Here is a 541,663-nt window from a genome sequence, read left to right on the forward strand (position 1 = left end):
ATAAGGGTGGGGCAAATAATAGCAACATAATGATTAAAAGCTTGGAGATGGAAAGAATGGAAAGACCTTGTCCTTTCTACCCTCACCCAATCTTGACTACAACATCCTGGGCTCAGACACCTCTAGCAATAGAGGAGCACTATTAGGAAGATTCTCCCAATGTTGGACTTCTCTAAATGATAGAAAACACTCCTCCAAATATTTGAAGAAATTGTCCTATGTGGCCCTTCTCTAGGGTAATACACATTCAAATTCCTCAATTGTTTTCTGAAGACCCAATTTCCAGATCTTTCCTCATTCTGTCTTCCTTCCTTAGTTAATATTTTCCATAATATTAAGTGTCTAGAACTAAACAGAAAGCATAAAGTGTAATTGGATCAATTCAAAGTAGAGTGGAAGTGACCTTGATGTGAGCACTACCTTTCTGTGGATATAGGCAGGATAGCTTGGGCAGGGAAGAACAGAGGGCAGGCTAGTGTTTGGTGATAAGGGAAGGCATCCCCTTTCTCTTGCAAATTGTGTCCATCCATTTGACCTCTAGTGTTGCATCAGTCACTGATACCATAAGCCCCGCAAATCTCCAAGCTCAGGGAGAGAGCTACCAGATTGGCCATTATTTGTGGGGAGCAAACATTTGCTGAGCAGTCTGTGTAAGCTGTGAGAAGGGAAGGGGGCATTCGAGTAGAGAAACAATGTGGACAGGTGAGCAGGAGAGGCCTGCTATCTCCAGGGAAGGAAGGACAGATGATCTTGGCTTAAGCAGCTACTCCAGTTCTGCTCCTTATCATTGCTGTCCAAGCAACTGCTCCTTTCACAGGGCTTGGCTCTGACCTTCCTTCTCAGTGGCAGCTGCTCTCATTTTTGTTACCACTGTTGTTGTTATTGACATTTATATAGCACTTTGCTATTAGTTCTTACTTTTCATCATATCTCTGGAAGGTTAGTATGATCATTACTCCTTATATGAGGAGCCTGAGGCTCAGAGAAAATAACGAATGCGTCCAAGATCACATATCTGAAAAGCAACATATCATTTCATTTTTCTGCCTCTGGCCCTCAAGAATTTATACGTAAGTCCACATATTTGAAATATGCAATGCATTTTAGATGATGGCCTCTCTCCCACCTCATCCTACCCCCAATTCCACCCTCGCTATCAGACCACCAATCATTGTTCAGGGTCTTAGGTCACTGCCTTTTTCCTTTTGGAGGAGAAAAATCAAGCAGACTACCCAAATACTTAAGACAACCAGGTTCAACTAAGGAATATCCCTCTCTGTGCAACTCTTAAAGGTTGTTATTTCCTGAAAATAGAGTCTAAGTCAGATATTGGTTGACTTGCAGATTCTGTGAAAAACTCTAATGGTCCAGGGTTTGGTCATGATGAAAGGTTTTGCTTTAGGGATCTTCCACGTGGGGTGGTCTTCTCCAAGTTAGGAAAGATGTAAACACTTTGAACGTGACTGATCTTGAAGTTGAAGGGTTCAGGCTTGGTATCTTACAGCAAACCTGGGGAAATGGGAAGGAGGGTATTCAAGTGAACTTGGGAAGCGTTCTCATTGAGGACACATATTTCCAAATTCTTCTGATGGGTATACGGATGCTACGATTCCCCAGGTACTGGGAGTCATAAAACAGGGCTAGATAAAAAGTAAAAGCTTTCCACATAGTTCAGGTGTCTGCTCTGAAATGAATCTGCTTCCCTCCATATTCTCCCCATCACTGTGTTGAAGATCCTGGTCATGGAAGATGTATAGGTCAAAGCTTAAAGATGTTGAGGAACAAGCAGATCAAAGTCCAAATCTCCAATCTCTTCCACCTGTGAGCCTCCCAGCACTGGTCTGCAGAGCCAGGCACAAGGCAGATGGAAGGCAGAAACCTGGAGGCCAGGAGCAGCTTCCCATTCCATAACTCAGCTGGCTCCTGGAGGCCTCTCGTGTGGTCCTGACAGTATAATTAACATGAGAGGAGACAGGGAGAGGAAAGAGGAGGGACACAGAGCCAGATTAGGGGCAGTAGATCACCTGGGTCTGGCATCTACCCTCCTGCTTCATGCAAATGTTGCTTTAGCCCAAGGAAGCCACATTCTGGGACTGGCTTGCTTGCTGTTTATTTAAAAATACACAGACTTTGCAACCCATCTGGAAAGCTCTGAAGGGGCTCCTGATAAGGGCATCTCATCATATCCCAGCAGCAGGGCAGTAAATCGAGAACATGCAGAAACATCAAAAAAAGCCCTTCCTTGATCAGATGTAAAGAATCTGCCAAGTCTGCAGATAAGGAGATCACTAGAGAGAGTGCGGGTGTGAGTCCCTCAGAGAAAGCTCATTTCCTTTCTTCTTTCCCTTACCTTCTGCTCCCTAGATGAGAGCAAGGCATGCACAGCAAGGGGGAGGTGGGTGAGCACTGGTTGTGAGGCCACGCAGCCCAAGTCACCAGGTGCTCCGAGTAAGCAATGTAAGGAGAAGCTCGCCCTTCCTTATCAGTTCTGGAATACAAGCCGAGACGCAGCGGCTGCCAAGGTAAAAGGCTATCACAGGGCAAACACCCGAATGGGAGAGACATATTTGAGAAAGAACAGATAACATTTTCAACATATTTAGAGATCCTAGCCCTCCTCCAACTTCAGCATCCCCGTACCTGAGCTTTTCCCAGTAAGAAGTGTCAAACAAATGAAACAGTTTATAGGAAGGCAGGGGCCAGGCACCTTCCTAGTCCCTTTTTCATGTGTTGGAGCCGGCGTGCTGAAATAATGGGTCTTGGTAATTTTACAAGCTAAGGGCCTTCAAGCATGCCCTATTTCACTTAGTCTGCACATAGCCAGTCAGTACTCCCCCTCGCCCCCACAAAGGGAATATCAACTTTTTTGCTGAGAATCAGTTAAAATTATTAAATAGTAGTGAGAATGTGTGTGTGTGTGTGTGGGGGGGGGTGTTAAATTTCTTTGTATAAAGTTAAGGTTATGAGTCTCTTCTACTCTCATTTTCATCCGTCCCATCATCAGCCTTGCTTGTTAGCTAAAGAAATGGAGGACAAAGGAATTTCAATTAATTGGAGACAATATTGGAGGAACCAAGAGTGCTCCACACAAGACATGCTTGTAGAGAGCGTCCTAATGGGAGAGCCAAGACAAGCCCATCAAAAGGTAGAATGAGTAGATGAAGTGTATTTTGGGGAATCAAACATCTGAAATGTACAACCCAAAAGAGACCAACTCCAGGTTGCTATATCTGCAAATCCTCTTACATATAAGCATAACTGGAAGGAGAGAAAACACTAAAAACTAATTTACTAAAAACGTACAGTGAGGTCACCAGCTTGAAGAAGGAAAAGATATTGGGTCTTAAGAAGGGGGCTGTAAAAGTGGGAAGAAGAGAAAAGAGAGGTTGCATGCTTAAGTCTCTCTCTCTTCCTCCCTCTTCCTCCTCTTAGAATTGTGACACATTGGTGGCTTTTCATATTTCCTTGAGATCCAGCCTTACCTGGTTACTCATCCCTCCAAAACATGGCACGCTTTATTTTTTTCAAATATATTTTATTGATTTTTTACAGAGAGGAAGGGAGAGGGATAGAGGGTTAGAAACATCGATGAGGGAGAAACATTGATCAGCTGCCTCCTCTACATCTCCCACTGGGGATGTGTCCGCAACCAAGGTACATGCCCTTGACTGGAATCGAACCTAGGACCCTTCAGTCCACTAAGCCAAACTGGTCAGGGCAACATGGCACTCTTTCTATCTTGACTTCTAATAAGCTCTTCCATTTCTCTGAATGATTTTCTACCCATTCTATGTCTGGAAAAATCGTTATTTACTTTCCATGACGCAGCTCAAATGTCACTTCTTCAAGGAATCCTTTTTGCCATCCCTGGCGACACAGTGAATCTCTGTCCTTGATTGCTTTGCCCTTGCCTCATTGATATCCCACTGCTGGGCACTTATCTCACTGCTGTTATCATTTGTTTATATGTCTATTCATTTTTGTATCCTTAGTACCTAGGAAAAATATATATCTTGTAAATATATATGATGTATAGGAAAGATAAATGAATGAATATAAGAGGAAAGATGAGACAGATCCAACAGTATGCAAAGATGGTGTTATAGTAACAGCTGACAGATATAGCAAATTTACTTAGTTTTTTGTTTTCTCTCTTCTCATATCACATAAAGATATTTAAGATGTAAATAATGTAACTATATTAAGGAGGGTATTTGTCTCGCTAACTCAATCTATTACATTGCATTCAGTTCCAGGTGCCATATTTTAAGAGCATCTTAGACTCTCTGAGTTGGAAGGGACCACGAAGATCATCTGGCCCAATCTCCTTTTTGTGATAATGTTTTCACCAGGTGGTTGTCTAGCCTTTGATCGATACCCACCCATCATCGGAGACAGGGAGCTCACATCGGAGATGGTCAGCGTTTTCTCCCAACCACTTTGACTGCTTTTCTTTATTTAAGATGAGATTTGTTTTACTGAAGCTTTTACTCTTGGCTTCTATTCTTTCAGAAGACAGTCACGATGCTTTCCCACCTCACTCTTTTCCATTCCAGGGAAAACAACCCCTTATCCTTCAGCTGCTCATTATATGGTATGATGATATCACGAAGAAACCAGAGGAATATCCTCTGAGAACACCCAGATTAACTCCTACATGGTGTTACCACCAATAGAGAGTCAATTAGGACTGTAACATTTTCTTCTTTCTTCTAGTCCTGAACCTCTCACTAAGTGGCCCCAGGCCTGGCACTCGCAGCAGCCAGCGTTGATTCCCAGGTTGGCCTTGCTTGGATACCTCCAAGCCCAGCAGAAGTAGCAGCTATCTGCAGATCACTTTGTATCTTATGCTGGCTTGCCCCAGGCAGAACAGGTGGTGGCTGACCTTGGCCTGTGCCTCCTGGGAGGCCCCAGAGCCAGCACCCCAGGTGGACAGCTTCAGACCATGTGGAAGCACCACCCAACCACCTTCACAAGCAACATACTCAAGGGGTTTACTCAGCAGGCACCAGAGCCCCACCGTAGTAAATCCTGCTCTGTGGAGTGGGCCCCCACACAGCTGACCCTCCATGGTGGTCAGTGGTCACAGTCAGTCCTTGCAACTAATCAGCTTGGGGGTAAATCCCTCCCACTGAGGTGCCATCAGCAATCAAGGCTCAACTACAACAGGAGGGTGTACAGCCCACATGGAGGGGCACACCTGGAGTGTCCAGCTTGAGTGAACAGAGAAGCTTTTCTTTGTTGGGAAATTTTTGATTACTGAGCCAATCCCATTACTTCTTAATCATCTGTTTAGATTTTTTGTTTCTTCATGAATAGTCTTGGTAGGTTATATGTTTCTAGTCATTTATACAGTTCTTCTAGGTCAGTGGTTGGCAAACATGCGGCTCTTTGGCCGCTTGAGTGTGGCTCTTCCACAAAATACCGACTTCTGTGCACGGGACATGAAGTTTCAATGCATTGTACATGCGCACCCGCACGTGGTATTTTGTGGAAGAGCCACACTCAAGGGGCCAAAGAGCCGCATGTGGCTTGAGAGCCGCAGTTTGCCGACCACTGATAATAACATCTAGGTTATTCAATTTGTTGACATATAATTGTTAATAATAGTCTCATATGATCCTTTGTATTTCAGTAGTATTATATTATCTCACTTAATCCTCTCAACAGTAGGTAAGGTATATCTATTTAATCTCCATTTTACAGAACAAAGAAAGTGAACCTTAGAGTGGTTAAATGACTTTCCTAAGGTTATACAGCTGGTAATTGGTGGAGCCAGGACTTGAACCCAAGTCTTTTGACTTCCAGTACATTGTTCTCTCCCTGTATAGGGCAATGAGAAAGCAACTGGAAGTGCTGAGCTTGGAGAAGAAAAGACTAAGGGCAGACATAGATATTTTCAAAGATCGCAAAGAATGTCACATGGGGTTTTTGAAAAGGCTTCCATTCATGCCATTTTCCTTCTAGAAGAGAAATTAGGAAAGGAATAGGAGGAACTTTTTAATAGTAAAGGCTGTTTAAAATTGAACTGGGCTTCCCAACCAACACCCTATTACTCAAAGTGTGAAAGCACCAGTATATGACTATCAGTATATGACTATCAGTATATTGCAGGGCTGGCTTCACCACAACCACCACCAAAGATGGGCGTCACCACTTCGTAGAGAAGTGGATTATGTCTTGCTGTTAGAAGCAAGTAAAGAAAACAACTCTGAAGTAGAAGAAATAAAGGCTGGTTCCCATCAGGAAGTATGTTCCTTCCAAGACACTTCAGCTTGCAATGTTAAAAAGTCCTCATTCCAATTGGAACCAGGAAATTAAGATCTTCAAAACTCAAAAGGCGTGACCCAATGGGAATAAGGGGAATGGTTACATTAAGGACAAGGCGGAGGGGACTACTGAGCAAGACTTTCCATCTTGGCCAAATCCTTTTCCTGGAAGCACTTTGAAAATTTGGCTTTATATCCTTTCTGGGAAAAGGGAGAAGTCAGGAACTTTGAGAGTCAGGGTGGGAAATTGTTGAGACATAACCCAATTGTCAAATGTCCTTCATTCTCCTCTGTCAGGGTTTCTAGGATCTCAGGCGTCCTGACTGCTCAGTGAAGCACTGAGCTCCTGGGAGGAACGGGTATTGGAAGAATATAGATGTCTGTACGTCCAGGATTTAATAATCCAGACACATATTGTCCTCACCCTTCTGTGAACCCCGACCTTCTTTTCAAGTCCCTGGCCTCCAAGTTCATTAAAAAGTCTGCTCACCAGTGACCTGGGCCCCCGTGTAGCTGACACAGACTCTGTCCTTTCATTTCTGCTCTGGTCCTGATGTGCTCCAGAGATGCACAACAGCCAGGGCTCAGTGGTGAGAAAATAACTTGCTGGAGCCATCTGTCTACAGCAAGGATTTCAGTGTGGACCTAGGAGATGGGAAAAGGACAGCCGGAAATAAGAGGTTTTGCCCTGCTGAGCAGAAAAAAATATTGTTTTCACGGGCCACAAGGAGGCAGAGGTGGAGCCAAGGATGAAATTCTGAAATTCTCTTCTAAGGCAAGAAAAACAAGAGAAGGAGCATCTCTCCAGCTACAGCCAAAGTAGCTTTAGGGCCAACCTTTCGGTCAGGTATGTCCTCTGGTTTCCTCTCACAGCTTTAAATTCTGGACCAAAGACCTATCTCCAACTGTTTTTTGAAAGGGTGATTTGGGTTCCATTCTTGACAGCTTCTTTTCCAAAATGTCATTTTGAGGTCTTGCCCACTGTCTCTGTGATTCTCACTCTGAACCTTAACAGAGAGATAGTGCCGGAGACTTTTGACAGGAGTTGACATGTTCCAGGCTTTGACATTGAACAAGGACGTGAGTTATGACAAATGGCTCTCTTGGTCCAACAGGATGTACTCACTGAGGGGCTTCTCTGAAAGTGGGGCTGAGACGCACTGAGTAATCCACTAGCTCTGGCTCAGGTGCCTTAGTGACAGCATTTGTAATGTGGCCAGGGAGGCTCAGAGGTGCAACCTAAGACTGAAGAGCAGGTTTTTCTTAGGCATGACCTAGCACCCAACAACAGCCTGAATAAATGTTTGTTGAGCACATACTTTGTGCCACATACAGTGACAGATGGGGCAATAGCAATCGATGTTTGCATAGCACTTCTGTTTATAAGGCATCTCCTTTCCTCTACGTAAGAGCTCTGTGAAATAGGTATGGCAAGTTATTATTCTTTTCAAGTTTATTTTACAGATGAAGAAACTGAGAATCAAATGAATTAAGTGACCTGCCTAAGGCCATACAGTTAATCAAGGGTGGAACATGTTTTCAGACTTAAACTCCCACGTTCCCTCTCCTATAACAAAATAACCTATACCTATGGCCAGAATAGCTAGCTTAAAACAGACTATTTCTTGTATTTCTTGTAGGTGGGTATGGACGATATAAGCTTGGCCTTTATTGATAGTTGCTGCAGTTGGGTATATGAGAGTCCATTATATTCATACTAGTGGTCTGGTGCACGGAATTTGTGCGGGGGGGGGGGGGGGTGTTGTCCCTCAGCCCGGCCTGTACCCTCTCCAATCTGGGACTCCTCGGGGGATGTTTAGGCCTGTGGGATCAGGCCTAAACTGGCAGTCAGACATCCCTCTCGCAATCTGGGACCGCTGGCTCCTAACCCCTCACCTGCCTGCCTGCCTGATCGCACCTAACCACTCTGCCTGCCAGCCTGCTCTCCCCCAACTGCCCCCCCTGCCGGCCTTCTCACCCCCAACTGCCCCCCACTGCTGGCCTGCTCACCCCTAACTGCCTCCTCCGCTGGTCTGATCACTCCCAACTGCCCTCCCCTCCTGGCTTATTGCCCCTAACGGCCTCTGCCTCAGCCCTGCCATCATGGCTTTGTCCAGAAGGACGTCCGGAAGGTCTCCTGGTCTAATTAGCATATTACCCTTTTATTAGTATATATACATATATATATTTGAAATTTTATATAATAAAAAGTTAAAATAAAAAACCTGTGCTCAAATCCTGCACCTTTGAAACTCTTCTTAGATAAATCTGAGTTTCCTGTTTTCTCTTCTTTTAATGGCTGCCATTTATTGAGTGTTTATTGTCTCCAGCAGGTACTCTGGTAAGTGCTATCTTTACGTCTCACTATTTAATCCTCACAACCACCCCGTAAGTAGGAACTACTGTCCTTGTTTTCCAGATGAGGAATCTGAAGCTTAGAGAGGTCACATAACTTGCCCAAGATCAGGCCTTTAGTAGATATCAGAGCAGAGACTTGAACTCGGGTCTGTCCAGAGTTCAATTCCCATTTCCTAGCTTACAGCCAGAGGGGCACATCCTTCTCTTGGAGGCAATGCTACCTGAAATGTGCTTTCATGCTCACCAGCTTCTAAGAAACTCCGAACATGGAATTGGAGACATTCTTATCCCACGGCTGGAAAAATAGGACTTGTAAACAGAAAAGCTCTTCCATTTGGCCAGGCCTGTCTGTCCTCACCTCCCTTAGGGGATTCAAGCACTTAACTCTGTTTTGTAATCTCAGGTGCATGAAGCTGGCATCCGTTACCATCTAAGCGCAGGGGTCATGGGCTTTCTTTCAGTCCCTGCCAGTAAAATTTCCATCAAAGAAGTGGGGAAGCAGGTAGAGTGGAGTGGGGAGGGGGACAATTGCCTTCAAAAGAGATTAAGGTTCCATGTCTCTTCCTGGATTCACAGAACTAACCTTTGGCAGGCAAAGTCTTTCCCGTCATTGGGCTGGCCAAGGTTAAAGGACACCAGAACCAGCAAAACGGGGGTGGCTCCACCTCAAGCCTTGCCTGATTTCAGCCAAATCTTGCTCTGGCTAGTCCTCTCTCGTACTAGTGGGAAGAGCCTTGGGCTGTTATCTGGTGTGGTATCAAATATTTAGCTGGAGAACTTTCAGAGCGCTTCAGGGATGCGGGGAACTGTTTAGATATCAGATTCTCTCCTGCCAGGTCAAGCGAACCCTCTGCTGACGAATGGCTGTGTTTCCTCAAGCATCTTTCCCAGCAGCTAGTTATCTCGTGTGCCCTTTAACTTGCTGTCCAGCTGAGAGGCCCCAGGCCTGCAGAAGCTGTTCCTCTAATCCCCATCTCAGGCTCAAACTGCTGCAGTGGGCGATGGAAGATTGTTTACAAAAGATGAAGGCTCGCTGCCTCGCACCTGGTTTCTGTCTGGCCCACGCTGACGGGGATGAAGGATTCTTCATTTATCTCAGCTTCTCTTCTCAGGCAGCTCCCGCTGTCATGGCAAGTTTGGGCCGGTGTTTCATTCCCTGATAAGCAGCTTTCTGAGGAGCTGAGGAGAGCCACTTACAGGCCTACATATCTCTCTGAAGTCCCCCACCCCGGTCATGGGGAAGCAGGGCTGAATGGGGTAGGCGCTGCTGAGGGTTTAGAGAGAAGGTTAAGTGGGCCTTGATTCCAGATATCTGGTGGTCAGGTCATTTGCTCTTTCTCTGTTTGCAGATTTTGGAAATAGGTAGCCAAATAATAACCATCTGCCCTTTTTAGCTGCTGGAGAGTGAGGGAGAAAGGGCATCTGCTGGCAAACAACATCAGGGACAACCTTGTTTTATGAAGAATGGGGACAGTGTAGAGAAAGGTCCACTGAGACAGACATCACATTCTAGAAGGAGGGAGTTGGCATGCAGAGTGTGAAAACCCATCCCTAAAAGCTCCTGAAGATAAAGAGATGGTTCATGATAATAACTAACATTTACGGGGTATTTACCATGCGCCCAAGCGCTGTGCTAAGCACTTGATCTTATTTAATCCCAAACGTAAATACTCTTATTATATCCATTTAATATATGAGGAAACAGAGGCTTAGAGAGATTAAGTATACAGCCAATTTGAAGAAGAGCTGAGATTTAAACAAAGGATAGCTCTGTCCCAGGGCCCCAAGCCCAGAGACCCACTGTGGGTAGCCAAGTCTGAAGGTATAGAGTTACGTGGCTACTGATGTGTGTTTAGGAACATTGGTGTCTGGTTTTACTTGGTGACAAGCTTGGTACTTGTCACCTGGTACTTGAACCTGGAGTGAGGAAGCAAGTGTAGGTGGTGAGTTAGAGAGAGCAGATAGCAAAGGGTAAGTGTGAATTGGCCTCTCAGTGAAGCTGAATTTGGGGAGAGGCCGGAGACCACAGGCCCCCAACAGCCTTTGGGGTTTTGAAGAGGCAGATTTCCATGAACACAACTGCTTCCCTCTGATTTGGATAAATCCACTTGCTGCCTTCCACCTTCCTGGGAAAAGTCAATAACGCTTTGGAAATAATATGTAATAGTAGATCTAACAGTGGTATTTTCTGGGTAAAGCAGAAAGTTAATAATCTCAGTTTTTGGAATCTACTCCAAATAGTTGAATAAAGCACTGACCCTCTGGAGAGGTGTCTCCCCCTTCCTGGGACAGGCGCTTTGAGTGGCTTGGACAAACCGCCACCCTCCTCTGCACTGGAGGAACACTGGGTCGTCCACAGACAGGAAGCCCCCGCGGACGCACCTGTTGTCCTGATGATCCGGAGAACCAGGCCGGACCGTGTGGACGGTGCATTGACGCTACGTCCCTGGCTAGCAGGCAATCCCGTTGAGGAGTCTGGAGCATTTTCACTTTCAAAACTGGTGGTGCTATTGGCAGCTGAGTGGAGAACAAGGACTGAGGCCCTTACCCAGGCTTCAGTCCCGGGAGGGCTGGTCCAGGACCCAGGAGCTCTGTGCTCCATTCTGATCCCGCCACTGAGTTGCTGCGGACATTAAGAAGAGGCTTCACAGTCCCTGGACCTCCTCTTCCAGAACAAGGAATTTTGCCCCATTCCTGGACATTAGACTATGACAAACACAAAGACAAACAGGGCCACTCAAAACGTCCCCTACATTCAAGGCAAGGTGTCTTTATTAAAGGTAAGTCCACATGGCTGTTCTCCCTCCCCTCCTCCTGCCCGCGTCTGGGCGGCTTCTCTATTGGAGCAGCCCAATCAGCTCCCAGGGCCTCACTGTCTGGGGCAGGAAGCATTGACAGAAGACCTTCAAGCTTCATTCCTACGATTGCAGCTCCTCTCTGACCCCTTGAGGACAGACGGGTGGAGACAAGGGAAGATTGAGGTGGGGAGAGGGAGGGGACGCTCTATTTCACACTCGTCCAACCTGATGCCCCGTGAGGACTGGGATGGTGACAGGCCCTGGTCTCAGAGTTCAGAGCAGCTGAGTCTTGTGGACAAGGAGCAGATAACTGCACCAGGCCTCTTAATGAACCCAGCGCCAGCTTCAGATAAACTGTCGCCACTTACTCCTCCCGGCCCTCCCTTCTCCAGGAAAGGAGCAACCGGCGTGGAGCAGGCCCTGGGCCAGTGACTGTTGCTCTCCAGGGAAGTTCCGGATGGAGCAGACTCTCAGAAACTCTGATTAGAACCTTGTTTGATTCCCCTTTGCTCCAGCCGAATCCAACTCTCTGGGCCCAAATAGAAGCAGGAAACTAGCAGCTGTCAGAAAAATACAGATAAAAGCCACTGGGGGAATGTTAACTCAAAAAACGTGTTCCCTGCTACCTCAGAGTGTGACTGTATTTGTAGATAGTTCCCTTAAAGAGGCAATTAACGTAAAGGAGGCCATAAGGGTGGGCCCTAATCCAATATAGCCAGTGCCCTTATTCAGTGGTTCTCAACCTTGGCTGCACATTAGAATCACCTGGGAATCTTTTTAAAATCCTGACTTCTGGGCCTCATCCTCTGGAAATTCTGTTTCTTTGTTACTAATGTTGTGGCCCCACCCCATAACAAAGAAACAGAATTTCCGGAGGATGAGGCCCAGTAATCAGGATTTTTTAAAAAAATATATTTTATTGATTTTTAACAGAGAGGAAGGGAGAGAGATAGAGAGTTAGAAACATCGATGAGAGAGAAACATCGATCAGCCGCCTCCTGCACATCTCCTACTGGGGATGTGCCCGCAACCCAGGTACATGCCCTCGACCGGAATCGAACCTGGGACCCTTCAGTCCGCAGGCCGACGCTCTATCTACTGAGCCAAATCGGTTTCGGCGAGTAATCAGGATTTTAAAAAGATTCCCAGGTGATTCTAATGTGCAGCCAAGGTTGAGAACCACTGCCTTAGAAGAAAGCAACCCTGGCAATACCTTGACTTTAGACTTCTAGTTTCCAGAATTGTTAGAGAGAAAAAAAAATCCTATTGTTGAAGCAAACAAAAAATAATGCATTTGCTTTCTTGTTTTTTACCACTTCTCTTCCCACAGAAGAAGTATGTACATTATAAGCCAGTCAATTCGGTTTAGAGATGTTGAAAGCCTCATCCCAGATCAGCAGGGCAGTGGCAAAGATAAGACTAAAATCTGGGAGTATTGCCTCCCACCAGGAATTTTTTGTTATCATATTTCCCCTCCTATTTGTATCAATAATTGCCTCAATTGTATGTTTTGTGTTGGCCCTTGGAGACCTGACCATGCAGGTTCTAAGAAATGGACCATCTCTTTGTAGGTCATTGAGGCAAGCAGATTCAAGCTCATTTCTTCTAGGTGGCACACTGCTAGGATAACCCCATGAGCCATAAGAGTTATACAAAGGTTAGCTAAATAGTAATGTGTGAGCAAGTGGTCATTCTTAGGAAAATTAAGAAGGCTTTTCTGAAGGCATCTGAAAGAAAGGTATATGTTTCTCATTGGGGCAATGTCAAAAAAGTGTTCGAACACTAGGATAAAGGCCAAGCCCAGGACTGGAGAGAATATGATGACACAAATCTCAAGCATATCTATTCCAACAGTTTTGAGATTCTATGGGAATTTGGCAGAAGATAGTTATAATGTGAAGGATATGATCTAGCGAAACCAAGGACCTTCTAATTTTTATCTCAGTGTTTTACATCCAGGGTAAATATTTTTAACTGAAGGAGATAGGAACATTCCAATTTTTTCTTTTTGACCTAGCTGCTGAGTTTGGATGGATTGGTATTATTCTCTAATGGTTTCAGCTAAGTGAGCAAAACACGCCATACATTTCTCCCGTTGCCCACACAGTGGCTACTTATCACAGCTCTTAGTAGGGCTCTATTGAATTCTGAATGAGTTTTGGGTGTTTCCTTAGCTGGTGATGCTCATTGGTATTACCATCCTTACTATTTGACCAGTAAACATTCCACAGCCTTTCACTCAAAGTGTGACCCAGGGACCAGCCTCAGCAGCATTACTTGGGAGCTTGTCAGAGGTTCAGAATCTCAGGCCCACCCATATCTATTAACTCAGAGTCTTCAATTTAGCAAGATCTCCACCTGATTTATATGCACATTATAATTTGAGAAGTACTTGTTCATATTACATCATCTCATTTCATTTCTCTTCTATGAGGTAGGCAGAGCAATTACCTCCATTTCTTATCAGTGGAAATTGAGGCTCAGAGGTCAAGAAACCTGCCCATGCTCACACAGCTAAGTGGAGGAGTTGGAATTTGAACCCAGGTCTTTTGACTCTAGATCCTAAGCTCCGTCTGCTATGCCATGATTCAGCAGGAGACTGACAAACTGCTGACTCAGCGCAATGAGTTACCCAGCCACTTCATCTCTTTGCGTTTCTGACTGTTTTTCTTATGTGTAAGATGGTCTCTGAAAGAGTGTGATGATGACAACTTCAGTTCTCCCTTCAGTCCTCCTCTCTCCAGCCACCTAACAGCATCCCTAACCCTGGCCAACTGCTTCACACGCACAGGCTGTTAGCAGTAATTGCCAGCACCTGTCACAGTGCGTGGCATTTAGTAGGCACTCAACAAATGTTTGTTGAGCCAAATAGAATTACCTAGCGTTAGCGTGAGCTCTCAGCTGTTGATTACCAAGGCACGTTGGTGAAGGAGTGCTCGGGGTCATTGGGACTCCTCTCTCAAGCAGAGAGAAACATTCAAATTACAGGTCTTCCTGACAAGGATTAGGAACACCATCTTCGTAACCTGAAAGGCAGATTTAAAGAGCAAATTCCATTGTCCGTGTCTGTCTCCTGAGTCGGACCCGAGCCAGGAGCTGCCTGGAGCTGGTGAGTGTGGAATTTACATGCTCACATTGGAAAACAGACCCTGCTGCATTTTCTCGACTGGAAGCATGGAGTGTGGGAAAAGTCAAGAGCACTGACTAAGCCAAGTTTGAAGCCAGGGGTCAGCAGAAGGAGATAACTGGGTGACTGTACTGGGATCTGCCTATAAAAGTTGGCTAAAACTTGAGGCTTTCTCTGAGATTGTTGATACGGGAAAAACCTAAACAGTCAGGCAGGGGATTTCAGTGCATTTAAACAGACACAGAGCTCAGTAGGAAACGCCTTGGTTTCGTTGCTTCTCCAAGAGAGTAGAAATAAAGCAAAGCTCTGAGCAGGGTTGAATGATTTTTCTGTAAGAAGTTTTCTGATGCTCTGGGCTATGAAGATGAATCCCAGTAGTAAGTTTGGCAGCATTTTAGCATCCCTTACCAAAATATAAGCAAAAGGAATACACTGTCTTTTACAAGGAACTTGTCACGCCTCACTATCCCTGAGCAGGGCCCATATTTGTGGCTCCTCTACCTGAGTAGGGGTAGGGCTGATTGTTCGGTTTTACCCATATGCTCTCATCCAGCCCTCTTGGTGTCTGGTGAAATCTGTGAGCCATAAGATAGACAAACCTATAACTCTGTCTTCCTCTGTGTGTGTCAGATCCTAAACTACAGAGGGAGTGAGCCCCAGATGCAAAAGATGCAGTGTGGCCTTTGATCATCTAAAGATTAAAGAGGCTTGGTTCATCCTCGTCCAACTTCGTTAGTAGCCAGCACAGTGACTATTTTGCTTCCACATAACAATCTGGGGAGGCAAGGATTAGAAGAAAGTCCTTTCTTTGCTCCTCCCTACCCTGCTCAACTTGTTTTGGCTAGGAAATCTGGGATTTTCTAAGAGCTAGATCAGAAAGGAAGACTTACCAGCTCCAAAGTAGATCTATTTCCATTGTTACCTCCTTTAATGTAATTGTTTTGCCTGACTCAGAGCTTTGTTGGGGTAAGAAGATTTCTTTCCCTTCCTGTCATCCTGCTCACTGAAATCTACTACTCCAGGCTATTGGCTGGTTGATTCCCTTATCCAACAAGCATGGATGTGTAGAGCACTGGGTAGTCATGGGAGAGAATCGACTTCTTCCTCTTTGTCCCTCTCCAGGTGCCCCCTACTCAGACTTCCATCACAGCACTTACAGCGTTTTATTGCATTTATTTGATATGTTTTCATGTATCTCCACTTAAAACACAATGAACATCTTGAGGGAAGGAGTATCTGTTTCTATCTTAAGCATTTAGCCAGGGTGTCTGGCACAAGGGAAATACTCAGTATATAGTTGATTAAATGGAATGAACAAGGAGGGTTGAAAGGATAAAGATGCATCAACCAGAGAGATCCAGGTCTCAGAACAAAAGACAGCAGATTTCAGTTCTTCTGAATAGCCTGGGCCTGGGGTAAACTTCCAAAATGATTCCAGGTTTGGAGATTTGACCTCTTCAATCTTGACATTGCTAGAGCCTCGATGTGGTTGCTGTGCTGTTGATAGTGTCATGAAGATATTTGTCAGGACTGACGACAGCTGCTAATATAGCATCATTTTGAATGTCACAGAGAACATTTATCAGTCATAGAGCATTGCTTAGACACTGTTGCCACAATACATTTTATTAATTGATTTGTAAAATTATTGATATACATATTAGTGTTCAAATTTTGTGTGAACATTTTTTTTTATCCTCACCCAAGGAATGAGGATACTTTTTCCATTGATTTTTTTTTTTTTTTTTTTTTTTTTTTTTTTTTTTTTTTTTAGAGAGCGTTGAAGTGGAGGGAGAGAGAAACATTGATGTGGCACGTTGATTGGTTGCCTCCCACACGAGCGGGGATTAGACCTGCAACCCAGGTATGTGCCCTTGATTGGGAATCAAACTCAAGATTATCTGGTGCCCAGCCCTATGCTCTACCCGCTGCCCAGGGCTCTTGTGTGCATTTTTAATAGAAATATAAAATGTCAAAGGTGAAAAGCCTGTAGGAGGAAGTTCACCCTCTTCTTTTTACAAATGAGGAATTGAAGCTCAGGGACTGAGCAAGAACATATCACTAGCTAACAGAAGAGCTGGGATTAGAACCAAGGCCTTCCAACCCACAATAAAACACTTCGAAACTATGGAGAAGATGGCAGTGGCTATGCAAGAGTTGCTTCTCTCTTATTAGGGAACCTGAGCATTTTCTTCTATTTCCTTCCAGCTGTTTCTCTCTCTCTCTCTCATTTTTTCTCTGTCTTACCCTCCTTCCCTTCCTATTGCCAATATTTATTGAGCACTTACTATGTTCCAGGCATTTTGGTATGCATTCTCTCACTTAATTTTCACTATAACCCTATGAGGTAAGCCTAATAACAATTATTCTTCCCATTTTATAGAAGAGGCCCAGGGAGTTAAACAACCTGCCTCGTTGAAATTCAAATTCAATATGTCTCACTGTAGAGTCCATGTTCTTAGTCATTGCTTTGTAGTTTTTAAAAATAATTTTACACAGATTTAAGCAATAATTCACTAGGGAGAAATGAACTCTTTTGCTGTAAAAGGAACCATTTTTGTTGTTGTTGTTAAGTAGGTACCAAGCTCCACCCTATTTTGTGCACATCAGCCACTACAGCTGTTTGCTATGATTTGTTTTTAATGCCCATCTCTTCCACTAGAGTGGAAGGAGAAGGGGTTGCATCTTTCTTTTCTTTTTTTTAAAATTTCCAACACCTAGCACGGTGCCTGGCACAAAGAAGGTGCCTAATACATGAATAGATGAGCCCTGGCTGGGTGGCTCAGTTGGATGGAGAGTCGTCCCATACACCAAAGGGTTTCAGGTTTGATCCCCAGTCGGGGCTCATTCAGGAGGCAGCCAATCGATGTTTCTTACATGGATGTTCCTCTCTCTCTCCCTTCCTCTTTCTCTAAAATCAGTAAACATCTCCTCAGGTGAGGATTAAAAAGAATAGATGAATGCAACTCTGATAGAGCTCACAGGATGCAAACACTAGCGTAAACAGTCCGAGCCCTGCGCCGGGGACTGGCTCCACTGCATCTGCTCTTTGCTTGGTTTCCTTCTGGGAGAAAGAACATGCCCTTCAAAACAGAAATGTCAGTAGATAATCTTCCAATCTCTGAAGCCTGGTGTCTGGCCCATTTGCTCCTTTGCTGGGTACCTTCCGGCGGTCCACGTGCAGATGGTATCTACAGAACCAGGGCCTATCGTGCCTGGCATCAGTGGGTACAGTGTTCCACACGGGAAGGTGGCTTTGTTCTCTGGCCTGCTACAGACCCCTTGGGGAGGACGATGGAGGGGGGACAGGGCAGCAGTGGGGCACTCCTCCTCACTTCAGCAACACTTTGATGTTGGTAGCCAGGAATCCCTTTCTCTCCCTGATGGTTTGGCCGGACCTCCCCAAGCCACGAATGACTTAGGTTTGGCAGCATGGACCTCCTAGGAAGGTTATGGAGGCTTATTGGCTACTGAAGATTAACCTGCTATTTTTATTTTATTTTTTAAAAATATATTTTATTGATTTTTTTACAGAGAGGAAGGGAGAGGGACAGAGAGTTAGAAACATTGGTCAGCTGCCTCCTGCACACCCCCCACTGGGGATGTGCCTGCAGCCAAGGTACATGCTCTTGACTGGAGTCGAACCTGGGACCCTTGAGTCCGCAGGCCGATGCTCTATCCACTGAGCCAAATCGGTTAGGGCTAACCTGCTATTTTTAAACAAGGCCAATTTCCCCCAATCTATGTTTCCAAACTGGGAGAAGCGTCCTGATATCTGGCCAGAGGCCCTGTAGGGCCTGCTTTGATTTGACACCCTCTGCATAGGAAGGTGGCTGCTTCAGACCGTGTTCACTTCCCTGGTGAGCGGATCACCTCTGCATGCTGTTTGTATGCTTCTAGTCAAAGCTGGATGGGATCAGTGTTAACTCTCCACATCTGCTCCGGCTTCCGGCTGAGGGAGCTGACCTGGCCCAAGCCCCGGCGAGGTAGGGTGGGTGGCCATCCAGGTCTTCACGCTTCCCAGTGTCCAGGGGGTTCCAAGCTCCCCTTGGGAGACGGCCTGCTGTTCACGACCCCTCTCCAGAAATGTGCTCTCCATGGGAAAAGATATGGAACCTTCCACCAGGAGCCCCCAGGAGAGGCGCAGTCACAGGAGGCGAGGAGTAAAGTCCCCTGGACTGTAAATACATCTCACACGTCTTCTGTAAATCTCCAGATGTGTCAGTAAGGCACAAAGAAGCGAGCTTGAATTAGAGGCGATTAGAGACCGTATTCTCCCAGAGCAGGGCAAGCCTGCCCGTCAACCGCGCCCCGAAGGGCCCCAGGGACCACCTCCCGAGGACGCGTACCTCCCCGCAGCTTTCCCGGCTGCCCCCGCCCCATTCGGGGGCTCTGGAGCTTTGGGAAGGACAGACGCCCGCGTTTCCCCCTTGCTCTCCTGCCCGCGATGGGAAGCGCGCTCCCGGGTGTGCCCTCAGCCCTGGGACTGGGGGTGCGAGGAAGGACCGAGATGAGGCGGCCGCAAACGGCCCCGTCGGTGGGTGATTTATGAACTGCTGAAAAGCATCTTCGAAGCTGTCATTTATCTTACAGCTCTCAGCCTAAATAAACACAGAACCCGCCTAATTATAGTTACAGTGGAAACACAACACCCAAACCTCCTCGCCAGCGCTGCTGCCAGCCCATCTCCGGGCCGCCCCGCCCCGGCTCCCGCGCGGCGTCAGCCCACAGCTGCACCCTAGCGGCTGCCTCTGCACCAAGGCGCCCCCCCCACCCCCCATACTTCCAGCTCGGCCGGCCTGGCCCCGCTGCTCTCCTGGCGCCCCTCTTCCCCCCCACCCCGCCCTCCCGTTTCTCTCTTTCTCATGCTCCCTGCCCATCCTGCAAAGAATTTGCCAAGAGCGAAGGCACCATCTCCATCTTGCCAGGGACCCATCTAGTTGCAGCAGGGGCTGCAGAGGACCCTTGGCCTGGATGCTCCTACTGTTTCCCTGCCCTGAGATCTTCCTAGGGTTGTGGCCAGTTGCTCTCGCCTGGCCCAGGGGACTCCTGCAAGGTCAAGGGAACTCGCTGTGGTTGACCACATCAGGAAAGGCAGAAGGGCCACGAGGATCTTGGGTAGAGAAAGGAGGAAATTCTTTTTGTTCCTCGGTGGTTTTGTGTTCTCCCGAGAAGGAGGGGGAAGCCTCTTCCTGCTCGATGATTCTTCCCCTCTTTATCCACGGCCCCGCACTTGAACTTGGAACCCTCCTTCCCCTTTAGCATGTGGGAGGCCCCTGCCTTTGGCTGTCACAGCAGAGAAGCAATCAGGACAGTGATGTTACAGGGTGGTTCTGGATGAACCATCATGGGGCACCCTCTCCAACTTGGTCTTTGTCCTGGGGAGGTGGGGCTTAGGGTCAGCGCTGTGATGGGCCTGGCATAAGAATAACAACCCAGGGCAGTCAGCCCCATGACTGATGGAATCATAGTCCCTTCAAACCTGCTGAAACCAGCTCCCTAAAAGTGGGAATTTCAGGGCCCAAGGGGCCGTTCAGGATGTCATCCACGTGGTGTTAGCTTACACGCTAGCATATACATTACACTAGACATATAACTCACCTCTAATTTACTGCTGTCTTTCTGTGTATGCAGGGTCCCGTTCTTGCACACACACTTGGGGATCTGATAACAAAGTAAAGGAAGGATTGCTCAAGGGCAGGTGTAATCTGAGCAGGCCCCTGGAGGACCAGGAGCCCCCCTGGAGGGTGTGGGCTTGGCAAAAGGGTCTACATAAAGGGCTGCCTCTCACCAGGGAATGGAAAGGAGTCTTTGAGGAAAGAGGAACTTGGAGTGAGCGAGCACATAAGACAGAACAGGAAGAGGAAGCAACTCTGCTTGCTCACTCAGGGCACAGACCTGGGAATTTTTAATCCTGCATTTGCTTCCCAACTCAATCCTGGCTGGTTCTGTTGGAGGGTCATGGACTGTAGCCTCCCCTGCTTTAGTCCCAGTGTTGAAACCAGAGCAGCCAATGCCTGTGACAAACACAACTTCGAGGGGCTTCGGCAGCTGGATTCAGGAGAGAGGCTCTCGAGTCAAGCTTTCCGAGGGCCTCGGAGGCTTCTCTGCCAATTTGTGGGTTTCACCCCTTTCCAAAGAGCAGGGGTCCTGTGGAGCCCTCCCCCCAGGCTAGGTGGCTCAGCTAAGCCTCAGAGTACAGCCTGAAGGAGAAAGTCAGGGCCCTTTCCAGAGTACATAGGGGAGTGTAACAAAAGAGATTTTTTTTTACTAGTTATACCACTGCTTATCCATTAAAGTAAGATAAAAATACCTGTTCCCTGCCTGGCTCCCAGAGCGCCAATTCAAATGAATGAGGATGTAAAAGCTCACGGTAAGAAAATCTCTCCCCAGGTAGTTCCAGATGAAAGAGCAGCTCTTTAGCACTTCTAGTGAGTTAGACAATGAGGCCTCTCCGAAGAGTAGAGCCGGCTGGAGTAATCTCTGCATTTTTTATTTTTAATAATAATAAGGGGGCATCAAGCCTCTGAACAGTTGAATGATGTTCCTGAAGCCACACGTTAAATCACTCTTGAAGACTTGATTCTTTATGGGATCGCGATAATTCAAAGAATATTTGGTTTGCATTAACTCTTTGAAGGCCAAGACAGAAGAAAAGCGCATTTTAAAATGGCTTACTTACAAGTTAAAAAAAACTATATTTTTACTAGGAAGAGGAGAAAAACTCTCTCCTGATATTTTGTTTTGCTGAGTTCCCCCCCCCTTTTTTTTGAGGGGGGTGTCTCTCTGCCATTCTCTTCTTTCCCTTTCCCATTTTCTCCCCTTGCCTCAATTCTCCCTTTTCTCCCTTCCTTCTTAACAGTCCAGTCAGCAGTTTTTGTCCCAGGATGCTTTGCTTTTTTTTAATGCCAGCCCTTTCCTGCCAGCCGCCAAGGCCCGCCCCCCCCCCCTCCCCACTTCCTCAGTTGATCCTGTGCAGAAGCCGATAGCTTATCTCCACGCAGCAAGGAGAAAGTGAGATAGTGGGCTCAGATGCCAGCAGCCCAGAGCATCTTGGGAAACCGCCTGCTGTTGTGAACAGTCCTGTCCCCCCACACCACCCCCACCCCCAAGCAGAGATCACCCACAGATACTTCTCTCCTCTCTTTCTGATCTAGTCCAATGAGGGCAGACAAGAGAAAAGGCTCTGGGCAGCAGAGGGTGCGTCGTGTCCTGCCATATGTTTAGCTTCAAAGGGAGTTCAGGTCCTGGTATTTTTGTCTGCTGTGCTGTGCAACATCAGAAAAGTCACTCAGTCTCTCTGGTCTCCAGCTTCTGCAGTCAAGTCGGATCCAATGACAGGGGCCGTATGTAGTCGATCTCAGGTTGAGAGCACTGGCAGGTCCTTTCTGAGGAGTGGAGAGTAATTGCCATTTCCAGTCACTTCTGTGGGGACATGCCCTCACAATTTTCCATTTCCTCCTCCTGTCACTCATTCTGTACCCCAGTGACCTGACAGGGAAATTTTGTCCCAGGCAGGGATTATCTCACCTGGAGTGCTCTCAGTTTCAATTCTGAGAAACCCCGGGGATTAGAAGTACATTACTCATCAGTTCTTAATCTAATAAATATGCAAGTTTTCCCATACTAGAAAAATATTTTCCATTCCTGCAAGGCGGTAAAACAGAGAGAAATTGCTTCTTCTTTTGCCTCAGTGTAAGTCAGTAGTTCTCAAATGGGAGTGCTTTCTCCTACCCACGACCCACCTGCTCAACACAGATCTTCGGTGTTGTTTGAAGACATTTTCAGTTGTCATAACTGGCTGAGGGTTGCTCCTGGCTCCTGGAGGCCGGAGATGCTGCTGAAAATCCTACAACGCACTGGATAGCCCTCGCTCCCCGAATCAAATAATTATCCATCTCAGAATGTACATATTGAGAAACCGCAGTCTAATTCATCATTAAGCAAGGTCCCTGGTGGAGTTTTGGAGCTCACAGAATATGGAGGTGATTTGCCCTTAGAAGGCTCCCGTATAATCCGGAAATAATGCCTCTGGCTGCAGAGTCAACCTGTCTGAGAGGAGAGACATCGTTTTTAACTCCATGCTTGGGGAGTTTAAAGAAAAATCATACAGATATGTGATATATTAAGCCAATGTTTATCCATCCAGCATGTGTTTATGGAGCTCCTACCGTATGCCAGGGCCTCTGTAAGGTGCTAATGACCTACATGAGTTCTCAATCCATGTACCTGGGAGGGAGTGGCCCTTTATTCCAGTTGTGTTTCCAGGCATCACTCACTCGGGCAGGTTTGACCAATATCCTTGTAAATGGGAAGGAAATGCCAAAGAAAAGGCCGTATAGAGAGGCTCTGGGGAGCTGAGTGGTTACGTTGGGTATATTGGGGGCAGCGCTTAGAAAAGTAGAAGCTACACTTGTGGGAAGAAAACAAGAGCTGGGCCCTTTGCATCTTTTCACAACCCAGCAGAGAGATCACTCCCAGCGGAACCAAGGAGTACAAAGGCAGAGGCGTGGAAAGGGCCAAACCAGGGAAGCAGGCGAAGTTTACTTTTTAGGCCTGGCTTTTCTTTTTCTGCAGCTGGCACGGGGCTGAGTCAGGAGATCTGAGTTCTAGTTTCTGCTGCTCACTTGCCAGGTGACGCTGGAAAAGATGTCTTCTCTCTCTGGGCCTTGGTTTCCTCATCTGAAACTTGAGGGTTTAGTTCTAAGTGATGCCTAAGACTCCCTTCCAGCGCTGACCCTGGAGGAGCTTTGAACCTTTCGACCTCTTCATTCCAGTGCCTCATGAGGGACCTGCTGTTCTCTCATGCCTTCTGTGCCAGCCAAACTGCTCTGTGTAGGATCTGAGACATTCATTCACACAGAAGCACCTTTCCTCCCAAGGGTATTGGCATTTCTGTAGGGATCCAGATGAGAGGGAATGAGCCTCTAACGTAAGGTTTCTTTTGACTGGAAGAGCAAGGGGCTTTCGGAAGGGGGGAGGGGGAGGTGGTGTCGGCAGGGAGGAACTTACCCAAGCTGCCAACTGGCAAGGGGCTCAGCCCTTGGGTGGAGATCTTGGCATACCTCTCCAAGTGTGGCACAGCCATGGACCCACCACGCAGCCTCTTCCTTTTCCAGGGACACTGCAGGGATGCTGGCAGCCCCTCTGTCCCTGGAGAACCGCGTTCCAGCTCAGATACCAATGAGGTCATCGAGACCCCGGTCTGAGCTGGAATTTGGCAACAGGGCCCACAGGGCAGCTGTCTGTGGTTTCTCTTTTCCTCTGAAGGAAAGTCTGAGCAGATGATCTCCTAGGTGCTGCCTGTTTCCATGTGAGAGGGAAGCAGGATGTGGCTTCAGATCAGTGGGATGGGAGGGGGGGTTGGCAGGGAGAGGCCGGGGGGACACATAAGTGACATATTTTGTGAGATGAAAGATCCCAACTTCTTTCAATAACTTCCTCAAGTCTGCTTTTGTTCTTGAGAACATTTCTCCCCTAATATTTATTCATGAAGAGTTTTGTTTTTGGAGACTTTGAGGAGCAGCTGCTCTGGGTCTGAGGGAATTCACTCCACTGTGAAGGCAGCTTTTCATCTACTCAGTGCAGCCAGGCGCCCCATCAGGAAACATCAGCTCCTTGGGGTGGAGGGGCCTCCACTTCCAGCAGGATTCACGCGCAGTTGGGGAGGGCTTGCAGCGTCCTCGGCCCCTGGCCAGGCGGCCCTGGGGCCTGGGGACAGGGCAAGGACAGTTTCAGGAGCACAGGGGAAGCCACATGATAGGACAGGCATCCCTGCCTGGTGACCTCATGGAGCCCATTTGGCCAACAAAGGACCATACTGGAGGCTCTGAGAACTAGGAGTTCCAGACAGCCTTCATCTTTCAAAGGCTTATGTCTGATGGAAGAAACACGGGCGTTCTACCCACCTGAAAACAAAGCCAATGTCACATATGAGTAAGTGCCCAGTGGGGAGGGCAGGCTTGTTCAGCAGTGCAGGGGGACGACAATTAGAAAAAGATGTGCACAGAGCGGTTTTGATTGAGGAAGTCAGGAATTCTAGAATATCAAAGTTGGGAGGGACTTTCAGTTCTGGTTCAACCCTCTTGTTTTCCAGATGGAGACATTGTGAGAAGTGACTTATCTAAAGTCTGCATTAAAGATGAGATTCAAATATGGGTTTTCTGGCCCCAGCCCCGTGCTCTTTTCTCTACATTTGATCTCTAAACGTCTGGTTTGCCCCGCATTCTAGGACTCCATTACTCACTCACTTCCCAACCAGCTCCCCCTCGTGCCCACCCTTTTTGTGTGAGCTGGGTTCCCGCTCATCCCTCACTGGTCCACTGCTTTCTTTGTTGATGTCCGTCTGAGCAAACTGCTCTGTCATAAGCCTCTGCGAGGGTCATGGAGTTGTGGACAAAAGGCTCCAGATTCCACATGAGTAAGGAGAGTCCTGGGAACATTTTTGCCTAAAAAGGGGACACTGAGCTTCTATAAGGAAAGATGTAGGGAAATCGGGACTTTGTTTTGTTCTTCCCGAGGCTCTGGACCAGTTCCTCTCACATGGTCAACTGTCAGTTCTTCAACCGGACATCAAGGCCCCTTCTCCAGGGTTTTATAGCTTGACTTACCTAGTTACCTTCTCTCCCCCTCCCACTCCATCCCACTCAAGGACTGCAGCTTTGAACAGTGTTTGTCATTGAGCGCTCAGGCATTTGGACTAATTCTCTTCATTCCACACGTGTAACTGGCTCTGCTTCCCCTTCTTAAACCCTGAACACACTCCTGATGTCATTCCAAATTCTAAAATAATGTTGAGGATTCTTGGATATCTGCACTAAATCCGGGGAAATGGGAGATCATAGTAATTGAGATCACAAGCAAGGTAACGAAATAAAAATCGATGATGAATCAAGCTGTCTGGCTGGGCTTTTCTGTTGCCTTGCTGTGTGGTTTCAGGTAAATCCTCAACATCTCTGTACTTTAGTGCCTTATTCATCAAGTGAAAAAAGACTTCCTGACTTACTGGCTTTTATGATATGTTATAAATAAAGCGGGAGGAGAGATTTAAACTTTTTTCTTAATTTAAAAGAATATTGAAAAAAAGAATATTACAACTAAATAGCACCACTTTTAGGACACCCCCCCCCCCCCAATCTCATTTTATATATATAATAGAGGCCTGGTGCACGGATTTGTGCTCTGGTGGGGTCCCTCTGCCTGGCCTGCAGGGATTGGGCCAAAACTGGTAGTCCGACATCCCCTGAGGAGTTGAGGGGTCCCGGATTGTGAGAAGGCGCAGGCCAGGCCAGGGACCCCACTGGTGCACGAATACGTGCACTGGGCCTCTACTACACATATAAGATCTTTGGTTAATCTCTTCCTGCCCTCCCCCTCACCCCTTCCCTGTGAGATTCATCATCCTGTTCCATGTTTCCATGCCTGTGCATTGAGCATCTGCCCCCAGGTGGTCAGTGCGCATCATAGCTACCAGGTGAAAGGTCAAATGGTTAAACAGTCGGACACTTAGCATATTAGCCTTTTATAAACCAGAGGCCCTGTGTACGGATTCATGCACCAGTGGGGTCCCTCGGCCTGGCCTGCGGGGATAGAGCTGAAACCGGCTCTTCAATATCCCCCGAGGGTGTCCCGGATTGCAAAAGAGCAGTACTCGGGTGACATACCCTGGAATCGGGCTCCCTCCTCTCTGGTTCTGGGTGTGTCACCTGAGAACTGCAGCTGCCAAGTCACTGTAGCTCAGCAGTTCCTGCATTGAGTGTCTGCCCCCTGGTGGTCAGTGCACATCATAGCTACTGGTCGGACAGTCAAAGGGTTGACCAGTTGGCCAGTCACTTAGGCTTTTATATACAGAGCTAAAATATACATTTTAAAAATCATCTTCCTTCATCAGTGTCCTCTGAGATATTTTGGTCAGCAGCTATCTGCTAAACCGAGTCTGAATTTCATCTCCTTTAATCTCTTCTTTTCCTGGGAGAGGGGGCTGATGAGTAGTGCCATAACAGAGGATAGGAACTGTAATGGAGGACCTACATAATCCAGAAGAGTCTCAACAACCTCATGTTGAGTGTGAAGAAAAAAACAAGGGAAGTAGCAGTAGGACAAGGTTCTGGTTCACCATCCAACAACCCTCACCCATTTGGATGTTGTGAGGATTGAGTTCAGATTGGGTTTGACTTATAATTAGAGTCTAGGTTAGGATCAAGTTTTGAGTTGGGGTTTCAGTTAGGTTTACATTTTGAGTTTAGATTCAGGTTTAGGTTATAGTTAGTTTAGAGTTAGGGTTGGGAAATTAGATTTAAATTCATATTTAAAGTTAGAGTTTGTATTAATTTAATTAAGAATTGAGGTTAGGTTAAGGTTAGGGCAGTGTTTCTCAATCTTGGCACAACTGACATTTGAGCCTGGATAATTCGGGTGGGGGGGGGGTTGTCCTGTGCTTTTTAGAATATTGAGCAGCAACCCTGGCCTCTACCCACTAGATTCTAATAGCATCTGCTCCTATCCCCATTGTAGGAACCAAAACTATTTCCTGACGTTATTAAATGATCCCTGGAATGGGGGTGTGGATTTCCCCTGGTTGAGAACCACTGAGTTAAGATAAGGATTAGGGTTAATGTTAGCACTATGTTAGAGTTAGGATTTGGTCCTGGGGTCAGGTTATGTTTAGATTTTGAGTTGGGTTTGAAAAAACAAGGTTTTTTAGATAAGGTTTAGAGTTAGGGTTAGGAAGTTATTTAGGATTAGAAGTGAGGTTAAGCCTCAGGTCAGATTCAGTTTAGATTTCAAGTGTGTGCACTGGTTATGTTTAAGTTAGCACCTTGCAGAGACAAAGGCATTATAGAAATATTACATAATGGGTTTTGTGTCTCTCCACTAGCATTATGGGAAGTGGTTGTGGTACTTAGGGCACAGACTGCAAGGAAAAACCCTCATACTGGGAAGCTTCCCATAGAACCCTGCTGAGTCTGTAGAAAGTGACTTTATTATGGCCTTCAAGTCTAATGAGGTGATTATTTGGGGTTGCTCCTTATCGCTCTGTGTGACTGCAGGAGACTGGCTTTTGTGTACACATGTACTGGCATACACACTGTTTGTGCCAAATGCCTATTTATATCATGTTGCATATCTTATTTGCATGCTACCGTCACAGAGACACTCATGCCTAAGGTTAGGAAATCATTGCATACTGAGAGCTCCCCTTCTGTCAAATTGCTGCAGGTACAAGGAAGCCAATCTGGAGGCAGGAGTTCCTAGGAACAGTACAGCAAGATGATTCAAGGACCCCAGCTATGGGAAGATCTTGGAGCTGGAAGTCAGGGCAACAATCCATTTCTCACCTTTATTGTTCTGTGTGTGGAATTGCAGGTAAGTTCATCTCCTTACCTTAGGTTTCCCATCTGTAAAATAACCAGAATAAAACTTACACGAAGGCCTCCCTCCATCCATCCCCAACTGAATTGGGGGATGAAGTTAATTTCAACAAGCTCTTGAAGTGTTTGGAAAGGAAGATGCTGTGTCAACCCAGAAGATTTTTATTAGCCTGTTTCCAGAAGAAAGGTGTGCACAGAGCTTCTAGCTCAGCATCTGAGTGGTGGCTGGAGCCTGCCAGGGCCTCCATCTGCCCATGTCAGAGAATACAGGGGAATGGTGGTGCCAGAGGCAGATGCAACAGAGAGGGAACTATGCTTCACCAGCTTGTCAACATGTCATTAGGGTGTTCCTGTGGGAGCCAAGAGCAGAGTCAGGAGGCAGGAGAGGTGGGAGGGAAGGAGGGGGAAGCGCAGGGAGGAAGAGAGAAATGGAAGGGATGAAAGGGTCCATGCCAGTACCGCATTCATCCCTGTCATGAGGAGAGCTCTATCAAACCCAGGCCAGGCCTATAAATCAGGCCATAATTAGTTGCAAAGAGAAAGCTTTAACATCCTCATCAAATTGATTAATACATCTTACAGCTCAGGACAGGCTGGCCCTGCTTTGGAGGAACTGCAAGCTCGCCCAGCTGGGTGGGAATGGAGTGGGGAGAAGAGACAGCTCTAGCTGTGGCAGCACCGAGTCAGGTGAAGTCTTCCCCTTTTGAAGGCTTGACAGGTGGCAGGCAAGGCCAAGTCTCAGTCCAGGAGAGCATCATGGGCCTGGAGCCTGGATGTTCAAAAGAATGTGCTGGTTTTGCCAGGAATTAGCCCTGGCACCTCTGGCAAGTTACTTTTTTCTTCTAGGTCTCAGTTTCACCGTCTGTAAAAGGCACATGTTGGGCCCAGAGGAACTTTGATTAGTTCTAGTTCAGACATTGAATGTCTATGAGCCCAATGGACAAAGACATTTGGAAATCACGGCCAAGGAAGACCTAACTGCAGGTTCAGTTTCTAGGATATTCAATGAGAGGCCAGGAGTTTGGAGAAAGCCCACATCTGGTCTGCCTCAGGCTTGAGACTACCAAGCATTGCCTGTTTGTCCTTTTCTAAGGAGCAAATACCCTTCATCTTTCAAGGCAGCATAGAGAGAAAATATATAGATCAACTTGGGTTCCCATCCTGGCTCAACCAGTTATTAGCTATATATTTAGGAAAAGTTACCTAACCTCTTCAGCTTCCTCCTCTGTCAGACAGGGATAATACTGTCCACCTTGCTGGGTCATTATGAGTAGATAAGGTAAATTATATGTGTGCTAGTATATAACGTACTCAGCTAAGAGCCTGACACACAGTAAGCGGTCATCAGGTAATAATTAGTATTATTATTGTTCAGATGACTCTTGATGTCTTAGTAATGGCATCTAAATCACACAGACTCTACAAAAGTAAAGGCCAGTAAAAAAATAAAGCTTTGGCCTGGGTAGGTGGCTCGGTTGGTTGGAGTGTTGTCCCATACACCAAAAAGTTGCAGGTTCAATTCCCAGGCCAGGGCACAGGCCTAGATTTCAGATTCGATCCCGGGTTGAGGTGCATGGGAGGAATGGTCGATCGATATGTCGCTTCCACATTGATGTTTCTCTCTCTTTCTCTCTTCCTTCTTCTCTCTCTAAAAATCAATAGAAGCATATCCTCAGGTGAGGATTTTTTAAAAAAGTAAAGCTCCGATTCCCACAGGATATAACATGAAGGTAGCATTTTTGTGTGCGTATGTAAAAAGCATTGGACTTGAAGTTGGAAGGCATGGGTTCTGACCCCACCTCCGCAACTTATGAATTGTTTGGCATTATGCACGACTCTTTACTTTTCTGAGCCTTGCTTTCCTGAATCAGGAATGTTTTCAGCATCTAATTGGATACTCCTTTAAATGATCCTTGTAAAATATAAATCATTACTCAAATGTAAAGCATTTTATAAGCAATGTTCTGAGTATCAGTCACTCCTGTCCGCTGCTGACTACTCGGGAGTTCTCTGGAAGAACAAATGAAATAGGGTCTTTTCAAGCCCCTGGGACGTGCTCCATTGCTTGAAGGGGTCCTTTGTCCTTATGTTTTCTAGGAATCACACTTTTCTTGTTCCCGGAGTTAACAAAAACTCTGACCTAATTGCTTATAATAAACTAGAGGCCTGAAGCATGAAATTCGTGCAGGAGTAGGCCTTCCTCACCTCCAGCTGCCAGCATCGGCTTCCTTCTAGCCCCGGAGACTCGGGCTTCCCTCGCAGCCCCGGCTTTGTCCCGGAGGACGGAAGGATGTCCAGAAGGACATCCAGTCTATTTAGCATATTACACTTTTATTATTATAGATGAAGATCCTCTATTTGGTTGTTTGGGACCACATGCAGGTTGGTATAGTGATATTATCTTAAAATCCATTCTTTCTTTCTTTTATAATAATTGAACCGTTGGGCATATGGCTGCTCACATAAATATTTCCCAGTCCCCTCTTGTAGTTAGGATGGCCACGTGAATAAGTTCTGAGTAATAGAATGTAAGCAGCAGGGATATGGGCCACTTATGGGCTGGGACCTTAAGAAATGGGTGTGACTCTTCTACATTTTTTATTATTCCTGGGATCTAGAACGTGAGTGTACCCTCAGTCTAGCTTGGATCAGGCAGACAAAGGCCACCATAGGGGATGATGGAAAAGCAAGACAGAAGGAGCCTGGGTCCCTGAATGACAGCATGGAGAAAAGCCTCCTGCCCGCCTGGAACTCAGGCTGTTCTGTCAGAGAAAAACAAACTTCTATCCTTTGGGCCACTGCATTGAAGGAATCTTTATTATAAGAATTTAATCTTTCCTCACAACTAATTATTTATTTGCATTGCATGTTCCCCAGGAATCCAGACATTTTCTTACCCATCCCACCCTCTCTAGGCACCACAGCAGCAAATGTGTAAAACACTCTCCATTTTTAAAGATACATTAGGAGATTCCACTGCTCCAGTTGTATTGGAAGGCTGGGTCTGCATCTAATTCAGAGCCATCTCCTGCTAATGATGTTATTCAGAAGCTCTCTATGCATCTATACTCAAAACTACCCCCATAAAAATAATCAGTTCCATTTTCTCGTTCTATCCTGCCATAAAAATAAACTTACTCTGTTCCTGGAAAGTAGCTGCAAAGAAAAGACCAAAGGGAGAGAAGATGGAGCAGAAACTACAACTGTAGGTGGAGATTGCGTGGACCCGTGGGAATCTGAACTCTGACCCTGGGCCAGGTGAAGAACCAGGAAGGGCTTAGTGACCACAGGCCTGGAGAAATGGGACAGCGGTGCCCAAATGACTCATCACAAGCCTCTGGTAGAGGAATTGGGGTTTTCAAAGCCTGCATGCTGCTTTCTTATGCCTTTAATTCACAAGAAGACTTGACCCTCATTGGTCAATCCATTGGCTTCCTCATCAGTTTGCCATCATCAGTCAAGATTTTTACAAAGCCTAGGACATTTAGGAGGCCTCCCTCCTGACACCCACCCCTCCCCTTTTGGAATGTGGTCCTGGATGGACTCAGAATTGCTCTTTAAAATGTTTAACTACACTGATGGTTTGGAATGTAAGAACTGAATACTCCCTTTCAAAAGCCACGAGCTATGTGAATCTAGCAGACCTGGGATCACAGGGAAGAAGAGAAAATGAAGGAAGAACATCATGCCAAATAGCCACAGGTGGGGGCCAGAGTGGGGAGGAGGGCTGGCCTCACTTTGTCACACCACTGGCCTGAATCATGGGGCAGGGCCAGAACGGAAGTGCCAGTTGCAAATGCTCCCACCTCATCTCACAGCTCACCAAATATTACGGCCTCACACATAAAAACCAGAGTGTTAAGCTGCCAGGAGTGTTAAACTCAAGGAGCTGTGACCAGAAACAGGTGGGCCCTGGGGACAGGAGTGGGGAGGTGGTTGAGGTAGGCCAGCCGCTCCCATTAGGCCCTGCGGCTCTCAGTCAGCCACTGAAACAAGTAGAAAACTTAGTTCTTGCCCCGAAACCCACCTCTGCCTCCTGCCTCGCCACAGTGAGAGCATTTAGAGGAGTCCTGAGCCTCCGTAGCAGGAGCAGGGCCACCTCTAAGCAGAAAAATAATTGCTTTCAAGCCACATAAATCAATGAAAATTAGTGGGAGTCGAGGTAAAAATCCATCCTCTGCCACTTGGATGTTTGAGCCAAGGATCTTCTGTGATTTAGAGCTGTATAATTAGAGTGATCCGATCTCTCTCTCTTACCCCCCTCCCCCCATCCTCCCTCCCCTTTCCAGATAAAGTCCTCTACCGTGAGGCAAATTCCCACTAGTCCCTCGCTCTCTGTCCAGAAGCAGGTGTGTGCACCTGTCAGCACAGCACCTCGATGGATCTCTGTGCTCTCTTGGTTTACCTCCTCCCTGCCTCCCCCTTAATGAACTGTCCACCCCAGGCCAGGTATGAGTTGTGGGTGGGAGCCCACATTTTGAAGAATGTTGCAGAAGTAGAGATTTGTGACTGCTTGACCCCAAAGGAAATTTGGCATCATCCTAGGGGTGGGGGAGGGTGTGCTGGAGTAATCAGAATCCTTGACCTCTGACCTCTGAACTGGGGAGAAGATTGATAATGGCATGGAGGTTTCACAGCCCCGAGGCCTCTGCCCGATGAAGAACATAATCCAGCAGTTGATGGAAGTGTGAGCTGAGATCCAGAGAGGTTAGGTGCCTGGATTTACCCCAGAAAACCAGGACTCAGAGGGACAGCATAGTATGGGAAATGAGGGTGGAATTTAGAGTCAAGAGAGACTCTAAATCCCATCTCTCTCACTCAGCACCTAGTTGAACTTGAGCAAGTTTCTTAACCTCTTTGAGCCTAAGTTTCTACATCTTTAAATTGAATATAATGATATGATCTCACAGAGCAGTCGTGAAGACTACGTGAAGTAATCAATGTAACATTCCCAGCAATAGTGCCTAGAACAGAGTACTTATTGATCAGTGGATGTTCTAAAAATACTGATACCTATTGTGCCCAATACAGTTGTTTGTGTTGTGTAATATAAACTCTTCATCCTCTGCCCCTACAAAATCACTATTTTTGGTGCACCAACCACATGCATCTCGTGATTTACACACATTCTTTCATTGATTTTTCTATAACCTTCCACAGATGAAGAAATGGAGGCTCAGAAAACGTGAACAACTTGCTCAAGGTCACACAAGTGGTCTCTGGTAGTGAAGGGATTTGCATGTGTCTGGCTCTGGGTACTGTACCATGTTGCCCCTTTGGGCCTCAATTTTCTGGGGTTAAAACAGTCCCTTAGCCTCTCTGGACCCCAGTTTTTCTATCTTTAAGAAGGAGTGTCTCTATTGTTTCTCTCCTTGATCACACAGATACTTGATAGATAATAAAGGTACTTCTAGATTTTTTAAACAGACAACCCTATTGTACCATTAAAAGTATGCTATTATTAATCCCACACCTCACATGCTAAAAGGCCTATTTAATTCATCCTGCTCTAAGGAGCCAAAGAAAACATTTTCCCCTCTGTTCAATTTATTTTTAATCAAATGCCAAGTTTGTTCCACTTTGCTTTCTCTCCACAGAAACCGGGCATATGGATCCCCCCTAAAAGTATACAAGTCAAAAAACCATGACCATCTCAAAAGATCCCTTTCTTCCCATACATCACTCCAGCCAGACTAACCCCGTGGTGTTTAACAAACAGTTCTCCAGAAGAAAAATTCTGTTCTGATATGTAGCATTTGCCAATTTCCTTGGTGTAAATATTCCCACCACGCCTGATTTCAAACTATCATTATAATATAATTGCATGCAGAATTAGGAAGCCATTATATTGTATTTCCACCAACAGACATAAATAACCCCCAAAAGTTAGATTATTGTAAGATTTAGCAAAGCAATTAGGAAGGGTGTGTTTTTCGTATTTATTATTTTTGCTTTAAATGTAATTTATTTCACTATAACTTTATATAATTCTCTTCCACTCTCTGAAAAGCAATGGAAAAAATATCCTCAGGTGAGGGGAAAAAATTTTTTTTAAATCGAAAGAAACAACCAATGAATGCCTAAATAAGTAGAACAACAAATGGACATTTCTCTCTCTTTCATCAATCAATAAAAAAATAAAACAATAAAAAAAGAAATAAATTCAATTGGGAGTCCTGTATTTAAAAAAAAATCAGTGCTCACAGGACAGAATGAAGCAGCTCCAGTCCACCCCTTTGTGACGCACACGTGCACAGGAAGACTGGTAGCCTGTAGCACAGAAGCCAAGCCATAGTGGAGAAAACGCCAAGTGCTCCTGTGATATATTTTCCTATTCCAGAAACGAGAATCTCACAATAGTATGCTGGATTGACAATGGTTATTTCAACCTCAAAGATTCTTAAGTTGAAAGTGCTCACCTAGTCCTATTCCCTAACCATGAGCAAGAACTCCTTCTGAGTCTTTTCTCCAGGACCCCATATTGATTGGGGTTCTGGTGGGAAACAAGATGGAGCACTTGATCAGGGTTTGTGTGAAAATAGTTTATTAAAAGAATATTTACAAGGCTATGGGCAGGGGTCAGGGAAATCCACAAGGGCTGGTGAAATTAGCCAGAGTGGGGAACCGTTGGCTCTCTAGGCCAGAAGGGTTAGGGAAGAAGTATCCGCCAGAATCTAGAGAGAGCTGTTGAGAGGGTCCCCACAGGAGCTGTGGCCTTTAGGTGAAGAGCATAGTCCAGCCGTGGGCAAACTACGGCCCGCGGGCCGGATCCGGCCCGTTCGGCTGTTCTATCCGGCCAGCGGAGCCGAAAGAGCGGAGGGTTCTCTTGCTCTCCCCTCCGCTCCTTCACCAGCAGCAGTGTTAACATGGCAACGTCGGGAAACACGGCCGCAGCTCCTTCTTCTGAGTCCAGTTTAAGAACCCATTGTGGCCCTCGAGTCAAAAAGTTTGCCTACCCCTGGATAGTCAATGTCAACCTGAGGTCCAGATGGCAAAACCCCAATCGCGCGTTCTTTCTGCCTTCAGTCTTCTCCAGTGACTTGCTGCATGATATAAATGTGTCCTCCTGTTCCCCTTAAAAAAAAAACTTTGGGTAAAGTCATTGTTTCTTGAACGTTGACCATTGATTGAACCCAACCAGAAGTCAGAGGACAAGGGAGCCTGTTGAAGCAATTCATCAAGGTCACCTCCCAGCACCTGCATCAAGAGCAGGGGAGGAGAAGGGTGGGGAGTGGATTTGGAAGGGCAGAGCGATAGCTCATCCAGCACAGGTGGATCAGTGGTGAAGGGACAGAACGGAACTTGAAAGAACTAAGCAGAACTAAGCAGAAATGCACCCTCCTCCCTCTTCAAGGACGAAGCAGGGACATGCTCTTCTCCCTCTCCTCTATCTTGTCTTGCAAGGCTGGGCCGTCAGCCCAAGCTGCCCCCCCCCCCAAGAGTGACCACAAGAATGCTGGTATTGTCCTAACTCTCCCAACCACCCACCTGAGTGGACCAATGAAGCTCCAGAAATGTAGCTACGGTCCTAATAAGGCTATAGTGGAGGACGGCTCCAATCTTCAGAATGTGATGGTCACTTCCTGACCCTTATGCTGTAAAACCCTGACCAATCTCTGTAACTCACGCCACCCCTAAAGCCCACCCCAAATAGCTAGCCCTATATAACCTTTGTTCTCCTGGGACACGCTCTCTTGCCTCACTGCTGTGCCGGATAGAGGCTGGGAGCCAATTCTAGAATTGATCAATAAAGACTCGTTGCTTTTGCATCGGAGGAGGCTCCCTGGTGGTGGATTATTGGGGACCCCGAGCTCTGGGCATAACAGTGGCTCATTGCAAGGTCATTCCCATCCTATTGTTCTAGCTCAGTGGTCGGCAAACTCATTAGTCAACAGCCAAATATCAACAGTACAACGATGGAAATTTCTTTTGAGAGCCAAATTTTTAAAACTTAAACTATATAGGTAGGTACATTGTTATTAATTCCTAAGGCTTAGGAAGAGCCACACTCAAGGGGCCAAAGAGCTGCATGTGGCTCGCGAGCCGCAGTTTGCTGATCACTGTTCTAGCTCATGCTTCTACAACTTAATGAGCATACTAACCATCCAGGAATTACAATGCAATTTCTGACTCAGTGTGTGTGAGCTGAGGCCTAAGATCCCAGGTGATGGTGATGCTGCTGACCTGTGGACCACCTTCTGGGTAAGAGGATCTTAGGCCATACCCGCCTCAACCGCCCCCAAGCTTGTCTAGTTAAGGGAAAATCAGAGTTATAAAACACCCCTAATTCCTTCCCTTCTCACTTCTTACCTCCCCCTTTTCCCTTCTCCCAAAATACCCTTCTTGTACAAACCAACTACCTAGCAACATCCCAGAATTATGTTCTCGCTCCTCCCCCTCTCCCCAGGCCATGCAGAAAGAGGTGTTTGCAGACCTCCAGCATAGAAGGCAGACCCCACCTCCCCTGGAGGAAACCATTAGGGAATATTCCTAATTTCCCACAACCTGCCCTGACTACTTCTTTCTCTCCTTGTGCTCACCCTCATAGCAGGAGGAAGCAGCTGCAGGCTCAGCCCCTGGACACTTAGTCCAATTTCCTGTATATGAAAGGTTGACTCTAGGAATATCTTCTTTAATTTCAGACATAATGCAGATGTGTGCGCTAGTGGGTATAAATATATGAAATAAGTGCATTGGAGTGGGCGAGGAATATAAAGCTGTAGGATGGATCAGGATGGCTTAACACAATTCCTTCTCCTCAGAACTTGGATCATTTGAAAGAGAAACAATGCAACAACAAGGTAATTAGACCTACTGCCTTTCAAGATGTTCCTCATTACCTGTACTCGCTCACTACAATTCCCACATAGGATAATTTCCATGTGTGGGCCTAGTCATGGTCGAGCGAGACTTTCCCAGGGCTGGCCTGTTAGTAAGAGCAGCCATATGTATCCAGACCCAACTAGTAAAAGACTCCCCAAGGAACATGTGCCCAGCAGCCTGGGGAGAGTCCTGCTTGCTCTCCCCCCCCCCCCCCCCGCCCCCGAAGAGAAAGCAGAAGAGGGAACAGTTCCAGATTCCTGTCCAGTGAACATGCCGTCCCATAACGCTCCCCACACCATTATTTGGTTGTCACTGCCATAAAAACATGGACACCAGAGAGTAATTTACAATTTATAAGGAACTATTCAAAGACATTATCCCATTTAATTTTTACAACAAACCTATGAGATAAGGCGAGGCAGGTTTACCACCCTTGTACAAACAAGAGCTGAGTTTTGAAGAAATTAAGTAATTTACCTAAGGCCGCAAGACTCTTAGGGAGTGCAGCCAGGACTGCAATTCAGGTTTCCCAGCTCCTAACGCAGTACCCTTTCCTTATGTTGCCTTCATTTGCATGCACTTCTGGGTCTAGTAGGCAGTATTTTGGTATTTAATTCCCGTGCTGATGTATGTAACTTCCCCGACAGCCTGGGCTTTGTCTCTCTTCCTTACGAATACTTCTTCAATACCTACGACAATGCCTGATACAGAGTATGTGCTTAAGAAAATGGTGTTGAATGAGTGAATAAATGAAATAGATGATAACTTTGATTTTTGGAATTACTCCCAATAGTTGCACAGTGGGAGATTAAATATTATTGATAGGACAAATGACTAGTATCCAGTGGGTGTGACTGACTCCCAGGAAGTCATATGCCCTGGAAGGTGAGATATGGTGAAGAAAAGGGTTCTTGCCATGGCTTCCAAAATTCTAAGAACTGACTCTTTATTCTTAGCATTTCTCATTACCTTCAAATGCCCCTCTCTCGCCCTCGGGGTTAAGACACTTGCCCTTTAAACAGACGGCCCAGAAATCTGGGCCTGCATCTTTTTGATTTAGGAACGAGGCACAATTCAGTCTCATAATAATGCTTTGCATCTCCATGTGCTCCCACTGCCACCAGAAGTAATAAAATGGTTTGTTTCTCTTGGCAGCCTCCACCCAACAGTTCCCCATGTGTGTGTTGCTTTCTTCAATTTTCCCCTCTACAAAATCTGGTCATGTTTAATAACAATAAATCAGAGGAGAGATTGCAGCCCGGAAGAGAAGTCTGGGGCAGCCGGGGTTTCCACATCTGGGGCCCATTCGGGTTGAAGCGATGACAATTCCTAATAAATGTTAATGGAGAACCTCCTCAGATTCATACACTCCAGCCATAATTTAGCCTGTCTCCGTGCCAGATGACCTTTTGAACATCCAGAATACACCCCCCATAGCACCAGCTACAGCGCTGGATCGCTTCCTGCATATGAAGTGGGAAAAAACAAGGCTTGTTGTTATTGATTACATTTCTCCAGCTTCCCTTTCTTGTCTTTTTCTTCAAAGGCTCACAAAGCCCTGGGGCCCCCAGCCACCCAGGTGGTTAGAGGCAAGGGAGTCAGGCTAAAGGATGCTCCCCTTTACTCCTAAAGAGGCTTCACAAAGCCTGACAGCCAACACTATTCTGACAAGAGACAGGAACGGACATCGAAATCCTCCCATCCCTCTCTTTTTCGGGGCATCTGAGACCCTTCACTGATCCTGTTGGCTCTTTTCCTTTCCAGTCACTTTCCCCGCTCCTGCCCCTACTAACTAGGCTGGCTTCAGTCTTCGGCTTTTCTCTTCCTATACCAGTCACCACCATGAGTCTACTATCTATGTGCAGTTTTCCAGTTCTGATCTCTCTCTCAAGATGCAGTCCTGCCCACGGTTGTGGCTCAGTAGATGAGCGTCGACCTATGAACCAGGAGGTCATGGTTCAATGCCCAGTCAGGGCACATGCCTGGGTAAGGGGCTTGATCCCCAATGGGGGGCATGCAGGTGGCAGCCGATCAATGATTCGCTCTCATCATTGATGTTTCTATCTCTCTCTCTCTCCCTCCCTCTTCCTTCCTCTCTGAAATCAATTTAAAAAATGTATTTTAAGATGCAGTCCTGAATTTCTAACTGGGAGCTGGGAGTTTGTGCTTGATAGTCAGTCATTGTCTAAGATTCTGTTTGTCTAGATTAACTTGTCTTCTCACCCAAACACAGTTGGCCTTGCCCAAATTTCCATGTTTCTGTTAATGGAAATGGGGCACTTGTATTCTCTCAGCCATCCAGCTATAAAATCATGGCGCTATCTTAGACACTCCCTCTGTGCTGCCCCGTTTTCATATCAGGTGATAGGGTTATTGAATTTTCCATCCCAAGCTCATTCCTTTTAACTTCTGTTGTCGCCTCACACTTCGGGCCCTTATCACCTCCCTTAGAAATTGCCTCCTAACTGGTCTCTCTCTGCTAAACCGTCCCTGAACCTGGCAATTAGATACCTCATCCCGAGATGCTGTCTTGACCATGTCCTTCCCCAGATCAAAATTCCTCAGTGGCTCCCCATTGACTTATTATTATTTTTGTTTTTATTCAGTTTCCCTAATTAGGTTCCTATTGAACTATCTAAGATGACATAATGTTATAATGTTGGAGCCAGCTTTTTAGATTGTAAATTCCATGCTTTTTTTTTTTTTCCACTGTTTGTCCCTTATGTGGTCTAGTGACATGCCTCATTAGAATTTATTTATTTATTCAACAGATATTTTTTGAGTTACTGCGACATGCCAGAGTCTGCTGAGTATTGGAGGCCAGCAGTAAACATGGTGAGCACTGATTCTGATCATATAGAGACACTTTCTAGTGGGGAAGACAAATAAAAAAAAGAAAACAGGCAGCCTGTACCTGGGTTCCAGGTTCGATCCCTGGCCCTGGTTGGGGCTCGTGCAGGAGGCAACCAATCGATGTGCCTCTCTCACACTGATGTTTCTCTCTCTCTCTCTCTCTCTCTCTCTCTCTCTCTCTCTCTCTCCCTCCCTCCCTCCTTCCCTCTCTCTCTCCTTCCCTCCCTCCCTTCAACTTTCTCTCAAAATTAATTGAAAAATATTCTAGGGTAAGGATTAACAAAAGAAAAGAAAACAGGCAAATGAATAAAATAATCACAAACTACAATAAATACTAAGAAAGAGTTGAGAGAGCATAAAGGAATTCTACAATATTTTAATCAGGTCTCCAAATTCTTCTCTCTCCCATCGCTACCTCTCTGGTTCCTGAAGGATACAGCTACTTCTAGGGGACCTGCCCTCTAATAGCTCCAACAAGGACAAGCACGCGTAATACTTTGTAAAACAAATAATTCCCTGAGTACATCTCTATTTTGTTAGCCATTTAGATATTAAACAAATCAAGCTACCTTTTTAGGACATTTAGAATCAAGGACATCATCGAGTGACCCCTTGCTTGGACTGCAGATATCATAATGTTGGAACCAGATTTTTAGATTGTAAGTTCCATGCTTCCCGCCCCCCCCTCCCCCGTTTGTCCATATATATATATATATATATATATATATATATATATATTAATGATTTTTTACAGAGAGGAAGGGAGAAGAATAGAAAGTTAGAAACATCGATCAGCTGCTTTCTGCACACCCCCCTACTGGGGATGTGCCAGCAACCAAGGTACATGCCCTTGGCTGGACTCGAACCCGGGACCCTTCAGTCCGCAGGCCGACGCTCTATCCACTGAGCCAAACCGGTTAGGGCCCATTTGTCCTTTATATGGTCCAGCAACATGCCTTATTAGAATTTATTTATTTATTTAACAAATATTTTTTTGAGAGACACATTGAATGGATCTTTGCCTTAATGTATAAGGAATTCAGGTTAGACACAGTGAAGAATTTCCTGCCAAAACTGCAGTGGAACAGGTGACTGAGCGAGTGTGTCAGTGAAGTTGACTACAATAGTGCTGTATAACAAATAACCTAAAATCTCAGAGGTCACAACACTTATTTCTTGCTCACGGGTTTGCAGCTTGGCTGTAGCGCCTCTGATCCAGGTTGTGAATCTTGTTCAGGTTTACTCCGTGTACCTTCTCATTCTGGGGACCCAGGCCAAAGTGCCAGGGACATCCTCTTCTCATGGCCAAGAGTAGAAACGGAAGAAGCCAAGCCAAACTAAGCAAGTGGAGTTAAAACCTCTGCTTACTTTCCATTGGCCAAATCAAGTCACATGGCTAAACCCATCATCTGTGGAGTGGGGAAGTTTTCTCCCTCCACGGAGGGGCAGGGGGGAGACTGAATATTTGCTGAACAACAATCCACTGAGCAACAGTATACACCACAGGGAGGCTACGGAGTTTCCTTCGCAAGTCGCCTTTACAAATAGAAGAGATTGTTATCTGTCCGGCTTCCTCTGCGCACCATGTTACCTGAACTATAGCAAAGGAGGACAAGAAGACATGATTTCTTAAAAATGCCTCTTTTGGTACAAAGGCAATGTAACTCATGTTTGATGTCTGGTTGCTACGGAAGTCCCCCTTTCTTTTCCACCAGAGCTGTGCCAAGGGGGTGATTTGCAGCCCAAGTCTTAATACCAGAATCTGTATACAACTGACAGTCACACAGCAAAAATAAATACAGAAGAGCCTCTGATACCATCAGGGAACAGTATTCCTGCCGTTGGGCCAGCTTTGTCTGCCGCCTCCGTACACTGAACTTTGGGATGAAATTGGAGAGGTAACTGATGGTCAGAGGGGACGGGGAGGTTTCCATTTGTAACCGAGACAGGCGAGCTCAGCAGAAGATGAGGCAAGAACGGTTTTACCACAGCTAGATAAATCCAGCTTATGAACATTTATGCATTGTATCAAACCATGAATGGCTCTAATATTTGAATTTATTCAAATGTAAAGACACAGGCATAATTATGAACCCACACCTCAGCAGATCTCACATCAAGGTTTCGTATGCGGTACCCCCTTTACCCTTGATAATAACCTTTCTCTCTCTTTTTATTCCAGGGTGCTTCTTCTTCTTCTCCCCTCTCTATATCTGCCACCAGAAACTTCGTAGGCGCTACTCAAAGTATAGTCCCAACGGCACCAGCAGCTGCATCACCTGAGGACTTGTTAGAAATGCAAATTACTGGGTCCCTTCCCCAGACTTGCTGAGTCAGAATCTCTGGTGATGGGGTAGGAAGGGATTGTCCCATGAAAATTGTATTTAATAAGTACTCTAGGCAATAACTTAAGCGCACACACTGAAGTTGGTGAACCAAGGTAGTTCTGACTTGGTAGGTTTGTAGGTCAATCATCTGCATATTGTTAGAATTTGCAAATTCGAACAGTATGCAGATGACACTGAGGCTGCTGTCTGTGCACCACACTTTGAACAGCACTGCTAAAGAACTCAATCACCTACACATGGAATGATGGTCCACAGGAAAAGCCTTATTGGTCATGAGTGGATAAGATCAAAGTCTTAGTGAAAGAAAAGAGTCACTAATAGTGGGATTTCAGATAAGAGCCCCCAGGTTAAAACAAACAAACAAACAAACAAACAAACAAACAAAGCATGTGTTGGTCAGAGGGAGGACTTGGAGCCTCTGTAGCCATATTGTATATGATTAACTTTCTATTATGTATAGAGTCGGTCTTGGCTATGATGAAAGAGGGAGTATCATATGGGGGCAAAGCACAGGACTGGGAGTCAGGAAACCTGGGCTCTAGTTCTTGCCCTGTCACTGAACGTAACCATGGTTGGGCCCCTTCCCTCTCTGATTCTCATCTACAAAGTGAAGAAGATGAGAGCTACACAATTTCTACTATCCCTACCCCCTCCCACTTTTTTTTTTTTAAAAAAATTGATTTTAGAGAGAGAGTGAGAAACATGAATGTGAGAGTTCCGACTAGGGACCTGGATCCTGGGCAACCTGGGCATGTGCTCTGACCAGGACTCGAACAGGCAATACGTTGGTGCACAGGAGGACGCGCAACCAACTGAGCCACACCAGCCAGGGCCCCCATCCCACTTTTTGTTGAACAAGATTAGGATGACCTTATCAACAATTTTCTCTCCAAGTGAGTCAGGGAGTCTCAAAAACATGGGAATCCCAAGGTGCCGAATTGAGGGTCCATTGAATTAAATACTTGGCCCTGAGTTACACTGTGAATCATGCGTGGAGTTGGGACTGAGTCTGACCATTTCACCACACGCGTCTGAGCGTGACGCTGTTGAGTGTCCGGGCTCTGAGCCAGACTTTGAGGATTGGGATCCTGGCTTCCCACTCCTTAACTGTGTGGCTGAGCAAGCTGCTCTTGTGGAGCCGCAGTCACACCCATGAGGTAACACCTACCTCATAGACTTGTTGTGAAATTTAAAAGAGCTCATACATATCAAGCACTTAGGACAGCGTCTGACACAAGGAAAGCCTTTGATAAGCCGCTGGGACCTTGATGACGAGGAGTAGGGATGCCCAGTCGGTCCCTGCCACAAAGCCCTTGAATTCTCGAGACCAGATTGCAGGGCTTCTTCTCTCCTGTAGGTGGCGCTTCCCCTCGTTGAGCTCGCTATCTGAGTCCAGGAGCGCTTGATTGAGCAAGAGAAAAGAAATAAGTTGCTTTACATCTCTGCTCTGTTTAGGATTGCTAGAGCAGGGTCTTCTACAGCCTCCCGAGAAGCCGCTCTCTAACCCCAGAAGCCGCACCACCCTGAGGATGCATGCAATTTTACAGGCCATGTCCTGGGAGGGTGGGGAGGGTAATACTCCCAGCACCTGAGCTAGGGAGTTCAGTGGGAGTTTCTTTCCTGCTCGGTTAAAATGACAAATTGGTACATGAGCGCTTAATGAAAGATGCTGGAAACGTCCGTGGAGATCAGAAAAATCGCCTCTGCGAGCTGACAGCCAGGCCATCTGCATTCCCATGTTCCTATTAATTCCTTAACAATAAACGACAGGAGCGCCTAGAGGGTTAACAGCTTAATTTAATCTCTGAGATTCCTTCCCGGCGCATTGAGAATTAGATAGGCATTTACAGAGCGTTATCTGCACACCTGATTTCCCCCCACTTGATGTGTCTGCTGGACGGTCACACCCTTTCCTGCTGCATCTTGTGTGGAGGCTCTGCCCCGCTGGCCAAAGACAGACCCTTGGGTTTGTTGAAGCACATGATTGAACTCCAAGTGTCACAAGATTTGGCTTCTTGTCAGTTGCCCCCAAAACTGGTTTACATGATTCCCCCAGGCTCTTCTAGGGACAGGAAAATCCCCCAATAGAAAGGTGATGCCCCTGTTGGGAGTGATTTTCCTTCCCTGGCAAGAAGCAATGAAAAAATGGGAAGAGGTAGGTGGTAGCAGCAACCAGCTTGGAGAGCTATGGCATCAGGCTTTGAGAGTCTCTGGCAGATCATGAACTATTACTCAGAGATGGCCAATTCTAATGTTTGCTCTCTCATTTTATGGAGAAGGAAACTGGGACCTGGAAATATTGAATAGTTTGTTTAGGGCCAAATACCCAGGAACTGTCAAAGCTTTAAAGTAGGATTCAAGTCTCCTTACTCCTGGACAAATACTTGTTCAATGAGAGGCGTGGCAAATGGACTTCATCTTACATGGTTGCTAACTCTCGTAACGGGTTAGCAGGGGTTGCCCAGAGCCCTGTGGACTTTTGAGGCTGTGCCCAAGATGACCAGGGAAGGCCTTGGTAACAGTTTGGAGATGTTTTCTAGGGACAGAGAGGAGGCAAAGGTGCCAGGTATTTTCTGTTCCATTTCCTAGTAAAATGGAAATATTGTCGGGAAGGAGTATAGCCATTATCTGTCATTAATACCTTGGCTAGAGTTCATGTCAGATCAGTGTGCAGCCTGGCTGGTGTGGCTCAGTGGTTGAGCATCAGTCGCCCTACGAACCAGGAGCGGTTCTATTCTGATCAGGACACATTCCCCGGGTTTCAGGCTCAGTCACCATTAGGGGGCATGCAGGAGGCAGCTGATCAATGATTTTCTCTCATCGCTGATGTTTCTATCTCTCTCTCCCTCTCCCTTCCTCCCTGAAATCAACAAAAATATATTTTTTAAAAAAGATTCGTTTGCAGACCCATGAGGGAATGAGAGTTTTGACCAGGATAGGGACCTAGGAAAGTACAAAGGGCCTCACCCTGGAGGGTGAGATATTTGGGGGCTCAGTGCAGACAGGGTTAGAAAGAAGACACGGGATATCCAGCAGGAGGAACATCGAGGGACCGAGGTAAGGGGAAGAAGGGACCCTGAAGAGATCTTCGCACAGCTCTCTCTGGGCTTAAACTTGGCGTAATATGATCTTTACCAGCCACACTGCTTGACGTTCAGTGTCTCCAACTGCAAAGAGTTGGACTAGAGCAGACCACATCCTCCTGCCTAGGCAGGAAGTGTAAAAGAAGATCAAGGTCATCTAGATGTGTTTTGTCAACTGGCGATGTGACAGTGTCTTCCTGAACAGCAGTGTCCTGTCCTCTGGGATCTGGTTCCCCCACCCTATCTCGCCAACTGACCTCACAGCATTAGACTTTCATCGTACTTTTGAACAAGGGAGACCACCCACTTTCTGGCTTCTGTGCCTTCATCTCAGACCACTGGTGTTTGTCTGTCCATGCCATCTGCAGAGCTTTGTAGCGGTCCTATTTCCCTCAAAACAAACTTGATTCTGCTGCCGAGAGTGTGGGGAGAAAGAAAAAAAGGCACGTCCACACACGAAATAAAGCTGTATCTATAGAACAAACTGAATATGTAAGCATTGAGGTGATGCCCAACAAAGGGACCATCGGCTGGGTTAGTCAGATCAGGGCCAGCTTCTGGCAAAACTAGACATTTTGAAAATTATCTTTGGTTAATGGGTTGATATCCTTAGTGTTGAATCAATCTCTAAGAAGAAAAAAAAAGTTAAGACAACTACCCTCAAAGGAAAGCAGGTAAGGAGTAGAACTAGTAATTTATAAAAGAAGTAAATGAAAGGCCAATAGAAACATTTTTAAAAGTTTATCTTTATTAATAATTAAATAAATAGAAATTAAAACAAGATTCCAATTCTATCAACTTGATAAAGGTTTAAGAAGTTTCTAAAAAATATAATAGCTAATATACCGAATAAGATCAATTAGCACTTGTATTTGTTCCCATAGGTTTTGGTGGTTTCTGGCTTTTTTTTGTTTTAGAACTGCAGAAGTTGGAAAGCTAAATATTTTCCAGCTAGGATTCTAGCTGTGAATTGGGTTCCACTAATTAAATGCATTATTCTGAGGTTTGGATGATGCTCTCTGTGGCTGTCCAGAAGCCTTAGCTGGCATTCCTTTGGGTTAGATTCTTTTTTTTTTTTTAATCTTTAGATTCTTTATTAGTTAAGGTATTAAAAAATGTGTCCTCATCCCCCCCCATTAACCCCCATTCTCCCCCCAACCCCACTCATGCTCTCATCCCCCTGTTGTCCATGTCCATTGGTTTGGCTTATATGCATGCATTGGGTTAGATTCTTTAGGTTACTGAATGCTGTGGCAAATAACTAACATGTATATGGTACTTTAGAAATAAACTAGAGTCCCGGTGCATGGATTTGTGCACCAGTGGGGTCCCTTGGCCTGGCCTGCACCCTCTCGCAATCCAGGACCCCTTGGGGGATGTTGGACTGCAGGTTTTGGCCCTATCCCCACAGGCCAGGCCAAGGGACCCTGCCGGTGCAAGTGCACCAGACCTCTAGTATGCATATAAGATGTTTGGTTAGTCTCTTCCTGCCCTCCCCTCTCCCCACTTCCCTCTGAGATTCATCAGTCTGTTCCATGTTTCCATGCCTGTGCATTGAGCGTCTTCCCCCTGGTGGTCAGTGTGTGTCATAGCTACCAGTCAAATGGTTGCTTAGGCTTTTATATATATATCGATTATAAAGCAAGGAAATATAGATTAACTTAAGGAAATAAAGTATTTAGTTCCATTTCTGGCTTTGGTTTCATGGTCTTAAATAGGCACCTATCTCTCTGGGACTCCATTTCTCCATCTGTACAGAGAAATGAACTTATTAGATGACTCCTGCTGTCGCTGACAGCCTAGTCCCATACCAATCAAACACAGTACTGGCTGGCTCCTTTCTCCTTGGGAGACTTGGTCATGCAGGTGACCCTAATCTGACTTGAAGATCAGTGGGAGAACAAAGTTTGTTTGATTTGAGGTAGATCAACGTTTATTTCTTTGGCCAACTCATGTGGCCAGCGTAGACCACACATACTCTTAGCTTTAGTATCTGTGTGCTTTGCCATCTTAGTTCTGACTCTTCTACACAAGGAAGATGGATGACATGGTTTTAGGAGTTCTTAAATAGGTGTTCTTAAAACCTTCCTGCTGACTATTTTCCAACTCCCACCCTCCCAGAATGCTGGCAAAGTTGCAGTCACTATTGGAAATGGCCTCTAATATTAGGTCAAGGAATTGTTCCTAGTTAAAGCAAAAACACATTATTAAAAGAAGCCATACATTAATATATTAACCCCAGCTAACCTCATTAGCACTTATTACATGTGAGGTTAGCTCACTAGTTATCGGTTTGGAAGGCAGAGAGCAGATCTGGAAGAGAATGCTTTTCTTCCCGGCGTGAAGAAAGAGCTGCTGATACAGGAAGAGGGAGGGTGAACAAACTGCAGCTACCTTGATTTTTATCTAGGGCCAGCCCTGATAAGGGAAGTGCAAACCTTCTCTGTGATTGGATAATGAGGCCAAATGAGTTTAGAGAAGAATCAGAGGCAGAGTTCCATTTGACTTCCTCCGTGGTTGGAGGGCGAGCTGCCTGCCCAGCATCTGCGCGTTGCCAATAGCAACATGGAGTAGAGCTTGCGGTGGCTGAGGGCATGGGATTTGCTATCACACTTCCTGGGTTGAACCCTGCCTGGCTCCGCGACCTTAAGCAAAGTACTTGCCATCCTTGGTTTCAGTTTTCTTGTTAGTCAAATGGGGATAAAATAATACCCATCTCATGGAGTTGGGAGGATTGAATGAAATAGTGCATGGAAAGCAGTTAGCAATTGTGGCAATTTCCATATATTTTCTGAGACGTGTTCCATGGAACGGAAATTACCTAATTCAGTGGTGGAGCCCAGGAAGTCCAGCTCTAGTTCAGTATCTTTGGTCTCACTGATGAAACCAATAGCTTCTCCATGTATCCCAGGGATCTTGGAAATCCTTTTTTATAACCCTTTGCCTGCCTCATGGTCCCATCCAATTCTTTTGTAATTAGGTGCCTCACATTCAGAAGACGCAGGGCAGGAAAACCTGAGTCTGTTAAATTGATACATCTAGAGTTCATTATTCATATTACAAAATAATTATTTGTTTTACAGGAGCATTAACCTTGACGAAGTTAATTTCCCATGTACACGCAAAACTGAATGCGGAATATAAAAACTTATTTTACGTACATCTTAGACAATAAAATTGTGAAAACTTAAAGGTGGAATGGGCTTTAGAAATGATCTAAGCCAGTGGTTTTTAAACTTTTATTGTTGCAGCCCTATTTCATTAGAAGTCTTTCTTAGATTTCTTAGATACATGATGCAAAGGAACACAGCTACTCTGATTAAGCCAGGGGTGGGAAGGTGGCAGCAATCACTCCCTCACCCTCTTGCCCAGTCCCTGAGGCCACTTCAGAACCCCTCTGAGGAACCTTGGGGCTTCTAGAAACATAAATTTGAGTCCCACTCATCTACCTGAACGATCTCACTTTGCAATTCCTTTTGCAAAACATGGTACTCCTGTATTTCTAGTTAACCGCCTTATTTTCTTTTTAAATTTAAGGTTCTTGAGGGCAAGAACCTTTTTATTTAAATAAAAAAAAATACTTAGTGTGCTGCTCTACATGTAAGTTGAGGATTTAAGGCCTGTTTTAAGTCTGCCTGTTAGTGCCAGAAATGGCCAGACTATTATTATATCTAAACATCCTTTATTGAATCTTTGAAAAGTGACTTCATAAAACCATCACATTTTCAGCTCGAAGGGACCTTGGAGAACATGTACTTTAACAAGTTCATTTTCCAGATGTGGAAGCTGGGCCCCAGATAAGTGATTTGGTTGATGTCATGTTGTAAGTTAATAGCAGGGCTGGGACGAGAGCGCTGGGTGTCTGATTCTTGGGTTAAAGCTGTTTCAACTTATAATAAGAGGCTGCTCCTATTCTGTGAGAATGCTATACACTTGTATTCCTGAACGCATACTTAAGCTACCTACCCATCTCCTTTCTTTTCCCAATAATTAACCCAAAGAACTATCTTTATAATCTATGGCCTATGTTTCATTAGGCAATTTTTTAAAATTATAAAAGTGAAAAAGTACTGACCTAAAGAGATGTCCAAGATATAGTAAATGAAAATGTAACTATTATATGTGGGATGATCCCGTTTTGTTTAAAGCTTGGGTTATTTCTCTAAGGTTTAGCTGGATGTATGTTTCAATGATCCCTCTTGACACAAGTATCTAATGAGATCCACACCTGTTAATTTATAGAAGTTGACATTGATGCATGACTATAACAACCATAAAAGTTTGTATTTGCTTTATCTTATTATTTTTACTTCTGCACGGTGTTGTATATTACATGTGCGTGATAATTTATGGACCCAATCCTCTATTGGCAACATGTAACTTACATGCAATTTTTCAACAAGCTGCAGGGAAATTCCTCACACATACACCCTTTTGCACATATGTGAACATTTTTATAGGATAGATTCCTAGCAGTGGAATTGCTGGATCAAATTTTGAGATACTACATGGCATTTATTCTCATATATCCTTCTTGTTGTTGTTGCTGCGACTAACATGAATACACCTCAGCATTCGTACATAATTTGTAGTTAATAACACATACATGAAATTATTGGAACTTTTTAACAACCGAGTGGGTTTATAGATGAGGAAAGTGAGGTTTGGATAAGTTAAGTAATTTGCCCAAGTCCTATAGCTAGGGAAGATAGAACTAGATTTGAAAACCAGGCCTTCCTACTTCAGGTGTAGGGCCCAACGTTCCCAATGAAAACAACATAAATAAACCATCAGGATGAAAACAGGAATGTCAACTCATTCTCTTGCTGTATCCTCTCATGGACAAGAAGGAAAGATCTCCGTCTTTTCCTCTTATAAGGACATGAATCTCATGATGAAGGCCCCACCCTCATGACCTAGTCTGGCCATATAATTACCCCCCAGACACCCTGCCTCCAAATACAACCACTTTGGGATTAGGGTTTCAACATATGCATTTGGTGGGACACAAACATTCAGTGGAGCTAAACGCACGGAGAGGTCTCTGATGAAAACTTAGGGTGTCTTCATGTAGCACCTCCTTCCTCAGCTACCCAGTCCTTCTCAGCCGCTGTGTCTCTTGGGAGAGCAGCGGATGGGGGCCGATGCAGAGCTAGCGAACGTCTGGCTTATCACCCCGCTGCCATGGGCCACTGGCTGTGAGGGGGCCTCCGTAAACTTTCGGGCTGCGGTACATTTGGCTCAGACTCCTCTTCTGAGCCCCCCCCCCCCCCCCGTCCCCCCGACTCCAAGCTGCGAATGATGCTAGCAGGGCCCAGAGAGATGGATTTGGTGACCTTTCTGGATGCGGACCCCAAGCAGGAGGAGGGAACAAATCAGCTTCGAAGTGGTTAATTTTACTGGCTCCTAAATTGATACGCGGGAGGGTGGCGGTGGGGTGGGGTGGGGTGGGGTGGGGGGGACGTCAGTCTGAAATGAACTCGCCTTGTTCAAAGGGGTTCGGAGACAGCGGAACTCAATCAGCAGCGGGCCGCGCGGTTCAAGGCTGCAATTCGTCCCGCCGCGCCTCTGAAAAATGGGAGGTGACAGTTCATTTTGCCAGTGACAGTCTGTCGGTCTCGCTCGCTGCTTCTCCTGTCGATTGCCTGGCGGAGGTGAAGTGCAGCTCAGAGACACCATCGTTTGGTATTCCACTCAGCGACCAGGATGGTCCCAGGACCCAAGGTGTGCAAACCCCCCCCCCCCCCCCCCCCACGGCTTGTCTTCTCCCCTCCCCGGAGACCTGACATGCACATGTTTGATTATGAATCCCTGGGACCATCTTCCCACTTCCTGAGCCTTATCTTTCCCTCCAGCTTCCTCTTCCGGGGCCCTGGGCTTCCCCCGTTTCTGGGACCTTGTGGAACAAAGCCATCCAGCTCAGGAGGCTCCCAGCGCGAGGAGGACTCCAGGTGAGGCGAGCTGTGGACGTGGAGGCAGAGAAGTTAGGGACGTCCGTGGAGGCACAAAAGGAACATCAGACACACCCAGCAAGGCACTGCCTTCCAGACCCCAGGCTCATTTAAAAAATATATATATATTATTGATTTTTTACAGAGAGGAAGGGAGAGGATAGAGTTAGAAACATCGATCAGCTGCCTCCTGCACACCCCCTACTGGGGATGTGCCCGCAACCAAGGTACATGCCCTTGACCGGAATCGAACCTGGGACCCTTCAGTCCGCAGGCCGACGCTCTATCCACTGAGCCACACCGGTCAGGGCCCCAGGTTCAGTTTTTGAAGAGTCCCCTGAACAAGGGCAGAGAGAGGAAGGAGAAAGGGAGGTGACCCCGTGAACGCAGGCACTGAGTCCTGAACCCACCCTTCCCAGTACTTTCAACTTCGCTTAAAAAAAAAAAAGGAGCTCATGTATCTTTATTAACTTTCCTCATTTTGATAACTGTGCCGGACGTTATGTAAGGGAATGTCCTCATTCTTAAGGAATACTACTGAAGTGTTTAGGGAAAAAGGATCAGGATGTTTGTAACTTACTCTCAAATGACTCAGGAAAAAATATGTGAATTTACTTAAGTAGAAAATAATAAAGCAAATGTGGCAGGCATTAACGACAGGTGAATCTAGGTAAGTTGGCAATGATTTCAAAATAAAAAAATATTAGAAAAACGCCAACAGACTTACCTTGCAACATTTCCTCAGTAAGTGTTTGTTGAGGACCTACTCTGCACTAGGGCAGTGATGGCGAACCTTTTGAGCTCGGCGTGTCCGCATTTTGAAAAATCCTAACTTAACTCTGGTGCTGTGTCACATATAGAAATTTTTTGATAGTTGCAACCATAGTAAAACAAAGATTTATATTTTTGATATTTAGTTTATATATTTAAATGCCATTTAACAAAGAAAAATCAACCAAAAAAATGAGTTCGTGTGTCACCTCTGACACATGTCATAGGTTCGCCATCACTGCACTAGGGATACAGTGGTGAACAAGATAGGAAAGGTCTGAACCCTCAGGGAGCTTGCAATTGGGGGAGAAGACAGGTGGTAGATAAATAATTGCAGAGAGGCCCTACATGCTACAGGAATGTGTGAGAGGGAAACAAGTCAGCCTAGGAAGCCAACGATGATTACCAGAAGAACTTAACGTTTAAAGTGAGACTTGAAGCATGAAGCTGAATGAAGTGTAGGGGGAAGAGTGTTGCAGAGAGAGGGAACAGCACATCTGAAAAAATGAAAGTGGGAGAGGGTGTGACTCATTTGAGAAGGTGAAAGAAGTCTGAACCTGAAGATGATAGAGTACAGCAGCCCCCCTTATCTTCAGGGAATATATTCCAAGACCCCAGTGGATGCCTGAAACAATGGATAGTACGAAGCCCTATATATACTATGTGTTTCCCTGTACAAACCTATGATAAAATTTAAATTATAAATCAGGCACAGTAAGAAATTAACAGTAATAACTAATAATAAAATAGAACAGTTAGCTTGGCTGGTGTGGCTCAATGGTTGAGCATCAACCTATGAACCAGAGGGTCACAGGTTCAATTCTCAGTCAGGGCAAATGCCTGGGTTTTATCCCCAGTAGGAGGCAGCCAATCAATGATTCTCTCTCATCACTGATGTTTCTATTTCTCTTTCCCTCTCCCTTCCTCTTTGAAATCAATAAAATTATATTTTAAAAAATATTTAAAAATAGAGTAATTAAAACTATACTGCAATAAAAGTTATGCAAATGCAGTTTCTTTCTCAGCAAACTAGCATGAATTACTTCTTCCTTCTTCACAATTTCACAGACAGAATTCCTAGGGAAGAAATTGTGAAATAAAAGTTTCTTGCCTTCAGATCCCTTTTGTTCTCCATATTTCTTTGTTACACAGTCATTATAATTGGCGTTAATATTCACCCAGGCCTGAATTCCCTTGGGTAAAGTTCAGTGTCTTAGACATTTCCTGCTTTCATGTCCTATCAAAATTTACCTGCCCATGTCCTACATCAGCCCCTCAGGACAGCTACTAATCTGATAAACTGATGTGTATTAATGGGATAAAGAGTGGGAAAGTAGCAACGTGTTAGCCCTGCCAGGTAATTCCTATCTTATTTATTTGTGCATTTTTATTATCTGACACTGTTTCTGGCACATACCAGGTATTCAGTTCATGTCCGCTGGAATGAAGTTGATTGAGTATGCTCCTTTTCACTCAGACATGCTGGAGGGAATACCTTACTCAAAGTTAAGGCCCTTATGGCAAAACTTTAAGCATTGTGGCACATCAGACGGGAAAAGATATTTGGGAGCAGATGGCCTTATAACATACCTCAAACCATATCCTGATGTTTGTTTAGGATAGACCTTAGCCTGCACCTTGAGGTCCACATGAAAGATTAATTGAGCATTTATTTGGGAGCCTCTGTTTTGGCACTAAACATCTCTGGGTGCTCAGTTAATACTGAAACATTAAACAGGCAAGTATTTTGGTCTCTAAAGAGTATCACATTGTAATGTGGCACAAAGATGATATTAATATAGCATTGTAGGTGGTGTGTTGGGGTCCAATCACGGGGATGAGAACAGTCAACAAATACCAGGTCATATGTTTCTTGAGAGCAGCTCTACTGCCTCCACATGTCTGTGTTCTAGTGCTTTGAATATAGTAGGTGCTTAATAAAGATTGAAGGAATAGATGAAAGAAAGAATCCACACGGGCGTCCCTGGTTCCCTTTGTGACTACAGGCATATCCAAGGCCATTTGGTAGTTAAGGTTAATGGAAGTTCAAAGAAACGAAATGGTTTGTTGTGTTCTGTTCCCTTTTCTTGTGAAACTGAGGACTGAACCCATAACCTTGACTCTAAGCAATATGACTGCCCTGCCTTGAGTTATCCTGTTAGCTGGAATATTAACATCTTCGACTGACAGGTCTCCTCCTCTTCCTTCTTGAAACACCAGGCATTTTGCTGCATGTGTCAACTCTGGTCTGAAATCCACAGTGAGCCCTGGGGGTTGAACTTGCCTTTGGTGTTTGCCACATTGATGATCTAAGCGTGGGCAAAGGGAAATGAGCTACTTATAAGATGTACATTATCACTCGTGTAATCAAACACTGTAAAAAGATACTGGGGAAAGGCTGGGAAGTCGTTGTGCTTAGAGATCATGGAATTCTGGGTGTTAAAAAGGGAAGAGAAGCAAATTACCTGTCCCAGATGGTTTAGTCACTGGAAGACAGGATGCCAAACTAGATATCCTCTTGGCGTTCCTATAAACTCCATTAATCTTTGATTTCATGATTCTATGTTGGACACCAACCAATAAACACCCCGATCAGATCTTTGCTCCCCTCAGTGAGCTGAGAGAAACAGCGTGGACTGAGTGGGGACAGTTGTGTGGAAGCCCACAGGCTTGTCACTTAGCTATCATATTGTCTTCTCTAGAACCTTGCCCCGTCGTCCCTCCTCTAGCCTCAGCTAACACAGGAAATGGTAATGCTATTTATCTGTAGATTCAGCCAAATCACCATTTCCTGGTTCTAATGTTCAATAGCCACTTTTGAGTCCTCCCCCACTTCCTCTCCGATTCCGTTTGAAGTTCAAAAGCACCCAAGAGGTAAATGAGCACTCAGCTAAGCCGGTGGGGCCCTGGCACCCTTGTGGTTCGGCCGTTAATTTTCTGAAACTCAGGCACATCACTTCTCCAGTCTGGGCCCCTGTAAGTTATGTGGTTTCAGAAGTCCCTCCCAGTTCTGAAATTCTGAAATTCTTTGCTGGGATTCCGAAAGGAGAATCTGTTGGACCAGCTCCCTTTGGGAAGGAAAATGTGTCATAGAGCCCTATGAATCTCTTCTGAGTCCAAACCGCGTTACGCCTTCTGGAGCACTCTATTGGAACAATGAAAGGAATCAGGGAGGCAGTGTGGCTGGTAACTGAAGTCTGCCAGCATCTCATGTGAATTGGCAAATGGAATCGTAGGATGCCAGCTTTGAAACGGCCAGAGCTGCTTTTTGCTGAGGCTGACTAGAGTTCAAGGAAAGAGGCTGTGGGTTTCTCCTTTGACATTGCTACATTTCTTTTTCTTAAAAAAAAAAAAAAACTTAAAAAAAATTCAATTATAATCATATACTACATACAATATTATATTAGTTTCAGGTGTACAACGTAATGATTAGACCAGGGGTCCTCAAACTACGGCCCGCGGGCCACATGCAAATACAAATATTGTATTCGTTCCCGTTTTGTTTTTTTACTTCAAAATAAGATATGTGCAGTGTGCATAGGAATTTGTTCATAGTTTTTTTTTTTTTAACTATAGTCTGGCCCTCCAACGGTCTGAGGGACAGTGAACTGGCCCCCGGTTTAAAAAGTTTGAGGACCCCTGGATTAGACATTTACATAACCTACAAAGTGATCAGATAAGCCTAGTACCCATCTAACACCATGCCTAGTTATTACAATATTATTGATGTGGTGCATATATACAACAGAATATTACTCAGCCATAAAAAAACGAAGGAAATTTTGCCATTTGTGAAAACATGGATGGACCTAGTCCTAGAGGGTATTATGCTAAGTGAAATAAGTCAGGAAGAGAAAGGCAAATATCCCATGATTCCATTTATAGGTGGAATCTAAAAAACAAAATAAATGAACAAATAAAACAGAAACAAACACATAGATACAGAAAACAAATCGATGATTGCCAGATGGGAAGGATTAATGGAGGATAGATGAAAAGGGTGAGGGATTCTGAAGTCCCAGTTATAAAACGTGTCACGGGGACATTGCTACATTTCTCTCTGAACTTCTGTTTCCCATCAGTTTAGTGCAAAACTCTGTCTCCTACTCTGGGGCAGCTCAGAAAAAATCGCATCCTGGTTGTGTTTCTAATTCAGGAGTTAGGTGAGGAAGTCCTGCTGAGGCCCTCAGGGGCAATCCCTGCACACTCTGTCCACAGAGATGGAATCAGGGTTAGATGCCCTAGTGACCAGCACCGATGAGATGGACACTCACTTCCTAGGACAGGATTCCACTGGGGGTTGTGGTACCTACCGTCATTAAGAATAACGGGGTACCATCTTCTTCTGGGAACTTCGGAAGCCCTTAGCCTTCTCTTCCCCAGGCATTTTCTTCCTTGGTGGAAGATGTTGAAACATGGAGGTTAAATGACTTGCCCAAGGTCACACTGTTGGTGGCAGAGCAGAGATGAAAACCTCAGCCCATCTTCTGAGTGCCTAGTCTGGCTTTCCTTGGACCATGCCACAGCTGTTCCCTGTATGAGGGACAATTGTACCTCCTGAGGATGAGGGGCAGGAAGGCCAGGTATTGATATGACTGCCGTTCCAGTCCCCAGCGACCTTTTATGTCCTGCAGCCTGCTCAGTCGGCGGAGGAAGCAGCTCTGGGGCAGAGGGGGTTGCCATCTGCAGAGCTGCCCCGGCGAAGATAACAGGTTGTCAGTCAGCCTAGGAAGCCTATGTATGGCCTGGACCACAGAGCTTCCACTGAAGGAGAAATTAAACCTGTCTCACATACCAATCCCAGTGCTCTGATTACATTTACAGAGGTCATGGCCTGCATTCTGTCACCATGGAAACCTCTCATGCTGCCAGGGTGTTGTCTGTGTGTGTGGTTGATATTTAAAGGCAAAGTCGCAAGCCCTGTTGCTGAACTCTCAGCTGCCAGGGGCAATCGCTCTCCTTCACCAGCCTGCATCCTGGCGCTTCATCCCAGAGATAAGAGGAAGGGAGGAGATGGAGGAAAGGTCCTGCCTGTCTCTAACAGGCGGGCCCTTTTAGTGGATCCAGGTTTGTAGGGAGAAGGGCTCTGGGATGGAGGTGCTGGGATAGCAGATGTGGGGGAATCAAAAAGCACCCCCATTTTGTCAAAATACAAGCGTCTTCTTACAAGTAGATGAGCCTGGCATTAAGCGGAGCCCTTCTTTCTCCGATACTTTCTCCAACTTGTGAGCACATTTCAGAGTGGCCAGATGGAGCCGGAGAAACCCCTCTACCTGAGTGTCTTTGGTGGTTTCGATTTTGCACATCTGGTAGCCGTGTGAATTGTGCTGATAACAATGGGGATTATGAAGGATCCCTGCTTTGTCCAAAGACCCCACAGCATTGTCCTGGAAAAAGCTACCGGGGGAGTGACTTATCAGGAGTCCCAGGTGTTGGAAGAGGTAAATAACACCTGATCCCACGGAGTAAGAAAAGAACACAAGTGCTGACTCGGCTTGTGGCCATCCATTTTTTTCTTCTTTTTTTCTCAAGACAATTATTTCCACACCATTGAATGGAGTGTAGATAACATGGGCACCTTAATAGCCTGGGAGCAGAGGCTATTTAGAGGAGATTTTAAGCACTGTGAGCATAAAATGAACATGAATATTCTGCAATATGCATCCTACAACTTGTCATTAAGTGGATGGCCTCAATGATGTGCAGCAACAGGCTTTGATTGGAATATTGAGCTCTGAAAAGGAAAATTCTGCATCAATAGTTCTACGATGCGGAATATCACATATAACTCAATAAAACGTGTCATTGTGTGGATAGTGTATATGCTAAAAAGTACAGCAGCCGACAGTAAAGGCTTGAGTCTCTATAAGGCCCTTTTCTTTAAGAATGTACAGCCACTCCCGGAAGCTTCTCAATGTCCTTGGGGGTGGAACATGGTACATCCTGAAATTACAATTGGGAAATAGAGTGAATATATTTGATTTAGTTCCTAATCCTTCAAAACATGGAAACCTCTTTATTTTCTCCTTATGTTTTATTTCTATTTCTTCAATTTTTCATCTGGTTTCTCACTCACATTCTTCTTTTCCTTCTGTCTGGCTTGCTTGCTTTATCCCTAGGCCATCACTCCTTCCCATTACCTCCCCTCCCCCACCACTGCTTTCTGTAGAGTTTAGCCCTGCTGGCAGCCCTCCAGACTAAAGAGGCTACCGACTCCTGGGATATAATCTGCTTTCTGATTGGCTCTTTCTGGAGTCTGTGTTTATAGTGGAAACTTGGTTTCTGCCACAATGAGTGAAAAGAGGAGTTAATACCTTATGCCTTCCAGATGAATGTGTTCCCCATGTGGGTTGGAGAATCCTGCAAATATTCCAGAATAGACAGGGCTGGGAGGGGACTTTGGAGGTGGGCATGGAGAATCCGCAGGCTGATTCTCCCAATTTGTTAGAGCCTGGTGCCAAGGAAGCCAAGGCCACTCCTTCTATCTCTTTAAAGGCAAGTTACCTTCATAAAAAGGAAAAATTCTCGTCCTTGGAGACCAATGACACCCATATCTTGGCCAGTCACTCTCAGATATATCTTTAGTGAGCAAGGCGAATGAAGGGAGAGATTATGAATGACTCAGTATATAAAGTTATTGAACACTTCCCACAGGCTAGTTGTTGCAGGGAATGCAGAGATAATAATAATGGCTAACAGTTAGGAAGAACCTATCATGCTGCAGGCAGTTCTAAACATGATATCTATTCGCTCTTTGAATTTTCACAACAACCTTGAAAACACTCTTAAGTATTGCCATTTTACAGGTGCAGAAATCGAGGCATGGAGACAATACGTTGCTCACTCAAGGTCGCAGCAGGCAAGTGACAAATTTGAGCTCTGGACTGTATGATTTTAGGGCCACGATACTCTACCATCTCTTTGTGGGGTCAGGACCATGATTTAGGATGTGAATTCTGGAACTTGGATGAAGGGTGGCATGGCTGCCAGAGACTGGAGTGGAAACCATTTCAATATCACTTCTCAACAGAGACAATGAGAACCCAACCCAAAGCGCTGACACTCAGATGCAAAGGAGGATAAGCATTTAAGAGCCATTGTGAGGAGGTAAAACCGGTGGAGAGTTGGAATGGGGATGAGGAAGTGTCCAAGATGAGTCTTACATTTTGAGTTTGGATTTCTGGAGAACAGCAATTCATTTAGAGCTCTTACAATGTACTGCGCACATACCATATACTATATATGCATGCCATCTTATTTTTCTTGCAATTACCTGGTAAGGTAGGGATTATGGTTTCTAATTTACAGATGAGGAAACTGAGGCTCACAGAGCTCTTTCCAGAGTCTTAGAGATGGAAGGTGGATGAGGCAGAATTGAGATCCACATTTTTTTTTTTTTTTTTTGGCACAGAAATTCATGCCGTTTTCACTAGCTTTGTTGCCATTACAAGGATTAGGGGGAGAGGAAATAAGAAGTTGGTGGGTTTGTTCAGATATCCAGGTGGAAATGTGAGACACAGGTATAAATTAGAAAAGTAAGCTGCATAAAGGGGAAAGTTGGAGTGGTGAGAGAATGAAACCACTGAGGATTCAGAGAACAAGGAGCAAAAAGAGAAGGGGAGGGAGTGGGAAAGTGAAAGGCAAATGTAAAACTCTCATGAGTACCTGAGACTAGAAGATGAAATGGAGAGAACCAAAGAAGGAGGCAGAGAAATAATAGTTCAGAGGACAGAAAGAAGACCAGGACAGGGGAGTGCCAAGGAAGTGGGGTGCTTAAAGCAAGACCAGGTAGTCAATGGCACTTCAGTGCTGCCCAGAGAGGTTGGGAAATACTGAAGAGCTGAGAAGGAAGGAGAGTGCTGGTGCCCTTGGGAGAGTCACTTCAATGGTACAAAGACAGGCAAGCAGAGAGAACGCACTAAGAAAGGACATGAGACCTGATGAAGGAAAAGAAGAAGGAAAGATGAGATTTGGAGAAGGTAGTGGGGTTGTATGTTCTGTTTTGTTTTCAGTATAGAGGAGACAAAGAATGTTAGCAAACAGAGGGAAAGACTGAACATGAAAAGGGATGTGAGACTCAAGATCTAAAGGGCGGTGGGAAAGGGTGGGACCATTCATTCTAGTGGAAGATTGAGAGAGGGGCGATGCATCCTTTAAAACGGAAGGAAGAGTGAAGCCTGAAAGCGACACAACAAGGACTAGGAGTTGTCTTGTATATAAAAGAGACATGGTTTATGCTGATAGAAAATGCTGCTGGAAGCCAAGCCCACAGATGTTGGAGACGGACATTTACAAAAACCAAAATGCACACGGACATAATTCTGAAGACAGGGAAAGAACATATTCTGGGGACCCCAAGCTTATTCCATATAGATGTCCATTAGGGGAAAGGCACTTTTACCAACTTTCTTGCATTGCAATAATCAGCCATTGCTGGTGTTATTGCTGAATCCAGGTAGTGCTTCTGTTGGTATTTGTGAACATTGGTGATTACATCAGCTCCTCTTAGTGTGAGTATACCTCCAAAGCGTGTGTGTGTGTGTGTGTGTGTGTGTGTGTGTGTTGTGTGTGCACGCGTGCGTGCCAGGCAGGCCAGAGCTGTCTACCAGATTCTAAATAACTGCTATTTCTCTCACCTTGAATCCCATTACCCTAACCCTGAATTCTAAGACCTGTAGTAAAGTGGCGGGGGGTGGGGTGGGGGTGGGGGTGGGGGAGGTGGTGGGGAGGGTGGCAGAGGCAGAAATAAAGGAAGGGCTTAGGGAACTTAAACTTTTACCCTTTGAAATAACAAGTGAAAAGAAACCCACGAAATCCAGTTCAACCTTAGAAAATTCTCTATTACTTACTTTAATCTCCTTAATCGCCTCAAAAGAAATGGTTACTCCTTCTATATAGGTTGCCAAAGTTGTCATGTCCGTAAATATCTAGCCTATAAAATTTACCTTGGCCCCCCCTGCCCCTTGTGCAAATTAACCTCATAGACTGCCCCCACGTCTCGCTCAGAGTACACAGCCTCATCTGGCTGCAGCTGGCACATTCTTCATGCCACCCTCCCTCCTCCCCTTCAGATTCCCAAGAGAACCAATCACAGACAGAGAATGTCAGAGTCAGCAACCTCTGTGGTCCTGAGGGCTTCTGCTGGGCTCAGCAGTGCCCATCGGGGATGTCTAATGTGGTCTCAGGAATAGGCAAAGATTTTTTTAAAAAATGTGATTGGAGAATATAGGGAAAAAAATAAGGGTATTGATAGAAAGATGATAAAGAACAAAGAAAGACATGTTACAATTTAGTTGAAGAGGGCCCAGCAATGATTGCTTCACAAGCTGCTCAATGATCCCTGGGCTGTAATTATCCATCTCCGATGTTCAGCTCCATAAGAGCTTTGGACCAGTGTTAGAACAGCAGGATTCGAATGCCCGTGTGGCCCCTGATGAGCTGGGTGCCCTGGGCAGAGCACTGGGTCTGTGCCTCATCTTACATTTGATCACCTTGAAGATTCTTTTGCGTTTTAATAGTTCTGTTCGGAGCCTGTGCCTTGTTGAGAACTTGCTTTGGGAATGTTCCTTGATATGGTAAGAGAACCTGCTTGTTTTGTTGTATTAGTGCAGAGGATCTAGGCGTGTGAGCTGGAAGGGGAGCCCATCGAAGTTCATTTGTGTAAATACTCAAATAACAGGACCCTCCTAAGTCAAAAGGTTAGCTAATTCGCCCGAGCAAGGAAGCTGTGGAAACCCTGCATATTAAGGCCACTGAAGTGATGGGCCCCAGGGAATATCTTGTATCTGTCTCCTCTGCCTTGGGGTAGCATGAGGCTTGGTTGCTGGGACCTTGCAATGCATGCAGAGAGCCTAGTTTGGGGCATTGGCGGGAGGCACCATCTCTCCTTCCATAGCCCTTAATGAAGTGAGCCGCTCTTGTCCTCATTAGGCCTTAGCATCGTCAATAAAAGAGTCAATAAACCCGGTTGATGGGGTTGGGACTGAGGGGCTGAGAGGCAGTGGCCGCAGATCCACAGGGCAGACGTCAGCTCTGCTGTGTGTCATGACCCAGCAGCCAGGGATCGATAGCCGGCTCAGAATAAAGCCCAAAAGCCTGCCCTCTGAAGTCTCCTCTCTAGACCCATGTTTGTTGCCCAGGGCAGAGCAATGCCAGCCGGTCCCTGCTTTGCTTGCAGTTGTTCCTACCCCATGCCATTCGGGGTGCCAGATGCTTCTGTTTCTTCCTGATTAAGCCCTCTAGACACCCCAATGGATGCATATTTAGTGAGTGCCCACCTGGCAGGGGAACATGTAGATGGCAACTCTAGGCAGCCCAGAGGCTGGCGGAGGCCCTGTTTTCTGTGTCTTCTGTCTGCTGACAGTATGCGAGGGGCCCTGGTGGACCAGGCAGTATATTTTCTGCATGTTGTGCTGCCAGACTCCATTCCTGCCTGCTCTGCATCTCTTTAGATACCCTTATCTTATCTAATTACAAGGAATTTCTGATTAATTTTGTGGCCTCTGCTCCGAAGGACCCCTTATCTGCGAGGGCCTCGTATTTTAACCTTGTCATTCTTTTGTTGTTTGTCTTTAAAGGCCAGACGGCTGAGAGGGGGATGCTAAGATCTTGCTGGAATTGGGGCTGGGGGGAGGGGAAGGAAAGGAAAGCAGACAGACCTGGGATTTGTGTATGCTGCTCCATCCCCCTGCCTGTGTGTGGAGACAGCTGGCTGCTTACTTTCATGACAGCCACATGGTACCCAGCCACACAGAACAGGACCCGGGCAGGGACTCGTCTGCTGCCAACCTCTCCAGATCCCTTTGATATTTCCGACAGAGCAGTAAAGGACTCTTGACTATCACAGTTTGCCTTGCCTCTCTCCACCTCCGCTAAGACTCCTCCGTGTAGTTTCCATGGCTACCCCCAATCAGATGTGGCTTCCTGCGAAATTGGATTTCAAAGAAGGACAAGGCTTCAAAGGAATTTGTCCATTTAACAGAATGTCATTAGGAGTGAGGCTGACTGCCGAACCAGGGCCCTTGGATGATTAAGGGGGGGCGGGGGGGGGGGGAGGGCTGTGCTCATGTGCGGAGGCAGGCTTCTGTCTGCCACGAGGAACCTTGATGCAACATGACAATGCCGTATTGGAATCTGCCAGTCACCCACTGCACACTCTCCAGCTCCGCACCTCCCTCCGCCCCTGTCTCTCTAACACCCAGGATGGACGGAGAATAGCTGCTCCATGAGTTTCCGCTGCATCCCTCCGTCTGAGTGAGCTATGACAGGCAGTGAGGCCTGAGAGGATGTGCAATTACCTGGGTTTGTTGCTCCTTATCAGACAACTCATTAACTTGTAGCCTATATGAGCATCTGAAAAATATCCTTGCAGAAGAGGGGGTGGTGGTCCAATTTCCGCCCATTGCCGAGAGGGGAAGCAAGGTCACGGGCTGGGGTGACCCACAGGAGGGGCTTTGTTTCCTTTGCGTTGTTGTGCTTTTTCTTGTTTTAAGAACAGTTTTAAATTTAGAGAAAAATTGCAATCACCGTACAGAAAGTTCCAATATATCCTCCCTTGCTTTTTAACACGTCAGAAGTACTCAAAAATGATTCAGAGCGGCTACAGTTTTATAGAAGGAGCAGTGAGCATGGTGAACATGTCCCATCAGGAGCCTGGCGTTCGCTCTGAAGCCCGGAGGAGGCAGCATGTTAACTTTCCCAGGGCAAAAAGGAAGAGCGGCAGGAGCCAGAGTCCCCAGAGACCCCTGCCAGCCTCCCGCCCCCCACCCCGCCCCCCCCAATTTGCTGCAACTTGCAAGTGGGTCATGTGATCCTGAAATCAAGGTACCATTTCTCTTCAGATAGCAGGACCTAGACCTGTAAACATGCTCAAAGCTACTGCAGCCCTTAAAGCAGGGTGGGAACCTTTTTCTCTGCCCAGGGCCATTTGGATACGTATAACATCATTCGCTTAATAGAATTCATTTAATAGAAAGGTATGTTGCTATGAAAAAAGCTCCTAGATTTATTGAATTTCGAGTCCCACCTGCAGTTGCCTTGGCAGGGCCAGACCAAATAATTCTGTGGGCCTTATGCCACCCAAGGGCCGGATGCGCCCCCCCCCATACCCCTGCCCCCCACCTTAAAGGATCAAGTCCCCAAATCCTGAGACCGTCTCTGGAGAGGAAACCATGCCAGGAGGCAGGCATGAGCCCTCTGGACAATTTCTCCATGCTGCTCCTGTTCCCATATTTGTGGTTTCGTCCATCGGCATCTTCCCTGAGGCAGCTGTAAACCCCGATTCACCCATCTTTTTCCTGTGTCCTCTCTTACCACTCTCAACCCCTCCTGCATATTCAGTAGGCAGAACCTGAGAACAGAAAGTCCATTTTCACAAAAAAGGAAAAGGGTAGAGGTGGAGTGAGATGTGAGAGATCACACACTGCACAGGGGCCCAGGTTAGGTCACCACCCCCCAGCTCAAAATTAGTCAGTGGCTCCCCAGTGCCACTCAATTGAGTTCAAAACCCTCCTTCTGACTTTCAAGTCCCTTCACAATAGAGCTTCCATTTTTCTTCACAAGCATAGTTTCTGTATGTCACCCAGCCAGAGAGGTCTACGAACTGTTCCCCAGCAGGAGGCTGCCCCATCTTTGCTTGCTCTGGGTCTTCCACCTGGAAAGCCCTTGTACCTCTTCAAAATCTGGGGTGTCCATCTCAAACGCCACGTGAACCATGAAACACACATACGTGGCCCTTCCCTCCTTCTCTTATATGCTTCTCCCTCCTTGTAACACCCATGACACTTTAAACTTCCCTCTGGCACTTGGCCTGCTGCACTTCACAACAACCACCACCCCTCTTTCTTTTGAGAGATTGCATATTCACCGAAGTTATGGGAAATCATACAGAGCCATCCTGACTGCCAGTTGTCCCCGGTGGTAACATCCTGCAAGATGACAGTGCGTGTCACCCCAGGACATTGGCACCTGCTGTGCTGTGAACGAGGCGGAAACGCTCCTCTCTGATCTTGCGCTTCGCTGTCCGCCCTTGGTCAGCTCCTGGAGGGACAAGGCTGGGTGCCCCTCGCCCTCGGCTTTCTCCCTGGCACACCCTTCCTTTCCTCACATCCTTTCCGCCCAGGGAGGAAGGGACTCTGTAGCTCCCTGTGTGCATCGCTTTGATGCTCCCAGATGCTGGTGGCTTCGGATTATTCGTTGGGAACGTGCAGTCGTTCCCGGTCAACCTCCTGGCTAACCCGAAAGAGGGAAGGCTCTGCGCTCTTCTGGGTGTGCGCATGGGGCCCGGCTTGGGAACTGCGGGCTCCTGGGCTTGGCGGGGACGTCTCTTCCCCGGATTCTGCCCCCCTGCTCGGTCCCCCTCCCCCACCCGCCCATTCCCGGCAGCATGTGGTTTTCCATCCTCCCCCTGGAAGGCACCTGTCCGGTGCTCAGGGTGCCAAGAGGCGAGGTTCCCTGGAGTCGCGGTCAGCCTTCTGTTTTTGGGGGGGAGGGGGGCTAAAGGACGCAGCCTGGGCCCCGCCGGGTGAGGCGCCCCCCACGTTTCTCCCTCCGGGCGCAGGTGGGAGGGCGCGCGCCCCGCGCACAGGTGTCCCCCCGCCGCCCCGGGCGCCGCCCCCTCCCCCGCTGCGCGCGCCGCTTCCTGAGCGCGGCCCCGCCCGGCGGCCCCGCCCGCAGCGACGGCGCGCCCCGGGGTGCAGGTGCCTCCGCCCGCCGCCTCCCCGCGCGCCCGCCCGCCCCGCCGCCCGCCGCCCCGCCAAATGCAGGCCGCCGCCGTCCTCCCCGAGGAGATCCGCTGGCTCCTGGCAGGTAACGCCCTGGCCCGCGGGCAGCTCCCACCAGTGTGAGCGGGAGGCGCCGGGTGCCCGCTCTCCCACGGCCGGGCTTTCTGCTCAGCGGCAGCGCCCGTCACCTCCAGGACCTCCAGGCTTCTGGAGCCTTCCACCTGCAAAGCACGGGCTCATGCTTCCGCCCCGTGGGCTTTCATTCCCCTCAGGCCCACCTTCTGCTTGCTTTTTTCTTTCTCAGGGCGTCGCTACCCCCCACTTAACCCCCAGCTTCTGACAAACTTCAGGCCAGGTTCCTGCCGCCACCTCCTCCCCTCCCCCACACACACCCACACACCCACACACACCCACCCACACACACACACACACCCACACACACACACACACACACACACACACACCCTGGCCACCTGGCCTGCTCTCCAGCCTGTCCCTTTCACACACACACACACACACACACACCCACACACACACACCCACACACACCCACACACACACACACACACACACACCCCCACACACACACACACCCACACACACACACACACCCTGGCCACCTGGCCTGCTCTCCAGCCTGTCCCTTTCACACACACACACACACACACACACACACACACACACATACCCTGGCCACCTGGCCTGCTCTGTAGCCTGTCCCTTTCACACACACACACACACACACACACACACACACACCCTGGCCACCTGGCCTGCTCTCCAGCCTGTCCCTTTCACACACACACACACACACACACACACACACACACCCTGGCCACCTGGCCTGCTCTCCAGCCTGTCCCTTTCACACACACACACACACACACACACACACACACACCCTGGCCACCTGGCCTGCCCTCCAGCCTGTCCCTTTCACACACACACACACACACACACACACACACACACACACCCTGGCCACCTGGCCTGCCCTCCATCCTTTCTCCTCTGGACTCCTGCAGGTCCGAAGGCTTGTGTCCTCCCCCTCCCCAGCCCAGGTCACTGTCATCACCCACAGAAAACCCTCGCTCCCCTGCGTGGAGCTCCTTGAGGCTCCCAGGGGGGCTGTGCCGGGCTCCCGGGCTCCTGCGGCCCAGGCGTGCGGGTGACTGTGAGCTGTGTCAGCGCAGAAACACCTGGCCTCCCTTCACCAGCCTGCAGACGTCTGGGGCTCAGGATCCGTTCACCCAGGTTTGCTGACCCTCGCTCGGTGTTACAGGACTTCCTGTTCCAGATGTGCCCGCCTGTGGCGTGTGCACCTGCAATCTAGGGCCTAAGAGCCGTCCTTTGAAGAAGAGCTCAGGCCACGGTCACTAACACTCAACACATCCTCCCAACACTCCAAAGAGACTGTTTGCTAATGGGCAAATCATCTGCTCCGTTCCCACTTTTTCTGGGGAAAGTAACTTGCTTTCCTGTAACTGACCTTCCTGACAGAGGCCTGGAATCTGCACTGGCATCAGGGGGTCCCAGGAGGAAACGGCTCCGAATTAAGCCTTTTGGCATCTCAGTGGCCTTTCTGACACATATTTAACAGATGGCCTGCTTTGGGCAGGTCATACTTTTGGCAAGCAGTATCCCCGCCCCCCCCCCCCCCCCCGCAGTTTCTCTCAATTTAATTGGTTTTATATCTCCATTACCTTGTTATCTTGGTATAAATGCCTCCTAATCAAATATTTGGCAAGTCCTTTTTGGTCTCTGTAGCACTGTTTCCATTCTGCATTGTTTCTGTGCAAAATCTGTCAACTAGGTATTTCTCCTGAGGCGACCTTCCCAAAATCTGTGACCTGAGTGAAGGTAACATTTCAGAGGAGAAAAGTGTTTGCAGGGTGAAGGAGCATTATCTGGGGGTCTAGGGAGAAGCCCCTCAGCCTTCCCTTTGGTTTGCTATTAGATGTGTAAAGAAAGGCTGTAAAGGCTATTAGATGTGTAAAGAAAGGCATCTGAGTTCCAGGAGAGAAAGAACTGTTGGCAAACTTTAGTTCTGCCCTTGCATTTAAACTTAAAGATACAGAGTGATTCCTTTGGCTGGTACTATCTGTCATTTGATGAGAGGAAACCTATTTTACAAGCTTGTTAAACCGTATTCCCATTTTGTGTGCAGCCTCGGTAGAAAATGCCTTTTTATTTTCAGAGACGTGCCATGAAACCCACTCCTTCCGCATTTTTGATGTGCAGTTCTTTATTGTTCACAACTGACACTTTGTAAACAACTCATTTCTGCACCTGCCACCTTCCTTTAGCTTAGATTATTTTCTTGTTAGCTGACTGGTTTTAATTGAAGTCTTCAGATCTCCTTCTAAAGCAGAGCCTTTGCTGACAAGTAGAGCAGGGTATGAATGGAGATTAATTGCAATTAGAGTCTGAATCTGAAGTAGAGAAAACACTGCAAAGGTGGGATTCAACCAATAATTCTATTGAAAAAAATGTTGAAAGAGTATGTTTTAGGAAGGTTCATGGAATCATAGCAACATATTGGTTACAGGTTTTGTTTTTTATGAAATACTGTCTCTGGTATAGGCCCAACAGAATTACTCATTGTACTACACATAATTTGTGTGTATTAGAAACTCTAATGGCTATCAATTTAGCATATGTTGCTGTTTACTTGCTCCCCCCACCCACACATTTAAAATATATATATATCTTTATTGATTTCAGAGAGGAAGGGAGAGGGATAGAGAGTTAGAAGCATCGATGAGAGAGAAACATCAATCAGCTGCCTCCTGCACACCCCCTACTGGGGATGTGCCCGCAACCAAGGTACATGCCCTTGACCAGAATCGAACCTGGGGCCTTTCGGTCCACAGGCTGATGCTCTATCCACTGAGCCAAGCCGGTTAGGGCTACCCACACATATTTTAAGGTTGACAATTGACATTTAGATCCTGATCTCTATATCGTCACTCAGTGGAGGGAGTCACAAGGTGAGAGGGCTGTCAGGTTAGTGCTGCCACATGGCTGTGGGGGTGGAGTTTCCACAATGAATTACTACCGTCATAAACCAAGGCGTAAGCGTTTGCACAGTGATTTAATGCTGGTCATCACAGCCATAACATAAGCATTTATTTATTTATAACTACATGGGCATAAATGACAGGGGTGTTTTTGACATAATTTGTACGCCTTTAAAAAATAAAATATGCAAAGCATTGTGAAAGGTTAATGCCAAAATTATACACAGTGAAGAAGGGAGCAGAAACTCAAAGTCTAAAATTAATTTTTCTTTAAGGTTAAAATTTTGAACATTTGAAAATGTTTCATTCAACCCAGAAACTCCACTTTTAGGGATCAGTGTTACTGAAATTGAAGGACATGAAGTGTATATAAGAATACATCCTGGCCCAGCCGGTGTGGCTCAGGGGTTGAGCATTGGCCCATGAACCCGGAGATCTCGATTCAATTCCAGGTCAGGGCATATGCTCAGGTTGGAGGCTCAATCCTCAGTGTGGGGCGTGCTGGAAGCAGCTGATCGATGGATTCTCTCTCATCATTGATGTTTCTATCCTTCTCTCCTTCTACTTCCTCTCTCTGAAATCAATAAAAACATTTTTTAAAAAAGAGAATGCATCCTAAATGTCCATGAGTTGGGGAATGTGGGGAGATTATATGAATGAATGACTCATCTTATGGAATATTTTGTAGCCATTAAAAATATATACTATGTGATATATATATCACATAGTATCCATAACAGATTTTTAAGACTAAGAAGCAAGGTGTACAATTATATATATACCTGAAAATAAAATACCCTTCCCCCCAAAAAACAAAACACCCACAACCTTTATGTTATTTATGTTTATGCAAACCTAGGAAGAAGTAAGAAAGCATCTACAGTACACCCAGCTGTTAACATTGGTTTCCTTGGGAGGGATGTGAGAGGGTGGGAGAGAGAGAGGGATTATTTATTTTTTTTTTAAAATATATTTTATTGATTTTTTACAGAGAGGAAGGGAGAGAGATAGAGAGTTAGAAACATCGATGATTCTCTCTCATCGGTCAGCTGCCTCCTGCTCATCCCCCACTGGGGATATGCCCGCAACCCAGGTACATGCCCTTGACCGGAATCGAACCCGGGACCTCTCAGTCCGCAGGCCGATGCTCTATCCACTGAGCCAAACCGGTTTCGGCGAGAGAGAGGGATTATTAATTATACTTCATGCATCTTCAAATTGTTTGAACTGTGATAATGACCATGTATTGCTTTTGTAATCAGGAGAAAGCAGCCAGTAAGGTTATTTAAAAGAAAAAGGAACAAACAAAAGACAAATAGAAGCTTAGAGAGATCAGAGTGCTAAGGGGCCATTAACAAGATTGTGATGATATTTTTCTCTTCTTAGCCCTTAGGGTGTGTGGAATTTTTTTTTTTTTTTTGTAATGTTTTCTTGGGCTTTTGGTAAATGTTAAAGCAGGGGGAGGCTTCTAGACTAACTCAGGAAACCGCTTCCTCAGATAGACTCTGTCAAGCTCTCATATAGAAATAGTAACTAGTCCCTATCAGCAAATAAGTATCTTCTAGATAAGTGACATGAAGGCGGGTACTGCCTTATTGAAAGCAGAGGAAATATTCAGGTCTGTTTTCAAATAATCAGGCTTCAGACACAGAGGTTATCTTTTTGTTTTTGTTTTGTGATAGCCATGCTGAAAACAAAAACAATGGGGTGCTGGCAGTTTGCATAATCTTTGTTCCACAGATATAAACATAATCAGTTTCTTGCTTGTCTTCCTAGCCTGGCTTTCGAAGTCAGAAGCACAAGAGGCAAGTCTGAAGGACCGAGAGTAAATATTTATTCGGTTCACAGTGCATTTTGTGTGATGGAATGGGACCTACTGACGTTACCCTAATAGCTAGCAAGGCCCAACTACCGACAAAGTACCTACATCCTGCTTGGAATATGGATTAAAGCCAAAATAACAGCCACAACCTGGCTGCATTTAGTAGCAATTGCTGTGTTAATGCTGATTCTGACATGCCTATGGTTACTTATTTTTAAACTTCCCTGGAAAGAAGCAGTCATTAATCATTTCCTTCCAGATTGTTCTCCAGATTTGTATTGGTCGATGCAGCCAACCATAAAATCCTATTAACATAGTAAAACTCCAGCTCTGTGGAACTCACAGGCTTGACTTGCTCTGGATAACTGAGGTTGTTCTCTTTAAGCTCTCTAACTTTTTTATTATAAACATTTGTGATCATTTTTTCTCACTTCCTCAACCAACCAGTCCATGTTCAGAGCACTTTAACTCAGAGTTGTTACAGTGAATTATCAGACTTTCAGAAATATATTGAGTTGCTCAGGGACGTTTCTGCCATAATTGCACCTGGATTGCTTTGTGAATGTCTATGCCTGTTTTATATTTTTATTTTTATCACTTTGCACTGCTCTCACTGTATCTCTATACCTAGTGCTACTGGAACATTAGATAACCAAGTTTGTTGGCATTGAGATATGGGTAAAAGAAGGTATGTCTGAATGAACACAGTACCCAAACCTTTAGGTGGGGCCTTTGTGACTTGTATTTTGGCTGCTTACAGTATTTTTTTGCTTGATTTAAAAAAATCTTTATTGTTGAAAGTATTATCTCTCTCTCTCTCTCTCTCTCTCTCTCTCTCTCTCTCTCCCCCCCCCTCTCTCCCCCTCTCTCTCTTCCCTCATTGACCCCCTCTAGCCCACCCCCACCTCCCCGCCCCAGGCTCTCTCTGTTCTGGGTTGTGTAGACCTAAATTAGTGGTTCCTAATTGGGGTAATTTTGTTTCTCAGGGGACTTCTGGCAGCACATGAAGACATTTTTCATTGTCACAACTGGGAAAGGTGCTTCTGGCATCTAGTGGGTAGAGGCCGTGGATGCCGCCAAACTTCCTATGGTGCATAGGACAGTCCCCACAGCAAAGAATTACCCAGCCCCAAACGGCGGTTGTGCCAAGGTTGAAAAACAATAGCCTAGACATATCCTTGTCCTCGAATTCCACAAAAGCCTGCCCACATGAAGTCCCTGTGAGTGTAGAAGACATCACTAGAGATTTAGGGGGTACAGGATGTGGGAGGAGGGGTTTTTATTGCTGTGATGCAAATGATTTCAATGTGAATATTAGACCTTCCTCTGCCTCAATGCCCCTTTGCCACCCCAGTCATCAGAGAGTACCCTCTGACCCTTCACCTAGTGTGGTTCCCAGCCTTACACCTTCTCACGGGCACTGTCCCCCTTTATCCTATCTGGAGCAAAGTTTTAAAAAATATTTTTTTTCCATTGCCATGTGAAAAGACAGTGTATCTATATGTTTAGTTGTTTAGGTTACACCCACACACAGAGAAACAAGTTACTTTTCCAAACAACGACAGTTCTCTCCCTAAGAGGAATTCTAGTGCCAGCTATTAAGATAATAACATTTTTACCTCATTTATGTAAGGGTAATACTTAACCAATTTTTAATCATTTTAAATATAGGAAAAATAAGCTAAGTTTCAAGTTTTACCGTCATCTGAGAATCTTAACATACTGACATAACTACCGCAGATCTAATTTTTTCACATTATAAACCATTACACCCTACAGAAACCCTATAATTTCTGCTACATTTATTCATATTTATTTCCCCTGTGTTTCCAAGTTCATTGCTTGCTTTTCCGGTTTGTCAGTGCCGCATTATAGGTTAGGTGATTATAACAGATGGCTTTTCTGGTTTGGAGTCTTTGAGTTCCACTGTTTAATTTTACTATTCAGCTTTTCGTAGGAGATAGGACAGATGTGGGCTCAGGAACAGAGTGGTCTTAGCATCCAGAGAGCAAGCTTTCCTGAAGGCTGATGGCTTTGATAAAATCGTTTATGAGTTACTTAAATTCTCATCTAGGGTCTTCTTCTAACATTGTGGACATTCTAATACTCGTTTGTTATAGAGAAGTAAAAATTTTTATTCACCTAATAGGAGCTTTACTAAAAAGTAATCAGTTGCACATATTTATACTTAGTTAAACCAGTACTTTGAATTAGAATTAAGGTACTCATAATCCAGCATGAAAGTATGGCAGAAAATATCTGTTAATTGCATTGTAATAAACCTCCTTAAAATCACACTCCCTTTAAAATAGATTTCCTTTCTGATAACTTTTTTGTGAACTTCTTCATCTATCATTTTTTTCCTTCCTCCCTTCCTTCCTCCCTTCCTTCTTTCCTTCCTTCCTTCCTTCCTTCCTTCCTTCCTTCCTTCCTTCCTTCCTTCCTTCCTGGTATTTTTATGAAAGTTTGATATATGTATATAAGATGCACAAATCTTAAATGTTACAGAAGGATGATTTTAATATATAGTATATACCTGTGTGACTACCGACTAGATCAAGACACGAACATTACTATGATCCTAGAAACTTTCCTTTCCAGTTCTGGAACTTCATACAATCAGTATGATCTCTTTTTTGTCTGTTCTCAACATAATGTGTGTTTTTTAAGAGTTATCCATGTTGTTCTGTGTATCAGTTTTATCCTTTTTACTAAGTAATATTCTGTTGTCCGAATATCCCACAGTTTATCCATTCTTCTGCTGGTGGACATCGGATTTTTCAGCTTGGGGTTATCATGAATGCAGCTGCTATGAGCATTTCTTGTATAACATGCTTTGTGGACATGAGCACTCATTTCTCTTGGATAACTCTCTAGGAGTAGCATTACTGGGTCATAGGAAAGGCCTGTGGTTAATTTTACTAGAAACTCTAAACAGGTTTCCAAAGTGATTCTACTTATTTTATACTCCCACCAGCAGTGTACGAGAGCTCTCATTGCTCTATACCCTCACCAGCAGTTGGTGTTGCAGCCTTTTTATTTTTACACATTCTGGTGGATGTTATGGTCCATATATTTTATTTAATTTACTAGAGGCCCGGTGCATGAATTTGTGCACAGGTAGGGTCCAGTAGGCTAGCCCCTATTGGAGCAAATCGGGTGGGGGCCGGTCAGGGGAGGGGCCTTGGATGCCCCTAATCAGGGTGTGGGGGCCGATCAGGGGTGGGGCCGGCCAGGGGGAGGGGCTGTTGGCAGTTGGCCGGCCCCATCCCCTGGCCGAACTCCTGGTCGAACTTCTGGTTGAGGGGACAATTTGCATATTAGCCTTTTATTATATAGGATTATTATTATCATTATTTTTAATCCTCACCCAATGATATTTTTCCATTACTTTCAGATAGAGAGAAATATCAATGTGAGATGTTGTGCAATTATTCTATAATAAAAATATATTCATGAGCTATTTTGTAATTAAAAATAAAATACATGGCTCTGGCTGATGTTTCTCAGTGGTTAGAGCATCAGCCCACGCACTAAAGGGTCTTGGGTTTGATTTCTGGTTCAGGGCACGTACCTGGGTTGCAGGTTTGTTTCCTGCCCTGGTGGGAGTGCATAAAGGAGGCAGCCAATCTATGTGATGTTTAATTTAATGTTCAGAATACTCAGATATCTAGAATAAAATGTGGTTTCTATTAGTATTTCCATGGTGGAGATTATTGTGGGTTAGCAAGCGTGGTTTACTGGGCATGTCATGGTGGGTAGGCACAGTTACTAGAAAGGATGCCTTACTGTTAGCAGTTCACTCATGGAAGTCTTAGGATTATGCCAACAGATCTTTACTACCTGCCTACCATCATCAATCCAAACAGAAGGCCCCTGGGAGTCCCTCCTCTCTTTCATCTCCCTCTCTTCTCCATAATCCCAACAACCCTTCTCTAACCCCCCTCCCGACAGAGGACCATCTCCAACCTGGAGGGGTGATGTCTGGTGTTTAAGGCTTTAACTCCTTCAAAGTGTTCAGAATGAAGTATCATTGAAAATTTAAGCAAAGATGAGGCTGAAGTAGGTTTTCTTCTTCTCCTTCTCCTCCCCCTCCCTCTCCCTCCCCCTCCCCCTCCCCCTCCCCCTCCCCCTCCCCCTCCCCCTCCCCCTCCTTTTTCTTCCATTAGTGAATAGATAGTTTCCCAATATTTATTTAGGTGTGTTTTTTTTTAATAGAATAATGTTTTTAAGGGAAAAAGCATCATGTTTTTAAAGTTGATTCCCACCTTATGAGTATTGTTTCTGAAAGAGAGGACTATAAACATAATAGTTTGATGGGGGATGATCATCCAATTTGGGATTACAGAAATTCTTTCTGACCTGAAACATGGGTCACTCCATGGAAGCCCATCCTTTCTCTACCTGTTTCCTAACTCCAAGCTCTAATGGTATTTGTGACTGGGGAGTGACTCCAATGGGCAGGGCTGGGAAAGGAGTGAGGAGCTGGGTATGAGCCAGGTTGGGGTTCTAAGGATTAGGGAAGAGAGCATTTAAAGGTCCAGAATGAGAGCAAGAATGTGGCCCCACCAAGGTGGGAGGTGAGAACCAGTGGAAGGACCCAGAGGGAGAGAATAGAATTTCCTCTCCTTAGCTCCTTCTCTTCCTGTCCTCCCTTCTCACCTTCAACTCCCTCTGCCATTGAAAGTAGGGCTGCCAACAGACTTAGAGGTGCTGTGGTAAGAGGAGGGGGTGAGGAATGATGTCAGAAGCCAGCAGAGGATTGTTGGAGTAAAATGACAATAAAATTAGCAGCAATGAGAGAATGGATATTTCTCTGCTCAGGCCCAACCAGGACAACCATTCACACTTAGAGGATATTTTCAAATACTTGGGACTTCTTCTTACTAAAGAGAGGACCAGAGGACCTGTAATACTGCCAGAGACTGGGTGGAGGGGCAAAGGTAGGGACAATGGGGGCCATCTATAATACTGTCAATAATTTAAAGAAAACATTATCATTTTTTTCCTCTTCTTTTTAATTCCTTCAAAAGATAACTGGCAGTTTAAAGCACAGATAAACACTGCATGGTATAGTTTATAACATAGATACATGTAAAAAATATGACAAAAATAGAAGAGAGGATGGAGAAAGGGGAGTAAGATACTCTTTAGTGATAAGATACTCTAAGTAGACTGTGATAAGGAGCACACTGTAATCACTGGAGAAACACTAACACAGAAAATAAAGAGGTACATTTTTAAAAATAAAGAAATTAAAGTACTAAAAAGCATTTGATTATTTTAAAGGCAAGTGTACCAAGAAAATGTGACATTGGAAAACAAATAGGTAAATGGAAGACCCTAAATTCATCCATAATAATAGTTATGTCCCATGTAAATGAACTAAACACTCCAATTATAAAGCAGAGAATGTCTTACTAATAAAAATGCAAAACCCCATTATATGCTGTCTACAAGTGACATCCTATATAATAAAAGGCTAATATGCAAATTGACCGAATGGTGGAATGACTGGTCGCTATGATGTGCACTGACCACCAGGGGGCAGACACTCAATACAGGAGCTGCTGCCTGGTGGTCAGTGTGCTTCCATAGGGGGAGCACTGCTCAGCCAGGAGCCGGGCTCACAGATGGCAAGCACAGTAGCAGTGGCGGGAACCTCTCCTGACTCCATGGCAGCCTTAAGGATGTCTGACTGCTGGCTTAGGCCCGCTCTCTCTGGGGAGTGGGCCTAAATCATCATTCAGACATCCCCTGAGGGCTTCCAGACTGCAAGAGGGTGCAGGCCTGGCTGAGGGATCCCCTGAGTGCATGAATTTTGTGCACCAGGCCTCTAATACTTCCATAAAAAACCAGATAGGATGAAAATAAAATAATGGAAATTATATAGTATGCAAACAGTAAGCATGAGGAAGTTGGAATGGCTATCTTAATGTCAGACAAAGTAGACTTCAAGACAGGGAGTATTACCAGAGATAAAGAGGGATATTTCATAATGATAAAAGGGCCAAGTCATAAGGAAGATAGAACAGTCATAAATGTGTGTGCACATAATAACAGAGCCTCAAAATAGTTGAAGCAAAGTCCAACAGAACTAAAGTGATAAAAAAGACATATCCACAATTATAGTGGGGGTCTTTACCACCCTCCCTCAGAAGCTAATAGAACAACTAGACAAATAATCACTAAGGAGATAGAGGACCTGAACACTATCAACCACTTTGACCTAATTAAGATGCATGGAATGATATGTCCAACAACTATAGAATACATATTTCTAAGTGTACAAGGAATGTTCACCAAGATATACCTTATTCTAGGCCAGTGGTTCTCAACCTTCCTAATGCCGCGACCCTTTAATACAGTTCCTCATGTTGTGGTGACCCCCAACCATAAAATTATTTTCTTTGCTACTTCATAACTGTAATTTTGCTTCTGTTCTGAATCGTAATGTAAATATCTGATATGCAGGATGTATTTAGGCGACCCCTGTGAAAGGGTTGTTCGACCCCCCAAAGGGGTCGTGACCCACAGATTGAGAACCGCTGTTCTAGGCCATAAAATAAGTCTTAATAGATGCCAAAAATCTAAAACCTTTCAGAGTATGTTCCCGGACCACAAAAGAATTGTTAGAAATCAATAATAAGGAGATAGATTTCAAAATCTACAATTTGAAATAACATAAATCAAAGAAGAAATATTCTTCTTTGAACAAATTGAATATTTCAAGTTGAATTATAAAATAAAGCTTACCCAAATTTGTAGATTTCCATGCTTAAGGGAAATGTGTAGTTTTAAATGCTCATGTTAGAGAAATAAGGTTTAAAATCAGTGATCTAAGTTTTCACCTTAAGAAACTAGAAAAAGAAAATCAAATTAAATCCCAAGTCAAAAAAAGAAAATAATAAAGATAAGTGCAAGAATCAATTAAATAGAAAGCAGAAAAAACACTGGTTGGTTCTTCTAAAAGGCCAATAAATTTGATAAACCCCTAACAGATTTATCAAGATTCATGAAAGGAAAAAATAGAAAACACAAATTACCAATATCAGGAATGAAGAAGGGATATTATTAAAAACCTCACAGAAGTTAAAAGAATAAGGGAATAGTATCAACATCTTTTTGCCAATAAATTTAATAACTTAGATTAAACCAATAAATCCCTTGAAAAGCACAACTCACCAAATATACACAAAATAAAATACAAAATACAAATACTCCTATGTCTATAAAAGAAATAGAATGTGTAGTTTTAAAAAAACCTTTCTAGAAAGAAAAGTCAGGCCCCAATGATTTCACAAGTAAATTCTATTAAACATTTAAGGTAAAAGTAATACAATTCTTACACAAACTATCACAGAAAATAGAATAGAGCAGACACTTTGCAATTTATTTTATGAAGGCAATATAACCTGATATTGGAACGTTATAAATATATTAAGGGAAGAAAATTTACAGACCAATACATAATACATCTGCCCTTCAGTTTAAAAGATGATGCTATTCACAGTGAATGCAATCCGAAAGGTGCCTGAGCAGTACAGCTCAGAACACACTACTCACCACTGTACAGGGCAGAAACTTTGAAAGGCCCCTCAATAGATCACCTCCCTTATTTAACCAAGCTCACCCTCTATCTGATGGGTTTTCTTTTAAGTGAACAACCTTTTTAGGACAAAATGTTTTCTAATATAAACATCATGTCACCTCACCTCAGGAGACCTTGGGTTACCTATGAGGTAGATACTACTATTTCATTTTCTGCATGAGAAAACTAAAATTAAGAAACCTGCTCCCAGCTTACACACTTAGGAAGTGGTGCAGCCAAGATATGGATCCAGGTAATCTTACTCCAGAGTCTGAGCTCTTAATCACTACCCTGGACTCCTCCTCCCAGTATATTAATGTAGTAAGCATAAGTACAGGTAGTAAATTATGGTGCAAATGTTTCTGAATACTATTATAGTATTTAGATAGATTGAGAGGGGAAAGGAAGAAAATGTATTTCTCAGACTTACAGACACAAATATATTTTACCGTTACTTCTAATAATAAAAAAAAAGATACTACTGCTCATTGTAGAAAATTTGCAAAATACAGAAACTGATACAAGGAAGAAAATTATAATTACTTACAGTCCCACCACTCTTTCTGTTTTTATTCTCTAACATGACTTTCTATCTTCATTTACAAAAATTAGATACCAAATGTTCTGAGGTTTTCCACTTAATACTGGTTATACCATAGATCCATATAATGAATATATAGCCATTTAAAAATAATATTCATGAAGAAAATTTAAGGAATTCAAAAATTCTCACAGTATATTTTTAATACAATACTAAAGAAAAAGGAAGGGGAGAAGAAGAAAGAGGAGAAACAAAGTTGGAGAACTCAACTTCAGGACTTACTATAGCCTTGGCTGGTGTGGCCCAGTTGGTTGGAGCATTGTCCTGTATACCAAAAGGTTGCAGGTTCGATTCTTGGTCAGGGCATGTACCTGGGTTGTGGGTTCAGTCCCTGGTTGGGGCACATGTGGAGGGCAGCCCATCAGTGTTCTCTCTCACATCAATGTTTCTCTCTCTCTCTCCCCTCTCCTTCCTCCCTCCTTTCCACTCTCTCTAAAAAAGATGTATCCTCGGGTGAAGATTTAAAAAAAAAAAAAAAAAAAGAATGGCACAAACATGGGAACATGTGCAAAGGTCTTGAGGTGACAGATCTCAGAGAGACTGAAAGAATTTCAACTTGGAGGGCAGAACATAAAAGTTAGGGGCAAGAGGGACAGAAGTGAAAGATTATTCTGGAAGGCTGCCTTGTAGCAATATACAGTATTTTGTACTAAAAGTAATAAACAATGATTTTAACCCTTTGCAGTCGTTTGTCTACTCTCAGCCACCAAAGCTTTTTTACCGTTCCGGTCATATGTCTGCTCTCAGCCACCACAGCCAGGAACTGTACGAATCTTAACTCTATTCATTCATGTATCAGTTCATAATTTCTCTGAAAGCTCTTAAGTGTCTAAGCGACCTTGTCATGAACCAAAACATTTCCCTGACAAATCGGAGATATCGAAACTCAGTATAAACAAACGCGGTCGTTCCACACTCGCCATACAAAACACCGTGGCGAGTCAGTCGCCTTTTGAGAGTGAAGAAATTGACAAGCTTCGGAGATACTTCGCAGAATTTCAAATAAAGCTTTACAAATTACGTTTAACTGTAATTAGGCATTCTCTCTTGTTAAGATATTTCAAAATAATACTCCAAAATGGCAAAAAGAAAGTTACAGAAAGAAGTGTACTGCGAATCTGAAAGTAACGATGAAGAGTTTTATTTTGGCATCTTGAATACTGACTCTGACGTAGAAAGTGATAACGTTCGTAGTGATTCTACTAGTAGTGACGTAGTTCCAAAAAAGAATTAATAAATTTTGTTTATCCTTCATAATCTTGCATGTTATATATCACTGCTCTTTCAGTGGAAATTAATTCCGACCAGTACAACACCCATGTCCAAATTTAATACGACTGCAAAGGCTTAAGTCCCATATTTAAAAGGTAAGCACAGCTCTGGCAAAGATGCATCTTCCTATTATAATTCACAGCTGTCCTAGAACATAGATTCCTCAGTTTCCAGGCAGCTTACTTATTCCAGCAAATAATCCTATATAATAAAAGGCTAATATGCAAATTGTCCTCTCGACGTGGAGTTTGACCAGGAGTTCAACCAAAGGGCGGGGCCAGCCAGCCAACCACCCTCGGCCCCTCCCCCTGGCCAGCCCTGCCCCTGATCGACCCCTCACCCCAATTGGGGTGGGCCGGCCAGACCCCGTCCGTGCACGAATTCATGCACCGGGCCTCTAGTCAGAATAAGAAGATAGGAAAGGAAGAGGGAAGGCTAAGGGAACAGAGAGTATGTGGAACACTAGACATGATCTGTTCTTCACATCCCTGGAAACAGCACTGCAGGATTGGAGGCTGGCTGAAAAGATTCTGACTTAGCAGGATGCACCCAAGATCACTAGGCTTTGTAGACTGGTGAACGTCTCTGACATACTCCCGAATCTCTGACCTATTCTGTTTATTTAGAGAACAATGTCTTATGGGTCACATTTTCCAAGTTTGCCTCCATCTATTTTCTAAGTAATGCTCCTAATACACTGAAAGGAAAAAAGTTGTTGGTGTTCCTGAACAGTAGCAAATGTTTTTGGGTTTTTTTTGATATATGCTTCTACAACTCAAAAGTTTGCTTCAGTCAACCTTCTATATGGAGGCAGGATGAACGGCCAGTGCTGCTGAAAACAATTCCATCAACCAAACACCAATCAGAGTATTCCTAGAGGGGATATTTAGTGAAAGTATTTGAACTACTAAAGCAGAACTCACATTTCTAAGAGAAGGGTGGCACAAATTCCTGTCTATACTGGCATTATACATTTAAGATTTTTGTCTGTATGCAAAAGGATTGGCACAGGCTAAAATGACAGTATTACAGATGTCCCCCATTTTCCCTGCCTTTACCCGCCTCCACTCAGTCCCTGGCCTTCACCACACTATTGTCTGTGTCCATGGGCTATGCATATCTCTCTATATAAAAGCCTAAGCGACTGTTAGTACTGAATGACCAAAAGACTGGTTGCTATGACATACACTGACCACCAGGGGGCAGACACTCAATGCAGGAGCTGCCCCCTGGTGGTCAGTGTGCTCCCACAGCCAATCTCCCATGGCCCCTCCCCCTGGCCCACCAGGCCAAGGGACCCCACCCATGTACGAATTCGTGCACCAGGCCTCTAGTATGCATATAAGTTCTTTGGTTAATCTCTTCCCATTCCCTCCACTCCCCTTGCCTCTGAGATCTGTCAGTCTGTTGCATGCACCCAGAAGGTTTTCTATATAGATACAAGATCATAAAATCTGAAAGTAGAGATAGTTTTACTTCTTCCCATATAATCTAGACTTTTTAAACTTCATTTTCTTGCATAATTTCCCTGGCTAGCGGCAGTACAATTACTAGTATAAATGGTGAGAGCAGACATTCTTGTCTTGTTGCTGACCATGGGAACAGGGAGGTATCCAGCCTTTTACGATTAAGTATGATCTTAGCTGTGGGGTTTTTGTAGATGCTCTTTGTCAGGTTGAGAAATGTTCTTCTATTCCTAGTTTGCTGAGTGATTTTTATCATGAAGAGCTATTGAAATTTGTCCATTTTTTTTTTCTTCTGTATCTGTTGAGATGATCATGTGATTTTTTTCTGTTAATATGGTGTGCTACATTAATTAAATTTTGGGTACCATTTACTTTAACCTTTTAATTCAACTTCCCATTTCCTCATACTTTAGCCTTCATAGGACCTTGGAAGAACCTACTAAATGACATATCTAGTGGTCGGCAAACTGCGGCTCGGCAAACCATGGCTCGCGAGCCACATGCGGCTCTTTGACCCCTTGAGTGTGGCTCTTCCACAAAATACCGACTTCTGCACATGGGTCACGAAGTTTCAATCACACTGTATGTGCGCGCCCGCAAGTGGTATTTTGTGGAAGAGCCACACTCAAGGGGCCAAAGAGCCGCATGTGGCTCGCGAGCCACGGTTTGCCAACCACGGATATATACAATAGATGTGATGCAGGGTATTGAAGTTGATGGTGGTCCTCTGGGAAAATTTTAATTTTTAGAACTTTATACCTCATCAAAAATGTTGATGATGACTACCTAGAATTTTGTTTGGTGACTTTTTTTTTTAAAATATATTTTATTGATTTTTCACAGAGAGGAAGGGAGAGAGATAGAGAGTTAGAAACATCGATGAGAGAGAAACATCGATCAGCTGCCTCCTGCAAATCTCCTACTGGGGATGTGCCCGCAACCCAGGTACATGCCCTTGACCGGAATCGAACCTGGGACCTTTCAGTCCTCAGGCCGACGCTCTATCCACTGAGCCAAACTGGTTTTGGCTTGTTTGGTGACTTTTAATGCTGTGAATGTAAAACAGATTTTTAAGGGTGCTTATTATACAGTGGCCCAACTGTATAAATTCTAACATTATTTTGATAGTATATATGGTACAGTTTCATATTACAGGCACTATTTTTGGAGGTGGGAAATTTTAACTATATTATTTATATGCTTTTTTAGGGATGATAACCATTTTATGTGTAATAAAGTGTGTAGCTAGTATTTCTGACAATTGTAATCATTATCAATGTATTTTGTCTTTGAAAATTTATAGGTGCCCCTCAGTTTCTTTCAACATAACATGATTTGTTTCATATTCTATCTTTCTACCATGTTCCTGTTTTATAATGTGTGCTCACATGAATTGCCGTTTCCTTCTCTTAGACACATTTTTCTTTTCCGTGTGGGTTCCTTCACTTGGTTGCATTGTCATTTTCATTGATGATGCAGCTGCTAATTAATGTTTCTTCTTTGAATGCCTGCCCTTTTGTTCTTGAGTTTGCAGTTCTGCTCTATTTCAGCCTTATTTATTGGTATTTCTTTCTAGCTTCCATTGGTCTGTGACCTTCCAGGAATTATTTGTAATATTTAGATGTTTATGAAAATGACAGTCCATCCTCTGCCATCAATGATAATTACTACTTAAATATTCCTTTAAAGTAGTTTAGAAAATAGTGTTTTCTTGTTGTTAATATATGCATTAACTTTCTAAATTTATAGCAATGTCTTGGATTGTCAAAAGGTGTCACTTATAGGCATATAGAAAGTTTTATTTATTTTTTATTCTGGTAAACGCTACATAACAAAATTTACCATTATTATAACCATTATTAAGTGTACAGGTCTGTGGCATTAAGCTCATTCACATTGTTCTGCAACTTTAAAGTTTTTAAAGAGAAAATAATATCCATTTCTAAACTCTTCAGATTTTCCTCTTTTTCCTTTAGTACTTCTTTTTAGTTGATCTACTTTCCTCTTCTTTTAGATGCTGAGGAGTTTCTGGCAGAAGATTTGAGGGATGAGAACCTCAGTGCTATTGCAAGGGACCACAGAGACCATATTCTTCGGGGTTTTCAGCAAATAAAAACTAGGTTTGTATAAATGGTTCCATTATTCTTCCTCATAAGTTTAAAACAGTATATAATCAGTAAAATCTACTTTAGTAGTGTATAAATTAACAAGATAAGACCTACCAACCATAGTTCTATATACTTGGTAGAGGCTTAATGAATATTATTTGTGTGTGTGTGTGTGTATATGTACATTTATTTTATTTAAATGCAAGGTAAGTTCATCAATCCCATGAAGCTTAATAAATGTTTACTGAATTGAATTGGAACTAGGCAGGTATAATTTGTAGAGCTTACCAAAATAGAAATAGTTTGCTAATTATGTGTCTTAAGATAATAATTCTGCTTTTAGCTTTGGGCTGTATTGGTCTTTATTGAAGACTTTTGCAAAATGTGTGACAAGGTAAACCTTTGTGCTTGTCCGTGTTACTAAAGGGAAGACGTTAGGCCCTGTGAGATAATTAATTTTCACTATGATTTTTAGTCCTGATTTTACTTCCACGTCTCCTTCCCTAAAAAACCAAAAATAAACAAAAAACGTAAACCCAGACTTACCTAGTTGATTCTTTGACTATATTGGAATGTTTTAGTCTCAGACTGGGTTGGGATATCATGCTCATTAAGATTTTTTAATAAGAGGCTCACACCTAATGTGTGCCTTTTAGAATGTGAGCATCTGACAGATGCACACACCTGTGTCGGGGAGGAAGAAACAAAAACTTTCCAATATACTTCTCACCCAGGTCTTACTTGAAATGTGGAAACTGAAAGAGAGCTGGGGATAAGTGAGCATTCCTTTAAGCCTTTTCCAACCTGGTGGCGGTATGACTCGGAATGTTTGATCTGAGTACTCTTAGAAGAGGCAGAGCATCTGCAGGGTTATAATTGGGAGTTAATTTGTGTGGCTGACCGATCTTAGCATCTACTTTAGAAACCTCACTGAAACTCCTGAGAAGCGGGGAGTTTTATCCTTTCAAAGGGCACAGCCAGAATCTATTCCCTCCAGGAATGTGAGAGAACCTCACAAGATGCCCTGCTGGATCTTAATCGATCTTTCCTGCTGGCTAATTAAGCATCACTTTTACTCAGCGACTGGGGACTGTGTAATTATCAGCCTGGGTTGCCCTGAATAATTGAAACTAACAGAATGCAGAAGATGGGAGCTTTTTGAAAAGTGAAAATATTATAACATTTGGTAGGCTGGCAGAGTGTTTAACACAAACGCTCCCATAATGTTCCTTTATTAGGAGACTAGAGGCCCGGTGCATGAAATTTGTGCAAGGGTGGGGCCTCTAGGCTTGGCCGGCGATCAGGGCCCATCAGAGCCAGGCCAGTCAGGGCTGGGTCGGAGAGGAGGCGTTGGTCACCGAGGAATGGATGCCGGACGCCGACTCCGCCATCGTTGGCACCCCCGTACTGTGCGGTTCCCTTTCCTCCACTCCCTCCTCCTTTGCTCCCTTCTCCTCTCTCGCCGCCACGCTGCCACCACAGCAGGTGGGCAGTGGGCCGATCAGGTCCTGCTGGCACGGGAGGTTGGCCACCAGCCCCAAGGAGGGTGCTGGCCCTTGGCCCCCCTGGGAAAGGGGCCACATCAGCCACCAACCACCCCCAGTTCCCTGTCCCAGACTGGGGCCTGCTGACTGTGGGGAGAGAACACACGGGAGGTTGGCCGGCTGGGGGAGGTTGGCTGTGGGAGCGCACTGACCATCAGGGGGCAGCTCCTGTGTTGAGCGTCTGCCCCCTGGTAGTCAGTGCGCATCATAGAGACCGGTTGTTCTGGTGGTTCTGGTCACTTAGGCTTTTATATATATAGATAAGCCCAGGCTTAGTTGTGAACCTGAAGGCTTAGTTAGAAACCCATAGAATTTTTATTTTTTTAATAATACAAAGTTGCCCTAACCGGTTTGGCTCAGTGGATAGAGCATCGGTCTGCGGACTGAAGGGTCCCAGGTTCGATTCTGGTCAAGGGCATGTACCTTGGTTGCGGGCACATCCCCCACTGGGCAGCTGATTGATGTTTCTCTCTCATCGATGTTTCTAACTCTCTATTCCTCTTCCTTCCTCTCTGTAAAAAATCAATAAAATATATTTTTTAAAAAATAATACAAAGTTGACCTTTGTATAAGGATAGCAGGAGGAATCAAGGTGGGATTATTTTCTTAAAAATTTTTTTTCTGTTTCTTTTTGGGGTGGAATTATTTTAAATTATATTACAGGGAGAAGGATGCCCAAAATAGAATTTGTATATGGAGGTACAACTGGTGTAAATCTGTAATAGGGGATGCAAAACAATTTTATTTCATCTGTAGGGACAAATATGCAATGAGTAGGAATTCTCCTTTTCCATATTTGTACCATGGCATTTGGAAAGGGCTGAATTTCAATCTGAAATTGGTAACAAAAGGTGATTTTTGTGGTGACTTGTTATCAGTTGCGTATTACTTCTTAGTCCTCCTTTTAAGTGCGTACACCCACACATACACACATAGACGCTGTATGTGCTATGGGGCAAAGAGGCTTCCTTGTTCTCAAAGAACATACTGTGTGGTTTGTGGGGTAGACATTCAGGAAATAATCAGCAGGAGCTTTCGGAAACATCTGCATTGTTGACGGGAGCTTTCTGTTCATTGATTTGTTGCAAGAAAGATGACACTTTATTTAGAATTTCATACTTATCAGATCACGGAGGAAATGAGGAGCCAGAAATTAGATACTGTACAAGAAAATGGAAAATGAAGCTTTCCTGTGGCAAGCTGTTCAAAGTCGCCTTATGGCCACCCATTCAGTCATTATCCTGTTAATGTAACCCTTGTTTTACTGAATCCTCTTCTTCAGCCATATTGCCTTTCTAGTCCCTGTTTTGCATTTATATGTATTAATACCAGTTGGTTTGAAAGCACTAAAAGCTTGTACAACGCCAGCCACGTTTACTTTTGTTGTGTGACCCCCAGAAGCTGGGTGTGAAAAGAAATTTGGAAGTCATCAAACTTGAGATTTAAATGCTGAGTAACATGAAAAGAATTATTGAAAGCCATTAAAAAAAGTTTTATCTTTGCCATATTAAAGCAATAATATTCCAGGGGTTTGTGTTTCCTACACGTGCTCATTTGTTTGTCAGCACTAGTAGCGTAGTTAGCCTCTCCTCTCCCAGACTTGAAAACAAAAAGTAAATTCATATCTGTACCTTTACCTACATATGAGTTTTTGGGCTTCAAGGTGTTACCAATGAAGGATAATGTTTTCCATGTAAGACAAAATAAAAAACGGATGGCAGTCTGTGATTCCACGGATATGAAGCCCTGTTGTGGTATTTGATATCCTGAGCTGTGATGTTTATTGCTCTCCTTCAAACTGCCTCCTCATTTAAACCTTCTCCCTAAAAACTAACGGCTTTCACGTTCCTCGTCCAAGTTTTCCATTGAGCTCTTTAGAGAATGATTAGGATGAAAGCCAGGCAGAGGCTCCTCCTGCTTTATTACAGTGGTCACTGCAGGATCAGCACCAGATGTGAGGCACCTGGAATGAAGCAGCCATAATCTACACTCAAATGCTTGATGGTGTTCTTATGCATTTGGAGAAACAGTCGAGCGTTTCTTAAGTTTGATTCGGGGGAAGCTATCTGACAGCAAAAATACTTTCAGAGTTGGGGAAGGGATGAAGAAAATAGAATATCGTTATTACCGAGGTAGGGATGCATTCTCTCTCAATGGCCTACTTTGGAATAAGTAGTCCTTTATGCTCCCTGTTGGAAGTGAAAGCCAGAGCCAATGGAAACAAACTGGAGTATTATTTCCTTTTGTGAAACTTAAAGGAGTTCCAAAGAGAGACAGGTAGATTGATGATAGCATATTGGAAAGGAAAGAAATAAAGAAATAACTTTATGTAACAGGGTTATGGCACAAAACCCAAGACATTTAAAGTACAGGTTGAAGAGTATCTTGAACATGTCTCATTGTGGGTGGTTAGTCTATAGCTCTGCATGAAACATTATACACGAGTACAAATACTATAAAAGTAATTCTAGTTTTCTTTGGGAACTCCAAGTTGGTTTTTTTTTCAGATTAGCATGGATTTAGCTTTAAAACAGGATTTAGTTTAGGATATATCATTCAGATGTCTTTGTATTATAGGAAGAAAGCCAAGGAGCCTGATACAAGTTTTGGGAACAAGACTTTCAAAGTAGTATAAGTACTGTAAAGCATCATTACCATTAGTTACATAGAGAGTTTTACTTTTCCCAAGTGCTGGTTATTGAGCTTAAAAACCCCAAAACAAAATGGAGTGTGCGTATCAAGAGAACGAATGTAGCCCTAACCGGTTTGGCTCAGTGGATAGAGCGTCGGCCTGCAGACTGAAGGGTCCCAGGTTCGATTCCGGTCAAGAGCATGTACCTTGGTTGCAGGCACATCCCTAGTAGTAGGGGTGCAGGAGGCAGCTCATCGATGTTTCTCTCCCATCTATGTTTCTAACGCTCTATCCCCTTCCTTCTTCTCTGTAAAAAATCAATAAAATATATTAAAAACAAAGAGAATGAATGTATAATGTGCTGTTCGTACATTTGTGTTACTCGCAAGTTTAGATATGTGGCTATAACATCTCTTCCTATTCATGTTGCTACATGTACTGGCGTTTCAGTGCCAACACAGAAAAAGAAAAAAAGGATAGGAGGTAATTGTACAATTTATCAAAGTTTAAAGAGCTCTGAAAAGGCTCAAAAGTCATCACAATAATTTGACCACATCCTGACAGTTAAAAATCCATTTCTTCCTTTTTTAGGCCTATCCCTTCCTCCTATCCTTAAACCAAGAAAGAAAACAAGAAGTCGCAACCACTTTGGGGCTCTCAACTGGTCAATTTTATGTCAAACTAGAGGCCTGGTGCACAAATTCGTGCACAGGTGGGGTCTGGCCAGCCCACCCGATGGGGGCATAGCGGGCCGGGCCAGTAGGGAAGAGGGGCTGCAGGAGCCCCTGATTGGGGCGGGGCCAGCCGGGGGGAGGAGCCACCTCCCCTCAACCCCCCACCCCTGATTGGGCCACTTGGCCGGCCACAGTGTGCATCTGGCTTTCCAGTCGCTTGGCTTTTATATATATAGATTCCTGTACTAGTTTTATGTTATCTGCTGGGTGTATGTTGAGATTTGCAATTGTGTTCAAGATTTTTGGAGATATATTTATCTGGGAGTAAGGGGTTATATTTATTTATTTTTTAATCTGAAAATGCTCTGCAGGTGAGGCTGATAATGATATTAACTGTTGTTGGCCTCTTGGTTTAACCTGAAATGGAAGATCTTATTGTGTTCTTTCATAGCAAGTCTCTTGTCCTTTCAAAGCAGCCTTGAAATGTACAACTCTCCTTTTAAATTTATGATTAGTATTTTGTTTATTCTTTCACTTGTGTGGGTCTCTTGAATTTGGTACCAGTTCCAAGATTAAGTTGATCCTTTTTTTTTCTTTTACACTGGCCTGTTGTGGTGGCATTAATGGGCAGAAGCTTCTCCCTTTGGGTATCCTATAAAATAAGTATTTTATGTAAGTAACTCTGTTTATAAAGATAGTTCCGCATTTTTTATGCTAAGTGATAGGTGGATTTTAAAAAAAGTCTGGATGAATAAATTTGTTCCTTTCAAAACCTTTTGTTAAAAATTCTCAGTGTTGAGCCCTTTAAAGAGACTATGTTCTCTCAAGAGTGCAGAGCGTTTTGAAATGTGACACAGGAGATAGGCAGGTAACTGAGCTCGCACCCTTCAGGTTGGACTAACCTGTTAGGATAATAAGCTGAGCACGGCTCTTCAGCCATATAGTTAGGGCACTGAAATTTGCTGTACTCCTGATAGAATTATAGCTGTCATTATCACATGGGCACATTCCTATTACCTACTCAATGTGAATTTGTCTTGGAAGGTTTCAGAAAATCCTGTGTCAGTTTTTTAATACATGAAGCTTTTCTACTTGTCTATAAATGGAGGCTCTTATTTCATATATTGTGTGAAAAGATAATTTATATAATATGACCGTCTTTATTTTACCACCGTTGGCTTTGGCCTTGATTTTCAGTCTCATGTGGTCTGGAACTAGTTTTTTGTCCCAGCGGTGTAGTATTTTCTCTGCTTATAGAAAGCCAATAAAAAATGCCTGTCCATATTAATCTATTTGTGGGTCTCCAGGAACCTGTGGCGCAGGGTCTTCTGATTGTGGTTTGCTCTAATTTGCTTGTTTTCTCTTATTTCTGATACAGACCCATCTTGTCTCCACTTCCTGTGTTACAGTGAAACTGGAGCAAAGAGGAGAGAAATGCAAGAGTTGGGTCAGCTGTCAGGAGCCCAACTCTTTGTTCTGATCTTGTTTCTGTAACACTGGCTGATTCCATTGAAGATTTCCCTAACGATGATCTTACATTTTCTTTTTAAGTTGTCTTCCCCCAAAATGCTTGGAATTATTTTCACACACACACACACACACACACACACACACACACACACACACCCATGGAAAGCATGACCACCCACACCTCGAAACCTTGGTTTGATTTCTTTTATGGTATCACTATGTGTTTGTTTTTTTTTTAATTTGAAAAATGATTCAGGAAATTTCATTTCCTTGGGACTTTATTTTATTTCACGATTCTGTTGAAAACGAGTTGGGTATAAAACGGGTTTTTATAATCACACCATGTGAACCATTTCTTCTTTGGAAGCCGGATCTTCTCTCCCACTGTGCAGCCTCATCCAGTCTCCCTGAAGTGCAGTGCTAGCAGGGTTGGTAATGAAATGCAGTCCTACTTATCACGCTCAGCAAAGAGCTCAGAGAAGACAGAAAAAAATCAATCCCACAGGAACTTCTCCAGCGCTGGATACCCATATTTAACCCCCATGCATTTAAAATGGAAATGAGATATCTTAGGGTTTTAGTTTTTGATTTACACAAGATGTCACCGCCTCCTTGGCAATTGGAATATTTTATGGACCAACTGCTGACCCGTTTGGGAAGATCTCAGCCGATCGCCCCAGGTCCAGTTGAGTTTCTTCATATTTCTTTCAGAACTCCCAGCAGTGTTTTGCTGTAGTTTTGATTCTTCAGGCTTCAAAGGATGCCCCTTCCAGGGCCAATCTTCTGAAAGAAAAAAAAATCAGTGTAGGGGAACGAACAGTTTATAAAGGAAAGGGCAGCCATCCCTGCGGCAGCTCTTACTGTAGGTGCGAATAAGGAGTTTACAAACCAGGAATACCGTGGCTTTGTAAAGCCAGGAAAACTCCGATCTGATCCTAGTGCTTTGTTATGAAATTCCCACTTGGAGTGACTCAGGCTCCAGTAGTCCAACTTCAAATTATTTTATTATAGACACATAGCGGCTTGTGTAAGATGCATGGTCATTGAATGTTCAAACTCAAGCTCCCTCGAATTTGTGAGCCTTTTTGAGATTCTCATTGTAATTTACAGAAAATTGCCTACCCACGTAACCTCCCATTAGCTAGTTCCTAAATTATGGTAGTGACTGTCTCATTTGTGAATTCTGCCATAACCACAAAGTCCACTCCGCAGTTTGGTAATGGAGGCCTTCCACCATGTCTGCCAAGTGCCTTTGTTCCTTTGTTAATGAGAGAACTGAGATATAAGAAATGACTCAAAGTAACAGAATGAATACAAGATTAGGATTTAGAATGTAGAACTACCAATTGGTTGCTTAGTTTGCTTAGCCAAGTCATTGAAAAAAAAAAATGAATTGGCATCTTTCAAAAGGTTATTGGCTTAAAAGAACTGTAGCTAAATTTTGAGGTTTAGTTAATTACATATGCGTGCTGGAATGCTTAGGGTTGGAGTGTACTGATGTCTGCAATTTATTTTGGAATGCATCAAAAAATAAAATGGATGAATAAATATGTAACAAAGCAAATATCGCAACATGTGAATCATAGAGCCTAGGTTGTATTCCTCTTTTTAACTCTTATGCATATTTGAAAATTTTCATAATGCTGTAAGGTTGCCAAAACATTACTTGTTTCACTTGGCAGTTCAGAAACCATAGATTTCATTCACTGTGGTTTCAGAAAACCATAGACTTCCTCAATTTGGAAATGTAATAAACACGTTTGTGATTATTTTAGGATGATAATTTTCTAGGAATAATATTATTTTTGGATAAGTGTGACTAAGGGGTAATCTTCCAGTTTGTTATTTCTGACATAACTAACTTTATGTAGCCAACTTTTATACGTCTTTAAAACTTCCAGGCCAGCAATTATTGAGAGCTGAAATTTAATTCAAACATTCTGCCCAGGAGATCCTGAAATTTTGATTTTTTTTTTTAAAGGAAAGGCAATTTCTGACTTTTCTCATAAATTTGATAAAAGGAAAGCTAATATGAGATTGGTACTCCAGTAGGAAATGGAACTCAATTTTACATTTTTTAAATCATTTTATGGTATTAAAAATGACAGAGGTTAGAAACAAAGCTCTTATTCTTTTATTGAACTAGAATTGAAAGTGGCAGAAAATCATTTTGGCCCGAGTGCAGTAAATGTTATCACTAAAACATGTTCAGGGGATATTAGGATAGTCTCTCAAGCACCGGAGACAAAAGTTCACAGAACAAGAACTGATTTTTCTGTCCTTATCTTGAAGTTATTAGATGTCCAGGAGATGAAAGTATCTTAGCTCTAAGAGGACAGGGATGGAGTATGTGTTGAAAATGATAATGTCTCCATTCTGGAGAGAGGTGAAATGGAGAAAATATGGTGGAATGGCAGAGTTCACAGGGACAGGAGGGCTGGCACCTGAACCAGCCCCCGTGGGGGCTGAGGAATCCAGAACCAGAGAAAATTAGACTTGTGCAAAATGGTGAGCTGACGATGAAAGTGGTAAGAAAGCAGGCAATACTATTCATGAAAAGAACTGTTTGAAGATTTCCTTTAACCGAGAAATTAAACTGGAACTGTCAGCAGCTACTTTATTTGGAGAATCTGGTATGAAAGAAATTTTAAGTCCATTTGGGAAAAACCAGTATTTTTGAGTGTGCGATTATTCTTTAGAATTTTGTGTAAATGGAGCAGGTTGGTAGGCATATGTTTGCTGATCCTATAATGATTAAAATTCAGAATAAGTAAGACTGTTATGAAATTGAGTTTTCAGGTTCCAGCCAGTGTTCTATACTGCCATATGGCATCCCTAGAATTAATTGCTGTTCCCAATCTCTCCTTCTTTTACTGAATAGCTAGGTGCCCTGTTTGAAATATTAGAGGTTCCACAGAAGTATTTAATCACATGAGGTAGATGCTTGACGTGTTCATGAAAGCAGTGTGTGTAGCTAGAAGAAAAAGCCCTCTCCCTTTTTTGAGGTTTTCTACCCCCTCCACCCTTTTTTATTAGACAAATGAATGGATTGGAGAGTTAGCAAGGAAAAGAGGAAAGATTCTCAGGATTTTACAGGTCAGTGCAATAGAAAAGGTAAAGCAAAGGAATCTTTTAGGCTAGAGTCTTTAGCTCCTTGATACTCCAAGCGTGGCCATGGACCAGCAATACCAACATCACCTGGAAACTTGTTAGAAATGTGTACTCTCAGGCTTCATTGAATCAGACCCACTGAATCAAAATCTGCATTTTAATAAGATCCAAACATTATTCCATACTAGAGGCCCAATGCACGAAGATTCGTGCAAGAATAGGCCTTCCTTCCCCTGGCCAACTTCCGCCTCTCGCCTTGTCATGTCAATGTGCATATTCCCTCCTTATTGGCGGTGGGCGCTGCCATCTTTATCGCAAAGTGATGGTTAATTTGCATATTACTCTTTTATTAGATAGGACTAGAGGCCCATTGCACAAAGAGATTTGTGCAATAGGCCTTCCCTTCCCATGGCTGCCGTCACCGGTTTTCCTCCGGCACCTGGGACCCAGGCCTTCGCTCTGGACGGAGCCTTCAGTCTTCACTCCACCACTTCGCCCCTACGTATGCAAATTAACCATCATCTTGGTTGGGTTAATTTGCATACTCTCCTGATTGGTTGGTGACCGTAGTGGAGGGATGGTTAATTTACATGTTTGTCTATTATTAAGTAAGATGAGCATTAACATTTGAAAAGACTGCTGTAACACACACTTTTTTAAAAAACCCTCACCTGAGGATATTTTTTCCATTGATTTTTTTTTTAGATAGAGTGGAATGGGGGGAGGGGAGGGAAGAGGGAGAAAGAGAGAGAAAGAAACATCAATGTAAGAGAGACACATTGAGTTGTTGCCTCCTGCATGTGCCCCAACCAAGGGGATCAAGCCTGCAACCCAGGTATGTGCCCTTGGCCAGGAATTGAACTGCAGCCCTTCAGTTTGGGCTGACGCTCTAACTGAGCAAAACCAGCGAGGGCTCTAACACATACTTTCAAGTTCATTTTAAATTCAGTTTCTCAGAACTGAGTACATATCTCTGAAGATTATAAACTCTTCAAAGGCATGAATGGTCTTATATTCATTAAAGAAAAAGTCTAGCATGGTGCTGGCATGTGGTATGAGCTCAATAATGTGAGTTGAGTGAATGAACTGTTACAAATGTGTTTTTAGGTCCTAGGCTAAAACTTAAAAGAAGGGACCCTCTTTATTAGGAAATTTACTGTTCTGTAGCCAGCCCCACACATTCTTTTCCAGAAATAGTATTCTTTTTACTGAACATTAGAGGGGCCAGAGTCGTCTATAAAGATCATGTCTATTTCTTCAAATGTCTCCTATGATAACATTTCTCTCATTTTGTGATAAAAGGTCACAAGACTGCAGACCATGTATTAGAATTCTGTTAGAGTACAGATGCCAGTCATTCCAGCCATTTTTGTTCCCCATCCTCAGCCCTCTGTCTTTGGTCATCATCCTTCCTATTCAGCTTTGTACATCCTTGTCTCCACCATCTCTCATCTTTCCCAAAGACCTCTCTTCTAATCCTTTCCCTGTGTTTCCTAGAATCTATGTGCTATTATAATCAAATTTTACTGTATCCTCAACGTCTTTTCTCCATCTCTGCCTAAGTAAAACATAGCTCTTCTGCAGGATACTGTTTTGCTTGAAGTAATCTTAAATAGGATTTGCTCATTTCCCAGAAGTGCCGTTGGCACTCTTCAAGCTCCTTGCTGCCACTTTTAGACTTTTGCTATTCAATCTTGTCCAAAACCTCTCCCCTGTTGAGATTTGTCTGCGTGGCTTTCCCATTCTCCGTCCCTCTGTCATCTTTTGAGTTCAGAGTCCCTCCTCACACTGTCTGAGGACTGAAGCACTGACTTGCAATTGTCATCTTCATTCCACTATTACCACTGCTCCCGACATCCTGTCTTTCACCTTTTCCTTCTCTATTACATCTCTCCGTTCATCATATAAATATGCTCAGATGTCTTCTCATATTGATAAAAACATTACATCCTACACAGTGATTCCCTCTAGCTACTCTCCTGTCTCTGCCCCCACCCCCTCCCCAGATTTTTACCAATTTACTTTTCATTTTGCAAAGAATCCAGGACAGAAAGGCTTAGACGTAGAAATGGCCGTTGTCTGTTGTGACTTAGTGCTTAATGGAAGATTTAAATTCTTAGACTTATGGGAAAATTTTTTGTTGGAACATTATAAACAAGCAAAACCAAAAAAAAAATAGTTGGAATCTTCTTTTAGACTTCAGTTCAGTGACTGCAGATGACATGTCTAATTATGATGAAGAAGGAGCATGGCCTGTTCTTTCTTTCTTCTTTTCTTCTCTTCTCTTTTCTTTTCTTTTTTCTTTTCTTAAAATAAAAGCCTAGACTAGCCATTTCTATTTTCCTCTTCTGTGGTTACTCCTCCGTCGCCTATAACCCAGGCTCTTTTTCTAGCAAGTAACTCTCTCATAGCCACATGCAAGTAACACTGCGTAGCCTTTGTCTTATTTGGTCTCTCTGCAGCATGTGACACTGTTAATAGCTCCCCTTTCCTCAAAAAGTTAAAAAAACCCAACACACCCTCTCCCTGTTAATTCCCATGGTAATAGTCTCTCCTAATTTTCCTTCTTCCTTTAAGTAACTGTCTGATCTATACTCTTTTTTTTTTTTTTAAATCTCTTTCTTGAGCTCATTTTCTGCCCTGCCCTCTTCACTATTGTCTCTGAAGCTTGCCTCTCTTCTCACCACATTCTTCTTAAGCAAATGCGTGCATGTCCATAACTCAACAGCTTCCTCTATACATGGATGACTCCCCATCCTACCACTCAACTCTAGTTCTCTCTCCAAGGCACCAGACAGCATATTGGATAGCTAATCTGGGTGTCTTACAGATACCTCAGACTTCACGAAGCTGGGGCAGACCCTGCTGGATGCCTACCCAGCAGCCAGCCTCTATTCTTCCTTGGCCATGGAACCCCGCCAGCCTAGCGATGAATCATGATCTGAAATCTTTGGCCAAAGAAATGAAAGGAGACTTCAGATAGCCTTTCACAGTCTTATGCTTGGGAGACAGCAATATGTTGAAATGCAGTAGCTACCTTAAGAGTACTCTGCTTTAGTGGGTGGGGGGGGGGGCAATGGGGAGATAAGGACACATATGTAATACCTTAATCAATAAAGAAATTAAAAAAAAATGAGTACTCTGCTTTAAAGTGTTAGAGCAGAAATATGGGAAGAGCTTAGGCCCTTCATGCCATTGGTGGGCCCCGGCATCAACTCTGGAATCACCTGTTGAAGAAAAAAATAAACTTCTACTTGTTTAAGCTTTTGTCAGTCAGGTTTTCTGTCCCTTGTAGCCAGAAGTACTGGTACCTTAACTTATTGCGCACTCAGAGCTGAACGCGTTATTTTACACCATGCTCTCCTACAGTCTGTGTGCTGTTCCTAGGTCCAGTCTCCCAAGGCAGAATCCTGGGAGTCACTCCTGACACCTCGCTTCACTCCCCAAGCCAGCATCAAGCCTGTTGGTTCTTCAGCCTCAGTTTGTCTTCTCCTTTCTGATCCCTTTGTCACCGACTAAGTTAGCCTTCATAAAGTCTTTCTCAGAGCATCGTAAAATTCTCTTTTCTGGTTCTTTGCCTCAAGTTTCTCCATTTCATTATTCTGCTCCTCCATTTTGTTGAAAGGGTAAACTTTTCTTTTTTTTAAAGATAGTTTAATCATTCATCCTGTAGAAGAGTTATTGATATAGAATAATAAGATATACTGTAAGTTTTAAAAAATGGTTAAATGTGTATATAAAATCTCACAGAGAAAAATGCCTGGCGGGGGGGTGGGGGGGTGGGGGAGGGGAAGCACCAAAATGTTAATGATGGCAGTCTCTAGCAAGTGGAGTCTGAGTGATTTTTTTAATTTCTCCTTTTTGTTTATTTGTATTTTCTAACTCTCTACAGTGAATATGTATTTAATTATAATCACAGATATCAGAGCATTTCCTGTTTTAAAAGGGGGCAGGGATGGCCCTGGCTGGGTAGCTCAGTTGATTAGAGCAGCATCCCAATATGCCAAGGTTGTGGGTTTGATCCCCAGTTAGGGCACTACTTCCAACAATCAAACAATGAGTGCATGAATAAGTGGAACAACAAAAATCTCTCTCTCTCTCTCTCTCTCTCTCTCTCTCTCTCTCTCTCTCCCTTTCTCCCTCCCTCTCTCCTTCCCTCTCCCTCCCTCCCTCTCTTCCTTTTTCTCTATTTCTAAAATAAATCATTAAAAATAATTTTTTAAGGGTCAGGGATTTAAGAGCCAAGATGCTTTGTTTTCTAGGTGGGAAAGGAGTTGGGACTTAGGGGAAAAGAGATATGGAAAGAAGACTTAGGTTTTAATTGAGTCACTTCTGTGCAAAAACAAAAAACAAAAAAACCCAAGCTGTATTTGGAGGGATTTTATGAAACATACACATACTATATACACACACATGAAAATAAAATTGTTTTGATCCATATGAAGTACAGCAGTCCTCAAAATAATTTATGATGATTTTTCTAAAATATGTGTGTGTGTATATATATATATTTTTTTAGATAAAGGAAGTTTATTCTCAAGGTCTGCATTAGATGAGGTATCAGTGACTGGAAACAACTTCCATTTCTTAGATTTTTTCCCTTTGAGCTGCACTGAACTGACACAGAATGAATCCTTTATTAGAAAAGGATTATCAACACTCTGTGTGTAGATAATGTTAGTAAAATATTTGTATTTGTGGGATTAGTTTTCCAAAGTGATGGTGTTGGGGAAAACTATTCACTTCCTCCTTCTCAAAACATCAGTCACCTTAATTGATTTTTATGTTGGTCATAAAGAGAAATGGAATCAGCTAAAAGCAGGGTGAGGATTACAAACCGGAAGCAGTTAATTTATTTAACAAATGTATTGGCTATTTGTTTACTCCATGTTGAGCACAATGCCTATGATCAAGATATATAAGACACATAAGACATACCCTTGTTTTTCAAGTGAGTGGCCAGACTCAGGGACAGAGCCAGCACGGAGCCCGCTGCCCACAGATTTCTTCTCTAGAAGGTCTGAAATGTTTTGCTGAACCTTGATTATAGGCAATATATACACGGAAGTTTACAAAAGTAATAAAGGACCCTTTTCCTTAGGAAGAATAAGGGCCTTATCTCTGCAACTTAAGAATAACAGTCACAGCTAACATTCATCACACATGTACCATGTACTGGGCCCAGTGTCAAGAGCTGTATACACATTATCTCATATAATTCTTACAACAGGTGTGTTATGATCCCCATTTAACAGATGAGAAAATTGATGTTCAGAGAGGTGATCAGCTTGCTCAATATTACATAGCTAGTAGGTTCTGGAATGAGATTTGAATCCCAATGACTGCTGGGCAGCACTCTTACTGAGGCTCAATTTCTTCATAAAGAGTGAATAATGCAACTTCATTCATTCATTCAACAAATCTTTATTGAGCATATACTATATGCAAAGCATTTTTGTGTGAACATGGCACAGATTTCAGTCCTCCTATAACTTATTTTTGAGCCAGGTAAACCAAATACTTATACAATACACCCACCTTGTACAATTGTTGCTATACATATAAAGTGCCTAATATAATGCACATCACATACTAGATGCCCAAAAAGTATTCCCAAGAAATGTATAACCAGATGGAAAGGAAAAACATGCACAAAAACGATAATTCAAGATATATGGTGGCTAAAGTTTTAGTAGAGGGACATATAGATTGGACTGTAAAATCCAGAGAAAGAATGGTTGGTGGGCTGTGAGAGTCCTTCATGGATGAGATGGCATCTTGGCTTGACCATGAGTTGAAAGGGATGGTATTTTTGTTTGTTTTGTGGGGGTTTTTTTGTTTGTTTTGTTAAACCTCACCAAAGGATATTTTTTCTGTTGATTTCTAGAGAGAGTGGAAAGGAAGGACGGAGGGGGAGGAGAGAGAGAAAGAAACATCTGTGTCAGAGAGACACATCCATTGGTTGCCTCCTGCATGTGGCCTGACCAGGGCTGGGATCAAACCTGCAACCCAAGTACGTCCCCTTGACTGGGAATCCAATCCTAACCCTTGGTTTGGGCTTAATAAACCTTTGTGGACGTCCAGGAAACCTAACCACTTCTTAGAACTCAATGTCTATAGGAAAATACATTCTAAAGATCTGACTTTATGCTTCAACTTTTGAAATGTGGTTGGTTTATAAATGAAAGATTGTATTTACTATACTTCAAATCTGTTAACAAGATTTAATACGTTTTTAAAGCTGGCCCCCAAAAGTTACCAATATCCATTACTTTGTTTTATTAACAAAAAAAAAAAAAATGATTCCAAGGTCCAAACAGCTAGAGATGGGACACAGTCTATACTTGAACCGGGGGCTGCCTGTCTAGAATTCTCCTAACAGGGAAACTGTTGGTAAAAGACCCATGTCCTTTATAGTATTTTCTAAACTTGCCCCATCATGTGAATTACCTGGGGATCTTGTTAAAAATACAGATTTCTAGGTCCCTATCCTGGAGATACGAATTTAGTAGGTTTGAGTGGACCCTGAGAATTCATGTTTTAAAATTTTTTTATTGATTTTTAGAAAGAGAGGAAGGGAGAGGGAGAGAGAAATAGAAACATTGGTGAGAGAGAAACATCATTCGGCTGCCTCCTGCACACCCACTACTGGGGATGGAGCCCGCAACCCAGTCATGTGCCCTGACCAGGAATCAAAACAGTGACCTCTTGGTTCATGGGTCGATGCTCAATCACCAAGCCACACCAGCCAAGCAAGAATTCATGTTTCAATAAGGGCTCCAGGAGATTCTTAAAATCAGACAAGTATATGTAAAAATCTTTATCAAAAGACCCTCTTAATGATGGGGGTGGGAGGGTGGGGAGTGGTAAGAAGCTACTTTGATTTTCAACTGAGTTTTTAACAGTAAAGGAGACGGAAGAAGGGCTTGACTAGGAAGTGTGAGTAGAAGCTGTTGGTTTGGGTGGTGAGGTCTCCCCAATGTGATTGGGGATAATTGACAGGAACATTTTACCAGCAAGTAGCTGACAACATTTCAACTTAATTAGCTCCTAGAGTGCAGGATGGGGATATGGTCAGTAGCAAATGGTCTTGGTCCTTCCCTTGGCCTGATGTTTGCCTGCTGTCTTGTTTGAGTTCCTGTGGCCAGGCAACATGTAGAGACATTTCTGATGCTGGAAAATCCCTTGAAGTGGGATATAACCTGAAGCCCTGGCCCTACAATGAGTCAGGTGAGTCCTAGGATTGGCCTGCTGATTGTAGTTGAACTGCAGGTGACGCCCTGACATGTATTAATCTAGACATAGTACTGGTCCTATAGTTATTGGCCTTTCGATGAAATTCAGTTCCATTCTTTATAATTTGAATAATTGGGTACCTCCATGTAAAGGCTGAATGATGACTACTGTAGGTATTGTACAACAAAATAAATGGGAAAGAATGATATTTTAGTATCTAATCTTGTACAATGAGGGGAAAAATCAAGTTGAGGGCTAACCTGTGAAATACATTAAAAACGATTTCTGAATTTGTATACCTCTCGGTTCTTAACTGGAAGAAAGTGTACACATAAAGGTAGGAGGTTTATTATTATTATTATTATCTTCAGTAATCATTGTAGCTCTTAGAGTGGTTACCAGTAGAAGCCTACTTTCTGGATTGTATTTTTATATATCTATTCAGATTTTGGTGTAGTACGAGTGAAATAATATTATGTCTTTAATTAGGATTCTGTTGTTATTTTTCAATTAATCTATGTCAGTAGCTTTAGCATTTGTATTAAATCATTTTCTTCATGAAAGCTTTTAATGAGGAAACAAATTGATTGTATTTATATATTGGATTCTTGCCACTGTGATGTGTATTCAGTCGTGTCTTTTGAAGTATATTTTTTGCCGGTCATTTTGTGGCTAGTCTTTGAAGCCATATTTTGGGGGAGGGTGGGTGAGGGGGGGATAATTCTTCATTGGGATGAAGATTTTAATTCAACAAAGCTTTCTTATTTTTATTTTTCTCTACTTGCTTTTTTTCTTCTTTTCCTTTGATTTTCTCCCCCCCCCCCCCACCCCCGTTTGCCTTTGTGTGAGTAATTTAGAGGAAAAGGAAGGTATTTCTCTTTGGGATGAAATCCACACCCAATTGCATTGCTGGGAGAGCCTTGTCTTCTGCCTGCCTTTTCAGCCTTGTCTCCTATCCCTTCCTGAAATGCACCCCATGCTGAACTCAGCTGGCCCTTCTGTTTCTCACCATCAGTTACTTATTTAGCAAGCATTTATTGAGCATAAGCCTGTGCCACTGCCCCTTGAGGGCTCAGTCACATAGAGAGACAAGAACATCGTAGTTCCATATCGCCGGTGTTGCCGAGAGGTGTGTACAAATGTGCTGCGGGAGCACCTAAAACTGGAGAGTGAACTGAGCCTCAAAGGACCACCAAGGGTTCCCTAAGAGAAGACAGGGCACAAAGGGGAAAGTGTGATGGCAGATAGAGCAGTGACCTGTGACAGCAGGAGGGTGAGCAGAGCAGAGGAGGACCTAGGGGCTGGGGTTCAAGCAGGGGAATAATAAGACAAGGTTTGTACCTTAGGCCATTAGAATAATGATGGTGCTAATGACATAGCAGCTGACATTTACTGAAGGCCTGCCAGGAGCCAGACCTAGGGCTCAGTTCTTGCATTATCTCAGTCCTCCCAAGAACCATACGAGGCAGGTATGATTATTATTTCTATTTTAAAGATGAGGAAACAAGGCGGCAGCTAACTTCTCACAGCCCAAAGATGGAGGATCTGAGACTCTAACACAGACCTGGCTGCAAAGACTTTGCTCTTCAATGTCACTTCCACTTCCTTCTCCATAATCATTGAGGAGAATGGGTAAGAGAGGAGCAAAATGGCAGGCAGACCAATTAGGATGTTACATTGATCTGGGTGAGGCATTCTGAGGGCTTGAATGAATTCAGTGGCTGTAGAGATGGAAGGAGATAAATTAAAAAGTATTAAGGGAGTAGAATCTACAGGTCTTGGTGATTGATTGGGTGTATACATAGAAACAGAAAACGAAGTAAAAGGATTATTCGTAAGTTTCAGTTGGTGGTGTATGAAGATGTCAACCACTGAAACAAGGAATATAAGGGTAGGGAAGGTTTGTAACTCGTGGAACAAAGGATAGTCTTGAGAGAGAAGAGTAGAATAATAATACCTTCTGTTTTTGGTATTTTAATTGGTTGTTAAAAGTATTTAATATGTGCAGATACCATAGTTAAGTCTTTGGCCATTTGTTTCTTCCCTGGCCAGCCTGAACTCCATGACATGAACCTCCAGTCTTCTCTTACTCTCTTGTCGTTTTATCCCACAAGCCTAAAAAAATCCTAACCTTGGATCAATTCAACTATCCACCTTTATGCTCTTATACCTGGGCAGCTAGGTATCAGTGCTGGAGCAAAATTATACAGTTGGATTGACAGTAAATCTTAGTCACCAACCTTAATTGAACCCTTAATAATGCCTCAAGGTTAAATTATGCTAGAGGCCCGGTGCATGAATTTGTGCACAGGTGGGGTCTGGCCGGCCCTGACTGGGGCTGATCAGGCTGGGCTGGCCAGAGGGGAGGGGACATGGGAGGTTGGCCAGCTGGCCCCGCCCCCTGGCTAAACTCCTGGTCGAACTCCCGATCAAACTCCAGTCGAGCGGACAATTTGCATATTAGCCTTTTATTATATAGGATGCCCCATATCAGCAAGCTTTCCAATTTTCCTCAATGTTGATTTCCCCTCAAGTCCATAACTGTCATCATCATATCACTTTGCATTCTTACATGACAGCATAGCGTAGTTCACAAGATAAAGCAGAGGGTTTCAGGCTGGACCCCACTCAGAATCCAGCCCTATTCCCTCCTCAAACATGTCTGTTTTGGGCCTCTGCCACCTGCTCCGATGAACCTAGGTCCCCTCTGCATCCTGAGCCTGGCCTCTCTGTGACTCCCCCTCCCCCCAGACTTGCTCCTGCTAGGCATCTTTTATTATTGATCCCAGATCCACCCTTAGCAATCCTTATCTGCAGGCAGTAAGACAGGTCTGGCATTGGCCAGGCCTGGGTTCTTCTAGCCCCAATTTTTACCTTGCGTATGTTTTGGGCCAATCACATCACTGCACAATTTGAAAATTCCAGCCAAACTGACTCACAGTTCAGGCTTTCTGTGCTTTCAGCCCCTCATAGAAATATCTGGCAAAGTATGAAGATTTATTCATGTTTGAGAGAATGCAGTCTTCCTAACTTGAGATATAGAGGGTATGTTGGCATGTTAATGTTGAGAAATCCATCCTGCCTAGATGAGTTCTAAGAACCAGTCCAGCTTAATTTTTTTTTTGTCTGTAACATTTGCTCTCAGATGAATAATGTGATCATGTTAATAACACAGAAAATATAAAAAGAATTTTTAAATGAATATCACGTTTTCAAACCTGCCTCTGATTCTGCACAAGATAAATGGTGGTAGCTCCACAGTGTGGACTTTTAAACTTCGATGGTGCAATCAGATAATCTCTCCATGCTTCATTTTTCTCACCTGTAAAGCCAGGGGCTGGGTTAAATGACCTTCAGTGTCCTTCCAGCTGTAAAATCCAGTGAGTATATGGCCACACTCACAGAGCCATACAAATATCTGTTATTCACTAATCAGATAATTAGGAGGTCTCTGGGGGCCAAGAGCAGCTATTAACCTGAAGCAAGCAAAAAAGAAAACAAAAATAAAACAAAAAGATAATGCAGTTTAAAGTATGGTAACCAGCTGGGGTTCTTCGTATGTGAGTGTTGCTTTCTTTTCTCCAATAAACAAGTTTGGAAACAAAAGATATCTCTGACGTTTGTCTTGATGCTCTATTCCCAACCTGCCTCCAAGTCTATTATCAAATCTCTTGTCGGTTCTCTTGATCTTCAGGAGCTTCCTGAACTGCCTTCTGGCGCCTCTCCCTCCCAGCCAGGCTGCACATTTCTGCTAGATTTATCTCAACAGACACCATTCCCTGTCCATAAAAACAAGCAAACCAACCAATCAGCCCTTCAGTTGCTCCCATTTATCTGCAGAAAGGAAGAAAAAAAATCTAAACTCTGGCCTGACATTTAAGGTCCTTTATTGTGCCACAGTGGACCTGGCTAGCATTTTAAAAGTAGTTCATTGAGTTATGTTTGATACAGGGAGTATGGGTATCGTGTAGACATATAACCAGAATTTGCAGTCCCAATGCTAGAGCGGAGAGGAAGGAATATTAGAATGTTGGTTCCCAGTGTTGAGCGGAAGAGCATAATCACGGACTAATCAAGAAGAGCTCCCCACCCACCCAGAGTGAGTGGCTCAGTGGTTGAACATTGATCTATGAACCAGGAGGTCACGGTTCGATTCCCGGTCAGGGCACATGCCTGGGTTGTGGGCTCAGTCCCCGGTGGGGGCATTCAGGAGCCAGCTGATTGATGATTCTCTCATCATTGATGTTTCTACCTCTCTCTCCCTCTCCTTTCCTCTCTGAAATCAATAAAAATATATATTTTTAAAAAAGAAGAGCCCCCAGATTTCTTACTGTTAGCATCAGAGCGGAAGTTCAATTGACAATAGCATGGATTTTATGTAGTTAAAGTGTTATAAAAGATTCTAGTGGGAAGTAGGGCTTTATTTCTTTTTAAATTTTATTACTTTTTCCAGTGTCTTGGAATAGACTTCAAAAAAATTCTTAGTCATGGGTAATACTGTCCACATCAGATAATTTTGCTTGTTTGGCATTTAGTAAAAGATTAATTGTGACTTCAAGTTTGTAAGTCAGAGAACATTATGCTGCCTTCTGGAGTAGGTTTTTAAAATGTGTGGCTGTAGACTCAAGACTACAGAAATGTTACCTTTCAAAAAAGAACACAAACTTTTTCTGACAGGTTCTTCTATTACTTCAGTTAAATGCGTATCGTCTATTATTACCATCGTGTTTGTTATTTACTATCTTAGATTGGCATCTCTTCATGTGTAAATATCTCATAATTTAGACTAGATTGTAAGCTTCTTGTAGGCAGGCACTGGATCTTACACTTTTGATAAATTAAAGGAACTGGGGCGAGAGGGGCACCAGCTCCCCTACAGGGACCTTTCCTATTCCTTCCCAACTGTTTCTAAGGCTGGTATCCCAACCCCTGGGTCCCAGGCCTCTGATGCCTCCACCAGAGGTTTCCACCAGATGGTGCCCTTTTCCCATTTCTGTTCTTGAGTGTCATTGGCCATAGTACCCTTGCCACTCGCCCAGGCCTTCTGCAAGGTAGGATGGAACACAGGTAGAAAGACGATTTGAAATCAGGTAAAATCTTCTCAAATGAGAAAATAGATTTTAGGAAATATCTACAGTGTACAGACGATTAGCATTGTTCAGAAAGCCCATTTCCTTGGACATAAATCAGTCTCTACCACATGGCTCACTGCTTAAGATCAAGTGCAGCCGAAACCGGTTTGGCTCAGTGGATGGAGCGTCGGCTTGCGGACTGAGAGGTCCCGAGTTCGATTCCGGTCAAGGGCATGTACCTGGGTTGCGGGCACATCCCCAGTGGGAGATGTGCAGGAGGCAGCTGATCGATGTTTCTCTCTCATCCATGTTTCTAACTCTCTATCTCTCTCCCTTCCTCTCTGTAAAAAATCAATAAAATATATTAAAAAAAAAAAAGATCAAGTGCAAGGGTTTTCGTACTCTTATCAATTTGCCGTAGAAGCGCTACTCAACCAGGTGTCCATTTGAGTTCTAAGATTCCATTTCTAATGCCAGAATAATATTCAGTATTAGTCTTTACAGTCTGTTTGGAAACAGCCATTACCAGAGAATAGAGATGGTCAAGAGGGAAACAGAAGATGTCTCTGAACATTGAGTATTGCAGACTGCCTATCCATTTAGAAGGCACCACTGTTTTGGTACAAAAACTGAACCTTAAATTTAGACATCCTTAAGACAGCAAGAAGAGATTTGATTTTGTCTACCAGGTAGCAGGGAATATCTGATGAGTTTTAAATTTACATAAGTCACAGATAAAATAACGCTTTTAATAACTTAGTTGCAAAAATTTTTCATCTAGATGTTCTAGATTTATAACAGTACAGGTGTTGGCCTTTCTAGAGATCTAGTGTTATAATGCCATTACAACCTTATTCATCTAACCCAGAGGGTCTTCTCATGTTGGAGGGAGAGAGTTATTGATATATTTCAGAAATCTAATGAAGTTTTTGGACTCTTTTTCAAGGGAAAAGAAAGCATATGTTACCTTTCACTTATAATTTTAGGGAGTAAGAGAACATAATGTTTATTTCCCAAAGCTCAACTATGGACTGTCTTCAAGTTAAAGACCTCGGATCTGTGTACTCTCTGAGAATAGGTTGTCTAACAAAACAATTATACTTTCTCTTAATACTGTTTTTTTTTAAAAAAAAATATTACAGCCAATTGAAAAATAGTTAATATGGGATTTAAGAGCTTGTGCTCTAGAAGCAAGTAGACCTGGGTTCAAATCTTGGTTCTGTCACTTAATAGCTACATGATTTTTGGTCAAGTTCCTTGACCTTCCTGAGTCTCAGTTTTCTTATCTATAAAATGGGGATAATAATAGTACTGACCTCATAGGGTTGTGATGAAAATTAAATAAAATAGCACATGATATATATATATGTATATATATATATATATATATATATATATTACCTGTTATATATACATATATATCTCAATGTTTATATTAAATACTGAATGTGCTAATTTTTAAATTATAGTTAGGAAATATAATTATTTTTCTTCCTAGATATTTCCAATATGAGGATAGCTACAGTTGTTTGTTTTACCTCCTTAATTTATTATTAGAGTGTTCTGGAACTAGTTGCTAGGATTGGTAACATGTTAGCCTTATTTACTAGCTGTGTGATTATGGGCAAGTTATCTCACCTCTTGATGCCTCAGTTTCCTCATTTAGAAAATGAACATAATAATACCGTTAGAGTTGAAGGGGGAGTGAGTTAATATAAGAGAACTGCTTAGAACAGTGTCCAACAATGTGTTCAAAATATCTTAACATTGTTATTATTATCATAATCATGATGAGCTGGGGCTCATCAAGATTTCCTCAATACAGTGGGTTCAATTTATTTGTACCTTTCCTTAAACTAAAGTTCAATTAAAGGGGATTGAAGGAAGGGTGAAAAGATGAAGGGGATTGAAAAATACAAACTTCCAGTTGTAAAATAAATGTCATAGGAATGTAATGTACAGCATAGGAAATATAGTCAATAATATTGTAATAACTCTGTAAAAGGACAGATGGTTACTCCACTTATCATGTTTAACACTTCATAAGGTACATATATAAATATTAAGTAATTATGTTGTACACCTGCAACTACTATAATATTGTGTCAACTATACTTTAATAATAAAAATAAATTAATGTTTAATTGAAACCTGTTTAATTTAAAACATGTATCACAAACTTTGCCTTGCACATAATGTTTAACCCTAAATGTTCAAGACTATTTTGTAGAGTGAACTTAATGTTGTGGACTTTTATTCTTTCATTTTTGGAAGCACAAGAAAAAAATGTATTTATTTTGATTGAATGTGAAAATAATAATCATCAATATGGTTTTAGCATTTTCTCTCTGCTCATTTTGTACTCATCTTTTCCTAGTTTCAAATCTTATTTGCATGGACCTGATAATGTTGAATATGACTATTATAGAGGAGTGATAGCTTCCCTTTCACATAGAAGCCAAAGCTTCAAAGAGAAGATTAAAGAAGTATCTGTCATCTATATGCACAGGCCTGATGTGAAATTCTCAGAGACTTTTAGGATAAACACAACTGTGTGTGTGTGTTTGTATGCTTTTTCTTTCATATACTTCTAATGTGATCTTTGCATTTGGGTTCACAATTTTTAGTTTCAGACTTGTTGGGGTCTCTGGCTAAGGGATAATTGTTTTCAAAGTGAAGGATAAGAATTAGAAGATTTTGGCAGGATTTGACTAAATGCCACCTAAAGAGTGTAGAATTCGCTGGTGTGGGATCATCTTTCCAGAGAATGTGATGAAGGCAACCCACAGGATATGTTTAACAAGACAAGATCAAGGCCTTAAGTGTGTCCAGCAGAGAGTAATCCGTGGCTCCTCCAGTGAGGGATGAGGTTGCTCACCTTTTGGCCTTGCCTTTTAGAAGTTACCTCTGTGAACTGTGTGTGTGTGTGTGTGTGTGCGTGTGTGTGTGTGTGTGTGTGAATAGACTTTCTTTAGGGTCATTCCTAATTAATACTTAGAGTAAGAGGAGAGGGAAAAAGGTAGGGTAACAGGATAATTTTATAACTTCTGAAAAATAAGGGAACTAACATTCCACTTCATGCCATCTCATTTCAGTTCTACATATGATTTTTATTGACAGAAATATTTAATTACAGTATTATCAAGAATAAAGCAGATTCTGATTTTTAACATCAAGATAAACCTACTGTATTTGATACTGTTAAATCTAATCTTTTTTTTATAATCAGGCTTCTTAAGTCACAGCTATTGGCAGAAGCAATACTCTTAGTATATGTGAACTTAAAACATTTTCCTAACTAACAAGCGAAATCGGAAGGCCAGGGGCACGTTATGTAGGTAGAGGAGGGGGCTGAAAATATGTGTGTGAGTTGGAGTGGGGCTTATGGAGGTGAGAGGACAAAAGAAGAGGCTGAAATCATGAAAAACATATTTTACCTACTTAACAATTTGCCAGGAGTTGGCCTTTTAATTGCTGTTGCATCACTAGGATTATTTGTGGGTAATACATGAGAACATTGGTTAACAAAGTTCCTGCTGTCGCCATTAACATTTTGGAGAGAGGAGTGCAGGTGCGTACACACACACACACACACACACACACACGTGTGCACGCGCACATATGCTCGCACCCTAATTTCTATTTATATTGAATTAGAGGTTGGTTAATGATTGGAATCAAGGGCTTGGGTGGTACCTCAAAAGAAGATGGAAAATAGAAGGGGAAGATGACAGACTGCTCAGCCCTTTTATGATTAGCTTGATTAGCTGTATTTTACAGAAAGGAGTTTTCTGGAAAACTCTTCACAGTGGCCAGCAGGTTGGGTGTGGAGCTGCATTGTCTGCTGGGTGGAGACTGACCCATCACGCCAGCTCCTGTTTGCATGTCCCTACATCCACATGGCGCCTTCCGGGATGTTACAGCTTTACATTTTCCACCCCTTTCTCCTCTTATTCCCTCTTTTCTTTTCCACTGCAGCTGGCAACGCTATCTTTCACTTTCCCTGCCATCTTACATTTCCCTTCACCTGGCTGACGGTCCAGAACTGTTCTGGGAAAGGAAAGGAAAAGGAAAAGCCAAGCATGAGGTTTCTTCTCCATCTTCTCTTCCTCATCTCTGATCATTTCCCACGGATTCATTACTGGATTATGGCAACATCCGCCCCACTGATTCCTTCCTCTCCACTTTCTGAATTTTTATCTTATTAACAGATAACCTAGATACTCACTGGGCTAATGTTTCTCCCTAAAGTGGTCACACATTATTTCAGTCACGTATGTACTGGAAGATACACAATTATCACCTATGCCCTTCTGTTAGTCTTTTGGGGGGGGGGGGCGGGAGGCGGATAATGCATTCTTTTAAGAATTCGATAAAACTGTGACTCTCTAGCCAAGGGGGAAATGCTCATATGCACATATAAACTCTTGGGAGGTCAAGATGAAGATAAGAATTATTCACTCTACTTAGTGTTATGGGAGGGTCACTATGACCACAGCAAGAAATAACATGTGGTGATTGTAAGCGAGATTGGACTATGTTGAGAAGTGAGTGAGAAGTGAGGAAATAAAGAGATAGACTATAGTCAAACTTTTGAAAATTTCACTGTGATGTGAGGGAAAAGAGGACGGCCAAGATGGAGGGATATGAAGAGGGTGAGGGAAGGTTTGCTTTATTTTTATATTAACAAAATGCTGATGGAAAGTGCGAAATTGAGAGGAAGAGGTTGATTATATACAAGAGAAAATCAATATAGAAATAATGTAAGCTTCCTGTGAAGGCAGGAGGAAATGGGATCCAAAATACAATAGACTTTTGTGGGTAGGCACCATATATAACATTGTTTTGGAGGGAGGGGATGCAATTTAGATTCCAAATAAGTGACTTAAAAATGATCCTTCCTACCACTGCTGTTTCATTAGTTTTAAGGCTTTAAGGGTTGTCAGTTTTGCCAATCATTTCCCCAAATAAAAAAGGAGATGGCAGGCTTCAAGAGCCTCAAACTTGGCTCAGATACTAAAATGTTTGATGACCTTGTCAGTTGCTCATGCTTGACCTATAAAATTAAGAAGAATTTAGGCCCAGAAGTATTTGAGGATGTGTTGCGGGGCGGGGGGGGGGGGGGGGGATGTGTTGGAGGTGCCACTGGCATTTGATATCCAGGACCAGTGATGCTGGTTGTCCTATAATACAGGAGACAGGTTGTCACAAACAAAGAATTGTCCTGCTCAGAGTCTGTAAGCTCCTATGAGAAACCCTGGTCCATGGCTAGCAAACCTCTTAGGACATCTCCAGCAATGTGGTCAAAGTTATCTAAGGAGTTACAGTGAGTTAAATGCCGCTTTCAAGCCTTTGAGGCTCTTCCAAGTCCCTTGGGTTCTTGTCAAAGTGGGTAGTAGCTTTGGCTAGTTACCGACTATTTAGCAAGCTTTTTGGACTGGGTGCTATAGCTACCATATGCCGACCCAGATTGAGAAATACAGGCTTGACTCATCTCCATCCTTTTTCTTGTTTTTCAGGTACTACTGGGATTTTCAGCCCCAAGGTGAGTACTCTGACCATTTATGGTTTTACCCTAGGAAGGTGGAGACGGTATTGTTTCCTTCTGTCTCGTCTGTAAAAGCTTCTCCACAGAGTGGCATTAGCCATTTCGGAGGAAAGTTAGTGGAGTGTTTAATTAACCTTCATCCTGCTGGGGCCCCCCGCCCTGGCAGCTTTTTAGCAACAAGGGTCTTTGACGGCTTCCTCTGTCTGAGTGGATTGGTGCTAGATTATTTTATAGAACTAAAACTATAATATGCTATTATATCTTGAGCTTTGTTAGAGGCCAACAGGATCCACAAGCATTCAAATAAAATGGTAGCCAAGTCCACCCTAAAAACCTTGGGAGGGCTCCAACGCGGCTAATCCTTCATTTGCTCCAGAAATAAATTCCAGTGTGTTACCTCCCCGATCATGGTGCTCTTCCACACAGCCTGCCTGTCTGGCAGAAGAGAAATGTCAGAAATGGAGCAGTGTTGAAATTCCCACTAGAACAGTGTTATCACATTTTAATATGAGCCTCACTGCAGCCTCAGAGCGTCTAATTACTTTCAAACCATTGTTTTCCTGCCTTTGCTTGATGAACCCAGCAGCTGGCATGATTCTAAAAAGTACAACAGACAGCTGTGTGCAAGATTAAAGAGAAGAAGAAAAAAAGGACAGGATTGGAACACATTTTTAAAAGGTTCAAAATTAGAATATTTTTTTTTTCTGAATTCAACCAGTTTGAGGGGATGTCTTTAAAGTACAGGCTTTCCTTCTTTTCAGTACTCTGGTTGAGAATGTCAGAAACATCCTTGTGAATGTTAATTATCTTACCTTATTAGAAGTCGAGATTTTTATTTTCTCAGATAATCACCGAAAGGAATAGACCAAATTTGCAACTACTTTATGAACTGTTTTTGCGCTATAACTTTTTAACCAATTGTAAACTTTCCCCTACTCCTTATTCTTTTACTGTCACTATATCTCATCTCAGTGAACAGTCATGCCTTAAAGAAATTTAAGTTGTGCATGATGATACTAGTTTTATTAAAATTTTAGTTTTCCTAGCTCATACTTTGTTTTCATGTATTTCAGGTTTTTTTAAAGCCAACTTTAACAAATGAAAATATTATATTTCTAAAGCTTCTTAATTCTTGTAACTTAAAGTCATATTATTTATAGTATTTTGAATAATATGATGTGTGGTTACTATATATCTCACTGTCCTAAAACATTTATGGCAAAAACATAGGTTAAGAATAGAAAATTATATGAAAGCAAAATGTGAATATGCTATTCAGGGAATGGCCCTAGAGTTCAGGGTTTAACAGATGTTAACCAAAATCCACAGGGGCCAGAACATGAATGTGAACTGGCAGAAATGAATGGAACTGCGAGGGTAGAATTAATTACCTAAAGGAGAAGTAAAGAATTAGTGTCAGAGATGTGGTATAATAATATGTTGAGAAGAAAAAATAATTTTGGAACTTAACACAGGAGACTCTCTGGAGCTAAAAAGACAAAGGGCCCATCTTACCAGATGCTAATAATAGTGGCATGGCAGTCCTCTTCCAGCCCGGGGCAACCTCTACACAGCCTTTCTCTCTTATTGAAAAAAAGAGTTTATTTAGTACAGAAGACTATTTACCTATTGGCAGTGGTTGAATATATGTAGCAAAGTCTTTGCTTGTTTGGAAATATTAGTACATGTAAAGAAAGATCAAGTAGCAAAACCCGTTGTTTTGCCCACAGCCTTGCTCTTCCCTAAGACATGCTTTTGGGGCGGGGGAGGGAGAATGTCCTTTACCTTGAAGTCCTTTTGATCAGGTCTTAGATCACTGTGTGCTTCAGAAACTGGTAGAGTGGGTGGGTACAGGTCTATAGGAGGGTCTATAGGTCAATTTAGGATTGTACAAAGAAAAGGAATATGTAAGAAAGAGACGAGATAGCGGAAGAATTGTTAAGGCCCTGGAAGACGAGGTCGTATTGGGAAGGGAGTGAGAAGGGACAGAAATGATAGCCCCAGACTCTCCTAGCATTTGTATCTGTGGCAGGATCTTCTGTGTAGGACAGTGATGGCGAACCTTTTGAGCTCGGCGTGTCAGCATTTTGAAAAACCCCAACTTGACTCTGGTGCCGTGTCACATATAGAAAATTTTTTGATATTTGCAACCATAGTAAAACAAAGATGTATATTTTTGATATTTATTTTATATACTTAAATGCCATTTAACAAAGAAAAATCAACCAAAAAAATGAGTTCGCGTGCCACCTCTGACATGCGTGTCATAGGTTCGCCATCACTGGTGAAGGAAGATGATGGGTGAATTTTATTAACTCTGCACACAAAATACACCCGTGTGTTCTTCAGGGTATTTGGACTAAACCGGAGTCTGGTGCCTGGAAGGAAAATGGTCCTTAATTAGAAAAAAATCCCTTATTTATAAAGCCCTTTGGTAGCACATATTTAAACATATGTTTATGGTGATGATTCAGTACCATGTGCTGCAAAAGTAACCTTTAAAGAAAGATGCTTGCCCAGACATGGAGAAGGATTGCAAGCAACATTTTTCTTATCAATCCCAGGCTTTCCATTCAATCCCATGGTCTAATGTGCTGGAGGAGTAACCATTGAATAGCATTAGGGAGAGTCTTATTCCTGTTCTGGAAAAGAAACATGCTTGACAGAAAGAGCGTGGGGGGTGAGGCTTGACAGACCTGGGGTCAAAGCCCTACTGCACTGTGTAGCTAAAGGTCATTCGACCTTAGCAAGTTGCTAAATTTCTCTGATCCTCAGCTTTCTTATCTATAAAACAGGGATTGCACCAGGCATTGTGCTAAGTCCTTTACATGCATTATCGTATTTAACCCTCAGAACATCCCTACGAAGTAGGTGCTATTAATATGCCCATTGACAGATTTGGAAAATTGAGGCACAGAGAGGTTACGAGACTTGTTCAGGATCGTGCCTCTCAAGGATGCCAACTTGGTCAGTGTAATTCTGTAGCATTCATTTAAATATATAGAAACCATTTATTGAGATAGAATTCATATACCATAAAATTCACCCTTTTAAAGTGTATGTCAGTGGTTCTTAGTATAGTCACTGAGTTTGTGTAACTATCACCACTATTAATTTTAGAACATTTTCATCACCCTAATAAGACACCTGTACTGATTAGTCGTTCCAGAACCCCTGCTCCCCATGGCGATATCGTATTGCCTCATCGCAGGGTTGTTATGAGGACTAGTTGCAATATGTGTAAGCCCTAAGCACGGTACCTACACATACTAAACAGTAAGAAAATTTAGTTGAATGTATGAGAGTATTAATGGTAATTCTTTTTCCCTCATATTTCCACCCAGATTTTCTTATTGGTCCACTGTCAACTTCCTGAATTATGTTCATTAAGAAAAGAATGAAACATAGAGAAAATAAAGCATAATCCAAATATTTATTACTTTAATGTAGAAGGGACATGAATGAAAGAGCTCTTTGAATGAGCTCAAATATGATTGGAGAACATGGGAAAGCCTTTTTATTTTTTAAAATATTTTTATTGATTTTTAGAGAGAGAGGAAAGGGGCAGAGAGAGAGAGAAAAAAACATCGGCTGGGGGCTTCAATTGGGGGAAAAGGAGACATACGTAAAACTTTAGACAATAAAAAAAGCAAACGTCGATGTGAGAGCAGAACATCGATCGACCGCCTTCTGCATGCCCCACGGGGATCGAGCCTGCAACCCAAGCATGTGCCCTGACCGAGAATCGAACCAGCGACCTCTCAGAGCATGGGATGACGCCCAACCCACTGAGCCACACTGGCCAGGGCACCTTACTTTTATTTTTAATAAGACATAGATTCCCTTGATATTTCAAGTCATGCTTACTTTAAGAACTTTCATCCACTTAATTTCTCACTTAAAGTTGCAAAGAAAACTCATTGGAACCTTTGCCATGGAACTTTTACCATTTCACTAATCAGACATCTAAGAAAAAAATGATCGTTCAGATGTCTAAACAATAATATTAGTTTTTCCCTTTCCATATGACCACAATATCATTTTATCGCTTGAGAAAACTGGTTTACTTCATTTAGCTGAGTTTCCCCTTTTGTAAAATAAGTTAATTATGGCCAGTTGTAATTTAAATTTCATTGCAATAAAACCATCTTCACACGTATTAGAAAAATTGCCACCATGGACCCAGAGTCTAAAGCAAATGGCACAATATTTAAATAAAAATTTTAAGAAGACTGAAAATGTTGTAAATGTGTATAACAAAATCCTATTTTGTTGGTCCAGTGATCACTCATATTACATTTGTGATAGTGGTAAACGTGGGCCAGGGAAATTTCTTGCCAACTTGAAGATTCTGCATGGATAGCAGCAGTGGTTCTCAACCTTCTGGCCCTTTAAATACAGTTCCTCATGTTGTGACCCAACCATAAAATTATTTTCGTTGCTACTTCATAACTGTAATGTTGCAACTGTTATGAATCGTAATGTAAATATCTGATATGCAGGATGGTCTTAGGCGACCCCTGTGAAAGGATTGTTCGACCGCCAAAGGGGTCGTGACCCACAGGTTGAGAACCTCTGGCATAGAGGGTTTCTGAGAAAGTTATTCAGTATATTTCAATATGAAAAAATTTCATTCTGTGACCATTAAAATATATATATTGAAATCACAAGCCTATATCTCTTGTCAAAGCAAATTTATCCCTAAAAATATAGCTTGCCAAAAGCAAATAGTGCACAGTGGAGTAAGGTAAATATTATAAAGCCACATTAACTATAGATTAAAAGAGATGTATCACTATAAAAAGTGATATCTATCAGAGAATTAGAAATTTTAACCCTGACTGGATATTTTATATTAAAGAGGAGATGGAGGAAGGGTTAGGGGCAATAAATGGTGATGGAAGGAGACTTGACTTGGGTGGGGAACACACAGTACAGGGTACAGATGATGTGTTGTGGAATTGTGCACCTGAAGCCTGTATAATTTTGTAAAGCATTGTCACCCCAATAAATCCAACAAAAAGGAAAAATTTTTTTAAAAAGAATCTACTGTTAATTTTTTTGGTGTGACAATGCTTTATGCTTACGTTTTTAAAAAGAGTCCTTATCTTAGAAGAGATTTGCTGTGATATTTAAAGATAAAGTGGTACTTGGCTGACATATTATTCAAAATAACTCAGGAGGGGAGAGAAATTTTGAGGTGGAGTTGTAGATAAAACAAGTTGGATCATAAATTGACTCTTGTTGAAGCTGGCGTATGTGTACCTGGGGGCTTATTATACAGTTTTGCCTACTTTTATACATGTTTAAAATTATCCATAATGCAAAGATAAAAGCAGAGAGAAATCCAGGTTGAGATTAACACGTTAAGCACCCAGTCAGTCACCGGTGACAGACACTGTACTTTCCATCCGGAAGACAAAACAGGCTGGGCGCTTAACGTGTTAATAAAAAAAATGTGCCATTATTCTTTTATTTCTATTGTGAGACCTCATGCATTAATGCATAAGATACTTTATGTATCTTGAACACAAAATACATAAAGTAGTTAGCTGTTTTTTTTAAAAAATAAACTGTTGTTTCAAGTTTAATGTTTTGTGATGAAAGAGCATGAGCTTTGAAGTCAGACCTAAATTTGAATCCTGACTCCTATACTTAACAAGCTCTATGAGCTACAGCAAGTGACATAACCTCCTCATTTACAAATTCTTGCTAATGATATCTACTTCACAGTTACTATGTATGAGGGTTTTTTTATTAATTTAAATTCTTTATTGTTTAAAGTATTACATAAGTCTCCTTTTCCCCCCCATTGACCTCTCCCAGGCTGCCCCTACCCCCCAGCACATGCCCCTACCCCCACCCCCATCTGTGTCTATTGGTTATGCTCATATGCAGGCATACAAGTCCTTTGGTTGATCTCTTACCCCCTCACCCCCCACCTTCCCTCATAGGTTGGACAGTCTATTCAATGCTTCTATGACTCTGGTTCTATTTTTGTTCATCAGTTTATGTTGTTCACTATATTCCACAAATGAGTGAGATCATGTGATATTTATCTTTCTCTGACTGGCTTATTTTGCTTAGCATAATGCTCTCCAGTTCCATCCATGCTGTTGCAAATGGTAAGAATTCCTTCTTTTTTACAGCAGCATAGTATTCCGTTGTGTAGATGTACCACAGTTTTCTAATGCACTCATCTGCTGATGTGCACTTAGGCTGTTTCCAAATATTAGCTATTATAAATTGGGCTGCTATGAACATAGGGATACATATATCCTTTCTGATTGGTGTTTCTGTTTTCTTGGAATATATTCCTAGAAGTGGGATTACTGGGCCAAATGGAAGTTCCATTTTTAATTTTTTGAGGAAACACCATACTGTTTTCTACAGTGGCTGCACCAGTCTGCATTCCCACCAGCAGTGCAGGAGGGTTCCTTTTTCTCCACATCCTCACTAGCACTTGTTGTTTGTTGATGATAGCCATTCTGACAGGTGTGAGATTGTACCTCATTGTTGTTTTGATTTGCATCTCTCGAATGATTAGTGACTTTGAGCATGTTTTCATATGTCTTGTGGCCTTCTGTATGTCCTCTTTCGAAAAGTGTCCATTTTTTTATTGGATTATTTATCTTCCTTTTGTTAAGTTGTATGAGCTCCCTATAAATTTTGGAGACTAACCCTTATCAGAGATAACACTGACAAATACATTCTACCATGCAGTGGGCTTTCTTATTGTTTTGTTGATGGTTTCTTTCACTGTGCAGAAGCTTTTTATTTTGATGTGGTCCCGTTTGTTTATTTTCTTCTTAGTTTCCATTGCCCTAGGAGCTGTATCTGTAAAGATATTGCTACGACAAGTATCTGCTACTTTGCTGCCTGTGGCTTCTTCTAATATTTTTATGGTTTCCCATCTTATGTTTAAATCCTTTATCCATTTTGAATTTATTTTTATGTATGGTGTAAGTTGGTGGTCTAGTTTCATTTTTTTTGCATGTATCTTTCCAATTTTCCCAACACCATTTATTGAATTGAGAGACAAGAGTCACATAATCATATCAATTGATACAGAAAAGGCATTTGACAAAATACAACACCCTTTCCTGATAAAAACTCTCAGCAAAGTGGGAATAGAGGGATCATACCTCAACATATTAAAAGCCTTATATGACAAACCTACAGCCAACATTATACTCAACGGGCAAAAACTAAAACCATTTCCCCTAAGAACAGGAACAAGACAGGATACCCACTTTCACCACTCCTGTTCGACATAGTACTGGAAGTGCTAGCCATAGCGATCAGACAAGAAGAAATAAAAGGCATCAAATTGGAAAAGAAGAAGTAAAATTGTCATTATTCGCAGATGACATGATATTGTAAAACCCTAAAGACTCCATCAAAAACTACTAGAATTAGTAAATGAGTTTGGCAATGTAGCAGGATACAAAATTAACATCCAGAAATCTATGGATTTTTTATACACCAATAATGAACTCACAAAAATAGAAACTAAAAAAATAATCCCATTTACCATTGCAACAACAACAAAATTAAGGTACCTAGGAATAAATTTAACCAAGGAGGTAAAGGACCTGTACTCAGAAAATTACAGGATGCTGAAAAAAGAGATAGAAGAAGACATAAACAAATGGAAGAATATACCGTGTTCATGGATTGGTAGAATCAACATCATTAAAATGTCCATACTACCCAAAGCTATCTATAGATTTAGTGCAATCCCCATTAAAAAACCAACGGCCTACTTCAAAGACCTAGAACAAACTCTCCAAAAGTTCACCTGGAATAAAAAAAGACCCCGAATAGCTGCAGCAATCTTGAGAAAGAACAAAGTTGGAGGGATCACAATACCAGATATTAAGCTATACTACAAAGCCACTGTTCTCAAAACTGCCTGGTACTGGCACAAGAACAGACATATACAAGTAGACAAACAGAACAGAACAGAGAACCCAGAAATTGACCCAAGTCATTTTGCTCAATTAATATTTGACAAAGGAGGCAAGAGTATACAATGGAGTCAAGACAGTCTCTTCAATAAATGGTGTAATGGGTTTTAATGAGATGAACGCACAAGGAGGGCTTGCCACTTGTTTAGCACTTACTAAAGTGCTAGCAAGTATTATTATTTTATTTTTCTTAGACTTTTAAAAAATACATTTTTATTGATTTCAGAGAAGAAGGGAGAGGGAGAGAGAGATAGAAACATCAGTGATGAGAGAGAATCATTGAGAGGCTGCCTCCGGCATGCCCCACACTGGGGATCGAGCCCACAACCCGGGCATGTACCCTGACTGGGAATCGAACCAGTGACCTCCTAGGTTCATAGGTTGATGCTTAATCACTGAACCACACTGGCTGGGCTAGCAAGTATCATTTTTATGTTTCAAAGTAGAGCTGGGCAAGTAAATCCATGTATGGAACTTAGACAATATATATTTCACATATCTTTTCATAAAATGTATTCATTTCAGCTGAACCTTGAGGTAGCACCATGTAAGTCACCATGTACATATTTTTGAGGTTTGCATTTACAGGATGTATATGCAGAATTTTTATTGGTAGGCCCTTCAGAGCTTAGATTTATGAGTTTGTTGCTCTGTAATGTCTGAGACATGTTGAATTGAAGCATGGATGTCACTTAACTTCTCATCTCTTACTATCACATACTTGGAGCATGTAGTTATGACAACTACAAGAAGCAACCCATTAAAGCAGCAAAGAAACACCATCTTTGCACTAAAAAGGAGAGAGAAGGGTTTCCCTTTGAAGTTGAAGAGAAGTGTTTTTGAATTAATGGAGTGTACAGTGATTTTACTAAGTTTATTTATGAAAATACTCTTTGCATTTATGCCAAAAGGTTTTAGCACAGTTGTAAGTAGGATTTATACAAAGAAACACAGCTCAAATTTATGACGTGTTTGCAAATGTAAGAAAAAGTCCGAATTTACAGTATTTGTAATTTATTGTTAAGTATCTTTCTATCACTATTCCTGGAATGCTAATATTTTATAAACACAAGTGTTGGTTATGAACCTAGAATGTCCTAACCTATGCTACTTTTTAAAAAGAAATCTTCCAGAATGCTTTCTATGTCTTTTGGGGATTTAACAGGGGGAAATGTACACAGGACAAATACTCCTGCCTTTGGCTTTAGCCCAACCTTTTAGCATCAACAATCTTGACAGCTGCTTTTGTGACTTGACTTCCTTTAGGCCTTTCCCCCTTTCTTTATTTGCTCCATTTTATACAAATTAATCTGTAGAAAGTGAACGCACACACAAATTGTTTTTGAAGTTAATTATTGACTTTAATACCTTTTCAAATATTTTACTTCCTATACATCTACTGGTTGGGTTTTCTTTTTTTATTGTTGACAGTATTACAGATGTTCCCTATTTTCTCACCCTTTGCCCCCCTTCACCCAACTATGTTTTTAAATTAATATACTTTTGCAACTACTGTCAAAGACAGATTTAAAATCAAAAGACTCACTTTTTTATTCTTTTTAACATTTTCTGCAATTTTTATGTCCTTTGTAAATGTCCTACCTTGAAGTAGATTATATTAAGAAATAAGAAAAATAACTGACTTTCATGGGGGTGAAAGAAGAAATTATTGGAATCAGATGCGTCTGCCTTCTGTATTCCCTACACAATATATTATGTATAAGGATGTTTATTATACATTGTTTGGAATAGCAAAGACTCCTAAATGTGCAGCAGTAGAGGACTAGTTAAATAAATTACGTTACAACCATTAATGGAATGCTGCATAATGTTTAGAAGAACATAACACATACTGGTATATATTTGTAGCATGGAAAGCTGTCTCCAAGGCATACTGCTAAGTGAAAAGAGCAATTTGGACAAACATTGTATAGTGTGTGTGTGCCTGCATGCTTGCTTTCATTTGTGTATGGAATATTTTTGGAATATATTAACAGTGGTAACCTCCATTGATAGGTTACCAGTATGAATACAAGAGAGAATGTTCATTATTTATCTCCTTTGGTACTACTTGAATTTTTACCATATGCACATATTTTGTACTAACATTTGCTAAAATGAGATACTAGTAAATCTATATGTGCTGATTTAGAGCAACCTTAAAGATAAATGATTAGGAGAAAACGCCGGTGACAGAACAGGACAAGTCTACCATTTGTTGTTGTTTTTGTTTTTTGTTATTTTAAAAAGATATACCACACAGACCATTAGGTAGAAAGTTCGTAGAACGCCCAAGAAACTTCACAATGGTTGCCTCTGGAGAGAAGAACCAAAAGAAGGAAGGGAAGATGAGCTTTCATTATATGTCTTCTTGTAACATTTGAAAGTTTTGCTCTGGGCACGCTTAACTAATGAAGAAACTTACAAAAAATCTCGATTTGACACAGGAGTGAGCTTTTTTCCCAGTAGAATCATGATTTGATAATTTTATATTCATTCAAATTATTTTCCTCCTTTACTTATTTTTTAATTTTTACATATGAATTTATGGGCAAGACCATAATAATGGTATAAACTAGCAGCAATCTCTGTTGCTTAGTTTTTGAGAACCAGCAGTATATAGTATGTTGCCTTGACATATCACTTAAAAGTGAATTTTAAAATAAAATAGTATCATATAATGCTCATGGTAACTGATTAAAAAAATACCTTTTTTTACCGTCAGCATTTTTTTCCTTATGTGGTATCTAAATGTTGATAGAAAATCTGATTCTTGTCTTGATGTAGATGGCAAACAAAAATCAAGTAATTGGTAAGTTAATGACTGCTTTAAGTGTCTTTGATAAGCTTTGGGAAATTTTGTTGAGAAAAAAATAAATATATATTTCTCTTAGATAATATTATCCCTAGAGCAACACAGAAAATCAGGTAACGAGTACAGTTTCTGAACAGAGAATTTTGGCATTAAGAATTTATCTGTCTCAGGAATTCTGCCTCTAATGAATTTTCATGTTCTGGACACAAAATGTTAAGAAAAATGTTTGGCTAGTTTAAATACAAATTTTTTTGTTTTGTTTTGTTTTCTGCTTACATTGTTTTTTCATGTAAGTTAAGCCCTTGAAAGCCAGTGAATTTGTTTGATATTTGGAGGCTAAATAATGTGATAGTTGAGCCCAATTCTTATAATGCATTAATTTTTTACTATGCTGCCCATCACCACATACTTCTCTCAGAAACTTGTTTACTAGTTATTGGGTACCAGGATGGCTGAAGGATCACTAAAACAGGAAAGGAATTACTTAGTTATGGAGAAGGGGATTTATATGATGTGTAAAATAAAGCTCCCAGCTACCGCTGACTCTTGTGAGGCAAATAGTGGAAACTTTGAACCTGTCTGTCCTTGTCAGCTGATGTGTATTTAACACACACTTTCCAGCCTGAAAAGTTCTCGATCACAATTCATCTCTAAAAGATACTTACCTAAATTGAATAGACACCATCTGTCATCACCATGAATCCATGTTGGTATATCTTGTTGGAGCTGGCAATCCAAAGTGACAAATCCTATCCAATATAATAAAAGGCTAATATGCAAATTGACTGAACGGCAGAACAACTGGTCACTATGATGCTCACTGACCACCAGGGGGCAGATGCTCAACGCAGGAGCTGCCCCCTGGTGGTCAGTGTGCTCCCACAGGGGGAGTGCCGCTCAGCCAGAAGCCGGGCTCACGGCTGGCGAGCACAGTGGCATGGTGGGAGCCTCTCCTGCCTCCGCGGCAGCGCTAAGGATGTCTGACTGGCAGCTTAGGCCTGCTCCCCAGTGGGCCTAAGCCGTTAGTCAGAAGTCCCCCAAGGGCTCCCGAACTGCGCGAGGGTGCAGGCTGGGCTGAGGGACCACTCCCCGCCCCCCGAGTGCACGAATTTAATGCCCTGAACCTCTCTAGTTGATTAATAAAATACACTTATATTGATTAAAATAATAATAATAAAAGGTATTTTCCAAAACTTAAAAAGTAATATTACTTGCCCTCAAGGTTTGTGCACTTTACTTGTGTTAGTGATACCCCAATAGAAAAGGAAAAATAGATTTTAAAAATAAGGGGATACTCTTCTGTTCCAAAAGGGACCAAACACTGAGCAGAATTGCAGATGGTGAGAAGTATTAGTGATATTGTGATATTGTTGTTACCTACATGTTACCTACATGTGGTTACACACATGTTATTTTCATACATGAACAGGAGTCCTTGGTTAAGGTGGGATTGGGTTACGTAGAGGCCGAATCTTGTCACCCGTTGCCATTACATCCTTAGTGATCTTGGAGGTCTATATTGCAAAGAAAACTCTCCTTTTATGCAGTATGTTAAAAGATGTTTTACATTTTTCAGGTCTGCTAATCTAACATGTAAATCATCCTTTATTATATGTTGTTTTATTTTTACTCCTTGGGTGTTTGGAAAATTGTTCTTATATCTATTCATCGCATGCACATCATGTAGTCCCATTCTTCTTTAGCAGAAGATATTGGAATCCAACTGGCCTTATAGTTTTTCTTAAAAAGAAGTAATGTTGGTACAAATGATCCTAGAATGCATCAGGACTATAAGTGGATGCCAAGGTCTTACTACAACTTGTCATTTGGGAAAAAGAAAAAGAAGAGAAGAGAGAGCAAGATGAACCAATAGTAATAAAATTACTATATTTATGTGGGATTGTATGTTTTCAACCTATTTTCCTACTGAGAGAGTTAAAGCATGATAGTGCTGGAAAGGAAATACATTCTGTAACTACACCAGGTCAAAACTATATTTGGGTGCGGAACATGGTTCATTTTATGTGAAGCAAGGTCAAAATACCTAGGATCCAATACAATCAAACAGGAGATGCAGGAAACTATTTAATATGTTTATCTGACTAAACCCAAAGTAGTTGTATTAAATTTTGTAAGCATGAAATTCATACCCCAAAGTGGTATTTTAAAAAAAATCGCTGCAACAATACTACTCCGGTAAGTTTGAACCTTTGCATAGGGCGAACTCCCTCTTGAACAAATCATTGACCACGTTCGGCTTTGTCTATCAGTTCCATACTTCATGTGATTACTGCGATGACTACTACTTATATTAATTTATATTTTTGATAATAGATTTACTTTACTGAAGTAAGAAAATAGTAATTTATAGCACGTGCCACAAATCCACGTCATTCAGCATGCTTTGCCCTTGAGTAATGACCATAATGTACAAAGCATGCCGAGTTGGAGACTGTGCAGCTCAGTGGGTTAGAACAAGAGGTTAGTCATCAGACAAGGCAGGGTCAAAGCCTGGCTCTGCCACTTGTGAGTCACTTATGTGGCTTTGGGGAAGCTATTTAATCTCTGTGTCTCATCTTCTTTTTCTGCAGCTTTGAGATAATAATATATCACAGGATTATTTTGAGAATTAGATGAGATAGTACGCGAAAAGTCTTGACCCAGAGCCTGTAGCCAGTAGGAGCTCAGTAAGCTGTTATATTTTTATCATTACTATAGTTGACTTTCTCCTCTAAGTCAAAATACGTTGAAAGTTCCATTAAATATCTTTATAGCAAAAAATAAAACACTAAACATATAGCAGTCCAAAGAAAACAGAACTATGACCCAATAATCCCAGGTTATGATGGCCTGGTTGTGATATGATAAATGCATTCATTTTACAGTATATTCAGCCACATACTAGCAAATACCTACGTTTACATGTTTTGAATTCTGTCAAATGCCATTATTATTGAAAATATACTGACTCAGCAGGTTCCATTTTAGTAGCAGTTGAACAATAACGGTGGTAGATGGAATGTGTTAGTGTAAAGCCAGAATGATTGCTGACAGGCTGTAATTTGCTTTATGAAGTGTGTGTTGTCACATATACAATTATTTGGTTTATATTTGTTGCTGCCAGCCCTCCAGTTCATTAATGTCCAGGAGTTATGCCTTTATGTGAAACCTAAGAAGGGTTAAAAAAAAACCCTCAGCTTTTTTAGGGGGGTGGGGGAGAGCAGAAGGGTTTGTTCCCATGGTGGCTACCTTATTTTTTTTTTTTTCCTGTTTTCTTTTTTAAGAACTAGGATGATGCTACACACTGCAGCCCACCCTACTGGTCAAAAGGAAAAACTGCATTACAAAGGACCATTTTCTTGAGGGAGAGAGGGGGGAAAAAGAACTTTTCAATTGGCTCCCACAGGCATCTTCCTGAACAGCCCACCACTGGCCGATGTAGTTCATTTTGGAAATATTATTAACCTATGCTGCCCTTTTGATTATTGGATTCACAGGTGGGGTAGTGATTGTGCTATAAGTGTCTACGCAGTTTGGTTCCATTTCTGATCCTTTAGATTGTGCTTCTCTCTGCAAATGGCATCCCTGAAGCCAGAGGTGGGTTATTCTTAGCAGGATTCTATGATTAGTTAACAGTACTCTATGTTAAAAACTTAGCTTTAGGCTCGATATATTTCTTGTCCACTCAAGATCTAGTTGGAGCAACTTATAAAAAGAATGATAAATGGGAACTTTCTTTACCTGGCCCATCATTTGTTCTGTAGATCTAATGACATTCAGTACCATTGCACTCACTGCTGGGGCCTTGGTGGGGGGTGGGGGAAGAACATTTATACATTGAGTTATGGCTACATGGAGGAGAAAAAAAAAAGAGAGATGGGCAGGAAGTCAGACTGTATAGAACAGAGAAGAATTTGAGACCTTCACTGCATATGGATTAATCACAAGAACTAACCACGCAAATCCAAATGGGTATTTAGAAACCAGTGAAGCCTCTAAGATGTTTTGTGGGGGAACACCATATATTTTCCAATGCATGAGTATGTGCAAAAGGGTCTGTAATTTATAATGGAAGTGCTGACAGAACTTTAGCTTTGGTGTTGCAAATGTGCTCCATAATATATTTACATGTGAGTAACGTTTCACACATATGGACACATGTGTAACCAACATATTTTTTTAGTTGGTGTTATATCCAATAATTTAGGTCAATGGTTGCAATAAGGAAAAATAAGCTGCCGTTTTGCTAATCTTACCATAGTTCAGCTTTGGGAACTGCATCACTATTAAATTGGTCAGTGAAAATCTGGCCATATTAATGCTATCAAGCATGAAAACTAACTGGATTTGGATCAAGGACCTTTAGTGATAGCATTTTATGTAGGACTGATTAGTTTAAAGGCAGAGCTGAATGTCTCACAGGTTTTTAAATATTAACTAGAGTCAGAAGTCATGTGTTCCCTTCCACCAGCAACAATAAAAACAAAAAATTGCAGACAATTTTATATTAATTTCAATTTCCTTATATTACCCAAAGATGCTTGATGAAGTAATAGCAAACCCTGTAAAGCTTTTAACCATACTGTATAAACAGTTGGTTGCAGATGTGAAAAGGCCTTAATAATACCACTCACGGTTAGTTAGAAGAGAAGTAAAAGATGATGACTTTATACTTACATGAAAAAAATCACTGAGACTTTACATATTGAATAAGCAAACATGTTTATGTTTTATTTGTTATTTTCGCGTTATTTGTTATGCTCATACTACTTTCTGTCTTTTTTTTTTTTCATTTCCTTCTCATTTCTTTGGTAAAATTGTCATTATGGCCTGTTTTTGTCCCTAAATAGTACCTGTAAGTTTAGGATCAGATGAGTTTGTTGTGAGTCAAAATAGTTACAAGGGGAACATCATCATGGTTCATTTTCCTCCCTGTTTTATTTGGAATTGAATTAGGAAATGAAAGGTTTTAGCAGTTTAATTCACTTCTCCATAAAGTTTATGGAGCAGCAACAGCTGGTTGAATCCATGGCAGAAAAATCCAACTTCTAGTGTCCAAGCTATTGTTTTGGAAGTAAGGCGGTGGGGGCGGGGGTGGAGAACTCATTAACTGTTAATGAAAACACAGGGGATAAAAACAAATCGCACAGAAACCCTAGCGAATAATTACCTTCCACCTAACACAAAGCGACTTTATCTTTCTGCTCCAATCCCTAAGAAATTCCCAACTTATCACTCTGTGGGGCATGGATGAAATTGAGTTTGACTCTCAGGAAAGAACAATAGAGAAATATCCCCCTTACAGGCCCCTCAGCACAATACTCAGTGGAGAGCCTGACATTGAATGTACTAAGGAGTGTATCTAGCGCCCAATTCTTATGACACTTAGGATGAAGGAGCAAATTATCAGCTAATAGCAGGTGAACCCTTGATATAGTTCCCCCAGATCTTGTTTAGAAATACAAAGAAAAGGGACTGGAGGGAGTGGATGTGATGAATGGAGATACTGTGCGTTAGAATATGTATGTCTGTATAGAAATACATGGATTCTGAGTGAGTTGCAATGGGAAAGAGTGTCTCCAGTGGCAAGGGTTGTTGCTTGTGAGAAAGCCACTCTAAGCAGATGGAGTTCTAGCCCTAATTGGAGAGCTGCTGGAGTGGAAATGTCTGTCACTATAGTTTGTGATCATTTATGTCAGATCCCACTGGACTATCGTAGTGGCCACTTGGAGCTGCGACTATCAGAGCTGTAGATGAATCCAGAGATCACTCGCGGTTATGTTTTTTAACAAAAAATGATGTTACGAACTTAAACACATCCAAAATGACCACAGTAATGGCTGGCTCTTCTATAAAACTTTTCACCCATGCATCTTGAGTAGTTGTAATCATTTTAATTACATGGGAGTGTCTATTTATATGGTGTTAAAGGCTTTTTTCGGCGTACACCCAAGTGAGTCGGGCCACTTGATATAAACATTAAAAACACTTACAGCAACATCTCCATCATCAGGAACTAATTATGCTTGGATGTAAAAACGTATTTTCAAATATTTCCCCCCCTGCGACCATTTTTAATACTGACCCCAGCTCTGTTTTTGCCGCATTGTGCACCTTTGTTGTTGTATGCTTTATGGAGGCATGGTCTTGTATTTGGCTGTTGAAAGCCCACCTTGGGAAACTGTGTTCAGAAACCATAGGAATCATGTGGAAGCGACGCTTCCATCTGAAGTTGGTAAATCAGATGTCAAGTCCAGGCCGGTAGTTTGAGTAAGACTTTAAAAATGGAAGCTCTAGCCCTGACATTGTGGCTCAGTGGTTAAGCATATACCTATGAACCAGGAGGTCACAGTTCAATTCCTGGTGGGGGCACGTGCCCGGGTTGGGGCAGCTCAGTCCACAGTGTGGGGCGTACAGCGGGTGGCCAGTCAGTGATTCTCTCTCATCGATGTCTCTATCTCTCTCCCCTTCTTCCTTCCTCTCTGAAAGCAATAAAAATGTATATTTTTTTAAGTGGGAGCTCTAAATGCAATTGGAGTAGCTCCTGGAACAGAAAAAGGATATTAATGGGAAAACTGGGGAGATCTAAATAAAGTCTGTAGTTAACAGTGATGTACTAATGTTAATTCTTGGCTTTGACAGATATACCCTAGTTACATACTTAGTTGACATTTAGAGAAACTGGGTGAAGGTATACCGGAATTCTCTTTACTATCTTTGAAATACTTATAATAAATCTAAATTATTCCAAAATAAAAAGATCATTAAAAAGCCACAAAGCAAAGCAAAACCCTACCTGATCTGCTTATTTAAAAAAAAGTAAAACCTGGGATGCTAGAACGTATAAGAGAGTAGATTTGTCAAATTTCTGAAGCAAGCAGAAAACTGTGTCTAGAATGTTAGTTGATAAATAATGTTCAGTCTATCCTACAAATGTTAAACGTTGCATGGCAACCCAAACTATTTATTTTTTTAAAAATTGAATTTGGTTTAGCTCAAAATTTTTCAATTGCTTTAATTTCACAGCTCACTTTCAGGTTACCTGCCAGGCAGTCTATTTAGGTCATGTTGATAATATAATTTCAGTGGATTTGCAGTGATGCAAAGTTTGTGTAGTTAATCCTCAGTCCAGTATTTGAGATTTTTTCTGGTTATAATGGAATTTTCACAGTGATACTTTAAGCATAATCATAAGCTTTCTATCCTGATCAGTAACCTAATAAAGGCGAGCATTTCTTGTGGCTCTGGCCAGCGACTGTTATATGAAATGTTGGTTGCTTTTCTTTTTAATTTTACTTTCCTCCTCCACAATAAACTCCACAGTTTATTTCTGAAGTCCTATAGCTGCAGGTGTTCTGCTCAGTTATGAACATCTACCTTGATCATAGAAGAGTCTAGAGATGATCATCTAATTTATGGAAGGAGAAGGCTACAGCCATCCTTTAAAAAAAAAAAGAAAAAGAATAGTTTATTGATTTTTAGAGAGAGAGGAAGGGCGAGGGAGAGGGAGAGAGAAGCACCCGTGAAAAAGCACAACATCAATAGGCTGCCTCCTGCACGCCCCCTACCAGGGACCAGGCCTGCAACCCTGGCATATGCCCTTGACAGGAAATTGAACCGGCAACTCCCAGGTGCACAGACGCCTAACCAACGGAGCCATCCCGGCCAGGCTGCTATTCTTTTGTTGTTGTTGTTGAATTTATTGGGGTGACATTGGATAATAAAACTATACAGGTTTCAAGTGTACAACTCAATAAAACATCATCTACATACTGTATCGTGTGCTCAGCCATTCTCTTTTTATCATTTTATATCCTCCCTATCCTTCTAGTTTAATTGTAGGAAATAAACCTTTAAAGTGAAGCAATACAGATTCTATGTAGGTTGTTTGGTTTCACTGCTCCCTAGTTGAAATCCAGGGCCAAAACTCTACAGTGTTTACTGAGATTAGCATTGGTGATTTCCTTTGGAAATTAGTATTTGAAATAATATTAAATTCAGTTGAAAATCCCCTTTTCATGTTTGTGAAATGAACTGAGCAGCTGTTGGTGTCCTCTTATCAGCAGACTGTACCTCTGTTTAGGGGATTTTAAGGAAAGCCATTTGCAATGCAGAGCCTTTTCTTCCGGTTCCTGAATGAGCTAACATCTTCCGCCTGAACCTTTTAAAGTATCATAATAGCATGGGCCACTTCTACAAAATATAATCCAATGTATGTTGAAAACACCCAAAAGAGATTAGCATTGTTTTAATTGCATAATTCAGTATTGTATATACATTACCTTTCATCAAAGCCATTTTACAGAACAAATATTACCTTCTTAGGGCTTTTAGAATTCCTAAGAGGTTGGTTGCATAGGCTGTAAACTAGAATTATAAAGAGAGAACTTTCTTAAGAATGCAAAACAAGTAGCGATTGAAATTGGAATAGAATCCGGCAAAGGCCAGGTTCTCTATATTTTTACTTCTCTTATTTTTCAGAACAGGAAAGCATATTGCCCTTGCTCCATTATATTATACATGGAAGGTTAACCCTTTGTGTAATTTATTCTATTTCATTTGGAAATATAAAGAGAAAGAGGCATTCATGATCAAGGTCATAATTAATGGAGATATGGTATATGTGGGTACATATTTATATTGCTATATTTTCATTGTAAGTGTGGTGGAGAAGCTTTTCTCTGGTGATAAGAGGTCTCCCCACCCTAAGCTAACAGCTACTAAGCTCTAGTTAGAGAGTAGTTGAATGGAAAACTTCCCATCCAGGTAAGTTGGTTTTTGAACTTATTTATCTGTTTCTCATATGTTAATGGATAGTGGCCATGTCCATCAAGATATAGCTCTTGCTATATCTTCTTATGTGAATACCAGAAGAAATGTACAAAGACCTTTATAAAGTTGCCCAAAGTATGACCTTACTTTTTTTTTTCTTTTTTGTCCCTCAGGGGGAGACCAAGCTGAAAATTACCTTGGACAGGACAGCTCCGATGATAATCACAGTGGAATTCATGGCCCTTCTCTCACCTCAGATGCACCTTTTTTGCCAGATTATCAGGATGAGGGTGAGTGTCATTTTTCTGGATTTTGGCTCATCACACTTGGTTATTTTTTATCCTGGTGTCTTGGCCCTTTGTCATTTGACTCAAGCAGCCTTCGGTGTGGGTTCTCTGAATTGATAATCACTAGCTTGCAAAGAACAACTATTTGTTTCGTTGTGGTGCTGGGCCTCCTGGTAATTCAATACTTCTGAAGTTAATGTATTTAGGAAAACACTAATTCCACATTGAAGCAGGAAGACATCATTATTGATCTTTTTATAAGAACTGTAGCTCAAAAGCTAAGAGGGCATTTTAAGACTGGAGGGCCCAATTTACCATTCTTTCAGATTTTTTTAGCTTCATAGAGTTGCATGAGAATTAGCGCTTTCATTTTATGGTTATTGGATTATTGATTTATTGTTGATTATTTGAAATTTTAAGCTCATCATATTATAATAAGATATCATTTTTACCCATTCTTTTCACATGCCCGACCATATTGGTGTTGTTCAAGGGGAAGCCACATGAACCATAGTGCAAATCTTTTTGGAGCATCAATTTTACTTGGAGATTTAGGAATGGGAGGATTTAAATAATTCAACTGTTATAAATACTATCTTTATATTAAAACACATTGCTGTGTAATAGAGTCGGATGCCAAATGTAGATGAATTTTTAAGATACATGAATATAAAAACGTTGGCATGGTGGCTGCCAGTTTCTGGCTCAGACTCAGCTACCCCAAGGGTGGGAGTTCGCTGTGCCTCTCTGGCATCTGGCCACTTGAACAGAAGGTTTGATCATCACTGATGCACATGGTTATCTTATCAGCGTCTCTCTTGTGCCTTCCCAGTGGAGGGAAAAGGTAGAGATGCTGCTAAACTGAATATTAAATTGGAAGCTTATTACTCACTTAGGAGTTGGGAGTAAAGTTGGTAAATTATTCCTTATTTCTCTTTATTAGTCCGTAATCTTTCAATTTATTTTTCTTCCAAATTTCCCTATGACTTAGGCATTTTCCAAGAGTTCTTAATCTCTATATTCCCTTCTATTTTCAATCCATTCATGAATTCTTATTTCATTTAGCTCTTTTGGTGAGTCTTATTTTCTCCTTTGCATTGACTTGATAACCTCCACTATGGATTCAATCACACAGAAACATTTTATTTTGTTTGAGCTTTATAAACTAGCACAATTAGTAATATGCGCGTTTTAGAAATTGGGCCCTGTAAGGTGAGATCTGTATTCAGGTATGACACTAAGAACATTGTTTGGATTGAGAGCTTAATAATTACATTAGTAGCTGATTAATAATTGAAGAAAATTAACAGTGCAAAACATTAAAAAAAAACACGCTTTCATTTGTTTTTGATTAGTCTAATGCTTGACAGAATTAGAACAATAGTACCTTGTTCATCCATAAGTCACTTATTTGGTATTCCCAACTTTCCCAAACACAGCTGAAAATACAATGAACAAGGCTCTAAGTAGAAGTAGATGTTCCTGAGTCCTGTGCTAACACTGATGTACCTTATATTTGGGAGAGCCCCTGAGGCCTTCGCTGATTTCTCAGCCCACAGTGAGTGAAGCATCAAATTAGAAGAAGGGGTACTGTCAAGGCATCAATTGAGGTATAAGCAAATAACATTGAGGTAAGAAACAGAGAAACAATTAAAAATTTATATAGAAAACAAAATTTATAATTAAAACAAAATTTATATGGAAACTTTAAAAAAGCTATCTGGGGATGTACTGTATTGTAGAGAGAAGCAGCTCAAACTCTCTAAGAGCTCAGTACCTTAACAAAGTGGAACTTTCTAGCTAGTATTTATTGAGCCTTGTATCTGTTTTCTAAGCACTTCGAGTGTATCATTATTTAATCCTCAGAACAGCCCTAAGAGGTAGATATTAGGATTTATCTTTATTTTCCAGATAAGGAAGCTGGTACCAAGGGAAGTTGACTTGTTTAAGTGCCAGAATTTATACTTACAAAGTCCGGTTCTAGAATCTCTGTTATTAACCACTCTACTATCCTTACTATTATCCTCATCTAACTTATCCAAAAAGATGGGTTCATGTTCCAGACATTTTGGTTAAGACTATACCAAACACATGGCATGTTTGGAAATATTTTCATTAAAAATAGTTGAAGTTTAAAAAAATTTAGTGTGGCCAGACAACAGAGTGGTGGTTACCAGAGGGAAGGGGGTATTAGGGTGAGGAGGGGACCTAATATATGATGATGGAAGATGATTTGACTTTGGGTGAGGAGCACACAGTACAATATACAGATATGGTATCATAGAGATGTACACTTGAAACTTATATGATCCTATTAGCCAATGTCACCCAAATAAATTTAATAAAACTTAAAAAAAATCATGTTGACATTTTTCTATTATCTGGAAAGCTCCAAGCAGGAGAATTCTATAATGGTTCCCCATAACAGAGGAGTTAGCTATGTTAGTAATATTAAATTCTTACTTAATAGATTTTTATTTTTAATTCTGTGCATAAAAGTTAAAAGAATTCCCAAAGAGGCAGAGTCAGTGGTAGAGGTAAGAATAGATTTGTTTATACGTGTTAAAAACTTAATTGTAGGATGGTGAGATAATGTTTAAATATGAGTTTCTGTAAGGCATTGATTCTGGTACATGCCTGAGTACTTGATAAATAATGAACACAATACATGTTTGTTTCCTTCCCCTGAAAAATAAAGGTGTATACATTTTCTGTGAAATTAAAGAGAAGATTAGAAAGATGTTAAAGTTTTAAGTAAATGTACCCTGCTTAACTAGAGTTTACTATCATAGAGAGCAGTAACGCTTGGCACACTACTTATTCATTATTTTTACAAACACTTATTTAGAGATTATAAGGTACTAGCAAGTCAGTGTGCTAAGTTGTAAGTGAAATATGCAATTAAAAAAATCAGACACAGTCCCTCTCCTCATGGCACTTATCATCTCATTGGGAAAAGACACTATTAATAAGTAGACAAATATAAAGTCGGTATCTTCAGTTGCTGGTGAGATAGTTAAGGGCATCCTTTTTTAAAATTTTATCTGCTTTTATTTTTTTTAATATATTTTATTGATTTTTTTACAGAGAAGAAGGGAGAGGATAGAGAGTTAGAAACATCAATGAGAGAAAAACATTGATCAGCTGCCTCCTGCACACTCCCGACTGGGGATGTGCCCGCAACCAAGGTACATGCCCTTGACCGGAATCGAACCTGAGACCCTTGAGTCCACAGGCCGATGCTCTATCCACTGAGCCAAACCGGTTAGGGCTGCTTTTATTTTTTTTTAAGGGCATCCTTTAAAAAAAAAAAAAAGATACTTTAACTTTCTTTGTAGTGCCATTATTTTAGGCTTCTGGAATCTTATCTTTATTAGATAATCAAAGGACACTGCTAAAATATTTCATTTTTGTTGCCTTCCACCTCCAACTGGTATCCTAAAGGTTCAATTATAAAAGGACACAGGTCTGACCCATCCGCCCATAGCTTCAGTGATGAGAAGCAGTAACCGTGGTGTGTGTCATGTTTGGGACATGCTTTTGTGAGAACTACAAAGAGATCTGGAAGAATATAGAAACCTGGCCAGGTGCACAGCAAAAAATGAAAGCCAAGGTTACAGGCTAAACCATGCATAAAAATGAGAGCATGTTGCCACCTCCTCACAATTCCTTCTTCTTTTCCTTTGTAAATGCCCTCAAACAAGCGCATAGCCCCACCATTGGAAATGAAAACTTGCTAACAAGTAATAACATTTAGATTTCTAAACCTAGGGAGACACACTTTCTACCATATTGAAGGAAAAAAAATTTAGTATGAAATGCGGAATACAATAACTTTACAAGAGTCAGCCAGCTACGAAGCCCATTGCTTTCATGGTCCAAAATATACAATGGATTTTAGTGTGTCTGTAAACTTATTTTATTAGTATAATGAATAACCCCTATGTACATACATTTTTGAAAAGATGGATTGGGGGAAGAAATTATTCTATAAATAGGGTATAGTGTCTCCTTCTGGAAGAAAAAGAAAAACATTTTGTAAGAGATGAAATTTACAATCCTATTAAAAAAGCCTAATATGCTAAGTGTCTGACCATTCATTCGACCGTTTGACCAGTCGCTATGATATGTGCACTGACCACTAGGGGATAGACGCTCCGACCAGCAGATTAGCTTGCTGCTGAGTTCTGGCCCACTGGGCCAGATGGGCCGGACACACCGGTGGGGTCCCTCCGCCTGGCCTGCAGGGATCAGGCTGAAACTGACTCTCCGACATCCCCCAGGGGGTCCTGGATTGCAAGAGGGTGCAGGCCAGGCCGAGGGACCCCACCGATGCATGAATCCAGCTGGGCTATGATATCCTTTTTAACCTACATGCTATTTGGAAGCATTTTTGCATGTGTGTGTATTTTTCCTGGTTTTTGTGTTGTTTTAGTTTCTAGGGATTTTTAAATCTGCTTTTTAATATTGACTTCTAATTTTATTACATTATAGTCTAAGAACATAGTTTACTAGTATATTATTTAGATTCTTTGGATTTTATTGAGACATCTTTTGTGGCCTAATAATGATCAGTTTATGCTTATGGGTTGTGTGTGCTCCCAAAGTATTTATTGAATACACTCTTATTATTTTTAGACTTGTAAATATTATTCTTCAGGTCTTTTATATCTTAGCTTTTCTTTTATCTGCTGAAAGGGTTGTGTTAAAATCTCCAATGACAGTGGTAGAGTAATCCATTTTTTCATGTTTTGTTTTACATTTTCAAGGTCGTGTTATTAGATACTCATAAAGAGCTCTAATTGTTTTTTTAAGGTTTCCTCTTACTGAGCTGGAATCCTATCCCTAGAGTTTCCACTTATTAAGCAAGTCTTGCTATCTAAGCCTACTCATAGCACCCCCTGATAGACTTGACACGCAATGAGTATAAAAGATGTTTGTTTACAAGCCAGTTTGAGACACCCGTTGCTGTGAGTCGGATATAAGGCGTGATTTTAGTGTATAAATTACATTGCTTCACAGAGTAAATAAACTGCATTTCTTGCAGTGTTTACTGAGGTATATAAATTAACGATGCAGTGACTGGTGGTGAGTGGCCTCACTGATCAGGTAAAACTCAGGCCGAATCCCACTGACAACTTCGGAGAAGCATGTGTGTATTTAGGGCTGCTTTATTTGGAATGTTAAAGGCACCCCTTGCAGGCTCCATCACTGGTTCCCTAGTACGTTAGAAGAGTTAATGGCCTAAAAGGAGGAAGTGATTTGCTTCCTTCTCACTGATAGAGCCAAGCGCATTACTTTCTTTGAGCGTGTGTATGTGTGTTTTAATGACATAAATTATGAGAACATACTTAAAGCTTTTAGTTCCTTTTCGTTCTCTGATATGAAGATAATGAAAGTGACTCAAGATAGTCTCTGTCCATATGTAAATATGTAAATAAACATATGTGCAGATACTCATACCTCCAAGAAGCATGTATCTCATTTTCTATTTATTCTTTAGACAGCTGCTTTCATCTTTTTGCTCACAGGTATATTTTTCTTTAATAAAAGCACATGATTCCCGTCCACCCTGATGGAATTTATGTGTGTTTAGACTGCACATTGTGAAAAAACACAAAACTTTGTTTCCATGTCTGTGTTTTGGGGGCCAAAGAACAAATTCTGCTGTAAAACACATACTTCCATGAGCGTGGTGAATTTCTGAACAAGTTTCCGTTGGCTCCAGGTGAGCCCATCCGATTTCAGATCATGGTTAGAAATTAAGGACTCCGTGTTGAGTTAACTGTGATAAGGGTAAGTAAGCTGTCACTCAGGCCTCCTTCATGAAGATAAATGTCTTATTAGATCGAAGACATCATGTCGTTTATATAATCTGGTATAAATCACAGATGAAGATGACAAACTGGGTTTCAAAGTTAACAGTAATTTATATAACTTAAACAAATGATTACCAAGGATTATACATGTTTTGTGAAGAATAAAAAAACAATAACAATTATCTGTCTGCGACCTACCCATTTTTCATTCTTCAGCCCAGCACGTTGGGCTGTTGGTTCATGTTTAAACTCTAACCTCCCACTCAGTGCCCGGTAAAACACTCTCACATATGTTGATGGCTGGATAGCTTCCATAATGCTTCTTTCACTAGGACAAATTCTTGGCAAATTTAACGCAAGTTTGTACATAGACTCATGGTGTCTCAGAGCTGGAAGAGGCTTGGTAATCACCTAATCTGATCTCTGTTTTACCAAAGAAAAACTAAATTTTATTTTTCCCTTTTTATTGAATTTATAGGAGTGACACTGGTTAACCAAATGATACAGGTTTCAGGTGCACAATTCTACAACACATCATCTGTACACTGTATTGTGTGTTCACTATTACAAGTCAAGTATCCGTCTATCACCCTCTAGCAGTCAACACACTGTTGTCCACGTCCATGAGTTTGTTTGAGAAAACGAAATTTTATTTTTTTTCTCACAAGAAGTTAGGGGCCTGGCAAAAGAGAAGACTAAATTTTAGAGGCTCAGTGCTAGGTCCTACAGCTGGCGATGTTCGTTTCCTCACCTGCATGCTGTCAGCACGCTTTTCGGTGCAGACCCAAACGGTTTTGCAGGAGGCCTGATCGTGGCTCTGAATCTATTTCTTGAAAGTTTTTGTCAAGTTCTTCAAACACGTGTGTCTCTTTGGCCTGTGAATGTTCTTAGCCTCTTCCCAGAATAATTTGGGAACAGTCCATTTTATAAAGAACTTCAAAGGGCTCCATAAATGCTAACAATTCTAATTATGAATAATATAAAATTAGCTCCTGAAGCGATTTGACATAGGACTAATAGTTACCTTTTTCGTCTGCTATAGATGTTAATGTACTGCCCATGAAGAGTTTGTAACTGAATAACTGTATTGAATGCCCTTAGTTAATCATGAGTTTAGAGGCTGTTTCAAGGATACAAAGAGAAATAAAGGATGGTTCCTTTCCTTAGTGAGTACATAATCTAGTGAGTTAATAATCTTAATGTGACGATTAGACACTTCCACAACAGAGTACCTGGTACATAAGCCAGTGCTGGTTATCAGGGACAGAATTTTCAGAAAAACAAACACACACACTGGGTTGGACTTATAGTAGTTTGGAAGAAAGTCAAGATAGTATTTGACCTGTGCTATGGCCAAAGTGTTTTTAGAAGTCTTCCAGACTAGGAGGATGAGCAAAAAGTCCATTCTTTGAAAGGTCAAAGATTTATTGAGCTTCCACTATAATTAGCAGTAAAATTTTTAAGTGCAAACAGTTGGTTTTTAAGTGAGTGACTTGGCTGATGAGATTAAGCTTTTTCATACTGCCTCAAGTATTCTCTCTGTTTCTCCCCAAATTCTAAACTAGTCAGCAAGTTTAATGGTAATATGGACATTCTAGTATATGATTATTGGAGGTGTTAGTGTGGTCAATACAGTGGTGGTGAAATGACATGCAGTGTTTTAGTTGCTAATGTAATCGATTTACCCGATTGGTATATAAATAAGTCAGAGGTGGGGTGAGGTTATATATCTTTGTTTATTAGAAAATCATATATATACTGTGTTCTTAGAATCTATAAATGCATTACAATTAAACGTAGCACCTGCCTAATAGATGAACACTGAATTATCTAAGCGTTAGCTGCCTTACCTGCGGCAATCATGTCTAAAGTTCTAGACTTCTGGATTCCTAGTTATAATTTTAACCCCAGACCATCCTTCCTCAAGCTTCAAATCTGTTGACCATTCTCACCTCAAGGTTCAATATTCACTTAAATATGAAATAATTTTGTTTAAGAATTTTCAGGCCAGCCCTTGCACAGAAAGGTTGCCAGTTCAGATTCCAGGTCAGGGCACATGCCCGGGTTATGGGCTCAGTCCCTAGTAGGGGACATGCAGGAAGCAGCCGATCGGTGTTTTGTTCTCGCATCAACATTTTTCTCTCTCTCTCCTCCTTTTCTCTATCTCTAAATATCAATAAAAATATTTTAAAAAGAATTTTCAGGCCAAACATATAGATACATACACTTAATTTATATAAATATATATTTACACTTAATGTATATATATATTGCTTTCAACTCTTCATGCTTTGGTGATCTCTTTCTGTTTTTCACTAGCCATAAATTCTTTCTGCCTATCATAGAACTCTGACTTTTCAAAAAGAAGGTAAATATAGAGGAACAAATGTAATAATCTGAACAATAAAGATTTAATTAATAAAAAAAGAAGGTAAATATTAATAATACTGTTTAAAATAATGCTGAAGCACCTACTAATATGGCCTACCAGGGAGAGATTGTTGAATCCACAAACCGTCTTACACTTATGGTCTAGAGCCAGCCGTGGGCAAACTACGGCCCGCGGGCCAGATCCGGCCCGTTTGAAATGAATAAAACTAAAAAAAAAAAGACCGTACCCTTTTATGTAATGATGTTTACTTTGAATTTATATTAGTTCATACAAACACTCCATCCATGCTTTTGTTCCGGCCCTCCGGTCCAGTTTAAGAACCCATTGTGGCCCTCGAGTCAAAAAGTTTGCCCACCCCTGGCGACTGCCTTTCTGACTTTGAGTGACAGCCTGTTTACCCTGGGTCCTATGTAGCTTAAACCCAAATATGTGGTCTAGTGGGAAAGAAAGATGATACAGAGTGGTTTCTCCGGCTTGTAAAATTGCAATTTATGAGGGAATTGTTCCTTGATGGAAAGTTTTCACTATAGGAGCCTTATCCGATTGGCAGACACATTTCTGTAAACTGTTAGGATATAGCTTATATGGTTCAGTATATTTTAATAGAATGCTCCAAAAGATAAACATAATTGTCATGGTTAACTTTATAATTATGTTTTTTATAATAATACTCCAGATTTTGTTTTAATCAACAGAACATAGGGTTAACTGGGTTCGTGAGCTCTCCTCTCTCTCTATAAATGATCATTATCATCATTGAAAGACATTTATGAATGCCTAAGAACATAGTTGGGCCTAGAGATTGTCACAGCTTAGGGAAAAAAATCACTTGAGTTATCTAATCTAGCTCTTCTAATGAATTCCCATCATTCTTACTAATATCTCATTTAATTAATTATCAAATATAGCGATTGTGCTTTCTATCCTTCCTTGGCAGGACATTGTTCCCGCCCAACTATTATTACTAATTTATTCTTCATGTCTAATCTAAACTTTTCCTTCCTTAGTTTCAGGCCATTGCTCTTTTCTATACCATCTTCTGAGACTGAATAATTCCCCTAATTCATTTATATTGTTACCTTTAGAAGGTATTTAAAGACTGTGAACATTTATCCCCAGAGCCTTTCACTTTTTCAAACTACATAAATTTCAGTTCTCTTAATCCTTACCTCACTCTGCCCCTGTCATACTGTCCAATCCTTGGGTATTTTATAACACTCCTTGATATTTTCCATTCCAAGGGAGAGCTGCCTTTTGGGAGGGAAATGCAAAAACATAAAATCTCATATAATAAACCACTAGAAGATGCCTAAGTGTTTATTTGATGTTGGTATTGGTGATCATCTGGTGGGCATGCCAGTGTAGTGCTTGCTTTGGCATATGTTGGGATATATGTGTATTTTAAAGCCTTAATGTATTATGGCCTGTTGTAATTGAATGTCTATAAAGTAGCAGTTAAGAGGGTTTTATAGACCTTAGAAGAGATCAGAATTCTCTAGCCCCCTCTTGTGGTAAAAGTAAATACTACTCTTGGGCTTTTCTAGGTTTTTAGTTGAAGAGGAAGGTTAAGATATACAAGTTCTCAACATGTGACCATAGGAATTGAATCCAAGAATTTAAAAATTATATGCATATATCTCCAAGTGGATACACACTCAGATATGAGAAGTTCCTGTTCTTTTATATTATTAATGCTCTAAAACCGGAAAGATATTACTTTCTTACAACCATCATTTCAGTATATTCTTATTACACAAATCAGGAGGACAAATAAAGTAAAGCCATAATCTTGAGGGTTTTCTATTCCTAAATAGGTAAATAAGGGACACTTGGATATGAATATTAAGCCAAAATTACAGGTACTTTTTTCTTTGCCATTATAAATGGATATTTTAGCATTTCTGACAGATCTAAACAGATATTCTATATCTCCAATAACATACTAATTTTGCCAGTTTTATAATTTATTATTGTAGCATTCCTTCTATGGTGAATGCATTTCAGATATTCATAACCGTTTAGTAAGTAGCAAACAGCTGAAGGGAAGACGGAGCTGACATGCAAATAAGTTAGTGTGTATTGCGTATGGGAGAACTTTCCACAGGTAGCACAAAATTATATTTGCTTTTCTAGGAGACCACTAAAAGGAACACTTCTGTGTTAGAATAGTTGGTCTATAGAAAAAAGAACCAGTGAAAAGTTGCTATTAATATGCCTCACAGGACAGTTCAGGAAGAGATTAAAATTAGACATGTTCCCTAAGTAGTTATTTTCTAAAGCTACGAAGAAAAACTTAAATAATGGTTCAGGTAGATTGCCTTCATGCTCAAGTCACATTCTAATGAAAATATGAGGTCCTAGTTGGCAATTCTGAGGACTCTAGAAATAAATTTGAGATCTTGCTTTTTATTTTTACAGTTTACAGTCAATATTATTTTGTATTAGTTTCAGTTGTACAGCATAGAGGTTAGTCAATCAAATACTTTACAAAGTGTTCCTCCCAATATTTCCAGTACCCACCTGGCACCATACACAGTTATTGAGTTTTTCCAAAAGGGAATATTGAAAATTATAATGATTGAGGAATTGCAAGTGAAGAATGACATAGACATAGCAGAACAAAATGAAAGGGGATTGGGCACAGGTGAAATGAGTGAGAATATTGTAATGATTTAAATATTAAATACAAAGCTGCTAATTTTGACTGATTCTCTTTTTCTCTCCCATTTGAAGAGATAATTGTTATTTTTTTTTAAATAGGGAAATGAATTCCATTTATGTGCTTTTCCCTTAAGGTATGTGAATAAGATTTTAATCTCAGCCATTTATTAATTTTTAGTATTGATATTCCTCCGAACATATGAAGACAAAAATTAACAAGTCTAAAGGTGAAACCTCTTAGTAACAAAGCATTTACGCATCTTTGTAGGAATAGCCGCATTTTTATACTTTTTAAAAAGCAATAATTTGACATAATGTTTTCAAGATTTATCTGTAATCAGTTTAGGCGGTCTTACACACCCTGATTTCCTGATCTATGTCAGGTTTCTCAGGAAAATACTGGATCTGATTTTTTCTTTCATATAAAGGCTGCACTTTTCATGAGACAGACTAAATTGTGGACGTTCATAAAAATTTGGAACGTTCTTAAATGAGTAAAGAGCAGAAAATGGCCCTTAGTTATTATACCTGTGTTATTTAGATTTCAGTCAGTTAGATCAGCCAAAAAATTACAACTGCTGTTGGATACACATTCGTTGACTATTGACTTTAAACTAGGTGTATGTATTTGCACAAAACTCTCTGAAACATAGCTTTCTTACTTAGAGATATGTCTTTATGTGGCTACTGGAAAAAAGATTCATTTTAGAATAATTTATTCACCCAAACTTATTAACCAGTTTAAGAGTTTGTATTCTTTATTTTAGCATTAAGATTAGGGAAATTATAATAACCAATTTCTTGGATAATTATAGTTAATAACGGTATAATATAGAAAGTGTTTGTAAAGTTTGGCTTTTGTAGCTATAGGGAACTGTCAGAGGGTCTTGTCAGAGTGTCATGGATTGTTGTCAAAGTATAGGATAGAAGAGGTTTTCCTGGGAAACTACATTCTTATTAAATGTCTTATTGTAAATATTATCTTCTTTATCATATCACTGAATCTGAAAGTAGGGTGGATTACTTCTTCCTTGCTTTCTCACTCTGTATGTGTAAATGCCTTCAACTATAAAGCAAGCATCTTTCTGAATGTACCTAAGAAACAGCAGAACCATTCAGGGAGCTCTTCACGTAGAATCTTTTGCATGTTTGCTTCTTTGAAAATAACACATTTCTTTTAATATGATCGTGTTATTTTTTAAGTGTTTCCCCTTAATTTGGAATTCATTAAAATCCCCTTTTCATTTAAGAGGAGACACATGAAAAAGGAGCTAAACAGGGAAAACTTTTTACTGCTTTATTGACTTGTTCAAAGCCTGCTTTTCTAAAAAGCAGCTACTTACTGCTTTTATATTTGTTCCATGGATAAATGATCAAATTGTAATATAATCTAATTCTAAACATATACACTTTTTTAAAGGTGTGTTTTGTTTAGTGTTAAGAGGCAATACAGATAGCTTGTCTTAGTAGCGGAAAGACATTTTTCAGCTATAAATAAGTTTTAGCTTTGTCTGATTGAGAGAGGAAAATAGTCACATGAATGACTTTGAATATTTGGTCCAAAAAATTAGAACAAATGTTGGAAAAGTTGGTATTAGTTCCAGTTCAGTTAGGAAAGCTAGATTATTCCATTAAATAGATCGGGCAAAAACACGTGGGAACTAACTTGTGAAGGTACATACATTTATAAACCTTTAGGATGTTTACTTTCTGTATCTGATTGTGTCCTTCAGCATTTTTGTTGTTTCTTATATTTTTTTTATTTGTTTGCTTTAAGAATTTTGTTAAGGAGAAATCACTGAAATTGCACAAGTGATGATTTGGTAAATTCTAGAAGTTGAGTTAGTAATTAGGGCACATTTTACAGCTCATTTATGATCATTTATGTGTGAAATACTGTGTATACCAGTTATGACTGGTACAGTATGAATCACGGTGCAGAACTTGCCAAGACCCTGGTCTAGCACTGTAAGGCCAGACCTCGGTAGAAAGTTTCACAACTCTGAGTTTACTTTGCCTACGCAGAGTAGGCAGAAATTGAGATCTATCAGCTTTAGTTATAATGTTCTTTAAACTCTTACTCAGGTTGATCACTCACAATAATTCAAACATACTCTGTTTTTCAGTCCAAGTGATCTAAGAGCATGCTGGGTATGATTTTCAATACGTGGCAAAGGTGTAAAATTAAGAAAAGATTTCTATGAAATTTTTCGCACACTCTGCTAAATGAATTATTGAAATTCCAATAAAGAAAAAATTTTAAAAACCTAAAACACCGTATGGGTTTTATTTTCCCCTCAATCCTTTCAGCTCTCATAAATGTCTCCATGAAAGCTATATCTGCAGGGTTAGAAAAGAATATATCCTATAATATTTACCTGATCAGGAAGATTTTTTTAAATGAGGCATCTCAGTGTGAGGTATTGACTGAAGTGGGCTGGCAGGTTTACTGGCCTGGCAGATACAGCCGGTTTGCAGTAAATCCATGTGGCAAAAGACCCCTGAGAAGTTTTTGATTAAGGAACTTTTACTATCCCTTTAAAATGAAATATGCTGGTCATTTTTAAAATGATAAAAGCAGACATTTTATGTTGTTGTCTGAGTCAGATTCTGAAATATATTTTAATGAGTTTGTTGTAGAAAAGTTCCTGGATTTCTAAGATGCTAACTTAAATTATCAGTCCGTAGTCCAGCATATCCAGAAAACATGTAAAAAGAAATGATAAAAATAAGCCTATTCAGCAAAAATAAGAATAAACTTTTATATCTAAAGCCAGAAAACCTGCATTCAGAGAAGAATTAATATTGTGATTTTTTATAAATGTTATCCGTTATTTAAAGCTGTCATAATATAATAAACTTCTGAATAATATAATTAAAGAAAAAACATTTTTAAATTAACAAATATAAGCTTAAAATATTTGTAGTTTTTTAAAAACACACAAAAATTATGCATTAATCTATAATGATTACATTTCTACTTAGAGTTAGTAAAAGAAATGATTAATTTAAAGAAAGGTGAAGAGACTCAAAATACTAAACAATTTTATTGGGAATATGAATTTAGAGATAATATTTTGTATAGAATTTCACAATTAAAGTTTATAATTTATTGAGAATAAAATTTTGAAGAGAGTGCCTGTCCTTTGAAAAGCCACATGCTCAATGAGTATATTATCTCTTTCCTTAGATGTCTTATTAACTAGTCCTTCTTGACTTTTGCATAAAAGCTAGCATTTAACACAACTGGATTTTTAGAAGTCTTACATGATTGAGTATTTTAAAACTGTTTTGATTTAATGAGGTAAGAGTAGAGGGGGAGAGAGAGAGGGAGAGAGGTCTCAAAATGATTTCTGGTTGCTGTTGAAGAAGAGCTATGTGTCTATATTCCCTCCCAAATTAAACTTTTTTTTTTAATCCTCAACACCGCAGTAACAAAAACTGCTCCTTCACTCACTGGGACCCTATGTTCAACTCCACAATTTCAGGAGAAGCAGCTCAACAATCGGCTTCATTCTTCACCTAGATAATGCTTTCTCTGCAGCTAATAGCTCCTTGTTCATCAAGGAAACGAATGTGCTCAGAGGTGACATGCTCTTCACCCACTGCTCTTTGTTCTAGGGTCCCTCCGACTGATTATATCAGCCTCAGCACTGACAAATATCCCCCCAAACTTTAACACTATGTTAAATTGAGTTATGAGGTTTTAAGGTTACACTCCTCTGGCTAAAGGTTGATTGTCTCTGAGAGATAAAGGAATCGTGCTTCACGAGAACAGAATCCTTGCCATGGGATAATCCTGGTTATTGAACTCATAGCTCTCTTTATCTGGTACTTGGTCACCTCTCTCTCTCTCTCTCTCTCTCTCTCTCTCTCTCTCTCTCTCTCTCTCTCCCCCTCTCTCTGTCTGGATACTAAATTGGTGAATCACCACTCCCCACTTCCTCCCCCAAGGATATTTTAGAAAGACCCACAGCATTCTAACAGATGAAGGAACAAGTCAACTCAAACAAATAGCACAACTCCTTGAGATGTGTTGTCACTGAAGGTGTACCCACTACTAGATGCAAGAGAGTCTCGGTTCTTGTTTGTCCTTCGTCTGGCTACATGACTGTGTAAGAGGGTCTGAGGATGCAAATACTTCCCTTCCCCTTCCCCCAGCCCTCCAATTTCTCATGCATCCATTTTATCGCTGTTTTTTAAATAGGAAAAAAAAATGTTTTTGGATTATGCTCTGAAGGCGGAAATTTCAGACTTGCTCTATGGGCACAATTTTAAGCTGCAGCCTTGGTGACAGTGATGAGACATTCTGTATGCCAATCTTTGCCATTCCAACCCAGCACACCATCCCATAAATGCTTTTATAATAGTAAAAACTGCCGAAACCGGTTTGGCTCAGTGGATAGAGCGTCAGCCTGCGGACTGAAGGGTCCCAGGTTCGATTCCGGTCAAGGGCATGTACCTGGGTTGCGGGCATATCCCCAGTAGGAGATGTGCAGGAGGCAGCTGATCGATGTTTCTCTCTCATCGATGTTTCTAGCTCTCTATCTCTCTCCCTTCCTCTCTGTGAGAAATCAATAAAATATATTTTAAAAAAAAAAATAGTAAAAACTACTGTGTGGTGGTAAATTAAACCCTGATTCCCCTCCCCCCCCCACCCCCCCCACACACACATCATATAAATTTAAGAGAACTATTATGAGTGGAATTGTTAATACCATAGAGAAGAACTTTAGGTTAGCTGCATTCTAGCAATACCAGAGGAAGCCCTATTTAGGGAGAAGTGTTTAAACAATGCATAACACCATCCTACAAAAGATTTACTGTACTGTCCTTCATTACCAACAGCACCAATCACTTAGCATCTAACTATGCTGAATACATGGCACTCTATAAGGTTAATTAATAGTACCTGCTTTCTATAATAAATTTATGGAATGCCTACCATATGCCAGCCATAGTGTTTTACATACATTATCCGTAATTACCATTACCACTGTGCAGTGCAGGTACTATTATTCCCATACAGAGGAAGAAGCTGAGTACCAGAGAGGTTAATTTGCCCAAGGTCCTCAGCTAATAAAGAGGCAGAGGAGGGTTGGAACAAGTTTCTATTAATCAGAAGCCCATAATCTTCCCAAAATGCCACACAGTCTCAGAGAAAAGGAAGTAACCTTTGTTGCCACTCCTCCAGATTCCTTGTGTCCTTGTGTACACCGCTAAAAGGGGAAATTGGAGACTCCAGCGTTACTTGGGAAAGCAGTAGTGTATTCGCAATGGCTACCATTAATTGAGCACCTACCCTCTGGCAGCCTTTGTGCCAGGCACTTGCACAATTTCATGTAGTCACCTTTGAAGGCTAATATTCGAAAGCTAAAGGATGGCTCATTTCAAAGCTCATATCACTTCCAATGCACCCTATTGTCTTCCAAGATGGTGTAGAAGAGGGACAGGAAAAGGGGTCTCACACAGTGCTGCCCAACAGAACTTTCTGCAATGATGAAGACGTTCTAGAATAATGGTACTGTTCAGTAGAATAGCCTCTACCATTTGGAGCTACTAGGCACTTGAATATGTGGCTAGCAAGATACTTTAATTTAAACATATATTTACTCTGGGTGGTGGGCATACAATGCAATATGCAGATCATGTATCATAGAAATGTAGACTTGAAACCTAAATGATCCTATTAACCAATGTCACCCCAATAAATTTAAAGAATAAAGTATATGACTTTAAAATCTATAGCCACATGTAGCTAATCGCTACCGTATTAGAGAGTGCAGTTCTAGAAAAATGACAACTTCTTAACTAGATAATCAAGACAACCTGGAAATAGTGTTTCAAAAACTTCTTTAAATTTTTTTTAAAATTTCAGAATGGAAGAGAGAGGTAGAGAGAGATAGAAACATCAATGAGAGAGAATCACTGATCGGCTGCCTCCTGCACGACCCTTCTGGGGAATGAGCCCACAACCCAGGCATGTGCCCTGACCAGAAATTGAACCGTGACCTCCTGGTTCATAGGTGGATACTCAACCACTAAGCCACGCCAGTCCGGCTCAAACACTTCTTGAAAGATGTATAGGATAGAAGTTAGGTGGGCAAGGGAGGGAAGAAAGAATGGCTCAGGCACAGACTGTGGCTGAGGAAAAGGTCAGAAATGTGAGGTAGGTGAAGCAGCAGAGGGCCCTCAACTAAATTTATGTGAGAAGTCGGAGAAAACAGGATGTGGAGGGGAGTGCTTTGAAGAAGAGCATTAGAATCCATAGTTAATGGATTTGCACAGATTGAAAGGTAAATAAAAACCAGCATTTTTTCCCTCAGTATTCAACTGCTGTAAATCATTTCTCGACATTTTGATGAGTAGCTTTAGTGTGAGTTGTTTAAATGGTACTGTGATGTTTGTGTATGGTAGAAGCTTATAAGGCTCTCATCCCACAGAACTCACAGAGCTCCTGAGTCGTAGGGCTGTAAGTTTCTGGGGCGGGGCTGGAAGATTGTCATTATTCCTTTACAAGTATTTGCTAAGTCATATAAGTCATCTCCTTGTTTCGAATCAGTGTCTTATCTAACCGTTCTCAAGAAATTAATTCTCCAAACATTAAAATATTTTTTCATTGTAAAAGTATTTAAGCTCCTGTCACTAATTTGTACACATTCATAGCACTTTACAGTTAAAAAAATATCTTGTTTGAATGCATCAACCCATTTGACCCTCTCAGCTCTCTTGTGAGGTTAGTGGTAGGTATTCTTTTATTTTTTTCTGATTGGCGAGGAAACTGAGTCTGAGATTTATCTGGAATCACACATGTAGTAGAGTCGGAACCCGGATAGAAGGTGGGCCACTGCAGGGTCTGAGTTTTCTGACCATACTCTCGTCATGGTGGTTTTTCAGCCTTCAGCTCCCTCTGCAGTATCCCAGTGAGCTGTAATACTTTCATGTGTGGGTTTCCGCTTCTCAAATTAGGAAACTGAGGCACAAACACCTCAAACATGAGTCATCAAGCCTTTGGGTCTAACTACAAATTTGCGAGAAAAACAGGACAGAAGAACATGCCCAACTGTCTTGGGAGTATGTAATTACCAAAATGTGGACATAAGGAAACTACCAATTGCATACCCCACGTTTTTCAACAGATAAATTATAAGGAAAAATAAGGGATGAGGAGCAACATGTAGATTAAAAGAGATTTATAAGACAATAAATGTTTACATGGGCAATATTTTTAAAAGGAAAATAAAAAATTAAGATTTAGGTATATTAGAATCCAAATCTGAAAACTATGATTTATTTTCTCGTCCATCACTTAGTTTCTTGACTTACATTGAAAGAATGTTCCATTAGCTTAATATTTAGCAATTACTTTGGAAGATACATATTTAAACCATTTTAAAAATAAACAACAGCCCTAACAGGTTTGGCTCAGTGGATAGAGAGTTGGCCTGCGGACTGAAAGGTCCCAGGTTCCATTCCGGTCAAGGGCATGTACCTTCGTTGCGGGCACATTCCCAGTAGGAGGTGTGCAGGAGGCAGCTGATCGATGTTTCTAACTCTCTATCCCTCTCTCTTCCTCTCTGTAAAAAATCAATAAAATATGTTTTAAAAAATAAAAAAATAAACAACAATTGCTCTTTTGTGTGTTGACCCTAACGGTTCATTCTGAATGGCCATAAACCCTTTGCCCATTCAGTTTTCTTATCGCACATCTTGTGATCATCCCTTAAAATGGTTCATTGAAAAGAAAATATTTTGGATTGAAGAGCCTTATAATAAGTTCCTAGTATTCTGTAAATCTTGATAATGCTCAAGTTTATGGTGATTGGTACAAGGGTAAACCTAGGGAAAAAACAGCGAGGAGAAATTATTGGATATGTTATTAATGTCCTGCTCTGGATTCTGATCTACAATCAATATAAGCATGAAAACAAACATTTAAAAAAAAGAAAAATTTTGGACATAAAATGAATGCACATATACTGTGAACTATACTGGCCCAGTGTTTGAATTTGGTCTAGATAAACCATTTAAAACAAAATCAGTTCTTAACTCACAGGGGTGCTGAGTTTGCAGGGGGAAAATTTTTCAATGAGAGATGGCAACCTTACAGATGCTATTTCCAATTAATTCCAAAGCTCCAGAAGATTGAAGAGCCTGAACCATTTGACCTGTCGAGTTTCCCATAGGCTATGATAGTTCCTTTTGTTTTTATCCTGTTTTCCTAGCTTTGAAACAAATGAATTTATCAAAGTTTCAAGAATAATATGGGACAGGAAGATTTTGACAGGCATCCTAATTACTCTGGCCCATGCTAAAATAAACAAATGCATTTCCCTCCATTATCGGGACAGTTCTAGCAAGAGCAAGATGTATGTACAAAGATCTTTTTGGTTGTTTATAATAAAAGTGGAATTATTGATGCTTTACACCCTTGGAAGGATTTCAGAGTGTTATGACATCAATATAACATAACTTTTTAAGTTTCCCCCATTCTACTTGGTTGGAAATTGTAGACCTAGTTTGTTTGCATAAAAAGATGGGGTGCGTATGTGTGTTTTTGACACTGCAAAGTGTGTTTGTGTGCATTAATGAGCAATTTCCCCTTTAAAATGAACGTTATTTATAATATTAAGAGTTTCTTGCTTCTACTAGTAAATACTTGTGTAGAGCTCTTTTTGTCAAGCATTCTGAAATAAAAGGTCTAAGTTTGGAAATATATACTTCGTTTTCCCTCCCATAAAGATTACTGTGCCTATGAACACTTCCTACTGGATTAAACGTTTGAAGTCTTGGACACTTCCTGTTTTTCTTTTAACACCTATGGATTCTTGTACAGCACTTGTATCAAGAATTGAAATCTGATCCCTGGTTGGTGTTCCCAGTGGTTAGAGCATCGACCTTGCACCGAAGGGTCTTGGGTTCAATTCCCAGTCAAGGGCATGTACTTGGGTTGTAGGTTCAATCCCCAGCCCTGGCCAGGGTGTGGGAGGCAACCAATCAATTTGTCTCTCTCACATCAATGTTTCTCTCTTCCTTCCTCCCTGTACCCCTCCCTCCCTCCCTGACTCCCTCCCTTCTTCCCATTCTTCCTTCCTTCTACTCTCTCTGAAAACCAATGGAAAAAAATATCATCAGGTAGGAATTAACACCAACAACAAAGAATTGAAATCTGAAAACAAGCTTGCAGCATTTCCTGTAGGAAAACATGGGAGGTTCTGACATTCATCACACATTCACCCAGCAAATAGTTGTTGGTGCCTAGAGTGTGTCAGACACAGGCAGACACGGGGACTATAGCAATGAATAATATATCCCTGTCTCTAAGAAGCATATAGACTAGTTGGAAAGACAGCATTTGAATGAGCGATTTGACTCTGGTGTAGGAAGCACTAAAAAGGAAGAACATAAATTGTATTATGAGAGCCCATTGGAGGGGATAATAACTACACCTGGAAAGGAAACCGGAGATCAAGGAAGGCCTCCCAGAGGAGGTGATATTTTAATTATGTCCTAAAAGATCAGCAGGAATTCATCAGGCTGACGAGTGTTAGGTAGCAATAAGTGAAAATAATCAGTGTTGGGCAAAAGAGTAGGAAGTGGCCACAACTGCAGGTGGGTATATTGCTAGGTACTATTTTCCCAGAGAGAAATTGGGGGGAAATATAACAAAAACCTTAGTTATAAATGCCCTTTGACTTAGCAATTCAACTTTAAATGTACTTTAAAAAATGAATATACATAATGATGTTTAAGGATATCTATTGCAGACTTGTTTATAAAAGCACAAAATTGGAAACAAGTTAACTATCTAAGCTACTACCATACAATGGATATATGCAACCATTTAAAGTGATGTTTGTAGGAGAATATTTTATGATTATGGAAAGATGTTCATATCTTATTACATGAAAATGTAAGCAAATATAGTAAGCTCCCAGTTTTGAAATATATGTATATGTGTTCATAGAAAGACTATAATGTTTTTCACCAAAATTTTGGGCATGCTTTTATTTCTGAATTTTATATAATGAAATGTGTTGTTTTTATAGTAAAAATAAACAGTGAAAGTTCTTTTTCAAAAATCTTGAAAGTGTGCAGAGCCGTGGGCCCAGAAGTTTCACTAAGTATTTATTCTAAGGAAATAAGCCAATGTTGTTCCTAGAACATTAAGTCATCGGAAGCCACCTACACGTCTAATTACATGGAATTGGTTTAATAAATTGCTTCATACCGTATGATGAGCTGCGGTACAACCATTAAAAATCATGTTGTCAAGTCGTGTAGTCATTATTGTCATGAGAAAATGTTCCTGATATATTAAAGGGGAAAAGGCAAGGTACAAAAACAGTATGGAAAGGGCATATACCAAAACGTTAATAGTGGTTTTTTTCCCGGGTTATGGGATTATGGTGTGTTTCTTTCCACGCTTTTCTGTACTTCCTAACTTTGCTGGTTTAAGCATGTTGCTTTTTTAATTGAAAGGTCTTTTTTTTCCATGAGTAGGCTCTTGTTGTGAGATTAAATAAGTATCAAATAACAGCTGAGGATAGATACATGAGAGTCCACAGTGACAGGAGTACATACACGGAGCAAACAACACACATAGCCTGTGTTGGTAAAGGGATGGGTGTCCTTATAAAATATGCCAACCAGGCCTGGGAAGACTCCCCCATCCTGTCTCTAGGGCAGAGTTAGGGCAGCAAACACCCCAACACCCAGGGTCCCATTTGGGATCTACCCTCACTCAACATCATCCCTTTCAGTCCTCCTTTTTGGTCTCGGCCTTCATATGTTTCTCCCTCTTCATCATAATCTCTTCTGAAGGTCGTGAAAACGCATCATTCAGCTTCAGGTTGTTCTTCTGGCGTGGTGCTTTTCAGATAGGACTACTCCATAAATGCTTGTTAAACTATTTTTAAAAGAAATACATTTAAAAACAAAGGTCACAGTGCTCTCTATCATAATGCCTCCAATTCTGTGCCCTGTTTGGCCAGAGCAGGCCATTAGGCAAACGTCTCCAAGGACATCCTTGTCTAAAATCCGCTTTCTAATTATCTAAGTGAGAAATTTCTCTTTGGTTTTAATTGTTGAATGTCCACAATGCATTAAGTATAATTTGGATTCTGTGAGTCACATTTCTTGTCTATTTTCCCTGTACTAAACAAAACATTAGCTACACTGGGAGCTCATCCGCCATTTCCCTACCCAGTGATTGATGCAGTCTGGGGAGGTTTTTCTGCAATTTGTTCACATTAACTTGACTCCCCCCTCCCACCCTGCCGCCCTCCCCTTTAGCTTGGTTTTACTGGTATCTGAAAACACAGTGATTCCACCATCTCCCCTCTTCTAAATTGTCACAGGCACTCTTAATTGTGTATCAGCATCCATTTCACTTTATTTCTTACTTATAGAACCCTGATTTTGTTCACAATGGCCATGTGTCTGGCTGAAAACATGTGCCTCCTCAGACAGACCTGCAGGAAGGTAGTTACATAGTTCTGGCCATCAAGGGGTGAGGTGAAATCGTTAGAGAGAGTACACCTTCCACAATAAAAACGCTGAGAAAGCTCTTCATCCCTATTGTTTCCACCTTCCCTTCTGCACCTTTCCCTTCTTCCCTCCTGGAATACCGACTTGTTGCCTAGGGATGTAGTAGCCATTTGCTCAAAGATGTTGTGACTTGCCCTGGCCATAGCCAGTAAGTAGCAAAGTGAGAAGAACATACTAGTAAATACCCAGGCCACTCTTTCTACTACACTGTGAGTGTAGTTATTAGTAAACTTCCCGTTATTATAGACTGTACTAATTTGCCCGCTCCTTAAAGAACATTTCAAATGGAAGAAGTCTAAATAAATATGCATATACAAATATGCATAATTCAGCAAACATATGAGTGCCTTCTTGTGCAAGCTTTATGCCAAGAAATAAAGGAGAGAGAGCAAGACTAACCCTGCCCTCGAGAGGCTTACCAATAGACTTAGGTGAAATTGTAATGAAAGTAGAATATGGTAATTAGGTAAGGTCCTAAGAGAACAAAAGAGTATAAGATTTATCTTGAGTGGGAAATTCTACAGAAACTTCAGGAAGGTAGTGGACCTTGAAGTTAAAAGTTAAACCAACAGTTAAAAATGAAGAAAAGGTAATTCCAGGCAGATAATGAAACATGAGTGAGAATATAGAAAGACTTTCTTGGCTAGAGTTCAATAGGTGGCCTGCCTGGAGCGTGTGCTGCTCAGATCGAAGCAGAAGAAGCTGGAAAATAGTTTGGGTGTGGACCGGGAAGACCATTTAAACTTGGTTTTGTAGGAGGTAGGCAGCTATGAAAAAAATTAATCATGAATGGACATGATCAGGTCTATGTTTTGGGAGGAAGAGAACAGTAGAGACAAGGGAAGGAAGCTCTTGCCATGCATGGTGTTGGTGAGCAGTGGTCAGGACCTTTGCATCTCGTGGGCAGAGGGGGAAAGGAGAGCGATGGAGTAGAGAGAGCACTTCACCTTTAAAAATGATGAAACAGGAGGATGAACTGGACACCAAAGATCACTGTGGAATATTGTTCCTTGAAAATCTTTTAAATTTGGATGGCTAGCCGTCTATCTTGAATAAGTTACGTATTTAGATCTAGGAATGTAAGGAATTGCCCAAAATGATTTCTTGAAGGACCATTCTCTGCTCTTGGGTAGATGGAAAACATGTACTAACGGGATAGCTCCTTCTACAGTCTGTTTAGATTATTGATTATCCAAGTCCCTTGCTTTTTTCCCCTTCATTCTGTTTAGACTGTTAACTATTTCAGTGATTAGTATGACATTCTTTAAAAAAAAAACTGGAAAAATTCCGAGACCTCACATGCTAAGATTTTCATTTTCTGGATGCCTGCTATTGGCTCGGGTAGCCTAAGCTTAAATACACAGATTTCCACTAGAAGTAGAAAACATTAGACTTGTAATGAGTTCAGTAATCACTGCCTTCTACTCCTCCCTGGCCAGCATGATAACAGTTGAATGAGTTTTTAAGTATCTATGAATTGTATTTATTATTGCTCTTTCCCCCAACTTTATTGAGGAATAATTGACAAATATAATTGCATATATTTTGAAGTGTACAGTTTGATGATTTCATATGCATATACATTGTGGAACGTTTACCAAGATCAAGATAATTAACACATTCATCATCTCACTTAACTATCTCTCTCTCTCTCTCTCTCTCTCTCTCTCTCTCTCTCTCTCTCTCTCTCTCGTGTGTGTGTGTGTGTGTGTGTGTGGTGAGAATGCCTTGCTCTCAGCAACTTTCAAGTATACAATACCATGTTTTATTATGGCTCTTTTAACTCCCATTATTATTGATAAGAAGAAATGCTTTTTCTTTTGCTAAAGTTCGCATTCATTTTGTTTCTGTATATCTTTTGCCTTAAAAAGATTTTAAAGAAAAGCATACTTTCTTTTCTATACTACAGTAACTGTTACTATTTTTAGGAGTTACAAAGTTCAGTCCAAATAATTTATTTTTATTTAACATTTATAAGTATGTGCTAGGAACTGTGAATTTCTACCATGTTCTGGGTTTTTCATAGCAACTTTATTTCCAGCACAATAAAAGAAAATTTTACTTTTGAAGGACATACTTGTCTAAAAATATCAGATTAAGGGAATATTATTGATTTATTTAGCTCTCAGAATTGATTTAGAGGCTTTTTAAGGTATGCAGAAAGATTATTCAGTTCATGCTTAAGGCCAAGTTTTTCCTGATGATGTATTCTTAAATTATTAGTTGGTTATTTGTGATTTGTGAGAGACTATTTCCTGTTATAATCTACATCATTGATAGGAAACTCATTCTTTTTTCCTTTTGGCTTGATTTTTTGTTCCTGGCTTATCTGTGTGCCTTTGTATCTCTTATCTCATGAAACATCCAATAATTCTGCTCAGTTTTTTCACTAGTTGATTACTAGAAGACCTTGGGTTATTTGTCCATTTGCTAGAGAGTTTTTAGATAAAGCACACTTCATTTATTTATTTTAAAATATATTTTATTGATTTTACAGAGAGGAAGGGAGAGGGATAGAGAGTTAGAAACATCAATGAGAGAGATACATCGATCAGCTGCCTTCTGCACGCCCCATACTGGGAATTGAGCCTGCAACCAAGTTACATGCACTTGACTAGAACTGAACCTGGGACCCTTCAGTCTGCGGGCTGACACTCTGTCCACTGAGCCAAACCAGTTAGGGCTAAATAAAGCACATTTTAGACACTTAGTAATAAGCTTTGTCATCAAGGCTTCAAATCTTCACATTTTTATTGAAAGAGAAGAACCATCTCAAAAACAATATTCAGAATTTGAATATAACTATTCTGATCAAGTTGTGGAGCATCATCATTGATCCCCATGATCTGCTGACGTTTCTTACGTCCAGAATACACTGACAGAGAAAATTATCAGCTTCTCTGAGTTTGTCATTATTTGCCTAGTTGGGAAAAGGTGTCACCTATTCTTCCATATTAACTTAAATATTATTCTCGGTCTTGCTCTTAAATTGTCTGCTCCAGGGATATGGAAAGGGTGTGGCAGGTGAAGATCTTCCTCAAAGAGGGTTCCTCTGGAGGTGAGAGGAGGGGACCTTGGGATGCATGAGGTAGTGCTTCTGTAATGGACATTTAAACCTACCGGGGACTGGAAATTCCTGAGACACAGCTCTAGTTCCACGCTCCTGGTCGCCTGCCTGCCTTTTGCCATTCCAGTCTGTTTCTTTTATTTTTCTCACTCTGTCAGAGAGCCATCAACCACGAAGTCCAGTAATACATTTGTCCAAGATAATTTCTGTTAAAAAGTTGTTCTTGCCTTTCTGTTATTGATGGTCTTGTGCAAACATTAAAGGTTTGTGTCTTCTTTGTTGGTTCCCCTCCAAGATAAGCATTTATATTAAATTGGGAATACTCAAGTCTTGGAAACATCGAAGGTAATAATAGAAAACTTTCACTTTTTAGAAAGCAACGATTTTTAAAGCATCAATTAGTAGTACCAATACAACCCTTTGTATTATATCTACCTAATTCCAAACCCCTGAGAACCTAATACTGATCGTGGTGACAGGAAATTGTGAAAGGAGCTGAGTGTGTCACAAAAGCCAAGTGGATGAAGACGGCAGCAGCCTTGGTGTAATTTTAAGTGGGCCACCCAGCATGAAATCAGAGTGAGCCAGCCCCCTGCTTTGGGTAGGAGATCATTGCCATCCGAGGTCAAAAAGAAATGATGTTCTCGATATAGAATTGCACCATTAGGTGTCTTATTGGATTTGGGCTGGTGAGAGTAGAGCTCTCCTCGGAAACATCTGTTCATTGTCAGGGCAGCATGGCCAAGAAAGATGATGAACCAGTGGGCTGTTTCAATGTGGCAATTCCTGCATAAGAATACAGAGACAGGGACGCCTTCCTAGGCCATTGTGAAGCATGGTGCTGTATGCGAAATCTAAACATCCCTGTTTTTGCTTGTGTGTCATATTGGGAGCTCATTTGCCCTTCTCTGTTGCCATGAGATCTTTACAGCACCCTGCTTTTTAAAACTTCCTTTTTTATTGGCACTGGAATTTTGGAGTATTTCTCTCCCAGACCTGTTGATTGCAGTTTTTTCTTGGTTGAATTCCATTTTGTTTTATCCTTGAGGTTCTTCAGATTCTATTTCTACTCTATGCTTTGAATTCTTCTTTGTATTTTGTAGATTTCTATGATACCTTCCAAGTTAATATTTTATGAGAGCTTAATATTTGTTCTGGTCTTGGTCATTAGTAAGCATAAAACACACTTAGCATCCTGAGAAACCCACCTAGATTCTTATTTGAATTGTTATAATATAATTATTATATTCTATGGCTCTCCTTTTAAGCCATAGGAAGGTATATATTACATAATAATATATTATGTAATAATATATTACATATAATTATAATAATTATAATGAATAAAATTTAAAAATACCAGGAGAAATTATTTCAATTCCTTTAATTTGTAGATAATGGTACTGAGATGCAGAAGTATTAAGTCACTTGCTTATTACCATTTGTTTGCAAGTTTTATCTAATTTTTGGTACAGGAAAATTATTCATGTCCAATTACATTTGAATTTCTTTCAAAAGGAGATTTTTAAGGGCATTTTATATGTCCAGCCTATTGTCCTAAGCATATAATCATACTTTGCTTAGTCTGAATCTTTGAGCACTTTAATGTTACCATCCTTAAAATAATAATGCTTAACACATATACTGTATTGAATAAAATTAAGAATTTAAGTTACAGTATATGTGCTACGCATTATTATTTAAAGTGTCATATTTGTGATATTTCTACTTCTGTTTGGAAATTGACCTCTGAAAAAGAAATGAAGGTCACCTAGTAACGTAAGTTTAGTTACTATTTGTGTTCATCATTATTTCATCAACATTGGGGTCGTGTTTTCCTCCATTATCATGCAAGGAATTGGTGATTTTTCATAGATTCATTTCCAGTGTGAGTCTTTTTTCTTTATTCAGCCTTGTCAACAGATGAATGCCCATGAACATCCATCTGAGTGTAGAGTCGGGGATTATCACTCAGGGTGGCTGCGTGGGGCTGGCACCCTTCACTCCTGCATGAGCAGCTGAACCTCACTTTGTCATGGCAGGATTTGACTGTCAGCTCCACCCATAATCCAGTGCTGGGCACCTGCTCCATGTTGGATGTGGTGAGGGGTAAGATAGAGGGTTAGCTAGGGATTTTTCTAACAAAGGCTACTAGTGCGAGAAGATCGGTATGCAAATAAGCATGGAACAAAACAAACAGTAATAGGTACAATAAGAAAGATATATTTTAGCGTTAGGGAAATTGAGAAAAGAGAAAGCTGATGTTTTAGTTAATAGTGTAACTGACAGTTCATTTAGGTGTGGTGGCTTCTGTTTTGTGAACACATCTCTTGAAGTTCATTTTAAAATGAACAGCAGTGGAAAGTCTGTTTGCTTTGACTATTTTTCATTCATTCATCATTGAATACCTGCCGTGTGCTAGATCTTAGACTAGGATGCTGAGGACACAGAGATGAAACTGACAAAATCTCTAGCCAGGTGGAGCTTATATTTTACTGGGGAAGATGTATAGTACAATCCCAGGTCATGGTAAATACACTGAAACAAAACAAAACAAAACAAAAGGACTGGAGGACACAGAGATCGAAAATAACTAAGATCCCTAACCTGGTTTGGTTCATAAGATAGAGCGTCAGCCTGCGGCTGAAAGGTCCTGGGTTTGATTCCCGTCAAGGGCACATGCCTGGGTTGTAGGCTCCTCCCCGCCCAGGCCCTGGTCTGGGTGCGTGCAGGAGGCAGCCAATCAATGTGTTTCTCCCACATCGATATTTCTCTATCGATATTTCTCTCTGTCTTTCCCTCTCTCTTCCACTCTCTCTAAAAAATCAATGGAAAAATATTCTTGGGTGAGGGAGAGAGAGAGAGAGAGAGAGAGAGAGAGAGAGAGAGAGAGAGAGAGAGAGAGAAGGAAGGAGGGAGGGAGGGAGGGAGGGAGGGAGGGAGGGAGGGAGGGAGGGAGGGAGGAAGGAAATGACTAAGAAAGGGTGGCAGGAGGACTCTGAGACAGGATGCCCAGAGGAGGCCTTTGAACAGAGACCTGAATGAAGTGAGACCTCAAGCCATGCAGCAATCTGAAGTAGGAGCATTCCAGGAAGAGGAAGAGCAGAAGCCAAGGCCTTGAATGGAAACTGTCTCAGAGATTTTAAGGGATAGTTAAGAAGCCTGTCTGGCTAGAGCTAAATGGGTGACACAGAGCGAGGAAATGAGGTTGAAGAGGCAGAAAGGAGAAAATTCTGGAGGGCCTAGTGAGCTCTCGGAAGGTATTTGGATTTTATTTTGCATATCATGCCAATTAGTAAATTTTAACAAAAGATTAGCATGATATAATTTATATTTCTAAAAGATTTCTCTAATTACCCTTTGTAGAATTTATTATAAGGGGCATAGGAGTGGAGGAGAGGAGAGACCAGAATGAGATATAACGAGATGGTCCACAAGAGATGGGAAGGAAGTATTAGCGTGTGTGTGTGTGTGTGTGTGTGTGTGTGTGTGTGTGTGTGTGTAAAATTGAGCTTTTCTAATATTAATGCATTAATAGTAGCATATGTATATAATTTATAAATTAATATACATATATTTTGTGTCTAATAGAAATTTACAACTGGGGCAATCGATTTTCAAAAGTTTGAAAACCACTGTTCTGAGTGAGAGATGATGGTGACTGTGACTTGGCTTCCAACATGTTTCCCTGGGAAATTGTAATAATCATTTTTTGTTGCTTTTATTCCTTTCCTTATCACTATGGAGCAGTGTTTCTTCTTGCCATAAAATTGAGCACGCACAGGCAAGCACACACGCACATTTGCATATGATTTCAGGGTGTTCAGATACCACATTAAGAATCTCAACTGCAGAGGATCATTTCACAGTACCCGCCCCCCCATTTGTCCTTTTTTTCTGAACACTCTACACTAGCATTTCTACTCCTGTGTGTGCCAATTCTAAACTTATTATATGAGTGCATATTTTTTATTTACTTTTCAGGCCTAGAATTCTGACCTGCAAATGAGCACAGTTCCCTTTAGTTATGTTTTGCTATCCATCTATTTTTGACATTGAACTATCTTGAGGTTCCGAATAATGCCAAATCCATGATTTCTGTCACAGAATAGGTACCCCATTTTTCTCTGTTTCCTGGAGGGTTGCCTGGTATGCCAATATTAATATATATTGGTGAAGGTCCTTACGATAGCCAAACAAAAATTAGAGGCAATTTTTTTATAAATAAATGATGTGATTTTACTTTCATCAGGGAAGTTTTGTGACACTCTTGTATATTTCTTTGGTCATGCCTCAGGCCCTTGACAGAAGTGGGAGTAGAAATCAGGCATTTTTCAAGAATTCTTCAGAGTTCTTTATAATTTGTGCTTTTATAAGTGAAGGAAGGTAGCATATTTGACCTGCTCCCTTTAGAGGATACCTAATGGTCCAGCATCGTGGGAACCTTCCAGCCTATTTTGTAATGTCTGTTCCACCCTGGCTGCACTTGCCATCATAAAATGTTAATCTTTTAAAGATTTGCCTCAGTGCACACTGTAATTATTTCCTACTCAGAAAGTTTGCCCACATACTTTTATTTTCTTTCCTGTTTGCTTAGGCCTTTGAGTTAAAGTATAATTAAAACTAATTGCTGAGAATAAAACTCAGGATGCTGGTCCACCATGGTGGTCAGATGAAGTGCCACTTTTGTATTGTTTAATTATTGTGAGAGAGGACACAAGTAGCTCCACAAAAAAAGAACAGGTGATTTGGCTTCATAGGCGTGTTCTTTCCAAGCCTTTTGTCCCCTCACACCTGTAATGCCTATGAACATTTGGAGTGATATGACGCAAACATGACATAAAGGAAAATTGACTGTCATTTCATTTCTGAGAGAACATGGTGCCCTGGAATATAAACTATGACATCAAAAAGTGAAAATAATCTCTTCTTTGCTTACGTTTCGCTGTTTAACTTTTTGCAATTCATCTTTATTTTTTAATTGTCTAAGATAAGATATTGGAAATGCTGCGGTCTCAGATTATTCCTTTAAACATTGTAACTTGTGGTAGAGAAAAATACAGTTCATTTTTAAAGTAAATATAGTTTCCATCAACTCTAGTTTTGCTTTTAAGGCACCTATTTAATTTTTAAGAAGAATGTATTTCATAATTTAAGCTTTTTAATTAAAGTATTTCGGATTTGTTGCAGTAAACTTAACAGACACGCCCTGCCTCCCCCCCCCCCCGCACCCACAGACACATATACACATTTCCTTTAAAAAAAAAACCACACCACACAATTCCCCCATAGTTTATATTGATTATACTAACTCTATTGACATTGCCTGTGTCTGCACTATCACCCAAAGTTTGTAAATTATTAGGAGAAAGTCTGAATCATAATAGATGAATGCTGAGAAGCCAGATAATTTCAGAACCTTGTGGGAACTTTCTAGTTTCCACTCTTTTGTCTCCTCAGAAGACTTTTTCATGAAAGAGAGGGATTAGTGACAACTTTCTAATGCAGAGTCAGTCTTTCGTTTTTTTGTTTAAAAATGACACATGGAACATGTAGTGCATAGTGCAGTTAAAGGTCTGTTGCCAAGCAGCTGGAAACCTAGGGGGCATTGTTGAATTTGAAGGAATAGTGGGTTCAGGGAAGGGGCCAAAAGAAAACTTGAGAAAAATAGAGTAAGACTAAAAGTGTTTTATGATAATTAGAATAAAAATTGGATATCAGGACTTCACGGGTCAGCTTCTGTTCACACATTTAGCTTTCACCTTGCAAAGAAAGGGATGTATCAGGTAATTAGGTCAAATCAATGATTATATATCTTTAACTCAAGTGGAAGGGACTATAATTGTGATGAAATTTGTCTGAAGGGGAACGCATGGGGAATCTTGTCAAAGGTCATGAGTTCAAAGGGGAAATTAAGTTCAAGGTTCGGTCCCTGTTCACACCACACACACCCACCCCCCACCCCCAAATACTGCATAATAAGGAACCAAGCTACCCATATTTCTATAAACAAATTATTTTATTATTTTTTTTAAATAAGCAGAATCTTTATCATTCAAAACCCTTCAGGGATATAGAATTAAAGCAGTTACACCTCCTTAATGGCATATTTTCTCCTGACATGGACAGAAAGAAAAACTCTAGCATTCTATTTCCTGCTTGTTGGTTTCTTCTGCGTTGTTGCTGATCACACACAAGGCACCCAGCTGCATGGAGTGCAAATGAAGAGCCCATCTCCAAGAGATCACAGGGCCATGTGTCCCCTAATGTAAATTCTTGACTTATTTACAAGATAACGATAAAGTATTTTAAGATTAGAGGTAATAGGAAGACATCTAAGAAAGTTGGGCTGTCTCTTCTCTCTCTCTCTTTCTCTCTTTCTCTCTCGCCTCCCCCCCCCCCAACCCCCTTCCTGAATTCAATTTCCCCTTAAACTTGACAAAGTGGAACCAACATTCACCCTTGTCTTGGTCATTCTTCTGAAACAAAGGGTCTATTCTCCCTTTTAGTGCATGTAGAACTTCCATTAAGGTTGACCGTAAACTCTTGCATGGGATGAAAAAAGAAAAAGCCCTCAAATCTTTTCTTTGCCCTGGTATTATTTTTAAAGGACAAACAATAAGAACATACTTTCACATCGTGCTAAAAAAAACTCTGGCCGAGGAGACCTGGCCTTTAAAACCCAATGGCCTTTAAATACTCTGGATTCCATGTGTTACTTCAATGCATTAAATTCTATAAGATTGTTTTAGTGAGTGTTTTAAGAAAGAGAAATGTATGCAAGAAAAAAAGTATGTAATTAGATCAAATCAAGAAAGTTCTTGCAGACATGTAAAAATTTTTTTTTCACCCAATTGGATATTACATTTGCAATTCATAAAGTGACACCATTACTGACTGGAAACCAAGAAGCATAGCTGGTAAAAGAAAAACTAGCCAGTCTGTTTTATCTACTCGACAGTGGAGTTTTATGTGTGTGGGCCTGCACTCACACATGCACCGAGGCTCGAACAAACTAGGCTAATCACTGAAATAGTATTTTAATGTTAAATGTGATTCGTGTAACAGAAGACAGAAATATTTCAATCATAAACACAATAACCAAATCTCAGATGTTTGTGTCCTCCTTAGAAAAATTTTCATGGAAGTAGATTCTTGCCATAAAATGGGAAAAGAAGGCATTTGATGAAAACACTACCCATATTTTTGCTAATAAATTTCCTTGTATCTATCATGTTCATTGCTTGGGTGGGCTTGTTATCATGGGGTTACTTCTGAAATAACTCGATCTTTTTGTGTCAGAATGTATGGGATTTCTGTCTGTAAACTCTAAGATACTTGCCAGAATTTAACACAAATATAATCTCTGACACAGGTCGTGATCGATAAGCTATTTTGGGATAAACTGTTTTGGAATAAACAGGCCTGTGAGTGAAGAAGAGGCAGGTGCCTTGCTTGACTGAGTGGGTTTGGAAGGGAGGGATCAGAGGCTAAACTCTAGCAACTAAAATTTCCACCCTGGTAAAATGTGGAAGTTCAAGGAACAACATTGGCATGATATTAATGACCTTGGAGGGCGTACAGAGTTCAGAGTTCATTTTCTATTTACAACATCTCTTGCTGCTCCACCTCTTACCCTCCCTTCTTCCAAAAAAAAAAAAAAAAAAAGCAATTATTTAGGACATAGTGACATTCAGCCAGGCTAATTTTTATACAGAAATAGAAACAGTGGGAAATATAGCAGTTAAGTATTAGCAATGGGTAGAGCTAAGGGTGCCCAGTGTGGGGAGAGGGTATCTCCTGAGCAGTTCAAAGTTCATTCTTTGTTCACATATAATGAAAAGTCTTCAGTTATCAGGTATTTAAACCCAAATCAGCAGTTCCATATCCGTAACCTGAGCCGAGTGTTCCTCCATCTAATGGCCATGCTGCTGTCGTTTGCAGTGAGTTGGGTGACATTCGATTTGTACTCCGAGACGGGAACAGATGGGCTTTCATTGTGAGGCTCCGCCTGTATGCAAATGTGAACCGAGTTTCACCCGATCCCGGGGCCTGACCTGACCGTGCACATGCATTTACTCAACGTGGCTCAGCCTGGGGGGGCAGCGAAGGGGGAATAAAAAATGGCAATCGGATAGTACCAGCGGCAGGTCAAGTTTACCATCCGTCTTTCAGCGGGACTGAGATGGCAACACAGTTATTTAGTTTCAGTGTTGATGTGCGTTGCAATAAACTCCATCATTTCACCTGTTTATGAACCCAGCCTCGTATGAGATCTCTGTGAAATCAAACAAAGCTGGCAATCAACTCTCTTGTTTCCAGCAGAATGGGAGATTATGGACTTCTTTTTTTTTTTTTTTAAGCATCTTTATTTTTCCCCAGCCTCACAATTATAAATCAACATTTTTTTCCCCAGCCCTTTTTATTTCTTACATTGGATTTATTAATTTCGTATTTAGAGGGGGACAAAATACATTTTCCCCAAATGCTTTTTGTTTCAAATTAAGAAATATGATCGTTAACGTCAGAATAAACAACCAGCATTTTAGATGTCAATTAACTGTTTTTGCATGTACCCAGCAATGTACAGTGCCTAATAAATCTTACAATTAAATGTGCAGCCCTTCATTAGAGTGAAAATATGAACAGCTGTAATCATGCACATGCTATTGACAGAGAAAAATTTGGTTTCGTTTGTAATTTTTCACACTGGGAAAGAATGAGAGATGGGTTGAAACACAACTGTTTCTGTAACTGGGGGCTTTTCCTTCACATGTAGAGAAGGACAACAAACCGGCATCTCTGACTTCAGGGTCTAACAGTAGTGATTTGCCTCAATTTTCTCCTCTCATGAAAGTAAATTTCTCTTGGGAAACATATAAGCCTTTGGCTAGAAAACCCATAGGACAGACACCCCCAAACTGTAACAAAAAAAACACACCACACACAAATTGATGCATTTCTCCAGTACATCTGTTCTTTAAGGGGTTCTGTTAACTGATGTCTGCAACTGGCATAAAAGAAATAGTGGCTAAGAATATAGTGAGAGTTGATGCATGCAGCGAAAACTGCTTCTGGCAACAAAAGACACCACTTCTGGTAACACATCTATATTGCTCAGAATGCAAACGTAGTCTTTTGACGTTGTACTGGTGCATGTTTCAGAAAAACCAAGCCAGGCTTCCCTCAAAAAAGGTGCTGAATTGTCTGCATAAGGATTCTCTTCCACCTCACCTTATTCCACCCTCACTCAACGGTGCAAGGCCAACATGTAAGGACAGCATTTTCAAGCAATTCTAAAGAGTTAGGTTTGAAATAGAACTAAATGGCCAGGACTAGGACTAGCATTTGTCTACTAGGCACTGGGTAGTAGCAGACAGAGATAATAAAGAATAACAGGTTACATGACAGTATAGCGGTATTAAAAAATGTTGTACTCCTTTCCTTGAGTATTAAAATTGATTTCCTTATCTTACCTAGTCTCTAAATATGTATTTCCATCTATTTAGAATATATGTGGAAGGTATATAAGGACATATATGTATATATACATACTGACAAGTACATATGTATTTACATCTATGTATACAAATCCTTTCTTATACAAATAAGGATTTATGTGAATGCAGGATTTTACGTCCACATAAACTTTTGCTCGTGGTTGAATTACTGTAGGCCACCTTAAATCAAGGATATCATTTATACCCTTGGAAAATTTGTTAGAGAATTGTCAAGACGGTGCTTACCAGGGAATTAAAAAATGTTTATTTACTTTAGAAGCAAGCAATTCATATGTTCTAAGTTTAACAAGAGGCTTAACAAAGTTATATTCTGGCATGAGTTAGATCCTGAAGACTCTTTTATATTCTTAGCCACTATTTCATGTTAGTGAAAAATGAAAAGTAAACATTTACAGCAATATTGTAACCAAGTTGTAAAAACCACTACATGTGGTTGTTTTAATAAAATGATGCATTTACTAAAGTATTATCTAAAACAAGCTTGAGATTTTGAAATCAACAGTTTCTTTAAGTAATAGTATGAATTGGGAAGAAATGCTTGTATGCTTTTTAAAGTTCTTGAGGAGGAAAAGCCTAGACAAGTTACCTCTATCAGAGCATTTAGGTGTCTAGAAAAATGATACTCTCCATGTCTTTACAGAATCCATGTAAGTTCTCCCTCCTTCTCCCCCACCCCCCAAATGATTGTGGCACAAAGTACTTGCAAACAAGGAGGTACTGAGCTCAAAAATAATAATAATAATAATAATAATAATAATAATAATAATAATAATAGCAAGCATTTATATGGCTCTTATTATGTACCAAGGCCTCTTACAAGGGCTTTAAATATATTAACACATTTAATTCTGAAAAAAATTCCATGAGGGTTATGAAACTCCCTTTTACAGATGAGGAAAATGAAACTTGCCCAAATAGCTTCTCCCTGGAACAGAACGTGGAAAAAGTGAGAAATTAAGACTCGGACTTTTGGAAAGAACTTCCATGTAACCAGACGAGTGATTTGTCTCTATGCCTCTTTCATCTGTAGAAAATTATGATGTTTTCTGTAAAAATTACATTTGTGAAATATACCCTGTTTCTTAAGCAGCAGTAAGTAAATATGTAATATTTTTAGTCCTTTTAAAGCTGTGCAGTACTTGAGGTCACTGTTCTTCATCTATTCTACGACAAGGTGCGGGACTTCTAAGAAAGTGCTGCAAAGTCCTCATGAAAACTTCCTTGTGGGGAAGTTACCAGAACCATAAAACCCAAAGCCCTTTCTAACTCCAAATGTGAGTTCCAGTTTGATGAGAATATGCTGTATACTTTTCTTAAAGTTTGGCCTTGTCTAGTCTGTGACTCTGTTCTCTGGCAACAAAAGCAGGTTCCTGTAGAGCGTTTCATTATTTTCCTCCTTTTGCTCTAAGGTTAGTCAGTTGTACCCTTGGAAGGATGAGTAAAGAGAAATTAGGCAGGGCACGAAGGTCTTCTGCTTTCTCCTCTTTCTAAAGACCAGTTTGCATTTTATCTTATTGTACCAGGGCCTGGGTTGTGATCCATTCAATTCACAATAAAAATACAGTATTTATGGGTCATAATTAGCCTCTGAATCCTAGTCCATTGGCAGCACCCTTTTGGTTCATGAGAAGGGGTGGGGGGAGCCACCTTGTGGCTGGAAGATGACCCAGCAGCTTCTAGGACCCAGTTCTGTTTGAGTCGAAAGAAGGTGAGGGTAGAAGCCAGAGGTAAATCACAAATATCAATCACTAAATATTTGTGGAAAGTGGTAAGGGATATAAATAGAATGTATAACTACAATAACACTGAAGCTGTAGTTGTAAATATACATTATCCTCTTTAATATGACATAGAGTAGATTGAGAACCGAGAAATTATTAAGATCCCCACACACACACACACAAAAAAAAAAAATGGAAGAAAAGAATGAAAACATTTAAGTTAAAATTATGTTCATTTTGTAATTCAATAAAGAAATCCCAGAGACATATTTTTAAATTTAATGTTGTTTTCTAAAGCACAGCAAAAGCCCCACAGACATCTGTTTGCATACATTGTGTGTCAGGCAACATCAGATTTGAATGGAATTTATCTAAATTTTATATGCATGGCTTGATGTAAATTGAAATAAATTGTACAGCATACTCTGCGTGGACATATTGGTTTTTCCATCGCTGCTTGAACTTTTAACCCCGGGGCCTGAGCCGGTCACACGTTGACCTGTCTGAACTCTGCTGGTAGATCCAAGTGTGGGAGGCTGACCTTGCTTCCATGGCAACCATAAAGTAGGGTCCATGACTCTTCTCGCCCTTTCTCTCTCTTTTCTCCACACTCCAAATAAAACAAAACAAATTAGTATGTTCTCGAACAGCCAGTGAGTGTAATCTTGGAATAGTTTTGCCAAAATGCATTTTGCCTCTAACCCAAGCTCTAAGCAAAGCTTTTGCAGCTTGCTTGTCAGATGTTCATGAAAGTTTGAAATGAATGCCTTTATAAAATTAATGGGAAAGACCCCTTCCTGAGACACATTCAGTTTGCTTATCTACTATTATAGTAAAATACACTTCACATACTCATATATTAAGCAATGTTGCTATAGGTATGTTACACATGCAGATAAAAATTATACTTGTATGGGGTTGCAACATAATTCTTTATAGGTAGATTTAAAAAAATACTCAGATTAGGTTTTTCCAATGCCCACAGTATCCACATCAGATCTAACATTTTCCAATGTCATAGAGCTAATGTATCTGAAAGGAGTAAGCATTATGGACCTAGAGTTAATCTCTCTGTTGTGGATTATAGTCATCTTAATTAAGGTACTTTTATGTTTCTGCTTTGTCTTAATTTGGATGATTGATCTTTAAATCCATGTACTAACAAATTATTATTTCACTATCTTGGTGGTAGTTTAAAGGTGTTATTTATTCATCTCTAAAGTTAAAATTACGTTCATGGGATGTATTTGTAGTCATTCATTTATTAATGCAAGAAGCATCTGCTGAATGACTGCCATGTAGGTAACTTGAACTAAATACTGTGGTGATAAAAAAAAATAAAAGTGTATGCCTGTTCTTAAGGAATCCTAGTTTTGTGGCAAGATAGGAGGTTATTACATAGAAAGAGAAAAACTGGAGAACAATGAGACAGCAGTGACAAATGTATATTGTTTAAAATTGTATACCAACTGACAAGGAAACATGGCATAATGAAGTGACCATTTGGGAGTGGATTTAATGGAGAAAGGCCTCTTATGAAGAAAGTCTCTAAAAAGGTGGTTGTCCAGGGCTAGTAAACATTCTGCTAAGTTTAAGAGATTTCACAGAATAAGCAGAACCTAGAATAGTGTTGGTATTGTGCAAGAGTTGATAAAGAGAAAAATAACCAGTGAAAATGGCCCATATTATACCAGCAATAGCAAATATCCTTGAATGCTCATAGATTAATCTGCTATCCCTCATCCTGGGGTTCATATGCACGCCTCAATTATTTGTTTCTGAAGTTGTGCAGTAAAAATACACACACACACACACACACACACACAGACTTGTCAGTTTTGATTTGCAAGGGACTTCTAGTGTCCTTTTTAGAAAGTATTAAAAAAAAAATCTTAATTTCTAAAAGTTTGAGGTGGAGACCTGAAAATGGCAAATGTTTTACAAGTTGCCTTTGGACAACTCCAGGTAACAGGATTGATAGGAGACCAGTCTGATGAAACTGAAGTCCTCATTTAGAGTGGCCTTGGGGTAGTTTAAAAACAGCAACCAAAATATCACAAGAATGTTTTTCTTTGTCAGGCAATATAAAATATAAGAACGACAACATAGTGTCGGCAAGGAGAACCGGGAAATTCTCCTAGTTTGCCTCTAGCAAATTCCTTGACCCTTTGAAGTCACATTATCTTGGTGGGCTGCAGTTTTCTCATGTATAATAATAAAAATATCTAACCGATACCAAATTCTTGCTTTATACCAGGCTCAAGCACTTTCACGTAATTCTCACAACAATCCTATCAGGTCAGTGTTATTGTCCTCAGTTTACAGATCAGAAAAGAGAGGCACACTATCTTTCCCAGGATCATACCCAAGTAGTCTAGCTTTAGATCTAATGTGCTTCATCCACTGCACCAGGGGTCAGCAAACTTTTTCTGAAAGGGACCAAATAGTATGTCTCTTAGGATTTTGGGACCTTGTAGTCTCAGGTGACGACTGTGCCAATATCCTGCCAGTAGATAATATGTAAATAAACAAATGTGACCGTGTTCCATTAAAACTTCTTTTATAGTCCCTGAAGTTAGAATTCCATATAATTTTCATGTGTCATGAAATTTTATTTTATTTTTCTCTCCAGTTATTTAATAATGTAAAAAAAAAAAAATTGTAAGCTCGCAGGCCCTGAAAAACATGGTGGGTTGGATTGGGCCTATGGGTCATAGTTGCCAGCCTCTACACCGCACCAACTTTACTGCCTTTGAGTTGGACTAAATGATCTCTAAAATTACCACTATTCAAAAAACTATTCAGTGATTTTGTTTTTAAAAATATATTTTTTTTATTGATTTCAGAGAAGAAGGGAGAGGGAGAAAGAGATAGAAACATCAATGATGAGCAAGAATCATTGATTGGCTGCCTCCTGCATGACCCCTACTGGAGATTGAGCACAAAACCTGGGCATGTGTCCTGACGGGGAATCAAACCATGACCTCCTGGTCCATAGGTCAACACTCAACCACTGACCCACACTGACCAGGCTATTCAATGACTTTCTAGCTAGTAGGATAACCATTCTGAATTCAATATATGTAATTAAAGAATTAAAAGCTGCCTTGGAAAAGGAAGCCTGCCCATGTGTTTTGTTTGGAAAAGACTGTATCTAAACTATCTCAGAAGAATGAATTATCCTTGTTTAATTGATATTTTGAGAAAGAATTTTTTTGTTAATGGCTATTGTTATCAGGATTATAGTCTGATATCTAGCTTGAGTCCCTTATGATACAGTGGAAGCCCACTTGCTCTGCTTTTTAGATAAAATGATAAGTTTGTCTCTGTCTTGTCCACAATTCTATACTACTTCCTACAACTTCAACTTACAGCTGAAGGTAAGAACCTGCCATCATTTCCCCAGATGTTTACCCTTTGCTCATGTAGACTGTTCTTTATTGTCCTAGCTATTATTCAAAGAAATCCTTTCCAAAATGTCTTATCCTATATAATAAAAGGCTAATATGAGAATTGTCCCCTCGACTGGGAGTTCAACAAGGGGGGGCGGGGCTGGTCTGCCAACCACCCACGGCCCCTTCCCCCGGCCAGCCCCACCCCCGATTGGTTCCCCCCACCCCCATTGGGGTGGGCCAGCCAGACCCCACCTGTGCACAAATTCGTGCACTGGGCCTCTAGTATGATAGAATTAGGAACTGGACACGTTAGAGGCCTCTTTTCCTTGTCTATATGTAAAATTTTGATTTTTCTAAATTTTCACATACAAAAATTTCTGTAAATTTCATCAGTACCTAAAATATGTGTTTTGCAGGGGTCCATAGGCTTAATTCAAACCTGCTTTAGTTCTATGACACTTTGGTATTATGATAGATGTAGCAAATCATCTCTCCCTTTAAAACCAAGTAATATAGCTGATTGTGAATTTAAAATTTTTACTTTTTCTTTTAGCTCTTAAAACTCTCAGCCATTCCAGAGCTTACTTCTGTTTCCTTAGTGTCTGTTGAGGTGATGTGATAAAAACAAAATATAATGTCTCTCATATATCATGATGTTCGTACATATTATCCTTAGTTACAAACTTAGTCTTCAAACTCCTACGTAGTCTGCTGAGCTGTATGCCTTATAGTTTCCCAAACATTCGCAATTTATTTCATAGATGGCAAAAAATATCCCTTATTAGCTAATAATCTCTGTGTATCCTAGGTATGATAAATATAGGGGGCTGCATTTCATTCTCAGGAATGGCCATTGAAATCAAATTTTCAAAGGTTTTTCCCAAGCCTGTGTCTTTTTTTTTCTTTTCTTCAGGAAACTAATATTAGAACATATAGTTTTTTTATAAGATGGTTCTGTAGCCACAAAATTAGAAGTACATGAAGTAAAGTAGTCTGCTTCCTTTATGTGTGTTCCATATGATCTTGGAGTACTCACTCAACAGCTTTGCTCATAGAGCTGTAGTGATGAATAAAGGTGAATAAAGAGCTCTTGTAGAGTAAAATACTCATCTATTTATATTTCTAAGACTCTAGAATATTATTTTACAGATTACATGGGCATTAATGTAAAGGCTATTTATAGGGTATTTGAAGGGGATGAGATAAAATATGATTTTATCTAGGGAAAACAGTAGCATAACAAGGAGATCCTATCCCCTTAAACAGTGTCACAGGACAGTGGCACCAGATCACCCACCACCTGGTAACTTCTTAGCATAACCAAAAGACAAATTTAAAGTTACTAGCTATAGTGAGATTCTCTCATATTTCTTTGCCCTTACCATATTTTGCTTGTATAAAAAGGTGTTATTGCCATTAAAGAACTTTATTTTGAGAATAATCTGTTCACTGAGTAGGCTAGTCATTTTTTTTTGTCTTTTAATTTGTACTTGTTTATTTTGTTAACATTTAAATAATCTTTAAAAACTTCAAATACAGCCTGGCTGTGATAGCTAAGTGGATTGGGCATCATCCCATGGACCAAGAGATCCCAGGTTCGATTCCCAGTCAGGGCACAAGCCCGGGTTGCAGGCTCAATCCCAGTAGGGGATGTGCAGGAGGCAGCCAGTCAATGAATTTCTCTCATCATTGATGTTTCTATCTCTCTCTCCCTCCCCATTCCTCTCTGATATATATATATATATGTATAAAAGAACAAAAAAGAACCTACTACCTATGTTTAAAAAAACACAAACCTTCAAATATATTTTAAGTTTTAAAATCTTAAAATATAGAATTGCCCAAAACAGAGTCCACTCTCTTTTTTTAATCCCTAAGATTTAACTTCTTCAAATCACTGCCAACATTATATTAGAATTCTGTGTTTACAAATCCGTCCCCACTGGACTCTGGCTCCTAGAAGGCCTAACACAATGCCTCTCACAGGGTAAATGCTCCCAGAGTGTTTATTGAGCTGAACTGTTGAACCAAATAGTGACAAAGATGGTGGATTTTGACTGAGCATTAGAATGCCCCAGAGAAACGCATGGCTTCTTTACATTTTTGGTGGGTAGCACCACCCCAAAGGAATGCTGCAAGTAAACAACTGTAACAAGCCAATATAGCTGGCTTTCTTGGGCATTTCACATTGCTTGCAATAAGCTGAATAGCAATATAGGGTAGAGGAGTGGCAGGGTAACCTCAGTATGCACCTGTGTGAAAGAACTTGTGTGACACTTGAGCTGTTCCTCATTGCTCCTAAAGTTTCTCAGTGAAATGGAGTTTATGAGAGATGGGAGAAGGGCCCTCCACTTCCTGTTAGTGAAATTCCATATATATATATATATATATATATTGCACCAAGGGAAATATGGAAGTAAAAACAGTGTCCCTATATCCCATTGATTATTCTTATGCATCTGAATCTGAAGTAAGAATATGTGCTCTTGTACCCAATGCAAAAAAGAAGTATATTTATTCAAGACTAGAGGCCCAATACATGAATTCGTGCATGGGTGGGGTCTAGCCAGCCCGCCTCAATGGGGGCCAATCGGGCGGGCTGGTGGGAGGGGGCGCAAGAGGTTGGCTGGCCAGCCCCACCCCTAATCAGTGGGGTGAGGGTTGGCCCCCGCAGTACGGATCATAGCATCTGGTCATTCTGGTCATTCCATCATTCTGGTTGGTTGCCTTTGATTGATGATAGATAGATAGATAGATAGATAGATAGATAGATAGATAGATATCATATCAATATTTTAGTAGTGACTGGCTCAATTCCTGATTACATGTTAGTGTATATTGTGTCTCAGCCATTTGTAGAACTTTCTGTGAAAATGCGCAGGAAATATAGATTATTGAATAATATCAGATATTATTACATTGTGGTGGTTTGTGTTTAGGGCAACAGGAGCCACTTAATAAGTTTGGCAAGTCAGGGTGTCTCAGATTCTTCATTTTTAAAATTGTTGATCACTACCATTGATCACCATGATATACATTTCATGTTCAGTATATACTGTTGGTTTTGTATATTTTAGCAACAAGATAAAATAGTTTTCACCATACTTCATGGTACATGAGAATTTAAAAATAATTTTGTTTTCAAATAATGCAATATTTCCTAATTCTCTAAACCCATTAGAAAAGGCATCTCAGACCATTGTTAGGTTCCTAACATGGTGGAAGAAGATCAGGAGTCATGTGGGTTATGAGGAAGGTTGAAGAAATTCAGATTCAATTAAAATACTCATGGATTCTCTACCATACGAAAGGCATTATACTAGGTGCTGAAGGATTATAAAGGTGAATAATTGACAATGGCCCCTTTGTGTTTACAAGTGTTTAGATATGGACATTGGAGGCAAGGAAGGTGGGAGTGGAGGGAAACAAAACAAGAAGTGCTTTGCTAAAGTGGAAGTCGAAGCCTGATGTTAGGGACTCTGGGGTGAGTGAATGTGAGAAACTAGAGGCTTTGGGTATGAACTACTTTTAAAAAGTTGGTTGATGAAAAGAAGGGGAGGGATAAGTGGTTAGTAGGGAAGAGGAACTTCTTTGCTTGTTTCTTTTAGGAAAAAGCAAATCTGAGCAGATTTTCCAGCAGATGAAAATGAATCAATCTAAAAAGAGAAGATATGGGTAGACTCAAGTCCTAGAAAGGGTAGAAGTGGATCAGATAATACTATTCAAGAATTAGTCTTAGCTAAAAGGCAAGGCACTTACTCTCTAAGCATAAAGAGTTAACAAATAGAAAGGGGTAAAGATGCAGAGATATTTTTACTTGAAGGGAGAGGAGTGCAAAGCCATTTGCTGAGAGTAAAGAATATGGAGTAGGGATTGGACCAGGACTTGGGGAAAAATGGAGAGTGGAAGTATAGGGAGGCACTATAGAAATAGAATAGAATCATGAAAAGAAGAATAACTGCTAAATAGTAATTAATATACAGCGTGAACCAGCTCAATCCATTAAACAAATATTAAACATTAAATAGAGAATTCATGGAGGAATAAAATGGTAAAAGCTCCTAATCCAACTTCATTTTCAGGCTCAGCCGTCATCGCTTTCTCTGGGTCTAATGTGAGCCATAGCCTTTAGTCCATGAAAAGTCACATATGATTTCTTGCTGAGTTGCCCTGAATCTTGGCTTACCTGTGATCCCTGTTGACACCAAGACCCAGTCCTGAAAAGATTCCACATTCACAGAAGCACATTAAGAGTAAGCATTTCAGTCCCCCCAAATACCTGAAGTATAATTTATAAGACAACTTTCCCCTCCTCAAAATCCCCACAACTCCCCAGAGCCTCTTGCTGTCCTAGCCCAGAACTCTCCCAAACATACCATTCTGCCCTGCCTTTCCTGGTGCTCAGCAGTACGGAGTGGAGCGTGCTTCTCCGCTCTCTGTCCTCTGCTGTTTTATCTGAGTGACCTCTGTCCTTTTGAACTGCCATCTCATTCTCCTCACGCTCCCCAAACTGTACCACAAAAGGCTACAACACTTGTCTGAGGGTGGCAGAGCCCTCCTAGGCAGGAACTGAACCAGTGAAGTCAGAACCTCTTGAGCACACAGTGGGGATACTAATAAGCAAGGAACACTCATCATTGAGAACTGTTGTCTGGTGACACTGCAGCTTCATGATCTTGCCTATGAGCTCAAATATGAGTCATAGTTCTGAACCTACCTTTCCTCTTACCTTCTACATTTGAAACTCTGCCCTAAACTTTGGCCTCACGGGATTATTCATCATTCCCCAAACCCAGCCCTGTGTCTTCCACCTGGAATGCCTTTCCCACCCTCTCCAGCCGCCCGCATTTCACTAATCCTTCAAACTCTTCTCAGCATGGCTTCCTAGGTGTCCCAAGTTAGACTCAACATCTCCCTGTCTTGCAGTTTAATTGACCAATAACTCTATTATATTATAGCTGTTGCCACCACTTGCCTTGCATTATATTACTTACATGTGCTGGTTTCTCTAACAGACTGTGAGCTCCCAGAGGGCAGAGGTTGTGTCTTAATTAGTTTTATAATTCTTACAGATTTCAACACATATTAGACATTCCATAAGTTTTCATGAAATTGAACCCCCCCCCCCCCAAAAAAAATGTGGTTGTGGTCCAGCACCAAATTATATATATCTGAACTTGTCATATCCTAAAAACCTTCAGAGAACCTTGAGATAGCAGCAGTCTCGTGGTCTATGGTGTTTCTTACCATGTCACAGAGTGACAACCTCCCTTTCTCCTCCTTCCCTGATATCTGGAGGTTTTCCTTCCTTAGACAACAGAAATACTGAAGGTAGAAAACACTGGACCAGATAAATCCAAGATAAATGTTTACTTCCTTCAATATAGCTTATGAGTACAAAGGCAAATGCTGGACAGCACACTGACACCCAAAGATAAATTACAGAGACAAGAACTTTAGAAAAGGGAGAAGAGGCCGTCAGCAAGGACATGCTCAAGTGTGTGTGTTACAACTCAGAGAAGAAGAGAAAACGGCAGAAAAACCAAATCCACCGAAGAGTTTATTTCCCTTTGCCTACTGAGCCATGCTTATGCTTAGTTGTCAACACCCTATGATCACCCACATGAAATGAAAATGTTCACATTTATGTGGTCCTTTTCCTCCAGAGAATCCAAAGATACTTTATAAATTATAAATATGAATGTTCCTGATGCCATGTCCCTGATATTCTCCATATGCAAAATCCAGTTCCTGACGGCCCAAAACGCCCCTGCCCACACCACACCACTGAATATTTAAACATTTTTATCAAATCACATTTTTTTGTCTTTAAAATATCCTCTATTTTGAAAAGTCTACAATTCACACGATTTGTCTTCTAACCAATGCTGCATCTCTCCTACCCACACCCTTCCCCCACTAAACATGGAAAGTGAATTCAATTAGATTTAAGACAAAGAGTAATTGCATTGGAAAATAGAAAAAATATCTCATCCAAGAGTGATTAAGCTCTTTACCTTATAGAGGGAGTTTAACTCTTTCAGCAAAAGAGGATCCAATGTACTAAATTAATACAGAGATTTGCTAAATCAAAGGATAGTATCTTGCTTGAATCTAATTCCCCAGGCATCAGTGAGCTCTGCTTCAAGAGAATGGTGTATTTATTTTAAGGTCTGTAAGAAATGTAAAGGCTAAGTCAATAAAGGGTTTTAATTTTTTAAAACTATTCTTACTTAGAAAGTAAGTATCTTAAAGTCTGAAACTTAGACTAAACTCTTAGATTGTGGAAAGTGAATCTAACCATCTACTTTCCTAGAATTATTCTGTGCTTTTGGTATCTAGATTTTGATAACCCCTTCCATATGCTCAATCAGAATTGGTCCAAGCAGAGTCTGAGGCATTCAGGCTACCAAAACTGCTTTGCCAACCCATTCTTACTAGTTGCTTGTTGGTGCTCATCCTGGAACTTTGCAGAAAGATAATAGAGCAGCGTAATGTGACAGGTTCTTTCGAGGACGTCCGAGAACTTGAGATGACCAATTAGGTAGGGATGACTGACATACAGGACTTTCATTTGCAATACCCCATTTTTGAGATGGGGAGGGTTGTCAATTGCAGAGGAAACTTAAAAGGTAAATATGGGAATAACTGGTCAATCTGGAGTAAAAAGACAGGTCAGGTGTATATTTGGCTGCAGTCAGCCCTATGGAGTGGCTGCTCAAGGTTGCAGTATAGCAAACAGAAGAAGAGCTCTTTCTGGGGCAAGAAATGAATTCAGGTGCCTTGAACTAAGAAATCTCCCTTCTTGGGCTTTTCCCCACCTGTATTATTCAGGCATTTCATACATATCAATGTGGATTGATTTAAGAAAGACTGCAAAAATTTCTGCATCTGGCCTTGTTTTAATACCTTGGTTAAACTGTCTTAGTAATGGTGAAGTTCTATAGGTCCAATCCATATATTTCTGTGTGTCCTCTTTAAGAACCTATAAAATAGGTACTATACCTTTTTTAGGTCACATTTAGGAAAACTCTAGCAGCACGAGGCTTGGGCTAGGTTTTGAGCTGAGTTTCTCGTGATGGCATGTATTTTTCTCTAAAGCAGCTATGTTTTTGAAAGTCGATGAGACCCTACTTGTGTTAGCTTGATGTTCTAATAGGGTGGTGGGTCTGATTCTAAAAGCTAGAGCAAGGGAATAAAGGTTGAATACTTGTCTTAAAAGTTTTGTTCTACCTGTCTCACCATAAGACCTTGTTTTGCCCCACTCCTAACTAGGGACAATAATATCTGTAATTATGTATGAAGTCATGCATATTGTTCTTGGAGAGCTGCTGGTGAAGGACACTGTGTAAGCTAATCCCAATGTTAATATATCTATGTTTTAACCCATATCTTAAGAACGCTGTTGTACATCAGACGATTTCATTTATGACATGTCCTTCGTTTGTTACACTCAACAAACTTGTCATGATAAATACTTTAAAATAGTTATACACATTAACCAGGGGTTAGAGAGACTGATGTATCTATTTGGAGTGGGATGAAGAATAAAACACAGCCTCCATCTATTTGAGTCATGGAATCGAATATGTCCAGGAGTTCTTAAGCGAAATGTTTTTAGTCAACAACAGGGTGGGTCGCATCAAAAGAAACATCTGTAATGACGTAATACAAGGATTATTTTTAAATCTGGAAATGAGTGAGTTAAGAAAGTTAATAACTCTTGTAACTCCTGAGACAGAGAGTGGTCCTTTCACGTTTGATGGAGGTAGTTTTCAGGACAATCTAACAGAGAGGTTACAGTTCAATTTCCACTAGCAGGACTTCAGAAGAGGCAAAAAGAAAAATGGCTTGAGTTTCTGAAGCTTCTGTGCTTTTTTAAAAAAATAATTAAAGCTGCCCAGCTGGTGTGGCTCAGTGGTTGAGCATCAACCTATGAACCAGAAGGTCACAGTTCGATTCCTGATCAGGGTGTGGGCTCCATTCCTGGTGTGGGGCATGCAGGAAGCAGCCAATCAATGATTCTCTCTCATCATTGATGTTTCTATCTCTCCCTCTTTCTCCCTTTCTCTTTGAAATCAATACAAATGTATTTTAAAAATAATAATTAAAGCTGATAAAAATGCAAATGATTACTTACATTCTGAATATTTTATGATAGTAGTGTATTTTTTCTCCCCCAAATCTAAGAATGTATCGTTTTTTCCAAAGACTAGAATGGAGAGAAGACCAGCTAACCAAGATACAAGGAATGTGTGGCAGTGTGTACTGACTGCTGATGTAAGTCTTTCTTCACAGCAGGATTTTAGACAGAAACTCACCACTTAATCAAATAGTTCAAAAGCCACTGGGTAGGAAATTTTAGTTAGAGTAGAATATTAGTAAACTTAAAGTATACAAACTTATATGTATTCTGGCAACATACACAGTATTTTCAAACATCAAACAAATTTTAAAGAAATCTTTTGTGCTCTTATGCCAATTGTGGGTATTGGGACTTTGAAGTATTCCTTTTATACTGTAGCTGTTGTGTGTGTGTTTTTTTAAAACAACAACAATAATCTTGCTTTATTTTCCTTTTTATTTTTGAGCTGTTTGCAACCCCCTTTTGAATAGCAAGAAACAATGCAATTAATTTTCTCCAGCGCAATCATGCATAGATTTAATAAGCATCCGAAGGTAGGATCCATCTGCAAAGTATGCGTTGCATGTTAAATTACTTCTCTTCTGTGGATTTTTTTTCTTTCCAAACCTTAATTAATTGAAGAAAAAAATGTTTATTAAAGTGGGAACAGGCTGGGCTCTGGCTCTCCGCCTCTGGTTCAAAAGTTCATACAATTCCCTGAAGGCTCATCTGAATGTGTGTGTCTCCCTCTCACAATCCTTCTTTCTCTGTCTCTATTGTAGGGATGAATGCCTAGAAAAGGTGTATTATTTTGTTCCCAGGATCAATTTTAATAACCTGAACTTGAGTAAACTAACTTTTGTGTGTGTATAGATTTGCATAAATTATGTGTTTATATATATAGCACATATACACAGACACACAAATGTGTTATTTACCCATTTTCCTGTTGCTTAAAATAAAAAAAAATTGATATATTTTCAGTGGCATCTCTAAACAGGATGTAGGTGGAGAGCAGGAAGTACGTATAATTCTACAGGTGGATCTCAGACAGGAAATTGGAGGAATCATGTATGAACATAAGCTACGTCTTCATGGATAAATTTAGACCAGAAGAAAAATATTAAATCTATCCCAAGTAGAAAAATGTTTACCCATAACCAGAGAAATGGAAAAACATAAGTAAGAGGATGTGACTCACTCCTATGAGGTGCTTTGGAGACAGAAGATATTGCCTGACCTGAAGTGAGCTTTATGTGAGCTAGGTGAAAAACAGCACATTTATTGTAAAATGAAAATATTATCTGGAAGATGAACTCAGAATTTTTTTCAATGTTTCTTTTGTTTTGTTTTTTTACTTTAAAGTAAGATTTGTTTTCTCCTTTAACACGAGGGAGGATTGCACAGTCACTTCTAGATTTAGGAGTAGGTGAAGCCAGAAAGCAGTGGTGAACTTGACTGTGATCTCACCTGGTTGAAGTCTACTCCCTTTGCCCAGTTGCTCCTTGTGCAGCACAGTATTCATGTAAGGGCGTAGTGGAGGGTTTTCTACAGGTTGTTTCATTTTCTCTTTGGACTCTCAAGTCACTGGTCTGTTAGTCATTTTAATTTGTTTTTAAATAGACATTTAAATAGGGAAAGCCAAGCAATATGGAAAGCTATTTTAGTTTGGCACAGATGCAGCCTAGTCACGTTGGCCCTTTCATTATGCATATGTCTACCACCCTATGCTCTTGCTGAGTGTCACATGAGCCATGCGGACATTCCTAGGAGAAATTCTGATGAATCAGCATTCCATATTTTTCTCTCAAAGGTCTTGTTGCCACTGCACATTGACATGCACACATTTGGGCCACATTTGCAAACTTGTAAAGTAAATTACATGGAGGTGATGCTGCAATATGATCACTAAGTAACAGTTATAATTGTTGTCTTGGAAACTTGAAGATCGTCATCTACCATGTAGGGCATCTACTTATGCGTACACCATTTCACAATCTCCCCCTACCCAAAATTCTATGACTTTTGGGAAAATCTCGCCATTGCTTCTAAACAGATTTCGGTGTAGACTTCTGTGAGAATCCTGAATTGAATATCTGTGGGTTTCACAAATGACATGCATGTAAATAACCTACCTGTGAAAGGAGGATGTGTGGGCCCTTGCTCCTATATGCTTATGTCTCTGTTGTCGTAGATTGGCGTCCTTGGTGAGCTATTCAGTGACATTTCAGAACCATTTCCCTCTGCAGAAAACCCGCAGTTGTGTTTCTTTAGCTGACACTGTGGCACTTGGCACTTGAAATTGCTAGTTAGAAAAAAAAATTGTTGAGGCCGGTGGCTGTAATCAGCGTTGTTGCTGTCTGTTTCCTCAGACTAATAGCAGAGCGATCCGAGTCTGAGAGTTCAAACAGAGGTTATCTTTCCCAGGTAGCATCTCGTCCAACGAGAATTTGATTTTTTTCTATAGGACTTTACTCCATTAGATTAATGAAATTTCAATGAGAGCCTGGCGCCCCCTGAAGCTTTGTTAAGAAAACAAATGGTGATTCTGTAGGTGTGACAGCTTGCTTGGAGAGTTACGAGAAGGTGAATACATCCCCACAATCCAGGCAGCCTGGAACACATTGATCTCTATTTAAAGCACCAATCGGATTTTTGTTAATTATAAATGATTGATCTGCAGTTTTTTCCTCTCTCTCCTCTTATATGTGAGGGTGCCCCTCCTTTCCCCACTTCTAACTTCTTTGCATGCTGAGTGCAGAGCTTTTTGTTTAAAGGGACAATCATAGAGAGCAAATTATAGCAGGACCCAGAAGCAATGCTATTGTGAATGTCATTGTCACAGCATTCACGGTGCACCCGATTGAGGTGAGCCCTGAAGTAGATTTCAGATGGACCCTACGTTCCCTCTTTATTTGTCTCATTCCTAAAAATAAAGAATTATTTTAATGAAAATAAAGCCATTAGAATCATTAGAATAGTGTATAGACACTACCATTATTATGTTTTAAAACCTGAATTGTGAGTCCTCTAAACCAATTCCCCAATATTAACTCTGAACCACAGTGCATACCTTGTACGCACCAGGACATGATGTGTGACCAACCAACCCCGTATGTGACAACAGGGTGGGTGAAGGAAATGCCTCTGACCTTAAATCTCAATTTATAGGCATTTAGGTGATTAATCCACCTTTTATCATCTTTGTGGAGTGTTTTTTTTTAATAATGTTTAGAAGCAATACTGTACTCAAAAACTGACACGTATATTATTCCTGATAATTGCTCTCCACCTAGTTCCGAAGAGCACAGAAACACGTCCCCCGCTTTTTTGTGAAACTGTCTTTAGTGAACATATCTGAGCATTAAATGCTTACTTATTGAATGCAAAAGCACATAGTTGCTTCTTTGTTATTTATAACTTTACAATACATAAAGAATATAATTTACACAGCTCTTAGGAAACGTATTTGTAAAAAACTACAGTTTCAGGAGTACAGGGCTTAGTGGATTGCATTGAAAACTACATAGATTCACTCTTCTAACTCAGATGCAGCTTTTATGAATGTTCATTTCTTAAGTTTGAGCCCTTAATTAAGTTTTCCGACATACCTTTTCAAGTCGGAATCCTGAATTTGCCCGGGTGTTGTTATGTTTTTTTAATTGTCCATATAATCCATGCAAAGCACAAGACACTTTTTCCAGGCCAAGAATCTTAAAGCAGTTTATAGTTTGCAGTGACGTTCTTCTGCAAAACCTTTTAGATCTGAAGAAGTATTGCCTCATTTCTTTAAAAATCCTGTAACTTGTTCAACTTCCTTAAGGGTTGCTGTATCACTAATTATATATTATAAACTCTCACTAACATAGGAGCAATTCTACCTTTAAAACAGCAGTATAAAGTGGGTGAGAACCTCAGATATAACAGACCATAATCTCCCTACACCCCAAATTCTGTAATTTTTGGAAGAAGCTCACTATTGCTTTCTAAACAGTATTATGGACTTTATAATACTCACCCAAATATGAAGTTCTGACAGAACTTAGCCATGAGGTCATTATTTAATGATCCTGTAAGTACTCTCAGGAAAAAATAGACAAAGTGTAATTTTGGCCATGTGCTGTTTGTTCTCAGCATTTTAAAACATTTTTCTTCACTTTATAACTGCTTATTATTTTTATTATAATATTTTTAAATTAGCAAAAGTTATTAAGGCAATTTATAAATACTTGTAACTATAACTTTTGAAATCAGATTTTGCATTAGCCAAAAAAAAAAGTGCAATATGACTTTTTTACAAATACTAACACATTTGGACAGTTGTTGATGTCAGTGTCTAAATAATAAGTGACCAATGGCAACATTAAGAAACGGGTGATCACGGTAAATTCACCAAGTTGTTTTCATAACATGTTTCCAAAGGGCTGATTTTTAACTGTTTTTATTTTATTCCTGTTGGTTGTTGTGGGTTGTTTTAAAATAGGCTAACTAATGATTTTCATTAGTGTATCTGTAATTTATGTGATCTTAGTAGGTTCTACCAAGGTTAAATAATTTAAGGAAACAAACCCTTATCTGATATAAGATAGCTAATGAAGTATATTAGATACTTGCCCTGTTGCTATATGAAATAGATCTCCAAAGCTAACAACAGCTTTCTGCGGGAACACAAATCTCTATATAAATATCCAAATGTAGCAAGATGTTGCAAATTTTTAAAGATATGCCATAAAAATAGATTAACGCTAGCTTGCAGTCCTGTTCAACTGAATTACAAAGGGATATCATGGGATTGCCAGTGACATTCACATAAATAAAAAATCAATTCTTAATGATGAGGCAGACTTGTTTTAGCGCATTACCCAGGTTAAATGGGAGCACACAAAGACATCAACTCCTATAAGACTAGTGGAATCATTGTATATTAATATGATTTAGGGGGCTACACACCTCGATGGAATAATTGTTATTATATCTGCAGAGCCAGATGGCACGAGGGGTAAACAGCCATGGAGCACCTCCAACACAAGTGTGGCAGGTGATCGTTAAGGTGTTCTTGCATCCTGCTCACTCATCTTATCACTGGAATCTGCATTACTGTTTGCAAACTGCAAAATGGTTTAATTGCTAGTACGCAAATTTTTCAGAGCGGTTGTATTGTTCAATAGGAATATACGATACAGAGTGTCCTTCGCCGGAGAATAGATGAGGTAGAATAAATGAGAATTGATGAGGCAGCTACCTGGATTTGTGTGGTTAGTACTGTATTTTTTACAAGAAAGAGACAGGGGAGTCATTTTTTTTGTTCTAGCATCAGTGGCAACAACAAAAAAATGGTGTTTTCTGAAATTTTAAAAAATGAATTCACAAATTTTCAGTGAAGTAAGCTCTGGTAATTACTGTTATCAAAATAACCCTAGGAAGAAGACCAAAAGTTATAAAATTGTGCGCTCCCAAAGTAAGAGAAACCCAAGTTCTGAGAAGTATATTTAATTTCTTGGAAAATATATTCCCTTTTTATTTTTTTGAAGACTTACATTGATTTCTGCCAACTCTACCCAATTGGAGAAAACTCATTCATTTATTCAACAGATGTTCCTTGGGCACCTACTACGGGCCAAGTACTGTTCGAGGCACTGGGGATACACCCATGTAAAAACCCTGCCCTCATGGAGTTTACATTCCTGCGCAGGGGGCAACACATGATATATGATATAAGAAGATATGGGAGAGAGAGTGCTAAAATAGAGTGTACAAGTGTAAGATTTGCTTTTTCCCTTAAAACATAAAAGAGGCAATCTAGGAATAAAAAAAGAGGCTTCAATAAAAAATGAAGTTGTTTATCAACTTCATTGATCCATATGAAATTTCTAGTGAGTTAACTGATAAGGTATCTGTTGTTTCATCCTCAACTCAGTGGCCAGTGTTAGAGTTAGAATGAGTTCGTGTACGCTTAGACTTTCTTGGCTTAAATTAAATGTAATAGTGTTACATAAATTTTTTTTTAAATATATTTTATTGATTTTTTACAGAGAAGAAGGGAGAGAGATAGAGAGTTAGAAACATCGATGAGAGAGAAACATCGATCAGCTGCCTCCTGCACACCTCCCACTGGGGATGTGCCCGCAACCTAGGTACATGCCCTTGACCGGAATCGAACCTGGGACCCTTAAATATTAAGAATAAAAAATATATATGCTTATTGCTGCATTTAAAAATTACTGAAAGGATGTGTTCCAAAGTGCTAATGGCTACAGGTTATAACATAATATTAGGGATAGTATTTACTCTTTCTTTGCACTCTTCTTTATTTTAATTTTTTTCGACAATGAGCTTGTGTTTTTTTGTAATGAAGAAAACTCTCTCAATATTATATTTAGAGACTAAAAATTGGTTTTTTTACTTAACACAAACCTCACAGCTGGCAAGTGTATGCAGGTCAGTTCTGCAAACAGAAAGTTGTAGATATCAGCAAGCATCAAGATTTAGACAATACCATGAAATTGTGAATCTAAGCTATTCATTGTACTTGAAAAGTGCTGTGCAGAATTTGATCAAATCATCACATTTTTCGTGGCACTTTTTTTTTATTCCCAAGAATTTTTTTAAGTAGTAAGCTGCTCTATTTCTATAGCAACATGCCAGATATACTAAATTTCATGAGGAAACATGTTTTTAATTTCAAGCCTTTGAATATGGTCTTTCTCATAAGAATGAGATTTTATGAATGTATAAGAAAAAAGAAGCTTGGAAACTTTATTTCTTTTAACAGTCAACAATATTTAGCCTATCAGAATGCTTGAATGGATAAACATCCCTACTGTTTTAATTTTGAATATAGATTGTTTCGTGCTGATGGGAACTATTGTTAATTTTAATAAAATTAACTTTATATTGTTATTTCACCGCTTTATAATAATTTTACATGGCACCCCGGGGATGCCTCTGTTTTACATTATCAGGTGTCACATTTGCCATTTGGTGGGTATAGCTGCGTTCAGCTTCACTTCTCTATTCAATTGCCTGAAGCCATACTATTCATGTTACATTACAAGTAGCTGTATTGCTATACACTGCACAAGTTTATATACTTTTATTTTATATGTATATATCATTTTTGCATTTTCTTAAAATCACTGTTTTGTGCTATTTACCTGCATTCCTGTTACTTGCCTTTAGGTAGACATAGTTATAACAAGTTAGCTAAGATACCTTAGCCATCTGCATCAAGTACTAACATATATTTTCAACCTAGTAGTCAGTCATGATTTTGATACAACCTTAGAGAGTGCTTCATTGTTTTTGATAAGAGTTATAATTTGATAAGCCCTTTAAAAATAACTTTTTAAGTGGAGTTATTGCTTTAGGGGAAATTATTGATGACTTTCATAACTCACTGTATGTCAGACAGATCACTGAGAGATAATCAATCAAAACACGTCTTCATTAAATGCTACCACTTGGCTTATACTCTCCCAGGAATTCATAGAAATCAGACAGACTAGCAAATAATCTGTAAGAGAATTGAGTATTTGTCAAATTAAAGACCACTGTTACTAAATACACAGTAATTAAAGATATACCAAGTTCCTCCTGAGTCTGTTCATGTTTTTACTTTTTACATTTTTTTAAAATATAAGTTTATGGCTTAGCTTTAAAGTTCAAGTTTTCTTTACTTTGAATTGTTCTATTATATGCTTTTATCATGCCAGTAGTAAGGTGTGGAGTATGTTAAAACATTTTGGTTGTGTCAAATATTTATTGTGGACAGTTCAGAATATGCATTATAAGGTAGACTTCCTTTTCCACTTGAGTTTGTATATATATGTTGATATACAAGCTGGTCTCTTGTCTGAGATCCTGTATGCAGCTGGCTGGTATTTGATTGATAGGCTAATGATTCCTATAATCAGAGGCGCATTTACCCAACTGATAACTGATTTAAAAAATAGAATAATCAATTTAGCTTCGCTTTAGTAGTTGGTAGACAGAACTGCATATACTGAGTACTGAGATACATCTATGAAAGTGTGCTGTATACTGGTATTTTTGTTTTTTAGAATATATTTCATTTTCTCTTCTCATACCAAAAATTTCTGTGGCTCATAGGAACTGTGTCTGCTTTGAATTACACCATTATCCCATATTATTAGTAGTAATCATATATCACTTTCTTTCACATTTTCAATTTTTATATTTTGTGTATTCTCTTTTAGTTAGACTCTTCAAATAAATTATTATAGTTGTACTTTTGTTTCTACACAATAAATGCAACTACCCTCTCATTCTCTTAAAGTGTAAGTTGCTTATTGAATATCTATTTTTCATTTTCTTTTATTATTGTGAAATCTGTAGGTTTGGGGAACGTTGTTGACTATAGGCAGTGAAAGTGTGGAGCCAGGTGGTATGAGCCACTCCTGTGTTGTAGTTGTGACACTGGTATGACTTCCAAAGTGACTTTGATGAAATAATTAAAATTATCTAGCAAATTAAGATGAGCGTTATGAAGAGAAATTATAAAAAAAAGGGGTAGGGCAATTATTAAACTGATTTCCAGCCCCAAAGAATGCTTGCTCTTGAGGAAGTGTGTGTTCATTATGGGGATGTTGTAGGTGTTAGCTTTAGATAGTGTGTGCCTTTTGAATGCTTATGTGGCTGTCCATTCAGTAAGTCCTAGTTGGCTGTTTGCCTCTGGGCTGAATTCATAGACTTTATCTTTGTTTTTCTAGTTCAGATATTTAGAGCTCCTACAGGTGCCATTTGAAAAGTAGTACTTATGCCATTGCAATGGCAATATTGCGGAGAACTTTCTTGTAAAAATGTAGCAGGATGTGGAGAGAATTTAGGGGTAAAAATTGGTTGCATAACCCCCCCCCCTTCTGAGCCAGAATTGGAGGCAAATGACCCACAATGTGTACAAAAATTCAATGACTATGAATATATTTCTGAATTTTTACAGAAAAACTTATTTGAAAAAGATTTTACAAAGTCTTTGAATGTGGGTAATTTGAATAATGTTTATAAATATTTTACCTGCCTTGAGTACATGAGTAGTTTTGTCCAATAACAATTTCAGAGTAGCTAATGTAGCAATATAAATATGAATATTTAGGGAGGCATTTTCTCTTTATATAGTAAATATGTGATTAGTAATGATTTCTTTTACAGAAGGCTTTTTATGGCACATTGCTTTATAAAGGAAACAAAGTTAAGTCTAAAGAATTACATAATGAAATCTGGGAGTAGGTAGTTTAAAGTATAATTATAAAAGTGAAAATGTATAATTTATACTTTCATAACACCTTTCATTGAAGGTTATGAAAATAAGTCTTATGATGTATCCCAGGCTTTAAATTTCTTACATGCCTCCCTATATAATTGAAACAACTTCCCTACAATGATCTAACAATAGTCCTACACTCAAAAATACCTAAAATTTAGCATCGTGCAACAAATTCTCTCCATAAAATGAGAAATTTTTCTTATCGTTTGTTTATATATTCCCTTCTTCCACTGAGCATTTGAAGTAGCCTCCCCCACCTATTAAGAGACTTTTATCCTAACTAAGTAACTACAATCAAAAATTAAAATTGCAAACATTTGTTGAGAGTGCTGTAATAGGCATTGTACTCTCTGCTTTCCATATAATACCTCGTTTTAACTCTCATACTAATTCTATAATCCAGATAGTATTATCCCCATTTCACAGATGAGGAAACTAAGAATCAGAAAGGTTAAGTAACTTTTCCAAAGCTCAGCTGTGGCAGAGCAAGAATGTTAACTTACATCTCATTCCTAAAGCAGATAGATGTCTGAGAAAATGAGGAACAGAATAAGGAACAACGTTCTGAATTCCTGTGTTCTATTCTCACCGTACAGTTGCTCTTAATGGCTTTTATGATTTCTGGTCGAGAAAACGATGAACAATAAAATTATAGAACTAGTGTAAGGATCAAAAAGGGCTCATGGGAAATCCTGGCATAGGGGCTCCCTTTTTCTCTCTAGACCCAGCGTGACCAGCAAAAGGAGTTGGTATTCTGTAAAGAAGTATAGGTGTTTAATGTAGCCCCATTTATTGGTTTTTGCTTTTATTGCTTGTGTTTTTAGTGTCATATCCCAAAAAATTGTTGCCAAGTTCAACATTAAGGAGATTTCCCCCTGTTTTCTTCTAGGAGTTTTATGGTTTCAGGTCATATGTTTAAATCTTTAATTCATTTAGATTTTATCTGAAAACCATATATCTGATAAGGGGTTAATATCCAAAATATATAAAGAACTCATACTACTCAATAACAACAACTACAAACTATCCAATTTAAAAATGGGCAAAGGAACTGAATAGACATTTTTCCATAGAAGACATACAAATGGCCAACAGGTACATGAGGAAATGCACAACATTAATCATCAGGGAAATGCAAGTCAAAACCACAATGAGGCCCCGGCTGGGGTTCTCAGTGGTTAGTACACCAGCCCACAGACTGGAGAGTTGTGGGTTCAATCCCCAGTCAAGGGCACATGCCTGGGTTGTGGGTTTGCTTCCCACGCCCAGTTGGGGCATGTGTAGGAGGCAACCAGTCAATGTGACCCTCTCACATCGATATTTCTCTCTCTTCCCCTCCCTACCTCCTTTCACTCTCTCTGAAGAAGCAATGAAAATAAATAATCCTCCAATAAGAATTAACAACAATGGAAAAAACACAATGAGCTATCACCTCACACTTGTTGGAATGGCTACCATAAAAAAAGACAAGAGATAAAGTGCTGGCAAGGATGTGGAGAAAAGGGAACCCTGGTGCACTGTTACTGGGAATTTAAATTGGTGTAGGCACTATGGGGAACAGTATAGAGGTTCCGCCAAACATTTAAAAATAGAACTACCGTAGGATTCAGCGATCCCACTTCTGGACATATATCCAAAGGAAATGAAAACATTATCTTGAAGATATATCTGCACTCATGTTTATTACAGCATTATTCACAATAGCCAAGATATGGAAATAACCTAGGTGTTTATAATGGATAAATGGATAAAAGATTTTACACGCACACACAGAGGAATATTACTCAGCCATGTGAAAGAAGGAAAACCTGCCATTTGAGACAACATGAATGAAATTTGAGGGATTTATGCGAAGTGAACTATGTCAGATTAAGACAAATGCTTACACATATAATACCTTAGATGTGCTAAAATGTCCCAATTCATAGAAACAGCGTAGAATGGTGGTTACCAGGGGCTGTGGAATAGCAGACATGGGGAGATGTTAGTCAAAGGCTACAAACTTCCAGTTAGAAGATGACCAGGTTCTGGGGATCTAATGCACAGCATTGCGATTGTGGTTAACAGGACCGTGTCATGTACCTGAAAATTGCTAAGAAAGTAGAACTTACGTTCTCACAACAAGGGAGAAATGGAAATTATGTGGTGTGATGGGGGTGTTAGCAAAAGCTACGGAGGTAATCATTTTGCAATATATTTCTCTCTCTTCCCCTCCCTACCTCCTTCACTCTCTCTGAAGAAGCAATTTGATATATGCATATCAAATCAACACTTTGTATACCTTAAGTTTACACAACTTACATGTCGATTATATATCAATACATCTGAAAGAGAAAAGGGACAGTTGTAGAAATGTCTTCTGATCCTCTCCTAAAATCAGCTCTCCCATCTTAGTCACTGCTCATTCAGAAATAGCTCAAATATTTTATTTATTTATTTATGTATTTATGTATGTATGTATTTATTTATTGTTAATCCTCACCTGAGGATATTTTTCCCATTGATTTTTAGAGAGAGTAGACGGGTGGGGGAATGAGGGAGAGAGAAAGAGAGAGAACAACATCGATGTAAGAGACACATTGATTGGTTGCCTCTCGCACATGCCCTGACCAGGGCTGGGGGATCAAACCTGCAACCCACAGGTGCGTGCCCTTGACCAGAAATCGAACTTACGACCCTCCAGTGCACAGGCCAACACTGTAACCACTGAGCCATGCCGGGCGGGATGGAAATAGCTCAGATATTTTGCTGTTCCTTTCCTCATCTATAATAACACCCTGACCATTGAGAAAATACCCCAAAGAATATTTAGAGATGGCTGTGAAGATTTGGAGAACTTACAGCGTGAAAATACCAAAGGCGTTTTGAAAAATGGCCTTCTCTCTTTGTCAGGAGAGGCCTCAGGCTTCCTGTGAGAGAACTCTCCATTTAATTGCTTTGTAGGCTAATCCATACCTTCCTGTCTTTCGATATGACGGCCATAAATCTCCAGCAACTAAGAATTTCACTGTGTACTGCCTGGCATCTGATGCCGAAAACCTCAGACCTGGTAACCTGATCAGAGTTTAATGACTCCCGTGGGAGAACTCGGTTAAATCGTCAACAAAGCCCAGATGCTTTCAGTCTTGTCATGTATGTCTGCGCCAGATTCCTTGGCAGCCCATGAAAGCCAGGTTTGCCCGGACTTGGCTAACGTTTAATTTTCTGTAAGATTTCTAAGCTTCTAGGACTGCTAAAATATGTCCTCTGGTGTAAGGTAGAGTGAAATTATCACAGAATATTTGAATCCCTCCGTTACTTATAGAAAAGGGACAGGTCAAATATAAGTGTATTTCCCCCCACATTGTGCCAGTTGTGTTTTTCAGAAGCTATTTCTGAACATGGTGATAGAGCACATCTGAACATAGAAGTCACCTATGTCCTCACAGCTAAGCCTCCTTTACAGATCACCACCTTCAGAACTGGCAGAGCCCACCATAGGCTCCCTGCCTCTGAGTAAACTGAAAGGAATGCCATTTCATAAATAACCTTTGCTAAGGCGGCAAACCATTTTTCTGCATGTCCTGACAGCTACGCATGAGTGGCCTGTTTCAATGTTCCAAACTCACCATAAAATTTCCATTTGGTATAGAATGTCTTGAAAGAAACTGATCTTTACAAATGACTACTTACCTTTATTAGCAGTTCTATTTGTAACCCACTTTTAAAAAAACATTATAAAAGGATCTCCTCGGTAAAAATCATAACAACAATAAATGTTTGTCATAAATGGTGTGTAGGGTTGGCCTGTCAACAGGTTGGTAGCTCCCCCTAGGTCTAGGAGAAGGGACCGTGCGGGGTTTGGCTAAGTAGAAACAGGAACCAGAAGAAGCGGTAAAGGAAGATTTCAGGATGTGAAACGGAGGAAGCAGCTGGTTTTCCTGTGAACTGAGTTTAAGAGAAGCAAACAATTTCGAAGTTACATCCAAAGCATTCAGCCTAAGAGGGCTAGGCAGGGAATGGCATCAAAGCAGAATGAGTCATCAGGGCGCTGAGAGAATGACAGGTGAGAGTCGACATTCATCGAGAGTTTATGTGGGACAGGAGGGAAGTGGAGTCCAGTCTCGCAGAAGCAGGCTGGCTGGAGTCCCCCTTCCGGCCCTAGCGGGAGCCAAGCCCATGGGGAACTAACTAGGCACAAGGAACCCAGACAGGAGGGCCAGTTAGGCAAACTGAGAGCACATTGTTCTCCTGACACCGAAGTGACTACCCCGCCTGTGGGAAACGATGGGGAGCAGCAGCTTGTAACCAGCCCTTGCTTGTAACTGCGGATGAGTGTCCAAGAGCCAATGAGACTCCACCCTTGCCTGCCCCCACATCTCCGTTAGGGTGAAATATCATCAGTCAGCCAGTCAGCAAACACTCGATCTCCTCTGTGTGGTTCTGATTGGCCCGAGCCTGTTGCATCTGTAGGTGGCAGAGGTTAAGGTAAGCATCTTTAGTCAAGCTCGATTTGAAAGGGTTAAATAACGCACAGAGCGCGAGGGAGTTGCACTGTGAGTTGAGCCCAAGCAATCTGACTCCAGAGCTAACCTTGCTTTAACAGCTCTGTTATGCTGCCTTCGTCGCCTGCGCTTAGATTTTTTTTTTAATATATTTTATTGATTTTTTTTTTTTTACAGAGAGGAGGGAGAAGGATAGAGTTAGAAACATCGATCAGCTGCCTCCTGCATACCCGCTACTGGGGATGGGCCCGCAACCAAGGTACATGCCCTTGGCCGGAATCGAACCTGGGACCCTTCAGTCCGCAGGGCGATGCTCTATCCACTGAGCCAAACCGGTTAGGGCAGCCTGCTCTTAAATTTAAGATACAATTTTAAACACATCTTCCCCTTAGGAACCTTTCTCCAGTTCTCTGTCGTATTCCACCCTAATCACAACTTTTCCTTGTATTCTCTCAGGAGTTATGTATTTTTGTCTAAAGACACTAAACTTTTTATTCTTCACTGTTGTTAATGCTGCTTTGAGTTATTCTCAAGTTGCTTAAGGTAGGTCATTATTTTGATGGCCTTGGCAACATAGCGAGCTCCCACATGGCCTCGGCGGTGTTTCTTGACCTAGTTCACTTATTTGCTGGAGCTACAAATAGGAGAAGCATGCCAACCCTGCTGGCTCTTAAGGGTCTACTAATTATTGTTAGAAAATCCAGGAAAGATTACCCCAGCAAGGTCCTCAGACCAAGAATCCCACGTATTTGAAGACTTGAATAACTTATTACATTTCATAATTAGCAGTGGAATTCTGGGTGGCAAGGGAAGCGCATTTGCCCCTGAACATCCTACCGAGAACTCAGATCAGGAGTCTCTTGACATTGTAATTATCTATATTTTAGAAACAGCCAATGTGTCTAGGCCAGAACTTTATTGGTATTTCTGTGTTTGAATAATTATTAGATCATATTATGTCCCTAAAATAGGAGCTTGACTCTCCCAAACATCTTGTTAACTAAAAATTTCATTAGTTTATGGCTATTTCAGAGATCTTAAAGTACTTGCTCTTTTCTGGCCAAATTAAGAAAATAATTACAAGGAATTACAAAATTGCTAAGGGTGGATGGTGTTTTATAGTTATTGTTCCCTCAAATGAGTGGATTTGCATTCAGCAAAGGAGCACAAAAATTGAGCAGTTTTTCTTACAGAAAAATAAAAGCAGTTTATGGGTATGGGTGGTTACACTGTGGTTTTGTAATATGCTAGTATTGGGGGGAGTTGATGAAGGATTTAAAGGAACTCTGTAATATTTTAGCCACTTTCTTTTAAATCAAAAATTATTCCCAAGTTAAAAAGGTTTTTTTTTTAAAAAAAAAAAAAAAAAAGAGAGACATCATTTGAGTGGAGGTGAGGAGTGAAGGAGATAGAAGAGACAGGATTGGCCAAGAGATGATAATTATTGAAGTTGGGTGATAGGTACAGGAGGTTTATTATACAATTTTCTCTATACTTGTACATGTTTGAAATTTTTAATAATAATTTGAATCTAATAAATAAGAAAATATAAGAAAAGGAATTATGTACAGTTTGACCAGGGGAAAAAAAAACATAAGAATTTTCTAAATGATAGTTGCTAGCTGAGACAAAGTTGTATTACTTTGGATTCTTATCCTTTGGTGCACAAAGAATAAAGTATATGCTTCTGTAATTTTTTAAATTCTAGAATATATATTTTTCATTGTACTTGGCTATTATTCTTCAGGTTATTTTATTATTACAGTGCTAAAATATATTCCTACACTAAACTAGAAATCTTTTGAAAGTTGTCTTACCTATCCATAGACTAGGAATATTTATTTTATAAGTTTGGCTTTTATTATTGTTTTTCTAAACAATATGAATGTAAAGTCACATCATTGGCAGATATTTTCCCATTGTTTTTACAATAAATGTATGCTGTTCCAAAGATAATAAATTATATTGGGTCAACACTGATGGGTAAGAAGTTTTAAGCACCATGTTAGAACTTAAACCATGGACCACTAAATGGTGGCGAGAATGTTGATTTCTTATTTTCTAAGTCCTCCCTTTAAAGATACCTGAATTAGAGGGTTTCCTTATAAATAAATTTCCTTAACTAGTTTGGGTATACAAAGGGTTTTCTCTAAAGCACAATTTTTTATATTTTTTAAATATATTTTCATTGATTTCAGAGAGGAAGGGAGAAGGAGAAATAGAAACATCAATGATGAGAGAAAATAATTGACCGGCTGCCTCCTACACACCCCCAGCTGGGGATCAAGCCCACAGCCTGGGCAAGTGCCCTGACCTGGAATCGCACCGTGACCTCTTGGTTCATAGGTTGACACTCAAACGCTGAGCCACACTGGCTGGACTAAAACACAACTTTTAAGGCATGCTGCTTCTGCTTACCAGCTAACTGTGTGGTGCTTGATGTGGTATCAGGCTGTCTCTACTTGAGGAGCAATACAGGCACCAGGAGAAATCAAAAGAACATAAAAAAGGGGTGCCATGATGATGGCAAAGAGCTTAATGGTTCATTGGGCACCATTGGCGTGGAACACTTAACAAATGTGAACTGTATATCTCGACTGCCTAGGTCTGAACACGGGTTCTGGTTTGAGTGATTATAGCAACTTCCTTCACAATAATCCCAAACTGAAAACCCAAATATTCATCACCTAGTAAGTGGATAAAAAAAAAATCGGTATATCCACATAATGAAATACTATTCAGCCATATAAATGATAAACTACTGATACATATAACAACATGGATGAGTCTCAAATGTTTTATGCTAATTGAAGAAAGCCAGACATAAAAGATTAGGTACCATATTATTTCATTTATAGAACATTGTTTTAAAAAGCAAAACTATACACAAAAATATAGATCAAGGGTTGCCAGGGGTGGGAGGGAGTGGATGGACTGCAGAGAGGCACATGGGAACTTTTTGGAAATATTATCTATCTTGATTTGGTAATGATTATACAATTACATATATGTAGTCGTTATACATATTTATATGTTTGTCAAATATGCAGGATGGGGTAACAGTATGTTTATGGTTGTTCATATGGAAAATAATACAATCATTAAAAAATAGTAATACAAGAGTAAACTCTGTGTTTTGCATACTCACAGCTCTTTTGCCCCACCCTGTATGTACATGTGGCAAAGAGCTCATATATCACTTGATTCAAGAAGGACAGCTGACATAGAGCTATAACAATAGGCTTGTTCACGGAAGCCAGACAAATAAAAAAGGGTTCTAGAAAATGTATTTTATATATTTGATTTTGAATATATTTGAGATATAATTTACGTAAAATAAAATTCTTTATACGTTTTGATGAATTTTGACAACTAGATATATGCAGGGGTGGGCAAAGGTCGGTTTACAGTTGTGAGTACATGAAACACAGTTTATTCTTGTATTATTATTTATTAATTGTATTATTTTCCATATTAACAGCTGTAAACCCACTTTTGCCAACCCCTATATATTCTCTTATCTATTTACTCTCTTCTGCTAAAACCATATAACCGAGTCCCAGGCAGATAAAGATAGCAAAAGGGATCCTGGGTTAAATATTGGCCCTAGCAGACAAGCTTTTAAAAGGAACTGTAAGTGCAGGAGAGAAGGATTCAGAGAAAGTGGAGCTGGCCAAGGCTACAAAGAGAGGAAGACCCCAGAACAGTGTTGCCTGGCCCTAGCAAAGGAGGAGGGAGTGAGGTGACCCTGTGGGGAAAAGGGAGGCTGGGAGAGTGAGATGAAATGTACCTCTTTAGGTATCACGGCTCTCAAATTAACATGTTTACACATTCATGGCACCCAAGTGGCTTCAATTTCTCGGCAGTGGAATTTCTCACATAATTAAGCTTTTAGAAAAAAATTCCTTTTTTTGCCATTAAAAGGAAACCTGACAAATGGGCCACATGCATCATTTGGACACAGGTCACATTACCCAGATAATGAACTCATTCATGTAAAATTTCCAGTAGATTTTTAACATGCAAAAGTCCTTCTCATATGTTATCCTGCATTGATCCGATTGGAGCTGTTAGTGTCTAGTGGATCAATGACCAGCAAACTAAAAAGTCACTTGGTGACTATGACACCCATGGCAGTGTTAGAATCTATTGTGTCAGGAATTCTTGTTTTATTAACTCTGTAATTACCTGTTCAGCTGAACCGGTGAATTTTATTACACATTTTCTTTCACCTGAACAAGACCTTTGCACTTCTACCAGTGCCCTGAGGATTCTCCCTTTTTTTCCGCCCCCTGCTCACTGTCTTTCTCCGGTGCCCTGTGGCTTCACCGCCATCTGTTTAGGCCGGTGTGTGTATGGAAAGCAAGGCTTTACGAAGACCACTGCCTTGCTTTGGAAGCTAAGCGGCCTCGCCCTCCAGCAAGGTTGCCTCCGTTGAGATACACTTGGGCGTCAGGAAGAGGAAAGTCAGAATTGCAACTCTGCTTCCTGTGTATCGGGGCTTTCTTTAAACAAAGGATTATAATGCTGCATGGCCTGGGGGTTAACAGCAAGGATTCTGGAGGCAGATGTGGGGCTGACTCCTGGCTCTGCCAGTTGACGAGCTGTGCCAACAACCTCAGCCTCAGTTGCCCTTGTGTGTCGAGGGAGAATAGAAATAGCTTCTCCCTCAGAGTAACACATGGATGTCGCACCAGAACCTCAGACTCAACTTTTCTCCTCTGCCCCAAACCCGTACCTCTTCTGCTTTGTCCTGGTAAATGGTGCAGTCTTCTTAGACCAGCTCTCTCGCTCACCCCACCCAAACATCCAGCACTCACCAAATCCTATCAGCTCTGCCTGTTAAATGTTTTTCTTGATACATCCATTACTCTCTAGCCCCATCAGCTCCGCCCCAGCCCAAGCCACTACCATTTGTCATCTGAACTGCTCATCATCCAACTGCAATCCCCAAGTTCACTCTTAGCTTCTTTTAATATAATCACCATGCTGCCATTATTCAATGATTTCTCTTATCTTTAGAATCAGAGTCAATATCACTAATACATCCAAAAGACTTTGCATGATTTCATCCTTTTCTCGTCCTTCATGTCACTCCTCTTGGCTACTGTTGTACTAGGATTTATACATAAAACTTATGTTTTCATTTATTCACTCATTCAATTAACGTTTATTGAGTAGGTACTGTGTGTGAGGCACAGTGCAAGTGCTGAGAATACAAAATGAAGGGACCTGGTCTCGGCCTAGGATGAGCTCAATGTCTAATGGAGGATAGAGATACAAGAAAGTGATTTAAAATGGTAAAATGTATTGTAATAGGTCCGAAATGAGAGAGTGATTAGCATTGTGTTTGGCATGTCAGAGAAGCTTCGTAATGACAGTGACTATGTTATATCTGGAAGGATAAATAGGAGTGTGTGTGGCTTTGAGTTAGATTCCTATGCTAGAATACATTTTAGGAACATAATACAAACCCAAAGCATAACTCTCCTTTAGAGAATGTAGATGGTGCTTAATAGTTTCCCACAGCATTTAGGTTACGGATATAAACACCACTACCTATTGATAACTTCTCTTATAACAAATAAACCTGATGAAACATCCCCTTTTTCCCCATGAGAAGTACTTTTCTGTCACCTTTGTTAAAATCTGACTACTTGTTTTGAGTGGCCAATCTAAATCCCCAAATTCCCATTTTCTTGAAACATATCCAAGAAACAGGGGAAAAAATCGAAAAGGCTTTTGATTGTAGAATATGGTCAAAATCAACCAAAAGGAAATCAATTCAACATCTTCAGACGTTGAGTCTTTTAAACTGGCTTCTTAACAAAATGCTTCATATACTCATCATGTAAATCAGACCTTCTTTAATATTTAATTTCAGTACAGAGCAATTAGACTATTCACAAATGACAGAAGGTTTGTCACTTTATAAGGTTTTGTGGCCTGCCTAAAACACACATTAGGTATGAAATATCTAGTTTTCTAGAAATGCAACTTTAATACTCAGCTATTACTGAATGTCCACTTGATAAATTTAACTCAATAACAGTTTCCTTTAAAATGTGGTCTTCTGATTGTATTTTATTTTCCAAACTTTTGGATAATCATAATCATTTTCTTAACACATTGTATGCGGGAAACGTATTTATATGTTTTACGTATTTATACGTTCTACCGGTGTAGTAGAGCGCGGGACACGTATTAATACGTTTTTATAGGCTAGCGGTAGAATGCGGGTAACGTATAAATACGTAAACTAAAGTTATCGTAATTTTACTGAACGTTGCCATTTGCGCAAAAAATTAGCAAAAATGGCCCGTGCCACCTGTTAGCGCACAATAAAAACTACCCTCAAACAATGTGTTAATTAGAATTTGAAAAATTTATTATGCAATTGGGATAATTTCCATAACGTGAAAGAGAAACTTAAATTTCCTTTTGTGCCTTTGATGTTTATTGACCATACTAGAGGCCCAGTGCATGAAATTCGTGCATGGGTATGGTCCAGTCCCTAGGCCTGGCCTGCAATCAGGGCCATCTTCCCTGGCTGCCAGCCCCACCCCCGCCGCCACCCACCCCCGGTTCCCTGTTCACCATGGGGCGATCAGAGCCTGACGGCTGCAGGGGGGGACTGAGAGGTCGGCCATTCCCATCTGCTCGCTGGCTCCGCCCCTACTGCCGGTCACCCCCCGCCCCCGTGTGTGGGGCGACTGGTGGGGTGGGGCCCTTGGCCTGGCATCACCTATATCCCCTGCTACCCACTCCCAGTTCCCTGTTTGCCATCAGGTGATGGGAGCCTACCGGCCAGGAAAGGAACCGAGAGGTGGTCAGTGCACCTCATAGTGACAGTTTGAGCGGTTGTTCTGGTCATTCTGCCATTAGGGTAAATTTGCATATTACCCTTTTATTATAGGATTATTTTGCAGACATTTCATAGAAGCATTTTTACCATAAGGAAACTGATTCATAACCGCAGACACTATATCCATCGTTAGAGATAATATCTTCCATCTAAAGGCTGTCACATAAAGATCTCAATGTACTTACTGTATAAGATATTTTAGAGTTCTTAGTTTTAAGCCCAGTGTCTAAGATACAGAGAAATGAATGCAACTAGCTCACTCTGTGCTTCTGAAAGAAACATTTATCAATTAAGCAAAATTGAATTGCTTGTAAGACCTCTGAAAGTACTGATGACACCTTAGTTGTGAAGAGCAATGGGAACATGACTCTCCTCTTCCTTCGGCTAAAGAATAAGAAAAGTTACCTGACCCAGTGTGAAGTTGACCTAGAACTCTATAGACTGTTTCATTTGAAATGATTAGGAAAGTATGGTGTGTGGAACAAAAGAAATTAAGCTGAAAAAACGTAAACCATGAGCTAAGAGACCTCATCATTATGGCAACATCACCTCTTCTGCTTCCTTATTCTTCCTTAAAATGTGCTTACTGATGTATACTCTAAATATATAAAGATGAATAAGATCCAATCCCTGCCTTCAAGGAACTAATAATCCAATGGAAAACAGATGTGTACAGCTCACCCTAATCATTGAGATTTATTGTGTTTTCAGAGAAGTCCTAAGTGGAGGAAGAACAAAATAAATTAATTCTGCCCAAGGGAATCAGGGAAGACTTCATAGAGGAGGTGACATTTAGCTGACTCTTGAAGGATGAGTAAGCTTTAACCAAATAAAGAAGGAAAGTAGGGTTACCGTAGAAAGATAAATATCAGGAAAACAAAGGCAAGTTGTATGAAAATACTACGTTTGAGAATACATAGAGAGAATGTCTGGGAAGGTATATTAGGGTTAGTTGTGAAAAATATGAATATTCCTCCTGTGTTGGTCCACTTTCGTCACCTCCTGTTGATAGTTTAAACTGTATCTTGTAAAACATTGGGGACCAATCAACTTGAGTACTTTGTGGTAGGCATTGTTCATTGTTTGGCCATCTGTAATCAACTCCTTTTCTCCCTATAAACTCTCTGATCCTTTTTTTGTGTGATCTTCTATCATGTGTGGTATTAGTAAGAGGTAGTGGTCCCCCTCCACTACCAGATCCTTCTTCAACCAAATTCAATGCTGTCCGTGTCCAACCACAGGATTTGGACAACTCTCTCCGTGAAGACTTTGCATCTTGATCAAGTGATGCACATACGCAGCAGCAGCATCTATAGGTGCATTGCAGGATGTTTGTCGTGGTTCCTGTCCCAGGGCCCTCGGGAGTTCCCCTGACTCCAACCTTGAGACAGTTTCTGCCTTGCAGCTGAGAATCCTGACGGAATAATGCCCAAGAACAAATTCATCATTCAAGTTCAAGGGGTTACCCACTTGCAATTTAGAGCTACAGCTTCAGAACTTTAAGTGAAAGAATTTTCAGGGATGAGGAAGACCCATTCTATTAAAGCTGAGAATTAAAGCCCAGGAGATACGTCACCCAGGGAAAGACTATAGGGGAAGAAAACAAGAGGACCAGAATAATACCCTCGGAGGTGCCAACATATGAAGAAGCGGACAAAGGAGCTAGCAAGGAGGCCCTCAAACAATATCAGAAAAGTAGAAGACCCAGGGAGAAAATATATCACATACTGCAGAGAGATCAAACAGAATAAGTACTGAGAAGTCACTGGGGTTTGGCAATTAGTGGGTCACTGGGTACTTTGAAAGAAGAGATTTAGAGTAGCCTTGCAGGTGGGAGCCAAAAACCTATGGTTAAGAAAATCATGGAGGTGACAAGCAGACGAAGCAGTAGAGTGAAGCGATAAGGGATGAAGCAGCAGCAAGGGGATGTAGGGTTTTAAAAAAGAAGGCTTTTTCTCTCCATGAAAATGCAGCATTTCCAAGCAGAAAATCTGGTGGAAGAGGAAAGGTAGAAAACCTCTTCGCATTCTTATCATTAGCTTATTATATTAGGTTGGAGACCTCTTCAAGTCTTCTTTTTTTGAAACTCTAGAGAGGAATGTCTGTCTTTCAAGTATTTTATAAGATTCATTTTGTAAAGTATTCCAAACCCTGAAATGATTATTACATGAACTACCTGTATGATGTCAGGGAAGGCATTTAAATTCTCTGATCTTAAGTTTTCTCATCTATCAAATGGGCATAATACACACATGACGTATTGATGTAAAGGTGCTCGGAAACAGCCTCTATGTAATCACTCAAGAAATGATGTGCCTTCCCATCTCTCCCTTCCCTCCATATACCTATTGATAACTATTTGGTCAGTCCTCTCTGCCTTTGGCTTCATAATTACCCTTCCTAAGGGAGTTCCTCAACTTTTCCCGTGGAAATTCTATCACTTGCTATGCTCTATGAGGGCTTTACTTAAGACCAAATGGGCAAAGACTAGAAATAGAGCAAATGGTTTTGTAAGCAATTCATTAATCACAATTCATTTTAATCATAGCAAATGGAGCTAACTCAGTATTCATACCCCTGCATTAGAAAAATAAGTGACGTTTGGAAAAATACCATTTTCTAGGATATTAATGATTAATATAGGTCAATAAATTGGGTGTCGACCTAAGGACTTACATACAAAGTGTGTATTAGTACCAGGTGGTCGGTCTAAGTGTAAATGCTGATCATGTCACCTTCGAGCCAAAATTGTTGATTAAATGGGCATGTTCAACATTAAAGTGTGTGTGTGTGTGTGTGTGTGTGCGTTTCATTAAAATTGAGTTTAGAAGAATTCTCGAACTACTGTTCCTAGGTTCAACGGTATTTTCTGCCTGTGAAAATGAAGTAAAATTGAGGTATAGTTTAGGTTAAATTATGTATGTTGAGAAGTATCTACTTTTGTTTTTTCTTTCTAAGGTCTAATAACTTATATATCTACTCGTGTCTTAATTTCATTTTTTAAATTTTTTTTTAAAATTTTCTTTATTGATTAAGGTATTACGTATGTATCCTTATTCCCCCACTGCCCCTCCACCCCGCTGCTCATGCCCTCACTCTCCTGGTGTCTGTGTCCATTGGTTATGCTTATATGCATGCATACAAGTACTTTGGTTGAATGTCATTTTATCCTAGGAAAGGCTTATTAGTATTCATAATTCAAAAGTTGAAATTTTATCTAAAGAAGATCCTAGATACTGTAGGAGCATTCAGAGCCCTGAGTAAAGGGAGGGCGTGGAAAACAGATTTGGAAAAAAATAAGCTTTCAGCCAAGACCAGTTTGGCTCAGTGGATAGAGCGTCGGCCTGCGGACTGAGGGGTCCCAGGTTCGATTCCGGTCGGGGGCATGTACCTGGGTTGCGGGCACATCCCCACTGGGAGATGTGCAGGAGGCAGCTGATCGATGTTTCTCTCTCATCGATGTTTCTGACTATCTCTCTCCCTTCCTCTCTGTGAAAAATCAATAAAATATATTTAAAAAAAAATAAGCTTTCAGTTGCTATCCATCACATTTTTTATGCTAAGATAATATTCAATGGGCTAATTCTATCATTTGCTATGCTCTATTAGGGCTTTCCTTAGAGCAGTGAAAGCATGTCTAGTCTTAGTCATATTCACAGAAAGAAGGAAAATTTCATGTATATTCGAACATTTCCACCTAAGAATTCTCACTAGTAATTATAAGGTAGAAATATTTCGAATTCTTTTTAAAAGGAATAATAAAAAAACAGAATTTTAAAAATTTAGTTGATTTTCATATACAGACCTGATTCTTGCAGTAACAGTTTCGAAACTGCATTCATTGATGTACACAGCATAATTAGTATCTGACAGGCAACAACCATCCATCTGTTCTGATAGCTGGCAACTACCTTTAATAATAGAGAAACTCCTTTCTGGCACCAATGCTCTCTGCCTTTGAGAGCTAAATGGAAAGATGCAGCACGATGTTTGCATCCATCTATCATTTACATTAAGACCCGTCTGATGATATCTTATAAAATGTATTATCTTGGTAAATCGTTTGAAAAGACTGAGTTGGTTTTTAGTTTTGTTTCTCTTTCAGATTGCCTCTAAAATATTTCCAGCTCACTCACAGGTTAATAATCGCACGATGATGTCAGGCAAATCAAGTGCTGACAAGGAAATGGGAGCCCTGTTCAAGAGAGAGATGAGTAAATATCCCCAGAGAGGAATCAAACAGCAAGCAGTCATTTTTCATAAAGAGAAAAATCACTAAACTAAAGAAAAGAGGTTTTAAAAAAATAAGCCTAACTGAAAACTTGAACAATCTAAAAAGATGTACAGATGGTAAGATTCTAATGGAAGAGGCATTTGGGAGTATGGCCAGCAGTATGTCCCACCTGCCACAGGAGTTTGCCTTTGGGCAGATGCAACTCCCTCGTTTGAAAAAAAAAAAAAAGTGAAATCGTTACAGTCCAGGTGAGTTAGACACACCTCTAGCCAGGGTGATGTTCCTAAGTTATTCACACTGTTGCTGATGGCAACAACACTATAATAAAATAAAATGTGAAAACAGTGTGCTGATTTTTTTTTAACTACCATGTCAATATGCTTAAAAAATAATTTGAGATTTTTTGTGTGCCTTTTCTAAATATAGAGTAACCACACACCATGGTTTCATAGGTTTATTGCTAATAAAAGACTCCGAATTTGTTAGAAGCAAACTTCATTGTAGTGTCTTCGGGGCTTGAATATGAACTAACTTTCCAAATTAAAACTGGATACAGGTACTTTTTCTCTTGAACAGATTGGGATCCATTAAATCCACCACACACAAATCCTTTTTTTTTTCAAGTGGGTATTGTTTCAAATAGCTGCAGAGGAGAGCAGCTTTACCCATCACTCACTGGAGCTGCGATTCACCCCAATAGAGTCATGTTTTTAGCAAGGTTCCTGTGGGAGACCTGTTTGTGAAAGTGGCATTTGTGATTCAGACTTCAGCTCCCCATGCCAGCTTCGGAAAGTCAAACAGATGTTTCCTCGTTTACTGCAGCATAGCTCATCACTTATCCCAAGAGGAAAATCAGAAGGGGCTGGGGACAAGCACAATTCTGTCAGCCAAGCCACAGGAAAATGGAGATAGAAAGAGGATGTGTGTGTGTGTGTGTGTGTGTGTGTGTGTGTGTGTTCTATATCTGAATAAATACGAGTTTAACTTTGCTTTATTTAAAGATAGAAACAAAAAAAAAAATAAAGATAGAAACATCCACCTATAGAAAAATGTACCCTCCACCTAAATTTCCTTTTTTACTCTCCTTTCTCTCCTTCCTTCCTGGCAAAGTTCAGTATTTTTGATGAATCTTCTGGGAGTACAATCTTTGTACTTTTCAGTTTTGCTTTGAATTAATAGGTTGTTTGCGAGCAAAGCTTAGCTCCTTGTTTGTTTTGCAAAAATAATAAGACCAAAACTTATTTCTTATTCACACACATCAAAACATACATACCAAAGAAAAGCATCTAAAATGTATTTTGAATCTCAATACCACAGTGATGTGGCCTGGGCATTATACTCCTTAAGTGAATTACCAAAAAACTGGGTAATATATAATGGAAAGCAATTTTGCATAAACCCTTAACTAACATTAGGAGGGACATAAAAAGATGTTTTCATTTCTGATATGTATATATTTTTAAAAAATAGTATTGCTGATTTTCAAGCTAGAAATCACATTACTTTAGAAAATACAAAAAAAAATCCATTTTAAGCATTCCCATGTTTTTGTTTTGGACACATGTGAGATATAAACCTCCCTCATTATATTCTAGAGTCAGATTTTCAAGTTGGATCTTTGGAAAAATAACCTGATGTCTCTCTGCTCGGGATGAATTCCTCTAGCCCCAGGCCGCAGACCAGTAGAAGGGCCGCAGCTGGGGTAGAAGGTTCTCTACGGATGTACATCTCTGTCTCTCCCTTTCAGGCGCTTTCGTTTGCTCTCTTCTCTCGCTCTGTGCGAACGCAGAGTGCTGTCTGTGTTTCAGGAAAAGAATGTGTGTTAAAAGAACTAATGGTCCGACTGTCCATCAGACTGGGCAGCCATGGAGGTCATCTGGCGGTCAAAACCAAATAATTTCAGCCTGGTCCTAAAGCCCCTGGAGCGGTTGACTTGATGGCTGGAGTTCACTGCCTCTTGTTGCTTCTGTATCCTCTGAAACCTGGGAGTTTTCGTTTTGGAGACAAGAACGGGCATATTTTCTCCCTAGCAACGGTGCGTACACAGTGCCTGCCATTCAGCATGGCTCAGGTTAGCTGGCGGACGGATACAGTCAGGGCTCCTTCTTGATACAGGCCGGCCCTGAATACACAATAGGCCAGATTTTAAACCTAGACCCTCCCAAAATATTGGAAGAGTCTAGATATTTGTGCTTGTTTGAAGTACATTGTTATTTAGAAAGTCTAAATGTTTAAAAATAAAAAATAAAAATGTCTCTGTTATAAAGAGATCTGATAATCTGAAACTTTCTACAGGCACATATTTTAAGGTAACTTCCAACTTTCCACATTCATGTGGAGTAGATGAGAGTGGAAGTGGCTGCAGAGTACTGATAACTGAATTAAAAATGTTTTTAAGTCCATAATTCATAAATCTGAACCAGATATTGGTTATATTCACAAGCCCTTGCGTATTTCTTGTACCCTGTTTGTGAATACCACCACCTGCTGGTAGTTAATGACAAGACCTTACTTTGTTGAAGGGTCCACCTAAAAGTCAATAGTAAATAAAATTTAAATGTTTTAAATAGGTAAGCTTTTGAAATGTCAATCTATTTACTGTGTTCGTTTGAGACATCCTAGCCACAATTAGTTTACCAAAACTTTTTAAAAGGCATTAGGGGGAAAAAATTGTACATGGAATATTGTTCTGAAATGAACGTGTTCTTGAATTTTCCTTCATACCAGTTGTTATTTATCTTTTCACTTCAGATTCTTTTTCTTTGTCCACTGCATTTCAAAGTGATGTTAGAAGTCAAATCATCCAGTTTGAGTTCCATGTCTTCTACTTCTTTTGTCTGCCCACTTTCTAAAAGTGTTTGTGTGCAATGGGAGAGGAGAAGGGACAGGCAAGCACAGAAAATCCACAGGGTGAATAATTAAGTACCATCTTCTGAAGATTATGTCTGTGACTGAGAGATTTGCCACCCTTATTTTGGCATTGACTCATAAATTGTATGTTCACAAAATCTGGGTGTGTGGTTTTTTTGGAGGGTGGGGGGGGGGCGGTTAAAACAGGCTAAGAAATTCTAAGTACACAATAGAACAGGAAAACGAAATTTTCATGCAATAGTATTATGATATACTTGTTTCTTTTACTCCTCAAACCAAAACATACTATAATACTTATACTAAAATACAATGTCACTGTTGCCCAATACAGTGAATAGCAAAGTTTTATGGATTAGGATAATCCAAAACTACAGTATTCAAAAAAAAACCCCAACAAAACAAAACATGTGCTGTTTTTATTCTGAAGCTGTGCTAGTGTTTTCTGCCATTCTTAAATATGCATCCTGGTCCAATTTTAATATATGCCTTTAGCAAGGTCACTTTATGATCTCTTTGTATCTAGTAAGACTACTAGAAACGTACTGGTTTGGAGCCAACTCAAAGGATCCTTCTTCTTAAATGTCTTTTTCTATCCTCCCGATTGAGGGCTGTCCTGAAGGTAGATGTTTCTCGGAGACCCTCCCAGGTGAGAGGCTCTGACACCTCTGCTAGGCCCTCCGCCTTCTGCAGATACAGCACACTCCTAATATTGTTAGTTGTTTGGAGCATTAATGTCTCAATATGTTCAGTATTTCAGTCAATTAGAAGTTGCAGGTCTTTGGCAGCAAGAAATGAAGCCTTACTGAAACTTGGTTGTACTTACATAGCCTGGCACTGACTTTTATGCGCTACCTGGAGAAAAATGAAATTGATCCAACGCCTTTCTGAGAGAGAGAGAGAGAGAGAGAGAGAGAGAGAGAGAGAGAGAGAGAGAGAAAGAATGCCTTCCAGAGATTTTACTCTCTCAGGGGAGCTTTTACAGAATTTTTTCAATATTCTTTCATTGTGTATGAGATTTTTCCCCCCACCATAAAACAAAAGTAACCCCTAATGTCACAAGGAGGAAGGAACAGAAGGGTGGAGAAGGACCACACCAAATCTCTTTTGATAATGGAAAATCTAAGTAACAAACCCTATTAATTCAGTTTAAGAACTTCTCCCTTCATCTGAGAATTCTGGGTTCAGGCCGACCCTTGCTTTTATACTTTTTACATTTCCTTCCACCCCAGGCTTCTGAGGACTGCTGCCAGATACCTCTTCTGTCCCCTGCTGCTTACATTTAAAAGGTCACCAAAGCAATGACGCAAGGTTTTCTGCAGGCTCCACCCATCACAGGGAGCACACCCTCCACCAGTATCCTCAACAGTGAAGCACCCCCTACTGTTCCTGCGAGGCTAGTGCACGAATGATTCTCAGGCCTGCACGCTAGCATCTCCTGCATAGGCCTAAGGAGAGAGTTTAGTTTGGTGCCACAGTTCTTCCTACAGCTGTATCAGGGTCTGTGCAGAGCAAGCTGCCCTTCTCTTGGTCAGTAGAACACAGAATTCTCACTCTGCACAACTTTGAAACAAGTCGTATTTTGAGAGATGATTTTACATAATCCTTTCAGCTCATTCAGATAAACACACATGAAGCATTGTCCCCTTGGAGAGCATGACACCGGCATTTTCCAATAATTGTCAAGGAATGGCTCCTGAGACTTCCAAACTTGGGCTCATCCAAACCCAAACACAGATATCATAATGCTCATACTAGACTGGGATCATTACTGTAATAGAAGTGTGTTTCTTTTAATTCTGTAGGAAAGGGAGAGTTTAATGCCACACGGGGGATTCTGAAAGGCATTTTGGAGTAGGCGGGTTTCAAATGGAGTCCTAGAAGTTGAATAGAAGAAGAATGTTCCAGGCAAAGGGAACAGTAGTATTGAGAATGTGACATTTGTTTTCACCAGGTCTTTGGTTTCCCTTGACTTCTTGGTTGCCTTTGTGGTTAATGGCATGGTTAACCAATTAAAGCCAGGAGAAAAGCTGTTTTGAGATAACCATGTGTAAAAAGGCTTTGATCTGGACACTTGTTTTCCTTTCTTTTCACCTGGTGATTCTGATATGGATTACATCATTAACTTTCTTTTTTCCTCTTATAATCCATTTACCTGTCTTTCACACACACACACACACACACACACACACACACACACACACAGTTTATTCTTGGGCACATTCCAGTTTCTAATATGATCTCCACAAGTCAAATCAATTAGTTAAATTGATAATACAACGTAATGACCCTGCTTATCTTTGCAGGTAAACTTGAGAACAGAATGAATCTAACTGCCAACTCATTAACCTTGAAAGACAATTCGGGTGGTTTTATTCTAATGTTTCTAGTGTTTGTTTAGAGTTGAGCACACTTTAAATATGTCTGCATTGTTTAATCGCCTCTTGTTGTACACAGTTTTTTGATGGGCTCAATTGATAGTCTTCATTAAAGACCAGATCTTAATGAACTCATTCACATTCCTCTTGAGTTTACATTCAAAGAGGAGATTTCTTAATAGCTTCTTAAAATGCTGACTTACTAGTTTTAAATTTATGTGTTTCATGCTGGCATCCTCAGAGTTTCTTGTCTACATCAGATTCCTAGGTTCTTACTCTGAGCTTTGTGGGAAACAATTATCCAACCCTTCTCTCTTTCCATTTCTCTCTAATTTTGTCACCCATGCTGCTCACTCTCCATGCTGTGGATGGCTTCATTAAGGGATTGGTAGGCTTTTGGTCCCAAAAGACAAATATTTTGTTATTTCTTAATAGTGGTCTACTATGGGAGGTTACATGTCAGGACGCTGTTTATTTTAGTATGTCTGTAACTTGTTTTTAAGGGGGTTTTTTCCTCCTTTTCCATTTCCAACTGAGAGAAATTCTCCAGAAATGTCTCCACTGCCACCTACTTGCAGTTTGGAAATTTACATGCACCTGGCTTTTCAAATAAAGCTGATTTTTTTTTCCCCCCTGCAAGACGAGATTACTGTTGAGAATACTGTAGGTGGCATTGTGGATTCTTCTCATGTTTTTAAAGGCATGGGTTCTGTGAAATTGCTAGAAAAATACCTACATTATAGGATTTTTACTAACCTTCATGGAAATGACTTTTTCTTTAAGTGTGGTATGTCTTCTCCTATGATAATTGCATTGCTACAAATTATCCAGGTAACAGTCTAAGTGAGAATACCATTTCTAAATGCTTTATTCACATTTATATTAGGTTTACGTTGCTATAGTCATAATCCTTAATAACTTCTTATAAAGCATATCATATAATGCATTTGTGATTATGCTGTGGAGGCTGTTACCTAGCATATTGTAAAGACAGACATTTTTAAAAAAACAATGCATGCTCCTATTTAATGTAGAGAGATGAGTTATCCGGCACTGTGTACTTGTAATTTCGTAAATAATAATAAGGTATGTGTAAATGGCTCTTTAATGCCCAGTGTTATTATGTAGAGAAGAAAGTGAACTATTCTAATATAATAATAGGTATGAGAATTTTGAATTATTTTTTCTTCTCATCATAGCAGTGACCACTCTTTGCCTAATGATTTCATTTTATTGCAAATCCTCTGAATGGAAGCTTAAAGATTTGACATTGTTATGCACTTTTTAAATACAGGTTATTTTACCTTTTATTCAGCCTACTAAAAGTATATTGCCCCGTCTTAGCATATTTAACTGAATCCCTAGCTTGAGTCATTTTGCAACAGGCTCTATAGAGTCTCCCATTATTAAAAAAAATTATAGGAATTCAAGCAGCTGCCTAAAATTTTAATTATATCCCAAACTTCACTACCTCATTTTTCTCAATTTTCATACTAGGTAACTAGACTTAATTTTTAGGAACATTTTGGAAAGTGTTAGTTAACTATTCTTAATCTGAAAAATCATTTGGATCATATTGTGTGTGTATTCATCTTCATAGGAGAACATATATGATTTGTGATGAGAAATACTGTATTATCTCTCATGAATGCAGAACTGACAGCTCAGAGTATAGGGCTGGTCTTTTTCTGAAACCATTCAGTACTATCTCATTTCCCATCTATACAGTTTGTCCCTAAGTGACGTTTTAAAAGCAGCTGTAACTTTATGGTTGTTTATGTTCAGTGACTAGAATGGTGGTTGAAGAGAAGTAAAACAAATCTTTGCTGTATGTTCCCTGGCTTGTACATAAGCAGTATTGTGCTTGTACTTTTAAACAACTTCTACTGTAATTCGTTTTCATTCGTATGCTGCTCACCCTTTTTAAGACTTTTTAAAAATATCATCTAGAGAAACTGCAAGTCATTCAAGTTTCCTTAACAGCCCCAGGAATGTATATAAATTTTGTTAGTATGCAGTGCATTTCAGAATGGAGTGGCATTAAAACTCCTTTGGTGCAAAGTCATGCTTTAAGGAAGGCTTCCAGATCTGAAGATAAATGGTGTGCTTGGTGAATCCACTTCATTTGAAAGTGTCTGGAATATAATTTGTCTTATAAAGGCAATCCTTCACATAACATAGAAACCAGGTAAGTTCTTGTTAAACATGTGGAAATCTGTGCAGTAGGGTTAAATAAAGCTTTCTATTTTCTCCTTGATAAGTGCAATGGAACAACACATTGAGGTTTTGTGTATGGTTTGTTCTTCGAGTAAACAGAGAGCTTTGAAATTTCAGTATCAAAAGCATGGTCAGAGGATGCCCTGGTGGGATTGCTGGCCGTTTATTCTATAAGAGCATCCCTGCAAGTGGCCAGGGATCGTGACTGTCCTCGTGTGGGATGCAGAAGCACTAGCATGTCATAGTGACAGAGCTTTTTGCTGGCACTTGGAGTGAATAGGCAGGCAGGCCAAAGGGGACTACTGTCCTCAGCAAATGTCTAGTGCTGGGTCACTGTTCTCGTGCATGTGGCCCACACCCAAAGCAGCTCCCTTTGTGAGCAGATCAGCCTTTTGCATACATTCAGGAGATATATAGACAGCTGCAGAGGCTCCAACTGTCAGCTTCTTTTCTGCTTCAAGAAACGAAGAAGCTCCATATACTACAGTTATATTTTAAAAGACGGTAATAAGTTACAGTTATGGGTCAAGGTAGTTTTTTCTATAGTGTTATTACCATTATTATCTTCTACGGCAGTAAAAATTGATTGTTCAGATGAGCAGTGTGAGAGACCCTCAAATTCAGGCAGCAGGGCTAAATCTCCCTTCTGGATAGCAAAAAAGGAAGGAAGGAAGGAAGGAAGGAAGGAAGGAAGGAAGGAAGGAAGGAAGGAAGGAAGGGAGGGAGGGAGGGAGGAAAGGAGGGAGGGAGGGAGGGAGGGAGAGAGAGAGAGAGAGAGAGAGAGAGAGAGAGAGAGAGAGAGAGAGAGAAAGGAAGGAAGGGAGGGAGGGAGGAAGGAAGGAAGAAAGAAAGAAAGAAAGAAAGAAAGAAAGAAAGAAAGAAAGAAAGAAAGAAAGAAAGAAAGATGGAAGAGCAAAGAAAACAGAATCCTAACCTACTCCTCCTCTTCCCCCCATGGCTTCCTAGCAAATTTTATCAATATCCACGGGTGGACCTCAGATAGATCCCTCTAAGTGAAACTACATGTTACAGTTATAAATCTTAAGTTTGTGACCATCTGTCACCTGTTTTGTTCATCTTTAGCCATAATCTCCTTCACTGTTATAATTATGATAGCTTCTTACATAGCTGCACATGTAGGATTTGTGTGTGTAGTAAAATGGCTAAATATTGTTTGGATACATATCTGCAAATGCAGATGAATATGAAACGGCAAACATTTTTGAGCCCCGGAACACATAAACAGAGGCTACGTACGATACAGCTAGTGGTTAAAACGAGGAATATGAAGTCAGGCATCCTTGAGTTCCGTGACCTGCAACAAGCTACAGTATTTTCCAGACTCATTCGACAACGAGACTCGTTTTAAAATGTTTTAAGATGCAGATTTTAAAATACAACAACATATTTTTTAAACTACAATATGTTAGGCTTTCATAGTTATTAGTGGTAGTTTTAAACATTGAGATGGTCAAAATAATATCCTGCAGGGGGAGGGGGGGGAGTTCATCTCTTTATTACATACCAGTTCTTGAGTATCATCCCTGTGCTTAATCAAGTAAATTTATAAACACTTAATAAAACCATTTTCACTTTAGAGGGTATTTTGAATCCTTCTAAAATCACAAGACTGCCAGCAGTATTTGGACCAAGTGTTTATGATCTTGGCTCTATTCCATCTTGAGATGTGGCTACTCCCCTCCATATTGAGATATATTTCACAATCATTAATAATGCATCAACCACATACCATTTCTAGAAGTATTTTTTATTTATAGCTTGGCTCCTTCCTTCCCCACCTCCAGTTGCCAGAGGAGCCCTCAGAGCCTCCTGCCCATTTTTATCCTCCCTCCCTCATATCATAGGCATTATCCTTTAGAAGACTTTCTGAGCAGTGATGAATACATCGCTCCTCCTGTCCCACGAATCATAGTGTCTCCAAAGAATGCAGGGGGATCTCTCTTCGTGAGGCTTTGAGAACACTGTCTCCTCACAGCTCTCCTGGAAAATAGGGGGACTGGGATGCTGATAGAGGTTTAGTTTCTTCCTTCATCATCCGTGCAAAAGTCTAATGGTGTCAAGCCACAGACTGGAAGGAACATACACTGTTATGGGACCCTGAAAATATTTTTATGTCCTTTTTATGTGCACACTTGATACTAATTTTTTTATTTTTTTTTTTTGCTAAGTGTTTTCATCTTTATTTCATTCTCATTGATAATCACTTTCAACTGTGAATGTTCTTCTTATAATTTTTCCCATTTTCGTCCTGTAATATCAGACCATTAATATTATTTCTATGAGATTAATTCCCTTGAATTTTTCTCTTGTCCTCTGTTCCCTGGACCTTCTTCACTTAATTCCCTGTGTGAACTCCTCACGCACACATGCATTCTTTCACACACACAAATTTTGGTAAACTGAAGGGTACACATGGGTATGAAGAAAGTGACAAATGCATAGGGGTAACAAGTAAGGAGAAAACCATGCTAAGTCTGGCTATTTTATAACCCTATTTGTATTGATTTAAAAATGCATTCCTTGCAGAAGCCTTTTTCTTTCGCTCCTTTGCCTGCTAAACTGAAAAGAAGGAGAAACCAATGAGAGTCACAGTGTTAAGCAGAGAGCAGACGGTAGCGATTTAGTAAATATTGCGGTGTCAGTTTTATTTCATTTATACAATTTATTTCATTGAGAAATATTGGATAAAATAGATTTCCAAAACAAACGTTATGACTTATATTCTCTCAGGGTGAACTGACTGCATTTCTCATAAGCTGAGGCTGCAGATCTCTTCAAAGGAAAATTATGAGGGCTGATGTTACAAACCTCCTACGTAGCTCTTAGGGTATAGATTTTGAGGTCGGGGGACTAGAATGTTTGAATAACGTGGAATAGTTGTATAACAAAAACTATCATCTCTGGCCACATTTTGCTTAAGCTAGAGAAATTTTTAACATTCAACTTTTTGCCAGATTGCATAATTACCAATTTTAGGGGAATTGTTTTGAATTTAATAAATTACACACAATGCTTCATCGGAAGGCCATGATTTTTTTAAAAATCTATTACCGTATTCCTCATTCTAATGTGCAGGACATCTGTATTTACATAACGATTGCTAAAAAATGAAAAGAATCCTTTTTATGTGGCTAAGAAATTAAAAAAGAGTTTGCCTGTAAGGAGTGAAGCGAAATGGGAGACCCAGAAAGTAGTGCAGGTCACCACTAATGAGCGCAAACAGATGACTGCAGCCTCTACTGTTTGACATAATTCTGATTTAAGATCCAGTCATTTTGTCTGGCTTTAATTTTAATTATATTCTGTTAATTAAAAAAAAAAGATAAGCCCAAGAAGAGGTTTTAGACTCTTTTCCTCTTCATTTCTTCACCAAGGATGAAGCGTATCGCCATCCATCTCACACTAGGTCCCACTGCTGTGATGACGTTCAGCATTTGAAAGGGGAGTACAAGCCCATCCAGGGAGGAGCTTCTGTGTCATATTAATGTGTAGAGAAATTCAATGAAAGCAAAGAAGAAATCTCAACAGCTTACCCAGAGGAAAAACAAAACAAAACAAGAACCTCAAACTCTAAGAAAGCCCAGGCCTCTTGGCGTCATACCTCAGTGATATTTGAATTGTGTTTGCTTGCAGTATTGGCGTTCCCATCCATTGCTTTGGATTTCTAGAATTTGATGGCATTTTTAGAGGTATAGGAGAATCCTTGTCACTGTAAAGAGGTGTAGTACCAATGTTAAGTAAATCTACTTTTCTTCCAAGAAAACGTATGGAAGAGACTACCATATTTCGTGGGCACTCTTGCATTTAGTAGGCACTCAATGCATAGGAAAGAATGAATTCATGTTCTATGAGCTAGAGTGTTGTCTAAATTCTCTACGATAGCGTGGTGATCATGTACTGAAGTGTGGGTACAAGTAAGTCTGGCTTTTATCTTCAATCAGACATGTATGCATTTAGAGGAAAACGAAGGCGTTGCTCATGTACACTTGGGGTTTATACTCTATTCGTGCACACGTGGTGCTAATACTGTGTATCAAGAAGCTAGGGTTCATTTCTCAAGATGTTTACACTTAAGCGGAAGGCATGAAGTAGGGAGTTCAATCAATATGTTCAGTAGCAGAAAATGGCAATTAATATTGTGCAAATTTCACATGTTCCACTCTAGCCTTGTGATTAGGAGCGAAAGTTGTTTTATGCGTTGTGAGTCATGAACCGAAGGGGGGAAGAGAAAAGAAAACATTCCCTGGAAGAAGTTTCTCTTACTAAAAGTTTTCCTAGTGTTATTTTTATAGCCGAGTGAGAGAGAATTTACAGGGAGCTGAAATCATTGAAGCTAATTAGTTGAATGGCCCTATTATTTATCCAGGGACACGTAGTACAATAATTGCTATTGCAGGTTTGAAGCATCTCAGGGATATTAATTCCAGAGCTTTCATGTCATCTCAGTACAGTAAAACTTCCTAATGGCACCCTGAAGGTGCATAATCTCATTTTAAAACTACTTTTTCTTATTTTTTTCTGAAGGAACTGGCAGAATCTCCTTCCATAAAAGCTGAAAAAGGGGAAGAACTCATAATATTTTCCTCATAAGAAAGCAATTATATTTTCTTCTTCTTCTTTTTTTTTTTTTTTTTACTGTGTGACCTTTCCTACCTTCTGATGAGGGGTTTGCTATGGCACTTTATCAAAAGTTTATCTGAACTCTGCTCCTGTGCCTCCTCTCCGTGGCAGCTAAGGCATCTCTTGATCTCTCAGGAGAGATAGGGAAGGTGTGAGGCAGAATAGCCCTGGTCCCTTTCACAATCATTTAGAACCGTGGTCGGCAAACTGCGGCTCGCGAGACACATGCGGCTCTTTGGCCCCTTGAGTGTGGCTCTTCCTAAGCCTAATTAAGTTAATAACAATGTACCTACCTATATAGTTTAAGTTTAAAAAATTCGGCTCTCAAAAGAAATTTCAATCATTGTACTGTTGATATTTGGCTCTGTTGACTAATGAGTTTGCCGACCACTGATTTAGAAGAAGAGGACCCATTAGAGGACACTCAGGTAGAAAGAGTTGAGTCCAGCACCCATGCCTAAGAGAAGTCTCCTGTAGCCATCCTAACCTATCCCTAAACTGGTTCCCCTTGGAGACAACAACAACCATAACATGATCTCTACAAAACCACACCAAGAACTGCCACTTGCGTAATCTTAAAGGAAAATGAAGCCATTGCTCATGAAACTGCTAGCACCATCTTTGAGTCAGGCATCGTGCTGGTTGTTTGGCAAACATCCCACACTCATCTCAGGAAAACCACCTCAGTTCTTACATTTATCTTTCCTTCCTCCTTCTCCCTCCCCTTTCTATTGCATTCTTGGCCTTGACACAGCTTGAAGACCCAAGTTCTGACCCAGAAAAAAAATAGTTCAGTCTTTAAAGTTTCAGACTGAGATACATACGAGTCTCATTGGACCCAGGAGCTCAGTGGGGCTTGAAGGAACCATTTCACCCAGGTCTCAGCCTCAGGCCTCTCTCTTTCTACTCTGACCTTGCAAATCTCCAGAGAGGTAAAGATTCAGAGCCTTCGATTTATTTCAAATGGCTGACAACCAGAAATTTACCATGAATACTTCATGTTGCAGTTCTCTAAGTAAGGAGTGACCAGAGGACCACAGTGATATGTCCTCACTGGGGACCAGCCTGAAGCCGCTCAATCTATGGTCTTAAAACCTAAGCAACAATTTGTATCCAGTTTTCAAGAAAAGCAAATACAATTCTTACTCTGCCATTAAACTGGAGAGAAGGTGTATAGCATCTACTCCAGCAATAAAGCAGCAGAGACCTCCAGGGAAGCTGATGCAATTAGGAAAACTTGACTTAAGTACAGTATATAGATCAAAGTTCCTCTCTTATTGGCTGGGGTTGTATGTAAGTGGCTGGGTCTGTACACACATGAATGCGCATCCACGCACACACATACTGTCTTAGAGCTTTGGCCATTTTTATCGTGATATTCTAATTTTATTGTTAAGGTTTCCTTGAATTCCTTTAAACCCAATGTAAACTTATTTGAATAGCAGCTCTATTCATTACGGTCTTAAGTAGAACACAACACTAAAATGGTAATGCTGCATCCTTGTATTCCTTCTCTTAGAGTTCATTATGAAGATTGGTAGATTTTCCCAGGAGTCAGGGGCTGCCTTTTCAGATATACTTGTAAATACTACAGGCAAAGTAACAACTAGTTCGTGGCTTCTCTCAAATCCGGGACAAAACAGTATATGCCAGAAAAGCCGATAGGGCTGCCACGGGTCCCCTGCTCTTGCTAAAAACAGCGCTGCTCCTCCTCTGACTTTTTGTCTCAAGAAGTGCTGCTGAGTGAGAAAACCAGGATTAAAATCAAAGATCCTGTCTTCCTGCCTTATATCAACTAAACTAACGACATCACTCATGCATGTGTCCCCTCTTTATTTCTCTCTCTCTCTCTCTCTCTCTCTCTCTCTCTCTCTCTCTCTCTCTCCCCCGCCCTCCTCTCTTACATATATTATTTACTCAAGAGTCTGTACCAACCCTTTGGGGGCTGTTAGAATCTATTTTATAGTTTGTTGGTCACTGACCTGATAAGTCATAATGGTTCAGAAAGAATCATCACAGTTTTATCAGGTAAGGGCAGCTGCGGCACAGGCATAGTAAATTCTTGGGCTTAAAATCTGTGCAGTTATTTCTTTCCCAGAAGAAATGTTAAATAAATCCATTATGCATACAGCGAAAGGCTCTTCAACCCTATTTAGAATTTAGCAATGGTGCTTTGGGAGGGGAAAAAAATACCAAGTGTACAGGAAAAGAATAAAAAAGAGAATTTTGAAATTTGACACAATCCTATCCATATTTGACTTTGAAACCCTCTTAAATTTTCCTTACATGAGTTTACAATTGCAAAAGAAAAAGCTGGGGGTTGGGAGAGATTCTTGTGTGTGTGTTGTGTGTGTGACAGGAGGTGGGTGGTGATACAATGGAATTTCTATTATTTAATATCCTTTAGAAAATCCAAGTACATAGAAATTTTTATGTCTTAATCAATTTTATAGCTAGTATGCCTTTGAAAGCTGGTTTGGTTTTGCTTTTTGAAACCCAAGAAAAATCTGAATTAAATAAATGTCTTAAATCACTAGGATGTCCATTTCTTTTGCCCCAAGATGAACTTTAAAAGTCATTAAAGATAAATAAAAATTCATTTCCAGGCCAAGCTGCTCAGTATTAAGGTTCTTCTTCTTCTTTTTTTCTCTCTCTTTTTCTTCTTCCTCTTGTCCCTTCCAAGTTATAAACTTGTGACAGCAAGGTTTTGCATAAAAAATGCTGCCAGACCCTTAACTATAACAATGTGAATGGTGCTACTTTCCCTTTGATTTAACTTGCTTTAAATGAAAAGAATATGGAATGGAAGGGGGTGTGCATTTGGAGGTGATTCTATACACTTGGTTTTAACCAACAGGCTGTGTAAGTGTTCATTAAGAAACTCCACTAGGCATGTTTCCTGCTGCAGAATAGACTTTAACGGAAGAAATAAAGCTGTGAAGATTTCGTTTTCACTTTGTTTCTCGTAAAGACAGTCAGGATCCAACATAAACAACAATTTACACCCAGCATTTATTCTGGAAATTACAGTATCGTGCAGTTAACGCACACAGATAAATAATGTTTTATGGGATTCTGTGGAGCCCTTTCAGGATAGCGGATGTTTAACCGAATTAAAGGGTTTTGAGAACTCGAAGCTCTCGTTTTAGGCAGGTTTAAACAGTTAATATTACAAAACACCAGCACAGAGGAGCTGGTCCAAATATATTTTTAATGCACAGTTATTTTATTTTCATGATTTCCCCATTTTGGTTTTATTACCATTTGGCACCTTCCGTTTATACTGCGTTGCTTGTCTCCCAAGCCATTTCCCTCAGGACTTCGCTTACTTTATGGTGACATTTTTTAATCCACTTTTTAATCCCCTATATATCTGCAGGTGTGGAAGTATCAGAAATGGAACTATAATTCCTGCTAGATGGAGTAATATAACAGAGATGATTATAAAAATAAAGAATGGTGATTTTTAAATAATAATACCAAGAAACTATATTTTTTTAAAAGGAAAGAATTGCATATTTAGGCTAATTTCTGACTTTTCAGTTAGTTATAAGGGGCAGTTGGTTTTTTTCAATCTCTCTTTGTGAGGCAGAAAGAAAAAAGATAGCACCCTTAAAATAATAATAGATTTTAACAGTCTGAAGTCATTTTCATATAAAATATATTATAAAATTGTAGTCGGGGGAATGCTTATGCGAGAAAAGGTAGGAGTTGTTTAAATGGCAGCATCGGAGAAAGGTGAGAGGCTGCGGGTAGGATGCTCCAGGTAAAAAGCTACAGCTCCAAATAGCAAGCTTTAGAAAATGCTCCTGAGGTCCTCTCTTACCCTTCAGAGCTGTAACAAATCTATGTCATTTTCAAAAGATTGCTCCCTTCCCGTGTTATTAGGTCTACCTTGCCTCCCTTCTCACTCGCTTATGGAGCCTCTGTGCTCTCCCAGATAAGCAATATATGTCAGCGGTTATCAGGGAGCCATAACTTTTAGTAAAATTCAAATTGTGGTTTTTAAATTTTAGTAAAATCCTAGTTTTTTAAAAGATAACCTCAGGAAATAATTATAAAGTTTTAATATTCTTGTTTCGCTCATATATTTTATACAAGGTACGATTTTCAATTCTATTTTTATTACAGCATTAGTTTAGCTATGGTTAAGGTTAAGTTGGCATTTCTATTCTAAATCATCTTTTTAGGCTTTTGAAACTTGACCTTTTAAATTCTAATGGGACCGAAGCTGAGAGAGCTAGAGCAAGTGAATGCAATTAAATATACATAAAGCCATTAAAAATCTGCTATGGGGGTCTGCCCAACAGTCTATTAGAACTATTTCGAATTGACAGCTACAGTCTATTGGAGGATCTGAGTATTTCTCTTCTGTAATTAAATTACCTAAATGTGGGGTATGTTGAGGCATAATAAAGTTAGAGGATCTTTTTTTAAAGGCCCTCTAGTGAGCCCTTTCCATGGATAGACATTCAACTTCTCTTAAACTTAAAATCTCACCACCTCCAGGCAGTCTTTCCTGATCACTCCAATTGAAGGTGTTTCTCCCTTCTCTGAGAACACATGCATCACTTACTCTAAATTTGTCTTTGCCGCCTTATCATTGTCATGAGCTCCTTGGGGGAAAAGGATTGTATCGTAAACTTCTTATCACCTGCAATTCTTTTTTATTTTTAATATATTTTATTTATTTCAGAGAGGAAGGGAAAGTGAGAGAGAGAAACATCAATGAGGAGAGAGAATCATTGATTGGCTGCCTCCTGCATGGCCCCCACTGGGGATCGAGCCCACAAACCGGGCATGTGCCCTGACAGGGAATCAAACCGTGACCTCCTGGTTAGTAAGTCGACACTCAACCACTGAGCCACGCCGGCCGGGCTCACCTGCAGTTCTTGATACATACCCTATACAGAGAACACACTCACTAATTTTTTGGTGAAGGATTGACAAAACTAAAAATTTGGACCACTTGTTCCTTGTAGACCATCCTTCTTGGAAGAATAAATGAGTAAAAATACAGCTCATTAGTTATACATTGGAAGGTCTATTCATTGACCTCTTTTATCATTATGACCTGTTTGCCTTAATAGAAATAGTATTGCTGATCATTCATTCATTTATTTATTTGGCTATTTTTTACTTAGAGCTTACAATAAAAGAACAAGGTAGACAAGGTTCCTATCCTCGTGGGGTTTATATCTTATTGGGGAATAGCAATAATCAAGTAAATCAATAAATAAAATAGTTAAAGATTGTGATTAGTGTGATAAAGAAAATAAAGAGGGTATTGTAATAGAGATATGCCTTTCCTCCTTTGGGGAAGTTCATGAAAAGAGATTCCAGAAATAAAGTAGAACAAGTTTGCAAAATTGATGGATGTCTGTTATACACCACACATACATCTACGGTATCTGGTTAGCACTTGACACTTCCCTCCTAAGTTTTTTGCCGGGGGGGGGGGGGTGAGGAAGGATGGAAAGAGATCTGTAAAAGCACTTTGAAAAATTGAAAACAGTTCATGTATTGTGGTTAGTGCTGTCCCCAGCTGAAAAAGTGCACATATTATAGTTTTTAGTCAAACTTTAATAAGGAAGGCAGAGGTTACCCTTAAATCACTTAGTAAAGAAAATGAGTGACAGAGGTAAACAAATCAGCAATATTGGGCTTAGTTTGCAAATTGGACGTGCACAGAAGAGACACCATAAGACACGCTACATGATACCGGCAGCTTCCTCTGGTAACTACTACATCCTTAGCCTCCCTGAGGGTGGCTACACCCTTTGTGTGTGTGTGTGTGTGCCGTTTGCCTTCCTGCCACATGCGTGCTTTCGTGGTGATTAGTGAATAGCTCTCTAGTGGTGTTGTGCATCGTTCTTCCCAATATTTTGTGGCCAATTGGGAGGGAGGGTTTGGTCTCCTACTTCGTTGGTAAAGGACTGGGCCACGATTTCCTGTGTACACTTCATAGTAAAATGCACACCAGGGCTCAGAAACTTTCATGAAGAAAGTGAATAGTGCATTCGTATCAAGTATAATGATGCTTAATTTCTGTTACCTTCTCTGCAAACAGGGATGTATTTCTTTATTGTGCCCTGGAATTGATTTGGTTTAAAAAGAACTTTGAGAGGATGAAAGATATGAGGCAATGCAATGGGAAGGCTTTTTACCTCCTTCCTTTGTAACATTCATTCATATGTTCATTCAGATATGTACTGAGTGCCTCCTGGTGACAGGCTCTGTTCTGAGCCCTCTGGGGATAGAAATGGAGGCGTCAAAGGTGAATGAGGCAATGCTGGGAGGTAAGACATGTACCCAGCCATGTACACAGTATCTAAAAGCCATGCAAATGCTATGTGATAAGTGCTGTAGGTACTCTAGCAACTCCAAGGCCAGTCAGGTCCAGCTGAGAGTGATGAGGAGGACCAAGAGGTTCAGCAATTTGCTCTCAGAGATCTCTACACAGTTAGGAAGCCAAGTTGTAGTCTGAGCTATAGCTTGGTGTCTTTGGGCAAATCACTTAACCCTCCCAGCCTTAGTAAAAGAAAGTAGACCTTTTGGTCTCTAAAGCTCTTCCAGCTCCGAAACTCCATAATTCATGAAGTGGCTACATTTGAGTCAGGCCTTGAAGGATGGATAGAAAAGTAAAATAGAGCCTTATTGTTTGAACGCAAGAATCTCGGCGATGCTATGATTTCAACAAGTTGAGGTGGGAGGTTTGGGAGGATAAAAGTGGGAATGGTAGATTCCAGAGTGAAGGGCTACATCTACAAAGGTGTAGGTGTGGGAAAATGCAGATGTGCTCAGGAAGCACCAAGTAGTGCCGTCTAACCAGGATTATTAGTTGTAGACGGATGATAAGAGAGAGAACTGTAAAGGTAAGTCAGCCTAACTTGTGAAAAACTTTGAATGCCAGTCTGAGGCCTAATATTCAGCTTAGTTGAAGCTATTTAAGACTGTCACTGATATCCTTTTCCAGTGATCCCACTTCTAGGAATATATCCTAAGAAACCCGAAGCACCAATCAGAAAGAATGTATGCACCCCTATGTTCATAGCAGCACAATTTACAATAGCTAAGATCTAGAAATAGCCCAAGTGCCCATCAGTAGATAAGTGGATAAAAAAGCTGTGGTACATTTATACCATGGAATACTATCCAGCAGTAAAAAAAAAAAGAAGAAGAAAAAGAAGAAGAGGAAGAGGAAGAAGAAGGAGGGGGGGGGAGGAGGAGGAGGAGGAGGAGGAGGAGGAGGAGGAGGAGGAGGAGGAGGAGAGTCTCTTACTCTGAGACAGTATGGAGGGACCTGGAGAGTATCAAGCTAAGTGAGAGTATCAAGCTAAGTCAGTCAGAGAAAGACAAGTATCACATGATCACACTCGTATGTGGAATCTAAGTAACAAAATAAACTCATGAACAGAGTGGATCCAGAGACTCAATGCATGGAACAGAGTGCAGAATCTCAGAGGGAAGGTGGAGAAGGGTGAGTGGATGGGCGGTAATCAACCAAAGACCTTGGATGCATATATAAACCATGAACACAGACAATAGTGTGCTGAAGGCCTGGGGTGGGGGAGGGAGATGGAAGGGCAGAGGTGGGCTGGTGGGGGTCAATGCGGGGGAAAGGGGGACATATGTAATACTTTCAATAATAATGAATTATTTTTTTAATGAAAAGAAAAAAAAAAGAATGCCACTGATATCCTTTGCTTCAGATGCCATCCAGATTACTATATTACATAAACCTTCTATTTTGTATGCATGCAACTTAATTCTAAGCCCCTCCAATGTTCCAGGCTCTATTCTATGTGATTTATGTAGGTTAATTTATTTTATCTTCATCATACCTAATGAGAAAAGGAATATGAAGAAAAAATAATTTGGATACAATGAAGGAAAGATATACTGAAATGGAATAAAAAAGGAAAGTTATGAAATCCTCTGGGTAGGAAATTAGATGCACATAAAATATGACTTTAAAATAGATTTTAGTAAAAATAAAGCAATGATTTAAAAAGGGATTGTTGCCAGACTGGTGTGGCTCAGTGGTTGAGCATTGACCTATAAACCCAGAGGTCACGGTTCACTTCCCAGTCACGGAACATGTCCGGGTTGCGGGCTGGATGTTTCTATCTCTCTCTCCCTCTCCCTTTCCCTCTGAAATAAACAAGAGTATATTTTTTAAAAATAAAATAAAAAAGGGACTGTGAATTGTATACGTTTTGTAGGTTTGATTCAGGCCTTGAAGGATGGGTGAGAAAACTGATGCACAGAGAGGTTAAGTAACTTTCCTAAGGTTACACAGCTGGTGAAGTGTCAGGGCTGGAAGTCAAACTACCTTCATTTTTCTCTCTCTAAGTTACACAGTATCTAAAAACACATGTAAAAATCAAAAGATTGAGTAATATAAGCCGGTACAGAGCATCCATTCTCAAAGCATAATGAGTGTGCTTTTACCCAACTCCAGTCTGAGTAAACAACAGCTTATAATCCACAGCCGCCTGTCACTATCATTATTAAGAAGACTGACTTAATTTTGTCAGAATGTGTTCATGAAAACGTTGGCTTTAAAAAATCAGAGTGTGGGTTGTGTTTCTAAAGACTGCAGTCATATTCGAAAAGCACAAATATCCCAGAAATTCAGGAGGGCAGTTGCTCCAGCCAAGTCGAGGAAGAAGATGCCCACTATCTTCCAGGTTCCTACCGTTTTAGATTCCACAACTTCGGGCCTGCCAGGAGTCCCTCGGGCAAATGGTCTCCCCGAGTATCAAGCTGCTCCCCATGAAGAAAGGACAGTCAGAAAGTGAAGCCACCTCCATGTGCCCAAATTCTGTGAAGCACAGGGGTGTGCATTCTTCCTCCAGCCTCTGGCTGAGCAAGGACTTTGTATGGAGTCACTACTCCCGGAAATCTTCTCTTCCCTTCATGTATCGGTATGGTCCACTTTCCAGAACCAAGAACAAATGGAAAGGACCCATTCGGCACTTTGGAGGTCCTGGAAGAAAACACAAAGCCATTGTCATTATTTAGTTCTTTTGTTTGTTTGTGACAAGTGTACACTGAATGGCCAGATTATTATGACCGGCCGGATTATTATGACCACCCCATCAGTACTTCATTGACACTTCCAAAAATACTGAATATTGAAAACTTCCTAAGCAAATACTCTCAAGGTTTTATTATTATTATTATTAATAATTATTATTATTTACATAACTCATTCACTTCATTGTACTGATGGGGTGGTCATAATAATCTGGCCACTCAATGTAATGTTTAACTAACTACTGGAGCCATTTTTCCCTGTAAAAACATCATCTTCTCCGAAGTGGATCTTCATGCTTTTTGTGGGCGGCCTGGTCATTTCCTTGCCTGACCAAACCCCTTCTTTGAGGTTCCCAAGCTTCCTTGACGGCGCTACGACTGTGTACCATCAGCAAAGTTTTCAGTTTTCTTCCCCCACTTACTTCTAAATGTTTGTCGAAATGAACCCTTAACAGGAAGTAAACTTGCCTGGCATGGCCCAGCTGTGCATGAGGCTTGAGTGAGAGGTATTTATGACCTGACAGGAAGATAAAGATAAAGATAAAGATGAAGCTGACTCGTGGCTGTTAGCAAGGGGAGAAGGAAATGTTTATGACCCCATCTGCTGGCGTTTCAATAGGATGGAACTGCCTTTATGGCGTCAATCTCCCCTGTGACTTCCTTCCATTTGGGGAGCGATATCTTATTTCAAGATGTTCCCACAGAACACACTGTTGTCCCCTTTGTTTAGGGATGTGGGAGGAAGGAAGGACTTTGTTACTGGAATGTGGGGATGAGTAGTATTTATGGTTATGACTCGAGCTAGAGAAAAGGCTTTATTGGAGTTGATTGTATAGGTCCAGAAAGCTGCCATGCATACTGCTACTTCCTTAAATGTTATACACACTGAAAGCAGCACCATATTAGCTCTCATCGTTATCAGGCATTAAGGCTAACCATTTTCTAACACTACTATAACAAGAATTACTGTAGCTTGATTTCCTTGCCCACTAGGGGGAAAAATGACTTTTATTTTGTTAGTTCTTTGTTTCTTTTGTTTAACTTCTCTAATTTTCCTCTCCTCAATGTCTTTTCTTTCTTCTTCTTGGAGGAGGAGACACTTAACCAACAGGTGCAATGTCTGCTCAGTTCAAAATCTATGTACCTGTAACAAAAGCAGCATGACATGATTCCTTTCTTAAAACCAGCCCATGTTAAGAGAACCTGCAGATTGATTGATATTCCTTTGTGAGGTAACACATTTTATAGTGCCAAGCCCTGGCTGGTTTGGCTCCGTGGATAGAGCATCGGCCTGCGGACTGAAGAGTTCCCCGGTTCAATTCGGGTCAAGGGCATGTACCTCAGTTGCAGGCTCAACCCAAGAGGCAACCAATCAATGTGTTTCTCTCACTTTGATGTTTCTCTCTTTCTGTCTCTCCCGCTCCCTTCCAATCTCTCTAAAAATCAATGGAAAAATATCCTTGGGTGAGGATTAACAAAAAATAAAAAAATAAAGTACCAAAAATATGGGAATATGTTTACAATACAATATCTTGTGTATCACTGAAACTGGTGTTTTTATATATATTGATGGTATTCATTTTACTGCAAAATAAGTATTCCTCCGTTTTATTTGTACTTCCCTCAGGCCCATTAGTACAGATTAAATTTTATGTTAAATTGCTCAAATAATTAGCACAATATATGTAAATCAGGAGCTTTAACTTCATTGGCACTATTTGTGTAGATATATGTGACCATATTCAACAGAGCAAAAACAAGGTTTCTTTTCATTTCAGTGCTAAGATCCTATTTCTAAAAGATGAATTGTTTACCAAATTACATATACATAAAGCTCAAAATTACAAAAGGAATGACTTTGTTATTGCCATTTGGTTTGTCTGATTTAAAGAACAAAGGGAAAATTTTTGTTTGAGGGTAAATCGCCCAATGATGGGCTTACATATCTCCTTAAGGTCCTATCTTCATTTTCACTGGTGAAGAGTAGGGAACACTATGGCTTACTTACGCATTTTCCTCTAGAGAATTCCATGGTAATGTTTTTTAAAATAGGAGAGTCCTGTAGTTAAGTTGGTCAAATTAGTTATAAACTTTGTAAGTGGTTACCTAAAAACTGGAACGTGTGACAAGTTACATTTCACATCGTAGCCCAGGTATAGCCATTCCACAACTTGGAAATATTCTGGTGGCAATGTCCCTTCAAGGAATTAGAGCAGTCACTGAAATAAAACCTCATATTAACACTGAATATCATAATGCCAAGATTTGGTCCTTGATTTTTATGCAAGGCCCTCCAGAAAAAAACATTCTACCATTCCTTCTACCACACAGATCCAAATCTTGGCATGTTCAGTAGACCATCAAGCCCAAGCCCAACCACGTTTATTCAGTGTGATCTCGAGAATAATGCGATAGGCCTATTCGGGGAGATCCTATCACACCTGCAATTTTCTGGGATCTTCTTTTGAGTTACAGGTTACCAGGTAGCATTCCTTTCAATAAGGTTCAAACCATACCATCAAATGGTTCAAACCACACATAACCTCCTGTCTTAGGGGTTGAACTAGCTCCCTAACCCTCCCTTGCAGTGGTTAATTCCACTGAGAAGCTTTCTATCAGCAATAATAGCTTCAAGGTAGGAAATAAAAAATGGAGAGTGTTTAAATTGTTAATGGGTTTCATGTTCTTGTCACTGTTGAGGGTTTGTTCCCTTTTATAAACTCATAGTTTTTGGTTGACATTGCTTTTATGCGAGCCATCAGCCCGTTGGTGATGGTGTTCCTGTGTTAGACCATTACTGCCGGATTGTATTTGCAGTAAAGAAGGAGAATGGAGGCTGTAAATCTGCAACTGGAGATTTAGGGCTCTGTTACTCTGCAGTTTAGGCCCATGTGCCGGGGAGTCCATTCTCCTCCGGCAGAATTATACCCTCCAAACATGCCTTCCCGGGCACTGATCGACGATGTTCATTCCCTGGGCTACCGAGGCACTTAATACGGCTAATTCAGTTAAAGAAGCCTGAGGGGTGAGGCGGATGAGCCTCTCTCCCTGCTGGAAGCCAGCTGCTGGGCAGGTTAGCAATCCTGCTTTATCCTCTCCCCCATGCGAAGCTGCAAAGACAAGCCACTGCTGCAAACACAGAGAAAACATAAGAAAATGATTCTAATGTTGCTGGACTCGGTTCTCCTTCCCACAGGAAATGCTGCCTTGCTCCACCTCCTTAACCCCTTTAGTACTAAGCCCATTGTCAGCAGTACTCAGGAAACGCATTCTTTCAGAATTCAGGATGTGTCAGAGGCCTGGATATCTTGACATCATTTTACAAAGCTAATACCAGAGAATGGAAAACAAGAGAGTCAGTGCTTTGGGGGACAGGTAACTAAAAAGTTTTTTTTAAAAAAATTCCCACCCTCATCCAGCCAGTTGGTTTTGAATATAGGCAGTTTGGAAGATAGTATCTGTTTACTGCTGAATTCAGAAATATTTCAAAAGGATGTCAATATCAAATATAGTTAGCATGGTTTTATTAATCATGTATCATTGGTGTTAGTAGATATTTTATTGTAAGAAAGAATATTGGGATATGTCTTTGGCTGGCAGAAGTCACCGCCATGATTTTAGATGTGTTTTGTTTTGCTTTGTTCAGCCTTCCCCGGAGAGGAAGAATGTTAAATATAGACTCATCCCCATGATCCCTCTGAGGCATATGGGTCTGCTGTCTGTGTCAGCTGTGGCACAAATGTGCATGATTTAACCACACAACTATTGAACCAGCATTGGCCTATTAAGACTTCAGATGATCTGTTCATGAGCTGTCAGCCCAAATTGAGCTTGAAGCCTGCTGTAAAGGATCTAATTTTCATAATTATCCAGAACCTTCACACCCTCCTTCCCTTCAGTACCACCCACCTCCACACATGCGCACGGAGGAGTAAACACTCACACACGGACACAGAGGCACAGAGCAGCACTGTCCCTGGAGATTCATCAGGCCCCTGGCCCGAAAATGCACCGAGTTCATCCAGGGGTCAGGCCCGGCTTTGACTTCCTGTTGGAGGAGCCCCATGTGTGGCGTTGCAGCATGGCCAGAGGCTAGTGATAACGGAGTAACCTTTCACACTGTAGCCTCCCACCAAGAAACCAGGTCCCTTATGGTCCCGGACCTGGAGTGATTAGGGCACAACAAATACCTTTTTCCTATATAAGGTGGAACTAATGCCTGTGGAAATAGCGCTTTACTGACTCGTGGCTTTACATGTATATAAAGAGGACAGAGCTGTTGTCTTTGAGGGTGAAGAATTCTAAAGGCAACCTGATTTAGTCTCAGTATCCACTGGGGACTTGGATCATTTAGGACTTGCTTAAGGCTACCTCTGAGCTTTACCTGACCCTCGCCTCCGAAGGAAATCATCATGCCATGTATGGAGTTCAGCTGGTAATATCCCTCTGGGTAACCTGGCCCGAGATGTGGATCAGTGGAAACAGGCAGCCCTTTCAGGTTTAACCCTTTGCAGCGCTGGAGATAAATGGTACACGCTCCAAGGATTCGGTCGCTCTGAGGTGGCTCCAGTAATTCCGCTGGAACCACACTGCACAATAAACCATTTGATTTCTGGACATATATTGCCCATGTGTTCAGGGTGGACTGGCAGCAAGCACTTTACTAGGTTCTTCTCCTACAACCTCGGTTTTTTGGAGGCAGCTGCGGCTTAAATTCCTTTTCTTAACATGGGACAACGGTATTTTTACACGGGTTGTCAATTGTCTTTGCCCTCAGAGGGCATTTGCTGCCACTCGGGGTTCTACAGTTAGAATAAAGGGAGTTATTTCCTGTCTTCGCAGCCTTTCGCCTTTTTTTTTTTTTTTTTTATCGTGAATGGAGACTGAGTACATTATTCAAACCTTGTCTTTTCCCTGAAGTCCGTTGTTTACAGAGAGGCCTTTGGGTCCCTGGGGCTCATTCCCATAAAACCTTATTATCATATATTTCAAGGCATAAACTTCAGTTGTCAGCTCGGGAGCACCGTTTTTAAAGCCCTGGCTGCTCTTGTTTTTCTTCTGCTTCACTCTGGTTTATTTTGCTTTCAGCTTCGGCTTTTTATCCCCCCTCTTCCTCATCTCCAGCAATGCTCAGTTCCAAGCTGGCTCGCTCTCCTTATTCCACTAATTAGACAAGAAGTCCAGAGAGGCCATTATTAGATTCTGAGAATCTTTATCAGAGCCCATTATAGCCTTAAACACTGCACAAACATTTTACTAACTGAACCCATGAAAATTTCAGCTGATCCATCCTTGGTCTTTAGCAACTACCTTCTTTGTACCTACAGAGTTATGTTACTGATAATAGCGATTCTTAACAGCTTATTGTTCTTTGTGTTAATTTTCCTAGAGGCAGCGATTCATATTCTCTCTCTCTCTCTCTCTCTCTCTCTCTCTCTCTCTCTCTCTCACTAATTACTGGTGGTGGAGGTGCAGGTGCAGGTGGAGGAGGCCTAAGAAGCCTGATTTTTTTCTGGGTGGGGTATGGGTGAGTGTGTGTAAGTGTCATATGTATTAATGTCACCAGTGAGCAGGATTCATGGTTGCCTGTTTTTCTTTCATTTTCTTTACAGAGCCAGGGATTATTTGTACGGACCAATGGTCTCCCTTTTCTTTCAATGGCAGAATAATCCTGCATTATAATACAGTAACCGCAAAAGAAAGCTCTTTTTCTATTTCATTCTTTTCTTTCTTAATTCACTGTCTAGTGAGTTTCTGATTGACTCACAGACCAATTAAAGTAAAATTTAATGGAAGAATAGATTAACTCCCTGAGGTTTCCCTACCATCCATCACATTTTTATAGCAGGAGCTGCGAGGAAGCTCATAACTTCATGCTGTGAATGTGATAATAAAGAGGGCACGGAGAGGATTCCGATTTACTGCTGGGCTCATGTTCGCCAGGACAGAATTTACTGCCCAATCCCCTTCCCCTTTTTATTCAGGAGGAGGTCACTAGATCTGCCCTCGGCCCGGGTCTGAGATACTGAAGGGCAGATTGTCAGGTCGAGATTCTTTCCCTTTAATTGGGGTGGCGTGAGCAGGGAATGTGAATGTCATTGTCCGGAGATGGATATTGGGTTAAATTCATCTCTGTCTTTAGGAAGCTGCTGTCACCACGAGTGATCATATTTCTAAAGGATGTATTTGCTCTGTTACTATTTACTCTCATAGAAATTTAAAAATAATATCAAGTGTATCTATTTCTGAGTCACTAAGTCATTGTCTTTTTTTTTTATCTACAGGCTTTTCTGGGTAACTAAGGATACCGCTCTCTCCATTTTTATAGTTGACATTAATGCTATCTTCTTCTGGGTATCTTTCACCTGAAGACCTCAACGCACTTTGCAATCATTGCTTCAGTCTTTCTGATAGGTCCAACACGACCTGCTAGCCTTCCACGCATGTTGCCAGTTCACTCACATTTCTCTGATTCAACTTAATGATGTGTGATAGGGCTCACAATGTAATAGTAGTCATGTGATGAAGCCCCACACCTGCGCCTAAGATGAATTTTGTCCAGTTACTAAAAAATGTTTACTGCATGTGGCAAAATCTGTTTTTAGGCCTTGAGTATTAAACCTATGTCAAGTTTCATGATTATACATATTACATAAATTTTCTCAGAAGCTTGTTGAGATAGATTCAAAATTTTAAAATCATGTTCATCTGATCAAAATGTGTCTGAACTGAACTCATTACCTGACTTTTCCCTCATTATCAACTCACTCCTCTTCCTGTATACAAAATCTCATACAAGAGGATCCACCCTTCAAATTGTTATAGTTCAGAAATGTGGGCATCATCTTGTATTCTCTCTGCCCTGCACATGGCCACTGACTCTACCTCCTTAGTGTCTCTTAAAGCCATCCCTTCTCTTCATTCATTCTCTTGCCTTAGTCTTGGTTTTCTTTGTTGGGCCATTATGGTCACCTTCCAGCTGATAAAAAAACAAAACACAAAAAACACACTTGGTAGTTCTTATTTTTCTTGTTTTACTACAGTTCTGAAACTTTATAATGTTCTCTTATTGTATTTGGGAGCCTGAAGTGGTTAAGGCACAACAAATATCTTTTTAATATAGAAGATGAACTAATGCTAGTTCAGTAGATGGTCTCTGGAATCAGAAAGAGCTGGATTTGAAATCCAGCTTCATGATTTAATTGATATGTAATCATGGGTGAGTTGCTTATCCTCACTGAATTCAAGTTCCTTTATCTGTAAAATATAGTAATAGTACTTACCTCTTAATGTTGGTTTGAATATTGCATGATATAAGTGTGTAAAGTGTCTCCCACATAGTAAGCACTTGACAGTGTTAAGTATTATTATTTGACCACCTGGCCTCATCTCCTACCACTCCTCTATAGGCACCGTATGTCTACAGATACGCAAAAGTGTATCCAGGTGGATCCCGGTGGTTCCTGGACCAAACATAGTTCCCTATTTGTTCCTCCTCCTCCATTGGCAAACATCTTCCACGGTCCCATAACATTTTGTAGACTGCCAAAATCACACTCCATGCTTGTTGTATTCTTTGATCTCAATAAGTGATTAAATACCTCAATATTATAGAGAAATTGATATTGGGACTTTATTGCTTTTTACTCATTGATTCAATGAATATTTACTGAGAATCACTATGTGCATAAGCCTTTGCATATGGTGTATTCCAATAATAGTAATGCAACATCCAAGGTTTGGGAAGAGTTAATTACTCTCTTCTGTGATTCTTTGGAATCTGGTAGAAGCATTAATACAAATGACAATCTGTATTCTAATTATTAGGTTCCATTCTGACTCCTTCTCTAGACTGGGTTCCTTGAGGGAAATTATCTTATTCCTTTTTGTCTTTCCAGAACCTAAAGCTTTGAGTGTGCTCAGTGTAGGTTTATTGAATAAATAAAGGAACATCCGCATTCTCAACTTTAAAGAGCTTGATTGAACCTTGCTAACTCTATGGTTGACTGTATTGTCCCTGACTTTGAAAGAATACCATCATCCCATGCCATTGTATCTATTTTTAAAAGGCTGAACATGGTTTCTAGTGGGTCCATGTGAATTTTATCCTTCAAATTGTGTGCGAAGCTCCATCCAAAAGCTTGGGATGGTTTCTCTCAAATCAATAAATCATCCTAAGTCATTAAAAAAAAAGATGTGTGGCCCCTTGAGCTACATACCAGACTATTACAATAAACTCAGATCTTCTTGTATGTTCTGGTGTGTTTTGACTATAGGATTATAATGAACTAGAGTCCTGGTGCATGAAATTTGTGCACTCAAGGGGGGTGGGTGTCCCTCAGCCCGGCCTGCACCCTCTCACAGTCTGGGAGCCCTCAGGGGATGTCCGACTGATGGGCCCATGGGGAGTGAGCCTAAGCCGTCAGTCCGACATCCTTAGCATCCTTAGCGATGCTGTGGAGGCGGGAGAGGCTCCCGCCACCGCCACTGCGCTCACCAGCACTGAACATCTGCCCCCTGGTGGTCAGTGCATGTCATAGTGACCAGTCGTTCCGCCATTTGGTCTATTTGCATGTTAGGCTTTTATTATATAGGATAAAGCAAGGGCAAGAACTATGATTTCTGGTCCAAGTACATGTGAGACTTGCCTCTGGGTAACATTATTTTGGGCAATTAAATATCATCTTACATTTGCAGTTATGTTCTCAGATTTGGGAGGTGAATATCAACATTCCTAGCTATCCTCAGTTTTGCTGCACTACTAAAAGCTGTGATTTATGGGCAATTAAATATCTCTCTGATCATGCTTATCCCAATTTAGCACATTGTCCAGTAGCATCTTGGGTATTCAGCTGTCGTTACCTTAGCATTCTGCATTGCAGAGTTTTGTTGTAGTTGATTTTGCTCTAAAGTTTGCTACTAAATAAAAATATCTGAGCAACATTGGTGAACTCACTAGAAAAATGAAAGCTAACTTTTGAGACTCTGTTCAGACTTCATCGTTACATGGCAAGTCAAGACAGTCTGTTACTTTATAAACCTACAACTGTCATGATGCTTAATACTCCATGGTCACGTATTCTGTGACACTCCTCAAGAATATACATTTTTGTTAATTTTTCAATTTCTTTGTAGATCAATGCCACCTCCTTAGCTTCATCGCCCTTTGCTGCTCATTACCCCTTTTATCTATCAGCAATACCAGATAGTCCCCACTTTTTACATCTTTGTTCTTTCCAAATATTGTTACTCCTTTATTCTTAGAGAATTCCTATTCATCCTTCTAAACCCAACTCTATCTTTGTCTCCTCTGTGACACCTTCACACACACACGCACAGAAAGAAAGAGAAAGAGAGAGAGAGAGAGAGAGAGAGAGAGAGAGAGAGAGAGAGAATGAATGAATGAATGAATGAATATTTCTTGAGCTCTTGTTAGGATAGTCATGCCAGGAACTATGTTTGATACTTTTGTAAGTCTTAAGCCTCACAAAGCATTTCAAAGTAAGCATTATCCCTATTCTCAAAAACTAAGCCAAGACTAAAAAGTTACAATATTTTCTCCAAAGCTTATGGTAAGCAACTGAAAGATCTAGGATTTAAACCAAGGCCAGCATGATATCAAAATTGATACATATTCTTCCATATCACACCACTACTCATCTCCTTAATCTGTTTTGTATTAATGCATATGTCTATAATTTTGCTTTTTATTCATCCTGTCTATTGTGTTATTCATTTGCCTGTCTTTCTTACCAGAAACATAACTCCTTGGAAGTTAAATTTATTTCTTATTTATCTTGGTACCCCCCCCTTCCAGGGGTCTCTGAACATTACCTAACACATAACAGAAGCTGAATAAAGGTTTACAGGGATGTATTGGATCACATTACAATTGAGTTGCACTAAGCAACATATTTATCTTAAATCTCAAAATGTTGCATTTCTGATAATGGCTTGGTGACATGTAGCCTCTTAGCAACTGTAGTTATCTTAGCAATTGTCCATGTGTAACCCTGTACCAACTTCATTCTGAACATCTTCCCATGAATGTGACTAAAGAACATAGTCATTAGCATATATAAGTTCCTAGAGAACTGCCTTCTATCTCATATATTTACTGTAGTCAGTGGAGTATACTCAGTCTTTTAGGAATAATTAAAATAGTCTGTAGTTCTAATTAAAGTAGTCTGGATATTTTTAAGAAACCTATATATAAGAACAAGCTGAGTGCTGACATCAAGTTAATTGTGTTATTTTTAGTGGAGCTATCATCGGAGACAGCAATATGGCACCCAATGCCTTTTTAATCCTCGTATCTGGATGTATAATGTAAAATAACCAGCATCTTAAGCTCTTAAGAGAAAAGGCATGAAAGCATAAATAAATAAAACTGTTATGAAAACTCAGAAAATTATCTAAATGCACTTGAATTAGAAGTCATATAGCTATTAAATTGCTAGCTATGGAGATCAATGCCCTTACGACCTTTTTCACTGCCAAAAACGAACAGCCCAACAACTTGGACCTCTTGTCATGTAAGGATGCTGTGGGGAGCCAGATAGAAAAGCTGGGCTTAAATTCGATAAGATTATATCTGATCAGTTTAAATTACGAACTGTTTTTGTTTTTACTAGAAGTCCCCTTCTTTCTAGTCCCTTTCTCCAAAACGTGGCTGAACAGGGAAGACACAGACCATCGAAACCACACACCCTAGCCTCGCAATTCTTTCATTTTCTTTCACATGAAGAGCCATCACTGTTTCCTCTTAATAGCCTCCTTCCTCATAATTCCAATTTAACATTGAGCCCCATTAGGAAGGAGCGCAATTTAATTTTCTGTAGTTGAAATGGCGTTCCTTTTCCATGGACTGTCCATTACTGGAGGCCTCCCCAGATGGTGACACCTCCTGGCCACACCTGCTGCAGACTTCCCAGTGGAGGTGGAGCATTCATTCCATTAAATTTACTCAGGAAGCAGCCACCAAACTAAGCTTCTCTAGTCTTCGTCTGTTACTGTTTCCCATGATCGAGAAAGGCAAACACGAATCTCTTGACAGTAAGGCACAATGACATGCACAAGGACACAGTCACGGTGGTGGGTATCCGCCAGGCCAGGGAATCTGGCTCTGGGTCACCTGTGAACCTAAGAAAAGGAAAATCAGGGAGTGAATTTCCTTGGAAATAACGAAAAACTGTTGGTTGGGTTTTGTAAGCGGAAGTTCTGGAGTTAATCATTATTCTGCGGAATCCTGAATGATGTTGCTTGTAGCTTTCTATGCAGGCAGTGTCTCCAGGGAGTCCTACTAACGGTCTTTTGTCAGGCACTATCAGCAGTATTGAGCCAACCTGAGCACCCTATTATTAATCCTTTTCTCCTAGTGACATGACAGCGATCGATGTCTGAACAAGCTATTGAAACTGTAGCAATCAAGTGGACTCCAGTTAATCCAGTGGGATACTTACTCAGAGCCTGTGGGAAGGGCAGGGAATTTTTTTTTTTCCTAACTCTGTACTATTTCCATATCCATACACTCCATGCTGCTTTCATTGGGGTAATAGTTGACATTTACCCAGGCCTGTAAAATACACAGGGAGCCCTTACCGATGACAAATACATCCGCATCCCCTTTACAGCCATCTGCTACTTCTGTCAATACATAAATGTATGATCGTTATATAAATATTTGTGCCTATGTAAATATAAAGCAAGGGCGATGAAACGTTTTATGGAAAAATCCTCACCAGGTGATGTTTATGGTCTCATAGAAATCTACCAGCCATTACAAAGACCAGTATATGCAACACACGGTTATCCGATTTCCTGTCCCCTATTTCAGGTAGAAGAAAGTCTACAATGGTGATGCCCCAGCAGGCTGTGCTTACAGATTCCTGGGTTCCATTCCCACGGGTTTCAATTCATTCTGGGGGGATGCCCAGGAATCTACATTTTATGTTCCAAGGTGATGGACCTAAAATAGAAAGAAGCTTTGAGGCTGTATTCCATCATGCTTAGGGTCTCCTAAGAGCACCTAAGTCAGCGGTTCTCAGCCTGTGGGTCGCAACCCCTTTGGCGGTCGAACGACCCTTTCACAGGGGTCGCCTAAGACCATCCTGCATATCAGATATTTACATGACGATTCATAACAGTAGCAACATGACAGTTATGAAGTAGCAACGAAAATAATTTTATGGTTGGGTCATAACATGAGGAACTGTATTGAAAGGGCCAGAAGGTTGAGAACCACTGACCTACGTGGTTTATAGGGCAGGGCAAGAAGGGACAAGAGGGAGGAAGTCCAGGAAGGACAGATCTGTTCTCAGCTTTGCTGAGCAAGAGCATCACTTGTGGCAACTCACCTGGGCTTCTTGATTCCATCCCTCTGGCTGTGAAATCCATATCAGCGATGTATTGCTTTGTTTATTCTACATGGATATTTTGAGAAGAATGACAGGAGAGTGTAGAGAAAATAAGGAATTATAGAGGATAAAGCCAAGTCCCCAATCAGTGTAGAATTCTCTTAACATGAGGTCCTATAGTCACTGCTGAGCCCTACAGGAGATGGGGCTTCCTTCCTCATGGCCACCCTTTCTCCTCAGGGCTGGAGAGGGGACAACTCCCGGGACCTGCAGGATCTTCCTGAAGCTGAGCCTAAACTAACCCTCCGTCTATTTGCTTCTGCTCACAGGTCCTAGTATTCCCACTATTCCCGGTTTCTGTGGGACAGCCCTTCAAATATGTGGGGATTGTTATGTCTCAGGCTAAAATTTCTTGCTTTCTTAAATAGTCCTCGATTGATTCACTTTCTGAAATTCTCTCATCGATGTAAAGTATTCATGTAGTCCCCTTCCTCAAATTATGCTGGTGGTTAATTTGCTTTTTCTTTCTGCACCTGGGTTTTCCTGTTTTCCCTCGGCCATCTTTCTTCAGCGTGCTGGGTTTTGGGGGGTGGGGTAGAGCGCATGCTTTACAACAGTTATTGCAATCAGCCCCACTGCATTATTAGTTGTTTCTCGAATAATGGTGTAAAATTGGTCTGAGAGAACCCTTACTGTACAAGATGCCTCTCAAGCATGGCTGCATGATCGAATCATTTAGGAGGGTCTGTCTTTAAATGTGTATTTCTAATTACCTCAACCAGAAATGCATTCTGAGAACAGGGGTGAGGCCCTGGAAAGTTTATCTTTAAGGTGTCAGGTGTTGCCAGTGCACCTGATCTGAAAACCGCTGTGCACACTAACTTACGAACCCTGAATGGTTTAGAGTCCTAAACCCTACCTGCATCTATCTTTTAACTGGTGTGAGACCTGTGTATGTTACTTAAAATGCCGGTGCCTTCTTTCCTCATCATCTACAGCACATCTGCATCCTACATCATAAGGATTACAGGAGAGAAGATTTGTAAGACACTCGGTTGTCATCAAGGACTACACAATGTCTTTTTTATACAAGTGTATTTTTTATATTTACATTGATTTTTAGAGAGAGAAATGTCGGTTTGTTGGTCCACTTATTTGTGCACGTATTGGTTGATTCTTTTTTGTGCCCTGACTGGGGATCAAACCTGCAACTTTGGCATATCGGGATGATGCTCTAACCAACTGAGCCACCTGGCCAGGGCCTACACAAGTGTAGTTTATACGAGGATCAGTCAAGTGAGTATTTTACTATGCCTCTATCTATTCCATTTTGATATGTCTTTGTCCGATAAAGATTTAGGATCTTAAAGTTCTCTGTGTGTGTTTATTCATTCATAGAACAAATTTAAGAGATGATTATTTATCTTGTTTGTATATATGTGTGTTTGTTTCGAGTAGTCAATCAGCAAATCATTCTTTTTCTGGGTATAATCTTATCTGTCCCCATCCAGCAGTTCGGGAAGAATCTGTAGAAAGAGACCTTCCGATTTAACACAAAACAAAACTTGGCTAATGCCCTAACCTGGCATGGACGTAACTAGACATCCTGGAAGGCTCTCGGGCGGACAGCAAGTTCTAAGAAACAGGTTTCAACAAGAAAATTGCCTGGTTTATTCTTTTTAATTTAATGAAGCTTGTTCCTGTAAAAATCGGAGGGCAGATATTCCAGGAAATCAGCATCTTTTTTTAGCCCCAGAGCAGACAGCCCGTAGTGGCCACAGCGAGACAAGTGTGTCTGACCTACATTCCAGCCCGCAGGGGCGTTGTGGAAAAGTGAGAAGGGTTTTTGAGTTCAGGGTCTGAGCCTGGAGGGTCTGCCCTTCCCACAGAGCCTGGCAGCAAGGAGGCAAATCTTGAAACAAAGTTTTGTGACGTGTTCATTTTCCACTACAAACTGGACAGAGCCCAAGACGCATTGCTCGGAGTTCTCCACCCAAGCACAGGATGAGGAATGGTCTTTGGTCATTAGCGCTTGGTTTGAAATAGCCCAGAGGTGAAAGAGTTGCTATTGGATTTCGTGAATCTGAAGAATAGTGCTGCCAAAACCGGTTTGGCTCAGTGGATAGAGCGTCGGCCTGCGGACTGAAAGGTCCCAGGTTCGATTCCGGTCAAGGGCATGTACCTGGGTTGCAGGCACATCCCCAGTGGGAGATGTGCAGGAGGCAGCTGATCGATGTTTCTCTCTCATCGATGTTTCTAACTCTCTATCTCTCTCCCTTCCTCTCTGTAAAAAAATCAATAAAATATATTTAAAAAAAAAAAAAAGAATAGTGTTTAGGTTAAAATGTCTTCCTGGTGTTTTCAGTGGGGAGGGTAATCTTGGTGTTCAGCAACAGGCAAAATACATACTCAGGATTAAGGGGGTGGGGGCGGGGGAGTAAGTCATGGTGATGTGCTGAACCTCTGAGTAAAAACTGAATGTTTTATGACAACACCAAAAAAGTTTATTTTTGCCTATTCAGTTGATCCTTCCAGACAACTGATGGTCATCATTCTCTGCATTTCCAAACTTACATCATAAAAAAACAAAATAAAATAAAATTTTCATATTAAAACTTCAGAACTCCCAAACTAAAAGGAGTAGTCATACTTTCCACATGCTTATCGGGAGCCTACAACATGCCTGGAAGAAATAAACTTTTTTTCTTGCCATTAGGAATCCCACCACACTAGTCTCCCCTTCAGTCCAGATCTATGGTGCCTAGTTCTCCAATTTCCTAAAATGCCTAAAACCCCAGCCAATAAGCCAAAAGCCAGGACTATGATCTCTGAAGTTCACTAGCTGTGTAACCCAGACAAGTTTCTTAATCTCTCTATGCCTCGGTTTCTTCATCTGTCAGATGGGAGAGTATCTGCCTCATATGGTTGTTATAAGAACTGAATGCGTTGACACATGTAAATCACTTAGTACAACAGCAGGCACATAAGTGGAGTCTCATAAATGTTAGCCAGACTGTTTACTCAGTCCTTGCTCAGTACCTAGTTCAAGGTTTAAATTATGCCTACCTTTGTCTACATATTGGATATGATTTGAGAATCTAACACAGTCCTGCAGCAGTATCTGACTGATGCTCCCAAAGCAGAAACCAACCTATAGAAGCATCTGTTACTAGCTCTAGCCAGATGTCAGAAAACATTTAGGGCTATTGAAGTGTCAGTGCTCTCTATGGGAGGTTTATTAACAACACAAATGTTCTATATCCTGTCCTTGAGCTAGACACAATACACCAATGAAAAAATTTTAAAGTAATTTGTCGACAGACTTTTCCTTTATGAGTTAGGAAGATTTCTCCCTTTCCTTTCCTTCCCTTCCCTTCTTTTTCCTTCCCCCTGCTCTCTCCCCCGCCCCTCTCCCCCTCTCTCTCTTCCTCTCTCTCTCTCACACACACTACTTATATGATGATGGTTCCAACAATTTTAATGATATTGAATCATATCAATGTTTCTATACACATAATCCTAAAACTTAATTCTAGATATTAAATATGGATCATAATATCTTTGCTACTCCTTAATGCTAAGGTGTACATAAAAATATACTTTGAAATTACTGACAGAATTTAACTCCAGTATTTTTCTTTATTTAACCAACATTTGTATAGAACTTACTTACTGCGTGTCAGGCACAGTTCTAAACACTTTTCAAACAGCAACTCATTTTATCCTTGTAACAACTTTTATAGGGTAGATATTATTACCCCATCTTACAGATGGGAAAACCGAGGCACAGACAGAAATTTGCTCAAATATCATAGCTAGTAAGTGGTGGAACCTGGATTCCGAGCAGACCATTTGGTTCCAGAGTCCATGCTCTTTACCATTACTCTACTGACCAGTAAACTTCACTTCTTTTAGTCCTCAAAACAAAACAACAACAAAAATACATTTCTCTTTGAGGCTATGTTAGTGAGTCTACTCTCACTTGACATAAATTTTCAAAGTGCCAATAGCCCCTGCATTATATAAAATTATTAACATAAGAGTGTTAATACTCAATCAGCATTTATTAGCGATGATGATGATGATGATGATGATGATGATGATGATGATGATACATAAAATTTAGGATGTAAAATGTTTTCCAGTCCCTTTCTTTATTGAACTGAAGCCAAGATGGCAGTGGTCTAGGTAGAAACAAAGGAGGATCTGAGAATCTTAGAACTGAGAAGGAGCCATGTTCTCATGAGGCCCAGCCCACCCATTTTACAGATCAAAATGCAGACAGTTCAAATGACTTGCCCATTATTATAGAACCACTTAGTACCAATGCTAGTACTTGAACACGGGACAAAGAATGGATAGGGGTGGTTGAGGAAACTGTCTCAATTTCTCCCAAGTCAGGGCTCTTTCAATTATACCATGTTCCCTCTCCATGCACAAACACCAAAGTAAGACTTGAGAGATCACACCAATCTTGGAAGTCAGAGTAGGGGAAAATTCAGAATCCAAGTTATTCATTAGGGTTTGAAGAATTAGCCTGTGCCAAAATTCAAAGCAAGGTCAATGGCCAAAACTAGAGAGGTAAGCCAAGGCCAGACCAAGAGAAAGATACATTGAAGGAAAGGCCAGACGGGTAGCTCAAATTCAGGCAAACAAAAGAAGGGTTAGGAAGAAGTCATTGGAATTATAACAGCCTGCCCATTTCAAAACCCAGATGCTTAAGAAGGTCCCATACTTGGGGGAGGATGCACTGTCGCCCTAAATGGTATATCCCTTTTGAGTGATCAGCATCAGATTTACCATGCATATTATTCAAAATTTCTCAACAAGGTCAAAAACACCAGAATTGAATTTAATGTCAATTATTTAAAAATGAGATGAGATTATGGGTTGCTACAACTCATCTAAGAGATCTGTGCACAGTAAGCTTCTCAGTATCTTAATTTATCTGCCAGTGAAGACTGGAGGACTAAGCCAATACAGCTGGGAATTGAACCTGTGGTTCCAGGAAGTCTAGATATTTCAAACCTCATACTTAGTCCATTAAGCTATCTCCTCCAAGAACATAATGTAGTTAAAGTAGACTTAGGTATCTTTAGTACAGAGAGTGGATTTTATTTCCACTCTGGGAATTTCTGATCCATAGTAGGGAGAGATATAGATGAAACTTACCTACAGTAGTGCCTATGGAATAATGCGTGTATGTCAACATACACTGTCACTTTCCTGATTTACGGTAAGAAGAGAAAAACCATCTTGAAGGAAGAATAGATTATGAATGCATTTGCTAAGTGGGCGCTTCATACATATGCCCCCTTTCTTATTCTTCCTAAAGACTCACTCTTGCCTCTATCGATAAAATAGAAGAAATTATACTTACCTAGAGAATTTGAAGAGGGACCAGAGGTTTCACACATCTGTCAGGTGGGTCAGTTTATTTGGGGGACATTAGGGGAACATCCTGTACCATTCCAGGCTGTCAGCCACAGAGAATGTTTACTAATAAGCCGAGCCATTAGGTTGGGTCGATGATGGATGGTCTGTGTTCCCCTGCCCTGGCCTGGCATGTGCTGTGATACTCACTGACCAGCAGCAGCTGTTGTGCTAGCTGCCTTGTTAAGGGTCTCGCCAAGTGACATCAGCTATACATCACACTGGCTGATACCTTTGATTATTTGGACAGCTCCTGGCATGATGAATCGTTGGGATTGATCTGTCTTTTCTCGCACGTCCGAGTCGGTGTTCTTTAACCATCTCTCTCAACTCCTCATTCTTAAGTTAAGGGCCCTTATTACTGTCCGTTCAGATGTGTGCACCTTCTACCCTCTCCAGCTTAAACGACTGGCGCATGTTAGTCGGCATAATGAGAAACGGGGATTAGGCTGAAAAAAATAAGTGCATCGTAGTCAGAACAGGCAGGCAGGGGAAACAGCAGTCACTCTCTCGCAACCAGAAAAACGAGGAGAAAAAGCTTCTTACCATGGGCATCAAAGACTCAGCAGCTTTCATTACTGAGGTCATGGGCCTTCCACATAGTCCATGTGGTACAAATTAAATTTGAATGGTGTGGGTAACCTGAACAGTGCCTTCTATTTATAAGACCCCTTTCTTCCAAGGAGTACAAATCATTTTGCACACAGTATCTCAAGCATCACCACATTTATGTAAAAGAAGTGTTATTACCTTGATTTCACAGAAGAAAAAAATGAGCACAGGAAAGCTACATACCCAAATCTATCTGGTAAATAAATGGCAAAATCAATATTAGGACCAAAAAATCTCTGACTCCCTGCTATAACACATTGTATGCGGGAAACGTATTTATACATTTTACTTATACGTTTTACGTTGACTGGTAGTATAGCGCGGGACACGTATTAATACGTTTTTTATAGACTAGCGGTAGAATGCGGGCAACGTATAAATACGTAAACTAAAGTTATCGTAATTTTACTGAACGTTGCCATTTGCGCAAAAAAATTAGCAAAAATGGCCCGCGCCACCTGTTAGCGCGCGATAACAACTACCCGCAAACAATAAATCCTTTAGTTTGTTGATTTATAAAATGTTTATTAAGCACCTATTGGGTGTGCCAAGAACTAAGCATTCGGATAGCCTCTGTGTAGCAGGCCTTAACTCATTCAGTCCCATTTAACTTTAACTGTTAGTGAGGGGAAAGCATGTGGAAATATACTATTTTATTTTAGAGAATTTATGTCCAAGTACTATTCCAGGCTTACCATGATTCAGCCAGAAGCCATAAGAGACTGCTCTCCCATTTAAATTACAAATTCCTGAGTGGTAAAGACAATGTTCCCTATAGTTCTTTTCAAAACTATTGATATTGAGTAGATTCAAATATGGATACATAAAAGCAGTAATTCTCAATGTGTTTTAATAGACTTGGCAAAACCTCATTAAATATGTTTAAAATCCCTTTACATAAACAATTCTACCAACATAAATTATGGCCATTTTCTATGTTGCAATATAAACTTTCAACATCTCCTTTCTCTCCCAAACAAGACCACTGAACTAAGCACCATCAGTACAATCTCCAAAAATTTCTTTTAATATATTAATTTACAAATTTTGTTTTGTTTTGTTTGGGGCTATATATAGAAAAGTGATTAAAAAAAATAACACAAGCTATAAGAGAAAATTATGGGGAATTTTTTAATTTGAAAACATTTTCTACCCATTAATTAGATATAGATAAGCCATATTGTTCCAGAAAGAATCAAAGGCAAGAACTAATTTATTTATTAAGAATTATTATTTTGCAGAGGAACACTTCATAAAGTATATGATTATCCAACGAATATGCTGTCCACCAGAAGCGAATACAAAATAATACTTTAAAAAGAAAGGAAGTATTATTCTGTTTGAAAAACTGAATAGCTCAGTCAATGGGAGAATAATTGTAGAACAACTATATATAAATCACCTCCATTGCTAGAAAACACGGGTTTTATCATGTCCTTTCCTGACTGAAAACTCCCAATGACACTGTATAACTGAAAGGAAAACTAAATTATTGGAACCTCTTAGCTTGACCTTTGAAGCCTTTCATGGCTCATCCTAAACTCAGAATAAATGCCAAGTTTACTTTATAGAATGCACAACACCTGTACATCCAAGAAAAGCTCTAGGCTTCATTCAAGTTCCTGTTGGCCAAGGACATGTCATACTCAGAAGCCCTTGCCAATGCTGTTTCCCTGTCTAGAAAGTTCATCGTCCTCCCCTCCCTGAGCTATCTCCCACAGGGTTCCCTTCTCCACAGTCTGTGAGCACCACCTCCTCTGAACTTTAAATGCTTATTTTAGTACTTACTCATATCCTTTCTGACGTTATTAACCATTTCAGATACACAGATTGCCACACAAGGCCAGCTGCTCTTCCCCGTCTCTAGCATAGCACTTGTACTCATAGAACAAATATTTGTGATAGTTCTTCTAGATTTGTGGGAATTTGCAGAAATTTATTTCTTAGACTGATTTCAAGGTTCTGTGGCCTGGCTTATCTATATATATAAAAGCCTAAGAGACTGTTATGCCCAGTCGACCACATGACCGGACGACCAGTCGCTATAACGATGCACTGACCACCAGGGGGCAGACGCTCAACTCAGGAGCTGCCTTCTGGTTGTCAGTATGCTTCCACAGACAACCGGCCTTGGCCAGCCAACCTCCTGCGGGCCTTCCCCCTGACCGGCTGTTGCCGATCGCCAGCCATATTGCCAGCCAGCTCGAGGGACCCCACCTGTGCATGAATTCGTGCACTGGGCCTCCAGTATAGATATGTATGCACACAGGACATTTGGCCCACACTTCAGCTTTCAGCACCTCGTAGGTACATGCCAAAATGGCATTGCCATATACTGTGCAGTATATAATGTAGATTACTAGTTACTAGGTCAGTGTCCAGAAGATAAGGGACTGGTCATATAATTCAGAGAACTGCAGTGTTGCATATAACAGCACCTATACTCTGGTTGAGCCAGAAAGCCACTCTGGAGAAGTTCAAAACCTGAAATTGGAAGGACCTTAAATTTCTACATACTGTAATTATTTCTCTTGCATAGGTCTTTATGATGCATAAATCTATTTCTGATTCTTTAGACCTTAGTTGCTATAACTCAGTTTCCATTTACCAACCAAGAGTCAGCAATTTTTAGAATGCCAATATCTCCAAAACCACATGGGAATTGAGCTAAAAACCTAGTAGCACTTTAACATTGAAGAGCTTGATTTCAAACCATGCACCTGTCAAGAGGAAGCATTAAAAATATTCTTTGATATGCATCTCCTATTTTAGCTAAGTAGATTTCTCAGCTGCCGACCCCCAACCCCCAACCCCCGCCAAAATAAACCAAGGCAGTTAATGGTTTTTCTTGGTGGCAGAAAGAGTATGGGAATATGAAGGAAGATAATCAATGGGGAGAAAAACGTTAGAAAACTCTAAATGATAGCTAAAACTACTATTGACTTGCATTTGCTTGAGAAAACGTTTTCATCACATTTGCTAAGGGTTTCCTCTAGACCAGTGGTCAGCAAACCGAGGCTCGCGAGCCACATGCGGCTCTTTGGCCCCTTCAGTGTGGCTCTTCCACAAAATACCGGCTCTTCCACAAAATACCAACTTCTGCGCATGGGCCACGAAGTTTCAGTCGCACTGTCCGTGCGCGCCCGCACAAGGTATCTTGTGGAAGAGCCACACTGAAGGGGCCAAAGAGCCGCATGTGGCTCGCAAGCCGTCGTTTGCCAACCACAGCTCTAGACTCATCTCCTTTTAGCTCAGCTTCCCTCCCTAAGGGCCCTTTCGTGAGTCCCTCCACTTCTCAACACCTTGGGTGCCTGTAGCAGCTTAATTCCTGAGCCAGTGTTGAATTCCAAGTTACCATTTAAGTTGATATTTTTGACATCATTGTTGCAGTTGGTGGGTTTATTATAATAATTCTTTACATTTACCTACCATATTTTATCAGAAAATCACTACAGTTTATAGATGTTAACCAATTGGGCTTTCTCCTTCCTTTACCATCAGGAGAAGAAGTCCACAGAGATTTACAGAGAGAGAAACTGAGTCACAGATGTTTTCCTATCAATAAGTGAGCTAAAACTTTCAGTGCTGTCTGTAAATATTATTAACAATAATACAGTGGAGCTAATATTTTTTAACACCTACTCTTACCAGGCATTTTACTAAGCTCTGTGAAGAGTAGCTTTTTAAACTATTCTGCCATTCCACTGTTGAACTGAAGAATATTGCTCAAAAGACATCTCAAGGGATTTGTGACCAGCCCACCTGCAAGATGGTTTTCTTTGCTTTGCTGAAAGATATCCAGCCCTAGCCGGTTTGGCTCAGCGGATAGAGCGTCGGCCTGCAGACTCAGGGGTCCCAGGTTCGATTCTGGTCAAGGGCATGTATCTTGGTTGCAGGCACATTCCTAGTAGGGAGTGTGCAGGAGGCAGCTGATCCATGTTTCTCTCTCATCGGTGTTTCTAACTCTCTAGCCCTCTCCCTTCCTAAATATATTTAAAATATATTTTTTAAAAAAAAGATATCCAGCAATTCTGATTCCACAATTATTTAACTTCCAGAAATTCTTCTAATGTCCAGCTGAAACTATTCCTGGTTTAATTTAAGCCATCTTCCTCTTGCTGCACAGAGTAACAGGTTAGCACCCTCCTCATAAAACATGCACTGCACAGCACTTGATGGCATAAGCCTAGTCACCACTTAGCCTTAAGAGCTCCACACTAACAAAACACAATTTTTTATATATATATATATATATATTATTGATTTTTTTACAGAGAGGAAGGGAGAGAGATAGAGAGATAGAAACATCGATGGGAGAGAAACATCGATCAGCCGCCTCCTGCACATCTCCCACTGGGGATGTGCCCGCAACCCAGGTACATGCCCTTGACCGGAATCGAACCTGGGACCTTTCAGTCCGCAGGCCGACGCTCTATCCACTGAGCCAAACCGGTTTCGGCCAAAACACAATTTTTGTTAGCCATGCCTATGTATGTCTCTAAAACTTTTTTTTTTTAATAACTGTGCAGTTAATTTCAATCCAGGAGAAACTGCCTTAGTCATTCTTCCTTTGTTTCTTAGTATTTCAAAAGTTGAAAAAGGCATTAAATAAATAACACAGACATCTTTTTCTTAATTTTCTTATTGCAGTATATCATCCTATATAATAAAAGGCTAATATGCAAATAGACCAAATGGCAGAACGACCGGTCACTATGACCTGTACTGACCGCAGTCGCTCACGCAGGAGCTGCCCCCTGGTAGTCAGTAAGCTACCACAGGGGGAGCGCTGCTCAACCAGAAGCCAGACTTATGGCCAGCAAGCGCAGCAGCAGTGGCAAGAGCCTCTCCCGCCTCCGCAGCAGTGCTAAGGACCCCTCGGGGGGATGTCTGACTGCCAGCTTAGGCCCATTCCCCGCAGGGGAATCCCCCAAGGGGTCCCGGACTGCAAGAGGGCACAGGCCATGCTGAGGGACTCCTCCCCCAGTGCACAAATGTCATGCACCGGGCCTCTAGTTTATACAGAAAAAATGCTCAAGTCATAAGCATAGAACTCAATGATATTTTTTAATGAAGTGAGCACACTCATGTAATCTTCACCCAAATCAAGATATAGATCATTACTAGCACCCCAAAAGCTTCTCTCTGTGCCCCTTCCCAATTGTTATCTCCCCAGAAGTAACTATTCTGACTTCTATCACCAGATTAATTTTGCCTATATTTGTACTTCATTTTAACAGAGTCATACAATATATACTATTGTGTGTCTGAATTCTTTTATTCAGCATTATATTTGTAAGAATCACCCATGTTTTTGCATGTAGCAGTAGTTCTTTCATTACTGTATGGTATTTAATTTATTCATTTATCTTACTCTATTGTAAGCAGACATTTGGGTTGTTTCTACTTTGGAGTTAGTACGAATAATGCTGCTGTAAACATTCCTCTACTTGTCCTTTGGTGCAAATTATGTTGATGTTTCTGTTGGGTATATACCTAGGAGCGGAATTGCTGGCTCAGAGGGCTCAGCTCTAATAGATTCACCAAATAGTTTTTCAAAAGGTTTGTACCAATTTACGCTCCCACCAACAGTATGTGAAAATTTCAGTTGCTCCCCACCTCACTGACACTTGCTATTGTCAGTTTTTCTTGATTTTAGCAATTCTTGCAGGTAAGAATTGCTGCCCAGATGGATTAGGTCTCTGAGAACATCTTTTTTTCCTACGGCTGTTGTTCTTTTGTCAATGAATCACAGGAATGTCCACAAGGTGTGGAGCAAAAGTTGTAGTTGCAGCCTTCATTTGCATGACTTTGAACTGTTATCTGTGGCTGCTGGAGATTGTAGCAAGAGCAGACTGGGACATACTGCGTGCAGCCATAATAACCTTTTCTTATTTACTAAGGCCCCACTTAGCTCTTCATGGTACTGCAGCAGACAACCTAGAAACACAGGTCGTGGCTCTGAGGCTATGTAATATTAATCTCATCAATAACAATTCAAAGAGAAAAAGGCAGAATTTAAATAACTGGGTTATGATACCAACCCACAAAAGTACAAAAGTTAGGTTAAGAGCCACTATACTTGCGTTTTCAACATACATATGACTGAATGATCCTATTCTCCATAATATATATTCAAAGTTTTAAATTTTATGCTGAAATCTAGAGACGGGAAGGTTAATTGTCTTGAAGTGTTTTGAAAAGACTAACCAACAGTCATGGCAGAAGCAGTTACACAGAATTGGTGCAGTGCTTAAAGCTGGACACATAAGAGTTTTTAAAAGCTTTGTGAATAATAACTCCTCTCCTTTTGTTAGCAAGAAATTCAAGTTCAGTGACCAGTTTTTTGCCAGTGAGAAGTGATTAAATAGTACAGCTAACTTTAAATCAAATGTCAAACTCCACATACTTCCCACCTTGGTTTCATTTAGTTTTTTAACAATGGAACAAATCCTATATAATAAAAGGATAATATGCAAATCGACTAAACAGCAGAACACCTGGTCCCTATGATAAGCACTGATCACCAGGGGGCAGATGCTCAACGCAGGAGCTGCACCCTGGTGGTCATTGCACTCCAACAAGGGGAATGCTGCTCAGCCACAAGCTGGGCTGACAACTGGCGAGTTCATGGTGTTGGCGGGAGCCCCTCCCACCCCCTCGGAGCAGGCCTAAGCCGTCAGTCGGACATCCCCCAAGGGCTCATGGACTGCTAAAGGGCATGGGCCGGGCTGAAAGACACCCCCTCCCCTCTCCCCCCCCCCACCCCGACAGTGCACAGGGCCTCTAGTTTTTCAATAAAAAACAGAGATGCAAAGGCTAGCCAAATAACTTTACTAATATTGAGGGGATTCTTACATATCGGAAATCTGTGTGTTCTGCCCAAAACTTAGAAACAAGGAACCCTTTATTGATAATTCTGGAAACTCAACAATTAAACATATGCTGTTAGACAAATACAAATCAGAAAATGGATTGTTATATTTTTTCAAAAGGTTAACTTTTTCCCCAATCTGCTTTTCTCTAGTTCCCGCCGTAAGATGTGTGTGTGTGCATTCCTTTCTGCTTTATGTTCTGATTTCACTTGGCTACCCCCCGTGAGAGGTTTTTTAAAATCTGTAACCCCCCCCCAAAATATTGGATTATTATGGAAACAAGGTGCAGTATTTCAAGCATCGTGGCACAGTAAAAGTAACAGGATAATGATTTTCTTTCTCAGTTCAGATACCAGAGGCCCACGTATTGATTGCCTTTCCTTTTGCCTCCTGTCCTCTGATGAAACTACACTTTTGACACAGAGTCACAAGAAAATGTGCCCTTCCCGGTCTGAGATCTCTATAGATGGCATTTACACAGTCATTGTTTTACAATCCTGTGTTTCACCAGAGTAGCACAGAAGCCCTTCTCTGAGTGGAGGGAGAGAGCAAGCAGGTTTCTATTTAGAATTCACTGGAACAGGCAAGTTTCATTATTTGGCTAAGGGAACGTGCATTCTTTCCCTTATAAGACTCCTTTTCATAGCGACTACAAAATTACTGTTATTGGAATTGACTGAATGATAAGGACTTAGATACGGGGAGGTTTCATGCCATGTTGTTGGAGATGTTGATGTTGGGTTTGGCAGGCAACGAGAGGTCATAAAATCACTGTGAATGTTCGTGTTTATGGGTGAGAAGGATTGGTTGGTAGCCTGAGCGGAAGGCAGGCTGGAGACCCCGAAATGATGGTCAGTTTCCTGCCTGACTCTTCCTGCTGACCTGTACCACTCTTGCTGTCTCAGCTCCAGGTCTCCGATTCCAGCTGCCAGCAAATGATTTGTGGTTTTGTTGAAGGATAACTATCGGTGTTAGCCTTGCTTGAGGCCACCAAACTCATTTCACTTGTGCCCTGCACCAAATTTGATCCCAAAGGTAGACAGCGTGTGTATTAACACAAAGTGACACTTATTACCTTCTGTGAAATCAGTTCATCTAAAACCATCTCACACAAAAGACCTGCAAACACCAGCCACGCACACAGCATTCGCTGATGCTGTGATAAATGTAGCCAGCGCACCTATGGCTTTTCAGACACGCCCACGCTGTGACCCGCCGTTTCACATAAAGTAGCTTTTTTTTATTTATTTCTAATAGTTTTCCAATCAGTCAGCACCGGAGTCCTTTTTCTAACCTCAGATCATGTTCTAATAATCAGTTTGGGTGCTTTTATTGGCCTCCAAGGTAGTGAGCTGTTAAAATCTTTCTTTAACACGTTTCCCTTTGATAAGAGAGGTTTCAGTGGGCTCCATCTTGCTTTTACCTTTGTCTAACCTTTTCTAGACAGACACAAAATCATGGGTCACAGACCCTAGCAGCAGCATCTAACCTTGACATTAAACTCACTTGGACGTAGCATCACCTCAACCTCCTAAAAATTCCTGGTTGTATTAGGTTGGAAGAGAGGGAGCATGGCTTCTATAACGATAGCTGCACACTATTGCACTTTATGAAAAATTAAAATAGCCTGGTAGGATGCGGACAGCATTCTTCCCATGGCTAGTTGGTTATCTTATCTTTTGGAGATTAAATGCAGGGAAGAGAATCAACTATTTTATGTGCATACTCCATTTTGTTTATATGCGTCTCAGTGTCTACCTCCCTGGCCCAATTTATGTCCCAGAGGGCTGAAGCTAGCCAACTATAGCTTTTCTCTAGGACAGCGGTTCTCAACCTGTGGGTCGCGACCCCTTTGGGGGCCGAACGACCCTTTCACAGGGGTCGCCGAAGACCATCAGAAAACACATCTATAATTACATATTGTTTTTGTGATTAATCACTATGCTTTCATTATGTTCAATTTGTAACAATGAAATTGGGGGTCACCACAACACGAGGAACTGTATTAAAGGGTCACAGCATGAGGAAGGTTGAGAACCACTGGTCTAGGACTTCTGCAGCCAGTCCCATCAGAGCGCAGCCCTACCAGATGCATTCAGAAACTCTTCCGTCCATGCTTGCTTCAACCTGTGTGGGGGACAAAGTCATTGGAAGGCCAGAAAAGACAGGTCTTTTCTGTCTGCTGCCTACCTGTATTCTATTGATTGTCCCTCCAAGAAAGGTAACTGATTTACAGGGTCTGAAAATGATTTGGAGAGACTAGAAAGGGGGGGCAGGGAGGGGATGAGACCAATGTGAAGAAGTCAATATCACCCACCCTTCTCAAACTTGGCAGACACATTTAAGTTCTGAAGTATTTCAGCCCTGGCCAGTGTGACTCAGTGGGTAGAATGTCAGCCTGCAGACAGAAGGGCCCTGGGTTCAATTCTGGTCAAGGGCATGTACCTCGGTTCCATGCTCGATCTCCGGCCCTGGTAGGGGCATGTGCGGGAGGCACCCAGTCCATGTGTCTCTCTCACATCGATGTTTCTCTCTCTCTCCCCCTCCCTTCCACTCTCTCTAAAAATCAATGGGAGAATATCCTTGGGTGAGGATTAACAGAAATGTGTTAGATGTTCTTTCTATTTTATATGCAAGGAAGATAAGGGGTGGTTTTACTGTTAACACACAATATATCCGTGGGAGATTGTCAAGGTAGAACCTAATTCGTAAACTCTCTATTTTAGGAGTTTTTTTCCCCATAATGTTGTATTGCTTCCTATAACTCAACAAAATCAGAGTTGTCGCTGGCACCATTTTCTTCAGCGTGCCAAAGGCAGAACTGGCCCCTTTTGGAGAAATGTTAAGAGTTACCCAACCATTGAGAGGCTGCCAGAAGGCCGGCCGCCCAGGAAAACGCATGCCTGGTGTGTCGCCATGCTCCCCTCAGCAGCTTTCCTCTCTGAGGCAGTGATGTGAACCCAAACACTTCAGATAAGGCCCTTTCAGAACAGAGGGCACCCGAGTCCGTGTGGCATCCTGCAGACAGGGCAGAGCCAGAGATGGGATCGACAAAGCAGTATTGTGGGAGCCAATTGTTTCAGTTCTGAGAAACAGACCTGGTAGTGAAGGACTCTGTGGGGGACCATAGTTAGGCTCAGGGGGCTCCCCTGAAAGGTGAGCTGGCCCTGTGGGTACTCATCTCGTCCACAGTGGGAGGAAAGAATATAGGTAAGTATCTCAACTCAGAATCAGGGGAGGCTGATGGGCTGGGGCCACCTTTATCTAAATCCTGATCTCATACTGCTTCCCTGTGGAGAAGTCTCAGAACTGCAGCTTCCCTCCACAGGGCCCTGCCTCTCACACCCACCCAGTGTGGTCTCTGGCCTGGACATGGTATCATGTGAGAACAGTAAAAAAAATAATAATAATAAAATAAAAAATTTAAAAAAAATCTGCTGTGAAGAATCTCTGCAGAAAGAATGGGAAAGCCACGAGGGAGCGGTCATGTCCTGAATCCAGATGTATATCTGGCTGCGGACCTGCTTCCTCACCCTTCCCTTTCTACATACTTTTAAAGAAGCCCAACGCGTCCATCTGCCCAATGGTAGTCTTCGGCTCTGCTTTCACAGAGCTATGTTCAGACTTGCACCCTTGGAAATTCAAAAAAATTGGTGAAACTGCCTCAATTTTCTCTGAATCCTTTTTTTCTTTTCTTTTTTTCACAAGAACTAAATCACAACTCTCTGGCCAACAGAGAGGTTCCCACACTCATTTTTTTATGATTGTCACACAACTTCCTGCTCATCTTAAGGACGCGCCAGAGGGTATCGTGGTGGGAGACACGGGCATGAACAAGGATGCTGTTAAACTCTCCCCACCCCCCCACCTCCTGCCACCCTTCTCTGTAGGGCATTAGAGCATTAAAGCACATTTTTTGGTATACATCTATCGCTAACTACTTCATTATGATAAAAAAAACAGCATTGTAGGGGCAGTATAATTAGTATGGTTGTTCCATTTCCCCATTTCTTTACATTTTAGGAATAAGGGGGACGCTCAGACGTTCTTAATTAGTTAAACAGGCAGAAGCTAATGGAAAGCACTAATGGATAAATTTTGACGCTTTTTAGGGGAAGTGAAGAAAAGGGGAGTAACTCCTCTGGGCTGGCCAGGGGTGTTTTCCAGGGACTGTCGGAGTCAGAGAGCAGAAAGGAAGCTGGCAATGGAATTCACATTCCGCAGAGAACCTGTGGCCCTTTCTCTTCCTCTCCCTCCAGCCCTGCCCAAGGCTGCAGGGTGGAAGCTGTAAGGTGAAGAGGACAAGCCATCAGCAGAGGGTAACTGATGATGAGAAATAAAAATATTTGGATTAGCTATAATACCAAGCCAGTGATATTTACAAATTATTAAACTGCCATCCGCACATCAAACACTTTTCCTTCTATGAAATACTAAGCTGTGCTTTCAGTTTGTTTCAAACTGTCAGGTCCATTATTTGATGTTCCTCTATGTTTGTTTATCTTAATTAAGATGTTGAATCAATCATTTTTACTTTCCTCAAGAGCCGCAGCCGGCTCAGAGTCAGATGAGGGCCGGCCACCCTTGAGTGCTGTGCAGGTGCTGAGCTCATTTGTTCACCGAGGGATTAAAAAACAAAATTTTTGTTCTCCAGGTTGTGTGGACAGACTGACAGGTTTTTTATAAGGGGTTGGAGAGCGGGAGGTGGGGGCGGGGGGAGTTCTTCCTGTGGTGAGAAATGACATTTCTATCTAGAACAAGGAAAGGCAGTAGCAAATTTATTCCTGTTTTGCAGATGATTTTCTTCTACTGCACGATGGGGTGGGGAGCACTGATGTGGGGTTAAAAATGGGAGACAGAGGCCGCAGTGGCTCAGTGGTTGAGCGTCGACCTATGAACCAGGAGGTCACCTGCCTGGGTTACGGGCTCAATCCCAGTAGGGGGCAGGCAGGAGGCAGCCAATCAGTGATTCTCTCTCATCATTGATGTTTCTCTCTCTCCCTCCCTCCCTTCCTCTCTGAATTCAATAAAATTTTTTTTTTTAAATGAGAGACAGAATGTGGTGTCCTGGATCAAGAATGAAGCAGGAAATGAACTCTGAATATGACAGTTGCGTTCTTGCCCACTCTAGCTTTCTCTTCCCATTTCTGATGTCACAGTTCCATTTCCAGACTTTGGGATCATAGTCTCCTGAGAGTAGGATGGCCGATTGTTGGTGGGACCAGTTCATATCCAAATTACTTTGCGTTCCTCTTTGTACAGAGATAAGGGTCTGCATAGGATTGTCCCAACAGCACAGACACCTACTCCTTCCTACTCAGTCCCCCTTCTGAGAAGCATGCGTTCATCAGAGCAGCTAGCCAGGGACAGAGGAGAAATCCCCTAGACATGGAGCAGGATTGTACTCTGCATACCAATCAGTCTGTCTGTGGAGAACACCTATGACCTTGGTCTTGTTAGTACTGACATATCGGTAGCCTTAGAGTTATGTACTTGGAAGAGTCAGGAGAAAGTACACCTTTTCATTGATCAGAATCTTTTCCTAAGACAGCTAAGCAGAATGTGTGTGAAATAAGTATTAGCATTTCTCCTAGTTAGCACTGTCAGTCCGAGCCGCTAGTGTGGAAATCCATGGTCTCTAGCGTCCGTTCCACTCCTGACAGAGACGGAAGTTGACTCTCGGGCCCGGGCAAGAAGGCTCGCGTTCCAGCCCTTCGTTCAGGCAAGAGGTGGAATTCTGGAATCACGTAACTCCGGGAGGAAGCAAGCTTTCAAAAGAGAAACCAAGCACTTCATTTATCTGAGGCCTCTGTTATGACTCGTGGGCCACGGATAACTACTTTCGGCAAATTCTCACTCTTCATTAGTGGAAAACACGTTGCTCTAATCACCGCCAATTACCCAACACCTGGAATTAAGCAGCCTTCTCGTTCTTGCTCTCATTTGCTCTCCTTCCGGGGGGACCCCAGGTTCATAAGGTGACTGCCAGCCCTTGTTCAGCTGTGTGCACAGTTCCTGGTGTGGCTGAGACAGCCAGCTAGTCCCCGGTAGGCCGTCTCCCTCTTCTGCATTTGGAGATGGTCTCACGGCTGCCCAGAACAGCTCCCGGCCTCCTCGCCTCCCTGCCAACTACATTTAACCGTGTGACTTCACCTCTAGGGTCACACACAAGTGCCCTTAAGCTGCTGGGGGGAGCGTAGTGCTCACTTCCCTGCCCCTTTTCACCTTCCTGCTGCAGCTGGAGCCATTGGACAAGAGGAAGAAACCGGAGAGAACCAAGATGGCGGCATAGGTTAACGCCGGAGTTTGCTGCTTTGAACAACTACTTCAAAAGTGAAACTAAAAGACAGAGGGACATCACCCAGAACCACTGGAACGCTGGCTGAGTGGAGGTCCTACAACTAGGAGGAAAGAGAAACGCATACGGACACGCAGAGGAGGCGCAGTGCTGAAGTCAAATTCTGAGGTGCGGAGTGCGCGCGCGGAGCGGGCTGGCGGCGGAGGGCGCGGTTGGCGTTTTCAATCGGGAGGGAGTCGCAGACTCTGAGCTCCAGATCCGGGCGAGTCTTTAGGGACCCAGACTCAAACGGGAGAAGCGGGTCTGCCTGGCTTCGGTCAGAGCGAGTGCAGCTTTCTCTCCGAGCTTTGCAGCCATTGCTGGGACTCAGAGAGGCAGAGCCCCTGGGGACAGGACTGAGAGCGGCCATAACTGCTCTCTCCAGCCCACCCTGTTGATCCTGTGCGACCCGCCCCGCCCAAGCCCTGCACAGAGGCATTTGCCGGATAGCCTCAGGCAAACGCCAGATTAGCACCTCCCTAGAGGACAGAAGTTCTCTCACTGCTGACACAGCTGATTCTCATAGCCACTTGGCCTGGAGGTCAAACCCTCCCTGGAATTAGCTACAACAATCAAAATTTAACTATAAGACCACGAACAAAGACCACTAGGGGGTGCATCAAGGAAGCATAACAAAATGCGGAGACAAAGAAACAGGACAAAATTGTCAATGGAAGATATAGAGTTCAGAACCACACTTTTAAGGTCTCTCAAGAACTGTTTAGAAGCCGCCGATAAACTTAATGAGACCTACAAGAAAACTAATGAGACCCTTGATGTTATATTGGGGAACCAACTAGAAATTAAGCATACACTGACTGAAATAAAGAATATTATACAGACTCCCGACAGCAGAACAGAGGAGCGCAAGAATCAAGTCAATGATTTGAAATGCGAGGAAGCAAAAAACACCCAACCGGAAAAGCAAAATGAAAAAAGAATCCAAAAATGCGAGGATAGTGTAAGGAGCCTCTGGGACAGCTTCAAGCGTACCAACATCAGAATTATAGGGGTGCCAGAAGATGAGAGAGAGCAAGATATTGAAAACCTATTTGAAGAAATAATGACAGAAAACTTCCCTCACCTGGTGAAAGAAATGGACTTACAGGTCCAAGAAGCGCGGAGAACCCCAAACAAAAGGAATCCAAAGAGGACCACACCAAGACACATCATAATTAAAATGCCAAGAGCAAAAGATAAAGAGAGAATCTTAAAAACAGCAAGAGAAAGAAACTCAGTTACCTACAAGGGAATACCCATACGACTGTCAGCTGATTTCTCAACAGAAACTTTGCAGGCCAGAAGGGAGTGGCAAGAAATATTCAAAGTGATGAACACCAAGAACCTACAACCAAGATTACTTTATCCAGCAAAGCTATCATTCAGAATTGAAGGTCAGATAAAGAGCTTCACAGATAAGGAAAAGCTAAAGGAGTTCATCACCACCAAACCAGGATTATATGAAATGCTGAAAGGTATCCTTTAAGAAGAGGAAGAGGAAGAAAAAGGTAAAGATACAAATTATGAACAACAAATATGCATCTATCAACAAGTGAATCTAAGAATCAAGTGAATAAATAATCCGATGAACAGAATGAACTGTTGATTATAATAGAATCAGGGACATAGAAAGGGAATGGACTGACTATTCTTGGGGGGGAAAGGGGTGTGGGAGATGCGGGAAGAGACTGGACAAAAATCGTGCACCTATGGATGAGGACAGTGGGTGGGGAGTGAGGGCGGAGGGTGGGGCGGGAACTGGGAGGAGGGGAGTTATGGGGGGGAAAAAAGAGGAACAAATGTAATAATCTGAACAATAAAGATTTAATTAAAAAAAAAAAAAAAGAGGAAGAAACCGCCTGCTAAAGGTGGTGGAGGCAAGAGAGAAGGAGCCTGAGCACACGGGAGCCTGAGCCCCCATCTCCAGGCTGCCTCCCTCCAGGCTTCTTACACACGAGAGAGGAATTGTCTTCTGTTCTGTTAAGGCCTCTGTTCTTTGGGGTTTTCACTTGCACCGGCCGAACTAACCCTGACTCACCTGGTAAGGACTCCCTTAGAAGGAAAGCCAAGGACAAGCTGAGCAGGATTAAGTCTTTTTTGTTCATTTGTTTTATTGCTTAAAATATTACAAAGAGTACTACATAGGTCTCCTTTCCTGCCCCCCTTGACCTTCCCCCGGCCTCCCATACCCCCCAGTGTCTGTGTCCATTGGTTATGCTCATATGCATGCATACAAGTCCTTTGGTTGATCTCTTACCTCTCCCCCCAAACCTCCCCGGCCTTCTGAGCAGGATTAAGTCTTAGGGAGGGAGTGGGTGACTAAAAAGAATGGGATGGGCCCTGGCCAGTATTCTCAGTGGTTAGAGCATCAGCCTGCAGATCGAAGGGTCTCAGGTTCAATTCTCAGTCAAGGGTATGTACCTGGGTTGTGGGTTTGCTCCCTGCCCTCCGGTCCCCCTGGTTGGGGATGCATGCAGGAGGTAAGCAGTCAATGTGGCTCTCTCACATCAATGTCCCTCTCTCTCTCTCTCTCTCCCTTTCCTCCCCCCCTTCCCTTCCTCCCTCTCTTCCACTCTCTCTGAAGAAGCAATGGAAACAATTTCTTCAGGTGAGGATTAACAAAAAACAAAAAGAAAGAAAAGAAAGAAAAAGAATGGGATGGGGAAAAGATACTATAGTCATGAAAAGACTACAATACTTGAAATGATGAAATAAACCTATGTTAAGTAAACATAGATAATAATTCCCCTGGCATTTCTTAAGTGGTGTTATGCAAAAGTCCTCACTTTCATAGACCCATGTTGTTTCTCCAAATCTTGGTAATAATACTCCTACGTAGTTTGTCAAAATTGAGATGTAGACAAGTTGTCTTGGTTCTTTTCCAGGTCACCTTTGGTTACTTTGTCCCTAGGGCACCTCTCTTGCCTCTCACCACCTATGCTGGTGCCCAGTGCCCAGCCCCTCCCCCCCCCCTCGCTGGAGGCCCAGCTCACCAAAGCCCACCAGCCAGCCATCAGGTGGAGAAGACCTTCTATACAGATGCACGCTGAGGTGCTGTGACTCCCAACCCTCGCTGAAGCATCCATAGAGCTGTGTAAAAGTCAGTATCTCAGCTCCACTCCCAGGTGCTCCTGATTCAGCCTCTCTAGGGTGCAGTCCAGGTATCTCCATTTTCTAGGTGATTCTGGTGTGCAGCCAGAATCAAGAACCACTGCTCTAGTTGCCAATGACGGGTGGCTCAGTGCAGCATCGTCAACCACACACACCTTATGGGTAAGAGTCACGGCTGGACAAGCTTCTGTCCGTTATCTCTGTTCAGTGGCCTACTGCTTGGTTATAAATGGCTGTGCCTTATCCCTGGAAGAGCTTGGACTTTGGGCCTCTCCCTCCCAATGATCTGTGATGCACGAGTTTGTTACCACTCTGTGGGTGAGAAGGCCTCGCTTTCATGGACTACCTCTCCCAAAAGTCATTTGTAATTCAACAGGAAATAAGGCTCTAATATTAGGGAATGGGCTCCTCCCAGTGGTGGACTTTCAGGAATGAAGGAGGTCAGTTGAGAAGATATTGTGGAAGAAGGACCCTGTCCAGTTCCCTTACACACACACTATTTAAGCAGCACCAATTCTACTTGTTTTTAGAAGATTAGGCTTCTAGGGGGCCAGGGTAGGAGGAGAGACACAAACGTATGCCCCCATTTTTTCTCATATGCTATTTGGAATCTCCATCAGTCCACACTTTCTCTTGCCCCTGGAGAAGCAATGTCATTCATCCCTAATTCAACCATAGTTCGATGGCGAGAGAGCGTGTGCTAAAAGAGCACATTACACCATTCTGAATATCTTTTCATGCCTGGAATATGATCTTAGAACACAAAGCAGAGGGTCATTTAGAGATCAGTGCTCTATTATAAGCCCAGAAACGGGCAGGCTAATCAATATTCTTACATCTGGCTATCTTTTACAAACCTGGCGTATAATTAAGGTCCTACAATGTCTTAGGGAATCCTTAATATTTCACTGGCTTTTCTTCTCAATTGTTTAAGCTGTTTCTTCTTTTTTTATCCTCTCATTCCAGGTTCTGTCAAACCTACCTCGTTAGGGCTATTCTAAAAGCCGAACTAAAATGTTTGAAGCTCTATACAAATGTGTAGTAAAATTTCTATAATAGGGAATCTATTCCTTATGTAGCAGCAGTACTTCAAATCTTTGGTGGAAAGAGGAGGGGAAAGGATTGAGCGGTGCAAAGAGATAGATGCTAAGGATTGGCATGGGGATTCTTTACTTCGGTTCCTGCCTTGTCCACTTACTAACTGGGAGACTTGAGCAAGTCCCTTTAATTCTCCATCAAGAAAAACAAATGATCATTTTCTTACTACAGATAATTTTCTTACTATAGAGCAGCGGTTCTCAACCTGTGGGTCGCGACCCCTTTGGCAGTCGAACGACCCTTTCACAGGGGTCGCCTAAGACCATCCTGCATATCAGATATTTACATTACAATTCATAACAGAAGCAACATGACAGTTATGAAGTAGCAACGAAAATAATTTTATGGTTGGGTCACAACATGAGGAACTGTATTGAAAGGGCCAGAAGGTTGAGAACCACTACTATAGAGGTAGTGGTCAGGATTCATGAATCAACGTGCATTAGAAGATTTAATAGTCTATAGGTTAAAAAAAAAAAATCCTGCAGAGAGAATCTGGAAGGTTCAGATACAGCCCACAATCACAGTGATGAACTGGAAATGGAACCCTGGCATCGAGGCACTTGATCCTCAGTTCTAATTATTAGCACACTTCTTCTGCTAAGTAGGATAAAAGGAAGAGTTTTGTTTTTGTGTGTGTGTTTCTTAAATATATTTTATTGATTTTTTTACAGAGAGGAAGGGAGAGGGATAGAGAGTTAGAAACATCGATGAGAGAGAAACATGGATCAGCTGCCTCTTGCACACCCCCCACTGGGGATGTGCCCACAACCAAGGTACATGCCCTTGACCGGAATCGAACCTGGGACCCTTTAGTCTGCAGGCCAAAGCTCTATCCCCTGAGCCAAACCAGTTAGGGCAAGAGTTTTGTTTTTGCAAAACCACCTTAAATTGTCTATGGAGATTTTTTTCACCATTGCAGCTTTATTACCCTGGAAATAGGATTTGTAATGGGGGTGTCCTCACACCATTGCTGGCCTTCACTGTGCTCCGGGAACAGACAGAGAAACCACTGAAACATTAACAGGACAGTGCCACCTCCCCTAATTGTTTATTTTCTTTCCAAAGTGACAAGAAGTTGTTGGAGTTTCATACTTCATTTTATATACAAATTGAGGTCCTGGGGGAGCGTATCCTTCATGTGAACAGCTCTCCCAGTTACAGGAGCAAATGGAGTAACAGTAAAACCCTCAGGGACATCATTTAATATTTCCAGCCTTTCACATGAGCTTCCGACACGCCGGTCTTCAAGGGGGGAAACTGATTTATACCTCCAGCCGTTGGACAATGTAAAGGTGAGGTCAGGCATGGGCATCCTTCATCCCTTCTCCCCGTGCTCACGGGTCCCTTGGGCAAGGTGGAATCAAAGCATTTCAAATGGTGGAGGTCACAGGAGTGACACCATAAGAGGTAAGAGAGCATAGCCCTTCTTCCTCTACCACTGGGCCTGACACCCATATATCTTCATATTGCTCTTGTTTCCACTTGAAAAATTACATGCAGTTGGTTTTACTTCTCCTTCCTTCCTATTCTTAAAACATGATTTCCACCCCCAATCTACAATGTAATTTATGTCAAGAATAATGATTATGTGTTTCTGATTATTTTTTAAAAAGGCGAAACCTTTAACATAAATGCAGGACAACAGGTGTCTTGTTTTATGGCCTTGTACCTCTCCAACCCTATAAATTAAAATCATGTCTGTGCTCTCTGTGTCTTTGCACTGATCTAAAGTCATCTTTCTAGGACGTCCTAGGAATTCCGTGCCCCTCCTCCGGCACAACGCTTCCTACACAATAGGTGCCAAATAAATTTTTCCGGGTATGATTTTATCTGCAGGTACTTTATCCAATTCTGGTCATGTGCAATGCTATAATACTATTTTGTAAATTGCAACCCAAGTTTATATCCTGGGCTTCTGACCACAAAATTCATCATGAGATGATTACATACCCTTGGTTACTTGTGAAATAAAACAGATCCCCCCTGTTTTTGTGGGTCCCCTTGCAATGTAGGAAGAGGGTAAGCAGAATTAAACCCCTGGTCAAACAAAATACAACATTGCAAATGAATTTCAAAATTGCGCAAGGACAGCAGATTATTAAAATATTCTTAAAACAACGCCTAATTCAAATATGGCTTTGTGAAAGTGTTTTTAATAAAATTGTTTCTCTTTATTCTACACTGACTTCACCTTTCTTTTCTGGATTCCTTTGCTTTAAACCCTTCACATGAAGTTTAGGAATTTTGTTATGTTTAGCCATTCAGAATGGACATCATTATGGAAATATGGACGCATATGGCTTGGTGGTAAAATAGTTGTAAGATGACACTTTTCCACTTTCTAATAGTTTTTTATTTTCGTCAAAATAATATCGATATATAGTTTTTAAAAATCAAGTAGTAGTGTGCTGGCCGATGAGCTCAGTGGTTAGTGTCAGCCCATGCACCGAAGGGTCAAGGGTTTGACTCCTGGTCAAGGGCACATACCTAGGTTGCAGGTTTGATCCCTGGCCCAGGTTGGGGTACATGTGGGAGGCAATCAATTGATGTGTCTCTCTCACATCAATGTTTCTCTCTATATATATATCTCCCTCCATTCTTCCCTCCCACTCTCTCTAAAAATCAATGGAAAAAATATAGCCTCAGGTGAGGATTAACACACACATACACACACACACACACACACACACACAAACATATAGCACTACAAGCAGTCATCACTTCCCAATACCAGAGTACTGCTCTCCCGGGACAACCCCTTTCAATGCTTTCATCAAGTCTGGTGTGTACTTCCACATTTCTAAATAATATTATTACACAGATTTTTTTTTAATTTAACACTTTCAGACATTATCTATTGATTTCATATAATGGCAGAGGAGAATTTACTGCTCTTATCTCATCCCGACCCTCACTTCTCCCTTCATCTTCCCAACATAATTATATCATAATTTTTAGTTAGTTTCATTTTAGGGTTTACATGATTTTTAACTATGTAAACTGTATTTACCGCCAGTCCTCATAAACTTCTGTAATTAAATTTTATTTCCCGTTTCTTCTAGAGTTGGCAAATGCCGTGGCTTTTTCACTGGATTAGTTTTCTAAGTCACCATCTCTAATGCTTCCCAAACTTTTCAGCAGGATTGTAACATTCGTCTCTCTCTTTTCCACGTGGTCAAACACAACAGAGGACCTAGCCGTTCATTCCGTTTTGGGAACAGCTCTCCTGGAGACCTCTGTCCTCCTCCCCACTCGGGGCTGGCTGCCCCGGAGGCCAGCTGACACGCAGGACGTCCCTTCATCTCTTCCCGTTGTCAGAGTCACTCCTCGATCCACTGTTACCTTCTCTCTTGGTGGGACCCATTTTGGTGGAGCACATTCTCTGGTGGTATCCTGAGAAGGGCTGCCTCGGAGGTAAATTTCTTGGGACTATACATGTCTGAACACCTCCTTATTCTGCCGTCACCCTTGATGGATAGTTTGGGTGTAAAAAATTGTAATGGAAATCATTTCCCCTTAGAATTTGGAAAGTTTTGCTTCATTGGTTTCCAGCTTTTTTTTATTTATTTATTTTTGTTGATCCTCACCTAAAGATATTTTTCCCATTGATTATCAGAGAGAGTAGAAGGGAGGGGGAGAGACACAGAGAGAGAAACATCCACGTGAGAGAGACACATCAATTGGTTGCCTCCCGCACGCCCCCAAATGAGGCCGGGGATCAAACCTGCAACCGAGGTACGTGCCCTTTGACCAGAATCAAACCTGGGATCCTTCAGTCCTCAGGCCAATGCCCTATCCACTGAGTCAAACCAACTAGGGCACTTCTTGCTTTTTGATTCTTTGTATATGACCCAATCTTTTCTTCTGATTCAGAAGCTTTTATGAGCTTCTCATTCATTATCCATTGTGTTCTGAAATTTCATAGTGATTACAAAGGTGTGAGTCACTTTTCATACATGTGCTGGGTGTATAGCGAGCCTTTTCAATCAGAAGACTCATATCCCTCATTTTGAGAAAGTGTACTGGTTTTTCTGCTTTTTGTTTTTTGTTAATACTCACCCGAGGATATTGTTTCCATTGATTTTTAGAGAAAGAGGAAGAGAGGGAGGGAGGGGGAGAGAGAGACAGAAACATCAACTGGTTGCCTCCCACACGCACCTCCACCAGGACCAGGGATCAAACCTGCAAGCCAGGTACTTGCCCTTGACAGGGAATCAAACCCACGACCCTTCAGTCCTCAGACCAGTGCTCTAACCACTGAGAACACTGGCCAGAGCAAGAAATTGTAGTTTTTTGCATTATTTCCCACCTTTTAGTCTCTATGTTCCAACTTTTTTTTATTGATTTCAGAGAGAAAGGGAGAAAGAGAGATAGAAGCATCAATGATGAGAATCAGTGATCAGCTGCCTCCTGCACGCCCCCTACTGAGGATCAAACCCATAACCTGGGCATGTTCCCTGACAAGGAATCGAACCGTGACCTCCTGGGTCATAGGTCAGTGCTCAACCACGGAGCCAATATTTTTATCTTTTCTGTTTTGTTTGCTTTTTCTTGATCTTTTTGTCTTATTTATTTAAGATTGCCTCAACTCATCCTCCAACTCATCTATTGATTTTGTTTTTGATTTTGGCTATAATGAATTTCATTTCCGTCTTCTCTTGTTCTCTGATTGTTCCTTTATAAATATCCTATTTCATGGACATGGTGTCTTCTCATCCCTCTGGAGATATAATGACGGCTTGTTTGTTTGTTTTAGTTTTTAATTTTCTTTTCTGCTCCCTATATTCACTCCGTTTCCCCTGACTTCCTTTTTGTATGTTTAGGTCTTTGCCTTTCACGTTGGAAGCTTTTCTGCAAATGTCTGGTGATCCCTAGGCCCTGCCCATATTAAAAGAAAGGCACTAAAATGCAGATTGAAACTTCTGGGTGCCAAGGTGGAGCGCATCAACTCATGGGCTTCACTTTAGGAAGCCTAAATTTAGGAGTGGTGGTGGGAGGAGGGGTGCGGGGGGACCCAACCATTTTGCTTGGTTTCTCCCAAAAGTTAGTAACTGTCAGTCTTTTCTCTGAGGCCATTCATTTTTTCCAGAAAAGGATCCATGAATCTGCTGGTGCTGCCATTCATACACGACCACTGAGGTCCTTATCACCGAGCAGCAGGGAGGGAGGGGCCTCCGTATCCAGGGCATCGGCTGTTATTTAAATCACCTCTTTCAGGACGCTTCTCACTCTGCACTGGACTGTGTGTCCCAAGATTTGGGACCTCCCCGGCTTACTTTCCCCGCGTAAATTAAACCCCCTGTAGCAGGGTTAGAGAAAGACCGTTACCTAACTATCGGGGGAGAAGTAATATTATTCTGAACTAGAGTCAGAAAACCCTATTTCTCTTCTCCACTCTGCCACAAATTAGTCACATTACCTTGGGTGATGTTACATCATGACACCCCTGAGTGAGTCACGTAGTGACATCATTGGGTGACTCACATCGTCTAGCTGGTCGGGCTTCAGTTTCCCCAGCAGTAAAATGAGTTGCAGGTCTTGCACCATCACTGCTGGAGAGCCCTGTCACCTCTCCGTCGAAGGGTACTTCATGTCGGTACCTTACGGAGACGCTCAAATAAGGGATGAAATAATACTTAGAAGAATTTCCTTGGCAAGCATTACTACCTTCTTCAGTTATGTCACCTTTTGGCAGTTGCTCCGACATACGGAAATTTTAACTCCGGTGAGGCAGGATACGCAGCTCAGACTCTGCACCAGGGCTGCTCTCCTTTCAGATGTCCTGCGCAGTTTGGCCCCTGAGACACCCAGCAGGTGGGTCTGAGAACCTCAGACCGGAGGGTCACCCAGGTACCTACCTCTTCTCTGACCGTGCCAAAGATCAGGCCCCACTTCAGGGTTAACATCCTGGACAGCTCTCAGGCTCCATCGGGCATGACTGGGACCTAAATCCACGAAATTTGGACTGAAAATTCTAGAATTAAACCATTCTTCAGCTTGAGTTTACATTATGGTTATGACTACAACATTATTCATTATGGAAAATGTTTGTATAGCATGGTTTAGCCAAAAAAAAAAAAGTACTGAATTTGGAACTTTAAAAAAAAAAAAAAGCTGAGTTTATGTCTGATTCTTTTTTTCCCCCACAAGTGTGAGAAAGTCCCTTTCCCTCACAGCCTCAGTTCCAACTTCTGACGGCCAGACTGTGGAGGGCTTTGTGTCTGTATCAGAATCAAGGAGGTGCCATAAAGGAAAGCATCTTACAAGCACTAAGTAAAGTGCTATCTGACTGTGAAGAGTTACTATTTTCGTTGTCACTCTTCTAACTAGTCGGCCAGAGAAGCCTGCATTCCGTGCTGCCTCTCCCGTCTGCTTTGTAACACCCAGGCAATTCCACAATTAGAGTTGGCTTCCCAAAGAGACTTTCGCTCTTCTTTCCCCCCGTAAAACAAATGAATCCGGAACCAGTCTACCTTAGCCATCCAATATGTGCCGTCTCTTTTGTTCATGAACAACCGTAAGATCATAAACCGGTCTGCCCCTATGACAGAGAGAAATGTTGGAAGGAAATGGGTTTCCATCCCAGGCTCCTAAGGTTCTATGCCAAACAATAACGAGGGAAAAATTATTCAGCTAAACATACCCGACGTGCGTTGGCATCCAGTATGCCACCCTCCCAGCCAGGCATTATTACTTATATACCTGCCCCTGCGAAGGGCTGCTCAGAAGAGCTACTCTACTTTCATCAGACATACATTGTAGGGACTTTTAAATAAACGTATATAGAAATACAGAGCTGCGTGTCTTCTAAACTTGGCTATTTCATCCGTCTGTACCAAGCACCGTGAAGCAAAATGGATGTGCCTTCAGCTTCCTACAGCCCTGGAAAATGAGCCAGTCCACTTAACAATAAATGGTGGTTGGTTCAAACACACATGACTGGTCTAGTGGAGAAGAAAAGAAAGTTGAGCTTAATGAAGTCCAGTGTCTGTGTCCCTGCGCTTGGACAGGAAAGGACGAGTGTTTTATAACTGTTTATTGGAGTTAATGGTAATAAATTCCTCACTTGTGATGCATTAACTTTAATGTTTTCATTACGTGGTGATTTAGGTTTTCCCTTTTCACATTGTAAATCATGTCGTCCCAGTAGCAGAGCAGGTCGGGTGCCTGCCAGAATGTTCAGAATGCTCAATGGGGAAAAGAATGCGCGCTCTCTCTCTCTCCCTCTCACTTCCTCTCGCTCTCGCTCTCTCTCTTCAGCACTGTGCGACAAAAGATACTTTGCCTCATCCAATTTGCTACTTTCTAAGTCAGCAATAAAGACAGACAGACAGATGCATCTGACAGCAGCCTAACAGTTTGTGACAGGGCCTACTTCAGATCCTAGGGATGGACGGTCTCCATAGTAACTTTCCAAATGTACTTGGTACCGAAGTCTTTTTTTTTTTTCTTTTTCTTTTTTTGGGTGGTTTGTGTGTGTGTGTGTTTCCATTTGCTGAGTGTGAGCCCTTGGTTAATGAGCTGTGCAAATAGATATTGAGATTTAGTGTTTTTATTTTGCAATTACAGACTCGATTTGGTTGGAAACTTTTGGGTCTAGATACATCACCCTCCTTTTCCCCTCTCTGATTTTTTTTCCTTGCAAAGTTCGACTTACTTCAGACTTTCATTCTGTCAAATGAAACAGAAGGATCAAGTAAGATTTTAAATCTCAAATGCCCTCAGGTTCCTAATGGGAGCCTTCATTTTTCTGTCTCCGACTCCATACCGCTGCACAGGGTCACCCGGGAGCCGGCTGGGAGTGAGGTCTGGTTGGGGAGTGGCACTTTGTCCAGTAGATGACACATGCCAGGTCAAAGCCACATGGCTAAGGGCATTGCATTCCCATCAAGCTCTTCCTGATGGGGTAGGCGAGCTCTCATTAGATCACCCACCCTGAAATGCCCCCGGAGAAGCACGATAATTAGTTCCCGAGTCTTCTTTTTTATTTTCTGCTTTGTTTGCTTTAACAGTTTTTGTTTTGTTTTTTTTTTCATGCAGTGCTCTGATGATATCTGAATGTCTTTAACTAGAAAGACAGGGGGAAGATAGAATTCTTATCATTCTCTTTCTCCTTGAAATCTTTTGGTTTGGAGAGTAACTAAAATAGAGACGCCAGGATTCTGGTACACTGGTCCTGACATTGTCTTCACCGGCAACACTGTTAAGTGCTCAGACACACATAGGATATTTGCATACAGGATGCAAATCAATGTACCTGTGTGGGCTCAAAGAGAAATAAAAGGATAAGGCTGGGACAACGCCATGAGAAGAGATCGAGTTCTCAGCCACTCGAGGTCTGTAGCTCAGAAATTGCTATCAACAGCTGTCTTCTGAAGAGTATTCAGTTATTCGTTTCAGGTGTCGGAGTTTGGCTCAGCCCTTTGTCCATTTATGGCTTCTTCTGAACCCCCTCCTCTGATGCTTTCCTGAAGATACATAAGGTCTGAGGGGAATAGAATCGGTGTCTCACTGAGGCTGTGAAATAGGCTCAGAAATTTAGTTCTCTGCAATTGGGGTTCATAGTCTTTTTTCCTAAAATTTCCCCCCAAATCCTCCCAGCCCTCCTCCTATCATTCTCAGTACCACTGTTATTCATCCTGACTTCCGCACTCCCCACATCCTCCTTGCTCTCTTGTCTAACGCTTCCTTTCTTTCCCTTCTTTAATTTCTTATTTCACATTACCAACCTTAAGATTAAAAGAGTGAATATACAGCAGAACAGAAATTGCTGTTTGTGGCTTGGGTACAAATGATTTATCTAACAAATATTCACTCCCATATTGCCTTCTTAGATCACAAGTCCCATTAGGCTAGAAGTGGTTTCAGTTCAGTTTAACAAACATTTATTGGGCACCTACTGTGCGTACTGTGCCTTTAGGGATAAAGAAACAGGTATACGGCCCCGGCCGGTTTTGCTCAATGGCTAGAGTGGCAGCCTGTGGACCAAAGGGTCCTGGATTCGATTCTGGTCAAGGGCACACTCCTTGGCTGCAGGCTCCTCCCTGGCCCAGGCCCCAGTAGGAGCTGGTGCAGGAGGCAACTCTCGCATCAATGTTTCTCTCTGTCTTTCCCTCTCTCTTCCACTCTCCCTACACATCAATGGAAAAATATCCTCGGTTGAGGAGTCACAACAATAATAGTAATAAATAAATAAAAGAAACAGGTATACAAATAATGAATTGCATTGCCCTCTATGAAAGGGACCAGATTTCCCAGTGGCAGCTTTTCTTTCGGCTTCAAGAAATTAAATCATTAGCACCAAACTCCTTAGAGTTTATACTATGTATATTTTAGGGAAGGGTTCTTATTCTAAAAGTAAAGTATCCAAAATCTCCACCCTTTAACTCAACACCTTAAACTAATCAAAAGATACCACTGCGTCATATACCATGATTGAGGATCAATGATTATTATATTGAACTAGAGTCCTGGTGCACGAAATTCATGCACTCGGGGCGGGGTTCTCAGCCCGGATTGCGAGAGGGCACAGGCCAGGCCGAGGGATCCCACTGGTGCACGATTGGGGCTGGGGAGGGACACAGGAGGTTGGCCGGCTGGGGAAGGACCACAGGAGGGCTCCAGGGCATGTCTGGCCTGTCTTACTCAGTCCCAATCAGCTGGACCCCAGCAGCAAGCTAACCTACCGGTCGGAGCGTCTGTCCCCTGGTGGTCAGTGCATGTCATAGCGACTGGTCACCTGGTTGACTGTCTGTCCCCTGGTGGTCAGTGCATGTCATAACGAGCAGGTGAGCAGCCTTAGCATATCATTAGCATATTACACTTTGATTGGTTGAATGGATGACTGGACACTTAGCATATTAGGCTTTTATTATATAGGATTAGTTATGCTTTAAGATTAACTACTAGTATTTACACCCACCAGATCCCATTCTTACCATTGATTAAGGAGCTGGACGTAGTGTTGTAGAAGTTATCGTGCCTAGAATTGGAAAGACTTTCTTCTAATCCTGTCATTTTACAAGTAAAAGCCCACTGAGAGTGAAGACCTTGGAGACTTCTAAGGCCACAATCCTATTCACTTAGTGTGGTTCTCTTTGTTGGAACTAGAGCCTTCATCCTCCATGAATATTCATGGTTTCAGTATGTTGCCTTGCAGCTTGGCATTACTGATTGAGTGTTTTATGAAAAGAATCCAACTTGGATATTTGGCTTAGCTTTTTTCTTTCTTTTTTAACCAATGCATCTTCCTTAGAGAGTAAGCAAATCAGGTCCAAGATGCCTGTGTGAGCTCTCCGCTGGAACAGGGCTTCATTTTTCTAGATCTCACTCTGTGTCAGAAGAGGTTTTACAAACTTTGGTGACCAAGCGGCATTTTTTAGAGAGCTCCAGGTTGCTTCCGCTTGTATTTTCTTTGCCCTGCGTATCCTTTGATTACATTATCATTCTTTTATTTTGCTCTGCGTATCTGTTGACCTCTTGCATGTCACACAGCCTCGCCCTAGAAAGCAATTCCACAGATAAATCAGCCAGCACTTTAAAAAGTACATCAGCAATACAAGATCTTAAAGTAATTTTTGACATCAAGTATGAGAATAACCATACATCGGTCTGTTTCTTTTTCCATATTGAAGTGGGGTCTCTTTTGTGGGAGCGTGAGGTGGGAAGACCCTATCTTTCCTCAGCCTTTTCTGAGTGTGTCCCCTCAAGTGAAGCTCAGAGTGGTGGAAGGCTCATGGGCTTTGGTAGCCAAGCAACCTTCGGCAAGTCCCTTCGTTTCACTGCGCTTCCGTTTCCCGTCTCTACAGTAGAGCTGATGGTGTCCTCACAGGGTTATCACGGAGCTCAAATGAGACGTTAAAATGTGGATTAAAAACTTGTTCTTTATTTTTTACCATTGTTATTAAGATATGCAGATAGGCGAGTTATAATCATTTTGTTCAATGATCTGCTTTTCTTTCTTAGTACTACTGGCCTAGAATCTGTCATGTATTTTCTTTATCTTCAGTATAACAAGATCTCTCCCACAGATTTTTTTAACACTGTTTGGTCTGTTACCTGGATTAATAGATTTTTTTTAAGACCTGAAATAATTGGAGGGGCAATAAGAATCCATCAGGATCTCCTGAATGCCATCTTCTGCGTTGGTTTGCTACCGACAAATGTGTTATTTCTACCGTTCGCAGATGTCTGTCAGTCTAGCTCCAACTGCGCCTGTTTTGTTTCCTAGCTTCTTATGTCACAGCTTGTTAAAGAACTTGATTAAGCACATTCTGTTCGCTCCTTCCCTTTCATCTGCGATTCAATATATTTCTCCGTGAAATTAAAGCTGAGTGGTTTCTATATCTTTGAAACTTTTATATCCTAAGTCTATTATTAATGATTTAGAACTTTTCACCGCATGTGTGTTGGTCTAAGTTCCTTAATAAGTGAAGCAAAATGACAGAACACTGCTTGACAGACACCTCAAGCTGTCATTTATTGACTGACTAGAGGCCCAGCACATGAAATCGTGCTTGGGTAGGGTCACTAGGCCTAGCCTGTGAACAGGGCCACCTTCTGCTCGCTCACCAGTCCCCAGTCCTGCCCCGCCACCACCCACCCCGGTTCCCCATTCGCCATCCGGCAATCGGAGCCTGCAGGCCGGGGAGGGAGGGACTGAGAGGTGATCAATGCACCTTATAGCAACTGGCCGAGCGGTCATTCTGGTCATTACATCGTTATGGTTGCTGAGCTTTTATTATATAGGATTCCTGAAAATTGAGGAAAAAGGCAAAAAGTAACCCAGAAATGCAAGAAGCTAAGGCAAAACAGTAATGAACTTATTAAAGAAGGCCACAGAAACGAAATACAAGGAAGAGGGTTTCATGAACAGATTTAGGATCCACAAACAGGAGAATACTATCCACGCACCCCACCTGCCCGTTCCCCCTTTTGTGCCTTTGAAACACTGTGAAGTGTGTGTGTGTCACTTGTCTGCAGTGCGCACACACCAGCGATCTGTAAGTGAAGTGGACTTGCAAATGGAACGTGACCGTTCCCAGCCTTCAAATATTAGATTTTCCCCCACCTCATCCACCCAACTCCCCGGGTCCTTTATCATGGGCACCTGAGTGAAGGGCCCTGGTAAACGTCACCCTGCCTGAAATTCACCCCCGGAAGCTATCAGTCTACAGGCTGGATGGAGTTCATTTGGTCCCTTTTTTCTAAACAATTGAGAAGAACTTGAATTAAAAGGAAAGGGGAGGATGGGAGGAGAAGTCCATCATTTAAGGTGGGGACTTGAACAAAATATTCTTCTTCTTTTTAATTACCGATTTTCGTTTCAGTTGAGCTAGCAAGAGACCAAACCAGCTACATATAATGAAGTTCGCAAGCACCTGGTTTGTCCCACAGGCGCGGCAGCCTTTCCGCGGTGGAAATTGTGTGGCCTCCTGTACTGTCAGCCTTGTGCTGTGGTGTTGCCAACTGATTTCTCCAATTCTCTTTTCTCAGTGGGCTAGAACGCAGCTGGTTAAATAGGCCGTGACTCACATAAGCTCCCGTGTCTTTTTTATTGGCTGTTTTATGGAAATGTATCACACGCTAAAGGGTCCCCATTGTTGTTGCTGTGAGTAGCTGAGTGAGGAGTCATGTTTAGCACTGAGAGATGGAATCCCACTCTGTCGTTTTTTTATTGCAGAGTTGGGGAAGGGTGGGATACGGGGTTTAAAGGAATCTGGGTGAGGAGAGAAGCATGTCTGAGAATTTCTTTTATCTTTATCTGCCATGGAAGTTGGGTGGCCATCACTTCTGGGTAACACACTGCTCTGTTGATCTTATCTGTATGGCCCCACATCATTCAGCTAAGTGAATCTTTTCTTTCTATAGGCTGTTCTGACAGTTTTCGTTAAGTGTCGTGGTAGAGAGAGATTATGACACTAATGTAATTCTGTTTTGTGCTGATATAATGTGATACACCCTAAGGTTTATCCAAGAGGGCCATTCATTCCCAATAAATCTAAATCATTTCTTATCTTTTTTCAGGTAATGGACACAAAAAAAAACCCTCAATTTTTTTTTTTTTTTAAATATATTTTATTGATTTTTCACAGAGAGGAAGGGAGAGAGATAGAGAGAGTTAGAAACATCGATGAGAGAGAAACATCGATCAGCTGCCTCTTGCACATCCCCCACCGGGGATGTGCCCGCAACCCAGGTACATGCCCTTGACCGGAATCAAACCCGGGACCTCTCAGTCCGCAGGCTGACGCTCTATCCACTGAGCCAAACCGGTTTCAGCAATTTTTTAAAAATTGCATATTTAAATATAAATGTTTCTGCCTTAAAATAGTAATTATTTGTGGCTTCTTCCTATTTTTATTATCTTCCTGCAAGGCATTTACACACTTGTATTCTGCATTAAGTAACTCTGCAGATCTGTTCACTTGCCAGTAGGTGTCAATTCGGACCTACAAGACTCCTCCTGTCTCATCACCCCAGGATGGGGGCTAACGTGTGCGCCCTCAGGGTAATCAGTTCTCCATCAGTAGGACCCTGAACTGACACTGAAAGAGGAGGTGGCTTGATGGCCACAGTGGCGCCCCACTTTGGTTGTCTAGATCAGAGGTTCTCAACCTTCTGGCCCTTTAAATACAGTTCCTCATGTTGTAATGTAAATATCTGATATGCAGGATGGTCTTAGGCGACCCCTGTGAAAGGGTCATTTCGACCGCCAACGGGGTCGCGACCCACAGGTTGAGAACCGCTGGTCTATATTTATCTGATAAGCCATGGAGCTGATGAAATAGAGCTCACAGTCAACTTTACATCGAGAACAACTCTGTTATGGTACAGCGCCCTGCCACATGGAAAACGGTCAAAAGAATAGAGATTGATTTTATTTGGTTTCCTCATTTTTTTTCCGTAGCCATTCCAAACGTCACCTGTAATCCCGTGTTTCCCACTTCCCACAGGAGAAACCAGGCAAGAGAGTTCATCAATACAGAGTCCCTCTAATAAGAAAGCAGCCTCACACATCTTACAAAATACTGCAATTTCCAGCTCTGTTCCTCTTCAGAATCTTGTTGGTAAATGACCAAGAGAGGAAATTCGGCAACTCATTCAGTGCCCGGTTGTAGAACGCCAGGTGTGCCAGGTGTGACGCTGGGGAGGGAAGGCGGTGACGGTGCTGTCTCTAGTCTCCCAGAATCGGTGACTTGAAGTGCAAGCATCTCTGCTGCGTGATGTCTTTGTTTTCTTGGTGGCGGCATTCTTGGGTTTCGGTTGGTGGGGAGAGAAAAGCCTCATGCTGATAATGTACTGAAAGTAAATGAAATTAAATAAGCGAAGCAGTGCTCATCACTACTTCCTTCCCCCCTGGGTAATTCAATTCCAGCTCTCTCTCTGATGGCAACTCACAGGGACTGTCTCCGTCACCCCGCTGGGGCCTGGAGTCTTAACATCTAAATAAAAGTTTCACTCAAGCATTTTTTATGCTCCTGCCAGCAGGATCAGTGAGCTGGTGTGGGCACATTAATGTAATATTCATACTCACAGACTCTCCCCGCACACAAGGCACTGTCTTCCCATTTTCGTAATTATAGATGTCCCATAAAATGGCATTGAGATTTGCATTTGTAAAAGGAGGTTTGGAGTCTAATAGAACGTTTAACGTGTCTCTTACGATTCAGACTCTCGGCATCTTTAACAGGTAGCTGTGTCTCTTAGGTTTAACAAGACCTTAAAAGAAAAAAAGGAAAAGGTAGGGGAAACCCATGGGATAAAGAGATGGATACTTCAAGCTTAGGCGACCCTGTTTTCCTCATCTCCTGTGTTTTTCCATTTAATGTTTAGGCCTCTAGGAGCAATTTTTTGATCGCACTGCAGAGGGGATAGGCTCTGCCTCAAAGGGCCTTCTCAGCCGTACGGCTCCTCACCCCATCCTCAGTAGGATCTGTTTCTGTTTTCTTGGAGAGCATCTTCAAAGAGAGAATAGAATTTTCAGAGAGGTGGGAGAAATGAAAGGGTCCCAGACAAACAAATTTTCCTTTGTTGCTGTTAATCTCATGCGTGCACCCTGAGACTCCTGGGAGGATTTAGAGCAGCCACGGAGTTTGCTAACAGTAAAACACACAAATCCGAACAGTCCGTAAACAAGGAAGTTGGCAATGTGGGCAAATAGGCATTTAGACATACTAAAAAAGAAAAAGAGAGAAGCTCTTCTGATTCATGTGTTTAAAACTAAGCTTGGGACAGCTCAGAAGCAAGTGGTAATTTTAGCTACATTTGGCATTGTCTGAAAATGTTATTTTTAAACAAACAGTCTGTAAAGCACTGAGCAAAGTAGCCATCACTGGATAAAAGTTAGTTATTGTAGGAGATATTTTTAAAAATCGTGTAGTTGAAAAAAAAGTATTCCACCCAACAGTCTCAAGATATTGCATAGGCTGTGCCTTACTTTGGTTTGTGTTTTGTTTGCTTTCTAAATATTTTAAGGCAAACAAAAAGAGAATTGGGTTTGGGGACTAAAAGAATACATATTAGGACTACACTAACCCACCCCTTTTATTTCTCCTAATTAAGAAATATAGAATTATATTTTTTAAAGAGTTTTGGGGGGGGTTGTTGTTGTGTTTCTTCTTTTTTATCCTTGCCCAAGGGTATGTTTATTGATTTTAGAGAGAGAGGAAGGGAGAGAGAAAGAGAGAAACAGCAATTAATTGCCTCTTGTACACACCCCAACCGGGGATCGAACTGATAACCTAGGTAAAGTGCCTGCAACTAACTGAGCCATCCAGCCAGGGCTCACTTTATTTTTTAAGGAGTAAATTTTTTCCTCTTTGTCTCTGTTCTTTGCCCCTCCCTTCTATAAAATAAGTATAAACTCCGATGGTGGAAGATGAATCAGGATCTTGACTTTTCAATAAATTTGTACCTAACCAGGCTAATCGAAAGCCAGGAATGTTAGCAGCATGCAATTAAAGGCTGATGTCAGCCCTAACCGGTTTGGCTCAGTGGATAGAGCATCGGCCTGCAGACTGAAGGGTCCCAGGTCCGATTCCGGTCAAGGGCATGTACCTGGGTTGCAAGCACATCCCCAGTAGGGAGTGTGCAGGAGGTGGCTGATCGATGTTTCTAATCTCTATCCCTCTCCCTTCCTCTCTGCAAAAAAATCAATAAAATATATTTTTAAAAAATAAAAATAAATAAAGGCTGGTGTCAGTTCCAGGATCTTCTCTTCATAAAAGCTTCCACCATTCTTAGACTCCTTCCCATACTTTGACAAAACCAGGATTTGGCAGTCATTGCCAAGTTCAGCTTGCATAACCCTTCTTTGTATGAACTTAATAAAATGTATGTTCACTAAGGTGGCTGTTTGCTTAAAATAAAAAAAAAATGTGTGTTTATTGCTCCTGAGGTGACCGTGTTCATGGTGAACTCTCACTCCTTCAGGCTTGTCTGTGCTGGTGGCTGTTCATTTGACTGTTGATTATCTCAATGTGGATTAACCGATGTGGAGCTTATATCCACAGCTCATTCTTCATTCTCTGGAGTCCTTTTCTGGCCAATGAATACATATTTAGGCTACCTCCCCGTGCACAAACGAATGTATGTTTAGGTCATTTTAAGTGATTTTAGCCTTGGATATACGTAGGAAGAAAGAAAATTTACTTTTTTCCCCAGTCATTTAGAAGTTGTTTTATTTTGTGCTGTGTTTAAGCAGTTGTTCTTCTGTACCCCTTCGTTAACGTAGACTATCGAAAGCAGCCTAAATAAATGGAAATTCTGTCAGGTTTCAATAAAGCATTTTGCTGTTGTTCCTTTTAGGAATGGAAGACTTCCCAAGAGGAGCTCAAGAGCTTGATAACATCATCAAGCAAGGATACTTGGAGAAGAAAAGTAAAGGTAATGATCAGACCCACCGATCTCAGAACATTCCAGGAAGGGAAGGGAAATGAGGAAAAAGAGGGCTGGCACAGCAGGGGTCTTCTCTGGGCCCAAGACTGTGTTAAGTAGGTGGAAGGCAAGAGGAAGGGAAGGAAAGAAGTCGGTGTATAGGCTAAACAGAGATGGCCCCAAGTCCTCAGCAGGTTGTGAGCTTCATCAGGAAAGGGACTGGATCTGCCTTGCTCACCTGGTATACAATAGGTGCTTAATAAATGCTTGTTGAATGAACAAATGAATGCTATTCTTGTTCTCATCTCTCAGTGTACTCCCATGAAGAATGAAACTATGTTGCCTAGAGCAGCGGTTATCAACCTGTGGGTTGCGACCCCTTTGGGGGTCGAACAACCCTTTCACGGGGGTCGCCTAAGACCATTGGAAAATACATATATAATTACATATTATTTTTGTGATTAATCACTATGCTTTCATTATGTTCAATTTGTAACAATGAAAATACATCCTGCATATCAGATACTTACTTTATGATTCATAACAGTAGCAACATTACAGTTATGAAGTAGAAACGAAAATAATTTTATGGTTGGGGGTCACCACAACGTGAGGAACTGTATTAAAGGGTCGCGGCATTAGGAAGGTTGAGAACCAGTGGCCTAGAGCATCATTTTGGTTTGCTAAAAGGCAACACATAAAAATACCATGGAGAATTTGAAAAGTACAGGGTAAGATTTGAAGCTGAAATAAAGGAAGATAGGCAGCTGTCAGGGGTCAGAGCCGGCAAACCCTGTTTAGAACTTGGACTTCTGACTGCGCAAGTCCTCTGAGTCAATATGGGATAACCTGTGGGAGTGAACGGGAGGGTTTTCCAGTCCATTAACCTGGGAAATAAAACAATAATACACTGGACTGTGTGTGGTTAGGTTTTACGGACTCTTCGGTGATTGTAGTTACCTGAATTTATGTCCCTGACTGCTGTTCCATTTAGATCCCAGTTTCTTTGGATCGGAGTGGCAGAAGAGATGGTGTGTTGTCAGCAGAGGCCTCTTCTGCTACTATGCTAATGAGAAAAGTAAGTGTTCTTCATGTGCACAGCAGCGTCTCACTCCTGGATACAAACACTCCGTAAATTCTCAAGCACTTGGATCTCAAGACAGCCATCCTTAACTAACACCCATAAAGGGACCTGCTTGGGAAAGGAACAGGCTTAAGTAAATAATACCTTGCCTATCACCAAACACTCAGATGCCAATTTAGAATTGATGTCCCCGTAAACACTAGGATATTGTGGTCAGCATGTCGAAGCCTTATCTTTTATTATGACTAATAACATCATCAAGGTTGAACACTTTGGCATTAAAAAAAAAAGAAGAAGAAGAACCTCAAACTCTTAATAATGTAATTAAAATTTGAAAATAAATTAACTCTGAGAAAGATTTAAACAGCTGACCAACGGCCCAGAAATAGAACCTTCAAGTCCAAACTCTCTAAGAACATGTTTCAAACTTTATTCTACGGACTCCTGGGAAGTAATCCAGTGGACACCCCTGGAGCCATGGAGTGTTGGGACCCAAATGGTCGCTGTGCCCAAGAGACACCCTTCAGGCAGATGACAGCCGCAGCAAAGTGCTGACGCAGGCCAGAGCAGCTTCTTAATCAGCCACCACTGGCTCAATCAAGCACAACGCTCATAAGCTATCCCTAGAAGAACTCCCATCCATGCTCAACACAGTTGCTTAATTCGTGAGAAGGAGTAGAAAATATAAGCACAAATTGGAGGCAGCCACAAATCTACACAAGCTAAAAATTATCATTTTAGGTGAATGCAAACTTTCAAATAGGATATCCTCGTACAGAGTCAGGCTGTCCCAGGAGTAATCCTACAAAGCAAGAGGGAGACAAAGTAAAGCAGAACATCAATTCTTGGGGGGCGGGTGCGGGGGGGGGGGGAGGCGGGTTTCCTTCTGCTCTATGGCCTTGGTACAGAGGCCAATGACCCAGAGTAAATTCTTCCTTTTCCTTCAGATCATTTCCTGTTTCTCCACTCTCCCTTCTTTCCCAGGCTTATTCCTCCCCCAATGCCTGGATATCCAGTCTAAGACATAATCAGATTTTACCCCATTGCCTTTGATCTTCCTGCACCTTTGGCACTAAGGTAGCAGAAAGGGCTGCAGTTTTGCTAAATGACTTGGAATCCTTAAGATTTGCCCTTGGGCTTTGAGGCAATTGTCTCACCTTGCCTCTCTGTCTACTGCAAGTATCACTGACCTTCATCTTGGGTTCACCATCTTGGATTTTTCAGGGCCTTTCCATCTAGGGGTAAAGTGTGAAGCCCTGCTTAGAAATGATAGCAGCATACCCCAAAAGCTGAGTAACAAGTCCCCTACCCAAACTCCAGCCCACTCTCAAATCCAGCGACCACAATTTCTCCCCTGAATTCTTTTTTTTTTTAAATATATTTTATTGATTCTTCACAGAGAGGAAGGGAGAGGGACAGAGAGCCAGAAATATCGAAGGGAGAGGGACAGAGAGCCAGCTGCCTCCTGCACACCCCCCACTGGGGATGTGCCCGCAACCAAGGCACACGCCCCCGACCGGAATCGAACCTGGGACCCTTCAGTCCGCAGGCCAACGCTCTATCCACTGAGCCAAACCGGTCTGGCAATCCCCTGAATTCTTGGCTTACAAGCCAGCCAGGGGTGATTTTCTTACTTTAAACCTTCAAACTAATACAACATGTAGGTCTTTGTGAAAATGTTTGTCCTTCCCCTTGCATTTAAATAAGCGGTTGGCATATCTGAATAGAAAACCCACTATCGTGTTCATTCGGTCGGAATCCTTTACCCTCAAGGTGAGCGGGAGAACAGGAGCGAGAGACTAGGAGACTTTTATTGACCATTTTGCTGTCAGGGTGAAATAAAATCTGGTGACCGAAGAAACAACAAAACACTTTAGTGGCCAGTTAGAACAAGGAGAGATACTTTAACAAAAAAGATTCTGGTGTCAGAAAGCAACTGTTGCATGGCTCCCTCCTCGCCAGTTCCTTCTTATGGTGCCCAAGACGTTTTCGTAGTAAATACAGAGTGTTTGCGTATTTTTTTTTAAACCGGGGAAGGACAGAGTCTTTTTCTTTTCTTTTAATTATTGTCAGTCCACTGCCATCCTCCTCCTCATCCTCATCACCAAAATGTCCTTATTAAGCAATTCATTCCACATGATACAGAGCACAGAGCATCACCCAGACACTATGGTGCCTGTCCTAGGCATTCTGCCTGAACACACCACGAAGACACAGAATTCTTGGGAACCACTTCTTCCCCTCCTGTTTCTAATATTTTTTTCAAGGGAGTGACAGGCAGGATACTGTCTCCTTCCTTTCACGTCGGGTCTTTCGCCTTTTATCTCCTTCCTCAACATCTGATGATATTCAGCATTACTCTGCTACTTCCCAAGTTGACCTCTTGGAAGGAGGATAAAATACTGAGTTTTAATTACTCTCCCTCTAGCATAAATCCCCACCCGGCCAGTAGGAGGGGGAGAGCAGTTTAGCCCACAGGCTGCGTAGGGCATAGGAGGAGATCCTGGGAACTTAGAATGCCCCCTGCGCTCCCATCCCTCCCCTCAAATGTGAGCTCTGTTGGACCTGATAATCATGTTTCATTTCTCTAACAGCCTTCAAGAGCCTCACGTTTACAGCCACGCTCTCCCTGCTGTAATAATTCCTTCTTTCTGTTATTATAGATCTCTTAGCATTCTAATAAATTCTCTGTCTCCATTGTGCTCCTTTGGCAACATAACCTTTCCTGTAGCATTTCCCTAGCTTGGCAGTGATGTCTGCCTCACTGTCGCAGTAGCCTCTCCTTAAGCTTCCCTAAAAACCTTTCCTTGACTCATGTGGTTCCTCGGGGATGTAACAGCTGCTTCTGTGCTTTTATTTTACATACCAGAGAAGATGCCTTTCCTTGGCAGTTGCGTCTCTCTCTAGGGGTACAGAGAGCTTTCCTGTCTTGCAGGCAAGCAGCCCAAAGGGACCTTTCTCATTAAGGGCTACAGCGTAAGGCTGGCCCCCTACCTGCGAAAAGACTCCAAGAAAGAATCCTGCTTTGAACTGACCTCCCAGGACAGGCGCAGCTATGAGGTAGGATGAACCAAGTAGATGGATGGTGGTCCTCCTTCATGTTGCAGGTTCCTTCCATGTTGCATGTGAGCCGGGGTTGCTATGCTGGGTTTCATCCTTTCTCTGTTACCTGCTCATTTTCTACTCAGACCTTCTTTCTTGACAGGTCGACATCTTTGCTGTGTTATGCCCTCCCTTCTCTCCTGTCGGCTGCCACTCTCATCCTAGATACTGCCTCCGCCTGGCTTCTATCTCTTCATCCCTCCTCTTCTTGGCCTTACTCCATAGGTGAGAATCTTGTCATCTATTGCAGCACACAATCTAACTCCTCATTCAGAGCCTCTAATTTCATGGCTTTAATTCCCATTCTATTTTGCAATGGATTATCTTCACTTTTTTCCATGAAATCCAGAAGAAGAAAAATCTGACTGTCGAGTGAAAACTACTTTATTTTCCCATATTCATCTTGCTATCCAAAATAATCTTCCTGTGTGTAGATGCACTGCATCTCTTTGGATGATTCCTAAGATATTGGTGACAATGATTACTGAATAGTAATAGTGATAACTGAGGGAGTAGACCTAGGTGGGGGTAAGAAAGATTTATTACTTCACTGTATTCATTTTTAATATATTTTGATATAATATGTAATGCATTTATAGCCTATTACAAAATTTTTAAAGCAATAAAAAATGTCTGACTATGAGAATATAGTGATTTTCAACAAAAAATGTATTTGTGCATATGTATATACATATTTTCTTCTTGTTGGTAATTTTTATCTTATCACAATTTTATGACAACAGTTTAGAAAACCTTTAACTAACTTGTGAAAAAGAGAAAAACCATGCTAAGGTTAATATTAACCACTTATATAAACCTTTGACTCCAAATTTTTGTCAACATTCATCCTTTTATGTTTCTACAGTATCTTAACCCTTGTTTTGTTAAATGACCTAGGTCTTCATTATATGATTTCAAATTTTTTTAATTTAAACTTTTCTATAGAATCATTTATAGATAGATATATATAACACAGATGTATGCACTGGGTATGTTTCTAAGTTATTTTTATTATTCAGCGCTGATAGTGCCTTATTCAGATAAAATTTATATGAGAAATCTAAATCCATTTCCCTAGACATTTTTTTATACAAATGTGTTTTTAAGAAACCAAGAATGACAATGTCTATTAATAACTACTAAGCAGGCATGTAGGTTTCGTATACAGCACATATCTTTGTCTTCCCCTAATGGCCAGATAATAAAAATGTTTTCAGGAACATTCATTTCGAGTTGATTCATTTAAAGTAAAAAATTACTCAGGATTGATGCCCGACTGGCCTGTTTTGTGAATCAGAAGGTAGAGTTTGTTTACTTCTTCTTTTCTTTGGCCCATTGAGTCCAAGTCATTATCATGGTCTGTGGATTCTTCTTCTACAATATCCTTTGGATCTTTCCCTTCGTATTCATTCCCGCAGCCATCACAATAGTTAAGTCCTTATCACTTCACCCAGAGGATTAGTTAAATAGCCTCCTAGTTGGTCTTCCATCTCCAATTTCTCCCTATTTCCATCCCTTCTATACACAACTAGTGAGTCTCCCATTCCTTTTGCTAGAATTTACAGTGGCTTCCTAGTGCCTACATTTTAAGTCTGCACTCCTAGTTTCATCAACTCTTCTCTGGCCCTCAACCCTTTATCGGTTATTGTTCTCCCTTTCATCAATAACCCTTTCATCGGTTATTGTTCTCCAGTCAGGTTTATCTGCCTACCTTCGCCATACGCGATGGTCTCATTCCTAATCTTTTGCACATGGTTTTCCCTTCCTAAACTGTCCAACTCCCTCCACCAGTTTTCAACAACTCCTTTTAAAATCCAAGCAGAACAGCATTACCTCAACAAGCTTCCCTGCTTACCCTAGGCAACAATGCTCCCTGTCTCCTCTCAACATCCAGCTGTTATCAAATGCTCCTACTTTATAATGTTTCCATTTCAAGTGTGTATGTTGTCTCCATAACTGAAGTCAGGAATTTGGGGTTGCTTTTTTCCTGTAAACTTTTATCAAATAAATGTCTGATGAATGAATAGGTAATCAAATGAATACACATGGACATGAATTCTGGACTCAAATAGCTGTCAACATTGGATATACAAAATTGCTAAAGGGAAAAATCACTTTGAGTATTTTGGTCTTTTTTCAAAATATTAAGCAGGCAGACAATCCTAAGCTTTCAACATGACTCTTTAACATGACTCACAAGTTCCCCCCACCGTGAACCCCCCAATAGGATTCATGGAAATTTTAGTGAAGGTGATAAATTAACTCACTAATTTTTCTCTAGTTTACAGCTACTAATCCTGCTGAAGCCAGAGACTGGGTGGATCAAATAAGTTTCTTGTTAAAGGGTAAGTATCATTATTATAGAAACAGTACTTGAGTGGGTTTGCAGTTGAAGTTCTATGGCATAAATATAATCCACAGGCTTCAATATGTGTTTCTTTCTACCTGTTCCCCCTTTTACCTTCCCTACCACATCCCTTATATCAGCGGTTCTCAACCTGTGGGTTGCAACCCCTTTGGCGGTCGAACGACCCTTTCACGGGGGTCACCTAAGACCATCCTGCATATCAGATATTTACATGACGATTCATAACAGTAGCAACATAACAGTTATGAAGTAGCAGCGAAAATCATTTGATGGTTGGGTCACAACATGAGGAACTGTATTGAAAGGGCCAGAAGGTTGAGAACCACTGCCTTATATTATAATAACAAACTGAGCCCTATATAAATGAGAAGATAAAGAAACCATCAACCTGGAGATGATATCTTTCTAGCTCATCCACCTACCTACAGACAAGTCTGTAATAGTCATAATCACTAGAAAAGGAGATGTTGATAACCAGCTCAGCTCAATTTCGTGTTTCATGATATCAAACTTAAGTCATCTAGATGCAATTTAGATCCAAAATCTTCTTGTTTTGGTCTTAGTAGGAAGAAAAAACCTAAACTCAACTAGGTGGCCTTCAACAACATTGGACATTAAAAACAAATCGCTACTCCCAGCCCACAATAAAATGCTCCTTGCTTTATGACTGGAAGAGTCCTACCTGAAGATGTTAGATGACTGCTCTTAGAGTACCCTCTGCTGGCCAGCCTGCAGGCACAGCAATGACCGTGGCCCCGGAGGCCTTGTCTGGGAGTGGCCTGGCAGGTAGAAGTAGCCAACCTTCAGATGACCCTCACAATGGTGTACATCATGGCAGGACCCTGACTCCACAGACAGAAACATCAACTTTGTACATGGTCCACAACCTAGGGAGAAGTACGTCAACCTAAAAGCATCCAACCTTTCATCTCTGTGTGGTTTTTTTTTTAATCTGCTATAAGATTTTATTGTTGATAAAAAGAAGGAAGCACCAGAGCTTTAATTACAAGAATTGCCTGTTTTACTCAGTTTATGCTTTTGCTATCACAAAAACAAACTATTGCCTCTACCAAGAGCATCACGTATAATAGACTGGAACTAGGCAAACATGAACATTGATGGCGAGACTACAGGGTACACTCTCATCTAGGTGCCTTAGATTTATGCATGTAATATACCCCTAAGTGTGTAAACCTCAATAAAACTCAAAGCAGCTTTATTGAGCTGTACCCTGTGGTACTTTCAGAATTCCACATTGAAGAAATTATTCATTCCATTTTATTTTAAAACAAACAAAATAATAACATATGGTTTAAGCCACAAATGTGTCTTTGATCCCTTCCCCATATGAGGTGGCACCAGAATTCAGATGGAAATTGTTTCAAAATCTTTATTAAAAGCCTAATCAAGCCAAACCGTTTTTATTGTGTTTTGAAATGAACATCGGATGTCTCTCCATCCTTTCCTTCCCTAGAGGACCCTGACGGCACTCGCCCATCCTGCAGAGGTCCCTCAGCAGGGTTCCGGAGAGCACTCTGTACTACACATCAGAGAATGAACCTTCCCAGTTCCCTATTAAAATAAAAATCCAATCTCCCTCCCCTGCCCTGGGCTCCCCAGTGCTGTGTAATGGCTCAACATCTCCTATGCCGTGACCCACTTTAAGGTCAGCCAGACTGTACAGTTGCAAAAAGACATGGCAACCACAACACTAAGCCGTTTCATTTGGTCTTGTATTGCTGTTATATTTTTTCCATATTCCCGCTTTCTGTTCCCCTCCCACTTTTGCCTTTCTCTACCAACAAGCTTGTCTGAAATCCTGCAGCAAGATCATGGGGGAGATGAGCTTCTGACAGCTCCAATGCCCTATGGAAGCCACCTTCGTTCCCCCAGCTCTGTGCACCCTGGAGAGCCACAGGCCATCACTCACCCTTCCAGTTTTCTACTTGACGAGCAGTGCGTGGCCTGCTGGCATTTCCTCTTCTGGCCTATTTTCTTCCCTGTACCTCGTGCGCTCATTCGCACACCCATACTTTCCAGGGCTGCTTCATCCTGATCAAGCTTTATTGCAGGGAAGGATTTATGTTGATGGTTTAAACCTGATGCAGTGCTAGTCTGGCCTTTTCTGTAGATTTCCTGCCACCAAGGCCCACATTAGAAATAATAGCACTTAACCTAGCGTTTCATTTTCTTTTGACATGTTTTATTCTCAGTCCGCCTCCTCCTTCTCCCTCTTTCCTCCCCTGCCTTATTCTTTTCTTTTTGTCCCTAACTTGATTCATTCTCATCTCTACCTTGGCAGATCTGAGTTCCTTAACCATTCCATGTGAAGAGGAGGAAGAAGAGGAGGGAGAGGACGAGATGTATGATGATATCGATGGCCTTGACTCCCAAAATTCTGGTCCCCAGCGCAGACCCATTATCTTGCCTGGGAGTCTAGGACTAAAACAGCCCTCAGAGGAGAAAGAAGAAGAAGAAGAAGATATTTACGAAGTCTTACCAGGTGAGAAACTTCATCTTCTAATTATCTTCCTCGAGCTTCAGAAACTCCTGACCTGGTAGAAGAATATAAACTCTGGAAACTCCAGAGGAAGCCAACTCTCTAAAGGAGAGCATGTAGAGAAGCTTCCGTGATTAGAAGCTCTCCCTTGCTCTGGGAGCAAGATGAATTGACCAGGGAGGGTCTTTCATCTGTCCCACGCGAAGTAATTTATTCCACATGTCAACAAAGTGAAAGAGCTAAGAGTATTTATGTTGGTTTTCATTGGTTTACTGTGAGTTTGGGGGTGGATCATCAAAACTCATTTCAACTTCTTTTCTGTGAGAATTGTGAGAATAATGGAAAGTTGCCTCAAAGTGATGGATAGAGTAAAAGTCTGAAGGAATCTAGATAAATGCTGACAACCCCTTTTCTGTAACCCAGTAAAGCCCCGATGGAGCACAACTCCTTATTACTTCGTTCAGATATAACCTGAGTCCAGCTGTGTCTCTTACAGATAACCCTCACGTGTCCCCCCTGCCCACCCTTACAGCAGGTCGACTGTCCATATTTCTTCCCTGCCAAAGGCATGATCACTGGCATCTCAAAAAAATGTAGAGTCATCACTGCTTCTGCAGAGCCCCCTCCTGTGGGGATCACAGCAGCTGTTGAATAGTGCAGAGCACAGTGGGGGTCAGACTGTAGAGAACCGAAGCCGGAGCCTTTTAATTGTGAGGTAGTTAGACGGCAGGAATGCTGAATCTTCAAGTCCATTCAGAAAGATGGCTCCTGTGGAAATTTGCCAGGCTCTGCTGAGAAATTCAAGTTAAGCCTGAATTTATAACAATGTAAACTTCAATCCCAGATAAACTTAGGGACGAAGGTGAGTCTAACAGTGGATCCCCTGAAGGCAAGGCTGGTTGCTAAAAAGCACCCTGAGTAAGCAACTGGTATTTCAGAGCTTCCTAAACGAGGGTCGAACCCTGTCAATGCTGCGTTTGTCCCTCCCCTGGGGGAGAAGCCACGTCATTGCTTCCTGAGTCAAGGATCAGGGCTGTGGCCACACATTTTTTCCTCGCTGGGACCTCACCCACCCGCCCGCCAGCCACCCAGCAAAGCCTGCTTCTTCTCCTAGCACTTCCAGCCCCTGCCAGTCCCAACTTCCCCAGCCTTTTGTTGTGTTTTATTATGCAAATGATATCTTGGCTGAGGTCGAGCCATTTCTTGTGTCTGAAGTTAAAAAAAAAAAAAATGATAATTTCCTCAGCAAGTCATCGTCGTTAATGAAGTTTTACAAAAACAGATACAACCAAAGGAAAATAAAATTTCACAGGTGATAAATTTTTCCAATTTCCCTGGCAGAATTCGATAGGATTGTTAAATTAAGAGTGAAGGTGTCTGTTAGAAAGCAACGAGCAGTGATGGGTAATTTTATAGAGTGGAAAATTGAATCAAATTGCTACATTAAAACACAGCTCCTCTGAGAATCTTCCCTTTCAGTCTGCTCCATCGCAACAGCAGGGTGCAGAAACGGATCTAATTCACAGCGCTCCCTAAGAGGAGATGTACGCCCCAACTTGGCCAGAGTCTTCCTAGTGAGCTCATTTTCCATTCACTCCTGCCCAGGCTTGGGGAGATATCCGGGGGACGCTCTGCTTTGGGTTACAGCTGTGGAGGAGCGCTTGGAGAAAACCTCCCTGCATCACTCAGCCTCCGGGGAGCAAGGAAGGGCCTTTTCAGGCACCCACCGTGTTTAGTTCTCAAAGGAGCCAGGGAGGAGGGGGCTGATGGTCAGAGAGGGGGAGCAAAGAAGAGTTAAGGGACAGAACCCTCAGAAAATAAGATGCGTGTTGGCTCATCACCTTACCCCAGGTGGGCCAGTGAATGTATGATTGACGTCTTAACCATCATCCTTCCCCTGCCTTTGAAATTCCTACCCTGCGCCAGTGTGGCACTGCCCAGCTACCAGGGCCTTCCCCCAAAAAATGGCACCAGTCTGGATGTTGGCGTGGACTCCAAGGGCATGGCGACTGGTCTGCTTGCTCAAGAAAAGCCACCTACCCTCTGCTCACAAGTGTCCCTCGGGATGAGGACAGCTGCGCTGTGGGAGCGCCAGGGTCTCTTTCTGCGGGTGAGGGAGACGGCAGCTGACTTGTTGATAAGTTTCCAAAGGACAGTGCTGGACGCAGCGAACAGGTTCTTTCCCAGAAGCCTCTTTCCATCCATCACAGTTTTCAGAGATGGCATTAGAGGCGAAAATATATTGGCACTTAACTATACTAGGAATATCTCCGCCAGAAGTCTCCATCTACCCCACTCAGATTGTTGCTTCTGAAATCGCTTAGTTTTTTTTGTTTTTTGTGGGTTTTTTTTTAATATATTTTATTGATTTTTTACAGAGAGGAAGGGAGAGAGATAGAGAGTTAGAAACATCGATGAGAGAAAATCATCGATCAGCTGCCTCCTGCACATCTCCTACTGGGGATATGCCCGCAACCCAGGTACATGCCCTTGACCGGAATCGAACCTGGGACCTCTCAGTCCGCAGGCCGACGCTCTATCCACTGAGCCAAACCGGTTTCGGCCTCGCTGTTAGTTTTGCATGTGCCACACTACCAGCCCTGGAGGAACTGAGAGGGAAAGTGAGGGGCCCGCCATTGTCTCCCCTCTGCCGGCATCCCCCAACACCGCCTACCAAGCAGCAGCATGGGAGAGACAGCATGGTCTCTCAGACACAAGTACTGGCTCTAGCCCTAGCTGGTTTGGCTCAGTGGATAGAGCGTCGACCTCCGGACTGAAGGGTCCCAGGTTCGATTCCGGCCAAGGGCACATGTCCAGGTTGTGGGCTGTGTCCCCAGTAGGGGACATGCAGGAGGCAGCCGATCAGTGATTCTCTCTCATCATTGATGTTTCTATCTCTCTCTCCCTCTCCCTTCCTCTCTAATAAGAAATATATTAAAAAATAAAAAAGTACTGGCTCTAAGTTGGGTTGGACCTGCTCTGCACCTGCTAGCTGTGAGGCCTGAAGCGAGCTATTTGCCCTTTCCCTGTGTGGCTTTCCCATATGTAGAATGGGGGTAAGAATAGTAGCTATCAAAGCGGGACGCCATGAGAAGTCTAGAATCGATGTGTGTAAAACACTGAGGGCAGAGCCCTGGCATACAGCGAGCACTCAATAAATGCTGCCTATTGCTAATTTGGTGGTATTTAAATAGCAAGTGTTTCTTCCTTGAAGAGTTGAGGGGTGGCTAGTTCCCCACCTCCACCAACCAGACCTGAGACAGTCCCGCTGGACATCGTCAGCGCTAGGTAGGAAGCAGGTGACACTGCAAACCCTGAGCAGGTGGAATGCGGTGCACACCTTCTGCTCCGGCCCGTGCTCATGGCGAGGACAGGTGCTGGGTGGAGGGGCAGCCGACAGCAGCGTTGGATTGTGCTAACATCGCATCCCATCAATTGTGCACCGCTCACATTCGTCTCATTATAATAAGTCGGTGAGCTTTGTGGCGATGATTTAGCATTGATGGTTCTGTCTCCCTCCTCTTTGGGATGGGGCCTTACACCAGCCTCATGGTGTCTGTGTTGGAGGCCTTCCAAGTGAGATCCCCCTCCGTCGGCTTGTTTTCCAGGTAGAAAGAAAAGTGCCTGTAACATACACCAAGGCCAAACAAAAGCACGTTTTCCTAATCAAAATAACATACAGGTCCCCCAATGAAAGGCACGACCTCACGTTAATCGCAGGATGATTAGCATTTGCTACATGGTACGCAACCTCCTTCCCATGAGAGAAAACCAGAGCACGCGAGGTTTTCAGCCAAAACCATGGAAACGCTCATCCTGGATCATATGGTTTCCAGGTTGGTATCCGGTGGGATTTCTGAACATCCACGTTGAGCATATGGGGGCCCTTGATTTTTAAGATCTCATTTGCAGTCGATTAAACTGCAGGGAACTACCACAAAGAAATGCTAAAGCAATATGTGGGAAATGGCTGGCGTTTTCTGAGCCCGCTCTCACCCCTCCCTGAAATTATTTCACAGGCTAGCACAGGCCCAGTTCCCTGATTCCAGATCCCATAAAAGGACAACTTTTATCAGGTTTCTCTCTGTCTGGCCTCGATGCCAGAATCCAGCCAGGCGCCTGAGACCATTGAAGAGCTATAATAACTAGGGCCTTGCCGCAGCTGCAGCGGCAACAGAATCCGGCTGTGTTCTCTAGAGAGATTTCAGGAGAGCAAACAGAAAGAGAGACAAAGAGCCTTCCCTGGGAATTTCTGTGCGCATTCCAGTGCTGCCTGCACTGCCCCCGAGGGTTATTATAGACTCAGAAACCGGATTGTATTAGAATAAAGCATATAACTGGGTTTGGTGGGTGGTGGTGTTTTTTTAATTTGACTCTAATGGAAACAAGCATTCTGTGGAATTATTTTCCCCTCTGTAGCGCTGTCCAAACCCACAGGAAGGGGAAACAGTGATCATAGGAGGTCTAAGGAAAGAAAAAGGCAGACACCAAAAATACAAAGATTATGAAGAAAGCGGATTCCAATTTCATAGAAACACAGCACTGCCGGGAGGTGGGGGGGTGGGGGGGAGAATATCGGAGAAGAGTCAGCCCGGCATCAAGCTCCCTCTGAGCTCCCTGGCCTTCTCTCTGTCACTTCCGAGCGCACTGGGTCCCAGCCACACAGTGCTGGTTGGCCAGCGCCAAAACCGGAATCAGTCCGTTGTCTTCTCACTAGAATAACGTCCCCCTGATCCCGGCTGATGAAACCCGACACAATGTGCTCAAACGTGTCTCCTCGTGTCTCCTCGGTGACCCAGCTGGAACTGAGTTCTGTGTTAGCCCTTAGCGCAGGGATGTGTCTCCAGGTCTTTCTTCCCCCAGTTAGTAGGTGCTCAATTATTACCTGTGAAATCGAGTTCAGAGCGTTCCAAGTATCGCAGTTAGCAGAAATTGAGTTTAATATCTTGTACATCAAGACCATAGCACAGAGATGGGATGCAGATATTTTAAGGTAACCGTTGAGATTACCAAACACACACCAGAGAATTACGTGGGCTATTAGCATCCTGCTCGCGTTTTCCATGCTGTCTAAAGAGGTGCAATCGCGTGCACGGATTTATAACATGGATGTGCACGCTGCGGAGTGGTTCCTGTTTCTGCTTTTCCGCGTGCTCCCTTTGCACTCCGAGGCTGGCTGCATTTCTGTTGCATCTGTCACCAGAGCACCTTGACATCTGGATGCACCCTGATCCCGCTGGCGTTTTTTTTGAGCTTCTGCCACTTTGCTTTGTTTGGGGGAAATGAGCTCCCTCTTTCGGACCTAGTCATTTTTTGAATGTTTTTCCCTCTGCGTCGGTTGGGCCAGCGTCAGGGCGGCACTTCAGGAAGGAGCCAGGTGTCATGGGAAGCTGGTTCCTCTCTGTGCCTCCCAAGTGGCGTCGGCGTCCCGTTCCTTTCAGCCTCTCATCAGCGTCCCTGACATTGTGCCAAGAGCGTTGATTGAAATCAACTCTCTGGATACTGGTGCTCATTTGTGACGCCCCGTGGTTCTCTGACATGTTCACACCGTTAACAGGATCTTCCTCAACTGTTTTCCCAGTTGAGATGAGATATTTTGGAATCAAGTAGAGCATTTAATGTAATAAGTGGACAATAATCTTTGGAGGTTAATTTGTTTAAAACCTATGTAAGGTTGGGGTCCCATATGCCCTGTTAAGAGCCAGGACCATTATCATCGACCACTGTTTAAAGTTGAGCTAGCACATACATTTTAATTCTCTCTTAAATGAAGATGTGTTTCAGTAGATGTAATGCTAAAATGCCTAGTAGTATTCTTCTAAAGAAGTACAATAAGGTCTTCAGCCTAAAAGTATCTTTTTAAATAATATCTTTTAAATTAAAACCTCACCTGACAGATGAATAAAAATGAGAAATTGGGCAGTTTAACCCACCCTCTTCTGTGAGCATATACTCCTGCTGCCATATCATCGGTTTTCTTGGTTTGGGGGTTCAAAATGTAGCAATTTGATTTCGTTGAAGGAGGGAAGGTGCTAAGAGGTGTGACCTTCACTCCCAGCTGTGGCAGTCACTTTCCTTCTCTGTGGGATGGGACCCCCAGACTTGCTGAAAAAGCCACAGAGACACAGCACCCAGCTTCTCACATCAGCAGCGGGGCTTCTTGACTTTGGCCCACTTTCAGCCACCTGGGAAGGACAGCGTTAGATAGGACGGAGGTGGGGATGGGAGCTTCCCCCTTCACGCCCGTCACCGCAGAGCTCAGCCGTGGTGGGGAATGACACAGAAGATCTAGGGCCAGCTTCCTGCTTGCTTTCTCGGTGACTCCACGGCACAATGGGAGTCAGAATATCTGGTCTGGAGTGGAACCGCACAGAACAGACTTTTATTTTTTCCATTCTCGTTTCATGACCAGATTAAGTGCTGTTGCCCGAAAGGATAAAGGAATCAAATTTTAGTTTTCATTTTTATCATTGCAAATACATTTACATTCTCCTATTTTACAAATGCAAAGAGCAGGCAAGCCACTTTCAATAATTTATTTTAAAATCAATGCTAATGAGGTTATGTCTCGTCAGTGGCCGAGTTTTACAATAAAGTCTGATTTATTTAGAAAAGATCTTCGGTGTAGCTTCCCATCTAATGGTGGTGGGAAGGAGGTGGAGTCGCAGGCACGGTGACCCTCCAACTTCGGATCCAATTTGTAATTCACAGCGGAGATCTGACCCAATTTACATTGATTAGAATTGGGAGGAAGAGACATCTGCGCACAGAGAGCAGAGGTAGGATAAACGCGCTCTGCAAAAGTGCCTAAGCACAGCAGATTATTGAGCTTTGTGACTGAGTTGCCTGATAGCAGCAAAAGAGCTGCTCTCTGTCCAAATTATTGTGCATCTCTAACACCGAGGGTGTACCAACTCTTCTTCTAAGAGTTGTTTTCAATCCTGTGAAATTAGTCCCGTGTCAAAAAGCAAGAGCATCATAGCAGAGAAGGAAGGAAGTGGGCAAGTAATAAGTCAGTGTGCAAAGAATGATGTTTAACGTGACTTATTTTGTCACCATCTATTTCTGATATTTGATTTCACTCTTCCAATATCTCACGTCTTTATTCCTAATGGCGGGGTGTGGGGAGCACTACAGGTGGCACTAGGAAAGTTCTGCTACTTGGTCATACATGGAGATAAGAAGAATTGAGAAAAGTATCTTGTAGGGTAAATTTATATATATATATATATTAAATTTTTTACCTTGATAACAGGTTACTTATTTCTCCAGAGTATCGATCCCTTCCTTTTTTATTTTTTGCCAGGAAATTGTATCATTTTGTATGTGAAACCAATTATTTCTTTAATGGTCTAAAATATGTTTATGCTATTTCTTCTTACTTATGAGCTTAGAGTTTATTTCCCCCAGTCTGACATATCAGAATTCATATTGCCCTATAAACCTTATATTTTTAAAAAGCCATCTCCTCAAAAAAGTTCCATTCAGTGGCATAACTATGGGGAAGCAAGAGAGGTAAGTGCCCTAAGACCCAGAAGGTGAAAGGAAAGGAAATGTAGACAGGAGAAACTTAAGTGTTCAGCCCTCAAATTGTTACTTATTCAATGTGTGTGTGTGTGTCTGTGTGTGTGTGTGTGTGTGTGTGTGTGTGTGTGTGTGTGTGTAAGGACTCATGTTTTCTTTATAAAGGCCCAATGTTATCAGGTAGTATGAAGTCTGAGATGAAACAGGTTAATGAGGATCAGAAACACAGGCCAATCATGTTGTGACTTTGACCATAGAAACACCTGACTGGACTTAGACAATAGCAGTGACTTAGAACCCATTGTGTACGTGTAGCAATTAATTAAAAGACCATTCCAACTGCCCTCAGGAGCTTACACTCTAGTGAACGAGGCAGGCTGAGTAAGACCAGTAAAAAGATAACAAGCCCCAAGTACTAGGAACATAAATTTATGTACATGACCAGCTTTTGTTACAGCTGAACAAAGCCTGATACATTAAGGACTCATTAATCACCGAGGTTTTAAACACGTGCTCAGCTTCACATGCTTGTGTGTGTGCAGGCTCCCTCCCCGCCCCCCCCCCCACCACACATACACACACACACACACACACACACACACACACACACTAAGTCTGGACATTCACATGGAGATGCTACATTTTGAAGAGAATTCCAGAAGGGGAGAAGCAATGGGATTTTAGGGAAAGGACTAGGACTTAGTGATAGGCACCTGAATAATCCAGCGGATTGCCAGGGATCCTGGCAGGCTTGTCCGGTTCCTAGTGCAGTGCTTGCTTATAGTAAGCACTTTAAAATGTTTGTGAATGAATGAGCAGGGAGGGAAGAAGGACAGGGCCTGTTTGAAGGTAAGAGGTGATTTAAAAAAAAAAGAACATGGTAATTATTTCCTTAAGGAAGAGAGCGTGATGAGTTCAGAGGTATAAAAAACACAAGACCATTAACTGCTAATGCTGATGATGTGTGTCCCCTCAGATGAAGATCTCGACCTAGAAGAGGATGAGAGTGGCACTGGACAAAAAAGAGGTATGAGAGCGCCATACGTGTACAGGCCCTGGGTAGGACACTGGGCTTCCGGCCAGAGAAAGCACCTTCCTTATATTACAGGACTCACAAATTAAGAGATACTGGTGTGTCAATCTCAAAAGTCCCAAATAAGATGACTGCAGAGGGAAATATCTTACCTCTAAAAGCAGCCACCCATTCATTTTAATTAATGTTCCCGGAACAGTTAGGATTTATCCTAGAGAAGGAGGAAGCCAAACCAGATATTTATTTTTTCCTATCAGTATTTCTGAAATCAGTACAGGGGAAATAGAATTGCCTCATCTCGAAGAGATCAGAGGATTGAGAATGGAGAGAATGGAAATGTCCCCTCCCCGAGAGGCCCGGAGATTGCAAGTTCAGAGGGGAATGGAAATGTGTCAGACCTGAAAAGTGAACGTGGGCTGAAGGATAGCATTGCTTGGTGATGCTGACTCCTGATGGCCCGGTTAGATTCCAGGCACATTTGGAAATGAATATGTAACAGGTTTGTTGAATACAAAATTACATCTGATTCATCTCGGACTGTTAACCATGCTTCAGGCTCTTAGTGAGCCCATCCTTTCTAAGGTCAGGTGCCCCTCTAAAGCCTCCTTAAGTGAACCGAGGACCTATTCTGTCATCGTCAGTAAAGGAATGTGTGAGGCAAGGGCCACCTCAAGGACATTTCATTCCATCAGCAAAGCCTCAATTGTAGCTGATTTTTTTTTTTTTTCTTAGAGATTCTATGAGTCTTAAGCCTAGGAATTATTTCCTTCTTCCCCTCCCTGCTCCCTCTCCAATTCTCTGTTCCAATTTTTTTTTCCTCTTTCTCTTCTCTCTGCCTTTCCTTGTGACTTTTCTTCTCCTCTTTATCCATTCAGCAAAACCCCTTTCCTTGGCTCAAAACCCCTTTCCCTACAGAAAGCGAATATGTAACAGGTTTTAGTGAAGGACCCAACTTCATAAATATCCAACTTCTCCCAAGGGGGAGACGAGACAGCAGAGCCATGTGCCAAAGCAGGAGAGAAAGGAAGAACAGAGGAGCATGAGGCAGGAGTGTTAGCATAGCTTCAAGGAAGTGCCTCGTAACAACACGTGACTTAGTCCATTCTGAAACCTGTCCCCCTCCTGTTTCCCACTTGCCTACAGACTTCCAACAGAAAATCTGTTTCCTGACCAGCCCGTGCCCCATGTGCGCCTTTTCTCCTCTAGTTTCCATCACCGGAGCAGGAAGGAAGCACTTCATGTGGGCAGCGCGGGTGGGAGACCTGGAAGCTCCCTATGGCCAACTTGATAGTAAACTTCATTCAGGAAGCAGCAGGCTTCTGGCAAAAGTCTAAAAATTCCATCTCAGACTCCTCCTTCATCTCACTTCCTCCTTCTGCCTCTCTTTATAAGGTTCTATTTGGGGTTGGGGAGGGGCAGGGTTGAGGGAGATTTATTTCCTGTTTCAGCAGCTATAATTCAAGTAGGTTTTTATATATATATATTAAAAAAAAAAACCTTTTGTTCTTCATGCTTCCTGCCTCCAAAATAGGTGTTGTTAATGTGTCCTGAGCTCTAAATATGTTTCTATGGTTTATACTTCCCACCAGTTATAATGATTGGTGACTTGGTGATTAAAAAAAAAAACAGAGGAGGGCTTTCCGCGCTCTCTGCAGAATCTGAGGCTGGAATTTTTATTATTTGTGTTTACTTATTTATTTATTAAATTTATAGAGTGCCTTTTCTCCAAAGGAGCTGTAGCAACAGCAACACATATGTAACATCCAAATGCCATCGCTTAGTGTTACAACAGTTAAATAGGAAGGTCCGGAGGAAGGGCAGGCAGCCCCACTGGAAGCTTGTGAAAGGCACGGAACTCTGACAATGTGCGAGCCTGTGTAATAGACAAGCTACACAAGCTGGGCTTGCTTCGTTTTACATGCTAACAAGTTGGGTTCATTTCGTTTTTTCTCAGGTGACACATGCCTTTTGAGGGGGGAAAAAAGTCTTTTCTCCTAAAAGATCCTGTGGTTAGCAGGGTTACCTTTAAAACCCGTTTTCTCTACCATTCCAGGGACACACTCCCCACCTTCCCCCCTCCCCCAATGCTGAGCTTTCCCCTAATGGAATTGCTAACATTTTTAAAGCCCAACTAGATCGTATCAGAAGAGGAGGGGAAAAGGAATTCAGTTTATCCTTATTGGGTGTTAATGGCCCTGGAAGACGTAATTTCTTTTATTTTATTCTGTTACCTAGAAAATCTATCACAGCCTTGTAGTATTGATTGTCCAATCTATAAAGAGCTTGGTTTACAGCATGACTGTTAGTAACAGGGTTATTTTAATGAGTGACTCTTCAACACCTCAGATGTTCACTAAATCCTAACCCATCAGCCTAACAGGCTAACACTAAGTGTCTTCAGTGATGAGTTTATCTCCCTTTCCTATCATGAGAAGGCAGTGTCCAGGTAACCAGAAATAAAGCTCATTCTGAGTTGTTTATATGAAAACTACTGGCCATTTGCTTGGGTTGCCATGTCAAATGAAAAGCAGGGATGGAGCCCTAGCTGATTGGGCTCAGTGGTCGGCCTACAGACCAGAGGGTCCTGGGTTCAATTCCAGTCAATGGCACATACCTTGGTTGCAGGCTCTTCCCTGGCCTGGTCTGGGCTCATGCAGGAGGCAACCAATTGATGTGTTTCTCCCACATTGCTGTTTCTTTCCCTCTCTTTTTCACTCTCCCTAAAAATCAATGGAAAAATATCCTCAGATGAGGATTAACAAAAATCTATATATATAAAAGCCTAATATGCAAATTGTTCCCTTGAGATTTCGACCAGGAGACCGGGAGTTTGATCTCTCACTCTGATGTGCACTGACCATGAGGGGGCAGTGCAGAACAAAGGAAGGCCCCGGCCCGCAGCCAGCAGCCGGGGAAGGAAGGCTCCAGCCAGCAGCTGGAAGGCCCCAATAGGTCCTGATCACTGGCCAGGCTTAGGGACCCTACCCATGCACAAATTTCATGCGCCAGGCCTCTAGTAATAATAATAAATAAATAAAAAGCAGAGACGGCGACACAAATCATCCTTAGATACATCAAACCTCTGACCAAGGGAGATCTTGAAACAGTTTATTTTCACTCTGAAATTGTGGGCGAACTCAGCTAAGGAGGAGCCCATGTTTAATAGTTTCTGCAGGACAGAAAAATGGTCACTGATGAGCATTCCACCCCTGAGGCATTCTGTTCACTTTGGTGCCCGCCAGTGGGGTGAACTATTCCACAAAAGAAACAGAGGGAAGCCACAGAGGTATTTGCAGCTCTTACTTTTTGAAACTTATTTCCCAAGACCAAACATGAGTTAATTATCAGCCAGGTACAATTCTGGCCCAATAAAAGGAGCACGGGAGATGAGAATCTAGATCTGTGAGTGTCCTCAGTTCAAGATCATGGTTATAACATTAAGGATCATAACTTCAAAAGTCAAGATTAAAGAGTTATAAAGCCGAGCAAATGGTATTGGTCAGTTGCTCTTCCTGTTCTGAGTCATAGTCAGTGAGCTTGGCACAATTTTTCATGCGTTTCCTTCTGAATTAGTTAACGTGGTATCAGATGGAGACTGCTTTAATGGACTGAACATAGTGGCCTTTCAAGTCCTTTCCAATGGGCCACTGCTTTGGCCTTCTTTGTCCAAGCCTTACCGACCCAGGACTGGCTTTATGTGTCTTCTCATTCTGTTTCTCTTTTCTGTAATTCGTCACGTAGTTGTACCCAGTGCCAGGCCTTGCTGGCACAGTCCTTTTGCTCACCAAGAAAATGTAAACACAGATGGACCTGCCTTTAGTCTCTTTCTCTTGGTCGCAGCTTGAGTTCCGGAACCACCCAACGTCCCCCAAACAAAAGCCCGAGGTAGCCTATGAACTCTGGAAGGAACATAGTCACGTTCTGCTGTCCCTAAGGAAGGCAGAAAGGGGTCCTGGTCCTTTCACCTTAGAGCTGTCCACATCATAGAGGCTCGTTTCCGTTACAGGAGAACTTAACTATCACTGGTTATGAAGAACTAGGTGTGGAATGACAAATGCTTTGCAGTAAATACCTAGAAAAGAGAGAAAAACAATGTGTTTTTTTTTAACTTGGTCTGTTGCTCTTTTTCCTTTCTGTTTTTTTGAATGGAGTATTTGCTCTTTTTTCTATGACATTTTGTTTACTGGAGCTTAGCTTCTCTTGCATGAGATAAAGAAAATAAGATGCTGCCGCCCCCCCACACACACACTTTTTTTTTCTCTAGCAAAATTCCTCAGCTCTGCTAGCAATTTAAAAGCCGTGATCATACCCATTAGCTTCTCCATCATTGTAATTGTTGTTAATTGTTATAACTGTTTTAGTTATTAGTGTTGTCATTATTGCTCTAGGTCCTCTGTCTGTTTTATGCTGAATATATTAGTGCTTTGCTTTTGAATTACCAGGCTTTATTTAGTGCAGAGTTACATTTTTTTTTGAGAGGTATTGAGAAATACTGGCATTACTGGCTTTATTCTTTTGTTTTTCATTCCAAATGGACAGACTGGAAAAAAATAATTAGATGGAATAATGTCCTCAAAATGAGAATGAGAATGTTTTGAATTAATTAAGTGGTCAGAATGCTGCACCATTTCTGATCTCAGAGTGCTGCCTCCCGGCTGGATGGTAGGCCTGAGGGCAAGGACCCAATGTGGCCAATGTGGAATTCCCAGCATCTAGCAGAGTCCCTGGCACTTAGTAGGTGCTGTGTACATAGTTGTTGAATGTTGAGGAATGAATGCAGTGAAGCTGTGTACACTCTTACGCATGAATGCAAGCCACACATATGTTATACAGGGAGTTTGCAATAGTGAGTCCAATCTTGTCCAGTTAAGGTGTTCCTCCTCCCTGATTTCCTTAATAACAGAATACTGTCCAAATAGCAAGTCTAACCTTTTCCTCATGTTTAGCCTTTCATTCTGCTTATTTTTCAGAGTTTTTTGGGGTTTTTTAGTTTTTTGGTTTTTTGGGGGGGTTTTTTGTTTGTTTGTTTGTTTTTTGTCATGGGTCTGACGATTCCAGCTCTTGGACTAGGCTGACCTATCTCCTGGATTCCTGAGCTCTATCTTCTTTGGCCTTCAGCTTGTAAAGAACTGAAGGCATTTTCTTTCTTTCTTTTTCTTGGAAGGTTTTCCTTTTCCTCCTAACTTCTTCCTTTCTCTGTCTGATCTGTTGTGCTTTTAGAATAGGTCTTTTTTCAGGTGTTCTCCCCAGATGCCTTATATCCTCAATATCCTTTTTTTTTTTTTTGCATATATACCCAAAAGGCACTCATATCTTAGGCGCTACCCCACATCCAGGCATGTGGGGAGCAATACCCTGCAATGACCATCTGTTAGGCCAGAAAAAGCCAAGATAATGTTGTCAGTCTTACCATTTGGATATATCATTGTTTTAAAAATCTACTTTTATAAATTTTCTCTACCATGTTATATTGATGTCAATATACTTTTTATCCCTAAGTTTAGTCAAACTCTCTGGGTGATTAATCAACTCCATTCCAACTGCTTTCACTTTCCAGGGACTGATATTTCTCTATTATTTCCTGCACTGATATCCAAGAAATATATACCTTGTCCTTTCAATAATTAGCATTTTTATCCCAAAGTATTGTTTCTTCCAAAAATATTCCGAACTGTGGCAGAATATTTCCAGCGTAGTTGTCTTGTTTGCTGCCCTCTGTTGTCTACTGCATATACAAACCATTTTCTGTGTAAAGAAAACAAGCCTGAGTTTCTATCTGGTTAACATTTTTACTTCTGTTTGTAATATCTGAGCCTTCCCTAAATAGCTCTGTACCGCCTCCGTTTTTGTGTGCGTTAAGCTTCCTTCTAAAGTTCTTTTCCAGAGACATATATAGGGATGTTGTTCCCCTGTGCCTTTATTATTTGAATTGCTCCTAAGTTAATAACAAGCAGAAAAAAGGCAAATATAGCCAGGGCCTCTGTCCCCCCCACTGCCCCACATCTATTCCCACCCTCAGCGACTGGCACCATTACTCCTCAAGGGAGGCTCAAGGCAAATGAAGAGAAAGATGGAAACTGGTTAAAAAAAAAAAAATAGGGTCCCCCAAAATCACTTAAATTTTAATGAAAACCCAGGACTCCTGACTCCCAGTGATAGGAGTTTCACCTTTGGTGGGTGCTTTGCTTAAAGCTCTCATACACAGCATCCTAAGGAACGGGGAGCGTTGCCACATTATCCCTGGCCTAGTGGGCATTCGCTCTCCCGCCGTTCAAATCCCCAGATCCTCTCCCACTTTGTACTCTAGTGTTTAACCTTTCCGGGTAGAAGAAGATCAATACAAATTCTTCATTGTTAAGAATCGATGGCTGTCCTGTGGCATCACTGCCATCTAGTTTTGCTGAGAAGCTCAGTAAATCTCTCCAGCTGCTTCTAAAGCTTGGTTTGTCGTCTTGAGTTGCTTTCATTTTTAATGCAGATCACTTTGGTTTCTGTTCCCTCGAGGGCTCGCAGATAAATCTTGGCAGACATGTTCAGGATCTACAAATGAGATGCTGGAAAAGGGCCAGCCCACCCAGAATTTAGTTGTAATGGATGAGACACCCCCTTGGTTCCACTTAAAGACTGAGCTATTTGTTTCCGTATTTATTGGTGATTGCCTCCTGTAGGACCTGGGTGGGAAGTGTCCAGGATGAAGTTCCTCTGTAACAGAGGAGGCCAACATGTGAGGCTGTGATGCAGACACGGGCTGGTTGGCTCAGCCTCTCTTGTAAATACGAAGTCAGAGACTTACCCCATTCCTTCCAACGCATCGTGAAGAAAAGCACTGATGGTGTAGATGCCCTGGATCAAGGAAGTCTAGCAGGAAATCTCTTGGTGCTGCTTACGTACAGGCCAAGTGAAAAATTACCTGCCTGGTTTTCTTTTGTTAATAAACGAATATATTTATCATATTATTGAACAGCATCCGACGAAGGGTGATCTGTAAATATTTAATGTTAGTTAATGATCTCCCTCTCCCACAGTCCTTTGCTCATGCCGAGTATTTAGCGGTATCTCATCCCGGCCACCCTGAGTCTTGGGCTTCCTAGGGGCAATATAGAACCCTGGTTTCCATTGGCAGCAAAAATGTGGGCTCTATGGGAAAAGACGGAGTCTTTTTAACTTTGATTTCTCCTCTCTTTGATCAGTGGACTATGCCAGTTATTACCAGGGCTTGTGGGATTGCCATGGTGACCAGCCAGACGAACTGTCCTTCCAGCGGGGTGACCTCATCCGCATTCTGAGCAAGGTAAAGACACCGAGTGTGGGGCCTGGATCAAAAGTTTATTTTTTCACTCTTGATGGTGTAGTCACCGTAACCAGAATTATTCCGTGTCAAACACTTCTCTTGTGCGTATTACGTGGCTGCCTCACACATAAATTGGTTTATAATTCTGAGGGAAAATTTTAATTGAAAATTCAGACCCAGGAACCAATTTTCAGGTTTAAAAATACAACAAGGTAGACATAATACTAAAGCTATGCCAATCAAAATCTGATCTTTTTAGGGTCTTGTGATATTTAAAAGGTCATCCCTATGTACATAATTTATTATCATTATAATACTCTTAAAACCATTCTGGCTCGATCAGATGCCTTGTTTCATTTATAGATAAACAAGACTGTAATATAGTTATGTGTGGAGGGAGGAGTCAGAGCTGGCTAGCTCAATTGGTTTGAGCAAGTGCTGATAAGACCAAGATAGTGACTCAAACCCCACAAGGGCCAGCTAACTTTATTCTCTTCCTCAGCCACAAAGTTAACCCCTAGCCCCAGCTAATCATCTCACAAATAGTGTTGCTGATCATAAAAGAACTGGGGGAGAAAAAAGGACAGACTATTATAGATCCATCCCCTATGTGGAAAAGATTCAGAACTGATGGGCTACTGAGGAATCAGTAGCATTAAATACTACACATTCTGTATAGGTGGACTAAGGAACTAGGTCCCCCCCGCCCAAAAAAAAAACTTATTTAAAAGTTCTTTCTCTTGCCCTGGCTATTGTGGCTCAGTTGGTTGGAGTGCCATCCTGCACACCAAAATGTGGTGGGTTTGATTCAGAGCACATACCCAGATTGTGGGTTTAATCCCTGGTCGATGTTTCTCTCTCTCAAATCAATAATTTTTAAATGTTTATTGTTGTTTACAAAGTTCTCTCTCTCTCTCTCTCTCTCTCTCTCTCTCACTCTCACTGACGTCAATCAAGATCTACAAACACATTTTTGAAATAGGCACAATTTGCTCTTTAATGGATGAATATGTGGATTCCATAAAGCAATATTGAAAACCCACTGTGTCACTAACCCATCATTTGCTGTTTATCTCAAGGTTTGTGTCCATTTAAATATACCACAAGCTCCTTAGGAAACACCAGGCTGACCCACGGTACCTTTCCGTGGTTCCCGCGAGGCCCCTCGGACCCAGGACCACATTCAGACCTCACTCTTCTCAAGCGAGTAGGAGGCCTGCAAGAGCCCTGCTGAGTGAGGTCACCATCTTCTAGTGTTTTCTTCCAGAGTCCTAACTCACCACCCCCAAGTGCCATTCCCGTGCAGCTCTACCACACCAAGAATAAATTGGGAGCAAAGAAGGGAGTGGACGTTGCCCTGATAGGTATTCCAGATGCCCGAAAGCGAGGTTTGCGTGTAATAGAATTTGTGTACATTACCACGCTGGCATTATAGGGGTAATCGAGTTATCCACTCAGGTGTGACCAGGCCTGTTTGCCCAGAGCCTGCAGGTGAACAAATTAACTGTTTACATTGTCTGAGGTGCCTGCAGCAGGAGGTGGGAGAACAGAGCCAGACTGTCTGCTGGCCCTCTCTCCCGGTCACGATTATTTTGTTTGTTTTGCATGTCTTTTGCCTTTGTTAATGGCTTCTCACTGGGGGTCCCTTTCCTCCATTTAGAAGTGGCTGTGTGGTGACTTGCCCAGCAGTAAGAAGCTGTCTGTAGTTAGTTACCATGGCTGTTGTGTTTTTAAGAGATACCAAAGAACCTGGGAACCTCCCCGACCTGTGATTCTTTTTAACCAATCTTCCTTCCCTTCTTCCATTTAAAAAAAAGCTAATCTGCCATAATTTAATTCAGTGAGAATACCTTACTGCCCTGGCTCTATCAGGCTTCCTTCTCCATCTTTGAAAGGTCATGAGTCCATTTCATCCCTTGCCATTGTAGTAGCACCTTTCTTTCCCCAAAAGCCAAACCAGCTGGCCCCCTTCTATCTCCATGTTGCTAATTTCTGCACGGCAGAGGAGGAAATGAGAAACTAGAAGCTCCACTGAAGTTTCCCTCATAAAGCTTCATTCCCCGTTAACATTGGCTTGGGGAGCCTTTGGGATTGGATTTACCTTTATTATAGGACCTAACTCAATGAGTCCTTGGACAGGAAGGAACCTTAAAAGGCCACCCAATCCGTTCCCTTGCCTCGAAGAAATCCAAATTAACGGATTCAGACATATAGAAAAGGAGATTCCACTACCATTCCCAACTGTCCGTTGACTCAGGTGTTCGGTAATTCCTCCTCTCTGGAATTTTCTCCCATATGGATCCTAAACTCATTCCACTTTAGCCCCAGCTGGCTTCCTTTGTTGGAGTCAGTTACAGTCTGCAGCCAGGAGGAACAAAATTGACCCAAGTTGAGGTCAGTCCAGAGAAACAGTTCTAGAAATCTCCATTTTACTTTCTCTCTGGCCAGTAGAACCTGTGTCGGGCAAGAAAGGCCAGCTGCTTAGGAACCTGAATAAGCCTATTTCCCTGAGAAATGCAGGAAAAGAAAGACTCACCGGGTACAGCTCCGCTAACCTAGACCGGTTTCCTGACCTGTAAAACGAGGGCGTTCTGACCGCTAAGGTTCCTTCCACCTCAAACCTTACCTGAAACTGCAAAACTACTAAAGAAATTCCACACACACACAAATGTATTTATGCAGATTAAGTGAACAAAAATTTCCAATTATGAAACTCTTTTGTGTTTGGCCATCATAAATGTATCTGGTTCCCCACCCCCACCCCCCCCTCTCATTATAGGATAAAAGAAATATTTTGAAGGGGATGGTTGGATAACAGAAATGGCCCCGGGATAGGGAAGTGAGTTGGAAGTGAGGGGGGTTGTGGGGGAGGGAGAGAGATACAGCTTTATTCTTAGGGTCATGCTGCCCCCTACTGTTTCTTAATAGTTGCCCACATATGACCCAACCTTGAATTCTAGAATCCCAGGGCCAGGAAAGGTTGTTAAGACCTAAGGCCTTAGGGCAGAAAGGATCCAAAGAGGTATTTACTCTTTTTTAAAAAAAATCCAGAGAGGAAGACTGGCTGGGTAAGAAAGACGTACCCCATAGATAACCAAATGCCCAGTCACCTGTTCTGTTCTTAGGGAAGCAAGTCGGTAGCAGATGGGTTACTTATGTGACCTTGAGCAAAGTCACTGAATCTGGTTACTCTTCAGTCTCCCCATCTGTAAAAATGGGGCTGATTTCTATTCATAGGGTGTTGTGATGCTGACATTGGAGAGTGTGTGCCTGGCATCTAGGAAATGGTAACTATCAACCCCCCTTTTCCACTAACAAACTTTTTGGGTCACTGCTGGATACAACGAGCAGTTCAATAAACTATTGGTGAATTGAGAGAGGAAAAAAGGTAGCCTGTCCTGCCAAGATCTCTTCATGGAGATGCTCAAAAGCACAAAATGTTCTCACGTAGAAATAAATAAAAAAAGTGCAGAGGCCTACGTGGAAATCCACCATGTCATTTCTGGTCTGAGATTTCATCACTGACAAAAACGGCTCAAACTTCTCCTCTGAGGAGAGGCCAGAGCCGTGTATCCAAGCTCTGAAACAGTGACCAGTGGCCTCGTCAGCAGGACTCCCGCTGACCCATCCCTAACACATCCATCCAGTCCTCAGCCCCATGCCGTTTCATGCCCACTTAATTCACTGACTTCCAATTTGGGCCTTAAAATATATTAAAGGGAGATTTTAATAACGAAGCAGATCTGTGCACCCAGCGATGCTGACGTTCCTTCATTCCTTCTGGACCCAGTTAGTTCTGAAGAACTCTTTCCGACGACGCAGGGACTGAGCTCAGCTTCCACCGGGGTGCAGGGGCGCAGCTCAGGCCGCAGCGGGGTGTCTAGCGCTCTTCAGTGCCTCCAGATTGTGGCGCTTGTGCAGGTTCCCTCAGACGTAACCGATGGCTCCTGGGAGCCTGCCTCTCGTAAATTACTTCCCACGATGCCTGCGACCATGGCAGAATGCAAGTTTGAATAGAGCAGGGGAAAAGGTGTTTGAAAGGCCTGTTCACTCAGCTGCATTTTAATTTCCTTTTCAATCTTGTCCCAATTAATTTCCCAGAATTAATCTCACAGAAGCCACTCGGCAGCACTGAGGCTGCGGTTTTAGTGTGGCGGTCGCCCTGCCTGAACATGAAATAGGAGCTAATATAAAAATCCATCTGCTGTGTTTGAAATACACGCCGGCTGCTGCTCGGTCCTGTCTGACATTCCAAACATCAACAGTGGGGAGAAGTGATTTGGGGGTTAGTGGCCATCAGTACTTGGCAGGGGTTCAACAACAGGTGTACTCCAAAAATCCACTCAGCCTGGGCACCAGGCATGACAGGGCAGGTGCCGAATCACCCTCCGTGCAGTAGCGCTGTGTTCTGGCTTCGTTTCTCTCATGTGGGGATCGGAAGGCCCTTCTGGGGACCAGCTCTGCTGTGGGCATGGATTGTAAGTGGGGGACGGGGAGGTAAGAAGCCTCAGTCTGGATAAGACAAGTCACAGGTCCCGGCTTTCAGAGGCGGGACTCTGTCTTCCTGGCTCCAAGGGCTCTCGCTAGAAAACCCTTTTCCTACGTAATAAAAATGCTCGTAACACCATGCAAGGTAACTTACACGCCCATTTAAAGATTAAGCCTCCTTTTCCGGAAGTCGTATATAGTGGTGACGTGAGCTGTCCAGCAGGTAAGGGTGAATTAGAGAGAGAACGGGAGAGAAACTCCTTCTCAATTGGCTAGAAAGGACAGGAGGTCCCTGAATGATGTCTTGCATTTGAGGTAAACCAAGTCAGCAGGCTGCCTCCCTTGGGCTTACGTTGTGTGCCTCATGAGTTGGCCTCAGGCTCCTCCCACGATTTGTCCAGCTACTCATCCCCTTGGAAATCAGCCTTGCAGCAACAAGTTGGGCACCGCATACGGTTTATGCTTACGTGGCAGCTTAGCTGGGGTGGGAAGATACCCTTGTGGCCCAAACACACCGACTTCGGTCATCTTCTCTGCTGGTGCGGTTGATATGGAAACAGGGCCTCTCATAGGCAAGGCCAAGTTTCACATCTAACACATGATGCTGCAAGATGGCCATGGGCTTTATGTGCACAAGGGTGGACCGATTTTGTCACCCTGAGTGACATTTAGCTTCCAGCGCTGGGTTGGAGCTACTTAAACTCAGGCCGAACCCTAGCTCCAACCCCAGCTCCTTGCGATCCGAATGCAGCAGGCCTGTCCCCGCACACCTGGTCCATGTTAACAGAACTCCCTGGCCGTTATAACGGGCTTCTGAAAGCCCGGTGTTCTCCGCCTACTCCCTCAAAGGACTCCTTAAAGCGTGTAGGCCTTCTCCCTCCCTTGACCCCCAGCCCCTCCAAAAGAGATTTGTACGTTGTAAAAATTATCTGAACGCAGCAATACTTCCTCCTTTAAGTGTGCTTAGTTGAATGTGACAAGAACCCTCATAAAAACAGATAAGTTAATTCCTTCGATTGCTTTAAATGAAAGGGTGTGTGGGTGGGTGTAGGTTTTTTTTTTGTTTTTAATGTCAGGGCTCTGAGGGAAAGGAGGTGTTTGGTGACCTCTAGTGTCCATTCAGGACTTCCTCAGGCACCGTTAGCCTCTGCTCGGCAGCGTGGGGGATGGGGGAGGTTATTGGGGAGGTAATTCGTGGGTAGTAAGTAGGGAGAATATAGGCCTGGGGGCTGGCTGCCCAAACAGTGTGATGAAACTGATCAATGCTTGTCAAAGAGCTATTATTCACCTCTGACCTTACCAAAGGGGGCGGGTAGGGGGGATACCATCGGAAAATATCTGTTCTTATTTATGATGATAAGAAAGAGAAGCAGAAGCTGTCCCCACCACCCCATTTCATGTTAACAAGCAGGTCAACACTGTGCTGTGATGACGAAGATGATGATGATGATGGTGTTTTCTCTCATTAATAACCCCTATGGGAGGCTATAGAGTTCGGAGGATGGGAATGGGATTTGGGGTCAGCTGGAAGGCAACGGTCACACACCGGTCAGATTCAGTCGAGGCCATTCCTTTCCCCCAGACAGGAACCAATCGTCTAGAACAAACCCTGGCAGCCTCATTCCTTCCAGGTAATTTTTATAAATGAGGGGACACCCATTCCAAGAGAGGACAAAAGGGAGAGGGTGTGTGTGTGTGTGTGTGTGTGTGCAGATGCATGCATGTAAACCTGCTAATAAGAGGCCAAACTGCATATCAACTGTATCCTCCAAACCTGGCCATTTATTATAAAACCCATTTATTTAAAAAGAGAATAAAATTGGCATTTTGCAGTTTAATCTCCTTACTCCTAAACTGTCATCCTGGATAGGACCTTTCACTTTCTACACACACACACTCACACACACACACACACTCACACACACACATATACACACACACTCACACACACACACACACTCACACACTCACACACACACACCTTTCAGTCAGGTGGAAAGTCCCAGAGCAAATAATTAACTGAGGCCTGGACAGAAATGTTTACCTAGAACCATATAAGCCGTGGCAGGTTTAGGTTCATGCTCAGAACAGCCCGATGCTTTACAAACTCCAGCGTAAAAAAAAAAAAAAATTCCAGCCATTTATTTTGCAGTGAATTTATAACAAGTGCTGTTAAAGTCTTCGTCTTTTGACAGAGGTAATAATAAATTCACTGTTAAAGACGGTAGTTTAATTCCTTATACCTCCAATACTGCACAGAATAAACCATATTCATCACTGAGTAATTTTTTACCACATAAATCTTTAAAACTAACCGGTGAAGGCTGTTGAGGCTGAAATATTGTGAATTTATTAGATATGCCCATGTAGTATTGGATTCAGAGGTTTCCATTCGAATATATTATGGGGGAAATTTGTGTCTTTAACGGTGACATTCCCTCCATTTCCCGCTGCCAGTGTTATAACAAGCAGCTCCTCCAGAGTCAACCGCACGTGTGTTAGACAGAGATTTAGTAATGAACCCCTCACTAATCTGCCAGGGAGGCTGCATGGCATTTCGGGGAGATGCTCTGTTTAAAAGGAGTCACAAAAGCTTTGTTTCTGTGTAATTATTTTCTCAAAAGGAACTCAGCTCCTCCCCACCCCCCCCCAAAACCTTTGCCTGCCAGTGTTTCTTGGTAGTGTGTGCATTCAGCTCTCCAACCAAACTAGCAAAATATTGAAGCAAATTATAGCCTCATTGCAAATGAGGTTATAGGATTAGCAATAAGGGGTTTGGGGTAATGGGTGAGAACACAGAAAAGCTGGGATTAGCAGACATTGCCAGACCTGTGGTATTTCAGGCTAATAAAAAGATTATATTGCCTATCAAACTAGAAATAAGACAATGGTTTCAGAAAACTTGTTCTTTAAAATCTTTCATCCTGACATATGACACAGTAATGATACAATTACACGCTCAGATTTGAACAAAAATCTTTTTACTCTACCATATTAATTTTGTGTGAAAATCTGTGCCTGTTAGATGATAATATTCTCTACCTTTCTTATGATTTGCTAGCGACGTGACCTTTAAACTAACCAACTGATTATATCAGATTGTAACACCCTCTCCAGCTTCATTAAGGAAACGTTAATATTGCTAGAATGAAAAATATATTTTCTTTTAGATGCAGAAACGTGCATCATCTTTTCAGCAAAGAGCTTCAGCAGCTTCTCTCTTCCCACTAATATTTTGTATTTGGGAAGGGCTCCAGATACAAAAAAACTTCCAAGGAGCACTGAACTTGAAGATTTTTTTTTTAAATAAAATACAATAGGTTTCTAACTGTTAGAGGAGGAAAAATCTCCTGGCAATGCAAGACTGCAGCCCATCAGAATAATTATGAAAAGACAGACCCGGCTAGAAAGATAAGCATAATACCAGCAATTAATATTCAGCATTCACATTATAGTCAAGAGGCTGTGTTTTTCTTTGTGATGTGGTGGCTCATAAGCTAAGAGTGTTGGGAGCCAGACTCAGCTCTGTCTTCTTTTTGTGCATGAGGATTAAGGAGAGAAAAAACAGCAACAACAATCCTGCCCCATCTGTAAATGAACCAACATCTTGATTTTATAGCTATTTGCTCTGTAAAACTGGGGAATGAAACAAAAATTACTGGATGCCTAAGTAACACTTTAATTCTGAATTCATTTACGCTGTAGCTATGTAGTTGTCACAAACCATAATGCAGTATTTAATTAAAATAACAGAAGTGCATCTAGACATGTCCTGGGGTAGCTATCACCAAATTATAGTCTATGCCACCCGTATTTTATTTATGAAATGGCAGATTCTAAGGTGCAAATAGGCTAATTCAAAAGCATAAACATTTTCAACCTGCATCTTTACAAAGGCTTTTTTTTTTTTTTCCTGCTGCGTCTTTAAATTTTTTTCCTCTTTCTATCAGGGCTTTTTCAGTGGGATTGTTTGGATGTCCATAAATAAGTCTCTTTCTAACTCTCGCTTTTCAACTATTGACCTCCTGAGTCTTCTAACTGTGAAATCCCCCGACTGTTGTCATGGAAAGGCTTGTGAGGTATCGCAGGAGCCACCGCAAGCAGGGGACATCTTAACGGAACCTGGGCGTGGGTTCCAAGAGGATAAGGAAAGAAAGCAAACCCTTTTCAGGCTCGGCGTGCTTGTTCCCATACGATCTTCCTTACACTCTTTTCCCCCACCCATAAATACCAGCTTCCGCGTACACACTCGCTCTACTTGGTGGATGTTCGCATGCAGACAGACTGCTCTTTTTCATAAACGCATAGCATCTATCTTACACGCACCCACCATCTATCTCCTCGTTCACATCGGCTGTCCCATCCAGCTCCTTGTCTGCAGAATTATGTTCAGCAAGGTCCCGGTTTATAGGAAATAAATAATGAAAATGGAATGAACTGCGAAAGATAATCGAAACATTCAAATTGTTATTTTTCACTGTACTTCCCGCAAACAGAGCATCTATAAACACCTAGCGAAGGTGCTGGCTGGTTCCTAAAAAGCAATGCCTTATGGCACATTCTGACCCCATGGGTCTCTACACAGTATCTTTCCTGTTCTATCTCTCTGGCTTTTTGATACTCCAAGACCGTGCCATTTTTAAATGGGAAATGATGTGGTGTTATTTTCATTCTTCCTGCTTAATATTTGTCCTGTCTATAATGATGTTTTTGTCATCGTTGCTCCTCCATAAAATAATCCTGAGGATTATAAAATAGAAACAAAATTGCAATCACCGTTTTAAAGAAAATAGCCCCTGCAATTATTGTATAAAGATATTCCAATAACAGTATCATTTGATCACAGCCCGATCCTACAGCAGGTTCTTTTGGAGAAGGGGTTTCTTATACACACTTGTAATTATTTTAGCCCCTTTCACAGGTCACATAGAAAGTTAATTTCAATCGCAGCTAATTTCCGTCCAACAAGAGTACGGTGCTTTAAACCACCCAAAATAATTGGATTCAAAACAAATTTAGGAAATTGAGTGTGTTAGAAAGCAAATAAAAATATCCTTTTGGTAAGAAGGAGGGTGAAAGTAGTAAAAATGGCCTTTTCTTTTTTTCCTCCCTTCTTTCCCCTTCACAACTTTGCCATTAAAGTTGCACCTACAGCTAGAAGTTTGTCCGTGAAAAATGGTCATTTTGTTTCTCTGCTCTAAGAATGTTATTAAAATGCTAATTTAAAAGAAAAAGGAGTTAAATATCTAGCGATGGTGCATTCTAATTGCAACCATAATGAGCTCTCTAAATGTGCGTGCCCCTGACACACACAGAGCATAAACAGCAGTAAACAGATCATTAGTACCCGCGTTCATTTATTCTGGCGACCTTACCATGACCCCACCGAGGGTAGGGTGAAAAGCAGGTGGATCTGGCTGTGACACCCCCTAGAGGGATCCAGGAAATGAAGCTATAAGCGGTTGTCATGGAAACGCCTATGTGTGCAGATGATGTAACACACCGACAGGCCGTAGGGCTCCGCAACTGGGACGTTGCCTTTCCCTCGCCGGAACAATCTTGAGGATTAAATTATTCATTTCTTTAATTCACAAAGCAAAAGGAATCCTAATTTTCTTGATGTGCAACTCTCTTCCATTTGTCTAAGGTCTGGAACGTGGTGACTTGTCGTCCCCTCATTCTCCGAAACCTACTCCAAGCTTCCTTCCTACAGTCTAAAACCCCAAATCACAGAATCTGGCAAAATCAAGTGGGGGAAAGGGAGCAGAAATCTGACACTCCACATCTGTACTGAAAGAGAGAAAAACCTAAGATTTTAAGCTAAAATAAATAATGCAGACAGTGTCCCTTTCTGATGCGGGCATGTTGGCCAGACACTAAATGTGTACCTGTGCTGAACAAGATGGCTTTGTTTAGAGTAAGGCAGGGTCAAACCCATACCCGATGCAGACAGCGTGAAGCAGAGAGGCACCAGCCCCAAATGAACACATCACCCTGGCAAGGTGCGAGAAAAAGAGATAAGAGGGAACGAGCATCTGCTCACCCCCTCCCGTGTCCAATTGAGGGAATCGAGATTAATAAAAATAATTCTTTGGAGAATGCTTCCACTCTATCCTACCCTGTTTTGCACCAAACAACCTCAATAACCTTACGGCAACAGTAGAATAACTTTTCTCCTTTTTTTAAAGGAAGCACAAAAGACCACCTCTGGAAATTATTTTAAAATAAAAAATATCCCGGCCTGTGCCTCCTCCCCAGCCCCCTCCCCATTGCACTTTAGATGAACCTGTGATATTGTAGCAATGGCCCTTGAAGTGCAGTGGGGAGGTGATTTAGGAGAATATTAAAGGCAATGTGGAGATTCAAGGCGCCTCTCTCAGGGAGAGCTGGAGAAATACGCAGCACAGATGGGCCGAGCAGATTAAACATTTCCGTCACATTGTTTCCAAATTGTGTTGTGGTGCCTGAGGCTGGTACTGCGGTCAGAGCAAAACAGAGCGGCTCAGAGCTGCGAGCTGCACAGTTTATGGAATACATATTAATACGCAGGTCTCACATGGCATCACAATCCTATCAGCTCCAAAATGGTGCTCTCTCTATTGTTCCTGAATTCTGCACTTGGCACCTTGCTGTCTCTCAACTGCAAAGTGTTTCCCTTCCCTTTCTCCTTTCTCTGTTCTTCAGGCCAAGTTCAAGTTGTGGGTTTCTTCCTTGTTCCTCTTTCCTTGCAGCCCCGGTCCACCCTCCCTCTTCCCTTCACAGCTCATGATTTTCTGTCAGGCACACCATGCGTTTTGCCCACCCTTCCATCACCAACAGTGTCCAGTTTGTACACAGGTCCTGCACACCTCCCTGGCCTTGACTTGACCGTCATCCACCCATACCCCTTGCAGGACGTCAGCTTCAGACTGGAGGCTCTGGAATGCTCTCGGACCTTCCATCTAGCTGACACATCCCTCTTCTCCTCGGAACACTTGGCCAGGCAGTGAGCTTTGTAGAATTGTTGCTCTGTACCCTCCCCCCGCCCCCAATGGCTCTCACTGACCACCCAACCTTTCCATGTCCCCTTTCTTACACTCACATACCTTTCCCGCACTACCTCGAATCCAGGCCCATCGACCTCCAGGTTAGCAAATTCTCTGAAATGGAACAATACACTGGGTCAATTGAGGCAAATTTCGTGATTCATTTGTATGATTCATAGACCAAAACTCTGAATAATGGAGGAGAGAGAAAATGATGGCCAACAGCTCAGAACACAGTGTGAAATCGTCTGGAGAGGCCACCAAGGTTTCAGCCAAGCCCTGAGCTCTGAGCTCTTCACAGGTTTCAACACCACTAACCACTGTCCACCCAGCTGGCCGCTTCCTTTCTCCTTCTGCAAAATCTCTTCACGAAACCACCTGTGCTGAAAAGCAGGCACCTGTTTGTCTTTGGTGAGCAATTCCTGTCCAATCTTGTTTTTCTCAGCAGTAGGAAGGGTGCTGAGTTAGAGCCCTCCATTTATTTAATCATTTATGATAGCTTCAGAAGGCATTACATTTCCAAAGCTGGATTTTAAGAGTAGAGAAATTGTGGGCCAATCCAGAGTAGAAATATGATGTTTTCGGCTGGCCCTGGAATATTACAATCTACTCCACCGAGGAATTCAAACTCCCCATCTTTACTGATGATAATGTATGATGCACAAGCCCTCGTAGAGAAATAAGCAATCATAAACAAATAATTCTGTGATTGACTGGCCTTTCCCATACATTTATCAAGCATTTATTGATCTTTCATGTTAGGGGCTGATTGATTGTCCTCTTGAAGAGGAATTCTGTTGTTTACAAGCGCAGATATAGTGAACTTTGACGGTTAAAAGAACAAAAGTCTGAGACATTTTTCTGGGAATCTTGTCCCACGGAGGCTTGTCTAAAGCCCAATTCAGTGTGAAGAGAGGACATTTCTATCAGGAACGTTCTCGGGGGGAGCTGGCTGTGGCAAGCAGCTGGCTCCCCACACCGTCCTGTGCGTCTGAATGGAAGCTATGGGAAGACACCACAACTTCTCAGTCACGGTGAAAGCGGTGGTGCCTTCGAAGGGAGAAGCAGGCTTGGTCAGCATTTGAGGAAGAAACAGACTCTGCAGCTGGAGGCTGAAGCATAGGAGACCCAGCAGCAGGAACAGGGATTCTTGATTTCCTTTCATTGTATTTTTTCAAAAGAGGGAGGGAGGCCCTAGCTGGCTTGGCCCGGTGGATAGAGCGTCAGTCTGCGGACGGAAGGGTCCCAGGTTCCATTCCGGCCAAGGGCACATGCCTGGGTTGCGGGCTTGATCCCCAGTAGGGGTTGTGCAGGAGGCAGTTGATCAATGATTCTCTCTCTTCATTGATGTTTCTATCTCTCCTTCTCTCTTCCTCTCTGAAATCAATAATGAAATATATATTTTTTAAATACTTTATTTAAAAAAAAAAAAAAAAAGAGGGAGGCAGGTGAAGGTGGCCATACTGGGCCAAAGTGCAGATCCCGGACATCAAGATCACCGCATTTTCCCCCTAGAGCAGCGGTCGCCAACCTTTCGGACCTCACGGACCACCTCATGGACCACGGACCACCAGTTGGCGACCGCTGCCCTAGAGCACTGGTTTGTAAACTGTAGCAGGTTTATAAATCCTTTGAGAATCTGATCAAAGATCTGGGCCGCACCCCAGGGACAAGACACGTGTACACATGCACACCAAATTCCACACCGGTTTCAAGGAGTTCAAAGATTCCTTCACGTCCGTCCACGGACAGGCCAGGGGCTCACAGGCTCCAGCTTACGAATCTGTGTCCTAGAGGATGGAGACTTCCTGTTGTTGGAACGGCCTAGGAGTCACTGAGCCTAGAAATTGAATTCTCATCCAAGACAGGCTGGTCATTTCAGGTCATGTCTGTGCTACTCCAGGGGAGCCATGGAAGATCTTATACAAATAGGAAGCAGCGGGGAGGAGAGAAATTAAAATGTAGCAATCATGGAGTGGGGGTATTTAATCTCTTTTAAGGCTTATGATAGGCGCCTGCTGGTTTCCCTCCTGATATCCCCTGACACCTACTGACAGGGTATTTGCAGCCCCACACAGGGACTCAGGGCCCTGTGACAGGAGGAGCACCGAGGAGGTCCATGATAGTCTTGAAACCGTAAACGGCAATAGGAAACCACTGGAGGCAGAGTCCAGCTGTGCGACGCGCCCGTGGTTGGTGGCCATACTGCTTTTTGTTTATAGAATTTGCTGTTCTTTTTATGGCAGGTTTGGTAGGGTTGTTTTTTCCTTGTGGATGGAGATTAGCAGCATAAATCCATTGATGGCAGCGTGCAATCCCCCATCAACACTTCTGATGGTTGCTGTTGGTGAGGGCTGTGTCGATGTCAGGTTCACTCAATGCTCTGCTCACCCAGGCCAGTGGCTTCTCCAAACAGATAATGGACTCCAAGTAGCCAACCTTCCTTTTTAAGACTCCTTCATTTGGGGGGGGGGGTCAGTGAGGTGAGGCAGAGTTGATGTTGAGGGGAACAGATGTTTCATCAAGCCTAGACATACTAATGACGAGAACAGACCACACATTGTACTATTTTCGAGTGAAAGTCTTCTTAAAAGACTGTGGCAAGAAGCAAGCCCTGATGTGAAGGATTTTTTAAATAGCTTTTTATATTCTTATCTAAAGCATCTTCAATTAACAGTTTTGTATAATTAACATTTTAGCTCTACCATACACAGTGTATATGGAGTTACAGCATGGGGAGCCTTTGTAATTCTGATTCCCTGACATTGTCACCTGTAGGTATTTGAGGTCTTCCAGAAATGTCTCCACATTTTTCTTGTCTTTCCAAACATCTGGGCAAAAAGAAGTCAAACTTTATTTGAAATGTTGATCCCAAGAATTCAGGCCTCTCTGCCTTCCCAAAACTAATCCAAGAATCAGCAACTTAATAAAAAATGCAGTAAATTAACACCTCTAGACAAGAGCAGAGTTCATTCAGAGCTGGGGTCTGCCTGGCTGAGCCAGGACTCTCTCCATTTTAATAGTTTAATAAAAATTAGCATAATTAACGAACATCTGTATGATCCAGAGTGGTGCAATTTGGCACTTGGAAACGAGGGCTTAAACATGATTGCTGTGAGTTTAATGTTGTTTTAATTCTTTTTGGCACTGTGCAGTGAAATAAACGTTTGGTGGTGATAGTTCTCGGCCGGATCTCATTTGCATTTTTCTCCCTTTGATTATGAGCAATTGTGGACTCCCCAGCAATTCATCAAAGTAGAAATTATTTTAAAATACCTCGTGGTGTTCAGACTGGGCTGGAGCAAAGCATGGGGGCGGGGGGCAGTGAAAGAGAAGGCTAGAAATGCTCCATTCATGCTTTAAACATCTCAGCCCTGCAGCCCTTTTCGGGTATCCAGCCAAGGGATGAAATCTGGAAAAGACAGTCAGACCTCAGGACCTGTAGGTGCTTTGATTAAGCTCCGAGGCTCCCACAGCAGGATACATATGGTCTCTGAGACTCTGCCTTCCTCCTTACACTTCTGCCTGCATTTTTGTTTTGAAGGGCAGAGAGTTGATTTCACTCATTTCCGTCCTCACCACTGTGGTGAGGCTGCCACATCTGTGATCGACAGGGTCAGTGTTCCCCTCGAGCAAGAGCAGTGACTGGGAGCCGCGTCTTGGCCGGTGTCATGCCGTGCCTCATCTGCGTCCTGTTTGCACCCTCTTCGAGTTGGCGGTGCACCTTCCCCAGGCCTGGTCCTACTCCTGGCATTAGGCTAAAGGGCGATGTCAGAGTCAGGAGTCGGGAATAGTCCCTACGGAGAGAAAGTCCTCTCTGAGCCCCTCAGGTGATGAAGATGACAGCATCTGGTAGGTAGAAGGCCACTCTTCACACATGTTTAAGCAAGCTGGCTGTGATCAAAAGGCTGTCAGACATCATGCCCTCCCCACCTGTGAGATAACAGAAGAACTAAAGCTAGAGTCTGTATGAGCTCCAGTGAGAGAAGACAACAGAAGATGTGTTTACCCTTTGCCACAAGGCCCTGTAGACGTGGCCATTGCAGTGACAGGCTAACACAAGACAATACTGCAAGAAAACTTACGGCAGAAACTGCCCTAAGTGTTGGGAGATGGGCTGGAACATAACTTGTACTGATAGAAGCTTTAAAATGTTCTAACAGCACAGGCTAAGGAATTCTGGGTAATTTCCCATAAGGCAGTGCAGACTGTAGGGGAGTTGGTCTGGGGCGGGGGAGAGGAAATAAGGTCTGGTGGGGAGAGGCAGTAGACACATTCATTTATTTCAGACTGATTTTTAAAGATAATTCTCTGTTCCTTTTAGGGCCAACTCAGAGGTCTCACTTCTTATGCCATTTGAGTCTGTCTTCATGGTACTTAGGGAGCCATTTGGGGAACATGTCTCCAAAGGCAGTTGCTCTCTTCCTGCCACAACCAGTTCAATCACCAGGAGAATATTTTGTAGTTAGTTGTAACTAAATCTGCTCAACTGAGAGTACAAATCCCCACTGCTCCCTTCATTTCTTCATAACCTCATTTAACAAGTGTTTTTTTGGCCCCAGTCTGTGCTAGGTACCACACTGAGTGCTGGGAATACAACAGCAAACAAAACCAACAAGGTCCCAGCTCTCACAAAACTCTCCACCTAGTGACTGGCACTGAGGCAAAAGCAGACCGATACAAGACAATGTGATGAGCTCATTTCCAGGGAAGCGTAGGGCACAGTCCTGTGGACCTCATAGTCAGAGGGCCCCCACGCAGTCAGAGAGTGAGTGGCAAGGAGAGGTTTCTAGAGAATCTAGAAAGACACAGGAATTGAGATCTGAGAGCTGCTTAGGAGTGAGCCCATGAGAGGGAGGAGGGAAGTAGAAGCTAACGGCAGAGGAAAGGCTCCAAGATGAGAGAGGGTGTAGCCATGGGAGCAGCTGAGATAAGTTCTGTTTGACTAAGGGTCCACTAGACTTAGGGGCTGAGTGAAAGTGCTAGGCAGTGGTCGGGAACAGGTCATGCAGGGCCTTGTCCACCTTGTTAAGAAGTTGGCAATAAATAGGCAGTGGGAACCCACTGAAAGGTTTTGAGCAGGGCAGTGACATTTCAGAAGGATTCTGGCTGCAGAATGAAGACTAGATTGGGGGAGAATGAGAATGGAGATACAGAGGCCAATTTGGAGGTTATTTCTATAGTCCTCCTGAGAGGCGACTGTGACATGACTCTAGAATATTGTCAATGGGCATGGAGAGAAGTGGGTGGATCCCAGTAACATTTTGGAAAGAGAACTGACAGGACTCAAGGGCTGATTGGAAAAGGAGGGTGAAATTAGAAATGACTCTCGGGTTTCTGGCTTGAGTAACTGAGTTCATAGTGGTGCCATGTACTGAGATAGAGGAAACAGGAGGGATAGAAAGTTTGGGAGTGGGAACGGAAATAGAAGCAGGGTGATGGGTTAAATTTAGGATATATTGAGTGTGAGCAGCTTGGCATACACTTGGGTTTTGGGAATCCATCATTTAGATCTGGGCTGGAGCTATGGTTATGAGTCATTTGCACAGATATTAGTAGCTAAACCACAGAGGTATATAAGATTACTCAAGGAAAGTGCATCAAGTCAGAAGGTTAGGACAGAACCCTGGAAAACAACCACATTAACCTCAACCCGGGCATGTGCCCTGGCCCGAGGACCTCTTGGTTCCTGGGTTGATGCTCAATCACTTAGCCTGCCTGTAATTATTAATGTACCTGTCAACCTCCCACCTCTAATGTTTAGAGCACCTACGACGTATCAGTTACTTTGAATTAATTGTTTTTACTTCTGTGGCGTCACTTATGTCCCCACCACATGGGGAGGGGTGATAGTCTCCCCACTCTTACAGAAGAGGAAGTTAAAGCTAGGAGAGCTTAAGGTCATATGGCTACTAAATGACCAAGTGGGGATTAGATCCCAGTCTGTCTGACTCCATAGCCCATTACTCTCTGCTATAAGCTCCCAGGGAGCAAGCAGTGTTCTGAGTCATCATTATACATCTCATGGGAACTCAACAGCACTTTGCACTTAGAAGATGCTTGGTAAATATTGATTTGAACTATGACCTGACTCCCTGAATATTTTTAGTGTTCTGGCATTTTAGGGTGTGCCCAACTTTCTCTGAAGAAACCATTCAACTATGGTTAAGAAAGAAGAAAAAAAGAAAGAAAGAAAGAAAGAAAGAAAGAAAGAAAGAAAGAAAGAAAGAAAGAAAGGAAGGAAGGAAGGAAGGAAGGAAGAAAGAAAGAAAGAAAGAAAGAAAGAAAGAAAGAAAGAAAGAGAGAGAGAGAGAGAGAAAGGAAGGAAGGAAGGAAGAAGAAAGAAAGAAAGAAAGAAAGAAAGAAAGAAAGAAAGAAAGAAAGAAAGAAAGAAAGAGAAAGAAAGAAAGAAAGAAAGAAAGAAAGAAAGAAAGAAAGAAAGAAAGAAAAGGAAGGAAAGGAAAGGAAAGGAGGAAGGAAGGAAGGAAGGAAGGAAGGAAGGAAGGAAGGAAGAAAGAAAGAAAGAAAGAAAGAAAGAAAGAAAGAAAGAAAGAAAGAGAGAGAGAGAGAGAGAAAGGAAGGAAGGAAGGAAGAAGAAAGAAAGAAAGAAAGAAAGAAAGAAAGAAAGAAAGAAAGAAAGAAAGAAAGAGAAAGAAAGAAAGAAAGAAAGAAAGAAAGAAAGAAAGAAAGAAAGAAAGAAAAGGAAGGAAAGGAAAGGAAAGGAGGAAGGAAGGAAGGAAGGAAGGAAGGAAGGAAGGAAGGAAGGAAGGAAGGAAGGAAGGAGTTCTTTACATTCAGCAAGGCATCAAATGTGCTAAGTTTACAATGTAGACAGGAAGATGGCAAAATGAAAACAGTTTGCTTTCCTCCCTAGATGACTTCTTTAAATTTAATAATCCCATCAAGGGTGTTAACCACCCCACAGAACCTCCCATGCAGTCACCATGAGAGATTACCTGAAGCATGGCCAAATTCCAACTGAAACCATTCCCTCTTCGTTTTTCAGGAGCATAACATGTATGGCTGGTGGGTAGGAGAACTGAACAGCCTCATTGGGATTGTTCCAAAGGAGTACCTCACAGCTGCCTTTGAAGTAGAAGAAAGATGAAGCCCAGGTATCCGAACTATTGCCAGTGAATGTGTTGGCCATGCCTTTGTTTCTCTGTGACGGATGAGAGTTGCCAGTGAAGTAGCTTTGCTTCATTTCCAAAGGTGATGCTAATAATTCACCACTGAAAGATGATGATTCTGGAATTGTTTTTCCTAAATTAGGGGACTGTGTCAGTTATGATTAAGTTCAACTACATGTGACAGAAAACTCAAAATAACTGATTTAATTAACATGGAAATTTATTTTTCTCTTCTGTAAAACCCGGAGGTAAGTAATACAAGGTAACTAGGTCCCGGGTACCTTGCTTTTTTGTTGTTTTTGTTTTTGCTCCACTGTGTGTGGCCAACATTCCTAAGGTTACCTCATGGTCTAAGATGGATGTTCCAGCTCCAACTATCATGCCTGTATCCTACTCAGCAGGAAACATAAAATAAAAGGAAAAGGGCACACCTTCCCCTTTAAGGACACTTCACAGATGTTGCACATACCACTTCTGCTTACATTCCTTTGGCCAGAACTTAGACCAGCCGTGGGCAAACTACAGCCCGCGGGCCGGATCCGGCCCGTTTGAAATGAATAAAACTAAAAAATAAAAAAAAAGACCGTACCCTTTTATGTAATGATGTTTACTTTGAATTTATATTAGTTCACACAAACACTCCATCCATGCTTTTGTTCCGGCCCTCCGGTCCAGTTTAAGAACCCATTGTGGCCCTCGAGTCAAAAAGTTTGCCCACCCCTGACTTAGACACACAGACAGAAAGACAAAGCTGCAAAGAAAGCTTTATTGTGTCTAGCTTAAAAGTGGAAGATGGGTTCATTCATAAAATAAAAAGGGGAGAATGGATATTGGGGACAGCTAGGAATCTGTGCCACAAGCATGGGTCTAGATCCCAGCTCGCAAATCCAGGCATGGCACTATTTCCCCCAAATGCCCATGTATTACAATATGATTGGCCAAGATTAGGAGCCCAGTATGAGGATTCCTAGGGAACATAAATTAACTTTTAGGTAATAAAGAATATGGCTTGCATTTTATGAGCAAGAACCACATCATATTTTAAAATAGTTGGGTAAGTGCTTGCTTTGGGTAAGGAAATGTTGCAATCGCTTTGGCATGGAATGGGTTTTGTTTAGAATTAGGATGGTGATAGAGGGCACCCAAAGCTAGCATGATGTCATTAGCTCCATCTTCCGGCCTGAAATGGGAGCCGATTTTATTGCTGGGGGTGAGGGATGACATGTGTGACAATAATACAAACTGTCCTTGGAATCTTCCAGACCAGGTGGATTCTTTTAGGAAAATACATAAGGATAGATCTTACTTTCAGATGCCCTTGTACAACCGTAAAGCACCAGCGCAGACCTGTCGCACAGGTGTGACTTCATGACTTTCCCAATGAGGGCTCCATTTCCTTGGAGGCAACCTCCAAGGCCAGGAATATAGAAGGGTTGGAATTTTTCTCTCAAATCTAAGCAGATTCACAGGTTTGACTGATTTATTTAATGACAAAGTTGTTTATCTCCTCATTCTCTTTGACCCAACAATTCCACATCTAGGAGTTTATCCTACAGCTACACTTGCACACACGCAAAATGTTCGTCACACAAGGTTTTTTGTTTGTAATAACAAACCATTGGAAATAAACTAAATGTTCAATAGAGAACTAGCCAAATAACTGTAGTACATTCATAGAATCGAATACTATGCAACAGTAAAAAAGAAAAAAGAAATTCTCTGCATTGATATGGAATACATTCTAAAATATGTTGGTAAATAAAAAATTTAAAAAGTAGCAAAGAAAGGTAGGCCTAACTTACTCCACTCATGTAAAAAGGAAGTTTCCAATCACTTATAAATGTACTAGAGGCCTGGTGCATGAAATTCGTGCACCTGTAGGGTCCCTGATCACTGTAGGGCCAGTGATCAGGGTCAATCTATGGGGCAACTGGTGGGGTGATTGGGGCCCCCACTTGCACCCGCCTTGGCCTGGTACCACCCGCTTGCCAGCCCCCGCCGCTGGTCGGGGCCTGCAGGCTGGGAGCAGCTCCTGCATTGAGCATCTGCCCCCTGGTGGTTAGTGCATGTCATAGTGACCAGTCTTCCCACCAGTCATTCTGCCATTTGGTCTATTTGCATATTAGGGTTTTATATAGATAGATGAGATGCTCTGGAAGGAAAAGAAAATGCTAATGCTGGTTGCCTCCAAGGACAGAGAAGCTGAATGACTGTGAGACAGGGAGACACTTTTTACTCTGTGCCCTTTTATGCCTTCTATATTTTAAATCAGACATGCAAATGTATGTGTTTTTCCTCCTGTAGGACATGTATCCTTCTCTCTAGCCTGCCTTTATGAAGAAACTGATCATCAAGAGCTCCCACTTCCCACCTCTGCTACCCCACCAACACCACGGACTCTTCTCTTTCCTGAAGAGACCACGTCCCTGACACCTGTTAGTAACTGTAAACCATCGAAGCACAAGTGGGAAGAGGCATAGTCAGCAGACCTGTTACTACGCCTGCCTTGTCACAGCTCATTCCATCTCTAAACATGCCCGCACAGCCACGTCCGCCCTTCCCACAGGCTTGTCACGGAGAAGGCGAGAGAGAAGGAAACCTCCTGTCGAAGGTTTTTCCTTTGGAGAAGGGAGTCTCTGCTTGTTTTGTCTGATTTGAAAAGCACAAATAAATTTCTGATTTGGCTCCTGGCCATGTGTGATGGTGCTGAGTTTCTTTTGTAATGGCATCAAAATGCTGGTTCTGGGCATTCTCGCCAACTCCATACAAAGTAGGAAGGGATAGCCAGAGAGAAAACAAAAGCCCAGAGAGAGAAGGGGACTTGCAGTTGTCCTTCGGGGTAGGAGCGTCTCTGGAACCTAGGCCTGCCTGCTTGGCCTCTCAGGCGTCCTTTGGTTACCTCCTTGGCTATTTTTCTTACGTGCTGAATCTCTCTGAAGTGAGACGGGGCTAGAAGAAAGTCCTTGAAGTCAGCACATTGGAGAGTTCCCTTTCCCCCTCAGTTAACTACCCAACGGAGTCCTGTATGGTAGCAAGTCCTAGATAGGGGCCAAGCAAGAACTTTGAAGAGGGCTTGTGTATACACAGCCCTGTTCCTTTTCTGGTTGCCTGTACCTAGCACTCAGGTTATCTGTACCTTAAAGAGGCAGCAAAACAGAGTTATTAAGAACATAAACTCTGAAACCAGGCAGCTTGGGAGTAAACCCCAGTTCCCCATTTACTACATATGCTCCCCAGAGCAAGTTACTTGACCTTGTATGCTTCAATTTCCTCACCTTAGAAGAGGTATACTCCCTCTCACTGGGTCATTAGGGCGATTAAAAGAAAAACACATGCTAATGTACTTAAAACAATGATGGGCACATAGTAACTCCTCAATAAGGGTTAGCTGTTATTATTGCCTGACTATCTACACAAGAAATTTTGGAAAATGGGCAACTGAGCAGCCAAAGAAATTTTCTTTCATGTAAATTACAGCATAGGGAATATAGTCAATAACATCATAATAACTATATATGGGGCAGGTGGATACTTAAAATATGGGGCGGGGGACCACTCTGTAAAGCACATGATTGTCTAACCACTATGCTGTACATCTGAAGCTAATACAGAATAATACTGAATGTCCATTGTAATTGAAAAAATAAAAAGGAAAAAAAAAGAAAATTTATCTCTGAAACTGCCTATCCAGAGCAGTCCTGGATGGGTGGTAGCCTTCCTCACCTCTATGACAACCATATCATAGCCCTGCAGAAAGACATTCATTTCACACCATCCAACGAGAAAAACCAGGGAGCACACAGGAACTTTGTCAGTGGATTCCATGTTTCTCAAAAGATCCTATGCCAGCTCTTCATTTCCAGATGTTCTGACCCAGGAGTAAAAAACAATGAAGCCGTTTGTGTATGTGCTGTAAAAAGAGGTAAGAAAAGGGGAAGACTTAGGTCTGGGAGAAAAATAGGAAAGAGATAAAAGGCAATACTGAACTGTCCATAAGGTCCCCTTCATTTTACACAGGGTGCTAACGGACAAGGAACCACTAGGTGGCAGCATATGAGCAGATGAACCAAAGAGAACCAATGGCCTCCAGCTTTAGGAACCTTTGCACCAATCCCAACCTACAGGTAAGGACAATGGGCATTGTTCTAACATGTTTAACGGAGGGAGCAAACAGGAGCCCCTCTATGCCCCTGATTGTTCCCTCCCTGGAGAGCCCCTAAGGACCCAAGTCTGGAAGGCTGGGAGCCTGGGAGGCTGAGGCGAGAATACCACGGTGGCACTGCTCTGACTGAGCAGGTATCTGGGGCAGGGGCAGGAGGAGGATGGAAACGGGGCCAAGTCAAGGTAACGTCACTCTCTGCACAGTTCAAGGCTCTCTCAATAGCATCGTCATTGGCTTCCGGCATTTAAAACAAAATCCCCTTAGTGCAGTCGTCCCGTCTGTATCTGTAGACCCGAGGAAACAACCATTGGCCAAACTGCAAAGGTGGGCACCACACTTGGACCGCTGACCCTTCTCGCTGTAAGCCTCAGGTGGAAAAAGAAATCAGATTGGCCCTGGGCGATGTTAACAAATAGACTGATTGGAAACCTAGTCCATAGACACCCGGCTATCTCTGCTGTTGTTCCGTACAGGAGAAGATGGTGCAAGTTCGATGTGTTGATGAGACTCTCGATGGGGCTGAAGGGCATTATCTGTTAGGGTAACGTTCTAAAGGACACCTTTGGGAAACAACGGGTTCCTACGGTCTTCCTGGAGATCACCCTCACCTCGAAAAACTGCCCCCCACTCAGTATATCAGCCAATAGCCTCAGAAAGCAACTGGCTAATCAGGTTACCACTTCTCTGACTCCACTAACCAAATCCCCACCTTACTGCCTGTGACTAACTGGATACCTGGGGGGTGTTAGACCACTTCACTAACCACATTAAATGTAGAACAGGTTCCTTTTTTTTTTTTTAAGAATGGGTTCTTAATAGCCACTAATTGATCTGGCATGTGAAATAGGAGAGGGTTAGAGGTGGGAGACTTTTTTTCCTTCCTTGATTTTACGTAAAGGAGGGAAAATAAGAAAGCTCCGATCCTAAATTTAAGAAGCAAATGTGTTATCTGCCTTTTACAGATAAATAATTTACACAGAACTTACTGACATCCACTGGATAATCTGACCTGGGGCTGGTATAGTTTGGCCTGTATTGTCCAAACTAATATCTGAGAATACTAAATACTCAGAAAGCAATCTTTCAGCTACATTTCATTAAAACTACATTTTTCTAGTTTTTTTTTCTGTCATCCATATAGCAAAATAGCATAGACACTGTTTTGCAGTTACCTCAATATTACATTTCCCCACACAATGGCCTGTTATATCTCTTAGAAGTCTGAATTTAATTCAAAACCAACTATATCTTTCCCTCTGGTGAATAAAAATGGGAAAGAGAATTCCTATTAAGTTTCATTTCCTAAACCCAGACAGTTTGATTCCATTTAAAGTGAAAGCAATGCCAAAAGGTAGGGCTGATTAGATGTCCTCCCTCCTGTTTCAGATAGATATTTTTTCTAAACCTAATATGTAAGGCATCGCCTAGATTTCACATTCTCATTAACTTTATTTTTTGCACTTTAGCTTGCTCAGTTGCCAAGTGGCAAAACTGAGCATCTGCAAGGTGGTGACTTCGACAAAAATCACACAAATCTGCTGTAGGAGAGGAAATGAAAGGAGAGACTATTTATTTTTTAAAATATATTTTTATTGATTTCAGAGAGGAAGGGAGAGGAAGTGAGAGAAACATCAATGATGAGAGAGAATCGTTGACTGGCTGTCTCCTGCATGTTAGACCGAGCCCGCAATCCAGGCATGTGCCCTTGACCGGAATTGAACCTGAGACCCTTCGGTCCGCAGGCCGACGCTCTGTCCACTGAGCCACAATGGCTAGGGCTGGAAAGACTCTAAATTCTCAGTCTGCTGCTTTGCTTGTTGAATCACTCATAGTCTATCGCAGTTACACACCTCCAGTGACACATTTTCAAAACCCACATTCCATGCCAGTCACTTGCGACACAATAAAGCAGTGATGTCGATGCAAAGAGCAAGATGTGGGGTGGAGGGGACGCACTCATGCCTTTAAAAAGCAGCCTGAAAAAAATGGAGTTGAAGCAAAGCAAGCATGAAAAAGCAAAGAAACCAAAGTATGTTATTTTCTGTTCTTCCTTGCATCTTAAGAACAAACACTCAGATGTCAGGGACAGAGGTGCTTTAATCTTTGGCCAAAAAGCTCTCCCGCTGGTCTCCCCACCAGGAGTGGTGCTGATTTGCCAATTCCCAGACCACCAGCAAAATCGGCGGGGCTGACTTTAGAAAAAGCAGCCACTACACAGAGGATTATCCCTGCTACACAGCTCAGTGACTCAAACTAATTTTCTAGTTTGTGGATTACCATCGTCCCTTGCTCCTCCCTTCCCTTCCCCTCCTGTCCAGTCATTTCATTTCCCATTTGAATTTACAGAAATTGGGTAGAGAGTTTGAAACTAAAGAGAGATTTTTCTTCTTCGAGGGATTTGAATGATTCTCCCTATTTCCCTATCAAAAACTAACTGTTCAGAAAACATGGTGGGTTTTTTCTTTTTTCATTAATATAAATCAATGACCATTCTTTTGCAACCCTTTGGAATCCAATTAATACATTTTTAAGATGTAGCCCATTTTGTGCAAAAATCATATATATTTATATTCTCCAAAAAAAACTATTGTATTAGATGAAAGTGAGGTACAATTAGTAGGATGACCATATAATTTATTTTTCAAACAGACACTTTGCAGTGGTTCTCAACCTTCTGGCCCTTTCAATACAGTTCCTCATGTTGTGCCCCAACCATAAAATTATTTTCGTTGCTACTTCATAACTGTCATGTTGCTACTGTTATGAATCGTCATGTAAATATCTGAGATGCAGGATGGTCTTAGGCGACCCCTGTGAAAGGGTCGTTCGACTGCCAAAGGGGTCGGGACCCACAGGTTGAGAACCGCTGCCTTAGAGCCGGAAAGGGAGTTATTCATAATGACTCCAAGAGCACAGCTGTAAACCAGGATGAGGGATCACCCTAAAAATAAGGCGAAATGAGTTGCCCAGTCACCAGGGGAGTGGGTGTAGATAAGATTACCTGGCTCTCCTGGTTCGATGTCCCTTCTAATGAAGTCCTCTCCTCTGCAGGCCTGGTGTCTAGGCAAACCCTGCCAACTAGGCTTTCTTTGCCTGACGCCAGGCAGTTCTCAGAGGCCTGGTGTCTCTAGCTGCTTGTGGGGCTGGCTGGCTAGCAGCAGCTGTGTGTGTTCAATTCCCTCCTGGGGCCCCATCACACCCACCACCTCTCCACCTGGCAGAGTGCCACTGAGGGGAGCCTTCTTGTGGCGCTGAGCAATAAGGTGCCACTTCCTGGCCTCCTGTGATGAGAGTCAGTGCCGAGAGGCTTCTAGTGCTGGTCCTCCACAAGGGCATCTGGCCCCACTGCAGACACTCTTAACCGGATGGTGAGCAGCTGGCCACCTTTTATCCCCCACATCTGATCCTGGAGCAGAAAGCACACTTCAAACACTTCCCTTTCCCCCACCATCAGACCCTTGTCCAGCACTGTGCTGCCTTGAGTCACCAAGGGGCACACACACACCACCGACATCTACTGGAAGCTCCTACAGTAAGCACCCTCGCTGGGCCTGTCGCTAATATATCCCCACCTCCGGAAAAGCATTACATTATGTTCCCTTTCTTCCCCCATTGACCCCCTCCAGTCTGCCCTCCCCCTCCCCAGGCCTTCAGCACCCTATTGTCTGTGTCCATGGGTTATGCATATATACATACAAGGTCTTTGGTTGATTACCGCCCACCCACCCATCCTTCCCGCTGAGATCTGACAGTCTGTTCCATACCTGGCAGTCATTTCTTTTTAAAAAAAATATATATTGTATTGATTTTTTTTAGAGAGAGAGGGAGAGAAATAGAGATAGAAACATCGATGAGAAGAAACATCATCCATCGGCTGCCTCCGGCATGCGCCTGACAGGGGATCAAGCCCGCAACCTTGGCATGTGCCCCAACCAGATTCGAACCAGTGGCCTCTTGGTGCTGAGCTACACCGGCCGGGCTTGGCAATCATTTTTTTTTAAATATATTTTATTGATTTTTTACAGAGAGGAAAGGAGAGAGATAGAGAGCTAGAAACATCGATGAGAGAGAAACATCGACCAGCTGCCTCCTGCACATCTCCCACTGGGGATGTGCCCGCAACCCAGGTACATGCCCTTGACCGGAATCGAACCCGGGACCCTTCAGTCCGCAGGCCAACGCTCTATCCACTGAGCCAAACCGGTTTCGGCAGCGATCATTTTTTTAAACATTTCCAAGGCAATGCAGTGGAAGTTTTGGGGGGCAGAGAGGGCAAAACTTGGAGCTTATTGCTTCACTCTGTTAGTGCAGGGTTCGACCTGGCACAATTGACATTTTGAGCCAGATAATTTTATGTTGTTGGGGGCATTGTAGCATCCCTGGTCTCTAGACACCAGAGACAAGTAGTACTCCACCCCCCACCCCCTCACCCCCCAGTTCTGACAAACAAAAATGTCCCCTGGACACCAAATCACCCCTGGTTGAGAACCATTGTCTCGGGGCACTTGGGTGTGCTTAGGACCAAGCACAGAGAAACTGCCCTGCCTTTCAGAAGTTTGTGCCTGTGACAGGCAGCAGCTTACGGCTAGGCTGGGAAGACAGGCCGCAGGCCGTGAATTCCTCGGGGTTTAAGAACCACCAGCGAGCTTCTATGCGCCACAGGCACCTCTGAGACTGGCTGGCCTGCACCACTGCAGATTCGCACTACAAAAACGATGTTTTCAAATGAATAGGCCCATACATGCTGGTTGAGAGCTGCATTACACCGGCTCTCTCCCAGCTCTGTGCACTGTCCGTTTCCCTTTCCAGTGGCAGAAATCCCTGAAACTCTTGGTCAGGACCAGGTGAGATGCTGTGTACGGTCCTTCAGAGCAAGAAACACGGTTCATAGGAACAAGCGGGGAAGACGGCTGCAGCTCCAGGCGCCCGCTCTGCTTCCCCCGCCTCGCAGAGTGGGTGGGTGCCGTGCTCGCCGCAGACCCCCCTCCCCACCCCCTCACCCCCGCCCCCCGGGCGGCAGCGAGGAGAGGCAGGACAGATTGGCATCTCCTGGCTGTGATTTCCCTGGTTCTTCATGTTAGTTTAGGGGAAAGTTTTCTCCTACAAAATGACTCCCATGAGCTGTCAAGCGCCAAAAGCACAACCGCAACACAACCAAAACCCACTGCCTTCTCAGGAGGCCGAGATAAGATGGGGGGTCCAGGGCCTTTGTTGTCTGCGCCCGCACAGGCCAGACAGGAGGGCCATCGCTGGCCCCGCTGCCAGCCCGAGCCCTGTCGAGGCTGCCTCCCGCGGGCCCTGAGTCTGAGGCACCTGGAAGGGTTATTAGCAGGATTGGAACTCATCCCTCTGCTGGGACTAGATCATAATTACAGTAATTTTCTAACAGAGCTCAGCAGTAGGACTGTTTAATCAGCATCCAACTCCCTTGTGCTCCCAGCCCTCATCACTCAAGGAGAGGAGTGGGATGGCTCTTAAAGAGACAGTGCCCGCCTTTCAGCATTTGGAACAGATGTGCCCTAATTGGTAGAATATATCTAAGTCTCGTCTGGGCAGGTTGCACTGTCTCCAACAAACCGCCCCGGGCTCTCACTCTCCTGGGCCTTCTGCGAGGGACCCGGGTGGGGATGTCGGGAGGCCTGGCTTCCCACACCAACATGGCCACCAGGGAGGGCACATACACAGGGCTAGAGCACTCGTGGAAGGACCTAAACTAACTGCCCCTGCCCTAGCCGGTTTGGCTCAGTGGATAAGAGTGTTGGCCCACGGACTGAAGGGTCCTGGGTTCGAGTCCAGTCAAGAGCAATGTACCTTGGTTGCAGGCTCAATCCCCAGCCTGGTCAGGGCTCATGTGGGAGGCAACCAATTGATGTCTCTCTCACATCGATGTTTCTCTCTCTATGTGTCTCTCTCCCTCCCTTCCACTCTCTCTAAAAATCGATGGGAAAATATCCTCGGGTGAGGATTAACAAAAATTTTTTTTTAAAAGACTGCCCCATTCCAAACCTATGGTATGAAGAAAAAAGTGACTGGCTGAAGGGACAGGAAGGAGGGACTCGACAGCCACAGATAGTAATTGTGGCTGGTGGCTCCCCATAACCCAAATATTACAGCAGCATCTCATGTTCCTGCCCTTCCAGGGGGGAAGTCCTTAAAGACTTTCAGGTGACCCCCTAATTCTCACTCTGGCTTTCCCATCTCTCCCTGTTTACTATTCAGGCCTCCCTTTCCCTGCTATGCAAGCACCTTGTTTTCCTCCTCTGCTTGTGGGAGTGGCCCAGGTCTCCCCTCAATGAAAAGGAGGTAAAATTATTCACTCTGTTCACTGAGTCAGGAGCACTGTCTCCTAAATAGTGTGGCTCTTGTTGTTCTTCTGAGTATAAATTGTCCATATTTATTGTATCTTGAGATTTGAGGTTCCAGCACTCCAGTTCCAAAGCCAGCCATGACTAAGGCGGAACTGATTTTACCCAAGTTATTTCTCTAGGACAGCGGTTCTCAACCTGTGGGTCGCGACCCCGTTGGGGGTCGAGCGACCCTTTCACAGGGGTCGCCTAAGACCATCGGAAAACACATATATAATTGGTTTTGTGATTAGTCACTATGCTTTAATTATGTTCAATTTGTAACAATGAAAATACATTCTGCATATCAAATTTTTACATTACGATTCATCACAGTAGCAACATTACAGTGATGAAGTAGCAACGAAAATAATTTTATGGTTGGGGGTCACCACAACCTGAGGAACTATATTAAAGGGTCGCGGCATTAGGAAGCTTGAGAACCGCTGCTCTAAGATGTTAGGACTGGCTCCTGCTGCCCTGCTGGAAGCCAGATGTGTGCGTGCGTACTTGGGCTTCTAGGCAGTTCCTAAAACAGCTCCTTAGAAGAGCTGAGGCAGGGAGTAGGTGAGAGATAAGAGGTGGGTGGGGGGCTTCCATATCGGGAAGGAAGGTACAGTGGTTAGAACAGGAACAGGGACACTCATCTACAGTTCAAAGGGTTACCTTGAGCTGGGCAACGGGCCCTCTACAGAGCCTGTCCCTGCTGGCAGAGGGCCACCCAGGAGGGGTGGCTTAGGATCACTGCCCCAGCTCGACTGAGGAAGTCACTATCTCGCACGACAGTGATTATCTGCTTGACTTTAGCCGAGTCTCAGCTGGCTGCTCACACATAAACCCACAGATGCCACTCCAGCCGACTGAATGCTCCTGCGGCCTCCGAGAGGCAGGCCGGGAGCTGGTCTTTCCATTTCTACCTCCAATCCCACCTTGCTTCCTCCAGGCCCACTGTCCTCCTCACCGGTAGGTGTTAAGAATATACAGCAAGAGCTAAGGCATATAAACAAATTCACAAACTTAATGTCAAAAAGTCACGATCACCTCCCAAACAAAGCTACCAGAGAGGGTACGAGTTGCCTAGGACTTGGTGTGGATCGAAGGCCTTAGCAGTCAGAAAACAGAACCGTGGAGGAGCTCTGATTTCTAAGAGCAACTGAAAAGAGAAGGGTGGTTTTTTTCTCTTAGTCATAGTGGTTTAAGATTAAAAAACAAAAAATCTAGGAGGAAACACCTTGTCTTATAGAGCTTGGAAAAGACCTCTCACATGAATATCCAAAAACATCATCCGAAAACATATTTTTGTATTTTTTCTAAAAGGGAAAGCTTTTTTAAAAATATATATTTTATTGATTTTATAGAGGAAGGGAGAGGGAGAGATAGAAACATCAATGATGAGAATCCTTGATTGGCTGCCTCCTGCACACCCTCTACTGGGGATCGAGCCCACACCCAGGCATGTGCCCTTGGCCAGAATCGAACCTGGGACCCTTCAGTCCACAGGCCAACGCTCTATCCATTGAGCCAAACCAGCTAGGACTAAAAACATATTTTTAAAAACCATGCTCAGCTCAACTCAAAAGTTTCCTCAGCTAGAAAATGAGTACAATACTTGCTCTGCCCTCCTCATTGGGCACCAAGGTCAAAAATGATGTGTGTGAAACTTATGATTTTCATACAAGAAAAACCCCCTCCCCCTCCACCCTCCTACACACATTTCCTTCCACCAAACAAACCAAACCCATGAGCTTGTGATCACTCATCCTGAGTAACAGATGACTGGACTTGGGCCATGGAAGTAGCTGTTGGAAGAATGGTGACTACATCAGGCATAGAACCTACCTCAATCCTGAATTCTAACAAAAAAATACTTCCTTTCTACAAAACAGCTCAGTAGGCCACAGAGGTCACCTGCCATGGGAACTAGCCCTGAGTACACACAGGGACAGAATACACCACGATAAAGGCAAATGGCATTGCCTGGATGAAGGAGGAAATCCATTTTTGCTGTTTTTCTGCTAACTGCAGGCCTGTATTATTAGAAAAATTTTTCCGTTCTTAGCACATCTCCTTCCATGGCCTACACTCAACTCTGCACCAGACAGTGAGGGGATGGTGCGTGGCCTTAGATTAACTGAGATGCTGTTATATACACTGCTGTTAATGGATCATTAAAAAAGCCAGGAGTCAGAAAAATTGCATTCGTGTCTTTGAATGGCCCCTGCTGTCCCAGCAGCCTACCCTGCTGGCAGAACTAGCTGCTGAGCACCAACTCCAGACGAAAAGGAGCGAACAGAAGAAGGCCAACCCAGCTTGCTGTTTTTTGGCTGAGTAGGGAATTGACACAGACCACCTCCGGCTCCTGTCTGGAAGTTTTGAGATCAGAGAGCTTCAGGCACAGCTGGGTTCACAGCTGCACCATTTGGAGCATTGGACTCATTAATATTCATGAGTCATCCCCACCAATCGGCAGAACGGATGCCATTAGCTTAGCATCTGTCGGGTTTTTGTGAGGGTTGTGTATGGAGTTTTTTTTCCCCTTTTTAAATGAACTTCTTTTGACATTTTGGATTTGCCTCTGTAGGTTTTCTCTACTCGCCTTGCTCTGCTGCATCATATAAAGGGAGACCCAGGGGAGGCGGGCAGGAAAGAGAGATGAGTCCCAGCCAGGGCTTTGCATCTGCCTGTTGACAAACTTTATTTCTCTTTCAGCACCTGGCACCTCAGACAGGCTTCGAGGATGGAAGCAGCATCAGGTAAATTATACCTAACAAGGTTCATGCCCATACCTGTGAGAAGGGCTAGATCCTGGCTCTCTGGATCCTCCCTCCAGTAGTGAACTGGAGCTGCACTCAATGCAGGAGCTGCAGTGCACAGCTCTGAACCATTATTTCCACGCTGATAAATTCATGATTTATGAAAGTAACTAGTGCCAGCCTTCCTTCCCTCCTTCTCTGCTACAGCTTGTTAGACACAAATTGCAACAACAGTCTTAAATAGTTGAATTTTATTTCAGGCCAAAGCCCCTCAACTCTGAACTAAATGCCATGACAGTCCCACAGCACAGGCTGGTAAGAGAGCGCAGAGGGACGGCCAGGGGGAGGAGTGGGCGAGAGGAGCCACACGCAAACCCAAGGGCAGAGCAATGCCGAATGCCAGCGGCACAATCCCCTTCCGGCCCCGGCTCTCAGCGGAGAGGAAGGATGGCAGCAGGAGGCAGAACGCCTCACCTCATTGTCTGAAGGAAGGCGCGCTGTTCCTCATCTCCGGCCCCAGCGCCTCTCTCCAGAAAGAAACAAAACCCTTGCGCCCCACTGGACCGAACATATGGCCGCCCTGCAACGCCGCAGAGGGGCACTGTAGTGGCGGAAGCCCCGGGAGGCAGGGAGCTGGTACTAAGGGGGGAAAGGGGCTTCAAAAAAAGAAAGGGCTCATTCTATCCTGCAGAAAAGATGCTCACATCTCTGCTTTATAACCAGAAGAGACAGTGGCAGCCCAGGACAGCCTTTTCCAAAACAAAGCTCCCTGAGCTGTTTGCCCTTCCTCAGCTGCGAACAGCCACTTCTCTTCTGTGGTGGCCGTGACCTGTTTTGTGAGTCTCAGGCCCCACACAGCCAGGCTGAGGCCTTGGAATATACAGGAAACCCTAGCGACAGGAGTCACAGCACCATTCCATTCAGTGGTATTAGTGGAGGAAAAGCAAGGAGGTGGGAGAATAAATACTCACCACCCTGTCCATGCAAGGAGGTAGGCAAGAGGCCAGCCTCCCAGAATCAAAGTGCTGCAGCAAAACAGAGCCAGTGGGAATACAACTACACAAGCATTTCTGCTGGGACAATATTCAGTATGGCAGCTTAAAATCGGCCACTTACAGGTCCCCCAAACTAGTAACCTGAGGCAGTGCTCAGGGGCCCAATAACAAACATCTAAAGAAACTCAGCTCCCAAGGGAGTAAACATGGGACTCTATTCAAAATCAACAGCCCCTGGATCTTATGCTTAATTTATAAACATCTGCATACTGTTTATTCCTATGGAGGAAGTTTAAGGAGTTGTTGTGACCAACCTCTATGCAATCAACCTGAGCAGAGGCAACTGTAAAACACTAAGCAGCCCAACCTCCCCAACTGCCCTAGGTCCATCCAATCCCACCCAAGTGCCTGCATCCCCTTGCCTGCGTCTTCTCTGTCCACTTCAGAGCAGAACCCAGAGCTCAGACCAGAACTCACTTTTCTAAAACTGTTTCTAACTGACTAGGATCCAAAGGTAGAGCGTGGTCCCCTCCCAAAGACCTCCTCACAGGCTGGGGAGCACAGGGTCCTTCATCAGGTCTTGCAAAATCACAGCATGATGGTGAGGTAGGGGGAAGGAGAGGGGGGCTTTCCCAGGAAGGAGCCTCAGAGTCAACAACAGGAGCCCACACCTCAAAATGGTCCTTTTCTTCCTCAGGAGGCGTTGAGGGAGAACTACTCCTGCCCGATCTTGGAAAAAAGCAGCAACTGGAAGAGTGGGAAAGGGAAAAGAAGGGACAGATAAACAAAATGAATGGAAAAACACAAGTGAAGACAAACAAAAGAATGGATTATTAGTCAGCCACAAAAAGGAATTAAGTACTGATACACACTACAAAATGGATGCACCTTGAAAATATACTAAATAAAAGGATCCATTTGTATGAAATGTCCAGAATAGGTCAATCCAGAGACACAGAAAGTAGGTGAGTAGTTGCCAGGAACTAAGGGTTGGGGAAAATGGGGAGTCATGCTAATGGGTACAAGGTTTCTATTGGGGTGATGAAAATGTTCTAAAATTAATTATGGTGATTAATAGTTGCACAACTTCATGAATGAACAAAAATAACTGAATTGTACACTAAAATGGTGAAATTTATGGAATGTGAATTATTTCTCAATAAAGTTATTTTAAGGGCAGGGGGAAGATAAAGGACATAAGAAAGCCTTCTCGTCTTTCTCCCCAGGTTTCTAGAAGAGAGCCTGCTACCCAGGGATGGGTACCACCATCCCTTGGCTTGAGTAAGAGAGCCGCACAGGAGCAGGAGAAGGCCTCTTCTGAAACACTACCAATGCTGTGACTTGACTTTCTCTATCAAATGGACAGCTCCCTGACCCAGGTTACAGTAATCCTAGCTCCTCAAGTCTCAAAAAAGAGAGCTTTGGTTACCTCTTAGGCTGGTCTCCTTTAGCCAAGTGAGAAGAGCCCTGCCTCTCTTCCTGGGCCCACCCGCAGTTGGACATAGCGTAGCGAAGAATGGCGTCAGACACGGTCGTGCGGCTTTGGCCCCGGACACAGGCTTCTATCTCAGGCACGGAGAGCTGGCTTTGCAGGAAGAGGTGTAACTGGCTGTCCGACAGGAGGACAACACTCTGCAGGACCCTGGGGCAAACACAGGTAGGACAGCACGCGCATCACCCTGAAGCTCTGTTCTCCCCAACCCCATCTTCTCCTTTTTTTTTTAAATGTCTTTTTAGTGATTTCAGAGAGGAAGGGAGAGGGAAAGGGAGAAAGAGATAGAAACAACAATGATGACAGAGAATCATTGGTCAGCTGCCTCCTGCACGCCCCACCCTGGGGATCAAGCCTGCAACCTGGGCATGTGCCCTGACCGGGAATCGAGCCGTGACATCCTGGTTTATAAGTCGATGCTCAACCACTGAGTCACGCCGGCCAGGCCCCAACCCCATCTTCTGAAGACTCTGGCTTGAGTGAGCACGAAGAGTACAAGGAAAGGGTCTACCCCCAATGTATGCTCAATGCGCCACCCCGCCTGTCACCTTCGCCCGTCCCTGCCCCTACCTCAGAAGGCAAGCGCTAGCCTGCCATGTTCACTCACTTTTCGAGGAAGTGCTGCAGACCTTGTCGTCGCTTCTCAATGAACTCATCTGAGCTGCCAAAGAAGGTTGACTTCCCAGGAAGTTCCGGTACAGGCCTGTGGAGTCGCATAATTTAACACTCAAGGTAAGTGTAACATGCAAGACAGTCATATCAGCCCTGATCAAGGACATCCCCTAAAAAGAGGCACAAATCACTACGAATAGCTTTTAATAAGGTGGCAAGGGTGGGAAGCTAACAATGACTCACTGCATACCATGTTTCAAGCACTACGCTAAATGTTTTACAAACCTTATTTCACTAATCCTTCCAAACTCCGTGAGGAAGATATTAGTGTTCTCATTTTACTAGCAAGGAAAAGAATCAGAGCAGCTGAGAAAACTTCCCAGTGCCACACAGTTAACAAGCAGCAGAGCTGGTATTTGAACCAAATCTATAGCTTCAAAACACCACGCTACTGCCCAGCCTGTGTTGCTCAACCAGGTCAGGGCACATGCCTGGGTTGCAGGCTCAATCCCCAGTAGGGGGCGTGCAGGAAGCAGCCAATCTATGCTTCACTCTCCCATCAATGTTTCTCTTTCCCTTCCCTTTCCTCTTCCTAAAAATCAATAAAAAAAAAATAAATAAATATTTTAAAATATTTAAAACAGCCCTCACGGGTTTGGCTCAATGGATAGAGCGTCGGCCCGTGGACTAAAGGTTCCCAGGTTCAATTCCAGTCAAGGGCACATACCTTGGTTGCAGGCTCGATCCCTAGCTCAGATCCCCAGCCCTGGTCAGATGCGTGCAAGGAAGGAGGCAACCAACCCATGGTTTTCTATCACATTGATGTCTCTCTCTCCCTGTCTCTCTACTTCCCTTCCACTCTCTCTAAAAAAAAAAAAATCAATAGAAAAACATCCTCGGGTGAGGATTAACAACAACAAAAACCAGCAAGGCTAGAGATGCCCAACTTTTCAGGGGGATTTCCAACTGGCTTATGAAGGCCTGACCCATGACAACGGCCTCATCAGTCCCACATGGTAATTAACTGGCTAGGTCATTAACAGGCCATCCGTCACCAGAACATTCAGTGACCGCTCTGTGGTGGAATCACTATTCTAAATTGTCTCCAGTTTTTAGATTTATTTGGGAGGTATAGGGGAGGAGTGAACAATACTCTTTCTTAAGGCTCTCAGTCTGTTGAAAAGGTCTTTGCACAGACACACACACACACACATATCACAATTTTTACAAGTGAAATGGACAGGATCACCATCTGTCAAGGAAGTCCAGGTGCTAAAAAGTTTCTGATAACCAGTGATAGGCACATTTAAAATGCTAGCAGAACATGTGTTTAGCCCTAGACTAATACATACAAAAAAAGAAAAATATTTTTTACATTTCTATGGCACTCTTAGATCAAAAAACCTAGAAATAAGAAGTGTTCTGTACTTTTTTCACTAATTGGAAAACATAATTTAAGAACAGATTTCTCAGTTTCCTTAGGGCCTGGCATGTCGCCACGTTTTCCTCATTGTAAACTGGAATCCCCACGTAAGCACCTAAAAAGCCAGTCTCAGACCCAAGAAGGAAGCAAGAGCAGACTCACACTAAACCAGCGTTTCTCTGTAGCTGCTTTCGCAGCCACACGAACTCACGGTAGCGGCGACGCACACAGGATGTCTTGGCAGTGAAGGCCTTGCTGTTGGTCTACAGGAGAAAGTACATGAAGAGGATTTAGTGGGAAAAGACCAGGATCACACGAACTCCCCGTCATCGCTCTCGCTGAGGATCTAAGCCACCAGGCCACCGTCCCGATCAGAGGCTCCACCAGGCAGCCTGCAGCCAACTCTCAGGCATACCCCAAGCTCTTCTTCCTCTCCTCCCTCCTTTTCCTCTGTCTCGGGCCTGGCAAAAACATCCACAAACAGGGTCTGTCTCAGCACTATCCCGCAGCCCCGGCAAATGTTGATCCCAATACAGAAGTCTGATGCACTTACATGGAGGAAGATCTTATAATCTACGTAGGAATTCCAGGAGCCCTCATTCTGCACCCGGGGGTCCTGAACACGCACAGTGATCACCTCCTGGAGGCAAGAAATGCGCCTTCAGCTTCGTCTCAACCACACAGCACGGCAGCTTTGACAACTCAGGTTGCCAGATTTTTTCCAAACAGACGGCACCAACTTTCATTCATTTGTCCATTTACTCATGGAATTCAACAAATATTTATTGACCCATTGTGTGTCAGGCACTTTTCTAAGACAGTGAGGGTAGAACATGAATAAGAGACAAAAATTCTTGCCCTCGTGTAGCTTACATTCTAGTGCAGTCTAAGAAATGGGAAAGTCAGTCAAAATGGAACCTCATCTCCCAGAAATGCCTTTCGTACTGCTTTCCCTCTCCCGTTTTTATTTTGAGCTCTTCGAACCACCTAGGTATTACCGTCAGAAAGGTACCAGGAAGCAATGATTTGCCCCTTTTCCCAAATCCCCTCCAACGTTCGCCCACCTGTTCTGTGGAGACCACGTGCTTACCTCCTGCTCTTGGTTCTCCAACATCCTACATCAACAGCCCATTGCAAGAAAACATCTGAGGAGACGCAATGACAAGGGAACAATCATGGTTAGTGTGCTTCTATTCTTATCACTCTTTACCAGGGAAAAAACCTGAAAAACTTTAATGGACCCTCCGGGGAAAACCAGGCACCTATTCTCATTCTAACGTAAAACTTAAGAGGAAGCAAAAACAAATTCACCACATTAGCTCTATGACCGCGACAAACCCTGGGGGATTTGCCTCCCTTTTGAAACCATGGCCAAACCCTTCAGTAGGCCACCTCTAGCCAAAGCATGTTTGGTCTGTGCAGTGTTCGCCTCAAGCAACAAGATTCCATGGCAAACCCTTTCTGCCTGAAGACTGCAGGCAAAAAGCAGTGTCTTGCGGGGGCACACAGCACAGCTGTGCGAGTGAGCCTAACATCGCCCCCTCCTGGCTGCTCAGGGACAGCCAAACCCCACCAAACAGCAGTCTCCCTTTGTCGTGCTAAGCCACAGTCACCTCCCCGGAGATAAGTCAGCGCTGGAGAGCAACGGGAGCACCAGAATGGGTTGCCCAGTGCTGATCTTCCCTTATCTAATCTGTTCTCCAGAACCCAAGCCAATGGTTCTAATGATCTCCTTGCTGGACACGTACCTCTGCCCAAACACCCCACAGCTGCACAGGGCGACTCAGGATGTTTCCACTCCTTTGTAAAGATTCATTAAAGCCTAAGCTGCCGATTTCCCCCGCGGCGGCAGTTTGCATGTGCAGCGACGTGGCCCACTCCGACAGGGGGACCATGAAGGTTGCAGCACAGGGTTACTCAAGTCCAAAGGGGCCCATGATGTCACCTTCTGTTAAAATACAGCACTAATCTTATTACTCCTAGAACCACTCCAACAGCATCCGCCCCTGGCTGCCACCTGCGCCCCCTTCTCCTCTCTTAAGAGCGGAACAATAAGGTTTAATTTCCCTTTTCAATTTACCTTGAAATGAAAACTGACTTCAGCCAATACGTACTGCCAACAAATGATCCCGGCTGGCTCCGGGGAAAACAAGCCTATCTCTAAGATCCCCCTCTCCTCCCCCCATTCCCATTCGCACCCACTCGTTTTTACATTCCCACAATTAATTTTAAACACATTCCCTTATTAGTTCTGCCTTACCATTAGGAGAGTGTGTAATGAGTTTCCTTCTATCTTATGTTTTGCTAACACAAGGCAAATGTTTCAGGAGAAGGGAAACTCATTTACACCATAAAATTTGCAGCGCAAACAGCTTTTCCAATTCTTCCCAGTATACCAGGTCTCTCCACACACAGACACTGCACTCAGAGACAAAACTGCATGGTATGTGACAAAATTGGGCTACACCATCGAGCCACCCGAAGGTTTTATGATGGCAATACCATCTTAAACAGTATTCTTGCTGACAATCTGCTTTTTCATCGGATGCAGGCACCACTGCAAAGGGGTCCTGAACGGAAAGGTAGGTGATGCCAGTGCCAAAACAACTGATGTGCAAAATCTCGATGTAAGTAGTCAAATGCCCGTGACCAAAAAAGGCCAACTCACTGTGAACCATTAACCTCCTCCGATTTAAAAATATTTCTTTCTCTTTTCTTTTCAGGCGTTTGGTAAACTGCCAACATAGGAGCAGGTTAAAAGATTCTGAAATGTCTTTTCACGAAAGTAACAACAGGAAAAACAGTGCCGAGGAAATCATAGCCACCCACAAGCTCGGGGGAGCTCAGACGTCTCCTGTGCCTTGAAAGGTTTGCCAAATTAAGGACTATAATTGAGTAACTAAACGGTCAGCACTCTCGGACTCAAGAAGAGTTGCCTAAGGAAGAGCTTGCACCACCTCCATGTGCAAGTTCCTCTCCTTTCCTTTGGGGCTAATACCAGTTAGAAACAAATAGCTGTAAACTGGCTTTTAAACAAATCCTAGGACCCCAAAGATGCTGTGTACTTGAATCTAAAATGAGAAGGGCACTAAGAAAGTTTCCAATGTAACTTTCCTTAAAAGCACACTGGAACACAAACAAAAACCCAGACGTCAAGTAGTAACTTCCATTCTCCATTCGCTTCCTCCTCATGAAGCCACTCCTCAGAAGGAGATGGAGTTCAGTTCTTTGGAGCGGAAAAGGGAAGTGAACTTTAGCTCTATAATCTGGGAGATGGATCCCTGTCACCCAAATAAGAATAGAGTCCGCGATTATCTCAGCTCCTTACGCAACTCGGTGCTAACGCCATTTCTTGGGTCCATTCAATCCCATCTGAGGTTTCCTCTACTTTCTCCACCTGAACCAGCACCAAGAACTCCAGCCAGAACCCACCTTTTTGCGGTTTACAAAAGTAGATTCTTTGTGAAGCTTTCCAATGTCATAACAATTCAAGGCTTTAGTTCCACCATTTTCCCGCCCATTTAAACAACTTCAAGAGACAGGTTAAAAAAAAAACAAACAAAAAAAACAACCCGGTGGTAAAACTATACTGAGCCACAAAGACTTCCATCCCTTCTAGCTCATTCTGGAGCCAGCTGGCAACTCAAAAAGCTCTTCTTCCTGAACACCCACCCGCAGGCGGTGGAAGAAGCCTCCCGCGTCCGACCAACCTCCGTGTGTTCTCACCAACCAGCCGTGCTCCCTTCTTTTGTCCCTCTGTCCTTTGCCGATCCTTCCCCTTAGAAGGTAAGTCACAGAGACGACCACAAGCTAAAACACTTGCCAATACCCATTGGCGTAACCGTTTGGGTAAATGTCCCCAAACCTGTTTATTCCGGCCACAAACACACACACACACACACACACACACACACACACACACCCCTTCATTCTTAACACCTAGGAGCAAAGGGCCACACAGTCGTTCTCCTTTGCCTACTGAGCTTGCAGAGTGGGAAGGAAAGATGCTTTAAACTTCTGTACAAATGAACAGAAGGCCTGGCGGGCTAGCTCAGTTGGTTACCTGATAGGCCAAGGTTTCGGGTTCCATCCCAGGGTGAGGGCACATACAAGAAGCAACCAGTGAATGTGTACATAAGTAGAACAAAGTGATGTCTCTCTCTCTCTCTCTCTCTCTCTCTCTCTCTCTCTCTCAAATCAATAATAATAACAACAATAATAATAATAATAAATGGAAAAGCTGGGTTTCCTCCCCGGGATCCTGAGCAAGTACAGCCTTTATGCAGAAGGTGAGACAGTCCTAGGAAGTCCAGCGAGGTCCCCATCCCCAGCGCCACTACTGCCGCTCACGCCCCAGCCCTCACCGGAGCAGGACCTGTCTCCCCGCACGCCCACCGCCCCCACGCGGCCGGCCCGCCCTCGCCCCCTCACCTGACAGCAGCACCCACTCGCCACAGCGCCAGCGCCCCACCATATAGCCGGTCCCCGCTTCTCCTTCCGGGTGAGTGCCGGCACCCCAGTGCACGACGGGAGGCAGCGCCCGGCACGCCAATCCCCGGTGCCCAGGACGCCCCGCCCCCGCAGGCCCGGGCTCTTAGGGGCGATCCCGCTTCCCCCGGAGGCGCGCTGGGTCCCACCCAGGCCCTGGCGGCAGTCGGGGACCCCGAACCATTTCATCCGGGTGCTGCCGGGTGGACGCCGGTGAGGGGCGACCCGACTCTGAAGTGCCATTCAGGGCCGTGCCCCGCCCACCGTAGTCAGGCCAGCCAATCAGCGTCCAGGGAGCGTCATTAAAGGTCTAAAAAGAGGGGCCCGGGAGCCCGGGGGTGAGAGGAGGCTGTCACCGAGCTCTCAGTTCCGCAAAGCGTGGTCTTGAGTGTGGGAGGATCGGGGAAGAAGGCGCCCCGGTTTCTGGAGCCCCGCAAAGTCCCGAGAGTTCGCAGGTGAGCCGGTAGAGTTATCACGAAGACCGGGACTCAGGTTCGCAAACCACAGGTTGTCAGAGCCAAAACGCGGACTGAAATGGATCGGCGACACACGTTTCACTCGCCGAAACAAGCCCAAAGCAGGATGGGGCTGCTAGTTAGTGAGAAAGAACAATCCGTTGAAGGCGATGAAGACTTCTTTATGTTGTTGAGATGTTCTTTAACTACCAGTTTAACGATTTTGTTAGCAAAGATAATATCAAGGAGAAAGTTACGGTCCCCAATACAAGCTCCGGAGCTAAGGGCTAGGTGCTATACCCAGCATCACACTGACCCCGTGGCCTGTAACGGGTGGTCCTAAATCTTTGTAAGCCTTAATGTCCTCGTCGCTAACGTGAAGATTATTGACATACTTCAGAGCAGCTCTTCTCACACTTGTTGATCTCGGGATTCCTTTGCATGCTTAAAAATCTTTAAAGCCCCCCAAGCAGCTTTGGTTTATGTGGGATATTCACCAAGTTAGAAATTAAATTGGAAAAATTTAAAAGCATTTTTTTGGGGTGGTGAACACACAATACAGGTGATGTATTATAGAATTGTATACCTGAAACCTGTATAATTTTATTAACCTATGTCACTTCACAACATTTAATTTAAAAAGTTTAAATATTTATTAATTAACCTAAAACAATAATAATGAACCATTACATGAAAAGAGAATATATTTTATGAACTATAACTACACTTGTTAATAATTATTGAGTAGAGCAGTGGTTCTCAACCTTCCTAATGCCGCGACCCTTTAATACAGTTCCTCATGTTGTGGTGACCCCCAATTTCATTGTTACAAATTGAACATAATTAAAGCATAGTGATTAATCACAAAAACAATATGTAATTAGATAGGTGTTTTCCGATGGTCTTAGGCGACCCCTGTGAAAGGGTCTTCGACCCCCAAAGGGGTCGCGATCCACAGGTTGAGAACCGCTGGAGTAGAGTAACATTGTATTACAATTTTGCAAATTTCTTTAATGTCTGACTTAATAGAAGACAGCTGAATTCTCTGCTTCCCCATTCTCTGTTGTACTATATTATTTTGGTCTAGGAAATGAAGAAAATCCTGTCTCACGTGGATTTTTTTAGCCTTCTCTATTGTGGATATCTTTCTTTGATACTAGCAAAGCTCAACAAATGGTAATTTCTTAAAGGTTGGTTGCAGTGGGGTATCTGAAACCATTTGGGAAATACTGGTTTACTGAGTTATACAGATCTCCCAAATATTGATGCATTTCATTCAATATTTTTAAAAATCACATTTATTAAAATAACCACTGATGTCATCAATTTTGTGAAGCTGTTAACCTCACTTTGGTGAATACCATATTTCCCAAGTTATCATTTTGGCATGAAAGCTCAAATATTGAAATAGAAATATTTTCCTTGAATGAAAGCTTATTTCATTCAAATATCCAAGTCTGAATAACCATAGTTTTTCTGCCAGTCATTCTTTCAAAAAAAAAGTTGTGTTCTATTATAAAGAGCAGCTAGTTTAACCCACACATCTCAAACAATTGCACAACCTTATATATTTCAGCAAGCAGCAAAAGTGCTTTATGTACATCTTCCATTTCATCACAGAGAAGATTAAAAAGACATATTCTAGGAAAGAGATTATTTCATAAAGTTCATAATTTGTACCGTCAAGGGTAGTCTTAAGTGAAAGTGGCCTTTTAATTCTTTTTTTGCATAAGTATAGCTGTGAAGAATGCAATGACTCTGCTATAAGTTGATGCCACGCTGCCTTGATTCATGCTAAGCTGCCAGCAGTTTCACCCACTGTTACTTTTGTACCATCAGTGAAAATGTCAACACAATGGAAAAGATCAAGTAATGTCTTAATATTACCAGGAAAATAATTTTGACCATGCAGACTCTCTGAAACTGTCTCTGGCACTCTCAGACTCCATGGACTACACTTGGAAAACCACAGAGTATATCTGCAGTATGTATCCATTCACTCAGCAAATATTTATTGAGCCCTTTCTATGAGCTGAGAACTGTTTTTGGCAGTGAGCCAAACAGAAAAATATTCTGACCTCCTGGAGCTTATATTTTAAAGAATATACCAACAGCCCTAGCCGGTTTGGCTCTGTGGATAGAGCGTAGGCCTTCGGACTGAAGGGTCCCAGGTGCAATTCCTGTCAAGGGCACATACCCAGGTTGTGGGCTCGATCCCCAGTGGGGGGCGTGCAGGAGGCAGCCGATCAATGATTCTTTCTCATCATTGATGTTTCTATCTCTCCCTCTTCCTTCCTCTCTGAAATCAATAAAAATATATTTTAAAAAAAGAATATACAAACAAAAAAGAATATAAGGGCTTAGCTTTGCATCACCCACTTGGAATATTAATACATTTATTAAATAATTTGAGTGTAATATAGGTTTCACAAACAGTTGATCCCCTATCTCGAGCTTATTTTGTCAACAATTTCCAACACTTGCCGAAACCGGTTTGGCTCAGTGGATAGAGCGTCGGCCTGTGGACTGAAGGGTCCCAGGTTCGATTCCGGTCAGGGGCGTGTACCTGGGTTGTGGGCACATCCCCGGTGGGAGATGTGCAGGAGGCAGCTGGTCGATGTTTCTCTCTCATCAATGTTTCTAGCTCTCTATCTCTCTTCTTTCCTCTCTGTAAAAAAAATCAATAAAATATATTTAAAAAACAAAACAAAACAAAAAAACAATTTCCAACACTTGATACCAGGGCCAATCCTTATCATATCAGAAATGCTAGCAAATTATATAAGTACCTCTCCAAGCAGTGATCCCTTCTCTTGAGAAAACTTATCAATGTCAGGGATATGGGTGCATGATTTGAGAAGTGTAGGTTTTCTTACCGTCCATTATTACCTGGCAGTCACGTGAGGATCAGACTGATGGGGCGGGAAAGTAAGAGCTCTTAAGTGTATTTGCCTTTTAAAAGGGTGCTTGTTAACCCCAAATGAATAAATCTTTAACAATAGAATTTCAAAGTAGTAATCAAAATGAAACAAAGACTCACACCCATTAGGATGGCTACTTTTAAAAAAAACAGTTGGAAGCATCTAGAAAGGAGAAATTGAAACCCTTCTGCACTGTTGGTAGGAATGTAAACTGATGCAGCCACTGTGGAAAACAGTACGGCAGTTTCTTAAAAAAATTAGAAATAGATTTACCATAAGAACCACTTCTGGGTATGTAACCAAAAGTACTGCAAATGGTATCTCTCGAAGAATATGTGTGCACCCACGTTCATAGCAGCATTATTCACAATAGCTAAAATGTGAAAGCTACCTAAGTGTGGAACAGTGAAGGAATGGGTAAGCAAAATGTGATATATACATACAATGGGATATTCTTCAGCCTTAAAAAGGGAGGAAATTTTAACATATATGACAACATATATCCATAATGTTCTTGAGAACATTACGCTAAGTGAAACAAGCCAGTCGCAAAAAGACAAATATTATAATTCCACTTACGTTGTTAGGGTCAAAAATAGAATATTGGGACTAGCTATGGTTATGGGAAATATTAATCATGCTCTGTTCACCGTGATTGCCTAATTCTGGTTAAAGAAAGGACATTCTAACCTGGCTGGGAGTTGTATGCCTCTAGGACCTTGGCATCAACCTTGGAATGTGGTCCATTCTCATTCAAGAACTGCCTATTATCATGGAAAGATTAACAACCTTATCACCCAATCAATGGAATCCCACCCCAGCCTGCATTGCCTACTTCCCCTTGCCTGTTTAATGGGTATAAAGTTTCAATTTTACAAATGAAAAGAGTTACAGAGATGAGTGATGGTGATGGTTGCACAACATTATGAATGTATTTAAGACCACGAACTGTACACATAAAAGTGGTTGAGATGGCAAATTACATATATATATATATATATATATATATATATATATATATATATATTTTATTGATTTCAGAGCCAAAGGGAGAGGAGAGATAGAAACATCAATGATGAGAGAGAATCATTGATTGGCTGCCTCCTGCATGCCCAAACCTGGGCATGTGCCCTGACTGGAAATTGAACCTTAACCTCAATGTTCACCCACTGAGCTATGCTGGCCGGACTTAGCTTACTTTGTAAGACTAACTCGAGTCTCTTGTTTATGCCTCTGGAAATCATAAGCAAAATTTGAACTGTTTCCCAAGATTGATATGAGGTAAGCGCTGACCAATTCCCTATCATTTAAGGAAATTCTAGTATTGTAACTAATAACTGTGAAGAATAAAGTCATTGCTTTCCCACTAATGTACTGCTTTACAACAATATACCTCTAAGCCTCATTCCATGTTTTGGTTTGAGTGCTCCCAGTTCACAAACTGTCTTTCAATCTGTGTGCACAGTAAACGTTTACTAATTACTACTTATTATTCATTGGTTTTTCTTTGGCTATTTCTGAACCTTAGACACAAGCACGGTTTCTGCCTATTTCTGTTTCTTTGGGGTGACTGGTGGAGTGCTCATGAAGATAAGGGGATTCTTTGCTAATGCTATCCTTTGGCACAGCTAATAAAAAGGGTAAATTCAAGATGCCATGATGACACCGACCAGAGGGACCTAGCATAGTCTAAAGCAAGGACGTCAAATTCGCAGCCTGAGGGCCATAGGCAGCCCAATAACGAATATTTTTGCGGTCCAGCCAACATAATGGTATGTAAAAACCGTTTTAATAAAAATTTTGTAACTTAATTTTTACAATATCCTGTTATACATAATTATTAATAATGAACTACAATGTTCGCTAATGACTGATTACTATAATTGTGTTGCATTTATTTCCCTGATGGGCCTTACTTGCAGGCGCACTATTTCTCTCCACTAATACTAGCAGTGAATACTAGTATTTTAGCAGCCGATTGCCACGTCATTAGTCTTGGCCTGACTTGTTTGGTGTGTGCAACAGGAGATATTTCGCTTTCAGAGAACAAAAAGAGTAGGTTTATTTGTGTTACACTTACTAATTTGTGCAGTTCTTCAGTGTGTGGTAAGTTAATGTTTAAGAAAAAATATTAATTTTTATTTAAATGTTCTTATTTTATGTTAATGACTCATTTATTTCAGCCCTTTGTATTCAGCATGTCTCTATCGAAATAAACCTACGTTTCTATGAAAATTGAAGCTTTTGTTTTTTAGCGGCCCACATACACTTAAACCTTGTTTATTTGGCCCGTGTTAGCCTTTGAGTTTGACATGCTTGGTCTGATGAGTCAGGGAAGACCTCCAAAGGAAAGTAATCTAAAGGCTGAGAAGTAGGAGCCTTACAGACAGAAATTTGAGGAGGAGGGAATTAAGGATTTCAGAGATTTTTGGAGATTTTGTAAAGTTCTGGTGAGAAACCTGTTAAGATTCAAAAATGTTGAGAATGTGAATTACTCTCCAGAAGTGGCTCATCTTTCGGACCAAGCATCAAGGGACGTGCTTACAAAAGCACATGTTCTAATTTTCCAGGTAACAAGGTTCTAAACGACACTCCCCCAACACCTGGTAGTTTAAAAAGGAAAACTCCCTGAAACCCTCCTAAACAGTGCGTGGCGGCGTAAGACGCGCACAGCACCTTGGGGCTTGTAGTCTCGGAGAGACTCTGTGTCCCATAGAGCAGTGCGGCAGGTCGTCGCGCCTGCGCAGTGCGGGCGGCGGGCAGCGCAGAGTGAGAAGCTCTTTTGTTCGGCTAAGGAGAGGGCCGTTGGCTCGGGCCTGCGGTACGCCGCTTCAGTGAGGGGTTCGACCGCGGCCACCCGGCCTGTTGCGTTTCTGGGCGCCACTCCTCCGGGCCCCCCCCCGACGGGACGCGCCAGTAGTGCAGCACCGATTCCTCTCCTGCTCTTGGGCGCTGCTCTGAGGTAAGGAGTCCGCTAGAGGCGGGGAGGCGGCGGGGGATGGCGGGGGAGGTGCGCGGCGGCGGCGGGAATCCTGGGTGAGGGGCCCCGGCTCACCGCCGAGCTGGGGCACCGGCCCCGCGCCCTTCCCGCGCCGGGCTTTTCTTTCCGCCGCGCGCTGGGAGTCGGACGGCGAGCGCCGCAGGGATGAAGGGGGCGGGGCGGCGCATTCCGAGGCGGACGTTGGAGAGGTTCGGCGTGGGCCTAGCTCTCGCGGGTCGCTCGCTCTTCGCGCCCTGGGTAGACCCAGGCAGTGTTACCTGGACTGGGTGGGCGGCTGCAGGATTGCACCGGAGAGGAGGGACATGGTGGAGATCGGGGAACGGGCCGGGCCGGGCAGCCTTAACGCGTGGACGTTAGTGCGTTTGGAGGGTTCACAACGGCCAGAACCGAGGCTTACAAGTGTAACCTGAGAACTTGGGGTCTGGTCGGGGCTCCCAGAGGCATTCCGCTTGCAAAGTAACTTGGAGTAAGTTGTAAGGGGTGCTGCGCAGCCCACGGTGCGGAGGAATGGGTGAGCAAACTGGTGCATGCGATACACGGGGAAGGGGCGAGGAGGAGGGGGGTGGCGGGGGAGAGGAGCAGTTATTTGCCTGCCTTGGCTCTCGAGGCGGAAAGAGCTGTGAGCGCAGGCAGAGGGGAGGTTCGAGGGTGTATCCGTAGGGTCTTGACGATAAAAGGGGGGACTGGCTGCCCTTCCTTCCGGGTGGGTCGCGCGGGGAGGCTGTAGAAATGATGTGTGAAGGAAGGGTGGTCGGCGCGCGCATTCTTCCCTCTGCCAGGCCTTCTGCTGCCTTCACCCCGTGGTTCCTTGGGAAGCGGAAAGTTCAAGTGCAGCTCTTTCAACTTTGGTTCAGAATTCGTTTCTTAACGTTTTTATCTGGGGTTGGTACTGGTCGGTCACACAGGGCAGTGAAATGGGAGGAATATGTAGATGAGCTAACATTTAAGGGGTTACAGCGTTACAGTTGGAGGGATGTGGGAAATTGGGAGACAAAGAGGGGCAAGTTCCTTAGATCGTCCCACCCCCAGCCCCTTGGGCTCTTTGTGTTGTTGTTGGTTTTTGGTTTTTTTAAGCCAGATTTGTTGTTGGGAAATTTGACTACAGAGTGAGCAGTACTTTGCCTCCTTTTCTAAGCTTCAAATGAAGGTGTTTTTTTTTTCGTGAATTTGTATAATATTCGGGCATATATTGGTTTAACTCCGTTGAGCCGAAGCTGATTCAAAGATCAGTTACACCAGAAGCTCCGGCCCAGGGGAGAGAGCCTCCTCGGTCACGGTAAGAATCGTGGCTGCAGCTTGAAATAGTCCTGGGAGGCCCCGGCTGTGGAATAGATGCGTGAGTGCAACTGGGAAAGGAGTGCTTTTGGACGTTTGCACAGGAAGTGGTATGATTGAAGGACACCTCGTTGGAATCAGTTGCCCCTTAAGAAAACATCAGGAGTGTTAAGGATCTTCCGTCATTTCTAGCGTTCTCTGTGGTTCTGTTCTTTTCCCATTGGATGCTGTAGCCTAAATTGTTTCCTTTATCATTAAAAATGTAAATAGTGTGTAGCCAGGTGCTTCTAGTTTCTTGATTAAAGAAGCCCAAGCAAGGATACCCTAGTCTTCTGTGTTTTTGACTACAGGATACTAAAAAATTTCTAACCATACATGGAAAGAAAAGAAGCAACCATTATATCTTCCAGTACCCATTTTAGTGAGTAGGAAAATGTTTCTTTCTGAGTTCACACCATTTAAAACGGGAATTGATGCATTTTTGTCATTTTCTAGTCATTTATATTTCAAAATCTCCCTTTTTTGTATTCTATCTCTGGTGGTATAACAGATTTTGCGTTAGACTTGATAGGTTTTTTCACTTCATAATAATAATAATAATAATAGCCATTCCCTTTATTAATAACCAACACATTGAAGGCCTAATAGAACTATGGTATTTGAGTGGTTAGTGTCAGTAACCTGGTTTTATTGTGTTAACTGTGAATGCTTTGGTCTCTGCTTTTAATTCCAACTTAGTCATAATTCTGGTGTAGCTTTCTAATAACTTTTGTTTCATCTTAAACAAAAATATTTGCTTCATATATAGCTGTTCTGATATTTGCAGATCCCTGTGGCCTCTCAACCCAAATCTATACTTTCATTCACATCTACATACTATAAAGGGGTTAGCCAAGTTTCTGATTACATCTCAGATAATATTCTAATTTTATTCACACATCAGTATTTTAGTCCTAGATCCTGGAATTAGAAGGCAGAGATTCCTTTAGAAAATAAAATCGTTGCCCTGGCTGGTTTGGCTCACTGGATAGAGCATCGGCCTGGGGACTGAAGGGTCCCGGGTTCAATTCTGGTCAAGGTCATGTACCTGGGTTGCAGGCACATCCCCAGTAGGGGGTTTGCAGGAGGCAGCTGATCGATGTTTCTCTCTCATCGATGTTTCTAACTCTCTATTCCTCTCCCTTCCTCTCTGTAATAAAATATATTAAAAAAATAAATTAAATTAAATTCTTGTTCACTGGATATGTGGCACAAGTTCTTGTTTTCTGCTCAGTAAAGTTTTCTGTCTGGAAAGCATTTGCCTTACAAACAGCCACAGCTAACAGACTAAAAGCAGTTTGGAAACATGAATCAGGAGGACTACAAACTGAATATACTACACATGCCTTCACCTGCCTTTTGATGCGTATATAGTTGCTAATGCTCAGCAAAGGTACTTCTTCCTTGTTTTCCATTTAGGGTTAGTAGGTTAGGTGTATCTTGCTGATCATTCCCTAAAAAGCTGACAGCTTTGGACTTCTGTTCCCTGATTATCTGAGTCTGAGACATTCATCTTTATTGCCCATGTAGGGTTCAACACCTTACATGACGCCAGACCTACCTTTGAGTGTCTTAAGTGGAAATAGAAACAGAATGCTTTGGGAAATGCAAGGAAAAGAGAAATAATATTCAGCTTGGTTGGGTAGGGAAATAATACTTGATTTGGTTTAGCTTATAATATTTAGCTTCTTAATAGTAAGCAAGGCCATGCATGGAGAAACATGCAGGATATGTTCGGGTTATGGTTTTCTGTTTTGTGTTGTTTTTTACATATGTTTTTATTGATTTCAGAGAGGAAGGGAGAGAGAAACATCAATGTTGAGAGAGAATCATTAATTAGCTGCCTCTTGCATGCCCTGAGGATCAAGCCCACAAACCGGGCATGTGCCCTGACTAGGAATCAAACGGTGACCTCCAGGTTCATAGGTCAACATTCAACCACTGAGACATTCAACCACTGAGCCATGCCAGCTAGACTGGTTTTCTGTTTTGACAGCAGTGTAGGTTTTATGAGGGAAACAGTAGCATAGAATGGTAGGAACCAAAGGAGTTAGATGTTAAATACTGTGGAGTTTGGACTTTAAGGAGGAAGAGGCCTTGTACACCAGGAATCGAACCGCATCCTCCTGGTTCATAGGCTGATGCTAAACCACTGAGCCACACAATCTGGGCTTACCTTTTTATATTTTACTAGAGGCCCGGTGCATTGGGAGGGTGGGCGGCACATTGTGTCCCTCAGCCCAGCCTGCTCCCTCTCAGTCAGGGAGCCCTGGGAGCCCTCATAGCCATGAGCAGTGACTGAGGGGGACTGCCCTGACCACCAGGGGGAAGCTCCTATGTTGAGCATCTGCCCCCAGGTGGTCAGCACACATTATAGCGACTGGTTGTTCCGCCTATCGGTCGATTTGCATATTACCCTTTTATTATATAGGATCTTTAGGTCCTGGCCTTGTGTGTCTTACTATTGGGGACTTTGGGAAATTTTCTTTGCTTCAGTAAGCCTTAGTTTCCTCATTTGTCAAACAGGCTTAAAAGAGTTGTTCTGAGGATTGAATTAAGTGCCTTTATATGCATTAAGTGTTAAGTATTCAATACGTGTTTAGTTGTTATTATGTTATTGTCACTTAGCCTTAAGGGATTCGCAAAAGCCTGTACTTCTTGGGTGTCCTTATATTCTGCTAGCCTGACCAAACAGCTCCATTTGCCTGGTTCTGAGAGGGTTCCTGTGATGTGGAATTTACTTGGTCACCCTATATTCCACCCAGGTTCTTAGTAAATGCTGATTGTTAAAAGCTAGTAGAGCTGTAGATATAAACTTTTATAGCTATTAATTGACTAGGTCTTAAACCTAAGCTAGAGGGGGAAGGAAAACAAAGAATGGAAAAAGAGACTAGCTGAAAGAAAGGATGAAGTGGGTAGTGGTGCGCACAATAATGATCACCTGGTCACTGCCTACCACTCCCCTCAGTCTAGCTCTTTCTTACCTGGCCATGTTTGTATTCCGCATAAAGCAGGCTCTACATACCTTAGGACTTTGAGCCAACTATTCCCTAAACTTGGTGTATTTTTCTGATTTTTGCTGAGTTGTTTTGTCAGTCGGTTCTCTTTTAATGTTACTTAATCTAAAGGTATTTTTTACTAATTTTGTTTTAGATGATCTTTTTAATTTTTTAAAGTTAAATACAATTACTATTTGTTTTATTAATTATTTTAAAGGTCTTTCTTTATTGTTGAAAGTATTACATTTGTCCCTTTTTTTCTCCCATTGACTCCTTATAGCCCACCCCCATCCCCTGTCCCGGGCCCACCCTATTATCTGTGTCCGTGAGATCCAAGTTCATAACTTGTATATGTATACAAGTCCTTTGGTGGATCTCTTCCTACCCACCCCACCTTCCCTCTGAGATTCAAAATTCTGTTCCAGGCTTCTTTGTCTCTGGACCTATTTTGTTCAACAGTTTATTATGTTCACTAGATTCCACATACGAGTGAGGTCATGTGATACTTGTCTTTCTCTGGCTTATTTCGTTTAGCCAAATAATCTCAGGGTCCTTCCATGCTGTCTCAAAGGGTAAGAGATACTTTTTTTTTTTTTTTTTTTTTACTGCTGCATAGTATTCCATGGTGTAAATGTACCACAGCTTTTTTATCCACTTATGTACTGATGGGCACTTGTGCTGTTTTCAGATCTTAGCTATTGTAACTTGTGCTGCTATGAACATAGGGGTGCATACATTCTTTCTGATTGGTGTTTCAGGTTTCTTAGGATATATTCCTAGAATTGGGATCACTGGATCAAAGAGCAGTTCCATACTTAATTTTTTGAGGAAACTCCATACTGTTTTCCATAATGGCTGCACCAGTCTGCATTCCTACCAGCAGTGTAATAGGGCTCCCTTTTCTCCATGTCCTCACCAGCACTTGTCATTTGTTGATTTGTTGATGGTAGCTATTCTGGCAGGTGTGAGGTGATACTTCATTATCGTTTTAATTTGCATCTCTCTGATGATCAGTGACTTTGAGCATTTTTTTTTTCATATGTCTCTTAGCCATCTGTATGTTCCCTTTGGAGAAGTATCTATTTAGGTCCTTTGCTCTTTTTTTTTTTTTTAAATCCTCACCCAAGGATACTTTTTTATTGATTTTTAGAGACAGAGGGAAACAGAGAGAGAAATATCAATGTGAGAGAAACACATCCTTTGCCTCCTGCATGCGCCTCAACCAGTTGTTACCACTTTTGTTTCTGGTTTTACTTATTTGGGTCCCCTCCCTCTGTTTCTTGATGAGTCTGGCTAAAGATTCATCAATCTTGTTTATCTTTTCAAAGAACCAGCTCTTGGTTTCATTGACTTTTTTTTTTTTTTTTTTCATTTCTATGTCATTTATTTCTGCTCTGATCTTTATTATGTCCTCCTTTCTACTTACTCTGGGCTTTTCTTTTTTTAAAAAAAAAAAATATATATATATAGCTGGGACCAGTTTGGCTCAGTGGATAGAGCATCGGCCTGCGGACTGAAAGGTCCCAGGTTCGATTCTGGTCAAGGGCATGTACCCTGGTTGCAGGCACATCCCCAGTGGGGGGTGTGCAGGAGGCAGCTGATCGATGTTTCTAACTCTCTATCTCTCTCCTTTCCTCTCTGTAAAAAATCAATAAAATATATTTAAAAAATAAATAAATAAAATAAAAAATATATATATATATTCTATTGATTTTTTACAGAGTGGAAGGGAGAAGGAGAGGGATACAGAGAGAGAAACATCGATTCAGCTGCCTCTTGCACGCCCCCTACTGGGGATGTGCCCGGAACCCAGGTACATGCCCTTGACCGGAATCGAACCCGGGACCCTTCAGTCCGCAGGCGACGCTCTATCCGCTGAGCCAAACCGGTTAGGGCAAGGGCTTTTCTTCTTGTTCTCTAATTCTTTACATTGTAGGGTTAAATAGTTTATTATTATTATTATTATTTTTTTTTTTTTTTGAGGTACACCTGTAATGTTATGAACTTCCCTCCCAGGAATGCTTTTGCTGTGTCCCAGAGGTTCGGGGTTGTTGTGCGTCCATTTTTGTTTGTTTCCAGGAAGTTTCAATTTCTTTCTTGATCTCATTGGTAACCCATTCATTTTTTAATAACATGCTATTTAGCCTCCATGTGTCTGACTTCACACTGGGGATCAAGCCCACAACTCGGCCATGTCCCCTGACCAGGAATTGAACCGTGACCTCCTGGTTCATAGGTCGATGTTCAACCACTGAGCCACGCTGGCTCGGCTGATTACGGCACTTTTGATATAATTTGGTTGCCAAGATGTTTAGGGGAGTGGCAAGTATTGTTGGTTAAAGGCTTCCCTCCCCCCAGTATGCTGCAACACTGATCTGAGTTCCTTCGAAATTTTCTTGCAAGCAATTCTAATTGAGAATGCTCCTTCATACTATCTCTGCTGGTGTTTAGAGACGGCCATCTTCAGGAAGAGGAGGCTCCCTTTGAAATAGTCCATTTGGAAGCTATAAGAGAATAGTTGCCCATCATATTTAAGTAGACTCTTTGCTCTTCTGAAGGTACTAGATTCTATAGGAGTGGGTTGCATTCTACTGAGTTTGGAAACAGTTTATTCAGAAACCTAGAGAACTACCTATGAATAAGGGGGAAACACGCTGGGAAGCCTGTCTGAGAATCTTCCGTGTAAAGAATCCAATCTCTGGAGGTAGATGCTGGGAAGAGCCCATTAAGAAAGCTCAAGAGAAAAGTGGGAATCTGTTTTCTGCATTCTTTACTTATTTTAATTGTTCTTAGGACAGTGATTTGAGTAAAGATGTAAATCAAGTGGTCTTACTTTAAATTTCCCCATTTAGGAAATTTTCTTTACCTAACCTTAAGGATTTTATTCTTATTCTATTCTGTGACTCGTACTCCCTGGGGCCATGCTAATGATAAAGGGACGTGAGGCTTATAGTAGCTAGAGATTAGCCTGAAGCTGACCTGACCCTTGTGGTTCATAGTAGCAGGATCAGATGGGCAGTATTCAATGCCATTTATTTTTCTTTTTTAAGGATAGATCTCATTTTATTATTTTTCAAAGTAAGTTTATTGGGGTAACATTGGTTAATAACATAATTTTCAGATGATAGATTATAAATTGACATCTGTATATTTAATTGTGTGCTCCCCACCCTAAGTCTAGTTTCCTTGCATTACCATAAGTGAAATGCTGTTTATTTTTGTAAGGCAATTATAGGTATTTAATGTAGATAACATTGAGCCTTAAATAGCTCTGAATTTTGATGCCATAGTAATAGAATACCTTCCTTTCTTAAATTTAATTACTTAGAAGGGTTATTAGCGGACACTTACGTTTTTTGGATCCTCTATAACCCATTGTTTCCCTTCCATCTATTGAGAAAGGGAATGTCTTCCAATTTTCAAGTCCAGTTTAATGTAGGGAGTTATCTAGCCCTTTGTTATCTAAAACTGATTGTCAGTTTATTTTTCTCTGCTCTTTTTAACCAAAGACTGACCATGAATCTTGCTACCCCTTCAATCAACAGTAAAAATAAGCAAACAAAGAGTAGCACTTGTTCTTGGGAAAAAACATTGCTGCATTTATCCAAAAGGAAAATGGATTTTTCTTTACACATAAAATAACATTTGTCATATGGCAATCAGAATTTGGAAACGTAAATTAAGATCTCCCTTCAGAAGCACAGCTTCTGAATCGGGCACAATGAAGCTATCCAGGAGTTAGCCAAAGGTTACATGAAGTCCAGTGATTAGTCTGTGGAAGACTCCTGTCACTTTCTCTAACGCAGTGGTTCTCAAGCTTCCTAATGCCGCGACCCTTTAATACAGTTCCTCATGTTGTGGTGACCCCCAACCATAAAATTATTTTCATTGCTACTTCATAACTGTAATTTTGCTACTGTTATGAATCGTAATGTAAATATCTGATATGCAGGATGTATTTTCATTGTTACAAATGGAACATAATTAAAGCATAGTGATTAATCACAAAAACAATATGTAATTATATATGTGTTTTCCGATGGTCTTAGGCGACCCCTGTGAAAGGGTCGTTCAACCCCCAAAGGGGTCGCGACCCACAGGTTGAGAACCACTGCTCTCATGGATAGAGGTTTTGGGAGTCAAGAAAAGTCAGTCTTCAGTATGTAAATAGAGAGAAAGAGTGTTGAAAAGATACTCTTAGATTTGTGTTCGGAAGGGGGAAGATACCTTGGGTGTTGCCTTAGGCCACACACACTAAAAGCATCTCAGAAAACATTGTTTTGCGTGCTCTGCAAAAGTTCAAAATACCTAGTGGGGAGAAGTGTCTACATGTTTTTCTTACTCGACCTTAAGCTTCAGGAAGACAGGGACCATTTCTTACTCTGTTGAATCTCCGGTATCCAGCAATGTCTAGAATTTTCTAGTAGCCAAACAAATGTTTGATTTTTCATTGTCAGCATTGTTCACAGATACCGACATGGGAATATCTGAGTGTAAACCTAGGTAAACGTCTGTAGATAAGAATCATAATGATGGCCCTAGCTGGTTTGGCTCAGTGGATAGAGCATCAGCCTGCAGACTGAAGGGTCCCAGGTTCTATACCAGTCTAGAGCACATGCCTGGGTTGCTGGCTCCATTCCCAGTAGGGGATGTGTGGGAGGCTGCCAGTCAATGATTCTCTCTCATCATTGATGTTTCTCTCTCTCTCTCCCCCTCTCCCTTCTCTAAAATCAATAAAAATATATTTATTTTTTTAAAAGATCCATAATGATGATACTGACTTTTATGAAAAGTTTGCTATATTTCATATAGTCTATAGATGGACTATTTCTAAAATACTTTCTATCTGTACAGGCCAGTTCTAAAGTATTTTGAAATTTCTACAACCAATTTAACCAAACCAAATTGGCATTGTCTTAAATTCAAACATGGTAGTAACTTCTTTATTGTTTGGATCATCTGCCATACTCTTGATTGATTGTATCTCATTCTGGGCAACTGATCCATCAATTTGTAGATTTTGGCCAGTTTTGTAGATCAGTTTTGTTGTGTTGGTATCTTATGGTGCCACCTACTGACACAAATTGGTAAACCATAAGGCTTTAAGCCTACCAGGAGTCAAAGAATTATATGAAGGGCAAAAGAAAATAGATTTATAGGGGACTAGAATTTTAGCACTGGAAAACCCCTTAGAAAGGTTGGTGTATTTTAGGAATAAAATCAGGTTCTATTATCTGTGATAACTAAGCTCCCCCCCATTTTCCAAAAATTTTCAGCCTTAGAAATAAACTAAATACAATGAGAAGTTAACAAGAAACTTGTGACGTATAAATTAATGGCGGCATTCAGAAAAGACTGCATAAAGAATCTTGAGGGGACTTAAAAGAGAGGGTGTTTTAACAGTGCGGAGGAATGGGTTATATACATATACAAAAGGGAAAATTAAACTAGACGTTTAATAAATAGGACAAACTATTTCCCACAGTAAAAAATCAAGCCCGGTACTATAATGAAATGGGAAACAGAATAGAAAAAGTACGGATCAGGGGGTTATATGTATATGTTTGATGTATATACATTATTTTTTAGGATTGATTTTCTTTCAGTATAATATATTTTAGGTATGCTTTATAGTAAAAGCGGTATTGGGAACTTTTTAACTTAGAATATGTATAAAAATTTTATGTAGCTATACAAGAATAAGTTTTGCTGTGAGATTAGTTGGAGCTATTTTATGAACTAACTTTCTAGCTGAGTATATCAGCAAATTTCATTGTGTATTGAAGGTGAATAGTCATAGCACTTAAGTAAGCAACACACACTACTAAAGTCATCTATGAGGTCCCTGGTTTTCTTAGCATCCATATATTGACATAACCAACAAGAGTGTGCCCTTACATCCTTTTTATTTTCTTTATTTTAGCAGCGTCACCCTTTATACCAGAAAACTGGCGGGCACTATGGGGAAAAAACAAAACAAGAAGAAAGTGGAGGAGGTGCTAGAAGAGGAGGAAGAGGAATATGTGGTGGAAAAAGTTCTCGACCGTCGAGTGGTAAAGGGCAAAGTGGAGTACCTCCTCAAGTGGAAGGGGTTCTCAGAGTACGTTTCACTGACCTGGGTGAATCCATTCATTTCATCACCAACTATTTCTCAGGAGTCTAGTAATGTCAAGGGCTAGGGTGTTTCAACGGGTGCAGTGTGACTCAGGCCTGGCCTTCATGGCTCATAATCTAACTAGGAAAATGGTCTATAAGTATAAAGTGCTATAATACAAGACAGTGATTTCTGAGGAACGATTTTGTGTGTGGCTTTAGACTTATACACATTTGCAAGAGAAAGTATATTTTTTTTGAGAGAGGCGTTTCTAAATTTTCAATTTGCACTAAAAAGCAACCCCCCCCCCCTCCCCATCCTTGACCCCAAGTAATTTTAACTTTGCTCAGTTCTTGATCTTGGGCAAACTCTAGTTACTCACTGTTAACTCCTCTTTGCCAAGGACACATGGCTCCTGTCCTCCTGTGCTGCTTTCTCCTTTCTATGAGCATGCTAACTTGAAGTGGAAAGTGACTCACTGTGTGCTCTGATTTCAGTGAGGACAACACGTGGGAGCCAGAAGAGAACTTGGATTGCCCCGACCTCATTGCTGAGTTTTTACAGTCGCAGAAAACAGCACATGAGACCGATAAATCAGAAGGAGGCAAACGCAAAGCTGACTCTGATTCTGAAGATAAGGGAGAGGAGAGCAAACCAAAGAAGAAGAAAGAAGAGGTAAGGGTAGGAATGAGCATTGTTACTAGCCAGCATTCTTACTGCTGTCAACGAAGCTGAAAGCCAGCTAATTTCAGTACTTTTGTTCTGCTGCTGCTTAAATATGAGCAGCCATCTCTCAGTCCTTTTGGAATCTTAGGCTAATGCTTAGAGTATTTGGGGGCTCATTACTCTCATAAAGCCAGCCACATAATCTACTTTTATTTTATGTGAAGGTTCAGGAACAATTCATTCCTGTAAGTCGGTAGCATTCAGTGTTTTTTTGTTTTTTTGTTTTTTAATATATTTTTATTGACTTCAGGGAGAAAGGGACAGATGGAAACATCAACAATGAGAATCATTGATTGACTGCCTCCTGCATGCCCCACACTGGGAATTGAGCCTGCAATCCAGGCATGTGCCCTGACCAGGAATCGAACCTTGACCTCCTGGTTCATAGGTCGACACTCAACCACTGAGCGACACCAGCCAGGTTATTTTGTTTTTAAAAAAAATAGTTTATTGATTTTTAGAGAGAGGAAGGGAGAAGGAGAAGAAAGAGCTAGGAACATTGATGTGAGAGCACAACATTGATCAGCTGCCTCCTGCACTCCCCCTACCGGAGACTGAGCCCACAACCTGGGCATATGCCCTTGACCAGGAATCAAACCAGCAACCTTCTAGTACGTGGAACAGTGGCCAACCAACTGGGCCACACCAGCCAGGGCTCGGTCAATGTTTTAATCATTACAGGTTCAAGGTAGCTCTTTTAATCCATTCTCAGTACCTTAAAGTAAGTTGTCTATTTTACATGTACATGTACATATACATATGTATATATGTATATATAAAATAATAAAAGGATAATATGCTAATTAGACCGAATGACCTTCTGGATGACCACACTATGACACCCGCTGGCACCAGGACAATCATCACGCCATGATTGCCTCGCAGAGGGAGGCTCAGGCCACCGACCAGTGGGCTGTGGCAGGTGGGCAGGGCCTTCCTCTGTGAGGGAAGCCTGGGTCCCGGGTGCCGGACGGAAGCTGGCAGCTGGGGGAAGGAAGGCCTACTCTTGCATGAATTTCGTGCATTGGGCAGCCTATAGTGTGTGTGTGTGTGTGTGTGTGTGTGTCTGTATTACTGGTTTCAGAGAGGGGGGGGGGGGAGAGAGAGAGAAACATCAATAATGAGAGAGAATCATTGATTGGCTGCCTCCTGCACGCCCCACACCTGGGATCGAGCCCACAACCCAGGCATGTGCTCTGACCGGGAGTTGAACTGTCACCTCCTGATTCATAGGTCAACACTCAACCACTGAGCCACGCTGGTTGGGCAAATAAGTTGTTTTTTGAGGGTGATGAAGCCTTTGTTAACATTTTTTTTGCTTTGAGTTCTATGTCCCTTTTTACACGTGGGGAAACCTCAAGCATTTCAGAGCTTGATGGGATAATCATTCAGAACAATTCTAAAAGGATTGGAACCATGGTATTGGTGAAATATTGACAAAAGAGTTTGTGTACATGAATAGAGAAACAGGAGTAACTCCAGTCTGGATAGCAGCCCCACATACTTAAAATTTTTCAATCGCTCTGGTTTTTGCAGCCAGAAAAGCCTCGAGGCTTTGCCCGGGGTTTGGAGCCTGAACGGATTATTGGAGCTACAGACTCCAGTGGAGAGCTCATGTTCCTGATGAAATGGTGAGTCTGCCACTGGCTCTGTGTGTGTGTGTTTTTTTCTCCCATTTGTTCCATGCCAGAGAAAAGAGCTGGACCTTCGAAATTCCAGTCACCCAGGTGTGAAATCTTTAAGATGGCATAGTCCTTCGGTAGTGACCCTCGGCCTGACTGTCAACCTGGACTCATGATTTACAGGTAGGGGCCCTTAGGATTTTCAGATTTTTGGCCATTTTTTTTTAGGAGGTGGGAGAAAATCTAGAGTGGAGAGGGTATGGGGAGGAATCACATTTCACTTTCCTAAGTGAAAGGAAAAAATATGAAATGTGATTGAACAATCCTCCCCTCCTACCACCTCCTTAATAAAGATTAGGCTGGCCCCAGGCTCAGAAATTCTGTTAACTTCTCTGACTTAGGAAAGAATTTCTGTAGCTTTTCTTTGTCCTTAATTGTTAGATTCTTTCCAATTTGTACAGATTCTACAGTTCCAAGATCAGCCAGCAGGGGTCATATACTGAGCATAGAGCATGTCTACATTTTTCTCCATTAAGTATAAACACCAATGATAGCAATACTCTATGAAACAGCTTAATGGAAACAGTTGTAACCCCACATTTTGGATAATTTCCCTACTCTGTCCAAAAGGAAGGCCTCCCTTTTTTAAAAAAATTGAAAATGCTTGTGCTTTTTTCCCCTCAAGTGGATCTCAGTCATTGTTTTTAAAATATATATTAGGAGTTAATAATTCTAAGCCTTTGCCTATAAAGACAACATTATAGGTGCTTTGTCCTTTGGGCAGTCTAGAACCTTCTCTGAAACTCACATTTGTACTAACTCTTCTCTAGAAGGTAGCCAGAGAGGTCTAAGTTTAACACCATAGGAAGCCTGTGTCACAGCTAGCTAAACCTGTTTTCTTCCTATGCATTCCTTGGGTGTTTACTGAATCTGACCTTCTTTTAGCTGATTTATTGCTAGCCCATAAAAGAAAAGGCGTTTTTTTTGGTTTTTATGTGTGGGGGTGGGGGTTTTTGTTGGTTTTTAAGGTGCTGCATTTGGCGGGAAAGAACTGATTCCAGGAGTTACTCAGTCCAGCTAGGGTACACTTTCTCTATCTACATTTCACCTGAGTTAGAGTAGTATCTTCATGTTCCTTAAGATTACACTCCTTTGGTTGACTCACTGCTGTGTGTAAAGATTATAGCTGAATATAACCCTTTATGTTAAAGATTGATTTTGATTATAAAACCAAGTTCATTTTGAAGTTATTTTCCTAGGGGGTGGTGATATTTGTCCATTTCCAAAAGTAGCAAATATTCCTATGCAGTGAAATGATTGAACTTACTTCTGAGGACATTGTTGAACAAGGGGCAGCCTGCTTCAGATTCTGATACTGTTATACTCCTTTCTCTCCCATTTTTTTGAATCCGTTATTCAGAAACATACCTTACCAGCTTCGTCCCTGATACTGTGGAGCTGTGGAGCTTTGCTTTACCCTGTTGCTGGGTTTCTGGAACTTTTGAGTGGTGCCTCATCAGAGATTCTGTCATACTAGATGCCCGGGGTCCCTCAGGCTGGCCTACGGGGATTGGGCTGAAACCGCCTCTCCGACATCCCCCAAGGGATCCTGGATTGCAAGAGGGCACGGGCCAGGCCGAGGGACCCCATCAGTGCACGATCCGGGCTGGAGAGGGACTGCGGGAGGGCTCCAGGGCAGGTCCGGCCCGTCTAGCCCAGTCCCTAGCAGCTGGACCCCAGCAACAAGCTAACCTACCGGTCGGAGCGTGTACCCCTGGTGGTCAGTGCGCGTCATAGCGACTGGTCGAATGGTCAGACAGTCAGAGGGACACTTAGCGTATTACATATTAGCCTTTTATATATAGATATCTACTGCCTGCCCTATACTACAGCTTCCATCTGAGACATTCCCAATGACCTAAAGATAGAGTGTACTCCTTTGTCCCTTGGAATAGATGTGATTTTTTACATTTTTGAGAACGTTTTAATATTCAGAAGAATATAGAGCAGTGATGGCGAACCTATGACACGCGTGTCAGAGGTGACACACAAACTCATTTTTTTGGTTGATTTTTCTTTGTTAAATGGCATTTAAATATATAAAATAAATATCAAAAAATATAAATCTTTGTTTTACTGTGGTTGCAAATATCAAAAAATTTCTATATGTGACACGGCACCAGAGTTAAGTTAGGGTTTTTCAAAATGCTGACATGCCGAGCTCAAAAGGTTCGCCATCACTGATATAGAGAATTACATTACAGTCCAGTCATTTTTTACCTCTCCATGTTGAAGAACCATTTCAAAGCACCTGGGAGTTCTGGCATATCTGTGAGCATGGCATTTGGTAATGTTAAACAGTATAATTATGAGTTAGCAAGAAAGTATTCACCTGCATTGGCTCTGGCCAATGTGAGATTGGTACTCAGTGTTATACAGCATAGTATGAAATCCTACTACAAAGCCAAGGTCTCTCCATGGGTGTCCGGCAGCTGGCATATGGCTTTTGGAAGAACGTGGTAGTCTTCCTTCTTCCCTCAAGAGTCGTGCTTTTTCTGGCCTTTCCCAGAGGTTCAGTTGTGATAGATTGAGTTAGATCACTTACCTTTTGACAAAGATACTCAAAGGGGATTTTCAACAGGATATCTACAAGAATTTCACTTAACCAAAAGCTGTCAGTAAATGCTGCTTTGGCCATATTAACACCCTTCCCTAGCTTATGCTTCTTACCCACGTTGGGAGACCACTAACACCTGGTCTCAAAGTCTCTCTGTGCTTTATTCTGCAGGAAAAACTCTGATGAGGCTGACCTGGTCCCAGCCAAGGAAGCCAATGTCAAGTGCCCCCAGGTTGTCATATCCTTCTATGAGGAAAGGCTGACGTGGCATTCCTATCCCTCAGAGGATGATGACAAAAAAGATGACAAGAATTAACTCTCCTGAGTACCAGCCCCTGTCACATCTGACTGTGGGTTTCAAGTGGGGAGGGGAAGGAGTTCTACTTGTCTTGATACCATAGAAGTGGCTTGAGAAGATGTCCTTTGAAGAGCCAGTATAGTTCTGTGCCCTACAGCAGCCCAAGTGCTTTAAAGCCGTTCCATGCTGTATAGTTTGCACACCCATCCATGTGGAGGGGAAGGAGGGTAAGTGTTTCAAGGCAATTCATTCTGCACTTTGCTGAGAAAAGCGAAGGGCCTTCTATGAAGGACAAAACTTGCAGAATGGGTATGTGTGAGAGCAAAAAGATACTGTAGATCTTCAAAGCGCATCTCCACAACCCACAGCCTTCTTCCCAATAGTGTTAACTGCATTTTTACAGCGTAGCATGTGTGTAGTTTTTGGCTATTACTGCTGTATTATTTGGGGGTGGGAGGGACGGGGTAGGAAGGAAGATGAGTAGGATTGTTTTTATTAAAATTTGGGGCCTGGTTGGGGAAATGGTGAAACAATGAAAAGAAGAAACAACTAATGATTTGGTTTTGTGTCCAGAATATTTTCTTTTAAAAAAATGTAATTGGCAATCTAATTGAGGACTCTGAGAGACTGTTTAAAAGCTGTGAATGCCTGAGACTTACAGGCCAAGGTGTTCCCTGCCGGAGATTAATTCTTTTCCCAACAAAGGACTAAGCCAGTGGATAAGTTACCAAAGTTGCCATTTGGGGCAGGGGGAAGGGGGATGGAAATTAGTTGAGAAGGGAAAGTCTTTTATTGGAGCATATATATAGGCAGATCATTCTGTCTTAGAGGTGCTAATTCTTAAAATTGACAAGACCCTTTCTCTCCTAATTATGAAGCTATAGACATTAGCTTGTCCATCCAAGCTCCTGGCTGAGGTATTTGGGGGGAGGAGAAGGGGATGGTATAGGAGGTGTGAGAGTAAAGAGAGGGGGCCCATGTTTTTAGGATGGAGAAACTCTTGGAGCCTCTCTGTTTTTTGAACTTTGAACTCTGAAACCATTGGTGGCAGGGTTCAGCCACTGACAGCACAAGTTCATTGAATCACTTCAAGAGTTGGATTATTTCAAAAGCCCTGGTCTCAGGAGAAAATTAAACTTTCACTTTCATACTGGGGCAGTGGTTCACTTTAAGACACAAAACAAAAATTCTTTTTTTATCCCAAGAATTAATTACCCAAAATGCTGTCTTGACTCATGAAATCCGTCAGTTCTTGACATCATCCAGACCTACATCTAGACCTTCATTGTAAAATCCTTTTAGGCATGTGTTAGATTTCTGTGAAAACTTTGTTTAAATGTAAACTTCATACAACACTGTCAGTTTTTGTTTTAATAAAACTATATAGATTTATAATCCTTGATTTGTCTTAAGTCTTGCCAGAAACCCTCCTTGCCTTTTATTACCTTGTAGGTTCAGCCTGTTGGAAACAACTTGTACAACTGGATGGTTTATTTCTTGAACACTGTAGGCTTGAGAATCTGGCACCTGGCCTGCATCTTTGAGTGGTCTCACTATGTTAATTGAGTAAATATTTATTGAGCATTTATGATTGCTGCAGAAACTGTAAATGTTGTCACATCATTCTGTCTTTCTTACTGCTCAAAGGTTGTTTGTTTGGCACTCTGTGACCTGATAACACTTCCAAACTATGATATGTTTGGGAACATGAGTTTTTTGAATTAGGTTTGGCTCCTGGTTCATGTATTTCATAGATTTGTGTGACCTTAGCTAAATTCAACTTTCCGGAATTTTCAGGAATTAGCCTTGGATTTGATTACTGAATTAAAATATCATCTATTTTCTTAATGTCGTTTTCTGCCCATAATTCTAGAGCCAAAATGGGACTTGACTCGTCGTTTATAAAAAGGGAAAGTGGGATTTACACTGAGATGAAATCAGTGTAAAATATTCAGCTCCCTTAGTACAAAGCATTTGTTTCAAGTAAGCTGATGTGTAGATACTGTTTTCAAAATGTCTTTTAGGAGTTTGGGGGGACATAAGGAAAATTGAGCTGGGAGGCTTTTTCTTTGCAAAGGTCTGAGGGTATGTTCTTGGAGTTGGCAGCAGCAGAGCAATCAGTAGCTAAATAAAAGAGAGTTGGGGATGAGGTGGGCAGTGTTCTGGTTCTGTTCTGCATCATAACATGTACTGAAACTAGCCTTCAGCATTGGTTTGTGTCCAGAATGGGCTGCTATTCATCATTAGCCTTAACCTTTGGAACCTACTTCATTGTCATTTCTAGATTCCTGAACTCTTATAAAACTATATCATTCCAGGGAAGACACTGAAAATGATATTACATACAATGAAAATTGAAATGGAGATAGGTATCCACACTTTTGTTATCTTTATCACATTTCTAGATTCAAGTTTAAGAATAATTTTTTCTCAAGTGATTATTGAAGCCACAAATGCATGCAGAAATGTTAGAAATAACAAATATACATAGACACAACAAATCTTAGAAACAAAGTATTCAGAGAATATTTCTTCAGCCAGTGCAAAATGTGTTTGTTGGATGGCTTTAATGAAATTGCGTCATCATAGACCTCTTGCCAGGACTTGAAGAGGAGATAGGTTATTGCCTTAATTACTATTACAAAAGGAGAGCTTACTAATATGGTGACAATATCATTATTGGAGATGTCCTACATTGGCAGAACCAGTGAAAGGAAAAAACAGCAACAGCCTTGCTCCTCCACTGTCTTCAGTTGAGTTTCAAGTTGGTACAGTAAGTGGCCAGTATACTGACCACAGGAGCACTCTATCAACTGACAGTGCTAAGGAATACTTATGCTTTTCAGTGTCATTTGAAAGTTTTGACTACCAATTTTAAATAATTTTTAATAGTTGAATTTTTAAGTTGAATATTTGAATTGAATTTCAGATATCATCTTCTATACCAGAACTCATTCACACTCAGCTCATTTTGATTTTAATCCATGGCTATTTGGTGTTTTGGCTATGTGTGTTCAGCATATCTTTATAGTCTGTGGCATTGGGAATCTGTGTTACAAAGTAATTACCTCCCTCATACAGAAAGGGAAAATGATAGAGGAAATTGCTATCATTGGGTGGAACTGGAAACTTGAAGTGCAAATTTTCTGTAGTGCTCCAGATCCTGAACTATGTATGGAGCTAGGTTCTGTTTGAGATATTAATCTGATCTGCAAGTTGGATTGTCTCATGGGGATGTTCTCATTTAAAAATTTAGAGCTCATGCCTGGCCGGCATGGCTCAGTGGTAGAGTGTTGACTTATGAACCAGGAGGTCATGGTTTGATTCCCAGTCGGTGCCCATGCCCGGGTTGTGGGCTTGATCCCCAGTGTGGGGCATGCAGGAAACAGCCGATCAATGGTTCTCTTTCATCATTGATGTTTTATTGCTCTCTCCCTCTCCCTCTCTCTCTGAAATCAGTAAAAATATATTTTAAAAATAAAAATTTAGAGATGATAGTACTGAACTAAGTCCAGGCTGAGTGTTTTCCCTCCTAGAATTTGGAATACCAATATCACTTACTAGGCCAGCATTCAGCTTAGTAAAGAGGAGGATTTTTGGCTTCACTTTGCCTTGTAGTAGAAAGCAATCAAGTTAGAGGTATCCTGGTGTTCTGGTATATGGTTAAGGAAGTTTGATAGAAGAGCTTAAGATCCCCAGACAACCATCAGTCTCTGATCTGCACATCACCCTTGGTTTGACTGTTCAGCGCTGAGGTTTTATCCAAAACTTACTGCTTTCCTAGACAATGTTCAAGTTGCTCATCTCACTTATATGAATGACTTGTAATCGACCTTGGCCTTGGGAGCTTCTTGCTGAATATTGAAAGCAAATGATATCTGAAATAACCCTCCTGCTGGGATGAAAAGCATAGTTGGCCCTGCTCTGTGGTAGCAAGGACAGCAGCACAGTTAATTGACCCTTGAACAACACAGGTTGGGGCACTGACATCCCTCCCCACACAGTTGAAAATCCACATATAACCTGACTCCCCCAAAACTTAAAATACCCTATTGTTGACCAGAAGCCTTACCAATAACAGTTGTAAAACACATATTTTGTATGTTATATGTATTATATACTGTATTCTTACAATAAAGAAAATCATAAGGAAGAGAACATACATTTACAGTATTTATTGAAAAAAAATCCACATATATGTGGACCTGTGCGATTCAAACACATATTGTTCAAGGGTCAACTGTAGTCTGTTTCTAAGGCTTCTTTCTTTTCTTTTCTTTCTTCCTTATTTAGGCCAGTGAGGTGACAGAACTCCAAGGTAAAGTTGAAACAGTAAGTTTACAACATATGCTGACAATTCATTTCTATAGTTTTTGTTTATATTAAATAACTTGTGTTAAAATATTCAACAGCAGGTCTGAGTCTGCACTATGACCTTGTTGGTTTACATGGTGGTGATAGTACCAAAGCCATGTTTACCCCACATGGATTTTTAAATCCTAGTTGACTTTGACCAGTCCTGCCCTGTTTACTGTGTGCATAGCCTGTGGTCAGACTGGGGGACTTTGGGGCCTGGCTTTGGGTCAGGGCAGAGCATTAACTATGGTCTTTCTCCACCTTTCCCCATGTGAACTAAACTAGGTTTTATTTCCTTGGTTGAAATATCATCTGTAATGAAGTAACAAATACTGTGCAGTCTATCTCCACTCTGCAGTTAAAGTTGGACTGGAAAAGAACCAACCTTGAGACTGTCATTGGTATTTTTGTGTGCTCTGAAAGGAAGACAAGAGTTTCTATCTAACTAATTCTGAACACAACTCTTTAGCAAGGTCCCATACTCTTCTCAGGAGACAACTGGTGCACTGAATTCTGTTAATCGGCTAATTTAGGCAGATGTGCATTTTCAAAGAATCCCTGGACAGAACAAGGACTAGAAATCAAATCAGGTGTTCAGTTTCACATGTATTCCCCAGAGTCCCCATATGGCTCCACAATGAAGTCAGAACTAGAGGCAAGGAAAATGACTAGCCCCTCTGTGAGAGAGAAGGTAAAGGTGAAAGAAGGGTACTGTTCTTGGTACACTGACAAGATGACACACATATTTTGGTCTATGGGTCACTATTCACTTTCCAGATGAATCGGTGGTAAGTAAACAATCTCTTAGGATAACCAAGCACCTAGGTTTTGCTAGAGAATTTCTACACTTGGCTGGGAAAACAACTTCCAGAGAGGCAGATGCCAACCTGTACCTTATTGGCATATAGATAGCTTCAGTAAGAAAACAGACTCTGGCTGCAGATGCCCTAAAACTACTGGCTTAGTCTGAGCTGCTAAAGCTGTTGCTCTGGCTTTGGCCAGGTGATTCAGTTGGGTTGGAGCTCTGTCCACAGGCACCAAGGTTGCAGGTCTGATATCATGTTAGGGCATATGCAGAAAGCAACCAATGAATGCATAAGTGGAACAATAAATCAATGTTTCTCTCCCTAAAAATCAATTTAAAAAATAAAGCTGTTGCTTTTAAGTTGGTGCCTACTACATGTGGAAGGAGGCTTGAGGGTGTTTGGGTTATTTTTTTCTGCAAGGCACTTGGTCTTTCCAGCTATTTGCTAAATAAACCCGAAGAGCAGCAAGGCCTGGTGTAACCTGGGGCTGTAAAAGCAGGGAATAGGGCAGCCTGAGGAAGATGAGGTTCTTTGGAAAGTACTGCCCCGTTCACCAGCTGTTTGACTAGTTGAGCTTTCCCTAGAAAAGGTGAGGAGTCAGCCATGGAGGCCAGGTATTGTAGACACTGTCTCTAGATCACTATTTTACCCTTTCAGTTTTTATTTTTTTCTATTTTTAATGATACTGGAATAGCCCCTGCTTCATTGGTGAGATCTGCAGGGCAGGTATTGAAACAGTCTGTTTCCATCTCACATGAATGATGATGTATGGGAAATTGGTTTGAATGAAGCTTAGGAGTGTTGAAGTCAAGACAAAGCAAGTCTTCTACCCCTGCCCAAGCAGGCCATGCTGAAATTTGGTCTTTAGTTAAGGATTGAGGCCTGCTCATATCTCTTTGCCAACCCTAGAATCTCGGCTCACTTCCTGTCTTTTCACAAGCCTTACTTGAGTGAGTCCTATCTTCCTGGCAGAAAAAACCTTGAAGCTGGAACACCCACTCCACCAGCCAGCAGCAAAAGAGGTCAGCCCCACAGCAGTGCTGACCAACTTGGACGGAAGCCCCATCTAATCAGCGTGATCCCAGATACAACTGTCGATCTCTCCATACGGGGACGTGGGGAAAGGGGGTGACAAAAATACTTTCTCAGAATAGAGGCAACACTAGTAAAGGGGGTGAGAGGAATGTTTCACTTAAAACCTTTTACATCTCAAGCTAAAAAAGAAGTTGCAAAACAAGATAAAAGTTATAACCTAATACTGTTAAACCAAAATATGTATTTGTTTCTAGAAGGAATACAAAAATATTACTTTATGAATTTTACTTGTCAATTTATTCTTCTACATAACAATTTGTATTTTTTTATTAGCAGTGAATTTTTTAAACTTAATTTTTAGACTATTTTTGTTTTTCACTTTAAGAATCTTGGTTTTATCTGACAAATATTGCTTAATTCCTAATGCAGGAAGAGCTCTTGTTAGTATGACCAATCCTTTTCAACTAGAGGTAAGGGGAAAGCCATTGTAAATTGAATTAAGTTTAAGAAATCAGTATTATTCCTGGAATTCTATTCCATCCCTTAGGCTAAACTAGCAGCATCACTGAAGGACTAGGCTGAGCCAGGTCACACAGTGGTGCAGGGAAATTAGAGATCACAGGTTGTTACTAGGATCATGGCTTCTGGTCATAAACCTTGTCCTGAACTGCTTCTCAGCCTTTTGGCCAAGACCAAGTGTGTAAATCTTGTCCAGTAATCTCAGACTGCCACTGAGTATTCATTACTTGGGCATTTGGCACCTACCTCAAGATGGGCATATGGCAGTTCCAGCATCCACCCAGTATCTTGCAGCATTCAGCACTTCCAAGGCTTGTTATTAAGGCAGAGGTGTGTGTGTCACATTTCAGTTACCTTGGCTGGGGCTTTTCGATGCCTCAAAACCTGGGGTCTGGCTTCCTGCTTCTCTCGTTCTGTGGCCATGCTATTTTACACTGAAACACTTGGCATGCCCTTTGAGAAAAGCCAAAAGGATTCTGAATCCTTCCTCTGAGGGGATTCAGCTGGTATACCTTGTGAACAGGTACCTAACACCTGCTTGGAAAGGTTATTAATACAGTATTTAAGACTATTGTCTTTTCTAAATTACTTACTGTCAAGTAATTTAGGTGTTCCCTAAATTGGTGTTCCCAGGTAAGCTCTGCCCTAGCCACACAATGGCCAGCCCTCCTATTTACTGTTTAAATTCAAGGTAGGGAAAAATTGCACTTGAGAATGAATCATCCATTTTATTTTATTTTGTCATGTGCTCACAACCTCTCCTCTCCCTTCCCTGGCAGGTCACAGATAAATTAAAAATAAAATCTACAAGGAAAATAATTTATAAAAGCACTCCCAGGCTCATGCCTTCTATCCTTACTGCTCAATTAATGTGTTACCCCTCCACCAAAGTGGGGAGAACCAGCATTTCCCCCATTCAACTCCTGCTAGTCCAGATTGTACCCCAGAACCAGACAAGGAGAGGGAGGGGCAGCAGTAGCACACAGTTAAAAATAAAGACACTGGTCCTGGAACCATATGGCCACCTTGGCACTCCCCTCTCCGCTTCCCCCAGGCAGTCCTCCAGGAGCCCTTGCTGAGCTCAGGGTGCTGAGAAGTTGCCTATGGCCAAGAGCCTGGGGCAGGGGAAGATGCTGTAAACCTCCATTCATGCACTTCTAATCCTCCTAGGAAGAAACTCAAAGAAGAAAGCAGACAGAGACCTCAGGACGGAGGAGAAAAATCCCAAATGTTCACACAGTTACACGGAGTCTTTATGGCAAAGAGAACATTTAGCAGCTTTGAATATTGGGGTATCTCCTTTTTACTCAACACAAGCATCCTAGACCCTATAAGTGAAACAGGGCTCAAGCCCTAAAAAAAATCAAAGCGCAAGAAACTCTAAGAGGACTAGTATTTTGTTGCTGGGTTTTGTTTTGGCTTTTTCCAGTGACAAGCCCAGTTGTTGGTGGGAGGTCTGAGGGGTCACTCCCCAGTGTTGTGCTGAATACTACCTGGCTTTTCCACATCCTCCCCCTGCCTCAGAGCAGCCCCCAGAAGGCTTTAGGCCCATCACTGGGGGCACTGCCAGCACCCAGCTACAGAAGAGCCCTGGGCAGCTGGTGAGGGGCAGGGAAGAGAACAGCATTTGCATGCAGGCTCTAATGAAGTCATGGGAACCTCAGCTCAGGGGTGACTGGGCACCAGGGAGATGGAGTGGCGGGACAGTGAGTGGCATGCTTGGTGTTGGGGCTGCTGCAACACGGGGCCTTGCGACCCTTTCCTGTTCAGTATCCTTTAATCCTAACCCTCTAAACAGGTGTCGGGTCCTGGTAGCTCCCCTTGTTGAAACGTTCAAGGAGTTATCTAAGAGCTCCCCTTCATGAATATCAAAGTGTGGGAGCAGAAAGAGTTCACAAAGCCCTTCCCAGAACTCACCTGGTCTGTGTCCACCCCTCCCCTGGAGTGAAGTGGGGTTTACTCACACCAATGACCTAGTCCCACCTAAAACCTGCTGCCTGGAATCCTGGCCAGATTCAATCTTAACCTGCAGTTTTTTCTTCCAGCTTTGATTTTGATTTTTCTTTTTTTTTTTTTTTTTTTGGTTTTTCTTTCCTTCATTTCTTCCTGGAATGAGACTTTCTACTACTTTTCTCTCCTCTCACAAGTCCCTTCCTTCCCCTTTGTCGGCCTCCATCAATGCCATCACCACCCCACCCCTTCCCTCAAAGGAAAGGGGGATGGGTGAAGACCCTGTCCACCCAGACAGTCTGGCAACTTGGACATTCCCCAGTGGGGGAAGCTGAGCCAGACAGTGCCTATGCCCGCCTCTTCCTGTCCACTGACCCAGTCATCCCATCCGAGAGCTATTGGATAACAAGGCATTCAAGTCCCCCACTGCAGGTCCAGGTCCAGGCCCAGCCCTTCTCCAGTTTCAATCTTGGTGAGTGTCAACCCCCCTTCCTCCCCAGGCTCACTTTCTCCGGTCCTTTGGCTTCCTCTCCTGCCGCCGGGCCTGCTGGTCAGCCAGGGTGCGGGGAATGAGGAGGACACTACCATCCCCAGCGTACTGGAGAGCATACTGACTGGGAGAGTAGGGTTGCCCATTCTCATCTCGCAGCCGCCCAAACACCTCCTGATACAGGCTCTGAACCTTCTGCTTCATTTGCCGCAGGGACCGGAGGAACTCTACCTTCTCCCGCAGCAGTCGGGCTTTATCACGCTGCAGGTCCTCCACATCCCGCTTCAGGTTCAGGATGGTGTCCAGCTTGCGCTTCCGGCAGTTCTGCGCTGCCATCTTGTTCTTGCCCCGGCGCCGGATATCCCGGATGAGGCTTAGCTGGGCTTCGCTGAGCTGGTATTTGGACAGCAGCTCGTTGAATTCCTCCACAGGCAAGTTGATGATTTTGTCATTGGTGAAGGGGATCTTCATGGCTCGGGCTCGATGTTCGTCCCGGCTCATCTGCTTGTCAGAGTCAAGGGCACTGGGTGCCATGTTGTACGTGTGGTTGTGGCCCACATGCTCCAAGTAGGGCAGGCAAGAGAGCTGAGACGGATCCTGGTAGCTCATGCGGCAGAACTTGGAATATTCGGGCTGGTAGCCCACAGCGCCCTCCACCTCTTCTAGATCCAGGGTTTCAGAGTCAGAGCTGTAGCCAACAGCACCTTCCTCAGAAAAGGAGGAAGAGGCTGAGGAAGAAGCAGAGGAAGAAGAGGAGGAGGAGGAGGAGGAGGAGCTGCCTTCAGAGCTGCTCAGGGAGGAAGGGCTATGGCTAGAGTCCAAGGAGAGGCCTGAGTCAGAGTCAAATTCCTCTTTAAGCTGGGAGGCCTGCACAGAGTTAAAGCCTTCTTCAATGGCCAGGTCCATCAGGCTGATCTCATCTAGCATGGCTTCATCCAACAGACCCCCCAGTGGGTCAGGCAGCTCGGGGCCTGCTGTGTCATTGGCTGTGCCATTGAGCTGGGGTGGAAAGAAGAGGCCTGACAGGTTGGTGGAGCCAAAGGTGGAGTTGAGGCTGGTGGAATTGCTGGGGACCAGTGGGAGCAGTGTGGAGCTGCTGGCCACAGGCAGGCTCTCCACCTCAGGGCTGAAAAGGGAGAAGTCCTGGCTGCAGCCCCCCAGGGACGCCTGATGCAGGCTGACATTCTGATTAATGGGAGTGTTGGGGGCAAGGCTATAGTTGGTGCTCAGCGGGTCTCCAGGAGGGTTATTGTACAGGATCTCATTTGTTGATGTGTTCACTTCCATGGCCTGAAAGGGAAGAAGAGTGTCACCTTTTACTCAGAGCAGACTCCCCCCCAGGTGAAGCTGAAGCTGAAGGCTTGTATGAGCAGACACCCAACACAGGCACAACCGCATGGGTATGAAAACAAGAAACTGGAAGTCAGAGCCTGCGGCATCAGCTCCTGGCCCAGTAGGTCCACCAGGCCTGGCAGAGATGGGTTCCTTCATACGGACTCCACTCCAATGCAGGACTGACCAACTCCTGTTTGGCCAGACTCCCCCATCTTGAAGAGAGAGTAAGCAAACACCTAACACTGACTACTGCTTCATTGCAAAATCAGCATAGTAAAAAAAAGACCAAGCCTTGGAATGAGAAAACTTAGCTGTACCACTTCCATGTGACCATGGGTATATCACGTAACCTATCTGAGCTTCCATGTCCTCACCTTTAAAATAATAAAGGGCTGCCCTAAGCTGGTTTGGCTCAGTGGATAGAGCCTTGGCCTGCGGACTGAGGATCCTGGATTCAATTCCAGTCAAGGGCACATGCCCGGTTGCGGGCTCGATCCCCAGTAGGAGGCAGCTGATCAATGATTATCTCATCATTGATGTTTCTCACTTTCCCTTCCTATCTGAAATCAATAAAAATATATTTTAAAAATAAATAGTAGCCGAAACCGGTTTGGCTCAGTGGATAGAGCGTCCGCCTGCGGACTGAAGGGTCCCAGATTCGATTCCAGTCAAGGGCATGTACCTTGGTTGTGGGCACATCCCCAGTAGATGTGCAGGAGGCAGCTGATGGATGTTTCTCTCTCATCAATGTTTCTAACTCTCTATCTCTCTCCCTTCCTCTCTGTAAAAAATCAATAAAATATATTTTTTTAAAAAATAATAAAGGGCTGACTAGATAACTGTGCCAAGTGAAATAACGGTGGCTGTAAAGCATTACATGAACGTCAGCTTAATGATAAACCTAGGGAACACCCAGCCAAGTGATTATCTGCTTGAAGGAAAAAAAGGAGGCATACCTAGGAAGCAGGCCCACTCTAAAAGGCTCAAGCCCTGGGGTTTTATCCCAAACCCCACTCCTGACTTGACCCCGTAGCTCCCCAAGGAGATACCTAGACAGTTACCTCTCAGTGCTCTCACTTTCCTATGAATCAGACAGATACGTTACTCTTTCTCTTCCCAGAGAAGGGAAAAGCAAGTAAGTGCTAAGATACCCCACACAAGGTCCCATGAGTTTGTGCTCTGATAGTCCTACCTGCATTTCCATGATGGACATGAGATCTTGCCACTGCTGTTCCAAATCAAATGGTGACTCTGTCCCCGTCAGGAGAGGAGACAAGAGGTTGTTCTGAAGACCTGGGGGCTCACTCTCACTAGGCACTGCTTCGGTTAAGCTGGAAATGTCTGCTGGAAACTAGGGCAAAACACAGAGACTTCACCAAAGAAAAAAGGAAAGACCAGCCTTCTGCTTTCCTCCCAGAGACTACCTTCTGAGGTTCTGTTCCTTCCTCTGATTTCACCCCCAGCAGCCAGGACAAGGCCAGCACCAAGAGTTGGCCTCTCAGGCCGCCCCGTAGGAACATTGTGTGCAGGCTACCCTGCTGACTTGGTGGGCTCTCCCTGAAGTCCTGCTCACCTCAGCATTCTCCCCAAAGGGGCAGGTGGACTCCAGCAGCCTAAGGCACAATTCCAAGGACAGGGCTGTCTGGTTCTCCCCACCAGGCACCTGTGGCAACAGCAACTGTAAGTCTGACTGACCTGGGCTTTGGCTGCCTGCAGGCTTCCCCAAGGGACACTGAAGGAAGACCTGCGTGGTTGTAGGCCCACACACTCCCTCTGTTTCCGGGCTAATGACAGACCGTAAGTCCCAAGCTCCAGGGGAGAGCAGGGAAGGTACGAGTCCTGATGCAAGTAGGAATCTGCTAGGTGCTGTGCCGCCTCTGTGCTGTTTGTTACCAGAGCCTGGCCCCTCTACTTCTGTTCTGTTCACCCACTCTTTTCTCAGCCCACTCACTGTGAGACCCCAACCCAAAGTATACACTCAGGTCCGTCCCACAAGACACAACTGCCTTCTCTAAAGATAAGTTTCCTGGAGTGAGCAGAGGTGGGAGTACCTGGGCAGGGAAGCTCTCCCCAGTTTCTCCATCCACTAGCAGGTTTCGTGCCAGAACTTCTTCTCCTTCTCCTGGCCAGGTGTCCTCCTGCTCCACTCCATCTTGTGGTTCCTTATCCACATCTTGTTCTTTCTGACGATGACTATAGTCAAAAATCTCACGCCCAGCCCCCAGGTCAATATCCTGTCGCCAAAGTATGTCAATCAGATCTATGTCCTGAAAGACAGATCACCATGACTTTAGCTCTGGATCTAGGGGCCCCTTCCTGCCTCTCAAGAGGTCCTTCCTAACATCGCTCCGATTATTCCCTCCCAGGCCTACAGCTCCCAGCCTCTACCCCCCGCCCCGCACTCTGCATCAGCAAGGCTTCATCCATCCATTTCCAGACACCAGCCTCCAAAAAACCCAAAACCTAGCAAAAACCAATAGCATACCCATCACCATACCAGTCTGGGGGCTTAGTATCCGCACCAGAAACACCCCAGCTGAAAGGCAGGGCACCTCATTGCTATGCAAGAAGGAAGGTGGAAGTTAAGAGGCATTTCTCATTTGGGGAATGGGAATCCCTTAAAACAGGGTTTGTAGGAAGCTGGCCACAGCAAGCAAGGGCAAACTGTCATGCAGAATTGCTTCGATGGTGGCCAGGCTTGCATCAGCCTATGGTACCATTTCATTTGCATAAAGGGGTGGGCTGGGCTGGAGAGGAAAATTCCTGCATTTGCAACCACCTGATGAAACCAATGACAATGACAGGCTGTCACCAGCCATTCCCCCTTCCCTGGCTGAGGCAGGAGTAAGGCTGAACACCCACAACTCTTAAAGCCCAGGCTCACCTCAAGATCCATCCCTGCCTGAATCCTCACTCTCCAGCTGATCCTAACAAGCCGCCGCTCCCAGGAGAGCTTCAAGCAGTCAGCTGATCCTCACTGGGCACCCCACCCCTGCCAAGGCCAGCCCCATAGTGCCCCCTCACACCAGAGCTCTCACGCCCTTACCACACCCCAGGACTCACTGACTCCCCATCAGTCAACCCACTCAAGGACATAGCCTCCATCACCACTTGGCCACAGCTGCTGCCTCAGGTACCAAAACACCCCCTCCTGCTCTACCCTGGTGGCTCCTGCACCAACTGCGACCCCCCACTGCCACCAGCACAGAACCCCAGTAAATAGCTATTGGAGCTTTTCTACACATGACACCTCCTGTAGCTAAAGAAACCCTACTGTTGGCTCCCATTCAGGTTAAGCCGGCCCTTTTCAGAAAGCAATATCCTTAGATTAGACCCACCGCCCCAGCCCTTATCAGGTATCCTTTCCCACTATAACCCTCCTTGATCCTAAGACCTCCCACCAGGTGTACCTCTCCTTTTGGTCTCCCCGCATACACCAACCTGAACAGAAGCCCTGGACCCAGGAGCAGAGTGGGGCTGGGCCACCCGTTGACCAGCCAGCAAAGAGTTAAGGGGCCTGCTCCCTTTGGCAGGGCCCCCACCACTGTGAGAGCTGCGGTCCAGGCGGGTCATGGTCTGCGAGATGAGCCCCAGGGCAGCCGGTGCCGGGAAGCCGGACAGGGGGCTGCAAGGAGCTCTTGGCTGGCAGGGAGCACACCAGGCTGGAAGGGTGGCCCCGTGCTAGCTCGGAGGGGCCTGAGGAGGTGCCCCGCCCGTACAGCTGCCTGGGCGGCCCAGCCCAGCCCTCTTCCTCCATCCTTGAGCAGCCCCCTCCCACCTCACAACCCCAGTTCCACTCAGGCGCCCAGCAGCCCCCACCCTGAGCTCACCGCAGAGGCTGCAGTGAGATGGGACTCCCACCCCATGCTCCGTGCTCAAGCTGCAGAGGAAAGCAAGCTTCCTCCTAGGCCTATCCTCCCACTCCTCCCTCTCTTCCCATCCCCACGCCCCCCAAACTTGTTACCTAGGCTGCAGCAAGGAGCCAATCCCCTCCCCCTCCCACCCCGCAGGTCACTGCTGAGGCTGCGGAGAGCCAATCCCCTCCCCCAGGTCAGCAGCTGGGCTGCGGAAAGAGCCAATCCCCTCCCACTGTCGTTACCTAGGCTGCGACGAGAGCCAATCTCCTCCCCCAAGTCTCCGCTGGAGATGCGGAAAGAGCCAATCCCCTCCCACCGCCTGTTACCTAGCTGCAGCCCAGAGCCAATCTCTGCACCAGGGCAGCTGGAGAAGCTGCCGCAAGGAACCAGCCCATCCCTCGGCCGCCTCCTCTCCTCAAGGAGACGCACCCAGGGGCGGGCAGCCCCACCCAGCCCAGAAAGCCAGTGCGGGTGGGGCAGTGAGAGCCCGGGGGAAGGGGGGCCACTCCTTCCAGTCGCATCCAGCTTACCCAGCCCACTGAGGACTGGGCAGACACTCCTCCTGAAGCTACTGCGGGAATTTAAGTTCTTCCCTGGAAATGGAAGTTTTCCCGTTCCTCAGGAGGACTGCCGCCAGTTGTCCTCAAGCCCAAGGATGACAAGCCAGGCTGGGCAGGAACCAGTGTGTCCAGATCCGATGTGAGCCAGGGGCTTTGTCACTCTACAACAGGTCAGATGAGAGGAAGGGAAAGTGCCATTTGCCCGTGTGCAGCCATGTCACAGTGCTGGCCAGGCCTACCAAGAGGTGGGAGCCACGAGCCTGAAGGCCAGCACTGAAGGAGACGAGTGTTCTGCACCGCCCAGTGCTGGGGCCACAAGCATGTCCCTCGCTTTGCTCAAGCGTATTCTCTGCTGACCCTGCCCACATCTCTGAAGAAGGAAAGAAACCCGACAGAATCAGCATCACAATTCTGACCCCGACCCTCACTGCTGCTCCCCTTGAGCCGAAAGTCAGGTCAGGGACAGTGTGCTCCCCTTGGTCACAGACTGCTCCTTGCCTGGGGAGAGCCGTACACAGGCCACCCTCGCCCTAGGCAGACTGCCAACCTCGAGGGGAATCCTATCCCTGACGAGGGCCTGGGCTATGGCTGTCCATCGAACAGGCCTGGCAGCAGGGAGCACTGCCACCCAGGGATAATACCAGCTCCAGCAAGGCCTGTCACATGCTCTAGACCTGGGTATTTTTATCCCTGAGTTGCTGAGGAAATGTTGTTCTAGACACATAATAATCCTCCCTTCCCCCATACCCAGCCTGGGCCCCTAATGCTGACCCACCGCCAGCCCCCAAAGGGAGTAGCGAAGGCCGAGTGTCACAGAAAACATAACCTTCATGAAGGCCAAGAAATGGAGGAAAGCAGGGTCAAAGTCCCACCCATTCCACTCCAAGCCAGCCACATTACATCCAAAACATCCCATCCCAGGAGAGCGCCCAGCAGGAATAGGAATGGAGCTCCCCCTGCAGGGTTCCCAAGAGCAAGCCCAGTTACACCCATTCCCTGGGGGAGCTACACTGGGGCAGGAGGAAGACTAGGCTGGGAGGCATACGTCTTCAGACCACTGTGCCAAGGCGAGTCCATCTGAAGTACATGGACAGAGAAAGAAGAATAGAGGTTCAAGTTCCCAAAGGCGCTGTAAGAATCTAAGAAAAAATGCAATGCGGGAGGGGAGGGTAAGCTAGGAGGGGGCAATGGGGCAAATAAGGGGACGACATACGTAAGACTTTAAACAATAAAGATTTTTTTTAAATGCACTGAAAACCCTAGCCAGTGTGGTTCAGTGGACAGAATGTCGGCCCTCGGACTGAAGTATCCCGGGTTTGATTCCGGTCCAGGGCACATACCTTGGTTGCAGGCTCGACCCCGGCCCTGGTCAGGGCACATGCAGGAGGTAACCAATCGATGTGTCTCTCTCACATGGATGTTTGTTTCTCTCTGTCTCTTGCCCTCCCTTCCACTCTCTACAAATCAATGGAAAAATATCCTCGGGTGAAGATGAACAGAAAATGCACTGAAAGGTAAGGAATGCTCATGTCTCGCATGCTCAGATAATTCTAATCTCTTTCAAAGTAGCTCCAGCATGAGCCAGCTGAACAGCAAAGCAACCGGGCACTACTGACATTTGGGGCCAGATCGGTCTGTCATTTGGGAGACGGTTCTGTTTTTTAGGAAGTTTAGCAGCATCCCTGAACTCTCCCCACTAGATGTCAATAGCACCTCTAGTTGTGACAACCAAGTGTCTCTAGACATTGTCACATGTCCCCTGGGGAGCAAAATCACCCCCAGTTTAGGACCTCGGGCCCAGAGGAAGCCACACGCTTTGAGTCAGTAACATTCAGAGAACTGAGCTCAGGAACAGGCTCAAGTGCAGGACAGAAGAAAAAACCTGGTCTGACTAGTGGGCAGAAAGAGCCAAGTTCAGTATCTGTAACACTTTTTACATCCCCTCTCCCCACCCAGCACCACCACGAACACTCAGGTCTGGAAAACCCAGCCTAGTGCAATCCAGTCTTCTTTTCTTAACGGCCGGAAGACTGCAGTGGGCCTTTTTTCTCAAACTCCTTGGGGTTGAGTGGCAAGCCAGGGCCAAACATAGAGCTCAAAACCATCTTATCATCATGTTGGTGGGACACGGGCAGTTGTAGCCATTCACGTTATTAAAATCAATGACATCACTTTCTGCCCAGAACAGTATGTCAGCCACATGTCAGGAGCTAAAGATCTGACAGCTCAAAGCTAGCGGACTCGGGCAACAGAATGCATTTCCTCTTCTGCTCCCAGCCTCACCTTCCTACTCCCTACAGTGGGCCTTTAGCAAAGAGGGAGCCTTGGTCCTCACTGGACCGAGAATAACTATCTAAATCTACCCCTTGGCTCAGGCCCAGGACAGCGGACTTATCAGGACCTTAAAACAACAACAGGACTGACCACAAGGGAGTAGAACTTCAGGATATATACGTGTGTTTTGATGTGGGGGGAGGTACAAGGCAAGAGTCCACAAAATATTTGTGTCTTAGCAACAGATATACACGGCATCAAAGCCCATCACAACATGACTCCCTCCCCCATCCCGGGGCCTCCAGGAGTCATGTTGAAATCCAAGCAGTAAACACACTGGCATGTTCTAGGAACCTCCCACTGCCCTGACAGTACATTTAGAGGTGGGTCAATGGTTCAACACAGGAAATGCTGCTCCCAGGCCCCAATCCTAGTCAGACAATTCAGCTCATTCCTATTCAAGAACAATGCCTGAGACATCCCCCCACCCCCAGCCCAACCTCTGGTTCTTTACAGGAGTTAGTACCATACACCACAGTCCTCCAGGACCAGCCAATCCCCACCCCCAACCCAACCCCTCCACCCCCCCCCCCCCCATGTGGCCACTAACCTCTTTGGTTAAGTCTCCACTGACTGGAGGGGCTACAGCCCCCAAATCCTCCAGATCTTCACTGAATCCCTGCTCCGTTTCGCTTTCTCGCACCCCGGTGTCTGGGCCTGTCACATCCTGGAGGCCGCTGGAACTCTCGAGGGCAAGGCCCGAGCTGGGCTGGCTGCCGGAGACAGACCCCTCCGGGTCCCGGTGGACCAGCCAGGCGTTCACCTCAGTGGTGGGCACCTGGAACCTGTCCAGGGCCCTCACCTGACTGAGGAGCCGCCGGGCAGTGAAGTAATTGTCCAGGTCTATGCTCTTGGGGTGGATACCATAGCCATCCAAGGTATTCCTCAGGTTGTGGAACTGGGTCTGAGTGTAGGCAGAACTGGGCCCCAGGATGATCTCCCGGAGTGGGGGGAGCTGTGAGGTCAGGTAAGTATCCACGTCCACCCGCACCCCAATCAAACTCAGCAGAATGGTGAACTGGAGGAGTCCTTCCGTTAAGTATTTCTTCAGAGAAAGCATTGCTGAAGGACCACAACGTTTGTGTGTTTTGGTTTTTAAATCTTCCAAAGGACAAATCAAGGCCACTGCTCTGCTGCTCCAGCCAGCCAGTCACCCCCCACTCAACGCCAAGCCCCCACCCCACCCTGGCACAACACAGGGGCTGAGCTCCCTGACGGCCTCAGAGGAAAGCACAGCCCGTAGAGCCAAGGCCACACTCCAGACCACATTCACTTTTCCCTTCTGGACACCTCACCTCTGAGAGCGCACAGCTCCTAACCCAGGCCAGGCCCTCAGGGTCCACGTGACTTACTGCCGCCACAGTCCACATACAGTCACTTCCTCACTCCCATCGGTCGTCCTCTCTGTCGATTCCACTGCAGGCTGTTCTCGGGAACAGCTGATGGGGGTGGTGTTGTTTTTTGTGGGGTTTTTTGGTGTGTGTTTTTCTTCCTAAGGTTTATTTTCTTTGGCTGGAGCTACAGGCCTTTTGTCTTGGGGTCAGAGCGTCCCACCTCCTCCACTCTTACCAGGAGGGTTTCCAGAGAAACCTGAAATGGGAATCACAGAGCAACAGGGTAAGATGCCATAATTTTCACACCAGGATCAAGGCAGAAGGTAGGAAACACATTAAAAGGCCACTTTTACAAGAGGAAAAATAAGTCGGTCATTATACGCCCCGAACAAAAACCTTTTATAGACACAACTATGAAAGGAAGTATTGCTCACAAAGGATCAAAGGATCCCTGTTTCTGCAGATGAAACGCTCCAGGCCCTAAACCATAGCTTGTTATGAAGAAGCAGACCATGCCCAGAGCATCCAGAATACTTTACCTGTTGTCTGACTCACCAACCCTCCCCTCCAGCCCAGACACACACCGCCCAGCTTCTACTTCAGCACAGGCCCACTGCCCATCGCCAAGGAACGCGGCTGCCCATCTCTCCGGAGAAGACTGCCCGCAATCCTTGTCCCTCCCCACTTCCCACGGGGAGGGGCGACCGCTCACGGATGAGAGTGTGAAAGGACACGAGGGACGCGGCCAGGCCACCACGTCCCAGAAGAGGACGATGCCTTTTATTTTCTCAACTTTGAAATCTGATTTCCCTTTCCCATCTCACATTTAAAAATATAAAAATGGGGGGTGGGGGGGGGCGGGAAGGCGAGGGGAGCCAGGATGATTCGGCCGGTAATTTGCATAGGCAGGTTTTATTTTCGCTCACATGACCTTCTGAGCCCAAACAGAGGCTGTGGCAAAGTTCTCCACCCGACAGCCAAGTGGGGAGGGAGTACGTCTGCTTTCGGTTTCCGGCCTCTGCTTCTGAGCTCTTAACCTTGTCAACCAAGGCACCGCGCTGTCCGCCGGTGGGAGCCACCCGCCAACTCCATCCTAAGGGAGGAGAGGGACCTACACCTGCACCACACACACCCCCTGCTTGGCTACGAGTCAACACAACTGCGACCCAGAGTTTCAGCTGGCACTGCCCTCCTGTCCTCACGCAAGTTACTGCTGAAGGCCTCCAGAAACTAAAGATCGAGGGAGGCCAGAGGCCTCTGGCGCGAGCCCAGCCCCCACCTGCCCCGGGTACCCGAGTCCGGCGGACACCGAGTCGCCATGCCCGCTCCCGACGCCTCCGACCCCGGCCTCTGGGGCGGCGGCGAACAAGTGCTCCTTTCCCGGCCTGGACCCCGCCTCGCGGCCAAGCCCCATCGCGCCCCGCGCCGTGGCCCCACCCCGCGCCCGGGCCCCGGCCTCACACCACGCCTTCTCGCGCTCTCGGCCCTCCCCAGCCCCACCCACCCGGGAGCGGGCCGGCTCCACGGGCGCGCGGCCCCTCCCGGCCAGGCCCGGGGCCCGACCCCCACAGGCACCCGGCTCGGCCGCCCGCTCCCGCCTCCTGCCCCGCAGCTCCACCCCGCCGCCCTTCAGCCCTGAAGTCTCGGCCCCGCGACGCTGCCCGCCTCTCGTCAGGGAAAATAAGATGCCGGATACCCGCTGCTGAGCTCGGCGTCCGCCACGGCTGCCACAGCAGGTCCGCCACTCGAATCCCCGCCTTGCCGCAGCCGCCGCCGCCGCCGCCGCCGCCGGCCGGCCTAGAGCTTCCCCAGCCTCCGCTTCCCTCCCCGCCTCCTCCTCCCACCTCCCTGGCAAGCCCGCCCCCCGCGGCCAACACGTTTCTCCAATCAACGAGCCGAGACCGTGGCCGTCGCCGGATGTCACGTTGATTGACAGTAGAGGAGGTCCAATGGCTGAGTTTCTTCCGCCTCCTTTTCCCCATTTCCCAAGACGGGCATGATTCACGGCCCAATGGACGTGTAAGCCCGCCCCCACGGCGTGGGCCCTCCAATAAGTGGGGCGAAGGGCCCTCTCGCCTCCGGCATGCGGGCCCCCTCGGCCATGCGCCGGCCACAGTGGGTATTACGAGCTGGGTGCGGAGTGAACTGTGCAGGCTGAGCGCTTCCAGGGCCTTCTTCGGCCGGGGGAGAAGGGCTTGGGACTGGGAGGCAGTGTCGCCGCCGAAGCGCGGGACCCCCCCTCTGAGGGTTCCTACGGTGACTTGCAAAAGTCCAGTGCGACCCGAGGGGCGGGTCGAAGCGGAGTACAGAGCATGTGTTCCGTGTGGTGGCGACGCTGGTGTCGCCATCTTGGGTGCTGGCAGCGGAAACCGCTTTGCCAGCTTTCGCTTCGCGTGGAGGCACGCCCCTCGCCAGCCTAGGATGGTGGCACCTCCGTCCCAGGCTCGGGCCACATCGCGGGAACAGCCCTGGGAAAGGGTGGCCCCGACGGTGGAGGGGCGTTGCCGGTGTGCGGGATGCGGGGTAATGAGCGATGTTCGTCGGGATGAGACCTCCCGGAAGAGTTCCGCCTTCTCTCCGCTCTTCTCCCCGCCCAGCCTCCCACGGAGCTTGGTCTTGCCTCTCAGGAACTTTTCTCAGTGTCTAGTGTTCTCCGATCTCGTCTAGCCAACATCTTTGTGATTTTTCAAACGTTTGTTTCTATCTCCAGCATCACTTGGGGAACTCGTTACACCCGCCAGTGCTGAGGCCGCCTGCCTGCTTATTAAAGGGCTTGGTAACGTCTTCTTTCAATCCGCACCCACGGTTATGATTTCACTGGTTTTTAGAGGAAGCGGGAAGCCGGGCGAGAGAAACATCCATCAGTCTCCTCCGTTACCTGCCCCCACCTCGATCAAACCTGCAGCCGAGGCACGTGCCCGGGCCCGGCTCAGCCCAGCAGCCTGTGGGTGCACAGGACAGGGCTCCAGCCCATGAGCCGATGGCCAGCGCGCAGCCGGGGCCGCTGATGCAGCTGGTGGGGAGGCCACATGGAGGCGATCCCTGAACTGCCTTGTTCCCAGCTGGGGGACAAGAAGGTGTCGACTCCAGTTCTTAATTCCCAGGGAGACCCCAGTCACCTATTGGTCCTTGTACAGCTAAGGAGGAAGCCACCGGTAACCTGTCAAATCAGAGCGTCGAGGCCATCACGTGTTTGGAGAGTTGGAGGCCGAATTTGGGGTGTTTCACAGATTATCAAGCACTTTCACCACATGTTACCATTAAACCACCAAAACACCAGCATCCATTCACGGAATCCTCCGTTAGTTACCCCTTTCAAATACTGACCCGAAGAGCACATGGTTTAGCCCGGCCGGCCAGCGTGGCTCAGTGGTTGAGCACTGACCTATGAACCAGGAGGTCACAGTTGCATTCCTGGTCAGGGCACATGCTGATCCCCAGTGCAGGAGGCAGCCAATCAGTGACCTCTCTCATCGTTGATGTTTCTATCTCTCCCTCTCCCTCTCTGAAATCAATAAAAAATATATTTTAAAAAAACAAAGAGCACATGTTTTAGTTCTTTTTACTACGTGTCTCTCGTAAATGCTACAATATAAACTCCATGAGGACTAGAATTTTGAGCATTAACTGTTGAGTCTTCAAAACCTAGAACAGTGCCTGGTGCTTAGTAGACAATAAATACCTACTGAATAATTAAAGGAGTTCAAGCAGGCAGGCCTGTCATTAGAAGTTTGTGTTAAAAGCAGAAATTAATACTTGAAGGAGATGGGTTTTGAAGGAGATGGCATATTGCCAAGGAAATCAGAGACCTGAATTAATAAGACCATGAAGGTTAATACTAATGGATAAGAAAGGAGGAGAAAGGAGGTGTGATCATTAATTCTAAGAACATACTAAGGGGGGTGAGAAGAAATACTTTAAAAATAGAACTAAAAGATGTCAAGGCTAGACTAACGTTATAGGGCTTAATACTATTTTGAGAAGGTAGAACAAGAGGCTGCACACAAAGTGTGGTCATTTGTTTGACAGCAAATACAGAACCACTAGAGGCCAGAAATCCGTGCAAGGGGCTTGCCCCTCGCAGCTGCGGCCCTTGCAGCCCCGGCTTCGTCTGGAAGGTCATCCGGAAAGTCGTTCGGCCATCAGTCTAATTAGCATATTACACTTTTATTATTAAAGATTTTAAACACTGACACAGTTACACACACACACACACACACACACACACACACACACACACAAGCAAAAAACCCTTCCTGGCCATGTGGCTCAGTTGGTTGGAAGCACTGTCCCATATACCAAATTGTTCTGGGTTTGATTCCCCGTCAGGGCACATACCTAGGTTTCGGGCCCAATCCCCCTGATTTGGATGCGTACAGGAGGTGACCAATAGATAGCGTTCTCTCACATTGATGTTTCCCTCCCCCTTCCTTTCTCTAAAATCAATGGACATACCCTTGGGTGAGGATTTTTTAAAACTGGGCAGTCTTTTATGGGGAGTACTGGAAAAGCCCGTTTGTATTTCCCAAGTCCCTTTTAAGCTGTACAGCACAGTACCAGGTGCCTAGGACAAGAAATGCAGCCATATGGTAGATATATATAACTAACACGAAATCAAATACATAAGAAATATTCACTGAAATGAAATGGCAGCTATTGGTGGGAAGCCCACACTGGGGAGATAACATGTGATACTGTCACATTAACTTTGAAAGCCTAAATTCATTTGGTCACTTTTTAATGACTCAGTTTCTTGAGGTGGCACTTTTACCCATCCTCTCCTTTCCTTCTCTCTTCTCTGGGGTCCTGGGTGTGGAGGGAGTGGCTGACGCTGAGAGAATGGGGGGGGGGGCGCTATGTTAATTCTTAAGAGGAGGGGTGGAGAGGTCTTTTGTTTTTGCCTAACAATCCTATTCATGTTCTTTGCCTTCCAACTTCAAGTACTGTGTTGAAAGGCGTATAAAATTACTTGAATGAACAGGGGAGAGAGAGGGCTTATGAACTGTGTTGTTAGGTTAAAGGAACTACTCTTGGTGGTTAGAAAAAGTTTACTGCTTAGCAGTTACCCAAAGGTGGGAAGAGAACAGGAAAGAGAAAGAATTGCTGGCCCGTTGCAAGGACTGAGGAGAATACTATATAGCTATAGAGACAATGTCAGGCAGCAGCAAGCCATTAGGCCTGTCGGGGTGTGGGCACCCAGGCTATGTAATACCCCACGGGAGGGAGCAGAGATCGAAAGGCTGTCTTCCACGCTTGTCTAGAGTTCCAGATCAAGTCTGAGCAGGTGCAAACCTTCCCTGGACCCACTGATTAACCTTGTAAAATCCAGGGTGTGTCCTTCTCCCAGGAAGCTGCCCTCCTCCCTTCCCCCGACACCCCCATCCCCTCGCCTGGGACAGCTGTTAATAGGACATTTACTCAAGAAGCAAAAGAAAGATGGCATGCTGATGTGTCATCAGTCCTGATATACCCATTGAATCAGACCGAAAAGACCACTGGAACAAGTGAGCACATGCGCTTTCTCCCTGAGGGCGAGGCTGGGAGCCTTCCGCTAAAGCCAAGCCTTGCCCCTGCGACTCCCTGCTGCTCGGGAGAGAAGAGGAGGCTGCAGGAAGCCAGGGAGAAGAGGCTTAGTCCTAATACACAGGGATTTGGGGCCATAAAGAGAGACGGGTATCTGAGAAATCCCCTCTCGTCCTGGTCATCTCTGTTGACCCAGCTTCCTCTATAGGAAAAGTTGTTGCTGCCACCAGCAGGCACAGCCATCGTCTAGTCATCCTGCAAGGATGGAAACCCCCGGAGAGGGGGGTGTGGGAAGGTGGACTGGCTGGGGCTTGGATTGTTCTGGAAGAGCAGGAATTGCTTTTCCCCCTAAGGAGGAATGCAGTCTTTCTGCTCTTCGGGTTGCCCATTAGTTTTTCCTTTCTTTAAAAATGTTTTTAGCCCTTGCCAGTTTGGCTCAGTGGAGGGAGCCCGCAGACTGAAGGGTCCCCGAGTTTGATTCTGGTCAAGGGCACATACCTTGGTTGCAGGCTCGATCCCCGTGTGGGAGGCATCCAATCGATGTGTCTCACATTGAGATTTCTGTCTCTCCCCCTCCACTCTCTCTAAAAAAACACACACACACAAGTTTTTAAATGTTGCTAATCTATATAAATATTTCTCAGTTTCCAACTTCCATCTAGTCCAGAGCGATGGATTAGATGCCTGCCGAAGATTTCCTTACACCCTTCTGAGGTTCTAGGATTACATTCTGTCAATACTAAATGGTATCATGTTTTGCAAGGAAATCAATTAGTTTTCCAGCTAATCCAGACATCTGGCGCCTTCCTTACTTGGTAAACATCATTAGCAAGCTTGTTACCATTAAGCCACCAAAATAGGTAAAGCCTCTCCCTGTGCACCCATCACACCTGTCTTGGGAGATTGCTTCTTAACCCTAGCATCACCTGGGGAGCTTGTAAAAGCTATCAGTGGCTGGCCCTAGCGGCGTTTTCAGTGGTTAGCGTCGGCCTGAGCACGGAAGGGTCTCCGGTTCGGTTCCCAGTCAGGGGCATTTACCTGGGTTGCTCCCTGGTCGGGGCATGTGCGGGAAGCAAACAGTCGATGTGTCTCTCTCACATCAGTGTCTCTCTTTTGCGCTCTCTCTCTCTCTCCCTCCACCCCCTCTCTCTCCCTCCCTCCCTCCTTCCACTCTCTTTAAAAATCAGCGGGAAGACCTAGCTGGTTTGGCTCAGTGGATAGAGCATTGGCTTGTGAACTGAAGGGCCCCAGTTCGATTCCGGCCAACAGCACATGAGGGGTCTCCCGCTCAATTCTGGCCAAAGGCACATGCTGGGTTGTGGGCTTGGTCCCCAGTAGGGGGCGTGCAGGAGGCAGCCAATCAATGATTCTCTCTCATCACTGATGTTTCTATCTCGCTCTCCCTCTCCCTCTCCCTCTCCCTTCCTCTCTGAAATCAATAAAAATATATTTTTTTAAAAATAAAAATCAATGGAAAAAATACCCTCGGGTGAGGATTAACAAAACAAAAACATCAGTGTCCAGGTCTCACCGCCAACCAGAGTCTCCCAGAGCAGCCCTGGGCATCAGAGATTTGTAAAAGCTCCTCTGGTGATTCTTCTGCGCAGCCAGAGCACCACGAGCTTGGAGTAAGACCCCAACCTGGGTAAGAAGGACAACAGTGGCCCTGGCCGGGCGGGTCCGTTGGTTAGAGTATCGCCCCATCACTGAAAGGTTGTGGGTTCGGGTTTATTCCCCTGTCGGGGCAAGTACGGGAGAAAAGTAATCGATGTTTCTCTCATATCAATGTCTCTCTCTCTCCCGCTCTCCAAAATCAATAAAAACATACCGTAGGTAAGGATTAAAAAGAAGGACAACAGTGATAATGCATGAGCACCCACTAGAATCACTGCCTGCAAAAGGATGTAGTATTTCTCCATCCCCAAATGCTCTCTTCCTTGACCTAGCGAGCCGGCAAAAACACCTCATGGTTCATTCATGTCTTGGTATAATGTTTTAGGAAGCTGAGCCCTGTAAGTCCTCCCCGTGTTGTCCCTAACAATGCTGGGTAATTTTCTTTGTATAGATTGCACTCCGTGGGGCACGTCACAATCAGGGAGGCCCTATTGTAAGAGTGTTTTGGACTCAGAGCTGGGTTCAAAACTATGGCTCTGCCACTTACGAGTTGAGGCCTCCTGAGCTAAGTGGAAATAACAGTATACACATTCAAAGTCTAAAAATCAGACTGATGTGCCCTGGCTAGGGGGCTGGGTTGGTTAGAGCATCAGCCCATGCACCAAAAGGTTTTGGGTTCAATTCCCAGTCCCGGTGGGTACAGGAGGGGAACCGTCGACGTTCCTCTCTTACACCGATGTTTCTGTCTCTCTCTCTCTCCCTCTCCCTTCCTCTCTCTAAAAATCAAGGGAGGGGAAAGGTTTGGGTTTAAAAAAAAATTAGATCCTACGGATAAAGTCACTCAGGCATAGAGCTGATCGCTAGGTCCCTGCCCATCCTACAACCTTATTCTCCCAGAGAAAGCCAAAGGCGTTGAAGATATGAGAGCTGTGCGTAGGGTGGTCAACTGGAAACCAGCCGGCACACAGAGCATGGAAGCTTTCATTTTCTCTCTGCAGAATACCGCAAGCACACACACCCATGCCTCACATTCCACACACACCTCCCCCTCTTGACATTATAGCAGGAAAGATAGAGCTGCTACCCAAGGGAGCTGTTGCTTCTTGTCACACAAGAACAGATGCCAAAATCCTAGGACAGACAACACAGAAATGTGGCAGCAGCAGGCTGAGTCAGAGGAAACAGAATGGACTCACCTCCAAGACATACCAAGGCCCAGAGGGGAACCCATTTGAATCACTTGCCTCTTGGAGATTCCAAAGGGTGTGTGTGTGTGTGTGTGTGTGTGTGTGTGTGTGTGTGTGTTTTCAGGACCAATTCTGAGTTCAGCTACTCCACAGATGCTGGTTAGAGATGCAAATGCTCCCCCCTCTCCCCCCCAGCACACACACCCTGAAGGGAGCAGAGAGCAAAGAAACACAAAGGCTGTGTTGTTGTTGTTGTTGTTGTTGTTGTTGTTTAATAGGGTTAGCTCTGGCAGGGTTTGCTCAGTGGTTAGAGTGTCGGCCCTTGGACCAAAGGGTCTCTGGTTCAATCCCATGCCCCGAGAGCGGGAGGCAGCCAATTGATGTGTCTCTCTCTCTCTCTCTCTCCCCTCCTCCCTCCCTCCCTCTCCTCCACTCTATTTAAAAATCAATGAAAAAAATATCCTCAGGTGAGAATTTAAAAAAAGAAAGTACATATATAAGGTTTTATTTATTTCAGAGAGAGGAAGAGAGAGAGCGAAACATTGATGTGAGAGAGAAACACTGATAAGCTGCCTCCTGCCTACATACCCCCTACTGGGAATCGAGCCTGAAACCCAGGCACGTGCCCTGACAGGGAATTGAACCAGTGACCTCCTGGTGCTTGAGCCAACACTCAACCGAGTCACACGGGCTGGGCAGAGCTGTGCTGTTTTTGAACCCAGCTCCGGCTTCCTCATTCTGGGGAGGTTTTCTGCTGCCCTTGGCCGCTCCTCGGGTGCTGCCAGGCTTACACTGTGAGGTCCTCCTGAGGCGATGCTCTGTGGGAGAGACTGGCCCGCACTGTGCACTCTGAGCTTGTATTTTTACATAGAATCTCATTAAAGGGGCACCCTAGGCTGGGGCCCTGCGGAGGAGAGTCAATGAGGAGAATCTCTTCCTTGAAAACTTAACTTGAAGGCTCTGAATTTCTTCACCACAGCATCCTGGGGATTAAAAAGAGCAGCCAAGGAGGTGGTGGTGATAAGGATTTTATGGTCCTCAAGCTTCCTTTCCTGGCCTTCTCTTTATGCCAGCCCCTGTGCCTCTCTCTAGTACCTTTTTAAAAATATATATATTTTATTGATTTTTTACAGAGAGGAAGGGAGAGGGATAGAGAGTCAGAAACATCGATGAGAGAGAAACATCAATCAGCTGCCTCCTGCACACCCCCTACTGGGGATGTGCCCGCAACCAAGGTACATGCCCTTGACCAGAATCAAACCTGGGACCCTTCAGTCCACAGGCTGATGCTCTATCCACTGAGCCAAACCAGCCAGGGCTCTAGTACCTTCTTATCCAGTCCTCCTCTAACTCCTCTCCCACCTCTCCCCATGGAGCCACACCAGCTCCCTAAGTGGACTAGCTCACAAAAATATTAAGGGATCAAAATAATCAAGTCGGTATTTTTTTATAACACACCAAGCTGACATGATCATGGACATCATTTCTGGTGATCTGGAAGCCAAATAAAATACTGCTGCCCCCTCCCCCCAACCCCCGCCTCACCCCCGAATTGTACCAATTGTACCCGTGTTGGTTAATGTTCACTATTATAACTCTGGCAGCCTGCAAGGAAGGTTCAGGTGTGCCTTCTAAGTCATCATAAAAAGAGGTTCAGTAGCCGAAACCGGTTTGGCTCAGTGGATAGAGCGTCAGCCTGCGGACTGAGGGGTCCCGGGTTCGATTCCGATCGAGGGCATGTACCTGGGTTGCGGGCACATCCCCGGTGGGGGACGTGCAGGAGGCGGCTGATCGATGTTTCTCTCCCATCGATGTTTCTGACTCTCTATCTCTCTCCCTTCCTCTCTGTAAAAAATCAATAAAATATATTTATAAAAAAAAAAAAAGAGGTTCAGTAGATGCTTTCGTCAGATGTTTGCATGGCTTACTCTGTCACCTCCTTCAGCTCTTTCTTCAAATGTCACCTTCTTGAAGGCTTTCCCCAGTGACACTAAGGAAAATGGCACTCCACCCTGCCCCCACCAATCCCTTACATTCCTGACCCCTGGTCCTGCTCTGTTATTCTTTGTAGCATTTATCAGCAACTCACATCATATCTATTTATTATCTGTCTTGCAAAGAAACAATAAAAAATATATTTAAAATTTTTTTTTTATTGATTTCAAAGAGGGAGAGAGAGAGAGAAACATCAATGATGAGAGAGAATCATTGATCGGCTGCCTCCTGCACCCCACACTGGGGATGGAGCCCACAACCTGGGCATGTGCCCTCACCGGAATCTAACCGTAACCTTCTGGTTCATAGGTCAGAGTTCAACCACTGAACCACGTGGGCTGGGCTCAATAAAACTATATTTAAAAAAAGAAAAGATCTTGAAAAGGTCTGAGTCTCCCTCCCTTAAAATGGGGGTGATAACACCTACGTCAGGTGGGGTTATATTGGGTAATGTATGTGGAAGTGCTTGAGTGTAAAACAGATGCCTGAGGGTTTTGTGGGTAAATGGGTAAGTCCTATTGACTCCTAGTAGGACCTTCCCACTGGCCTTGGGGATCCTGAAGGGAAAGCTGGCCATCTGGTATACTTCCACCAAAGACGCTGAAGCATGGCAAAGCCCGGTGCCACTGGGAGCATTTGTGCTGCAGGCGTCTGTCCTGCTTCAGGTTTGCCTGTGTCTTGGGAGACCTCAGCGGGGCCTGGGGCCATGGCTCCCCGGGAGGAGGCGGGAGTGGGCGGACCTGTTGGGCGCAGAGGGTCCCCCCAGAGCCGTCCCCATCGGCTCCCGCTGCTATAACTTGTCCCCGAGGCCCGATCGTATTTGTCCGCGTGGTACTTACCCGTAGTTAAGAGACAAAACTGGACTTTGCCTGTGTTTTCTGCTGCCCCCCGTTTAGCCAGCGCAAACCAAACCCGCAGGCCAGAAAGGAGGGGACAGGCAGGGGGCTGGGCTGGGCTGGCCCGGGGCAAGGAGGACGGGCTCCGGACTTTCGGGAGAGAAAGAAAGGAGCTGGGGAAAGGGGCGCGGGGTGTGGGCGCAGGGAGGAGCGGCGGGAAGGGACAGCGGGGCGGGCCCGGAGGAGGGCAGGGCCGCAGGGAACGGCCGGGGCGGGCGCGGGGCGGGGCGGCGGGAGGCGCTGTCAGCGCGCGGCGGCGAGCGGAATGCAGCGGCCCGAGGCCTGGCCACGTCCGCACCCGGGGGAGGGGGCCGCGGCCGCCCAGATCGGGGCCCCAGCACCGCCCGCCCCGGCCGGGGAGCCCGCGGGGTCGCGGGTATGGAGCAGGCGGGCGGGGCCGGGGTCCGGGGCGGCAGGAATCGGGGCCGAGGTGGGGAGGGGGGCACCTCACTCACAACTTGCACGCCGGGCGCCGGGACCTTGGTGCCACCCCCGAGCCGCCCAGGGAGGGGGCCGGGCCGGGCGGCGAGGAAAGTTCTTGCGGGCGCGGGCACGGGCTCCCGAGGAGGCCTGTCCCGCGTCCGCGTGGGGCCGAAGTTCTGGATCCATTTGGAGCAGAGAGGGGGACGGCTGGGGGGGGGGGGGAGGTGGAGGTTCTGCAGGGAGGGAGGGAGGGAGGGAGTGGCGGGGGCGCCCAGGGGCGGCGGGCGGACGGGGGCGCTCTGGAGCCCACCCGCGCGGGGGAGGCAGGGGCGCGCTCAGAGAGGGGGTCCAGCCTGGACCCCGAGGTCAGCTGGAAGGAGGAGGCACCGCTGTCCCCCCGGCCCAGGTTCTGTGATACACTCCGACTCGGGCTCTGGAGCAGTCAGTGCATGACAGAACTTGGGCCCGGGCGGACCTTCCGCACACTGTGCAGAGCGCCCACCAGGGGCCTGCAGGGGGCATCCGCCTGGGAGGGGAGAGGCCCGGAGTGGGCCCCTGAGGGACAGGACTGGGCCAGCACCGGCTCTGGACCTTGTAGGCGCGGGTCACTGGAGCCTGAGCATGGGCTCCCGGGGCCGTAAAACCAAGGACAGGGCACCTGCCTAGAGTCAGGGGCCGACGGAGCTCCCCTCACCCCGACCCCGTGTCAGTTGCAGGAACCTTCCCTCTACACCATCAAGGCTGTTTTCATCCTAGATAGTGACGGACGCCGCCTGCTGGCCAAGGTAACCTCCCACCCTCACCCGAGGGCCCCTGAAGACTGTACTTCTGTCCCCAAAACAAAAGTCCCCACGCAGCTGCCTCAGGAGAGACCCACTGTGGGTTCTGTGACTCAGAGCAGCTCCGCTTGGACCCTGCAAAGGTCACGCTGCCCATCTTCCTGCCCCCCTCAGACTGCTGACCCCTGATTCTAACCATGTCCCCCGAAATGTCTTTGGTCATCCTTTCCGTTCGCCAGCTGGACCCTGGGCGCGGAAGGGACCTCCTCAGGGGTCAGTGGAGTGTTGAGCCTGGGACCCAGGAGTCCAGGTCCCCGAATTCTAAACAAGCAACCTTCACTTTTCTTCTACAGCTTAGCAAACACTGAGGATTTGGTCTGAGGAGTCTAGAACCAGGCAGGATTAGAGAGCACAAAATCCAGCTCTTTCACAAATGAAGGAAATGCGGCCTGGTCTAGAGAAGCTAAATGAGTTGCCTGCAGTCACAAGGGTTAATATCAGAGCAGCGATCTGAACGCAAGTATTCTGGCTTGGAGCTCAGAAGGGTGGCTTTCCCTGCACAAACTAATCAGTTATGCGGTATCTATCCCAGTAAACATGGCCTAGGATAATCTACATAATAAAAGCCTAAGCCATCCTTATGGCGGAAAGACCGGAAGGACCAGAACAACCGGTTGCTATGATGCACACTGACCACCAAGGGGCAGACGCTCAACGCAGGAGCTGCCCCCTGGTGGTCAGTGTGCTCCCACAGGGGGAGCCCTGCTCAGCCAGAAGCCGGGCTCATGGCTGGTGAGCACAGTGGCAGTGGCGGGAGCCTCTCCTGCCTCTGCGGCAGCAGCAGCAGCAGCAGTAAGGAGCAGGGAGCAGGCAGGCCGTAAAGAATGAGGGGTCCCGGACTGTGAGAGGGTGCAGGCCGGGCTGAGGGACCCCCCCTTCCAGTGCACAAATTTCATGCACCGGGCCTCTAGTCCAAAAATAAATGTCTACCTCAACACAACTAACTATAGTAGGGATATGGTATCTAAACTAGCTATGAAATAATTTATAGATTTGCTTGTTTGCCTTTACGCCTTCAGCGGCCAGCAGGAAGACTACTAATTTGCCTGCCATTGGGGTACTAAGGGGCATAATCCACATTCAGAAAATTGAGAGCTGAGCTCACCAGACCTTGCCCCAGCAGATGGTCAGAGGTGGATCAGCAATGTCAAAGGTTTCAGGACCTCATCCCAACAGGACACATTCATGTTCAGGTTAAGAAACTGAGTCTGAGAGAGGGGCTCACCAAACCCAGACACAACAGCACTGACTTCAGTACACACTGTGCAATGTGTCCTGGGGATTGTTCCTCAGGTATGTTGTCTTCATAGCTCTGCCGGAAGTCAAACCATCCTGGGTGTTGAATCCCAGTTCTGCCCCTACAACTGTGAGAAGTTACCTGACTTCTTCTCCTCAGTTTCCCCATCAGTGCAATGGGGATAAAGTAGTTATGATTATTATTGTGGAGAAGAAGGACCCCGGGCTCTACCCTCTTTCCTGTAGACTCAGGTCCGTGTAGAAACAGCATGACTTGGTGATCACCCCAATCCTCAGCACACCGCACATCTGCTCAACATACAAAAGCCTCCAAGAATCAGGAGAGGACTCCAAAAAAAAAAAAAAAAAAAAAAGGCCTTAAAACTTCTCTACTTTTTATTATTCTTTGCTTAGAATTTGTGTCTATAGGGAAACAGCGAGCAGTCAGGCCTAGGGGGCAATATAGAAGTGATGGGCACTTGGCCAGCACCCACCATTCCCTGCCACCCTTCCATGGAGGAGCCAGGCTCTGGGGAATGGCTATCGCCCCTTCTCCTCCCCTTTCTCATAGTATTATGATGACACATTCCCCTCTATGAAGGAGCAGATGGCCTTCGAGAAAAATGTCTTCAATAAGACCAACCGGACCGACAGTAAGTACTCTCCTCTTCCTGGTCCAGAACTCTCAGATACGCCCTGTCCTCTCCATCTGGACACATCTGTCCCCGTCGGGCCTGCACACCCACAGGCCATTTCCTTTTCTTCAGAGGTTCTGTTTTCCTCTCCTTCCCAGCTGTTCATTTCTACGTCTGGGGAACCTTCACACACACACATACACACACACCATCACTCTCAAACCTCCCACCGCCTGCACACCTAGACCTCGCTCTCAGGGGAAGAGGCCGACTGAGTTGTGGGCCCCCTACCGGCCTGGGACCGGTCCAGGGCATTGCACATGGTGGGAGCGGGGGTGCAAGGTCGACCTTGAACTGGGTTTGTTGACTCCTCAGAGTGAGGCAATCACTAGAAATAGGGGGTGGAGGGAAGGACACAGCGTAGCCTAATGGTAGCGTCCCTATGCTAGTCTTTCCAAGGGTTCCTTAGGAAGGGAGGAATGAAAGAGAGGGAGAAGAGCAGAGCTGGAGATGGGGAGGCGGGGCCAGAACGGAAAGTCTCCTCTACTTCTAGGTGAGATTGCGTTTTTCGGGGGCATGACCATCGTCTACAAGAGCAGCATCGACCTCTTCCTGTACGTGGTGGGCTCATCCCAGGAGAATGAGGTGAATTCAGGAGGTTGGGGTGACAAGGAGGGTCTGTCTGTGGGGGAATGGCTTGGAGTCCGGGGTAGAAGCTGGGTACCCCTCCTTCTAAGCTCTGGGGGTTGGTGAGCAGCCAGAATGGTTCTTTCTGGGACGAGGTATACCCGTTATGCCCCTTAGGTTCCTTAGGGACCAGAAGTGAAGTTCTCTGCAGGAGCTTTTGTTCCTTGTTTTGAGCACCATAGAGAAAGATACTCAGCGTCCCACTCTAGTGCTTCCCAACCCTGCTCCAAGGTCAAGCTGCAGGCAGTCTCAGCCCTGTCGATCTGGAAAAGGACAGTTTCCCACGCAGGTTGACGCTGAGGTCTTCGTTCGGCCTTCCCGATCTCAAGCTCTCTCGTTTCCCTCCTCCCGTATATCTGCCCAACCTCAGCTGATGCTCATGTCTGTTCTCACCTGCCTGTTTGAGTCCCTGAACCACGTGTTAAGGTGAGTGAGATCCTCGGCCCTTCAAGGCCCCACCCCCCAGGCCTTGATACATCACAAAGACAGGGCCCTTCCCCCATGCTTTTGTCCTGACGTCCCTACCAGACTAAGCCTGGAGCTGGAGCATCCCCCTCCAAGACCTCTGCCCTTTACCTAGCCACATGGTATCACCCGGAACAGGGCAATATGAAGGTACGGCCAGAAAATGAGGTCTAGAAAAGCGAAATGATTTGCCTGAGGTTACAAATGGTTTATATCACAGCAGAGACTCGAACTCAGGTTTTCTGACTTGAGGCTCAAGGTGGTTTTCACCAGACCCCAATTCAGTTATCCAGTATCTATTCCAGTGGGCATGACCTTAGGAAACCAAAGTAGGAAAATCCAAAAATACATGCATTCCCTAGTCAACACAGTTAAGTATAGTTATGAAATGCATCAGGGGTGCCATGGGGGGCACAACATCAATGCCCCACGTGTAGGGGGTTGGGCAAAGAGGGTTTAAGGCAGCAGGCCTGTCCTCTGCTCGGGAATCCCTTGCACAGGCGAAGCCCTCACTGCCCTTGACATTGTCCTTCCCAGTGCTTGTTGGGCGTGTGGTGGGGTGTGGATGGAGAGGGGGGTCTGTCTCACCTCGGCGGGGACCTGGCTCCTCCTGGCCACGGGGAAGCTCAGCAGCTGTATCTCCTGCAGGAAGAACGTGGAGAAGCGCTGGCTGATGGATAACATGGATGGAGCCTTCCTGGTGCTGGACGAGATTGTGGATGGCGGGTAAGGAGGGGGTGGCCAGGGACACTCATGGAGGGGGGTGCCGTTGGAGATCATCCCCTCTAGATTGTACCCAGCACGCTGCTGGCTCCTCTGGCCACCTTCTCCCCCTTTCCCCAGCATATTCCGGTGATCCCATCCCCCCGCCCCACTCATGAGGACAGAGGTTGAGGTCAGTGTTAATCTAAGTCAAGCAAACAAGAAAGGGATTTGATGCCCAGCTGCGGCTGGCTGTTGGACAGGCAGGGGTGGGCGAAATGGTTTGCTCTCCAGAGCCCAGGAGAAGCAGGCAGCAGGCACTTGCCCCTCCCTAGAAGGACTCCATTCCGTTGGAGCCCTGTTGCCTCCACACCCCCCACTCTCAGAGCTCCGTTCCAACCTTGCCTAGATATGTGGCCTGGGCCAGTTACGGACTCTCCCTGAGCCTCACTTTGCCTGTCTTTCTAATGGGGATGATAAAGGCACGACCTCATCGGGTATGGAGATTAAATAAGGTGATGCCGGTCAAGTTCACGGTTCTCCTTCAATAAATGTCACCTGCGGCTGGTATGCTATTCTTAGGAAGCTGGGCGTCCTTATGAGAAGGGTGGGTTAGTGAATTTCCATGGAGGGAAATAACGGGAGAAAATGAAATTCTCACTCAGGGGCAAAGGTACTAGAAACTAATTATCTTAAAGACACACACACACTCTATCATTACATCCATTTTAGAGATGAGGGAACAGAGGCTCAGAGATTCAAGTGACTTGCTCAAGGTCACACGGCAGGGCCAAGGTCTAAAACCATGGGCATGGTTCAAGATTGGGCTCTTTCCATGGCACTGTACCACACGCCCGGGGGGAGGGGGCAGGGAGCTCTGGGAGATGGGGGACTATGGAATTCCTCTCCCTTCCCTCCCCATTGACTTCCTGTTACTGCAAGGCTTTGTGCTAATGGCTGAGGCCCAAGAGAGATGGAATAAGACCGGGTTTTGTGGAACCAGAAGTATATACAATTTGGGAGAACGTCTTTAAGGGAAGCACACACACACAGTTATAAAATGGGGGGCGGGGCTTAGGACAGACCCATGGAGTTCCCATTTCTTTTGCATATGGCACAGAATACTAGTGAAATGAGATAGAGACCCCAAGGCACCTCCCTTCCTTCTCTGAACTTTCCTGAATCCAACCCTGACCCAGAAGGGGAAGTGAACTTTCAAGAGCTCTGAGTGTCCCAGCCCCTGCTTTTGACACCCAATGTTCCTGGCCTGGACTCACTCTATTGCACAGCTTCTGCCCATGATGACCAAGTGTCTGACCAGCAGGTTTGAAGTATAGAAGAACCAGAGTTGAGGGGTCTCCATGGTCAGGGAGAGTTCTTCCTTGAGAAATATCAGGGGGAAGGTCCCCCCGGAGGGGAATTTTGCAGGATATGGTGGTTGAGGGAGGAGGCTTAGCAGCGAGAGGCTGCAGAGGGGAGAATCACGCCACTGATTTTCCTCCTGGCTTCTCTCTCATCGTGTAGCGTGATTCTGGAGAGCGACCCTCAGCAAGTGATCCAGAAAGTGAATTTTAGGGTAAGAGTCCCCTGCATGCCCTCATCTCCTCTAGGCTGCCCTTCCCATCCTCCCCAGCTCCTGTCTTCCCTGTGCTGGGGCTGCCAGAGCCTAGGGAGGGGGGTGGAGGGGGGCGCCCAAGCTCCTCTAGCAGAAGCAATTACTGGGATGATGCACTTGGGGGAGCAGCAGTTTGGGGGTGTCAGTTAGTAAAAGAGATCTGCTGTCCTCTCCCCCTGTGGAATCACCAAGTAGCTCCCCCTCCTCCCTGGTGGGAAATACAGACTGGGGAAATAAACTCTCAGAGAGACACCAGTGGCTGCCTTGGCCTTGAAGTTGGGGAGTGGCAGTCTAGATAGAATGGCCCTGCCTCGTGTGGCTTTCCTGTCTGAAGTAAACCTTCCCTCCCATCTTTATTCCCTGCATTCCCTTACTCTCCAGGCACCATAGCAGGGCCTCGGGGGTCCTGGCTTCCAAATGACAAGGTGCAGGGCTTCCACACACGGGTGATCCAGGTGCAGTGCCGGATCCCATAACACTGCACCCCTTGCCACCACCCCTTCACCTCCCTTTCTAAGCCCATTACTCCCGCCCTGGCTGACCACCCTCTGCCACTGCTTCCCCACAGGCAGATGACGGCGGCTTGACTGAGCAGAGTGTGGCCCAGGTAGGCCCCCAACATCTGCCTTGGGCTAGAGGGCGGAGAGCAGCACCTCTGAGGGGGACCCAGCGGGGGCTGTGAAGGCTGAGAAGTCAGGGTGCGGGAGGGATTAGACAGTGACAGGCCATCTGTTGGAGAGTCACGGGAGGCTGCTAGAGTCTCCGGGGTGGTGCCGAGCTGGGCATTGATCATTGACGCACACCCTACTGGCAGCCACCTCATCTCCTGGCTTGGTATCGTTAGACTGAAACCCTGCGGTAAATGCCCTCCCTGGAGATGGCTGGGTCACTTTTCCCCAAAGCAATCCCGGGGTGCAGGCCCTGATGCTCCCCCTCGCCCAGAAAGGACAACAAATAGTTTTCCTCCAAACCCTCACCCCTCAATGTTAAGGTCCAAGCTGTAATTGTTTAGGGACCCTGGAGCCCGTGGTAAGATCTCACTTGCTCTACTCCTCACTTGCCACCTAGCCCCTGGCTGTGGAAAACTCCATCCCCGCCAGTCCCCTGCATGGTCCTAACTGGGGGTGCATGTGGGGCAAGGGGGAGGTCCCTGGATCTGTGGCCTGACGGTTTCCCAGCTGTGCAAACTTCCTGCTTATCAGGCTGACTGCTTGACCTCCGTCTGTCTGCCCGCAGGTCTCTCTGCACAGACTAATCCTGGTTTTATGGAGCTTCCTGCCCCGGCACTAACTCCCTCCTGCTGTGGTGGCCCAGGCCTAGACGGGTGTGTAGCATCCGTGTGGAGCCCTAGGTGTGCTGCCCACTTGCCTGCACTGCCCTGGTGCTCACCCTGCCTCTCCCTCTTCGTGGCTCCCAGGCCTCCCTCTACTCTGCCGGCAGGAATACAGACAGCCCTGCGGCAGTTTCAGGTCCAAAGAGGTTAGGGAGCATGAGCAGAGCAGACACAGGCGTGTATGTTCCGCTTTGCCACCTAGAATCTGGGTTACCGAGGGCAAGTTTCTCAACCTCTCTGGGCCTCACATAATCATGGGACACGCCTCATAGAGTTATCATGAGAACTAGGTGAGCCAGTGCATGGAAAACTCTTTGCCCAGCTCCTCCTTTTCCAAAGGGAGAAAGAAGGAAGACACAGCCCTTTTAATGGAATCCTTGAGTAAAAACCAAGAAAGTCGCAGGGAGCGAGTGGAGGATGAAACCAGGAGAAAGTTGGATTCTGGCAAGAGAAGCAGGAGTACCCCCGCTCCCCCCCCCCCACCCCCGCCCAGGGCCATGCTGTCCCTGAGAGAGGAAGGGAGACTGTGCAGGAAGAAGGGACACACATCGTGGGACGAGCCTTCAGAAGGGGGTGAGGCTGGGTGGCAGGAGGGACGACCGGAGAGGCATACGTGGCGTCACCACCGTGTTGGGGCTGTGTGTGCGCCTTGGTACGCCTTTGCGTCAGCACTGGCCTGCGGTTGTTTCCTCAGCTGCAGGTGAGCGTGCACGATCCGGGCGCAGGTGTCCCGTGGCTCTGTCTGGCCAGCCACTGTTGGCCAGCTGTGCCACATCAGCAGCTGGTGGGGGTGGAGGACAGACACACTGCCAGCCAAGGGCAGACCTAGAGTTTTGCTGAGGTGTCTGAGCTCAGGCAGCGTCAGGCTGGGCCCAGTGTCTGCCTGGACGTGGCACTGTGGGCAGGAGCTAGCATGACACGGTATGGGAATGACAGAGCCTGTCGCCACACCCACCACCGCAGATGCAGAAACCAGAGGGCCGGGCAGGCCTGGGCTGGGAGCTGCCTGCAGCGTTTGGACTGCGCTTTCCTCTGGCGCCCTATCCCCTGCTTAAGTCAGGTAGAGATGAGCTGCTGTCACCTAGTGACCAGGAGTTGCAGGGACACAGGGGAGGTGGGCTGTAGCCCCCCTCCCCTGCAGTATCAAGGCATTGACATTCTCCTGAATTCTTTCTCTCAACCTTCCTCCCCACCCCAGGTTCTTCAGTCTGCCAAGGAACAAATTAAATGGTCATTACTGAAATGAAGGCTGTGCATTCGAGGCTCCCTGCCCCCAGATAATTTCCCCAATCCTGGCAAAAACTCCGAGACCCCAGGGGACAGGAGAGGCCCCTCTGTATGCCCAGGACCTCCCAGAACCAACTCCCGAGGTCTCGGGGCAGAGACTCTGAAATGAGAAAAAAAATTGGCTTTAGCACAGAGTCACCACTTCTCATTGCCCTGGCCTGCTCCTTGGGCCTCGAGAACCAGCCGAGTTAAACTCAGACCTTAGGCATCCCTGAACCCAGAGCCCTAATAAACCTGTTCTTGTTTCCTGCCAATGGTCTCCTCTCTTGGCCGGGAAGTGTGTGTGTGTGTGTGTGTGTGTGTGTGTGTGTGTGTGTGGTCCGTTAAGGGTTCCTGCACTTTCTTTGCCTCGTCTTTAGGATGCCCATTACCAGGGCATATCCCAGTGGTTATGTGACTGGGGAGAGGTAGGTCAAGGGGAGGGGACACTTTAACATAGCGAGGGGGTGTGGCAGGAATACCAGGAGGCCCCATAGGTGGTACTACGTTTGCGTGACACGGTAAATAGTAATCGGAGAAATGGCACACATTTGGGAAAAGGAGACCAAAGATGGCACACGTGGTGGGCCCACTGGGGATTCTGTGAGTCACTCCTCTATGACCAGCCTCCAGAAGGGAAGGGCGTAGGGCTTCCTGGGGACAAATTGAGGAACAGCGTGCCTGTTGTTCTTGGCATGTCTGGGACTGTGGAATTCTTAAACTGGCATGCACCCTGGGCACTGGAGCCCTGCAAGCTTGCCATGGCTGGGCCCGGATGCTGGGGGCGAGCGTTTGTGTCCAGAGCACCCAGTGCACTCCAGCGGGTGTGAAGAATTGATTGCAGGTCTGGTGGAGAGAAGGATGGAACGACTTTCTGGGCGACGTGACTCCTCTTTTCTCGCCCCGTCCCAGGCCTCCCCCCATCTTCGTTTCTCCCCTTCTTCCTGGGACGCCTATACTTTCTGCGTCCACGTACCTAAGTCCCCGGAAAACTTGTTTCCCTGGATCCCATGCTAACTGCAGCCGCCAGGCCCCGTCCCGCCCCGGCCCCGCCCCTCGCTGGCGCCCTGGCCGAGGGGAGCCCCGCCCCAGGAGCGCATCCGCGATCCTGTAGCGCCCCCTGGAGGTAAGTAGGGGAAACGCGCTCCCTCTGGGTCTCGCTCCCTGACTAACCCCGCCCCCCAGGGCGGGACCCACCCCGGCTCCTGCCGGATCCTGCCGGGGCTCCTACTCGGCGACGAGCTTCGCACAAACAACCGCCCCCTGGACCCGCCCTGCGAGTTCCCCGCCCGCGCGGGCACAGGAACTGCCGCCAGCAGCTACGGTAAAAACGCCGCGAGCCCTGGGTGTTAATTGAAGCTGTCGCTGCGGGTTCCACGCCCTTCATTACAAGCCCCTCTAAGATGGGACTTTTATAATGGGCACGACTATTTCTGTAATTGGAGAAAACGATCAAGATGTAGTTATAGAAACATATACAGTGTATAACCCATTCCAGTAAATAATGCCAAACGGCAACTCTGAAAGGGAACAGAGAGTATGCAATTAAAGGCTGTGGAGTTCAGGGGCCAGTGTGGCGACGGGAAATGAGAAATTTTCCAGAAATACTTTGGCAAATATGCGGCCTCATCCGGTGTCCGGCTGCATCCACCGCCTCTAAAAGACCACAAGGACGGGAAGGGCAAGTTCGCTTCCTAGCAACCCGGTCGCGCCCTCCCGGGCCCTGCAATCCCAGCTGCGCAGGAACAGGATGGTGAGGGCCCGGCGTTTCCCACACACTGGCTCACTGAACCCTGCGGACTGTGCGACGCTACCCCCATTTCGCGGAGGGGCACACTGAGGTCCGGCAAGGTCAAAGTGTCTGCAGCAGTTTCCGCAGAGCGGGCTCGGGAAGGGCGCTGCTGGAGAGAGGTGGCTTTCTCGCACCCCTGCCGGGGGCCGCCCGAACTCCTCGCCCACACGGGGACTGTTCTGGGTTAAGGGGAATGATCCGAGGGGACAGCCATGCAGGGAGGCGATCAGGAGTCCTCGCCCGCGGTTGCAGCCGACCCAAGCCCGCAGCGGGAAAGAGGGCGGCGCAAAAAGGGCTGAACCCGGGAGGACCAGCGGGGAGGGGACGCTGCCCCCTCCCAGGGTGCCCAAGTGTGCAGGCCCGGCCCCCCGGGGGCGGGGGGAAGACCCCATTGAGTCCCCGGCCCCCTCTCGGCGCCCGCAGCCCCGCGGAGCCCCCGGGACGGCGGGCCTGGCCGTCTGCCCGGAGCTGACCGCTGGCACCGGCTCCGCTCAGACGGCCTCATTAGCGCGGCCGCAGGCGCGAGCCTCGGGCGCGGAGGGATCGCGGAGCAGCGGGTGGGCGTGGCGCCGTCTGCCCAGAACCGGGTTCCGGGAAGAGCAGCCGGCGGTTCCCGGCGCGAGCGGCCTCCGGGGCCTGCCTTCCCGGCTGCTCTCACCCCAGGCCCCGCCCCGTCGTTCTGCATCCCTCGCCCCGTTGATCTCCTGGGCGACCCAGAGGATCTCGAGTACATGGAGGGGAAGGGGCTTCTGGGAACCCCTTTCCTCCTGCTGAACTGGCACCGGGGCACTTCAGAGACCCCCTGAGCCTGGGCCCAGGCAGAGGGCGCACTCGGAGGCACTGCTGGGGGAAGGGGGGCTCTGGTGCAGGGGGGACGCCAGCCCCACCTTCACTGGGCCAGGGACACAGAGGTGGTGCCTCTTTATACCGCCGTGCGCCAGCCACGCCTCTCCGCGCCCCCTGCCTCGCAGCCATTGGCTGGCAGGGAGCAGAGCTGGTCCGATTGGCTCGCATCCAGACAGTGATGAATGGCCCCCTGCTGACTGGACCCCCTGGAGAGGGCGGCGGTGTCTTTACCTTGCAGCCCGCTTAGGTGAAGGCGGGGCTGGACAGGTGGGGGGGGGGGAGACCCCCCTATAGTGCGAACTCTCTGGGCCCTCAATCTCCATTTGAAACGCTACCGAGAGAAAATATCTTGTCTTTGAATTCCCAGTAGAAATCCTTTAACTCCTGAACCTGATGTAGGCAAAGTAGAAAGAATAATTTACCCTAAGCACTTTGGGCACAACACTACAGACCTCTCTTTCCCTCCAAACTGGGTCTCATTCACTTAGCAATATTCGTGCGTTCCTTTGGTTCATTCGTTTGTTCATTCATTCATTCCTTTATTCAAATATTTGAGTGTTTGTCATAAGCTAGGAAGGGGGGGGTAACGGGGAGGGGGGAGGGGGAGGGAGGGAGACTGACTCACCAGTGATTGGGCCCAGATGTGGTAGTGGGATGGGGGTGAAAGGTTGGAAGGAGAGAAGGGATTTGAGAGATATTTCAAGGTAAAAATACCTTTTTAACTCAAAGGACGTTCTATGCCTTGATCTGAGTGGTGTAACATCAAATCGATGTTTCTCCACTTACATCTAAGATGTGTGTTCTTTCTTGTAGGTAAGTCATATTTCATTTAAAAAGGCACAAAATCCAATGGCTGCCAAATTTTACTCTATCAACAACATTTGTATAGTCCTCCTTCGTCTCCTCCTCTCTTCCTCCTCTCTACCAACTAAAACTGGGAAATATCTTAGATGAGGATCTAAAGAAATGGGAGCGATGGTGGAACCCATGTGCACTTCAGGCTGTACACGCAGGTGAGTGGATCCCTCAAAGCGGACTCGCTGGTAAAAAGGGGGGGGGGGGGAAGCAGTATTAATTTAAAAAAAAATGGAAGTACTAGTAAAATAAAGTCTCTTTTGGAATAAATTCTTCTAACAGACATTTCCTAACTGGCTGTCCTGAACCAGGCACCTGCCTGGGGCTTGGTGGGGGCTGCTCAGCTGAATTGGAAGACAGATCCTGACCCAAGAAGCTTACCACCGGACTGGAACAAAGTCCTGAATGAAATGATAAACACTGACCGAGGACATGGCGTATTACATGGTATTTGACAGAGAGAAGTCAGTATAAGAGACACTAAACGGGGAGCAATAATACAAGCAAAGAGAGGAGGCAGAGAACCCGTCTAGGGGGCTGCAGGGAGGCATACGTAGCTGGAGAAGGATGTGTGTCTCCGTGGGAAAGCTGGGTGTGTTGAGGTTTCTCCCGAGGCAGGCTGTAACGGGACCAAGGCGAGTGTTGAGCGACATGTGGAAGAATAACTGTCGTTTGCTGTTTACTACTTTGTACACCTTAGAAATACCATTGTTCTCAAAACAACCTAACGGAGTAGGTGTTGGTCGCCCCGTTCTTATAACCGAGGGCAAAAGAGTTTGGGTAATTTGCCTCCGGGCACAGAGGTGAGATTTTAAACCCATTGCTGGCAGACTCCATTGCCAATAGCTTTTTGCTCCAACCACAGAGCTAAGGAGCTGGGCTTGCATTCGGAAGGTAATGGGGCCATTGGAGATTTTCAAGCAGTTACGTGATATCAACTCTGTGTTTTGAGCAAGGAACTCTGTCAGTGACACGAAAGATGGACTAAAGAGGGGGAATAAGAATTTAGGGTCAATGTATGATCCACAGAAGGCAATTGGGGTGTTGTGTGTGTGTGTGTGTGTGTGTGTGTGTTTTGTTTGTTTTTATCCGATGTGAGAGAGAGAGAAACATCGATTTGTTGTTGCACTTACTTATGCATTCATTGGTTGATTCGATTCCTGGCCTGGGGTCGAACCTGCAACCTTGATATATCGGGGTGACGCTTTAACCAACCGAGCTGCCCAGCCAGGGCCCAGACGGCAACTGTTGTCATTACAGTCGCTTCTCATTCTTTATAGAAAACAGTGCCATGCAGCTTGATTGTTGATTGTGTCGCCAAACCACTTGCAAAAATCAAGTCCATCCAGAGTTTGAATTAATTTAGATAATTGTGAGCAATAATTCCCAAAGGGGGTGCCAAAGGAACCACTTTGTTAGGAATGATAATTTGGACATTTAGGTTACAAAAAGTATGTTAAAGAGTAGTAAATCCATTTTACAGCTTATATATGGGGTGTCCTTCTATCACCCTCACCTATCCCCACTCTGAAAACACACACACACACACACACACACACACACACACGACCAAATGAAAGAAAAAGTAGCAAGAGAGAGATGATTTCATTTGACCAAAACCACAATTTCTCTTTGTCCAGACACCTGATTTGTAAGACATGTTACGTGTGTATCTTATTCTCATGGCTGTCAAGGAGCCTTCATCCAGGAAATCTTGAGGCCAAAACTCTGAAGGTCATGGAAGCTTAGCCCTGTCTCCTGATTCCTGGAGTGGGTATGCTAGGGACATAAGGAGTAGGTATGAGGGGACAGGGGCTCACGGATGGAATGATTGGAAAAGACTGGCCTCTGGATTTCAGTGGGTTAGGGACCGTCTCTGCCACTCTAGAGGGTTTAGCTCTGTATTGAAAGGCTCCTGGAACATTCTCTTCTAGGAGAGGGCTAGGAAAGTCCAGAATTCAGAACTTAGTTATGGGGATACAGGTGGGATTTCAAACCAAAAACCAAAAACCTGAGGTCAAAAAATATCTCAGCGTTCTCTGCAGGGCAACAAGAATCCGCGTTTACAGGTCTGTCCAGAAGATGGCGCTGTAAGACAAGCCCCACGTCCATCCTTCCTTGCCCAGTTACCAGGATGGGACAGTGGAAAGGCCTGCAGGAACCAGATCTAGAGGGCATTTTTATCGATTACCTACCGGGTGGCAGTTATCCTATGGTGCTGAGCATTGGATCCATTCCTAGGGATCCCCTAGACCACAGGGCAGAACCTTGGAGGGAGGGGTGTCCTATGTGAGAGGTGTGAGCACCTTGGCGGGAAGGAGGAGGTGAGAGACTCTAGGAACACGGATAATTGTGCTGAGAACACGGGGCCCCTGATGCGATGCATGTCAGACAGCCAGACATCCTTTTCAACACTCAAGACAGGACCCCACTCCCCAGGTGGCTGGAGTGGAGAAGGGGTCCGAGGGGCTTGGCACTGAACAAGGATTAGAATCTGAGGTAGAAAGAGGAAGTTGGTTGGTTCTGGGACAACAAGCTAGAGACTTTCAGATGAGGAAAGTAAAGTTCAAAGGAATGACTTACCCACCGTCGTACAGCTCACAAGTGACAACTTGAGACAAGAATGAGGGTTTCCTGACACCCTGCTCAGCACCCTGTGCCCCACTGCCCTATGCTTCCTGCATAGCTTCAGAATCTAACATTTATAAATAGAATTCCTGTCGCAAGGAATGCATTTCTGGGCAATTTAAAAAAATAACAGGGTTCTTGACTTGAGCCTCAAATCACATTTTCTTTGCATGTTTTCAATCAGAATTATTGAGGTACTAGAGGCCTGGTGCATGAATTCGTGCACCAGTGGGGTCCCTCAGGCTGGCCTGTGGGATCGGGCTGAAACCGGCTCTCCAACATCCCTCAAGGGGTCCCGGATTGCGAGAGGGCGCAGGCCAGGCCGAAGGTCCCCACTGGTTCATGATCGGGGCCAGGGAGGAATATGGGAGGTTGGTCAGCCTGAGAGGGACCGCAGGAGGGCTCCAGGGTGTGTCCGGCCAGGCTTGTTCAGTCCCTATCGGCTGGGCCCCAGCAGCAAGCTAACCAACTGGTTGGAGTGTCTGCCCCCTGGTGGTCAGTACACGTCATAGTGAGCGGTTGAGCAGTCTTAGCATATCATTAGCATATTACACTTTGATTGGTTGAAGGGCCGACCGGCCAATTGGACACTTAGCATATTAGGCTTTTATTATATAGGATAATTGACATACATTAAAATTCATCCATGTTTAGCCTACATTTCATGAGTATTAACAACTGTATATGTGCTATAGTTTCTAGGTACACCGATTCCAATAGTGTCCTTTATTTATTTATTTATTTATTTATTTATTTATTTATTTATTTATTTATTCTAGGGAGAGAAAAAAACCATCAATTTATTGTTTCACTTATTCACTGGTTGATTCTTGTATGTGCCCTGACTAGGGATCAAACCCACAGCCTTGGCACATCTGGACAATGCTCTCCCTGGCCAGGGCCTCCAATGGTGTTCTTAAAATAATTAAATAATAAATGAGTGCCTTTAGCTGCATTTATTTTCAAACAAAGGAAGGAGCATTTATAGACCAAATACAGAATCGCTTCCTGCACAGGTTTCTTTTAACAGGATTATGCAAATAACTGACACTTGTCAAGTTCTTTAAAAGAATTCTCTGTCCTCCACAAGGTAATCCTATTTGCACTCCCTCCCGCGGTGAGGGAGGCAGGTATGATCTGCCCCACCTGCCGGGTGGGGAACTACAGCCGTGAGCAGAAGCAGTGCGTCTGAACCCAGGAGTGGGCTTCACTTTGGGAAAAAAGGTCTCTCCTTTGTTAGGACACTGTCCTGGGCCCAGTGGGCCTGCCCTTCCTATTTGTTCGCTGTGAACCCAGAATGTTTGCTGGAGCCGGCAAGATAGCGCATCGGGACTGACAAAGTGGCTGGGAGGAGGCCAGTGGGTGGGTGAGTGAATGAGTGGAGGGAGGAGATGAGAAGCAGGCATACCCGGATCCTAGTAGAAACTTTGGGGGCAATATGAAAATGAATCAGAGAAAGTAAGGATCCTGGAAAACGATGCAGAACACTGCACCCCTTTCCAAGTCCCCTCCCCCAAGGAGGATTAGGATGCAGGGAGCCTGCTTTTCTGCAACAAAGATGAAAGGACTGTTCATGAAGGCTGGAGGAGCATGCCAGGATGCTAGTCCAGGCACAATTAATTTCCAGGACCTGAGATTAATACTACTTCACCCTGAAAACTGAAAAAAAGATGAGGTCTCTAGTTCTGTACCCACTTTGTTCTGGGAAGAGGTGCATTTGACGTCTCTTTTAAGTTCTTTTCTTAAATATTTATTTATTTATTTATTTATTTATTTATTTATTTATTTATTTCAGAGAGGAAGGAAGAGGGAGAGAAAGAAACATCAATGATGAGAATCATTGATCAGTTGCCTCCTGCACGCCCCCTGCCAGGGATGGAGCCTATAACCTGGGAACGGGGCACGTGCCCCTGACCAGAATCGGACCTGGGACCCTTCAGTCCGCAGGCCGATGCTCTATCCACTGAGCCAAACCAGCGAGGGCCCCTTTAAGTTGTATCTGGATAAACTGAGAGGAGCTGAGGCGCAGCAGGTGGGAAAGAGACCTGGGACGTAAGGACGGAACAGCAGGGAGAGACAGGGAGGCCGGGCTGGGGAAGGCTCCGACCTGCCCACCGGGCGCCCGTGCACGTGCACCCCCTCCAAGATGGGGCTGCCCAGAGGGTGCCTAGCTTCAAGCTCAGACCCTGGGCAGCAGCAAGGAGCAGGGAACTGGAGTGCCCCAGGGCAGGCGGGCTCAAGGGACCTCTGTGTACAGCCAGAGGCCCAGAGGCTGCAAGCTGCTTAGGGCTCTGGGTCACAAGAGAAGCTTCCCCATAACATTCTTTCTCCTCTTCTTTCTGACTCACTTCTTCCTTCCGCTCTCCCTAAACCCGCCGAGTCCCTTAGGCAGCTGGGATCAGCATAAGCTGGAGGCTGATCCGCGTACCAGGGAAAGAGAGGAGCCTGGAAACAGCAGAACCTGGGAGAGGTGTCCCTGTACAGGGCAAATGAGGGGAGCCTGAAAACAGCTGAAGCTGGGGAGATGGAACTGCCTAGTGAGAGAACAGGGGGGTTCTGGAAACTGTCGAACCCAGGGAGGCCAATTTGTGTACCCAGGAAACATAGGGGAAGCTGGAAACAGCAGGAACAGGGGAGACAGTTGGTGCACAGGGGGGCAGCGAGGGAGAAGCCTGAAAACAGTTGAAGCTGGGGAGGCAGATTCGTGTGCGGGGGAGGGGGGGGGGCGGCCGGGGGGGGGGGCGGAGAGCAAGGGGAGACTGGAAACCGCACGATCTGGGGAGATGTGGCAGTGTACCGCAGGAGCTGCGCCCCGAAAGCTGGGGCTCTCAGGGGATGGATCTGTGTGGGCTGCAGTGGGAGCAGGGGGAGCCTGGGGAATACGAGGCGGGCGGGGCAGGGAGACAGGCAAGCACAGGAGGGGAGCCAAGGGGTGGCTGGCTGTGTGGCACAGGGCACCATGGAACCCCTTTCCTGGAAGGTGTGAGTCAGAGTCCTTCGGAGCCCCTTCTTCCAGACTGACCTCCAATGGGGACCCATGGATCTCTCTCACTTGGCAAGAAAGGAAGGGTCGTTGTGGGCAGTTGCTGCCCTGGTCCTCAAATGAGCAAAGCCCGAATTCCTGAGGGGAGCTGAGGAGCTGAGGAGGGTTGAGGAGCTGCGTTCTGCCCCTCTCCCCCGCCCCCCCGCACCCCTCGCCCTGCCCCCCTTCTTCCCCACCCCTCACTGACAGGGACAGGCCACCAACCAGCCTGACCTCTCCCCATAGCGGCTCATTTCTGAGTGACAGACAGACAAAGACAGAGCTGCCGACAATGGACTGCAGGAGGCCCCACAAAAGCTCTCTCCCCACCCACCACCCCCACAGGGGCCCTGGGCGGGCCAGGCCAACGGGAGCTGTCACTCCAGTGGGGCTGCCTTCAGGAGACAGGGTGACGCGGGCGCGGGGAGGCCTGAGATTGTTGGGATTCTGCCTGTGCCTCTTGGAAACCAGTTTCCCACCCGGTCATGGCCTCTGAGAGGAAAGGCAAGGGCAGCAGTGGCCCGCGGAGCAGAAAGCAGAGCCTGGTTCCCTTATCCTGTGGATCTCAGCCCGTTCCGGTCCCTTGCCGGGTCTGTTTCCTCATCGGTAAAATGAAGGATCGGTGTAGACCCCGAAAGGCCCTTGCGGCTCCGACATGAAGATTCTCAGATTGTGGAGAGAGGTCCCTGAGTAGCATTTATTCTCTTTCGCTGCCACTGCTCAGGGCTTTGCAGGCAAGCACAGGGAGGAAGCTGGCGTTGTGGATGTTGTGGGAGCCTTTAAGCAAGCTCCCTGGCACTGAGAACTTTTCCACTTCTCATCACTCCGAGGGGGGGTCCCACCCTGTAAACAAAATTACTTTTTTGCTCCAACCGCCTTCAACTTCCTGGTTTGGGATTTTGCCTGGAACGTGGAATCCACACGAGTCTCATCTCCCTACCCCGCACGTTCTGCAGGGCCGCGCTGGCCTCACCCAGCCCCCCGTCCTCTTTTACCTGTGGTCTCTGTTAGTACCTGTTTCTCCCGGAGCCAGGGGTGGTGGGAAAGGGGGCCATGCTTTGGGATCTTGCGATGAAGCCTCAATGTCCCAGGGAAAGAACCCTCCTTTCCCCAGCAGAAATATCGCAACGCCACCCGTGCCCATACCACGCCTGCAGAAGGGACCCAGTGCATGGCTTGCTGGGCGAGCCGCCTGCCATGGTGCATCGGAGCCCGCCTATCAGCAAACCACCCTCAGCCCGGGAGTAGCAAAGCCGCCTGTGTGAGAAGGGGAGGGTCAGAGGAACCAGGGCCCTAACTCAGGCCGGCCCGCGTCCCTGGAGGACGGCCGCCTCTCCTTCCCTCCCCGAGTCTGAGAACTACCGGATTTAGCACCAGGGGCACAGCTTGGACTGAGACTCTGGTCGCTCCAAAAACCCTCCTCAGCGCCATCTGTGCAGAACGGGAGAGTCCTGCCCAGGTGGAGGGGCGACAGGATTACCTGCCTGACCTCTCAGGGACCTCAGGTGACCTGACTCAACATGGCCAAGTCGGGAGAGGAGGGGTAGTCCCCAGGGGACAGTACGCCACCACCGATGGCCTCAGGTGCGCAACTGGGGCGAGTAATTCCTAAACACGGGAGGACCGGGCATCTCCCCTCCTCCTCCTGCCTCCACACCATCAGAGACGCAGCGGCAGCTCTTAATGAGTCCCAGGGACGTGGGAGCCGGAGGGTAGTGGGCTGGGCCGAGGAGAGCCGGCTCCACGGGGCCGCAGGGAGGGGGGAGGGGAGGGAGGGGGTCTGATTAGAATCCGGGCCGTATGGCGACCGCGGCGGAGATGGAGGTAATCACTGAACGGGCGAGACAGCGCGCTCCGCGACAGCAGGCGGCCCGGCCGTCGCCATGGCAACCGCGGCCTCTGGGGCGCGCGGCTCCGCGCCGCTCTGCGTCCGCGGCGGAACATCTGCTTTGCACCGGGCTGTTGGGAGCCCGGGGGCGCGGGCTTGGCTGCTCCCCCCACCCCGCAAAAAAGAAACAAATTAGGCCAACTGTCCAATGAGGGGCCGCAAATGTATTTATTAATGCGAGGGAAAGGTTGTTCCGGAGCGCAGTTTGATTAATGTTTGAGTCTTCAGCTTGTCAGTCTGGTTTTGTCTCCCGCAAAAGGGGGGAAGGGAGAGGTGGGGTGGGGGGGAGGGGGGGCTGGAGGGGGAGTAGGGAGGAGAGAGACAACAAAGCGGGAGGGGATGTTAATAGCCAAATAGGCTCTTTTTCATGTTTCCCTCCGCCTGCCACCCTTGATGGATGGCTCAGACAGATCCCGAGCGCATCGGGGAGACGGAGCCCCCCGGAGGGCCGGGCATGGAGGGGGTGGGGTCGTTGGAGCCCGGCTGGGGTCTGTGGGGAGGGTGCCCCCGAGGCTGCAAGGGGAGGAATGGCCCCGGGAAACTGGCAACTCCTGGGGACACCGAGGGAGAACTGCACCAACTGTTTACATGTCTCCCCTGTTTGCAGCCGCCGGCCCGGGAGGCGGTGCGGGCCGATGTCCCTTCTGGTTACAGGAGAGCAAAGAGGCTTTCCACCCGCGGAGTTAGGGGTGCGAGGGGGGAGGTGGGCAGAAGGCTACGGCTTCGAATTCTCCTTTTTTCTCTTCCCTCCACTGTTCTCCTGAGTTTGCTCTCACCCCCTCCCACTGCCATCTCTACTTTTGGCCCCATCTTCCCTCCTGTCTCTTTGTCTCTCCTCCCATTGTTTCTCTCCGGCGCCGTCCCCTCCTCTGCTGGTGACATCCGCCGCTGTGATCGGCTCTGCCTGCTCCGATGTCAGCTGTGGGCACAGTCGGAACAAATCTAGTGCTTCCCCTTTCTGTCTCTTCCTTTCCGAGTCCTGGGTGAACTGAGGGCCCCACTGAGGCCCCAAACTTGACCCGGATTATGGGAAGACACAACCCGACTCCTCTGCCCTCCTCACCAAACCCTCCTCCGCCCGGCCCGCTAGAAATGTGGGGTGGGAGCTGAAAAGGACCGATTTCTGGCGAACCTGGGATTCAGAAACCCAGGAGAGGCCTGGAAACTAGACGGATCCGAGGGGAGAGGTTCCTCTTTGTTACCCCAGGACAAGACACAATATAAAGGAAGAGTGGAGGCCTTTAGAGCCCAGGCCGAATTCTGACGCGACTTTGCAGCTCGTTTTCTCTTCTCCTACAAGAAGGGATCGAGCGCGTTCTTCTGAAGAGCTTGGCAAACATGAAGTTATCAAACAGTAAAACCTGCTCGGGCAGATCAGAGCCTCGCTCTCTTGGGAAGGTTTTTATTTGTTATCATCAGCATCACAATTACTATTTGTAGGCTTGGGGCTGGGGTTATCTTCTCTGTGGTGGTTAAGAGCAGGGACTCTGCCATCGGACTACCCGGGCCCAATCCCTGGGTTTCCTACTTACTAGGACTAGCTGGATGACCAGGGCAAGCTGGCGTCTCTGAGCCTCAGTCTCCTCATCGGTCACACGGGAACATACTTGTCCGTAGATCACGGTGCTGATATGTGAGATGATCCACATAAAATGTGTAGCACCGTGTGTGGCGGTTATGTGTGCGCAATACATGTTGGCTGTTGTTATTATTTAACAGTCCTAGACCCTTTCCAGGCAGGTTCCACGATTACTGGCACTGAACCCTGTGCTCCAACTATGTAACTGGTGTTACGTTACATCCAAGAGAGGAAGAGGCAAAAACATGATGTTCTTTACAGCCTTTCTTGGGAGAAAGAGTAGATGCTCTGAAGTTACAGATCACCTAAAGAGACAGGTGCCAAGTGCCAAGTAAGTGGTATAGATGCCAAATGCAAGCGCTCAGCCCAGAGGGAAGGGCTGCCGGGCTGGGGGCGATGAAGGCGAGGAGATAAGGTCTCTGAGGAAGTGAGGGGTGGAGTGGAGGGGACAGGGGAGTGGATGTCAAGAGCAAAGGCTAAGAGGATGGCTTGCTCATGGATGAAGGGGTTTGACTGCCCTAAAGTGGAAACGGAAGCTTGAGGAGAGTATTCGCACACGGACACATCTACAGTAGGACCTGGACCAGAAGGAAGAGACGAGAAGAAACGTGAGCGGTGTGAATAAACGTGCTGACTGACTGGGTGTGATGAAGAGCGGGGGGGAAAGGAACAATTACGCATTAAGCGCTAAGGCTTTGAGCCGGGTGCTGGGGCGGAAATCTACAGAAACATTGGTCATTGTTAACTTGAGTTCTGGTTGGGGCCCAAGTTGCCTTAGTGTAGCAGGCGACTGTCTGGTCGGCTGCTAGGTGCTTGTTGGTGTGTGTCCACTACTGGCTGTCCATTATGGAGTGAGTATGGCGGGAAGTCAACGTTTCCCATCCTCCATCAGTCTGTCTCTGTTCTGAGTTGTTGGGAACTGATTACCCAGCACATCTGTTTGCCCATCTACATCCTCCATGGCTGATCTTAGAGGTTAAGGGTTCATCCCAGGGAAGGTAGAAATAGCCCTTTCTTGGGGCTAAACCTGGGATTCACCCCAGCAGCCCCATAGTTTAACAAATGATCTGAGAAAGCAACTATCACACAGGCCCCATTCTCCGGGAGCTGAAACTCTAGGATGGTGTGCAGTTTACTACCAAGTAATGAGGCAAATTTATAAGCAAATGCCCTAGGAGTCATTCCTTTCGTTGAGGATTTTCCCTCCAAAGTCATTTTAGCAGGAGGCTGGCTGTACTTCTTCCAGATGCTTCCATTGCTTAAAACATGTGTGAAGTCTTCATGGGAATTACCTTCAGAGTCTGCAGCATATTGTTTTGCTGTCCTCAGAGCTACCAGCTCTTCATCCTGGGAAGATGGGATGGTTTGGCTGTTTTCTTATGTTGGCATTTTTTCAGAAAAGTGTCCAAACTGCTTTTAACAAAATGTTGAACTGAAACCATGGCCTCCCACTGAAGAGCATGGCAACTGAATGCCATGCATGGGCCTGGGCTGGCTCCTAGACTGGGGGTGGCGGGAGGTGGAGGTGGGGGTGGCTAGGAAGGACATTACTGGGGGAGCTGATGGAATTTGACTATGGACTGTGAATTACATAGTAGTCTTGCAGCAATGTCAAATTTCTGGATTTTGATCATTATGCTGAGGTTGTTTGTGTAAGAGAATGCCTTTGTTCTTAGGAAATACATACTAAAGTATTTAGAGTAAAGAGATGTCTCTAACTTAATCTCATGAAATTAAATTTAAGAAAAAGATATGCCTATGTAAACATGTGGCTAGGGAAGGATGAAGCAAACGGAGGTAACTGTAAACAGTGGGTGAATCTGGGTAAAGGGAGTTCTTGGTGCTATTTTTTATATTCTTCTGTAAGTTTGAAATTTATCAAAATGAAGAGTTACCAAAGAAGAACCAGCTATAGCCGAAACCGGTTTGGCTCAGTGGATAGAGCGTCAGCCTGCGGACTGAGGGGTCCCAGGTTCGATTCCGGTCAAGGGCATGTACCTGGGTTGCGGGCACATCCCCAGTAGGAGATGTGCAGGAGGCAGCTGATCGATGTTTCTCTCCCATCGATATTTCTGGCTCTCTATCTCTCTCCCTTCCTCTCTGTAAAAAATCAATAAAATATATTTTAAAAAAAAGAACCAGCTATAGCCTCCATTGGTAGGAGAGAGACTCATTGAGACATTGATTCTTTCAAAATAGTCCACTCAGGAGGCACGGTACTCTTCAATACTTTACTGGGGATTGGACGAAGATATGGAAGACAAGCTCCTCGCATCTGTGGGTGATCCACAGCTGGTTAATGTGATGGGTGACAGGATCCCAACCTCGGCAGGATGGGAACACTGATGCAAGTGAAATGCGGTGAAACATCATATGCCCCACACGGTGATTTGATTTGTGTAAATAATATTTAAAAAGGTTAAAATATTATCATAATATTTAAGACACATAGATGATATGCTTTATACTTATCACCAAAAGTGTTAATTCAGCAGGGATGAGGAAGTCATGGCCTCAGGGTGGCATCTTCCCAAAACAACAAGTTGAGTTGACTGCAACCTCAATATGCTAATGATATTACAGAAACCACTATGCTCCGTGGCAGCCATTAAAAATTTACAGATTCTGAGCTGCATCACTGAAAATACAGTCTCCAGAACAAGGGAGGTGATATTTGTGCTCTGTCCTGTGCCCATTGGATTTCATCGAGGGCATTCAATTTATCAAGAAAAGCATTGCTAATGACAAGGGGCATCGAGAAGGAGAAGAGAGAACTTTTGAAATAAGAGCATTTGAGGAACAGGTGAAGAAATGAGGATGTTTAAATCTGCAAGGCTTCCTGTTGGCTGCCTTCTACAGACTTTGGGTTGGCATTTGGTCTGGGGAGGAAGGTTTACACATTCTGCATTGCTTCACACGGTGAAAATAGGACAGCCGGATGGGAATTACAAGGAGACTTAATCTGAGGAAGAATTCTCTAAACATTGACCCAGTCTGGAAATGGAAAGGGGTTACCTAGTGGGGCAGGGAGTTCCCTGTCCCCGGAATTATTCCAAAGAGGATATTACCAGGGTGACTGTAACAGGAATTCTTGCAGCAGAAAGGACTCGGGGTTAGATAGACCTGAAATTCTAGGTAATCATGCGTCTGTTTAGATACAACAACAACAACAACAACAAATAAACCAACCTCATTAGTCCGGGGTCTTTATTATGTCATGTTTGCGGAACTGCCCGTAAACCCAGCGCTTGCATAAGGCTTGGGAAGCGCGAATGTAGAGCCTCCTCATTTTGAGCTCTCCCTGCTTCTCTGGTCCTGCCTCTCTTCCAGTCTTCCATCTGCCCCACGGTTACCTCTGCTGAGAACTTCCCACATCTGCCTGCAGGATGGGACGTCCCTTGAGAGATTTGTACCGTGGGACATTCTAGGTCAGCGGTTCTCAACCTGTGGGTCACGACCCCTTTGGCGGTCGAACGACCCTTTCACAGGGGTCGCCTAAGACCATCCTGCATATCAGATATTTGCATGACGATTCATAACAGTAGCAACATTACAGTTACGACGTAGCAAAGAAAATAATGTTATGGTTGGGCCACAACATGAGGAACTGTATTGAAAGGGCCAGAAGGTTGAGAACCACTGTTCTAGGTGCTGTATCGTTCCCCCTCTCTAGGCCGACTCAACCCGCCGCTGGCATTTGCTCTCAGAGCGCAGTTCCTGCATTTGGGGAGCTCAGTTGGGACCCCAGCGCTGCTGCCGAAGGTGGCAGAGTGTGGAAAGAGGTGTGTGTCAGTGGCATAATGTGTTCTAAACCCCAAGTGCAACTCACCTCTGAGGATGGACTGCAAACCTCAAAACCAAGAGAAGGTAGGAAACAGAGGTAAGAATTAGGCCTCTCCTCTTGGCTATAGTCTCTCTCCCTCTGCCCCCAAGTCTGTTCTGTTTTAATCACAGGAAGAATGATTAGTCAGCCGAGGAAGGACTGGGGAAGAAAGCAGATGAGTTTTATCTGGCTGGGGTCTGCCTGAGCCGCAGCCATGTGACTCCCTGGCTGACCTGGGGTCTCCATCATGTCCCCGTCTGTCCACATGACGGATCAGGCTGCCCTTTTCCACCGCCCGCCCCCCTCATTCCAGGCGAGGGTTGCTAGGATAATTATAGCCTACTTGTTTCTCTCTCTCTCCTACTCCTTGGGGTCCTAGAAGTGTTTTACTTTCCCAAGGAACTGAGAAATTTGATCAATACTGTGGCAAACTAGAATCTGGAAGGTTCTCTCCAGCAGAAACAGTGAGGCTAGATTCTCAGAAATCACCCCTAATTGTCTGCCGTGTTCACTGGGAACCTATCGCTTTGCCCCTCATTGCAGCCACACAGAGCCCTTCCCCAAATTTTCAGAGCCTCTCCGCTCCCCTCACAAGGGCCATTGCTCTTACTCAGCGTTGGAGTAAGCAGACCTGGGCTGGAATCCTAGTGCTCCGTGTCCCAAGCTCTGTGACCTTGGGCAGGTTGCAAAATCTCTCAGGGATTCAGTGATGCCCCGTCGTACAGTGGGATCAATTATACCTCCTTCACGGAATCTTTGTGAGGAGTCAACAAAATAATACACGTAAAGCTCTTAGCCGGCGATGGGCAAGGCCAGTCCTCAAACTATGGCAACTGTTACTCCCCGGCCTGACCTTTGCTGAGTGGGCAAAACAAAAGGAGATGGTAAAGGTGAGGGCAACCAGCCAGGAAGGAAACGCAGAGACGCCGAAAGGGCTGGACTCGGTTAAACGGAGGAGGGGTGCAGAGAAGAAAGGAGAAGACTGGGAGGAAGTGAGGAAAAGAAGGGCCCGTGGGAGACCGGCCTGCACGGGTGGGAACGAGGCAGAAAGGGGGACGGGGATGGACAGACAGAAGGTGGAATGACAAAGATCAGGGGGCAGGCACCCAGCTGGTGTGAGACAGACAAGAGGTGCTGGAGAAGATAGAAGGAAAAGAGAATGCTGAGCAGGGGCTGGGGGGTGGGGTCAAAACAAGCTGGGGACGCAGGGGCAGGACAGACAGACTGGGAGCGAGTGGGGAGAGCCTGAGACAGACAGACAGATGGCAGGGACACGAGGGTGCCCCGGGTTGCCTGCATTCTCTGTGTTTACCAGCTAATTGAGTTAAATTGTTGTCAGAGATGTAATTAAAGGGTAGGGAGAGCTCGCTGGCAGGCCTGAAACAGATGGAGGGGCTTTAATTGGTAATTAAATTCTTCCCTGGCAGCTGAGGAAGGCGCTTGTGCTTCAGCCTCAAAGGCCACGGGTGGCCTCCCCCTACTCCTGGCCCCTCTCTGGGGCTCCTTGGGGAGGGGGCTGTCCCCTCCCCGTCCCCCCCGCCCCCCCATCCTGCACACCAGCAGTCTGGCAGGCGGGAGGCCTGGTAACTGCAGGAGAATGCCAAAGCAGCCCTCCTGCGCGGCCGAGCTGGCTCAGCTCCCATGGGCCAAGGCGAGCAAACCCGCCCCCGCGCCTGCCCCTTGCCGACCTCCCTGCTCCCACCCACCAAACTGGCTTTGACCAGTGAATTCCTTCGTGGCCCCTGTTGCTTCACTCCGGGTCCCAGGGAAGAATAGGGGGCGCTGGCCCCACACACACTGATCCACTGATCGGCTTGGGAAGGGCTAGTTGGTTTTAGTCAGGGGCTCAGGCAGGCCCATCTGTTGGCATGGCTCCCAGGAGCCTCTCAGCATCTGCCCCCTCCCCACCGCCCTCCCTTCCAGGAGCCACAGTGCAGAGTCTGTTCTGCCCGGCACATCACTGTCTGGTGCTGACTCTGCCCCCCTCCTCACTCCCCCCGCCGCCCCCTCCCAGCGGCAGATCAGGCAGGATGGGATCAGCAGCCTTGATGGGCAGATTGGTTCGACTCTAAAATGTGGGCATTTAGACTAATCAGCTTTCAACTCCAAATCTCGGCTTGACCTGCATTTCATTGGAGAAGGACCCTTGGGATGCAGATTTCCCCGAAACCCACATCTTCTCGACATGCCCCACTTCAAAGACAGAGATAAGTAAAAGGAGAGCAACAAGGCAAGGCTTTTAAAAAGAAAGCTGAAAGGGAAGTTCGGCAGAAATAAAATGCAAGGCAGGCATTGTGGAATGATTGTGAAATGCATGGCGGACTGTGAGCGACACCCAGGGCCGCTCTGACAAAAGCCAGCTCCGGGCTGGCTGCATAAATAAGAACCGGGGGTCATTCTCTCATTAGAGCTCAGCTGATCAGACAGAAAGTTCTTTGTCTCGCTCCCGGCTCCCTGGGGCCCAGAGTCAGGGAAGAGCTGAGAGGGGTTTCTGGGAAGGGCCATGGAAGTGACAGGCAGGTTCAGGAGGCACAATGCCTGGCTGCATGGGTTTGCACTCGTTTCATCGAGGCTGGCGTTGCTGTCTTACCTTCATCCCCTCACATGTTATTCTTGCTGCCAGGAGCTATGCTCCCCACCTTCCCATTCCCCCTTCTGGACTGTGCCTAGGTCCCAGCCTCCCCCTCATTCCTTCAGGACTCTATTCCTCACCCCTTAGCCCCTGAGCCAACATCTCCCCTCTCCCAACATCCCAATATTGTAGGCTGTAAGCTCAGAGGCCAAGGATCATGTCCATTTCATTCGCTGCTGTCTCCCCGGCACCTAAGGTAGGACCTGGCGATGAGGTGCTGAAGGAATGTCTGTGGGATGAAGAAATAACCCCAGAGCATTCAGTGTGCAGCGAGCTCTGAGAGCCGGCAGGCCAGGCACACGGACGCGGATACGAGGGGCTCAGATCGCAGCGGAGGTGCAGGTTAGCGGTAGGGAAGAGCTTTCACGATCTCTCAGTATTTGCTAGGGGAGAATGAGGAAATGTCTTGGAAATAGAAGACAAAGTCCAACTGATGGTCAGTACTGACGGCAGCGCCGTCTCCACTGCGGGCAGCCAGGAGAGTGAATCCGGGCACACTCCAGGTTGTGGGTTCGATCCCCCGTGTGGGGCGTACAGGAGACAGCCGATCTGTGGATCAATGATTCTTTCTCATCACTGATGTTTCTCTCTCTCTCTTTCCCTTAAAATAATAAAACAAATCAGTAAGGCTAGGAGCAGGGGCAAGAAATTGTATTTTTTTAAAATATATTTTTATTGGTTTTTTTACAGAGAGGAAGGGAGAGGGGAGAGAAACATTGATCAGCTGCCTCCTGCACACCCCCCACTGAGGATGTGCCTGCAACCAAGGTACAGGCCCTTGACCGGAATTGAACCCGGGACCCCTGAGTCCACAGGCCAACGCTCTATCCACTGAGCCAAACCGGTCAGGGCAAGAAATTGTATTTTTTAGATCTTAGGTCATTCTGGTGATTGGCAGATTTAGAAACCACTGGATTAAATGCCAGGATTTATTCTTTCGGCCACAAATGTTAGCTTTTCTTTCTTTTCCTTTGCTTTTCCCCCAGCCCCACCCCCGAGAGAGTGAATCAGTCTGGCTGATTCCAACAGGGCCTGAGAGAAAGGAAGTTGGGAATCTTGACTTCGCATCCTTCACAGACATGAGGTAACTGTGGACCTTGCTGGTCGAGTGCGCCCTTTCGGTGCAAGCGGAATGAGGTGATGGTCCCTGGGGACCGCCCTCTACTCTCCCCACTGAAAAGACCACATTTAAGATGAATATGACTTTAGCCCTGACTTACGAGCAGCAGCCCCGTCCCACACAATGGTACCGACACACAGAAACCGCCAAGGCCAGTAACTCAGACTGGCGCTCAGGGCGAGCCCTGCCTTTCATTTCTGGTCTCACCTCTCTGACTGGCATCGTCCCCACTACGTGCTGATAAAGCCACTGGGCCTCCCCAGACGGCTCCTGCTCTCTCTGCACCTGAATGCACCCAGGGGACCCGTCACTTCTCTTCCCCAGGAGGTCAGGGGGCCGCCTTGGGGGAGGGGAGGCCAGGAGAGGAGATGGGTGCTGTGCTCTCCCCTAAAGCAATCCCACCTTCCTGCCCCCCAGTGGGAGGCCTCCTGGTGCAAGACCTCTCGTGAGGGCCCTGCTTTCAGAGCTGCCACAAGCCTTGGGACCTCAGGGATAAGCAGCTCCACTGTGGGCCAAGTCTTTTTGTGTGTTTGTTTGGTTAAAGATTTTTGAGAGAAGAAGGTAGAGAAACATTGATCTGCTGCCTCCCACACACGCCCCAACCGGGGATTGAACCCGAATCCCTGGCATGCGCCCTGACCGGGAATCCAACCCGCAGCCTTTCGGGGTACGGGATGATGCTCTAACCAACTGAGCCACGCGGGCCGGGGCTCACAGCCAAGCCTTGATCAGCCAAATACAGTTGTAAAACCCAAGCCTCTTTATTGTTCATCCTCCCTCCTGCATCCCTTCTGTGGCCTGTAACTCAGACTCGCAGAATTCAGCCTGGAATGAATCTCAGGTTTCTTCTTGTGTGACAGTTTTCAAGTCCTGGGTTTGGCCACAGCTTGGTGAGAGGGGGCGCTCCAGCTTCAGCCACAGCAGTTCTGCTGTTCTGTGCTTTTATATAACATGTCAGAGTCTGGTCAGTGATGCGCTGGCAAAAGTTTTACAGCCGATTCTCAATTCTCGGGGGGTGGGGTCGGGGGGTGGGAGCGGAGAAGCCCCAATCTGTAGCGTTTGCCAGCTTCTGTCGAGTAAATCCTCCTCCCAAAGCCGGGTCCAAGCTACGGACCGGAAGTCACCCCATGCAAAGTTGGGAAATCGGCATGATGGGTTCTTGGGGGCCGTGCAAGCCAGCAAGGCCTGGTCCTTCTCGCTAAAACAGCGGTTCTCAACCTGTGGGTCGCGACCCCTTTGGCAGTTGAACGACCCTTTCACAGGGGTCGCCTAAGACCATCCTGCATATCAGATATTTACATGACGATTCATAACAGTAGCAACATGACAGTTCTGACGTAGCAACGAAAATAATGTTATGGTTGGGTCACAACATGAGGAACTGTATCGAAAGGGCCAGAAGGTGGAGAACCACTGCTCTAAAAGAAGTGTGAGGACCGCTGTCTAACATCCCCTCTTAAAGAGGAGGCACCTGAGGCCCAGGAAGATTTAAAGACTTGCTGAGGGTCCCAGAGCTAACCAGGACCAGCAGCCAAGCCTCCTGACCCCCAATCTCCTAAAACTACAAATGCTGCTCAGCCTGTGCCCGGACGCGGGGGGCGGGAGGGGGGGAAGGGGGGGAGGGGCGGGGGGGGCGGGGGGCCCGGGAACCAGAACCATCACAGTCAGCACCAAGGCGGTGGCTCTGGGAAGGCCTGGCAGCAACAATGTCAAAGCAAGTGGCCAAAGCATCTCGCAGTGGTCTTGGCGGGTGCCATTTGGTGCTTCTCCTTCCCTTTTTTTTCTTTTTCTTTTTTCCCCCTGAGTTTGAACCTCTCTCTGCTTTTAAAAACGTTTTTTCTCCATTATAGTGGACATGCAGTGTTATTTTATATTGGCCTCAGGTGCTCAGCGTCGTGGTTAGACATTAAATAACGTACGAAGCGATCCCCCAATGAGTCCAGTACCCGCCTGGCACCATACACAGCTCTTACAATGTCATTGACTGTATTCCCTCTGCCTCTCCTTACTCTTCACAGACGGGGAGGGGGGAGGGGGATCCGACCTCATTCCAGTCTCCCCGTTCCCGCTGGGGTGACACAGGAAGCACCCTCAGCCGCAGTCCCCAAGTGGCCTATCTCCCAGGCCTCTCCCGGGGGCAGTGCATTGTATGTTGTGTGTATGTGGGGGTGTGTGGGGGAGGAACTGGGAAGGAACAAGCCCATTCAGACACGTCCAGGGGCGATTATCTTAGCAGCTGTTACACTTTCTCCCTGGGTGAGAAGCAAGGAGAGGGTGGATGCCATGGAAAACGATCTTCTAGGATGCGGGGTTCCCGCTCTGGCTCTGCTGCTGATCTGGGTGCTGTCTCCCCTGCCTAAGGCATCCGTTGCCCCCGCCCCTGCCGCGCGATGGAGAGTTAGAATGGATGCTTCTCAGCATCTCTTTCTTGGACAATCCATGAATCGCTGCCGGGGAGGTGGGGGGGGGGAGGAGGGGGGGATGTGTAGGAGGCCCCTGCATCCCCTCCTGCACCCCACGCTTCTCCTCTGAAGATGCTCCCCACTCTATAGACAGCACCCCAGAAGGGCTCCCTGGCTCTGGTTTCTCTGCACGTGGAGAGGAGACACCGAGTCTCCAGGGCCGCCTTGGGGCCGCCCCAGTCGGCAGCTGGCCTCCTGTTTCCTAGAGACTCTTTGTGTCTGTTTCTTCCCAGGGAGCTGGGGTCACGGTGCCAAGAAGGATGCAAGGGGGGTCACCTTCCCCCCAGCTTCTGCCCATCTCTCCCTCCCTCCAGTCTGGTCTGCCCGTGGGGGGGAGGGCGGGTGGGGGAGGTGGGGCAGAATCCTGTGACCACCCCCCCCCACCCCCCCCCGCCAGCCTGTCCTGCACCTTCTCACTGTCTGTCTTCCCCTCCACAGGAGGAAAACGGCTCAGGCAGAACAAGGACCGTTATCGCCGACCTGGCCCTGCTGCTGCCTGATAGAGCCCAGCCCTCCCCCGCCAGATCTCATTAAGGGGTCGCTGCTTATGCTCCCCAGCCGCCCCCCATCCATCTTTGGCCACGGATGACAGACTGGGCCCGGGGGCTGATGTCCGGCAGGTGACAGGGTTAATGGCAGAAGAGGGCAGAGGGCAGAGGCCAGCCGACTCACAGTGTCGGGAGGGCAGCCCGGGGAGGCCCTGGGTCCATTCCAGCTGGGCAGCCCCTCAAATTACAGCCCCTGGGGGAGGGGGGAGCTCTGGGTCCCTCCATCCCCAGGGGAGCAAGGTGGGCAGGATCGGCCATCGGGGGAGCAGATGGTGGGAGGGGACACTGTTAGCCACGGAGGAAGAGGAATGAAGAAGCTGCGAAGGGGAAGGAGGGCTGGAAGCTGGGGGGAGGGGGGACCCCTCTCGATGTGGGCTCAGTAAATAAAACATAAATAAATCAATAAAAAAGCAAGCCTCTCGAATGCCTGGGTGCTCTTTGGCAAGAAGCGCATATTTTGCTGGTGGGTGTGAGGTCGTGGTGTCTGGGGTGGGTGTCCCCGGGGCCCAGCCTGTGGTGAGGGACCAGGTTCAGGGTCAAACAGTGGGGTCCCCATCCCGTTCCGATCCTCCCTGTGTGAGTCCGGGGAAGTGACTTAACCTCTCTGAGCCCCAGGTTCTCCATCTGTGGAGTGCAGACCTAGGGCAGTGGTCGGCAAACCGCGGCTCGCGAGCCACATGCGGCTCTTTGGCCCCTTCAGTGTGGCTCTTCCACAAAATACCGACTTCTGCGCACGGGCCACGAAGTTTCAATCGCACTGTACATGCGCGCCCGCACATGGTATTTGTGGAAGAGCCACACTGAAGGGGCCAAAGAGCCGCATGTGGCTCGCGAGCCGCGGTTTGCCGACCGCGGACCTAGTGGAACCAGCTCTCGAGAGGAGGACACGACGTGATGCATGGAAAGCAGTGCCCAGCCCACTGTGTGCTCAAGGAGCACGGCTGCTCTTGGTGGTGTTTTCATGCTGGTGTCACCGTTGCGGCCTCTCCCCCCTCCCCAGGCTTTTCCCAGGCCTTCTGCCCCGGGCCCTCCCTCCTGTGACCTCCTCATGCCCAGGATCCCCTCCCGGCCTGTGCCGCTCACTCCCAGGAGCTGCTGAATGCTGCTTTGGGGGCAGCTGTCCCCCTCACCACGCCCAGAGGGAGGCCCCACAGTGGCCTTTGAAGCCCCAGGTGGGGGAGGGGCTGCCCTGTGTGGGAGGAGAGTGGAGGAACAATGGACAGTGGAGGGCTGGCTCTAAGGCGGGACAGCTGGCAGTCAGGCAAGGGTGTGGGGTGGAGGTGGGGAGGGGCGGGGGGGGGGGCGGGGGCATGACCTCCCAAGGCAAGCAAAAGGTCCAAGAGAGCAGGTCGTCATGGTGGCCTCCCACAGGGGCCCCGGATGCTGAGGGTGTCCTATGGGGCGGGGGAGAGGGATTGTGGCAATGCTGCCTGGGCTGAAGTTGTCCAAAGCTCTCCCAGAAGGGGGCCGGGAGCCCCTCCTCAATCCCAGGGACCGCTCAAGTGCACCCCGATCTCGGGGTGGGCAAAGCCGCCAACGAGCGCTGCTCTGCCCTCCTTGGGGAGCCTGGATGGAGCGGCTCCCCCGGGTGCTGATCGCCTCCATTAGGTCCTCAATCTTGCGAGGATAATGCATGGCCCAGGCTGGGCTGGGGGAGGAGGCCGCTGGCAGGGAAGCTGGGAGGCGGGTGCAGGGGCCTGAGCAGAGTGCCAAGCAGCCTGCCTCGGCAAAGCCGGGCGGGGCCAGTAAAGGCAGCAGGGGAGGGGGCCACCCCACCCTCCACAGCCCCTAGCCACCTCCGGACCCTCGTGCCAGCTCCACCAGCTCCACCAGCTCCCAGGGCCTCAGGGGCTTCTCCTTGGGGTGCCTCACCTTCCCCAGGCTGCCAGCCTGTGTGGTGCCAGGGTCCTGGGGAGCAGGAACCAGCAGGATCTGCCCCTATGGACTGGACCAGAATCCTGCTGAGCTCAGAGCCTCTGAGGACGGCCCCGCCAGACCAGAATAAAAACACCCCTGATGGCAGTGGGAGGACTCAGGACAGGAGACTGCTCCTCCCTGGCGCTGTCCAGCCACCACTGTCACATGAAGTCAAGTTGGCCTCGTGGTTCTGAAGGGCGTGTTGCTGCGAAGTGGCCTGCTTGTTGCTAAATCCCGTTCCCTTTGGGATGTTGCCGCCTGTGCCAGTTTACTCTGGGGGTCCATGCCTCAGTCTCAGGGCGTCCCACCCGTGTTTTGCCTTCCACTGGGAAAGCCCTGTGACCACCGTGTGTGTGTGTGTGTGTGCGCGCGTTAAATGGCGATGCAGTTGGTAGAGCCCCTTCACACCTGGGGGCCAATCTGCCGCTCCCCACCTGCCCGCTAGGAGGACAGGTGCTGCTGTCCCTGAAGGCAGCAGAGCCTAACAGCCAGGGGTGTGGCCCTGGAGTCGGGCAAGTCCAGGTTGCAAAGCAGCATCCCTGCCTTCCGGCTGTGTGACCTCCAGCTGTGTGACCTCTGTCAGGCTCCTTATCTACTAAACTAGAGGCCCAGTGCACAAAATTCGTGCACTGGTAGGGGCCCTAGGGGCTGCGGGCTGCTGGCTGGGGCCTCCCTCCCTTCCCCCAGCCAGCCTTGCCCCCGGGTCGAACTTCCAGACGAACTCCCAGTCAAGGGGACAATTTGCATACTGTGCTTTTATTATATAGGATGGGGATTAAACTAGCATTAGCATATCTGTGGCTTATGAGAACTTGCTACAGGAGGTCATGCTAGCTTAAAGCATTTAGCACAGTGCCTGGCACATTATAAATGCTGAAAAAACGGCAAAGGGAAAAGGCATTTTATGAAGAAAACGGGGTCCTAGAAGGTGAGAGGTTGGGCTGGATCACAGAAGCAGACAGTGCAGCAGTGAGGTCCCGGGATTCTCAGTGCTCCCTCCACCCCCACACCGACAGGCCCCGTCCTGCCCTGCCTGCCTCCCTCGGTGGGTTCTGTCCCACCCTCTGGCCCCCCACCCCCTCCGCCTGGCCCCCCACGGCTCCTGCTCCCCGCGCTGAGCTAGCAGGCCCCTCTCTAGCCGCTGGGCTCTCCTGCCTGCGGAAGCCTGATTCTCTCTTCCTCTCAGGACCGAGTGGAAATGTTTGCGATAATAGAGCAGCAACCAGAATCCGAGGCCCATCCTTCACCAGCGATCAGACGTAGGGGAGGTGCCAGCAGTTAGATTAATAACGGCGCCATGAAAAACTAGCCGGCGATGCTCCCGGAAAGCACGTGCTGGCTGGGGTGGCTGGGTTTGTTTATTTATTTATTTTTCCCTTCAGGAGCAAACGGGGCCACGGAGGGAGAACATTAAATTATCTCGTGAAAGGATTCCGGTAATAAGCTGGGCAGGTTAGGAGGGCTGTTGGCAGCCCCCTCCAGACCCCCGGTGACCTTTCTGAACTCCTGCTTCACTTGGCCTTGCTTTATAAAGGGCCAATTACTCCCTTCTGGGTTGGCTGTGTCCCTTGTTTAGAGCTGCTGTCTAGATGGGCAAAATGGGCGCTTTTTCATCAGCCAAGCAAGTAAGAGAGATCATCTATTATTCTTTGCCAGGAATCAGAACGTGCCGTGGAAAAGAGGGGGTACTTGCAGGGACAAAGGCTTTGAATATTTGACATAAGCACTGTTCTAGAAAGTCAGGTCCACAGAGACCCCATCATAACAGCATCAGTAACCATCACAACTAACATTTATGTCGCGTGGACCAGGGCCAGCTTCCCTCCTGGGCACTTTGGTGCGTTAACCCGTTTGATCTCATAATGGCCCCAGGCAGCAGGCACGGTCCTGCCCATTCTACCCACGAGGAGCGTGAGGGCTCTCAGCTGGTAGGTGGTGGATCTGGGATTGATTCCCAGCCGTGCTGACTTCCCGACCGTGTTCCCACCGGCTGCACCGCCTCAGACGGTCTTCGCTGGGGATGTGCCTTCTTCGCTGCTAACTGTCTGAGATGGACATGCCCTGCCCTGCGTTCAGAGATGATTCCTGCGGCCTGAGAACTCCTTCCTGCCTCACATGGTCGCAGCCATAGAACCTTCCGTGAGCCAGGCCGGGGCCGAGACACGCGTTATGCGCGTCATCTCACTTGTCCCGTTGCCCTGCGGTTGGTGCTGTTCTCATTCCCACTCTGCAGGTCAGCAGACCAAGGCTCGGAAAGGCGGGCGCAGGAACCAAGTAGCAGAGTTCGACCCGCTGACTGCAGGCCCGGCTGCCCGTGAGACAGTTTCTCCCGCGTCCCAGGCCGGGATTTTGATGACTCCACTGCTCGAGGGTCCGGTGTGACCAAGCCCCGTTGCTAGGGGTTTATCCCGTTTCTCAGACGCCCAGATTCCAAGGGTGTGGTCCTCGGCCAGGCGACCCAGCCAGACACAGGCCAAGACAGGAAGGCACAGGGAGTCTTTTAATTTTACATTAAAAGCAAAGTCCCCTCCCCCCAGCTTCTCCCGCACCCCCTGCCTCCGCTCCCTTCCAATCACATCAGAGCCCCCAGAGGGGCCTGACCTCTGTCCTTGGGGAGGTCAGCCGGGGTGACCCTGCCTGTGTGCAGGATCCCACGAGAGAGGCCCAGCTGCAGGCCCCGGAGGGCTGGAAGCGCACCCGGAAATGGGCTCGGGGTCACCCAGGGCGGCCTGGCTGAGGGAGGGGCTTCCCTGGCCCTTTGTGAGCGATGGGCAGGGGGAGATTCGTTCCACGGGCAGCCCCTGTGTCTCCAGAGAAAGCGCCTATTATGGAGCGACTCAAAACACAGGGCACAGCCCACCCCACCTCCCTTTTATCTCCATGGAGATGAGGGAGGGTGGGAGGATGGGGAGGGGGGGTGGGCGATGGAGAGAGCAGAAAAGGGAGGGAGAAGGCAAGGCAGGTGGAAACGGGCCATGGCAGAAGGGGGTGAGGCGGAAGATGGCAGGAGGACGAGGGGACCGGCGAGAGGGGAGAGCCCTTCCCGGCCTCAATCCGAGCGGCTGGTGGGCTCGCTCTCACCGCTTCCTCTCCACACTCGGCCTGCAGCGTCACACGCACTCCCCGGGGGCGCCCCAGGCCGAGGAGGTTTGCCCACTCCCCTGCAGCTGGCCCCCTGACCTCTGAGGGTGAGGGGTCTGACCATCTGGGATGAAACTGCAGGATGGCCGCATGGAAGGCAGCTGGGGAGCAGCTGCTGGGCCTTGTCCAGCTCCTGGACACACCAAGTGCCCTCAGAGTCATCCACCCTCGGCAGGGTCCCCACCAGACACGGATCCCGTGTCGGCCTCAGGCCCTCAAGGTGGTGATGTCTCCCTGGGCCCTGGGCGCCCCTGTGGTTGTCAGAAGGGGCTTCCTTCTGTCAGGTAGAAACCTGTCTCCCCCTTAGACACAGGCCAATCCGCCCTCGGGGACCACACAACGGAATAGGGTGGGCATTTAATAAACATGGCACACAGAGAGGATACAAGTCCAGCACTTCTTGACATGAAATATTTGCAAAAAGTTGTTGAGCAGGTAATTGTGTTGGAAGAAAAAAACGATTCCAGCCGCTGGGATCCCACTGCACGGGCAGAGGAGAGGACAGATGGAGCTGTAGGGCCCTGGGTGCCCTGTGGTCACCCAGAAGGTCATGGGCAGGGCCTCCGGGGTATCTCAGCACCCTAGGCATTTGATGAACAGCCAGCCCAATGGACAGAATGGAGCCCGGAATCAGACCTTTCTAGAGTATTGTCTCTGGTCTGTGCCTCAGTATCCCTGCTACTAGCTGGAGAGACGTCCTCCATCCCAAATAGGATGCTCTTGAAGAGGGGCCGGCTCCTAGCGAGCAGCCGGAGGCCCCGTGTTCTTATCGGAGACGTAGGAAGGAAGGGACCTCCCTCGAGGAGTTCCCAAGTGGAAAAATGTGTGGTTCCATAACTTGGATAGAAATAAGGATTCAGGGCTGAGGTGTGTGTGTGTGTGGAGTTGGGGGGGGCGGGGAGATCCTCCAACCAGCAAGAGTTCCAGCCTGCATTCTGGGGGACCCACCTGGGAAGCCTCGGGTCTCCTCCTGGCCCCCTACAAGACTCTTCTTCCCCAGGTGGGTCAGCCATGAGGCTGTGAGGGGCAGGGGGGATGGAAGGGGGACAGGAGGCAGAGTCCGCTGTGTAGGAAGAACTTAGGGCTCTCTCTGCCCCTTTGGTTTCCACCTGGGGAGGCCTAGGAAGCAGGCTGCACAGGCAGACATTCCGAACGGGTTCCGTTTAGGTGCACCAGGCGCCAGAGATTAGCTGAGGCTGTGGGCACGCTAACAAAGGCCACATCCTATGCGCGAGAACTGTTGTTTCTAAATGCCAGGCCTCGGCAGATGTTGGAGACGGCCCTGCCTCCGCATCAGAGAGAGAAGGGAGGTGAGCCTGCCGCTGCCGTCTGACTGGTGCCCGCGCCTCGGCTGTCAGGAGAGGCAGGCGTACCTGCTGCTGTCTCTTCCCATTCAGCACCGGGGCTCCTGCCCAAATGCTCGTGTCCAGATTGTATTTATGACTGTTTTAAGAAGGAGTGACAGAGCCTTTTAATATCCCTGACAGCCCGGGATGTTTTAATAGATGGTGGAGCGGGGCTGCCCGAGTTAAGAGAAGAGAGCGGAGTTGCTGAGCGAGCTGTCAGGCCTGGTTTCTATGACAGACCTACTGATCGACTCGATGACAAAATAAAATACGGGCCCGTGTCTCTCCTCGGCCCCGTCAGGTTGACAGACAGTCTGTCACCGTTGTATGTCATCTTTTACCTCCTGATCACTCAGGCTTAGGGGACCTGCATGTAACGGGGAGTCCCTACCGGATTTCCACCCAACTTGCCTCCCCCAAGCATCGGGCCTCCATTCCAGGCGCTCCGGCTGGCGTTCTCCAGTTTTCCAGATTTCAAACAGAACTCGTCTACCTGGGAGCTCTCTCTGCCTCACCTGTTGCTGTTTGTGAGGTGATTATAGGTCCTAGAGCAGTGGTTCTCAACCTTCCTCATGCCGCGACCCTTTAATACAGCTCCTCATGTTGTGGTGAGCCCCAATTTCATTGTTACAAATTGAACATAATGAAAGCATAGTGATTAATCACAAAAACAATATGTAATTATAGATGTGTTTTCCGACGGTCTTAAGCGACCCCTGTGAAAGGGTCCTTCGACCGCCAAAGGGGTCGCGACCCACAGGTTGCGAACCGCTGGCCTAAAGGATCGTCTGCTAAAACAGATGGAATGGGGGGGGTTAGGGGGGAGTGTTTGCACAACAATGGAAATGTACTTAATGCCACTGAATTGTACACTCAAAAAGGGGGTTGAATGGTCAATTTTAAGTAATGAGTGGGCCAGATATCTTCACACACACATGCAGATGGAGTAATAAACAAAGAGACTTTGGATACCAACTTGGGTGTCCACGGCCTAGGCCTGTCACCTGCAGCAGGACTCCTGCCAGGGTCTCCACTCCCATAAAACACTCCGCCCTCACCTCCTACTTCTGTGCCCTTTGCCCCAACCCTGGGCTCAAGATCGGGTTTTGAGTTGGACAAGTTCCTTTTACCCACGTTTCCAGCTCTAGGTTTGGGGCTGGTCTGACCTTGAACTCAGTGTGGGGCTCAAGCTGCTTTGGCCACACCCTCAGGAGGTTCTGGCGGGTGAGGTCCAAGGGGTTCTCTCATTTTTTTGTTTTTATTTCTTGGTGGGAGAAAAGCAAGCGACAAATCCAGGAGCCACTGATCTTGTTCTTTCCTGAGTGGCTGAAAGGAAAGAAAGGCAGCAGCAGGCCTCCCTTCCCCACGTGAGAAGGTGAGGGTGCTGATCTGCTCCCCACATCTGGGGCGCCCCTCCCTCCTACACCACCACCACCACCGAGAGGCAGCACTGGGGTTTCTGGGCCCCAGTCTCGGGGCTGCAGGCAGCTACAGACAAGAGCCTCCCTCTCCCCGCACCGGCTCAGGGCTCTGCGTTCGAGTCCTCTGCCAGGAGAGAGTTAAGGGCTTGGGTTTAATTTGCCCGTTAATCACAGTTAAAAGAAGTAATGAGTGTCTCCCCAAAGCCTGGGTGTTCCTCTGCAGATTAAGCAGCAATTTGCATAGCCCCTTTATTCATCCCCACCTTCCCGGTGGGGCGGCTTGTCCTTTCAGACACAGCCAAGCGCAGCCTGCGGAGGGAGCTTTGACAAATGGCTTTGCTGCGCGTGGTTTGGACGAGAGGGAGGGAGGGGAAGGCTGGGAAGGAGAGGGCAGCTCCCGACAGTAATGGATAGCCGGGGCGTTAAATAGTGCAGAACTTTTTATTAGACACACAGGAGAAGTTTAAATATTCAGACTGGTTTTCTGTGAAGCCTGGGGAACGAGAGGAGGCGGCAGGCAGGGTAAGTGAGAGTTTACACAGGGCCAATGTGCTCCCAGAGCCCTGCCCTCACCAGTCACCAGGGAGGAGGGGCGCTTGGAGGACAAGGCGCTGCGGTCAGCTGGCACCCCTGCTCCCTGGCGCTGCCGTGACGCCCTCCTGCTGGGCCCTGGGCGCTGCCGGCCTGGAAGCGGCTCCGGCTCCGGGGGCCTGATCCCTCGGGGGCGGAGCAGCTCCTTCGGAGCCACATGTGGGTGACATTCAGTAAGTGGGGGCTGACCCCAGCTTCAGGTAGCAAACCCGGCTGTGAAGCAATGATATCTCCCAGAGGATGGCGATATCGCCTCCCCTCCCTCCCTGCTCTCTCCTCTGGTCCTCAGGAAACAGGGCAAGAGGAGAGACGAGGCCCACACGATACCCAGGGCAGCGCTCTCACGGATGGCTGGGAGACAGGACTTCAATCACCATCAGTCCCGTTGAAAAGCCTGCGTAAACCCAATTTTCTTCCTGAACATCGTGTTTTGTGGGACTATTCTTTCTTATAATTTGTGAGCCATATGATCACAGTATGGTAGAGGTCGGTCACTTCAGAGATCAGTAAGACCATTGATGTTCGGTGATGTTTGCGATTCCAAAGGGGGCACGAAAATGAGCAGGACCCAGCCCTGCCCTTCAGCAGCTCAGTTGGGGACAGGCACCGGGAGGGCACTGAGGGGCAGGCAGGGTGCGACTGAGGAGGGAGGGTCGTTCTGCAGGGGAGACATGTTTGGGTCTCTGGTCCGGAAGGCTAGGAGGGGCCAAGAAGAGGGTGGGGGTTTGGGGACCATGAGGCCGTGGTGTCTTGGATGGATCCCCAGGCTGGAAGGCAGGTGAAGCCCCGAATATTAAGAGCCAGCCGGCCGACTACACTAGGAATTTGGGGAGCTAAGGGGTCATCCGTTTCTAAGCAGCGGGATGATTAGGGTGACAAAGCCCGTGGCATATGGGAAAGGAGGGTTAGAGGGGAGCGAGCGGAGAAGGCAGAGAGGGAGAGGTGTGGGCTGGGATGATGATGGGCTGGGTGGGGACGTGTTGGAACATCTGGGACATACAGAGCCAGGACCCAAGCGCAAGTTTCTCACCTCAGGCCAGGATACTTCCGGCCCACCAGCCCCTGGCAACAGCTGGCAGGTGAGGCGTACTGTGCCAGCCCCCGTCTTGGTGTGCAAACACCCATGGCAGCGCCCTACCCGGGGCAGGTGGTGCCCTTGTCTCATTTTACAGGTGAAGGGAAGGAGGCACAGAGAGGCCAGGGACTCACCCAAGGTCGCTCAGACGGCAAGAAAAGGCCAGGACTTGACCCAGGCTTCCCAGATGGAGACACGCAGATCACCACCACCTTTCTTTTCCTGTTCCCTTCCTAACCTATTACTGGCACTAGATTTCCGTATGTGTGCAAAAGGAGAGGAGGAGAGTAAACACGTGGCAATTAAAAGGCGAAACAAGACAGTGCCCTCGGCGGTCCCAGATCTGTCTCCTGCTTCAACAGTGTTTGGACGGAACAGACCCAGGGACGCCCCTTCTTCCAGCCTCCGACCTCTCTCCAGCCTCTTATCCAGTCACCACCTTCTGAACCACCTCCAGAACCACCTCCAGAACCACCTCCAGAACCACCTCCGGAACCACCTCCGGAACCACCTCCAGAACCACCTCCGGAACCACCTCCGGAACCACCTCCGAGACCAGCCAACACACCGGGGGTTTTTCTACCTTAATTCCTCCTGATTGCCGAACCACCATGAACTCCCAAATTCGTCGGAATTATTCCACCGAGGAGGAGGCTACGGTCAACCGCCTGGCCAACTTGAATGTGCGGGCGCCCACACCTACCTCTCTCGGGCTTCTACTTCCACGGTGACAACGTGGCTCCCGAGGGCGTGGGCCGCTTCTTCTGCGAGTTGGTGGAGAAGCCGAGGGCGCTGAGCGTCTTTTAAAGGACGCGCTGAAGCCAAGGTGAGCGGGCAACACTCAGGATCCATGGAAGCCGCCCCGGCCTTGGAGGGGAGCCTGACCCAGGCCCTTTGGGAGCCACAGGCCCTGGTTCTGCCCGTGCAGACCCCCAATTCCGTGACTTCCTGCAGAACCACTTCCTGGGTGAGGAGGTGATGCTCATCAAGAAGATGGGCGACACCTGACTCACCTCCGCAGGCTGCCGGCCCCAGGCTGGGCTGGGCGAGTATCTCTTCCAAAGGCTCCCCTCCAGCACGACTAGGAGCCTGTGGGGCCCAGAGGCCTTTGAGGGGCCCCTCTGCTTCCCCCTGGTGTCTGGCTCTTACCTGAGCCTCTCCCTGAAGCCCCGTCCCATGCATTGGACCAAATGGAAACAATAAAGTTTTTGCAGGAAAAAAAAAGATGAAATAAAAATTAGTAACAGGATAGCCCTGGTCAGCATGCTCAGTGGTTAGAGCATTGGCCTGTGCACCAAAGGGTTGCTGGTTCGATTCCCAGTTAAGGATGTGTACCTCGGTTGTAGGTTTGATTCCTTGGCCCTGGTCTGGGCATGTGTGAGAGGCAACCAATCAATGTATTTTTCTTTCCTCTCTCTCTCTCTCTCCCCTCCCACCCCCCACCCCCAACCCCTTCTACTCTCTAAAGTAGCAGTTCTCAACCTGTGGGTCACAACCCCTGAAAATACATCCTGCATAGCAGATATTTACATTACGATTCAAAACAGTAGCAAAATTACAGTTATGAAGTAGCAACGAAAATAATTTTATGGTTGGGGGTCACCACAACGTGAGGAACTGTATTAAAGGGTCACGGCATTAGGAAGGTTGAGAACCACTGCCATAGAGTCTAAAGAATCAATGGAAAAAATGTCCTCAGGTGAGGATTAAAAAAAACAACCAAAAAATTAGTAATAGGACAGGCAGGTGTGGATCAAAAGGCAGGTAAGAGTTTAGGGCCTGTGTTTCTAGAGGAGAAATTGTAGGCAAAACCTTGGGAGTGAATGAGGAAAAGGGCGAGAGGGGTGGGGGGAGGCGTACATGCTCGAGAGCAGGACCAGCTCCTGCACCGAGGGCCTGGGAGGTGCTTGCCTTTGGTCCTCAGCCCAGGCCAGTTCCCTGGAGCAGGGAACTCTTTGGATGGGTGAGGTTTCCAGGCTGAATCGTGCAGCTAATTCCCAGCCCATTGGGCATGGGAAACTAGGTCTGCATGTGCAGGACCCCACATCTCCCTTGGTGGGCGGCCAGAACCCGATGAACAGTTGTTAGCACCGCACTTAGCCCACGTTCACGGTCAGCACCGCAGGCTGCAGCGCCAAGGGGTCCTACTTCTGCTGACTGTAAAGAGCCACGCTATGAGAGGACGCAGTGCAGGCAGGAAGGCTTCCTTTGAGCGGAGATGTGTGCGTCTTCGGCAGTGGTGGAGTTAGCAGGGCGAGTGGGTTTGGAAAGGCTCTGCTTTCTCGTCTAAACAGGAAGACTCATCTGAGCCAAGTAGTGAGAGCCTTAGATCCCTGGAAGGAGGTGGCATAGAAGTTACCCATGAAAGTGAGGTGCGCTCTGGGCAGTACATCCACATCACGCTAAGGAGTCTGAGGGTGCAATCTTGGCCCCTCCCCCCTCTCTCTCTCTGAACTGTTTTTTCAATCCTAAAAACCTGGCTGCTCAGAACTGTTCTTCCCTCTCCACCAGGAGGTCTCACCTCTCCCTTCCAAGAAGGCAAGTCAGACAAGGATGAAAGGTCCTCATTACTTCACAAACCAAGAACAAGGGCGCAGGTTTTTTCCAGCGACTACTTACTCTGTGCCCGGCACGGTTCTGAGCGCTCTGCATACATTAACTCATTTATTTAAAAAAACATTTTTATTGATTTCAGAGAGGAAGGGAGCGGGAGATAGAAACATCCATGAGAATGAATCATTAATCGGCTGCCTCTTGCACGCCCCCTACTGGGGATCAAGCCCGCACCGGGCATGTGTCCTTGACCGGAATTGAACCCGGGACCCATTAGTCTGCAGGCCAATGCTCTATCCACTGAGCAGCCAAACCAGCTAGGGCTACATTAACTCATTTAATGCTCACAACCACCTGAGGCAATTCTGAGACAAACAAGCAGGAACCTAAATGCAATCAGTGATGTAAGGGAGACCTGGGCGCAGATCCGAGGGACACTGGGAGTGGACAGCCAGGCAGATCTTCAGGGTCGGGAAAGGGGCGCCAGGAAGCGAAGCACGAGGCCAAAAGCAAATGGGGCTAAAGCATCTGCAGAACAACCCGTGTTCCGAGGTTAAAGGCTTTTAAAAGACCATTTACATCAGCCGACGAGTCAGTGGGCCTTCCTCTCACCAGATAAGCATCGAAAGGGGCTGAATTCCGAGAACAGTCCCCTAATCATACCTTCTTCCAAGACACCAAAACCTACTGAGAAATCTTATACCCAAAGCCACTTCCCTCGAGCACAGACGGCCACGCCGCAGCCTGCACGCCTCTCCCACGGCCTCAGCGGGCAGTGGGCAGAGGCCGGCGAGGCGCTCCTCTGCAAGGGCAGGAGTGAGAACTCTTGAGGCCCGAACCCAGCCTGCAGTCACCTGACCCACAGGGCTTCTCCCTGAAGCTCGGTGCCCAGTAAGCAATGGAGTCTGTGTAACAGCTGGTGATTGGACGACGGACGTTAGAGTGGGCAAGGGCCGCATGCCTCGGTGAGCTGGTGGCTGCTGCGAGAGGGAGGCCAGAGGCCAATGGAGCCAGCAGCTGAACAGGGGGAGGTGGTGGGGGGGGGGGCAGGAGGAAGCGCCATTCGCTCGGAGGGGAAGGGACCAAGAGATGCAGACAGCTCCCCAGGCCCAGCGCCCCCCCAGCGGCTGAGGGCAGGACAGGGCCCACTCAGCCCCTCTATGCCCTTCCATCCCAAGGACAGTTTTACCTCGACGTTCCACACCAATATCTTCCCTTTCCAATTCCTGGACTTGTTTCAGCCCCCAATACCCCCAAAAGAAGGTGAGCAGGCAAAGATTGGGGGGAAGCGATGGGCTGACATTAATTGATAGGAGCAGCTTCAAGCAGTTCATGCTGCCTTATCTCTCTCTCCTTTGGATAGCGTGTGTCCGCTGGAGTCCGCGGGGTCGGTGATTAATAGGGGCCATCACTCACTGTCCAGGACGGCTGAAAGGCAGCAGGGAGGGGGCGGCCCTCCCCAGAACTGAGATAACAAGCAGCAGGAATAATGAGTGGTGTCACTCCACTTTTCATTTTGATGGAAAGTCATTACGGGAGTCAACGCCAGCGACAAAGAGCCATGAATCAACTGCTCTGCTATGAAATTAAAATCGAATTGCCGGCCATCCCCAGCCCCTACCCTTCCTGGGAAACAGAGATGGGTAGGTGGCTTGGGAGACGGGTGCTGTCTTGGGGTGGGCTCTACCCAATCAGAGAGCAGGCAGTTACGGGTAGTAAGTGAACAGGCAGCTAGTGAAGGTGACAACTCCTGTCTCCACCTTGTTCATCAGACTTTCCTCCCCAAACCGCATTTCCCCTCTGCCGGGGGGTAAGCTGTGACTAAAAGGGAAAGACAGCTTTGCTGGCTCCAGCCAGGCTGCCACCTGACTGCTTCTCCTGGGCTCTGGCCTGAGTGGGGCAGGCTGGGCCTGGCTCAGAAAAAGGGGCCCCTGACTCAGGAACCCAGAGCCCCTTCCTGAGCCATCTGCAGATGCTAATCTGGGCCCTCCCTGTCACCCAGAGGACAGATCCCTCACCTGGGCCTGCACAGGGACAGCTGGTGGCCTGGGGAGCCCACGGGGATCACGAACCCCATGCAAACAGGTGTGCAGTCTCAGCTCCAGGCCCAGAGAAGCAGAAACGGTCAGGATAAAGCCAGTCTCTTTCTCTTTTATTAAGTCCGACTGGTTAACAAGGAGACGCTGGGGTTTCAGGCTGACAGGCCACAGGGCCCATAAGACAGCTTCTTCCAGAGATACAGTTGAGTGCAAAGGTCACCATCTGGGTGACGCTCCCGCACGTGGCCTTCCACCCTCCAGAGCCTGGTCTCTCGCTGGGAAAGGCCCGCAACATCAGCCCTGGCGTCCCACCTCCGTCCTGAGGCTGAGGAGACGAGCAGGACGGGGCGGGTGTCACAGAGAGGTTCCCATCAGGTTCACAGGGCGCCCGTTGTACCTCTTGGAAATGTCAGCTTCAATCTGAAAGACAGCGGTGCCGAGTGGGCCTCGATCTGCGGAAACGGGGGTCCCGCCCTGGTAGGTTTCCCTTTCCTGTCTTACCAGCTTCTGCAGCTCCTTCGTCTTCTCCAGCAGCAGGTCCAGCTTGGGCTCCAGAGCGGCCTGCTCCTGCAGTGCCTCCTGCTGCTTCTGCACCATCAGTTCTTTCTTCAAAGCCAGCAGCTGGGACTGCTTCAGCTTTTGCTGGAGGAACTCGGTCACTCTGTCCACATACCTGCAGGGCGTTCAGGGCAGTGGGGTAGCAGAGCAACCGGAGCATCCGTTCAACTAACAGATGCAGCTCAGGAAACCACATCCCGAATCGGCCCCATCCTTCCACCTTTCTGTAAAGACTACCTCCTGGTTGCCCTGTCCTCCGGGTTCTGGCTGCATACAGCACATCACCCCACTTGCCCCACAGAGACTCTAGGTCCCCGGTTGGGATGGCCCAACTATGGGAGGCAGGCACGAGGTCTAAGGGGTCATGGAGAAGAATACAAGGGGTCAGGACTCTTCAAGATGGAGGAGTCCTGCTCCGATCCCGGAACAGCCCCATGTCAAGGGGAAAGCCAGACCTTGGTGAGGCCAGGATCATAAACAGGTGCTGCATTCGGAGATTGGTGAGCCGGCCAATCAGGTCCTGCAGCCCTGACACCAGGGTTTCCATCTTCGCTTTGGTCTGGCCCTGCAGGATGGCTGGAGCCAGCTGGAACTGGCTCACAGACAGGATGTCGGCCTCCTCGCTCATCTCCACGGCTCTCTGGGACAGGAAGATCTCGAGCTGAGGACGAAGAGGATTTGGTTCAAACCAAGAAGAGAACCCTAAGGCTAAGCCCCCAGCCTGCCCCAAATAAGGGTGAGATGTGAGGGTGAGGCTCTGGGTGCGGAGCGGTTCCTTCCTCTGAATACTTTTGTTGCTAGAAACACACCAACTATAACGTCAGGGCTTGGGGCAGCCTCTGCTTCACTCTGCCATCACCCATTTCTATCTCAGGCCCTATCTAGCCTGGACCCCTGCTTCCTCCTCGCTGGGGATCAGATAACTGAGAACGCAGAGATTCAAAGGGTTCTCTTGGCCCCGGTGAAGGTATTTTCTCTCCGTGGAAGGAATGAGACTCAGGGAGAGGGATCCCTGGGATAAGGAAGGGCTAGGAAGACTCTGAGAGACAGCCACAGATCTTGTCCCTCTTATTCAACCATGGAAGCTTGATCACTTCTGTCCTCCTCTGCCCTGGAGGCTAGGAGGGTCCTCTCTGGATAGAAAGAGGATGAATCTGGTGAGGACAATAATCTTCATGAAGCCTCCCCAGCCAGCAGGGCACTGGGAGGGAAAGACCCAGATTAACAAGGGCAGCCCCCAGCGCCCCAGTCCCACAAGAATGACCGAGAACACCGGCTCCTTACTCTGGGCTGCCCGTACCTTAGCCACAGGGATAGTATTGACACAGTGAGATCATGTGGCTCCAAACCTCCTGCAGCATCTCAGTCACTCGTAGTAAAAGCCAAAGTCCTGAAGCTCCACCTCTCTGATCGCCTTCACTTGCCCACTCCCGGCTCTGCCAGGCCGGCCTCCCTGCATCAGATACGCAGGGCCGGCGCCCCTCTCAGGGCCTTGGCAATCGCGCCCTCTGCCTGGAGAGCTTTTCGGCCAGGCTTCGGCGTTTCTCCCTGCCCCTGCAGGTCCTGGCTTACTGGTCACCTTCACCACGAGGCCTTCCCTGGTCGGCCGACATGAAGCCCAGCAGCCCTCCAGCACTCCTTTCCTCCGTGGCACTGACCTTAACACCTAGCACACCGCATCTCTTACTTTATTCATCTTGTTTCCTGTCTGCATTCCCCACTGGAACATAAGCCCCAGGTCAGGACTTGGACTGTTTTATTCCCTGCTCCCTCTCTGGTGCCTCAGGCAGTGCCAGGGGCTGAGAAAGTGCAGGGTAAACCCTTGCTGAGTGGATGGGGCCTCCTAGTATGAGATGTCTCTGGTGTCCCTCATAGGAACAGGGGGGGCCGGGTCAGGGGTCTGGAGCAAGCCCTCCAATGCGGTGCCCCCCACCCCCCTCGCAGAGGATGAAGGTACCTCCATGAGCTCGTCGATGAACTGGTTCCGGGTCTCAGGGTATTCAAGGAGTGTCAGGGCATCCGAGCCCCTAGCAACACCTTCCGGAGCTGCCAGGAGGAGACAGAAGTGATGAGGGAGCTGAGGACGGGAGGAGACCTCCCCCAAGTGCGACGCTCTGGTGGGTTAATATGGACACGGACTCACTGAACTAAAGCCACTTCCTGTTCCAACCCCAAGGGGAAAGGTCACCCATTCCCACGTCTCAGCCCGAGACAGGCACTGCTGCCAACCGCAGCCTGTGAGGACCACAGCTGGTCTGAGTGAGGCCAGCCCTCTGGGCACAGGGGAAGTCTCGGCCTGCACTGCCCTCTAGTGGCTCAGTTGCTGCTACAGCCTCTCAGCGGGTGGGGAGGGTCAGTTCAGACGCAGAGCCCATCAGCACGCCTGGGACCCCTCCCCCACATTCCTCTCCAAACCCGCGCGGGCTGCTGGCCGGGGCCGTGCACTCACCCTCAGTTCCAGCCTCCACCACTGTGATCTGCAAAGCGGCAGCATCGTCTCCCCAGTCTATCCCATCACCCCCAGCTTCCTGGGTGGAAAGCAAAGAGCCCCAGGAATGTTGGCAGAATTTTCCCAGCAAAGCGAGCCAGAATCGACCCAAGCCCTCCCTAAGTCAACAACCGCACATTTCAGCTGCAGGAAGGACACGCAGGCCTGTGGTCGGTGGCAAAGACGCCAGTGTGAGGCCATGGATGTTGCCACCCTCACCCCTGCTCTGTAGAGTTACCACCTGCTGACAGCCCCACCCCTTGCCCCGAACACCAGGAGAGGCCCAGGCTCTGACATGTCACTTTGGAAGCTGTCTCCCCTGGACCACACCTGGTCTGAGAGCCATGAGCTCCCAATGATGCCTTTAAAGGCACAGACAAGACTTTTCTTCTCGCTGAAGCAGTAATCATTGGAAGTCCTCAGAGACGGGCCGAGAGGGCATCCTCACCTTTGAATCCGATTCCAGGGAGATGCCCCAGTCAATGCCAGCAGGCTGGGCAGGGTCAGTCCCTTCAGAGGCCACCTCCACCCCAAAGTCGCCCCAGTCAATCTAGGAGAAAGGAAGTGTTAGCTCGGAGGGTGGGGATGGTAAGGGGCCTGCCTTCCCACGGCCTCGGCCGCCTCAGTAGGATGTGCTCGTCCACTGTTTAAACGCAGTGGCCTCCAAGCCCCCTAAGCAGAGCCCATCTCGGAGAGCTGACGGGACTGAAGGGTTCCTAGCTCAAAGCCAGGCAGATTGCTGAGGCTCCCGGCCCTCTTCTATACTCTGACCGCAAGAAGGCCAGAAAGGCCGGCCTGCGTGGCTCAGAGGTTGGGCATCGACCTATGAACCAGGAGGCCACGGTTCAATTCCCGATCAGGGCACATGCCCAATTGCAGGCTCAATCCCTGGTGGGGGGTGTGCAGGTGGCAGCTGATCAATGATGCTCTCATCAATGATATTTCTATCTCCCTTTCCCTTCTTCCCTGCAATCAATAAAAAAGAAAAAAAATTTTAAAAAGGCGGCCGGAAAAATAGGGGAGTAGGCCCCTGGGCCCTTCCACCTACAGTCTCTCACACAAATCCCTTTCTTCCTCTGGGACTCTGAATTCAGGCTGTGAGGTTTGGGCTGTGTGTGTTGGGGGGTCGGGGGAGCAGCTCTCCCTCGGCCTGTCTTACCGCGTCTTCTTCCACCTGCTCAGGCGGCTCCTCGAGGTGCGGCCGCTCCACCACGGAGGGCTCTGTCCCCGTCCTCCACTCGTACACCGTGGAGTTCCCCCGCTTCTGCACAAATCGCAGCATCGGCAGCACCTGCTCCTCGGGGCTGCAACAGGGACATAACTGACCCTCCTGCTGCCCACTCACGAAGTCAACAGTGGGCTTTGGCCTGGGCCATAAGGTCAGATGGGCAAAGCCCCCATGGGTTCCAGTGCGTAAAGTGAAACTCAAGTGTCATGTGGGGAAAACACAAGTGGAGAAGAGAGAACAGCCAGGGAAATGGGCACACTGCCCCCCGCTACAGAGCAGCCCTGGTCCCCTTTACCTTTCACACACGAACCCCACGCAGGCCTGGTACAGGTCAATGGCTTCCCCCAGGGACCGAGCCCGCGCCCCGATCTCGGCCAGTTGACTCGGTAGCTCCTTCACCAGAGCCAGCAGCTCTCTCCGGACATTGTCTCCCTAGAGGGGATGGGAGAAGGGGGCTAAGGCAGGGTGCCGGGAAGTGGGGTCCAGCAGATGAAAGAAAACGTGCGCAGAGCAGACAGGAGAGAAGCTGGCCCCCGAAGGGCACAGCAGGCTGGGGGGAGCCTTTCCCAGATGCAGAGCTGTGGGCCCAGCAGGCAGAGAGAGGCCCGGTGCCCTCCGCTCACCGTGATGCCGTACTGCTTGCACGAGTGGTAGAACTGCTCCCGCATCTCGGCAGCCCCGCCCTGGCCCTCCTCCTCCTTGCGGCTATATTCTTGCTGCAGCTGCTGGCACTTGGCGATCTGCTTCTTCAGCGAGGGGATCTCATAGGTGACGTTCCGAACGAGGAGGCTAGAGAGTTCCACTGAGAAGGGCCCAGGAAATTCGCCTCAGACACCCGCACCATCAGGCAAGCACGCCCGGGACACGCACACATGGACCCTCGTTTGGTGGGGAAGAGCGTGGGGTGGCTTCCCAGCTCCTCCCCTTCCTCGCTGTGGCAGCTACGACAGCCATTTAACGTCTCTAACCCAATCCTCATCTGAATCACAAGGTCGACAATATTTGCCGTGAGGACTAAAGAGGGAATCCACATAAAACACCAAGCCTAATGGCTTGTATTTAGTAGGTGCTTGGTAAATATTAGCTATTATCATTATTATTATTTATACTATTAGAAAACACACCCAAACTACAATCAGCCCTTCAGTTACTCTCTCAGGAACTTGATATGGCCCCAAGGATAATCCATGCATCCTCTGCCTACTATAGAATGGGGGTGCGGAGGGAATGGGGTTCCACACTCACCTTACGAGAGTTCAGTGGTAGAGAACTCACACACACCTGAGGGGTCAGGCCTGGCATTTACCTATTACCTGCCTGGTCCTCCTGCTCCTCCCAACACTGTGGAATGTATTTTCCCACCTTGCAAACATCTACAGCCCAACCTCTCCCCGACACGGTCTGTGTCTCCTAGAAGCTCAGTGTCTCGGGACCATGGGAGTGGGCTTCCCCAGTGGCGCCCTGGACACCAGGAGGCCAGACTGGACCGCCTACCTAGGTAGCTGTTGTCCTTCTCATACAGGGCCACGATCTCCTGCCAATCCTGCGGGAGAACGGAAACAGGAAGTGAGCCAGGACTGCACTCAGCAGTCACGTCCCAGCGCAAGCCCGGAGCAGGGCACGCTCTCCCAGCCTTCCCGTCACACCAAACACACATTCCTTGTCCTCCTCTGAGCACTGGCTGGACCACCCACTTGATTTTAAGAGTGTGGCGCCAACGAGCAATCCCCAAAGGAGCTACTTCTGGCATAAGCTCTGGGGTCAGAGAGAAAGTTCAGGAAGCATTCCATGTAGGCGTCTCCACCGGATCCTCCGAGAGACCCAGAGCTCTGATCCCATTAGCATCCTCGCCCACACTTGCCTTCATTCGCTGAGAAGAGTACCGGCCAAAAATGTTTTTTGTGGAAGCTTCAGTGCCTTTGAGAAGGTCCACGATTCTTAGGCAGTGGAAGTAGTGAATGTCTGGAAAGCAAGGGAGAGCAAAGACGTTGAGAATTCCAGTATCTCCCCCATCTACTCTGGCCGATAGCTGACTCACATGCCAGTGACTGAAGTAAGCACGGTTCTCCCATCATGCATAGCTCTCTCCTTCACCAGTTTGTGTAGGAAGAAACGGGCATCTACACCCCTGGACAAAACCTTTCTCTGGGGATCCGCTGTGGCTAAGCGACAGGGGAGCAGCCCAGTGGCTCTGTACCGCGCCCGGGGAAGCGAGGGCTCCGGCAAGGTGGCCCCAAGGCACTCACAGGACCCAGAGAGCAGCTGGGCAATCTCCTCGCTTTCCGGCATGTCCTGGATGGCAGCATTGATCTTCTCTCGGATGGTCAGCACCAGACTCTGCCATTTCAGGTTGCAGTGCCTTCTGTCCACCAGCCAGTCTACGTGAGAAACACCCAAATCACAGCGCCCCCTTCAGACGGTCACAAATCGGGCAGACACGCCACGACAGGGGCTACGGGTTGTATTCACACTGGCTAAGGGCTGGGGGTCACGGGAAGATGGACATGAAGACAGGCCCAAAGGGATGCCTGCAAGGGCTAAACAGACGCTGGCAACCTGACTCCCGGAGCAGTTGGCTCCACACAAGGATAAAGAGAAACTTTAAACTAGTCCTGACATCAAAGCGCCACTTTTGACCACTCTAAATTCTCCATAATATTTCTGCTTCCAGGGGTAATTATAACTTTCTTGACAGAGGATGATGTTCAACTTCCACTTCCTCAGGGCTGGGATTAACCACGACAATGGAAAACACAAGCGGGTTCTGCCAAGAGCCGGGAGAATGAGCAACTGCAAAGCCCCTAATACCCACAGCGCCCTCAGGGCTGCCTCACACTGGTCTGTTCTTAGCGGTGCAGCTCCGCCCTGCACACGTGAAGACGGCGTGACTGACCTCCGGGAAGCTGGGCCTGGATTTAAGTTGTTCGCAGAGGGTCAGGGTGGCCCTCTGAGAGCCATGCATGTGTCGTCAGGAGGAGAGAGCTAAGAGCTGGGCTTTGTGGTTCAGGCGGTCCTGCCTTCTAATTACCAACTTCCTGGGGCAAGTCTCTCCGCCTCCGTGCCTCGGTTTCCCCACATGTAGAATGGGGATAATAAGATACTGAGCGATCAGGGGAAATGTAGGTACAGCATTGGACACTGTGCCTGGCACATGGCAAGGACTCCATAAATCCTACTGATCTTCACTTTTACAATATCAAGTGCCTGAAAACGCACCTGGCATAGCACGGACCCTCCACGAATGACTGAGGGTCTACGCTATACCCTCACGGCCAAGGACAAGTTCATACACCGAGCGTGCACATGTGCCGAAGAGCTGGGACAGACCCGAAGTGAGGCCAAGGAAGTGGCCACTGCACAGGACCGACTAACCGGCCCACAGCGGGAAACCCAGAACCGGCCCTGGTTAATAAATCGGTCTGACACGGGGCCCCACAGGGGTTCTCATTCTACTCCCTCTGCTGTGTCCAGAAAGAAAACTTCTGTGAATGTCCCAGAACCAGAAGCAAAGGGATGAGGTAGTCAGGCAGACAGCTTAACAAACGATACGGCATCAAATCAATCAATCCAGTAAGCATTTAAAAATGTGCAATGTGCAATGCCCTGCAGGGGTCAGAAGGAAGAGGTCCTTCCCTTGCCCTCAACTGGGGAGGGGGTCTGTGGATCAGATACAGACATCAGGGAGATGGCCCGGCCACTAACGGGTCTTTATTTCCAACTGGGTCTAGGTCCCTCTTCTTCCTAAAGTCAAGAGAAGACAGAAGCTTCTAAAAAGAAAATGCAGCCCCGGCCGGCGTGGCTCGGTGGGCAAACGTCAATCTATGAACCACGAGGTCGCTGTTCGATTCCCACCCGGGTTGTGGGCTCGATTCCCAGTGTGGGGTGTGTAGGAGGCAACTGATCAATGATTCTCTCCCAGCACTGATGTTTCTATCTCTCTCTCTCCCTTCCTCTCTGAAATCAATCCTTTCCTATACAATAAAAGGGTAATATGCAAATCGACCAAACAACCGGTTGCCATGATGTGCACTGACCACCAGGGGGCAGATGCTCAACACAGGAACTGCCCCCTGCTGGTGGTCAGTGCACACCCACAGGGGGAGGCCGCTCAGCCACAAGCTGGGCTGACAGCAAGCCCAGTGGCCAGCCTCCTCCGAGGAGGCCTAAGCTGTCAGTTGGACATCCCCCAAGGGCTCCCCGACTGCAAAAGGGTGCAGGCCCGGCTGAGGGACAACCCCCCCACAGTGCACGAATGTCATGCACCCATTGGAGCCTGACATAAATTCCCATTTCGGATCTGCCACTGTGTTGACTTTCAGGTAGGCCACGCCCCTCCCTACACCTGAGGGATGTGATTGGACAACACATGTTCCAGATGTTAAGTGGGAGACACAGGTCAGGTACAGACTAGGCACGGTCCCTCCCGCTGCTGTTAGCGAGGCCGGTCGGGCCACAGGCCGGGGCACAGACCCGTGGGGACGGTCAGCGATTTAACAGGGGCCTCGGGGCGTCAGGGCTCCCAGCTGTTGGCGACGGGGGTTGGGGGGGAAGGGGCCGGGCTCCCCCGAAAGCGGGCTGCGCGGGGACGCCCCGTCCTACCGAGCAGCTTGCTGGTCTGGATGTCGATGGGCACGTGCTGATGGTCCTGGCGGGAAACACGGCAGACAGAGGGGTGTGAGCGCGGGGAGGGGGCGTGCCGCTCGCGCGCTCATTTCAGGGCACCCGCGGGGCCAGAACGAGGGGCCGGGGAGGGCTGCGCCCGCCCGCCCGGGAGGGTGGCCGAGGAAGCGGGTTAGGGTCGGACGGGGGGAACCGAACCCAGGGGTCCCGGGAGAGCCCCCCGTTTCCTCGGCGCCTGTTCCCCCACCTGCATCCTCCCTCCACTTCAGCTTCCGGCCAACGACCCAGCACGCCCCGCCTACCACCAACCCGGCGCCCGGGCGGCAGCGCTTCAGTTTAGGCCCAAACCGGCCTCCTCCGCCACGTCGCCGCTTTCCTCGGAGCCAATCGGGGCGCTCGCTCCACCCCTGGCCGCAAGCCCCACCCACCGCCGGGCTCCGAATGGCTGAGCCGAGGAGGGGCGGGAGAACAGGAGCCAGCCAATGGGAGGTGCGAGGCGGGCTCAGGGCCGGGGAGGGGCGGGGCGCCAGAAAGAGCTGCAGCGGCGGCACGATCGCGGCAGGCGGCGCCCGAGAGCTGATCGCAGCCACGTGGAACCCTCTGAGCACAGATTAACGCGTCTCCAGGCAGGATCCTAGCGCCGCCTTGGCGAACCGGTGGCCTTTAGACTTGCCTTCGCCCCGTCTTGCCTCGTTTCACTGTTTCTCGTAGTTTGTAACTGTCTTCTAGCACTTATCACACGTTGCCTTCCCATTCAGTTGATCTCATAGACGTGTGTTGAGCACCTGCTCCGGGCTCATTAGGACAGGGAAGGAGGGGAAAGAGGGCCAAGGGAGGCATCCCAAGCACAGCGCCTAAGTTGAGTCTTAAAGGAAGAGCTGCAGAAAGAGGGGTGATGTGTGGAGGGGTGTTCCGGGTGGAGGGGGTTGTACAGACAAAGCTTTGGAGGCAACAAACTGCAAGAGGGGTGCAGGGAACTGGCAATATAATTTGTGGGGTCCAGTGCAAACTGAAAATGCAGGGCCCTGGCTCTGGCCTGTGTGACTGGGTTGGGCATCCTCCCATGCAAGTAAAGGTTGCTGGTTCGATTCCCTGTCAGGCACATGCCCAGGTTGCAGGCTCGATCCCCAGTAGGAGGCTTGCAGGAGGCAGCTGATCAATGTTAGGCTCTCACATCTCTCTCTCTCTCTCTCTCTCCCCCCCCTCCCTTCCTCTCTCTCTAAAACTCAATTTTTTAAAATATATATTTTTTAAAGTGTAGGGCCCTTGCTAAAAAATAGGAAGAATTTCAAGAGGGCCCTGCATAGGTCTCACACTCATGAAGCTGGTCCTACAGGCAGGCCAGGCTCTGTGCAGGAAAAGGCATGGATTGGCCAGAGAAGAGACTGTAAAGGTCAAATGGTCATATCATGGGGCGTCTCATTAAAGCACTTGGGTCCTGGCTGGTATGACCTGTGGTTAGAGCATCGGCTCCTCTCACCTAAGGGTTACGGGTTCAATTCCCAGTCAGGGGCACATCCCTGGGTTGTAGGTCCATCCCCAGCCCCTATCAGGGCGTGTGTGGGAGTCAACCAATCGATGCGTCTCCCTCACATTGATGTTTCTCTCCCTCCCTCCCTCCCTCCCCTCCACTCGTTCTAAAAATCAATGGAAAAATATTTTCAGGTGAGGATAAAAAAAAAAGAAGAAGAACTTGGACTTCCCCCCTGCAGAGAGGAACCATTGGAGGGTTTTAAGGGTTTGAGGCAGGGAGGGACCTGTACAGATTGGCTGCAAGGAGGATGGGTTCATGGGGCATAAGAATGGGGACATGGGAGGTAAGACTGTCAGGAGATTATTACGCAGAAGTTCGGGCCTGACCTGGGAGAGAGGCATGAGGAGCAGCGGAAGGGCTGGATTTCAGGATGTTTTGGAGGAAAATAAGCAGGACCTGGCAATTGGTTGGCTGTGTGTTGGGGGCGGGGGGGACTGCAAAGATGACACCTAAATGGAGGAGCCACACCTGAGGCAGGGATGAGGATGCTGAGCTGGGGGGGAAGAGGGTGTTTCAGCCTTGGACTTGTGGGCTGGTGGTGCTGGGAGACCCCTGCGGGGAGGGTGCAGGAGGCACTGGGGTCCACAGCTCTAGAGTTCAGAGGAGCCATGGGGCTGGGGGCCAGCTCTGGAGAGCCAGGGGCTGAGCTGTGGTCCTGGTGGTCCCTGAAGCTGAGGGAGGGTGTGAGCCTCGGCAAGAAGTGGTAGAGCAGGGAGAGAAGGTGGGCGAGAACAGATTCCTGGCGTCTCACAGGGCGGGGGGGCATTGGGCGCCCCCTCCTTCCGGGTTGTTGGCTCCTCCAGGAGGCTCTGCCTGCTCCTCTCTAAGTGGCCCCCTCCTTCCCTCCCCCCGCCTGGCACTTGGGGCTCAGTAAATTTTTTATTAAACTGTGTGTGTGATACAACAGCCAGAGGATCTAGATTCCTGCCCAGTGAGATCTTGGGCCATTTCCATAGCCTCTCTGCCAGCCACAGAGATAGCGGCCTATCTTGGGGTATTTCTGTTTATACGCTTAAATAAATAAACATTCTAGATGTATCTGACTCTTTACCGTTTACAACACGCTTTAATGAAGCTCATGCTTTGTAAACTGTGTGTGTGTGTGAGTGTGAGGGTGTGTGAGTGTGTATGTGAGTGTGAGTGAATGTGAGTGTGTGAGTGTGTGTGTGTGAATGTGTATGTGAGTGTGTGTGTGTGTGTGCATGTGTGTGTGTATGTGTGAGAGTGTGTGTGTAACTGTGTGTGTGACTGTGTGTGAGTGCGTGAGTGAGTGTATATGTGTGTGAGAGTGTGTGTGAGCCTGTGTGTGTGTGTGCATGCGTGTGTGTGTGCACAGCGTTAATCATTAGTATAGCATGAGCTGAAAGACTTCCCTGAAAATGGCTCCCGGCAGCACTAAGGGCCTCTTCAGGGCTCTCTTAGGGAATTTGGCTCCCATCTCAGAGTCCTGACTCAGGCTCTAGGAATCGCTGGGGCTCCCCCGTGATTAAACAAACACTTACTGGGCTGCAACCGTGTGTCCCTGGCTCCCTGGGATATCCCAGGAAGCATGTCCTCCCCCCACCACCCCCCACCCAGATGCAGCGCTCCTGCTCGAATCAGCAGGCGGGGCAGAGCAGGGAGGGGTGAGTCTGCAAGGCCCAGCCCTGGCGACTTGGTGGCGATAGACCACTGGCACTCACCCCACCCTCAGCTCCCGGTGACTCATGTACCTCAGCCGCTGGCCTCTGGGTGGGAGGCTGCCCAGAGAGCACGGAGTGTGGGCCGCGGACAGCATTCTGCCCTGTCCCTCCTTTTCCAAGGCCACGGAGAGCCTCAGGGCCCGTGGGCAGAGGAGCACATGGGTGGCCTGGCATCCGGGCATCGAGGGCCTTGGGGTTCCCAGCACCTGGAAAGTGGCAGAGAGAGGGGTGGGATGCTGACCGTGGATCCCCCACTTCTCTGCTGATTTAGCAGGTGGGACGCTGTCTGGGGGAGAGAAGACCCTGGGGGGAGGTGGGGAGGACATAGGGAGCCCATGCCACCCCGCCTTGGACAGAGCAGATGCCCTCAGGGTGCTCCTTGTGCAGGCTGCCTTCCATCCTTTGTTGTTGTTATTGTTGTTGTCATGTCAACGTCATCACAGTCAGTTTGCTTGTTCAGGGATAACCATGTGCCCCGGGCCAGTGTAGATCTCCATGTCTGACAAGCCTTATCTAACTGGATCCAACAACCTTGTAACGTGGGCACTACCACCGGCCAGACTTTACAGGCGAGGGAGCCACGCTTAGATACGTAACGTGAGATCATACCGGTGGTGGGGCTGGGAGTCCACCCCCGGCCTGTCTGGCTCCCCCACCTGCATCCTCGTTCCCCAGCAGCCCTGCCTGTCCCCTCCCGCAGCTCAGCCACCCGGGCCCCGTCTCTTCCCCCCTCCTCCTCCTCGGCCTGACTCCCACTTCCTGCCGACCCTGCCCCTTTCCGAAGTTCTTCCTTACCACGCCCCGTCCTGGGCGAGGACGCCCACTGCTTATCTTCCTGCAATAGCCCTAAAAAAGGAGGCTTGCCCTTGACATTCAAGCAATCCATGTTTTAATCGGCCCTCTGTTTATTACTTTATGGTCTGTGCCTTCTGCGTGTTTGCTCACAGCCACTCTGCCTGTGTGTGCGTGTGTGTGTGTGTGTGCACCTGCGTGTGGTCTGCCTGCCGGGCTGGAAGCCCTGGAAACTCAGCAGCTTCAGGGGGCCCTTGCTGTTGCAGTGTGATCTCTGTGCGGTGTTTTCCAGCGTCCATCTCCCCAGCTAGTCTGAGGGCACCTGTGGCCAGGAGGAGCCGTCTTCACCCCTGTGACCCAGCCCCCGGCCTAACACCTGACATTGACTGTGAGGGGCCTCGCGGTGGGTGTAAAGGAAGGACTAGGAGAAGGTGAGGCATGTGCACGGAGACAGTTAGTGATGCGTGGGGACCAGGATCACTTGGTCTGGAGGCGGAGTGTGTGCTCCCCAGCCTGTCCCTCCTCCCTCTCTCTGCAGCTCAGGACTTGTAGTCCAGCCCCCTGAACCGCTTGGAACCAGAGGGAGGAAATGGAGGTGAAGACATCAGGGCTGGTTGGCTTCCCGAGTTAAGCACAGGCCACTGACTTAACTCTGGGGCCGCCGGCTGCACCCTAAACCCTGGCCAGCCGTGCCCTCCCACCCCTTCATCTTTGTTGGACTTCTAGGGGAGGATGCGTCACTGGGGGCCTTGTGAGTCGGGTCTGAGGCATCATCTCCTAAGGGTGCCACTGCATATCTCACTCCCTTCACGGCGGGTGGAAGGAGGGAAAACCAAGCCCACAGCCCAGCCTCCTGTCCCACGTACGTCAGTGTCGGGACCTTCACACGCAAACATAGTCCCCGCCCTCCAACAGCGTGACAGCATGATGCGTGCAGGGCTAACCCCCACGGCAGCACTCCCGGCGCCCAGCACTCTGCTCATGCGTCACAGGTCGTGAACCGAGTCAGAGGTGTGCGCGGGAGCTCAGGGAGCAGAGAGGGGGAGCGGCCAGCTCAACCTGGGGGTACAGGCACGGGGTGGGGACAGGAAGCCGCCAGGGCGGCTCAGGGAGGAGAAGCCCTGGGGGTGAGACTTGCAGGGTGGGAAGGGACTGCGGCTGAGTGGAGAGCAGGGAGGAGAGGAACCGAGTGGGTGAAGCACAGGAAAGAGAGCCGAGGCTGCTCCAGAAGATGCTGATCACGGGGGCCTGGGATGTTTGTGGGGAGAGTGGAAAGCTATTTGGTGGAAGAGATAGGCCAGGGGAGACCATGCAGAACCCTCAGGCCCATGGCGAAGGGTTGGAACATACGCCTGCAGACCGGGGTTCCCAGCCAGTGGGCAGCAGGCCCCTGTAGCCTTGTGCCAAGGGTCCAGGAACCCATAGACGCATTTATAGGATTCCAGTCGGTGCACACGAGAAGGACAGCAGTCAGATGGGGAGGGGGAGCTTTTCTACACCGAGAAAGGGTCCTTTCAGAGGACAGGAAACCCACGTGGCCAGCACATGTCTGACAAGATGCTCAGCTTTACCAGAAATGGGGTTTGTGGTTCGCCGGGGCTGCTAGAGCAAATGATTACAAAACGGGTGCCTCGGAACATCAGAAATGTATGTTTTCACGCTTCTGCAGGCCAGGAGTCTGAAAGCAAGGTGTCAGCGCAGTGGCTGGCTCCCGGGGAGACTCCGTTCCGTGCCTCCGAGGGCAATGGGAACATGGCAGTGGGAATGCAGGTTGGCGCACCGCTGAGAGGATCCACCCCGGGGTGGATCCACCATCAGGGTTGAGTCCACACAGGCCCTGGCCAGTATGCTCAGTGGTTAGAGCGTCGGCCCCCACACCGAAGGGTCATGGGTTCGATTCCCGGTCAAGGTGGCAGGTTCCATCCTGCAACAAAAAGGACCACAGAAACCGGGCTCCGAGCCCCGGCAGGCCATCGAGGTCCTTGGAACTAACTCCCTTCGTGTATTTTACTTGCTGTTCTCAACAAGGACACGTTTCCCAGAACATGCACTTTGCATGCTTGTTTGTGGAATATCACCCTTGAGCCTAGTTTCAGAAAGGGCGTTGAAAGGTGAGGCATTGTAGAAAGCAATGAGGCAGCCTCCATGTGGGCGATCTGTTAAAGGGATATTCACAGTCTACAGCCTGATCTCAAACTCCCCTCCCAACTCTGCTCCTCCCCAAAATAGATCCCCCAAAGGCCAGGGTTTGGGCCTGACTTCCCAGGCTGGGCTCTCCCAGGAGGGTGGGTTGGGGAGCTGGTCCTGGTGGCACGCTCCCAAGGGCAGGCCACAGGTGGGCCCCCACTGAAGCCAGGGCACTGCGGCTCTCCCTGGGGCGCCTTCTCCAGCGTGAGGCTGAGAGGACAGGACTCTGCCCCCGTGTGTCCCAGAAACCAGAGAGGCCTGGGTTTGGGGGGCGGGGGGCGGGGATGAGCGCCTTCACAGAGCCTCTGCCTGTGAAGATGGAAATGGCTCCGGCCCTGGTTAGAGTCCCCCAGGCCAGTGCCCATCCCTCCATCCTTCCAGTCTCTTCCCAACATCCCAGCTGGGATGACTTCTTAGCCTCTTCTGGTGTTGTCTGGACTGGACATCCACGCTCAAATAGACCAGGTTTTCAGAGAAAGTGTCAGATTTGGAAAGTTGTGGGCATCTTCCTGGGACATCAGTGTACTCTTCCCACGAGAGCAAGGGACCTTGCAAAATAATATCTTCAATTCACACAAACCCTGGGAGACAATGTGACAAGCCTGCTGCCGCTGAAACAAGAAGTGAAATACACCGGTTTTCACCCAGTAGTGGAGCATGGACCCATGAACCAGGTCACCGATTCCCTGGATTATAGACTCGTTCCCCAGTAGGGGGCGTGCAGGAGGCAGCCGATGGATGTTTATCTCTCATTGATGTTTCTCTCTCTCTCCTTCTCCCTTCCTCTCTCTGAAATCAACAAAAAACATATTTAAAGCCCTGGCCGGTTTGGTTCGATGGATAGAGCGTCAGCCTGCGAACCAAAAGGTCCCAGGTTCAACTCCGGTCAAGGGCACATGCCCGGGTTGTAGGCTCAATCCCCAGTGGGGGGCGTGCAGGAGGCAGCCAATCAATTATTCTCTCTCATCATTCATATTTCTATCTCTCCCTCTCCCTTCCTCTCTGAAATCAATAAAAATATATTTTAAAAAGCATATTAAAGAAAAAGAAAGAAACCAGTTTTCTCTCACACTTACCTGTCCAAGGGAGGGAGGCACAAAGGCAATGGGCCACATTAAGGATTTCTCATTAAGAATGTTTCTGCTTCTCATTTCGGTTGTACAATCAACCATCGTATACATCACGTTAAATAGGAGCCTTTTAACAAACTTTCGGAAAAAGACGCTTCTTGGTGAGGTAGGAGGCAAACAGTTAATTTGGGTCTTGAGGGATGAACAGGAGTTTGTGTTGGGTTACACAAGGGTTGGTGGGGCCATTCCTGGCCTAGAGCACAGCCTGCATTCCTAACCTCACCCACCCGGGCAGCCTCTGCACACCGGAGGGGAGGCCGAGAAAGGGCCTCGTGTGCACATTTGGGGACATTGGGAGAGGAGGCTGCAGGAATCCCATCCTCGAGGACCAGGCCAGGCGGGTGTCCTGTGGCCCCTGGGGAGCCTTTGAGGACTGTCCCCCTGAGGCTTAGGGACAGCTGTTCAGGATGGAGGGGACGAATTCACAAGGTCGTGAGAAACTGAAGGAAGTAGAAGCCAGTTGGCCACAGTGGGGCAGGTTTGAGAGTCGGTTAGGATTGAAGTGTAGGGTGGGGGGGCGAGCCAGGGGAAGGGACAATTGTGTGTCTTTTCTCTACCCAGTGCCCCCCTCGGAGCCTGGCAGGTTCACACTCAGCCCATGGAGGAAGGGAGCCGGCCGGTGGACTGAGCATCTCGGCTGGGCAGCACCGGGACAGGGAGCTGCGGGACACTCACACCGACAGCCCGCCCGAGGGGGCCACAGAGGACCTTCCCCCAGGCGCGCCATATGTAAGAGCAGCCGGCTGATTTGCAAGAGGAGCTGTGGCTGTAGACCACTGCGGGGACCAGTGAGGACGTCACCCCTGTGCACACTCTGCCTTCTCGCCTTTTCCTCTCTCCCCACCTCCTCCCTGCGAGCTGGCCCCAGGTTTTGCGCGCTTTGGAACACCCAGCGAGGTCCACCCGAGGGACAGCTGGCCGCTTGGGGGAAGCTGAGGGAAGTGGTACCTGGGGGGGGAGCCATCACGGTTCTCTCCGAGAGTCTGATGAACGTATGGTGCCGTCGCAGGAACATAACCGCCCTTTCCCGCACACACGGGCTTTCGCGTACGATTTCACGGCCCCCAGAGCCCACCCCTAAGCAAGGGAGGCGGCAGGAGATCTGCGGCTGTGGTGGGTCTGGAGGCTCAGGGTGGTGGGGGGGGGGGGGGCCCTTCCCACTCCAGCGCTGGGCGACCTTGAGGAGGGCCCTTAGGGCATGGGAGCCGCAGCGGCCCACCCAGGGCCGGCCTGTGGAGCCCTGAACCTGGGGCGGAGCGGACAGCCTGGGAACCGGTCTGCCAACCAGTTTAACCAGGGACTGGTTTCGACTCTGGAGTTCAAAGGAGCTGGGTGCACCCTTGTCCTCCTCAGCCAGAGGGAGCAGCGGCCCTTAACCCTTTCCCGGTTGTGCCCGGGGCAAGGTCCAGGCTTTGTTGTGGCCGGAAAGGGGTCTGAACCTCCTCGGGGCATGAACTGGGCGGGGGTGGGGGGGCCGGGGGGTGGGGGGTGACCTTGCCTACAGGCGGCCAGCAACCAGGCGCTGGAGAAGGGGGAGACGGAACAGAGCGGCTCCCCATCTCCCCGGACCCCAGGCTTCCCTGGGGATTTCCTCCTCCTGGCCAGGCGGCCCCTGCAGGACCCTGGGTGGGTGCCGGGCCCGGGGATTGGGTTTCCGGGGTAATGAATATTCATCAGGCCAAGCAGGCCTCTGCTTCTGTTTACTTAGCCGGGAGGGGCTGGGTTTCAGGTTCACCTTGACTCCTGCAGGCACAGTGAGCAGGTACCCCGCTCCCGCACCTGTTTCTCTGGCACCTGCCGCACAGCTGCTCCTACCAGCTCCCCTGGCCCGGCCGTGCCTGGCGCAGCACCCTGGCGGCTCCCCCGGCTCCCCCAGGCTCCCCTCCGGGCGGCGCCGGCGCTCAGCCCCTTGTCTAGGGAGGGGCTCACCTCCAGCTGCGGCAGCCAGGATCGCAGGTACAGGCCGAGGGTGGGCGGCGGGAAACCACGGTGCAGCCAGGGCCCCGTTCTGCCTCCGTGGCTGACAAGTCCAGCCGCGAGGGAGAGCCTGGCATGCGGGCTCCCACCTTCCTGGGTGAGCAGGCAGAATTCGGGGCTCGTCCCGTTGGCTTCTTGGAGTCACTCCAGGCCTCCAGCCTGGAACTCCTGGGGGGAGAGTTTCTCTCCAGAGCTGTTCTCTGTTAACTCTTGTGGAGCTGGAGCCCACCAGCGCCTACCCCCAGCCTGAAGGGTATTTCTGGCTGTCTGAACCTCCTCCTGCTCCTGTCTAGGGTCCCCCAGACTTATCCAGGGTGGAGAAGTCCCACAGGGCCCCCCAGAAAGCTGAGGGCTGGGGCTCTGGGTTTTGTCTTACAAGGCAGACGCCAACTTGCTCCCTCCAGCCCCCTCCACCCCTCCACCTTGCCCCAGTCAATGGTTAACTTGGCTCAGCTGAGAAGGGGCTCAACCTCGCCTGGGCAAACTCAGCTGGGGCGGTGGGGCCTACCCGGTGCCCACGTGCGGGCCACGGTGTAGCTGTTATAGGCAAGGGGCGGTGGGCTGTCCCGTGAGGCTGGGCTCCCCAGCTGTGCAAACAGCGTAGGGGTAGTGGCCTCTTCAGGGGCAGATTTCTATCATCCCATGGATTGCAGGGCCCCAGGGCAAGGGCTCAGCCCTCTGGTTGGCCCATGAACAGACTGCAGACCATGCTCAAAATCCCAATTCACTCCCCGCCCCCAGCCCTGCGACCCTCACTGATTAGGCGTAGGTGTGTGGCTGTAGGTATCTTGTTCTTGGCTACTTTGGGTAGCTGGGAAGTTTGGGTAACACTTTCTTTTTTTTTTTTTCTTTTTTAAGCAAGTCAGACTTTACACTCTCTTGGGGTAACTCACTGTTTACCAGACAGAGTCTTATAGCTAGCTGGGTTATTCTGCAAAACAAAGACCTAATTTAGCTATTCTGCAAATTCAGACTTCCACAGGTCAGGCTTGCTTAAAAGGGGCACACACCTGCTTGCTTGTGCTCGCGTACCCTAAGCAGGGAGACAGCGAGGCCTGGCAAACAGTCTGCTAGAGAGACCAGAGTTTAAGCCAGGAGATACGGGCACCGAGGTGCCATGGTGGAGGCCGCAGGGCAGGGTCCAAGGGCCATTCCCGACTCTGGTTTTCTGACCAGTTTCTTGTGATCTGTCCCTCTCTGTGGAGCAGTGGTTCTCAACCTGTGGGTCGCGACCCCTCTGGCGGTCGAACGACCCTTTCACAGGGGTCGCCTAAGACCATCCTGCATATCAGATATTACATGACGCTTCATAACAGTAGCAACATGACAGTTATGAAGTAGCAACGAAAATAATGTTATGGTTGGGTCACAACATGAGGAACTGTATTGAAAGGGCCAGAAGGTTGAGAACCACTGCTGTAGAGGCTAACTTGAAATACCCATTAAAGCGGGTCTGTTTTAACTGGCACATAAAAAAACCACTTCCTCTAGGCGAGGCAGTCTGGTTATTGCTGTTGGTTCGGGAGTTGGATCCTCCACTCCCCACGTTCCTTGGCAGCCCTGGTGGGGCCATGGGACTTGCCCCAGACCAGGTGGCAGCTCAGGCACCCACAGGCCGAGCAAGGGCGCAAGCGTCCTGTCCCTCCTTCCCTGCCCTTCTCCCAGCTCCTTCCAGACACCCATCCTGGAACACCAAGATCTGAGCAAGGCTGTGCTAGGCCCAGGTGGGGCAAGCTGCCAAAGCAAACCTCCCGGGCTGTCCCCTGGGTGCCCTCGCCTCCCCTGGGTGCCCGGAAGGTATTTATCTGGCCACTCTCCCCCCTCCCTCACTTTCTAAATGGGAGCTGCACCAGGTCTACCCTGGGGTCTCTTGCTGCATGCGCCGAGCAGAGGGACAGAGGTGGCAACGTGGAATCTGCTTTCTGGACAAAGCCCTAGAAGGAATCGGTTGGGCGTGTGCTCTGGGCAGGGGGATGGGCATGTGGGGGGACAGGGGTCAACAGCCAGGGAGCCAATGGAAGTGGAAGAAGGCACTCAGCTCACTCCCAGCCTGGGCCAGCATCCTGCCTTCGTGTTTTCTGAATTTGATGTGTTCCTCCTCTAACAGAACAGACTCCGTGCTCATGTGGAAGATCTGGAAATGAGAAAAGTGGAGGGGAGAAAGCGTCCCGTATTCCTTCTGCATAAAGAAAACCACTGCTAGCCATTTGTCATACTTCTTTCTGGTCTTTTTAGAAAAGGTAGTTAAGACCATCAGTTTTCATTTTTATTTTTTAAAATATATTTTTATTGATTTCAGAGATGAAAGGAGGGAGGGGGGGGGAGAGAGAGAGAGAGAGAGAGAGAGAGAGAGAGAGAGAGAAACATCAATGATGAGAGAGAATGAGAGAATCATTGATCGGCTGCCTCCTGCATGCCCCACGCTGGCGATCAAGCCCGCAACCCGGGCATATGCCCTGACCGGGAATTGAACCGTGATCTCCTGGTTCATAGGTTGAAGCTCAACCACTGAGCCACACTGGCCGGGCAAGACCATCAGTTTTTTGAAAGAGGTGACACATTTGCCTGTGCCCGGGCTGACTGACCGCCTAGCTTTCTGGTGTGTGGTGGCTGCTGCCCCTCCTCCCCAGGACCTTTCACAGCCACACTCAGGAGTCCCGAGGCCAGACTACCAGCCTCTCCCGAAACAGAGATGCCTTGACTGATCTTAATCCCTCTGGTCTACATGCCCACCTGTCAGTGATGTGCAGGCATCTCCCAAAATTTCCACTAGCTCAGACGCACCTTTGTGGCGGTCGGTAAATGGTGGGGTCTCATCCCGGGCACAAGGCTTGTCAGTGGAGAAGCCTGGACTTTAGCCCCACAGCCCATCTCCTTTGGGATTCCTATGGAGAGTCCAACCCATGAAAACCCTATGTCACATGTACCTCTTGGCCCCACCAAACCTCCTTCCAAATTTCCAGCTCCCTTCAAACTCCTGCCCTTGTGGAAGCTGGGTGGGAAAGGGGACCATCCCTCAACCATTATCACCATTATCATAAGTTGTATTTTGCAAAGCAAGTCTCTCTCTGTGGGCGGAGCTGAATATGAGGGCTGGGAGGGACGGATGAGGCCACTGAGGTCCAGAGCAGTCACTTGCCAGGGGTCACGCACCTGGAACAGTCCCAGCGCTTCCCACTCCCAGCCTGAGGTTCCTCTCCCTGCTCATCACCAGTGGGAAGTCCAAATTACTCTAAACATCACACGTCCTGTTGAAATTTGAATGAATGGATTTATTCATTAATGAATTCCAAGCAAGATGCCCAGAGTGTTTCTGTCTGTCTGATACCAGGTGACCATCTGCCCAAAGGGTGTCCAAGGCCTGGATGCTGTGTGACTTGCACAAGCTGTTCACCTTCCTGCAGCCCCAAGGGGCCTGGCAGCTCGATGCCGCCTGGCGATGGCCTGTGTCTTCCCCACTGTCACCTCCCCTGGGCTCAGATGGCTTTCCTGTCCATGTGTGTTTGGCTACCTCTTCCCCAGACCCTCTCTCTTCTCTCCAAATGCATTGCATCACTTACCTGAATCTTGGGGTCACTCGGCCCCACCTTTCATTCCTTTAGGCCTGGGCCATTAAAAATAGCCCGTGGTGCCGGCTGCAGTAGTCATGTGGCTGAGCATTGCCCTGTGCATCAGAAGTTGCCCATTTGATTCTTGGTCAGGAAGAATACCTGGGTTGTGGGTTCCATCCCTGGTTGAGACATGTACGAAAGGCAACTGATTGAAGTTTCTCTCTCTCTCTCTCTCTCTCTCAGCATGTCCTCAGGTGAGGATTAAAAAATAATAGCCCTAACTGGTTTAGCTCAGTGGATAGAAGTGGATAGAGCATCAGCCCACGGACTAAAGGGTCCTGGGTCCTATTTTGGTCAAGGGCACGTACCTTGATTGCAGACTCATTCCAGGCCCTGGTCGGGGCATGTGCGGGAGGCGACCAATTGATGTGTCTCTCTCACTTTGATGTTTCTCTCTCTCTCTTCCCTTCCCTTCCACTCTTTCTAAAAACCAACAGAAAAATATCCTTGGATGAGGCTGAACAATAACAAAAATAACTAAACAAACAATAAAATAAATAAATAATAGATCAATAAAATAGCCAGTGGTTAGGAGTCTAGAGGGGGCTGCTCCAAGGCACCCCCCGCCTTCTCCCCACTGACCCCTTCCTCTCTCCTGCAGAAGCCCACCCTCCACTCAGGGAGCACCATGACCGAAGTTGGTTGGTGGAAGCTGACCTTCCTCCGGAAGAAGAAGTCCGCCCCCAAGGTGCTGTACGAGATCCCTGACACCTATGCCCAGGCGGAGGGCAGCGCAGAGCCCCCGGGGCCTGAGGGCGGGGACCCCAACAGTGACTTCCACACCCGCCTGGAGAAGATCGTGGACAAGAACACAAAAGGCAAGCACGTCAAGGTCTCCAACTCCGGCCGCTTCAAGGAGAAGAAGAAAGTGCGAGCCACACTGGCGGAGAACCCCAGCCTCTTCGATGACAGGGAGGGCAAAGGACAGTGAAGGGGGCCGAGGAGGGTGCTGCCCAGCATCTCCCTGCCTGCTCCCTGCTGCCAGCTGGATCTGAGCTAGGAGCTCGCACGCAGGCCTCTTTGGCCGCAGCTGAAGCCCTGGGGGCAGTTGATGCCTGCTGGCAGGCAATGTCTGGTTTTCGGTTTGTATTTATGTGCCCGGCTTTCTGGGAGGTCTGGGAGATCCCAGGGTCCTCCCACCGTCCCCCACCACATATAAAGGCACTTCGGTTCAAGGATGACAAGTGCCACCCAGGGAGTCAGCCCTCCCTGAAGCCGTGTCAGGGCGGGCAGGGAGGCGGACAAGGAATAGAGAGTGCCTGATTGACTTCACTTCCTCCCAGGGCACGGGGTCAAGGGTGAGTTTGACTTGCTGCTCCCTCTACTGTCTCTACCCGTGACTGTTCCCTGGACCAATCCTGAGAGTGCATTTTCCAGCAGACATGTGATGGGGGATGGTTTCCAGGAGCCAGAGGTGGGCTGGACTTGAGCTCACCTCCTAACACAAGTGGGAAACTTCCGGGAACTTTGCCCCCAGATGTGCAGGGGGAGGAGGACCCTGGCACTCCCTGGAGGTGGCCAGGTTAGGGACCCCATGGGTCCGGGTTAGGGGAGGGGGTGGGGAAGCTCTGGTAGGACCTAGCCGCAGCCAGTTCTTCCCCACGGTATTAAAGATGGATCAGCCCCAGAGACGAGTCCTGGAGCCTTGAATTTTGTTTAAGAAAATAACGGTAGGGTTCTCTCTTTGTAATAAACAATGCTGCAAAAGCGGAGCATCTGCTTATACGCTTCCATTTATTGAGAGGACCGTGTTTATGCCTTTGTTTCCCTTCATGGAGGCGGAACCTGGTGCTCAAATCGTTCCTCCCACATTTCACAAAAGGTCCCAGGTGGCGGGATGCAGGGCTGGGGACACCAATGTCACCCTCCAGCCACGGTGCTTGTGGCACCTCAGTGGTCAGTCCCTCTGGTCAACAGAGGCCAGCAGGGGCTGCAAGAGAACGAAGCAGACCTCTGGGGACTGACCCAAAGTTGCAGTGGTTTGGTTTGGGATCAAGATTCAAATTCCGGTTCCACCTCTTAGTAGCTGTGTGATTTGGGGAACATTAAACACACACACACACACACACACACACACACACACACACACAACCTCCTCTGAACCCTGGCCGGGTAGCTCAGTTGATTAGAGCATCGTTCCAATATGCTGCTGGTTCCATCCCGTCAGGGCACATAGAATGAATGCATAAATAAGTGGAACAACAAATCAATGTCTCTCTCTCTAAAAATCAATCAATAAATTTTTTTAAACATCCCTCCTCTGAGCCTCAGTTTCTCTTCTGTAAAAAGGCCTCTAATGAAGTCTATTTCACAGGGAGTGGCCAATGGTTAGCGACCCATTAGTAGTCCTGTAGGAGGTGCTCCATTAACATGGGTTTCCTCCCGCCTTCCCCTTGTTAGGGAACTCACCATAGCCCACAGCTTCCATTTAAGGAAGAGGAGAGAGCGTGCTCTTTAGGCTGTTCGATCTGGACCTTTCTCAAGCCCCAGGAGCTGGGGACTGGAGAACATTGGCCACATCTCCAGAGCTCATGGTGGGAACATGGAGAGAGAGAGACCAAGGTGGCGACTAAACAATGTGGCCCGGCAGCTTCCAGGCCAGCTCCTCGCAGGCTGCTGGCCACCCCACCCCACCCCAAGGAGTGCTGCTCGGGAAATTTATTACCAAAACAAACAGACCATACAAGGGCGCCTTTGTGGGGTGGCCTCACCCAAGGCATGGGGAGCTCTGAGGAAGAGTGAGGGAGAGACCGGGGCAGGAGGAGGACAGGACTCTTCCCCTGTCCCTCCTCATGACGGAACTTTCTAAGGTCCCCCCAGAAACTCAGTCCATAAAGCCTCCCGTGGAGGAGCAGACTCCCCCATACCCCAGTCCTGCCCACTGTTAATACCTGACGTTTACAGAGGGTTTAAAATGAGCCAGGCCCACGCTGGCTGGGTGGCTAAGTTGATTGGAGTGCTGTCCTGTACATCAAAAAGGTTGCGGGTTCGATTCCCATTCAAGGGCATGTACCCCAGTTATGGGTTTGATCCCAGGCCCTGGTCAGGGCGCGTGTGAGAGGCAACCAATCGATACGTCTCTCTCACATAGATGTTTCTCTCTCTCCTCTCCTCCCTCCCTTCCACTCTGAAAATCAATGGAAAAAAAAATCCTTGGGCGAGGATCAAAAAAACAAAGAAACATCCTTGGATGAGGATTAAAATGGAACAGGCCCTGTGGCAAGTACTCCCCGAGGTTCCTCCTTTAATCCTCTCGTGCCCCATTGAGACAGGGCCCATTACTAACTACCCCCATTTTCCAGGTGAGGGCTGAGCTTAGAGAGCTTGAAGTCACTCACCCGAGACCATGCCCTCGCAGAGGTGGGGCTGGGACTGAAGCCAGAGCTGGGCTGCGCTGTGACCACTGAAACACACAGCCCCTTCCATTCCTGATTTGCATCTGCTTAGGGATGGGAAACTCGGGACAATGAAAGGAACCAGTCACCCTCTGCTGAAGGAGAGGTGAGATGAGCCAGGGCAAGGCCTGGACCGTGGGATCCTGGGAGGCGAGCACCGTTTGAGGGTGCTGCAGACTCTGGGACCAATGGGGGAGAGCCAACCAGCGTGGAGGCTGAGTGGACCCTGAGACTCCAGATTGTAGGGACCTCCCATTCCAGCCCATCCTGAGCTTCCCTGAGGCGAGGGCAGGGGGCTGAAGCTGGGCCCTGGGCCACAGACCCTACCTGTGGCCTAATGCTGGCACCTCACTGCCACCATGACTCCTCCTAGTTGGCAGGGTCTGTGGACCCCTCTGCCCCATGCATATGACCATGCTCCACGGCCCCAAACTGATGACTGCAGGAATCTTCCCCGGAAACTCCACATATTCCCCTAACCTGGGCATTAGTGGATGGGGGTGAGGAGGTGGGGTGGTTACCAACGGCCAAAGGGATATCTGGCTGCCCAGGGAGTCAGAGCCCAGGCAGCTGTGAGTTTTTACCAGGCCAGAGGAGGAGGAACCGAAAGTGCAAATATGTGCAGGAGCCGGGAGAGGCTACGGGTTATCGACCACAGTTTCACTGGGACTCAACCCAAGGGGGGAGGGGGAGGCAGGCGGGGCAGGCTAGAATGGCCTGTGCAGCCAAGAAGGGGCCAACCTTGGGCAGCAGGCGCCCCCTGCTGGATGCCCCACCTCCCAAGAGAGGAAAATCGAGGTGGGCAGAGTTGCTTAATCCCCCAACTCCCCTCCTTCCTAGGGTGGGGGGCAAGACCAGGCCAGAGCGGACATTAACGTCACGCACATCTGATGGGTTTTTATTAGAGATCTGGCAAAGTGATTGCCGGACAGAGAAGAGACCTGCTGAGACCAGGCTCAAAGCTGGGGAGACACAGCTCCCAGAAACACTAACAGGACAAGGGGAGGGTCCCCAGCGCCCTCTCCTGTAGGTCTCAGAGAGGTTGTGCTCGGGCTTGAGGGGGGGTCAACAGCAAGAGAGAGGCCCTTGGGGGGGCTGGTCACTCGCAGGCGCCGAAGCACATGCCCGTACAGTGAATGAAGCCGTGTGCAGAGTGGCAGGTTCAATGCCACTGTGCACAAACAATAGTCCGTCCTCTTCCTGGCTGAGTCACAGCAAACATTTACCCAGCCCGGCTCCTCTCCACAGCCTGCAGGCCACTCATCCAGGCTGACCTGGTCACCAGGCTTGTGCCCGAGGAAAGCAAACACAGTTCCGCACAGGCTCAGCCGAGGGCTCCCGGAGAATCCGACCGTGAGGGTGAGGGGCAGGGGGTTCAGGGGTTGAGGCCAGTGCACTGTCACCAGGGGTGGGTGGGGGTCCTGTTAAACGCAGGCGGGAACTCAGTGGGTCTGGGGAGGGCTCCCAGTGATGCCAATGCTGCCTGCCGTCCTGAGGCCCACACAAGGGTCTAGCCCAGGGGTGGGCAAACTTTTTGCCTCGAGGGCCACAATGCGTTCTTAAACTGGACCGGAGGGCCGGAACAAAAGCATGGATGGAGTGTTTGTGTGAACTAATATAAATTCAAAGTAAACATCATTACATAAAAGGGTACGGTCTTTTTTTTCAATAGTTTTATTCATTTCAAACGGGCCGGCGGGCCGTAGTTTGCCCATGGCTGGTAGCCCAGGGGCTCGAAATCTCGGCTTCACGAAGTTCCCTGGGGAGCCTTTAAATTTCCCAATGCCTCAGACCCGTGAAGTCATCTCTAAGGGGAGGATCTAGGCATCATCAGGATTTTTAAAGCCCCCCCTCCCCCCGAAAATTCCAATGTGGGTGAAAACCAGTGATGTGGAGAGGTGAGGAGTAGGGAAGGGGATGTGTGAGTAGTCAGAAAGGCAGAATCTCTATAATAATTTAATTTCATGCCTGGAAAGTAAAATAAATAAATACTGTTTATAAACCAACCTGGAAAATAAAGCTTGATTAAAATCTTCCTGGCCTATAGGTACCAGCACATGAATCCTTTCTACAAAACTCCTGACTAGGATTGAATGCTTCCAGTAAGAGAATACTCACTACCTAATGCTCACTACCCCCTCCCCCTGGCAATCTCTCCCCATATTGAAGTGAAATCTATTTCTGTGTAATATCCACCGATGGGTCCTTTGGAGCTACAGAGAATAAATTCCATCTTTCCCCACACTGCTGTGCTTCAGAGAATGGAAGGCAGCTATCAGCAGGGTAAATGCTGTAAGAGTATCTGTTAATAAACGAGTGAGTTAGGGTTCTTTTATTTGCAATCAACAGCAATTTATTCTGCGAGTTTATGTCAAAAAAAACTTCTTTTTTGAGACAGTGGGTCTGTGAGGCAGGAGGAGGAACCGCACAGCCCAGGCGGGGAAGGAGGGCGCCAGGCCTCTCAGGGAATTGCAAGAGCAGCAGCCAGAGGCCGTTGCTTCTTGGCGGCCACTAACGACGTGGCTACAGTGAGCACGCGGCTACAGTGAGCACGCTCTGGCTCTCTCCATGTCCAATTTCCAATAGTTGACAAGGAAAACCGATGGGCGAGACTGCCTCAGGTGCTTATGCTGGGACCAATCAGCTTTGGCCAGTAGGACTCAGTCACAGTGGTAAAAAGACAGGGCTGCTGGGGACCCACTCTGTGTCACCTGAAGAGGGATTTACAGCAGCTGCTCCCTCTAGAGGGAGCCATTCCAGTAAACTATTGTCAAAATCAAGAAAATAATGATGAGATTACTTTCCATTTGTGAATCTCTATGCCACCATTACACTCCACTAGAGCTTACTGAGAGCCAACCAAGTAGAGGGTACTGAAAGGATGAACTCTGAAGACCCCTACACGTAAGGAGTGGGGAGGGAAATGGTGGCCCTTAGAAGGGCCCGACTCCCAACCCCACACCCTCTCTCAGCACCTGGTCCTCGCTCCCGTGGGCACCGCAGCCCGGGAGTCAGGGAGCAAGCCTCTCGTAGAGCCAGTCTTCCTCCCCGCGGTGGGTCATGGGCCCCAAAGGGGAGTCTCCTGTCGGGAGGCTCCGCCGAAAGACGATCCGGTCGTGCAGGCGGTTGGTTTGGCCTTGCCAGAATTCCACCACCTGTGGGCACAGGATGTAGCCACCCCTACGAAGAGAAGCAGCCATGTCACTCCCCACCACCCCCGGGCCCCCTGAAGGACATTGCTGGGCGGTGTCTCAGGGTTGACGGGGAGGAGGAGATCTGTAACCCATAGACAGGGTGGCTTCCAGCAAACACGAGGGTCCTGGTGTCCCTTTCTACACGACGATGAGGCATCCCTCACCAGTATTTTGGCTTCGGCACCTCTTGTTCCTGGTACAGCTTCTCCAATTCCTCGTTTTTCTTTCTCAGATACTGTTCAGGGGAAGGAGATAGAGGAAGGGCCAGACCCGGTCAATGATTCATTTAATAACCACGTACTGAGCATGTGCCAGGTGCTGGGCACACAGGTGAGCAAGGCACAGGCGGCCTCTGTCCTCTGGGAACAGAGTCCAACGGGAGGGTCCCACAGACACAGGAGGCCCACTGGGCCATTTCCCCACGCCCGTTCCCCCAGGAAGACATTCTTTCCACTTTGCTGGAGAGAGGGCCCTGGCATCCCTGGGAGACAGCCTCTGGGGAAGAGCCCGGGCCCTCGCCACCCGGAGGACTAAGAGGAAGCCCCACTCACCTCCCGATCAGGGATGACGGAACTCTGGTGACTGACCACAGCCCCAATCTGGCTGCTCTTGGGGCGGGAGTGGAAGTAGCACGCGGCCTCCGCCTCTGGCAGCTTCTTCACAGGGCCCTCCACACGCACCTGCTCAGGGATGGCCTTGGCTACATGGCGTTCACTCGCCCTCCCCAGGCCACAGGCCCATTCCCGTCTTCTCTTTAGCCAATGCCTCACCACTCTGGGCTGCCACCAGACCAGCTAACTATACGAGACCTATGAGAGGCAGGATGTTTGCCCAGCCTGGGGACCTCCACTGGGCTCCTATATAAACTCAGGCCCCTCCCAACACAGCCCGCCCCAGGCTGTCCTGGGAACACTCACTCACCTGACGGTTCAGGGGCTCCCAGTAGAAGACAAGGGAAGCAAAGGGATTAGAGTCCTGGAAATGAAAGAGAATCCACAGACAGCGTCAGGACATGGGGGAAGGCAGGAAGTCTGCAGCGTGCAGGCCCATGGGAGATGCACTCAGTGTAGTATCTCATTTAAACCCTCAACGGTAGGCCTACTGTTACAGGTAGGGACAGGCTCAGAGAGGCTAAGTGACGAGCCCGAGTTCACATAGCAAGTGGCAGGGCTGCATGGGAAACCTAAGCTAGCTGGACTCCAAAGTGATGCTTGCCATTTCTCAAGCCCACAGATTTTGCATGTTCTCAGAAATGTATGTTTGCCTGGCAGGGACTCAGGGAGGATGACTCACGTGGATTTATGAACTGTATGCAATTGAAGTGCCAACGCTGTATTCGACACCAGAAGAGGTCATGGGGGTGTAACACAGATACAACAGATGCAGCCTCTGCCCCCGCAAAGCTTACCACTTAGCAGAGGTCACACACATTAATCACATAATCATATACATGCACAGCTAGAAACTGAAAAAATGGCAGGAAAGTTGCTAGTTAGAATGATAGCAAACAGCATGAGTGGCTGACTCAGTGCAGGAGTCGAGGAGGCTTTTTTGAAGAGGCTAACATTGGGGCCGAGACTGAAGGGGCAGGGTTACTTGGATAAACAGATGACAGAGGCAGGGGTGGTTGGAGAGAGCATTCACGCATGTGCGGCAAGGAGAACGGAAGTGCCAAGGCCCCCGGGCAGGGTGGCCCTGGAGCACAGACAGCAAGCGGGGTGGGGTGGGGGTGACTGATGAGGCAAGGGCTGGACTCTGCAGCCCCGAGGAGGATTTACCGTGACCCCTCACCAGCTCTTTCCCCTTCCGGCTCTCGAAGTTAGTGAAGAAGCGGAAGCCATCCTTGTCAAAGCCCTTCAGCAGCACCATGCGGGCAGAGGGCTTCCCATCTCTGGGACAGAGAGCAGGGCGCCGTGGTCAGAGTCCACTCAGTGTTCTCGCGCTGCCCCTCCCTTGGGATGTCTGAGCATCCCTACGGCTGTGTCCCCTTATTCTGCACCGTCCGGCACTCAGGCCACCCACCCATTCCCACCTGTCCCTGGGGATTTAGCCTGAAAGCAAACAAACACCAATATGACACTGAAGCTTCCCCGTGCGTGCCAGAGGCGTCCTCCCCACGGTCCTGACGGCGGTCTGCGGATTCTCGTTCACTCCCAGGACTGTCAGGGACTGAACTCCGTCCCCCTAAAAGCCTGTGCTGATGCCCTTGCCCCAACGTGAGTACTTGGGGGAGAGAGGGCCTGAGGGAGGGATAAGGGTAAGTACGGTCATAGGGTGAGACTCTAATCCAAAACCACTGGTGTCCTTGTAAGAGGAAGCAGCACTGAGCTCTCCCCTGCTCTCTGCATGCACAAAGGAAAGGCCATGTGAGGACGCGGCAAAAAGGCAGCCATCTGCAAGCCATGAAGAGGCCTTACTAACCAACCCTGACAGTACCTCCATCTTGGACTTCTAGTTTCCAGAACTGTGAGAAAATGCATTTCCGTTGTGTAAGCCACCCTGCCTGTGGTGGTTTCTTACGGCAGCCCTGGCAAAGTAACACGGCTCTAAGGGCAGCAACCAACAAGAATGCAACGGGCCAGTGCTTAGGGAGCACAGAAGGTGTGGCTAAATCAGACCCTCTGCTCAGGGCTTTGGGGGACACCCAGGGCCCTGCACAAGAGCGCTGCCTTCAAGGCCTTACGTTTGACTGCGGGGGGACAGGAGGAGCTGGATTGGATGGGAGGCTAATATGAGAGATGTCTCCATGGTTGATTACCAAGTGAAGGATACAGCCAAGCACTGTCTACAAAGAGCTTCATGAAGAGGTCCCAGGAGGCATAGCTCTTAAAGAGCAGCTGGGAATAGGACAGGTGGGGAGATAAGGGAGGCAAGGGTCTATGGGGGGTTGCATCAAGGGCAGCGAGGAATGAGGCACTGCGTTCCATCCCTGAAATGTCACTGAATGAAGTGTGACCTTTGGTTTACAGGGAAGGACACTGAAGCGCAGAGAGGACAAGCAACTTGCCTGAGGCCGCACAGCATTTTAATGAAAGTGCCAGAACCATAAAGTTGTCATCCACCGAACTGAGAGCTCCCTCAGTATCCTACTGCATCTGTGCCCACCCCCAGCAGGGCCCACGGCCACGCCCACCTGGTACAGGTGGCCAGACACATGGCGTTGGCTTCCCCGATGTCAGGACACGCAACAGCCTCTTCGAACCAGGCAGCAAACTGCTTCAGGGGGTCCAGAGAGGTCAGCTGAGCCTCCTCAAATGCCTGGGAAGGAAGGGTTTTATTTCATTTCATAAACACACATATTGCTTAATGGGTACGTAGACCTATTCTAGGCGCTTTTCAAATATTAACTTATTTAATCCTCATCACAAAACACAGTACCCAGGAAGCAGGTTCTGTTAGCCCCATATCACAGGTGGGGACACAGGCAGGAGGAAGGAGACTGGCTGACAGCTGGTGACGGACGATGAGTCGGGGCTTCCTGTCATGGGTGTCAGACCTACCATTTGGAAAGCCCTTTTTTAAAAAAAAGACAGATTCTGGACTCTGCCCTTGTAAGTCCTCATTCAGTGGGTCTAAGGGTCAGTGGAAAACCGCATGTTTAACAACAGTTCTCTGCGTTCCTCTCGGGAGGAGGAGGAGGAAGGAAAGGAGGTTCTCCGGGGGGGGAAGCGAGGGGAACGGAGGCCGCGAGGGGTAGGCGTTCTCCCTCCGGCCCCGGGAGTGAGTCTGCCGCCCCCACGTTTTGCTCACCAAACACCGACAGGCTGACCGTCCCTGCGCTAAGCGCGTCACACACCTGAGTCCACCACTTCCCAGGTGAGGAGCGGAGGCCGGAGGTTAGGTCACCTGCCCCGGGGGTGCACCTCGTGGATGGAGGGCGGGCTCCAGCCGCGCCTTGCCCCCCAGCACAGCGGCCTTCCGACCCCGTCTGCGTCCGGCTTCCCCGGAACCTCTCCCCCGGCGGCTGCCTCTGAACCCTCCCCTCTCCTCTCCTGGGGATGGCATCAAGCCCCTGCGTCCCACCGGGGGCCCCCACAAACCCCGTGGGGTTCCTCCCACCCCTGCCTCCTCCGATGATTTGCGAGCCCTTGTTTCCCGACCCCGCGGAGACCCAGCCCGGCGACGACACCTCTCGGTCCCCGCGGTAACTCTTGCGCATCGGCCCCAGATCCATGACGGCCCCACGGGCGCACAGATGGCTGCACAGGTGACGAAGGTGGCGGGGCCGCTCGGCCAGTCGCCAGAACATCACGTTGACGCACGCGACGGGGCCGTTGGTCACGTGACCCAGCGTCGCCCGGCGCCGGGTTCCGGCATATTCGGAACCTGTTCCTCAGTCCCGAGTCCACCCCCGGGAAGGAAGGTTTGTCCGTCTCCCAGCCCAGATACCCTAAGTCCGCGGAGCCAATGGGAGCCCAGGGTCGGAGGAGGGAGACAGGCGCTGGGACTCCATTGGCCGGAGTTTCCCGGGGCGCGGCCAATGACAGCGAGAACAGAGGAAGCCAGCGGCCAATGGGCGGCGCCGCAGGGGGCGGGAGCAGGGAGACAAGGAAATTCTGTCACCGCGGTTAACACGCACGTGGAGGTTTGTTAAAGGTATCGGGCTGCTGCCTCCCGGGCCGGGGGCGGTGGGTGAGCCGCTGGGGGCTCGAGGGGAAGGGTCAGTGTGAAGTGGCTGGCCCCTGGTCGGTGCCCGAAGGCGGGCCTAGTGCAGGAAGTGTCCCTGCGGGGCAGGCTGGTGGCCTGGGAACGGACCAATGGAAATGGAATTAGGGGCCAGACCCTAAGGCAAGGTGGTGGGGAGACGGAGAAAGAGGACACCTGGTTTGGGGGAGAAATCAAGGCTGGAGAGTAGGAGAGGTTGAAGTGACTAGTGACCCCTCCAAATAGGTGCTGTGTAGTGTGTATGTATGTGTGTGTGTGTTTGGGGGCGGGGAGGCGGGGATGAGAAGGAAGACAGCTGAATGGGAAAGAGGAAGAGGGAAATTTGGGATCAAGCTGTCCCAGACCAGCACCGTCTTCCTTCTCCAGCTCTGAACCCCCTCTCTCCAGCCTCATTTCTTTCACCCCAGGCCAGAGCATGCTGCTTTCTTTACTCATGGCCTCCCCTCTCCTGATGCAGCAGACCAGCCAGGTGGATGGAAAGCTTACCTCTGCCCCATCTCTCCCTCGCCTCCCCCTCGGCCGAGTTTCCCCTTTTTCACCTCTTGCCCTTCCTGGAGAGTTGGAGTTTGGTACTTAAGTCAATGCCAGCCATAGCTGAGGGCACAGGAGAGCAGGTGGCGGTGTCAAGCCATTTCCAGGATGCAGGGCTGAGAAATGGGAAACCTGCCATTGCCTACCCATCCCAGCTTTGGCCTGGCTGGGGCAGCCGGGGGTCAAGGCCTCTCTCTAGTCCTCGTTTCCACCATCATCAGGAATGGGAGCTGCGAGAACCATCTAGGCAGGCACCCCAGGACTGTCAGGTAAGGGAACCTCCTGCCCTGCCCAGGTGTCTGCATGACAGCTAAGCTTCATAAAGCTCTACTTTCGATACCTGTCATCCTTTATCACGGGCACATAGCTTGAGCCAAATAGAATCTGGAAGACAAATTTGCTGCAAAGAAATAACACATGTCTCAAGGCTTAATAATATTCATCTATAGATTCTCCACTGGTTAGAATTTTTTGCTGCATTGTTTTCCTCCGTCAACATGATTGAGAGAGAGCTGACTGGACTTCCTTTCTTATTGAAGTTGTCTTTCCACATATGAACATTGCTGTCCTTCCCTCCTCCCAGCACCTGCATTTAAATCTGTGTAAGCAGTCATTAGTGCCCTTCAACTCAGTCGGTTTTGTTCATGGGCCCACACTCTTAGCACCCCTGGGATGTGCTACCCTGGACCCAGGATTCTAGGGCACCAAGACAAGGATAATTGGAATGGTTTTAATTAAACCATTACAGTACAGTTGACTCTTGAACACTGCAAGGGTTAGGGTCGCTGACCCCTCCCCAATTGAAAATTCACGTATAACTTTTGACTCCCCCAAAATTTAGCTACCAGCAGCCAACTGTTGGCCAGAAGCCTTACTGATAACATAATCAGTCAATTACCACATGTATTATATGCTGTATTCTTAGAAAAAAGTAAGCTAGAGAAAAGAAAATTTTAATGAGAAAATCATAAATAAGGAGAAAATACATTAACAGTATTGGGGGGAAAAAATCCATGTATAAGTGGACCCATGCAGTTCAAAACCGTGTTCAAGGGCCAACTGTATAGATATTTATTCCTTCAGTTGACATTTATTAAAGACTTCTTTAGGACCAGGTACTGAGCTAGGTGTGAGCATACGAAGATGAAGATGGCACGGTTCCTGCCCACAGGGTTTTGTAGTCTGTAGGGGGAAGCAGATCTGTAAGCTGAAGAGTTACAGGTGCTTCTGTGAGGAGACGGGGAGCAAACAGGAGGAAGTGGCCTCTGGGGTTCCAGCAGTCAGGAATCTTTCATAAAGGGAGCAGACACTGTATTTGTCTTAATGAGTATGTGTTAGCAGATGGACAGTGGAACAAGCGTGCCAGGACGAGGGAACAATGTGAGTAGAAGCTGGGTGCCTTGGGGAGATTTGGAGCAGGGTGATCCTGCTGGAACGGGTGGTGAGAACGCGAGCCGGGCACTTAGGCAAGGGCGCGGCGTGCCAGCTTTGGATCAGGCAGATGGCATGGGTTAGGCTTTTAGACAACGATTCTTTTTTTATCCTTTGCTGCTGTCCAACCACAGTGTCTAATTCCTCTATTTTAAAGACCAGGTGAGAAAAAGTAGATTCCAGCAGCCTCTCCCCTTCTTGGCAATTAGCGAGGAAGCTTGCAACTGGTTGCCTTGTACTATTTCCCCCTTTGTCTTGAGATAATAAGTAGGCTTGCATGGTGCTTTTCTGCTTTGTGGGATTTGGTGCCCGGATTACAAAGCAGCCCCGCAGTGCAAGAAGGAGTGGGGAACACACCCACTGGGGGTGCCTCTACTGCTGTGCCCTCAGCAAGGGTTTTGCCTGTGTGGGAGAAATGAATTTTGTATTGTCACTGCTTTTTATTAAATATTTTGCCACCGTCCCCTCCCCACTTGGTAAATTTATTAATCTTTTCTCCAGAATCTTGGATGGAAAATATATTGCAATATTTCATTGTACGGAGAGGCACACTGGTTTCTCCATATGAAACAAAGAGGCTGCAGGTGGGTTTGGGGACTACGCTTTGCCTGTTTTCTTTCAAAGCTTTTTAAAAAATATTTATTTTTATTGATTTCAGAGAGGAAGGGAGAGATAGAAACATCAATAATGAGCCCTGACTGGTTTGGCTCAGTGGGTAGAGCGTCAGCCTGTGGACTGAAGGGTCCTGGGTGGGTTTGATTCTGGTCAAGGCCATGTACCTTGGTTGCGGGCTCGATCCCCAGTAGGGAGTGTGCAGAAGGCAGCTGATCGGTGTTTCTCACTCATCGATGTTTCTAACTCTCTGTCTCTCCCTTCCTCTCTGTAAAAAATCAGTAAAGATATTTTTTTAAAAATCTATGATGAGAGAGAATCATCGATCAACTGCTTCCTGCATGCCCCGTATTGGGGATCAAGCCCTGACCGGGAACCAAACCATAATCTCCTGGTTCATAAGTCGATGCTCAACCACTGAGCCACACCGGCTGGGCATTCTTTTGCATATATGTTGTGAAATCATCCTTTAGTCTAAATGACTGGATTATATATTTCTATTATAGCTTAGTGGCTGTGTTTTGGGACCTGGTGACCAAGTGGATGGTGGAGGTCAAGACATTGCAGTGTTGTCCAAACTGAAGCAGGACCCTGGCGCCTGACTGTGTGGGTGGGCGGAGATGGAGAGGAGGGGAGTCAGCTCACCAGGATGACTTCAGGCGACATGGGTGGTGCTGTTCGTTGAAGTGGGGCATGTTAGAGGAGGAGGTTTGGGGGAGAGCTGAAGTCACCGTGGAGTGTGAGGGTTTATGGGACACCCACGTTCAGTCTGATTATATAATTGAGTCTGGAGTTCAGGAGAGAGGTCTGGGCTAATGAGACCAGGTTAGGTGTCATGAGCCACCGAAGTGGCACCTGAAACCATGGGGGAGGGTGAGCATGTCAGAGGGTCTGGGAGAGTTAAGGACGGGGGGAGAGGGGAGAGGTGCAGGAGGATGGAAATGATACAGTGCCCAGCTTTCCAGGGGGCTGATGGCAGGCTGGGTGTGTGTGTGTGTGTGTGTGTGTGTGTGCGCGCGTGCGTGTGCATGCTGGGGCCTCTAAGCTCGGGAATTCTTGGGCCCAGCTTGGGGTGAACTCAGGACACACAGAAGGGTGGGTGCTTGTTGTTCTGCCAGCAGATGCCTGCGTCCCAAGTATGGTTATCAGGGGACCCAGAGGAGACTGACTTAGCTGAGTGTCCTGTGGTTACGGGGTTGACGCCTCACATGATTCTTGCATGTGCTCGTGGGTCACTTTGCAAATACATCCTATGGTTTTCATACGTGTTCCCCATTAGGAGCTCCTTAATGGGATGGACTGTGTCACTTACTTTCTCTGGCTCCTTCTCAGCATGCCAGCCAGGAAATGCTAATCTGTCATGTTTATGCACAAACTGTTTTGTTAAGCCTCTCTGTAGCCAGTGCGAGGCATGGTGAGTAGGGCTTGGGTTCTTTTTGTGTGTGTGTGGTTTTGTGTGTTCTTTTTTCTTTTCTTTTTTTTCTTTTTTGCACATGGTGGGAGCCTGGCCAAGTGTCCTTGTTGGCTGGAGGGCTGTTAAGCTTTCCGAGGCTGAGTGAGGTCTCAGGGCACCAGGCTCATTTGTGGCACTGGCCGCGTTGTCATCAGCGTGTGGGCCACAGGTAGGAGGCCTGATAGCAGGTTCCCAGGCAGGCCCACGGATGTGACCTGGCGATTCTTAGTTTCATGGGGAGATCCTGAGTGTTGGTAGGTGTTTGACTCTCTTCTCCGGCCCGGTTCCCTGCCGTTTCCCACTACGGTTTGCTTTCTTTTCACCCGCATCCCTGTTCTTTATTCCATCTTCCCCGATCCACTTCCTGCCTCTTCTCCCCGAGGACCCCTTCCCTAGGACACCCAGCTGCCACCTGTCCTGAGATTCCTGTAGTTCCTTTAGTGGCTCTATCCCAGCCCCACAGGCCTTGGTCAGGGTACAAGAGGCCTCTGTCCTGAGAGGGTGCGTTAGGCTCCCATGTGGGCCTCAGCCACATCCATGAGCCAGGAGCCCGATGGGTCCAGGGACCTGAGATGCTGCAAGTGGCTCCCATCATCATACTCATGTAGGGCCTCAGTGAGCCCCCAAAAGGCGACTGAAGAAATGGACTGAGTAGTTTGAAGGAAGCCTGAGTTCTATTTGCTGGTTTGATTTTTTTTTTTTTTAAGGGCAATTTGCCTGGATTTGCCTTCAGTATGGGGGGAACTTCCTCAGCCCTCTTTTCTTTCCGGTTTATAATTCTAGGATCTGGAATCAAAGAGCTGCTGCTGTGTTGAGCATCACTGAGCAGACAAGATGGGGCGGGGAGGGTGGCTTTGGTACAGATGACCCTGAGGATGGAATGTGGGCGGCATGGCCCCACACTCCCAAGCTGCTGGGGATAGCCTGCCCATCAGGTGTCCTGGGGTGGCTCTAGCCTGGACAACAGTCCACCACCCCCTGCAACTCACAAGTAAATTAGCGGATGGACTGCAGCAGATGAGGGCTCATTTGCCACCAGATTTCTCCATTCTGCCCTCAGGCCATTTCCTGGGCTAGGCAGAATACATTCTCTTGCCCGCTTCCTAACTCGGGCATCTCATGGGAGGCAGAGATGGCCAGGCGTAACTTTGGAACCTGCCTCGTGGAGAAGGGGAATCCCGCGTGTCGGCACTCAGTTCTGCCCTCGGGGCTGGCACCCTCATTTCCAGAGGAAGCCCAGGGGTCGGTCAGTTTCCGCACTGGAAGCAGATGACCTGGAATCAGCTCTCAGGAGAGGATGACTCCTTGTGCCTGATGGCAAAGGCAGTGGGGAACGTGGGAGGAAGAGGTCCGTTTGCTAATATTCCCCTTCTCTCCACCAATCCTAATTCAGAACTCAGCCAGGCGTTTGTTTTCAGTCGCACCATCCACGCGAGAGGAAGAGAGAAATACACCCCCGTCTTCCACCTGCCAGTGAAGCGATGAGATGCCGGGCTGATGGGCTCATTAAGAGGCTTCTGTGTCAGAGTTGGTCTGGTATCACTCAGAGGACTTAAGTGTGGGTAGGACGGGGCTTCCTGCCTGATCACGAAGAATGACGGAGACAGAGAACCTGTGATCCGTCTGAGGTCCGGCTCCCTTTTATTTCTCCAGCGGAAGTGGGTGAGGGTGGACTGGCGTTAAGGAAGAGCTGTTTGCTTGCAAATGCAGCCGCTGGCGACAAAGGAAAGAGTAAGGGAGTGGATAGCTCCAAAGGAGCCTTGGCGCTCCTGCACGGAACAGCGACCCTGGGTGCAGTGCACCCTTCAAGGTGAGTAAAAAGGCACTGTCCGTGTAAGGAGAGCACATGCTGTTCTTTATCTGCTTGGGAATAACTCTCTCCCTTCAGCCCAGTTGCTCTCAGCATCCCGCCCGTGTACTCCAATCAAAATCTCCGTAACATCACAACCTTGACCCCCTTCATACCTCTCTGCTTCCCCCGCAAATCCCCACCAAGGTGTGAATCTGCAACACTTGGTGAAAACAGAACAGCTCACTGCCCCCCTGGTGCTGGGGTGATGGGTAGAGAAAAGCAGAATCTGTGGCCGGGGTCCTCTCTTGGATAGACATGGGCTCCAGGCCTGGCTCTCTGCCCTGGGAAGGGATCTGGGTCCTTAGCAATTTCGTTTTCTCCAGACTCTCCAGCCTCTGGAAATGACAGAGCCAGGCCCCTTTGGCTCTCTCTCCCAAGTGAGAGCAAGACCTGTGTCTGGGCGTTGGAGAGCTGAGTGGAAGAAGTAGTTTGCTGGTAAGGGAGACATTGCTGTGACTTGAGTCTGAACAGTGTGCCTGCTTTGATCTGGGCAAAACTGGCTATAGAAGAACAAAGCAGGAACACCTGTGCTAGGCCTGTCCCCCTGGAGGGCCCACCCAGGTGCTCTGGGGGCTGGTGCCAATGCCATGAGGTCTGTGTGGCCGCGACCTTTTCAGGCCAGGAGAGGAAGGTCCTGTTTGGTCTTAGGTGGACCACTCTGAGACCAAGGTTCCCTCCCCTCCGTCCCCCCTCCAAGCTCTATGAGGTCAAAGACAAAGGAAGCTGCACTGCCAAGTTGCGGATTTTGCCTCAGGCAACTAAATTTATTAGCAAGAAAAAATTTTTGTCAGCCCAATGCTGAACAACAAAGTACATCGTTAATAAAGGATAACAAATCTGTCAATCATAAAACATACCTCAAGCAGTTACAACTAAAAATAAAGTTGTATTTTGTTTATTAATTTAAAAGCCTCAAAAATAACAAGCAATATGTTTTTAAACATGTAGTAGACACAATTGTCTATTATACAATATACACTGTACATAACTAGAGCTTGGGCCGGTAGGGGTAGGTGAGATGAAGGGAGAGCGGAAAGGTTCAGGATGTGAAGTTTTTATCTGAATCCAGATTCAAATTGAAATGCTGTGTCATTTAGAAAAGAGAACTGCTAGTGAGAAAAAAAACCCATATGCTCATCACTGCCCCCCAAAACCCTAAACTGAAAGCAGGCATGGGGGAGTGAGTAACAGTACAGGAGGAAGGGAGCAATTAAATAAAACTTTAAAGCACACACAATACACAGTGTTCATTATCTGAAATCGAGTATAAGGCAACGTTCTCCATAGAAAAAGGGGGATCGGGGAGTCCGTGGTAGTTTCATTTTTAAATAGAAAGTTGGAATGTGCTGGAGAAGAGCTGTGGCAGGGCGGGGCGTGTGGAGTGGAGGCGGCCTCTTGAGCCTGGCAGGAGGTGGATGCCGGTGGTGCCCTGGGTGGTGCCCTGGGGGCAGGGCCCGGGTGTCTGAGGTGCCGGGGCCAGGGAGGTGCAGGAGAGCGGGGCATGGCACGATGATGCGACTCTCGCAGTGTTTGGGGGGGGGGGGGGAGGGGAGGACTCACTTTGCTCCTCGATGGAGTGAAATTCATGTTTTTCCTTTGGAAATAAAGGTTCCCACTCGTCCTGGTTTAGAACGTCTCATTGGGAGAGCCAGTGTCCCCGGTCTGGTGAGAGGCAAGGGCCAGGGCAGAGCCAAGGGCTTCAGCAGAGGCGAGTGTGGGGCAGCAGAACCCCCTCCTGTGAGGACAGTTGCAAAACAGGAGGGCGGGGCTGAGGGCAGGCCCAGGACCGCCGGGGCCCCTTTCTACCAGGGGGCTGCATCTTCGGGCTTCCCGCCTCAGTGGGCCTTACAAGTTCTTCGTGACCAGGTGCGTCTTGTAATGTTTGGTGAGGTGATCACTCCGCATGAAGCGCTTCTGACACTGGGCACACTCAAAGCGTTTGTCCCCTGGGAAGAGGAGATGGCCATCACTCAAGAGCTCATTCACAGACTATCCAGCCCCCCAAGAGGAGAGGCACACGTGACATCAAGCTTGTGATGTCAAAAACAATAGTGATTGCGCACTAGCCAGTTTGGCTCAGTAGGTAGAGCGTTGGCCTGCAGACCGAAGGGTCCCAGGTTCGATTCCGGTCAAGGGCATGTATATTGATTGCAAGTTCCCTGACCCTGGTCGGGGTGCATGCAGGAGGCAACCAATCGATGTGTCTCTCTCACATCAATGTTTCTGTCTCCCTCTCCCTTCCACTCTTTCTAAAAATGAATGGAAAAAAATGTCCTCAGGTGAGGATTAACAATAACAACAACAAAATAATAATAATAGTGATTGGACCCATAAATGAGTGAAAATAGTGAAACGATTTCAGGACAATCATTCAGGAAATAATAATAGGAAAGGCAATATGGGGTAGCAATTAAGAGTGTGGACTTGGTAGTAACAGCTCAATGTAGTGCTGTTGCATCCTTGAAAATCTGAAATCATAATACCTGTAATTGAAATAGATGGGCTAGCCCAGCTGGTGTGGCTCAATGGTTGAGTGTCGACCTAGGAACCAAGAGGTCAATGGTTCGATTCCTGGTTGGGGCACATGCCCGGGTTGCAGGCTTGATCCCCAGTAGGGGACATGCAGGAGACAGCCAACTGATGATGTTTCTCTCTCATTCATGTTTCTATCTCTCTCCCGCTCTTTCTCAAATCAATAAAAACATTTAAAAAAAGAAGAAGAGAGAGAAATAATAGATGGGCTAGCTCTAGCTGGCTTGGCTCAGTGGATAGAGCGTCGGCCTGTGGACTCAAGGATCCCCGGTTCTATTTGGTTGTGGGCTCGATCCCCAGTAGGGGGCATGCAAGAGGCAGTCAGTCAATGATTCTCTCTCATCATTGATGTTTCTATCTCTCCCTCTCCCTTCCTGTCTAAAATCAATAAAAATATATTTAAAAAAATAATAGATGGGCTAAAGTTGTAGCTCCTATCAACATTACTCGGGATTATTCTATAACTTGTCTTTAGTGTAGAAATGTATAGTTTCATCGATATGATTATATTTCAAATGGGGGGGGGGGAAGAGTGTGGATTTGGGAGCCAGGGGGCCTGCGTCTGAACCCAGCTCCACTAGCTGAGACCGAGCCACCTCTCCATGCCTCAGTAAAATGGGCATGATCGAAGCACCCTCCCCATAGAGTTGTCCTGAGGATTGAATTAGTCGGCTGTAAAGTGCGCAGTACAGTGCCTGGCACACGACGTCAGTGCTTGTTACATAAATAACTGCAGCTATGGAAGAAGTCATCAAGGCTGCACGATGCTTTGGGAAACACCGATAAAGGAATGGCCTGAAAGCATTTCCTGGGTAGGCTTGGAGCCCTGAGAAGACAGCCTGTAGCTCCTGCTCAGTGTGGCAGTTCCTCGGCAGGGCCAAGAATCTGGATGCCACTGAGGGCAATGGAGTGGGGGTGCAGGGAGTGGTGGGGGGAGGACCCGTGTGGTTGCAAGCCTGCCAGGGAAGGGGGTGAGAAGCCGTCTGGGAGGCAGTGTGCCATGGGGAGAGGGAACAGACCTGTGTGGGTGCGAGCGTGCCGCTGGAGTTCATCACTTCGTGTGAACCTCTTTCCACAGAAGAACCAGTTGCAGACAAAGGGCCGCTCGCCGGTGTGCAGGCGCACGTGGGCCCGCAGCAAGGATGTCTTCCGGAAAGTCTTGCCACAGTCGGGGATATGGCACACGTGCTTCTTCTTGCCCTGCTCTCCGGACCTGGGAATGGCGAGTGGGAGGGAGGGAAAGGGAAACGTAGTGAGGAAGGAACAGAAGATGGGGGCAGGATGGGATGGAGAGAGGATGTGGGGGCAGGTCAGAGAGCAGAGGAGGTGAGGCGGCAAGGTGGTGTGGAGTCGCTACCTTGCCCCCCCCCGCCCCCCCCCCCCCCCCGATCTGTGTCCCAGGAAGGGCTGGGGAACAGGCACAGGCCAGGCGGCCAGGATGCTCCCGTTACCTCTTGTCCCCGTCCTTGCAGTTGGGACATGTGCAGGCCATGCGGCGCCGCTTCTCCCCGGGCTGGGCCTCTCCCGACAGGGCCTGCTCCATCTGCAGCTGGATTTGGGTGGGGCTCAGCCCGCTGATGGTCAGGTTGTTCCCAGAAACGTTCTGCACCGTCAGCTGCTGCTGCCCTGTGGGGGTGGCAGGGCATGGCTGGGTGAGAAAGCCTGAAGGGACAGAGCAGGGCGCCTGACACCCTCCTTCCCTTCTGCACATGATAAGGACAACCAGACAGCTAATGCTTCTGAGCCTGTTATATGCCAGATACGCCTGCAACCTTCAGTCCTATGAAACAGATATATTATCCTCCTTTCACAGTTGAAGAAACTGAGGCCCAATAACATATCAAGGTCACAGCTAGGAAGTGGCAGGACTCGGGTCCGAACCCAGGCAGGTGACGTCAGCATCCATGTGCTGAACCACCAGACCATACCAGCCAAACGTGCTTTCACATATTTCAATTGGGAAGGGTCTTGTCTTGAGGGGTGTTTCTTCCAGAATTTCCTCCAGCCTTAGGCCCTTGTGAGATACCTGTTCTCAAGAAAGTCTCCAGGGATTTCTGTTAAGAGTAAGAGCCAGGCTGGTGTGGCTCATGGTTGAGCACTGACCCGTGAACCGGGAGGTTAGGTGTGATTCCTGGTCAGGATACATGCCGGGGGTGGGGGGTGGGTTGCAGGCTTGATCCCCAGTAGGGGGCATGTAAAAGGCAGCCAGTCAATGATTGTCTCTCATCACTGATGTTTCTATCCCTCTCTCTGAAATCAATAAAAACATATTTAAATAAAGAAGACAGTTCTGAGGGCTTTGGAAAAAAAAACCAGTCCTCTAGGACTTGCATAAAGCCTTTCAAAGCAGGGGAGTGCTGCTGGCCTACAGCTGGTGTTCAAGTGCCACTACCCTGTAAAGGCCTTCACCTGGCTAAAGAAGGCAAGGCAAGGCAAGGAACCGTTTTTGCTAGGTAGCTACAATATTCCTTTGCTGATTTGCAACGCTGCTTTCATACTGTAAATATTACCAAATATTCCCACTCAGCAGAAGTGAACCACAAGCCATTCCCACTGCCAAAGGCTCCTTCCTTTCCTCCCAACGTTAACTCAAGGCTTTCCTCATTCTGGAAGTCTTCCTTCAAGTTTCTTTACCCAGGGCATCCCTTGAAGATGTATCTGTCTTTGGTCTGTACCAAACGAATTTGCATTTGGTGTTAGCTGGAGTTTTCTCCTAGTATATCTTATTCTCTCCACCATATTCGAGGTCTTCAGCTGTAAGTTGGGGCCAATAGCATCTTACACTACCTCGCAGGGCTAAGGACCGAGTGGACATGCTTTTAAGCGGGAAAGGCTGAGACAGTGTCGGGTATTATCCTCACTCCTGTTCCTGGGAAGCACGGGGCTGGCGCCCAGTTCCGATGCGAGGGATGTGCAGGCACCACCCACGCCCCAGCCCAGGGGTCTTCCCTCACCACCGGCGTTGGTGATGGTGACAGGCACACCCTGGACTTGGACACCATTGATGTTGATGGTCTGCATGGCCTGGGCCGCCGCCGCCAGCTGGGCTGCATTCAGGCTGATGATGCTCCCGGCGGGGGCGATCTTTGGCAGGGGACGCTCTTTCCGGAGAATCGCGGCTGAGTGTTTTTTGCTGGTCCCGCTCGGATGGGGAGCACGGGGTGCAGGACTGCCACAAGTGGTGGCGGAGGTGGGGGCAGCTGTTGCTGGGGAGCTGTCCTGGAGAAGGACCGTCTGCACCTCACCGGAAGGCGTACGGAAGTAGACCTGGGAGGGACCAGAGAGAAAACGTCAGTGTCCCAGGAGAGCCTGGTTCCCGCACTTACTGCCCACCCCAAACGATACTGACTCTGAACATTCAGATCAAATCGGGAAATGCACCAGCAGATCTTCAAAGGCAAGCTGAGTGGAGCGCTAGCCAGTTAGTGCTAAGGAGAGGAAGGCAGGTGCAGAGGGTGTGCGTGGTACCTGAGTAGGCGTTGGCTCGGCCGCCTGGATCTGAAAGTTCTGGGAGGGCTTCTGGGGGACAGTGGGGAGGGTGGCAGATGCCGCCTGCACCACTCGCAGGGCCTGCTGGGGGATCTGCACCACCTGCTGCTGCTCGGCCTTGGGGGGCACCACCTGGACCTGCTGGACCACAGCTGGCTGGCCCCCACCAGGGCTCTGAACAATGAGCAGGTTGTTTCCTGCCTGGATGATGTTGTCCGCTGTGGTCTCGATCAGCACCGTCTCCACCTGCTCAGCCACAGCCACCGAGGGCTGGGAGGCAGGAAGACTCTTCTTCCTGGCTTTCTTATTCGTCTTGGACAGCGGGATGGGAGGACTCTCTGTGAGGAGCTGAGTGGAGGCCCCGGTGTCGCTGGTGTTCACAAGGTTGTTGACAGGCAGAGTAAGTGTCACGTTGCCACCCCCACCCGTCAGCTTCACCACATTGGCCCCGCTCTGCACGGGGGTGGTAGTTGTACTTGACTTCTGGGCAGGGGCTGGCTTGATGGGGACAGGCTTGTGACCGGATGGTGAGGGGGTGATGATGGCTTGGTTGGTGCCAGGGATGATCTGGATTTGGTTGGCGAGATTGGGCTGTACTTGGATGGTCTGGCCACTGCTCGCCTGAATCTGAGAGACCGCCTGGTACTGGATGTTGGCATTTGCTCGGGTCCCTTTGTTAATCACAGCGGGATTCTGGATGGCGAACACCAGCTGACCCCCAGGATAGGATGTGCTTAGTTGTGACCCTTGAATCTGAAGTATGTTTCCTTTGGAGGACAAGATTCCAAAGCTATTCTTGCCGGGGCTGAGAGGGAGAGGGGCAGGTTTGATAGGGACCAGTTTCCGTGGTGTGGGCTGTGGGGGAGCAGGAGGCGTCACAGCAGCCTCAACAGCTGGAGGCCCAATTTTGCTACATGTTGCAGCAAGCAGGGCTAAGGGAGATGGCTGGGAATCCTGCAAAAAACCCAGAGGAGAAGAGTGAGACGTGAGGGCCTGTAGCCCAGCCACCCTCTGCCTGTTTTGATCCTCTCCTCTTGGCAGGTTCCTCCCCACTTCCGTGGCAGGCAGGGTGCCAGCACCCTCCCCCTGCAGTGGTCCTGTTGTCCCTGCTGGTTTCTCCATTCTATATAATAAAACCCTAATATGCAAATCAGCCAAACAGCAGAACCACCAGTTGCGATGACGCACTGACCACCAGGGGGCAGATGCTCAATGCAGGAGCTGCCCTCTGGTAGTCAGTGCACTCCCACAGCGGCAGAACCCTCAGCCAGAAGCCGGCACACGGCTTGCGAGTGCAGTGGCTGGCGAGTGCAGTGGCGGTGGCCGAAGCCTCTCTCCCACCTCTGGACCCCTCAGGGGATATCCGACTGCCAGCTTAGGAGATATCCCCTGAGGGGTCCCAGACTGGGAGAGGGGGTGCAGGCTGGGCTGAGGGACCCCTCTCTCCCCCAGTGCACAAATGACGTGCACCGGCCTCCACTTGAGTAATAAGGGAGAAAGGGTGGGAAATGTCTTTCTCAGGAGGGAGTGCCCCAGAAGCACCCAGGACAGGGTGAACTAGCGGCATGAGCTGGCCACTTACTCCCCACTGGCCTCGTTTCTAACAGGGCACAGAACCACCCTGAGCTCGTACGTGGAGTTCCGTTGGCCCACCACAGGGATTACGGGATCCCCGATTCCTCAACTGAGGAAGGGAGAGGGAAAGGAAAAGGGAGGAGCCACAAGAGGAGTAACCCTCTGGTCAAGTGTTTTCTAGGGACATGACTTCACTGACCAGGGAATGCTGCTCTTTTGAGGCTACAAGGCAGTCTCTGGGCTGTGGGGACACAGCCTCTATTTTCCTTATATGGTCAGTGGAGCTAGTGGAAGAGACCTTGAGTTTAATCCTGCTTTCCCCCTGACCCAATTGTGGTCCCTTAGGTTAGTGGCCATGGTTTCTTAATTCAGAAACAGTAGATAACTGAACTCCCCTTGGTCTCCTGTCCTGGGGTGTTTACAGTGAGTGCTCAGTCTGGTTGAATGGCAGCTTCAGGAGTCCTTCCGGGCTGATGCAGCCCCCCACCCTCAGAGCCCACTCACCTGGGTGCTGGAGGCAGCGGGCTGCAGGTAGTCACTGGGACTGACAGCAGCAGTGGCAGCCATGCTGGTGTGTGGATCTGCTGGAAGAAAAGAAAGTCATGCACAAAATGCCCCCAAAGAACCCAAACCCACTTGCCTGGTATTTCCGTTTTGTCTCTTTGCTGCCGCTTCTCTAAGAGCTTTCCCCACACTGACCCACTCACGCTGAGCAACCTGCATCTTTTCAGCAGGCGCCCTTCTCCTCTCCTCAGACTCAGCCATCCACGGCTGTGAGGACAGCTGGTCCTGCCTTCCCTGGACTGTCCCCTCCAGCCAACATAAAGCCTGAGATAACACGAAGATGCTGAGATTATACCAAGAGCAGCTTCCGTAACTGCACCGTGAGCCTAGGGAGCCCTCTCTGTGGGGCACTGCTGACTCTCCCTAGGTCAGGACCCCTGCATGGTGGGTGGGGAAGCCCCTCCCCCAGCTACTCCTCCAGCCCTGACCCAGGCTTCCTGCTCACTGCTGTGGCCAGACGCCAGGCCAGCCTGGAAGAGAAGCTTGGCTCAGTCAGGATCCCTGACAAGGACACAGCTACTCCATGCCCAAGTCCTGGGTGCTTTATGCTCTGCCTTCACCACAAAGGCCCAGGTACTGGTCTATAGCATATGGAGAAGTGCTTTATGTGAATTTACAATAGGGATGGCCCCATACTAGGTATCACCTGGTTGGCCCAATAGGTAACTGAATAAAATGAGAATAAAGATAGAGTAAATTCTGTTTTTGTTTAAATGTATATGTATTTCAATATATGAATATAGCAGGAAAAAGTCTTAAATTGCTAAAATGTTAAAAACCATTATCTCCTGGTAGTTGGATTTTGCTTGACTAAGAGAATTTTTCTCCTTGTTTTTCTCTGTATTTTGTCATTTTCTCACAATAAATGTATTCCATTGTACTCTTTTTAAAATAAAGGAAGATAAAGAACATTGAGGAAGTAATTAAAGGAATCTCTGCTCTGAATTAAGTCTCACCTAAGATAAATATAAGATAGGTAAAATGGAAATCATGAGAATTGGGGGAAAGAATCTAAGCTATCTTACAGTTCATACATCACTGAAGAAAACAGGACACTGGGCAGAGTCTAACTTGTATCCTAGACCCTTCGAAAGTAGATTTCGGGAAGCACAGAAACAAGAAGGGTATTAATTACTTCAGAGGCTCAAAAAGGCAAAATGGCTTAGGCAATGAGCCCCTGCTGGGCATCTAGATTGAGGAGAGGTTGGGGAGAAAGTGGAACAATTCAATTTTCGCTGGCCTCTGGCTTCTCTCTATGGGAGAAGGGTTGTTTTTTTTTTAAAATATATTTTTATTGATTTCAAAGAGGAGGGGAGAGGGAGAGAAAGATAGAAACATCAATGATGAGAGGGACTCATTGATCAGCTGCCTCCTGCACGCCCCCTACTGGGGATTGAGCCTGCAACCTGGTATGTGCCCTTGACCAGAATCAAACCCGGGACCCTTCAGTCCGCAGGCTGACGCTCTACCCTCTGAGCCACACCAGCCAGGGCTGGGAGGAAGATTCTTAAATGGGAAAAGGTAAAGAAAAGGTGAATGGGGGACTGAATCCAGGACAGGTGATGGGCTAGGAAGAAGGCACACCAATGCCTCAAATGGTTCCCGGCTCTAAGGCCACACAGCAGCACCCCAGAGGAGAGACTTCGTAGCTCAGGAGTAAGAGTGAGGAGCCAGAGGGCAGCTCCGGGCAAAACCCAGAGTAGAGGGAGATCTGGAAATATCACTCTGATCCTTGTCAGAACCTAGAATGAATGACTGACCAGCACTACAACTACTGCGGTAACGGAGCAGGACAGTAGTCATAGGAGTAAGCACACGGCTGCAAAAAACGTCTGTCATCTGAACAAATCTGTTTTGTGGGGTTTTGGCTGGATACGTCAGAATGGTATACTCTGCACATTTTCTTTCAACAAGGCACCTGGGTGAAATTTTTGTAATATTCTGATAAGAAGGGAAGGCACTGCAGGCAGGATGGTCTATTTTGGGGGCTAAGTTGAACGTGCCTCCACCTAAGTGTTGAGATCCATGCTGTCTAGCTGGCTGCTGCGAGGTCAACCAGGGTGCCTCACACTAGGGATGGGGCCCAGGACCAGGGTCTGCAGGCTTCTCCTCAGAGGCTCCAGCTTTCTCTACCAGAATGTTTTGTTCTTGTTTTCACTGTGAAGATCATCTTTTAAAAAGGAACAAATACTGTAGGTCGCTGGGTGATTGTTGCTTACCCCAGATTTGCACATTTCAGGGCCGAGATGTGTATTTACAACTGTACTAGTGCCAAGTGGTACTATTCTAACTGCGTGGGCTAATTCAGACAATTTAATTCTGCATTTAACTCATTCGATACATTTGTGCAACGTGAGGCATGACAGCTCTTCAGAAGCTGGGAGGATTGCCTCTCCTCACTAGACACTGCAGGGTGGGCGTGCGGAAGCCACGGAGGCCATGGTGTCAAGTCTGTGCCATGCTTATGCTGACAACAGCGATTCAGGTTCACACTAATGTCGTCCTCCCAGAATGATGTCGGTTTGAATTTTACTGGTTTTTGGGTAGTTATTTACTTAATTTTATAGGAGCTAGATCAGTGAGTTGATACACAGATTTACGTGAGTACATAATTAAGTTGTAGCATTATAATGAAAACAAACTAAGTTGACTCAAAAACATCTTTTCTCTACAGCAGCGTTCAAACTATTCAGACCATGAACCACAGCTATAAAAACAATTTACATCAAGATCCAGTGCATACACACACACTCACACATACACCCACACACTTCCTTGTCCCGTGCTCATGCAATAAGAGTTTCCAGATGCCCTAGCCAGTTTGGCTCCTTCTCTCATCATTGATGTTTCTATCTCTCTCTCCCTCTCCCTTCCTCTCTGAAATCAACATATATATATATAAAGTTTCCAGTAACAAAATATGCCCTTACTACATGTGATGGACTTTGATATTTTCCTACTCTATTTGATATTTTTAAACTATTTTTAAAAATTGATTTTTAGAGCTCTTGCTGGTTTTGCTCAGTGGATAGAGCATTGGCCTGCAGAATGCAGGGTTCTGGGTTTGATTCCAGTCAAGGGCACATGCCCGGGTTGTGGGCTCGGTCCCCAGTGGGGGGGGGGGTGCAGTAGGCAGCCAATCAATGATTCTCTCTTATCATTGATGTTTCTTATCTCTCTCCCCTAAAATCAATAAAAAATTTAAAATGAAAAAGAATTGATTTTTAGAGAGGAAGGGAAAAAGAGAGAAACATCAATGTTTTTATTGATTTTAGAGAGAGTGGAAAGGAGAAGGAGAGAGGAGGAGAATCACTGATCAGCTGCCTCCTGCACACCCTCTACTGGGGATCAAGCCTGCAATCCAGGCATGTACCCTGACTGGGAATCAAACCCATGACCTTCTGGTTCATAGGTCCATGCTCAACCACTGAACCCATGCCAGCAGGGCCTAGGCTTTTATTTTTAAACTAGAGGCCTGGTGCATGAAACTCGTGCACAGGTAGGGTCCCTAGGCCTGGCCAGCTATCAGGGCCCATCAGGGCCTTCCTTCTGGCTACCAGCTGGGGCCTCCCTTCGTTCTGCGCCACCCCCGGTGGTCAGCACACGTCATAGCAAGCGATTGGTCTCCCGGTAGAACTCCCGCAGGGACAATTTGCATATTAGGCTTTTATATATAGAGATGCTGATTGTGACTCACTAAATTGCTTTTGTGCCATAGAGATTGGAAATTGCTGCTTTAAAGTAGTCTAACCACCTCCCAACTTTGGGAAACTGTCCAACGACTTAGTAGGCACGTTCAATTTGCAGAAGTCACAGGACTGAGAAGGATTGCAAACACAATGGGTGTCAGTATTAGGATTCAAAGAGCTCTTTAAAAAATGGTATGTGCAGAAGGCTCCAGACCTAAGTGAGAATTTGTACTGTGCTAGTCATCAGCACCCTCTGTAAAACATAGGTAGTCATCCTCATGGGATTCCAGGAGGCACCAACAATTGATATGAAAAGCATTAATCATGTAGTGGGTAATCAATAACTGGTGGTTTAAACTTTAAAGTTGAATAAATTCTTAAGATTCTTTTAAAAAGTAACATGTATACAGGACAGGAAGACAGAGCTTAATCGTGAGCCTCATGTGAAAAAGCTGCAGTGGTTTTAACTCAAAGCTAAACAGGCGCCAACAGAATCTCGGTGCGGTTGCCAAAAAAGCTACTGCAACCTTGCACTGCATTTCCCAAAGTTCCATCACAGAAGAAGAAAAAGAATAGTCCTAGTGTGTTCTGCACACTTGGGCTACATCTGAGTGGCAGGTCTCATTCTGAGGGGCACTTTGGAAGGGGGCTCTGCAGTAGGAGCTGGTGCAGAGAGCAGCAGCAATGGTTGTGACCAGGGGGCCCGAGCAGCAATATCCACCAGGGTATCTTATTCCATCCTGGGTTCAAAGGGTGGAACCAAGATTTCAGGATGGAACTTTCAAGAAGGCAGATTCAGATTAAGAGGGAAGCTTTCAAAAGATGGAATAAGTTGCCTTTTGAAGTGACGTTCTCCCTTCTCTGGAACCATTTAGCCGGAGGCAGAATAAGTGTCTGTTGGAGTCGGGATGTCTAGATGGGGTGGGAAGTTGGACTGAGTTGCCTTTAAGATGTTTACAATTCTCAGACCACGTTACTGATGAAAACACAAGATGAGTTAGCTGCTGGCAGGGCTGGAAAGGGAAGGCAGAGGCTTTCCCAGGAGGCTCCCTGGGCTCGGGTTCACTAGCTAAACTTGGTGAATGACTCTCCCTGAGACATCGTCTGTTATGAAACGGAAGGACATCAGAACAGGACAGAGCGCAAACAAAATGAAAACTGGCCTAGAGCTTCTTACTCACCTGCCTTCCCATCTCCCTGCCTCCCGCTGCAGTCACACTACCCTGGACTCAAACTGTGTGGAGGCCTGGCTGGGCTCTGAGTGAGCCTTCAGTTAGGAAGCCGCAGCAGAATCTACTGAAGCAAGCTGCAGACGTCGCACCATTTCAATTTGGTTTCATTTTCCTCCCCAGCTGGCTCTTGAAATACACCTCTAGATTGCAAGCCGCTGTTTGTATCTCTCCTAGGATCACTCAGAGTTTTGTGGCCCCCGGGCAACCAAAACAGAGAGGATCTCGCTCCCCGCCATTGCAGAATTATACCCTGAGATTAACCATAAAAGGGAGAAGAGAAGCATTTCCCGTTGGTGTCTGGAAATGAGAAGTGGTTAAGAAATGGCGCAGATAGTAACTACAAGACTCTGATCAAAGTACTTTAGAATCACATTAATTTGGAACTTTATATTTAAAATGTGTAATTTGGACATAAATTGTGCTTTCCTTCGTATTATTCAAAGCAAGGCTAAATAGTTGTATGAAGACTGCAAAAGGAATCCTACTGTTTTATACCACGTCCACCATTTTAATTGTACCGTTTGCTTTTTTTTTATCCTCACTCGAGAACATGCTTATTGATTTTCTTAGAGGGGAAGGGGGAGGGAGGGAGAGAGAAACATCAATGTGAGAGAGAAACATCAATCAGTTGCTTTCCTGTACACACCCTCAACAGTGACTGAACCCGCAACCTACGATGTACAGACAACGCTCCAACCGAGCCACCGGGCCGGGGATGTACACCTGGCTTTTAACAGCAGTTTACATCCAGTCACTGGAACCTACATTTAGCAACATTGGTAAGTGGGATTACTGCATCCTCTTGAAAAAGAAGGTGTCATTTCTTTCAGAGTTCTATCATTCAGGTTGGCTAAGACTTTCCCAACAGAGATTTCACCTCGGCTGGTGAAACTTTACAGGGATTTACTATACAGGCAAGAGTAGCTCTCAGGTTTCAAGGAAAACTTCCAAGGTCATCCAACAAGCCGTCCAGTGTCTGATGGGACCACTGTCTTTCCTTTCTCTATACGGGAAGCCAGTTTAATTCTAAGACCAGCAGAAAAGCATCCCGAGTATCCCAGCTCTTGATATACAGATAGATCAGTGGTTCTCAACCTTCTGGCCCTTTAAATACAGTTCCTCATGTTGTGGCCCAACCATAAAATTATTTTCGTTGCTACTTCATAACAGTAATGTCGCTACTGTTATGAATCGTAATGTAAATATCTGATATGCAGGACGGTCTTAGGCGACCCCTGTGAAAGGGTCGTTCGACCGCCAAAGGGGTCGCGACCCGCAGGTTGAGAACCGCTGGGATAGATTATTCATTTCCACCTTTGTCCCCTCTGACTTGGCTTCAAGCACCTTCCATAGGCTGACAACTCCCAGGTCTCAGCCCAGTGCAGACCGGTACACCCAGCCTTCTGTGGGCCTGTCGCTTGGATTGCCCACAGAACCTCCCACACTGAGCTGTCACCTCTGCCCACTCTCTCCAGCTTTCTCATCCCCTGGCACCAGGGGCCTTCTTCCAGATCCTTGAAGATCCTTCATTTCTCCACTGCCCTTTCCTTGCTTAGAGCTCTTTCTTCTCTTACTAGCTAAGACCTACTCATCCTTCAGGTCTCAGCCTGTTTTTTGTTTTTTTTTTCAGCAAAATTTACTGTGAGACCACTATGTAACAGGCATGTCATTTCCTCACGGAGGCCTTCCAGGGCCCCTGAGACGGGAGGGCTTCCCAGGGTGGGCCAGGTCTGTTTGCTGAACAGATACACTAAGTCCAGTCAGTCCACAACCCAGGGACCCGTCAGTGCTGCAGGCTGAGTGAATGTCTGGTTAAACCAACCTCTCTCCTGGTATTTCCAATCACAATGACATCTGAGCATCATCCCCACTGCCAACCAATCAAGCCCTCCTGATTCTGCCTCCTAAATATAAAGCTCTCCACAGTCTACTCATTGCTCCTCACCTCCATCGCCATTATCCTAGCATTAACCACTTTGGCTCAGCCTGAAATTCTGCCCAAAGCCTTCAAAACAGCTCCCCAGCTCTGGTCTTGCCCCTCTTCTCCAGCTTCCATAATCTGGTCAGAATCATGTTAAAATGCAAATTCCATCCAGCCTCTCCCCTCATTAAATCCTGCAAGGACTTCCAGTTGATCTCATGATAAGCTTACAGAGGTCAAAACCATCTGCCCCTCTTGCCCCCCTACCTCTCCTACTTATCTCCTGCCCTTCCCTCCTGCAGGCACACCGTTTTCTCCATTTTTGGACCTACAGAACATGCCCTCTCTCACTCGGAGCCCACGCATGCCTTCTCTCCCATTTGTGGATCTCCAATCCTCCTTCCGAGGTCCTTCATAACTTACTCGGGGGAAACTTTCCTCTCCCTCCCACCCCCACGTGTGGGGCAAATGCTCCTGTTATGTGCCCGGTACAGGCACCAGGGCACCCTTCACAGCTCTTCCCCCACCACACAAGAGGGAGTGTGTTTCTGTCCTGGGGGGTCTTTCCATTAGCATAACAGGAAGTGGCCTGAGGGATCCCGAAGCTCTGGCCATCGGACTAGGGGCTGTTCCACTGGTCTTTCACTTGAGACGCAGGAATGAGAGAAAAGGGGACCAAAGAAATACTACAACAGTAGGCTTCACGAAGCTCTTTCTCCTCTGAGAGAGAACTTGACTCAAATGTGGGTGCTCAGCTGCTTTTTTTTTTTTTTTTTTTTTTTTGCCTCAGGTTCCTACCATCCCAGCAATTGCTTTCTTGGCCTCCTGCTATGGTATTTCCCCTGGAGGAATTTCACTCGCACAAACAGTCCTTCTGCTGTCTATTTTGGTCAGCTCAGCTGGCCTAAAGCCAACAAAACAGTTTCTAAGCCTAGTCTTTCCCAGTTGCCTTGCCTGGAAGAATTCAGAGCTGGTAAGGGAAAAGCAAGCCAGGCTGGTTTTAGAGAACAATGTCGGACCTCAAAGGGAGTTGACAAACGGGCTAAGTCAGAGAATCAGCTTGTGAATGACTCCACATTGCACAGAATATTTCCCAGAAGCTAATCTCCAGCGGTCACAATAACCATATAAAAGCTCTATAACAGTTAAAGAAATTTTTTTGACTTTCATTAAATATGAACACCTCTGGAGGATGCCTTGCTAATGCCACAGGCCAAAGGAGGAAGGTTTGTAAAGAACGTAGCCCTGGCCGTTTGGGCTCAGCGGACAGAGTGTGGCCCTGGGACCAAAGGCTCGCAAGTTCCATTCCAGGTCAAGGGCACACACTTCGGTTGCAGCTGGATCAGAATGGAGATCTTGTCTCCACCCAGACCCTTCACCATCCACCCAGTCTGCCCTACTCCTGACTTCGATCCCATCCTCAGCCCATGACCCTGATGTGTGTCCACAATCTCATCAGGAAGTTAAATTGTTGGCCTGACCGGCTTGGCTCAATGATTGAACGTCAACCTATGAACTAGGAGGTCACGGTTCAGATTCCAGGTCAGGGCATATGCCCGGGTTGCGGGCTCCATACTCAGTTGGGACAGGCAGAAGGCTGCCAATCAATGATTCTCTGTCATCATTGATGTTTCTATCCCTCTATCTCTCTCCCTTCTTCTCTAAAATTAATAAAACTATATTTTTTAAAAAGAAGTTAAAATTCCCTTTATTAGCTAAATCTATTATTTCTTTTTTCCAGAAAAATTTCTTGCAAGAGTCACTTGTATTTACTGTCCCTAATTTCTTCCCAGCCAGTCTTTCTTAAACCTGTTCCAACCATGTTGCGCCTGCCCCATCCACACAACAAAAACTGCTCACACCACCAGTGACCTCCACCTTACTAAGCCTAATGGTTAATTCTCAGACCTCATCTTCTGCGCTGATCTGGCAGTTGACCCCTCGTCCTCCTTGGAACACCTTCTTTTCACTTGACTCCAAGACATACTTGCCAGGTTAGCCTCCTACCTCTCTGACTACCCCTTGTAAGACTCCTTTACCAGGTCCGCCCCTCCTCAAATTCCAAGTGGTTGAGCTGCCCCAGGACTCAGTCTCCAGACCCGTTTTTCTTCCGTTTTCACATATTTCCTGGGTGATTTCATCTAGTCTCATAGTTTTAAAAAATCAATTAACATCTAGGTTCTACATAATGAGGACTCCCAAATTTATATTTTCAGGTTTGTATATCTGACTGCCTACTGAAATCTCCACTTGGATGTATTAGTAAGCATCTCTAGCCCAAACAGGGCTACTGATATCTCATTCTGAGCCTGTCAAACTTCCGCACTGCGGTGAATGACACTCCATCCCTCCAGCTGCTCAGCCGGAAAGCCGTGGGAGTCATCCTGGATTCTCTTTGGTTCCACACTCTGCATTGGAGTCGGCAAACTTTTGGCTCTACCTTCAAAATATATTCAGAATCTGATTGCTTTCCCCACCACCTCTTGTTAACACCCAGGTTCAGGTCCCCATCACCTCTCGCCTGTGTAACTGTGAAAGCCTTCTTCCTGGCTGGGCTTCTGACCTTGTCCCTGTTGGTCTTTTCCCAACATGCATCAGTGAGACCCGTCAAACATAAAGCAGACGTTAGCCCTCTGCTCAGAGCCCTCCAATAGCATCCATCTCCCATTCAAATGGGAGCCAGAGTCCCCACAGTGACACCCAGGGCCTGTCTCCTGGGACCTCTGACTTCGCTCCTATCGTTCTCCCTCACTAGTCAGCCGCAAGGGCCTCCCTACTGTTCCTGAACGAGCCAGATAAGGCCCCTCTCAGGCAGGGCCTTTGCACTTGCTGTTCTCTCTGCTTGCGTTCTCACCCTCTGTCTCTCACCCCAGATTGAGTATGGCTCTCCACTCTTTCAGTTTTACGCAAATGTCATTTCCCACAGAGGCCTTCCGAAACTGCCCTATAAAATCATACCCCCCCCCCCACACACACACACATTCTTCCTGTCCTCTATTTTTCTCCTTAGCACTTCTCCTTGCCTAACACCTATTCGTTATTTATTGTCTCCCACTAAGATGTAAGCTTCCTAACGGCATGGACTTCTCTGCCTCACCCATTGATGTACCTCCGTACCGGGCACACAGTAGGTGCTTAGTATATATATTTGTTGAGTGGATGAATGCATGAACCTAGAGGCTGCAGAGGGGGAGAGCCTATATGGAGCTTACGAACCAAAAGAGGAAACCTGCAGCTTTGCATGTCCTTTGACTCAGCTGGGATCTGCTCACTGGGTTAGCTTAGCTGATCCAGTGCCAGATGGAACTCTCAACCCCACCAGTCACCTCACACAGGCCCAGTGCAGTCCATTCCTGCTCCTGCACAGGAGCAGAGCACACACGTCATCATCACCACGCTACATTTCAATGCTGCTTTCAGTTAACATATAGGGTATGTTTGGGAGAGAGGGGGGCACATTTGAGTCACTCCTGGGCTAGGATCGGCTTCTGAAATGAGTGGTGACTTCATTTCCCCTGGGAAGGGAGGGTTAGCTTATCGATTACTTTTTTGAAGGCTGGGAAATGATTTGCTGTTTTCAGACTAATCTGAGACTTCCAGTTAGACAGTGACCAGGAGCAGGAATATTCCACTTCCAATCACACAGTCCTGCCTGCTGTCTCTTATTCTCTATTCACACTCTCTAAAGAGGCTGCTTTGTCATTCCACCAAGTCCCAAAGGAGAGGCCGACGAGGAAGCGCTAGAAAGAGGACGTCTGGAAATGTGCAGGCCCGTGCCTACTGGTCCCTGAGCCGCTTCCACCCTGTGGCTGAGATGAAAAAGGCCATCTAACAGCCTAGGGACGAACGGCCTCGCAGGGCCCTCAGCATCGGAAGCCAGAGTCGCCCAAGCCAGACCTCTGCTTTGTGATGTTCTGGGGCTCCTGGCTCGGTACAGCATGCAGCTCTGATGTCCAAACAAATTGCAGCTAAGGCATGAGATGTCCAAAGGAAGGATTCCAACAGCTGGGTCTGTAAGCCTGCTCTTCCTGTGACACAAACAGCCCTGTCATCTCACCACTCCTCAGAGCTCCGCACAGGAGGGCCACAGCAACGTCTACCTGGGCACTCGGCCCCTTCACACTCCCTTGCTCCTGAGCAGAGCACGGCGGCCAGGCCCTGGCGTGAGGAGTACAGTAACTCCCTGGGCCGCGGGGGCCTCCGTGCATCTGCAAAGAACGCTTCCTGGACATGCAGTGGGCAGCCTCCCCCCGGCTGAGTGCTGACTCTGAGCCTGCTCCTGGACTCTCTTTTCAGCCGTAGGAAAATCGGTTTCCACTTTGGAATCCCGTCAACTGGAACAAATCCAACAGTACAACCTGGGAGCATCTCCCCAAGGGCAATCGCTAATCCCTTTCCTCCTCAGGCTGGCAATGCCCTTGAATTAGTAATGCCCCATGTTTTTACCTTCCTTCCAATAGATAACAGAAAAGTGAGACCTCCCCACCCTGAGGTCTCCTACGAAAGTGCTTCCAGCCAAAAAGAAATCCACTGATAATTTAGGAAGAACTTAAGAGAGAGACTTTCAAATGCGTTTCAGAAATATAAAGATCTAAGCACTGGCTCTATGAATATAAGGAAGAAATGAAGAGAAAGCATTTCCCCCTCCTTCAACAGGTCTAGAAGTCACACAAGGAGTTGCATGTGGATCCAAAACTAAAACAAAGCAAAAAAAAAAAACCAATCAAGCAAAAACGTCAACAGATACATTCCATAAGGAGGTCCAGTCTTCCGCCCAGCTTGTGCTGGTCGGGTCCAGCTTGTGGACCAAGTGTTCCTGGTTTCAAACTTGTCGAGAAGAAGTTCACAAATCCCAAAGGGACACTATCATCCAGTAAACTCGTAAGCAAGTACCGGGGCTTTAAAGAGAGGTTACTCCAAGTCTGCAGTCCACAAGGCTGCAGACTGGACCATGGAATTGTTTACTAGTAAACTCAGAAGTATTCACACAACTATACCTCCAAACTTTCTAATAGTCCAACACCCTTTAAAGCAGTGTTTCTCTGCATCCTTTCTTCTGTGGCCACTGCCCACTCCCTAAATAATCCCTCAGTTTTTCAATCTTTGGAAGTGAGGCATCTAATTGGTGTGTATACAGAGAACAGAGGCGTGAAGATAAGTCTTAGAAGAAAATCATACATTTCCATCATAGAAATGGGGGTGAGCAATGTCTAGAAAATTGCTGAACCCAAGTCAATATCAGGGTGTATTAGTTGGCTGCAACAGCTTAGAGCAGAGGTTCTCAACCTGTGGGTCGCGACCCCTTTGGCGGTCAAACGACCCTTTCACAGGGGTCGCCTAAGACCATCCTGCATATCAGATATTTACATTATGATTCGTAACATACATCATTACAGTTATGAAGTAGCAACGAAAATAGTTTTATGGTTAGGTCACAACATGAGGAACTGTATTTAAAGGCCCAGAAGGTTGAGAACCATTGGCTTAGGATGTCTTCACAGGGCCCTAGTTGGGCAATACTTGCTTAAAGCAAGCTTAAGAGTTGTTACATACCTATGGCAAAGGACTGGTTAGGGACCCTGCAACTTCCCCAAAAGACTGCTACTAATCAACAGAACTAGGAAGTGCAAGGCCAAGACACCAAAATTAACTACCCAGACATTTGCTAAAATCTTCTTATAGCTTCTTCCTTCCTCTGACAGACCTCCAGAGGCCCAAACTTTAGTAAAATTTCATCTATGTGCTATCAACAGTGAAGTCACACTCTGCCTCCTGAAGTCAGTTCTCCCTGCTGGGCAGTCAGGATATGACTATGAACTACCTCAACCTGGGCCTCCTTAGCAGAGAGAATGTCTTTAACAGCCTAGCTCAGGGGGTTCATATGCCAGAAGAGCGTTTTTTTCTTCTTGTTGCTGCTTTTCAATGAAGAGGTTAAGCCTCTGTACAACCAAGTGGAAAAACCAGAATTAGACATCTTACCAATTGGCCCAATGAGAATCCATTTCCAACAGGAAATAATGCCTGTTAGAAGCCACTGGCACACTGACATCATCAGCCCGATCGGTAGGTTGTATGACAGAGGAGCCCCTTCACCAGACACAGGAATTTAAAAAGTCCCTGCAGTTACATTAATGACTGCAAACAACAGGTTTCGTTGGGTCATTACTCGAAATTACTCCTACGGTGTGGACTCCACCATCATTCCCTCCTTTCAGGCTCTCCGTGAGTTGGCTAACAACCCTGAACTTTCCAGCCCAAAAAACCTTACCCCAAATACCAACTCAACATTCAGCCCTCCGCTGGGACACTGAACGCCTTGCGGGGACAGCACGTAAGTTTTAGACAGTGCACGCCAGTGTCCCTTAAAAGTCATCACCCCTCCCGCTGCAATGCAGTCGGTCGGTGTCACGGAGGACAGCCAGGACCCAGTTCACTGCTCAAGCAGACCTGCCGGCTCTCCTTCCCCTTTGCTAGGAAACAACACGGAAGTGAGCCAGGAAGCCAACCTCAGAAGAAACAAAGTTCAGGAACATGTGCACTGAGGAAAGCCAGACCGAGTCCCTCTGGCTCAAGCTAACTAAGCAACGATTAAACACGACAGTACAGTGGGGCCTTGACTTACGAGTTTAATTCGTTCCGAGACCGAGCTCGTTCACTCAAATTACTCTATCAACTCAATGCAAAAAATCGGCCGAGAGGCAGCTGGTATCTCAAAAAACTCGTTAGTCGGGACGCTGGTGAGTCAAGGCCCCACTGTATCTTGGAATCAAAACCAGTGAATGCAGTGAAGACAGGTTTCTCAATTGCCCAGAGAAAACACAGTTCCTTTTCAACTAAAACTATAAAGCCCCCAGGAACACAGGCCATGCACTGGGATGGGGGTGCGGCGGGAGAGAAGAAACGCCCGTTCTGCTTTATTTCTCTCGTGCATTCCCTAGGTTGGTGCCCGGCCTCTGGGATTCGGCAGGTCCGGGCTAGCTCCGTCTACAAGTCCTTAAACGTCTCTCCGTTTCTGAAGATACTTAGCCGGAGGCTCAAGGATCCAAAGGAAGGAACACATGGCAAGGTTCTGCCTACTCGCAGTCCAAGGCGAGGGGTCCTCTGCCTAGGGAGTGCCCTGGTGTCCCGACACCCTCTCTCCATGGGGAGACACTGGCAACCACGTTGGCTTCTAGACCCAGCGGTGTGCATGTGCTTGGCGCCATCTGGATTGCAAGCATCCCTTCCTTGCCCCTCTCTGCACTCGGGCGAGCCCTGAATCGCTGGTGGGCTCCTAGACTTCGAGTGCAGGAGGGTCCGTCCTCCCGGCACAGGGCAACCGCGAGGGGGGTCGGTCGCCGCCTCGGAGCAGGCCCAAGCCATAGCCCCGGGCCGGACAGCGCTGGGGGGGCTGGGGGACGACCAGGCGGAGGGGCGATCGGTCGGCCCCAGGTGCCAGCTCGTCCTGCCAGCCCCCGGAAGCGCTGCCCTCCCGCCCAGCGGGCTCCGAGGAGGCGGGGAGTCGAACGCCCCCTTCCGGGTGCCTCCGCCCGGCTGGCCAGCCCCGCTCCTCCTCCGGGCGGGAATCCTCCCTCCCCCGCCCCTCCCGGAGCCGGGCCCCGGCGCCAGGCCCGGCCCCAGGGGGCAACCCCCGGCCCCGGTTCCCCCTCCCTGCGGCCTCTGCCCGTCTTCCCGACCCTTGGGGGCTAGGAAGACCCCGCCGGCAGCGGCCAAGACCCACCGCTCATTACGACATCTTCCTCCCTGGCCTCCGCCGCCTCCGCCGCCACCGAGAGCCTGACACCGCCCGCCCAGCACCCGCCAATCCCGGAGCCCGCCACCGCCCGAGCGACGGCACTGTTCACCAATAAGAGTGTTGTGCATTGGGGACCGACAGCACTACTAACCAATCAGAGACAGGTATCTAGAGCGACGTTGGTTTGGCCAATAGGCATGTGAAATGTAACTGATGGACGGTAGGAGGCACCAACCGGAAATCTACTGAAGAGTGAGCGACATGTTCGCCAGCCAACTGGAGGGAAGCAAAGTTCCTCCCACGGGGTGGTTGATGGACAGCAACAGGAAGCTGGATGGGGCGGGGCTTATCTTGAGGAGTGGTTTTGTATTGGTCGTGGTTGACCTTCCACCCACCTCTAACCCAGAGGATGAGTGATAGATCTGCCCTAAAGCCAATCACAAGTCCTCAGGGTGAGGCCCTTGAAAAGCCCTGTAAATAGCGTGAAAATTGCACCTCCATCCAGAGTCGCGCGGTGTATCGCAGGGGACTCCTGCCCTTCGGCCGCTCAGTCCCGTCCCTGGTGAGTGAAAAGCCACCAGCCTTTTATTTAGTCCCTCGCCCTTCATCGCCTCGGGAGAGGGGCATGCGCTCCCAGGCAACTTTGTAAAACGAGGCATTGGGTACCAAGCGGGAGTTGGGGCTGCGTGACTTCTGAGAGCGGGGATTACTGCAGCGACCCTCTAACGGACGGCCCCCGGATGCGGGCATCAGAGTCACCTGAAGCTCTGGACGTGGATTCCGGAGTCTCCACTCTGCAGCACTGGGCACCCCCGGACTCTGCGCTCGAGCCAGCGCCTCGTGTGGACAGAGTTGGTGTCGCTCTTTGAAAGCGGTGCGGCGAGCAAAGCCCCTGGCGGGTGCCATCCGAGCAGGCTTATCTTGCCCAGGTCTTCCCTGTAGACGTGTAACTTGGGGGGCTGCCTCGAATAGTGAGAAGGCATGCACTCTGCCTTCCTAGCGGCCTTGGCTGGAAGCGGACCCATCCCTCCTGCAGGGAGGCAGGGCGCCCAGACTCTGCGCCTCTGCCCTCATCCGTCCAGTGCGGCTCCTTAAGCGCGCCTGCACTGTAGGTGGTGACTTTCCTTTAAAAAAAACAAAAAACAAAAAAAACCCCACAACCCACAGTGAGAAATACGTTGGCATTCTGGCCAATACACTTATACCCCTAGGAGAGTGTATATAACAAAGTTTCCAAAATCAATACTTTTCCCCGATATTTTTATTTATTTATGTATTTAATATATTTTATTGATTTTTGACAGAGAGGAAGGGAGAGGGATAGAGAGTTAGAAACATCGATCAGCTGCCTCCTGCACACCCCCTCCTGGGGATGTGCCTACAACCGAGGTACATGCCCTTGACCAGAATCGAACCTGGGACCCTTGAGTCCTCAGGCCAAGGGTCTATCCACTGAGCCAAACTGGCCAGGGCTTCCCGATATTTTTAACCCTTTCTTTTCTCTCTGCCCTTTTCTTCCTTTCCTGGAATTTTGAGAGAGAAAAAAAACACTCATAAAGGGTTGATACAATAAAAATATGAAATGCTGAGAATGCCTAATGCACAGGAATTGCTGAATAAATGTTAATAGCCTTCCAGTGTCCTCCTCTCGGGCGTAGCCTTTGAAAAACAAGACTTGAGAAAGAGATCACTCCTCTAAGACCCTCCATTGGCCCCGTACTCCTGCCTGGGTAAAAAGCCCAAACTTCACTTTTTAGGCACATGAGGTCCTTCACACTCTTTACTTGGGTATGTCATGCTTTATCTCCCTCCTCCGTCCCCTTTAACTTCCTACAAATCCACTCCTTTTGCCTGAAGGACATATTTCCCCCTTCCTAAACACTTAATGCTTCTCTCTACTATTTCCCTTCCTACCTAACCCCTCCTTTGTTTTGGGAAACTCCTACGCATCCTTCAAGACTGTGTTCAAAGTCTGGCCTGGCCGGTTTGGCTCAGTGGATAGAGCATTAACCTGCAGACTGAAGGGTCCCAGGTTCAATTCCAGTCAAGGGCATATGCTGGGATTGTGTGCTTGATCCCCAGTAGGGGGCGTACCGGAGGCAGCTGATCAATGACTCTCATCATTGATGTTTCTATCTTCCTTCCTCTCTGAAATCAATAAAAATATATATATATATATTTTTAAAAAGAATCTGAACACAAATCTCCCACCCAGCCTTAGCCTGTTCCTCCTCTGAACATTTCTTGGCACAAGCGTGAGTAAATTGCACACTTCTTTTCACTTCTGACTCCCTGCTAGATCTTGAACTGCCGCAGAAGGACTGAGGCGGTACACAGAGGACTGGCAGGAAATGCTCATTGAGCTAAAGAATGGATATTTGCATACAATCTGCCTAGGACTTGTTTATATAGACCACACATTCTGTTCCCAGGCCATTTTTCAAGTTCAGATTGCTTCACTGTCAAGCTAAGGACTCCACCCGGGTTCAGTGACTCAGGGGTTCAGGGAGGGGAGGTGGGGCTGAATATCCCGCTGGGCTGCTGCCAAGCCTTTTGTGGGATGAAAGCTGGGGGCAGCTGTGCCTCTCCCACCCCCAGAGCCCCATCAGGGAGACAGCAGAAGTGAAAAAAAAAAGTGTGCATGTGTGCGCGTGGGAAGGCAGGGTGCAAACACTTAAGAAGAATTTGGCAGCAATTTTGAGTCACTTGAATGGTGCTTCCCTTTTGAGAGTTGCCATTTTCTTATTTTTCCTTCATTTCTAGCCGATCTGGCCCCTCTCATACTAGAGGCACAGCCCAGGAAGAGCCACTTCCTAAGGAGAGGACCCCCTTCTACTTTCGTCAGGACCATTAAAGTCTCTCTTTTAAAAAAATATATATTTTTTTTATTGATTTCAGAGAGGAAGGGAGAGGGAGAGAGAGAGAGAAACATCAATGATGAGAGAGAATCACTCATTGGCTGCCTCCCGCAAGCCCCTCATGGGGTACCAAGCCAGCAAACCTGGCACGTGCCCAACCAGAATCGAACCTGGAACACTTCAGTCCGCAGGCCTATGTTCCGTCCACTGAGCCACACCGGCCCAGGCGACCATTGAAGTCTTAGAGCATCACTTGCAATTCTCAAAACTTGTGTTCCCAGAGATGGCTTCTTTCAAGATGGCCCGTCCTCAACAGGGAAGGAGGCCAGGCAGCTGGCTTCTCAGACCCATCGGAGAGCTTTTAATCCATTCTGAAGTCTGAGTCCCGTCCCAGGCCAGGGACATCAGAATCGCTGGGCTTGGGACCCGAGTGACAGCAGGAAGCAGTTCCTCAGGTGACTCCAGCGGGCAGCCAAAGGTTGAGAACCACTCCTTCGCCCAAAAGCATCTTCCCACTGGGGGTGCCCAAGTAAATAGTTCACGTGAACAGCCTGTACTTTCCACCCCTGCCCACTCCTGCCCCTCCCCTTTCTGAATTTCTCCCCTCCCCCACCCTACCTGCCTCAGTCTGCGGAGCCAGTGCCAGCAGGAGGTTCCTGCTATGTCTCAACATCAATTGGGGAGACAGCTCTTTCCCCGCGTGTCTGGGGCAGGTTCTCTCTCAGTGATGTTTACTTTCTTATTTCCAGCTTCTTTCTGCTCCCGTTCTCCCCATTTCTAATTTACAAAGCTAACCATTCCCCACCCCTGAAGGCCCCATGTTTATCTTACCCACCACAGCACCTTCCACTCCCAGCACATTGCTGGACATCTAGGGGGTACTCAGTAAATGTTTGTTGACCGACTGACTGACCGACCACATCCTTCTATCACTTTTCAAGGGCTTGTCCCCCTCCCTTCCAGCCCCAGCTTCTCACACGTCCATTTCTCGTCTCCTTCCCTGACTGCCCCTTACCCCCCTCCCTCTTCATTTTCCCAATGCTTTTCCTAACATCCCCTTGGTCCTTCTCCTTTCCATGCGGCTGCCTCCATCTAGTTGGTACCAGAAAATGAGTGTTGATCCCCCAGGATGTCGAGGGCACTAGTGGGAGGGATGGACGGACCCAGAACCCAAGTTTCTGCCCTTGAGAAGCTCCAAACCCCTCTGGGGTCTCCTAGGACGAACCACACGTTCCGCTGCTGCCGGACGCCCAGAAGCTAGAACAGCCGTGGGCAAACTACGGCCCGCGGGCCGGATCCGGCCCGTTTGAAATGAATAAAACTAAAAAAAAAAAAAGACCGTACCCTTTTATGTAATGATGTTTACTTTGAATTTATATTAGTTCACACAAACACTCCATCCATGCTTTTGTTCCGGCCCTCCGGTCCAGTTTAAGAACCCACTGTGGCCCTCGAGTCAAAAAGTGTGCCCACCCCTGAACTAGAAGGATAGCAGTGAGTGTCCCAGCTCCTGACTCGCTGTTGGTCCACGCTCACGGCCACGACCCCGGTTTATTGTTTATTTTTGAAGCGTCACAGCCAACTCCGCCTTCTCCAGGCTGCTCATTCTGCCTTGGGGATTTCCCCAGTAGCCTCTGCTTCTCTCTTTTCCCTCCTGGGGTTTTCTACATTCTCTTCTCTTTCCACCTGCAGAGAAATCAGAGTTGCCGGCTTTTGGAACCACCCTGACACTCTCATATTCCCAGAGAAAGATCGGATGAGGCCAACACCTCGTTTAAATCTTGGTTATTTTTTCCCTCCCAGGTTCACCTATTTCTTTTTCCTCCGTCTTCTGTGAGCATAAAAAAAAATGGAAAGAGGTTGTAAAAGACACCTCCCTCTTATTCTGTGGCAGCTACCCCACTCAGCACCCCGGGTGCGCACACACACAGCCACCCCTCCTTTTACTCGGCCCGGGGATGCCCCTCCGGACTCATGGACCCATGCCCTGACTCATCACCTCCCTCTGCCTCCTGGTTCCCCTGCCCAGGCCGATGGCTGTCCACCAACTGCCATGGAATCTTCCAGCAAAGGCATTCCACCCATACCTCCCCCGGGGTTCATTCTCCTTCCCTGGTTCTTCCCACGCCAGCCCCTTTGGGATGAGGGCTGTGAAACAGGAAGAAAAGGCAGCTTCCCACCCGCAAGAGAGAAGGAACCTTTAGGATGGAAGGCGCCGGGGCCCCGCAGCCTTTGCCTGTCACCACCAGGGGGCGCCCAAGCCCACGGCATCTCCAAAAGCAGAGGCTGGGTGCCCCCCCCACCCCAAAGTATAACTGAAATATAGCGTTATATTCCTTTCAGGTGCACAGCACAGTGATTCGATATTTATATATATTGTGAAATTATCACCACGACAGGTCTAATCACCATCTGTCACCACACAAAGTTACCTGTGGTTGTTTTTTCTTGCAATGAGAACCTTCAAAGTGCATTCTCCCAGCGACTCTCAAATACCTCATACACAGGGTTCTTAACTTACAGGGAGGGAGGGCAGGCATGGAAATTCCATTTAACAAGCACGCATTGGGTGCCTACTGTGGGCCAGGCCCAGACCGTGCTCTGCTCCGCCTGGAAACAGTATGTGGTCCAGCCTCCACCAAGACTCCCTGGAAAGAGCCATTTACTTGCCTCTTGGAGGAATCCTTGCCTACCTATCCGCTTGTCACCACCTCTGGTAACAGCGCCCTCGCTCACTTCAGCTTCTTCCCTGCGCTCAGCCCCTCTCCACCCCTCCTGGCCCTGGCCACAGCTCCATATCTGCTCCTCTGACCCCGGCCACAGTTCCATATCTGCTCCTCTGACCCCGGCCACAGCTCCATATCTGCTCCTCTGACCCCGGCCACAGCGGGCTGGCACCTTCCCGGCTGACCACGGTGGGTGGTGAATTTCCTCGGGGTGGGCACTGTCTCCCTCTCTCTTCTGGGTCCCCGACCCTCTTCTGTGGAAGCCCCATCTCTGTTGCCATTACTAGCTTCCTGTTTCCCCAGACGCCCCGAGTGTGGACGGTGTGGGTTCAGGGAGGCCACTGGCTGGGAGGCTGGGGGGCTGGGATGGGGAGCCCCACTTCACTTGGCAGTGCCGATCCAGCCGGCAGAGACTCGGGAAGTGGGCGAAGGTGGCGATAACAATAACAATAATAATATTAATAATAACACCGGGGCCCACAAAACGGCTGTGAGGTGCCCTCTAATGATCCCTTATATTTATAGATCTTCTCTTCCGAGACACTTCAGAGCCCTCGCCCAATTAACCCTGCCGCTTCCCTGGGAGGGACAATTAACCCCGTCTTTTATGGCCAGGGGAAACCGCGGCCCTGAGAAGACAATGGAGGTGGCCAAGGCCACAGGTGCGTCAGTGACAGCGGCAAGGTGTAGGGTAGCACTCTCTCCTTCCTTCCTCCGCTGTCCGGCCCCACATAGGTAGACGACGTGTGTGCCCGTGTGCACACATGCGCACACCCACCGTCCATCCCAAATCTGCCTCGCCAGGGGCCTCGGCATCTGGGAGAGGCTGCAACTGGGGCAAAAGATTTTGTGTCTGGGGTAACGAGGAGGGACCTCCCGGGTATGGCCGAGGAGGCCTTCTCGGGGCCAGCCGCGGCTCTGCGGGAATCTCTCTGTTCTGTGGGGCAGGCCTCACGCCTGGCAGCGGGCCAGTCAGGACTACCAGCCTCTCCCAGTGTAAGGACTTAAGAGGAAAGAAATGTGGGGTGTCTGGGGCCCCGTATACAACATGTCCCCACTGACAGGGCCCCGCAGATGTTCACCCTGAAGAGCAGTGTGAATGAAGGACCCCAGGAACCCTCCCAGCCCCAGGATTGGGGATGGAAACGTGATTCCGAGCAGAAGAGGTGGGGTAGCCCTCGAGAGGAAGAAGAGAGCGGCAGTGATCTGGCCTGGAGGAGACACTGAGGAGGAGAGAGACGGTGCTGGGGCCGGTTACTCAATCTCAGCTTCCAGCCCTGGCCCGTTCGGCTCAGCGGATAGAGCTTCGGCCTGCGTACTGAAGGGTCCCAGGTTCGATTCCCGTCTAGGGCACATGCCGGGGTTGGGTTGCAAGCTCGATCCCCAGTAGGGGGCATGGAGGAGGCAGCCGCTCAATGATTCTCTCTCATCATTGATGTTTCTCTCTCTCCCTTCCTCTCTGAAATCAATACAAATATGTGTTTTTAAAAAAAATCTCAGCTTCCAGTCTTCACCAGAAAAGTAAAACCGACACAGGGAGAAGCATGCGTCTGGTCCTGCACTTGGGTGTGGAAAGAGGGGATGTGCTTCTGTTTGCAGCAGCAGGGAGCAAGGTTCTCTCATGGGAGAGCTTCCTGCTCATACAAAGCAATGCCCTGGAGCAGGGGACAGCCCAGGCCGTGAGGTAGAAGTGGGGTGCCACTGGGCTGATACGGACTCTGGTTGCAGTCGGCTTGGACGCCGGGACTGGAGGGTTGCTCGTGGGTGAGTTCCCGTTTGGAGAGAAGAGCAGTGGGAGCCACTGTGAGGCGGCCGAGGCTGGGTGCTTCACGTCTCTGAGGCTTCTGGACTGCCCCCCCACCCCCACCCCGCCCCACAGCTTCACCCCTGACTCTCCTCTTGCCTCTGACCCCTGACCCCTGCAGCCAGGGCCTGGGATGGATGGCCCCGCCCCCAGCTCCAGGTTTCCTGCAGAAACTCCCAGGTCCACATTGCTGAGAGTTTACTAGGGCTCCCAGCTGGGTCCCACCTTTGATCTGGCTTCAAAAAATAAAAAGCCGTCCCAGGAGAGCAATTTTCCCCGGCCTGCTGGGGAGGGAGGCAGGCTGGAGGCAGGTCCTGACCAGCCCGGCCCACTCCTCCTGGAGCCTGAAGTCTGACGCTGGTGGCAGGAGGGCTGAGGGCCATGGGAGTGAAGCCCTCTTCCCTCTCTGGCTTCCTCCTCTCCCCGCCAGAGCGCCCAGCTCAGGCTAGGCTCCCAGCCCGACCGCCTGCCACCCAGGAGGAAGGGCGGTCCAGCTGCTCCCCTCACCAACTTCCCCACACGGGGCTCCCCACCCCAACCTCCTGCCTATGGGGCTGGGGGAGAGCAGCGCCCTGCTCGGGAGGCCAGCGTCTCTCCCCTGCACCCCTGGCCCGGTCCTGAGAAGCGCTGCCTGACCTCAGGGTGGGGCCTGGCCATGGGCAAGTCTGCCCACCTGCTGGGCACCTGAGACATGACTCAGTTGGCGGTCGCAGAGCCAGCTCTGGTCTTGGACGAAGGGGTGGGGAGGGGAAGGTCAGGCTGGAGAGAGGTCAGCCTTTTAGGGTGCTCCCTCCCCATCTTCTCCATCTTCCCGGCAGAAGCCCCGCCCCCTCCCAGTTCAAAGGCTCTGGCTCCTCACCTGTCCCAGATGCTTCCCGGCCCTTTTAAGTGGTGAGCAGCGCAGCCCTCCCCCACCCAGCTGTGGCTCCTCCTTGCAGGCGCAGGGAGCCTGGGGGACCCGGGCGATGGGGCGCAGAGTCCAGCGTCTGAGAGGAAGCAGAGACACACGCTCAAACCCAGCTGAGCTGCCCCCAGGGATGTGGAGCCCTGGACACGGGGCCGTGGACCCACTTGCTCATCCTTCCTTTGGGGGAAGGAGCCAGGGGTCCAGCCCCAGGGAAAACCGCAGCTGGTTTAAGGGGCAAGAAGTGAGGCTATGGAGCCAGGCACCTTCTGCTCATGAGAGTTACAGGGCTTTCTCTGTGCTTCCTGATTGTGCCATCTCTGTCTCCCTTCAGGTGAGACTCCAGCCACACCTACACACTCCCGAAAGCACTCCCTCAATATCAGGACTCTTCCAGAAGCGGCCTGAAGCCACCCACACTCCGGCTCCCACTTCCAGGCCACGGCTGCTGCCCCCCCCCCTCCCCTCACCTTGCCCCAGGCACCTCTCCCCGACCTGGGGCAGGGAGGAGAGTCCAGGGTGGGGGAGGAAGTTGGGAGTCACCTAGTCTGCAGGTGGGGCGGGGTCCCCATGGCGATACCATCTTTCTGGCAGCTCCAACCTGTTCTATTGGTGAGCGAGTTTTTTTTTTTTTTTTTTTCCTAGAGGAGAAAGGTGAAGGCTTCGGAGGGGAGTTATTCCGGCTCTGAAGTGTCCTTGCAGCTCCCGAGGCCCCTCCAGGCCTTGAGCAAGAGCTGTAAATCTCTCCCCACCCACAGGCCTGGGGGTGCCTGCTGCTGGGACTTTCATGTCGGGAGGTTTTATGCGTTTGCTCCCCTGTCAGGCTCCACAGCTCCTGCCCGGGGCCTCTCCCCAGCCTGTAAAAATCCAGTCCCATAAATCTTAGCTGCCCCCCTAAGGGCCAAGCAGTGTTCCTCCCACTCCACCTCCACCCCTAAGCATCCCTCCCCCACGAGAGATAGCAGAGCAGTGGCAGGAACAGAGGCAAAGGGCTTCCCAGGAGGGCCGCAGTTGAGTGGGGCTCTCTGGGGCCTCCTGCCCCCCCCCCCTTCTCTGCAGCAGCTGCTGCCTGGTGGGTTTGGACATTGCAACCGAAAGGTCCCCTGCGGCCACTTCCAGAGCTGGAGGGGCTCCTGGGGGGTCTCTGGTTGGGAGGCCCTTGGTCTCCGTGGCCTGCTAGCATCCACCTGAGCCTCCTGAGACAGGTGGCTGTCTGTCTGCCAAGCCCCCAGGTGTAGTCAGAAGTGGCAGGCAGCCCAGCGACTATGCCACTTTCCTGGATCCAAATGGGGAGCCTGGAGAATGGGAAGGGGATGCTCGTGGCTGAGACCTGGAGGGCTCCCAGATGACTTGTAGGGGGTCAGTGAGTTCCATAGTAAAACACAGTTCTTAACTTCCCAGTCTGATGGGGGAGACTGGGCACTCCCCCAGGACTGGGCCAGAGAGAAGGGGGTCAGGCTGCAGGCCCTGGGGTGAGTCTGGGGGCTGGGCCAGGAAGAGAGGGATGGGCTTGTTGTGCCTGGGGACCTCTGGCTGGAGAAGGGGAACACAGGACCAGCCGACGAAGGAGGAAAAGGTGGGAGCTGCAGAGGGACAGGGCGTCTCCGGTGGAGGGAACAGTCTGTTCGCAGGTTCCCAGGGGGAGAGGATGCGGCCTGGGCGGGAGCCCAGAGCAGTTTGTCAGGAAGGTGAGGAGCCTGTGCCTGGCTCTGCCCGTCCTGGAGTCAGAGGTGAAACTGAAGGTTGGGAGCGGCCAGGTGGGCACTGGGAGAGAGGGCAGGCAGCGAATCTCGCTTCTGGAAGAGAGGACACTGGGAAGCCCGCATTCTTAGCAAATGAAAGTCATCGCACCCACCCCTCCCCATCCCACCAGGCCCAGATTCAGCCTGACTTACATCCCATCTCCCTATTATCACTGTCAGACCAAGATAGTGCTAGTGGCCGCCATTTATTGAGCAACTTCCTGCATGTTAGGCACTGCTCTAAGCACTTTACATCTACTCATCCCACTTTACAGATGAGGAAACTGAGGCACGGGGAGCTCATTGGCTGAAATGAGAGGTGGCCACCCAGGGTCACCCAGCTGGATAATGGCCCAGTCAGAATTCCAACTGCAGAGCCGGGTTCTCCGCCTCTGCCCTCTACTGCCAAGGACCTCCTCTGTACCTCCCCCGGCGCCCACAGAAACCAACGGGGGTGCTGGCCCCTTTCCTCAGGAAAGGAGCAGCGTGGCTAATGTTGTTCTGATCCTCTCAATCCCCTTTGCTTCCTGGGGATTGCCCACCTCTGAAGCAGCACCAGGGACTAGCTGCTTCCTCCCTCCGGGTGCCCTGCCGCCCGCTAGCACCCAGCTGCCATCAAGAAACTGGGCAGCAGCAAAAGTGAAACTGACTCAGCTGGTTTCCCACCCCCCACCGAGGGAAATGGGGAGCAGCCTGGGTTGGACAACAACCAATTAGGCACTTTTTATTGCTCACGCCGTCGTAATCCTCGGAACTTGGCCAGGATGGAGAGGAGGAAATGGGAAAGGATGGAATTCCAAAAAGCCTTCAGCGTTCATCCCAGCCGTTCCCGTTCCCCCGCTGCCAGGTGGGAGAGCCCCGCTGCCATCCAGGAGAACTGCAAGCGGGGCTGCAGCCCTGGGCTCTGTGTCTCCTGAGAGTCCTTCAATATCAGAAAGGGGTTTTCCCCCGGCTGGTGTGGCTCAGTGGTTGACCCATGAACCAGGAGGTCATTTTGGGCTCGATCCCCAACAGGGGGCGTGCAAGAGGCAGCCAATTGATGATTCTCTCTCATCATTGATGTTTCTTTTTTTTTTTTTTTCTTTTTTTTAATATATTTTATTGAGTTTTTACAGAGAGGAAAGGAGAGAGATAGAGAGTTAGAAACATCGATGAGAGAGAAACATCCACCAGCTGCCTCCTGCACACTCCCCACTGGGGATGTGCCCGCAACCAAGGTACATGCCCTTGACCGGAATCGAACCTAGGACCTTTCAGTCCGCAGGCCGACGCTCTATCCACTGAGCCAAACCGGTTTCGGCCATCATTGATGTTTCTATCTCTCGCTCCCTCTCCCTGCCTCTCTCTGAAATAAATAAAAACATTTTTTTTTTTTTTTAAAAGAAAGGGGTTTCTCCAGTCCTTTGTTCCAGCAACTCAGGGAAGAAGAGGAATCGTGTCTCTGTTCCCAGAACAGAGTCAGCAGGGAGCAGGCACCCACACGGTTTCGGAGGCCTCTGTGGTGCCTCTGCACGCTGGCTCAGGGGTCAGAGGATTACAGGTGTTTCTAGTACAATCTGACTCTCAGGCCAGTCGCTCCTGGAGGACAGTGGTTTTGTCTCCTTCAGACTGAACACTCCTCGAGACGGTGTCTTCCAAGAACGGGCCATGCCTCACTGTCCCCGGCCCCTTCCTTCAACCACCCCGGGCAGAGCTCTGTCCACGGTGGGCCACTCCTGCTGTCCATAGAACAGTGATTCTGGCCTTGACCCCAAGGGGGCTACATCCTGGTTAGGAAGTGCCACCATGGCCTTTCAGAACCTCCATGTCCTCAGCTGTAAAATGGGGTAATAATAGAACCCAGCCGGGGTTGTGAAGGTGAACGCCTGGCCCACAGCCAGGACTCTGTACATGACGGCTCTTATCAGCTTCTTGGGAATCTGAGACTCCTTCCAGCAGAACACAGGACGGGACTCCAGGAACCCAGGCATCGAGGGGTCGCCCACAGAATGCCAGGGGCCGAAGCTAGCTGGCCTGGTGGCTCTGCGAGGGTCTCTGGCTGAGACCCAGGTAGACAGGTGAGGCCCATTATCTCTAAGAAGGAGCAAGGGGGGCTGTGGTCAGCATGGGCAGCCTCAAAGACTTGGCGCAGAGAGCGTAGCCATAAAAATGGGCATCAAGTTAGGACCCAACTGTCTCCGCCAAGTGGAGAGGAGCAGGGACTGTGCATCTCAGAAGGCCAGGCAGGAGTTTGGTGGCTTCTATGCCAGGAAGGCAGTGGTTTCGAGCCCCACAGAGATGCTTGGAGGGTGGTGGAGGGCTGGGCATGGGCAGGGGATGGACACAAAGACCTCTCCCCGATCAGGGATTCCAAAATCTCCCGAAGGAGGAGAGAGGACAGAAGGTGAAACCACACCCAAGCTGAACACACACCGACTTCTCTGCCAGGTTAGAGACACACCCCTGAGTTCAGAGTGGTCCATATGCCCCTCTCTCAGGGGGGTGGGGACCTGGGGGGCATGGCAGCTGCTTCGAGGGGGGGCAGTTCTCCCCTGAGTATGGACCCTGATGGGGCTGAACACATTGACACTTGGCCTGGAGCCAGGCCCTCGGGCAGGTGGGGCGGGCGAGTGGGAGGAGGGAGCACCATGACCTTACAGAGGAGATAGCCCAGACCCCAGCGCCCTGGGTATTGGGCCCGGAGGCAGAAGCCAGCTGGAATGGGGAAGTGCGGTGGGAGGAGGGGCTCTGAAGCTCTTGGGAGAATCTGGAAGGAAAATGCTCTTTTGTTCCTTTCCGAGTTTCAGTTTCAATGCAAAAGTCGCCTCCACAGGAAAGCCTCTCTATAAGCTTCCCCCCTCTCCCCCCTCCCCGGCCAGTACTGTGACCAGGCTGCAAGCGGGTCCTGAAGATGACACAGTCAGGGAGCCGCTGGTCAGAGAGGGGAGACAGGGTTCTGGACCACAGAGATGTCCCAGGCTGATGGGGAAGATAGGGTGCATTCCTGACCCTCCGTCAGAGCCCGGGACCAGGGACAGATAGGGAAGGAACAGACCGCTGAGGTGGTGCTAGAATGGAAGGGCATCTAGGGAGGGGGCTGGGTGCGGCTGTTGGGACAAAGCTTCCCGGAGGAGAATGTGAAACAGATTAAGGGAGGGAGGCCAGGGAATGCCATTTATCCTTAAGCTCTGCCCCTTTCTCCAGAGAAGAAACTGCCTGAGACTCTACAGCACATCTGAGCCAGGATTCTAAGTCCCCCTTCCCCCCAGGTTTTGGGGAGGGTGCCAGGATAAAATGCAGAAGGTGGAGGGGGCGGAGGGCTAAAGGGGTGAGTGGGAGAGGGCGGGGAAGCTTGTCATTTTGGTGAAATTCCTCCCTGGCCCATGGATGACCCAGAGCCACTTAAAGGAAAAGGAGAGAGAAGAGGCCAGTTGAACAGGTCCCGGTGGCCGCAGTGAGTCAGGGTGCCGGCCGGCCGTCTGATCCTATGAGCCAAATCTCGAATCTCTGGGGCTTTAAAGGCTCCTTGTGTCTGGCCTCAAAGCCACCGCCCAGTAGTGATCTGCCCCCTCCCTCTCCTCCTTCTCTTCACGCCCCTTTGCTGCTCTCTGCTCTCTGACCCCAGAGCCTGCAGGACCCCTTCTCCCTGGGAGGCTGAGTCACTTCTCCCCTTACCCAAATTTGGGGAAGACACGGATAAGAAAACGGCAGGATGAAGGGGCGGTGCAGCTGGGCACAGGGCATGGGAGCCAGAGAAATCAATGCTGTCCAGCTAATGGGAGGCCTGGCTGCTGGTCCCCCTCCAATAGGCAGGCGGAATTTAACCCTTTGTAAGGGGCGGGCCTGTGTAGAGTGTGTGGGGAGAAGGTGAAGGTGGAGAGAAGGAGGAATTAATATGGGCCCCAGAGCCCCTTTATGTGGGTGCTAATTGCCATTAGAGCAGTGGTTCTCAACCTGTGGGTTGCAACCCCTTTGGCGGTCGAACGACCCTTTCACAGGGGTCGCCTAAGACCATCCTGCATATCAGGTATTTACATGATGATTCATAACAGTAGCAACATGACAGTTATGAAGTAGCAACGAAAATAATGTTATGGTTGGGTCACAACATGAGGAACTGTATTTAAAGGGCCAGAAGGTTGAGAACCACTGCATTAGAGGAAGTTAATTAGAAGGAAATACTGCAGGGGGACAGGACCCTTCAGCTCTGGGTCTGAACCTGTGGGGACGTCAGGGAATTCCCATCAGCCCCCTGCTCTGGATAGGTCCAAGTCGGGCCAGCCCAGGGGGTCTCCTTGGGTATTTTCTTAAAAAAAATATATATATATATATATAACTGAATTCAGAGAGGAAGGGAAAGGGAAAGAGATAGAAACATCAATGATGAGAGGGAATCATTGATTGGCGGCCCCCTGCATGCACCCTCCTGGGATATGCCTTTGACCGGAATCGAACCCGGGATCCTTCAGTCTGCAGGCTGAAGCTCTATCCACTGAGCCAAACCAGCTAGGGCTCCTCGGGCATTTTCCAAGTTAAGACCCTTGGACCGCCCAGCCTCTCAGTAGGAAGGGCCTAGATGGCCTAGCCAGTGGTCGGCAGACTCATTAGTCAACAGAGGCAAATATCAACAGTACTTCTTCAAAACAGACTCGCCCGGGCCGAAAACCGACTTCTGCGCATGGGCCATGAAGCTTCAATCGCACTGTACGTGTGTGCCCGCACGTGGTATTTTGTGGAAGAGCCACACTCAAGGGACCAAAAACTCACGAGCCGCAGTTTGCCAACCAAGGGCCTAGGCCATCCTCCTGGCGCCAGGCACATTCATGGGGGTGGGTCTCCTTGGCAGAGCCAAAGGCTCCTTAGAGCCCGTCGGAGCCAGGATGGGGCATGGAGGGGGGGCGGGGGCAAGGAATGGGATGTGAACTGTTCGCTCTGTTGGAGGAGAGGAAGGAAGAGGGTGTCTCTTGAGCTCCTGGACACTCTCCCCCAGCTCACAGGCGTTGGCACCACAGGCCTGCGCCTGACTGGCTGGGGGAGCTCAGAGCCTGGCTGAGCCCCAGTCGCAGGAGGGGGGGAAGACAGTGGCGAGGGGGTGGGATGTCTCTTCCGCCTGGTAGATTAGTGACTCTGAGACAGGAGAGGGCCTGTCACCAGGCCCATAAATAAAGCATCTGCGTCTCTCCCTCCATCTGTGTTTATCTGTCTGGCCTCCCGTTTCCGGGACAGGAGATGTCTCCGCACCCCCAGCATCAAACGCCTGGCGCTGGGAGGGAGGCGGGGCAGCCTCCCTTGGCCTCCGCTCTCAACCTGTTTCTGCTTCCTCAAATCCCTTCCTCTCAGCCCTCCCTCTCCAGCCCGGTCACTGATTCCAAGAGGCCTCTGGGACGGGTGGACGGGGAGGTGGGGTTCAGAGCATGGTCCAGGGTCTCGATCCAACAGCTCTGCCATCTCCTCTCAGTGCTCATCCTTGGCGGCCTCCAGAGAAGGTGCCCTGGGGCCCAGAGGGAGGAGCTGGGAGGCCTGAGTGTCTTCAAGGAGCAGCGCCAGGGGAGGGAGGCAGGCTTGCTCCCTAGTGATGCTGAGGGGCCAGGAGAGGGGCCTCAGGCAGAGAGCCTGGTGCACCCCCCCACACACACTCCTCCCAGGATGTAGTGGCCACGGGGAGAAGACCCTGCCTCTCCCCTCCCACCTCTGCTGACTTTTCCTCTCAGCACCCTCCTCCCCTCTCTCTGCTTTCTCAGGCCCTAGGCAAGTCCAGGCTGTTCCTAGAACCCAGGACATGCCACCAGGGCTTTGTAAAGTGTGGTCCTCAGGCTACTTGCATCGACATCCCTGAGAAAGGGAAGGGGAAATGCTTGCCTGAATGCACATTCCTGGGCCCCACAGATGTACAGAGTCAAGAGGGGCTCAGGACCTTTCATTTTAATGAGCGACCAGGGGATGCTGGTGTAGTTCAGGCTGGAGAACCACCCCCGTGTGCTATCGGAGGTGCTATCAGGCTCTCTTGTTCTCCTTTACGTTCTCGGAGCCCAGCACAGTGCCTGCCTGGGACATGGTAAGTGTTCCGTTCCATAGACATAGGGAGATGGAATGCATTTCTAGACGGCGAATGCCCCTTCTTTCACACCAGGCCTCCTTCCCTGGCCTCTCCAGCAGCCCCAACCTCAAGCTCTTGCTTTCTGCCGAGGGTAATGCCAAAGTAGTTCAGCCAGAACCCCCGGCGCCACATGTCACAGGTGAGCCCCAGCGTCACATGGCCTGGCACTCACAGAAACACTCCAACGGTAGGGATTGCGGGTGCCAGGGCAGGTTGGGAGGCGTCTCTCGCTGGGGCAGGTGAGGCCGCTCAGCTCTCCCCTGATGCCACATGAGGCGCCATCTCCGTCACCCACCCACAGGGAGCAGTGCTGGGGTACAGGGCCCTTGTGCCCGGGGCAAGGAGTGGCCGGAGTCAGGGAAGGGGAAAGTCACAGAGAAGGAACATGATCAAAACTGCGTGACCGAAGAGCCAGCGCCGCGTGAGGGCTGAGGCGGAGACGAACACGCCTGCTGCACACTCAGGGTTTCCCAGGGGCCCAGCCGTCCAGGCGGGAATGCGTGCACGGTCCCTCCTCCTCTCTAAGCCTCGTTTTCCTGAATTCAAACGAGCACCTCTAGAAAGAGAGCTGTGGCTCTTGCCGACGTGGCGTCTCCTCCTTGGGCCAGGGCCAGGGCCAGGGCCAGGACCACCCCATGTTGCCGCCTCTGGTTTGCATGGCATTGCTTGTGCTGGACCACAGTGCAGTGGGCAAATGAATAGAAAGTGCTGGGGCTCCAAGGTAAGGAGTCTGCCTGAGGCGAAGGCAAGAGAGGATGTGGAGAGAAGCACAGGAAGGTGCCTGCAGCAGTGAGATCCCCCACCCCCCTCCCCCGCCCCAGGCACACTCTGATGGCCTTTCCAGCTCCAAGTAGCGAAGGCAGCCTAGGACTGTGGAAGCCCTAGCACTGCCCTCCCAGGAAGCCTGGGAGGGGAGGGAGCAGGGGACCGAGGTGTCTGGGGGTGGTCAGGACAGCTCTGATGAAGGGCAGTCAAGCAGGGTCCCAGGACCCCGGGGGGCAGCAGGAGCCTGGGAACCGGATCCATGAGTGCAGTAACATGGGGATGGCAAGCCGAGATGATGGAGGCTGGAGGCTTGGGAGAGGAGGAGGAGGAGGAAGAGGAGGAGACAGATGCCAGGCCAGAGTTTGCTGAGGGAGGAAGAGGCACAATCACCCGGGCAGGAGGGGAGATGGCCGAAGCTGCCACCCTGGCCATCACTGGGGTTGGAGGGGAAGCTGAGACATGGGCCAGTGGAGGCAGGAGAGCAGGCTGTCTGGGTTGCTCCCCTGTGGTGGGTAGAACGTTTCCTGCTGAACCCAAGCTCAGGCCAGTCAAAGAGGCAGCGTCCTCGACCTTAGAGAGAAGTGCTGATCTGAGGGCGGAGCACAGGGCCACCTGAAGGGAGCTCTCTGTCCCTAGGACGCAGCCCAGGTCTTTGGGAAGCCTGCCGTCTAATGAAGGGGACAGCATCCTTGCCTCTGGCCTACAGTGGCCGTGGGGGCACCACTGGGCACTATACACACTGAGCCTTCCAGAGGGCGGGGGGACCCCAACGTAAGGTAGCAATCAGTTCAGCAGGCTCAGCAGGGGAGGCTTCCTGAAGTGGATTTTGAGGGAGGTTTTGAAGATGGAGAAAGATAGGGGTTAGGGCTTCCTCCTCGGTTGGCCTGGAGCAGTGAGGGGGGCGAGCTGGTGAGGATGAAGGGGGGACAGCTGGCACAGCGGCCTCTGGGCAGCAGCCCTGGACGGCCCTGGTGCAGGGGAGACCCCACCTACGGAAGAGCCCTGTGTCAGGGGAACGGCTGAGAGGAGACATGACTTGACCAGGGTGACCCCGCTCCTCGGAGGCAGAGCTGAGACCAGAGACCAGATCTGCAGGCTCCTCTCTTCCCCGCCCCGGCTGGCGAGCTGACAACCTGGGCTGCTATCAGAGGGCCCCCAGCGCGGGGCCACCTTCCAGGCGGCTGTTAGAACCGGGAAAGTACCTGACTCTCCCATGGCCTCTGTTTCCCCATCTGTACTTTGGGCCCTTTCATCTAAGGAGGGGAAAGTCCTTTGCAGGGAGGTCCCACGTGCATGCGAGGTCCTGGCGGGACCTGCTAGCAGTTTTCCTGTAGGAACAGGGGTGGCTGGAGCCGGGAGAGGAAGGGCGGCAGAGGCCGGGATACCCCCCGCGGATCCCGGTGCTCTACTTCCCAAAGGGCCCCGTCTCAGGATTTTTGAGGGGGGCGGGAGGGGCAGGGGGAGATGACTACTTTGCATTTAATTTGCATATCAATGGTGTGAATTCCAGGCCTGGCCGCTCGCTCTGGAATCTCCCTGGCTCCTGCTCCCTCCTCTGTGGTTTCCCCACCTGTCTGAGAGCCGCCTGGTTGCCAGTTGTGTGGCCATGCCGGGGAAGGGGGGTGGGGGTGGGGGTGGGGGTGCAGATGTTGGCGACTGGCTTCCCCAGGACCAACAAAGGGCCTTCCTGCCCGCCCCCAGGCCCCACTGGCCTCCCCGCCGCGGGGTGCCCGGGAGGCCTCCCCGAGGCCTGGTGGGAGGCTCCAGGCTGGCTGATGGCCTCCCACCGCTCAGCCTCCCCGAGAGCAGGGAACCCAGCGGGAGTCCCTCGGGCCCTCCCCTGCCGCCGGGGCTGGCGAGAGGGGTCCCTGCACCCCTACCCTCCTCGCCCTCTGCAGAGGCCGGGGCCTGGGCGGCAGTGGGCCGGCAAAGGGCTGTCCCCTCCCACTGGAGCCAAATAATTGCCTCCTGCTTTGTTGTGTGGTGTCTGGGGCCCGGGGCCTCTCATTTGTGGGGACGTGCTGTGGCGAGAGCCTCCCAGCGTAATTACCCTCCTCCCATCGCCGCCGCCGCCAGTGAGCCTCCTGCGTCCGCGGGGCCTTACTCACACCGCCGGCCCGGCCGGACGGCAGCTCCCCCCGCGGCCCAGACGCAGGGCTCCCTCCCCGCCCCACCCCGTCCTCCCCGGCCCACAGCCTCTCGCCGCCCCCTGCCCCCATTCCCTGCAGCCCGGCGGGTCTGCCTCTGGGACAGGGGCCTTTCTGGTCTGAAGACATCCATCCCTACCCTGCCCTCCTCCCCCGGGAGCCAGACCAGGGACGCGGCCCTGGGCACGCGCCTCGCCTTGCGCAACATCTGGACAGGAGACACACCTGTCCGGACTCGTCCCCGGTTATGGCTGGAGCGACCTGCAACCCTGATACCTGAGAGAAAGCACTCCACTCAAGCTTCTATTCCCACCCCCCCTTTCCTATTTCTCAATCACCAGTTTATCTATCTGTTGGGAAGGACAGGAGGCAGAGAGGATGAGAGATAGTGCGTTCCTGGCGCACTCACACATCAAAGAAGAAATAGACTTCAGCTGAGAAACAGACACAGAGGAGCCACAGAGAAGGCCGCTGTAGAGAGCCTCAGGCCCACAGGGCGACGGGGAAACAGAGCTTTCCGCTTCTCTTAAATCGAGACAAAGTAAGAAATAGAAAAGGCAAGATATGTATTAAATCTCGCGTGACTCTTAGAGAGAGTCCCTTCCCTCTCAGGCCTCCTGGGGCTTGCAATGCTAGGGCTGCCACAGTCCTGGGCTGCCTTCGCTACTTGGAGCTGGAAAGGCCATATTTATTAAACCTTGTGTGGCTCTTGGCGGTAAAGGAAGGCTGGCACCGGGGATGGAGAAGGACAGCAAGAGGCTTGGGATGAGCCAAGACTCTTAAGTTATGAGGAGACAGTCACGGGCCACAAAGGTTTGCACGTAGTAGGTGGTCCATCAACTGTAACTGGTGGTAGAGGACCCCTCTCTCCTGCGACCAGAACACTGAACATTTAAATGGCAGCAAGAGGGATGTCAGGTGGACTTCCAGAGGAGAGACTTTCCAAACAGAAGAACCATTCGTCATCAACAAAGATCCTACTCTGTGCCAGACACTGTTCTGGGTGCTTCTGGCACAATTATGGAGCAAAGGATCCTTGGGAACACTTGAGGTTATGCACGCTGCCTCCTGGAAGGGGATCAGAAAAGCACAAATTCCTCTTCTCGGGAGGTTTTAGGGGTGCTACTTAGATAGGATGGGTGCAGGGCGTCCTGGATTTTGCCAGAAAACTAGGGAAGGTGAGCTCTAGCTCCAGGTTATGGAGACCATCTATCTCGCCAGTGGAGACCAGGTCACCCGTGGTGCACCCACTGAGTTCAGAGCAGGGAGGGTGCATCCCTCCTGAGGTCACAGGCCACAGGCAGAGGTTCAGTCTCTGGGATGGCTGTGAGTTCTGGGGTACCAGCTGGGAAACCCAGGCATTGAGGGTCTCTTCTCATCCAGATAAGGTGAAGTTAGGAGTAAGCTCCTTCATTGGGGGGAGGGAAACGCAGCAAGCTTAGGGTCCTGTAAGGTGATCTCATTTCTCCCTCAGTCTCGAGGCAGGTCCCTCTTCAAAGAACTCTTCATCGCCCTCCTGGTTCTCTTCCCACTCTTCGGAGGACTTCTCTCGCCAAACCCCCCCCCCACACCCCGCATCGGGGATTGTCCCAAAGGTCCACTTGAAAGCCCCCTCTCTCATTAGCAACAGGGGAAAGCACTGCTTCCTGTCCTTTTCAGGGTGGAGGATGGACAAGGAAGCAAGGCTGTCATTTGCTGAGGTGGGGACCACAGGCTCCTCCACAAACATCCCTCCACCTCTCCCCAGCTACCTCTTTTAGGCCCTGCAGCAGAGGCAGGAGATGAAAGGGACAGAGCTGACCCTGAGGGGAGGGGGGAGAGCAGGTGGGACCTGACTGGGAAGGATTTCAGGAGCAGATAGAGGGGGTGGGGCAGAGGAGAGCAGGGATTCTGGCAATCTCATTGGTTCCCTTGGCATCAAAGCATCCATTGGCTTCACCACAGTAGGACCCATTAGTGTGTTTGTGTTGGGTATGGTGGCGGTGGTAGGAAACTGGGTGCAGAATCCTCATATACCAATGTGCTGACTCTGCATGGCTTCACATTCCTCCTTCCCACCCATACACAAAGGCAGCTAAATCCTCCAGAATCTGCCCTCACCGGGTCTCCATTCTGGAGTGACCCCTCTGATCTTCCAGCTGAAGAAAGAGACACGTGTGAGAGCCCCTTAAAGGAATCATAAAGCAAAGATCGGGCCTGACCTGTCAAAATACTGTAATGCAAATGTTTACGAACTATGACATGCATATAGGAAAGTGTCACGCGCAGAGGGCATCAGTAAATCGTGAGTGGAAAACGGGATGCATTTGCACCGAGTGATCACACCTGGGTACCCGGTGGGCGGCTCAAGGATCAGAACATAACCCTACCCCAAAGCCCTTGATGGGTCCCCTTCTGGTTACTAACCACACACCCCCATCCCCCAAGGGTAACGGAATCTCTGTTCTGACTTCAAAGAGCATAGATGTTTTTTCACCTGTTTGTTCCTCCTTATAAATGGAGTCATATCCTGTGTGTTATTGTATCTGGCCTCTTTCCCGCCACATGTTTGTGACATTCATCCTTTGCTTGACTTTGAACCCGGCTGTGGGGGTAGGAGTGGGATGTATCAGAGGTGCTCCCCTTTGGGTCTCAAACTCCGGCTCACAGAGATCCCTTTCAGAGCACCCCCCCTTTGCTGGTGCTCTAGACTCCCAGGTTCCAAGCAGGAGGAACACCCTGGAAGACCTTGTCCTCTCAGGGCTCCTATCCAAGCTGGGATCTGGGAACCACTGGTCCCAGACCACACCCCTCCAAAGGGACTCCAGAGGAAGTCCCCAGCCGGGCGGGGGTAAATTAGATGGCGCTTTGAGATCTCAGGATGAAAGGACTGCCCAGGGCCATTGTCCTTGGCCTCCTGTCCAGCCTGGTGGGGGAGGGGAGGGAGTACCCTGTCCCCTCAGGCTCTAGGGATGGGCATCAGCCTAGTGGGATTGGCACTGCCAGGCTCTGGAGCGTTTTTTTGTTCTGAGAAGCTCCTGTCCAAAGAGGCATGGAGCCCAGGCCTGAGATATTGGGGAGTGGGGAACCCAGGGCCCAGGCCCCAGGGTCTGCCCCCCACCTCCCGGGCAGCGCCCAGACAGCCCGGCTCTGGTGCCGTGTGTGGTTTCAGGATAAGCTGCCGATGCCACCCAGAGCGCCCTGCTGACAGACAAGGATCTCACCCGCTTTCAAAGACGCCCTTTCATCTGCCAGGGCTAATTACACCTGCAGAGCGGAGGAGAGGGCACTGGAGCCAGCCCCCTCCCTCTCCTCCTGTCCCAGCTCCCAAGCCCCCTGCCTCGGGAACCCATCTCCTCCCTCCCTTCTGCCCGTTTTAAAGCTCTGGCGGCAGCCTGGGCACCTGACAATTATGGCTCCTCTAGTGACAAGTGCCCTGTCTCCCGGGAGGGAGGCACGGGAGAGCAGAGGGCTGGGAGGTGGGCCTGTCTGTGTACCTGAGGGTCTGGGTGGCATCAGGAGGGCTGCTGAGAGGCACTGGGGAGCAGATGAGGGCTCATGAGTGTGAAAGTTCAAGTCTATGGTGGAGGCAGTTCAATGGAAGCCAGGAGGACTTGGCAGCTCTGTGCTGGAATCCGGTTTCATTATTTTATGAGCTGCATGACTTGGCTTCTCACTTATGTGAGCCTCACTTTTCTCTCCAATAAAACGGGGATACTAGTACCCACCCCACAGAGTGGCTGTGAGGAACAGGGGAGCCGATGCAGCTAAGGGCTTAGCCTTTGGCAGGGGCTTATTGGGGCTTGGGGGAGATGCCAGTTCCCGGGAAGGCTCTTTGGGCTCCATAGAACACGAAGTTTACTCTCCTTCCAGCTCTTGGTGCCCTGCTCTGTGACAATGCGTGTGAGTCCGAGCCTCCGATCACCTTGCAAACAGACTCCTTGGTGCCGTGTGGTATCTGTCTTCAGCCCAGCACTCAGGGCAGAGCAGGTGCTCGCTACACCATCAGCTGTCATGGGAGTGGAGTGTGTGGTGGAGGCACATGACTGAAGGGCTCCCCTGGAGTGTGGGGGAGTCTCTGAGTCAGCATGAGTGTATGTGTGGCCGTGCGCACCACAGTGACAGACGGAGAGGGGGTACGTGTGTGTGGGTGTGTGCAGGAGAGGTTACTGTGGGCGTATGAGGGGCAGAGTGACTCCCCAGCGTCTGTCTGAGTTCAGGTCTGAATGAGCCTCTCGGTGAGTGATGACCTATGAGGGTGTGTGGACTGAAAGTGTGTGTGTGTGTGTGTGTGTGTGTGAGAGAGAGAGAGAGAGAGAGAGAGAGAGAGAGAGAGAGAGATGGCAGAGGATCTACAGGTGTGATTGCATGTGAAACTGAGCAGGAGGAGCTGTATCCACCTGTGTCTGGGGGTTTGAGGGGCGGGGCACATGGCTGTGCCTAAGGGTCTATTTAGGGCTTCCAGTGGTAGTGAGCTCTTTTTTTAAAATATATTTTTGTTTCCTTCAGAGAGGAAGGGAGAGGGAGAGAGAGAAACATCAATGTTGAGAGAGAATCATAGATTGGCTGCCTCCTGCAAGCCCCACACTGGGGATCAAGCCTGCAACCCAGGCATGTGCCCTGGCCAGGAATTGAACTGTGACCTTCTGGTTCATAGGTCGATGCTCAACCTCTGAGCCACGCTGTCCGGGCACCAGTGAGCTCTTTAGAAGAGCAAATAAGGTCCCCAACCAAGGCCCTTCACCTGGGAAAGAAAAAATGGAAGGGCCCACTCTTTTCCCAGAGCAGAGTAAGCTGGAGGCAGCTACCTCCCTAACACCACAGCCCTCCGTCCCCGCCTGGTTCAAGGGAACAGATGAGGTGCTGGCAATGGTTGGGTTCCAGGGGCTGGGGTGGTGATTTGCCCTTGAATGGAAGGCACCAGTCCACACTCCAGGGGTTCTGCACTCAGCCCCTTCATGGTCCTACTACCCCAAAGCAAGGAAGTTCTGCTTGGTGTCTAACCTAAATCCTCTATAGTCCAGGCCAGCCTAGGCCCTGCCCTCCCATTGTCACATCCTCACATAGACATGAGCCATGGATCATGGAAACCCTGGATCCTCAAGTCAGGAAGCGCTGACATCAAGGTTTCTCCACTTTCCTTCTAAGCCTCGCCATTTCTCTTTATCTTCTCACGTCCCCTCCTCTGACCATGTCCATCCCAGGAAAGGTAATGCCCCAAGCTCACCCGGACGGCGGGTCCTTCTAGAGTCTAACCAGCTTCCCTCATGTTCTCAGGCCCTGCTCAGGGGCTGGGAGCAGGGGGACCCCACTGGATCAGCTCAGTGAGATTGGGGGGTAGGGGGCGGGCGTCTGATGGCCTAGCTGAGGTCACCGGCCACTGCAGTACGGCAGCGGTGGGTGTGCCCATCCCAGCCACCGCACAACCACCCTTTCATCTTTTGTTCCTGCCAGCCCGGCCGTTCCCACTGTGGATTCTCAGATTCCCAGCGTGGCGTATCCGATGAGCCAGAGTCTTCGCCCGGACACGATCTTCTCCTGGCCCTGCCCTCTGCTCACCTCCTCCTCCCTGCCTCCCTCCCAGCCATGGGGAAACCACTTTTTTGGGGGGGGGAGGGTTGGGGGGACAGTTGCTTACAGTCTCCCTCCTTGCTCTTCTCTTTGCCAAGCCACCACCTGCCACCAGGGAAATGGTGGTCGGACACAAGGAAGAACTTTTCGGGGTGTTATCAGGTGGGGAACTTGGGCAGGCGGGAGGCCCCACTTTCCCTGGGAGCATGAGTGCTGGTCAGTGCGTCTGAGGGAAAGGAACAGTGTGCCTGGGGGCGGAGAGGTGGGCAGGGGACTTCTCCAGTCTCCCTTTTGCCCTTGGATGATGCCATCCTCAACCCTTTGTTCCCCACAGATGTTTGGCTGTTCCAGTTTGGCAGCCAATCCCCAAACATGTCTCCATTCACCCTGGCTTAGAGCTGGGTTTCCACATCATCGGCAATGACTGCTCACCTTGCACCCTCCCAGCTGCCCTCTTGACCCTGTGTCTGGGCTCCCAGCCCCTTCCCTTCCCAACTTGGGCTGATCTGCCTCCTCATTTCCAAGAATTCTGTGGCTTGGATTTTCTACTCCAAACACCTTCTCACATCTTCCTCCCCCTCCCCGCCCCCAGGAAGCCCTCCCCTGGCCTTTCTTTTTCTTCCTGCCCTACCCCATCTCCCCAGCCCTGATGTCCATTCCCATTCTTTCAGCCAGTCTGCCAGGGTGTCTCCTGGTGTGTGGGTTGGGTCTTATTTAGATAAGCCAGGAGTTCCCTGAGATGGGGCCTGGATCTCCCCCCACCCCAATTAGAAACACCCCAGGGAGCCCTGGCTGGTGTGGCTCAGTGAGTTGGGCGTTGTCCCATGCACTGAAAGGTTGCTGGTTTGATTCCTGGTCAGGGCACATGCCCAGGTTGTGGGCTCAGTCCCCGGTGGGATGCCTGCAGGAGGTAGCCAATCCATGTTTCACTCTTCCATCCATGCTTCTCTCTCTCTCTCTCTCTCTTTCAAAAATCAATATTATTTTAAAATAGAAAGAAAGAGACACCCCAGGGATAGGAACCTTGATATTTTCCCAATTCTCAGGAAAAGCCCTTGAGAACAGAGGGGATAAGGGCGATTGTCAGAGGAGGTGATGGAAAAGATCTGGCAAGAGCTGAAGAATAAATAAGAACTGTGTCTCCCCTGAGCTTTGGCCCAGGAAGCAGGGCAGAGAAGAGAAAGAAAGAGTTGTGAAAGTTTAGTGGGGAGGAGTTGGGGGGGGGGGGGCGGCAGGGAAGAGAAAGAGTTTTGTTGTTGTTTTTTAATATATTTTATTGATTTTTTACAGAGAGGAAGGGAGAGAGATAGAGAGCTAGAAACATCGATGAGAGAGAAACATTGATCAGCTGCCTCCTGCACATCTCCCACTGGAGATGTGCCCGCAACCCAGGAACATGCCCTTGACTGGAATCGAACCCGGGACCTTTCAGTCCACAGGCCGACGCTCTATCCACTGCGCCAAACTGGTTTCGGCAAGAGAAAGAGTTTTTTGTGTTTTTTTTTTAAATATATTTTATTGATTTTTTACAGAGAGGAAGGGAGAGAGATAGTTAGAAATATCGATGAGAGAAAAACATCGATCAGCTGCCTCCTGCACATCTCCCACTGGGGATATGCCCGCAACCCAGGTACATGCCCTTGACCGGAATCGAACCCGGGACCTTTCAGTCCACAGGCCGACGCTCTATCCACTGAGCCAAACCAGTTTCGGCAAGAGAAAGAGTTTTGATGGCTCTTCTGATGGACCTGGCCAGAGGGTCCTGGGAAGCCTTTAATAAAGCAAAGGCTGGGGGAGGTGACAGCCCTTCCTAAAGGGCAGGCGTGGGGGAGGCCAGCTTTGGTGGCCAGTTGTTGAGGGCAGAGGGAAGCTGCTCCATCAGCCTCCTCTTTCTGGGGCCCCACATGCCCAGCAGTGGTATTTGGGTGCCCGGGCTCCCTGCAGCGGATCCAGAGTCACAAAAGGTGCGAACAAAAGCCCCCAGGCAGCCTCCAGTCTTGGCCTGGAAGAGAAGCCATTGGGTTCTAATCCTGGATCTGCCATTAATTAATTTGCTGAGTGATCTCTGGCAAGTTCCTCAACTTCTCTGGGCCTCCCTTTCCTGTTCCCATCCCTCCACCCCACGAACAGGTGCCTGCGGAGGGAGGTGGAGCCTCCTCCAGGCTCGCTCTGAGGCAAGAGGACGGGTGCGATGACCTTCCCAGAGGCCAGGGCCAGTGGCTTGGTCATGGACCCTTTCTCTGGTCAGTGCAGCAGGTTGATGAGGGGGATATAGTGCTGTTTCACTCCTGAGGGGAACATTAATCCCTCCCCACCCCTCCTTAGGGTGTCTCCCCATGAATCCCCCATCCCCCACCCCCGCCCGGGCCTTGGGCCTCCTCCTCTGACCAACCCCCACCTTCCTGCCCACCTGGGGCCCGGCCCAGGAGCAGGAGCAAACCCTCCGAGAGAGGTGAGCCCTAAGCCCAGCAGTCCTGATGAGCAATAATTTGTTTTATGACAGAAAAGGAAATTGTCTTCAGTTTCACAAGAGTGAAACGAATTCGTTTGAAGTAGTTTGCCCTGCGGCAGGCAGGAGAAGGTTTCTCTCCCGAGCTTGCCTTCCCTCTCCTTCTCTCCCCCTCTCTCCCCCTCTCTCCCTCTTCCCTTCTAATTACTGCAGCTTCCAAGCTGTTGGCATGAGTTGATGCCAGGCTGTCAGATGCCAACTGCCCCAGGAGCTCACCTCTTGGGTGTGGATAGGGGGATGGAGCCACAGGAACAAGGTGGGGTGGCTCTCGGTTCAACCTCTGCCATGCCCTAAGCCTTACCTGGCACCGTCAGGGAGGGAGGAGGAGGGCTGGGGCGGAGGGCAGCTCGGCGGGGCCCAGGAGAGCACTCAGCCTCCGGAGGCACTAGCACTTTGAGGCCCAGGGAGAGACCTGTCAGGACCTCGTGGGCTCGCCTGCACGGACTGCCGCTGGGACTGCCGCTGTTTCCTGATCAGCCCTCTTTCTCCACCGTCTCTTACAGCATCCTAGAAGCTGACCACCATGGTGGCATCCGGGCAAGAAAATGACCATTGGCCACCTGTTGGTGTCAAGACTCTAAGATTCATTTGGGGTGGACAGGACGGGGAAGAGAGCGCCTGTGGATCATCAATGCTCTTATTAAGGAATCCAGTGGAGCCCTAGCTGGTTTGGCTCAGTGGATAGAGCACCAGCCCAGGGACTGAAGGTCACGGCATGCAGGAGGCAGCTGATCAATGATTCTCTTTCATCATTGATGTTTCTCTCTCTCTCCCCCCTCTCTTCGTCTCTGAAATCAATAAAAATGTTTTTTGTTTGTTTTTTTAAAAATCCAGTGGAGCCCTGGTCGGTTTTCTCAGTGGTTAGAGCGTCGGCCCAAGGACCGAAGGGTCACGGGTTCGATTCCAGGTCAGGGGCATGTACCTCGGTTGCAGGTTCGATTCCCAGCCCCAGTCCGGGCATGTGCAGGAGGCAACCAATGGAAGCGTCTCTCACATCAATGTTTCTCTCTCTCTCCCTCCCTCGTTTCACTCTCTCTAAAAATCAATGGGAGGGGGGAAATTCTTGAGGGAGGATTAAAGGAAAAAAGAAGTCCAGTGGACTGAAAAATCACGGGACCTTCCTCTGTGCATTCTAAGGGCTCCTCCCTCCTCCTCTCCCGCCCTTCCTCCCTTCCTCTTTTTCTTCCTCCTCCCTATGCATCCTTCCATTCATGCATTTCACAAACTTATAAAACCTTTATAGTGTCAGGCACCATTCCAAGCGCTGGGAGTGGAGCGATGACAAAAATCCCTGGCTCCATGCAGCTTACCTTCTAGTGAGTGCTGTGTTGGCTGCAGGGGGAAGCGCTGTGCCTGGCACAGGCCTGAAACAGAGCAGGCACTTAAAAATATTTGCTGAATAAGCAGCTAAATGCCCAGCCTGAGTGAAAGGTGATGTGACAAAAGTTCAGCTGCTGAAGAAAAAGAACCTCTTGCTTAACCCCTTCTCTATCGGCTCCACCCTCCCTCCCTTCCTCTCCTGAGAGCCTTCCTGCCATGGCCCTGGGCGAGGTTGAGAAGGGGCAGCCGGCTGCACGGAGAGCAGGCAGCCGCCAGGCTCCAGGGCTGCCAACCTGGCACCGCTGCCTGGCGCTGGGCGCCCTCTAAAACAACAAACTTTATGTCTCTAATTGGGCCCTTCCTGTTTGTCTTGATATTATCTCTGGTCCTTCAAGTCCACAGGCCCAATCAGGGACCGGGCAAAGGGCAGGAACTTTGGGGACTCAGTGCCCTGCGCTGTAGGTGTCTAGGCTATGCTCAAGGGCACTGGGCAGAGGTCTGAGGTCTAATGCCCCAGGGCACTGAGGGATGAGCCCGGGCCACAGCAAGTTCCTAGAGTCCGGGTTCTGTCATCGCGGGTTCTTGGATCAGTGACATGCCTTTCCCTTAATGGCTTTTGGTTTCCTAATGCTGCAGAGCGGAGAACTCAGGGTGGGAATCCCCAAGCTTCACTGCTCTCTCTCTTCCTGATTCCCAATTTGGCTGGGAAGTCCTTCTTTTTTTTAAAATATATTTTTATTGATTTCAGAGAGGAAGGGAGAAGGAGAGAGAGAGAGAGAGGTAGAAACATCAATAATGAGAGAGAATCATTGATCGGCTGCCTCTTGCAGGCCCCCTACAAGGGATCAAGCCCTCAACCCGGGCATGTGCCCTTGACCAGAATCGAACCCGGAACCTTTCAGTCTGCAGGCCAGCGCTCTATCCATTGAGCCAAACTGGCTAGGGCTGGGAAGTCCTTTTTGATGTCTAACTTCAATACCTTTCACTAGCCTTTGGGGAATGGCTCCAGCTTCCGGTGCTCTAGCACCCACGTCTTACCTGTCTTAGGCTTCTGAATCAACATTCTGGCCACTTTACACATGAAGCTTCTAAATGTTGACGTCCCCCTGGGACCAGCTGTCTCCCGTAAAAGGAGCCCCCCCCCCCCCAACACACACACCTTGTGACTATGTCCACCCTGCTAGGCATCCCGGCTGCCCCCGTGGGTGGTAGGATCAGGGCAAATTCCAGACAGGCCCCCACCCCGTCCAGAGGGGCAGCCTCTGCCACCCCCAGAGCTCCAGGTAATAACCCAGGGGCCACGCCAGGCTCGCCAGCACCTGAGCCACCGGCAGCAGATAATGACGGGGGAGCTGGGCAGGCAGAGCCAACCCCTCAATCAGGAAGCAAATTAAAAAGGGGAGGAATCTCCCAGACAGACCACAACAATGAGACCGGCCCCCTTTCCAGGGCACTGCCCGCCTTCCCCCCTACCCACCTAATGTTGCCTGCCAGACCCTGGTACCCAGCCCTCCCTCTCTAATCCCCCGCTTGTGGGATCCAGCTGGAGGTTTTCTGGGTGACCCTGGCTGCAGGTTGGTGGCAGTGCCAGGACGCAGGATGCTGGGCCTCCCAGGGAGCCTCATCTCCCTACCTGATCGTGGATTCCTGACAAGGTGCTGGGCACGGTGGGGGGTGAAAGAGGAAGACTGGGTCAGGCTTCTGGTGCAGCATCTTGAGCCCATCTGGACGGTGTGACAAAGGGATTTATAGAGAATCAGCCTCGTCTGCATCAGCCGCTGGCAGCTCCTTCTCCTCTGCAAAGGGCACTATTTAATCCAGTGCAACGCATATGTATTGCACACTCAGTACTAGTTACTGTTCGAGATGCTGGGGGACACAAAGATGGACAGAGATAAAGATAAATAAATAAAAAGATGAACAGAGAAAATGCCAATCTTTCAAGGAGCTCCTGATCTCACACACACGCGCACACACACACACAGCTTATCATATTACCCATCAGACAGCGTTAAGCCCTTTGTACGTTGGGACTATGGGAACACAGAAGAGGGTGCCTGGGAGAACTGGGGAAGGCTGAACAGAGGAGGGAGACATATGAGTTGGGCTTCAAAGGATCGATAGGAGCTCACAGACAGAGAACTAGGAAGAGCATTTCAGACCAGGGACAGTGTGGGGCGTGAACATGTATGAACAGTAAGGATGGAGCAGGATCCCCCTGTGGCTGGGACCTGGAGAGTGTGAGGGGTGAGGCTGGACAGGCAGGCTGAGCCAGGCGGGATAGAGGGCTTCAATGTCAAGCCTAAAGAGCGTGGATGGTTTCTGGTTGGTAATGGGGAGCTATCGAATGCTTTTGAGCTGAGGCATGACGTGATGAGGATGCTGCAACCCTGGTAGGAAGCGTTTTCACTGCCCAGAGGGACAAAGTAAATTCTGCTTTTTCTTCCTCTGCTTTTCTCCATGACGCCTGTGGAATCCGCCCCTTCTCCCAGCTCCCACTCACGGCCCTTGCTCCTTTTGTCCCAAACTTCCAACTCATTCTACCAAACAGGCTAACAGGGCAGAGTGCTTCACCCTCCCCCGGCTCTCACCCCAACCCTGCACGCCCCAGACATCCTGCTGGACCCCTCTCCATCCATCACACAACCTGGGCCAGTGGTGGGGGGTGGGGGGGGGCGGAGGTGATGGATAAGGGGATGGGTGGGCAGAGAAGGGATGACAGGGAAGCTGGGCTTATTTCCTCCATGGGTCTTTGCATCTCAAGGCTTCTTCTTTTTTTTTTTTTTTTTAAATATATTTTATTGATTTTTCACAGAGAGGAAGGGAAAGAGATAGAAAGTTAGAAACATCAATGAGAGAGAAACATCGATCAGCTGCCTCCCGCACACCTCCCACTGGGGATGTGCCCGCAACCCAGGTACATGCCCTTGACCGGAATTGAACCTGGGACCCCTCAGTCCGCAGGCCGACGCTCTATCCACTGAGCCAAACCGGTTTCGGCAAGGCTTCTGTTATGTCTTCCCACCTGACCCATGCTTCTGCCTTCACTACTACCCACCTCAGCTAAGAGACTCTAGAAACTTTGATTTCAGGGAAACGTTTTTCTAATTTGCTCAGCTGTGGCTTTTCCATCCGCTTCTCAAAAAAGGCACTGGGCTGATGACTGTGTGGGATGAAAAGGACATGATCCTTGCCCTCCAGTAGCCCCCCGACCCACTGGTAGGGACACACCAGTAAGAAGGCAATTCCATGGAAACAGGTCACGTGGCAGTCAGTACTAAGGAAGTTCGGAGGAGCAAGCCGGTGATGTGCTGCTGCTCAGAGGACTTCATGGAGAAGCAGCCTTGTAGGATGGGAGTTTGAAGGATGGAAAGCCTTTCTGAGGCAGAGATGGGGCGGCAGGGTGGGAACAGTCGGAGGAAGGGTAGGAAGGCTGGGCATATTTGATGAACATTAGTCCGGCGGGCTGGCCTGGACTGGAAGGGTTGTACCAGGACCCGGGGAAATGAAGATCGCAAAGGTGATGGAGGCCAAGTAGGAGGGTCTTGAACATTATGGTTACCACTGGGGAGCCGGCGATGTGTTCGACGTGGAGAGTTCCAAGATGGAGTGGCACTTCAGGACGATTAACCTGTTGTTGGTCTGTAGGACAGTTTAGGTGCCTGGGGCCAGAAGTGGCAGAAAGCTGATAGGAGATCTGAAAAAAATAATCCAAATGAGAAGTAATTCCTGTTACCAAGTTGGCACCTCTCTAGGATTTTCATAGGCCAGTTGCCATTCCCAATTCATTCACCCATCCAACAACTATTTATTAAGCACTTGCTCGGTACTACCAGGAACCACTTTAGGCTCTTTTTCACCACCAACCGCCCCCCCCCCCCCGGCCCATGTTTTGGATTTGTAGACAAAGGTACACTCTCACCCTCCCCTCATGCACCTTAGCCCAGTCTCTCTCCCAACTCCATCCCAAGCTAATCCAGTAGCTTCTGTCTTTGAAAAAAAAAATTTTTAAACAATAGAACACATGCAGCCTGGCCAGCGTGGCTCAGTGGTTGAGCGTCGACCTAGGAACCAAGAGGTCACGGTTCCATTCCAGGTCAGGGCACATGCCCGGGTTGCGGGCTCAATCCCCAGGGTGGGGCGTGCAGGAGGCAGCTGATCCATGATTCTCTCATCACTGATGTTGCTGACTCTCTCTCCCTCTCCCTTCCCCTCTGAAATCAATAGAAATATATTTTTTAAAAAATAGACAGCTGAGTGTAGGGGGGACGGGGATCTCTGGGGGAGGGAGGCTGGGAAGGAGGAGAAAGATGGAGAGAGGAGTAGGAGACCTCTGGGTACGGATGAGGGCTGGGAGGGAGGGACAGATTAGAGAGCTGGAGAAGGAAGTAGAGTCTTAGCAGCTAGAGGAGGTGGGGGACTGGGAGGCGAGGGCAGAGGAAATGGGCCCAGGCACTGGAGACAAAAGTCTGGGAGTCTGAGCCTCTGAGGAGCCACCTGGAAGGTGCAGGCAGCGGCAACATCAAACTTGGGATCGGAGGGTTGGCTCTGGAGTGAGCCCGAGTGGGGGGAGGAGGGCGTGTGGATCCAGGGAGAGCTGAGAGCAAGAGAGAGGGGCTTGAATCTATCATTAGCCCCGCGGGGTCCGCAGACTCACCCAGCACCAGAGTCCCACCCTCCATGTGTACCCACCCCCAGCTTTCCTGCCTTGTCATTGGTGGTGGGGAAGCACGCTGTGCTGAGGTACAAAGGGAGGAGGACAGGGGGGGTCCCCTGCCAAATAGGGTCTGGGTTCTGTTAGTAACTCCCCTCCCCGAAAACCACTCAGGTCTCCAGCTACCCTTCACTGCTCCAAAGCTGGGAAAGGGGTGTCGCTAGCAGGGCCAGCCCAGGAGCTGTCTTGTCCTCCCCCCAACTCCCCTCACCCCAAGGTTCTCCCATCTTTTGAACTGGACCTGCTACCTAAGCATATGGAACCGATTGAAAGAATTTGTATGCTCACCTTATAATTTATGCAAATCAACTCTGTAATTAACTATAATTTGGAGGCATCCTTTGGTATTTGAGACATTTATCCATGAGGAAATGCCCTGGTGATAATGCTCCCGTATTAACATTATTTACTCCACCTGTGTGGTCTCCGCTGCTTGTTTCCCCCTCACTCCGACTTTCTGGGCTGGAAGGTAGGGAGGGACAGGGAAGCCCCTCCCTGGAGCCTCAGTCCTGCCGCCTGGGTGCCCCCAGGGGGTGGTGCTGGCCCTGTCCTCCTAACTGTGCTGAGGATTGAAGGAAGGGGTGCAGCTCTGCCTCCTAAGCCCCCCGCCGCTCTCCTCTCTCCTGCCTGATGGGTGGCTCTCTGCAGAGCTTCCGAGCTTTCTTAAGGGCCTCAATGTTCTCATCTCTGAGATGGGTAGAGGAAGGACCTGTCGAGGCCTTTCCGGGGATAATTACTGAAAAGCTAATGAAGGGACTGGGAATCCCCAGTCTAGAGGTTTCTGGGGGTGGCGGGGGAGGAGCAGGACAAAGTTCAGGGCAAAGACAGCCTGACTCACCCTGTGGGGGACTTGGGGGAGGTGGTATACAAGCCTTAGGTTACTGGGTTCTGGGTGTGCACAGCAGCTACTGTTCTCAGTGTCAAGGGCATTGAGCTATGGCTGAGAATGGGACGTGAGCACATGAACAGTCTCCAGGCCACTCTCCTATGTGGGTCAGAATTCCTAGTTTCAGGGAGCTATGGGGAGCTGGTCATATACTGTTTCCTCTCCTTTCTCCTTCCTGGCCTTTTGTCCTTCTCTGCTCCATCCAGCACATGCTCCTGTTAGCCAACATGCCTGAGCTTACAACTACCCTCAAATTAAGTCCATGTAAATAGTTGGGGCTGTGGGGGCTCCACCTAAATTCACCTCCAGGCCCCTTCTCCCCTTCCAGGCCATGTTCCCAGCCTCTTCACTCTCCTCGAGTTCCAGGGCCCCTGAACTGTCCGTAACAGTCCTTGGCTGGGTTCTGCCTCTGGTCTTAGGTGACCTCTTGTTTATCCCAAGCTGCCTCACCCTAACCTAAATCGGGGAGAGAACCACTTGACAATGAGAGATCCCAGATCCAAAAGGTGGATTACAGTGGATCGTTCTGAGGATCTAAGTTGGGTAGGGGAGGAAGAAAAGGGAGGAGGAGGAATGAGCCTCCAGCAGAAGTAGGAGAGACCTGCTGGAGTAGCCAACATCACTGATGGGGAGTCTGCAGGGAGGGACCAACTTAGTGTGTGTGTGTGTGTGTGCGCGCATCCCAGGCCATAAAAGTGGTACTTCTTTCTTTCCCACCCAGTCCATGGAGGAACCCTCAAAAAAAGGAGGAAGGAATTTGGAGAGTTCCAGCCACCCAGCTCTCTCCCCTGGCGATGCTCTCACTTCCTCCATCCCGCAAGAACCACTTGGTCCCTCTCCCACTGCCCGTCCAGCCTCTGGAGAGGGAAGGAAGTCTTACTCTCCCACCCCCACCCCCAGCTGCCTCTTAGAGCAGAAATCCTCCTTTCCTGGCACACCTCAGAGACTCAGATCTCACCCCCTACCACTCCCCCAGGGAGCCGGGGGCCACTGTTTCCTGGATTATCCTAAAAGCTTTGGAGGCCGTGAGGACTTGGCAGCACCCCTGCCCACACCTCTCACCTCCCCCTCTGCTCTGACTGTCGCCTCCTTTATAAAGCCTGGCTCTCCCAACACCCCCACTTGCCCCTCACCACCGCTGCCAGCTCTGGGCTCCATGGACTGGTAAGAGGTTCCCTGTCCAGTTCAGGGGATGGAGGTCTCCACTTCCATGGGGATCACTGAGAAGGGTTTGGAAGTCTTGATTTTTCTCTGAATTGGGGAGGGGAAGATAAGAGGGAGATCTTGAAGGTCTCTGTAAGGAGAACCAAAGAGAATTCCTTTGGAGGTCTTTGGAGGGCTGGGCTGAGACCTGAGGGAGAAGTGGAGTGGATTCACCAGTTAACAGATGACCGGGGGTTTCATTCTGATAGAAAAGATGGGCAAATATTAATAGACAAGGCGCACACTCACCTCACAGAAGTTCATGCCTGATAAACACCTGCAGAAGTAGCAGGGGAGAAATCACGGTGCATGTCCTGTGGGGAACTCCCTTTGTCATAGAGGAAGAGGACAGACAACCCACATTCAAAGGTACACACGGCAAGATGAGTACACACAGGCATGATGTGCACACACACATTTGTAGATTACACCCCGCCCTTCAACATACGGTTCACCTTTCAGACTGGAAATGGATGTGGATGCCAGCGATATTTGGATTTATGATAGAATTAGTGTCCAGCCTAGTGCTTGGGCCCTGGGTAGACCCTCAGTAAATGTTTGCTGAATGAACAATGGATGAACGAAAAGATAGCATTTGGCCCCATTCTGGACTCATCCAGGTTCCCAGGAACCTGGGACAGCGGGTGGAAAGAAGGAAGGAGAAATGTTGGCGTCCAAGGTCACCAGCTTGCAGTCTTCCGGGTGCAACTTGGAGTGTGGTGTGGGGAGTACAGAAGAGTGAGCAACTAGGAGACCAGGAATTAGGAGAATGGGGCTTGGGTCCCTGCTCTGCTTCTAACTGGCTGTGTGACTTTGAGTTGCTTGCCTCTCTGTTCTGGGGTTGTTTCCCTACTAGTGAAATGAGGACTTGCACTAGGCAATTGTTATGGGCAGTCCAGCTTAGATATTCTCAAAGCACAATCTCCACAGAAAGACAATTGAGGTTTGGAAGGGACCACAGATGTAGCTGTGACTTGTCCCAACAACTCAAGACAGCTTTGATCTAGGGATCAGCTTAAGAATGCTGTCCCCTTCACCTTCAGGAGCCAGACTCCCAGAGCCATCACTGGTGCCATAGTGAGGCTGGATGGAATAGCAGGCAGAACACAGGCGCTGGAGCCTGACAGATCTGGACTTGATTTTCTTCTCGGTCTCTTAACAGCTGTGTAATCTTGGCCAGGTCATTTGACTTCTTTGATGCTTGGCAGAATTCCCCATCTGTACAATGGAAATAATAATAACTACTTAGCTGTGTGCTGATGAGAACTAAAGATATTTGGATAAAGCGCCTGGAATATAGTAGGTGCTCAATAAGTAAATGTGTTATGATACAATTGGGGGCTAATGAGGCTGTTCCATGTACAAATGGATTGCCAACTATCAATGAGGTGTGAGAACAGGAGTGGCAGGAATGGGAGATGGACCCTTGTGTCAAAATCTGTCTACCCCTTTGGGGGACTAAGGGAGCAGGGCAGAAATGGCCCACGTCCTGGGCAGATCTCAGTTTGTGTGGGAGGCGTAGGGGGCCGCATTGTTCAGTTTGAGATGAGATAACACTGGGCAGTTATGTCAGCCTCAGACGATGGGCCGTGTGCAGTAGGAAAGCGTCTGGCATGCAGGAAGTGAAAGGGCTGGAGTCAGAGGAACGCAAGTAGGAGGTCATCTGGAAGGAAGATAGTGAATGCCCGGAGTCAGAAGCAGAAACCTCGGCAGGACGGGAAACCAGGATGGCTGAGTTTCCAAAACAACTGCCTTACTGTTAATATTTGAAATGTTTATATTGATTTTAGAGAGGGAGATGGATAGAGAGATTGAAACACTGATTGGCTGCCTCCTGCATGCCCCCCCCCCCACTGGAGATTGAGCCCCACAACCCAGGCATGTGCCCCTACTGGGATTCCGACCTGTAAACTCTTGGTTCATGGGTCCAGTGCTCAACCATTGGCCCACACCTTCGGGGCCATGACTGTTCATTTTCATGCTGATAAGACACAGGCAGATGGGGAGGGGGGGCGTCTTTGCTTCTGGGAACCCAGGTATGTTCAGGTCAGGGTGGGGTGGGGTGAAAGGGAGCCTGGCATGAAAGTGGCATGTCTACCATCTGCGGACTGGATCCCTTTCCCTATTGCTTTTCAGGGAATCAGAAACCAGAAAGATAAGACAATCTGATGCTCATGAACAAATGGAGGAGGAAACGCTGAGCAAGTGTTAGCTCCCCGAGAGCAGTAGCGTTGGGAAAAGCCAGAAGCCTAGAGGGCTGCAGGGAGGAGGAGGCAAGGAATGCCTAGGGGTCCAATGGGACTTACCCCAAGAATCTGAGTCACAGGCTCTGGCACATGAGCCCCTAACTCTGTTCTAGTCACGGCTGTGAACTGGGATGCAAACCCAAATAGCCAACACTTGCAGGTTGAGTGAACAGAAATAAAAACATGAGGACAGCCTGGCCGACATGGCTCAGTGGTTGAGCATCGACCTATGAACCAGGAGGTCATGGTTGGATTCCTGGTCTCGGTGCACATGCCCAGGTAGCAGGCTCGATCCCCAGAGTGGGGTGTGTATGAGGCAGCCCATCAATATTTCTCTCTCATCACTGATGTTTCTATTTCTCTCTCCCTCTCCCTTCCTCTCTTAAATCAATAAAAATATATTTTAAAACACACACACACACACACACACACACACACACAACATGAGGCTAGAGAGTGTTGTCAATGTATTAGCGGCCACAAAGATCCAGAGCAAATTCTTGGCAATCTATACTTCAGGGGCCTGAGTATCGGGGAGAAGGAAACTCTACTGATCAGAAAGGGAGGTGATGGAGGTGGGGCTGGAGGGACGCCTTCCTGGCTTCCCAAGCCAGGGTCCTTTGACTCCGAAGGGCAGCTGCTCTCACCCAGCGGCTTGTAGCTGAGCAAGTACAAGGCTGGGGCTAGAATTCCGTCCAAAGACCTTTGTGAATATCCCTTAATCCAACAACCATTTGCTGGGAGCCGACTTTTTAAATAATTGTTAACAACAACAATGATATCTTCCGTTTTCCGTGAGCTTACCAGGCGCCCACGGGGCTAAGTATTGTAACTACATCAGTTCCTTTAAGCCCCAGGGAGCCCTCCCCAACGTGTCCTGGGGTTGTTCTGATGAGGAAACTGAGGCATGGAAAAGAAGCGGATGCACAGATAAGTCAGTGACTCTGGGTGTGAGA

The 541,663-nt window shown here is 45.9% G+C and overlaps 9 protein-coding genes across 32 annotated transcripts; 4 read left to right on the forward strand and 5 right to left on the reverse strand.

The window, feature by feature from the left end:
* The first annotated feature begins 65,420 nt into the window (after nt 1–65,420).
* SKAP1 (src kinase associated phosphoprotein 1) lies at nt 65,421–323,684 on the forward strand. Its single transcript, XM_081109727.1, has 13 exons — nt 65,421–65,557; nt 83,259–83,364; nt 110,611–110,636; nt 130,370–130,486; nt 277,381–277,458; nt 278,444–278,527; nt 281,469–281,593; nt 283,917–283,980; nt 286,306–286,506; nt 295,004–295,054; nt 302,251–302,351; nt 320,871–320,979; nt 323,299–323,684. The coding sequence occupies exons 1-12, from the start codon at nt 65,509–65,511 to the stop codon at nt 320,970–320,972; spliced, it is 1,104 nt and encodes a 367-aa protein (XP_080965853.1). The 5' UTR covers nt 65,421–65,508; the 3' UTR covers nt 320,973–320,979; nt 323,299–323,684.
* A 3,050-nt stretch (nt 323,685–326,734) lies between these two features.
* SNX11 (sorting nexin 11) lies at nt 326,735–343,282 on the reverse strand. 2 transcript variants are annotated; one of them, XM_081108862.1, is made up of 8 exons: nt 343,207–343,267; nt 339,866–339,920; nt 339,329–339,415; nt 338,938–339,038; nt 337,348–337,443; nt 336,678–336,890; nt 335,920–335,995; nt 326,735–327,132 (listed from the first exon to the last, which is right to left on the reverse strand). In XM_081108862.1, the coding sequence occupies exons 2-8, from the start codon at nt 339,887–339,889 to the stop codon at nt 327,121–327,123; spliced, it is 609 nt and encodes a 202-aa protein (XP_080964988.1). In that variant the 5' UTR covers nt 339,890–339,920; nt 343,207–343,267; the 3' UTR covers nt 326,735–327,120. The 2 variants fall into 2 exon arrangements, with proteins under 2 accessions (XP_080964988.1, XP_080964987.1); XM_081108861.1 differs by lacking the exon at nt 326,735–327,132 and having other exon boundaries at nt 334,043–335,995; nt 343,207–343,282.
* Nucleotides 343,283–349,388: 6,106 nt separating this feature from the next.
* CBX1 (chromobox 1) lies at nt 349,389–366,707 on the forward strand. Its single transcript, XM_081109104.1, has 5 exons — nt 349,389–349,601; nt 359,877–360,053; nt 360,545–360,722; nt 362,310–362,404; nt 365,184–366,707. Exons 2-5 carry the CDS (start codon nt 359,914–359,916, stop codon nt 365,326–365,328), a joined length of 558 nt encoding a protein of 185 aa, XP_080965230.1. The 5' UTR covers nt 349,389–349,601; nt 359,877–359,913; the 3' UTR covers nt 365,329–366,707.
* A 6,027-nt stretch (nt 366,708–372,734) lies between these two features.
* NFE2L1 (NFE2 like bZIP transcription factor 1) lies at nt 372,735–385,741 on the reverse strand. Of its 9 annotated transcripts, XM_081109095.1 has the most exons (6): nt 385,583–385,741; nt 383,103–384,142; nt 377,853–378,068; nt 377,375–377,464; nt 376,994–377,152; nt 372,735–375,756 (listed from the first exon to the last, which is right to left on the reverse strand). In XM_081109095.1, the coding sequence occupies exons 2-6, from the start codon at nt 383,610–383,612 to the stop codon at nt 374,479–374,481; spliced, it is 2,253 nt and encodes a 750-aa protein (XP_080965221.1). In that variant the 5' UTR covers nt 383,613–384,142; nt 385,583–385,741; the 3' UTR covers nt 372,735–374,478. The 9 variants fall into 9 exon arrangements, with proteins under 9 accessions (XP_080965221.1, XP_080965224.1, XP_080965222.1 ...); XM_081109098.1 differs by lacking the exon at nt 377,375–377,464 and having other exon boundaries at nt 373,262–375,756; nt 377,853–378,035; XM_081109096.1 differs by lacking the exon at nt 377,375–377,464 and having other exon boundaries at nt 373,262–375,756.
* Nucleotides 385,742–395,333: 9,592 nt separating this feature from the next.
* On the forward strand, nt 395,334–404,577 carry COPZ2 (COPI coat complex subunit zeta 2). 8 transcript variants are annotated; one of them, XM_081110500.1, is made up of 10 exons: nt 395,334–395,477; nt 396,235–396,309; nt 398,171–398,252; nt 398,788–398,879; nt 399,292–399,347; nt 400,035–400,112; nt 401,613–401,664; nt 402,272–402,310; nt 402,940–403,027; nt 404,235–404,577. In XM_081110500.1, the coding sequence occupies exons 1-9, from the start codon at nt 395,367–395,369 to the stop codon at nt 402,991–402,993; spliced, it is 639 nt and encodes a 212-aa protein (XP_080966626.1). In that variant the 5' UTR covers nt 395,334–395,366; the 3' UTR covers nt 402,994–403,027; nt 404,235–404,577. The 8 variants fall into 8 exon arrangements, with proteins under 8 accessions (XP_080966626.1, XP_080966628.1, XP_080966627.1 ...); XM_081110502.1 differs by having other exon boundaries at nt 396,241–396,309; XM_081110501.1 differs by lacking the exon at nt 402,940–403,027.
* A 37,099-nt stretch (nt 404,578–441,676) lies between these two features.
* On the reverse strand, nt 441,677–460,174 carry CDK5RAP3 (CDK5 regulatory subunit associated protein 3). 3 transcript variants are annotated; one of them, XM_081108894.1, is made up of 15 exons: nt 459,729–460,174; nt 453,691–453,896; nt 450,454–450,499; nt 448,101–448,232; nt 447,716–447,816; nt 447,349–447,397; nt 446,478–446,656; nt 446,150–446,286; nt 445,786–445,930; nt 445,075–445,176; nt 444,588–444,666; nt 444,096–444,184; nt 442,594–442,799; nt 442,082–442,253; nt 441,677–442,000 (listed from the first exon to the last, which is right to left on the reverse strand). In XM_081108894.1, exons 2-15 carry the CDS (start codon nt 453,862–453,864, stop codon nt 441,935–441,937), a joined length of 1,677 nt encoding a protein of 558 aa, XP_080965020.1. In that variant the 5' UTR covers nt 453,865–453,896; nt 459,729–460,174; the 3' UTR covers nt 441,677–441,934. The 3 variants fall into 3 exon arrangements, with proteins under 3 accessions (XP_080965020.1, XP_080965021.1, XP_080965022.1); XM_081108895.1 differs by lacking the exons at nt 453,691–453,896; nt 459,729–460,174 and adding an exon at nt 450,722–450,889; XM_081108896.1 differs by lacking the exons at nt 453,691–453,896; nt 459,729–460,174 and adding an exon at nt 450,777–450,851.
* Nucleotides 460,175–461,883: 1,709 nt separating this feature from the next.
* On the forward strand, nt 461,884–465,641 carry PRR15L (proline rich 15 like). The gene is made up of 2 exons (XM_081108897.1): nt 461,884–462,016; nt 463,989–465,641. The coding sequence occupies exon 2, from the start codon at nt 464,016–464,018 to the stop codon at nt 464,316–464,318; it is 303 nt and encodes a 100-aa protein (XP_080965023.1). The 5' UTR covers nt 461,884–462,016; nt 463,989–464,015; the 3' UTR covers nt 464,319–465,641.
* Nucleotides 465,642–468,725: 3,084 nt separating this feature from the next.
* On the reverse strand, nt 468,726–474,374 carry PNPO (pyridoxamine 5'-phosphate oxidase). Of its 4 annotated transcripts, XM_081108742.1 has the most exons (8): nt 474,106–474,374; nt 473,110–473,234; nt 471,768–471,867; nt 470,898–470,951; nt 470,528–470,656; nt 470,141–470,211; nt 469,758–469,962; nt 469,121–469,546 (listed from the first exon to the last, which is right to left on the reverse strand). In XM_081108742.1, exons 1-7 carry the CDS (start codon nt 474,223–474,225, stop codon nt 469,794–469,796), a joined length of 768 nt encoding a protein of 255 aa, XP_080964868.1. In that variant the 5' UTR covers nt 474,226–474,374; the 3' UTR covers nt 469,121–469,546; nt 469,758–469,793. The 4 variants fall into 4 exon arrangements, with proteins under 4 accessions (XP_080964869.1, XP_080964867.1, XP_080964866.1 ...); XM_081108743.1 differs by having other exon boundaries at nt 468,726–469,962; nt 470,898–470,912; XM_081108741.1 differs by having other exon boundaries at nt 468,726–469,962.
* A 6,882-nt stretch (nt 474,375–481,256) lies between these two features.
* SP2 (Sp2 transcription factor) lies at nt 481,257–503,264 on the reverse strand. 3 transcript variants are annotated; one of them, XM_081110200.1, is made up of 7 exons: nt 488,621–488,701; nt 486,521–487,495; nt 486,007–486,319; nt 484,504–484,678; nt 484,072–484,265; nt 482,370–482,466; nt 481,257–482,255 (listed from the first exon to the last, which is right to left on the reverse strand). In XM_081110200.1, exons 1-7 carry the CDS (start codon nt 488,681–488,683, stop codon nt 482,147–482,149), a joined length of 1,926 nt encoding a protein of 641 aa, XP_080966326.1. In that variant the 5' UTR covers nt 488,684–488,701; the 3' UTR covers nt 481,257–482,146. The 3 variants fall into 3 exon arrangements, with proteins under 3 accessions (XP_080966326.1, XP_080966328.1, XP_080966327.1); XM_081110202.1 differs by lacking the exon at nt 481,257–482,255 and adding an exon at nt 503,243–503,264 and having other exon boundaries at nt 482,283–482,466; nt 488,621–488,700; XM_081110201.1 differs by lacking the exon at nt 481,257–482,255 and having other exon boundaries at nt 482,283–482,466.
* Between the last annotated feature and the right edge of the window lie 38,399 nt (nt 503,265–541,663).

Source organism: Myotis nattereri, assembly GCF_964212035.1.
Source record: "Myotis nattereri genome assembly, chromosome: 16".
In the NCBI taxonomy this organism is placed as follows: Eukaryota; Metazoa; Chordata; class Mammalia; order Chiroptera; family Vespertilionidae; genus Myotis; species Myotis nattereri.

Excerpts from the sequence above, each read along its gene's own strand:
- SKAP1 (XM_081109727.1), top strand. The coding sequence starts at position 65,509 with ATGCAGGCCGCCGCCGTCCTCCCCGAGGAGATCCGCTGGCTCCTGGCA. Across the intron at positions 130,487-277,380 it reads GCCAGATTATCAGGATGAGG|GAATGGAAGACTTCCCAAGA; the intron begins GTGAGTGTCATT and ends TGTTCCTTTTAG. Across the intron at positions 281,594-283,916 it reads AGGACAGGCGCAGCTATGAG|TTTACAGCTACTAATCCTGC; the intron begins GTAGGATGAACC and ends ATTTTTCTCTAG.
- SNX11 (XM_081108861.1), bottom strand. The coding sequence starts at position 339,889 with ATGTTGGAGAACCAAGAGCAGGAG. Across the intron at positions 339,416-339,865 it reads TGGAGAACCAAGAGCAGGAG|GAGGTGATCACTGTGCGTGT; the intron begins GTAAGCACGTGG and ends TCTTGCCTCCAG. Across the intron at positions 336,891-337,347 it reads CTGCAGCACTTCCTCGAAAA|GGTCCTGCAGAGTGTTGTCC; the intron begins GTGAGTGAACAT and ends TGTTTGCCCCAG.
- CBX1 (XM_081109104.1), top strand. The coding sequence starts at position 359,914 with ATGGGGAAAAAACAAAACAAGAAGAAAGTGGAGGAGGTGCTAGAAGAG. Across the intron at positions 360,723-362,309 it reads CAAAGAAGAAGAAAGAAGAG|CCAGAAAAGCCTCGAGGCTT; the intron begins GTAAGGGTAGGA and ends TGGTTTTTGCAG. Across the intron at positions 362,405-365,183 it reads CTCATGTTCCTGATGAAATG|GAAAAACTCTGATGAGGCTG; the intron begins GTGAGTCTGCCA and ends TTTATTCTGCAG.
- NFE2L1 (XM_081109095.1), bottom strand. The coding sequence starts at position 383,612 with ATGCTTTCTCTGAAGAAATACTTAACGGAAGGACTCCTCCAGTTCACC. Across the intron at positions 377,465-377,852 it reads GGGAGAGCTTCCCTGCCCAG|GTGCCTGGTGGGGAGAACCA; the intron begins GTACTCCCACCT and ends CTGTTGCCACAG. Across the intron at positions 377,153-377,374 it reads CCTTTGGGGAGAATGCTGAG|TTTCCAGCAGACATTTCCAG; the intron begins GTGAGCAGGACT and ends GTTTTGCCCTAG.
- COPZ2 (XM_081110500.1), top strand. The coding sequence starts at position 395,367 with ATGCAGCGGCCCGAGGCCTGGCCACGTCCGCACCCGGGGGAGGGGGCC. Across the intron at positions 396,310-398,170 it reads GACGCCGCCTGCTGGCCAAG|TATTATGATGACACATTCCC; the intron begins GTAACCTCCCAC and ends CCTTTCTCATAG. Across the intron at positions 399,348-400,034 it reads TCCCTGAACCACGTGTTAAG|GAAGAACGTGGAGAAGCGCT; the intron begins GTGAGTGAGATC and ends TATCTCCTGCAG.
- CDK5RAP3 (XM_081108894.1), bottom strand. The coding sequence starts at position 453,864 with ATGCCAGGCCACCCATGTGCTCCTCTGCCCACGGGCCCTGAGGCTCTC. Across the intron at positions 447,817-448,100 it reads CCAGCTGCTCTCTGGGTCCT|ACATTCACTACTTCCACTGC; the intron begins GTGAGTGCCTTG and ends CTTGCTTTCCAG. Across the intron at positions 442,254-442,593 it reads ATGATCCTGGCCTCACCAAG|GTATGTGGACAGAGTGACCG; the intron begins GTCTGGCTTTCC and ends AACGCCCTGCAG.
- PRR15L (XM_081108897.1), top strand. The coding sequence starts at position 464,016 with ATGACCGAAGTTGGTTGGTGGAAGCTGACCTTCCTCCGGAAGAAGAAG.
- PNPO (XM_081108740.1), bottom strand. The coding sequence starts at position 474,225 with ATGTTCTGGCGACTGGCCGAGCGGCCCCGCCACCTTCGTCACCTGTGC. Across the intron at positions 471,868-473,109 it reads TGTCTGGCCACCTGTACCAG|AGATGGGAAGCCCTCTGCCC; the intron begins GTGGGCGTGGCC and ends TCTCTGTCCCAG. Across the intron at positions 470,952-471,767 it reads GCCGGAAGGGGAAAGAGCTG|GACTCTAATCCCTTTGCTTC; the intron begins GTGAGGGGTCAC and ends TTTCATTTCCAG.
- SP2 (XM_081110200.1), bottom strand. The coding sequence starts at position 488,683 with ATGGCTGCCACTGCTGCTGTCAGTCCCAGTGACTACCTGCAGCCCGCT. Across the intron at positions 484,679-486,006 it reads CACCATCACCAACGCCGGTG|GGCAGCAGCAGCTGACGGTG; the intron begins GTGAGGGAAGAC and ends CCACCCCCACAG. Across the intron at positions 482,256-482,369 it reads CACCTGGTCACGAAGAACTT|GAGGGGGTTCTGCTGCCCCA; the intron begins GTAAGGCCCACT and ends CTGTCCTCACAG.